Below are 576,716 nucleotides of genomic sequence, written 5' to 3'. Positions count from 1 at the left end.
GGATCAACATCTGTTCCTCGATTTCTTCTTCACTTAATGAAACTGTCATGGTCTTACCTTCTTGCTGTTCTCCTTCGTTTGACATGTGCTGGTGGCCATCTTGGTTTCTGGGTTTCTTGTAGCCTTCCACCCTGCGGCTCCTCCTTCCCACTGGGAGGAGCTGGATGCTTAGCTCATATATATAGGAGGTCTGTGGCTTCAGTTCCCTGCTTGGTCCTCCTGTGTTCACATGCTTCTAAGACTGCTGCTGCTTCTGGTTCCTGATCCTGGCTTCGTCTGACTACCCTGCTGGTTCCTGTTCCTGGCTTCGTCTGACTACCCTGCTGGTTCCTGATCCCGGCTTCGTCTGACTACCCTCCTGGCTCCTGACCTCTGGCTTTGCATAGACTCTGCTTCGATTTTGCCATCCGTTTGGACTTTTGCTTTACAGCTTGATTTTCAATAAAGCCTTCTTATTTTCACTTATCTGTTGTTGTACGTCTGGTTCATGGTTCCGTGACATTAGGACCAAGCCATGAATTCTGACGGTACAGGGCCATCCTCGCTACCCACGCTGGTTGCCAGACTTGATCAGCAGGATCACCTGTTGGGTCAGTTCGCCGTGGCGTTGCAAACCCTGCTTGAACGCACGGTACCACAGGCCATGAATTCTGACGGTACAGGGCCATCCTCACTACCCACGCTGGTTGCCAGACTTGATCAGCAGGATCACCTGTTGGGTCAGTTCGCCGTGGCGTTGCAAACCCTGCTTGAACGCACGGTTCATTTCGCTCCCGTTGCCGATGGGTCGGTTGTCGCTCCTGGTCCCGCTCCTACTGCCGCTCCGGTTGTTGCGCCAGAGTCTACCCCGACACCTGTTGTTGCGCCTGCGGTGTTTCGGGGTATGTCCGGTTCTGCCCCCCTTCCACAGCGCTTTGGGGGAGAGCCAACTCAGTGCCGAGGTTTCCTTAACCAGGTGGGCATTTATTTCGAGTTGCTGCCACATGCCTTTCCTACTGAGAGATCAAAGGTGGGCTTCTTAATCTCGCTGCTCTCGGACAAGGCCTTGGCCTGGGCCAGCCCTTTATGGGAGAACAACAATCCGGTGGTTGCCGAGTTTTCCGGTTTTGTTGCTTCTCTTCGGAAGGTATTCAATGTGCCGGCTCGTGCTGCCTCTGCTGCGAAGCTCCTTATGTCCATCAGACAGGGTTCACGATCCGTAGCTGAATACGCCATTGAGTTTCGTACCCTGGCAGCAGAGGTGGGCTGGAATAATGAGGCTCTGGTCGCTGCTTTCTCTCATGGTCTCTCGGATGCCTTGAAGGATGAGGTTGCAGCTAAGGACCTACCAGTGGAGCTCGAGTCTCTTATTTCTTTCTTGATTTTGATTGACACCAGACTCAGGGAGAGACCTTCCTTTGAGGAGAGTCTGCGGAGGCCTCCTAACAGATTGGCGCCTACCTTTGCTGTCCCACCCGTGCCTCCCTCTCCTCCCACGCCTCCTGGGGATGACTTGTCTGGGGGTGAACCCATGCAGCTGGGGTTTGCTCGCCTGTCCGAGGGGGAGAGGGTACTCCGGAGACGCGAGGGCCGATGCATGTACTGTGGTCTCGGTGGGCATTTTCGGTTGGCATGTCCGAACCGTCCGGGAAACGCTCGCACCTGAGATCCTGTCGGGGGCAGATCTTGGGTGGAGTCTCCTCGTCCCCGGTTTCCCGTGTTGACAAACCACTGATCACTGTTGTTCTCTCCTGGGTCGGGGGCTCGGTGACGACCCAGGCGTTGGTGGACTCTGGTGCTGGTGGTTTGTTCATTGATAGTGTGTTCGCTGCCGCCAATTCCATTCCTCTGCAGGCCAGAGGTTCTCCTCTGGCTCTTGAGGCGATAGACGGCAGACCCCTTCTGCCGCCACACGTGACTCATGAGACCCTTCCAGTGGGGTTAGCCATTGGTGCCGTCCACAGAGAGTCGGTCTGCTTCCAGGTTATTTCGTCTCCACACTACTCGGTGGTCTTGGGGTACCCCTGGCTCCAGAAGCATAATCCGATTTTCGATTGGAGATCGGCCGAGATCCTCTCGTGGTCACCGCAGTGTGGGGCTAGTTGCATCCATGGGCCTGTCAAGTTGCTGTGTACTTCCTCGGACTCTCTGTTGCCTCCTGAATACGAGGAGTACCGGGATGTATTCGATAAGGTGCGCGCGGTTGCCCTACCTCCGCACCGCCCATACGATTGTGCCATCGAGTTACAATCTGGTGCCGTTCCTCCTCGTGGCAAAGTCTATCCACTGTCAGTAGCGGAGAATGAGGCCATGGAGGAGTACGTGAGGGAGGCGCTTTCACGCGGACACATTCGCAAATCCTCGTCCCCGGCAGGGGCTGGATTTTTCTTTGTGAAAAAGAAGGGCGGTGAGTTGAGGCCTTGCATCGATTACAGGGGTCTCAATCGCATCACGATCAAGAACGCTTACCCGATACCCTTGATTTCCGAGCTGTTCGATCGTCTTAAAGGGGCCACGGTCTTTACCAAACTCGACCTGAGGGCGGCATATAACCTCGTAAGGATCAAGGCGGGCGATGAGTGGAAGACCGCGTTTAACACCAGGACCGGTCATTATGAATCCTTGGTTATGCCCTTTGGGCTGTGCAATGCGCCCGCAGTCTTTCAGGAATTCATCAACGATGTTTTCCGTGACCTGTTGCAGCAGTGTGTGGTGGTCTATTTGGATGACATCTTGGTATATTCTGTGTCCATGGAGACCCACATTCTGGATGTCAGACGAGTGTTGCAACGGTTACGAGAGAACAAGCTGTTCGGTAAGCTTGAGAAATGCGAATTTCACCGATCCCAGGTAACCTTCTTAGGTTACATCATTTCCGCTGAGGGGTTCTCCATGGATCCTGAGAAGGTTTCGGCTGTCTTACAGTGGCCCCAGCCCAGTGGTCTTCACTCCCTGCAGCGCTTTTTGGGCTTCGCCAATTATTATCGGAAGTTCATCAGGGACTTTTCCATGCTAGCCAAGCCTCTCACGGATCTGACCAGGAAGGGCAGTAATTCCCAGGTCTGGCCGCCCGAGGCCATCCGAGCTTTTGAGGCTCTAAAGTCTGCCTTTGTGTCGGCTCCGATTCTGTCGCATCCCAACCCTGGGTTGCCCTTTGTCCTCGAGGTGGACGCGTCTGAGACGGGAGTAGGCGCCCTTCTGTCTCAGCGTAGAACACCAGAGGGTCCTCTGCTTCCTTGTGGGTTTTACTCCCGGAAACTGTCTTCCGCGGAGTGCAACTACCAGATTGGTGACAGGGAGTTGTTGGCCATCGTGCAGGCTCTTAAAGAATGGAGGCACTTGCTCGAGGGTTCGGTGGTTCCGGTCCTCATCCTGACGGACCACAAGAATCTGACCTACCTTTCTGAGGCCAAGAGATTGACACCACGTCAGGCCAGATGGGCTCTGTTCTTGTCATGTTTTAATTACGTGGTCTCCTACCTACCCGGTTCCAAGAACATCAGGGCGGATGCCTTATCACGGCAGTACTCCAACCTGTCCAGGGAGGAGTCGATTCCGACTTCGGTCATACCTCCGAATCAGATCCTGGCCGCCATTCGCACCAGCCTGACCTCTCCCCTGGGTGAGCAGATTTTGGCGGCTCAATCTGGTGCTCCCTCTGGGAGACCCAACGGCAGATGTTTTGTGCCTGAGGAGTTGCGCACTCGGTTGTTGGAAACCTACCATAACTCCAAGACCGCGGGGCATCCTGGAAAGAATCAGCTGTCCTGGGCTGTTTCACGTCTGTTCTGGTGGCCTTCCCTACGTTCCGACATCGCCGCATATGTAGCGGCATGCTCCGTTTGTGCCCAGAGTAAGTCCTCTCAGCACCTTCCGTTGGGCCTTCTGCAACCCTTAGCCACCGGGGAGCGCCCATGGTCACACCTGGGGATGGATTTCATTGTGGACCTCCCTGCTTCCCGAGGCCATACGGTCATTCTCATGATTGTGGATCGGTTTTCCAAAATGTGCCACTGTGTTCCTCTCAAGAAGTTACCCTCTGCACAGGAGTTGGCCACGATTTTTGCCAGGGAGGTCTTCCGGTTGCACGGTTTGCCCAAGGAGATTGTGTCGGATCGGGGGAGTCAGTTTGTGTCCAGGTTCTGGCGCGCCTTTTGCTCCCAGTTGGGGATTCATCTCTCCTTCTCCTCGGCCTACCACCCTCAGTCCAATGGGGCCGCGGAACGATCCAATCAGGCCTTGGAGCAATTCCTTCGTTGCTATGTCTCCGATCACCAAGACAATTGGGTTGACCTCCTGCCTTGGGCTGAGTTTGCCAGGAACACGGCGGTGAACTCTTCCTCTGGGACGTCTCCCTTCATGGCCAACTATGGGTTCCAACCTGCCGTGTTACCGGAGGTATTCTCTCCCCAGGATATTCCGGCTGTGGAGGATCACCTTTCCGTCCTACGTGCTTCTTGGGTACAGATCCAGAAGTCCCTTGAGGCCTCTGCGCAGCGCCAGAGACTCCAGGCTGATCGCAGACGAGCGCCTGCTCCTTCCTACCAGGTCGGAGACCGTGTATGGTTGTCCACCCGCAACCTCAACCTTCGAGTGCCCACTCCCAAGCTGGCGCCTCGCTTTGTTGGTCCCTTCCGAGTGCTTCGCAGGGTAAACCCGGTAGCCTATGCCCTTGCGCTTCCTCCTGGCATGCGGATCTCCAACGTGTTTCATGTCTCCCTGTTGAAGCCACTGGTGTGTAATCGTTTCACTTCCTCGGTTCCTCGGCCTCGTCCGGTCCAAGTGGGCAATCGTGAGGAGTATGAGGTGAGCAATATCCTGGACTCACGCCTGGTCCGCGGTCAGGTGCAGTTTTTGGTTCATTGGCGTGGTTATGGTCCAGAGGAGCGTTCCTGGGTTCCCTCCGCAGATGTCCATGCTCCTGCCTTGCTCCGAGCCTTCCACGCACGCTTCCCTCAGAAACCGTTCTTTACTCCGCGGAGGAGGGGCCCTTGAGGGGGAGGTACTGTCATGGTCTTACCTTCTTGCTGTTCTCCTTCGTTTGACATGTGCTGGCGGCCATCTTGGTTTCTGGGTTTCTTGTAGCCTTCCACCCTGCGGCTCCTCCTTCCCACTGGGAGGAGCTGGATGCTTAGCTCATATATATAGGAGGTCTGTGGCTTCAGTTCCCTGCTTGGTCCTCCTGTGTTCACATGCTTCTAAGACTGCTGCTGCTGCTTCTGGTTCCTGATCCTGGCTTCGTCTGACTACCCTGCTGGTTCCTGTTCCTGGCTTCGTCTGACTACCCTGCTGGTTCCTGATCCCGGCTTCGTCTGACTACCCTCCTGGCTCCTGACCTCTGGCTTTGCATAGACTCTGCTTCGGTTTTGCCATCCGTTTGGACTTTTGCTTTACAGCTTGATTTTCAATAAAGCCTTCTTATTTTCACTTATCTGTTGTTGTACGTCTGGTTCATGGTTCCGTGACAGAAACCAGAAGCAACAAGTATTTCATCACTTTTCCTGGAGGGCAGGTAAGAAATTGGGGTCTATTAGACCCCTAATGTCTATATAAAGGGTACCTGTCACCTGCCCAATAATATCACATGGGGATTGTTAACACCTTGCGATAGCAATAAAGTCAAATTAAAAACAAATACTTATAAATAGTGGGAGCTCTCGCGCTCAAAAGCAATATTACTCCAAAAATAATATCGATATCAATATATAATGTGAAATCAATATATGAGCAAATATGAAAAAGATGATGAAAGTGAATAGATCACAGTGCTGCAACTTAAATATAACTCCACAGCTCCACAGTGCTTTGTGTGCCGCACACCAACGGACATATCCAGGAAATGAAGGGGATGGTAGTGGAATTCAAATTGAACGCCACAAGGGGGGGAGAGTGGAACTGAGGAGATGACATGTTTTGGGACAAGTCCTTCGTCAGAAACATGTCATCTCCTCAGTTCAACTCCCCCCCCCCCCCCTTGTGGCGTTCAATTTTAATCCCACTACCATACCCTTCATTTCCTGGATATGTCCGTTGGTCTGTGGCACACAAAGCACTGTGGAGCTGCCTTTACATCTCTTCCGGCAGCTGGGAATGGATTTCTGTGAGCCGATTGCCGCTTGTCGATGACGTCATCTGCCGACGCCGCTCGAGACCACTGAGGAGAGGAGATGCCGGCTCGCTGTGGTCCTGCGGCCGGCTCATTCCACAGGGAGATTGCCTTCTCCACCCCCCTCAGGCTATGGATCCCCCTCTCCTCCACTCCCTGTGTGTGGTCGCTCCCTGGGCTGTGAGATTTTGAGATTTTGTGAGACCTGTGAGATGTTTCCACCTGTCTCCCTGACTTCCATCACAGGTACTGCCTATCATTTGGACATATCCTGTTGACCAGCATTTTATGCCAAGTTTTACATTAAATGAGACTTTTTATCATTGAGACATTTTATTTGTGACTTCTGTGCCAACTTGCCCTTGTTGTGGGGAGCGCTTACATTCCCATCCAATTGTTGTGTTTCTGTACTTTTTTCAGCTGGATCTGAGCTGCACCCCTGGCATGGACTAACTGGCACCTTATATATGGTCGTCCATCCCATTCAGCTTGATACCACATGTGTTTGGGTTTTCTAATTATTCAGTTTACAGCGCCAGGAATTTTTTGTGTGTTTTTTGTAAAATGGGTCCACATCCATTCCACAATTTGGCGAAACCTTTACAGACCCATTGGTTTTCAATTCCAGTCTGAAAAATTAGGCATTCACAGGATAAAGAAGTAAGTGTCGGCCATTCCAGGCCCCAAAAATTAGCCCACATGTGTTTATCTGACAGCTAAGAATGTAGTATTTGGTGGCTGAAGGTACATTAGGCATTCACAGGATACAGAGGTAAGTTTCGGCCAGTATTGGCCCCAAAAATTAGCCCACATGGGTTTACCTGACAGCTAAGAACGTTGTATTCTGTGGCTGAAGGTACATTAGGCATTCACAGGATACAGAAGTAAGTGTCGGCCAGTATAGGCCCCAAAAATTAGCCGACATGGGTTTACCTGACAGCTAAGAACGTTGTATTCTGTGGCTGAAGGTACATTAGGCATTCACAGGATACAGAAGTAAGTGTCGGCCAGTATAGACCCCAAAAATTAGCCCACATGGGTTTACCTGACAGCTAAGAACGTTGTATTCTGTGGCTGAAGGTAAATTAGGCATTCACAGGATACAGAAGTAAGTGTCGGCCTGTATAGGCCCCAAAAATTAGCCCACATGGGTTTACTTGACAGCTAAGAACGTAGTATTTGGTGGCTGGAGGTACATTAGGCATTTACAGGTAACAGAAGTAAGTGTCGGCCATTCCAGGCCCCAAAAATTAGCCCACATGGGTTTACCTGACAGCTAAGAATGTTGTATTCTGTGGCTGAAGGTACATTAGGCATTTACAGGATACAGAAGTAAGTGTCGGCCAGTATAGGCCTCAAAAATAAGCCCATATGAGTTCAACTGACAGCTAAGAATGTAGTATTCTGTGGCTGAAGGTTCATTAGGCATTCACAGGATACAGAAGTAAGTGTCGGCCTGTATAGGCCCCAAAAATTAGCCCACATGGGTTTAACTGACAGCTAAGAAAGTTGTATTCTGTGGCTGAAGGTACATTAGGCATTCACAGAAAAAATAATTGTCGGCCCTGAAAGGCCCCAAAAATTTGCCATTCAATGGACATGCCTTTATGCCGCTGTATGTAGCGAAGCCAAGGACCAGGAATTGCTGTGGGTGGATGGCGGTCTGTCGGATATTTGTGGCCTGGCATGAGGAATTTCAATGAAACATGGTCTACTGGTCACATGAGTTGAATTCCTCAGAGATCCATGCCTCATTCATTTTTATAAATGTGAGGTAGTCTACACTGTCATGAGCTAGGCGAGTGCGCTTATCGGTCACGATCCCCCCTGCTGCGCTGAACGTCATTTCGGACAGGACACTGGACAGGGGGCAAGCCAAAATTTCCATTGCAAATTGTGCAAGCTCTGGCCAGAGGTCAAGCCTGCCCACCCAGTAGTCCAGGGGTTCATCACTCCTCAGAGCGTCCACATCGACCGTTAACCCGATGTAGTCGGACACCTGTCGGTCTAGGCGTTCCCTGATGCTGGATCCAGGGTACAGCTGTCGATGAGTCGGCTGAAAGAAGGATCTCATATCTGAAGTCACCAAGACATCTTCAAACCGCCCTCTTCTTGCAGGCGCTGTTGGATTGCTACCCGCAACTGTCTCTCTGTGAGTGGAAATTCCTCTGCCAGCGCACGCAGAAGCAGAATGCAGCATTTCCCGCAGCAAGGCCTGGAAGTGCTGCATTCTGACCGCCCTCTGTGATTGTGTTAATATTTCCGCCATTTTTTGTTTGTACCGGGGGTCTAAGTACGTTGCCACCTAGTACTGGTCCTTGGCCTTTATGCTTTTTATAGGTCCCCCTTAAAACACTGGAGCATGAAGGCCCCCATTCGCACTAAACTGGAAGCATTGTAGTGGCCTGCTTCCAGCTCATCATCCAGAATAATGTCGTCCTCATTCTCCCCCCCCCCCCCCCCCATCCACGGATAACACCAGGGATCCCAGAAAGGTTAAAGCATGCTCTTCTTGCTCCTCCTCATCCCCCCCAGCACCATGCTCCTCTGACTCCTCTTCAGACTGCTGCTGTTGACTTGTCTCAGATGGAGTAGCACCCACTGGGAATTCATCCAACATTGTGACCTCCTTATTTTCCTGCTCCTGCTCCTCGATGGCTTGATCAATGACACAACGCAATGCACGCTCCTGAAAGAAGACGTAAGGTACAATGTCACTTATGGCGCCCTGGCCGTGACTGACCAGTTTGGTGATCTCATCGAATGACCGCAGAAGTCCGCATGAGCAGCCACTGGTGAGGTGAAAAAAACCCAAGCTCCCCAGAACCTGTCCTGCCGCAGAGTTCGTACAGGTAGTCATTAACTGCACGTTTCTGCTGGAGCAGCCTATGAAATGTTGAGTTCCATCGCGTCGGGCAGTCACAAATAAGACGCCTGACGGGCAGGTTGTGTCGCTGCTGAATGTCAGCAAGGCGAGCCATGGGTGTGCAAGATGTTCTGAAATGGCCCGAGATTTTCCTGGCCTGTCGCAAGACGTCCTGGACCCCAGGGTAGATAAGACTTAACACAGCAAAAGAGGCAATATTGTTGCAGGACACAAATACACTTGTAAAAGTATACTCAGATAACACCCTACTTCAATATGTGGTATTGGGGGGCCACTGGTTTATCACACCAGTTGTTCAAAAAATTGGCCACTGAGTTTGGCACTGTGTGTATCAGAGTTAACACAGCAAAAGAGGCAGTATTGTTGCAGGACACAAATACACTTGTAAAAGTATACTCAGATAACACCCCACTTCAATATGTGGTATTGGGGGGCCACTGGTCTATCACACCAGTTGTTCAAAAAATTGGCCACTGAGTTTGGCACTGTGTGTATCAGAGTTAACACAGCAAAAGAGGCAATATTGTTGCAGGACACAAATACACTTATGAAAGTATACTCAGATAACACCCCACTTCAATCTGTGGTATTGGGGGGCCACAGGTTTATTACACCAGAATCGAGCAACTATAGACCAGTGAGTCTGACATCAATAGTAGGCAAATTAATGGAAACTCTATTAAAGGATAGGATTGTGGAACATCTTAAATCCCATGGATTGCAAGATGAAAAACAACATGGGTTTACTTCAGGGAGATCATGTCAAACAAATCTTATAGATTTTTTTGACTGGGTGACTAAAATAATAGACGGTGGAGGTGCAGTAGACATTGCATATCTAGATTTTAGTAAGGCTTTTGACACTGTCCCACATAGAAGACTTATCAATAAACTGCAGTCATTGAGCATGGACTCCCATATTGTTGAGTGGATTAGGCAGTGGCTGAGTGACAGACAACAGAAGGTTGTAGTCAATGGAGAACATTCAGAACAAGGTCATGTTACCAGTGGGGTACCTCAGGGATCTGTACTGGGACCAATTTTGTTTAATATCTTCATAAGTGATATTGCAAAAGGCCTCCATGGTAAGGTTTGTCTTTTTGCTGATGACACAAAGATATGTAACAGGGTTGATGTTCCTGGAGGGAAACGCCGAATGGAAAAGGATTTAGGAAAACTAGAAGAATGGTCAGAACTCTGGCAACTGAAATTTAATGTGGATAAGTGCAAGATAATGCACCTGGGGTGTAAAAACCCAAGGGCAGAATACAGAATATTTGACACAGTCCTGACCTCAGTATCTGAGGAAAGGGATTTAGGAGTAATTATTTCAGAAGACTTAAAGGTGGGAAGACAATGTAATAGAGCAGCACAAAATGCCAGCAGAATGCTTGGATGTATAGGGAGAGGTATAAGCAGTAGAAAGAGAGAAGTGCTTATGCCGCTGTACAGAACACTGGTGAGACCTCACTTGGAGTATTGTGTGCAGTACTGGAGGCCATATCTCCAGAAGGATATAGATACTCTAGAGAGAGTTCAGAGAAGAGCTACTAAACTAGTACATGGATTGCAGAAAAAAACTTACCAGGAAAGGTTAACCGCTTGCCGCCCGCCCGCCGTCATATGACGGCGGAGCGGAGCGACCATTATCCTGGGCCGCCGTCATATGACGGCGGCACTTTAAGCAGGGCAGGCGCGCGATCGCGTGCGCGCCGCCCTGCACTGCCGGTGTCGGGGTGTCCCCGGGACACCCCCCGTCACCGGCAGGGGGGAAACAGCCAATGGGCGTGGCTGTTTCCCACGTGATCGGCTGTGTTCCAATGACACAGCCGATCACAATGAAGGCGCCCACTAGATGACCGCGCATGCGCGATCGGGAGCGCGCAGCGCGGTCATGTCGGTGGCACTGTGTTCCGTAGGAACACAGCTGTCACCGGCGGTAGTAAACAGTCACTGACAGTGACTGTTTACTATGTGATCGGCTGTGAATCCATTCACAGCCGATCAGAAAATGTAAACAAAGAGCAGTAACTCAGTGTTACTAGCTCTTCTCCCCTCATACAGTTTCCAGTATGAGGGGAGAAGAGCTAGAAATAGTGAGTTACTGCTCTGTACACATGTAAAAAGTAAAATCACACTAATAAATGTCCCCACACAGTCCTCAGCCCCCCCCAATGTCACCTGTCACCCAACAGTCACCTCATCAGTGCCCAGAAATTGACACCCATAACGTTCACATGTGAGCGCAGCGATCGCAGGCAGAATCACAGCGATTCTGCCCGCGATCCGGAAATCATTGCAAATCGCAGGACGCCTGTGCGTTGCCCTTGATTTGCAATAGCACCCCAAACGCTGTGCGATGTTGCCGCCATTTCCGCCTGCCGAATCGCGGTAACATCGCGCAAACATCGCATGACGCCCAAAAAAGGTACAAGAGTTTCTTTGGAGCGTCATGCGTTGTTTGCGCAATGTTACCGCGATTCGGCAGGCGGAAATCGCAGCAACATCGCACAGCATTTGGGGTGCTATTGCAAATCACGGGCAACGCACAGGCGTCCCGCAATTTGCAATGATTTCTGGATCACGGGCAGAATCGCAGTGATTCTGACCGTGATCGCTACGCTCACATGTGAACATAGCCTAAAGTTCACCGGTCACCAGAGACTGCCATCAGCAATGCACCATCGCCCGTCACCTGTCACCCATCAGTGACCATCGCCCGTCACCTGTCACCCCATCAATCACCGTCACCTGTCACCCCATCAGTCATCGTCACCTGTCACCCCATCAGTCATCGTCACTTGACACCCCATCAGTGATCGTCACTTGTCACCCCATCAATCATCGTCACATGTCACCCCGTCAGTGACTGTCATCTGTCACCCCATCAATCATCGTCATCTGTCACCCCATCAATCATCGTCACCTGTCACCCCATCAATCATCGTCACCTGTCACCCCATCAATCATCGTCACCTGTCACCTCATCAATCATCATCACCTGTCACCTCATCAATCATCGTCACCTGTCACCCCATCAGTCATCGTCACCTGTCACCCCATCAGTCATCGTCACCTGTCACCCCGTCAGTCATCGTCACCTGTTTGCCATATACATGCAATCACTTACTGACCGTCTAACGACTATATACGTCGGCCATTAAAAGCTAAATACTGGAGTTATGGCAGCAGATAGCCCCCATAACCCCGGTATTTTTTGAAACGGCGGGCGGTCGGCTTTCAGATAAGGGTGGTCCCAGTGGCGGATTCGCCGCGGAATTACCCTTACGGTGCAGGGGAAGAGGTGCCCCCCCCCCCTCCTGCCGCGTCCCAGACGTTTTCCCAGCTTACCGGACCCGCCGGCAGCGGAGAAAACTATCCGGTCCCGGATCCTCAGAGACAGGAAGTCGAGTGAGGGCAAGATGGCCCTCACTCAACTCTATGGTCTTGGAGGACCGGAGCTACGTCAAAAGACGTTGCCTAGCAACCGGTTTAAAGGGCCGCTTTTTTTTTTTGCTTTTTTTTTTTCCCTCTTTCAACAATTTTTTTTTTTTTTTTTCTTTTTTAGTGTAGTTGTGAGGTGTGAGGTCTTTTTGACCCCAGATCTCACAATAAAGAGGACCTGTCATGCCTATTTCTATTACAAGGGATGTTTACATTCCTTGTAATAGGAATAAAAATGATCAAAACATTTTTTTTTTTTAAACTGTGTAAAAATAAAAAAATAATAAATAAAATAAATAGGAAAAAAAAAAATAAAAAAAAATTAAAGCGCCCTGTCCCCGTTAGCTCGCGCGCAGAAGCAAACGCATACGCAAGTCCCGCCCACATATGTAAACGGTGTTCAAACCATACATGTGAGGTATCGCCGCGATCGTTAGAGCAAGTGCAATAATTTAAGCCCTAGACCTCCTCTGTAACTCTAAGCTAGTAACCTGCAGACATTTTTAAAATGTTGCCTATGGGGATTTTTAAGTACCAATGTTTGGCGCCATTCTGTGAGCATGCGCAATTTTGAAGCATGACATGTTTGGTATCTAATTACTCGGCGTAACATTATCTTTCATATTATGGAAAAAAATTGGGCTAAATTTACTGTTTTCTTATTTTTTAGTTCAAAAAAGTGAATTTTTTTCAAAAAAATCGCATTTGGAAGACTGCTGCGCAAATATGGTGTGATAAAAAATATTGCAACGATCTCCATTTTATTCTCTAGGGTCTCTGCTAAAAAAAAATATATAATGTTTGGGGGTTCAAAGTAGTTTTCTAGCAAAAAAAATTATTTTAGCTTGTAAACACCAAGTGTCAAAAATAGGCCCAGTCTTAAAGTGGATAAATGGACAACTTTGTGTAAAGCGCTACTTGGATGTGAGGCCTATGTATGTGGCCAGGCTGTGAAAAAGTGTTACACATGTGGTATCGCCATACTCAGGAGGAATAGCAGAATGTATTTTGGGGTGCAAGTTTTGCTATGTACATGCGATGTGTTAGAAATATTGCATAAATGGACAGCTTTGTGTATAAAAAATGTGTTTTCATTTTCTTTCCACATTTTCCAAAAACTTGTGGAAAAAAATGACATATTCAAAAGACTCATTATGCCTCAAAAATTATACGTTGGGCTGTTTGCTTTCCAAAATGGGGTCATTTTATGGGGGTTTCCATTGTCCTGGTGCTCCAGGGCCTTCAAAAGTGCGATAGGTTGTCAGGAAATGATATGTGTAATTTGTGCTCCTAGAATGCCGGACGCTGCTTCTCGGATGTTAGGCCTCTGTATGTGGCCAGGCTGTGAAAAAGTCTCACACATGTGGTATCGCCATACTCAGGCAGAGTAGTAGAATGTGTTTTGGGGTGTAGTTGCAAGTATACATGTGCTGTGTGAGAGAAATAACCTGTTAATACGGCAATTTGTAAAAAAATAAAAAATAAAAAAAAAAAAATCTTCATTTTGCAAAGCATTGTGGGAAAAAATTACAACTTCAAAAAACTCATTATGCCCCTTATTAAATACCTTGGAATGTCTACTTTCCAAAAAGGGGTCATTTGGGGGGTATTTGTACTTTCCTGACCTTTTAGTGTCTCAAGAAATGAGATAGGCCTTCAGTACATCAGGTGTGATCAAGTGTGATCAATTTTCAATGAATAGCACCATAACTTGTGGACTCTATAACTTTCACAAAGACCAAATAATATACACTTACTTGGGTCATTTTTACCAAAGATAAGTAGCAGTATAAATTTTGGCCAAAATTTGTGAAGAAAAATGACTAATTTGCAAAATTTTATGACAGAAACAAAGAAAAATGCGTTTTTTCACGATATTTTCAGTCTTTTTTTATTTATAGCACAAAAAATAAAAAACCCAGTATTGATCAAATACCATCAAAAGAAAGCTCTATTTGTGTGAAAAAAAGGACACAATTTTTGTATGGGTACAGTGTTGCATGACTGAGTAATTCTCAGTCAAAGTGTGAGAGCGCTGAAAGCTGAAAATCAGTCTGGGCAGGAAGGGGGTGAAAGTGCACTGTAGGCAAGTGGTTAAAGGACCTTAACATGTATAGCTTGGAAGAAAGAAGAGACAGAGGGGATATGATAGAAACTTTTAAATACATAAAGGCAATCAACTCGGTAAAGGAGGAGAGCATATTTAAAAGAAGAAAAACTACCACAAGAGGACACAGTTTTAAATTAGAGGGGCAAAGGTTTAAAAGTAATATGAGGAAGTATTACTTTACTGAGAGAGTAGTGGATGCATGGAATAACCTTCCTGCAGAAGTGGTAGCTGCAAATACAGTGAAGGAGTTTAAGCATGCATGGGATAGGCATAAGGCTATCCTTCATATAAGATAGGGCCAGGGACTATTCATAGGATTCAGATATATTGGGCAGACTAGATGGGCCAAATGGTTCTTATCTGCCGACACATTCTATGTTTCTATGTTTCTATGTTTCTACAAATAATTGGCCTGTAACTGTTGTCACTGTGTGTAGCAGAGTTAACACAGCAACAGAGGCCAAATTTTTGCAGGACTAAAATACACTCTTAGAAAAGTATACTGTTAAATAACACCCCACTTCAATATGTGTTATTGGGGGGCCACTGGTCTATCACACCAGTTGTTCAAAAAATTGGCCAGTGAGTTTGGCACTGTGTATATCAGACTTAACACAGCAAAAGAGGCAATATTGTTGCAGGACACAAATACACTTGTAAAATACACAATGTAAACTAATATGGCCACCGCGAACAACGCCATGTGTTCGCAAATTTGGCGGGTAGCGAACAAGCAAAATTAGCCGCGAACCGACCGCCGGGCGAACTGCAAGGCCATCTCTAATTGGGAGCAGTATAATTTTATCTACCCCTGTAAAGGGACTATTAAAGTCATTGAGAAAGGAAGTGAGGGGAAATCCAAAGTTTTAGAGTTTTCCCCAGAACTTGAGGTAAGGAAAACCCTTTAATGGGGATACCTGTTCTGGGAAAAATTCTCTAAAAGAGAAATTTACCTCAATTTGGGAGATTTTACCAATTTCCTTTTGTGTGTCTGGGAGACCTAAAGCCCCACCTGCAATATTCACAAGCTCTGCCTTAGTTTGATGTCTTTTGAGAACAATGAGGCTTCATAGATCATATATACCAGCATGGAGTCACCTCTGTCCTCTGCCTGGCCTGACAATGAGCTCATCCTTCTTTCTCTCCATTATGTTTCTATAGGTCCTTCATAGGATTCCATACTTTTGCATGGCTGATTATTACTCCCTGGGAGTAATATTACATGAGATGGCATTCAGCCAACATCCATTTCTTACTGGCGATGAGTCAGATGAGGAATTACAGATGATAGTGACCACCATGGAACCGGATTATGTACCTTTAATGGGCGCTGATCTCCATGACATCATAGACAGAGTAAGCATACATAGAACTTTTATATCTTTTAAGGGACAAAGTCCTTTGAAGGTTACGTATATCTAAACAGGATTTTAGAAAACACGATTTCACCTTCTTACCTGCACACATTGATGGAAGTTATAGCAGTACTTTCAGTAGGCTGATTGCTTAATGGAAGGATCTGCCTTCACTTGTCTTAAGAAAGCAGCAGCTCTTGTGTCTCTTTAGCAGTGGAAAAGTCTTATAAAGTTCAATTCAAAAAACAGAAATCCTATTGCAGAGGATGTGTGAGGAAAGGAGCAGCCCTTGTGTCTCCTAAAATCTAATTGCAGACGATGTGTTTAACTTGAATTCACAAGTCTTGGTGGTTCCCTTGGATACTGATGGGGCCAAAAATCATGGCAGCTGCAGATTTCATAGAAAGATCTTTTTCAAAACATTGCTTATAACAATTAATTACAAAATATCTCATGTTTCTTTCCATTAAAAACTCCTCTGAACTAATAGGACACAAATAAAGCACCATGCTACCATCCAATCCAATCAGGACATAGTAACAGGTTAAAAGGCAAAATTAAGGAAGCTGAAATATGTAACTGTCATAACCAAATATTAAAAGAGGGTTCTATTGTTCAGATATTGTTCATGTTATTCCAGTGTTTCTTATTCAAATTTGTTCCTCTTTATAGTTCCTATGTAAAGGCCAGGAGAAGCGGAGGAGGCGAGTAAAAGATATCAGAGATCACCCATACTTCTTAAAGGTGGACTGGAAGGAGACAGAGGAAGGGAAGGTCATCCCCTCCATTTCCATCAGGACATGCAAGTATATGGATAAAGGAGGAGTCCAAGCACAATGGGGAGATTGCTAAAGATTTTTCTGTATAAATCAGAAACATCGACAAAATACTTTTTTCCTCTTTCCAGGTTTATGAGGAACATCTGAGTGAAGGAGTGCCAGGGGGTGAATTCATTCAATATTTAGACTATGGGAGGTCAATAGCTCCATGGAAGCAGAAGAAATTCTATGGCTTAATCTACCCGAGTGAGCATCTGAATTGCAACCAGTGGTCTGCTAACCACCATTGGAAAACCGGTAAAATCAACACAGAGCCTCGTCACCACCATCCGAGAGGCAATGCCAATAAAGAAGAGCCTCGTCCTCACCATCCGAGGGGCGGTGCCATCAACAGAGAGCCTCTTCGCCACCATCCGTGGGGCAGTGACATCAACAGAGAGCCTCGTCACCACCATCTGAGGTCAGAGCCTCGTTATCACCATCAGTGGGGCAATGACATCAACAGAGAGCCTCGTCACCACCAACCAAAGGCAGAGCCTTGTTACCACCATCCAAGGGGCAATGACATCAATAGAGAGCTTGGTTCTCACCACCAGTGGGGCAATGACATCAACAGAGAGCCTCGTCACCACCATTCGAGAGCAGAGCCTCGTTACCACCATCAGTGGGGCAATGACATCAACAGAGAGCCTCGTCACCAGCATCCGAGGGCAGAGCCTCGTTACCACCATCAGTGGGGCAATGACATCAACAGATTGCCTCTGGATTGATTCGCGATTCCCTGACTGGGACGACATGGCTTGCATACCGCAGAGTCTGGAAAGAGTGGTAGGAGTTTCTGCATCGGGCGGGTTTGGATATGGGCAGCTCTGAGGTTAGAACCTTTTTGATTTACTTCATCTGTTTGAATTTCTTGGGGGGGGGGTGGCAGGGTATCTGTTCCGGCCATCAATCGCAAGTTGTCTGGTTTGGCCTTCCTATTTAAGTTAAGGGGGGTTCTGGATTTCACCAAGGACTTCTTAGTTAAGCAGGCCTTACGTTGTTATAGAAAGGGTTCATGTAAGCCTGACAGGCGCCGGCCGATCACTTTTGAGATACTGGGGTCTTAATTCGCGCAAATGCGTGCCGTTTGCTCTTCTGCTTATGAGGGTCTCTTGTTCCGTGTGGCTTTCACTTTAGCTTTCTACAGAGGATTACCTTCCCCGCGGAGGAGGCCGGGCCAACCACTCACTCGCCATGTGCAAATCGATTTCCGCATCTCAAACTCACCGCTGTATGCTCAAACCTGGACTCTCCATGGATCTCCAACTACCTGCGATAACCGGACTGCTCGCATGCCCACAAAAAGGGCTCTGCAGGTCAGCCGTGGCATGCGTGCCATATGTTTGCCATCGCTGGTCTAAGGGCTCCAGAAAGTTTGTCAGGCGACCCCCAAACACTGAATTCAAGCCACAGTACATTGTGAAGCATGTCAAGCATCATGATATCACAAAAAGAAGAGATGTTTGGGACTTTATATAAGGTGGGTAACCAACTGTTGATATATTACATGGTGTACATTCATATACAAAAGGGTAGATATGTATTAAAAACAAGTATTTTATTAGATAATCTAATCAGCAGATGGTAACAGTATTACATCATGATTGAAACAATTCATAAGATACATTTATATATCAATGGTACAGTTGAGCCATAGCACACTTATAAGGATGTAAAATGTAAAAGCTGATTTATAAAAAATCCTAATGGTAATAATAATCCAGGATAGGCATTAATTAATACATAGACGAACATCTAGGTACCCACTCCCCCAAAAAAATGTAATGCCAAATGGCATGTCAGGAGGCCTTAAAGCGGAAGTTACGCTTTTGGGTGGAACTCCGCTTTAAACAGAATCTTAGTCACTATATTCACTGCACACTCATGCCACAGTCTTTGTACCACATAATACACATTATTATTGTGCCATAAGGGAGAAGATGGGAGGGAGATAGGGAGGGGAAAAGGGAAGGGAGGGGGGTAGGGGAGATGTAAACCCTAATAAAATGACATTTTAAATCCTGTGTATCAAATAATAATGTTATATAAAAACAAAGCAATATATCTGCGCTCAGAACAAAATGACATAAACCTGAAAAACAAAGGCAGCTAGCACAGGAATGGTAGTGAACAAGCACGTAGCAGTCGTGTGAAAGGCGTCTACTGTCCTACCCTGCTGTACCTTGTACCACTTTTGTAAATAAAGGAACTTTTCTTCATTGGATTCCGTGGTGGTGTGCGACCATTTTCTTCTTTCACAGCACAGGAATGGCAAGATTATACACCAATATAACATAGAGAAATAAAGAGGCAGCGCCAATGCAAGTGTATATATAAAAAAAATAAAACAAAGGACAGGAAAAGTTCATAATCCAATAAAGTCCATAGTAAAAGGGATAAAGTTCTTCCAAACACCCGTGGAAAGAATGTTTTCAAACTCACCAAATAAGGAAATACTGTAAGGTGGACTCTTACCAAACAAAATTGACCCTCACTGATGGAGAGGTCAATAACAGCAGATTCTGTACATAAATAGATTCCAGAAGTGGCTGTAATATATCCTGTGCCGGCTGGTGCATTGGGGGCACAGAGGCGCCGCCCCCCTATCCATGCGTCCGCCCCCCTAATCTACATGCAGGGCGCCGGACGCATGGATTCCAATGGGGTTTTTTTTTTTTTGGAGCACATGGTTAGGGCCAGAGCTCTAATTGGCTTCAAAATAGGGTGGGCTCGGGGCGCAAAACACTGCACCCTGAGCCCACCCAGTTGTGTGACAATAGATAATGAATATTCACTATTATCACACTGATTTTCCTCCCAGCCAATCAGGAAGCAGGTCCTGAGACCCAGTTCCTGAATGGCCTAATGGAGAGGCCATGCTATTGGCCAAGGAGGAGGGAGGAGACACAGGGGAAACCGCTGCCTCCGCTGCTGCCGGGGGAAGCCGTCGCCGCCGCCGCCTGCCCTCTATGTCAGTCCTGGGGGGGCCGCCACTGCTGTCCATGCTGTCCATGCTGCCACTGCTGTCCATGCCGCCACTGCTGTCCATGCTTCATACAATGCCACCATTGTTCTGTATCCAAGTAACATAGAGTCACAGCAGAGGTCAATACTCACATATATCTCCTTCGAGTGGCTAACATGGCTGTGGGGGGGGGGGGGGGGTGGGTCCAGTTCTATCCTTCTCCTATGGATGAAGGGGGGGGGGAATTCTGTCCTTTTCTCCTCCAGTGGCTGGAGGGGGGGGGTTCTGTCCTATTCTGCTCCTGTGGCTGGAGGGGGGGGGGGATTCTGTCCTATTCTCCTCCTGTGGCTGGAGGGGGGGCGGGTTCTGTCCTATTCTCCTCCTGTGGCTGGAGTGGGGGGATTCTGTCCTATTCTCCTCCTGTGGCTGGAGTGGGGGGATTCTGTCCTATTCTCCTCCTGTGGCTGGAGGGGGGGGGATTCTGTCCTATTCTCCTCCTGTGACTGGAAGGGGGGGATTCTTTCCTATTCTCCTATTCTCCTCCTGTGGCTGGAGGGGGGGATTCTGTCCTATTCTCCTCCTGTGGCTGGGGGGGGTATGGTGCGCAGGCTGGAAAAGGTGTGATTGGGGGGGTATGGTGTGGTCCATCTGCCGCGCCCCCCCCCCCACCGGCCCATGGAGCACCACCCGCCACTGGATACATCCGATTGATTCCAATGGAAAACGATGCCACAAACTCATTCAAATCCTGGTGCTCACATGAACAAATCACCGCAAGGAAAAAACAAGCTGGAATGTCCAACCAGTAGTGATTTATTAAAAGTATTGCACTTACAAGCAGATGGAAGATAAAAGCATATAAAACATCCAAATTCGAAAAACTGCGGTTGTCAGCGTGCTTACGTCATACATCCTAGTCCCGTTTTACACATTTTGTTACTCATTGACGTCATCAGAGGCATGGTGGATGGTTGCAAACACGCTATATATAAATCCAGGACCGGATGTGAGGTACCAGGAATTGAATCACATCATGCGTTCCAAGGGTTGGAACCAGCACTCGGAGCTGGAAGTGATGCATAATAAAGGGTCTACGGACTGTTTGCGGACTTTCTTGTGCATCATCTTTACAAGAGGCTTCCTTCTGGGATGACGGCCATGCAAACCGATTTGATGCAGTGTGCGGTGCATGGCCTGAGTACTGACAGGCTGACCCCCCCCACCCCTTCAACCTCTGCAGCAATGCTGACAGCACTCATATGTCTATTTCCCAAAGATAACCTCTGGGTATGACACTGAACATGCATTCAACTCCTTTGGTCGTCCATGGCGAGGCCTGTTCTGAGTGGAACCTCTACTGTTAAACCACTGTATGGTCTTGGCCACCGTGCTGCAGCTCAGTTTCAGGGTCTTGGCAATCTTCTTATAGCCCTAGGCCATCTTTATGTAGAGCAACAATTCTTTTTTTCAGATCCTCAGAGAGTTCTTTGCCACGAGGTGCCATGTTGAACTTCCAGTGACCAGTATGAGAGAGTGAGAGCGATAACACCAAATTTAACACACGTGCTCCCCATTCACGCCCGAGACTTTGTAACACTAACGAGTCACATGACCACGGGGGAGGGAAAATGGCTAATTGGGCCCAATTTGTACATTATTTTGAGGGGACAGCAAATTTACACTTTATACTTTATTCATTGTTATTTTTGGGAATTTTAATTTTAAATGGCCTGGCGTGTGAAGTGTACTATGTATGATTTGTGCATTCCGATTTGTGGTTTTTGAGGTTAAGGACAATGATGCTTTTACCATTGTCAATAATGTTTTTATATGTTTTGTTATTTAATAAAATGGATTTTAACAAAATGCGGGATGTACTGGGGACACCTTCCTTGGTTCCCTTCCCCGTTTTGCTATTATTTGGCTCTAGTTCCGGGTAGTGAACCGCATTCGTGTGATCCGGATGTGTAGACGATTCTTTGTGCATCACTTCCGGCTCTGCGTGCTGGTTCCTGCCCTTGGAATGCATGATGTGACGGACTTCCTGGTACGTCACACCCGGTCCTGGATTTATTTATAGCGCGCTTGTGTCCGTCCGCCACGCCTCTGATGACGTCAATGAGTGACGAAGCGCGTAAGTCGGGACTAGGACATATGACGTAAGCATGCTGACAACCACGGTTTTATGAATTTGGATGTTTTATATGCTTTTATCTTTCATCTGCTTGTAAGTGCAATACTTTTAATAAATCACTACTGGTTGGACATACTACACTATTCCAGCTTGTTTTTTCTTTGAGGTGATTTGTTCATGTGAGCACTGGGATTTGAATAAGTTTGTGGCATTGTTTTCCTGTGGAATCAATCAGATATATCACAGCCACTTCTCGAATTTTTTTACAAACTATATACAGAATCTGCTGTTATTGACCTCTCCATCAACGAGGGTCAATTTGGTTTGGTAAGAGTCCACCTTATTTCCACGTAGTGTGTTTGAATTCATTCTTTCCATGGGTGTTTGGAAGAACTTCATCCATTTTATTATTATGAACTTTCTTACATAGTTACATAGTTACATAGTAGGTGAGGTTGAATAAAGACAATAGTCCATCTAGTTCAACCTGTGTAGGTGTGTGTGGCTGTAATCATCTCACATACCCCTGAATGTTCTGATCCTTGAGATGTAAGTCTAAGAGTCTTTTGAAAGCCACCATACTACCCACAGAAACCACCTCTTGTGGTAGAGAATTCCACAATCTTGTTGCCCTAACTGTAAAGAACCCCCGCGTTGCCTGAGGTTAAAACGCTTCTCCTCTAATCGCATTGTATGCCCTCGAGTCCTCATGCAATCCCTTCGAATGAACAGCTTTTTTTCTAAGCTGGGATCCCCATTAAGATATTTATAAATTGCTATCATGTCCCCCCTCAGACGTCTCTTCTCCAGGGAGAATAAATCGAGCGATTGTAGACGCTCTTCATAGTCAAGGTCCTCCAATCCCCTAATTAGTTTAGTTGCCCTTCTCTGGACTCTCTCCAGCTCCAACACATCCCTCCTGAGGACTGGCGACCAGAACTGGACGGAATACTCCAGATGCGGTCGGACCAGAGTTTTATAAAGTGGAAGGATTATAGTCTTATCTCTGGAATGCATCCCTTTCTTTATGCATGCTAATATTCTGTTGGCTTTGGAAGCTGCCGCTTGACATTGTGTCACAAGTTAGCCTGTATATTCTTACCTCCTTGCAGCAATGCTTCTGTCTTGGCTCCCTTCACATGTGGTGTTTGGGCTTCTATGGGCGTCGCCTGCTCCACTGTGGGTTATATCCTGTTTCTGTCAATTACTTCCTGGGTCACCTCCCTGTTTGCTTCCATATATATACACAGGCTCAGTGCACTGTTCCTTGCTTGAGCAACAACCCTGTTCTCTGAGCTCCCATCCGTGTATCCCTTGGCTATTGTATCTGATCTCCTGTGTACCGACCCGGCTTTGTTTCTCCGTCTACGTTTGTCTGCTGCCTGTCCTGACCTCGGCTTGTCTCTTGGATCTCCTTATAGTCTCCTGTTTACCCTGCACACGCCAGCGGTCTCCACATTCTCAGCTGGGCCTACCTGGGGGCCGCGACCTGGTTCCAGTCTGCTGCAAGTCCATCCCCACCATCAGGGGCAAGGGTGAAGAAGCAGGCTGGGGCTTAGACTCCGCGCCCCGGGGAATCCTTAGCTGGGGATCTATAAGGGCTCACTACCACAGACCCTTGACAGTTTGCTCAAGCCATGAGCTCGTCGGAGACACCGCAGCCACTTCAGGATCAACTTCAGAGTTTGGAACAGAGAGTTAACGTTCAGCAGGCTTATCAAGAACAGATTATGCAGTGTCTGCAGGCTCTTTCTTCCCGTTTGGATCAGCTGCAGATTGTTCCTACTCCCGCTTCCTCCGTTCCAGCTCCTGTGTCCGCCCCTGTTGCTTCCGCTTCCGCAGTCCCTCCAGCAGAGGTCAGTCCTGCAAAACTCCAGCTGCCTCCGCCATCTCGCTTCTCTGGGGACCCCAAAGCTTGTCGGGGATTCATTAATCAGTGCTCAATCCACTTCGAGCTAGCAGGCCATTACTTTCCTACTGATCGTTCCAAGGTGGCGTACATGATTTCACTCCTGTCGGGACCAGCGTTGGCTTGGGCCTCGCCGCTGTGGGAACGTCAAGATCCTACCATTTCCAGTCTCTCTGCCTTCCTACAAGCTTTCCGTAATACCTTTGATGTGCCTGGCAGGGCCTCATCTGCTTCCGGAGCCCTTCTTCGTCTTCGTCAAGGAAACATGACTGTTGGTCAATATGCAGTTCAGTTTCGCACCCTGGCTTCGGAACTGGCATGGAACAACGAGGCTCTTACTGCAACATTTTGGCAAGGTCTTGCAGATCGTATTAAGGACGAACTAGCTGGCAGAACTGTACCCACCACCTTGGATGGCTTGATTTCCCTTAGCATCCAAATTGATGTCCGCTTCCAGGAGCGAGATCTGGAAAGGACTGTGTCACGTCACCCCCCACTGGGTCACCTTGCTCCTGTTGTCCAGAACATTCTGGAACAACCCATCTCTCCCGCAGTATTGGCTTCTGAAGAACCCATGCAATTAGGCCGGACACGCCTCGCTCCAGAAGAAAGGTCCGTCGCCTGAGACTCGGCCTGTGTCTTTACTGCGGAGCTGGTGGTCATATGATAAAATCCTGCCCCGTCCGTCCGGGAAACTCTCGGGTCTAGGTCGCTCAGAGGGAAGCGATCTAGACCAGAATCTGAACTCAGCCACCTACCCTCGATTTGTTATTCCCGTCTCTATTCATTGGGCCCTAAATTCTTATCAAGTTTCTGCATATGTAGACTCTGGAGCAGCCGGGAATTTCATTGAGCAGTCTTTGGCCACTGAACTTGGCTTTCCTCTAGTTCCCCTGGCTATGCCTCTAGCTGTTTCGGCAGTGGATGGCTCTACCTTGGCCTTTGGACCTCTACGCTTCAGAACAGCCTCCATAACCATGCATGTCGGTGTTCTTCATCGGGAGGAAGTCTCCTTCCTGATACTTCCCAAGTCTTCTAGTCCCATCATTCTTGGACTTCCATGGTTGAAGAAACACTCACCTTATTTGGATTGGAACTCTGGCCAAGTATTATCTTGGGGGTCGCAATGCCATCAGACCTGTCTCCCTAAGGTGTCTCCACCTCTCCGTGTACCTGTGGCTGAGGTCTCTACCTCTCCTATCCTTCCTCAGCAGTATCTGGCCTTCCGAGATGTCTTTTGCAAGAAAGCTGCTGACAGTTTGCCTCCTCATCGTCCCTACGACTGTGCGATTGACCTCTAACCCGAGGTTTCACCACCCCGAGGTAGAGTCTACCCTCTCTCCATCCCGGAGACCCAAGCCATGTCCAAGTACATCCAGGAAAATCTGCAGAAAGGATTTATACGTAAATCCAATTCTCCTGCTGGGGCTGGGTTCTTCTTTGTGGAGAAAAAGGATGGTACACTCCGGCCCTGCATTGATTATAGAGGTCTCAACGCCATCACCATTAAAAATCGGTACCCGTTACCCTTGATTTCCGAACTTTTTGACAGGCTACGAGATGCTCATATTTTCACCAAGTTGGACCTCCGTGGAGCATACAATTTGATTAGGATTCGAGACTGGGATGAATGGAAAACCGCTTTCAACACCAGAGATGGGCACTATGAATATCTCGTAATGCCTTTTGGCTTGTGTAACGCCCCAGCTGTCTTCCAGAACTTTGTTAATGAAATTTTTTCTGATTTCCTATATGTTTGTGTCATCGTGTATCTGGATGACATACTCATCTTTTCTCCAGATTTGAATACTCATCGCCAGCATGTTTGTACGGTTCTTCAACGTCTTCGGGACCACCGCTTATATGTGAAGTTGGAGAAGTGTCTCTTCGAGCAAACCCAAGTTCCTTTCCTAGGCTACATAGTCACAGATAAAGGACTGCTTATAGATCCTGCCAAACTTCAGGCCATCTCCAACTGGCCTCAGCCTTCTGGTCTAAAAGCTACGCAACGGTTCTTGGGATTCACCAATTTCTATCGCCAGTTCATCCCTGATTACTCCTCTCTGGTGGCACCCATTACCTCCTTGACCCGGAAGGGTGCCAATGCCAGAACCTGGCCTCCTGAAGCTGTCAAGGCTTTCCACAAGCTCAAATCGGCCTTCCTATCGGCATCTATTCTCAAACGTCCTGACATTCTTCAGCCTTTCTTCTTGGAAGTAGATGCCTCGTCCTTGGGAGTGGGGGCCGTCCTTCTCCAAAGACATGACAGTAATCTCCGCCCCTGTGCCTTTTTCTCGAAGAAGTTTTCTGATGCAGAGAAAAACTACACCATCGGGGATCGGGAGCTTCTGGCTATCAAGCTGGCACTGCAAGAATGGCGACATCTACTGGAGGGGTCTCCTCATCGTATTCTGATCTATACCGATCATAAGAACCTCCAGTATCTGCAGTCCGCCCGACGTTTAAATCCCAGGCAAGCACGATGGGCTCTCTTTTTTGCCAGGTTTAATTTTGACATCACCTTCCGGCCTGGCTCCAAGAATGCTCGTGCGGATGCCTTGTCCAGATCATTTGACGTTGCTGACTCAGAGTGTCATATTGAACCTGAACATATTATTCCTGCCAATTGTTTCCTGGCCTCCACTCACCTTCAGTCTCCACGTATACCTCCCGGAAAGACTTTTGTGAGGCCCTCCCTTCGCCCCAAGCTTCTCAAATGGGCACATGATTCCAAACTCTCTGGACATCCTGGTGTGCAACGCACCTGTGCCTTCCTGCTGCGTTACTACTGGTGGCCCTCACTCCGGAAGGATGTTGTGGAATATGTCCAGGCTTGCTCCATTTGCGTGCAGTCTAAGTCTTCTACTTCAGCTCCAGCAGGTCTCCTGTTACCTCTACCTGTTACAGATGTACCGTGGCGATGCATTTCTATGGACTTTATATCTGAACTACCCCCATCAGCGGGCTCCACCGTTATCTGGGTGGTGGTGGACAGGTTTTCTAAAATGTGTCACTTAACTCCACTTCCAGGCCTACCCTCTGCTGTCACTTTGGCTTCCATCTTCATTAGGGAAATCTTTTGTCTCCATGGTATGCCCTCACACATTGTCTCAGATAGAGGAGTTCAGTTTACGGCCCGCTTCTGGAGAGCCCTGGCCACGTCATTTGGAATCAAGTTGGATTTCTCCTCAGCTTTTCATCCGCAGTCAAATGGTCAAACGGAAAGGGTTAACCAGAATGTGGAACGGTATCTTCGTGCCTTCATTTCTGCCCATCAGGATGATTGGGTAGACCTTTTACCCTGGGCAGAATTTGCCCTCAATAACCATGCTAATGCCAGCACTGGTGAGTCTCCCTTCTTCACGGTATTTGGCCGCCATCCTTCAGTACCATTTCCTGTTCCGATCTCTGCTGAAGTGCCGGCAGCCGCAGAGGTGCAACGGTCTCTCAATTCTATCTGGGCAGATGTTTCCAAGAATTTACATCTGGCGGCTTCCAGGTAAAAGGTAGCTGCAGATCGTCATCGCCGTGCGAGCCCCAAAATTCTCCCTGGTGATAAGGTTTGGCTCTCTACCAAGAATATCCGTCTCAGGGTACCCTCTATGAAGTTTGCTCCCCGTTTCATTGGTCCCTTTACAGTCCTCTGCCAGGTTAACCCTGTCGCTTTTAAGCTCCGTCTCCCGTCACATCTAAAAATCCCCAATGTTTTCCATGTTTCTCTCCTGAGACCATACATCATCAATAGGTTTTGTCGTCCTATTCGTCGTCCTTCTCCAATAGCCAGTACTTCGGATCAGTACGAAATCAAGCAAATCTTGGATTCCAAATTCTCCAGGGGGAGGCTCTTGTATCTAGTGGACTGGAAAGGATATGGTCCTGAGGAGAGATGTTGGATTCCTTCCACTGATGTTTCTGCACCTCGTTTGGTGAAACTTTTTCATCAGAAGTTTCCTCTCAAGGCTGGGCCCAAACGAGTGGGGAGGCCCCGTAAGAGGGGGGGTACTGTCACAAGTTAGCCTGTATATTCTTACCTCCTTGCAGCAATGCTTCTGTCTTGGCTCCCTTCACATGTGGTGTTTGGGCTTCTATGGGCGTCGCCTGCTCCACTGTGGGTTATATCCTGTTTCTGTCAATTACTTCCTGGGTCACCTCCCTGTTTGCTTCCCTATATATACACAGGCTCAGTGCACTGTTCCTTGCTTGAGCAACAACCCTGTTCTCTGAGCTCCCATCCGTGTATCCCTTGGCTATTGTATCTGATCTCCTGTGTACCGACCCGGCTTTGTTTCTCCGTCTACGTTTGTCTGCTGCCTGTCCTGACCTCGGCTTGTCTCTTGGATCTCCTTATAGTCTCCTGTTTACCCTGCACACGCCAGCGGTCTCCACATTCTCAGCTGGGCCTACCTGGGGGCCGCGACCTGGTTCCAGTCTGCTGCAAGTCCATCCCCACCATCAGGGGCAAGGGTGAAGAAGCAGGCTGGGGCTTAGACTCCGCGCCCCGGGGAATCCTTAGCTGGGGATCTATAAGGGCTCACTACCACAGACCCTTGACACATTGCATGCTGTTTCCTAATCTATCATCAACCAAGACTCCCAGATCCTTCTCCATTTTTGATTCCCCCAAGGGCTCCCCTCCTAACGTGTATTGTGTTTTTATGTTTTTAGTCCCCAAGTGCAAAACCTTACACTTCTCCACGTTAAACCTCATTTGCCATGTCGTTGCCCACTCTGTAATTTTGTCCAGGTCATTCTGTAGGATATCTGCTTCATGTTGTGAAGTTATTGCCCTGCCCAATTTTGTGTCATCTGCAAAAACTGATATCGAACTACTGATCCCGACCTCAATGTTGTTTATGAATAAATTGACAAGGTTGGTCCCAAGACTGAGCCTTGGGGGACCCCGCTTACCACCTCAGACCAGTCTGAGTATGCGCTGTTTATTACTACTTGTCCTTTGTTTTATTGTTTTTATATATACACTTGCATTGGCGCTGCCTCTTTATTTCTCTAAATAATGTAATAGAGTGGGGTACCAAAAAGAAAACATTACTCCATCCAAAACTTAAGTTCTGTATATCTCTGATATCGTGTGCAATACTATTCCTACTAATATTAAAGGCCACCATTCTCTGGGTTTAAAGTGTAACTAAAGACAAAGCTTTTCTTTTTCTTTTTTTTTTTGTATAGGGTAAGGGAGGGTTAGTCTGGGTTCACACTACTGCGATGGGGGAGCCACCACGATTCCTGTGCGGGTTCCCGAATCGCATATCCCGCAGGCAGTTCACACTGCCCTCTGCGAACCGCTGCCAGGTGTCAAAAAACAAAGTTAATGACACCCCAAGATCGGTTTGCAGATCGCAGGGCAAACTGTGAATTCGGAAAGGAATTGAATCATAGGGTGTGAACACCCATGCAATTCGATTCTAATACAGGGGAAAAAAAAGGTTCCTGCAGCATTTTCTTGAGAATGCAATGGGAGCTCAACCATACAAAATGTATGGCTGAATTTGCATTGCACAGATATCGAATGTGATCTGCACAGTGGGGGTAGACCGATTATCTGCAAGGCCGATATGCACTTTCCCCGATATTTCGTAATCGGCCCCGGAAGTTACCGGTATTGCCGATATTGTGTGCGGCGCACACATGACATCATTGCTTCACGCTGGGCCTATAATTTGACACGTTCTGCCTTCTAAGACCGCCTCGGACAGCCTCGGACAGTGTGTGCAGCTGCAGTCAGGTCATGGTGCCAGCCAGCCAGCCACAGGCCCTGGCCTCAGCCACCCACCACAGGGTGCCAGCCAGCCACCCACCACAGGTTGCCAGCCAGCCACAGGAGGGTGCCAGTCGCCAGCCATCGACCCACAACTGGGTGCTAGTCCAGCATCCAGCCACCCACCCCATAACAGGGTGCCAGCAGCCAGCCAGCCACCCACCCCACAAAAGGGTTCCAGCAAGCCAGCCACCCACAGGGTGACACCAAGCCAGCCACCCACCACAGTGTTCCAGCAAGCCAGCCACCCACCACAGTGTTCCAGCAAGCCAGCCACCCACAACAGGGTGACACCAAGCCAGCCACCCACAACAGGGTTACACCAAGCCAGCCACCAACCACAGTGTTCCAGCAAGCCAGCCACCCACAACAGGGTGACACCAAGCCAGCCACCCACCACAGTGTTCCAGCAAGCCAGCCACCCACAACAGGGTGACACCAAGCCAGCCACCCACAACAGGGTTACACCAAGCCGGCCACCCACCACAGTGTTCCAGCAAGCCAGCCACCCACAACAGGGTGACACCAAGCCAGCCACCCACCACAGTGTTCCAGCAAGCCAGCCACCCACAACAGGGTGACACCAAGCCAGCCACCCACAACAGGGTGCCAGCAAGCCACCCACACTGCCAGGCGTCAGTCACTGACCCACAACAGGGTGTCAGCAAGCCACCCACATTGCCAGGCAACAGCCACTGACCCACAACAGGGTGCCAGCCAGCCACCCACACTGCCAGGTGTCAGCCACCGACCCACAACAGGGTGACAGCAGCCAGCCACTCCACAACAGGGTGCCAACAAGCCACCCACACTGCCAAGCGTCAGCCAATGACCCACAACAGGGTGCCAGAAAGCCACCCACACTGCCAGGCGTCAGCCACCGACCCACAACAGGGTGACAGCAGCCAGCCACCCCACAACAGGGTGCCAGCAAGCCAGCCACACTGCCAGGCGTCAGCCAACGACCCACAACAGGGTGCCAGCCAGCCACCCACACTGCCAGGCATCATCCACTGACCCACAACAGGGTGACAGCAGCCATCCACCCCACAACAGGGTGCCAGCAAGCCACGCACACTGCCAGGCGTCAGTCAACGACCCACAACAGGGTGCCAGCAAGCCACCCACCCTGCCAGGTGTCAGCCACCGACCCACAACAGGGTGCCAGCCACCCACACTGCCAGGCGTCAGCCACCGACCCACAACAGGGTGCCAGAAAGCTACCCACACTGCCAGGCGCCAGCCACTGACCCACAACAGGGTCTGATCCCAGGCTCATACCCCAATCTATGTCCCATTGAGGAGATTTTCCTTCACTTCCTGTCCTATAGCCAAACAGGAAGTGAGAGGAAATCCCTCCAAAGTAAGGGAATCCCTGGTTGTCATCAGAACTAGTGTCCCCATTGGATGATTTCCCCTCTATTCCTGCTCTGGGGACACCCAAAATGTAGGGTTTTCATTTACTTCCACATTTGATGATAACACTAAACAGGGAGATGCACCCTTTTTGTTTGTCTCTTTTTGTCCTAACAGGGACACAGGCAGCGATGGAAATTTGCCTTTAGTTATACTTTAACAAAATCTTCTGTGAAGTGCTCCGCTTAAGTGTAGAAATTTACTTTACACTCCACCTTACTTCAATTGCTTTTTTTAGGTATTGCATGTGTAGAAAAAAAGGTGAGAGCACATTGAATACCTAAAGAGAGCGAAAGAAATAAGGTGGAGTTCAAAGTGAACCATACTATTACCTGCAGGAATTGGCATTAGGTGGGGTTAAAACATGCAGTGAAGAGGTATGATATTACCTCCGCACTTACCAGCCAAAGCCTGATAGACCCCTGTGCAGTATTGCCCCGGGGTCCACACTGTCTGGTAAGAGAATTGACTTTGCACAAAGTCACTTGGATATTTTGGATTAAGGAGCACCTTCCAGGAATTTTCACTGGACACTTGCTTGTTATGCAATGTATTATGCAATGTATTTTTCATAAGTTTTTTTAAAAAAATTTTTTGATCAAAATTTGTGATTACTCTTCACAAACTTTCACTGGACTTTTGCTTGTATATGGATCTTTCATAATATTACATTTTTTGGATTCTATGTTTGGATTTTATGGAAACAAGGATTTTACTTGTTAGTTTATTTAACCACTTCAGGGCACTTTTCCCCCTTCCCGCCCAGGCCAATTTATAGCTTTTAGGGCTGTTACATTTTGAATGACAATTGCGCGGTCATGCAACACTGTACCTAAACCAAATTTATGTCATTTTTCCCACAAATAGAGCTTTCTTTTGGTGGTATTTGATCACCGCAAGTTTATTTCTTTTTGCTAAACAAATAAAAAAAGACAGAGAGTTTGAAAAAAAAATGTTATAAAAGTTTTTTTCCTGCACTGATGAGCACTGATGAGGCCGCACTGACAGGCACCGATGAGGAGGCACTGATGGGGTGGCACTGATGGGGTGGCACTATTATGCAGCACTGATAGGCAGCACTGATATGCAGCACCGATGGGCACTGATATGTAGCACTGATAGGTAGCACTGATATGCAGCATTGGTGGGCACTGATAGGCGGCACTGCTGGGCACTGATAGGTGGCATTTATGGGCACTGATAGGCGGCACTGATGGGTACTGATAGGTGGCACTGATGGGCACTGATAGGCACTGATTGGTGGCACTGATGGGCACTGATAGGCGGCACTGATGGGCACTAATGGGCACTGATAGGCAGCACTGGTGGGCAATAATGGGCACTTGTGGGTGGCACTGATAGATGGCAATGATGGGCACTGGTGGGCAGCACTGATGGGGAGGGCACTGGCGGGCAGCACTGATGGGGAGGGCACTGATGGGCTCCCTGAGCCCTGATTGCCATCCCTGGTGGCCATGGTGGGCATCCCTGGGGTCATGGGTGGGCATCCCTGGGGTCATGGGTGGGCATCCCTGGTGGTTCTAGTGGCACCCCCCCAAGGGTCTGCACTGGTAATCAATGCTCTGATTACCAGTACAGACCCCCCTGTCATGAGAGCCGCAGATCGGCTCTCCTCTACTCGTGCCTGTCAGGCACAAACTGAGGAAAGCCGATCAATGGCACTTCCTATTTACTATGTGACCAGCTGTGATTGGACACAGCTGGTCACATGGTAAAGATCTTATGTCAGTAGGCTCTTTACTGAGAACGGAGATGCGGTGTGTCAGAGTGACACGCCGCATCACCGATCGCTGCTCTGCGCGCTCCCCGGGGGGCGCGCAGAGCGCATTATCCTGCCGCCGTCATATGATGTCCAGTCAGGATAATGCAACCACATTCCTGCCGTCAATTGCCTATAGGGCGGACGGGCAGTGGTTAATCACTTAAGCCTTTAGCCTGCTCAAAGACAAGGCCCTATTTTACGATTTGGTACTGTGTGACTTTAACGGACAATTGCGTGGTCGTGTGATGCTGTGCCCAAATGAAATTGACGTCCTTTTTTTCTCACAAACAGAGCTTTCTTTTGGTAGTATTTCATCACCTGTGCAATTTTTTGCGCTATAAACATAAGAAGAGTGACAATTTTGAAAAAATAACAATATTTTTCACATTTTTTTATGTGAAATGCTCAAAAAAATTAAAAAATCAAAATTTTTTAACATTTTAGGCCAATTTGTTTTCTGCTACATATTTTTGGTAAAAAAATGGCAATAAGCGTATTTTGATTGGTTTGCACAAAAGTTATTGCGTTTACTAGCTATGGGAAAGATTTACAGTATGTCCTTTTTATTGTTTTTTTTTTTTAACTAGTAATAGCGGCGATCTGCGATTTTTTTTGCGGGACTGCGGCACTGCAGCAGACAGATCGGACCCCTGACTGACATTTTTTACACTTTTGGGGGGAACAGTGACATTACTACAGTAATCAGTGCCATAAATATGCACTGTTACTGTAAAAATGACACTGGCAGGGAAGAGGTAGACTTTACTGGTGATCAAGGGGTTAAGTATTTCCCTAGGGGCGTGATTCTAACTGTGGGGGCGTGGCTTGTGATGTAATCACAGAGACATACGATCCTACGTAGCAGGATCGCATAGCCTTTGTGATTACTTTAGTGAGAATGACAGACAGCTGTGTTTACATCAGCCGTCTGTCTTTCTCCCTCTCCTGCAGGAGATCGCGAGTGTCCGGCAACCATCGGAGCAGCCAGTCACACGTGCTGGCTCCCCAGGGAACGAGCGGGGGTGGGAGCGCGGCCCTGCCGGCGGCGCACGCTCGCCCCTACAGGCTTGCGGGCGAGAGATGTACCCCTACGTCACTTTGCCTGTGAGCAGCTGACTGCCACAGTAAATAGTCGTGCGGCGGTCTGCAAGTGGTTAACAATTCCTTTTTTTTGTTCACACATTGAATTTATAATAGTCATATGTGGTAGCACTCGTCACACATTGGGGGCGTTGAACTGTTTCTTGAGCTGTGGTATTGCTATATATCTCCTGTACCATGCCCACAAAGCCTATGACATTTTCTCTACCATGCCCACAGCCCCTGCATCTCCTGTACCATGTCCAGAGCCCCTGCATCTCCTGTACCATGTCCAGAGCCCCTGCATCTCCTGTACCATGTTTAGAGCCCCTGCATCTCCTGTACCATTTCCAGAGTCCCTGCATCGCCTGTACCATGCCCGCAGCCCCTGCATCTCCTGTACCATGCCCACAGCCCCTGCATCTCCTGTACCATGTCCGCAGCCCCTGCATCTTCTGTACCATGCCCACAGCCCCTGCATCTCCTGTACCATGCCTACAGCCCCTGCATCTCCTGTACCATATCTGGAGCCTCTGACATGTCCTCCTGTACCATGTCTTCAGCCTCTGACATCTCCTGTACCATGCCCACACAGCCTATGATCACCTTCTGTACCACGCCCGCACTTTTATCACTTTTAACTGGAATTTGCCCTTATATATATATAAAGCCCTATGTGCTTTCATATCTGTCTTATCTATATATAATACACTCTTCCAATGTGCTTTAAAAATACATGGTTTTCCCTTTTATGAACAAGAAAATAATGACGTTATGCTGTTGGGCTGGTATAATAATGCTATGGCGCTGTTATGAAATTATTTCCAGGGCTGATTTTTATTCACAGTCTGGTCCTGTTTATTAGGGATGCCAGCATTCATGAGATCCAGTCTTCTTTCTGAGATCATAAATAATTAAATGTGACCCAGAATTGTGATCAAAGCACATGACATGCAAAACTTTCTATTTTTTGTTTATTTTGTTACATAAGAAGTTATTGCTTTTTCACAGATAGAATTTATGAAAGAGAAATAAAGCTGAGCCTTCTATCACTTTTTGTCACTAGAAATTACAAAATCATTATTTTTATATATTTTTTTTTTTAGAACTTTGTAAAACAAAAGTTAAAAAAATTCTACTAAAAACCACAACAATTTGACCTTATTTACTCCCCTTCTCCATGCCAAAATGCTGCGCTCAAATAAAATGAAAAAAAAAAAGTAATACAAGAACAGTGTAGCGCACTGTATAAGTACAAAAAAGAAATGTTTTTTAAGAAAAAAAGTGGTTAAGTGTCTGCCTCATTTGTCATTTTTCAGTCACCCTTTTTGTTGGAAACATGTAACCTGTAAAAAATTTTAAAGCGTCGCCTATTGAGATTTTTAAGTAATGAAGTGTGTGCAATTTTAAAGCGTGACATGTTAGGTATCTATTTACTTGGCATAACATCATCTTTCACATTATATTAAAAATCGGGCTAACTTTAGTGTTTTTTTAATTTTTTTTATTCATGAAACCGTTGCTTGAAAAAATGCTGCACAAATACCATGTGGCATAAAAAGTTGCAACTACCACCATTTTATTCCTTAGGGTCTTTTCTAAAAACATATATATATATATATATATATATATATATATATATATATATATATATAATGTTTGGGGGTTCTGAGTAATTTTTAGCAAAAAATATGATGATTTTTACATGTAGGAGAGAAGTGTCAGAACTGGCCTGGGTGGCAAGTGGTTAATTACCATAAGTAAGTAATATACAAATAATTATTATATATTGTTTTTAGGCAATTTACTATATTTTCAAAAATTGTACTCGAGCAGGTGCTTTAACGGGCAAATTATTGAAGTTTGAAGTTATAACTTCAAACCAGTCATTTCACAGTAAATAGATAAATTATAAATGATTGTGTTATAACATATAGCATAAAAATATATTATTTTGCTTGATTAAAAAAAGTACCTTTTCAGCAGCAGCTGATTCTCCCTCTTAACAGTGTGTGAAAAAAATGGCATTATGGGTAAACCCTATACCCACAAACCCATGTTTTTTCCTTATAGTTAAGAGGGCTGGGCTTTCTTTTAGACACATGCCCCCTTCTATGACACTGCAGTTAGAGGAGAGCCTCCACTGAGGCATTTTTATTGGACAGCTTGGGCCAATGGTGCTTTACCATTGACCAAAGGCTCCAAGCTGTCCAATGAGCTCAGTACCTCTGACAAGAGGTCAGAGGCACTGTGAGCTCATCCTCTCATTCTGCTGCAAACAACATTTGCCGTGCTGTATGTTAGGGCTGCGCATCTTCACTTACCTCACGTTACGATTCGATTACGATTATTAGGGCAACAATTCGATACGATACGATTCGATTCCGCAATGCATCACGATGCATCACGATTACTGCCCAATGCCCATGCCCAGCCCACTGCCCAATGGTTTTCAAAACTTTATAAAAAAAAAAACAAACAAACAATCAAGCAGTCACAAATTAAAGAATCATTTTTATTTTCATTTGCTTTTAAAGGACACTTCCCTGGACCCTGACATGGCCTGCAAGCCCTGCATAGTGCACTGCAAACATATAGGAGGTCTCCTCAGGGATGTGATAAATACATGGCGGTGTATGGAGGTCTCCTCAGGGATATCCGGGATGTGATACATACATGGCGGTGTATGGGGGTCTCCTCAGGGATGTGATATATACACACCACCATGTATATATCACATCCTTGAGGAGACCCCCATTCACCGCCATGTATATATCACATCCCTGAGGAGACCCCCATACACCGCCATGTATTTATCACATCCCGGATATCCCTGAGGAGACCCCCATACACCGCTATGTATATATCACATCCCTGAGGAGACCCCCATACACCGCCATGTATATATCACATCCTGGATATCCCTGAGGAGACCCCCATACACCGCCATGTATATCACATCCCTGAGGAGACCCCCATACACCGCCATGTATATATCACATCCCTGAGGAGACCCCCATACACCTCCATGTATGTATCACATCCTGGATATCCCAGAGGAGATCTCCATACACCACTGGTGTATAGAGGTCTCCTCAGGGATATCAGGGATGTGATATATATTATATACATGGCATTGGATGGGGGTCTCCTCAGGGATATCCGGGTTGGAGAATCTCCGGTGTTGTGACCATGCTCCCCCTGTCCGCCCCCTTACCTGGCTCTGCCGTTCTCCCGCTTCTCCTCCGGCTCGGACGAGGCCTCCTCATCCTCCACCATCACATCTCCGGCTGGGAAGGCTGCGGCCGCCCCGAACCCTCCCGGGGCCATAGCACTGATAGCTCCTCTCTCCTCCTCTCCTCTCCCGCGAGGAGCTCCGTGTTCCACAAGCCAGACCGCCGCCGCCACTCTCATCAAGCGCCAGCGCCGCCATGACACTTCTGTACTGACAGACAACTCCCCCCACCCCCGGAGTACTGACGTCATTAGCTAATCGATTTTGCAGTCACCCCGAATCGTTGCAGAATCGCGAAGGGTCGCATTGTGATGCATCGATTCGCGATTATATTCCGCAGGCCTACTGTATGTAGATTCTGACAGGCTAAGCAAAGAGCCCCATATCTCTGGAACCATAGGTGCTTGGAGCCCCAAATTTTGACCAGTGGTGGGGTAGGACTTCTGCTATCCACCCCAGGTTGCAGAGCTATGACCCTTGAAGCTTGAGCTTCTTTCTTTTTTTATGTTCATGGCAGATGAGGCTCTGTCTCACCTGTCTCCCCTGACTGCACGTCCCTGTTTCCTACAAAAAACATTTACACTTGAGACAAAGCAGTTCTATATTTCTCTTTTTTTCAAACCAGAGAAAATTCTTGTTCCTGACAGTCTAAGAGCCCTTCAGGTGCTTTTTTGAAAAATCAAAGAAGACTTTTATGTGTTTTGCATTGAGAAGTGGCTTCCATCGTCATCTAGCCACTCTGCCACAATAAAGGCCACATCAGTGGAGGCCTGCAGTGATGGTTGTCTTTGTCATTCTCCTTCTTCTCATTGTCCCATTGTCCCATCTACACAAGGGATCTCTGGAGCTCAGTCAGAATGACTGAACATCTGCTTGTTATTTCTACACATTGATCCTTGTTTGTATTAATAAGCTTATTCATGTGAAGTATTTTAATTAACAAAAGTAATATCTTACTTTCAACATTTTACTATGTACAATACTGTGCAGATGTTTTGGCCAGCTGAGAAAAAATAATGTCAAGTACAAATGCTTTCAAATAGATATATATTTGACTAATTTCTTTTTATCGATTTTACACTTGCCGAAGTGAACAAACAAAAGGAAAATCTTCATCAAACGATTACAATAACTTTAAATACTTCCCGCAAAATCACGTACCTGTATGTGATTTTGCTGAAGTGGTTGTACTGGGGTAATGCCTACAGCACCGATTTTTAGAGTCGACAGTTGGCTTTCTTGTGATAACAACCACTGCGGCTAATCAGCCACTCGGTTGTTATCACAAACCGAGGGAGGGGACGTCACAAACAGAGGGAGGGGGCACGGACGGGACGCCCCACCGTCTTCTGCCGCTCCGTCCGGGTCTCCCGTCTTACTGGGAGACCCGAGCGAACCGGCTGGCTGGAGACCCGCACAAAGCCGGAATCAGCTTTGATTGGGTCTCCAAAGTAGAAACCCAGAAGCGGTGTTACAACGTCACTTCCGGTTTACTCGGCAGCCAACGGCGCCAAAAGTATTAAAAAAACGCAGATTTTGGCGTTCTGAATACTTTGAAGTGCAGTGGAGGGGTCTGAGGTCTTTTAGACCCCAGATCCCTCCATAAAGAGTACCTGCCACTGCCTATTACTGTCACAAGGGATGTTTACATTCCTTGTGACAGCAATAAAAGTGATCAGGGGAACATTTTTTAAAGGGACAGTGTAAAAAAAAAGAAAATAAATAAAATAAATAAGAAAAAAAACCTAAACATTTTTAAAGTGCCCCATTCCTCTGTGCTCACGCGCCAAAGAAAATGTATACATAAGTCTTGCCCGCAAATGTGCACAGTGTTCAAGTAACACATGTGAGGTATTGCAGCAATCGTTAGAACGAGAGCAAAAATTCTGCATAAGACCTCCTCTGTAACTCTAAACAGGTAACCTTTAAATATTTTAAAGCGTCGCCTATGGATATTTTTAAGTACTGTAGTTTATCGCCATTCCACAAGTGTGCGCAATTTTAAAACATGACATGTTAGGCATCTATTTACTAGGTGTAACATCCTCTTTCACATTATACAAAAATTTAGTTTATTTTTATTTTTTTAATTCAGTGAAGTGTATTTTTTCTAAAAAAAAATCGCTTTTTAAAGACCACTGCGCAAATACAGTGTGACATAAAATATTAGAGCACCCTCCATTTTATTCTCTATCTGCTAAAAAATATATATTTATAACTTTTGGGAGTTCTAAGTAATTTTCTAGCAAAAAATACTGATTTTAACTACTTGTAAGCAAAAAATGTGAGAAATAGGCCTGGTCTTAAAGGGGCTAAATCACCTTTGGTCTAGCAAAAACAGCATTATTTCGAAATGGTACACTAATAACACACACAGCCTTTAATTTCGGGATTATGTGTACACTTCAAATTCAAATAGAATTCGATGTAAAATTTGATTTGAATTTAATTTAGAATATTGGAAATTCAGACGAATTTCGGAAATTAAGACGAATTTCGGAAATTCAAATGAATTTCGGAAATTCGCACTAATTTTGTTTCGTTATTCGGAGAAACTTCGAATAACAAAAAATGTGTCCAAATATTTATTCGGGACGAAACGAACCGCACATGTCTAGTTCCAAGGGGAAAATCACAGGTATGTAGTTGTTGAATTCTGTCATAAATTGACCAGCTGATGACAAATAAGGGGTCAATATCTGTTGGTGAGTGAGCACTCCTTAGGGGGCATGTGGAGAAGCACTAGAGGCTGCTAGATCATAGTTGGTGAAGAAGGGCCATGTGGAGCACAAGACACTTTATGGACTGATTTAGCACTTTATATTTATTTGGTTGCACTGTTTAGCACTTAAACCACTTACCCACTGGGCTCTTAACTGCTTGCCGACCGCCAACAGTAATATTACTGCGGCAGGTCAGCTCCCCTGGGTGCAGCAACGTAGACCTACGTCACTGGACCCCTAGTGATTCCGGCGGCGCTTTAGACACAGCGGGAGTCCGGCCTCGGGAGGAGCGGCTCCGATTGCTGCCTTCCTCCCACGATTGTCGGGGAAACGGTGAGAAGACCCCCCTGCTTATGTAAACAAAGCAGGCGGATCTTCTCAGTGACAGACAGGAAGAGATCAGCAGATTCAGCATAGCTGAAACTGCGATCTCTGTGTCTGTCACGGAACCCCTCCCTCCCCCACACACACGTCAGTAAGCATGAGGCATACATTTAACCCCTTGATCGCCCACAGTATTAACCCCTTCCCTGCCAGTGTCATTATTACAGTAACAGTGCATGTTTTTAGCACTGATTACTGTAGTAATGTCACTGGTACCCCCAAAAGTGTAAAAAATGTCAGTTAGGGGTCCGATCTGTCCGCCGCAATGTCGCAGTCCCACAAATAATCGCAGATCGCTGCTATTACTAGTAAAAAAAAACAATAAAAATGACATAAATCTCTCCCATACTTAGTAAACGCAATAACTTTAGCGCAAACCCATCAAAATACGCTTATTGCGATTTTTTTTACCAAAAATATGTAGCAGAAAACAAATTGGCCTAAAATGTTAAAAAATGTTGATTTTTAAATTTTTTTTGGGAATGTCATATAGAAGAATGTGAAAAATATTGTTTTTTTTTCACCCATGCGATCTGATTCCTGTCTGACTTCACAGTTCACACTGTGTTCTGCAAATCGATCTGGGGGTGTCCTTAACTTTATATTGACACTCGCAGCAGTTCACAGAGGGCAGTGTAAACTGCCTGCAGGGGAGATGCGATGTGGGAACCCGCACTAGAATCGTCCTGGTTCAGACATCACATGTGTGAACCTAGGCTTAGTCACTATAGTGCAGTGGCGTAGCGTGGGTTGTCAGCACCCGGGGCAAGGCAAGCAATTTGCGCCCCCTAACCCGTGGGATTTTAGCACTCGAGTTTCTTCCACTAGATTAGTTAAAGAAACCCTTACCCCCTAAGCACATGTATTGTTTGTTATGAAAATACTGATGTAATTAAAGTAAAATGCATCTAAATACAAGTTTGAATGACCAGCGTGCCCCCTTTCAATGCAGAGAGACCAGCGTGTCCCCTTTCAATGCAGAATGACCAGTGTGCCCCCTTTCAATGCAGAGTGACCAGCATGCCCCCTTTCAATGCAGAGAGACCAGCGTGCCCCTTTTCAATGCAGAGAGACCAGCATGCCCCATTTCAATGCAGAGAGACCAGCATGCCCCCTTTCAATGCAGAATGACCAGTGTGCCCCCATTCAATGCAGAGAGACCAGCGTGCCCCCATTCAATGCAGAGAGACCAGCGTGCCCCCTTTCAACGCAGAGAGACCAGCGTGCCCCCTTTCAATGCAGAGTGACCAGCGTGCCCCCTTCAATGCAAAGAGACTTACCTGCAGCGGCGGCTTCTCCTCAGTTCCCCGCATTTCCTCGAGTCCTCCCGCCTCCTCCTTTCGGCCAATCACAAACGGGTCTCGGACCCGCTTCCTGATTGGCCAGGAGGAGGATCCATGTGACAATAGTGAATTTTCATTCGCTATTGTCACACAATGGGTGGGCTCGGGGCGCACTGCTCTGTGCCCCGGGTCCACCCTTTTTTGTAGCCTATTAGAGCCTCTGGCTCTAAGCCGGTGATTAAGAAAAAAAAAAAACCCAATCTGTGACAGCGCCAGGCTGCTGACTCACTCGGCATAGGCATGGCTTGGTTTGCAACGCCACCCCACCCTACACCAATGGACAGGTGAGGCACAGTCCAGCCCCTCCCCGCCCCGACCCGCCATTTTCAGCCATAGGGCGGCCGCGCTGGACATCTCCCAGCCTAAAGATGGAGGCAGCCACAGACAGTGTGTGAACTGTGTATGTCATAGTCAGACAGACAGAGTGACACTGCGTATGCGCCCCCCCAGATGTTGCGCCCGGTGCGGCCCGCCCCCCCTGCACCCCCCACGCTACGCCACTGCTATAGTGTACTAGGGTTACACGTTTTGAGTATCAGCTGATTGCACATAGGCAATTCACGGAGTATGCATATTAGATTATCATCACAGATTGGGTGTTATAATTGTGTCAAATTTACCCTGGCATGCTACGATATGACCATGATAATGGGACCATGCTGCAACTGTGAGCCAACTGACTGGCTCAAGGTTGTAGCACGGCATTTTATTACCAATTTCCCCTTTAGGTGAGAAAAAAAAACAGCCAAAAAAAGTCATTCAGGAGGTGGCAAGATCACCATCTGAAACGCCTGAATTCTGCTAATCTAGGACACTCTGAAAAGCAATCCACCGCTGACCACTGAGGTGGTAGAGACTGCCGCAGGTGTACATGAGCCCTTAAAGTGATTTAAAAAAAAATAACACACATGTTTTACTTACCTCCTCTATGTAGTTGGTTTTGCACAGAGCAGCCCGGATCCTTCTCTTCTCAGGTCTCTCTTCGCTGCTCATAGCCCCTCCCTCCTGTCTAGTGCCCCTGTTCTGCCGAAAACTCCAACTTGCCGAGATCTCCAACAACGTTACTTCCGGTGACTGTACACCAGGAATAATTGGAGATTTCGAGCACTTGATGTTTTCAACACCGGCAGACTATATACTCCGGTAGATGCTATAATTAGTGCAGATTTTTAGTCTGCCCGCTAGTAACCAAAAACATGGCCGCCTAGGTGACGGCAACTAAAGGGCGGACTAACAATCTCCACTAATTATAGCATTTACTGGAGTATATAGGCTGTCAGTGTTGTGTGAAAACCCCAAGTAGTCGAAATCTTCAGTTATTCCTGGTGTACAATCACCGGAAGTAACGTCGTTGGAGATCTCTGCAAGAACACCCCTACAGCAAGCAGCTAGCTATGGGGGCACCCGAGCCGAGTACATTCAAAAACAGAGCTGCCGTTCCGCCCCACACCTCTCTCTCCCGATTGGCTAACTGACTTTGATTGACAGCCACTATAGCCAATAGCCCGTCTGTGCTCCAGCCAATCATGATTGAGAGTCCCCAATGGCTGAGGGACTCTTGGACATCGCTGGACAGAGATGGGTTTCAGGTAAGTATTAGGGGGTGCTGCTACACACAGAAGGTTCTTTTATCTTAATGCATAGAATGCATTAAGATAAAAAAAAAAAAACCTTCTGCCTTTACAACTCCTTTAAAGCTGAAGCTTAGTGACGTTTTTTTTAAATCAGCACCAAGGACAGTACTTACATCAATAATGAATATTTAGTGTCCTGGTGGCTTCTCTGTTCCTTGAAATCTTCTGTTCTCTACCCCAGGGATACCCCTTAGCACGGGCGGTCCGGATGCAGACCCTTCATTCATCCATCTATCCTCCACTTAGTGCATTTTTTTTGCAGGAATTGATAGTACAGCATCTATGTATGGAGGGGGATGGGTGGGCATAGTTGGCACTCTTGACTAGTGCCTGTTACAGGTTGAACCTCTCATATTAAAGTGGAGCTTAACTGTATCTGGGCACCACAAACCTAAAACTCTATTTCATTATTTTTTTTTATATTCAGAGCAAACTTACCCATCCATCTATGTCTCCTTGCTTTATTTTGCAGAGAAAGCACAAGGATCCCCCCGCCCCCCCCCCCCCCCCAGCATTTCTAGCCACAGCCATCTTAAGTAAGGGCGAATGACTCATGTAGTAATAACTTCCTGGAATCCATCTGTCCTTAGCTCAGGCATGCATGCAGGAAGAGGTGCCTAGCTGAGAAAGCCCCTCCTCCAATGAAGATTCCTGGAATATATAGCATAATTTTTGCCTAAACCAGATACCGGGAAGCAACTAAAGAAATTTAAAAAAAGGTCACAACAAGTACATTTAATCACTTTACCTCCAGAAGATTTACCCCCCTTTATGACCAGGCCATTTTTTGCGATACTGCACTGCATTACTTTACCTGACAATTGCACGGTCATGCAACCCTGTACATAAATTCAATTTATGTCTTTCCCCACAAATAGAGCTTTCTTTTGGTGGTATTTGATCCCCACTGCATTTTTCATTTTTTTGCGCTTTGAACAAAAAATACCGGCATTTAAAAATAAAAAATTTAATAATCAAATTTCTTCATAAATGTAGGCCAATATGTATTCTGCTATATATTTTTGGTTAAAATAAAATCCCAACAAGCGTATAATGATTGTGTAGCCGCCTCTAGTGTGTGCTAGATGTACCATAGGTTTTGTAAAGTAGGTTCTGTTAGTATAGGCAAATTTAGTTAGCTCAGGGCTCTGAATCTGGGTAAGGGTTCAGTGAGTCAGGACTGGATGACTCATCCTGACAGCTTCTCTGGTGCTTTCCCCTGGTCTAGAATGTTGCAGAATTACTAGAGCTAGTGAGTGGAGTTAGTAGGAGCTGCCTGGAATATTTATGAGGGCCTCAGCCAATCCCCAGTGAAGAGCTGACAGGGGGCAAGGCTTAGCTCATAAATAGGCATGAGCCATGCCAGCAGGAGCAGTTGGGTGGAAGATGGAGATATAGTGCTGAGAAGGCTGTCGTGGTCCTCTGTGGGATGATCTTGGACCGAGTCGCTGGAAGGATCCTGCCACAACACATGAAGGAAGCTCTTCCTGGAGGCACAGGAGCAAGAGAGAGAACAGTGTGAGTAGAGCAGCACTACTGGGGACTAACAAGGGGGGAGACTGCCACATGTAGTCTGTTCTCCCTGAAGACAGCGGTGGGCCAAGTCTTCATCCCTTCCCTGGGAGATCTCCTGAGAGTCAGCCTGGTGGTCTGGTTAGAGTCAGTCTAGAGGACTGTAGAGAAAAGTTTGCCTAACGGGCTAGTGAAAGGGGCAGCTGCAGCCAGGTGAGTTGGCAGTACCTGAAGAGGTGGTGCTGGGATCAGTGGCCACAGAAGGAAAAGTACGAGCTGATCACTGTATTCTGCTACACAACAAGGGGCTTTGAGTACTTGCCTGCAAAGAGCCATTGCTAAATATGACTGTGCCTGACAAATCCACTAACAGTGGATACTAAATACTAGCTGGAGACTGCAGGCAAATGAAGTGCAGGAGGAGTGTCAAGTATATAGACTGTATATAGGAAGATGTCCCTGAAGTTGTCATTGGATTTTTGTTGTTGAAGTCAAGTGGGCATCCCATAACCTCCCATCCCTATCAAAGTTATTAAGTCATAATAAATACCCAAAACAATCTCACGGACTGTTCTCTGTCTCTGGAGTGCCTGTGAAAATTTGATGTGCCTGGTTGTGCAGGGTGGGGGATTCCAGTTCATCTGCGGCCCCTTACGAAGTGCGTTACAACTGGTTTGTGCAAAAGTTTTAGCATCTACAAACTATGGTATATATACTGGAATTTTTTTTTTATACTAGTAATGGTGGCAATTAGTGACTTAGAGGAGGACTGCGATATTGTGTTGGATATTCTGACACTAACTGACACTTTGTGGGAATCCTTGACACTAATACAGTAATCAATGCTAAAAATATGCATTGTCACTGTACACTGGCTGGGAAGGGGTTAAAAATCTACGGTGATCAAGGAGTTAAATGTGTGCCTAGCCAGTGTTTACGTGTACAGCGTGTGGTGTTTTTACTAAATGAAGTTATGGATTTTATTCCCGGCTTTGTGGGGGGGGGGGGGGGGAATCTATTGCTTCCCTGCTGACAGGACAGAGCTCTGCCTTGTTTACATAGGCAGAGCCCTGTCCTGTCTGCTTTCCAGGTGATCAGTGGGTGTCGGTGGTGATCTATTGGTTGGCACTCGCCGATCAGCATCTGATGTGTTTAATCACAGCAGGGCAGGGTCGCAGTTTGAGAGCACGTGTGCCCCCTACCGGGAAATGCCGAGGAGTCACGTACCAGTAGGTGATCTGGTGCAGCAGGGCCGCCATATATCTAAGTTATATGGTCAGAAAGCAGATAATATACCTTCCCTTCTATTTAGTAATGGGAACAGCATAAGGATTAAAAATAATGAATATTGATTGATAGAGATTAGTTCCATTTAAACCCCGCAGCACTAGAGGATCACAGCCTGCGTGGGTATCCGAGGTGAAGAGGAATGAAGATGTCAGGGAATATAGCAGCCACCAGTGCCAGGGACACCAGTCATTCAGGTAAATACCTTCTCTTGTGCTGATATAGAGAGATCCTTTAGTGCAGCCATAGCCTATCGCCACCTACTATGGCATAATCCATTATGTGTGAAGATAATGCATCTTCAAAAGGTGTCATTCTTGTTGATTTGGGAGTTAGTGATAATAATACAAAACTGCAATAAAAAGTTGTTCTAAGCAGTCGCTAAGAGCATTAAAGATTTAAAAGCATGCCACAAAATGACTGCGCAGAACTAAATTTGACTCAGTCTCTGGACATGAGTAATCATGGAAAGTAGATCAATGCAATTAAATCGCCTAATAATGTATGAAGGATTGATTTACTTGGCTTGCAAGCTTCTTTAGATTGATGTACATTTCAACAAGAATGGCGGAATGGTGTTTAGGCTAAGGTAGGGCTAAGTCACTCAGCTAGGTCATGTATGGCTGGCAGTATTATACTAAGCATTACTATATTAGACATGTGCAGAACGAAAAAAAATGTTTTCACTCTGTTTCATTTCAAATCGTAATTTACATAAATTTGTTTAGCTAAATTCAATAAATTAATTTATTTCATTTAATTTGTTTTCCTTTATTCGAATTCAAATCAAATTCCATTCAAATTTGAATTTATTCTTTTCGAAATTTGAATTTTGGAAGATGGTTATATTCTTTCTAGTCCATTCTAGTCTATTGTTTTTTCTATTCTATTATTTTATTTTATTTTATTTTCTATTCTATTCATTTATATTATATTATATTATATTCAAATTCAAATTTATTCTGTTCGAAATTTGAATTTTGGAAGATGGTTATATTCTTTCTAGTCCATTCTAGTCTATTGTTTTTTCTATTCTATTATTTTATTTTATTTTCTATTCTATTCATTTATATTATATTATATTATATTCAAATTCAAATTTATTCTGTTCGAAATTTGAATTTTGGAAGATGGTTATATTCTTTCTATTCCATTCTAGTCTATTGTTTTTTTTTCTATTCTATTCTTTTATTTTCTATTCTATTAATTTCTAATATATTATATCATATTATATTATATTATATTCAAATTTATTCTATTTGAAATGTAAATTTTCGAAAGATGAATATATTTTTTCTGTTCTATTCTATTGGTTTTTCTATCTATTCTATTATTTTCTTTTCTAGTCTATTATTTTCTATTCTTTTCTGCTCTATTTGAATTCAAATTTATTCTATTTGAAATGTGAATTTGGGAATATGGTTATATTCTTTCTATTTTTTTCTATTCTATTCTATTGTTTTATTCTTTTCTATTCTTTTCTTTTCTATTCAAATTTATTCTATTCGAAATTAAAATTTTGGAAAATGGTTATATTTTTTTCTATTTTAGTCTATTCTATTATTTTCTATTCTTTTATGTTCAATTTTATTCAGTTCGGAAATTCAAATTTGAATCGAATTAGAAAACAATTTGAATGTAAAACATTTTGAATTTGATTGGAATTTCACCCAAAATTTTGTTTAGGTTTTTGGGATTCATTTCAATTCATTACTTTTGTCATTTGGAAATTTGTATATATCTGAATTACTGAATAATAAAAAATTTGTCTGAATTTTGATTTGGAACTGCACATGTCTATGCTATATAGTAATGCAGAATTAAAGATGATCTCTTGCATCCCTGCCTACCCAGCTCCTTCAAACTTGCAAAATGGTACAGAGGTCGCAGAAACCACTGTTATTGGATACCATGGCAGACAGTTAGCTGACTGGTCATGTGATAGGGAACATCAGTTTGAGAGCACCCATGCGCTCCCCTTCTTCACCAAAGATCATGTGCTGGCCTAGGAAATCAGTCATGTGACTATACTCCATGGGATTCTGGAGCAGCAATTTCTCCAGGCACAGTAAGCATTTTGTGCCTTCTGCTACCATTTAATAATTTATAGCAGAACTCCAGCCAAAAATAAAAAAAGCGAGTGCTGCTGTCAGAATACATTATTCTGGCAGGGGATTCCTCCAACCACCTCGTTTGTCCAGCCCTCTGGCTGAATGAATAAAAAATAACAGTGTATGGTCAGCTTTAGTTTGTTATTGCACTGTGTTTCATAAAAAATTGCCTTGGGTGTTCAGTACAGTAAATCATTTTTTAATCCTTTGTTGCATGCTGATCTCCTGCAGCCTCTTTGTGGCCACTTCAAGTTTACACATGCTCCAGCAATGGCTGCATGGTATTTCTCACTGTGGGTCTCTTGATGGTGGCAACAGCGGATCTTACATGTGCAATGTGTGTCAGCATGGCTGCAGATTCTATTGCAAGTGCACGTGGCAGGGTGACAACACAGGAGATCAAATTGGGAAACTGGCATAAAGCATTGTCACCCTAAGGCCCACATCACACTTATGCCACCTAAATGTCATGCGGTTTTACCGCAATTTTTTAGCCACGATTTTGCCGCGATTTTGACTGGACTTGAAGCAATGCCTATGTCTATGGACCTCAAAACGCATTAAAATCTGACCAGAGTAGTGCAGGGACTACTTTGAAGTCGTTGCGACTTGAAGTCGTACAGATATGAACGGTATTCTTTGGAAATCATGGTCTTGTCATGCGACTTTGTAGTCCCAAGTCTCAGGACAAGTCGTACAGATGTGAAAGGGGCCTAAAGCTGGAAGGTCTTGAACAAGGACCTTTATGACAGCAACACCAGCTTCCACATTAGGGCCCTTTCACACTTGTGCGACCTAAAGGTTACGAGATTTTACAGCAATTTTGCCACTATTTTTGTGCCGCGATTTTGCAGCGATTTTGACTGGACTTGAAGCAATGCCTATGTCTATGGACCTCAAAACGCATTAAAATCGACTCAAAGTAGTGCAGGGACTACTTTGACGTCGTTGTGACTTGAAGTCGTACAGATATGAACGGTACTCATTGGAAGTCATGAAGTACGACTTGTCATGCGACTTTGCAGTCCCAAACAAGTTGCACAAGCGTGAAAGGGGCCTAAATCTGAATTCTGGTTTGGATACTTTTGCATAGTTACACTAATCCAGCTTGGACCAATGTAGCTATACAAAGATATTCATACCTGGAATTCAGCTTTAAAGAAAAGTGCAGGTTTAAAAAGACGAAATTGACTTTTTAAACAGCATTAGCATGTTAAAGATTATATGAAATTTTAGTGAAATATACTATAACTCCAGCATCTGCTTAAACATAAAATATACATTTTGGGTGGACTGCCTCTTAGAGATCTCAGATCACAGAAGTGTGATGACCAGACTCCAATGACCTTGTGTAAACTACAGACCACTATGCACTTTAAATTGATCTGGGGACATTAAATAGTAAAGAGCCTCAGAGTACATTAGTCTGACTCCTCCAGCTGATGCTGTCAGACATCATCAGGCAGAGACAGTACTGCCCCTAGGTGGCATCAGAGGCCTGTCAGTGGTCACTCTTTGCAGTTATGTTGTTCTCCTAGGATTAGTAGCTCAGAGTTACATTCCGAGATGCTGCAGTGTGATGTAAACACATCAGATTCCTCTAAGCCAGGGGTCTTCAAACTATGGCCCTCCAGTTGATCAGGAACTACAATTCCCATCATGCCTAGTTATGTCTGTGAATGTCAAAATCTTACAATGCCTCATGGGACGTGTAGTTCCACAACAGCTGGAGGGATGTAGTTTGAAGATTCCTGCTCTAAGCCATCTTTGTTATGGGTAGTGGGATTGCCCAACAATGGGCCATTTAAACCATAATGCAAAAATATTTTCCTTGTTAGTATGTCAGAGACAGATTCTACACTGACAAGTATTGCACACCTTGCTTATGTAATAAAGACCAAGAGTGTCCGTTCTGGGAGTACGTTAGTCTGTGATTTAAAGGGACAGAACAGTTATGCTTTGCTTTGTCTAAAGAGTACTTTAACCACTTTACCACCGGAGGATTTTTCTGTCTTACGTCTGGGCCACTTTTTGCGATTCGGCACTGTGCGAATTTAACTGACAATTGCGCGGTCATGCAACGCTGTACCCAAACGAAATTTATGTCCCCTGTTTTTCCCACAAACAGAGCTTTCTTTTGGTGGTATTTGATCACCTGTGCGATTTTTACTTTTTGCGCTATAAACAAAAAAATAGCGACAATTTTGAAAAAATAACAATATTTTTCACATTTTTTTATATGAAATTCCCCCCCCAAAAAATGTAAAAATCAAAATTTTTTATAATTTTAGGCCAATTTGTTTTCTGCTACATATTTTTGGTAAAAAAAAATCGCAAAAGGCGTATTTTGATTGGTTTGCGCAAAAGTTATTGCGTTTACTAACTAAGGGAAAGATTTCTGTCGTTTTTGGTGTTTTTTTTTTTAACGAGTAATGGCTGCGATCTGCGATTTTTTTTGCGGGACTGCGACATTGTCGGACAGATCGGACCCTTGACTGACATTTTTGACACTTTTGGGGTTACCAGTGACATTACTACAGTAATCAGTGCTATAAATATGCACTGTTACTGTAAAAACGACACTGGCAGGGAAGGGGTTAATTTTATTGGAGAGGGAGGGGTTAATGTATGCCTGGTGCTTACTGACATGTGTGGGGGGAGGTGACTGAGTGACACAAGGACAGATCGCAGGTTCAGCTATGCTGAACCCTGCAATCTGACCCTGCCTGTCACTTAGGAGATCCACCCGCTTTGTTTACACAAGCGGGCGGATCTCCAGACTCGATTCCCCGAAGATCGGGGAAGAGCGGCGGTGATCACCGCTGCTCCTCCCCTGTCCCGACTCCCGCTGTGACTGAATACAGCGGGAGCGAGCCTCCGGCGGCGCGCGCGCGCCACCGAGAAAGGGGAGTGTCTGGCGACGTAGACCTACGTCGTCAGACCTACAAGAGCCACTTTGTCGCAGTAGAGCTCTAGTGAGCAGCGGTAAAGTGGTTTAAACATTAAGGCTCCTTTCACACGGGCTTTCCGATCCGCTCAGCCTGTCAGTTTTTTAGGCGGACCGGATCGGATGTTCCATGCAGCCCTATGGAGTGGGGGATGCCAGTGGAGACATCTCCGTTGACACCCGCTGCTCTCCGATTCGATCCTGTACATGAAATCCGGATGGATGGAAACCCTATTTTCCATCCGTCTGGAGGATCGGATCGGAAAGAATCAGATGAAAACGGAGAGGTGGTCCATTCTCATCCGATCTCCCATAGAGGAGAGCGGGGATCTGACAGCTCCGTCTCTGCACACAGAGCGGAGACGGAGCTGTCATCTGCCTGCTCAGTGGGGATCGGTGGATCAATCCCTGCTCAGCTAAACAGACTCCATCGGGCGCACCGCCCGTGTGAAAGGAGCCATAATGCTGGCCATACACTAGCCGAAAATCGCTCCAAAATCTGTCGTTAGGTCTGTTCGTTCGTTTTTCAACCAGTTAATGGGCACAAATAGAAAATCGTTTTTTACTTTTCAGAGCCGAAAAATCAAAGGAACAGTTTGGAAAATTCTGCCTAACTAACGATGAATTGAAAGGTTAATGTGTTTCTCAGCCGAACTGTTTGTACTAGGCATATGTGACAAAACAAACGAAAAGGGTCCATCGAACGATTTATCGTTCGGAATTAGGTCATTACATGATGGCACGACCATCTGCTCTCACGGCCGATTTTTCGTTTTTCTAAAATGAGCTTGAACGATTTTTCGGCTAGGGTATGGCCAGCTTTAGGCTTCATGCACAAAGGTCATACAATGTGAGCTCCCGGGACCTACAGCTGCTGCATACAGCCGCCCATTGAGATGCAGTCAAAGATTCGGCTGTATACAGCTCTGCAGCTAAAGCACCCACAAGCACGTCTGCTCCAAACACACATTATCTGCATTTGTTGGATATCAGCTTGCACATATGGGTGATTTACACAACCCTTGGTGCATTAACTGCATTATCTCAATGAGCTGCTGTATGCAGCAGTTGCAGGTCCTGAGAGAGTAATTCTGCAGACGCTACACGCTGTCTGGTCCCTATGACCATGTGCATGAAGCCTTACAGATGTATCTATAGCTTCATTGCAGTAAAACGACACTGAATCACAGAGGTAAAAAAAAAAAAAACAGGCCCCATGATCCTGGAGGAGTCTAGACCCATGTTTGAAGACCCATGACCAACACAGAGGACTGCATATTTAATGCCCTGGTTCCCAACCTGAGGCCCGAGGGCCACATGTGGCCCTTTAGTATATGTTGTGCGGCCCTTAGACCTCAGCAGTCTGTAGTGGGGAAACCGTAGGGTAATAGCTTTGATCTTTATTAGCCTCATGTGACATGCCAGGGGAGGACTGGAAAGGGGGCTGGGTGCCAATTGCCCCCCAGGCCACTCTGATGACAGGGCCCTGGCCAGACACTGTATACAGCTGCTGGTCGCCACTACACAATGTTATATTTGCAGAGCTGCAGTGGTGCGGTATGAGTGTGCAGAAAACGCTCCTGCACCCGCCCGGCACAATACTAACACAGTCACTTCCCTGTCAGGCAGAGTGATCTCCGCCCGACAGGAGCTTCCTAGGCCCCGCCTGGCATGATATCATGTATTTTTGTTAAACCTTTGTTGGCATTAACATTCAATTATGTTACCACAATGTGTTGATTCCATGGTTCAGTGGGCCACTTAACTGGACTTGCCCCCCCCCCCCCCCAGGCCTAAGGCTGCCAGCCCTCCCCAGCATGTTTCCAAATTTGTATGGTCTTCTGCAGCATATCCCCAGCCAATGTATCCTGACCCTCATTTCCTCTATTATGTCTGCAGTTTGTGACAGTCCTCTCAAGCATTACATATATTGAACATTACGTGCTGTCCTTTGGAGATGACAGGGCCGCATTTGATGCTCCCCTCTAGCTCATAGGTTCCCATCCACTAATCTAGTGTCATTTAATTTTCAGGGATGAGAAAAACAGATTTTTTTTTTAATATTTTTTGCAATATGCATTAATAACCATTTGCTGTCCACCCTATAGCACTTTTACTGCTACAGGGTGGCAGCTGTGCCCCGGATCACGCATATATAGGTGACTGGTATTTCTATGTAGGGGGCACACATGTTCGCCACCAGTGGCCTACTTACGCTGTGGTTACACACAGAGGAAGCTAATCAGTGGGTGCCAAGCACTGGATGTCTGCCACCGCCTGCAGATCATCAGTTCAAAGACACAGAACTGAGATCTGCCTATGTAAACAAGGTAGATCTCAGTTCTGACAGATGGGGTAGGATGGCACCTCACACAATACACATACACACTGCTAATAGTAGGGATGGGCGGTCCTTCAACATCCAGCAATTTATTTGTTGTAGTACCCAATTTGTAGTATATGCACTCAGGTGTCCCTGTGGTTTGCTCTATGTAGGTAGGACAGCCCGGGCCACGCGCACTAGGCTTGGCGAGCATCGTCGCTACATAGAGCAAAAAAAGGACAAACATAGTGTCCCTCAGCATTTTTATCAGATGCATGGAGGCAGTGCGGAAGGACTTGAGCTCTTTGGCATTGAGACTATTTTCATGAACCTGTCTGAAAGGGAAAGGTTTTCGCAGCTATGTATAAAGGAAACCTTTTTGATTTTTAAGCTCAACTCTATGTCCCCCTGAGGGATTAAATGAGGAATTAGAGGTTAGTACCCTTATCTAGGGTCCGGCCAGTGTCTCGTCATATTCCACTGTTAGTGTCAGATTAGGTCCCATGCCTTAGGGAGATGCCCCCCCCCCCCTTTTTGGGGTGGTGTTTTGTTTTTTGTTTTTGGTTTTTTTGTGACAATAGCGATACCCATCAGCCAGGATTATCACATTTTGTTAAATAAAGAAAATAATTTTATAAGAAAGTTTTTTTTTTTTTTTTTTTTAGAATATAATTGATTGTGCTTTGTATTAATATAACTGTTATTTAAAGTTTGTGTTTTAGGATGCATTTATGGTGGTTTAAAGCTTCAAGTGCTGGTTTTCCTATAAGTATCTCCCTCCTGGTATGGCCCCTTTAAGAAGAAGGGTATGGGAGGGGCTAGTGTAGTTAAATTGTTCATGGGTGCCAGTATGGGTGTGAACTGAAGGAGGCCATGCCTCCGAAACGCGTTGTCATAGTAACCACACGGTTGGGCATCGATTGTTCTGCTTCTCTCTCTCCCCCTCTGCCCGTGTTCTGCGAAGTTTCCCTTACTTCATTGAGTGCAGCTCCGGCTGGTCCGGGCGCAGGCGCATTTAAGCCCACATGTTCTGAGACTTACGTAGGAGAACACAGAAGTTACTGTCTGGTGTTGGAGGTGAAGGCTGTGAGGGGTACATGGGAGCGATCCAGGAGAGGGATATCGATGGTATACCACAATTTTAACATGCATGCATTGTACCCCCAAATGTGAGTTGCCTTTTATTACGTTTCCTGTATCTTTCCAATAAAACTGTATTATGCTAGGGCGGTCGTGCGCTCGCATTTTTATTCTTTGTACAGGAAATAGAATAGCAATTGTTTTTACCCCATTCACACAGAACAAATGTACATGAACTTTCACTGGCGAACTGGTATGCAATTTGTTTTAAAATAAATACATATGTAAATTAAATAATATATCACAAATTAAACCAAAAACACCCCCTAAACAAACAAAAAAAAAAAAATTCTACACAGTTTTATTTTTAAAACAAATTAATCACAAGCAATCTAATGAGCAAAACTTAGAGTTTTCACATGGTGACCATTGGATGTCTGTTCTGCTGTGTCTTCTCTGTAAGATACGGGAGCAGATTGTGCAACTATAGAAGAAATTCAAGCCAATGAAGGCAGATAAAGGCTAAATAGTTATCTCCTGCAGAGGGGATCTTTTAGTTATAGGTGGAGGCTGGTGATTTCAGTCAGTTGCAGGGTATTTATGTGTATTTTATTCTCTAACAGTAAGAGCTCCTTGTGAGATACACAACACAAATTTAAAGCAGCGCTAGCCCTTGAAATTGTATAAAAATAAATAACACTAGATCTCTCCTAGGTAAAACATGTGACACTCTCAAGTAAAAAATTGGATATTAAATTTTGTTAAACAATTTTTAAAAAATTATGTATAAGATATTGTGAAATGATAATATTTTTTGGTGCTAAAATACATAGATAATTATAAAAAACTGTGAAATCGTGCTAAAGTCCATAAAAAATAAATTGGTATCCCTTAGGTGATCAAAGTAAGGTGCTCCGGTGCCGGTTATACAATAAAGTGCTCCAAGGTGAAAAGGTGCCCCTCTTGGTTCGCTACTCACCACAGCGCCAATAATTAAGAGCCTCAACAGTATTGCAAATAAGCCTTGACACCAGGATATTTTCCTCTGTACGCCTTTCACTGTAAATAAGGGTCCGCTTGCGCATCCACCATTAAAAGAAATAAAAGGCGTATATAGTGAAGTATGTACGTATGGGTTTATTTCTGCTTAGCAGCCAAGTGCATACTTACAGCAAGTACAAGATAGTTAGGCATATACAACGTAGTGCCTCGTGGTTACGCCGCTCGGCGTGCGTTCCACGGACAGGAAGCGATAAACCGGAAGTGACGTGCTGCTCCGTGCGTGACAGGAAGTGCGTCAACGCGTTTCGCCGTAGGTTCCGGCGTTTTCAAAGAGCTCCTTGCCATAATTTCTGACTTAATCTCACTGCAATAGGGACCCAGAGAATATTTTCAGGTGGTTTGAAGTGATAATAAAGGATACATTTTTTTTTTTGTTAAAATAAAAAAAGATGTTATACCTACCTGCTCTGTACAATAATATTGCACAGAAAGGTCCCTTACCTCCTTGTTTGACAGTCCCCTGTTGGCACTGTCTGCCCATCTAACCTCTGGGTGCCTCCTTAGCAAACTAGGTGCTAAGGAGGCCACTGTGTGCATGCACTCCCTAGCTGGGTTGTGCGTGTCCATATACAAACACACAGTGCCAGTAAACTATGCACCCGCTCACTCTTCACAGGAATTTGACTGACAGCAACAGTAGCCTATGGCTCCTGCTGCCCTCAGTGTCTCCTGTGAGACCAGGAAGTTAGGAGAGCAGTGCTGCAGCCAAGACAGTGCCGGAGTGGTGACAGTAGCCTGGTAAGTGTTTAGGGATGAGATGGGTAGAACAGGTAGTCGGGCTTTTTTTTTTTTTACCCTGATGAAGGATATGCATTAAGATAAAAATGTTTTTACTTTAGAGTCCAGCATCTATCAAATACCACATTCTAGCCACTAGAAAGTGCTAAATATAATAGGAAATTCATATGATACCTAGCACCAGCTAGTGGCCATATGCAATCATTTCCATTTTAAATGAAAGAAAATCAGTTGACCAATGCAGGAAATAGCACTACACTGTTATTAGCCCCATTTGCATAGAACACATGTACATGCACGTTTTTACTGGGCAAATTGCAAGGCACATTTTTTTTAAATGTAGCACCCTACAAGGTAGGTGCAAGGCAAAAGTATAGTGGGCCTTGGCTGCCTAACAGCAGGGTCATGATTTTAAGCTGGGCTGTCATGTCTCCCAGGTGTGGCTGCTGAGAGGGGAGTCTCCCCACTGGCTCCATGAGAGGATTATCATTGGGCAGTGGAAGAAATCCAATCAGTGGCTCAGTCAGGCCTGTATCTACCCCAGAAGGCAGATTTCGCCACAGAGGATTCTGGGAGTGGGTATAGGTTTGAGGGGAACGCATGACGCAGCGTCTTTGGCGGGAAGCAGAGTCCCAGGAGGGAGAGTACAGCTGTCTCTCCTCCTGTTAGAAGGATGTCTCGGGTGGCTGCCTGAGAGTACAGAGAGAGCTGTGCTGAGTTGCAGAGAGGATCCAGTGTGCTGAGGACCAGTGGAGATAGAGGAGTTCAGTTCCAGGAAAGCATTCCAAGTTCGTGAGTACTGTGAATTGCCCCTGAGGGTCTGCCTAGTGTAGAGGGGACCACTCCGGTGAAGGTCCCGGGGATCCAGGAGCCAGCTAGTGTAAAGGGGGTGCCTAGTTAGAGGACCCTGAAGTGTTAAAGGGGGTACCTAGTCAGAGGAGACTGAAGTGTTAAAGGGGGTACCTAGTCAGAGGAGCCTGAAGTGTTAGAGGGGGTACCTAGTCAGAGGACCCTGAAGCGTTAGAGGGGGTACCTAGTCAGAGGACCCTGAAGTGTAAAGGGGGCGCCAGCAGTTGGACCCTGAAGAGTTAAGTGTACAGCGTGCAGTGTACAGTGTTGAGAGTTGCAGCAGCACAAGCAGTTACAAGGAGCTACCTCAGTCAGTGAAGGGCTGGAGGGAGCTATTCGCAGGACTTTTGAGCTCGACAGAGTGCCAACAGTCAAGTGTTACTACAGTCCTGGATCTTCTGAGTTAACCAAGGAGTTAAAGTCGAAGTTTCAGCACAGTTCAGCAAAACAATATTTTCAAGCGCCAGGAAGCGTTGGTCGGCATTCAGCTGGCGTTAGGACAGCGCTAACAGGCATTTTTCTACACAGTGTCCCAGTGAAACCTAGTTGAGCCAGAGGAGTATCCCACTCATTCCCTTCTCCCATCCCCATTACAAAATAAACAAAACAAACCAAAGATGCCGGAATGGTCATTGTTTCCAATCTCACACTTGGGTTTTCAACTTAAATGTGTTGGAAGTGTTACTGGTAACAATGGCAGACCCATATCAGATCCAATGCCTGGAAATCCTGCTACATAAAATACATCGGTAAATTTAAAAAATACCCTAAATACACCCAACAAACGCCCCCTAGGGATGATGGGAGCCCTTCATATTGTGTACAATATGTATGCAGATTCAAACTCACCTCAGAGGTCTCACCAATAGAGACCCCAAGAAACAAAAGAGACTCTCAGGTGCTATAGCTCTCCAATATCTATCAAGATTTGGTGCAATGACCCTTTAATCCACCCATATGTTTTTGGGAGACATCTGAAAGATCCACAGGAAACCATGCAAGTACAGTAAGGATATATAAACTGTATGCAGACAGTGTCCCTAGTGGGAAAATAACTGAGGATCTCAGTGCTATAATAGAAAAATACTAGTCACGTAGTCACCATGCTTCCCTAAGTGAAAGCCCTGCATTCAATGCTGTTACGCACGATGACATATATGCCTGTGGTTCTGAATTGGAAATTCCTGTTTTCCAGTTGAATTGCCTTGTTTCCAGCCTGTTACTGGCACAGTGGTATGACACTACTGCTAGCTGTGCTAATGTTATTTTTCATACTGTGTTAGCAGAACAGCCAGCCCAGTGTAACAGTGGTGACGCATTACCCAGTGGACCTCAAACCATTATGTCATGTGACCTGTCACTTCTAATGCTTCTGTAGAATCCGTTTATGCATATACAGAACAACTCTCTTCTCTCCTGGGGACCAAAAATTGGGATGGGTGAAGACAGATGAATAGTAAACCACATGCTCATATCCTAGAAGTCCCATCTCCTATGCCTGTGTATGTATGCTGGGTAACGAAAAGATTTGGTAGTGGTTGGATTTTCTTATATATTACTATAATGATCTTTTATTCATACAGCCTCAGTGTCAGGAAAGGGCTCACCTGCTGGTGGCACTGTAGCTCCCAGATCCATAGGCTGCAGTTCCAGTGTCCACCAGCGGGTGTCTCTCAGCAGCCAGAAGCTGACATCTCATGCATTCAGCCATCACCTGATGTCTGCCCTCGCATTGTAAAGTGCTGTACGGCAGCCTGCTGTGAGCACTGGTCACGGGCTTGTTCTTCCTTCAACATCAAGGGCTTCCTTTTCCTTTGGGCTCCAGTTGTCCACAACGCCCATACTGGGGAGCGCAAACCCTTGACGGACATCCACAGGAACATCATTTTTATGTGGTATCTGTTTAAATGTGACCGACCAGGCAGGCTCCTTTTGAAACCATTTGTTTTGAACTGGCAAACAGTGGAAACTATATAGTGTGCAATGGGTAAGTCTAGCCACAGATGTAAGAACTACCCCTGAGGAAGAAGTTCTCTGACTTCGAAATGCATTGGGTATCTTTCGCTGTACAAGCTAACACTTGCACTATGTATACTATGTAATATACTGTTTGCATATTTAATACCTTCTTTTTTTTTGTCAAATCGTTGTTTAAATAAAAATTTATTTTTGCTATATACTATGTTTATGACTTTTATGAGTGCCTACAAAGTCCCACCACAAGGGGAAAAATCTTTCTTTCTGTTATACAAGCTGTACACTTACTACTTTACATTGTAGCAAAGTGTCATTTCTTCAGTGTTGTCACATGAAAATATATAATAAAATATTTACAAAAATGTGAGGGGTGTACTCACTTTTGTGAGATACTGTAAATTCCATATAATAATATACTGTACTTATTCCAAACCTAGACTGCACCTATACCAACCTTATACGACATTATACCGAACCTTTACCACATCTGAGCCACATATACCGTGCACCTTTGCTGAAACTATACTATACTTATACTGCATGCAGGTTAACTGGGACATTAATTGCACCAACACTCTTAAAGGACCCCAGTAATAGCCAGCAAAAGACCATTTCAAAGGACTTCCCTTCCCCTAATAATTATTCTGCAAGTCCCCTTTTGTTCCCCAGCCCCCCTCCTCTACCACCTTTCTTTTCTTTTGGACAGTGCATAACTAGTCAGTCTAGGACTAGCATCGCCGCCACCATGCACCATACATGATTTCTAGTAGTTCCAGTGCCCAGTAGAGTAAACCTTACTACTACTCACTGCTGCACTTGCGATAGCCTTGCTATTGTCTATGCTGATTTGGATGCCAAATGTAATCTCATGCCTATCCCTTACTGCTAATCAATTTGTATTCTAAATTGTGTTATTAACATTATCAATCCATTTTTTTGCTTGCCTGGTTAGCAGCCCTATTGGCTGACAATTTATTAAGCTTGCCTTTACTACCTAGTTTGGTGCCTGTTCCCTTTGATATAGCATTACCACTGGGTACCAAGTATTACTTTTACAGATTTCCTGGAATATTTTAGGTTTGTACACTCAACCGGGTGTGTCAGAGGGGCTGAGGTTTTTTAGAAAAGGTCAAGGCAAAGAACAGAGGACTCATCCTAATCAGTGGCTCCTACGGGGTAGAGCTACATCAGCATACTTCCTAAAGCTGAACTCCAACCTTACATTTAGTCTTGCACAGTTATACTGGCTCCTTCCCTGTACTAAAAATGTTTATTTTGATATCACTGCACACTGTGGGCTTTCCATAGTGAATTCCAGAGGGATTTTTAAGCTTTCTGGAACTGGGTTTTAACCTCATGCCAACGTATATGTACTGTGGGGCAGCAGCTCCTCTCCACGAAAATATGTACAGGTATGTGATTTTTGACTTCTGGGTCTGCTGGCGGCCCGCTCCTGCTGCAATTGGACACAGCGGGAGCCAATCAGCAGATCCGGTAGATTGTTCCCGACAGAGGTAGGACAGCGGTCTGCTCATGTAAACAGACAGATCGCCGTTCTGTTAGTAGGGAAGACAGAGATCCTGTGTTTCTACTAAGCAGGAAACCGGATCCCTGTAATTCCATAGTATAAGCAGCCCCCACACAGTTAGAAAGCGCTCCCTAGGAACACATTTAACCCTTTGATCGCCTCTGATGTTAATCCCTTCCCTGCTAGTGTCAGTAGTACAGTAAAAGAAAGGTGGTGCAGCGCTATGCTTCAGATAATAAAAAAATCATAAAAGTCCACATCCATAGAGATCCATAAAACAAGTCCAAAAAAAATCATATGTTTAGGTGCAGCTGAATGTATATGAAGAATCCACCACCGACACCGAATCTCACTGCCTCTTACCCTTCACTCCAGACTCTCATAACAAAGGTCAAGATGCGCAGTGGTCAGCAATCCAGTGGACTCTCCAATAACAGTGATCTCCTCTCCAACTCACTCAATCATTCTCCACCAGGACTTATATATCTCACATGGAAACAAAGGAAACACTCCTTATAATGTAGAGGTCTCACACCAAGTTTATTAAATAATAGGAATTACAATCACATGATAGCAGTAAACAATTCCCATCTCTGTATAAAACAAACAACCAATGTTTCTAGGCAGCAAGATGGCCGCCATGTCCCAGCCTGCAATAACATTGTACGTCTCCAACTCTTCCCTACGTGTTTCGTCATCAAATAACGCCTTCAGGTGAGTGGTCAGACAGACGCCTTAGCTCTATATATATATTTGGGACAATAATGCTAGGCGGGGACTACCAATTGCGTTCCATGAACCAGAATGTGAGGTCCACTCCATAACAGGGAAGCCTCCATTTTTCTTACAAATGCATTCCACCTAACAAAGGCTGGAGATACACTCCCATGACTGGAAGTAATATATAATATAATCGATACTAGGAAAAAAACTTTTAAAATTTGCACATGTTAGATAATTATCCTGACTAAGATTAAAAGTATAATAATATTTTTATCTTAACTTGAGATGACCATAACGGGAACTAGCACCATCTTGCTGCATCACAACATATTGCATCACTATAATATCTCAAAAATATTAAAAATTATAAATGAAAAAAATCAAATATTGCACTGGTATAATTCATATATATCACATGGAAAATGCTAAAAACGTAAAAAAAATTTTATTATAAAAAATCAGGATCATCAAATGACAATGATTAGGCATTATTATTAAATGCATTCACATCCCACTCAATATTCATACCAGATGGGGTGTAGGTCTTAGTCATATAAATCCACCTAGTTTCTAGCTTAGAGACGTCTCTAATCGCATTACTACCTCTCCAATTGTTGGTAAATTTATCTATACCCAAAAACACAGTTCCCTCCCGATTCCGGTTGTTATGTATAGCATAATGCTTAGAGAGATTGTGTTTAGGGTAGCCCATTTTAATGTTCGCCACATGCTCATATAATCTGGTTTGGAGCATGCAAATGGTGCGACCAATTTACTCTAGGCCGCAAGGACATTGAATAAGATGAACCACATTCTTAGATGTGCAAGTAATAAAGGGCTTAATAGCGAAATGCTTGTGGGTAGAGTTAGACTCAAAAGAGTCAACCGTCCTACCTCTTTAGGCATTGATCTTACAAATAGAGCACTTCCTACATGGAACATGTAGTACAGTGACAGTGCATATTTTTTAGCACTGATCACTGTATTGGTGTCTCTGGTCCCCAAAAAAGTATCAAAAGAGTCACTTGGTGTCCGATGTGTCCACCGCAATGTCGCAGTCCCGCTATAAGTCACTGATCGCCGCCATTACTATTAAAAAAATAAATAAATAAATACAAATTCCATAAAATGATCCCATAGTTTATAGACGCTATAACTTTTGCGCAAACCAATCAATCTACGTTTATTGGGATTTTTTAACAAAAACATGTAGCAGAATACATATTAGCTTATATTGATGAAGGCATTTGTTTTTTGTTTTTTGTTTTTTATTTGATGTTTTTTTAAAGCAGAAAATAAAAAATATTGTTTTTTTTTGTTTGTTTTTTATTGTTGGTCTTTTTTTGTTTATAGCGCAAAAAATAAAAACCGCAGAGGTGATCAAATACCAACAAAAGAAAGCTCTATTAGTGGATAAAAATGGGCATCGATTTTATTTCTGTACAGCATCGCACGCCCTCGAAATTGTCAGTTAAAATAACGCTGTATCGCAGAAAATAGGGGAACACTTCGCCCCAGGTTCAGCACAAAGGTTAATTTTGGGCTCTGAATGTAGTGTAGCTTAAAGTATTATTAAACCCTCAGCGCTTTTTTTAGTTTGACGTATTGAGCGCAATAAAATAAGCATATTAAAACAACACCTACAGTATAAAAATCAGTTCTAAACGCCTACTAAAATGTAGTAATCTTGTATCTGTTGATGCTCAACATGTTTTTTTATCGATGCCCCTATGCTAAAAGCAACTCTGCTAACTTTCAGGAGCTGGCTGTGGTGCTTGGCCATACTATAAAGGCAAAATCTCTCAGTGCCCATGATTTTTAGATATCTGCCCATCTAGGGGCAGCCTGCAGAATGTACATGTCATGAGATCATACTATCTGCAGCCCATATTCTAATCTGCCTGTCACATTGTTAGCAGAGGATTTCCTCTCTTGAGCCTGGAATACACATAAGAGTTTAATCAGGGCTTCAGAAGCAGAGCTCAGTGATCACATCCCTGACCTTCACCTAACTCAACCCAATTCCACTGCTTGTGGCAGATCTGAGTTAGCGTGAGCTGCCAGGAGATATATATATATATATATATATATATATATATATATATATATATATATATACTGCTCAAAAAAATTAAAGGAACACTTTGAAAACACATCAGATCTCATTGGGGAAAAATATCATGCTGGATATCTATACTGATATGGACTGGCCAATGTGTTAGGAATGAAAGGATGCCACGTCGTTTGATGGAAAGGAAAATTATCAACCTACAGAGGGTTGAATTCAAAGACACCCCAAAAATCAAAGTGAAAAAATGTTGCAGCAGGCTAGTCCATTTTGCAGAAATTTCATTGCAGCAACTCAAAATGGTACTCAGTAGTTTGTATGGCCCCTGGTGCTTGCATGCATGCATGACAACGTCAGGGTATGCTTCGAATGAGACGACGGATGTTGTCCTGGGGTATTTCCTCCCAGATCTGGACCAGGGCATCATTGAGCTTCTGAACAGACTGAGGTGCAACCTAGTGATGTCGGATGGACTGAAACATAATGTCCCAGAGGTGTTCTATTGGATTTAGTTCAGATGAGCGTGGGGGCCATTTGATGGTATCAAATCCTTCATTCTCCAGGAACTGGCTGCATACTCTCGCCACATGAGGCCGGGCATTGTCACACACCAGGAGAAACCCAGGACCCACTGCACCAGCGTAGAGTCTGACAATGGGTCCAAGGATTTCATCCCGATACCTAATGGCAGTCAGGGTGCCATTGTCTAGCCTGTAGAGGTCTGTGTGTCCCTCCATGGATATGCCTCCCCAGACAATCAGTGACCCACCACCAAACCAGTCATGCTAAACGATGTTACAGGCAGCATAACATTCTCCATGGCCTCTCCAGACCTTTCATGTCTGTCACATGTGCTCAGGGTGAACCTGCTCTCATTTGTGAAAAGCACAGGGCGCCAGTGGCAGAGCTGCCAATTCTGGTGTTTAATGGCAAATGTCAATTGAACGAGACAGTGAGCACAGGGCCCACTAAAGGACATCGGGCCCTCAGGCCACCCTCATGAAGTCTGTTTCTGATTGTTTGGTCAGAGACGTTCACATCATTGGCCTGCTGGAGGTAATTTTGTAGGGCTCTGGCAGTGCTCATCCTGTTCCTCCTTGCACAAAGGAACAGATACCGGTCCTGCTGATGGCTTAAGGACCTTCTACGGCCCTGTATAGCTCTCCTAGAGTAACTGCCTGTCTCCTGGAATCTCCTCCGTGGCAATGGCGCGTATTGATGTGCGTATTGATGTGCCATCCTGGAGAAGTTGGACTGCCTGTGCTACCTCTAAAGGGTCCAGGTATCGCCTCCTGCTACCAGTAGTGACACTGACCCTAGCCAAGTGCAAAACTAGTGAAAAACAGTCAGAAAAGATGAGTAGGGAAAAAATGTCAGTGGTCTCAACCTGTAAAACCATTCCTGTTTTGGAGGTTGTCTCATTGTTGCCCATCTAGTGCACCTGCTTAATTTCATTAACACCAAAGCAGCTGAAACTTATTAACAACCCCCTCTGCTACTTAACTGACCAGATCAATATACCAGGAGTTTAATTGACTTAAAGCTATACTCTGATTAAAACGTGGTCCTTGAATTTTTTTAGCAGTGTATATTTCTAAAGGTGCTATTGACAATAAAATTTTCACCACATGTCGGTAACAATCCATGCAATCCATACATACAAAGAAATCAAAACAAATAAGTTCAGAAATTAAGTATTATGTGTAATAAAACGGAATGACACAGGGAAAAAGTATTGAACACGTGAACTGAAATGTATTAAATACTTCGTACAAACTTATTTGTTGGTAATGACAGCTTCAAAATGCCTCCTGTATGGAGAAACTAGTCGCATGTATTGCTCAGGTGTGGTTTTGGCCCATTCTTCCACACAAACAGTCTTCAAATCTTGAATGTTCCGTGGGCCTCTTCTATGAAATATGATCTTTAGTTCTTTCTATAGATTTTTTCTATTGGATTCAAGTCTTGGTACGTTTTTCCATTCATCCTTCCTTCAATAATATGAAGTTTGCCAGTACTGTATAGGCGTATACTGAAAAACAACCCCACACCATGATGTTCCCACCTCCAAACTTCACTGTTGGTATGGTGTTTTTGGGGTGATGTGCAGTCTCATTTGACCTCCAAATATAGTGTGTATTATGGCAACCAAATAGTTCAATTTTGGTGTCATCTGATCAGACTATAATCTCCCAGTATTTCACAGGCTTGTCTAAATGTTGTTCAGCAAACTTTAAACGCGCTTCAACATGCTATGGAGTCTTGCATGGTGAAGGTGCATACAGGCCATGGCGGTTGAGTGCATTACTTATTGTTTTCTTTGAAACAATTGTACCTGCTAATTAAAAGGTCTTTCTGAAGCTCTCCACAAGTGGTCTTTGGCTCTTGGACAACTCTTCTGATAATTCTTTTCACTTCTTAAAAATCTTGCGAGGAGTACCTGGTCATGGCCGGTTTATGGTGAGACGATGTTTTTTCCACTTCTGGATTATGGCTCCAACAGTGCTCACTGGAGCATTCAGAAGTTTAGAAATCCTTCCGTAACCAATGCCAACAGTATGTTTTGCAACAATAAGATTGCAAAGGTCTTAAGAGAGCTCTTTGCGGAGGGGAGTGGTACATGTGCGAAGCCGACCAAGCAGGACATGCCTGACTAGAGCTCCGCTCCTCATGGGCATCCATGGCTGGCTGATAGCCGCCAGAACCAGCCGCAATGGTGTACAGTGGCTCTAAACAAAAGCAAAGGGCAAAAACCTCCCACCATGTATTAGCGCTGGCATCATCCAAAATGGCAGTGGCTTCCTCCACACAGACAAGCACGCACCACCCGTACAGGCAGACACAGCAGATGGCAGCAGCAGAGGGTGAGTCGGACACAGACTTTGGTATCACTCCCCTAGCTTTCCACTCAGAAAACCACATCCTAAACTACTCCACCAATTTGAGCGGATGCTTACCAAAGCCCTTAAACAAACATCTGACCACATCAGATTATTGTGGGAAATCCGTGACCTAGGTCACTGCACAGCAGCCCTAGAACAGCAGCCAGATGACCTGGAGGTCATGATGGTCAATCACTCTGAAGGGCTTGAAGCCCTCCATAATGAAAACATCACCCTTCAAACACACCTTGATGACTATGAGAATAGGGCCTACTGTTCAAATCTTCGCATTTGTGGCCTCCCCGAAACTATCATTGACCGTCAGGCAACAGTCACTGCATTGTTCCAGGAGGTGGCCTCCTCCATACCCTTTCAGTGTCTGCTGATGAACAGAGTGCATAGAGCCCTAGCCACGCGAAAGTCAGAGGGCCACTGCAGGTGAGGCTAGGGACTGGACACACTCTTCCAGATGCACATAACCCTCTTGCAGAGATTTGACTGCTTGAGTGAGAGAAGCGAGGTGCTGACAGATTTCATGCAATGGAGAGGGTCCTCTTGCAGGCTCTGACAATGGCTGTTTGGTACTGTCACGTACCTGGTCAGTGAGCCTGATGTCTAGAGTAGGGCCTCTCGCACAGCACCGGCTCAAGGGATACTGAAGTGGAGACAGCAGCCACCAGAGCACAGAGACGTAGGAGCACCTGCAATCAGTCCAGTAATCCGTGTAGCAGCAATCAGCAGGAGGATGTGCAGCAGACAGATTGATGGAGGGTATGCTGGCATGGAGCTTGGCAGACCGAACAAAAACAGCTGAAGCAGACTGGAGGTGCAGGTGCAGAGTCAGACGAGCCAGGTAGGTAACGTTCAGGCAGATAAGCAAAAACACCAGGCAGAAGAAGAATGCAAAAAGGAGCCAAGTTCGGGGTATTAAGCAAAACAACGTTAATCAGGAGAAATCCGGATCAGAATCAGAGGTCAGCACAGGAAACAGGAGTAACACCAGAAGCTGCAGACCAAACAGCAACAAGTCCATACTGCAGCCTGTTTAAATAGCCCGCCTGGCACCAACAGGCGTACGCACATGTGTGTACTCGCGTTCGTGATTGCGCGCATGTTCACGAGTGCGCGCATGTTCACGAGTGCGCATGTGCATTCGCCTTTGCCCATTCCCTGATCCACAACCATGTAATTTAGCCTGGGCAGTTTCTGGTTTGCGCATGCGCGTAAATATGCGCCGTGAACCTCCCTGACAGCCCCCCTCGGAACTTTATTGCAAAACTTTATTTTTTTTGTTTCAAGGAGCAGCTCATGACAGCAGTCTGCAACAAAGACGTCCTAAATGCTCTTTCCAGGTATTCCAGGATCTCTCCCCTCTGACCATATCCGAGAGGTGTGCCATAAAATCCCACCTGCAAGTCCTGCAGCAGCATCATATAACAGATGGGGTTTCCCCTTTTCAGTCAGCTTTTCCTTCCAGGGAACTCACTACACATGCAGATCCACAGAAGACCTCCAAACCAACCTGCATGAGCTACACATCTGCTCCAAGCTGACCCCACGGCGAAAAGTCCCCGTCGCCGCTCTGCGTCCCGCTCTCCACAGAAGCTCCACTCCTCCCCTGGCTCCAAGCACCCTCTGAGTACCCACACACAGGGACGCTTTAATTCTCCTGCATCTGCTCAGGTAGACTCCATGGACTGAAGAACTCCCTCCTCAACTGTGAGCAGTCTTCCTTTTCACCTTTACACTCACTCCAGTGAACACTCCCTATTGGATGAGAGATTTCACTCTCATTTCCTGTGCTTTGGTCACTCTGCCTCCATGGTCGATGGCCTGTTGGACCCTATGGCTCCTGGTCTCCATATAGTATAATATTTGTATAGAATGCTCTCTCTCCGGCTTTTCAGCCCAGATTGAACTATGTTACCTTTTACTAAATGCATGTCCAATTCCAGGACACCTGTTCTTTAAAATTATCTTTGATTTAGTGGACCTCTAGGCACTCTCTGCTCCCCTCCCCAAACTGAGATGCTTTTTGCTTGTTATGTTTGTAGTTCCATGGTTAATCTGTAATTGTTCTTTCTAGCACCGGGTGCTCACTTTTGTTGAACAATAGATACACTATACCCCTATTAAGCTCCATGATAGGGGTTCCTCTCTATTTTTACGGTGTTGTCATATCTACTTTACATATTTTCAACTTTCTACCGGTACTGCTACTGTCTCTCTCCATCTATGACTTAGAGCTGACCTCCACAATAGCCCACCTGTTGCTGGGTCTCTCATATCAAACTCCCCACACTCTCAGCCCCTAACATAGAGAACCTTGGTAAACCCATCACTACCTTGGAAGTCCTTACGGCTATCAAAGCTTTCAAGCCAAACAAGCCACATACTAAAAAAAATTTGCCGACCTCCTCGCACCTGTTCTAGAGTCAGCGATCAACTCAATTTTAGACGAACATTAGTTCCAGGCCGAGACCCTGACGGCAAGTATCTCTTTGATCCCCAAACCACACTCCAACAACACCGTATGGTCTAATTATAGGCCCATCTCTGTCCTTAATTTGGACATCAAAATTTTAGCCAAAATTCTTTCTAACTGCCTCAACTTAACCAATGGCTCTCTGATCCATAGGGATCAGGTGGGCTTTATTCCCTCCCTCCAAGCTAGCGATAATATTCGCTGTGCAAAACTCCTAGCCCACGCAGTACAAACTCATCTAATTCCCTCTCGATTTCTATCCCTTGACATCTGCAAAGCCTTTCATGTGGTCTTATGGCCTCATTTTCAGTTTGTCTTACACAGATGGGGCTTTGGAGCATATTTTCTTTCATTGGTCTCCTCTCTCTATGCCAACCCCAAAGTTCAATACGCCGGTTATAGATAAGACCTCACCAGGGTTGTCCTCTCTCACCCTTACTCTTTGCCCTAGCCATAGAGCCCTTAGCTCTCCTGATGTAGTCTGACCCCGACATTAACATCTTTGAGCTGGTAGGCACCCATCACAAGCTCTGCCTCTTTGCAGATTATGTCTTGTTATTCATGACATCCCCACTCCTAATCTTCTTTGTGTCCTGGGCTATTTTGGCAGTATTTTAGGCCTGCAGAACAATCCTCATGATTTGATGGTGGAGGTTTTTCCATTTTCTTTGTCCTCACATCACATTCCCTTCTTAGGAATTAAACTCAACGCTGACCCCACTGAATTATAATCAGCAAACTACCCCCCTATGCTTTCTCATCTTACTACACTCATGTCCACATGGTCCTCCATATCTCTTGTATGGTTAGGACAAATAATGGTTATTAAAAATACCCTTCTACCCAAAATACTCTACTTGTTCTGCACTCTCCCTATCCAAGTTCCTGCCCATTTCCTCCACATTCTACAACGCTGATTCTCCACCTTCGTCTGGGGCAAATTGAAGCCCTGCTTTCCCAAGGTGACACTTTATACACCTAAATTGCATGGCGGACTAGGGCTACCCAACCTACGGACATACTATTATGCCGCAGAGCTGGCCCGAAATTAAGAAATAAACAGAGGGCGCACTGGCCTAGTGCATTATCCCCAATTTAAGAAGCTTTATTGAATAAAAGAATGATACTCACAAACATACGCTTAAAAACAGCATATCAAATCAAGGTAGCTAAAACATCCAAGGTATCACGTTTTAGATGTAACGTCCCACTTTATGATTGTCTGATGCGTTTTCGAGGCCTCACCTCTTCCTCAGAGCCAACCCTCTGAGGAAGAGGCGAAACCTTGAAATGCGTCAGCCAGTTTGTGAGTATCCTTCTTTTATTCAATAAAGCTTCGTAAATTGAGTCTAATGGACTAGGACAGTGCGCCCTCTGTTTATTTCTTAATTTCATAACCCCATGCTCTCCTTCCTCCGAAACCTGGCTTGAACGTCACCGTCCTCCTTGGCATGGTCCACCACAGGCTTGATCCACGCAAACAAATTTTTACGAGTGGGGAAAAAAATTCTGTTCCCATCTCTCTGCGAGATCCATGTCATCGCTACATCAGAACTTTTCCGCTATATCCAACTCAAACACTTTCTAACCCCTCAGATCCCTTCTGAATTCACTGCCCTGCAATTTTCTCTATTTGAACACACCTGCAAATCTGACCCCCATAGGAGAGGGGTTATCTCAGACTTATATAGACAACTGCTTGAACCAAGAAATAATAGCCCCCATCCTACATTGCCAAATTAGAGAGAAACCTAGGTCTCACCCTAGACCCCGTTGACTGGACCCACATATGGGAAGCCACTAACTCAGCTTCACAAAACATTGTCGCCTTAGAAACCAATTATAAAGTCCTCACCAGGTGGTAATTGGTCCTTGCCAGGATATCTAAATTTCTGCCACAATACCCTTCCCAATGCTTTCGGGGCTGCGACTCCCCAGGCACACACTTACAAATATGGTGGGAATGCCCAGTGGTACAAGTTTTCTTGGCCGATATTTTCTGCATCCCTAAGACCCCACAGTGACGCTTCTAAACGTGAAACCACTGACCATTACCCACCGACAGTTCAAATATGCCTCCAGGTTACAACAGCAGCCAAGCAAACAGTGGCGAGAGCTTGGAAAACCCCCACCCTCAGTGTTCTAGTGGCCCAAAACAGGATCACGCAAGCTATGATTCATGCCAAAATAGAAGCTGTACTGTTGGAGAGGATCCCTAAATATAAAAAAACTCTGGGGCCCTTGGGTTGAACACTATTTACCCTCCAACTTTGACAATACACTTTTACTTCCATAGAGGCTCCAGTGTACAAGCAAGAAGCAATGTATACACCACCCCTTAGATGATTCAGTCTCCCTCTGGGATTGCTACCCCCTCCCCTATTCTCTCTTCTACCCTTTTACATTTCACCACCTCTACTCCTCTCCTCTGCACTTACTACCCCTCCACATATCTCTCTCTTCATTCTCATGGCTTCTAATAAATGTTCTATATTCCATACCCAATCATCCCCCAGATTGCCATCCGCTATACAACACAAGCCCACCCTAAAACTCAGGGCTGAACATGACCAATGTATGCCCTCTTTCAACCTCTCTCCCTGGCCTACATATACTACTTTTCCAAATGATTACGCTACTCAGTTATACTGGGTACACCCCCATGGCCATTGGAATTATCGGCCCAACAAACCTTGACCATTCTATTTTAAAGCAATTGTTCTCCACGTTGCGCTATAGTTAATATTGTTTCTACCCTATTTCTAAAGAAGTATGATTATATCAATCCTTTTATGCCACGAGTTCTACCGTGACATGTTAACTATATTTTGATTGTGCCAATCCTCTTATACTGCAAATTTGACCGTGACATGTTCATTGTATTCTGTTCATCTCCTCGTCAATTAAATATTTGAATAAGAGAGCTTTGCTTTTACCCATCATGAGATGTTTCTTGTGTGACACCTTGGTAATGAGACACCTTTTCATAGGCCATCAGTTGAGTTATGTGTGTGTGTTTGTATGTATATACAGTGCACAGTATATTTATATTTAATTATTCTTCTTTTACACATGCAACAAGTATGTTAGGCTTATTTAATACCTTGGCGCCGGCTCTGACAGCACCAGAGATGTATTTCAGCAAAAGCTGCCGTTCTTATTTTAACTTTTCCTGGGGAACTATTTTTTTTACTTTTTTATTGAGCTGGACTTAGGCTCTAAAGGCTCACCTTAGAAATTACCGTAAATACAAAGGAGGGGGTAGGCTAATTTTTATGGGATTGACTTAGGTGAAAGTTATGTATTTTTTGGTTTAGGGCATAGATGTCCAAACTTTCTAAACAAAGGGCCAGTTTACTGCCCTTTACACTTCAGGGGGACCAGACTGTGGCTAGTGGGAGTAAAAAATGCATCAGTGGGTGTAAACAATGCCCAACGCTTGGTGGTCAGATGGAATAAAAAAGATACACCTGTAGTCAGGAGGAGGAGAAATAGTGCCCCGTCATTGGTATTAGTAGAACAGATTGGGGCACTATCTGTTCTACTAATACCAATGACGTCAGTGGGAGGAAAAGTGCCTCATCATTGTATTAGTAGGAGGAATAGTGCTCCATTGTTTACTGTAGGAATTATTCTTCATTGTGAATTTCAGTTGAAGAAATAGTGCCCCATTGTTGGTGTCAGGGGAAGGAATTATGCCATGCTGTTGGTGTCAGTTGAAAGGAATAGTGTCTTGTATCATAATAGTGCCCCAAGGGCTGGATAAAGGAAAGGAAAGGGCCACATGTAGCCTGCGGGCCGCAGTTTAGAAACCACTGTTTTAGGTTACGGAAAAAATATCAGCTACTATAGATGCTGATTCTCTGTGCTGAAAATCTTTATCTGAAAACTAGTAGCGCCAGTTCCCAACACTGGAAACAGGACTAACTAAATCTGTAAGTAAAAATGAAACCTTTTTAAATGAATATATAATAAATGAGATTAATCTTAATTCTACACAAGCAGTGAAAAAACAGATTTTTTTTTTTAGATTTGTGCATATAGTTTATTTATAGTTTTGTCCATAAATTTTTTATAATTTCGTTAAGCACCCCGCATACTTCATTTCCATCTATCATGTAATATTAAAGGAAAACATGGTAGATCTAATTTTCAGTTCCTTGTAGTTATGGTACAATACCATTGCAGTGGGCTTCCAAAGCAGTGGGCTCCAAGCAGTGGTCACAAACAATAACCCAATATTTCCTAAAAATGTAAAAAGTAAGTATACTCATTTACCTTTTATTGAAACATTTTTGCTGTTCTAAGTCAAATATCGCGTCACGTAAAAAATCAGCACAAGTGACATTGCTTACATTTTATCCGAAGTTTCCTGGTTCTGGTGGTAATAGTGGAAATCTAAAGTCCTCTGCCCCTCTCCCATATCCCACAGCTGTAATGTTCTGGTGCTGTATGGCTTAATACCAGTGCTAGATCTGTGATAGTCAGTTGTGCCGACTATAGTATGTCCACCCTTTCTGCCCCCCTCTTCCATTCATAGAAGCTGCACAATAGCTTCCATTAATGAAAAGCGATCTATGAATGGAGGAGGGCTGGATGATAGAAAGGTCAACCTCCTCCATTGATAGATTGTTTTTCATTTATGGAAGCTATAGTACAGCTTCTGTGAATGGTGGAAGTGGGTAAAAATGGTGTAATTGTAAGTAATGTCCCCTATGCTAATTTTGTTTAAAAACAGTTTTTTTTTTCCAAACTTAAGCTTGATGGAGAAAGTGTCTGTCCTCTGCATTGGGTCTGGGCAATCAATTCTTGAAAGCACAAAAAATAGAATTATAGCAAACCTCAATATAAAAAAAAAGTGGGCACCTTTTGGTGTCTAACACAGGACCATTTTGGATGTTTTTAAAGGAATATGTTTGCACAGGCAGGGGAGGCAGCAGACATGTCACATATGGAAGCACAAGTCTTATAGGCTGATGGTAGTAAAGATAATAATAGGTGTGTAACATGCCTCCTGCCTCCCTCACAATACAGAAACTGGGGCTAAAGTAAGCAACTAGGCTGTTACTGTAACAGGGGGAGCATGCCATAGAGGCCTGGTGCCCAACCTTCAGCCCGGGGACCACAATTAGCCCTCTGGCACTTTTTGTATGACCCTCAGGCCCCTACAGACACTAACCTGTGCTTTCCTATTGCCCTGTTATACCTGTGATCTCTAGCAGTCTTGTGTAATATGTCTTCAGTCTATTACTGTCTCTTGAAGCATGTTATCATTCTCCAACAACTAATATATCATGTTAACAGTCTCCAACAGTTTCCTGCAGCATTCTCTGACTATTTCTTTTATCATGCCCACAGTCTCTGAAAATCTCTTTTATCGTGTCTGTAGTCTCTATCCATCTCTTGTATCATCTCCTCAGTCTCTGACAATCTCTTGTATCATGTCTGCAGTCTCTGACCATCTCTTGTATCATAGCTGCAGTCTCTGACCATTTCTTGTATTATGTCTGCAGTCTCTGACCATCTCTTGTGTCATTCTCACGGTCTTTGACTATATCCCGTTGTGTCTGCTGTCTCTGAGACTGAATATTCACAGAATTTTATGTGCGACCCTTTGGTGATGTCAAGTGTTGTATTTGAGACCCCCCACATCAAGAAAGCTGACCACTACTACCATAGAGTGTAGGGATAGACCGATATGTTTTTTCAGGGCAGATACCGATACTGATATTTTGGTCACAACGAATCGGTATCGGCTGATATGGGCCGATATTTTGTACATTTAAAGGTTTGAAAAATAAAGACAATTTTTGAAACAAATCTGGTACTGAACATGTTAATTTTTGTTTAATGCTTAAAGCGGTAGTATACTCGGAAAAAAAAAAAAAAAACCCTGCAAGACAAAGGCATAATGAGCTAGTTTGCATCGCATACTAGCTCATTATGCAATACTTACCTTAGAACGAAGCCCCGACACGGACCCCCGGACACCGCTGTGGGAGCAGACATGATCCCTCGGTTCTCTTCCGGGTTCGGCGGCTCCGGCGCTGTGAGTGGCCGGAGCCACATGCGCGGGAGTTTCACTTTCCGGCAACTTCCCTCCAAGGAACTCTGAAGGTCCGCCGGACATTCAGTGTGCATGCGCCACTAGCGTCAGCAGCTGCATGCAGTGCAAATATCTCCTAAACCGTGTAGGTTTAGGAGATATTAATTATACCTACAGGTAAGCCTTATTATAGGCTTACCTGTAGGTAAAAGTCACAAAAATCAATATACTACCGCTTTAATGGCTGGCTTGCTGGCACCCTGTGGTGGGTGGCTGGCTGGCACCCTGTGGTGGGTAGCTGGCTTGCTGGCACCCTGTGGTGGGTGGCTGGCTGGCACCCTGTGGTGGGTGGCTGGCTGGCTGACACCCTGGTACAGTGCCTGTGGCTGGCTGGTACAGGGCCTGTGGATGTGGGTGGCTGGCTGGCACCGGGCTTCTGTGGGTGGGTGTATGGCTGTGATACACTCCCGCAAGACTAGTCCTGACTCCAGACGAGGCTGTCCAAGGCAAGGGAGGTGGCCTAAGAAGGCAGAATGACATCACAAAAATATTGGCAATATCGGCCAGTTCCAGGGCCGATACCGATATATCGGGGAAAGTGCATATCGGCCCCTGATATATCAGCCTTGCCGATAATCGGTCTATCCCTAATAGAGTGTGCTATTGTTGACCTTGCTAAGTATTTTGCAGAATGGTGTTAGCAGAGATCTGAGAAATGGCAAAGCAAATTAAAGGTAAGAACCCAGCACAGGGTGGGTTGGGTGTGCATTTTACTGAATTATACATGAACCCTAAATCTACTGTTATGTATTAATTTTCCAAAATTGCATTTAGCCACTCTGAATTGTGTGTGGAGATTTCCTCATGAGAGGAAGGATGACAGATTTTTATGGTCCCAGTTTTCCATTTCAGGAAATTGTGGATGGGTAATGATGTCTATCTGGCCTTCCCAGAAAAATACAACATTACTTGTGATTTATTGATTTTATAATGTAACGCTGACATATCCATTGCTGATGATGAGTGATTAGTTGGTTGACCAGAATCCACTGACTGTCGGTGATGTCAGCAATGGTTGCTAAGCAAGAAGAGCATGCCTTCCAGTGCCATTATTACTATGGTGCAATGGTTGAGATCACTTTTCTCAAAACAAGGTGCTAAATATATTTTAAAAAGAACTCCAAATACAACAGAGCCAAAATATATGAAAAGTGGGCTATTGGAAACATTTCTTTTTGCCTACAGCAACCAGTCAGCCTCCTACTGTCCTTCACAGTCCAGGTTTATGGCCCTTTGTACACGATTGTCATAATTTATTGACTTTGTTGAAAGAAAGTACCTGAGTAAAAAAAACAAAACTGCATGTAAAGACTTGAGTAATGTTGAGTATAGGCATGTAAAGGTGCGTAAGCGTATAGACAAGTAAAATTCTTCTTTTTTGCCACTGTTAAAACATACTCATTTATACTTGGGTAAACATGCTTATATATGCGTGAATCACGTTCACTGCACCCAAACATTTTCTATTTTTTTTTTAACAGCTCTATACTCATTGCTGTATAACTGTTCTTTACTCAGCTGTGTGCATTGTTCTATAGACAATAACGCATCTCATTTAAATCAGTAAAAAAGTGGCATTTTTAACTCCTGTATTCAAGAGGTCTAAGTGCTAGTTCACACTATAGCGATGTCAGACATTGCATGTGATTTATACCGCACTGCTATGCAAATATCTTGCGATGCAAATTCAGCCATACAGATTGTATAGCTGAATTTGGATCGCATTCGGACCAAAGTCGTGCGGGACCCTTTTTTTGGTCCGCACCAGAATCAGATTGCATGGATGTTCACCCCTATGCGATCCGATTCCTGTCCGAATTGACAGTTCGCACTGAGGTATGCAAACTAATTTGGGGGTGACATTAACTTTGTATTGACACTCCCGGCATATAACCATGTGAACTGCCTGTGAGTCGGGGGCGATGCGGGAACCCACAGGGGATTTGCAGGATTTCCGTATCGCACCAAATTGAACCAGCACTAAAACCCAAACAATTATCTTAAATGGTTACTAAAATCCAAACAATTATCCTAAATGGTTACTAAAATCCAAACAATTATCCTAAATGGTTACTAAAGGCAGTAAGGAACTTTCCTGTTGGTGCACCTCTTAATCCTCAGACGCTTAGGCCTCATGCACAATGGGCGTTTTTACAGTGGCTGTTTTTTGCATCAGACATTTTTTTCTGCAGCCAGTAAACTCCCCAGCATGTTATCCTATGTGTCCATGCACACATAGGCTGTTATCAGCAGTTTTTGGAAGGGGCGTTTTCTGGCTGGAAAAAAACCCCACAAAAGTAGAGGGTTTTGAAAGGAGTTTTTCAGCTGTAAAAGCGCTCTAATTCTGATCAAAGCTTAAAAACAATGAAAAACGCCAGAAAATGCAGCTAATTAGCGTTTATCAACGTTTTTGAGCCATATGCTTTTGTGGGAATAAAGTCTTGCTAAAAAATGCTAAAAAAAAAACGCTACAGATGAAAAAAGCTAAAAACATTTGTTGTTCCTCTTACAACTCTTACTTGCTTACTTACTTACTCTAAGGCTGCATTCATACTTGAGCGTAGCGTTTTACCATGTTTTTTACCGCGATTTTTATCGTGATTTTACCCCGATTTTCAGGCATTTTTTTCAGACGTTTTTGGAGGCAGGCATTGACATCTATCAAAAACGCTGGTAATCAGCCCAAAAAGAAGCTCATGTACTTTTTTCAGCTACAGGCGTTTTGCAAAACGCTCAGATGTGAACAGGGGCCATTTAAATGAATGGGTTTTTACTTGCTGGGCGATTTGGAATGTTTTTTTTGAGCGTTTTCGGGGCTGAAAAACACTCAAAAACGCCCAGGTGTGAATGGAGCCTAGAGGCTCGTAAACACTTGATGAAAATCGGACAAAATATCCTCCGATTTTTCTCTCTCATGCTCAGCGGCCATAACCGTTTTTAGTTACCAGTGCATAATATTCACAAAATTTCTCGTCCGATTTATTTATGTTTTTTGGGACGTTTGTTCCTAGACTTCCGGGTCGTCAGCAACTTCAGATCATGCGCGGTCTTTCGTATCCAATGCATACACATTAAAAGAAAATTGGTCGTCTGGGGACGAACGATAAAAATTTTGGTGTTTCGGTATCGGCTGCTGAAAGTTGTGTACACATTAGCCGAAAATCGTACGATTTTACCTCGGACGGGAATTTTCGGCAGCTTTTCTGCTAGTGTGTACATCACTTTACTCTTGTGCAACTCTTTCTTGTAGATGAGATATGAATATGGATAAAGAGAATACAGTGTAAAGTTAAAATCCATTATTAATAGATAGCAAGATTTGGACCCTGTGAATCTGGAAATATAGGGGTCCTTTGGGATGGATTGTATGCAGAATATGAGGGGATTTAATGCATTCTATTGTTTAGAACAGTAAAATCTGGTCCCAGGGAGTAGAGTCGGTCCAATGTTTAAAATACGAATCTATAGTTTATATGGTCCCTAGACCTGAAGGGGATGTAATGGGTGTAACAAAGATGGAGAAATATAGATAGATGGAGATGTATCTTTAATATATTATTATTTTTTTTTATAACATATTATATTACCCAACTCTACAAATGTTTAATGTATTTTTGTATATTTCGTCTGTAGTGGTGTGCCCCTTTATTCAGATGCATGTGCAAGTCCCTTTAACTCAATTCCCCACAATCCTCTGGGCTCCCAGCATCCCCTGAGTTCCTGGACACTCCCAGGGAGTATAAATGCCAGCTCCGCCCAGCTTCCTGTGCTCAGAGAGATCCTGCCTGATGGGACAGCAGTGACTGAGGAAGTGAGCTGTCCCCAGGTGCTGGGTCCTCATCTGATCAGTCTGGTGTGTGGGCCACGTGGGCCACCAGCAGTGAGCAAAAGAGCATGCAGCATCTATCCAAGCCCCAGTCACTGGAGAGGACTCTGTTACAGTCCATGTGGAGAAGCTGTCCAAGCAGTGGGGTGGTCCTATCTACGGCCCCCAGAGCCTCCTGACCGAAAGCAGCATCAGCAGTGCCAGTGTGAAGTCTGTACCAGCAGGAAATCCCCTCAGCTCACAGTCTGCTGAATGAATGATTATCATCTTGGAACACGTGAGACATCTTCAGCTCTCTATCCTATCAGTAAACTGAACTCAGAGCACTCTGCTGCCATCTAGTGGCCATAAGTAGAATTGCAATATACTTGTTTTCATATGTTTTATGACTGTTTCCCCCTTCCTCATATTGCTGTTTTGTACTGCAAACCCCTGTCCACATGATCTCCTGTGTAATCTACAATGGTTTTCATTGTTAAGTAAAGTAGAAATTGCACATTACCACTGGTCTGATCATTTGGCTGATACCGTTACATAACACGTCTAAAATCGAAAATGAATATAAATGAAATTGAAAACAACCATATTTAGGGTGAAACTTGTTCACATTCCCTAACCCCACCCTCAAACTGCCCTATCCCCCCAAAGCTCACTGAGACTGCAGGGTTCTTCTCCCAGCCTTGTACAGTATTTTATTCAGTGTGGCTGTGCGTGGCTCCACCTGCCCCGCCAATTTATCCATTCAAAGGTATCTGTGAATGGGATGATCACAATTTTCATCTGCCAATGTGTCAAAGGGACTTGTAGATCTGAATGGAGCACAAATGTGTTGACGTCATCACCGCATTTTCAGACCATTGGAAAACTTCCTCTATTGGAAGCAAGGGATATCCAGACTTCCTCCAGACTTTAACGAATCTGTGCTACTCTCCTGGTAGTGCCTTCATCCAACTTGATGCGTTGATCTTGTGTGTGTGTGCCTTGTTCTCGAGGATTGTACTTACTCTCCTCTCTTCTTTTTCCTTTTCCTGTTTTCTTCTTGACCTGATTTTTTCCTCCTGTCTCCCTCTCTATCTTTCCTTTTCATCTTTTTCCCCTCATTTAATCGTTTATTTACCATGATATATTGCTACAACAATGCAGTTTCTGATATATTCGGGTCCATTTTCATTATCTATTTAGATGACAGTTTATAGTCATATCACATTGTAACGTTTTCTTTCTACATGTCTAGTGGGATTCATTTGCTCTTTAGGATATGCAATCCCTTTAATAGATTTTTCTGATTGTGGAACTGTCTTTATGCCTGTTCTCCTTCTGGGTCACAGTTTGAACCCATTAGGGGTGACCTAGAGGCAGTGCCATCTTAAGACCAATAAAGGGCCCCGGGCAATGCAGTGCACTGGGGCCCTGCCTACATAATCACCCACAAGAATAAAAATGCAAATTATCGATAAGGCGATATTTATTGGTACAGCAGTGCCAGGCTAACACCAGCTTCCAAGTTCGGCGGTTGGGTCCGGTGAAGACACACAGGGACGGGAGTCAGTCTCGACTGTTCTGTGTGTGCCTGTTCCTGTATAGGCGGACAGGCATTCCTGCAGTTGTGGGCTCCCCTTCCAAGGCCCAGGTGTGGCCTGACATCAGCGCAGGGCCGATAGGCACTTGTCACCTGCTAAGTTCAGTGGTGGGATGCACACGGGAGTCGGGACTAATGCTTGGCTGGGGCTGGGCCGCTGGGAAGGTGGGGCCCCCCGGGCAAGCGTGCCCATTCGGTAAGATGGCCCTGCCTTGAGGGTGAACATGGCCTTGCTTCTCATACTCTTATATCCCCCCCAACATCCATTTCCTCATTATTTATCTTATGTTTGATGCCTTGTAATCTTTTTTGGGGTTACTTATTACGCCCCTTGTTTTATGCATTTCTATACCTGAACTCTGTTTTACGCATTCATATTGTATCTATTGTATGTTCATAATAAAAATAAAATATTTTGAACGAGAAAAATCTCCTCCAGCCCCCTAACTGAAGGTCTGTACTTCCATATGGACCTGGGGCTGGGGGACGAGTTGGAGGCAAATGAACTGATCACGGTTACAGTGCTCTGTGGGCTCTGCAAACAATTATTACATACACAATAGTTTTTATATAATGTGGATGCATTTTTTCATATTTTGCAAAAGGTGGAATACCCCTTTAAAGCTAGTGAGCAATTTGCCTCTTTTTTTTGTTGCTTAAAGTGGAACTTTAGAGTTAGAAAATTAAGTCCTGCTAGATCATTAGATGTGGGCTGCTTTTGCAGGTATAGTTATGCAAAACATTAAAAATAAGTGCCTATACTATTTAAAATTCAATATTTCACTGTCTCACCCTGCTCTGCACATGCTCAGTTGCTCTTTATTTTTTTTTTCACTGCCAAAAATGTAGACACCAATCTGCTGACAGCCTAAAGATTTACTGCTGCTCAGGGGCTCTGGGCTTCAGCAAAATGGCACCCTCCAGCAAGAAGAAAGAGGAGCAATGCTGAAGGCAAGTTGCCGCACACACTAATGTTGGTTGCATAGTAATTAATGTGGAATGTAATTTCCTTTCTTAATTTTATCAAGTTGTTATGGGTACAATTCTGCTTTTTTGTTGTTTTTATAAAAACTGAAAATTCCCCTAAAATATTTAATTTTACCTACAGAAGAACATGAAGCCTCTTTAACCTGTGTTGTTACAACATACAAGAGGCTATGTAGACTGCAGTTTAATCCTAAATGATCAGAGTTCCTATATTACCCTTTTATGCTGACTATACACTTGGCAATTTTGTAAGCTACAATTTTTGATCCCCTTGCGGTTTGGAGCGACAGAATGATGAAAACGAATTGAAATTGGGAAATCATCTTTCAACTGGCATTGCAATAGTTTTGATTCATTTCCATCAGAGTTTCGATTGTTAGGTTCCTTGACACCAGATAACAACTGCAACAGTAGGTAGCAGACTGCTATAATCGAGAGCTGATGCCATGTATGTATCCTAAGGGAGTGAAAAATACGTGCTCAAGAAAATATAGTACAGTTTTCCTTTAAAAGGATGGATTTCAAAACGCACATCGCCTAGCAGAAGGCAGATTTAGTGGCGATCTTTATATCCTTCACATAATGCTTCTGCTGTCTCAAGCAATGATTCTGCAGCATTATCTGGGAAAGGATTGGATGCTGCATTCAATATCCTCACCTCCAGCCCTGAGTACACTGCAGTCCCTGGACAATAGTACAGAGAGAGACTTTTAGTGTTATTGATTCTGTCCATCTGTCCCCCCACTGTAACCGATCCTAATTCCACCCCAAAGTCTTTTGAACAAGTCACGTATTCCTTAACCCTCACTGTGCTGTAGATTCTACACCCTGAGGAAATATGGCCAAGAAAGTCTAAAGTAGATCTAAATCCAATCACTATAATCACATTTACGTCATAACATGGTAATGTCATTTCAGAATGTTTTCAGTATTTTAAATCTGCCATACAACATGCTGTATCTCTTCTTCAGTAAAATTCCTGTCTGCTTGAAAACTTTTTTTCCAAGTACTATTTTAACCACTTCAGCTTCGGAAAGGTTTTACCCCCTTAATGACCAGGCCATTTTTTGTGATTCGGCACTGTGTTACTATAACTAACAATTGCACACTGTACCCAGATACAGTTAATACCTTTTTTTCCCAACAAATAGAGATTTCTTTTGGTGGTATTTGATCACCTCTGAAGTTTTCAGTTTTTGCACTATAAAGAAAAAAGTGATAGTTTTGAAAAAAATAAAATATTTTTACTTTCTGCTATAAAACATTCCCAATAAAAAAAATTTAAAAAAATCGTCATTTTTTTATCAGTTTAGGCCAATTTGTATTCTGCTACATATTTTTGGAAAAAAAAAAAATCCCAAAAAGCGTATTTTAATTTGTTTACGCAAAAGTTATAGCATTTACAAACTATGGGATAGATTTTTGGACTTTTTTTGTTTTTTTTTGTTTTTATTAATAATGTCTCAGTGCCACTGTTCCTGTGTGACAGGAGAGCCACCTGCTTTGTTTCAATAGGCAGTCTGCTCTTCTGTCAGTTTCCCTGAAGATTGCGGGAGGCCAGCAGCGATCAAGCCCACACCTCTTGCGGTCTGGCTCCCGCTGTGTCTAATCACAGCTGGAGCGCGGCCCCGGTGGCATCCATGCGCCACTGAGACCACTTGCACATAATCACGTAGATCTACGTGATTATGCACAGCTGAGCCTCCCTGCCGCAGTAAATTTGCTTGGGGCAGTCGGCAAGTGGTTAAAGCAGTATTAGTGGTAGTTCATACTAGTGCGATGCCAAACGTGGCATGTGATTCGCACCGCATTGCTGTGCAGATCACATGTGATGTCTGTGCGATGCGATTTCAGCCATACATGTATGGCTGAAATCGCATTGCATTCACACAAAAATGGTGCAGGACCCTTTTTTTTAGTTTGCACTGGAATCGGATCACATGGATGTTTCACACATATACAATCCGATTCCTGCCCCATTTTACAGTTCGCACTATGATCTGCAAATCTGGGGGTGTCATTAACTTTACATTTACTGTACACCGCCAGCTATTCACAGATCTCAGTGTGAAAAACTGTGTGATTCTGCTGCGAAGCGGGAACCGGCACTGAATCACAGGGTTTCCCGCATCGCACCATTTTGAACCAGGACTGAGGCTCCATTCACACCAATGCATTTTTGTCATCCTTTTGGCTTTTTGCAGAAATGCAGGACATTTTTTAACATGGGTTCCTATGGAACACGTTCACATCAATGTATTTTTGTGCCTGAGTTTTTGGAAAGGGTCTGAGACATTTTTAAATGCAAAACGGTGCTCTTTTTGCTTTTTTTTTTTGCCTTTTTGGTTCAATAGACTTCAATGGAGAAGCATGCTTGTTATACTCACTGTGGAACCCAAGGGGTTAATCATGTGCATTGTGCATAAAGGCTGTTTGATCCTACCTTATCTGATCCTCCCCTTCTTCCACTGTCTCCAATCCATCTTCTGATAGAACAGAGCCTAGGGGGCACTCTGCACATGCTCAGTTTGGTGTGTATTGCTAGAGAGTTTTTTTTTTGTGAGGGTGCCTGTGATCAGCACAGGGCCAATACGTAGTGTCCATGAACAATATAGGCTATTTGGGACTTTAAGTGAGACACCAGCAGGTAATGCCCAGCGTCTCCATCCCTGTATCAGAAAAAAATGAAAATTGAAAGGATTAAAAGAGGTGCATGGAAGCCAGCCAGCCCCCAGTCTGATGTACTCACCTTCCAGTCTGCCACCAACCAAGTAGACCTGTCTCACGATATAAATAAAGAACAGGGGTTTAGTTGACACGCATTTGAAAATGCATGTGTAAGCTACATGGCCTCTACATGGCACCCTGTGTTACCTGCAGTCCTAACACTTTCTATTTTAAGTGTCTCCACAATGGAAGCACATGGCTGCTAATGGATAGATGGGAGACAGGTGAGGGGGAGACAGCCCAAACTTCCCCCAACCCACTCCCATCTATGACTGGTCTAATATCTCACAGCTCTAATAGCTATGTTGTAGCGATGGTACAAAACTAAATGGACTGGCTGAGAAACATACACCTCCATCCCCTTGGTGGATACAGTATAAAACACAGATTGGGACTTTATATGAGGCATTGGCCTGTAAAGCACAGCGCCTCCATCCCTAATTTCATAAAATATTTGGGACTTTAAATGAGACACAAGCAGGTCATGCTATTGGTCTCCATCCCTGTATATGAAAAAAAAAAACTGAGGTCAAATCAGACTGCATCCACCAAAACGTATGAAAATCGCACGGTGGGACTTTAAATGAGGCACCAGCCTGTAGGCACAGTGTCTCCATCCCTGGTTACATGAACAATATAGGCTATTTGGGACTTTAAGTGAGACACCAGCAGGTAATGCCCAGCGTCTCCATACCTGTATCAGAAAAAACTGAAAAATTGAAAGGATTAAAAGAGGTGCATGGAAGCCAGCCAGCCCCCAGTCTGATGTACTCACCCTCCAGTCTGCCACCAACCAAGTAGACCTGTCTCATGATATAAATAAAGAAAAGAGGTTTAGTTGATAAGCATTTGCAAACGCTTGTGTAAGCTGCAAGGCCTCTACACAGCACCCTGTGTTACTTGCAGTCCTAACACTGTCTATTTTGAGTGTCTCCACAATGGAAGCACATGGCTGCTAATGGATAGATGGGAGACAGGTGAGGGGAAGACAGCCCAAACCTCCCCCAACCCACTCCCATCTATGACTGGTCTAATATCTCACAGCTCTAATAGCTATGTTGTAGCAATGGTACAAAACTGAAAAGGACTAGCTGAGAAGCATACACCTCCATCCCCTTGGTGGATACAGTATAAAACACAGTTTTTCAATCAGTATTTTCCAGACAGAGAGTCAAGGGTCATGCAGCCTCATAGGACAGCCAGAGGAGAATAAAAACTCTAAAACTATAAGCATTAACCAGAGCTTGGCTGGACACTGATCGTAGTCACGAGACTGCTATATACTGCTGATGAGAAAAGGTATTTAGCAGTCTGTATTTACTAAAATAATTGCATTACCATGTTCTGTGTACTGTGGGAGACCAGATATGGTGAATGCAGTTTCTGGGTTTAATAATACTTTACCTGCTAGTCCATCTAACACTCCCTAACACTCTGTTCAGTGAGAGTCACATAGGGAGGGATTTACTAAAACTAGAGAGTGCAAAATCTAGAGCAGCTCTGCATAGAAACCAATCAGTTTCTAGGTTTTATTGCCAACGTTTAAAGTGATCTAAGGCTCCATTCACACCAACGCGTTTTTTCATGCTTATTGCTTTTTGCAGAAATGCAGGGTATTTTTTAACATGGGTTCCTGTGGAACACGTTCAAATCAATGCATTTTTGTGCCTCTGTGTTTTTGGAAAGGGTCAGGGACTTTTTTAAATGCAAACTGGTGCTTTTTTTGCTTTTTGGCTCAATAGACTTCAATGGAGAAGCTTCAGAAAATCATGTCGTGTGAAAAAAAAAACAAAAAAGCAAAATGCAAATCGTGGTAAAATCGTGGCAAAATCACGGTAAAAAACATGGAACACACAGCAAAAAGCACTACAGAAACGCTCAAAAGCAACATGCTTAGGTGTGAATCGAGCCTAAAGGCTCAAGGTTTTTTACCTATGCATAAAGGTAAAAAACCCTTTGTGTGCAGCAGCTCCCCCAGACCCCCTAAAACTTACCCGAGCCTGTGTCTGAATGGATACGCAGAGGCTCGGTAGCTAGCCTGCTTGGGTGCTACCACAGCAAGCTGTTTGCACTGGGGGCACTTTGCAGAAGGGAGGGGCCAGGAACAGTAGTAGGGGACCTGAGGTGAGGAGGATCTGGCTGCTCTGTGCAAAACCGCTGCACAGAGCAGGTAAGTATGACATGTTTGTTATTATATATGTATTTTTATAACTTCCCTTTAATATCACTTTAATTTACCATACTGAAGTTAGAAGCTCATTGGCTACCATCCATGGCTGCACCAGATTCTGACTGCTCCAGTTTTAGTAAATCAACCCCATTGGGTCCAAGGGGCCCATTGCTGTGAAAGGACATAAATTAAACATTTGGACTTCCTTGACACTGTATTACTAAAATGCTTTGCATATTCTGAATTACTGTGCCCATCTTATTGTAAAAATGTCCTGTATTTTTAAATAAAGTTTTCTCCACCTGGTTAATGAAATAATGTTTATAGCAGTAAGTGAAAATATGATCCAGACCTACTGCTGAAACATGACAGGCCAGCTGAGTGTTGATATATATATATCAACACTCAGCTGGCCTGTCATGTTTCAGCAGTAAATATTTTATTATATCTTTGCCTATGCCTTAACCCTCTTGGGCATGGAGTTCACCAGAGCTTCACAGGTTGCCACTGGAGTCCTCTTTCGCTCCTCCATCAGGGAGCTGGTGGATGTTAGAGACCTTGTGCTCCTCTGCCTTCTGTTTGAGGATGCCCCACATATGCCCAATAGGGTTTAGGTCTGGAGACATGCTTACCCAGTCCATCACCTTTACCCTCAGCTTCTTTAGCAAGGCAGTGGTCGTCTTGGAGGTGTGTTTGGGATCGTTATCATGTTGGAATACTGCCCTGCGGCCCAGTCCCTGAAGGGAGGGGATCAATCTCTACTTTAGTATGTCACAGTACATGTTGGCATTCATGGTTCCCTCAATGAACTGTAGCTCCCCAGTGCTGGCAGCACTCATGCAGCCCAAGACCATGACACTCCCACCACCATGCTTGACTGTAGGCAAGACACACTTGTCTATGTACTCCTCACCAGGTTGCTGCCACACACGCTTGACACTATCTGAACCAAATAAGTTTATCTTTGTCTCATCAAACCACAGGACATGGTTCCAGTAATCCATGTCCTTATTCTGCTTGTCTTCAGCAAACTGTGTGCTTTCTTGTTCATAATATTTAGAAGAGGCTTCCTTCTGGGACGACAGCCATGCCGACCAATTTGATGCAGTGTGCAGCGTATGGTCTGAGCACTGACAGGCTGACCTCCCACCCCTTCAACCTCTGCAGCAATGCTGGCAGCACTCATACATCTATTTCCCAAAGACAACCTCTGGATATGACGCTGAGCACATGCACTCATCTTCTTTGGTCGACCATGGCGAGGCTTGGTATGAGTGAAGCCTGTCCTGTTAAAATGCTGTATGGTCTTGGCCACTGTGCTGCAGCTCAGTTTCGGAGTCTTGGCAATCTTCTTATAGCCTAGGCCATCTTTATGTAGAGAAACAATTCTTTTTTTCAGATCCTCAGAGAGTTCTTTGCCATGAGGTGCCATGTTGAACTTCCAGTGACCAGTATGAGAGAGTGAGAGCGATAACACCAAATTCAACACACCTGATCCCCATTCACACCTGAGACCTTGTAACACTAACGAGTCACGTGACACCGGGAGGGAAAATGGCTAATTGGGCCCAATTTGGACATTGTCACTTAGGGGTGTACTCACTTTGTACACACTTTTGTTGCCAGCAGGTTAGACATTAATGGCTGTGTGTTGAGACATTTTGAGGGGACAGCAAATTTACACTGTTATACAAGCTGTACACATTGTAGCAAAGTGTAATTTCTTCAGTGTGGCCACATGAAAAGATATAACAAAATATTTACAAAAATGTGAGGGGTGTACTCACTTTTGTGAGATACTGTATATTACATAAAAAATAAATGTATGTCAGATGGCATGGAAGCCAAGCATGTCTCCCAGCCTAATAGGCCAAGCACATTTTTCAGCACATTTTGGGGTCTTTAAAGTGGAACTTCCATTTTAAGGCCTCCTGACCCCCTGACATGCCACATTGGGCATGTCTTTTTTTGGGGGTGAGCGAGTACTTAGATTTGACAGGTATCCGCTCAGGCCGCCTAGGTGGTTCGAGCTGAAGTTCTCCTCTCCCCTCCCTCCCTGCAATCTTCTGGGACACGTCATAGGACCCAGAAGATTGCCCGTCCGCTCGGGACGCAAAATGCGACTGGTCACAAGCTGTCACAGCTGGTTGTCCACACTAGAGATGCCTACACCGTGGGGAGAAGAGGGCAAGAACCAAGGCTCCCGCCGGCCGCATCGCTGGATCCTGGGACAGGTGAGTGTGTGTTTACTAAAAGTCAGCAGCTACACTTTATATACAAAAAAAAAGTACAGACAAAAATGTCAAAGTTTATGTTTTGCCCCTATTTCTGAAAATAGCTATAATTATAGCTTGTTGAATGGAGCCTGTATGTGTGTGGGGTTTTTTTTTTGTGTATGTGGTTTGTGGAGTATGGCAGTGGTTTTATGATAATGACATGTCATTCATGTTTAACTTGATGTGGTTTGTTTTTTTTATTTCACAGCTAGAGATGAAAGCAAGGAGCAAAAGTAAATGATCTATTTTTTGGTAATCTGCCAATCCAAATTCATTTTTAGTTAAAGCCCATCACTGGGCATTTTTTTTGTTAATAATAAAAGAAAAAGCAGCCCATGCTGCAGTACTTACCTTAATCCAGCCCCCTAACCTCGCAGTACTTCTCTTTCTCCATAAGGTGTCCTCAGTGCCCTTATTTGAATGATTACCAGCCTGGAATACCAAGAAAGGTACTGGCAGGGTGTCATGGGCCTACCTGCTGAGGGGTCACTATGGCACCCCTCATTAACAGTATAGTGGGTGCAAAGCACAGTGCTGACTTCTCTTTGCAACCATTTTCTGTCCACGTGTACTCCAATGATGGCTGCATGACATTTCTTAGGCAGGGTTTCCTAATGGTGACAACAGTTGACTATGCTTATGTAATGTGTGTTGAAGAAGCCACTTGTAGTCTTCATTGGAAGCTGTGGCAGGGTGACAACATAGGAGCACAGTTAAAAGACAGGGACAGGGTGTTGTCACCCTGTAACAGAAAGTGTTGGAACAAAGACCTACATGGCAAGATCAACATGGATCATTTTAATTTAAAGTTACTGATTTAAAGATGATTAAAAATGACTTTTGAAATTACATTAATATACTAAATCTTATCCGAGGTGTGCACAGCCTATAGTATAAAGCCCCGTACACACGTACCGATTGTCGGCTGTAAATATTCGGCCGACGACTGATCGGCCGATTGTCGGCTTGTTAGTATGATGCTTCCGACAGCGCATTTTCGGCCGAACAGAATCTGTCGTGCAGGCATTAAAATTTTTGCTGGCCAACACCAGAACGGCCGATTGTTCGCCAGTCAGTACAGAATTCGGCCGACAGACAGCAGATTAGCAAGACTGGGCATGCTCAGAAAAGAAAAAAGACAAGGAAAGTTAACCATCACATGACATCACTTCTGCAGTCGGCTGTTGTTGGCCGACAAAATTCGTGTGCATTCTTTTGCAGTTTTCAACAGACACGACAGCCCTGGACAAAAGACGGCCGATCGTTCGGCCGACGATCAGTACGTGTGTACGGGGCTTTAGGGTGTGCACCTCAAAGCTCAAACACACATGTGTGTGTGCATGTGTATTTATATGGACAGTGTCAGTAGAGCAGTGGACGGTGTCAATAGGGCAGGGATTGGTGTCAGTAGCTTTTATTATTATTTTTTACATTTTTATTTTTTTTATTTGTTTTTTACAATTTTTTTTTAGGAGAAATATAAGGGGTTTAAACGGGAACCACAGTGGGTGCAGATTCACTGCACTGGCACACACTGGCACACCTGGCACACCCTGTACGCACACCTATGAAGTAGGGAACAACAGATATTTTTTTTTCATTGCCGATACCGATATTTTGGTCATCGCGTATCTGTAAAGGCCGATATATGCCAATATTTTCGTACATTTAAAAACATTTTTTTTTTTTTTTTGTTTACTTGACAGGTACTCTTGTGAAGGGATCTGGGGGTCTAAAAGACCCCAAACCCCTCCTCTGTACTTAAAAGCATTCAAAACGCCAAGTTTGGCTGTTTTGAATGCTGCCATTTTTTTAATCTGGCGCCAGTACCTGGAAGTGATGTCATGACATCACTTCTGGGTTTTTGCATGGAGACCCGAATGCGGCTTTGATCAGGCCTTCGGCGGCCGTGCAGGCTGGTTGCCCAGGTCTCCCGGTGGGACAGGAGACCCGAACGAGCTGCGGAAGGCGGCGGGAGGGGGGACATCTCCTCCAGCTCCTTGTAATGACAGCCGAGCGGCTTCTCAGCCGCATCGGTTGTCATTGCAAGACAGCCAACCATCGGCTATGGACGCCGGTACCGGGGTGATGCCTCTAGCTGCAGCAATCACTTCGGCACAGCACTTTCCCGAAATATCCGCAATATCGGTCACCTTGGTGGCCGATTCCAATATATCAGGGAAAGTGCATATCGGCCCTCGATATACCGGCTTTGCCGATAATCGGTCGATCCCTACTATGAAACCTATACATGATTTTAGTGATTGGGTTAACTTTGCAGTAACCCTTGGCTGGGGTTGAACGTCTTTGGTGTTCTGCCTGGTATTTGGATGGTGGGTTAACATGTACTTTAATGTGCCCATTTTTACTATTTAAATATTTTTAGTTACTATTTTTTTATTTGTTTATATTTCCAAAAAAAATCTGAAATTGTATCTTGCTGGTGACTATTTAAAGTCATACAAATATCATCTTACAGGAGTTACACCTGTTACTTCATCTGTTTAGGCATTGGGACAATTGTTTTACCCTGACATCACCTGCTGTCCACACATAACATATCATATGCAGCCTTGTCATATTAAACTTTACGACGTCTGGTCCGGATTGGGAAACAGTTACGTCTGAAAGTGAGGAAATTGTTATGCTGAACTGTTTGCTTTTCCAGTTCTGCGAGTCAGAAAAACTAACAAAGAGGTCATAAAGCACTCATTGTGTCAAAACTGCTCATATAATATCTCATTTATACTGTTAAGAAAAGTACAGTTTCTTTCCTCTGCCCAGTGCTTGTTACATTCATTACATTTTATCTTCCAGTGTGTGGCCAGTCCTCCTCTCAATCATATCGTGACAAACTAGAAGAATACTTCCATGACATTGAACACAGTATTGTAAGGGGGGTGAGTATACAAGTGCATCTCAAAAAATTAGAATATCATCAAAAGGTAATTTATTTCAGTAATTCAATTCAAAAAGTTAAACTCATTTATTTTATATAGATGTGTTACACACAGAGTGATATATTTCAAGCATTTCCTTTTAATTTTGATGATTATTGCTTACAGCTAGTAAAAACCCAAATTTCAGTATCTCAGAAAATTAGAATATTACATAAGACCAATAAAAAAAAGAATTTTTAATACAGAAATGTTGGCTTACTGAAAAGTATGTCCATGTACAGTATAGTATGCACTCAATACTTGGTTGGGGCTCCTTTTGCATGAATTACTGCATCAATGCAGCGTGGCATGGAGGCGATCAGCCTGTGGCACTGCTGAGGTGTAATGGGAGGTCAGGTTGCTATGATAGCGGCCTTCAGCTCATCCGCATTGCTGGGTCTGGTGTCTCTCATCTTCCTCTTGACAATACCCCACAGATTCTCTATGGGGGTTTAGGTCAGGCAAGTTTGCTGGCCAATCAAGCACAGTGATACCATGATCAATAAACCAGGTATTGGTACTTTTGGCAGTGTGAGCAGTTGCCAAGTCCTGCTGGAAAAGGAAATCTGCATTTCCTTTGGAAATGAAGGTCCCAGAGTCCGGAGGAAGAGTGGAGAGGCACAGAATCCAAGTTGGATGAGGTCCAGTGTGAATTTTTCCACAGTCTGTCTTATGTAATATTGGCCTTATGTAATATATTTAATTTTCTGAGATACTAAATGTTGGGTTGTCACTAGCTGTAAGCCATAATCAAATTCAGATGGTGTCATACACGTGTGGTGGCAACCAAGTGAGGAGTACAAAGACAAGTATGTTCTGCCTACAGTCAAGCATGATGGTGGAAGTATCATGGTCTGGGATTGCATGAGTGCTGCCGGCACTGGGGAGCTACAATTCATTGGGGGAACCATGAATGCCAACATGTACTGTGACATACTGAAGCAGAGCATGACCCCCTCCTTTCGAAGACTGGGCCACAGGGAAGTATTCCAACATGATAATGACCCCAAACACGCCTCTAAGACAACCACTGCCTTTCTCAATACCTGTGATTGCCTGCCTTACCTTTGCTTATACACTGTACTTGTCTTCTAATTATGTATAATTTTTTTTTGTGAGCACAGCAAGTGCACACAAAATGTATAGCTTGACAGCTACATCCTTGCAAAGATTTTTTAGTAACAAACAAAATTTGATAACCATGTCATAGTCATAGCTGCCATGGTGATCACGTCATCAGGAACCAACACTGATTGGTTCCGATCATCAATGCAGACCTGAGCTGTCCATAACAGCTGCTGCTAGCTTTCAACCTGTACATCTACAGGTTGTGGATGGCTGGTGAGTAAAAGCCCGAGGCAGTCATCCTGAATGTAGCTTTATTAGTGAGCCACTAGCTTGGAACAAGCCCTCAAATTGGGAGTTCAGACTTTGAACCGAGATGCTGCTTGGAGCATCTGTAAACAATAATGAGCCCATATGTCATTTGGACTGCATATTGCCAGATATTCAGATGCTGGAAGGAGGGGCGTAATCTTCCTGATAAAGAACTGTTAGTGGCACATCTGTTTTGATGCATCCTACACAGTGAAGTGAATGCTTTGCAAATTGTTAATTTTTTAGTGGCCCGGTACTCTCTTCTAGACCCAGCATTTGCTTTGATCATCATGCATCAGGACCACCTGTAGAGAGTTTATTTTCCACCTGAGTGCGAACTTTTCATTGAAATGGATGGAGAATGCAAAGAACATGCCCTGGAGGAGCAGGATCCAACAATAATGATATTCTTTTTTATTTTTATTTTTTTATTGTTTTCCATTACAGGCGGTCTCCTACTTACAAATGGAGGGAGACAACAGGAAGTGAGGGGAAAATCTCCCCCTAGGAAGGGAAATTCACTCCTGTAAGGGCTCTTTCACACGGGCGCTCCGTATGTCCGTATTTCATCCCATTTTTTTGCGGATGAAAAACAGACATAATGCATGTCAATGGGATTGCGGACGGATGTCAGCAGATGACCATCCGCTGACATCCGATTTTCGTCCTTTCAGTTCTGTTCCGTTTTTTGGAACGGAACAGAACCCTATTTTTCTTCCGTTTAAAAAACGGAAAGGATGGAAAATCGGATGTCAGCCTTGTCATCCGCTGACATCCGCAATGCCCATAGACATACAGTGGGTACGGAAAGTATTCAGACCCCCTTAAATTTTTCACTCTTTGTTATATTGCAGCCATTTGCTAAAATCATTTAAGTTCATTCTTCTTCCTCATGAATGTACACATAGCACCCCATACTGACAGAAAAACACAGAATTGTTGACATTGTTGCAGATTTATTAAAAAAGAAAAACTGAAATATCACATGGTCCTAAGTATTCAGACCCTTTGCTCAGTATTTAATAGAAGCCCCCTTTTGATCTAATACAGCCAGGAGTCTTTTTGGGAAAGATGCAACAAGTCTTTCACACCTGGATTTGGGGATCCTCTGCCATTCCTCCTTGCAGATCCTCTCCAATTCTGTCAGGTTGGATGGTAAACGTTGGTGGACAGCCATTTTTAGGTCTCTCCAGAGATGCTCAATTGGGTTTAAGTCAGGGCTCTGGCTGGGCCATTCAAGAACAGTCAAGGAGTTGTTGTGAAGCCACTCCTTCGTTATTTTAGCTGTGTGCTTAGGGTCATTGTCTTGTTGGAAGGTAAACCTTCGGCCCAGTCTGAGGTCCAGAGCACTCTGGAGAAGGTTTTTGTCCAGGATATCCCTGTACTTGGCCGCATTCATCTTTCCCTCGATTGCAACCAGTCGTCCTGTCCCTGCAGCTGAAAAACACCCCCACAGCATGATGCTGCCACCACCATGCTTCACTGTTGGGACTGTATTGGACAGGTGATGAGCAGTGCCTGGTTTTCTCCACACATACCGCTTAGAATTAAGGCCAAAAAGTTATATTTTGGTCTTATCAGACCAGAGAATCTTATTTCTCACCATCTTGGAGTCCTTCGGGTGTTTTTTAGCAAACTCCATGCGGGCTTTCATGTGTCTTACACTGAGGAGAGGCTTCCGTCGGGCCACTCTGCCATAAAGCCCCGACTGGTGGAGGGCTGCAGTGATGGTTGACTTTCTACAACTTTCTCCCATCTCCTGACTGCATCTCTGGAGCTCAGCCACAGTGATCTTTGGGTTCTTCTTTACCTCTCTCACCAAGGCTCTTCTCCCCCGATAGCTCAGTTTGGCCGGACGGCCAGCTCTAGGAAGGGTTCTGGTCGTCCCAAACGTCTTCCATTTGAGGATTATGGAGGCCACTGTGCTCTTAAGAAACCTTAAGTGCAGCAGAAATCTTTTTGTAACCTTGGCCAGATCTGTGCCTTGCCACAATTCTGTCTCTGAGCTCTTCAGGCAGTTCCTTTGACCTCATGATTCTCATTTGCTCTGACATGCATTGTGATCTGGAAGGTCTTATATAGACAGGTGTGTGGCTTTCCTAAACAAGTCCAATCAGTATAATCAAACACAGCTGGACTCAAATGAAGGTGTAGAACCATCTCAAGGATGATCAGAAGAAATGGAAAGCACCTGAGTTAAATATATGAGTGTCACAGCAAAGGGTCTGAATACTTAGGACCATGTGATATTTCAGTTTTTCTTTTTTAATAAATCTGCAACAATGTCAACAATTCTGTGTTTTTCTGTCAGTATGGGGTGCTATGTGTACATTCATGAGGAAGAAGAATGAACTTAAATGATTTTAGCAAATGGCTGCAATATAACAAAGAGTGAAAAATTTAAGGGGGTCTGAATACTTTCCGTACCCACTGTACATTATGTCCGTATATCATCTGCAAACTGATGGGATGATATGCGGACATACGGAGCGGATGACACAAGTGTCATCCGTGTCCATGAAAAAAAAAAGTGCCGCAGCGGAATAAAAAATCAGAGTGGCCATGTGAAAGAGGCCTAAGTGTTATCATGGGAAAAAGGTGTCTCCACTGAAGCTTTATCACCAATCCTTGTTTCCACAACAACCCAAAATTTTCAAAATCCAGCTGTCACAGGGACAGAAAGTGAGGTGATAACTTCTGAACAGGGGTACAGACAGCCAAACAAATGGTACAGGGGTGTTAACCCTTCCCTAGGCTATCCAAAAAAACTTAAAAATGATTCTTTTGGCTTGAGCTACACTTAAAAACATTTTCCGACTTACAAACAAATTCGACTTAAGAACAAACCTACAGCCCCTATCTTGTTTGTAACCCCAGGACCGCCTGTACATGAGAAGTGCAATACATATGGGTTTATCAGTTTGCATATCGCAGTGCGAACTGTCAGTTCGGACATGAATCGGATCGCATAGGTGTGAACACCCATACGATCTGATTCTTGTGTGGACCCAAAAAAGGGTCTTGTGCGCGTTGTGTCCGAATGTGATGTGAATTCAGCCATACAATCTGTTTGGCTGAATTAGCATCGCACAGACATCGCATGTGATTTTTAGAGCAGTGCGCTTCGAATCACATGCAATGTCTGTCATCGCACATATGTGAACCGGGACTAAAGGAGATAAATACATGGTAAGTGCTCAGTAGTGGCCAACTAACAGGCAATGATTATATTTTAGAAAAAGGCTGCGCATTGCTGAGTGGATTTACAATTTATGTTCTTCTCAAGTCTCCAGGGGACTAAGCACCAGCACAACCACTTCAACAACTGAAACAGGAAGGTCACAGTACCACCAGATGAGCCAACATTTCATGGAATTTCTTATTAAACGAAACTCGTCGAGGATTTGTAGGAAACAAATATTATCTACCCACACCCAGACCCAACTAAGGCTGGCCATACATTATAAAATGTTCTTATTCAATTAGGTTTACCTTCAACTAGGTAGTGTGAGGGTCTGCCTGATTGCATACAAATTGAAAGTGTTTAAGTTTGACTTCATAATATATAGTTTTGGTAAAGGAAAATTGTACAAGGAAATTGTATAATGTATGGCCAACCTAAATCAAGGGAGCAGATGATTGATATACTTTATGGAAAGCCTGTTGGCCAACCTTATCCTAAACTTGCAGCACCTCAAAACCAATCTGACCACCAGCTATCAATAGAGCTGACCATACACACATAGATTTCTTTTGTTCAGAATGCGGGCTGAAGAAAGAAAGAAATCTAACCGATTCCTCCATCCATGCTGGACAAATCTCTATTGTATTTTGACAACGGGCACCCATGAACTGGAGCAGTCACAATTGATTGGATACAGTCACTGTTTGGCCAAAAAATTTCCTTTGATACTAGCCAAATGAACAGTTGACTCTTGTCAAGCTAAGTAGTGCCGACCAGTGGTGGCTGGTGCTCCATGGCCGGGGGGGGGGGGGGGGGGGGGGCGGCAGACGGACACCAGGCTGCACCAGGCAGACGGACACCAGGCTGCACACCATACCCCCCCTACCCCCCGGACCACAGCAGGACAGGGGACATGACACAGGGGACAAGACAGGGGACAGGACAGAGGACAGGACCCCCCCCCCCCCCCGCTCACTCACCCTGCCTGGATATCTGCAGCAGCAGGCGGCGGCTTCGGCTTCTTCCTCCTGTCTTCTGCGTCTCCTCCCTTCTCCTCCATTCCCAATGGCATGGCTTCTTCTTTCGGCCAATCGGGAAACGGGTCTCAAGACCCGCTTCATGATTGGCCAGGAGGAGGATCCATGTAACAATAGCGAATTTTCATTCACTATTGTCACACAACTGGGTGGGCTCACTGCACCCCCAGCTCACCCTTTCTTTTAGCCTATTAGAGCCTCTGGTTCTAATCACATGGCTAAAAAAAAAAAAAAAAAAAAAAAAAAAGCACTATTGAAGTCCATGCGTCCGGCGCCCCGCATGAAGATTAGGGGGCCGGATGCATGGATGGGGGGGGGGCGGCGCCTCTGCGCCCCCAATGCACCAGCCGCCACTGGTGCTGAAAGGGGCACCCACGACTCATATTTTGACCGATTTAGCAGGCATTGGCCAAAATTTCAGCCATGTATGACAGCCTTAATTTAAAGCCTCTCCCACCTGCTCTTCACCCTACTACACAGTAGCCTCAATGTTAATTTCATATCCTAGTCATATAGCCTCCTTCATGCATTTTATTTATTTATTTTTTTCTATAAGCATGAACTTTTTTTTAATCAAAAATCAAGGATATGCTAGCTCTTAGAGTACAAAGGTGGCTATAAAAGTGTGTAAATTAAAGAGTAGGGTCAAAGCTTGTTTTTTCCTTTTTTTCCTATGGGTCATAGGAGTACACTTAGTTCTGCACTCCTGTGACCCAGATTTAGCAGACATCGGGCTAAGGTCTGCTGTCAGGTGACGCCACTCAGCCAATTCAGGCTCTAGAGGGATCCTGACTTTATTGTCGGGATTCACCCAGATGTCTGACTGGCAACTGGCTCAGCATTTCAGCAGGCTGCCGAGAGCCTGAGTCAGCTGCTCCCGCCCCTCCACAGTCAGAGGGGCAGAGTACAGAGTGGTGAGTGACTGATACTCACAGCTCTGTGCTCAGAGGGGACCTGAGAACTGAGCGATCAGCAGTCTTTAATCACTCAGTTCTTGGTCTTAGAGGCGGTGGGAGCCAGATGCAGCATCAAACCAATGCTGTATCCACCTAGGTGAGTATAAATGTTTGGGTCTTTTTTTTAATCTCACACTTCTCTTTTAATAAAACAACTCAAATCGTTCAAATGAAATCTTGCTGGAAAATTCACCAAGAAATATAAGACTTTGGAATTTTGGTATATTTAATGATATTCTTATTCGTAGCCCCATATATAAATAGAACATATTACAATACCTGACAATCCATTGATAGGTCTATAGAATAATTACATATCTACAATCTTTAACCTGTCACATTTATAGTTGCGCTGACTTGATTGTAAGCAATTTTTCTACCTGGTCATTGTCTTTAATGATATGCGGAATGTATTTTGAATTGTGGCACAAGTAGCAATAGTGTCCCTTTAATTAGCTAATTAGCATTTTCTACCTCTTGTAGCCACCACCAGGGGTCCCTGTTGTTACTTTTGTCATGTAAGTATTTAGTCTGAAAACAAAAAATGAAAGCAAATACATGTTCAATTTAAAAAAAAAAAAAAAAAAGCAAACCACAAAGAGACGGGATGATTGTTTGATAAACCACATTTGATACACAGATTTGTTATACTGTATATGTGTGCCACTCCCATCCTCTTGAACTCCCCTACCCCAAATTGTATGGCTATCCCCTACTCTGTCTGCCATTGGGAGCTCCCTGAAAACACATCTCTTCAGGAAAGTCTATCCGCCTCTACCTAACATCTGACATTTTACTTTCTCACTCAACTTATTCCCACATAGTTTCTATCTTTTGCATCAATTGCACACAGGGCGGCTGATAGGGGGAGACCACCAGTCCCTCCTGTAGGGGGCCCGGGCACAGAGGGGGGGCCCCAACTGCACGGGGAATCCGTGTGGTTGGGCAGAGGGGCAATTACAGAAGGAAGCCCTGCGCGGCTCTCTGTAGCAGGTAAAAGACAGTTTCTCCCCCTCCTGCCAGCTTTCAGCTGCTGCAGGAGGAGACACAGACACAGGGCATTCTTCCTAAATTGCCCTGTTCTGCTTGCTCCTGATTCCCCCCCCCCCCCTTGTACCCCCTTTTCACTGCCCCCCCCCCCTCCCTCCCGCAGCGCTACAGGCTTCCCTATCCTGTAAAAAATAACAAATTGTAAAAAAAATAATAATCATTAAGAATTGTAATAACAAAATTGTAAAATAAAATAATTGCAAATATTTTTAACTTATAGAAAATGTAAGCAATTAAAAAGGGCTAATTCACACAGATTGTCTGTTATGTTTGTTTCCGCTAATAATGATTTTAGTGTATTTTTTGTGAAAATATTGTCTTGAAATATTCGGGGGGGGGGGGGGGGGAGTCCTGCCGGGTAGGCTGTACGGGGGCCCCGTGATTTCTAATGGCAGCGCTGCTTGCATATATCATTATACATATACTATATCTGTGGGACCTCCCTGGAGGGCAGCTGGAAATCACTGTTGTAGGTAACGCTACTGGAGTGATCTCCATTAGCTTCCGAGTCGCTGCTTCATTGTGAACATAGGAGGTCACTCACTTGTCTAGTCGCCATTCAGGCACCATTGCATTTTCTCTGGTTGGATGCACGGCCATTTTACCAAATGGGCACGCTGAGCAGTTGCCCGGGGGCCCCATTTGCCCGGGGGCCCCACCTGCCCAGTGACCCAGCCCCACCCAAACATTAGTCCCGATTCCCGTGTGCATCCCGCCGCTGAACTTAGCAGGTGGCAAGCGCCTGTCTGCCCTGCGCTGCTTTCAGGCCACTTGGGCTGTGGAGGGGGAGCCCACAACTGCAGGAATACCTGTCCACCTCCACGGGAACAGGCACACACAGGACAGTCGAGTCTGACTCCCATCCGTATGTGTGGTCACCGGACCCAGCCGCCGAACTTGGAAGGTGTCATTAGCCTGGCACTGCTGTACCAATAAATATTGCCTTATCGATGATTAGCATTTTTATTCTTGTGGGTGATTGTGTAGGCGGGGCCCCAGTGCACTGCATTGCCTGGGGCCCTTTAATGCTCTTAAGATGGCACTGGTTGGATGAGGTGGAGAGGCAGGGCGGTGATGCCATGATCTCTACCCTGTCCAATCAAAGAACACTTTGCATTAATTGAGAAAATGGAAAGTGCTCTTTGAATGGTGCTCAGGCAAAGCGGGCGACCTCCTGTGTTCACAGCAGCAGGGCAGTCACTCAGTATGTGACTTGAAAACTAGTGGAGATCGCTGGAGTATCAGTGCCCACCACAGAGATTTTCAGCTTCCACAGGGATCTCACAGGTCTTGTTTATACATAGTTACATTGGGCCAAGCTGGTACATTGGTACCAGAATGTCTAGGTGTGTACCTTCTCATTTCTTCCACCACCTTCCCTTCTACCTTTCCTTCATTCATTCATACCCCTGACTTCCCAACCTATCAATTCTTCATTGGAAATCTGTCTTTCCCACACCTTAGCACTTTTGACTCTTATTAATTACTTAAAGCGGAGTTCCGGGCACAGAAATGATTTTTTACTGAACATCCCCCCGGGACAGTCAGGGCTAGCACATTCCACAATGGCTAGCCTCTGATCTGTCCCGGTTCGCACTTACCTTTTAGAAGAAATACTTACTTTGAAAATTTCTTCCACAGCGTTTCCATCTCTCTTGTGGGCAGCTGAAGCCGGCGCGGTCCTCTTCGGTGTCTTCTTCCGCGTCTTCTTCTCCCAGAATGCGCCGCACCGGCCCCTCTCGTCACTTCCGGTGTGGCGCCGCATTCCTAAACAGCTTCTGGGCATGCCCAGAAGCTGTTTAGCAGGGGAATGCGGCGTCGCCCGGAAGTGACGTGCGGGGCCGGTGCCGTCGCATTGATTCCTGGGAGCGATGACGTTCAGCTCCCAGGAATCATTGCGAAGCAGGAAGTGACGGGGTTAGCCTCGGCGCTGGAGGAGGAAGTACCCTGAGGTGAGTATTTACGATCTTCAATTACAAGGTGAGTATACAAAAAAAAAAAAATAACTATCCATTTCCTTTTCAGGTTATGTGTAGCTAGCGGAGGGGCACAAAAAAAAAAATATTGATTTTGTGCCCGGAACTCCGCTTTAATACAGGTATTTTTTTTTATTATTTTAATTTTATTAAAGGCACTTCTAGTGTATAAACACACTACATGACACAGTAAAGAACATTGGTGCTCAATAGTTCTTTAGGTGCTTATCAGTTACTGTAGAGGGAACCAACTTCTGATGGTCCATAAGATAGAGTAATACGGGAAATTTTACTTTTATTACTCACTTACCATAGATCTCCCAATATCTATGAGCACCAAGCTACTTGCTATAGGCTCTCTGACTATGCCACAATGCAAGCTACAATCTTGACTATTATTAAAGCTCATTTATGTACATGTAAATTTGTGCTTTGTTCGTACTTCCCGCTCGACTGTTACCCCCTTTTGCTGCAGTGGCGGCTGGTGCTCAAAATTTTTTGGGGGGGGGGGGCGCAAACAGAAAAATGTAATAGGCATTGCTTTGCGGCAAAAAACACTGTAAAAAAATTGCGTGACTTTGAGGTCGCAAAAGTGTGAAAGTGGCCTTCAGTAATTAAGGTATAGTGTGCCCCCTTCAATGCAGAGAGACCAGCGTGCCCCCTTTCAATGCAGAGAGACCAGCGTGCCCCCTTTCAATGCAGAGAGACCAGCATGCCCCCTTTCAATGCACAGTGACCAGCGTGCCCCCTATTAATGCACAGTGACCAGCGTGCCCCCTTTCAATGCACAGTGACCAGCGTACATGCCCCCTTCAATGCAGTGACCAGCGTACATGCCCTCTTCAATGCAGAGATCAGCATACATGCCCCCAATGCAGAGACCAGCATATATGCCCCCTTGAATGCAGAGATCAGCGTACATGCCCCCAATGCAGTGACCAGCGTACATGCCCCTAATGCAGTAACCAGCGTACATGCCCCCAATGCAGTGACCAGCATGCATGCCCCCTTCAATGCAGTGACCAGCATACATGCCCCCAATGTAGTGACCAGCATACATGCCCCCAATGCAGTGACCAGCATACATGCCCCCAATGCAGTGACCAGCGTGCGTGCCCCCAATGCAGTGACCAGCGTACATGCCCCCAATGCAGTGACCAGCGTGCGTGCCCCCTTCAATGCAGTGACCAGCATACATGCCCCCAATGTAGTGACCAGCATACATGCCCCCAATGCAGTGACCAGCATACATGCCCCCAATGCAGTGACCAGCGTGCGTGCCCCCAATGCAGTGACCAGTATACATGCCCCCAATGCAGTGACCAGTATACATGTCCCCAATGCAGAGATCAGCGTGTGTGCCTCCAATGCAGTGACCAGTATACATGCCCCCAATGCAGTGACCAGTGTACATGTCCCCAATGCAGAGATCAGCGTGCGTGCCTCCAATGCAGTGACCAGTATACATGCCCCCAATGCATTGACCAGTATACATGTCCCCAATGCAGAGATCAGCGTGCGTGCCGCCAATGCAGTGACCAGCATACATGTCCCCAATGCAGAGATCAGCGTGCGTGCCTCCAATACAGTGACCAGTATACATGTCCCCAATGCAGAGATCAGCGTGCGTGCCTCCAATGCAGTGACCAGTATACATGTCCCCAACGCAGAGATCAGCGTGCGTGCCTCCAATGCAGTGACCAGTATACATGCCCCCAATGCAGTGACCAGTATACAGTGGGTACAGAAAGTATTCAGACCCCCTTAAATTTTTCACTCTTTGTTATATTGCAGCCATTTGCTAAAATCATTTAAGTTCATTCTTCTTCCTCATGAATGTACACATAGCACCCCATACTGACAGAAAAACACAGAATTGTTGACATTGTTGCAGATTTATTAAAAAAGAAAAACTGAAATATCACATGGTCCTAAGTATTCAGACCCTTTGCTCAGTATTTAGTAGAAGCCTCCTTTTGATCTAATACAGCCAGGAGTCTTTTTGGGAAAGATGCAACAAGTCTTTCACACCTGGATTTGGGGATCCTCTGCCATTCCTCCTTGCAGATCCTCTCCAGTTCTGTCAGGTTGGATGGTAAACGTTGGTGGACAGCCATTTTTAGGTCTCTCCAGAGATGCTCAATTGGGTTTAAGTCAGGGCTCTGGCTGGGCCATTCAAGAACAGTCACGGAGTTGTTGTGAAGCCACTCCTTCGTTATTTTAGCTGTGTGCTTAGGGTCATTGTCTTGTTGGAAGGTAAACCTTCGGCCCAGTCCGAGGTCCAGAGCTTTCTTGAGAAGGGTTTTGTCCAGGATATCCCTGTACTTGGCCGCATTCATCTTTCCCTCGATTGCAACCAGTCGTCCTGTCCCTGCAGCTGAAAAACACCCCCACAGCATGATGCTGCCACCACCATGCTTCACTGTTGGGACTGTATTGGACAGGTGATGAGCAGTGCCTTGTTTTCTCCACACATACCGCTTAGAATTAAGGCCAAAAAGTTCTATTTTGGTCTCATCAGACCAGAGAATCTTATTTCTCACCATCTTGGAGTCCTTCAGGTGTTTTTTTAGCAAACTCCATGCGGGCTTTCATGTGTCTTACACTGAGGAGAGGCTTCCGTCGGGCCACTCTGCCATAAAGCCCCGACTGGTGGAGGGCTGCAGTGATGGTTGACTTTCTACAACTTTCTCCCATCTCCTGACTGCATCTCTGGAGCTCAGCCACAGTGATCTTTGGGTTCTTCTTTACCTCTCTCACCAAGGCTCTTCTCCCCCGATAGCTCAGTTTGGCCGGATGGCCATCTCTAGGAAGGGTTCTGGTCGTCCCAAACGTCTTCCATTTGAGGATTATGGAGGCCACTGTGCTCTTAGGAACCTTAAGTGCAGCAGAAATCTTTTTGTAACCTTGGCCAGATCTGTGCCTTACCACAATTCTGTCTCTGAGCTCTTCAGGCAGTTCCTTTGACCTCATGATTCTCATTTGCTCTGACATGCATTGTGATCTGGAAGGTCTTATATAGACAGGTGTGTGGCTTTCCTAATCAAGTCCAATCAGTATAATCAAACACAGCTGGACTCAAATGAAGGTGTAGAACCATCTCAAGGATGATCAGAAGAAATGGAAAGCACCTGAGTTAAATATATGAGTGTCACAGCAAAGGGTCTGAATACTTAGGACCATGTGATATTTCAGTTTTTCTTTTTTAATAAATCTGCAACAATGTCAACAATTCTGTGTTTTTCTGTCAGTATGGGGTGCTATGTGTACATTCATGAGGAAGAAGAATGAACTTAAATGATTTTAGCAAATGGCTGCAATATAACAAAGAGTGAAAAATTTAAGGGGGTCTGAATACTTTCCGTACCCACTGTACATGCCCCCAATGCAGTGACCGACCAGTATACATGTCCCCAATGCAGAGATCAGAGTGCGTACCTCCAATGCAGTGACCAGTATACATGTCCCCAATGCAGAGATCAGCGTGCGTGCCTCCAATGCAGTGACCAGTATACATGCCCCCAATGCAGTGACCAGTATACATGTCCCCAATGCAGAGATCAGCGTGCATGCCCCCTTTCTTATCTGGAGCAGCAGTGATCGGCTCCTCCTCATTCCCCCGAATGACTTCTTCTGCTCGGTCCTGGCGCATCTCCTCCAGTCCTTCCGGTCCCGCCTACTCCTCGGCCAATGGCATGGGGTTTGTCTTGCGGCCAATCAGGAAACGCGTATGGGACGCGCTTCCTGATTGGCCAGGAGGAGGAATCGGTGTGACAATAGCGAATTTTCATTCGCTATTGTCACACAATGGGTGGGCTCGGGACGCACTGCTCTGCCCCCCGGGTCCACCCTTTGCATCGCCCTATTAGAGCCTCTGGCTCTAATCAGGTGATGAAAAAAAAAATCCCCATTGAACTCCATGCGTCCGGCGCCCCTGCATGCAGATTAACAAGCCGGCCACCACTGAAAGGCAGCAGTATTATATTGCACCCTACCAATCACTAGATGTGGTGTCTGCGTCAGTTTTCTTTTCTTTGGCTTTTTCTCTGTGTAGCACCCTCCTAGGTAGGTGCTGGAGAGTGAGTATAGTTTTGGCTCTGTCTGCCTATCAGAGAAGCAGCAGGTAAATTCTATATTCTCTCTGCTTAACAGGGAGCAGGATCTATGAGTTAGGTCTGCTCTTGGTTCTCAGCGTGTGATTCGTCTGGTCTTAGGGAGTGTCCCCACTGGTCCAATAGGGAGTCATGTTGGACAGTGGAGGAAACCTGACCAATGGGTACACAGGCTTTAATACAGCCCCAGTGATTTGCACAGACTGGTTGTCTCTGTGCATTTTGGGGTGGGGTATAAAAGCCAGGAGCACATTAGCTCTGGGTCTTTGGCTGGTGAGCAGAGTCCAAGAAGGAGGGTGGCGGCTGCCTCCTCTTCTGCAGCAGTTGGTGCCAGAAGTGTGGAGCTGAATCCAGAGGTCCAGGAGAGCTGACTAAAGGAGTTGAGACACTGGAGAACCTGGAAGACAGTATCGGGAGTACAGGGGATCGTGTCTAAGGGCCTGACCAGGAAGGGGGCAACTCCGGAGTAGAGTAGTCAGAGGACGGGTGTTAGCTGGTGGAGTGAAAGGGGGTGCTAGACGAGTACCCTGAAGAAAAGTGCTAAGCAAGTGTCTATTCAGGAACTTTACCTCAGAATCGTCTAGTGGCAAGGTGAAACTGCGACTTAGCCGCATCCTCAGATAGAAGTCCTCAACATTGTGAATAGTTCAAGTTTTGGAGTATCCCACTCTTCCCTTCTCCCATCTCCATATAAAATAAAAACAACAAAGACAACAACCCCTAGACTGATCATTGACTGAGCCGGAAAGTAAAGTGTTAAGATTCTGCATGCAGTTGCTATCGGTAACCCAGAGGGACCCGAAAAGTTGGGAAATCCAGCAGCCCTCAAGGGGGCAGGGCTACATCTGTATTAGTGAGACACACCTCTAAAGGAATGTGAAGAGGAGGCACAGCAGACAGCAGCCTTGTCAGTCTGGGGGGAGGGAAATGTTAAATATATTAGCAGATAAAATAACTAACACATTGAAGCCAGACCCCAGCTCACACTTTATAATCAATTACAGCAAACAGTTTTTTCCTTTTGAGATAAAGGTTTGATCACCCCTGCCAGTGCTGCCAGTATTAAGTGGTTTGTCTCATTCCTGTAAACGGATTAGTTCTGCTGGAGAGCTTGTGCTTTTAAAAAAACAACAGACTTGCTGGCAGGATCACCAGATGAAAATAGATGAAGGAAAGCCTAAAAAAGGAAATGAATGCAGCCATCACATATAAGAATTGGTAAGCTGTAATATACTAAATGCCTGCTTATGGGTTTTATATGGATTTAAAGCAGGCGGTGAGGAGGCATTACAATGCCACCTCACCACCTTTCAAATGCTCTCTGAAGAGCGATCAGAACATTTATCGCTCTTCAGAGAGCACTGCACATGTGAAAGAGCCCTTAATTTGCGGGAAGCACTCATTGTTTAATGTGACTTCTCTTAACCCTCTGATCTATGACCCAGGGGCGTAACCACAGGGGTTGCAGAGGTTGCGAATGCAACCGGACCCCATGGTCCAGAGGGTCTGTGCGGCTCCCCTTTACACCTGGATAGGAGGGGCAGCGGGGGCAGCATGTAGAGAAATCACTGCTCTCCTTTTTCCTTCTGTAGCTGCAGGAGGAAAATGGAGGAGATTGGTTCCTCTGTATGCTGCCCCCGCCACTCCTCCTATCCAGTTCACTTGTGTTCTGGTGTCTCTGGGCCCCTGTGTGCTCCTCTGGTTCCCCCCCCCCCTCCCCACTGTGCTGCCCCCACCCACTGTGCTTCCTTCCCTCTCCTGCTGGCTGCTGCAGGGGATGTGTCACAATATTGAACCATGAAGGGGTCGGTAAATATGTAATTTACCACCTCCTTCCTTACTGAATGCACAGAGTCATAGTCAATGACACCGTAAAAAAAAAAAATAATAAAATGATAAAAAATAATACAATTAAAATACTAAAAAATAAAAACTACTGACACCAGTGGGTGAACTTCCAGGATCACAAAGGTCACACTTGCAACAGGGCCATGGCATTCCACCATCGTGGGGAGTCCCCAAGATGGCAGGAAGGGGGCCCACTGCAGAACTTGTGAAAGGGTCGCGCTGCGGGACGGTAATATAGGGCCCCACAATGAGAGTAAAGGGCCCCCGGGATCAGTGGGAAGAGCCCCAGGCTTAAAGGGAAGGGCCCCGGCCAGGGGTCTGGGGGGGCCCTTCATAGTTTCTTGCACCGAGGCCCTGAAGGTTCTTGTTACGCCTCTGCTGCGACCACTAAGCTAAAGCTTCTATATGACTTGATTACTATGTATGTTATGAGTACTGTATAGGGTTTTGTGGTATTTTTGCTTTGCATGCATTTGCCAATGTGTTGAGGTGCAATTAGGAATTAATGGCATCCCTGCCCTTCTGCTAAAAAGCAGCGTGTTTCTTTGCATGTTGAGAACAAGGGCGACTTTTATTTTATCAACAAAAATTATTTTAAACAAAAAAAAAAAAAAAATGAAAAGTGCACTAAATGAAATAAACCAAACTACTCTAAATACACCCCCCCCTAAACGCACATTATCTATATAAAAAAAAAAAAAAAGAACAAAATGGCTTTTTAAAAAAATCTAATTTTACCTAAGCAGCTCAATAAACAAAATGCAGATTCCACTTAGCGAAAATCTTTCTGCTCATTTGCTTTGCGAAAAAATCAGTAAATAAAAAGATGATAACTGAATTATATCCCTTCTGCACCAAACGGCTCATTAATAACATCTCCCATATGATAAAGAAGTACCCCGGAGCTGCTCTAATCCTGAGTAACTGTCAGGCAAGGCGCACACATTAAAATGTAGATTAGTCGTGTTCTACTCCAGGATGACACATTACACTAACAAGCCACTGCAGGCAGCTTGCAGCGAGGCAGCTGGTGGCGGGAGTGTTGGGGTTAATGCACATGGCTCCGCAGTGCGCGGTCATCATTTTTTCATGAGACATGCATTTGTGTGATCCTGAATAACGCAAGGATCATGTTGCGCTCTCAAGAATGACATTCCAGGTCAATAGCTTCTAGTTCCTTTTTGAGCAGGCAAACGTCCTTCCCAAGTTGTGTAATCAGTTGTGCCGTCACCACTGTTCAAGCTAAGTTGCATTCTGATTTAAAGTAGACCTGACCTTAATGTGAAGATCTTACATATATAGTTACATAGTGTTACATAGTAGTTGAGGTTGAATAAAGACAATAGTCCATCCAGTTCAACCTGTGTAGGTGTGTGTGACCCTAATCATCTCTCATACCCCTTAATGTTCTGATCATTGAGATATACGTCCAAGAGTCTTTTGAAAGTAACCATACTTCCCACAGAAACCACCTCTTGTGGTAGAGAATTCCACAATCTTGTAGCCCTAACAGTAAAGAACCCCCCACGTTGCCTGAGGTTAAAACGCTTCTCCTCTAATTGCATTGTATGCCCTCGAGTCCTCATGCAATCCCTTCAACTGAATAGCTTTTTTTCTATGCTGAGATCAACATTGAGGTCTTTGTAAATTGCCATCATTTCCCCTCTCAGGCGTCTCTTCTCCAGGGAGAATAAATTAAGCGATTGTAGACGCTCTTCATAATTAAGGTCCTCCAATCCCCTAATTAGTTTAGTTGCCCTTCTCTGGACTCTCTCCAGCTCCAACACATCCCTCCTGAGGACTTGCGACCAGAACTGGACAGAATACTCCAGATGCGGTCGGACCAGAGTTTTATAAAGTGGTAGAATTATAGTCTTATCTCTGGAATACATACCTTTCTTTATGCATGCTAATATTCTGCTGGCTTTGGCAGCTGCTGCTTGTCATTGCATGCTATTGCCCAGTCTATCCTCTACTAAAACTCCCAGATCTTTCTCCATTTTTGATTCCCCCAAAGGTTCCCCCCCTAAAGTGTATTGTGCTTTTATGTTTTTAGTCCCCAAGTGCAACACCTTACACTTCTCTACATTAAACCTCATTTGCTATGTCGTTGCCCACTCTGTTATTTTGTTCAGGTCATTCTGTAAGATATCTGCCTCATGCTGTGTAGTTATTGCCCGGCCCTATTTTGTGTCATCTGCAAAAACTTATATAGAACTAATGACCCCTCCTCAATGCTGTTTATGAATACATTGAAGAAGGTTGGTCCCAGGACTGAGCCTTGGGGGACCCCACTTACCACCTCAGACCAGTCTGAGTATGCGCTATTTATTACCACCCTTTGGACACGCCCTTTTAGCCAGTTCCATATCCAAGAGCAAACCTTGTGGTTGATGCCTGCAGACCTTATTTTATAAATTAAGCGCTTGTGGGGAACTGTATCAAACGCCTTAGCGAAATCCAGGTACACCACATTCACTGGTCTCCCCCTATCTAGCTCACAGCTCACCTCCTCATAGAATGTTAACAGATTGGTTTGACAAGAACGCCCATTCGTAAACCCATGCTGATTACTGCTGATGATGTTGTTGTCTTTAGCAAACTCTACGATATAGTCCCTTATCATCCCCTCCAGAAGTTTACATACTATCGATGTCAGACTGACCGGCCTATAATTTCCCGGGACATGCCTCTGCCCTTTTTTTAATATCTGTATCACGTTAGCTTTCCTCCAATCACCTGGTACATTTCCTGTCATAATACTGTCAGCAAATATCAGGAACAGTGGTCTAGCTATAGTTTTACTAAGTTCTTTGCTGAACTTATCTGCTATGATATAGGGAACATCTAGAAAATTTACCTGTACCTAAGCAATACCCTGAATAAAATGTTCCTTGAATTTCCTCTAAAAAATGGAAGAGCACTTCCTGATATGAGAGGGTGCCTAGGCTCTCCGGTGCCTACAGTCTTATAGCTGTGTATCTGCAGTGTGAGATCTAAGGCCCCATACACACAGGCGTATGAAAAAACTAAAGGACAAGAAGGTGCATGCACCTAGTGCATTAACGAAAAAACATTAATTCAATGTAAAAGCAAAAAAAAAATGAATACTCACAAATATGCAACAGAAATAGCCATCAGAATACACAATGCCATGCAGTGTGGACAACAAATGTCATAAACATCAAAGGGGTGTAGATCTGATGCATTTCGGGGGTGCACCCCCTTCTTCAGAGCTCGGCTATGAGCTTTTCTTTAGAATGTCCAAACTCCTTATATACAGTATCTCACAAAGGTGAGTATACCCCTCACATTTTTGTAAATATTTTATTATATCTTTTCATGTGACAACACTGCTGGCAACAAAAGTGAGTACACCCCTAAGTGACAATGTCCAAATTGGGCCCAAAGTGTCAATATTTTGTGTGGCCACCATTATTTTCCAGCACTGCCTTAACCCACTTGGGCATGGAATTCACCAGAGCTTCACAGGTTGCCTCTGGAGTCCTCTTCCACCCCTCCATGACAACATCACGTAGCTGGTGGTTGTTAGAGACCTTGCACCTTCTGTTTGAGGATGCCCCACAGATGCTCAATAGGGTTTAGGTATGGAGACATGCTTAGCCAGTCCATCACCTTTACCCTCAGCTACTTTAGCAAGGCAGTGGTCTTCTTGGAGGTGCATTAGGGGTCGTTATCATGTTGGAATACTGCTTATGGCCCTGTCTCCTAAGGGAGGGGATCATGCTCTGCTTCAATATGTCCCAGTACATGTTGGCGTTCATGGTTCCCTCAATGAACTGTAGCTCCCCAGTGGCGACAACACTCATGCAGCCCGACCATGACACTCCCACCACCATGCTTGACTGTAGGCAAGACACACTTGTCTTTGTACTCCTCACCTGGTTGCTGCCACACACACGCTTGACACCATCTGAACCAAATAAGTTTATCTTGGTCTCATCAGACCACAGGATATGGTTCCAGTAATCCATGTCCTTAGTCTTCTTGTCTTCAGAAAACTATTTGCGGGCTTTCTTGTGCATCATCTTTAGAAGAGGCTTCCTTCTGGGACGACAGCCATGCAGACCAATTTGATTTAGTGTGTGGCGTATGGCACTGACAGGCTGACCCCCCCAGCCCTTTAACCTCTGCAGCAATGCTGGCAGCACTCATACATCTATTTCCCAAATAAATATAGAAGAAAAAAGTGCAGCGCTTAAATAATTTATACAATCCAGTGATGGTGTATCAAAAATAATAAGTGAAAAAGTCTGTGTATAATAGTGAGTCCCAGGTTCTAAAGATTAGAACGTGAAAATGGAGCCATCAAAACTTCCACGGTGATCAATAGGAGAGAACCCCCACACCAGCGTGATAGATAATGAATGCGCTCACCAGAGGTTATGGACCCAAGTAGTACCATATAGCAAATGGGTCAATGAAGCTTGATGTTATCCATAGGTCCCACAAGAGATGGCTGTTTCAGAGGATGTTTCAAAGGGTGACGATATACCCTTGAACAGAGATGGCTTTGTCTCCCAGTGTTGTATCCATATGTGGAAGTATGCCAAACAACACATAGTGTAATACCTCTTATAATAAAATGTAATAAAAAAGATCAAAAAGACTTACAAACATCCATGTTGACCAGAATATAGAGATAGGAATGATGGCGGATGACATGTAATGTGACCCTGATGCGTTTCGTCACATCTGACTTCCTCATAGGTTAAGATGGATGTTTGTCGTGCTGTCAGCGTGAGGAGAAAAAAAAAGCCAATCGCCGGCTGCTGTTAGAGGGACATCGGAGAGAATAATCTGTGCCCCAGTGCCACCTATCAGTGTCCAATAGTGCCCACCAGCGCCACCTACCAGTGCAAGTCAGTGCCACCTCTCAGTGCCCACCAGTGCCACATATCAATGCCCACCAGTGCCACCTATCAATGCCCCATCATCAGTGCTGAATTAGTGTCACCTACCAGTGCCTATTATTGCCCATCAGTGCTACCTATCAGTGCCACCTTTTAGTGCCCATCAGTCCCCATGAGTGCTACCTATCAGTGCCACCTATTAGTGCCCTTCAGTGCCACCTACCAGTGTCCTTCAGTGCTGCCCATCAGTGCCCATTGGTGCCACCCATCAGTGGCACCTATCAGTGCCCACTGGTGCCACCTTATCAGTGCCCATCCGTGTCGCCTATCAGTGTCCATCAGTGCAGCCTATCAGTGCCCATCAGTGCCACCTCATCAGCGCACTTAAGAAAAAAATACCTGTTTGCAAAATTTTATAACAAACTATTCAAAATTTTCGGCCTTTTTTTGCTCAGCAAAAAAAAAAACAAAAAAAAAAAAAAAACAGTACTGATTAAATACCACCAAAAGAAAGCTCTATTTGTTTGAAAAAAAACTGATAAAAATGTAATTTGGGTACAGTGTTGCATGATCGCGCAATTGTCATTCAAAATGCGACAGCGCTGAAAGCTGAGAATTGGCCTGGGCAGGAAGGGGGTTTAGGTGCCCAGTAGGCAAGTGGTTAAAGCAACCGTAGTGGTGCGGTTGGGCCTTTAACCACTTCCGGACCGCCCGCTGCAGTTTTACATCAGTACATTGACATTAAATACCGGGGTAATGGCAGCAGATAGCTGCCATAATCCTGGTATTTTCTTACAGGGCCGGTGGTCCTCTTTCACATAAAAGTGGTCCCAGCAGTGGATTCGTCCACGAGATTACTTTTATTGGCGGCGGGAGAGGCCCCCCCGCCGCTACCCGGGCATTTTCCTAGCGTTGGTAGCGGAGAAAACAATCCAGTTCCTTGCTGTCCAAGGCAGGAAGTCGAGTGAGGGTAAGATGGCCCCCACTTAACTCTTTGGCCTTGGAGGACCGGAGCAATGTCATAAGTCGCTTCCGCCCAACGCCCTAAAGGGCCCATTTTTTTTCTTGCTGAAAAAAAAATTTGATTTTTTCTTTTTTTTTGCTTTTAAGGGTAGATGTGCGATCTGTGAGGTCTTTTTGACCCCAGATTTCACATTAAAGAGGACCTGTCCTGCTTATTTCTAATTCTAAATCTATTGTTTATTATGTAAACATTCCTTGTAATAGGAATAAAAGCGATCAAAACATTTTTTTTTAAAGGGACAGTGTAAAAATAAAAAATATAAAGTTAAATAAATAAGAAAAAAAAAATTTAAAGCGCCCCGTCCCTCCGAGCTCACGCGCAGAAGTTATTGCATACGCAAGTTGCGCCCACATATGTAAACAGTGTTCAAATCACACATGAGAGGTATCACCATGATCATTAGAGCAAGAGCAAAAATTCTAGCCCTAGACCCCCTCTGTAACTCTAAACTGGTGACCTGTAGAAATTCTTAAGCGTCGCCTATGGAGATTTGTAAGTACCAATGTTTGTCGCAATTTTGAAGCATGACATGTTGGGTATCTATTTACTCAGCGTAACATTATTTTTCACATTATGGAAAAATTAGGCTAACTTTACTGTTTTCTTATTTTTTTAATCAAAAAAAGTGTATTTTTTCCAAAAAAATTGCCTTTGTATGACCGCTGCACAAATACGGTGTGACATAAAGCACAGCTCCAAACTGTCCCTGATTTTGAGGGACTGTTCCTGATTTGGAACAAAGTCCCTCTGTCCCTCTTTCCTCCTCATTTGTCCCTCTATTTGGTCGGATCTAGATATTTGTATATAAAATTTACATTTTTATCTTTCAAAACTTGTTTCCCATTGCTGAACCTTTCATCCAATTTCTAAATTGCTGCATTGTAAATTTCAAAAGCCAATATAAAGGAATAGTAGTGGTAAAAAAAAAAAAAAATAATTGTGGGTTTAACTAATTATTTTTTTTTTTTAAATTCTCCTTTTAAGAGGGAGTGGTAGCGGATGTGCTCTATACCCACATAATTTTGCTAATAGGTTTCCCTCGTTCCCATCTCAAAAAGTTGGGAGGTATGATAAAGTATTGCAATGATCTCCATTTTATTCTCTAGGGTCTCAATTCTGGACTTAGAATAGATGTAGGGAAGAGAAGACTGTAGATAAACAGGTACAACTCATGTAGTAGGATTTGTTTCATCTCTGTTCATTGGTTATATGTAAGGGTTTAGAACCACTTAAATGCATTGTACGCATCAACAACTTAACCACTTCAATGCTGGGCACTTTCACCCCCTTCCTCTCTAGGCCAATTTTCAGCTTTCACACTTTGAATGACAATTGCTCGGTCGTGCAAGCTGTACCCAAATGACATTTTTATCATTTTTTTCACACAAATAGAGCTTTCTTTTGGTGGTATTTAATCACCGCTGGGTTTTTTATTTTTTACTAATATATATATATATACAATGTTTGGGGGTTCTAAGTAATTTTTTTAGCAAAAAATACTGAATTTAATTTGTAAACAACAAGTGTCAGAAATATGCCTGGGCCTTACGTGGTTAATATTGAAAGTGATCATCTAATAAAACTTTCAGTGTTTTTAGGATCTCCCTCCCACGTGTGGTCTGTGACATCCACTTGGAGGAAGAACACTTCATTCCTTTGTGTTGATGTCATTCCGGCCGCTGAACATTGGCCGGCATGCAGGCTTTCCCTCTCAATAAAATGAAGATGATTCAACTGTTCTTGGCAGTTTGGGGCAGTAAAGTTAAACCTGAACTTTAGTGACAGGACACAGGAAAAGGCCAATTTAAAAATACAAATGCAGAAATATTTAAAGAATCCTCAAAATACTTCCCACTGCTAATAGTCATGTGACCAAATACCAAAAACTAGTCCTTCTGCCTTCAGAGAGCTTTAAAGCGGAACTACAGGAGACACCCAAAGCCTCACTGCAAGGGTAAAACCAATTTTTGTTCAGGGGGACCATTAGGGTCTTGCTCACCATGTAACACATATGTGCGGGGGCAAGAAAGGTGAGCTGTAATGCCAAGCTGCCACACATATGAATCCAGAGTGGCCTGAGATTGGGTTCTCCCAGCACACTTATTGAGCTTATTGAGCTGTTATCAACAGATTCAGTCCAGGATTCTGATCTTAAAAAAGCCGAAAATGTTGAAAAAAAAAAGGTTTCTTAGTTTCAGTCAGTAGATTTTGTAAAGAAGTAATTTTTCTCCTTCACTGATGTGTGCTGATGAGGCGGCACTGATGGGCACTGATAGGCTGCACTGATAAGGCGGCACTGATGAGGATGCACTAATATGCCGCACTGATGGGCACTTCTAGGTGGCACTGATGAGCACTGCTAGGTGGCACTGATGGGCACTGATAGGTGGCACTGACTGACATCACTAATGGGCACTGATTAGGGTCACTGATGGGTACCTATTGGGGTCACTGTTGGGTGTCACTGATAGGCATTGATTGATGTCACTGATGTGCACTGTTTGGTGTCATTGATGGGCATTGCTCTGGCTTTACTGTAATCAGGGCACTGATGATCAGTGCCCTGATTACTTGTCCTGGACTCCCCTTCGAGGAGGAGTCGCTAATCATCTCTCCTCGCCACACACTCTGACAGTGTGAGACGAGGAGCGCCGATAAACGGCACTTCCGCATTTACATGTGAACGGGTGTGATTGGACACAGCCGATCCCATTTGTAAAGAGCCGCGTCATTGGCTCTTTACCAAGATTGCGGTCGCGCCATGTCGTAGGAACATGATGCAGCCTCGATCTCTGTGCTGCGCGCCCCCATGGCAGTATGAGAGCGGCCATTCTGGGCCACCCACATATGACGTTGTCCCAGAACGAGAGCCTCACTGCTCCACTGTCATTTGACAGTGGGTGGATGGCAAGTGGTTAAAGTACATAAACTATAGACACTGGGTTCACTTTACCGCTAGAGCGCGTGTATGAGAAACCTCCAGAAATCTGGGAGGGGGGCCCAAAGGATTTGACTGCCCAGGGGGTCTCCACAATCCGGAACTGATTACCAACTTTGGCCTGGATTTCTGACCAAGATTCTGCTTATTGACTTTTTACCTCGCTGACCGACATTTTGCCGAATTGTGCTTGTTTCCAACATTACAACTTGATGCCTTGCTGCTTGTCTGTTATCGACCTCATCCTTTGACCTGACTCTGCCTAGATTTAAATGGGGTGCATCGTCTGTGTATTACCCACTGTACTCCTGAACATCTGACACCAGCCCTCTATTCCCCTTGCAGGCCTGTAGGCAGGTAAAGGTTAACGCTGCCTCCAGTTAGAGTTATTTGTGTTTCCCCATTCTTTTCTAGGTAGGTTTTCCTGAATCAGATCCACTGGTTCAGTGCATTATAAAAGGGACCGTGGTCTGGTAGCTGAGAGCTAGAAACTTTAAGGTTGCTGCTGTTACTGCACATCTGCCCTCAGGACCCTGCTACAGTCTGCATTAGCTGCTGGGACTTGCAGTCCACCCTGAAGATGCCAATCCTGGATACTTCCATTATGGACTCTACCAGGTATGGACTTTCTTCTGTACAGGTATGCTGGGGCAGCCACAAGCCTGAGTAGGGACTAGGGATGTTAGGAAAAGACTGCACTTTATGTTGAAATGTTGTGCCAACTATTTCTCGAGTAAAGTTTTTGAAACTTTGCCTTTGCAGCTGCATTCACACCTGAACGTCATGTTTTTGAACGTTTGTATGTGCATTTGTGTACAGCGTTTTTAAAGCATTTTTGAGCTTTGGTGTTCTTTATTAGACATTAGAGATAAGGTATCATCTATTTCATTATTTTTTGTTATGTTTTTTCAGCTTTTTCATCCGCTTTTATTCAATATTTATTTCTTTATTTATTTTTTTACTTTTTTTGCAAGAGGTTAAGGGTCAGAGTTTAAAGGTTAGGGCTAGGGGTTAATTAATATATTATTTACTTATTATTTATTTATCCTGTTAGGTTAGGGGTTATTATTAGGGTTAGGGTTTAGCATTAGGGGTTCATATTAGGGTTAGGGTTAAAGGTTAAAGTATTTTATTTATTTATTTTTATTATAAATTTATTTTATTTAAGGGTTAGGCCCCTTTCACACATATGGTCCGATCCGATCCGCCTGTCAGTTTTTCAGGCAGACCTGATCAGATGCCCCATGCATCCCTATAGGGCAGCAGATGTCAGCAGAGACATGTCCGCTGACAAGCTCAAGCTTGTTATCTCAAACGCCTAAGGTCCCAGCCATCACTTTTCATTTTAGTGGTGGCTTTATATGTGAGTTCTTTTTTACCGTTGTTTAATTTTATATTCTATATACACTGTTTTGTATCAGTGTTACTGAATATTTTATTGTATATTTTTATTAAATTGATTTTTCCTTCATACTGCACCATGAGCCTCTCCCATTTTTTTATATAATTTAACCCTTCCATGATGTGCTGAGTCAATCTACGCATTGGAGGTTTTCTATGAGGCTGGAAGTTGCTGACTAGATTGATGTCCCAAAAGATCTGGAGACTGGTCGCATAACACTCGTTTGCTGTCCTATAATCTAGACAGCATTTGGCTCTAGTGAGTTTGCATTTCACTTATTCTCGTTGATGGAAAGATCGTTATCCGTTTCATCGTGACATCCATATGTTCACTGGATTGCACCTATTGAATGTCGTCACATTTAATCTTATGAACTTTATCACAAGAGACATTTCATCAATTTGTTCATCTTTTTGAATTTGTTTCTTTTTATATTTCTTTAGCACTGCATTTTTCTTTTTACTACTGGCAGGGAAGGGGTTTAGCCCTGTGGGTGATCAAGGGGTTAAATGTAAGCCTAGGGGAGTGATTGTAACTGTGGGGGGGGGAGGCGTGGCTTGTGAAATGACCATAGAGACCTGTGATCCTATATAGAAGGATCACATGGGCTCTATGGTCATTGCAGGGAGAAGGACGGTTGGCTGTATTTACAACAACCGATCGTCCTTCTCTCTCAGCGGGGAGCGTTCGCGGGTGTCAGGCGGCAATCGGAAGCCACTTCACTGCATCGGCTTCCCCGCGCGCTCGCCCCCTAGCTTCCCGCGCGTGACCGACGTAGACCTACGTCAGTTCGTGCAGGAGAGCCACCCTGCCGCAGTAAATCTATGGCGGGTGGTCGGGAAGTGGTTAAAGAAAAAAAAACAAGACTTTAATAACCCTTTAAACTACAAACGAGTACAATATGTAGTTAAAAATGTGATTTAAGGGAGATATTAAGGAGGCTGTGGCTGCTCCGCTCGGGTCTCTTGCACCATGACATCACATGACACGCTCAGGCATTGCCTTCTCTAGACCCACCCCCCACCGGCGCTGCCCAAACACACTGTTGCAGGCACTCGGATGTTCTCGGGTGACTCTGGACTGCAACTGCCAGTGCCGGGACAAGGTCATCCAGCGCCCAGGGCAAGGATGCCAAACTGCGCCCCCCCCCGCTTTAGGGTCAAGGCGCCCCCCATCCCTGCAACAAACCATTGCGCCCAGGGCAACTGTCTCTCCTGCCCACCTCTTGTTCTGGACCTGGCAACTGTACATGCACAGTTCCGAGCTGAGCGTCACAGCCATATTTTTAACTGGCAACCTTTTCCTGTCACTGGCATTTACTGGCAGAAGAAAAGTGCCCAGTTTTTACTGGCTGCCAGTAAAAATACTGACACACTGCTGGTCATAATGGTCACCAGGACAAAAAGAGAGAGGGTGAAGCTCCCTAATGGGGACACTGAACGTAATAAAAACCTGAAAGGGCATCTAACCCTTCCCCACTTCATCCAAAACTAAAAGAAAAAAATTGGCCTTAGATAAACTTCAAGAAACTTCATAGCAAAAAAATAATGGCGAGGTATTTCACAGGGTGATGGAGGTTTCAAAACAAATATTGGCAATCCATGCAAGATAAGAGATAAGGTGTTTAAATAAAGTTATCAGAAGGTAAATGTTACCTTTTTCCTGCTATAGCAATCCTTTCACTTATACAAAAAATGATAGGGTCAGTCCATTCAGTTATGAGGGGAACCCAGAGGTGGAAATCAGCCACGGCTTTCTTATGTCCTAAGGAGGCCTGGGCCTTATGCCTGGGTTCACACTACTGTGATGCGCAAATCAGTGTGATTCTAGTGCGACTTCCCGCATCGCATCTCCCCCACAGGCAGTTCACACTGCACTCTGCGAACCGCCGAGGGTGTCAATACAAAGTTAATGACATCCCCAGATCAGTTTGCAGATCGCAGTGCAAACTTTGAATTCAGGCAGGAATCAGATTGCATGGGTGTGATTACCCATGCGATCCGATTCCAGTGCGGGAAAAAAAAGGTTCCTGCACCATTGTCGTGAGAATGGGATACGAGTTTAGCCATACAAACTGTATGTCTGAATTTGCATCGAACAGACATCGTATGTGATCTGCACAGCAATGCGGTGCGAATCACATGCGATGTCTGTGTTCGCAATAGTGTGAACCCAGGCTTAATGTGCGATCCGACCCCAAAACAGTCTTCATAAAGTCATTTATATCATAAGAACTTGCCAGTTTTTACCTATGGAAAGGGGGGCAGTGCAGGCTGTGGTGGTCTCAGGGAGGGGGGATAAAGGTTCTTTCAGACAGGCTGCAGTGTTTACAGCCCTCTGAAAAGCAATCTGCACATAATGCACAACAGCGTGTTGGGACCCGTGTTGTAACGTATCTTTGTGTATTGTGTGGCCTAAATATGCAACCTGCCTACATGATTCCTCAACACACACAAATGTAAGAGTTTGGTTGAAGGAGGTACATAGATGCCGATTGTTTTTGATGAGTCCATGCATTAAACCTGCAATGATCAACTCAGATCAATGCAACTCAGTGCAACTGGTGTGAATGAGCCCTCAGGGTCCGGCAGCAGTTTTCAGCAATGGCCGTGTGACTCCCTGTGGCCCATTGAGAGGTTATTCTTGGTGTGCAAACAGAAAATGATCAGGTTGAATCATACACTGGAAAAAAAAAACAAAACACATATATGGCCAACTTACATATACCCAGTTAAGTGACTGGCCTCTGGTGATACACAGAGATGAGACAAATCCTCCTGCATAGGTTGTACCTGTTTATCTGCAGTCTTCTCCACATCCATTCAAAGTGCTGAATTTTTTGTTTGTCTGAGCTGTCAGACAAAAAATGGGCGGAGAGTTGAAGTTACATACCACAGAACTCAGGGACACTCCCCCCCCCCTTCCGCTCTTTCACACAGCACACATAGACAGAGCTGAGACTGTCAATCAGCTGGAGGTCCCTCCTCTGTCACCATTGTTTGCTTGGTGTCAGGAAAACCTGTCAGTGCTCCATGCTGATAGCAGAGGAACCAAGCAGCAGACAGAAATTACACTTAGTGCTCTGGATTGAGAAAAGTACACACTACAGAGTGATATGCTTTCTTCATATTTCATGTCTGAGCATTACAACCACTTTAAGGCTAGGTTCACACCTTTACAGAAACGCACTACAGTCCATTTACCATAAATTCCTCTGGGTCACGTTCACATCAATGCAGTTTCCACCAGAGCACTTTTTTGGAAAGATGCAATGACTTTTTTACACAAATCACAGTGTGTTTTTGGCTCAATAATCTTCAATGGAATCGCATCAAAAACTCATGTTGGTGCGTTTTCCTGCATGACAACAGACTCCTCCTACTAGTAACATTAACATATTCCAAAAACACGAAACGCATTAAAAAATGCATCAAAAATGCACATGAAAAAACACAAAACGCACCAAAAACACATCAATCGCACATGCATAGATGTGAACCTTGCCTTAAGCTGAACTAAGGTTCACACTATTGAGATTTCCCTGCAGCTGCGTTTGTGCAGGCCCAGCAGCCTATTCATTTCAATGTGCTGCTGTACCCAAGGAAAACACAGGGAAAGGGGCACCTTCTGCAAAATCACAGCCCCAGAGAAACTGCATAGTGCTATTTGGTTCCCAGCATGGAAAAAACCCAATGTGCTTCCCAGTACGTGGGCGTGCCATTAAAAATGAATGGCACCTCTGCGAGTGCGTTTTTCATGCGGGAGCTGGAAAGTGTGCGATTACATGCAGTCCCACACCTGCATATAGTGTGAACCTCGCCTAAGTTGTAGAAAACTGTGAGCAGGCAGCTCGTTATTGCAGAAGAGACATGCTGGCTGCTCCGTGGCTCAGGTTAGGCTGCTCACAACAGACATGGCTTCCCCTCCCAGTGGGTACCCAGCAGGTTACATGAAAAAAAAAACATGCATAAATGGAAGCAGCTCCAGACTGAAGGATAAAAGGCTAAAATTAGTTTGATAGATTGTACAAAAAAAACATCAACGCGTTTTGGGGGGGTCAAAGAAACACCCCATCATCAGGGTTTCAGGAAAAATAAGAACCTTGAATGGACTCAAAGTAGAGCTTTCCTGTGTGAATCTGTGCAGAGAAGCTGATTGCTGGATCAGAAGAGTTACTGGCCAGCAGTATCCAGCAATCACGATAAAAAAACGAAGAAGCACGTTGGCTGTTTTTTAGTACAAACTAAAGAATGACAATTTTTATCTTTGGATTTGGCGCTCCTTCCATTGATGCATTCATAATGAATGGGCTGCCTTCACGCAATACATGTTAAAATGTGCCATAACATGCGTTATTGCACTGCAGCGAATCGCTTAAGTCTGAATGGGCCCCTAGTGAGAGGGGAGGGCACAGTCACAGCACGACTCCCATTGACACCTAGGCGGGACCAGACTCCAAATTCTCCTGGGTCACATTTGGATCTCCAAATGTACCTGTCAGCAGCCCTTTAACCACCTCCGTACCGCAAAGTCCAAACAGGGTAGACTGCTCCAGGTGAGGCTAGGATCAGGTGCAGGTCGTATCCGCAATCCAGGATAGCTTCTTTTTTGTCTGAAGCACCTCCGTACCGCGTCATTGCCGAAAGACGGCTTTAGCGAAGCTCTCTTGTTTTGGAAGGGCATCCATGGACATCCTACCAGAACATGCCCCCCACGCCCCTGTTTCACAGCTGATCACAGATTTAGGTAAAGGGCCAACAACAGAGGCCCTTTACCATGTAATTAGCCATGTCAAATCACAGCTGATCACTTGGCAGTTATCAGCATTCCTTTCTTTATGCACTGTCACTGTGCGAGGAAAGGAAAGCCGATAGCTGGCAAGGCTAACAGGGCACATTTACACAGATAAACATGCAACTGGTCCTCAGAGCCCTAATTATCAGTGCAGCACCATCAGTGCTGCCTCATCAGTGCCGCCTCATAATTTCCCATCTGTGCCGCCTTATCAATGCAGCCTCATCAGTGCCGCCTCATCATTTTCCATCTGTGCCACCTTATCAGTGCAGCCTCATTAGTGCAGCTTCATCAGTGCCCATCAGTGCAGCTTCATCAGTAGACATGTGTGGTTCGTTTCATTCTGAATAAATATTCGGATGAATTTTTCATTATTTGGTGATTTGGATATATCCGAATACCCAAATTGCAGGATAAACGAAGTTTACAGAATGCTCCAATTACCGAAACGAAATTCGTCCGAATTTTGGAAAATCAAATTGAAATTCAAATCGAATTTTACATCGAATTCCAGTCGAATTTGAACTGTAAACATATTTCTGAAATCAAAGACTGTGTGTGTTATTACAGTACCATTTCCAAATAATGCTGTTTTTGTTAAGCCAAAGATGATTTAAAGAGTCATTGTAATAATTTGATAAAGATTTTTCTTTTGTTTGTTCCTTTTCCACATTCAAATAAAAAAAAAAAATCTAAAGTTTTTGAATCGACCAATTCAAAATTTATCGATTCGAACATTTTGAATAAAGAAAAAATTGTAAATTTAAAAATGACATAAAACGAATTCCGAATACGAATTGAGCAAATCAACTGAATTTAATTAACTAAATAACTAGATTAACGAATCTAAATGAAATTAAATGAAACTAATTATTTCATCATGCACATGTCTATTCATCAGTGCCCATCAGTGCAGCCTCAATAGTGCCCATCAGTGCAGTCTCATCAGTGCCCATCAGTGCAGCCTCCTCAGTACACATCAGTGATGAAGACAAATTACTTATTTGCAAAATTTTATAACAGAAACTAAGAAAAACATTTTTTATTTCAAAATTTTCGGTTTGTTTGGCAAAAAATAGAAAAACCATATTAAAACCAAACCAAACCAGCATAATGAACACCAAAATAAAGTTCTATCTGTCTCAGAAAAATATAGTTTGGGTACAGCTCTGCATGACCGCACACTTGTCATTCAAAGTGCAACAGCGCTAAGAGCTGAAAATTGGCCTCGGCAGGAAGAGAGTGCAAGTGCTGGGTAATAATGTGTTTAAGTTACAGAAAATGAGAAAAGCGTATTCACAGATAATCTGTAAGAAAAGAAACCGCTGCAGATTTTTTTTTCTTTTTTCGATGACGTCACTACCGCGCATGCGTGCGGGAGCCGCCAGGCACGACACACTGCTCTGAAGAAACGGCATGGGCGGCCGTTCCTTCAAAGCGCGTGCACCCGTGATGTAACTGGCTGCTAGCTCAGTAAATACAGTAAACCCCCCTCCATCGCGGGGGTTACGTCCTGGAAAAGTGAAAATCTGCGAAATAGAAAAACCCTATTAAAATACACTGTAGGCATGTTTTTTTTTAACTGTCACAGTACTTTTAAAAGCATTTTAAGGTCATAAAACACACTTTTAAAATAATAGAAACTCATTTAAACACATAAAAGATACTTAGAGACAGAGCAAGAGCTATGGAAAACACGAAAATAATTAATTTTCAATGATTTAATTTAATTTTCAATGATTTAATTAGTAAAATAACATTACAGAAAAAAACGCAATATACCGGGACCGCAAAAACTGAACTGCGATAGAGCGGGGTTTACTGTATCTCCTAATTGGTGCATGTTTAGGAGATATTTACACTACCTATAGGTAATCCTTAAAGGGTAACTCCACTTTCGTGGGGAAAAAAAATCAGCAAATTAAGAAAAAATAATATAGCGTATATAATTGTGACACAAATCATATTTTAATTGAATGTTATTAAACATTACCTTTCCTTTTCAACCTGCAGCTGTTGCAATGTTCTGGAAATGCAATGCAATTGCAATGGCTACCTGGAGCTGTTCTGTATACAGAATGTACACTGACCATCCCCCTGAAACATAATTTCCTGCTTGTGTGATTGGCTCACCAATGTTCCCAGAAGTCTGCACTAAGATAAATCAGATTTCTGGCGTCCCCTGCAACAAAAATGTAATTTTTGATTAGATACTCCCAATAGGAACACGTCTAAAGGGATGCAGGCCCAGCAGCTTTCCTCATTAGAGCCCTGCAGATGCCACAGCTGATAGATAATTATTAAACCACTCCCATTAGACCCACTCAGCACAGAGGCACAGAGGAACAAACAATGATCTTTTCAGAATAACAAAAGGTAGGAATCTGCAACAAAGTTTGTTATAATCCTTGTAATGTACAGAGATCACCCAGGGGGGAATGTTTTTTCTCAACAAAAGTGGAGTTACGCTTTAATATAGGCAGGGCTTTTTTTCAGCGGGAACGCGGGGGAACGCAGTTCCTGCACCTCTAGAACTGAATGTATGTGATGGCAAGAGGTGTTGGTCTATTGATGCTAGCTGCTGTGGAATCTATTGTTGCTGGAGAAGATCTATTTTTGTGAGGGAAGGGTGTCTATTGTTGCTGGGGAGTTCTTCTGTTGCTTTTTGGAGATCTATTGTTGCTGGGAGGGGGCAGGTCAGTCATTGTTGGGAGGGATGTACTTTTGAGGGAGGGTTTTTTGTTACTGGCTGCTGGAGGGTCTATGTTTGCTGCTGAGGAATCTATTGTTGTTGGAGCTGATCTATTTTTACAGGGGGGTCTATTGTTGCTTGGGAGGTCTATTGTTGCTGGTGTGGGATCTACTGTTGCTAGGGGTGGGTTTTATATTGCAGGGGATCAATCGTTGCTGAGAGGGATCTACTGGTTAGGATAGAGTCTAATGTTCCTGGCTGCTGGAGGGTCTATTGATGCTGGCTGTTGGGAGTCCATTGTTGACGAGGTGGATCTATTGTCGCTGGGGTGTCCATTGTTGCTAGATCTATTTTAGTGCCTTTCTTGTTATCATTACCACATTCCATACACATTCACCACAAATGATACTTGGTTCTGTATTCTCTAAATGAGGCGGTACTGGGAGGTGGATAAGGGGTGGAACCAAGGAACAGTGCGTGGAGGTGGGTAAAGGATGGAGTCAAGGGCTGACTGAGAAGGGAGGAGTTCCTGCACCTATTCTCTAAGAAAAAAAAGCCCTGAATATAGGCTTACCTATAGGCAGGACTGCCATCAGGGGGGGACAGCCCATACACATGTATGGGGCCCAGGCATCCTGAGGGGCCCGAGCCACAACCAACCAGTTGTTGCTGGATCCAAACCCCACCCCCCAGACCATCCTGCCAAATACCCAGTCAGTGTCCTTGTTTCCACAGCTGAGCTGCTCTACAACAGCACAGGCTGTCCAGCAATCAGAGCTTGCCCCTCACCCAAGCCCTGGCATTCAGAGGAGGAGGAAGTTGCTCCTCCAAACTTATCCGGTCCCATCGCCCAGTCTTCCAGCTTCTACCTGTCCTGTAGCCGACTGCTGCAATAGGAAGGAATAGATCCTGATGTAAGCGGAGGTCTTCACAATGCTCCATCCTCCCCTTCCACTACCCCAACTATTTTCCTAAACCTCTTCTAACTTAGGGGACCCTATTGAAAGGGAATAGGCTCTAGGAACAATGATGTAAGGGGGGTCTTTGGGATCCTAATGTAAGGAGAGACTTTGGGGAGCCTAATGAAAGTGGGGTCCCTGATGTAAGTGCAAACTCTGGGGACCCGAATTTAAGGAGGGGGAACTCTGGGGACCCTGATGTAAGGAGGGGAAACTCTGTAGACCCTGATATAAGAAGGGACTCTTGGGACCCTGATGTAAGGGGGGGTGACTCTGGGAACTCTGATGAAAGGGGGGGGACTCTGGGGACCTGGATTTAAGGAGGGGGGGGCTCTGTAGACCCTGATATAAGAAGAAGGGACTCTTGGGACCCTGATGTAAGGAGGGAACACTGATGATAGGAGGGAAACTCCATAGAGGTGATTGCATGAAAAGCATGACAACCATAGGTTGTTGCTATGGATATATAGAAAATGGGGAAACATTAGAATCATATACATGGAATATACTGTGCAGCGGTAACGCTAAACTCCAGGCAGCTATAAGTTAATGCAGCTTTGTAATCATTAATACATCATTAAATGTATTTCCTGAATTAGAACTATAGGCAAAACCTTTTATTTTTATTTTGGATAAAGCAAAAAAGTGTTATAACTCCTGTCAGATTTTATTTTCACCATTTGTATCCCATTACAGAGATTTTCCTTCACTTCCTGTCCTATAGCCAAAACAGGAAGTGAGAGGAAATCCCTACAAAATAACCTGCAAAGTAAAGCAGTGCCGTATGCATCGCATACTAGCTCATTATGTAATACCTTAGAGCAAAGCCCCCACAGAGGTGCCCGCACACCGCTGATACAGCCAACATGTTCACCCGTCTTTCTTACGGGTTCACGTCCTCTGGCCATCTGATTGGCTGGAGCCATCACTCCCACGCATGCGTTCGGGAGCCGCCGTTCACGGCACAGGGCTCTGAGGGAATGGCACGGGGGCGGCATGCAAAGTAAATATCTCCTAAACTGTGCATCTTTAGGATATTGTTTACCTCCCTTTTACCTTCTAATAGGCTTACCTATAGGTACAAGTTACAGAGGAAGCTTTACTTCCTCTTTAGAATAAAATAAACCTTCTGACTTTACAATCACTATAAATGTAAGCTGTGTAAGAATCTAAAATTTATCTGGTTGCCTCTTGTAGTTCCTGTACTGCAGGTCTGGAATGTGAGAGTAGCTGATCAGTTAATGTGCTGACAAGAAGCATTCTGATAGGAGGATAAAGCAGAGTGACAGATGAGCTCATCACTGTGCTGCTTCTCATTACACTGTCCAGTCACAAGCTGGACAAAGCCAAGCCAAAGTCTACCTGGTCCCAGAGGAAGGGGTTGAATAATGCTGGCATTAGACTGAGGATATCTAGTAGCAGAAATTAAGTACCGCGGGGGGATATCTGGATTAAAAATAAATATTGGAAAAAAAATCTCTGCTTTATTTTTTATAGGTTTTAAATGTGTGATCTTTGACTGCTTTAAATGGAATGTGACATTCTTTCAACTTTTTTTTTTTGTTAGATAAGCATGTGCAAAAGGTTAGCTTATGGAGGTCGTAAACCTCAGACATGAAATATGAGCAAAGCATTTCCCTCTCTATAATGTGTACTTGTCTCAGTTAGGAGCACTTAAGCCCCGTACACACGTACCGATCATCGGCCGAACGATCGCCCGTCTTTTGTCCGAGGGCTGTCTTGTCTGTTGAAAAGTGCAAAAGACTGCACACAAATTTTGTCGGCCAACAACAGCCGACTGCAGAAGTGATGTCATGTGATGGTTAACTTTCCTTGTCTTTTTTCTTTTCTGAGCATGCCCAGTCTTGCAAATCTGCTGTCTGTCGGCCGAATTCTGTACTGACTGGCAAACAATTGGCCGCTCTGATGTTGGCCAACAAAAATTTTAATGCTTGCACGACAGATTCTGTTCGACTGAAAATGCGCTGTCGGCTGTCGGAAGCATCATACTAATAAGCCTACAATCGGCCGATCGGTCGTGTGTACGGGGCTTAAGTGTCACTTTTGTCTGCTGCTTCATTCCTCTGCTATCAGCATGAATCACTTCTGACAAAATATCCCGACACCAAGAGAAAAACGGTGATAGGGGAGGGACCGCCAGCTGATTGACAGCTCTGTTCCTGTGTGCTGTGTGAAAGGGCGGGGGGGGGGTGTCCCTTCCCTCCAATCAGCTCTCAGAGCTCTCCTCGCTCAGCTCTGCAGAGTGTAATTTCAGATCCCCGCTCCCTTTTTTCTGAAGACAAGCTGCATAAATTCTGCACTTTGAACAGACGGAGAGAAGAGAAGACTGCAGATAAACAGGTACAACTTGTGTAGAAGGATTTGTTTCATCTCTGTATATCACCTGAGGCCAGTCACTTCACTGGGTATATGTGAGGGTTTACAATCACTTTAATGCACTGTGAATATTAATATTATCAATATCTTAGAAACATTGTACAATGTGTAATTATAGATACACATCGGGGAAAAGTTACATACTCAGGATCTGATTCCTATTTTGCACCACTATATAGTGGTTGTGTGTCACTTCTCTCTCGCACAGTACAAGTTGGCTGACAGATTGGAAACAATGTGCTCTCTGTAAGGTTGGTATGTTATTTCTGCAGTCGTTAAAGTGTATCTACACCAAAGAAGAAAAAGGTAATATGTTGCAGCTTACCACTTCTTAGATGTAGCAACTGTATTAGTTCCATTCATTTTCAATGGCCTGAAATTGCACTGCACAGCACCAAAGGTAGTAGCACTACTTTTGGAAACTAACTGCAACCGGATAACAATGTACTTCTTTCTGTACCATGCAACCCAGTGAAAACGCACTGTGTTTGCAATCTGCGTTAACAGTGTCATTAGCTTAAAGCATGTGTAAACCACTAGTGGTAAAAAGAAAATCCTGCAAGGCAACGTCATATTGTGCTAGTATGCATCTCTTACTAGCACATTATGAGAGACTTACCTTAGAATGACGCATTCCAGCACCACAATGTCAGTGCTGAGACGGGTGACATCTTCACCCGGTCTTCCTTCTGGGTTCGCGTCCTCCCGCTACATGAGTGGTCGGGGGAGCGATGACGTCACTCCAGCATATGCGTGAGGGCAGGGCTGCTGTTAGAAATCAAGGGCCCCGTGCAGCCTACCTGGCAGGACCCCCCCCCCCCGAATATATTAAGACAATATTTTTACTAAAAATACACTAAAATCATAAGTTGGCACAAACATAACAGAGAACCTGTGTGAATTAGCCCTTATTCATTGTTTTTTTTTACATTCTTATTCTGTCAAATATACATTTTTTTTGAAATGTTAAAACATTTTACAATTATTTTATTTTACAATTTTTTAAAATGATCCATAACAATTTTTGATTATTATTATTTTTTTTACAATTTATTTTTCTTACAGGACAGGGAAGCCTGCGGGGGGCACAGTGAAAGGGGGGCACACAGGGAGGACGGGGGGAATCAGAAGCAGGCAGAAAAGGGAGGGGGATCAGTGTCAAAGAAGTCATTACAGAAACAATGCCCTGTGTCTGTGTCTCTCCCTGCAGCAGGAGAAAGCTGGCAGGAGGGGGAGAAACTGGCTTTCAGCTGGAGCAGAGAGCCGCACAGAGCTTCCTTCTGTAATTGCCCCTCCGCCTGATCGCACCGGTTGCCCGTCCTGTGTGCCCGGGCCCCCTACAGGAGGACTGAAGGTCCGCGCGGGAGTCACCCTTTAGGGCACGAGCTCTGAAGGTCCAGCACTGTAAGCCGGACCTTCAGAGCGCATGCGCCAATGATGTCATCGGCTGCATGCACTCTGAATATCTCCTAAACTGTGCAAGTTTGGGAAATATTACCAGTAACTTCAGGTAAACCCTATTATAGGCTTGCCTGTAGGTACAAGTGGTGTTAGAGCCGGTTCACACTGGGGCGACTTATCAGGCCACTTGGTCGCCTGACAAGTCGCCGTGGGTCGCCTGCCATAGATTAGCACAGGACCCGTTCTAATAGGAGCGACACAAGTCGCTCCGACTTAGAAAAAGGGTCCTGTAATACTTTGGGGCAACCTGGAGCGACCTGCATTGACTTCAATGATATGAAGTCTGTGCATGTCGCTCCGAGGTTGCGGTGCACGCTGTGCACCGCGACTTCACAGGTCGCCCCGGCAAGTCGGGTTGCCTGTATGTGAACCGGCTCTAACAGAGTTTACAACCACGTTAATATTGACACCCGCTGCATACTGCAACTTCAGTGTCTTTTGAGCGTGGCGCGGGAAATATGCATGGAACGTGGGTTTCCCAAGCTGCATTCTGGTGTGAACTGGCTCTAAGGCAAGAAGCATATTTTTGTTTCTACTTTTGTCACCTTCTACTATTTTCTTCAACCACAAAAAAAATGGATGTAAAAAAGCAGATATAAACATGACAGAAATGATAATGCCAGGGTGAAAACACGCTAAGGCCCCATGCAGACTGGGCGTGTAGCTCCAATGCATGAAGCTCTGGCGTTTAGGTGCTGCTGGTGGGCACAGGTGCACCGTCCAGCCCCGCTGCCAATCTCTAGTTCCTGCAGCTGGACATTGCACTCAGCTCTATGAATGGTCAGGGCAGTATGTACCCAGGGATGAATGCCTGGAGCACAGACTGTTGGCTCTCTCTGGGCACATACTGCCATAAAAGATACCACTAGATGCACCATCCAGCTGCAGAAACGGTCACCCTCTCATAGATTTTGACAGGCTGCAGACAGCAGGGGTGGATGATGCACCTGTGCCCGCCACCCTCACCTAGACGCCGGGGTCTCTTGCACCGAGGCCACATGCCCAGTATGCAGAGGGCCTGAAAGACATTGCTAACAAATTGCTGCTTAAATACAAGTGGACGTTCCAATACAAATCAGACAGGCATGGTCCACTGTGGTCACCATCAGGAAACCCTCCCTGAGGAATTCCAAGTAACCATGAGTGGAGTGCATGTAGACAGGAAGCGGCTGCAAAATGTCTGCAGGAGATCAGCAGCACTGAAATGCAACAAAGGATTGAAAAACATGCAAAGGTTAATATTTTGCTAAAGAAATAAAAAGAATAAAGAGAATAAAATTGTTTATTATAGGCATGCTTGGAATGATGCAACCCAATGTGTGTGCACTGCAGCTGTGCCCATCTGTCACCCCAGATCAGGGTAGCTCCCCCCTACTCCTCCATACTGCCACCACAGATCAGGGCAGCTTCCCCCTCCTCCTCCATACTGCCACCCCAGATCAGGGCAGCTCCCCCCCTCCTCCTTTATACTGTCACCCCAGATCAGGGCAGCTCCCCCCTTCCCCTCCATACTGCCACCCCAGATCAGGCCAGCTTCCCCCTCCCCCTCCATACTGCCACCCCAGATCAGGCCAGCTTCCCCCTCCACCTCCCTACTGTCACCCCAGATCAGGGAAGCTCCCTCCTCCTCCTCCATGCTGCCACCCCAGATCAGGGCAGCTCCCTCCTCCTCCATGCTGCCACCCCAGATCAGGGCAGCTCCCTCCTCCTCCATGCTGCCACCCCAGATCAGGGCAGCTTCCCCCTCCATACTGTTACCCCAGATCAGGACAGCTCCCCCCTCCATACTGTCACCCCAGATCAGGGCAGCTTCCCCCTCCTCCTCCTCCATGCTGCCACCCCAGACCAGGGCTGCTCCCCCTTCCACCACCCCAGATCAGGGCAGCTCCCCCCTCTTCCTCCTCCATACTGCCACCCCAGATCAGGGAAGCTCCCCCCTCCTCCTTTATACTGTCACCCCAGATCAGGGCAGCTCCCCCCTCCCCCTCCATACTGCCACCCCAAATCAGGGCAGCATCCCCCTCTATACTGCCACCCCAGATCAAGGCAGCTTCCCCCTCCTCCTCCATGCTGCCACCCCAGACCAGGGCTGCTCCCCCTCCTACCACCCCAGATCAGGGCAGCTCCCCCCTCCTCCTCCTCCTCCATGCTGCCACCCCAGATCAGGGAAGCTCCCCCATCCTCCTCAATGCTGTCACCCCAGATCAAGGCAGCTCCCCTCTTAATGGTGTCACCCCAAATCAGGGCAGCTCCCCCTCCCTCCTGTCACTCCAGATAAGGGCAGCTCCCCCCTCCATACTGCCACCCCAGATCAGGGCAGCTCCCCCCTCAATACTGTCACCCCAAATCAGGGCAGCTCCCCCCTCTATACTGCCACCTCAGATCAGGGCAGCTCCCCCTCCCTCCTGTCACCCCAGATCAGGGCAGCTCCCCCTCCCTCCTGTCACCCCAGATCAGGGCAGCTCCTCCATGCTGCCATCCCAGATCAGGGCAGCTCCCCCTCCCTCCTGTCACCTCAGATCAGGGCAGCTCCCCCTTCCACCCCAGATCAGGGCATCTCCCCCCTCCCTCCTGTCACCCTAGATCAGGGCAGCTCCCCCCTGGAAGTAGTTGTTCTCTTCCTGGCCAGGAGAGGGAGGGCAGTGGGAGGAGGAGGAGGGAGCCGTGCAGTCTTCATTCTGCTGTGGATGTATAGTGGGGACAGTGTGGTGATCAGCAGAGGGACGGCCGCGCATTGTCATCCCCCGGCTTCTCCCTGCACTGGCCGGCGGGCTGCGGACGAGGATGATGATGCAGCAGAGGCGGCCCGCAGGGGGTGAGGTCAGGCCGCTCTCCCGGCCGGGGATGCAGTGAGCGGGCACCATGGACCGCCTGTGATCGGAGCGCATTGTTCTGGGATTGTGATCGCTGACAGCTCGGCTCCCCCCGCACTGGTATCATGTCGGCCAGGACGCCATTGCCGACAGTCAACGAGCGGGACACGGAGAACGTGAGTACCGGGAGGGGGGATCATCACACCGGGGCCTGGAGGGAGGAGGGGACCTACCGTGCATGGAGGACCTGCGATTATCCCTTAGAAGGACAGGATGGGGGGCCTGGGATTAACCCTTAGAAGGACAGGATGGGGGGCCTGGGATTAACCCTTAGAAGGACAATATGGGGGCCCTTGAATGGGGCAATATGGAGCCCTGAGATTAACCCTTAGTAGGACAGGATGGGGGGGCCCTTGGAAGGACAGTATGGGGGTCCTGAGATGAACACATTGAGGGCCAGAATGGAGGTTAGCCCTTAGAAGGACGATGTGGGGACCATGGGTGGAGGAACAGCATGGAGAGTCTTGGAGGGTGGGGGAGATCTTGTGATTAACCCTTCGGTGGGACAGCATTGAGGTATGGTGGTGGACCCTATGGGCAGAATTGAAGGCCTGGCTGTTGACCCTTGGAGGGACAGTATGGATGCCATGTGGTTACCCTTGGAGGGATAGTCCTGGAGATTGACACCTCATAGTCACCCCTCCCACCTTGGACAGTATAAAGGTTTTGTGGTTAACCCATTGATGGGGCAGATTGGCGCCCTGTATTTTAACTTTTTCAGGACAGGTTGGAGCCCCTCATAGTTGACCCATTTGTGGTACAGCACGAGGGTATTGTGGTCAAAGCCTTGGTGGCACAATAGGAAGACTTGGCGATTGACCCCTTGGTAGGACAGATTGGAGGGCTGGTGGTAAAACCTGTGTGACCAAATGGTGGTCTAGCAGTTAATCCTTTGTTGTGACAGTAGGGTGGCCTGGCGGGTTATCCTTTGGTGTGACGGTAGTGTAGTGTGACAGTAGGGTGGCCTGGCGGGTTATCCTTTGGTGTGACGGTAGTGTAGTGTGACAGTAAGGTGGCCTGGCGGTTAATCCTTTGTTATGACAGTGGGGTGGCCTGGCAGTTAATCCTTTGGTGTGACAGTAGGGTGGCCTGGCGGTTAATCCTTTGGTGTGACAGTAGGGTGGCCTGGCGGTTAATCCTTTGGTGTGACAGTAGGGTGGCCTGGCGGTTAATCCTTTGGTGTGACAGTAGGGTGGCCTGGCGGTTAATCCTTTGGTGTGACAGTAGGGTGGCCTGGCGGTTAATCCTTTGGTGTGACAGTAGGGTGGCCTGGCGGTTAATCCTTTGGTGTGACAGTAGGGTGGCCTGGCGGTTAATCCTTTGGTGTGACAGTAGGGTGGCCTGGCGGTTAATCCTTTGGTGTGACAGTAGGGTGGCCTGGCGGTTAATCCTTTGGTGTGACAGTAGGGTGGCCTGGCGGTTAATCCTTTGGTGTGACAGTAGGGTGGCCTGGCGGTTAATCCTTTGGTGTGACAGTAGGGTGGCCTGGCGGTTAATCCTTTGGTGTGACAGTAGGGTGCCTGGCGGTTAATCCTTTGGTGTGACAGTAGGGTGGCCTGGCGGTTAATCCTTTGGTGTGACAGTAGGGTGGCCTGGCGGTTAATCCTTTGGTGTGACAGTAGGGTGGGTGGCCTGGCGGTTAATCCTTTGGTGTGACAGTAGGGTGGCCTGGCGGTTAATCCTTTGGTGTGACAGTAGGGTGCCTGGCGGTTAATCCTTTGGTGTGACAGTAGGGTGGCCTGGCGGTTAATCCTTTGGTGTGACAGTAGGGTGGCCTGGCGGTTAATCCTTTGGTGTGACAGTAGGGTGGCCTGGCGGTTAATCCTTTGGTGTGACAGTAGGGTGGGTGGCCTGGCGGTTAATCCTTTGGTGTGACAGTAGGGTGGCCTGGCGGTTAATCCTTTGGTGCTACAGTAGGGTGGCCTGGCGGTTAATCCTTTGGTGCGACAGTAGGGTGGCCTGGCGGTTAATCCTTTGGTGTGACAGTAGGGTGGCCTGGCGGTTAATCCTTTGGTGCAACAGTAGGGTGGCCTGGCGGTTAATCCTTTGGTGCGACAGTAGGGTGGCCTGGCGGTTAATCCTTTGGTGCGACAGTAGGGTGGCCTGGCGGTTAATCCTTTGGTGCGACAGTAGGGTGGCCTGGCGGTTAATCCTTTGGTGTGACAGTAGGGTGGCCTGGCGGTTAATCCTTTGGTGTGACAGTAGGGTGGCCTGGCGGTTAATCCTTTGGTGCGACAGTAGGGTGGCCTGGCGGTTAATCCTTTGGTTTGACAGTAGGGTGGCCTGGCGGTTAATCCTTTGGTTTGACAGTAAGAAGGTCTTTGTTGGGCTATGAACCATTGGTGGACCGGCCTGTGCCCCTTTTGGTTAACTCTTGGTGTAGTGAGCAGACACTGACCCTAATGGTAATGTGCAGTGAATAGTAATTCCCCTTACAGATTGGACAGTCAGATATAGTCTCTAGAGTTCTGCCGGATTTCTGAAAGTGATGAGACAAACTCCGGACTCATGCCATAGGAACGATATCAAGCTCAATGACTTGGTGTAGATGGTCACACAGCAATGTGTTTGCTTCACTTCACCCCATATAAAAAATGAACATAGCTTTTGGGCTGTGGCCCTCATTCTTAAGAATGGCTGCCCTATGGCTAGGTGGGTGTCAGAGCTTAGCCCAGAGATTGGTAACGTAGACGTGATTAATATCAGATTAACAGTGATTGGAAGGAGAATGACGGTGTAGAAGATAGGGTTGTACAATCCATGCATCTGTCAAATTGGCAACTCTGGTGTAATCTCCATACTTCCCTTTGGCCTGTGCTGACCTGAAACTTCAACTCGCTGGCTTGTCTCTGCCTTCAATACATTGAGACTCTGACCAGGAACCAGCATGCAGCAAGTAAAGTCAGAATACCTGATCTGCATACTTTGTCCAGGTTAATGACTCCGTTATTGAAGCAAGAGAATCAGCATGGCGATCAGCCATGGAACCCTCCATATTTGTTTTCCACTACAGATGCATATGATATGAGGTTTACCATCAGACTTGCTGGTGGTTGCCAATCTTACCTTTTATGCTGGACAAGCTGATTTTCCGCTGAAAATGGAATACTTCCTTTGTAAAACATTTTCTAGACCAGTATGGAGCAACTGGTGGCCATCCCGCCGAGTTTGTCAGAGTGGGCTATTGAGGGCAGCGGGAATGTGGGTTTTTGTAGATCTCGGCTACTGGAGGGTGCAGGTTGCAGCTCTCTTGTCAATGATTGAGAAAAAGCATTTTGTAAAGACAATGTAAAATTTGAAGGCAGGAGTTTTATGCTGACATTGCAAATTTATGAAGGTACAACATGGAAATTAGGTTGGGATTTAAACTGTTACACACCTGGGGGGGATCACACTGGGCACATGGTGAGAAAATTCATAAGAAGAGGATACAATCGGTGAAAACTGCATTGCAAAAGCATTAGCAGATCCAGAAGTTGTATGTGAAGTTTACAATTTTATATGAATGTCAAACCTGACCTGAAAATGTATATGAACCAACCTTTCCAACCCAGAGGAACCCTTGAAATAAGTTTTCATTCTCAGGGAACCCCTGCAAAAAAATGGCAATATCTACAACTTGTGATACATTGTGTGATGGTCCTAAGGAAGAATGCTCCTTACACTTGTGATCATTGGGAAGAATTCCCCCCTCTACAGATGGCTAAAAAGAATAATGGTGTCAATAGGAACTTATCTGAGAGGCTGAATTGCTCATTGCTCGAGGAACCCTAGTTGAGAAACCCTGATATAAAGCCAAGATCAAACATGTGATACAGGGGTCTCCAAACTTTCTAAACAAAGGGCCAGTTTACTGTCCATGAGACTTTAGGAGGGTCAGACTGTGCACGGTGGAAGTATATAATGCCTCAGGTTTAGGGGTCCATGGGAGTACAAAATTGCATAGCACCGCTGTGGTTAGGTGGAGAAGGTTCTCAGTCATTGGTGTTAGTGGCAGGGTTAGTCCATCATCATTGGTATCGGTGGAAGGGTTAGTGCCCTATCGTTGGTGCCAGTGGGAGGGTTAGTGCCAGTGATCGACCAATGTCATTTTTTTAATACCAATATTTTGGTCAACGGATATCGGTATCGGCCGATATTGGCCAATATTTTCTGACATTTAAAAAATATATATATACCGTGTGTATGTGTATGTGTATATATATATATATATATATATTTTTTTTTTTTTTTCACAGCTACTTTAGTGGAGGGGTCTAAAAGACCCCAAACCCCTCATCTGCACTTTAAAGCATTCAAAACGCCAAGTTTGGCTGTTTTGAATGCTGTCATTTTTTTGAATTTGGAGCTGAGTACCTGGAAGTGATGTCATGACAACATGGAGACCTGGAGACATTTTTACATGGAGACCTGATAGAGCTGAATGCGGCTTTGATCGGGTCTTCGGCGGCCGTGAAGGTAGGATGCCCGGGTCTCCCAGTGGGACGGGAGACCCGGATGAGCCACAGCGGGAGGGGGGGTTGTCCCCTCCCGGGTTATCCCCTCCCGCACCTTGTAATGACAGCCGAGCGCTTCTCAGCCGCATCGGTTGTCACTACAAGACAGCCGACCGTCGGCTATGGACGCCGGTACCGGGGTGATGCCTCTAGCTGCAGGGATCACTCCGGTACAGCACTTTCCCAAAATATTGGCAATATCGGTAACCTCAGGGGCCGATTCCGATATATCGGGGAAAGTGCATATCGGCCCTCGATATATCGGTGTTGCCGATAATCGGTTGATCCCTAGTTAGTGCCCCATCGTTGGTGCCAGTGGGAGGGTTAGTGCCCCATAGTTGGTGCCAGTGGGAGGGTTAGTGCCCCATCGTTGGCTTTAGAAGGAGGAATAGTGACCCAAGGGCTGAATAAAGGTAGCAAATCTGGCCCAGAATAGTCTAAGCTGTTAAAAATGCAAAGGGAGGGCCAACTCAATATTGAACCCTACTAACTAAGATTGGGATGCCATTAAAGGTTAAGAGTGTAAAGGCATGCATCCCAATGCGTTTGACAATATAGTGTATATGTATTAGGGCTCATCCCCCTGCAATGTGGCCCCTGATGCCTTGTGTTTACATCTCTCTCCTATCACTGAGCTGTGAGCAGGAAGCCCATAGTAGTGTTTGGGCACTCATCAGACTCGTCTGCACAGCTGAGTTTTATAGTACGCAGGGACAGGAGCAGGGCCCTGGATGCCCAAGCTCTGCATGGGGTCCATGCGCCAGTCCCTGTCAAACTCCGCTGTGAGGGAGACTGTATAGCCAATGTATCCTCATTCACAAATATGGACTGCCTGCACACAGCTCAGCACTAGGACAGAAAAGTAAACAAAGAGCTCTGTTGTACGGTGCCTGTGTGAATGAGCCCTTAGCGTACTTTAAAATGGAACTGTACTCGCCTTCTATGCATCACTGCGGTTCCCCAGACCTCCCCACCAGGCTGCTGTCATCTTTGGCCAGATCGGCTCCTGGGTACCAATATTTCACCATTTTCATGATCATCAAGTTCATTCATCATAGAATTGCCAAAATGTGTCCACTGAGCTGCATGTACAGGGCATACAAGCAGGTAATGGAATTATAATGCAGAAGAGACGTTGCATAATCTTCTGCCTTACGTTCCTGCCTGTTTGCCAATAAAGTTTTTCTTCTTCCATAAACATGCAACAGTGCAAATGGGCCCTCATAGTCAGTGGTAATTTAGTAGAGGAAAAAAGTACACTTTTATTTGACTAAAATCTGACTAAAACATGTCATATGACTAAGGGTCCATGTACACGGGACGCTGGAAATGGCCGTTTAGGAGCAGTTGGGCGTTTTTTTCAGAAGCCCCTGAACCCATCTCCATTTTATCTTATCTGTCCATGTACACAGGGTCATTTGCAGGCAGTTGCGTTCAGGGACTTTTTTTAGAACGCAATTATTTGCGTTCGACTGTGTGTTTCCTGGCGCTTCAAACGCACAAACGCGTCCGAACACGATGACCCGCGTTTAGCGTTCGCGTTTTTCCATTTTAAAGGGGAATAATTTTTTTGACCTCTAGGAACGGTTCTAAACGCAAACGCCGCTAAACGCGGGTACAAACGCGACCGAACGGACGTTTCAAACGTTCCTAAAAATTCCAGCATTCAAAGGGACTTTTAACAACGTCCCGTGTACATGGAGCCTTAAACACAACTAAACGGCAATTTAGTCAAGCCCTATGACTTAGGCCTCATTCACACTGGACAGCTGCTGTTTTTGGCTTTAGGTGTTTATAGGAAAACATTTTGTGCGGCGCTGGCCTCTAGTCCCTTTACTAGTAAGTCTCGGTGGTACCAGTGATATATGAAAAATATGTGCAAAATACCAAATATCTAGTCAATCTGTGCAATCCTGCACAAAACAGACTATTTCATCGTTCATGTTTAGCCTGTCGCCTTCAGCCGTATCATAAGACCACGATTGCGATGCAGGCATGAGTGATGTCAAAATCCTTGCCCCGCCCTACGCGTTTCACCCTTCAACTTCCTCACGGTACAGGAGGGGGATGAATGATGAAACGCGGAGGGTGGGGCAAGGACTCTGATGTCAGAGCGCCTGCATCGCATATAGTCGGAGGCGACAGGCTAAACATTTACCAGCGTTATCTCGAGATTCACTAGATTTTTTTTGTTTTTTTGCACATATTTTTCATATATCACTGGTACCACCAAGACTTATTCGTAAAGGGATTAGAGACCAGCGCTGCACAAAATTTCTTTCCAAGCACTTGTTTTGGTATATACCACAATTTGAGTGGCAGCGACCTGCAATACTTTCCCACCATCGTCTTTCCTTGCATCAACATCCTAGGTGCTTTGTTTCTTTTTTAGGTGTTTATGAGGTACTCTGCGTTTTATGAGAGTTTTTGAGCCATAATCTTTTTTGGGAGTATAATTTTGCCAAAAAAAAAACAAAAAAAAACGCTGCAAAACTCATTCTACAGCGAACGCTACTGGCGTTTTTTTTTTTTTTTTTTCAGTGTGTATGAGGCCTAAAACTAAATCGAAATTTGATGTCACAGTTAAGGCCCCTTTTACACGGGCGGTTAGATTTCAACTTTTAGCTGCGGATAGAGGAACTTATTTACCACAGCTAATTGCAGACAATGCATCCCTATGGCCCCGTTCACACACCGAGTTTGGCAACGTTTTCATAACATATGGTTTTTTGCATTTAGGAAAAATAAAGTTGACAGCATCCAGGAGCGATGTACTGCAGCCTTCTGTAGATAAACGCAGTTAATCGCAGTACAAAGAGTTGCAGTTGCTTTACAAAAGGCAAGCATTTACTTCCGCAGCTAAATGCAGTCGCATGTAAACGCACGTAATCGCATATAAAAGCAATGTACAAAGGGAGTGATCTCTGTGCCAGGAGTGTTGGAATTTCAAGATAACAAAACATGCTTTTACCAAGGCAGGACAATCGCCCGTGTGAAAGGGGCCCCAACACTGCTTATAGGAATTCCCTCAGAAGCCTGAAAAGAGGCCTTCAGATTGAACGGTAATGGAGCTTTGTTGTCACTAAGGTCAAGAGTGAACAGTAGTGAATCCGAATATCTGACGTCATTACCATGGTGTCTGGTTGTCATGGGTAACAGCACCTTGCGCATTAATATTATTCTTTTCACCTTCTTGTTGAATAAGCCTGACACTTGTTGATGACGAGGCGGCCAGTACTGTAGGTCCTTTGTTGTACTGGACTCGGTGTAGGCCTCCCTCCATCCATTGCAGGCAGAGCTTGTCGCTGCCACTTGCTGCAGGATTTCTTCTCCTTCCACCTGTCTTTCAGCTAAATTTAGCCCAGTGTGTACACGTTAACCCCTTCTAAGTGCCGCCTGGCTGACGAGGACAAGAACAGGCCGTGTAATTCCTCTGCAGTCACAGGGAGGTGATGTGTTTGCTGTAGGCGATGCATGAACACATATTTGGGTTGAGACGTTGTGCAGCCGGCAGGCACTGCGCTCTCATTGTTGCAGTGTTCAAAGGGACAGGGACTTTTTTTTAATTTATTTTTTGTTAAAGGCTTGTATACACCAGCACTGCCCTCTGAAGAGCGATCTGCAACAGAACACTTTTCATGGCATTTTGTTACCACCTCACTGCCCATTTTAACCCATAAAAGCTGCAACCGCACGCAATGTGTTGTGGTCTCTGTTCATCTGAATGGGTCGCGTTTAATGGAAAGCGACATGGAGTATAAGCATCGTATCTGTGGCATGCTTACAACCAATTGCCTTTGCAGCTTACCACCTAATCCCCTCCCCCAACATTAGATGTAGGTCTAACTAGGCCTAAGGATTCTCTGTGTATGTTTGGATTTTCAGTGTTGGCATTAACCACTTTAGCTCCAGAAGATTTTACCCCCTTCATGACCAGGCCATTGTTTGCTATTCTGCACTGTGCTACTTTAATTGGCGATTGCGTGGTCATACAATGCTGTATGCAAACTAAATTTATATAATTTTTTCCCCCCAACAAATAGAGCTTTATTTTAGTGATATTTGATCACCACTGGACGAATTTATTTTTTGTGTTTAAAAACAAAAAAAGAGCATACATTTAGCCCCCGTTCACATGCAAGCGATCCGACTTCGGGTGGCGACTTCCGAGGTCGCGGTGCGAGCAGCGCGCCGCGACCTCGGAGCGGCCGCCACGGACTTCATAACATTGAAGTCTATGGCGGTCGCCTCCTGGTCGCCCCAAAGAAGCTCCGGACCCTTTTTCTAAGTCGGAGCGACTTGTCGCTCCTATTAGAACGGGTCCGCAGCTTCCCTATGGGAGGCGACCTACGGCGACCTGTGAGGCGACCAGGTCGCCTCACAGGTCGCCTCAGTGTGAACCGGGGCTTAAAAAAAAAAAAACAATATTTATTTTTTACTTTCTGGTATAAAACTTGTCCAAAAAAAGTTTTAAATTAAAAAATACTGGAATTTTTTTTTTTTATATATATTTGTAATGGCAGTGATTAGCGAGACCGCGGGCAATCTGACACTGACACTTTGTGGGAACTAGTATTCAGTAAATAATACGTGTTGCGCTAAATCAAACAAAGTGCATATGAAAAATATTAAAGATATATTCAATCTCAAAATATTGCAACAAAAGTCCATGTAATTAAATACGTGACATGAATATTGAATAAGTCCTTTCGGAAATAACATATATAAATATGCACATGTATATAAAGTGCTGTGATCTTTAGATAAAAAACTTCTCCAACACAAAGGTGACCAAAACTTCTCAGTGACTGTGAGAAAATCCACCACCAGAAGTGCAAGCCTCTTACCTTAAGGCTACGTTCACATCTTGGCGTTGCTATTACAGGCGTTTTTATGGGCGTTTTTACAGGCGTTTTTTGTGCAGGCGTTTTTAGATTGAATAGAGATCAATGCAAAACGCCTGTAATCTGCCCAAAAAGAAGCTCATGTACTTTTTTGGGCGTTTTGCTCACGGCATCAAAATGCTCAGATGTGAACAGGGGCCATTGAAATGAATAGGATTTGTCTTGTTGGGCGTTTTGAGAGCTGATCCTAGAGCAGAAAAACGCCCCCAAAACGCCTACATGTGAACGGAGCCTAATGTCTGACCCAGGTGCCACCCAGGGTCAGATAAAGCAGTCCCCTAACAGGGGTAATCAGTTATGGGTCAGACATTTAGGGGACTGCTTTGTCTGACCCTGGGTGGCACCTGGGTCAGACATTAAGGTGAGAGGCCTTTGTGTTGGAGAAGTTTTTTATCTAGAGATCACAGCACTTTATATACACGTGGATTTTTATATCTGTTATTTCCGAAAGGACTTATTCAATATTCATGTCACGTATTTAATCACATGGACTTTTGTTGCAATATTTTGAGATTGAATATCTTTAATATTTTTCATATGCACTTTGTTTGATTTAGCGCAACACGTATTATTTACTGAATCATTTAGGGCTCTTTCACACACTCCGTCCTTTGGACGGAGTCCGTTTTTCTCAGCGGGGGATCGAGCCGCCGATCCCCCGCTGAGCAGCAGGAGGACAGCTGTGTCTCCGTGCTGTGTGCGGAGACACAGCTGACAGTTCCCCATGCATCTCTATGGGGGAAATCGGATGTCAACGGACCATCAGTCCGTTCTCACCCGATCCCATCCGATCCGATCCGCTGGACGGATGGAAAATAGGGTTTCCATCCGTCCAGATTTGACGGATCGGGTCGGATGTCAGCGGACATGTCTCCGCTGACATCCGATGCCCCATAGGAATGCATGGGGGGACCGTTCAGATCCGCCAAAAAAACGGACAGGCGGATCTGAACGGTCCGCCTCTGTGACAGGGGCCTTATTTGTGTAGTGGGATCACATTTTAGTGTTTGCAGCTGATCACATTTATTTTTTTAGGTTTCATACTGCGCTGATAGTGTTTTCACATTTTTACTTTGTGGGAACTGGCTAACTGCCACTGACCTCACCAATGACACTAATACATCGATCAGTGCTAATAATATAAATTGACACTACTAATGACACTGGCTGGCAAAGAGTTACCATCTGGCGCAATCAAAGGGTTAAATGTGTGCCTGTTTACTGTGTGTAATGTGTGATGCTTTGTAAGGAAACATAAACTGGCACATCGCCGCTGTCAGGAGAGAGCTTTTTGTTTACATACACGGAGCTCTCTCCTGTCATTCGCTCTGATGATCGGTGGATCCCGGCCATAAATCATTGGCCGGGAACTGGTGATCGGCATGTTCTGGAGCCAGTGACAGCACAGCTGGGCAGGCAGGCGTGTGCGTCCCCTACCCAATGCAAATGCAGCAGGATTGTGTGTATGTATGTGTGTGTGTGTGTGTGTGTTTATTTATACATACATACATACATACATACATATACTGTGTGTGTGTGTGTATATATATATATATATATATATATATATATATATATATATATATATATTGTGTGTGTATGTAATTCTACGACAGTAGACAAGTGGTTAAAATCCTTTATTTTCTACCTGTTGTTTTTAAAGGCTATCTAAACTCCAAGAACAAAAATGTAATATATTGCAGCTTATTATTCCTTCATACGGTGGCTGCATTAGGTGGTGTTTTTTTTTTCTCCATGCTGAGAATATTTTCTACAAGTACAGAAATGGAACGTCCCTGTAACTTCTTGTGGACACCCCTCAATGTAATGGTGATAAGGAGCGGGGGAGGTGTTCGTAATCCAGATCAGGAGAGCAGCTGAGGGTGACAATGCTCCATACATACCGTGCACGTGGTCCAGCTAGGACGGGATGTTTTTTTGGTTTGTAGAACCATCAGGTGAAAAAAACAAAACAAAAGCAGTCACCACATGTTAGGCTCCATGTACACGGGACGCTGGAAATGGCCGTTTGGAGCAGTTGGGCGTTTTTTTTTAGAAGCCCCTGAACCCATCTACATTTTATCTTATCTGTCCATGTACACCAGGTCGTTTGCGGGCAGTTGCGTTCAGGGACTTTTTTTAGAACGCAATTATTTGCGTTCGAACGTGTGTTTCCCGGCGTTTCAAATGCAAAAACGCGACCGAACGCGTCTGAATGCGATGACCCGCGTTTGGCGTTCACGTTTTTCCATTTTAAAGGGGAATATTTTTTTTGACCTCTAGGAACGCTTCTAAACGCAAACGCCCGCTAAACGCGGGTACAAACGCGACAGAACGGAAGTTTCAAACGTCCTAAAAATTCCAGCATTCAAAGGGACTTTTAACAACGTCCCGTGTACATGGAGCCTAAGGAAGGTTTTGGTAAACCCATTCAAATGTTGCTGGCACAAGGGAGCTCTAGTGTAGAACTGCCGGCATTTTCCCACATGGGAGTTGCAGGTGGTTTGTACAGCCATCCATCCATAGAGGTGAATAGCTGAAGTGCTTGTCCTCATGTAAATGCCATTGCTGGGTTTGTTTCGGGTTTTTACACGTGTGTGTATGAGGGTTTTCCCAAACATGGAAGTTTCACACTCAGGGAAGACACTGGGAGTTTTACGCCAGAGCTCCCAAACGCCTGCAGACATCCGTGTTCATGTAGTTTCAGTATATTACATTTTTTTGGTTTTGACACGCTTTACGGGCAAGACAGAGCCAATGATCCAGGCAGCCAAATGTTTGGAGACATTAAATCGTATCTAAATCCAAAAACAAAAATTTGATGTATTGTATCTTCCAATTCCTTAACCATTTCCTGCCCAAGGACGTCATGACATCCTGGACTGAGTGGGGATATCTGAATGATGGGTGCAGCTGCAGGTATCATCAGATATTATCTTTTGCAGCCGACGATTCCCTGCATCATTAGAAAAATCACAGCGGCAGTTCAGCCACTTGATCGTTCTCACAGGCGGCGGGAGGGATCATCCCCCCCCCCCCCCCGCCCTCCGGTGCTTCGGAGTTGGAGAAGGAGTCCGCTGGCGGAAGTTCACCATAGAGAATACCGAGGACCAGATGGTCCCCTGGCAGTCTCTGACTCTCGGAGGCCCTGGCGCGAGGTTATGGCGTCAGGTCCAGCCTGGCAGTTGTAAATATTGCCGTGATCTGGGCTGGAAAGGTTGAGATCATTTTTTTTTTTTTCTTCCAGCCTAGAGGAGAAATGTGGGGACTTAGACCCCACATCTCTCCATAAAGAGGACCTGTCATGCCCTATTCTTATTACAAGGGATGTTTACATTCCTTGTACTAAAAATAAAAGTGATCAAAAAAAAAATTTAAAATGTAAAAATAAAATAAACAATAAAAAAATGAAATACATTTTAAAGCGCCCCCGTGTGCTCGCACATAGAAGCGAACACACATTTGTTGCACCCACAAATGTAAACAACGTTCAAACCACACGTAAGGTATCGTTAGAGCATTAGAGCCAGAGCAACAATTCTAGCCCAAGACCTCTTCTGTGAGAGATTTTAAATACCGAAGGTTGGCGCCATTTCACGAGTGTGTGCAATTTTAAAGCGTGACATGTTAGGTATCTATTTACTCGGTGTAACATCATCCTTCACATTATACATTATTAAAATTAGGCTAACTTTAGTGTTTTTTTATTTTTTTTTTATTCATGAAACTTTTTTTTTCTCCCAAAATTACTGCGCAAATACCGTGTGACATAAAAAGTTGCAACAACCGCCATTTTATTCCCTAGGGTCTCTGTTAAAAAAACATATAATGTTCGGCCGTTCTGAGTAATTTTCTAGCATGTTTTTTTTTTTTCATGTAGGAGAGGAGTGCCAAAATAGGCCCGGTATGGAAAAGGTTAAAGGAGATGTAGAGCCAAAGCTCATTTGGCTGTACGTCTCCTATGGATCACAGGAGTGCAGTTTGTTCTGCACTCCTGTGACCCGTTTTCAGCAGAGAGCAGTCTGAAGTTCGCTCTCTGCTGATGTCACAGATGTCGGTACAGGCTACACGTCATCACGACCACGGATCCGCCAGGTGCCTGGACAGACACCCAGGTCAGCCTGTCAGTGAGCCGCTGAGAGCCTGAGCTGGCCGCTCCGCCCCTCCACAGCTCAGGGCTCCAATGAGCGAGGAGGAGGCAGAGCAGTGAGCTGGTGACTGACAGTCAGCAGCTCTTTGCTTGGGAAACTGTTGGAAACTAACGATCGGCGGTGTTGGATCGCTCAGGTTCTTAGTGTAGAGGCACCGGGGGACAGATGCTGCATCTGTTTTTAAAAATGCATACACTGTGTTTTGCATGTATTCCAATGACCTTAGCTCACACCAGTGCAGTCAGTTCCAGGTGAAGGAAAAAAAAAAAGTAGAACATGCTGCATTTTTTCTGCACAGAACTGTACTGAAACATAGCAAAACGCACTGGAATGGAGTGTGGTGTGAACTGGTAAGAAAAAATGTGTCTGGAATGCATCAGGAGTGCTGGCCCTAAGCACAGTAAAATCAAATACATTATCGGCGCCATTTTCTTTATCAGCAAAATAGTGAAAACATAATTTTCGGCCAATATGTTTCAGTGCATCTCTACTCCATTCGCATGGGTTTTAGCCATGCTGAGAATCCCAGTGGGAAGAATCTACATTGCACTATACAGAATCTGCAGCCATAGCTATCCACACACCGCTATCAATCGCAGCCACAGGAATCAGTCGTTTTTTTTGGTATTGGGAATCGCAGTGTGGCTAAACGTTTGTGCAGATGGAGCCTAACCATTACCATGCAGCAGAGGTAGACAGCACAGGAAGATAAAAGCTGACAGGATGTCTGGCAGGATCAACAGGTATTTTTGCACTTCTGAAAGAGATCACAAAATTATTTTAATGGGATATTTACCAGACCAAATAGGAGATAATAAGAGATGCTGGGAGAATGAAAGTATGAGAGTTGCTGACATGTTTCATAGTGAATGTATCCTCCAACCAATGAATGGTATCGGTTAGCAGTGCTTTTAGTCTTCTCTGTGGACTACAAAACACCTCCCCCTATGTGATAGGGAAGAGGTAGTGCTGTAGTCCCATCTTAGGGTGACAAAGCTGCTTTTTAATAGAGTTCAGGGATTGTGTTGTCACCCTTGGACAGGAAGTGTCACTGGCAGGATCACCAGGTGAGAATAAGGGCTCTGTGTCCTGCACGGCTGTCAGATTTTGACATACAGCTGTTTCCATGCAGCCGCAGTCTGTATCCACTTTTCTAGGCTGCTTGTATGCATCTGGTAATGGATGCAGATGTCAAAACAAACACCTCCTGCATGCAGTATGGGTGCCAATGCCTGTCTGAATGAGACCTTATTGGGGGAAAAATAAAGCCTGAACAAAAGCAACTGCAATGTATTACATTTTTGTTCTTGGGTTTAGAAACAATTTAAAGAAGCTCATCATAGGACATACATTGGGGGGGGTTACTAAAGGCAAATAGACTGTACACTTTGCAAGCGCAGTTGCATTCCTTTTTATCAGAGCTTCCATCCAACATCCAATCATGTTCAAGCAAAAATACATTTTTTTTTTTTAAATTTTCCTTGTGCAATTTTGGATATTCTTTACAAAGTGAAGCTTTACCACATTTATGAAGCTCTGGGGTAAATGAGTACAACTGCCCTTGCAAAGTGCACATCCTGGCCTTTAGTAAACCCACCCCATGGAGTCTGCCACTGCTGCCTTGCACTACTGAAAATGCTAGTTGCATAGCTTTGATGCCGATTTTCTGACTTCTGTACTTAAAAATGTTACTAAACCCAGGAGCCTGCATTCACTATATCTGGTCTCCCACAGTACACAGAACATGGAAATGCAATTATTTTGTAACTTTAAAATACCTTTTCTCATCAGCAGTATATAGCAGTCTTGTGACTTCCGTCAGCACTGGTTAAAGCTTGTAGGAGGAGTTTTCAATCTCTTCTGACTGTCCTATGAGGCTGCATGACTCCCCTGACCCTCTGCCTGGACAGTGCTGATTGGCCCTGTGCTGATCACATGCACCCTTCCAAGAAAAAAATAAAACATTTTTGCAATACACCTCAAGATGAGCATGTGCAAAGTGTCCCTGAGGCTCTGTACTATCAGGAGATGGATTGGGGACAGTTAAAGAAGGGGAGGATCGGAGAAGAGGTTTTTAACACCCTTTTTACACAATGTGCAGGATTAACCCCTTAGGCTCCACCAAGAGTAAATCAGATTTTTTTTTTTTTTTATCAAATTTATTTTAATAAAATGCTTTTGGAATAAAAATCTATCTAAATATTGTTTTCTATTTAAGATCCATTAATAATTTGAGTTCAGGAATATTCCTTTATCGGATTGTTTTGCAAATCTATGTACACTACAAACTGTATGATTGAATCGGTTCTGATATCACTGTTTTACTAACCTGATAGCTTATTATTCTAAATAAAAAAAAACCTTCATTTTGTTCGCAAAAAATAAAGACTTGAACTACCAGCAAAGAATAAGTCCTTCCATTTAAAGCATGGGTGTCCAACCTTTTGGCTTCTCTGGGCCACATTGAGTGTAGAGAAACTTTCTCCAGCCGCATATAAAATATATATACTATAGTTAAAGAGGTTGTAAACCCAATTTTTTTTTTCACCCTGAAAGAGAAATACCTTAGAACGAGCCCCCACCGTGCCGCCCGCTTACCTCTATGACGGGCGACATGTTCAGTCGCCCGTCTTCCGGGATCGCGGCATCCGGCCATCTGATTGGCCGGAGCCGCGGTGACGTCACTCCCGCGGGAGCCGACGGTCACGGCACAGGGCTCTGAAGGAACGGCACCAGCGGCCGTTCCTTCAGAGCACATGCACCAGTGACGTCACCGGCTGCATGTAAGGTAAATATCTCCTAAACGGTGCATGTTTAGGAGATATTTACAGTACCTATAGGTAAGCCTTATCATAGACTTACCTATAGGTACAAGTTACAGAAGAGGGTTTACTTCCTCTTTAAGGTATATAAGTAATAAAATGCCGCTGCGCCCCCCGCACTAATTTAACACAACTAGAGGATGATGAAATGGAATCAGTATACAGAGGTTTACTTCTTCTGAGCGATAATAAAGGAACACTCTGACCACCATGACCACTTCAGTGATTTGAAGTGGTCATGGTGGTAGGAGTCAGAAACACTGCACATGCTCGCCCCTCCCCACCTCCGAAGCAGCCTCTGCCTACCGTTAGTTGGAAGCTGCTGTGGCCGTGCCCCCGACCCAACTTCCTTCCTCCCCAGCAAAAACAAAATTGTCAGGGGGCAGTGGGCCGCTTTGCCTGCGATTCCGGACCGCAGGTTGGGCATGCCTGATTTAAAGGGCACCTGTCATTTCAGATCCATCATGGCAGCACCTGTTAGCGGGCATCCACTCACCTGCTGCCGCCACGTCCCTCACCTTGTTGTGTCACTGAATTGAAGTGAATGGGACTGTCAGTGAGTCAACAGAGGGTCAGAGGAGGAGCCTTTGCGGGAAAGAGATGACAGTTGCTCTTTAAAAATTTAAAGTTGCTCTTGATAAATTATAATTTAAATCGAGTTGGTTTAAATCAAACCTTTTTACTAGTGATTTAAATCAACGTGATTTCAATCAAATCCACCCTGATACAGACTGATGTTAGTGTTGTGGGTTTAGTAACACTTGAAGTAACTGATCCTTAAGGCCCCTTTCACACACTCCGTCCGTCGGACGGAGTCCGTTTTTCTCAGCGGGGGGGTCGATCCGCAGATCCTCCGCTGAGCAGGAGGATGACAGCTGTGTCTCCGCGCTGTGTACGGAGACACAGCTGTTAGTTCCCCATACATCTCTATGGGGGAAATCGGATGGTAACAGACCGTCGGTCTGTTCTCATCCGATCCGATCCGCTGGACGGATGGAAAATAGGGTTTCCATCCTCCAGATTTATCGGATCGGATGTCAGCGGACATGTCTCACGATGCCCCATAGGAATGCATGGGGGGACCGTTCAGATCCGCCAAAAAAAACGCACAGGCGGATCTGAACGGTCCGCCTGTGTGAAAGGGGCCTAAGGCTTCATGCACACAGAGCATTGAATCTCTCCTCTCAGTGCCTTTTACTCCTGGCAGGAAAAATCTGCTTAAAAAACATACCTAAAGCCACGTATTGCACATGCCTTTAGACGCGTCAAGTGTTTGAGCGTTTGTAGATTCCATTGGCCTGAATATGAATTTATTCTGGATGTTGGAATGAATGAATGCTCAAGCACTGAACACGTTTAGGTGTGTCAAACTTCTTTTCTGCCCAAAAGCTCTCGTGGATGTGCTGGTGATGGCTTTTTTTTTTTTTTTCAGCCTGTAAATGCTCTTCTTCTAATACTCCTGTAAACGCCTATTTTACAGGCTAAAGAAAAAAAAAAAATACCAAACGCCTGTAAAAGAGGAGTTTTTTTTAAGTCCTTTGTGCGTGTGCCCCAATAAGTATGCATAAAAAAATGTATGACTTTCCTAATTTGCACACTTGTTTCCTAATCTAAGACAAAACACCAACTCATTGGCTGTGGTGCTGACCCATGGGACAGCAGACAGGAAATGCTCCTATCAACCATAACCGCTAAATGAACTGCATTAGATAATAATAAACACAACCACGACATTGGATTTGAATAAATTAAGCCGCGGCCGTTTTTATTATTGGTTTAATAACAAAAACATAAATAAAAGATTTTATTTCAAACATACATACAAGAAGTGGTTGCTAGACAATACCAGACAAACACTCATCCAGCGCTTTAAAGCGGTAGTATACCACTTTTTTTGACTTTTACCTACAGGTAAGCCTATAATAAGGCTTACCTGTAGGTACAATTAATAGGAGATATTTGCAGTGCATGCAGCCGCTCACGAGAACGGCGCATGCGCTCTGAAGGTCCGGTGGACCTTCAGCTTCCCTTGCCGGGAGCTTGCCGGAAAATCACGCGCGGGAGTGACGTCATCGCGGCTCCGGCCAATCACATCGCCGGAGTGCCCGAACCCGGAAGAGACGGTGAGGGATCATGGCAGCGCCCGCAGCGATGTCCGGGGGTCCGTGTCGGGGCTTCGTTCTAAGGCAAGTAATACATAATGAGCTAGTATGCGATGCATACTAGCTCATTATGCCTTTGTCTTGCAGGGTTTTTTTTTTTTTTCTGTGTTTTTGGGTTTACAACCGCTTTAAATTTCTCATAATAGTTTCAAAAGATAGCAAACCCTTGAAACTAAAGCATAGTAACAACCAACTTAATGTGGAGTTCCGGCCTATTTTGCAACTTTAGTGATTCCTGGAGCGCTCGCTATGCTGATCAACAATTGGGCATTTTCAATTTTTTTCAGGGGTCCCTTACCTTATTTTCAGGGCATTTTTGATTGTACTTCCTCCTTCTCCCCCCTCTGTGGCCGCAGCCACCGACATCACTTCCGCCTTTGCATTGCATCCTGGGAGCTGTTTGTCATCACTCCCAGGGGGCTGGAATCAGGAAGAACTCCCAGAACACTCCCTGAAATCAGGAATAAGGACACAGCAGATTACACTGCGGCTTCAGATGCCCACATCCAAGATGGCCACGCTCAGACAGCATTTTTAAAAGTAAGATTTTGACTAAAATCCAATACTGTACAACTTGTAAGTATGAGAATAGCGGTTCTGTAAAGGGCAATGGATTAGTATTATAGGGGTATTTTTAGTTAAAAAAAGGTATTTGGGGCCTGAACTCCGCTTTTAACACTTCTATTAACCACTTTACCACTAGAGCATTTTGCTGTCTTACGTCTGGGCCACTTTTTGCGACTCGACGCTGTGCGACTTTAACTGACAATTGCGCGGTCGTGCGACGCCGTACCCAAACTAAATTTACGTCCTTTTTTTGCCACAAACAGAGCTTTCTTTTGGTGGTATTTGATCACCCGTGCGATTTTTACTTTTTGCGCTATAAACAAAAAAAGAGCGTTTATTTTGAAAAATTAACAATATTTTTCACATTTTTTTATATGAAATTCCCCCCAAAAAAGATGTAAAAAACAATTTTTTTTTAAATTTTTGGCCAATTTGTTTTCTGCTACCCATGTTTGGTAAAAAAAATCGCAATAAGCATATTTTGATTGGTTTGCACAAAAGTTATTGCGTTTACTAACAAAGGGAAAGATTTATGTCATTTTTGGTGTTTTTTTCTTTTAACGAGTAATGGTGGCGATCTGCTTTTTTTTTTTTTTTTTTTTTTTTTTTTTTTTTTTTGCGGGACTGCGACATTGCGGCAGACAGATCGGACCCTTGACTGACATTTTTGACACTTTTGGGGGTACCAGTGACATTACTGCAGTAATCAGTGCTATGCACTGTTACTGTAAAAATGACACTGGCAGGGAAGGGGTTAACTTTATTGGAGAGGGAGGGGTTAATGTATGCCTGGTGCTTACTGACGTGTGGGGGGGGAGGTGACTGAGTGAGCCAGGGACAGATCGGATGACCAGCTATGCTGAACAGTCCGATCTGTCACTCCCTGTCACTGAGGAGATCCGCCCGCTTGTGTTTACACAGGCGGGCGGATCTCCACACTAGATCCCCGACGATCGGGGCAGAGCAGCGGCGATCGCCGCTGCTCCTCCCCTGGCCCGACTCCCGCTGTGAATGAAAACAGCGGGAGCGCGCCTCCGGCGGCGCGCGAGCGCCGCCTACAGGGGAGGAGTCTGGCGACGTAGGTCTACGTCGTCAGACGGGAACGAGCCACTTTGCCGCAGTACTATTCCAGTACTCAGCGGTAAAGTGGTTAAGGATGGAGCAGCCGCTGTATATATAAAAAATTAAAAAATAAAATGTTGAGCCTAAAAAGTGTTGATAGCATATTACACATAGTCAAACAGCCTAGCCACTAAGACTCAGTGCCGGTTCACACTTATGCGATGCGGGAAGGCTGCGAATTCGCAGCCTGTTCCCGCATCGCACACGCACCCCCGGCAGTTCACACTGCCATATGTGATACGCTGGGGGTGTCAATGTAATCTTAACGACACCCCCAGTTTGATCGCATATCGCAGTGCGATCGTGCAGTTCGCACAGGATCGGATCGCACAAGTGTGAACCGCTGTGCGATCCGATCCTGATGCGGCTGCAAAAATGCCTCCTGTGCGTGTTTGCTGCGGGTGCGATGCGAATTTAGCCATACAAACTGTATGGCTAAACTCGCACCGCACAGCCGATCGCATGTAATGTCGGAGCAGTGCGCTCCGACATTACATGCGAACCCCGCACACGCAGAAGTGTGAACCGGGGCTCAGGTTGAAATTACACAACATGAAATTCAAATAATTTAATCCAAACTAATTTCAAATTCCAACTTAATACTTTTAGTCCACCCAAGCATTACACAAAGGCGACACTTGCCAACAAATAACTGGCCACAACAACAAACTGGGAGGGGGAGGGGAACACCACAGCTCAATTTCTGAGGCGGCTGAATCCAAGCCACTGGGGGTCCCTCTTAAATGGCCCTGATTTGAGAATCTGGATGAGACTGGCTGACTACCAGGCGGGAGATATGAGCGGGAACAGGGGTACAGACCCAAATCTCCCCAGAAACAAGCCTAATTTGAGCGGGAAGACGGGGTGCTGACTAAATCTTCCCAGATACAGGGAACAATTTGGGCGGGAAGAGGAGGCTAGCTGACCCCTAAGGAAAAGGTCATAAGACCCTTTCCTCAGAGACAGAGTTATCACAATTCCCACAAGTTAAAAAGGTCAATAAAGGGTCACTTAATAATGTTGCCCCTGCCGCCATCCAACAAAGAAAGGGGGGCTAATTACAGCCCCCCTTTTCTCCATATTCTCTTCATTCCCTTTGAGTCTCTGACCTGAAACAAGTAGGCAGATGAAGGTGTCTGACACTTCTGATCTGCATATTTCTTTCTCTGGAAGTGGCTCCGAAAATATTAACCACTTGCCCACCGCTCACGTTGAGGGTACTGCGGCAAAGTAGCTCGTTATCGTCCAGTGACATAGACCTACGTCGCTGGACAACGACCCCTCTTGGCGGCGCCTGCGCCGCCGGAGGCTCGCTCCTGCTGTATTCAGACACAGTGGGAGTCGGGCCAGGGGAGGAGAGTCGGTGATCACCACTGCTCTTCCTCGATCGTCTGGGATCGAGTGTGGAAATCCACCCCCTTGTGTAAACAAAGTGGGCAGATCTCCTATGTGACAGACAGTCACAGATTACAGGATTCAGCATAGCTGAACCTGCGATCTGTGTCTGTGTCACACAATCCCCTCCCCCCACACACGTCAGTAAGCATGAGGCATACATTTTACCCCTTGATCACTAATAAAGTTAACCCCTTCCCTGCCAGTGTCATTATTACAGTAACAGTGCATATTTATAGCAATGTCGCAGTCCCGCAAAAAAAATCGCAGATCGCCGCCATTACTAGTAAAAAAAAAAAAACAATAAAAATGACAAATCTTTCCCGTAGATAGATAGTAAACGCGATAACCTTTGCGCAAACCAATCAAAATACGCTTATTGTGATTTATAAAAATGACAAATCTTTCCCGTAGATAGTAAACGTGATAACCTTTGCGCAAACCAATGAAAATACGCTTATTGTGTTTTTGTTTTTTTTTTTTACCAAAAATATGTAGCAGAAAACAAATTGGCCTAAAATGTTAAAAAAATTTAGATTTTTACATTTTTTTGGGAATGTTGTATATCAGAATGTAAAAAATATAGTTTTTTTTTTTTTCAAAAATTAAAAATCGCACAGGTGATCAAATACCACCAAAAGAAAGCTCTGTTTGTGGGGAAAAAAAGGACATAAATTTAATTTGGGTACAGCGTCGCATGACCGCGCAATTGTCCGTTAAAGTAACACAGTGCCGAATCGCAAAATATGGCCTGGTCAGGAAGGGGGTAAAATCTTCCGGTCTTAAAGCGGTTAAAAATACGTTCATTGAGGATTTTTTTTGTTAAAGACATGTAGCTAAATACATACATACAAATACATACAAAAATTGAATATATTGGATATTTTTTAACTGTCAAAGTTGAAAATGTAAATTTTTTCGCAAAATTTTCTCTTTTTTTTTTTTATTAATATCGCAAAGCGCAGAGGTGATCAAATACCACCAAAAGAAAGCTCTGTTTGTGGGAAAAAAGGACGTAAATTTAGTTTGGGTACAGTGTTGCATGACCGCGCAATTGTCAGTTAAAGCCGCACAGTGCCAAGTTGCAAAAAGTGGCCTGGACGTACAGCAGGAAAATCCTCCGGTGGTAAAGTGGTTAATGCCAGGGGGCTAGATTAACAGCCAGGAAACTAGCATTTCCATAGGGAAACCCCTAATAGGCGCATTATGTAAATGTCCATTTGCACACATTTGTGCGCATTCGTTTGTATTTGTGCGCATTCTGCGTAAATTACTGACCAAAAAGATTTTTCAATTTTATTTTTTTTTTACTGATGAATGTACGCCACTTGTTTGGCATCTGTGTACCATAGGCGCATTACAATTAATGGGCTATATTTTGGATCAAGCTGCAGTGTGCAAGAGGCCTAAAACGTGTCCTTTTGGATTTAATATTGCTTTAAAGTATCTTAAGACTCTGGACCCCACTTGTAAAAAGCTGGAGTAAAGAAAACCGTCTTTGCTGCTCTGCTCGGAAATGAACGTATCTCGTGTAAAAACGCAGGAAACACGCATTGCTTAAATCAACCAAAACTACCCGTACTCTGATTACTATACATATGCCTTTGGGGCTTCGGAGGAGAATGTCTGGGCTCAGAGCAACCATTCTGTCTCCGATTTTCATTTTTTTCCGCTGCAGTTTAGAAAATGAAAGCAAGTAGAAAGGAACAAAGGAAAATCGTGTCGTTGCCCCTAGCTTCTTTTTTTTTGGCCCCAGTAAGATATTGTGTGTCTGAAAGTATTAAGAAGGGTTAAATCTTTGCCGTCGGTAAAGGCTCTTTGATTTAACTAACATCCGTCCCTCAGGAATGCCATTGAAACATAATTAGCCATTGCCCTCCGTGTGGATGCTTAATTATCCCGTATAGAAGCAGGATTTTTTTTAGACTAGGTATGGATGACTTGTGTCACATAGTTTAGCTCCTCTTAGACTGGACCTGAACTCAAAAAGTGATGATTTACTTTGTTATAAGGAATATGTAGCAATTATATTTGTGTTTAGGCAGTACCCTGAAAACACACTGGAATTCCTCCCGAAAAATAGTGTTTTTCCTGGTATGTCAGAGGGCCTAGGCCAGTGATGGTGAACCTTGGCACCCCAGATGTTTTGGAACTACATTTCCCATGATGCTCATGCACTCTGCAATGTAGTGGAGCATCATGGGAAATGCAGTTTCAAAACATCTAGGCTCTCCAGAATATCTGCAGTGTGAGATCTAAGGCATTGTCTCCTAGGACTGCTAGTCTCAGAAGAATGAGATTTGGTGATATCACTTAGGTCTATGCTGCTCACTGTCCTTGCTGGGGGCTCTGACATTTATTCTGACACTTCTATTGTTGGGAGTGCACTCCTTGGACCTCCATATTGGATTTTTACTAAAGTTACTGAGTGGCTCCAGGTCTAGTGCTTGGCAACCACCTTCCACTTTCCTCGGGTGCCTGACCCAACTATGGTTTTCCATGAGGGCTGTGCTTTTCACTCACAGTCCAGTCTCACAAGCTTGTTAAAGTGTATTTAAACCCTAAGGGTGCTTTAACAGGCAGACCCGATTAGACCCTCCAGTTTCCTCTATGGAGCGGCGGTTGCCAGCGTGTCTGCTGACATCTGCTGACATCCGATCCTGTCCACAAAAAAACATATGGATGGGGCTCTGTTCCCCATCCATCTGGTGGATCAGATCGGATGGCAGGCAGGTGTAAACGGAGAGGTGGTCCGTTTACATCCGACTGCCCATAGAGGAGAGTGTACTTTGTCTGTCCAGCCATCCGCCTGCTCAGTGGGGATCAGCGGACATATTCCCAACGGAGCCCACCCTGTGTGTAAGGGGCCTAACTAGGGATGCACCAATCCGATATTCGGATCGGATATCGGCGCTGATATGGCCATTTTAGATGGATCGGGAGATCGGTAACCTTGACCGATCCACTGGCTGATCCGGTTTTTGCTGAGTAACGGCTCAGCCATCCCTTACTTGGTGCAGTAGTAGTATGGGATGGGAGCCGCTACTTCCTGTATAGTCCCAGCTCACAGGCGGAGTGATATCAGATGCACTCTGCCTGTGAATGGAGGAGCCGTACACATGAAGCAGCGGCTTTGCTCTGTACTGCAGCCGCTTGCTTTGTGTTTAGCTCCGGATCGGTTCCGGTATCGGCGATTTCACAATGCCGGGTCCAAAAAAGTCGGATCGGCATCCCTAGGCCTAACTATGAACTTCTCTTACTTTACTAATACCACTACCATGAGGGCTTGTGGTCTTTGGTAATCTTCAGACTGAGAACCTTACCTCCATCATCCCCTTCCATCAGGTCCTGTCTTATACCAGGTTAATGTTCAGCTTCATGTCATGGCTGTCTGTCACTTTTAGGTTGTCGCTCATCCACTATGTTCTCCTCCCTGTCTCTTTTTCTCTTGTTCTCTTCTTTCATACTGTAGCTTCTTTCCAGCAAGAGTATCTGGCGATATAGCCAAAAATGTAGTAATTACAAATGTTCCTCCAACAGATGTGATTTTTCTTTATTTACTCCTAAGGCCCCTTTCAGATGGGTTGGACTCCTTCAAATGGATCTACCTGCTCAGCGGGGGGAATCTCTCTGCTGATCACTGCTGAACAGGTGGATGACAGATCGCTGTTCTCGCACGACTGTCAGCCGACTGTCATCCAATTGCACGCAAATATACGACCTCTCGGTAGCTAGGCCTTGGCGCTAAGTGGCAGCATATTTGTGTGCAATAGTGCCCACAGAGCTGTGCTGAGAGCACTCACGTAAAGCTCAGCCATCGGGAGTTTTCGGATCATGTGACCGACATGACAGCCAATCATGGCGGTCACATGGCCACAAGTCCCGCCCCACCTCCTGGCAATCCAAACCCCTAAAGGGCGGGCGGGAGCTGTCACCAATCGGTTAAGTAATATGAAAATATAGCCAATATGGAGGAGTCTCACTTTCTACCTTTTTTGGATCCGTTTCTCAACCGTAATTCATAGAAACCTAAATATGGAAAAATACAGAATCATTGGGGCTGATAAAGTATAAGTGAAGGCAGAACTTTTTTTTAGTTTTGGATTGAGTGGAGATGGATTAGATCCCCTGTCAGTTTTTCTGTCCCTGTTAGGGAGATTCAGAGCCCATTCACATTGAGGCGACACGACTTCGGGGGGCGACCTGTGAAGTCGCGTGCACCGCGATTTCGGTGCGACTTGCAGAGACTTCACATAATGGAAGTCTATGCAAGTCGCTCCGAGGTCGCCCCGAAAGTAGTACAGGACCCTTTTTCTAAGTCGGAGTGACTTGTGTCGCTCCTATTAGAACGGGTCCTGTACTACTCAATGGACCGCGACATACCGCGACTTGTCAGGCTGACAAGTCTCCTGACAAGTCGCGCTAATGTGAATGGGCTCTCATCCTCTCTATTTGTCCTTTTTACTGTTATTGTTGAAAGTAAAAGAAAATACCACATTTTGGGTTGTCCCTAGAAAAATAATAGAGGGGAAATATTCCAATGCGAACACTGGCTCTGGTGACCCGGGGGTGCCCAAGGGAATCCCTGAATTGTTAGGGATTTCCTCTCGCTTCCTGTTTTGTCTATGTGACAGAAATGGAGGGAAATCCCCCCAATGACAGCATTCTCTTTTTTTATTGAATGACGAAGGTAATTTATATGTGTGTGTGATGATTTTTTTTTTTTTTTTTTTTTTTTTTTTTTTAACTGTCATTAATATGTGACATTTATAAAGATATTTTGTATTTATTTAATTTAACTTAATTGTTTTTGATGCACCAAATGTGTCCCGTGAAAGCTGCTTTCCTTTGACTGATATTTTAGTGACCTTTTTTCTTTTGTATTACATATGCTGCAGGGACCGCATTGACTTTAGTGAGTTGGCAGATTTCTATGGTATAAACCTGACAGGGTCTCCACTGTATCTATCCCACTGCACATTGCATGAGAAAAAATACCACATGGTTTCATGAGCAAAATTTTGATGAAATAACATGCTTTATTTTAGTAGTGTTTTTTTGGGGAATTGCAAGAAATGTTTGAGAAAAGCTAGGAGCTATTTTTCCGTCATGAATACAAGGCTTTCTCTGATTGGCAGAGCTGAAGGTTGTGAACTCATCTGCCTGCTTTCCACCAATCGGAGCAGGGTTCGACAAAACCCAGGCACTAGGTCGCAATGGCGACTGGAAATTGCATCCTGGCGCCTGGGCTACACTGCAGCAGCAGTCTGGATTACTCCTGCAGGTGTGCGACATAAGGTGGTCGGGCTGGCCGATAATTGAGGCCGTGGCTTTGCGGCCTGTTAGAGCAGGATACATGCTCCTTTGTGCGAACCGGCGCTATCCTGTAGTGGGCGGTGCTGTGATGAGCGCGGCTTGCTCTCCCTGCCCGCCCACATCTGCCATCTCCTACCCAGTTTGACAGCTGGGGTTGAGGTTGTGGGCTTAATCAGTCACTCTTTCCTTATTGCTGCTCAGTGCCGCCTATCAGTGCCACCTCACCAGTGCCCATCAGTCCCACTGATCAGTGCAGCCTATCAATGCTTATCAGCACAGCCTCATCAGTGCCACCTATTAGTATCACCTCATTAATGCCCATCAGTGACCATCACTGCAGCCTCATCAACGCACATCAACAAAGGGGGAAAAATTATTTAAATGATCTTCTAGCAAACAAAAAAATAAAATGTTGAATGATCTTATAACACACAAACAAAAAAAATGTGTTATGGTTTTTAATTTTTGGTCTTTTTTCGTTTTGCAGCAGGCAGGAGCAATTCCTATTGCCTGACGCCCCGGAGATGCAGTTCTGGGCGCTGATTTAAAAAACTGTCTCCTAACTTTTTAGCTGGCTCCTAGATTCCTGGAGTTGGGCTTTAAGTGAGCTATGGAGGTCTTTTTCTGATTCTGCAAGCAAAGTCGTATCGTCTTCATTGTTTATGCCCTGTAGGATTTTAGTTCATATGGTGAAATTCCAACACCTTCACAATTTCCTTGAAATGTTTGTATAGGTCATGAACAGCAGTGGAGACAGAACACAGTCTTGGTGCACGCTACTTTCTACTCTTATCACATCTTCGTGTTTGGCTTCCATCTTAAAAAACCTTGCTGTCTGTTATAGATAGTGGCTGCGAGATTGACATCTTTTTCACATACTGTACACCCCCCATTCTTATCCCTCATGTTTTTTTTTTTTTTTTTTTGCTATATACAAAGCATATGTCATGTAGTCCCCAAGTACACTTTTTGCTTGGCTTCCACCGAGGTCTCCTTTCTCAAAGCGCTTCACATATCAGCCTTCTTTGGAAGACCATGGAGAGGACATTTGTTGACTAAAGCCTCGTACACGCGCAAAGATTGTTGGCCGTGAATTTTCGGCCAATGTCCGATCGGCCGATTGTCGGCTTGTTAGTATGATGCTTCCGACAACCGACTGCGACTTTTCGGCCAAAAAAAATCGGGTGTGCAGGCTATAAAACTTTTGTTGGCCATCAACAGAACGGCCGATTGTTCGTCAGTCAGTACAGATTTCGGCAGACAAAAATCAAATGAGCAAGACTGGGCATGCTCAGAGAAGAAAAAACACACGGAAAGTAAACCAGCACATGACATCACTTGTGAAGTTGGTTGTTGTTGGCCGAAAAAATTTGTGTGCAGTCTAGAGCACATTTCAACCAACACAACAACACTGGACAAATGACGGCCAATCGGTCGGCCAACAATCGTTGCGTGTGTACGAGGCTTTACCTGCAGTCCATCCAATCCACCAGCTACATAGAAGACTCTGGGTATCCCTCACATCCCCAACATATCCCCATGCAGGAGGGGAGAGAGTAAGCCCTGTGGGATAATTTGGTAGAGGATGCAATTGGTGTGCGTGTGGGTCTCGAGCCCTAGCTATTATTTTACTAAAGTTAACTCATCCCTAGGCTTCTTCTGAGACACTGTTACATTTTCTGTTTTGACTCATCATATTTATCCTAGTACTTGTAGTATTCCACTTTGCTCAATTATTTATTGATAATTAGATGGCTATTAAAGCTAAAATCCAGACACAACATTTTTTCATTCCTATCTATAGTATGTCTCAATAGCAACAAAGGATATAAGTTCACTTTGTGTGTTCCACGTCTTTTCAAAGCCAGTTTTTACCCGTCCCTCTGCTGTATTATCACTATTATCATTACCACTGTGCTGTAGAGCAGAGCTGTGGGAGGGACCCAGCAGTCCCCACCCACTACAGGCTGCTTGTTATAAGGGGTGGATACAAGACCAGTCACTTTGCACAAGGAGAGAGCAGCAGCAGTGACTGGTCTTCATTACAGGAAACTCCTACACAGAGGCTGCTAGATTACTGCAGATCTGTTGAATAACACACACAAGGGACACCAAGAGTCAAGTATGAATACACACGCCTGTTGTACGGTATTTAGACAATGTAGCATAGGGAGGAGGAACATTCTTCACTCATACAGTTTACTTCCTTCCCATTATCCCTTGGGGTCATGTAATACTGGTGATTCTATTGCTAACAACTCACCAGTAATAAAATTGCTATGGGTTAGCTTTCTTTATGGTATCGCTCATTTTGCTCTTTCCAACAGTCCTTAGGATCAATTGAGATTTTGCAGCGTTCCAGCCAGCGAGATGATGCTCCATGTGCCCCTTGTTTATGAGTAAGGTTTTTGCAACATTCTGGCCAGCAGCTGCTGCTACTCTTCTCACTTGCCATTGATATTTTTGCAGTGTAGCAGCCAGCAACATGTCATTCTGGTGCTGCTATAAAGCTAGCAATGGAGATTTGTGCCGTGGTACAGCCATAAATTTAGGTTTTGTCAGTCCTTTACTTGCCGCCTTGCAGCATTCCGGCCAGCGCAATGGACGCGCCATTGCTGTTCTTTCCCTTGCGATCGAGGTTCTGCAACAGTTCCAGCCAGTGAGGGAGGCAAGGTCTATTAGTTTGTTTTTTGATGATTCTGCAGCTTTGTAGCCAGCGAGATGATGTTCTATCACCCCCCTTGCTTGTGATGGAATCTTTGGAGCATTTCTGCCAGCGAGATGGGCTTTGTTGCTGCTTTCTCACTTGCGATGGAGATTGTGGCCAGAGGGCTGATAATGGTTTTCTTGGTTTCTTGTGTACAATCAAGATTCTGCCCCATTCTGGCCAGCAAGATGATGATTTGCTGCTCTCTTCTTAGCTATTGAGATTTTGCTGCATATTAGTCAGCTAGATATTTATATAATACAGGATTTATATTGTGCCAACAGTTTGCGCATCGCTTTACATTAGTTAGTTGACCTGTTGCTGCTTTCTTCCTTGTGTTCAAGATTCAGCAGCATTTCAGCCTGCAATCTGATGTTCCCTTGGTCCCTCTCTTGCCGTCAAGTTTTTGCAGCATTTCACCCCAGCAAGATATTGTTCCATTCCATCACTACGGTCTTGCTCTTGCATTTGAAATTCCGCATCTTTCCAACCAGCGAGATGACGCTTGATTGGTCACTTACTTGTATTCGAGTCTTTGCAGCATTCGGCTCATTGAGATGACGCTGTTGCTGTTCTCTCACTTGTGATTTGAGATATTGAAAAGTTCCAGACAGAAAAATGATGAACTGTTGGTCCTTGACTTGTAGTCGAGATTCTGCAGAAGTTCCAGCCAAAGAGGGATCAATGTCCATTAGTCCACGTGAGGTTGTGCTTTGGTGATTTTGCAGCTTTCCAGCCAGTGAGATGATGCTCTGTTGTTGCTTTCTCGATTTGTAATTGAGATTTTACAGCACTCCAGCCAGCAAGGTGATGATCTGTTGGTCGTCATTTGCGGTTTTGCAGTGTTTCGGTCAGCCATAGGACACTCCATTACTGCTCTTGCTTGCAATCAAGATTTTGCAGGAGTTCTGGCCAGTGATATATGGCCTATGGCTTTTAGTCCAAATGTGGTTGTACTTTGGTGATGCTGCAGCTTTCCAGCCAGAAAGATGATTCGTCTCTGATCCCTTACTTGCGACTGAGATTTTGCAGCATTCTGGTCTGTGAGATGATGGTCCATCATTGCTCTCTAGCCTGCAGTCGACATTCAGCAGAAGTTCCACTCAGTGAAGGAGCAATGTCCAGTAGTCCAAGTGAGGTTGTGTTTGGGTGATTCTGCAGCATTCCAGCCAGTGTGATGATGCTCCTCTGGTCCCTCATAGTGATCGAGTCTGCCTTTGGTACAATGCTCCATTGCTGCTTTCTCACTTGTCCTCTACATTTTAAAGCATTACAGCCTGTCAGATATTGTTCCAATGGTCTCACTTGAAATCAAGATTTTGCAGCATTCCGTCAGGGAGATTACTCTCTTCCCTGCTATCTTGTTTGTGATTGAATTCTGCAGCCAGCGAGGTAGCAATGTCTGTTAGGTGCTGTTAAAGAGGAGTTCCGCCTGGAGAAAAAAAAATGTAAAGTCAGCAGCTACCAATACTGTAGCTGCTGACTTTTAATATATAGACACTTACCTGTCCAGGGAGCCCACGATGTCAGCACCCCAGTCGATTTTCAAATCAGCTGCCAAGTGCTCCTGCTGCCATTCTTTCTAAGGGAAACCGGCAATGAAGCCGTTCGGCTTCAGAGCCGGTTCCCTACTGCCCATGCGCGAAGCACACTGGGCATTCTCATAGGCTCGGCTGCGGCGGAAGGAGGAGGAGGATGGAACTTCCAGGGAACAGCACTGTCTCCCGTGAGTGGGTAAGGGTACCTGTCAAAAACGGGTACCCGTTCCCCCCCCCCCCCTTCCTGAAAGGTGGCAAATGTAACACCTGCGGGGAAGAGGAAACAAATGAGCGGAAGTTCCGCATTTGGGTCGAACTCCGCTTTAAGTCAGCAGCAGAATTACTTAGTGGTTGTAAACTCTTACATATACCCAGTGAAGTGACTGGCCTCAGGTAATACACAGAGATTAAATAAATCCTCCTACATAAGTTGTACCTGTTTATTTTCTGTCTTCTTTTCTCTTCATTCATTTAAAGGCCAGGATTTATAAAGTTGTCTGAGCTGTCAGAAAAATAGGAGGCAGAGAGATTAAATTACAATCTGCAGAGCTCAGTGAGGAGAGCTCTGAGAAATGATTGGAGGGAAGAGACCCACCCCCTTCTTATAGCATACAGGAACAGGGCTGAGGCTGTCAACCATCTGGAGATCCCTTCCCTGTCACCTTTTTTCTCTGGGTGTCGGGGAAAACTTGTCAGAAGTGATTCATGCCGATAGCAGAGGAAGGAATCAGCAGACAGGACGCTTGGTGCTCTTGAGACAAGCACACACTATAAGAGTCCATTCAGACTAGCGCGACTTGTCAGGCGACTTGGTCGCCTGAAGTCGTGGTCGGTCGCTCGCCATTGAGTAGTACAGGACCCATTCTAATAGGAGTGACACAAGTCGCTCCGACTTAGAAAAAGGGTCCTGTACTACTTTGGGGCGACCTGGAGGCGATTTGCATTGACTTCAATTATATGAAGTCCGTGCAAGTCGCGCCGCTGTGCACCGCGACTTCACAGGTCGCCCCCACAAAGTCGTGTCGCGCCAGTCTGAATGGGCTATTAAGGAATATGCTTTATTCATATTTTATTTAATTCCTGTAGTTTACAATCACTTCAAAGGATGAGTTAACCTTTTGTAACCTGTTGCATGTCAGACCCATATTCGGGGTTTAACATGTTACAAATCCACTGTCCCCTGCACCCCCCGACTCCCCGTTGTGACAGGAAGCAAGCGATCATCTCCTCTTGCTCTCTGTCACAATCCACAAAGAACGCGGCCATGCGAGGCTCCACCCGCCCAGCCGCGTCATTCATTCAGAGTTCTGTGAATGGAAAACTACAAGGTCCCGCAGCCTTTGCGGCTGTCGGCTTGTAGTTCTCAATGAACTACCATGTCGCTATCCAGTGCTGTGGTATTTAATTGATGCTTCTTGTTAAGGTGTAACTGCTTGGCCAGAGGATGTAGGGACAGACAGCTTGCACACAGTCTGCAAGAGCCCTGCATTGTACCCACAATCTGCTGATCATGGGTGCAATGCTTTCCAGACTCCAAATAAGAATAAATAAATAATAAATGCACAATTCTCTTCTTTTTTTTTTTTTCTTTTACCTGCAAAAATGGGCATTTTTTTTTCCAAAGGTGAACGTATCCTTTACGTAGAACCTCCTTTTTCCATTAAATTGTACTGCTTAAGTTGCTGTATAAAGCTCAGTACGGCCTGCTGGTATGTCAGTAATACGGCCCTCTGAATTACCTAAAAATGATAGCTGTTAGAAATTGACCCCAATATGAGAACCCCCCCCCCCCCCCGTGGTGAGAGCTGAGCCTTGTAACTAAGTCCTGCAAGGCCACAGTATGAACTATGAAGACCCCATTCTTGTGCTGTCCTCTGTCCCTTCTGGCTTTCCCTTTTGTGTTTGATGGGAAAAAAAAAAAGTGGCGGGCTCAGCCTGAGAAAAGGACAAACGTGTGAACTGAGCCTAACAATGCTCCTTCTTTTATTTTTTAATTTCCTTGTTGTATCCAACAAAAATAAAAGCATCTTCCCCCCCCCATGTAGAAGGGCCTGTTGCTGCTCTTCACGTTCTGGAGCCTTCCCTTTGTTGGAAGGTGCTGAGGAAATTACATCATTCCGTCCTCTTATCTCTCCTTCGAATTCCTGACTTCATTTCAGCCATCAAGTACCTGCAAGGCGGTTTAGCCTCATTCTCTCACCGTGACAGGGAGGGGTGATGGAGAGCCTACTTTGCGGCTCTACGTGGAAATTATGGGATTTGGCCTCGATGGGGATTTATGACAGGAATCCTCAAATTACACACTTAGCTGTTGCGTGGTAGCAGATGTGTTTGTTTTCAAGGTTGTGTGTGCGATAATGCTAGAACGATCCGGTGGCTTTTATAAGCAATATTATGAGGCCTCCAGCTGACCGACCGAATGGACGTGCGATGGTTGCGGCGTTTTGGTCTGTGTATTTATTTTGACTAAGCAGGGATTTCAAATTTTTAGAGTTGATGTAAGCAAATATTTCTCTTCCCCCTTTTTTTTTTTTTTTTTTTTTTTAAATATTAAAAAAAAAAATGATATAATGGGGCTCTGTATTTACATATAATACATAGCTACATACTTCAGGCTCAATACATTTCCTTTAATATAGATCTAAACCCAATCACTAAAGTCTCACATGAACTTTAACCTGGTAATGACATTTCAAAAGTTGTTTTTAGTATTTCTAAAATGATCTAAGGTGATCCTGCCATGCAGGACTACTTCTGCAACCACTGTCTCCCAGTTGTGCTCTTGCAATGTCACGTTGTCAATTGCACTTCTCTTAAAAAAGGACCTAGCGTGAACATAAAAGGCCGTCTTTGCTAATAACTTCCTCCCCTGACTTAAACAGCTAATCATTGAATGTTAATGATGGGGTGCACTTGCGTTTTTAGAGCCCATTCACATTAGCGCGACTTGTCAGCCTGACAAGTCGCGGTCCATTGAGTAGTACAGGACCCGTTCTAATAGGAGCGACACAAGTCGCTCCGACTTAGAAAAAGGGTCCTGTACTACTTTGAGGCGACCTCGGAGCGACTTACATAGACTTCCATTATGTGAAGTCTCTGCAAGTCGCGCCAAAGTCGCAGTGCACGCGACTTCACAGGTCGCCCCCCGAAGTCGTGTCGCCTCAGTGTGAATGGGCTCTTAGATGTGTGTGTTTTTGTTTTTTTTGTTACCTTTCATCCTAATTGATGCTTTTTCTGGAACCCACGCCAAAGATGTAGCCAGATAGAGATATATTTATATATTTTTATTTCTATTCTATACTATATTACCAAAAGTATTGGGATGCCCGCCTTTACACACACATGAAATTTAATGGCACCCCAGTCAGTCTGTAGGTTCAATATTGAGTTGGCGCAGCCTGTGCAGCTATAAGAGCTTCAACTCTTCTGGGAAGGCTGTCCACAAGGTTTAGGAGTGTGTCTATGGCAGTGATGGCGAACCTTGGCACCCCAGATGTTTTGGAACTACCTTTCCCATGATGCTCATGCGCTCTGCAGTGTAGTAGCATCATGGGAAATGTAGTTCCAAAACATCTGGAGTGCAAAGGTTTGCCATCACTGGTCTATGGGAATGTTTGACCATTCTTCCAGAAGCATTTTTGGGAGGTCAGGGACTGTTGCTGGACAAGAAGGCCTGGCTCGCAGCCTCCGCTCTAATTTAACCCAAAGGTGTTCTATCGCGTTGAGGTCAGGCCAGTCAAATTCCTCCACCCCAAATTCGCTCATCTATGTCTTTATGGACCTTGCTTTGTGCACTGGTGCGCAGTCATGTTGGAACAGGAAGGGGCCATCCCCAAACTGTTTCCACAAAGTTGGGAGCATGAAATTGTCCAAAATGTCTTGATATGTTGAAGCCTTAGTGCTGGTTCACACTACCGCGGCACGACTTTGGGGGCGACCTGTGAAGTCGTGTGCACCGCGACTTCCACGGACTTCATATAATGAATGTCAATGCAAGTCGCTCCGATGTCCCCCGAAGTAGTACAGGAACTATTTTCCAAGTTGGAGCGACTTGAGTCGCTCCTATTAGAACGGTTCCCGTAGCACTTCATGGACCGCGACTTGTCAGGCTGACCAGTCGCCTGACAAGTCGCGGTAGTGTGATTGGGCACTTTAGAGTTCCCTTCACTGGAACTAAGGGGCCAAGCCCAACCTCTGAAAAACAACCCCACACCATAACCCCCCCTCCACCAAATGATTTGGACCAGTGCACAAAGCAAGGTCCATAAAGACATGGATGAGCGAGTTTGGGGTGGAAAAACTTGACTGGCCTGCACAGAGTCCTGACCTCAACCTGATAGAACACCTTTGGGATGAATTAGAGCGGAGACTGTTAGCCAGACCTTCTCGTCCAACATCAGTGCCTGGCCTCACAAATGCGCTACCAGAAGAATGGTCAAACATTCCCACAGATAGACTCCTAAACCTTATGGACAGCCTTCCTAGAAGAGTTGAAGCTGTTATAGCTGCAAAGGGTGGGCCAACTCAATACTGAACTCTATGGACTAAGACTGGGATTCCATTAAAGTTGATGAGCATGTAAAGGCAGACATCCCAATACTTTTGGCAATATAGTGTCTATATATATATATATATATATATATATATATATATATATATATGTATGTATATATATATAATATATATATATATATATATATATATATATATATATATATATATATATATATATATATATATATATGTGTGTGTGTGTGTGTATTTTCTTACATTTCTGCACTAGAAATAGTTGTAAATACGAACTCCTGTCACCTTATATAGCAATCTGCCAATAATCGTACAATAGCAATATTTTGCTTTACAGAGTCTTCCCTTTTAACATAGTTTATTACCTATGGATTGTGCCAGTAGATCCACTTCCTTTAATTGGGTGACCATACTGGTTGTTCTGCAGTGAACCAACTGCAGTGTTGTCACCCTGTGCTGCTGCTGTAGATGCTTGGAATGTAGACATGGAATTGAGTTATCAGCATTGTCACTTCTGAAAGCCTTTCTCTTTCTGTCAGGGGCAACCTGAAAGCCTTTCTCTTCCCTTCCTGTCAGGGGCGACATGCACCCCCCATAGCTTTTTGACTGACCGCGCACAACTGTAAGCATCTCTTAGCAGTTAGCTGACACAAATATATACCGTAAGTACGTTTCCCCGAGACTGATAACAGAATAGTTAAATTACCTTAGTGTGTTGCAATGACATGGACACTTTTTTTACACATTACTGCAGTGCACAGCAAAAACACGTCTCGCAGTGTGGTGGGTTGCAGTGCTATTCATGAATGCCACCCAAATGATAAGTGGGCACGTTTCAGGGCCCACGGCATGGGAGTGTAACTGCCCTAGAATTAGTTAATATCTTACATTTTCTTTAGGAAAGGTAGCTGTTGAATAAAAAAAAAACCCTATTTTCCATCCGTCCTGGGGATCGGATCGGATGAGAGCAGACAGGCGGTCCGCTCTCATCCGATTCCCCATAGAGGGCAGCGGGGGCTGTGACACCTCCCTCTCCGCACTGCAAGCGGAGACGGAGCTGTCATCCGCCGGCTCAGCGGGGATCACGGATCGATCCCCGCTGAGCAGCACGGATCCGCCTACGGCGGTGGATCGTGTGAAAGAGCCCTTAGTTGAATTAATTATTTGTTTATCACTCGAGTTCTATGACTGAGTGATTTTTTTTTTTTTTTTTTTTTTTTTATGCTTGAATTTTTTAAGTTTATTATTTATTCTTATTTATGTTTTTAATGAAGTTTTAATGGATGAATTTATACCAATAAAGGTGCCGTGGCCATTTTAACATCATCTTGCCATTTGTCTGTTTATTTCAAATATTGTTAAGGATAGAAAGTTTGATCAGAAAGGTGCAGCCTACAATCCCATGCACTAAGGCTACATTCACACCTGAGCGTAGCGTTTTCGCGTGTTTTTACCGCGATTTACAGGCGTTTTTACAGGCCCAAAAAGAAGCTCATGTACTTTTTTGAGCGTTGGGCGTTTTTCTCACAGCGTCAAAACGCTCAGATGTGAACAGGGGCCATTGAAATGAATAGGATTTGTCTTGTTGGGCGTTTTGAGAGCTGATCCTAGAGCAGAAAAACTCCCCAAAACGCCTACATGTGAACGGAGCCTAAGGTAGTGCGCCGCTGTGTACAGAGAACTATGTGCTGTGGTGTACTGTGTAAAAAAAAAAAAAAATAAATAAAAAGTATGCCTGACTTCTGTTGCGACGCCCTTGCACCCCATTCAAAATAAATGGGTCACCATTAGGCATTGCACAGTATTTGTGAATAGCATGTTGCTGCAGCATACAAGTTGTGAATGGGCATTTTAGTCTTATCTGGATATAGCAGCCTAATTGCACATATGAATCGGCCCTAACTTTGCATCTCTCCATTCTGAGTCTCATCCACCCACAGTTCTAATGCGAAATATAATTTTAGGAAGTGCTACTTACTTTGCAACCACTCCTTCTTTTTTATTTTTCCTCTTGTGGTCAGCCTCAAATCCGTTCTTTAAAAGAATTTGAAAAAAAAAAATTGGAGAATTCCTTTTTTATTTAAAAAAATGAACAGAGCGGTTTACCTAATTATTACCAGACTGCATGAAACAGCTGGAGCTTATGGGTTGGCTGCTATCATTCTGATTGACTAGCCAAAGCTGAGCAATGACCCCCATCAAAGAAAGGAGCTGCAAGGAGACAGGACTTTCAGATGCTAAAGCCCCGTACACACACGCACAGATTGTTGGCCGACCGATCGGCCGTCTTTTGTCCAGTGTTGTTTGTTGGTTGAAATGTGCTCTAGACTTGCACTGGACTTTTGTTGGCCAACAAAAACCAACTTCAGAAGTGATGTCATGTGATGGTTGACTTTCCGTGTGTTTTTTCTTCTCTGAGCATGCCCAGTCTTGCTCATCTGATTTTTGTCTGCCGAAATCTGTACTGACTGAGGAACAATCGGCCGTTCTGTTGTTGGCCAACAAAACTTTTATAGCATGCACACCAGATTTTTTTCGGCCGAAAAGTCGCAGTTGGTTGTCGTAAGCATCATACTAACAAGCCGACAATCGGTCGATTGGACGTTGGCCGACAATTTACGGCCAACAATCTGTGAGTGTGTACAGGGCTTAAAGCTGGCCAAAGATGGATTTTTTTTTTTTTTTCAACAAGCCAATTGGCTGATTGGGGGGAAAAAAACAAGTGGGTTCTCCTGTCCACACAAGCAAAATGGATGGAGGAATCCTTCCTGTAGAGCTATTTTATTCTGACAGCGGGGACTCCTCCACTGTCAGAATACACTGATCAGCAGCAACTGATCGAGATGAAAATTTTCAAATATCCCGTTTGACTGAAGTCGATCATAGAACCGCTTCTGTTGAGCAGGAATGGCCAGATGGATTGAAATTTGGCCTAAAGAAGGTTTTTACTCCCAGTTGTAAAAAAAAAAAAAAAAAAAAAAAAAGGTGTGGGGGGGGGGGGGTTTGCTGTACAAGCTGTGACAATATTGAATAATAACTGAATTGGGCATACACAGAGGTGTAGTGTTTTATTTTTTTTTGTTCAATCACTGGGTTGGATGCAGACTTCTTTCCTGCTCCCCCCTGTCACCACTGAAGCTGCTAATTGAATGCTGGTTTTCTAACAGGACGGAACCGTTCAGCAGAAGCAGGTGGTATGGCTGGCTTCTTTTGAACTGCGAGGGACGCACGCATTGAAACTTGGCCAGTTCCGCATTTTGATATGGGTATACCCAGCTTAAATCTAACGTTTTCCTAAAATCACTAAATTAGTGAAGGGTTCAAGATTCCACCAAAACTGTCTCTAAGGTGCACGTGCCACATTGTTTGTTTGAGATATTAGCCTGCTGTGACAGCGACTACCATGAATGGTGCCGTATTCCCTGTAAATATATTGCAGTTCTATCTTATGGCATTTTTGTAGTGACGAGAGTGGATGGTTTGACGCAGGCTCTGCTCAGTTGCATAATAAGGTTTGTGTGTGATACTTATATAGTATGAGAAATCCATGCTGAGCTTCTGGAGGCAATCCCAATCCATAAATCATTCACTGACTGTCTAATGGAGCGCTTCACAAACTTTTCCTAGCTAGAAAAACCCCAGACACAGTGATGGAAGAGAGGAAGCACGCAATTGACTCGAAACCGCCTGAAGGCAGGTGCTCATTTCTGTGTCTGTAGTAGTGGGACTATCGGGACTATCTCATCCGCCTCCGGTATCCATCTGTCTGGGTGTCAGACAACCACGATTGGTCAGTGCTGGGATAGCCCTATGCAGGCTGGCTGTGGATCATGTGATTGGAATTTGAGTAATATGTGAAAGTTTTTTTTTTTTTGGCTCAAGTATCCAAATTTAAAGTTTTAGATTTTAAAGTCAGACTCTGGGATCTGTCACAAAGGATCTGATGGAAGTAAATATTACTTTGCTCATAGACCCACATCTAAAGGCGCTTTTCCACTGCATGGAACCGTACCGGTTCAGCACGCTTTTGTGCTTTTCCACTGCGGTACCGCATGGTATAGGGTCGGAACGGTTCGGTACGGTACGGTATAGGTTTGCTTTTCCACTGCATGGAACCGAGCGGTACGGTACGGCTCTGAAAAAACAGTACCTACTCGATTGTGGTTCCAACAGGTACCAAACTAGTACCATATCCCACAATGCTTTGCATGCAGTCACTACTAGCCACTGATTGGTCAGAGAATCACACCCACCCCGTTGTTATCCCACCCACTTAACTTTAGTACTACTTTAGTGGAAAAGCAAACCGTACAGTACCGAACCGTTCCGACACTATACCATGCGGTACCGCAGTGGAAAAGCAAACCTATACCGTACCGTACCGAACCGTTCCGACACTATACCATGCGGTACCGCAGTGGAAAAGCAAACCGGGCCAAGCAGGGCCGAGTAGAGCCGAGCCGGTACTAGCCGGTACTTGCAGTGGGAAAGTGCCATAAGTTCTGCAGCATTAAAGAAGGTCACATGCCTGAAGAAGGGTCCAGCGTGGCTCTGAAACGTCGCTATCCTCTGCTGTGATCGGTCAAAGCGGTGGACCCTTCTGTGGAGTTCCTTGGTATGCTGGTGACATATTTCTTGCCTTGAAGTCCTTTTGGTCTCCAGCCAGTGGTTGCTACAGCACCCACTCACTCGTCAGCCATTTTCAGGAACCTGTGCGTTGGGGCTATCGGGCTCCATTCACAAAGCAGTATCTTACCGCATCTGAGTACCGCACAGCGTTTTTCAAAAAGTTTTTAGACATTGACTAAAAAACGTTACTAAAATACCACATGAGTTATTTTATAAAGTCATGCAGTATTTTATTAGTGAAAACATGCAGTAATTGAACGCCTGGCGGTAGCTGCCATATTTATTAACCTTAATCTATAGGCATTGTTAAGGAGGCGGCAGCTGCCCGCTCCTTAAAGCGGAGTTCCGGCCTCGGGGGTGAAATTTAGATAAAAATACCCCCGGGACAGTCAGGGCTAGTACATTCCACAATGGATAGCCTCTGTACTGTCCCGGGTCGCACTTACCTTTTAGAAAAAATACTTACCTTAAAAATTTCTTCTCCAGCGCGGCCATCTCAGGTGTGGGCAGCTGAAGCCAGCGCGTCCTCTTCCATGTCCTCTTCTCCCAGAATGCGCCTGCACCGGCCCCGTTCGTCACTTCCGGTGACATAGTTACATAGTTAGTGAGGTTGAAAAGAGACACCAGTCCATCCAGTTCAACCTATTATGTGTGTGTGTTTGCTGCTAACCATACATTGTATACCCCTGTATGTTGTGGTCTTTAAGGTGCCCATCTAATAGTTTTTTGAAACTATCAATGCTCCCTGCTGATACCACTGCTTGTGGAAGAGAATTCCACATCCTTACTGCTCTTACAGTGAAGAACCCCCTGCGTATTTTAAGGTTAAACCGCCTTTCCTCTAGTCTTAGTGAGTGGCCACATGTCTTATTGTATTTCCTTTCTCTTGCTAAACAGAAGCGGTTTAGCAGGGAATGACGCGCCTGCACCGGAACTGACGTCGGGGCCGGTGCAGGCGCATTGATTCCTGGGAGCGATGATGTTCAGCTCCTAGGAATCAATGCAAGGAGGAAGTGACGGCGCGGGCCGCCGCCGCAGAGGGGGAGGAAGTGGAAGAAAGGTGAGTAAATTTTCTTCAATAACAAGGTAAGTAAACAAAAAAAAAAATCGTAATTATCCATTTCTTTTTCAGGTGACCTAGAGCAAGCGGATGGCCCAAAATCAATTTTGTCGATTTTGAGGCCGGAAGTCCCCTTTAACAACCCATGAGTCATCAGCTGTCAGTGGGGTTTAATTCCTGGCAATTAAAACGTGAAAAAAAAAAACAGCGTGGGGTCCCTTTCCCAAATCTATTCCAGGCTCTTTGGGTCTAGTATGGATTTTAAAGGGAACCCCCACGCCATAAAAAAATAGTGGCGTGGGCGCTGCCCCCCCCCCCCCCCCCCTTTAAAATCCATACCAGCCCCTTATTGGAGCAGAGGGGATATGATAGAAACTTTTAAATACATAAAGGGAATCAACTCGGTAAAGGAGGAGAGCATATTTAAAAGAAGAAAAACTACCACAAGAGGACACAGTTTTAAATTAGAGGGGGCAAAGGTTTAAAAGTAATATGAGGAAGTATTACTTTACTGAGAGAGTAGTGGATGCATGGAATAACCTTCCTGCAGAAGTGGTAGCTGCAAATACAGTGAAGGAGTTTAAGCATGCATGGGATAGGCATAAGGCTATCCTTCATATAAGATAGGGCCAGGGACTATTCATAGGATTCAGATATATTGGGCAGACTAGATGGGCCAAATGGTTCTTATCTGCCGACACATTCTATGTTTCTATGTTTCATGCAGCTCGGCATGTCAGGAAAGGGCTTTCATGCCTGCATTAAAATCTGGTATGGATTGGGGGGGGGGGGGGGGGGGGGCGTGCCATTTTTAAAAAAAATGTAGGCGTGGGAGTTTCCTTCAAAATCCATACCAGACCCAAAGAGCCTGGTATAAATTTGGGGGGGGGGGGGGGATTCCGTGGCTTATTTATTTATGTTTTTTTAAATTGCTGATGACTCATCAGTCGTTAAGGACGCGGTGGCTGCCCGCTCGTTAACAACCAGGTGTTTACTGTTATTTAAGGAACCGTCGGCATCCCTAACAATCGCATGCTGTGCTGGGGTCCCTACTTATTTACCGCATGCAATTTATTTTTTTGTGATTTGACTTTCACTCCTGTTTTTTTTTTTTTTATGCATTACCAAGCGTTTTTGCTTTATACGGTAGTGAATTGACATTTTCAGGATCGCATGGGGTATTTGGGAAAACGCCTAAATACAGCATGAAATCTGTTTCTGTGAATGGAGCCCATTGTCATGTTAAGTCGCAGATAATCACATGAGCATGGAAATCACACTATTCTCTATGGTGCCCGTTCACATCAATTTTGGAAAAGGGTCCGGTGCTGCTTTGTTGCGTTTGTGATTTTAGCCCTATAGACTTCAATGGGAACACGCCAAAAAAATGCATGTACATGACCCTTATTTGCAGGTGATTAATGCTCCTTAATAACCAGCATGCAGTGTCCTTCCCATACCAAAAAAAACTCATTAGTATCAAAAATGGCAGGCAAGTCACACTACATAATCAAACTGAAAATCAGATCAAAGGTGTGAACCTAGCCTTAGATTTCTATGGCTGTCCAGCTTTACTGGCCCTCCAAAATTAGATTGTAAGCTCTTTTGGGTCTGATGGAAGTGGTCTGTTTGCTGTGTCAATCGTTGCAGAACTAGCTGCATAAATAAATAAAAGTGCTGCTGCGCCTACCTTGCTTTCAATGTGTTGATCAGGACTCTGTGCCAAGGCTTTCAGTGGAAATAAACGAGCGGCGGCGATGAGATATTAATGACTCTGTCAGATTTTACGTGTCGAATGAGGGCTTTGTGGTTTCTTACACTCTCTGAAGTTAAGTGACAGATCTGCTTGGTTTTTTTCTCTCCAGTGTTCCATGATGAGGTGAGCTGAAATATGACTAAGCCATCGCTGCGAATTTCCCCACCTTATGCGCTTTTCTCAGTGGTTTAGCACATATTAGTATACAGAGATGGTGCACGGACCAAAGGAGATTTTACGCTGTACCAGCAGACTTATTGATACATAGAATATGTTGTGTGCTTTTCTATAGAACTATAAAACATGCATTCCGTAGATCTATACAGATCTGCTGATGTGGGTATATAAGTGTCCATTCACACTGGAACGACTTGGTCAACCTGACAAGTCGTGCACTGTCACTCCCATAGTGTAGTACAGGAGCCGTTCTAATAGGAGCGACACAAGTCCGACTTAGAAAAAGGGTCCTGTACTACTTCGGGTCGACCTGGAGGCGACTTGCATTGACTTCCATTATGTGAAGTCCGTGCAATTCGCGCTGCACGCGACTTCACAGGTCGCCCCCTAAGTCGGAGCTACCTAATGTGAACGGAGCCTTATTCCAACGTTTCTGAATGTTTTTAGTGCTTCATATAAAGCTGGAATTTAAATTTCTTCTATTTTGCCTTCCCCAAATCTTTCATCCACCCCCCCCCCCCCTCCATATCAACCTGTATAAAATGTTTCGCTAAAATCTTTGTTTTTCATTATATAGTATGAGACTTGGTGACCTAATCACTAGGCCTCTGTGCTTCTCTATGTAATGGAGGTGGTGGGAGGGGCCAGCAGAGTGCTGTACATAGCTTCTTAAAAGAAAAATCACAGCACGCTGCCTCAGCACTGCACGCTAGAACCCTCAGCCATGATGCAATTAGGGCTGCTTTTAGAATTCTTGGGGCCCTGTAAAGCCTACCTTTTTGGGCCCCTTTGACCCACCCTTGACCCCTCCCTTGTCCCGGCTTTGACCATGTAAAAGAATGAGACATAACAGGTCCTCAATATGGAGAAATTTGGGGTCTGCTAGACCCCAGATCTCTCCTCTAGCCTTCAAAGCATCTGATCATATTGAGATTTCTGCTCCTACAGGTTTTAGAATACCCTCTTTGTTATTTTGTAAAAAAAAAGTGAAGAGGTGCCCAGGCCCCCTGTTAAGCTGATGGGGTCGGGCCTGGTACAACAGGACTCGCTGTACTGCCTTATCAGCGGCCCTGGATGGGTGGCTCATGGGAGACATTATGCAAATATCAAAATGCCTTGATAGGTAGGTGTCAGTCTGGAGGAGTGGGTGTTCCTAGGCAGGCTGTATTTGCCGGTAGACCTCTCTAGGTAATGCCCACATGTGATGCTGAGCCTCCGTGATTGAGAGAACTGACATCTAATGAAAGAAAGCAGTGGGCTAGGGGCACTCAATGTCATCGGGGGCTTAAACAGTGTGGTTGCCCTCAAAGTATAGGTTTTATCTGGGGCGTGCTACGTACAGGGTGCAAGGTTCAGGGGCGTGCTACGTACAGGGTGCGGAGCTCAGGGGAGTGCTACGTACAGGGTGCGGAGCTCAGGGGCGTGCTACGTACAGGGTGTGCGGAGCTCAGGGGCGTGCTACGTACAGGGTGCGGAGCTCAGGGGCGTGCTATGTGCAGGGTTTAGGGGTGCACAATGTGCTAACCCCCCCCCCCCCCCCCCGGGTCAAAGCTTCCTTGCATCTCTCCCCTACATGGCCTGGCTCTAGTACTTCCCTGTGTAGACAGCTCTACTACCTGTATATTTGGTTCTAGTACTTACCTGTGTAGGTGGCTCTACTACCCGTGCATTCGGCTCTAGTACCTCCCATGTAGGCAGCTCCTCTACCTGTATATTCCACTCTAGTACCTCCCGTGTAGGCAGCTCTGCCTCGCCTTGCAGGGAGATTGTTCGCTCTCAGATTATGGAGATATATCCCCACCATGAAGTCAAGAAGGGATCTGATAGTTCGAAAGTCACTGAGAGCATAGCCGAAGGCTTCTGTGTTTACAAGTGACAACGGGGAGCGGAGGGTGAGAGCCAAGGGTGGGGGAATGGAGTTCCGCCATGTTTCAGCTGCAAAACTGGGTGCGAGGGCCACATGACCAGGCCTGGTGGGCCAGATTAAGCCTGTGGGCCTTGTATTTGACATATGTGCCTTAGAGCGAGCACACTACTTGCAATGGGGCCCAGGGCTGTTGAGAGGAGTACTGAGGCAGGGAGCTGGGATGTTTTCAGGAAGCCATGTGCAGCCTCCCACTAGCCCCTCCCACAGCCATGATCTGCCTATATTGCATAGAGAAGTACAGAGACCTAGTAATGACATCACTGGCTCTAAGATAAGAGTATGTAATGAAAATTGAAAGGTTATATTTAAATATGCTGATGAGGGGAGGAGGAGGGAACCAGGGAAGGCAAAACATAAGCAGATTAAAGTTCAGCTTTAATCACATAGGAGCAATGCACAGACCATATGCAGCCATAATGCACAGCCTGGCTCCCTGCCTGCTCCCTTTACATTCCCTGGGCCCATCTATAAATACTCCGCAGCTGTTTCTCTTTATGGAAACTGAAGCTGAATAGGGGTCTTCGGAACTCTGACTTTTGAGCCCGTCAAGTCCTTGACACAGCACAGTGTTTGATAATCCTTGTTCCCTGTAAGGATAAAATCATTGACATACCAGTCCTCCCAGGCCACATGGGGTTGGCTCCTCTGTCTCTCATATGTCATTAGATCCAGAAATCCGCAAATCAATTGGCATGTTTGATTTGATCCAAAATTATTTCAATAGACCTGGTAACTGACACTTGCCTGCAACAATGAATTTAAGTTGATCTTTAGCAAACAGCTCTACACACAGTTAAAATGAATGTACAATTTAATAATCAAAAGAATTGTAATTCTGTTTGGCCAGTCCTGTAATCCAGACAACAGAGCTAGGTCCTAGACTTTCTGCACACTACATTGCAGTAAAAGTGAACCCATGCTTTGTCAATGCAGGAAAAACAACAGGTTCACTTTACTGTAGACCTCCACAGCATGTAGGTGCCTTCCTATTGCTCTCCTGTTCCTTTGTTGGGTGTGAAAGCCCCATGTGAGCTGCAAGTCATAGCGAACGCAGGTCTAAGGCCAGCCAGACTCTGTTCGAATCTCAGTCTGGTGGGGTGGGAGCAGGGTGCTGTGCTGACGATGGGGGTGGGGGGGTGTGCCGCCGGTGACCAGGGTATCGGCATCCTGCCTGTTTCATTGTCTGAGGCCTAGGGATCCCTCTTGGGTCCCTGGGAGACTCGTAGTGCCGCATGGGGCCACCATTTTGCTGTTGCCTGTGTGCTCCATGCACGGCAGTTATGTTTCTGTAGTCCGGCAGCCATTTTGCGGTGGTTTGCCATTGAAAATAGCGGCAAACATGACAGTGGAGCCCTATGGGCGGCGACTTTTGGCGGTGGGAGCCCCATCCCCTGCTGCTGACTCTTGGATCTTTTCACTTCCTGATCGCAGCACATGGAGTGCGGCATCCTGGTGGCTGCAGGTGCCTGTTTCTACTGGGTGGTGAGTCTGGTGGGGTCCTCTTCCTCTGTGCTGAGGATCGATTAGGTGCCCTGTTACTGGGCACAGAGTGGTGCTGCGGGGTGTCCCTTAGCAGTGTTTACACCTTTTTTTTGTGGGGTCTCCCTATTGACTCATGGAGTCTTTGGAGCACATTTCCCCACCTGATCCCCTCTCAGAGGCTGCGGGGCCCTCCAGATCCCAACCATCCACTGATGCACTGACCGCGGTCCTGGAGTCCTTTGTGTCCTGGGTGGAGGTGGTTTTTGGGTGACGGGCTAGCAAAAAGCGCCCCCACCTTCCCCTGCCTCGTCTGTCTTCTAAGATCCTGAATCAGATTCGGCCGCCGCGGACGTGGGTCAATTCTGCTGGGTCTGCGACCACGCGTCCTGAGTTCTCAGATAGTGAGGATGATTCCTCTGCTCCTGTAGGCGCTGGTGGATGCACTGATTGTATCTGTGTGTGAGATCTTAAAAATGGAGGATACACCTGAAGCTGCGACGGAGGCGTCAGGTTCCCTCTGGCACTCACAAGCCATCCAGAGTGGCAAAGGGGTTTCCTTTCCCCGCCAATTTTGACAGAAAAGCTTCGCTAAAGCGTGGGAACAACCAAAACGTCCCCTTGTGGTCCCTAAGCAATTTGCTCTGCAGTACCACTATGAGGAGTCCCTTCTTAAAAAGTGAACTGTTCCACCGGTGGTGGACCCTCCGGGCTACAGATTAAACAAGGTAATCATGATTCCGGTTGATGAGTCCCAAGCTTTTAAGGAGCTGGCTGATGGGGAAGGTGGAGGCTGTGGCCCACAATATGTACTCTGTGGCTGGTTTGGCACTGAGGCCGGTATTTGCACTGGTGTCACAAACTCTGACTGAGAGGGCTAAGGTTTTATGGCGTAACCTGGAGGGGGAAGCATCCTCCCCCCTGCCTTTGCTGAGCTGGCGGACCAGTTGGCTGCAGTTTATCTGTGATGCCTCTTTGGATGCAGCTTCCCTAGTCACTAGGCTCTCTGTTTTAGCACTGGTCCTTCGTCGTATTTTTTGGCTCAAATGCTGGTCTGCGGACCAGACTTCTAAATAGGCCCTAACTGATCTACCTTTTCAAGGAGATCGCCTGTTTGGAGCGACCCTGGATGACATAATTAAAGGTCTCATAGGGGGGAAGAGTACCTTTCTTCCGTGGGGTAGTAAGGGCAAGGACCCACGTCGTAGACATGGGCCATCCTTCTCTGCTCATAAAATCTTTTAGTCTCTCTCAGGAGCGACTGACAAGTGATCAAAGCCTTTCAGGGCCTCCTCTGGTGGATCCAAGCGAACTTGGTCTGGCAAGTCGAGAGCGGGCTTCTCCAGACCTTCAGCATGAGGGTGCACCTTCACCCATATCAGGGGTGGGGGGGCGACTTCGCTTGTTTCCGGACTCGTGTACCTCCCTGGTACAAGACAAGTGACTCCACAAAATCATACGGTCTGGCTACAAGATCGAGTTTTAGGCTTATAGGGTCTGTTTGGGGCAGTGAAAGATCTGTTACTTCAAGGGGTGATTGTCCCTCAAACCTGTTTACAGTTCCCAGGAAGGAAGGCAAGGTGTGCCCAATCCTGGACCTCAAGGCACCAAACTGCTTTGTGTGGGTGCAGAAGTTCCGAATAGAGTCCATTCCCACGGTGGGGACATCCCTGCATCAGGGGGACTTTGTTGCCTCTTTCGACATCAAAGATGCTTACCTTCACATTCCAATATGTGCCAGTCACCAGCGCTTCCTCCACTTAATCGTGGAAGAGGAGCATTATCAGTTTGTGGCGTGACCCTTTTGGTCTCGCCTCTGCTCCTTGGGTCTTCACAAAAGTTTTAGCCCCGGTGCTAGCATTGTTACGCCAACGGGGGATTGCGGTACTGGGCTACTTGGACGACCTCCTTCTTCTGCGAGCGAAGTCTCCTACTGCTTTAGTGGAAAACCTGCAGATCACCATACAAACTCTGAGGGAGTTCGGATGAATTCTGAATTTTCAGAAGTCTGTTCTCGTTCCGTCCCCAAAGCTTAACTATTTGGGTCTGACTCTGGACTCCGCCTTAGCCAGAGTGCGCCTTCCTCTGGACACACTCCAGATACTGGAGGCTGAAATTTATCTCCTGCTGTCAAGCAGATGGTCATCCCTCCGGACTTGCATGTGGGTGCTGGGCCTGATGGTGTCTACCTTTTTTTTAGGTCAGTTCCATCTGCACAGTTCCATATGAGGTCCCAGCAAGGGAGATTCTGGGCAGATGGGACAAGAATCCGCAGTTTCTGGACAATCAGATCCGGCCGAGCTGGGGAACAGAAGAGTTCCTGATATGGTGGTTTTGTTCGCTGGTGTTTTCGGCTGGGCAAATCCTTCTTGTATTGGACAGTGGTCAGCACGGATGCCAGCCTGTCCGGCTGGGGAGGCGTCCTCGGCAAAAATTTTGCTCAGGAGACCTGGACACTGGAAGAGTCCAGACTGCCGATCAATGTCTTGGAACTCTGAGAGTCTCGGCTCAACAGAAAGGTGCAGAGGTTGTGGCTCGGTCACGGGATCCTCTGGTGGATGCCACAGATGTGCTGGTGGCCCCGTGGGGTCAGTATCGTCTGATTTTTGCCTTCCCTCCTCTCAAGCTTCTGCCAAGACCTCCAAGCAGGATTGAGGCAGAAGGGATTCTGGTCATCTTAGTGGCCCCGGACTGGCCTCGCCAGGCTTGGTACGCCGATCTGGTGCGGTTGATCACCGACGTTCCTTGGAAGCTTCCTCTCAGGTAGGATCTGCTGTCCCAAGAACCAATCTTCCATCCTACTTTACAGTTGCTGGCTTTGACGGCTTGGCTTTTGAACGCCAGGTGCTGATGGATAGAGGTTGAGTCGGTGATTCCAACGCTGTTGAAAGCTAGGAAATCTACTTCTAGGAAGATCTACCATCGTACGTGGAAGACGTACACTGCGTGGTGTGAGTCTCTTGGGGTTCATCCTTTCTCTTTTTCGGTGGCTCAAATATTGACCTTTTTTTTTTTTTTTGTACTCCTATCACTGCCAGCAGCAATAGCAGTCAGCAGTGATCATTGTGTTCTGCTGCCAGGGAAGGCTCCCCCACCAGCAGAAGACAATAGCTTAGTGGGAGGGATTCCCCCCATCAACGCCAACTGTGTTGATAGTGGAATTTAGTGTTTTTCTTTCCTTCCGCTTGTGGTAGAAGGAAGAAAAACTGTATAATCTATGGCCTGCTTGTATCCGTTCTAATGTCCCAGGACTGGAAGGCTTTTGTGATGTTCTTTAAAGTTATATTAACCACTTCTGCTCCGGAAGATTTACCCCATTTCATGACCAGGCCATTTTTTTATGATACAGTACTGCGTTACTTTAACTGACAATTGCGCGGTCGTGTGCCGCTGTACCCAAATAAAATGATGTCCTTATTTTCCCACAAAAAGAGCTTTCTTTGGTGGTATTTTATCACCTCTGCATTTTTTGTTTTTTGCGCTATAAACAAAAAAAACTATTTTGAAAAAAAAAAAAAAAAAAACAATATTTTTACTTTCTACTATAAGGCCCCGTACACATGGGGGCGACGCTACTTCGCACCGCGACCTCCGAGGTCGCGGTGTGAGCAGCGCGCCGCGACCTCGGAGCGGCCGCCACGGACTTCATAACATTGAAGTCTATGGCGGTCGCCTCCTGGTCGCCCCAAAGAAGCTCCGGACCCTTTTTCTAAGTCGGAGCGACTTGTGTCGCTCCTATTAGAACGGGTCCGCAGCTTCCCTATGGTAGGCGACCTACGGTGACCTGTGAGGCGACCAGGTCGCCTCACAGGTCGCCCTAGTGTGAACGGGGACTAAAACCTATCCAATAAAAAAAAATGGAAAAAATCTAATTTCTTCATCAATTTAGGCCAATATGTATTCTGCTACATATTTTTGGTAAAAAAAATCCCAATAAAGCGTATATTGATTGATTTGTGCAAAAGTAATAGCGTCTACAAACTATGGGATAGATTTATAGAATTTTTATTTATTTTTGACTAGTAATGGTGATGATCAGTGACTTAGAGCGGGACTGTGATATTGCAGTGGCCAAATCGGACACTGACACTTTGGACACTTTTTTTGGGGACCAGTGACACTAATACAGGGATCAGTGCTAAAAATATGCACTGTCACTGTACTAATGACACTGGCTGTGAAGGGGTCAACTTCATGGGCGGTCAAAGGGTTAACTATGTTAGCAAGTGTTTTTCTACAGTGTGGGAGGTGCTTTATCTAGGGAAAGGCATGGATCCATGTCTCTGCTTTGCAGGAACACAGGATCCATGCCTCCTGTACTGACAGAATGGCGATCTGCCTTGTTTACATAGGCAGGCTGCCATTCTGTGTAAGGAACGATCGAACACGGTACCCGCTGATTGGCTCCCACTGTGCATAATCACAGCGGGAGCGAGTTGTCGGCGGCGCTCATTTACGCCCGCTACCTGTAATTGCAGGATCACGTGTGTGTGTGTATGTATGTGTATGTATGTATGTATATGTGTGTATATATATATATATATAAAAACTCCTCTATGTCATACCTAGTAACCCTGATCTGATGGTTCCTCCATGTTATGCTGTCATACCCAGTGACCCCCATATTCCTCCATGTCACACCCGGGGACCCTGATGTCCCTCCATGTCACACCCCGGGACTTTGATGTTTTTCCATGTCACACCCTGGGACCCCCAATATTCCTCCATGTCATGCTGTGATACGCACTGACCCTGATGTTCCTCCATGTCACACTCAGGGACCCCCGTGTTCCTCAATGTCATGCTGTCATACCCAGTGACCACAATGTTTCTCTATGTCAGACCCTGATGTTCCTCCATGTCACACCTGGGGACCCTGATGTTCCTCCATGTCACACCTGGGGACCCTGATGTTCCTCCGTGTCACACTTGGGGCCCCAATCCCCCATGGCACACCCAGGGACCCCAATTCCTCATGGCACACCTGATGACCCCGAACCCCTGTTACACCCGGTGACCCCTATCCCCCATGTCACACCTGGTGACTCCGATTCCCCATGGCACACCTGGTGACCCCGATTGCCTTTCATACTAGGGATGCTCCATGTAACACCCAGGGGCCCTGATCCCCTGTTCTGGGGACACTCACTGGACGGTATGAAGAGTGGCCCGCACTCTGCCTTCCCTGACTGTGATCCTGCTGATTTCTTCTCCCAGGACGATCCTCTCCTGGACCAAAGTGCTCACCACAGCTCCATCCGGCTCCTGGTGGAGGGAAAAGCTGCAGTCAGAGAGCTCCGCATGTCCTTCATCACCAACCTCCTCAGACCATTCCAGTGCCTCGTCGCTTCTGCCCCAGTAAAGGTTCCGCCCTACAGTGCCGAGCTCCGGCCCAGGTTTCCTCTGCTCCCTGCTCAATACCAACCCAGGGAAATGAACGGCTGCCTACCAGCTCAGTGCAGAGAGTCTCTTCCTGCCTGGGGTTAAGGCCGCTCAGCTCCAGCCAAAGAGGATCATCATGCAGGCAGCACTCTGGTGGACTCCCTTCCTGCCTCTTGGGGACTCTCCAACAGTGGTGGAAAGCCAGGACCTGGTAGTTCCGCCACTGCCCAAGACACCTGGCATATTCCTCTGTCCCTTCTTCCTCCCCCACCACCACCCCTTCCCTCAGCTCACAATTATCATTCATGATGGAGAGAGAGTGCCGACTCGTGGCTGCGCCCCTAAGTGGCAATGCGCCCTAGGCGGCTGCCTAGTTTGCCTAGTGGAAGCACCGGCCCTGTATATACGTGTGTGTGATCCTGCGTACAGCCACCACCCTGTAGCAGTAAAACTGCTATAGGGCGGTCGGGAAAGTGGTTAAACCTACTTTAAAAAAAAAAAATTGCTGACAGGGTTTTTATGAATGAAGAGACCCTATTGGTAATTTCTGTCATAGTTGCTTCTCCTGCCGGTCAGCTGTAGCGTACACTGAGCCACGCATGCGTAGATAAGCTTGCATGAATTGAACCCAATCTGTGCCGCCATGATGTGACTTTGTGCGCATGAATAACGTCATTATGGCTTTGCCATTTAAGCGACCAAAAAGGTAGAACCCAGGACTCGTGGGATTGGTGACACTGCAGTGCTGGAGGGCACATTATGACCAGTAAGTTTGTCATAATTTTTTTGTATTATTATTATTATTATTATTGTATAGGATTTATATAGTGCCAATAGTTTACGCAGCGCTTTACAACTTGAGAATACAAATACAATACACTTTAATACAGTAGGAATCAGAGGTCCCTATGCTCGTTAGAGCTTACAATCTAAGACTATGCGGTGCATGTAAATATATTGTGACTTAAACCTGCAGCCAGGGGGCTTTTTTTTTTTTTTTTTTAATGATTTTACTACCACTTTAAAATGAAGCGTACACCACCCACTCAGTTTTTTTTTTATCCCTCCCCTGCAGCTAGTACAGATTCATATATAGGGCAGGTCATATAGCGCTGTCTGCTAGACCCAAGCTGCAGATGATTGGAATGTCCCCCCTCCCCAGCTATCTAGACATACGGCCTGTTGTGACAGCTCCAGTATGTTGTAGCTTTACTGTCTGTCCCTGGTAAGAAGCTGACATTGTACCTATTCCAGCAAGCAGTGATCTCATGACGCTGGTATGCAATGAGTTCAGGCCTGGAGAGCTCTGCTACTGGAAGAGGATCTAATGGCTGGAGGATACAGGAATGGGGGCAGCTGTTTATCCCTCTCCTTAGGGCAGCTGGAAACACATTGAGGAATGTCTGCTGCCTTCACGTCTGGTCCCTGAAATTCATCATTTCTTTATGACCTTTTTATTTTTACATTGCAGATTTCCGAGTAGATTTTGTGGACAGATTGGGTTTCTTAGGCTGTTGAGGGCCATGTATTGAAGCTCAGCCAAGCTGTGCTTTGAGGACCTTTTTCCCAATGAACAGGGCAGGTTGTTGGCCAGCTGTTCAGCCTGCGGGTTTTTTAAGGCATTTTATCACACAATTGTATTCTCGTTTTTGAGCATTTCTGTACAGTGTTTTTAAAGCGTTTTGAGCTTTCGCGCTTTTTTTGTTAGCCAATAGAGAAGGATTAGGGCTGGAGTTAGGGGTTAACATTAGGTTTAGGGGTTGGCATTAGGGTTTTGCAGCGGGGGGGGTTAATGGTCAATTTATTTTTAATTATTATTATTTATTTTATTTATGATGATGATTTTTACTTTAAAATTACTTTAAAATTACTTTAAAATTATTATTTTTTTAAAGCGGTTGTAAACCCTTTGAAAAAAAAAATAAAAAAAAAAAACCTGCAAGACAAAGGCATAATGAGCTAGTATGCATCGCATACTAGCCCATTATGTTTAACTTACCTTAAAACGAAGCCCCGACACGGACCCCCGGACATCGATGCAGGCGCTGCCATGATCCCTCGTCATCTCTTCCGGGTTCGGCGGCTCCGGCGCGCTGATTGGCCGGAAGAGACGGCTCCAGCGCGCTGATTGGCCGGAGCCGCGATGACGTCACTCCCGCGCATGCGCGCGGGAGTGATTTTTCCGGCAAGCTCCCGGCAAGTTAATTGAAGGTCCCCCCGGACCTTCAGAGCGCACGTGCCGGTTTAGGAGATATTATTTGTACCTACAGGTAAGCCTTATTATAGGCTTACCTGTAGGTAAAAGTGAAAAAAAGCGGGATACAACCGCTTTAACCACTTGAGCTCTGGAAGATTTTACCTCTTTCATGACCAGGTCATTTTTTGCTTTTCAGAACTGTGCTACTTTAACTGGTAATTGCGTGGTAATGCAACTCTACCAAAGCGAACTTTATATCCTTTTTTTCACTCAAATAGAGCTTTCTTTTGGTGGTATTTGATCACAACAGGGTTATTTTTTCTATTATATAAGCAAAAAAACCCCAAAAATAGAAAAAAAATTTTGTATTCTAATATAAAACCTATAATAATAAAAAAGTGTAGCACTAAGCCCCCGTTCACACTGGGGCGACCTGGTCACCTCACAGGTCGCCGTAGGTCGCTTCCCATATAGAAGCTGTGGACCCGTTCTAATAGGAGCGACACAAGTCGCTCCGACTTAGAAAAAGGGTCCGGAGCTTCTTTGGGGCGACCCGGAGCGGCCTGCATAGACTTCAATGTTATGAAGTCCGTACCGGCCGCTCCGAGGTCGCGGGGCGAGCAGCGCGCCGCGACCTGTGAGGTCGCCCGGCAAAGTCGGGTCGCTGCAATGTGAACGGGGCCTGAAAATAACATGGATAAATGTTTACACTGATAATAAATCATCATCTAAGGGATGAAAGAAATGTCCAAGGGAATTATGGTGAATAAAGTCCCAAAAAAGATTATAGTAATGGTCCAAAAAAACAACAAGTGAAAATACTGTGAAAGCAATCCTTCCTGTGACACCCAAGGAATTCGTAGGATGGGGACACCTCGGTGCACAAGTAATAGGAGCAGCTTACCAAAACGCCATGGCTACTCAAATGAGAGAGCCTCGCCAAGCAAAGGGATGTTTTCACTTAAATTCAATAGATCCAAGGAAAAGTGGATAGTACCATGGAACGATCAATCCCTCTTAAAGAGGTTGTACACCGAGAAAATTTTTTTTTCTCTTCTTTACATCCTGAAAGAGAAACACATAATGAGCTAGTATGCATCGCATACTAGCTCATTATGAAATACTTACCTTAGAACGAGCCCCCGCCGTGCCGTCCGCTTACCTGTATGACGGGCGACATGTATAGTCGCCCGTCTTCCGGGATCGCGGCATCCGGCCATCTGATTGGCCGGAGCCGCGGTGACGTCACTCCCGCGCACGCGCGCGGGAGCCGACGGTCACGGCACGGGGCTCTGAAGGAACGGCACGATCTGCCGTTCCTTCAGAGCGCATGCGCCAGTGACGTCACTGGCTGCATTAAAGGTAAATATCTCCTAAACGGTGCATGTTTAGGAGATATTTACAGTACCTATAGGTAAGCCTTAATATAGGCTTACCTATAGGTACAACTTCCTGAGGAGGGTTTACTTCCTCTTTAATCACTCCGTGATGGTCAAATGAATGTATGGAGGAAAGTAAAACAAAGGACCATAGCGTAATCCCGTAAACACATATGCATAATTTTATTAAAAAACTACTCACAATAGTACTGACCTAAGCAGGCACATAGATATGCCAGCTGAAGATCCGACCGCGGCGTCCCGCGTGTATCCAATCAGCGTAGAAAACAGTACAAAAGCAGTAGGCCGGCTCAGTACAGAAAAATGTGTTGGACCAAGATGTCCATGAGAACGGGTATGAACTCCAATTTTTGCTAAAGGGGGAGATCTGGGGAATCCCTGGAGCTGTCTGAAGAGTCTATAAAAGGGTGAGAGCACTACTATGTAAATTGTAAATAATACCCTTGTAAAACAACCCATTAAGTTTAAAATAGAAATGAAAGGCAAACCATTACATGTATATATTTATTAAATGCCCTTTTTTCTTTTTCTTCTGTTCTCAGCCGCATAAGAGCTGGGGGGAGGAGAAGCAGCAGCACACTGAGCTTCCCAGTGAATGGCTGTGCAGTGTGTGTGTGGGGGGGGGGGGGTGTGACAGGAAAAGTCTGATTACTCGAGGTGAGCACACTGAGTTCCCAGCAAAGCTGGAGCATTGAACACGATGTGCTCTCCTGCTTAGTGTGGTCAGTTTTTAATAGGAAAGCAGAGGGACTGGCAGGAACGTCAGGGATTTCACATAAAGGAAGCAATACAGAGAGAACAGGATACTTTCTCATACAAGTACATGGCACATATCAGGAATAATGACATGTTGGGGTAACAAACGCTTAAAAGTAATTGTAAAGTCTCATTTAAAAAAACAAAACCCCAAACATGTAATGCTTACCTCCTCTATCCAGTTGGTTTTGCACAGAGCAGCACGGATCCTCCTCTTCTTGGGTCCCCCGTTGTTCCACCTGACCCCTCCCTCCTATCGAGTGCCCCCAGAACAAGCAGCTTGCTCTGGGGGCACCCGAGCCGAGCTTCAGCTCTGTGTCCATTCAGACACACAGCTGCCATTCAGCCCCGCATTCCTCTCCTGATTGGCTAACTGACTTTGACAGCCGTGGGAGCCAATGGCACTGTGACTGTGTCTCAGTCAATCAGGAGGGAGAGTCCTGGACAGCCGAGGGACTCGTGGACAGAGATGGGCTCAGGTAAGTATTAGGGGGTGCTGGGGGGGGGGGGGTGCCACACACACACAGAAGGCTTTTTATCTTAATACATAGAATGCATTAAGATAAAAAAACCTTCCTGTCTTTGTATGCTGCATTTATAAATAAAGAATTAAAAGGGAAAAAAAAAACCCTCCTGACTTTACAACTCCTTTTAAGGATAAATGCAGTAAAAGTTTAGTATTTACAACGAGAGGTCAGAAGGTTTACATCCATCGCGTTTCTGGTGTCACAAATCCTCCTTCGTCAGGGCTTGTATGCTGGTAATAATTGATGATAATACGGGGCAGGTAATTATGGGAAATCACATCACAGGCTTTCTGTCTGACAGTCGCCCCCTGCTGTGATCAATCTTCACTTCCCATAATTACCTGTCCGGTATTCTCATCAATCATTACCAGCATACATGCCCTGACGAAGGCGGATTTGTGAGCACCCAGAATGCATTGGCTCTACCTTCTGACCTCTCGTTGTGAATAATAAACACAGTCTGCGACCAGGGCCAATCATACAAAGGTAATCTCTGCATGAGCGATTACTTGTGATTGGCCATGAACAGATGCGGAATCTGTCAGCCTCACATTGCTTTCAGTAAATCTTCCTGCCTGAAGCTAATCGCAGAGAATCCTCGCTGAGTCTCCTGCAGCCAATTGCAAACTGTCACTTGCAGTATAGTTTATACTCCCTGGTTTCTCCTCCCTACCCTCATCAACATGCTAATGAGTTTTTAAAATAAACCTTTCCTTTTTTTTATTACGTACTATATATTTTTTTGATCCAGTAATGTAATCACTAGGTCTCTGTGCTTCTCTATGTATTACATGCAGAGAATGGCTGGTGAGAAGGGTTGGCAGGATGATGGACAGAACTTCCGGAAAACATTACAGTTCTCCAGCACTCTGCCTCCGTACTCCTCCTCCTCAGCCCTGTTACATGCAGTAGGGGGGCTCTTGGGAGGCATTTGTTTTTTTTTTTGCGAATATCAGATTGTGCTTTGATGGATGGATGTAAACCTGGAGGGGTGGGCTTTCTTAGGCAGGCTGTGTTTGCTTGCAGACCACCCTAGGTGAAAATAGTGTATCTGAGCGTAGGGCTGGGCGATAAAACGATAACGATATGTATTGCGATAGACACGTGATCGATATCAATAAAAAAATTGTTCGATAAAACGTTCAATATTTTTCCTTAAGCAGTCTCACTCATAGCGCTGCAAGTCGGCTTCTATTCCTCCTGCTTTTTCTCTTTTTTACAGTTGGAAGTTGCCGCCTACTTGCTCGGAGGCTATGATTGGATAGCGGTTAGGTACTGATTGATTTTCATTGGGACTTTGGAGGCGTTTTTCGATTGGTCCTGGATTCATTTCCGGTTCATCCGAGGTACGCTTCCTCTGTCCTTAGCAATGTGCGGTTGGCGCTAGCGGTGGGGGAGGTGATTGGCTGGATCAGAAGCCGCTCCTCCCTTTTCGACTCTTGCAGCCATTTAATGGGGTGATCGGCGGTCCTGAACCACGCCCCCTGATGACGTCACGCTTTGACGAAACCGGTAGGGGACCGGTGATCGTCCGCCCTGTGTATACCCTGTAGTGTCCTCCTGTTTTACATCGCAGGAGACCGGGCTGCAGCTACCGCACCATCCATTCAGAGATCCCCGCAGGATTTTACCTGGATGTGGAGGTCACATCTTTTCAACTTATAACCTGAGCTTCTTATTGGACTTTTTCCTCTCCACGGACTCTCCTTCTACTGTTTTTTCAGTACACTCTGATACATTGTGGAAATTCATCTATATATATATCAGTGTTTGCCTGTTTTTGTGTTTTCCATCAAGCGCTGCATACTTCTGTTTTCATTTTTTCTTCTTCGTCGGAAGCAAACCGAGGACGCGAAGCAAGTATGGTTGTGTTGACATTTTATTGTCTTAAGAACTGAGGGGATTATGATCAGAGGAAGGTTAAGTTTAAAATAAAAATGTTTAAATGTAACATTTCTCTCCTGGTCCTTATTTTAAATGGGTAATAAAAAATATCAATTATTATCGATATCGACCGATATGAAACACTGATATCGTGATACAGTTTTCAGCCATATCGCCCAGCCCTATCTGAGCGTCAAGAATAAAAAGAATGAAAATACTTTGATATACAATGATGCGGAGTGTCCTTATCCAGTTTGGATCTAAAGGCAGGCTCTTGAACCTGCTGCATCTTCTAATGAACATTGTGAGAAGCTCACAGTGTGCGATGAAATCAGAGTAAGTGATTTCAGTACAGGAGAGGAGCCGTACAACTGTGGAAGGCTAAAGGTGAGGCAGGAGTTCAGCTTTAAGCTCTTGTGGATTATTATGTAGAATTTACATATTACAGTGAAGATTAAAGGTCATGTGAAGAGTTCAGGGTACTCCTAATCTCCACCATTATCTGTTTTACATGAATCAGCTACTTAACAAGCAGCAAAGCATAAGTTCAGTGAATTCTGATGTCTTCATGCTATACAGTGCCTTGAAAAATTATTCATACCCCTTGAAATGTTCCACATTTTGTCATGTTACAACCAAAATGTAAATGTGTTTTATTGGAATTATGTGATAGACCAACACAAAGTAGCACATAATTGTGAAGTGGAAGGAAAATGATAAATGGTTTTCAAAAAGTTTTACACATAAATATGTGAAAAGTGTGGTGTACATTTGTATTCAGCCTCCCTGAGTCAATACTTTGTAGAACCACCTTTCACTGCAATTAAAGCTGCAAATCTTTTTGGGGATGTCTCCACTAGCTTTACACATCTATTGAGTAACATTTTTGCCCATTCTTCTTTGCAAAATAGCTCAAGCTATGTCAGATTAAGTGGAGAGCGTCTGTGAACAGCAATTTTTAAGTCTTGCCACAGATTCTTAATTGGATTTAGGTCTGGACTTTGACTGGGCCATTCTAACTAGGGCTGCTCGATATTGGGAAAAAAAGTACATTGCGATATTTTGTTTTCAACGATGTATATCGCGATATTTCTCTGGGTGGAATGCAGAAGACACTGACAGTGGATTAGGCAGAGTCGGGACTCACATTGGTGGTAGGAGGTAGAAGAACACAGCCCGACATGACATCTGTTGTGTCGATATCGGTTTCCCCAAAGAAACGAGTTTCCCCTTGCTTTCGGCTGTGATCGGAACTCCGCCCCTCCAGCCCGATGCAATCCAGCCCTCCCAGCTCTGCCTCTAGTCTCCAGCCGACCATTACTCCGCCCTGCTCCGCCCATTGTCTCTCCATTGAATCTATTTGCAAAACATTACAGCCTGATCCTTTCCCCGTGCACGCCCCTGATGCAGCCAGGAGAGACAATGGGCGGAGTAATGGTCGGCTGGAGACTAGAGGCAGAGCTTGGAGGGCTGGATTGCATCGGGCTGGAGGGGGCGGAGTTCCGATCACAGCCGAAAGCAAAATGGATGTGTCGGCTGCCAGCACTGTGAGTCCTCCTCCTCCCCCCGCGTCCCGATTTCTCCCTGCCTAATGCTAAATATCGTGTCTTCGGCGATATGAATATCGCCCACGCCCGCAGAACGATAGTTGATATCACATCGACTATCATTCAGCCCTAATTCTAACACATGAATATGCTTTGATCTAAACCATTCCTTTGTAGCTCTGGCTGTAGGTTTAGGGTTGTTGTCCTGCTGGAAGGTGAACCTCCGCCCCAGTCTCAAGTCTTTTGCAGACTCTTAACAGGTTTTCTTCTAAGATTTCTCTATATTTGACTCCATCCATCTTCCCATCAACTCCGACCAGCTTCCCTGTCCCTGCTGAAGAAAAGCATCTCCACAACATGATGCTGCCCCCACCATGTTTCTCAGTGGGGATTGTGTGTTCGGAGTGATGTGCTGTGTTTCTCTTTCATTCATTGATGGACACAGTGCTCCATAAATCATAACTAGTAGGTTATATCGCCTCCTCCAAGAGTAGGACTAGGCAGAATAAAAAAAACACCTGGCTACGCCCATGGGCCGTCCTCAGCTGGTATAAAACCCCCCCTCTCTGCTCTAGGTAATCAGTTTTATTTTGTCTAGTCAGGAGTAAGGACCTAGACTCCTGGCTGGGATCTCTGGTCCTAGCAATTTTCTCCTTCCTTACATCTTTTTTGTTTTCCTCTGGGGAGATCTACAATCAACTGCCGGGCTGGGCGACGGGCTGGATAATCTAGATCCAGCGGTCCCCAAGCCCAGACATGTCGGCCTGCGACATAGCCTCACGGACTTCAATATCGCAAGTTTGCAAGGCGGCCACTTGGTCGCCCATGCATACCTTTACAAAATTTTATGAGGTAGATACTTTGGCATCTGTGGATGCTTCTTTTGGCCGCAAAGGTTTGCAGGCTGCTGTTTAAGAGGGGCTGTTCCCTCTTGATGGGTGTTTTTCTTTAATCTTCTTTTTTTTTTTTTTTTCCAGATGGGCCTCCTGTGTCCTGGTTAAGGGCTCTTATGTTTAGCCTTGGGTTATTTTCCCCATCCCTCATTTTCCTTTTGGCACTGCTTTTGGACGTCCCACTAGTTATGATTTGCGGAGCGATGTGTCCGTCAATGAACGGAAGAGAAAATGGGATTTTTGTACTTACCGTAAAATCCATTTCTCTGAGTTCATCGAAGGCATCCACCCCTCTATGGAGTTTTTACTTCTAATACTGCTTGCTACTAAACTGATTGCCTAGAGCATAAGGGGGGGGGGGGTTTTTACCAGCTGAGGACGGCCCATGGGCATAGCCAGGTGTTTTTTTTTCTGTTCTGCCTAGTCCTACTCCTGGAGGAGGCAATATAACCCACTGGTTATGATTTATGGAGCGCTGTACTCAGAGAAATGAATTTTACAGTAAGTACAAAAATCCAATTTTTCTGCCACACATTTTCCTTTTAGGCCAAAATGTTTGATTTTGGTCTCATCTGACCGGAGCATCTTCTTCCACATGTTTGCTGTGTCCTCCCCATGTGGCTCTTTGCAAACTACAAACGGGACTTCTTTTGGCTTTCTTTCATTAATGGCTTTCTTCTTGCCACTCTTCCATAAAGGCCAGATTTGTGGAGTGCACGACTAAGGGCTCTTTCACACGGGCATTCAGTTTTTTATGCCCGATCAGTTCCTTTTTTTTTTTTTTTGAAACGGACACGGATGACACTTGTGTCATCCGGTCCGTATGTCCGTTTTTCATCCCATCCGAAAACGGACATAATGTATTTCTATGTAAAAACGGATGTCAGCGGATGACACCACTGACATCCGTTTTTGCGTCCGTTCCGTTTTTTGAACGGAAGAAAAAATAGGTTTCTCTTCCGTTCAAAAAAACTGAACTGAACTGAACAGACGAAAAACGGATGTCAGCGGATGATCATCCGCTGACATCCGTATTTACATAGAAATACATTATGTCCGTTTTTCATCCGCAAACGGATGGGATGAAAAACGGACATACGGAACGCCCGTGTGAAAGAGCCCTAATAGTTGTCCTGTGGACAGATTCTCCCACCTGAACTGTGGATCTCTGCAGCCCCCCAGAGTTACCATGGGGCTTCCACTTCACAATTTTATGTGCCATTTTGTGTTGGTCTATCACATAAAATCCCAATAAAATACATTTACGTTTTTGGTTGTAACATGACAAAATGTGGAAAATTTCAAGCCACTGTATTATGGCAATACTTATTAACCACTTCCGGACTGCCCGCCACAGTTTGACATCGGCACTTTGATGTTAAATACCGGGGTTATGGCAGCAGATAGCTGCCATAACCCTGGTATTTCTCTTTCGTTTATTGATGGAAACCTCTCCTGGTATTCATAATCATTGGGTTATACTGCCCCCTACAGGAGTAGGCCAGTAGGCAGAAAATAATTCTGGCTACACCCAAGGGCAGTTCCAGGGGGTAAACTCCCTCTCTCTGCTATATCCACTGCCTAGTCAGGAGTAAGGACCTAGTTCCTTGCTGGGATCTTTGGTCCTGGCAAAATATTTTAGATAAAAAATGTTTTCCTTCTGGATTTTTTCCTGTGAGATCTATAATCAACTGCCGGACTGGGCGACAGGCTGGACAATCTAGATCCATTGGTCACCCCAGTTTGGCCAGCGAGCACGTGCAGACCTCGGCTCTGCGCTAGGTCGGCCTTGGCATAGCCCCACTAGGCTGGCCTGCGAGTTGAACGCCTCGTGAAGTTGCATACGACTGGGTCTTGGCCCAAGTCGCAGCATTCCTCCTGGCTGACAGCCCCCCCATTTCGATGTAGAGGGGCTCTGGAGCGGTGCCTGCCTGGTTCCTGGTATGGCGAGTAGCTGTCCCCCCTTACCCCTGGAGGGTTTTGGGGTGGACGTGGGCCCCTCCATAGAATGGTTGGACCTCCAGGTTCCCTTACTTCCGGCAGGCACCCCCCTTGCCAGGTCCTTCATCCTGACGCTCTTATTTCTGCTCACAGATGGACCTCGAAAAGGGTTGTTCGCTTCCTCTACTACCATTTCCAGATGTCAAGGCGCACTCTACTAGGGTGCTTGGTGCCTCTTGGGCTTTCCATCATCAGGCATCAATGACGCAGGTTTGCAAGGCGGCGTGTAGTCTGCTAATGTTTTTTGAGGTGTGGTAATTTTTCTACATTTTTTGCAACAATAAAGCTTTTTTTAATTTACCGCTATTTGTCGTGTCCCCTTCTTCCTAACAGAACTCCTTTTTGTTGGGGTCTATCCCTGTATCTTCATTTTGCAAGGCAGGCCACCTGGTCGTAGGTGCACACAAAGTTTTATAAAGTAGATGTGTTGGCATCTGCGGATGCTTTTTTTGCCCGCAAGGTTTTGCTGGCTGCTGTTAAAAGGACCTGATCCTCTTTTTTTTTTTTTTTTTTTTGAACCAAACAAACGTTTATTGAGTTAAGCACAACATAGAAATACACAAAAAAAATATATCGTCAGACATATGCACAAGTATAGGATTACATAGTCAAAAATACGTAAGCAGCACACTGGGCAGGCAATACAAGATATAAGATGCAAACAATAAGATAACAATGCACAGGACTTGTAGTGAGCAGAACCGGACTACCCATCTCAGTCCAACTCATAGTAGAGGCCATGGGCGCAGGCCCAGAAACCAGACTCCGTGCCAGGGCATAAACATACAGTAACCACTGTTTCCTAATTTTCACATGTATCAGGGGCCTCCAGCCACCTATCCCAGATTTTGTTATACCTTTTGGGGCAGCCCCTATTAGCATACATGACTTTCTTGAAAGGGAGAGTAGCGCTCACCGCTGCCTTCCATGCCGAAAGGGTAGGGGACACAGGTTGCATCCATTTCAAGGCTATAACTTTCCTGGCAGTAAACAGGGTCTCCCGGAGAAATTGAACCATATGTTTGTCCGCGTCAGACTCAGGAAATATCCCAAGTAGGCACAACTTGGGGTTCAGGGTAGTCGGGCATCCCATGCGGTCATGCAGGAACCGGACAACTTGCGTCCAAAATCCCTGCACGCCCGAGCAGGACCAAATCATGTGACCTGATCCTCTTTTGAAGGTGTGTCTTCTTTTTTTTTTTTTTTCAGGTGGGCTCCAGTTGTTTGGATGAGCTCCTCTTGTCTGGTTGGCTAATGTTTAGCATTGGGGAATTTTTTTTGCTGTTCCCACACTCATGTGTAACACTGTTTTGGGACATCCCAATGGTTATGAATATCAGGAGCTGTGTCCATCAATGAACGAAAGAGAAAATGGGATTTTTGACTTACCGTCGCTCCTTTATGATGTGATCTTTTTGCAGTAAAAGTTTTGATAATCCACGATGTGCTGGTGAATATGTGCGTCATTTCATGACGAGCCCAGTTAACAGCTGGTAGTTGCTACAGCACCCGCTACTGATGAGCCCATGTCCAGGAAAGTGTGTGATGGGAATATGGGCAATGCCTTGAACAGAAATGTGGTGCGATTCCTGTCTGAATCACACTGTTACCTGCACCGCTCCTGTGTGAACCCAGGCTAAAGTCACTATGACAAGCCTGGGTTCACACCGGAGCAGTGTAGGAAACCGCTTTTGGTTCAGACAGAAATCTCATTCCATTTCTGTTCAAATCACATGCGATTCTTTGCTGTGTGATTTGAGCCCATTCATTTTGTATGTACTCAAATCGCACCACACCGCACAAAAAAGGTATCGTTTTTCGGTATCGGAGCATTTACAGTACTCGTGGTAATGCTTAGTATCGGCAACGATACCAGTATATCGGCGCAACACTAGTTATAAACCTCCCTTTTTTTCTATCCAATATGAAAAAAATAAAAAGTTTTGCCTGTACTTCTATTCTAATGTTTTTTTCCCCTCTACTTTTAATATCCTTGTGTGTTTGAATTCCTTTCTAAATGACTTGCGCAAAGCATTTTACACTGTGCTGCGGTCACACACATTTTACCATGCTACACCAGAGTGTATAGGTGTGAAGCCAGCCTTATGGCACTTTTCCACTGCAAGTTCCGGCTCAGCTCTACTCGGCCCTGCTTGGCCCGGTTTGCTTTTCCACTGCTGGTACCGCATGGTACGGTGTTGGAACGGTTTGGTACGGTACGGTATGGTTTGCTTTTCCACTAAAGTAGTACTAAAGTTAAGTGGGTGGGATAACAACGATTCTCTGACCAATCAGTGGCTAGTAGTGACTGCATGCAAAGGATTCTGGGATATGGTACCGGGTATGGTACCTCTTGGAACCACAATCGAAGTGGTACTGTTTTTGAGAGCATTCAGTGGAAAAGCGCCGCCGTACCGTACCGAACCGTTCCTACACCGTACCATCCAGGTCCAGCAGTGGAAAAGCACGAAAGCGTGCCGAACCGTTCGGTTCCATGCAGTGGAAAAGCGCCATAAAAGGCATAGTCGACCTTTTTGGAAAGATAAAATAAATGCACCATGACAAAATAAAAAAATGACTTTCTGCTTCTGGCATTGCACCTGTGATCAGTGCGTTGCAGGTTCAATGCACAATGCATTGCTTACTTCATATTGACCTTCTGTCAAAGGGAAGAAACAAATGAACTACTAGCGTAGTGACGTCACACCCCTGCTGCCAGCCGTTTCTCTCTCTCTCTCTCCCGTGGTGGCAGATGAGAGCTGTAGTATGTTTATTATGTTCATTCATGAGTGCTGTAAATGGATGACACGATTGTGTGGGTGAAGCCACCCGTCAATAAAAAAAGAAGCTGCCTGCAGGGAGATGCACTCCATGATTTAGATGAGTGGGGGTGTGATTTGAGGGTGGGGTGTTGGGGAATGTAACCATGCTTTTATGCTATACCCTTAATATGGGTAATATGGGTATACCATGAAAAGGTGGGGCGGAGCCTTTAATCTAGCACATGAAGAGCTATGTGATAAATCAGGGCCATCTTACCGAATGGGCAGGGTGGGCAGTTGCCCAGGGGCCCCACATGCCCAGGGGGCCCCACCTGGCCAGCAACCCAGCCCCAGCCAAGCATTAATCCCGCCGCCAAACTTAGCAGGTGGCAAGCACCTGTCGGGCCTGCGCCACTTGGGCCATGAAGGGGGAGCCCACAACTGCAGGAATGCCTGTCCGCGTCCACGGGAACAGGCGCACACAGTCGAGTCTGTGTGTGTTCACCGGACCCAGCTGCCGAACTTGGAAGCGGTCATTAGCCTGGCACTGCTGTACACATAAATATCGCCTCATCTATAAGTTGCATTTTTTTTCTCATGGGTGATAGGTGTAGGCGGGGCCCTAGTGCACTGCATTGCCTGGGGCCCTTTAATGCTCTTAAGATGGCACTGTGATAAATGTCACACTATGCGTCTTGTCTGTGTTCTCCATTTATTTCTCATGCACCTCTGGAGTCTAGACTGTGTCCTTGCTTTGTTTCTGTTTGAGACACAATCCTGTTAATATTTGTAGAATCTCCATCCTCCGGCTGTGCATGGTAAGGGGTGTGATCAGCCTCCGTGTGGAATAAAATGAAATCTGATGGCCGCAGACTGCATGCGTCATTTTCATCGGTCTTCACAGACGAATAGATTAGTATTGACGCAAAGGAGCGGAAAAACCTATTAGCTGATCATATCCACTCGGTGCCACGTTATTGGCTACACTTGTCTGGGACCCGATAGGATGCCTTCCCTTCTATGAACACCATGATTTTTTAACAGCAAGGCTTCACCAGGGTGCTAGTAACTGACCTAATTGGGTTTGGTCTCTGCTGATTTATGGTTTGTACACTAGGTTTGGACCATGTCAATGCAAGATTGGTCAGACCTGGCATCATTTTACCAATCTTTAGTCATCCAGGTGTATTAATCCCATGTCCACTGTACCCATTTTATTTTTTTAAAATGTGTGTTTATGTGAGGCATAGAATACGGTCAGATGATGCCACAATCTTCACCTCGTCCAATCAAAGAATGCTTTGTTTTCATTAAAAAGGTTGTAAACTGGGATCCCCATCTGTCCCGCCATGACACTTTTAGAGGTAGATGTGGGGCATGCACATGTTTAGTAACACACCAATGGTCCCCCATCAGTAAAAGTTTTTTGAGGGTTTTTTATAAATCGTATTTAATACCAGTTCTATTTTCATTGTTACTTTGCGTATTATGCTATTATACATGGATGCTAACAATAGTAGCTGCACTTTGTAGATGTGATTTTATTTAATTTTGCATATAGGTGTTTTATTTTGTTTTGATGATGAAATGATGGTACATTTATTACATGGGTTCCATGAATCAACCCTGCTTGGGTTACAAGAGGAAGGGGTGTAGTATCATTGCCACACCCCTAGAGGGAGGGGCTCCTAAGACCTTAGGGAGGAGGTTTGCGCAATGTACTGCGATTTAAACTTGTGAGTAGGTCATGACACAGTGGCTCTGAGGAAGAGGCTTGGCCTCGAAACGCGTCAGCTGTCATTTTAACAGGACTATGGACTAATACATGGACTATTCCTAACACTGGAGCGATTGAGCCTGATATGATTATTTCCTACTTCTGTTTTGTGAGTAGCCATTTTTATGTTGTACAAATAAAGCCATATTATTGAGGATAATGCGCTAGGTCGGTGCGCCCTTTTTTGTTTTTTTGCATGTAGTACTGTTGGATTACCCCAGTCCTTTTAGGGCAGCAAGACTCTAGCCATCCGAGACGCCATATGTGAGTCCCGTGGGAAGTGTGGTCGGGGAGCTTGGATTCTAAGCGCAGGAGAGAGGTGGGATCACCATATCGTTTTGTAAACCTCTGCAACCTGTATATGAAGAATTAGATTTAAAGCGTAACTAAAGTCCTGCTGTAAAAACCTGCGGGCAGGCATTTATTGCAGAAGGGACATTCACAGATTGTTTTGCATTAAAATGTCCCTAACTGTCAGCTTACAGTGCCAAGCTGGTCTCTTGAGTGCCAGGGTGTTCGCCTCCTGAAGAGGCCCAAGATGCTGACGCATGACACTTGGACAGGCAAGTATGGAGAACTTAGTACTGCTTTTAACAACGCTGGACCAATGTAGGGTTTTTTGGACTTCAGCTTTAATGCGAAACTAACGATAATGCAAAAAGTGGTCACCCCCCTCCACCTATAACTGGTCTTAATGGTAAGGAGCACTGGAAGGGTAGACGCAGATCAAGAAAAAGAGATTTCCAGTCCCAACTTACCAACCAGCCAGCGACCAACCGAATTGCACTGTCTAACAGTATGCGTTAAAAACAGGGGTTTGGTTGCACACATTTGCAAATACATGCGTAAGCTGCAGGCCCCGACAAGGCACCCTGTAAATGCAAATGTGTGCAACCAAACCCCTGTTTTTAACGCATACTGTTAGACAGGTCAATTCGGTTGGTCGCTGGCTGGTTGGTAAGTTGTGACTAGAAATCTCTTAGTTTTTCTTGATTAATGCGAAACTAAACCCACCGATTTAACCACTTAAGCCCCGGAAGATTTTACCCCCTTCCTGACCAGGGGGTATTTTGCGATTCGGCACTGCGTGACTTTAACGGACAATTGCGCGGTCGTGCGACGCTGTACCTAAACAAATTTGACGTCCTTTTTTTCCCACAAACAGAGCTTTCTTTTGGTGGTATTTGATCACCTGTGCGATTTTTTGATCACGCGCTATAAACAAAAAAAGAGCGTCAATTTTGCAAAAATAACAATATTTTTCACATTTTTTTATATGAAATTCCCCCCAAAAAAAAAGTAAAAATCAAAATTTTTTAAAATTTTCGGCCAATTTGTTTTATGCTACATATGTTTGGTAAAAAAAAATCGCAAAAAGCGTATTTTGATTGGTTTGCGCAAAAGTTATCGCGTTTACTAACAAAGGGAAAGATTTTTGTCATTTTTGTTGTTTTTTTTTTTTTTAACGCGTAATGGCGGCGATCTGCGATTTCTTTTTTTGCGGTACTGCGACATTGGGGCGGACAGATCGGACCCTTGACTGACATTTGTGACACTTTTGGGGTTACCAGTGACATTTCTACAGTAATCAGTGCTATACATATGCACTGTTACTGTAAAAATACACTGGTTGTGAAGGGGTTAACTTTATTTGGGAGGGATGGGCTGTGTGTATCCCTAGGGGCGTGCTTTCTACTGTGATTGGCTGTGGCTTGAGCTGTAAGGACACTGATCAACGGATCTACATAGTAGATCCATGTGATCAGTGTCTTTACAGCGAGGAGAATGACAGGTGGCTTGTTTACACAAGCTGCCTGACATTCTCCTTCTCCCCCGCCGATCGCCGAGTGACCGGCGGACATCGGGTCCGCTGGTCACACGCGCGGGGGGGTCCGTGACCACGCGGGAGTGCGCCTCCGGGGGCGCGCGCTCGCTCCCTAGACCCTCACAAGTTAGTGACGTAGCCCTACGTCACTTTGCCTGTGAGGGGCTGACTGCCGACGTAGATCGGCGTTAGGCAGTCGGCAAGTGGTTAACAGTGTCCCAAAACTGTTACATTCAAGGCATGCCATGAATGAAATCTGCCACAGCTGCTTGTGCTTTCAAACGAACTGTCAAAACATCAAATGGCCGGTGTCATAACTGAACACATGTTACGCCCCCATGGCAACCGTAGATCAAACCGAGGCTAAGATGGCACCTTCCTTGGCTGTAAAGGATAGGATGGTTTAGTTCCACCTTAAAGCAGAACTAAACCCTCCTATTCTTTTCAGCCATGGAAGCCAACATCTTCGTCTCGGTTTGATCTACGGTTGTCATAGTGCTGCACATGTGATTGTTTATGACCCTAGCCATTAGGTAGTTTGACAGTTTGGTTGAGGACAGAAGAAAATATGACAGACTGCATTCCCAGCATGCCGGGAATGTAACTGTTTTTGAAACTGCAACACCAACGTAGTACATTGCACCATGCAAAAAATGCATACGCAACGCACACCACTGCACATGTATGGTGTGAACAGGGCACATCCAGAACTATGGTTTTCTATGTACCTGCACTGATCAGTGCACATTGTATGATGAACAAGGCAAGGTTTAACATATATTGTTTCACATCACTGCTGTAATGAGCAGTTCCTAACAATCATTCCACAATTAAAGTTGCATCTCATGGTTTGTTGAACAATGATGCATGCTTTTAAGTGTTACTAAGCCCTGGACCCTGCACTTACTATATCTGGTTTCCCACCCTACACAGAACATGGAAATGCAATCATTTTGGTAAATATAAACTGCTAAATACTTTTTCCTATCAGCAGTATATAGTAGTCTTTTATTACCTCTATCAGTATCTGGTTAACCACTTAAGCCCCGGAAGATTTTACCCCCTTCCTGACCAGGGGGTATTTTGCGATTCCGCACTGCGTGACTTTAACGGACAATTGCGCGGTCGTGCGACGCTGTATCTAAACGAATTTGGCGTCCTTTTTTTCCCTCAAACAGAGCTTTCTTTTGGTGGTATTTGATCACCTGTGCGATTTTTTTGATCATGCGCTATAAACAAAAAAAAGAGCGTAAATTTTGCAAAAATAGCAATATTTTTCACATTTTTTTATATGAAATTCCCCCCCCAAAAAATGTAAAAATCTAAATTTTTTAACATTTTCGGCCAATTTGTTTTATGCTACATATGTTTGGTAAAAAAAATCGCAAAAAGCGTATTTTGATTGGTTTGCACAAAAGTTATTGTGTTTACTAACAAAGGGAAAGATTTTTGTCATTTTTGTTGTTTTTTTTTTAACGCGTAATGGCGGCGATCTGCGATTTTTTTTTTTTTTTTTTTTTTTTTTTTTTTTGCGGTACTGTGACATTGCGGCGGACAGATCGGACCCTTGACTGACATTTTTGCCACTTTTGGGGTTACCAGTGACATTTCTACAGTAATCAGTGCTATGCATATGCACTGTTACTGTAAAAATACACTGGCAGTGAAGGGGTTAACTTTTTTTTGAAAGGGAGGGGCTATGTGTGTCCCTAGGGGCGTGCTTTCTACTGTGATTGGCTGTGGCTTCAGATGTATGAAGAGTGATCAACGGTTCTACATAGTAGAACCGTATGATCATCCTTCATACCCAGGGGAGAATGACAGGCAGCTTGTTTACACAAGCCGCCTGACTTTCTCCCTCTCCCCCGCCGATCGCAGAGTGACCGGCGGACATCGGGTCCGCCGGTCACACGCGCGGTGGGGTCCGTGACCACGCCTCCGGCGGCGCGCGCTCGCTCCCTAGACCCTCACAAGCTAGTGACGTAGCCCTACGTCACTTTGCCTGTGAGGGGCTGACCGCCGACGTAGATAGTCGTGCGGCGGTCGGCAAGTGGTTAACGCTTTGGGAGGAGTTTTCATTCTCCCCTGATTGTCCAATGAGGCTACATGACCTCTGACCCCCTGTCTGGACAGTGCTGGTCCCCCCCTTGTGCTGATTACATGCACTCTCCCAAGAAAAAATCTCTAGCAATATACACCAATCTGAGCATCTGGAGCTTGTCCCCTAGCCTCTGTACTATCAGGAGATCTATATTGGGGACTCTGGAAGAAGGGGAGGATCAGAGAAGACTGAATCAAACAGACTTTTTTTACGTAATGCACAGGATTAACCCCTTAGGTTCCACAGTGACTAGAACAAGTATACTTTACTGCATATACAGACTGATTTTACTGTTTACTTTAGGTATTGAGTTGCAGTCATGTGATTTTGCTTTTTGGCTATTTTGTACCTAATAAAGTGGCCACTTTATTGTATAACTAAAAACTTTAAAAACACAGATTGCATTTAAACAAGGGTCATTTTTGCCCAGTCATTAAATGCACTGCACACTGTACAGGAGATGGATGGACGCTCCAATCAGGATCCATCAGCCTCCACCGTATGTCTGCTTGAACAGCTGCCAGGTCTTGTGTCCCGACTGCATTATCGGGTCTTGTTACACAGCCCAATCCTGACCTTGAAACCCTCTCCACATTTAGCTGTTTCTGCTTATCTGATTTTTACTGGTCCTTCAAAGGTTATTACTCTTCCCAGCAGTGAAATCGATGCACAGCAGAATATTAAAACAACAGAAATCCATATTGGAGATGTTTATGAGCTCTGCGTCTTTTTGTAGATGCCGGACAGGTTGCAAAAAAATAAATAAAAAATGGGGAATGTCATGTTGTAATGGAAAAAAAATGCCCACTGTGCAGAATATGTAACAAATGATTAGCTAACATTTTGTCAGGAAACTTGGGGCTTGTTCACACCATGTCCGTTGAGCTGCGTTGTTGAGTTCAATCGATCAACTCAAGGGCGTACGCGCCCTTTTCACACCATACATGTGCTGTGGTGTTTGTTGTATAAACATGCATGGAGTTGAATGAAAGCTCAATTTAAGTAATTTTGCTAAAATAAAATAAAAATTGTCAGCCCTGTCTGCTGAATCTCAGATCTTGGCTTACACCCCTCCAGAGTGGAGACACCCCCAAGACAGATAGTGTGTTCCTGACCAGATCACCAGGTGAAAATAAAGAAAAATTCCTTAAAAAACAAAAACAAAAAACGAATGCAGCCACCACATTTTTAACCACTTAAGCCCCGGAAGATTTTACCCCCTTCCTGACCGGGCCCTATTTTGCGATTTGGCACTGCGTGAATTTAACAGACAATTGCGCAGTCCTGCGATGCTGTACCCAAATGAAATTGACGTCCTTTTTTTCCCCACAAACAGAGCTTTCTTTTGGTGGTATTTGATCACCTGTGCGACTTTTACTTTTTGCGCTATAAACAAAAAAAATAGTGACAATTTTGAAAAAAATAACTATTTTTCACATTTTTTTTATCAGAAATTCCTCCCCCCCCCCCCCAAAAAAAAATGTAAAAATCTAAATTTTTTAACATTTTTGGCCAATTTGTTTTCTGCTACATATGTTTGGTAAAAAAAAATCGCAATAAGCGTATTTTGATTGGTTTGCGCAAAAGTTATTGCGTTTACTAAGGGAAAGATTTCTGTCATTTTTGGTGGTTTTTTTAATGGTGGCGATCTGCGATTTATTTTATTTTTTTGCCGGACTGCGACATTATGGTGGACAGATCGGACCCTTGACTGACATTTTTGACACTTTTGGGGTTACCAGTGACATTACTACAGTAATCAGTGCTATACATATACACTGTTACTGTAAAATATGACACTGGCAGGGAAGGGGTTAACTTTATTGGAGATGCAGGGGTTAAATGTGTCCCTAGGGGCGTGTTTCTAACTGTAAAGGGGCGTGGCTTTTCGTGTAACCACAGAGATATACGATCCTACATAGCAGGCAGGACCATATGATCTCTGCAGTTACACAATGGAGAATGACAGGCGGCTTTGTTTACATTAGCCGCCTGCCTTTCTCCCTCTGCACCGGACGATCGCGAGTGACCGGCGGACATCGGGTCCGCCGGTCACACGCGCTGACTTGTTAGGGAACGAGAGGGGGCGGGAGCGCCCCCTAGAGGCTCACAGGCTAGCCACGTAGTCCTACGTCACTTTGCCTGTACGGGGCTGACCGCCGCAGTAAATAGTCGTGCGGCGGTCGGCAAGCGGTTAATGATCATTAAACTGCTATATATTAAATTTTTATGTTTTTGGGTTTAATACTGCTTTAACTGTAACTTTTTCATCAAAGACATTTTATGCCTTTTTATTATCAAAATTATTCTGGCCAAAAAGCTTTTTTACTTTTTTTTTTTTTTTTCCATGAAAACTTTTATTAGAAGTTAAATTTAGCTTATAAGGTACATACCATATGGGCAAATAAAGTAAATAACTGAGAACATAGCAATGACCGCCAAAAGGCAATATAAATACATAAAATCAACATAACCATGTAAGGCCTCATGTACACTGCTACTTGTAAACGGACATTTAGGAGCAGTTGGGCGTTTTTTTTAGAAGCCCTTGAACCCTCCTCTGTTATCTTATCTGTCCATGTACACAGGGTCCTTTACAGTCATTTACAGGCAGTTGAGTTCAGTGTCGTTTTTTGGAAAGCAACTATTTGCGTTCAGGATGTTCAGAACGTGTTTTTACCGGCGTTTCAAACGCAAAACGCGACCAAACACGGTCACCCGCGTTTAGCGCTTGCGTTTTTACTGTTTAAAGGGGAATGATTTTTTGACCTCTAAAGACGGATCTGAGCGCAAATGCCCGCTATACTCCGCTAAACGTGGCATGCAAACGTGACACAACTGACTTTTTAAACATCCTTTAAATTCCAGCGTTCAAAGGACTTTTGAAAATGTCCTGTGTACATTAAGCCTAAACGTGCATTTCGGTCAGAAAAACAATTGTTTTGCCCATAAGCCATACTAAATTTGGAATCTCAATTTTTACCCTTTTTTTTATCGGAAAGTATAGACGGGGAAGATGTAAAGTAGAGGGCGAAGGAGCAGAAAAAGGTAGGGAATGGGAATTGGGAAAGAAGAGAGGAGGAAAAGGGGAAGAAAAAGGGAAAGCAAAAAAAAAAAAAAAACGGGGTTATAGGGATATATTGTATATGAGATACCCTATGTCCTTCTACCACCTCTCGTGATCCGGTGGTTGTGGGGCGCTGGGTATTTACTTACTTTTTTTTTTTTTTTTTTATGATTTAAAATTTGATTTTGCAAAGTGTAGTTGTCCTTCCTGTACTAATGGGAGAGAAGGACAGGTTTTTGACATGTAAAACTGGAATTTCAGGAGATTGCTGTCAAAAAACAATGATCCGCAACTGGAAGTCATTGTGTTGACAGCTTGGTCAAAGCACGTATACAGTGCATGACACCGCAGTCAGGGGCATGTGGTCATGTTCACAAACATATGGGTGGAGGTTATGTGGGTGCAATAACGAACACTAGTCAATCAACATATAGTGTACATTTAAAGTCAACTTTTCCCTAGAAAAACTAGAGAGCGGACGCTGGTGTCCCCTATCGGATAATGTTGCTTTGCTGTTATGTTGATGTTCAGGCTACAACACTTTGAGTTACTGACCAAGAGCCAGTATGCAAGTCGGGTAGAGTCTGGTTGCCTCATTTGCTTGTTTGGGTTGGTGACTTCTTGCCAACCACACAAGGCATAGTCTAGGGCAGTGATGGCAAACCTTGGCACCCCATGATGCTCAACTACACGGCAGAGTGCATGAGCATCATGGGAAATGAAGTTCCAAAACATCTGGGGTGCCAAGGTTCACCATCACTGGTCTAGGGGGAGGATATGTGGCCCTTTTAATTTCCTTATTCCTCTTCTTTGGGGGGTCTGTCTTTTGGGGAGAGCCCCTCATCTAGCACACATCGGTCAGCTTTGGCTGACCTTGAGGAGATAGGTCTGCTAGGCCTTTTAGCTAGGTGGACTTGCATGTGCCTTATCCCAAGTCTTGCATCCCAGAGGGTCAGGCAAGGGTTCTTCCTATTTGGGAGGGGATCACTTGACACATCCTTGTGCACTTCTTGGTATGTACTTTTTTTGGTACTGTTTTATTATTGTGCAATGCACCACAAGCTTGTAAGGCTCAGTCTACACCTAGGCATTCCGGATCGCTGGCGGAATTGCCGTGATTCTGCCCAAGATTCCAAATCGCTGCGAAATGTGGGGCGCGCTTGCGATCCTTGTTACTTTCAATAGCACCCCAATCATGGCGCAAAGCTTGTCGCCCAAAAGAAGATTCCGAACTTTGGGTGACAGGTGTCCTGCAATCTTGTTTGCGTGATTTTACTGCGATTCGTCAGGCAACAATTGTGGCGACATGATTAGGGTGCTATTGTAAGTAACGGATCAGAGGTCTGTCCAGTGTTTTGTGGTGATGCAAAATCGTAGTGATTCCGCCCGGGATCCAGGACGCCTAGGTGTGAACGTAGCCTAAATGAGAAAAAAAAAAAAAAAAAACTTTACCCAAGTGAACACAGAAAAGACAGACTACTGTCTGCTGGGGCCCCGAGGGCTGCAGAGATGTATGGAGCACAAACGTGTGCATACTATAAAATCCCAAAGGTCTTCCATGTCCTGGGAGCTACAGGTGGCGCATAGAGCCAGTTTTTAGATGTAAATGGCTGTTAATACTTTGATTTACACTTATGCTTTAGTGCAGCAGTTCCCAAACTGTGGGTCGGGACCCACTGGTGGGTCGCGAGCTGTGTTTGAGTGGGTCGCACTGAGCCGGAAATCACTGAGAGCGGGCCCACTTAAATTGTGCTGTGTGAGCCTGCGCAAATTACAGAGAGCCAGAGCAGTCAAATTGCGATGGATTCAGGACCCCGCCCGCGCAGTTTACGGAGGCTGGTCTGCATTTCCTGCAAAGTGGATACTTGCATCAGTGAGTAACCATTTCTATGGCATTGTAATGTTGTATTTTTACGTATGTGGGCTGTTATGTAGGATAGGTTCATGGGGTGCAGTGCCAACTCCTCTGTCCTGCTAGCGGCAGGGGTGGTGGCTAGACTGGAGGTGGGATTCTCTCAGCTAGAGCGGGCAGAGACGGCAGCCTTTGTCATAGAAGGACCAGGTAGCCCGGTGGTGTCAGGAGTTCATGGCAGCTTCTGTGACCCCAGTAGAGGATCTGAAGGAGAAAAGCCAGGACACCAAGACCAGCATAGAGCTCCTCATCATGGAGACTCTGGGTGAGGATTTGCTGAGTCCTGGAGAGGGCAAACCGGGGCTTCACCTTCACTGTGGACCGCTGGGAGAGGAAGGAGGGTGAGTGCCATATAGCCTGCTGATGACTGTCCTGGGGTGGTTGATTTCTGTCCTCTGCCTGCCTTATACTGTCTATGAGGGTGCTGATTACTTACAACTATTATTTTAATTTATATAGCACCAACAAGTTCTGTAGCGCTTTACAATATTCAATTACAAATAAGTGGGTCCCGAAAAATAACTGTATTCGGAAGTGGGTCTCAGCCCAAAAAAGTTTGGGAAGCCCTGCTTTAGTGCATTGACAAACACATTTGACATTTTTCCCAAATGGTGTATATCTGAGTACATGGGCGTACAGCGTGCAAAACTACATCACTTTATGCCTCAGTTTGTCCATGTGCATATGTAGCTTTAGTGTCAATTGGCAGCCTGTGGCGCTCAGGCTGCAGGTTGGGCACCAGGGCTCATAGGGGAGTAAATGGGGAAAACTTCACAGTTGAGTGGATCTGTATTGTATTTAATGGCTACTGTGTTGTTCTGAATAGACAGATTTCCTATGCTTATTCATGACCTTTTGTGTTTTTCCTGGACTTCCTCTTCAAGTAGACATTCGTCTTGGTTTTCTCTTCTCCTAGTTTTCCCGTATTTAGACCTAAAAACTGATTTATAGCCAAGTTGGGTGAACCAATGACTCTATATACATTGCCGTATGTGCTTGTGACAGATTTTAAGGGCCTGGTGATAACTGTTTAATGGGCACATAAATCAGGCAGGTTCTCTTTGATCACTAGCTTCGTACTTTAGTAGACAGATATACAGCCACATTGGCCCGCCGGGCTTTCAGCTATGGCTGTAATTAAAATCCAGGCTGGTGAAGCAAACAGAGCAGAGCCAGAAAGATGTGTTGTCCTCGGTCAGCTCTTTTCCCTGGATATTGATATCCTTGTCCGCTCTTTCTTTTTGGACGCAGTAGGCCTGTTCGCTTTTTCTGATAGGAAAAATGCATTGCCTGTATAAACCACATACCTCACATCCTTGCTTGGCCTAGAAAAATGGCAGCAGGAATCCAAATGCTATCAGAAGCAGAAACCCTTTGCTGGTAAACACTTTTTTCATAAGCGTGTCTATTTGATAAGAAAAAAGTACAGAACTTCCACACCTCCGTTATAGGCATGTATAAGGGCCTGTTTCCACAGGAAGGTTTGTGTCAGAAGTTGGTCAAGATTGCAGGGTGATCCTCTCAGTGGAGCTGAATGAATGCAAGTATTTAACACTCTAACGTTTTGGCTTTGTCTCTATTGGGTAGATTTAACCTCTCTATTTGTTCTGTAAAATCCAAAATTTTGTAATTGTTACCTTTTTTTTTTTTAGGTGATTTTAGTGCACTTGCAACTAAAACTATGTGTTAGATTTTTTAATTGCTCTTAGGCTTCTTTCACACGGCCACTCCGGATTTCTCCTCCGCTGCGGGACTTTTTTTTTTTCACGGAGCGGATGACATTTGTGTCATCCGCTCCGTATGTCCGCATATCATCCCATCCGTTTGCGGATGATATGCGGACATAATGTAAGTCTATGGCATTGCGGATGACACCACTGACATCCGATTTTCCTTCCTTTCCGTTTTTTGAACGGATGAAAAAATAGGGTTCTGTTCCATTCCAAAAAACGGAACAGAACTGAAAGGAAGAAAATCGGATGTCAGCGGATGGTATTCCGCTGACATCCGCAATGCCATTGACTTACATTATTTCCGCAAATCATCCGCAAAAAAATAGGATGATTTGCGGACACACGGAGCGGCCGTGTGAAAGAGCCCTTACATTCACATTTTGAGGGCAAGCTTTCAGGTTGTAACCTCTATCTTTGCTGGAGTAGAAGCTGTACCTGAGGAGCTCAGTCTTTACACAGGAAAAGGAGGGGTATACTGACCATGACTGTACGGTTAGCAGTACCAGGGCTGCTGTTAGAAATCACGGGGCCCCGTACAGACTACCTGGCAGGGCCCCCCCAAGAAAATATTAAAGATATATTTAGCTAAAATTACAACAAAATCACTATTATCGGACACAAATATAACACAACTTGCATAATTCCTGCTAAATCTAAAAAAAAAAAAACTATGTTAAATAAAAAAGAAGATAAGATGAGAAAAATATACAGGCTGGACAGTTGGAGCTCAGTGATCAGAGAGACAGAGAGAGAGAAACAAAGTTACAATTTACAAATAAACTCCTGAGCAGAGATAAGTGCTGGGAGTGGGGCCCACACAAGGGAGGGGGATTAGTGAGGGACAACTGTCTCTTTCTCAACAGATAAAAGCTGATAGCAGGGAGAGGGACAGAGATCAGATTCAGGTGCTGGAGGAAGATTTCTGTATTTGTTGTCCATCACTAACCCTCTTCTCTGTGTGGGCCCCCCTGTGTGCTCGGGCCCCCTACAAGAGGGCTGGTGGTCCCCCCCCTATCAGCGGCCCTGAGCAGTACTTCACAGGACATGCAGCTATGGCTAACAGAGGGTGAAATCATGAAAAGACTTGATAACATTAACACAAATAAATCACCAGGACCGGATGGTATCCATCTGAGAGTACTCAAAGAACTCAGTAAGGTTATATCTAGACCACTGTTCCTGATCTTTGCAGATAGTATTTTGACAGAAACGGTACCAGGTGACTGGAGGAAAGCTAACGTGATACCAATCTTCAAAAAAGGGCAGAGGCATATCCCGGGAAATTATAGGCCGTCAGCCTAACGTCAATAGTATGTAAATTACTGGAGGGGATGATAAGGGATTATATCCAAGAATTTGCTAAAGTCAACGGTATCATCGGCAATAACTTTTCAAAAGGACGTTCTTGTCAAACCAATCTGTTAACATTCTACGAGGAGGGGAGCTGTGAGCTAGATAGGAGGAGACCTGTAGATGTGGTGTATCTGGATTTTGCTAAGGCGTTCTATACAGTCCCCCACAAACGATTAATTTACAAAATAAGGTCTGCAGGCATAGATCACAAGGTTTGCTCTTAGATAGATTACTGGTTAAAGGGGCGTGTCCAAAGGGTAGTAATAACGCGTACTCAGACTGGTCAGGAGTGGCAAGTGGGGTGAAAGGAGCAATAAAGCACAGACACTGTGCAGTACAGCTGGACAAAAAGCAAAGCTCAGTAATGAGCAAGTATGGCTGCTCCTATGTGTACATACTGTAGATTATGAATTATACTAAAGAACCTATTATATAAAAACATTTCTGCACAGTCAGACAAAACTAAACTTGCAACAGTGCCAGCAGCTTCTGCTGCTTGTTTACTCCCCAGCCAGCCAATCCTCAGTATGCTGACAGCCCTACACAGTTGCTTCCAATGGGATTCTCCTAGGGGCATCTCCCAGGGTAGAAGGTGCTCGGAACAGGGCCCCATAGAACACTTTTTTGGTATCGGTTGTGCAGGACTGGTCAATGCACAGCTGATTAGCCTGTAGAGATGTAAACAGATAGCGAAGGTATGCATCGGCTAGGTTAACTAAGCAGTAGCTTTCTGTTAAACGCTCACATTGTAAATTTTACAATCTTACAGTACATTTGTTAAACAGTCTCCTTTGGACCTACCATATAATGTATATTTCTGGGATATTTCCATGCCTGCAGTGTGTACAGCTGTCCTTAGTAATGAATGGCTGTATGTGGGAACGCACCATGCTTGTGTACCGTGTGTGTCCATGTGCATGTTTATGCAAGCATGGCATATACTTGCAATTAATACTATGGGCAATTGTTTGCTGCAAATTTCTGGGCATGGAATTAACAGTATGTCTGCAATATATGTTGATCCTACGTGACCCCCCCCCATAGGCATGAGGCCTTGTGTACTGAACTTCAGGCTGGGCTGCATCAGAATAATTCCAGACTTTTTCATCCAAAAAAAAAAACAAAAATGTAGTAAATTCCTTTTCCTTGGTCATGCGATCATGCAATGGATTGCACAATACACCCAAACTTTGGATGTAGTGGAGGCTATAGCAGCTCTTTACTTTTTTTTAAACAGGAAACGTATGAGCCTCTGATCAAAAATCAGGGAAAGCCAGACAGCTAGGCACAGTAACGCTAATGACTGTACTCCTCCTTTGTAAGATTTTATTTTATATTTTTTATAAACCTATACACATAAGACATAAAGATCATATCTATCCTTTTTTTTTTTGTTTGGTATTGCGTCACCAGCTCAATATTAGAAAATGTAATGCATCTTGGTGCACATACGTCCGCTCTTTCCCCGAAATGTTATTGCATGTACGCAATGCACAGCACTCCAGAAAATATGCAAGTGCATACAAACCAGCCACAGAGCTTTTGGAATTATTGAGTTGCCTGTCTGTTCCTTGTTCATGCATGCTGCTAAAGGCATGCTGTGATTGGTAGTTCTTCAGCAGCTGCCAAACCATAGGTTACGCCAGATCCCACTGTGATCTATAGCTGACTTCTATTATCTGTGACTTTTAGAGCATTGTTAAGCAGCCCAGCCAATAAGATCTGTACAGAGACCGCCGCCCCCGGGCCCCAGAGCTAGCTTCTGTTCAATGATGACATTAGCAGGATTCCTGTGGATCGCACTGTGGAGACGGAAGCCTTGTACGAGTTAGCAGGCCTCTCTGGGAACAACTTTATAGCAGTGTAATAAACGGTTTATAACATCCTACTGAATCCGACTTCACTTATAGAATTGTATACGGAGGACTTCTGGGCTAGTGATTGGCATTTAAATAGCTGGTAAACCTAAATTATACCTTAGTTTATATAATGTGGATGCCTGGTCAGATAATGGTGGGATCAACCTAAAAAGCCTTGCTTCAAAAGCACTTGACGCTGACATCATGACATGCGAATGGCTTCTGTTTTTAAGAATCTGTGTGTTGGATTTGTATTGTAAGTATGGTTATTAGCTCCTTGGCCTAAAGGTGGCCTTCAGGAGGTAGGGGGCCTTGGATAAAGACTTGAAGTACAAAAATTAACAGAGCACCGAAGAATTGGACAAATAGGAAGATCAAGTATATTAATGCATAGAATGTTATAGATGTCGGGCTTGTTTGCTCACTAACAGCCTGTGTCAACTGACTTTGGGCTTGTGTTGGTGGCGTCCGTTTTGAGATGTTTCTGAAGTAATTTAGAATTCATTGATGGGTGCATTTGACGGTTATAGTTGATCATCTTCTGACCTGCTTCAATCAGGATTTTAATTTTGGAGTTGGTCTCAACAATCTCTCATTTACCCCTGCAGTATCCTTGAACAGGGCACATCAGCTTTAAGTCCTGAAGAAGGGGTATATGTGTAACCTCTGAAACATGATGGATATCAAGTCCAATAGAAAAAGGGCAAAGATTGGTGTACTGGGCTGCTATGCGTGGCCCTGCTACCATGTGACTGCTGTAACCAATCGCAGCAATCACATGTCTGTTGTAAACAAACAATGGCTTGTCATTCAGTCATTGTGTACTACTGTGATCTATGTGATTGGTCACAATGATCACATTGTACAGGGGCAATCACAGCAGACCTGTTGTACAACGTGCTAGCTGTGACCAATCACAGCTATCACAATAGTATACACTGGCACATGAATGGGTGCCATTCAACTACAGTAAAAAAAAATAGTTACAAGTTGAAAAACGAGATCCTGTTACCAGTCAGGGTGCCTGATCATCACCACTACCCCAGTCACAACTCACCATGCCTCTTAGTTTTTAGACTCCATTAACTTCCACAGACCAAATAATATACACTGATTTGGGTTATTTTACAAAAAAAAGTAGCAGAATATATTTTGGCCTTTTTTCCCCCCCACAATTATCTGTCAAAAAAAAAAAATGATAAAAATGTAATTTGGGTACAGTGTTGTGTGGTATGACATAATTGCCAATTAAAGTGTGAGCATGCTGCAAACCGAAAATTGGACCGGGCTGGAAGGGGGTGAAAGTGTCTGGTATTGAAATGGTTAATGAAGAATTCTAGGTATGAATTTTTTTTACATAGTTACGTTGGTCTAGCTTGGACCAATGTAACTATGCATGTACCATACCTGTGGGATCTCTCTTGAATCTGGAAACCACTGTATTAGACACAGCTGCTACAGAGATCTCCACAAGCTTCTGGGTGTGGAGGAGAGCAGCTGCCCTACTGCATTGTGAACACAAGAGGTCGTCTGCTTTGCGTTTTGCGAAGTATTCTCTGAATGAGGTGGGGCAGTGACGTGACACTCTCCACCTCATCCAATCAGAGAAGGCTATACATTTATTGAGAAGATGAAAGCCTTCTCCAAATTGTACCTCTGCTGAATGTTCAACCTCCTTTGTTCGCAATGCAGCCACTTGGCATGGGAATTGCTGTAGTATGCGGCGTATGATCTGAGCACTGACAGGCTGACCCCCCCACCCCTTCAATCTCTGCAGCAATGCTGGCAGCACTCATACGTCTATTTCCCAAAGACAGCCTCTGGATATGACGCTGAGCACGTGCACTCAGCTTCTTTGGTTGACCATGGTGAGGCCTGTTCTGAGTGGAACCTGTCCTGTTAAACTGCTGTATGGTCTTGGCCACCGTGCTGCAGCTCAGTTCTCAGTTTCAGAGTCTTGGCAATCTTCTTATAGCCTAGACTATCTTTATGTAGAGCATCAATTCTTCTTTTTTTTTTTTTTTGTTAGATCCTCAGAGAGTTCTTTGCCATGAAGTGCCATGTTGAAGTTCCAGTGACCAGTATGAGAGAGTGAGAGCAATGATATGAAATTTAACACACCTGCTTCCCATTCACACCTGAGACCTTGTAACACTAACGAGTCACATGACATTGGGGAGGGAAAATTGATAATTGGGCCCAATTTGAACATTTTCACTTAGGGGTGTACTCACTTTTATTGCCAGTGGTTTAGACATTAAAGGCTTTGTGTTGAGTTATTTTGAGGGGACAGCAAATTTACACTGTTATACAAGCTGTACACTCACTACTTTACATTGTAGCACAGTGTCATTTCTTCAGTGTTGTCACATGAAAAGATATAGTAAAATATTTCCAAAAATGTGAGGGGTGTACTCACTTTTGTGAGGTACTGTAAGTGGATCCCATTGACTCTTTCCATGTGTTGGCACTCTCTTGGCGATCTCCCAGCAGGCCCTGTAGGGCACAGAGTCAGAATCGGCAGGTTGGCACGCAGTGTAATATACTGAAGACATTGCTGAAGCCATGCCAAGCTCTCCCTGGAAAGCTGTACAGTCCATTAGCTGGGAGCACTGGGACCTGTACCAGCCAAACAGAATGCTGATGTCTCCATGACAGCTAATGCTGCTGCCAGGTCACGTCAAGGAAAAATCAGTGACACCGGATCCAGGGGACATGCTGGTGTCTCAGTAAATCATGCCATTAGCATGTACAAGGGATTAGTCTGCATCTTAAATTGCACGGCTGCACATACTTCCGGTAAATCTTCAGAGAAATGGCAATACCTCTTTATATTTTGCTGCTAAAAACCCCCAAAAAAATGCTTTTTACACTCAATTTTTCCCCACATCCACTTTGTTTTTTGTGATAGCCTGATCATTTGCCAGTACTTTCTGCCTTTTCTGAAAAGGTGAATCACAGGCATGCTGCTTCTCCATTTTTCCTGACAGTGAATCTCACAATGCTTTGCTTTTCCCCACTCACTTCTGTTTATTTGGAATGTACAGTGCACGTTCGTTGTGGTCATGAGCACTACTCTATGCATACTACAAATCTCATCGTTCCTGGTCCATCTGGAGTGAGCAAGAGTGGGCAGACTACAATCATACCGGGGGACCATGGAGAACAAACGTAGACACCCTCCAACAGGAAGTCAGATCACCGCAGAAAAAAAAAAGAATCTGGGGGACACTGAAAGCCATAAATAGAAAGTACTTTTTTTTTAATCAAGAATACATACTTCAATAGAAATATATTTTTTAACCAGTTCCAGCCTGGAAGGATTTGCCCCCTTAATGACCAGGCCATTGTTTGCAAATTGGCACTGCGAAACTTGAAAATTGCGTGGTCGTACTGCGCTGTACCAAAAGAATATTGATGTCCTTTTTTTCCCCCACAAATAGAGCTTTCTTTTGGTGGTATTTGATCACCTGTGCAATTTTTTGCGTTCTAAACAAAAAGAGCAACAATTCTAAGAGGGGGAAAATTATATATATATACACAGTGGGTACGGAAAGTATTCAGACCCCCTTAAATTTTTCACTCTTTGTTATATTGCAGCCATTTGCTAAAATCATTTAGGTTCATTCTTCTTCCTCATGAATGTACACATAGCACCCCATACTGACAGAAAAACACAGAATTGTTGACATTGTTGCAGATTTATTAAAAAAGAAAAACTGAAATATCACATGGTCCTAAGTATTCAGACCCTTTGCTCAGTATTTAGTAGAAGCCCCCTTTTGATCTAATACAGCCAGGAGTCTTTTTGGAAAAGATGCAACAAGTCTTTCACACCTGGATTTGGGGATCCTCTGCCATTCCTCCTTGCAGATCCTCTCCAGTTCTGTCAGGTTGGATGGTAAACATTGGTGGACAGCTATTGTTAGGTCTCTCCAGAGATGCTCAATTGGGTTTAAGTCAGGGCTCTGGCTGGGCCATTCAAGAACAGTCACGGAGTTGTTGTGAAGCCACTCCTTCGTTATTTTAGCTGTGTGCTTAGGGTCATTGTCTTGTTGTAAGGTAAACCTTCGGCCCAGTCTGAGGTCCAGAGCACTCTGGAGAAGGTTTTTGTCCAGGATATCCCTGTACTTGGCCGCATTCATCTTTCCCTCGATTGCAACCAGTCGTCCTGTCCCTGCAGCTGAAAAACACCCCCACAGCATGATGCTGCCACCACCATGCTTCACTGTTGGGACTGTATTGGACAGGTGATGAGCAGTGCCTGGTTTTTTCCACACATACCGCTTAGAATTAAGGCCAAAAAGTTCTATTTTGGTCTCATCAGACCAGAGAATCTTATTTCTCACCATCTTGGAGTCCTTCAGGTGTTTTTTAGCAAACTCCATGCGGGCTTTCATGTGTCTTACACTGAGGAGAGGCTTCCGTCGGGCCACTCTGCCATAAAGCCCCGACTGGTGGAGGGCTGCAGTGAGGGTTGACTTTCTACAACTTTCTCCCATCTCCTGACTGCATCTCTGGAGCTCAGCCACAGTGATCTTTGGGTTCTTCTTTACCTCTCTCACCAAGGCTCTTCTCCCCCGATAGCTCAGTTTGGCCGGACGGCCAGCTCTAGGAAGGGTTCTGGTCATCCCAAACGTCTTCCATTTGAGGATTATGGAGGCCACTGTGCTCTTAGGAACCTTAAGTGCAGCAGAAATATTTTTGTAACCTTGGCCAGATCTGTGCCTTGCCACAATTCTGTCTCTGAGCTCTTCAGGCAGTTCCTTTGACCTCCTGATTCTCATTTGCTCTGACATGCATTGTGATCTGGAAGGTCTTATATAGACAGGTGTGTGGCTTTCCTAATCAAGTCCAATCAGTATAATCAAACACAGCTGGACTCAAATGAAGGTGTAGAACCATCTCAAGGATGATCAGAAGAAATGGAAAGCACCTGAGTTAAATATATGAGTGTCACAGCAAAGGGTCTGAATACTTAGGACCATGTGATATTTCAGTTTTTCTTTTTTAATAAATCTGCAACAATGTCAACAATTCTGTGTTTTTCTGTCAGTATGGGGTGCTATGTGTACATTCATGAGGAAGAAGAATGAACTTAAATGATTTTTAGCAAATGGCTGCAATATAACAAAGAGTGAAAAATTTAAGGGGGTCTGAATACTTTCCGTACCCACTGTAGGCCTGGTCTGTAAAAGCGAAGTTCCACTGGTTTTTGTATGTTAAAAGTCAGCAGCTACAAAAAGTGTAGCTGCTGACTTTTAGGCTTTGTTCACACCTGAGTGTTTTTCAGCTCGAAAAATGCTCGTCTCTGAAGTCTCAAAACACCCAACAAGCAAAATCCCAGTAATTTCAATGGCCCCTGTTCACATCTGAGCGTTTTGTCGCCTGAAGCTTGAAAAGGTACATGAACTTCATTTTTGGCACATTATAAGCGTTTTTGTTAGATATCAATGCCTGCCTCCAAACACCTGCAAAGAACGCCTGAAAACAATACTCTCAGATGTAAATGAAGCCTTAATAAACACACTCACCTGTCCCGCGGTCCAGCGATGCGGCCGACCGAAGCCTCGGTTCTCTCCCTCTTCTCCCCGTGGCACCGTCATCTCTACTGTGGGCACCCGGCTGTGACAGCTTGCGGCTTAACAGCTGGGTGCGCACTGCGCATGCGCGAGTCGAGCTGCACGTCCTGAGCGGACCCGCAATCTTCTGGGTCCTGTGACGTGTCCTAGAAGATTGCAGGGAGGGAGGAGGAGAGGAGAACTTCCGCTCGGGTTGCCTAGGCGTCACATATAGGTACCCGCTCCCCCCCCCCCCCCAAAAAATGACATGCCGATTTGGCAGGAATGAGGTTAGGAGGCCTTAAAGCGGAAGTTCCACTTTTGAGTGGAACTCCGCTTTAAGTGGTTAATGTCTTTGGTCAGCCTCATTGGCTGGCAGATTGCACGGGCGCTCTATTTTTCAGTGTTAGTCTGAAGTCTCGGAAGGTCGGATGTATAATCCATACAACATTATCCCAGACATAAGGAATATTGGTCTCTCCTGGGGTCATTCAATGATCTTGTACGCTGCGCTGTTAATTACGTATTTGTTTAAGGCCTACTCAATGCAGGATGTATTGATGCCTGGTTGCCATGGTGATGACTATACACAATATTTAGCTGTAAGGCACGGTTTACAAGAGACGTGTGAACAGGTTGCCAGGTTTAATTAAACTTCATTACTAGATGTAGGTTGTGTAAGCTGCAATGCGTTTTTATAGCAGGTTACAATAAAGGCCTTCACACAGCGCAGATTAAAGTGGAATTACACTTCATCCGAGCACCACAAACCAAAAACACTATTGGCAAACTCACCCATCCATCCATGTCTCCAGGGTTTGTTTTGTTGGGAAATCACTTTGAAAAACACCCCCCTAGCATTTCCAGTCATGGCCATCTAATGTGAGGACAGATAATTCATGTAGCATTTACTTCCTGGAATCCATCTGCCCTTAGCTCCATCATGCAGACAGGAGGTCTTAGCTGAGAAGACTCCTCCTACCCTCCTGAAGACTCCTGGGATGTGTGACCTCATTTGCCTAGGCATGGAAACCAGGAATTAACTGAACAAATGTCAAAACAAAAAGTATAAAACAAGTAAATCTAATATACTTTCCTATCTATTTAATAATAATAATAGCAGCATAAGGATTAAAAATAGTCAATGTTGATTGAGAGAGTGACGTTCTTTTTTTAACCACTTGCCGACCGCTTACTGAGCTGGTACTGCGGCAAAGTGGCTCGTTATCGTCCAGCGACATAAACCTATGTCGCTGGATCCCGCCCCCTTGCGGCGCGCGCACGCGCCGCTGGAGACTCCCTCCCGCTCTATTCAGACAAAAAGTATAAAACAAGTAAATCTAATATACTTTCCTATCTATTTAATAATAATAATAATAGCAGCATAAGGATTAAAAATAGTCAATGTTGATTGAGAGAGTGAAGTTCCTTTTTTAACCACTTGCCGACCGCTCACTGAGCTGGTACTGCGGCAAAGTGACTCGTTATCGTACAGCGACGTAGATCTTCGTCGCTGGATCCCGCCCCCTCTCGGGGGGGGGGGGGGGGGATGCGCGCGCCACCGGAGGCTCGCTCCCGCTCTATTCAGACAGAGGGAGTCGGGCCAGGGGTGGAGAGGCGGTGATCACCACCGCTCTTCCCCGATCATCGGGGATCGAGTGAGGAAATCCGCCCGCTTGTGTAAATTGTGTAAAGTATTTTTATCTAAAATTCACCCCCGAGGCCGGAACTCCGCTTTAATCACCCCCTGTAAGTTTTGGGTAGTTTGCCTCATTCGTGTAAACTGATACATTCTGTTGGAGAGTTTGTGCTTTTGATAAGCAACGTCTGTTGCCAGCTGGAACACCAAATAAAAAAAAAGAAGAAAGAAAGCCTAAAGTGTTACTAAACCCAGGAGCCTGCATTCACTATATCTGGTCTCCCACAGTACACAGAACATGGAAATGCAAGTAAATATAAACTGCTAAATACCTTTTCTCACCAGCAGTATATAGCAGTCTTGTGATATTTATCAGTGTCTGGTTATATCTTGTAGGAGGAGTTTTCTTTCTCCTCTGATTGTCCTGTGAGGCTGCAGGACCCCTGATCACATGCACTTTGCCAAAAAAGAGAACAACTCTAGCAATACACACCAAACTGAGCATGTGCAGCTTGTCCCCAAGGCTCTGTACTATCAGGAGATTGATTGGGGACAGTAAAAGAACGGGAGAAACAAAGAAGACAGGATCAAACAGTCTTTTTACACAATGCAAAGTTTTAACCCCTTAGGTTTAGTGAGTATACCTAGCATGCTTTAATTCATATACAGACCGATTTTACTGTTGTGGGTTTAGTATTATGTAAGGCTGCTTCGTGTACACTAGCGGCTCCTAAATGGGATTTCTCTAGCGCTCATCGACAGACGTAGTCCTCGGTGATACAGCACCTTCGGGTTATGTTACCTCCGCAGGAGCAGGACTAGACAGGAAATTAAAAAGCTCTGGCCACACCCTAGGGGCAGTCCCAGAGGGTATATCCTCTCTCTCTCTGCCTCAGCAAATCAGTTATTTTCTGTCTAGTTAGGAGTAAGGACCTAGATACCTTGCTGGGATCTTAGGTCCTGGCAAGAATTTTTTTCTAAAAGGATTTTTAGACAGCTTTTTTTCTCCAGTGTTCCTGTGAGATCTTCAAGCAAGAAAGCTGAACTGGGCGACAGGCTGGATGTTGAGATCCGGTGGTCACCCCAGTTCAGCCTACGAGCGCGTGCAGGCCATAGCTCCGCGCTGGGTCGGCCGCGACAAAAGTCCCATTAAAAGGACTGAACCCGCGAGTTAAACGTCTCGCTGAAACGCCAAAGACCATGAGTCACGGCGTCCGTATCGGTCGACAGCCCTCCCGCCCCGGTGGAGAGGGGTACTGTCAGGAGTTGGTGCCCGCCTGGTTCCGGTATGGTGAGTAGTATGTTCCCCCTTTTTCCCTGACGGGTTTTGTGGTGAACGCGGGCCCCTCTCTGTATGGTAAGAAAGAGTTCTTTCTATCCTATAACATGTCACAAATCCTCCTACTTTGAGTGTGATTTTATGTGTGCAAAAAGCCAGGAGGCTTGGTTTGGGAGCTAACAATCTATTGTATACATGTTTTAAAGATGTAATCTGTGGCATTCTGGGAATCTTATGGGTTAAGTATAAGCTACCTACCAGTCAGAAGCCACGGACATGTTGACTGCCTTCCAAATCAGATCTCCAGCTATTAGCAGGCCTCCCGAACGGCCATGCGGTCCGCCAGGGCCGGTACCGCCAACCACGCCATATCCCCATGCAGAGAGAGTGTTGTGTGCCCTGCAGCACACCGCTAGTCAGCACAGGCCGCCGCCATTTTTTTTGCTGGATCGCACGAGCCGCCATTTTGGCGTAGCCTCGTGTCTCCAGCATGGGGGCGGCCATGTTTGAGGTGATCCTACACCTCGTGGAGCTTGGGGGAGGCGCCGGAAGGCGTGCAGAGGGGCGGAGCCGCCTCCCTTCTTCCTGGGCAGCCAGCCAAAAGACTTCCTGTTTGTCAAGACAGCGCTGTAAGCTGTTGCAGTTTAACTCTGAGCATCAAGTGGTGAGCCTGGGGGTCTATCTCTCTCTCTCTCGATCGATAGGGATCCCTAGCAGGTAACACTAAGGGGCTTTTTGTGGCGCTGGGGGTCAGAAAAAAAAAAAAAAAAAAAAGTTTTTTTCTTTTGAATTATATTATCCAGGAAGTAACTGGAGTTATCATGGACCCTGCCACACATATTCCCCCACCTGTTTCCCTCGAGGGGGCCTCGGGACCCGCCGGTGCACAGAGTATAGAGTCATTTACAGCAATTTTGGAGTCTATGGTGGCTCGGGTGGAGGCGGCCTGTCAGGGACGGGGGTCAAGGAAGCGACCCCCGCCTACCCCTATACCATCTGACACCTCTGACTCAGATTCAGAGATGGTCACGGCAGTTGCAGGTTCCTCTGCAAGGGCTGTTATCCCAGGTAAAGCCCCCTCAGACAGTGAGGAGGACGTTTCTTCTCCTGCTATAATTCAGGAAGAAGCATTGGTGGACGCACTAGTTGTGGCAGTGCAAGAAACCTTAAAACTTGAGGCTTTACCGGCAGAGGCAACTGAAACAGAGAGGCCTTTCGGTACTAATAAGCCCATCAAGATGGCGAAGGCTTTTCCGGTACCTAAATGTTTTGATAATCAGATTAAAGGAGAATGGGAGCATTCTAAACGTACCTTTACTATTTCCAAGCGTATTGCTAGACGCTATCCGTTTGAGGAATCCATCATCAAGAAATGGACGGTACCACCAGTCGTGGATCCGCCTATTTCCAGGCTGAATAAAGCCACGGTTATTCCAGTGGAGGACACTTCGTCCTTTAAGGATCCGGTGGATCGAAAGATAGAAGCAGAGTCCCGCACTATCTTTTCTCTGATAGGGTCAGCATTTAGACCAGTAATTGTTATTGGTCTAGTTTCCCAGACACTTACGGAATGGGCGAAAATGGTACGCCAAGATCTTAGGGGAAAAGATATTCCCCAGGAGACATCTGATTTGATGGAACAGATCATACAAGGGCTACGGTTTATCTGTGACGCAGCCTTGGACACAACTCCCTTATTAGGGCATGCATCTAAGTTAGCAGTGATCCTCAGACGTGTGCTGTGGTTAAAATGCTGGTCAGCTGACCTAGGTTCCAAAAAGACCTTGACCAATCTCCCCTTTCAGGGGAATCGTCTATTTGGGGCCAACCTAGATGAAATCATTAAGGATGCCACTGGGGGCAAGAGCACTTTCTTGCCACAGGCTGCAAAAGCTAAGGGACCTCGCAACAAGCGAGGACCTTTCTTTACCGCCCATAAAGGGCGCCCGGCTGGTACTAGCGGGAAAGGCAAGACTCCTCCAGGAGGATTCAAGAAGGGCTGGTCGAACAAGCAGAGGACCAACCCAGCCAAACCCGAAGCAAAGGAGTACACAGCCTGAAGGTGCGCCCCCACCCGGTTTCAGGGTGGGGGGACGTTTTCACCGGTATTCAGGACATCAGATCAAGCATCTACCACTACTACCGGTGCGATTCTTCCCTTCCAACATTTAAGTACCACAGGAAGCGGTAGTTACCGTTCCCTGAATAGATCTTTTCCTTTACCCTTTCCTAAGATTAGTCCCGATACCTCACAGGAATCGGATCTGGTTGACCAGATAGGCCAAGTAGCCTCTAGTCGGGTGACTTCGGTCCCTGAGGTTCAACCAGAAAAGATCACCCTTCCTGATAACTATCAGGTATCTGATAAATGTGTGGAAACAGAAAACGACCAGACTTTCTCGGATGGTCGGGGCCAGATAGCTCTAGGGACGCCTGGTTCAGATCCAATCAGCGCCAGTGGTCCTAGAAATTCTAGGCTGGCCTCCTCAAGCCGGCCTGGCCGACTTGGACATGCTAGTCGCAGACGTTCCGTGGGAACTTCGTCTCAGGGAGTGTCTGTGGTCTCTAGGACCAAGTTACCTTCGTGCTTTACAGTCGCTGGTTTTAATGGCCTGGCCATTGAGACCCAAGTACTGAAGGACAGAGGGTTGTCTACTTCAGTCATTTCTACCCTTATTAAAGCAAGGAAAGCGACTTCCAGCAAAGTCTATTATCACACATGGAAGACTTATATTGCGTGGTGCGAATCTTTAGGATTTCCTCCACGTACCTATTCGGTGTCTCGAATATTGGCCTTTTTGCAACAAGGGGTTGAGCAGAAGCTAGCCTTGAGCACCATCAAGGGTCAAGTTTCAGCATTAGCAATCTTCTTTCAGAAGCCGTTAGCTACCAAATCCTTGGTGCGGAATTTCATCCAGGGGGTGCGGCACCTGGCTCCTCCAGTCCGCGCGCCCTTACCGCCCTGGGATCTTAATTTGGTTTTGTCGGTTCTACAGAAACCTCCCTTTGAAAACATCAGGGAGATTCCCTTGCTTACTTTATCCCAGAAGGTGGCCTTCTTGGTGGCTATTACTTCTGCTCGCAGGGTGTCAGAACTGGCTGCATTATCATGCCAGTCCCCATACCTAGTGATTCATAGGGATAAGGTAGTACTTCATCCTAAGCCATCTTTTCTTCCTAAGGTGGTTTCAGATTTTCATCTGAATGAGGATATTGTACTACCTTCCTTGTGTCCTCAGCCCAAGCATCATCGGGAACATGCGTTGCATTCCTTAGATGTGGTTTGGGCAATCAGGGTATACCTGAAAGCTACGGAATCATTCCGTAAGACGGATTCACTTTTTGTGATCACGGATGGCCCCAGAAAGGGTTTGCCTGCATCTGCCGCGACCATTGCCAAATGGATTAGACAAACGGTGGTACAGGCTTATTCTATTAAGGGTCAGAGTCCTCCGTTCCCTGTTAGGGCGCACTCCACTCGAGCGCTCAGTACTTCCTGGGCCTTTCGCCATCAGGCGTCAGTGGTCCAAGTATGTAAGGCGGCCACCTGGTCGTCGGTACATACCTTTACTAAATTCTATAAAATTGATGTGACGGCATCGGCGGATGCCTCATTTGGCCGCAAGGTTTTGCAGGCCGCAATTTGAGGAGACCGGTGGTCTACCTCGAGGGTTTTTTTCTGTTTGAAAATTTTTTTTTGAGTCTCATCATTAAGGATGAGCATTGTAAATTTCTAGTTGGCACCGGTTGGGCCTTCTAGATTGGGATTTGATTTCCATTTTCCCACCCCTCAGTTGTGATACTGCTCTGGGACGTCCCGAAGGTGGTGTATCACCGAGGACTACGTCTGTCGATGAGCGCTAGAGAAAAATGGATTTTTGTAAAATCTTACCGTAAAATCCTTTTCTCTTAGCTCATCGACAGACGTAGTCCCCGCCCCTCTGTTTTGGAGTTGGGTTGGGTTAAATTCTCTAAGCACTGCTTTTTCACATAACTGATTTGCTGAGGCAGAGAGAGAGAGGATATACCCTCTGGGACTGCCCCTAGGGTGTGGCCAGAGCCTTTTAATTTCCTGTCTAGTCCTGCTCCTGCGGAGGTAACATAACCCGAAGGTGGTGTATCACCGAGGACTACGTCTGTCGATGAGCTAAGAGAAAAGGATTTTACGGTAAGATTTTACAAAAATCCATTTTTTAGGAGCTTTTGCCATTTTTATTTGCCAAAGCTTCTAAAATCCACTTCATAAAAGCCTATGTATCAATATACACGTAGGGTTTTTACAGCGTTTAGGAGCTGCTGCGGTCAGGGGAGTTTCAACCTCCTTCTGAACACGGAAGAAATCGCGTTCAGGATAGTAACGTTTTGACCGCCGCTTGTGTTTTTCCCGCTGCTGCAGGAAATGTAGGCAGATTTTACATGAAGCCTAAAAAAGGAAACTAATGCAGCCATTACATCTAAGAATTGGTAAGATAAAGTATAATAAATGTTTGCTTTTGGATTTAATACAGTTTTAAAAACCCACTTTAATTCCACCCTTTTTTTGGGTGTAATGCCTTTTAAAAAGAATAAAATCTCATTGTCTCTTGGGATTACCGTATATACTTGAGTATAAGCCGACCCGAATATAAGCTGAGGCGCCTAATTTTACCACAAAAAGTGGGAAAACTTATTGACTCGAGTATACAGTGCCTTGCGAAAGTATTCGGCCCCCTTGAACTTTGCGACCTTTTGCCACATTTCAGGCTTCAAACATAAAGATATAAAACTGTAATTTTTTTGTGAAGAATCAACAAGTGGGACACAATCACGAAGTGGAACGAAATTTATTGGATATTTCAAACTTTGTTAACAAATAAAAAACTGAAAAATTGGGCGTGCAAAATTATTCAGCCCCTTTACTTTCAGTGCAGCAAACTCTCTCCAGAAGTTCAGTGAGGATCTCTGAATGATCCAATGTTGACCTAAATGACTAATGATGATAAATAGAATCCACCTGTGTGTAATCAAGTCTCCGTATAAATGCACCTGCACTGTGATAGTCTCAGAGGTCCGTTTAAAGCGCAGAGCGCATCATGAAGAACAAGGAACACACCAGGCAGGTCCGAAATACTGTTGTGGAGAAGTTTAAAGCCGGATTTGGATACAAAAAGATTTCCCAAGCTTCAAACATCCCAAGGAGCATTGTGCAAGCGATAATATTGAAATGGAAGGAGTATCAGACCACTGCAAATCTACGAAGACCTGGCCGTCCCTCTAAACTTTCAGCTCATACAAAGAGAAGACTGATCAGAGATGCAGCCAAGAGGCCCATGATCACTCTGGATGAACTGCAGAGATCTACAGCTGAGGTGGGAGACTCTGTCCATAGGACAACAATCAGTCGCATACTGCACAAATCTGGCCTTTATGGAAGAGTGGCAAGAAGAAAGCCATTTCTTAAAGATATCCATAAAAAGTGTTGTTTAAAGTTTGCCACAAGCCACCTGGGAGACACACCAAACATGTGGAAGAAGGTGCTCTGGTCAGATGAAACCAAAATCGAACTTTTTGGCAACAATTCAAAACGTTATGTTTGGCGTAAAAGCAACACAGCTCATCACCCTGAACACACCATCCCCACTGTCAAACATGGTGGTGGCAGCATCATGGTTTGGGCCTGCTTTTCTTCAGCAGGGACAGGGAAGATAAAATTGATGGGAAGATGGATGGAGCCAAATACAGGACCATTCTGGAAGAAAACCTGATGGAGTCTGCAAAAGACCCGAGACTGGGATGGAGATTTGTCTTCCAACAAGACAATGATCCAAAACATAAAGCAAAATCTACAATGGAATGGTTCACAAATAAACATATCCAGGTGTTAGAATGGCCAAGTCAAAGTCCAGACCTGAATCCAATCGAGAATCTGTGGAAAGAGCTGAAAACTGTTGTTCACAAACGCTCTCCATCCAACCTCACTGAGCTCGAGCTGTTTTGCAAGGAGGAATGGGAAAAAGTTTCAGTCTCTTGATGTGCAAAACTGATAGAGACATACCCCAAGCGACTTACAGCTGTAATCGCAGCAAAAGGTGGCGCTACAAAGTATTAACTTAAGGGGGGCTGAATAATTTTGCACGCCCAATTTTTCAGTTTTTTATTTGTTAAAGTTTGAAATTTCCAATAAATTTTGTTCCACTTCATGATTGTGTCCCACTTGTTGTTGATTCTTCACAAAAATTGAGTTTTATATCCTATTTGTTTGAAGCCTGAAATGTGGCAAAAGGTCGCAAAGTTCAAGGGGGCCGAATACTTTCGCAAGGCACTGTAAGCCTAGGGTGGGAAATGCATCAGCTACTGGACCCAACTGAACCACCACGAGACCCAAAACAGGGGCTGCGGGCATGGTGCAGGGGCTGCGGACATGGTACAGGAGATGCAGGGCTGTGGGCATGGCACAGGAGATGGTACAGGCATGGTACAGGAGATGGTACAGGCATGGTATAGGAGATGCAGGGCTGTGGGCATGGTACAGGAGATGGTACAGGCATGGCACAGATGGTACAGGAGATGCAGTGCTGCGGGCATGGTACAGGAGATGGTACAGGCATGACACAGATGGTACAGGCATGGTATAGGAGATGCAGGGCTGTGGGCATGGTACAGGAAATGGTTCAGGCATGGCACAGATGGTACAGGAGATGCAGTGCTGCGGGCATGGTACAGGAAAATCTCCCGTACTATGCCCGCAGCACTGCATCTCCTGAGGAGATGCAGGGGCTGCGGAGGATTCTCGCTTACCTTTCCACCTTACATTTAAAAATGGCGCCGCCTGCAGCAACACGTCACCACGCATGCGCCATCTGCCCGGGAATAGCCGAGCGTGTACGGACTTTTACCGAGCGGTGGTGGCGCCTGCGCACTGACCGGGGAAAAGGTAAGTGAGACCGTGACTCGAGTATAAGCTGATGGGGGCTTTTTCAGCATAAAAAAACCTGCTGAAAAAGTTGGCTTATACTCGAGTATATACGGTATGTCTTCAGTTTTTGAGTTGGTCACAAACAAGTTTTCCAGCTGTAACTTTTATCTATGGATCATTGAAGGCTTCCTTCTATCTCATCTCAGAAGGGTGAATTCTTCACATAATCATTGCATCAAAGCCATCCATTCTGGCGAATGTTCTGCTCACTAAATACAGCGAATGTTACTGCGAGATTAGATTTCCTATTGATGAATGGAGATGTCGGTAAAACATAATAATATTGATCAGCAGAAAGCAAGTGTGCTTTTTAAATGCTTCTGCGTTCTTTGTGGCTGAATTGTGGCACACGATGGAGGAAATTCATCAACCCGCCACTTTGCTTATTAATATTCAGTAGAGCAATGCCATCTGGAATGTGATTGGTTGCCGTACACACTCGTCCAATCCAGAAAATCGCCTTTGTTTCCAGTTAGTGTAGATGATGATTTTATGTAGCGAAATCCCCAAATTTTTCTTTTCCCCACAGAAACAGCTGTAACATGGGAAAGTTGTGTTTTTTTGGCTCTCGCTGAGATCCAGCCAACTGGGAATGAGTGTCACTGAGCTGTTTATGGGAGTGTGACCCTCTAATGTCACATGGTGGGGCTGCGTTCTCTCATCACCGGATGGACCTTCCAGTGTTTTTCTTTGATGAAATCTCTTTTTGTTTATTTTGAGGACGGCTGAAAATGTAAATTGGTTCCTACAGAAAGTGGTCAACTTTTAAAACGGACCCTGTTTTTTGCTAATTAACCACTTCAGCCTTGAAAGGTTTACCCCCCCCCCCCCTCATGACCAGGCTGTTTTTTGGGATAAGGCACTGACAATTGCACGATCGTGCAACGATGTACCCAAATAAAATGGATGTCCTTTTTCCCCACAAATAGAGCTTTCTTTTGGTGGGATTTGATCACCTTTGCGGTTTTTATTTTTTGCGCTAGAAACAAAAAAAGACCAACAATTTTGAAAAAAAAAAAAAGATACTTCTTGCTACAAAACCTATATCCAATAAAAAAAATGTAAAAAATCAAATTCCTTCATCAATTTAGGCCAAAATGTATTTTGCTACATATTTTTGGTAAAAAAAAAATCCCAATAAGTGTATATTAATTGGCGATCTTTAGCGGACTGCCGCGGACAAATCTGGCACTAAGTGACACTTTTTGGGGACCAGTTACACCAATACAGTGATCAGTGCTAAAAAAAAATGCACTGTCACTCTACTAATGACACTGGCAGGGAAGGGGTTAACATTAGGGGCGATAAAATGAATAAATGTGCTCCTAGGGAGTGCTTGCCAACTGTGTGGGGGAAGGGGTGCTTTGGGGGAAGACAGATCTGTGTTTCTGCTTAGCTGGGACACAAGATCTCCATCTTCCCTTCTGACAGAACGGCTATTTGTTTTGTTTACATATGCAGGACCTTTGTTCTGCCTCTCCTGAGAACCATAGGCATGTTGTACGCCGGACCTCATTGGCTCCCGCTGTGTCCAGTCACAGCAGTCGCAGGTCGCCGCTGGCATGCGTTCACGCTCCAGACCCAGTTCATAAAGTAACGTACAGGTACGCAATTTTGTGCAGGATGGTATATCTCGTTTGTCCGTAACACATTAAAGTAGAACTATAGGCTTTTTTTTTCTCATTTTAGATGGATGTTTTCTCAGTCAGTGTTCGTCATTAAAAGACTCCAAACATGGAGTTCAGCTTTAACAGGAGGGGAGGACAGAGGGATCTACTAAACACGTAAATTAAAGTTGTAGTGTCCCAAAACTTCCACTAGATGTCACCATACTACAGAACAATAACAATCTCATTCAGTTCAATAAAACACAGAATAATTACAATAAAAGTGAGGCAGAACAACCTGGCAGTCATAGATGTGTGCAGGGGGTGTGCCTGGGCACACCATAATCAACCTGTGCAGCACAGATTCCCCCTGCTATTTTCCCAAAGCCCCCCAACGGGGCTAATGAAAAAGAAAAAAGTAAAAATAAATACATAAAGTTGTAAAAAAAGAAATTAACTAAAATCATAAAATAAATATGTACCTTCACTTTACATACACTCGAGAGTATGGAGACTTTGCCATCTATGGGAAATTTCGGTCAGCTTGACCTGGCACTGCTGCCAGGTTTTAACATTGGCTTCTATGGAAAATTTTGGTCAGCTTGACATGGCACTGCTCCTGAACTGTAAGTGACAGGGAACCCGGAGTACCGAGTGGGGACCCAGGACTATACCATATCAGGTTTTGGGGTCAAACAGCTTGCCTAGGTAATCTACCATGTCGTAGTCCTGTGTCCCCTCAACATGCTCCCCAAGTTTGGTGTCCCTGTCACTTATGGTTTGGGAGCACTGCCATGTCAAGCTGACCAAGATTTACCATAGAGCTAGTGAATTTAGATGCATTGAGAGGTGAAAAAAGGTTTTGCTTCTCTTTAAGTACATTTTTGTTTTACATGCATGCTCTGGTCCCATTGTGTACTTAAAGTGGGGCATTCCTGTTCTGACACTGTCCTCTGCCCTACTGCCACCAACTTCTGCCCTCCTGACATGTCCTCTGCCCTACAGCCACCAACTTCTGCCCTACTGCCACCAACCTCTGCCCTCCTGACATGTCCACTGCCCTACTGCCACCAACCTCTGCCCTCCTGACATGTCAACTGCCCTACTGCCACCAACCTCTGCCCTCCTGACATGTCCACTGCCCTACTGCCACCAACCTCTGCCCTCCTGACATGTCCACTGCCCTACTGCCACCAACCTCTGCCCTCCTGACATGTCCACTGCCCTACTGCCACCAACCTCTGCCCTCCTGACAGGTCCACTGCCCTACTGCCACCAACCTCTGCCCTCCTGAAATGTCAACTGCCCTACTGCCACCAACCTCTGCCCTCCTGACAGGTCCACTGCCCTACTGCCACCAACCTCTGCCCTCCTGACATGTCCACTGCCCTACTGCCACCAACCTCTGCCCTCCTGACATGTCCACTGCCCTACTGCCACCAACCTCTGCCCTCCTGACATGTCCACTGCCCTACTGCCACCAACCTCTGCCCTCCTGACATGTCCACTGCCCTACTGCCACCAACCTCTGCCCTCCTGACATGTCCACTGCCCTACTGCCACCAACCTCTGCCCTCCTGACATGTCCACTGCCCTACTGCCACCAACCTCTGCCCTCCTGACATGTCCACTGCCCTACTGCCACCAACCTCTGCCCTTCTGACATGTCCACTGCTCTGCTGACACCATCCACTGCCCTATTGTTTTTTACATTTATTTATAAGAGTGTGTGTAAGTATATATACTGTATTTGTGTGTATGTTTTATTATATATATATATATAATTATTATTTTTTTTTACACACACGTGTCTGAGATTTGGGGTGCACACCCTAATGCCATAGCCTGCTCACACTTATGCTGGCAGTGAATCTTCTGGTTTGGTGCAATGGGAATATAATGCAAATTCCCCCATTCCAGCCTGCTGGTTGCTCAGTGAAGGGGGCAATAAATCAGTGCAGTGTTACACTGACAGCACTGTGTTTAGCAGCAAAGCCACGACTGGTAGTACAGACTTTTTTCTGCCTTTGCTGATTTGTATCCTTGTTCCAGGTCAGTGATCCAGAAGGCATTAAATCTAGAAGACCAGCATCACAGCCAGGCAAGGAAAATGTCATTGTTGGCTCCTTCAATGCATTATGGGATTTGTAGTGTGCATAGAGCAGGGCACTCCCTTTTCCAGAAAAATGAAAATGAGGGAGAAAAGGAGAGGTTTGGTAGTTTGTGGAGGAGGCAGAAAAACACAGAATATTGCATTAAAATAGATTACAGGGCCATTTTTGGAGAATCAGGTTATCCTTTAGTGTCACTTTATATCTGAAGTTTCGGGGAGCTGTGTAGTTTAGTACGGAGCGAGCTTTTAGCAATTTTTACTTTGAAGGCGACGTGTATTATTTTTTCCTTGGGGTAAGGTGAGTAGGTGTGAGGTTTACGTGTTGCAGTCACCCCGTCCCCAGTCACATGGAGGTCCGTTACATGAGCGTACGTGTATTTGTAGACTGGCGGCTCCATCCTGTGACAGCGGCAGGTGTCTCCGCTCACTGTACAGCCTGCAATGTTTCCTCGTGTCACTCTACTCCTTCACAGGCTCTGTGGCGCGGCTGTAAAAACATTTTGACTTCATTTACATGGCTCCAGGCACGGTGGCTTTAAAGTGACATTCTGTTCTCCCTGGACTGAGAAAGTAAAAGGTGATGTGTAGTCAGAACTTTTTGGAATAGTCAGGAAAAGTTGGAAGTGCTGTCAGGTTTTTATTGCTGTCTGCGTCCCCTCTGGGTAACTTTACCCTCCCTGTTTATCTTGGTGACCCTTAGCAACACTTTCTGTCTTGGGGACAAGTCTAAAATGTCACATCTGTCACCAAACAAGAGGTGAGGAAAAATCCTAGTGGGGACGCCCGTTGCCTTTAAGGATAGGTTCACTTTTTTAGAAAAAATAATAATAAATGCACATTTTTTTTTTCGGCAGGTAAAAAATATGTATTTTTTCTAATAAAAAAAATTTGTAGTATTTTTTTGTAGTAGGGGCGTGTAAAGTATTGCACTGGGGATCAGCAGATCGCTGATGCCATGCAGGTCTCCTGCCCACTGTCAGCAAATCTGTGTGCTTGTACCTCCCGTACGGGTAAGCCAATATACCCTTGCAGGATGACTCCATGAACTACCACAACACTCCACTGCACTCCATCATTCATTGAGAATTTCAAGCAGACAACCACTAAGGACGTTGGGGCTTGTAGTTCATTCAGACACACAGAGCTGTTTGTATGAATGACATTGCCGTATGGGCGGAGCCCTGCACAGCCGCGCTTTTTTAAAAAAAGAGAGCGCTAGTACGGGGGACTTCTCCCCATACTGCTGCACAGGGAGGGGGGCAGCGGCTGCAGCACTGAAAACATGTTACATGTGCCATCCTAAAATCGGATGTAACATATTCCCAAAGGTGAACTTATCTCTTAACCAGTTCTGGACCGGAAGGATTTGCCCCCTTAATGTCCAGGCCATTTTTTTGTGATTCGGCACTGCGTTATTTTAAAGGAAAATTGCGCGGTCATGCAACACTGTACCAAAATAAAATTGATGTTATTTTTTCCCCATAAATAGAGCTTTCTTTTGGTGGTATTTGATCACCGCTGCGATTTTTTATTTTTTGCGCTATTAACAAAAAAAGAGCGACAAATCTGGAAAAAAAAACCCTTACTATTTTCACATTCTGCTATATAACATTCCCCCCCCAAAAAAAATGTAAAAATTAAAAATGTTTTCATTCTTTTAGGCCACCTTGTATTCGGCTACATATTTTTGGTAAAAAAATCGCAATAAGCGTATTTTGATTGGTTTGCACAAAAGTTATCTATAAACTAGAGGAAAGATTTGTCAGTTTTATTTATGTTTTACTAGTAATAGTGATGATGTGCAATATTTAGCGGGACTGCAAAATTGCGGCGGACAGATCGGACCCCTAACTGACATTTTTGACACTTTTGGGGGGACCAGTGACATTACTACAGTAATCAGTGCTAAAAATATGCACTGTTACTGTAATGACACTGGAAGGTAAGGGGTTAACCTAGTTGTGATCAAAGGGTTAATTGTGAGCCTAGGGGAGTGTTTTCTAATTGTGGGGGAAGAACTTGTGAAATGATCATAGAGACCTGTGATCCTATATAGAAGGATCACAGGCACTCTGTGATCATTTCAGAGAGAACAACGGTCTGCTGTGTTTACAACAGCTGCAAGTTCTTCTGTCTTAGTGGGGAGCGATAACAAGTGTCCAGCATTCCCGCTGCCTAGTGGGTTCGGAAGTGCGCCGCTGGCGGCATGCTTGCACCACTCCCACAAACTGATATACCCCTATGTAAATTCGCACAGCCGAGCCAGCCTGCCGCAGTAAAACTCAGTTGGCAAGCAGTTAAAGTAGTTGTAAATCCTCACATATACCCAGTGAAGTGATTGGCCTCAGGTGATGCACAGAGATGAAACTGATCCTCCTACATAAGTTGCACCTGTTTATCTACATCGGTCTAACCCATACATCTATTCAAAGTGCAGAATTTACACTGGCTCTCTCAGTTCTGAAAAGCAGGGGTCAGAGAGCTGACATTACAACAATGAGGAGAGCGCTGAGAGCTGATTGGAAGGAAGAGACACACCCTTTTCATACAGAAACAGAGTTGAGGTTGTCGATCACAGGCTGTGCCCTCCCCTGTCACCTTTTTCTCTCTTGGTGTCAGGAAAACTTGTCAGAAGTGTTGGTAGCAGAGGAAGGAAGCAGCAGACAGAAATGACACTAAAGGCCCGTACACACGTACCGATCGTCGGCATACAAACGTCGGTGGACGAAGGATCTGCCGATTGTATGCGTGTTAGTATGGTGCCTCCGACAGATGTCTGCGCACAATCCGCGGACAAAAGTCTTTCTTGCAAACATGAAAATTTTTGTATGCCGACACCAGAACGGACGATTGTTCGCCTGTCAGTACACAATTCGGCCGACAGACCGCAGATTTGCAAGACTGGGCATGCTCAGAAAATAGAAAACACAGGGAAAGTTAACCATTACATGACATCACTTCTGCAGTCGGCGGACAAAATTCTTGTGCTGTCCTTGTGCTGTCTTTGCACTTTTCAGCAGACACCGACATCCCGGGGAGAAAAGAGGAACATTTGTAAGCCGACCATCGGTACGTGTGTACGGGGCTTTAGTGCTCTGGATTGAGACAAGTACACACTATAGAGAGATATGCTTCTTTTATATTTCATGTCTTCATGTCTGAGGCTTAAAATCACTTTAAGGCTCATTCAGAGGGGTACTGAGTCCCATCCTTCTCGCTGAGCTGCTTTTTGCTGTGTGCGTCTACATCAGAACTGCGTGCAGACATCCTATAATAGTGTATACAGAAGCAGCAGCTGCACGGACACAGTCACATGTCAGAATTTGACAAATGCAGGCTGGAGCGGGTGCAGCCTTTGGATCCTTGACTGCCTGCATGCAGTAAAAACTGACAGGGTTTAACCACTTGCCAACCACAAAATGTGATATATATATATATATATATATATATATATATATATATATATATATATATATATATATATATATATATATATATATATATATAATGTGTATATGTATATATAATATAATATATTTATGTTTATGTTGTGGTTTACCGGGGTTATGGCTAAAGCTATCAACCATTACCCCAGTATTTTTTTTTTTATGAGTGGCTCATTAGCTGCTGGATTGCTTTTAGAAGCAGAGGGAGGGGACGCCCACCCCTCCCACCCAGTGTTAATTTTGGCAGCAAATTTCAATTTAGTTTTAGTCTTAGTCTTAGGACTAAAATGGCATTTTAGTTTTAGTCCCATTTTAGACTTCTGCAAGTGTTTTAGTTTTAGTCGTATTTAGTCGACTAAAACTCCAGTACATTTTAGTCGACTAAAACATCTTACCTTTTAGTCGACTAAAACTCATTTTAGTCATCTATAATCGAATGGGTGTAGTTCAATTGTAATTTGTAATGCATTATTTAAGCATTTCTCTACAATTTCCAAACTCATTATATACTACTGCTGGTCCTGGAGTGAAAAATCGAATATGTTATTATTTATGGTATTAGGCTTTGAGCATGCACAAGCACAGCACTACACCAGTGTTAATTTTGGCAGCAAATTTCAATTTAGTTTTAGTTATAGTCTTATGACTAAAATGCAATTTTAGTCATATTTTAGTCTTAAGGCTAAAATGCCATTTTAGTTTTAGTCGTATTTTAGTCATCTGAATTGTTTTAGTTTTAGTCTTATTTTAGTCGACTAAAATTTTGTTCATTTAGTCGACGAAAACGTTTTAGTCGGTTTTAGTCGACGAAATTAACACTGCTCCCACCTTTTTGCCGGTGTTTCTTGAGCTTACCGTTTTCAGAAATGAGCCGACGGTGCAGCCGGCTGGTGACAGGCAAACCGAGATCAGATCATTTCTGATCGCCTCTATGGCCTTGGAGGATGAAAAAAACTAAAGGGACAGTGTAAAAAAAAAAAATGTAAAGCACCCCTATCCCTCTGTGCTCACAGGAAAAGGGGTGCTGGAGCGCAAGGAGGGTTTGGTAGTGGTGCTGATCTCCCGAAGCCTCTTTCAGCCACTTCCTGTCTACATGCACTTGGCCTAGACTGGCTTCCCAATGGTGACAACAGTTAACAATGGCTGAGAAATGTGCGGCTTGTAATCTCTACTCAGGACCTAGGTGACAGGGTGACAACACAGGAGCCCCTTGAGAGGCAGTTGTCACCCTATAACAGCTGGCCTGATGGGTCTGCAGTACTGGAATAGTGGAAGTAAATGGAAGTGGGCTGAGTAAAGGCTGGAGGTGATCAGCATCACTAGGATGGAAGAAAAGGTGAAAACGGCATTTTATTTGAACTCTGTATGCAATAAAAATTTTACTTGCTGTATTAAATATAATATAATAAAATATAATTTAATAGTAAATTCCACTCTGCGTCTATGGGAATCCTCCTTCACAGTGCGCTGTGGTTTCATTTCCTGTGCTTTGCGTGACTTTCCTATTACCTGCAATGCAATGAAGGTGTAAGTAGGATGACTGCATGTTTCGATGGGTTTGGGTTTCATCTGCAGTGGACTTCTCTGGATATCGATGGCTCTTCAGATATCACGGGAAATCTGCTGATGCGCAAAGGTCTCCTCATTCTCAATGTCACCCATACAGCTTTTTATTTAAAAGGATTCCATCCCTGATATTGATCCCCGGTGTGTGTGTCTGCTTTCTTTCAATCCTGTATAGTTACATCGCCGGGGCTGATTTATGAAAACGGGACCTAAAATTAGAGCGCATTCCCATATTAACCAACTAGCTCTATTTTGAATTTAGGCGGTATAGCTAAAATGAATCCAGCGCTGTCAGGCGTGTACTGGTCTAAATAAACTGCAGTGTTAGGAGTGGTGTGTACAGCATGGCATTTGAAGAGTTTTAAAGTGGTTGTAAACCCTTAAATATACCCACTGATATACAGAGATTAACAAAATCCTCCTACATAAGCTGTACCTTTTTATCTGCAGCTCTCTCTTATACAGCTGTTCAGAATTTACACAGCATTTCTAAACTCCAGAAGGCAGGGGTGGGGATCTTATGTCATAGGAAAGCTGAGTGTAATCTGAGACCTGAATGAAAGGAATGGACACACCCCGTCTATGCTGTCTTGTAGGAAAACGTGCACAGCTGAGGCTGTCAGTCACATGCTGTGTGCTGGGGTTTTGATGTTGGCATAGACCAGGGATGCTCAAACTATGGCCCTCCAGCTGTTGTGGAACTACACATCCCATGAGGCATTGTAAAACTCACAGACAGGACTAGGCATGATGGGAATTGTAGTTCCTGAACAACTGGAGGGCCATAGTTTGAAGACCCCTGGCATAGACTGTCAAAAGTGAGTCATGCAGAGGAATGAGACAGAAATCACACAAAGTACTTTGGATTGAGGGAAGTGCAGACTATGGAAAGAAATGCTTTGTTCATTTTTCATTTGAGAGGTTTACAACCACTTGAAGCAAGCTTCACGCAGCTTTCTTTAGGTCTGTAATCAGTTTGCCAACAAAGCATCTTTTTCATTTTTTGCACATGCTAAAATCTGAATTTGGAACTAGAAAGTGACTTAAAACCCCAAAATACAAAATATCTGAAAGCAGAGGCCCTGTAGAATAAAACAATGGCAGTTGGTCAGATCTTTTTTTACCTCAAAGGCATCAGCCTGCTTAATAAAAAAGAAAATGCAAACCCATGGCTACTAATGCCATCTTTGGTCTCTTTGGCACATATAGGAATACACTCCTGGACATATAGGAATACACTCAACGTCTGCACCTGGTTCCAGTAGACATGAACTGTAATGGTGAAGATTTATTATGTTAGAGGGAACATCTAAAAATATTGATTGTGCTAAAACAGGGCCCTGAATAATGTACTTTTGCCTGGAATGCCTCCTGAAATATATCCGTGTGTCTCCAGCGGATGTGAGTGTGCCTAGGCACTCCTGTGCCAAAGGCCTGATTGCTGTATTATTGCAGTGCGAAACCTTAGGCACTGCTACCTGTACCTGATAGTCTATGGAGATTTATAGTGAGATTTGGTGATGTCACTACTGGGCTACTTATTGTTTGCCTTGGTACCTTTTAATTGCTATCACTATGTACTTTGTGATAGCATTTTCCTATGACCGGTTCTTTTTACTCAAACATGAGGGGTTGTTTCATCTGAAAGTCGACAGCTGCGAAGTGAACACCCTTGGTCATGCCAACACCACAATCTCCAGAGGCATCCCCCCTCCAGGTACACAGCAGGTGATTGACAGCCTGGACAGCCTAGAAGGGGGGAGGTGTCCCTGCCCTCCACTTAGGTCTCAGATTACACTCAGCTCTCCTCTCTGTGCAGTGCTTAAAGCGGAGTTCCACCCGAAATTTATACTTACCTCCATCTTCTCGCTCCCGGTCACCTGAAAAACAAATGGATAATCGCAATTTTTTTTTTTTTTTTTCACTTACCTTTTTAGAGAAAATATACTCACCTTACTTCCTTCTTCCTCCCCTCGGCCACGGCGATTCGTCACTTCCTGGCTTTTGCAATGATTCCTGGGAGCTGAACGTCATCGCTCCCAGGAATCATTGCGCCTGCACCGGCCCCGACGTCAGTTCCGGGGCGCGCGCGTCATTCCCTTCTAAACAGCTTCTGGGCATGCCCAGAAGCTGTGGAGGGATGACGCGCGCGACCCGGAAGTGACGTCGGGGCCGGTGCAGTGCATCATGGGACCGAAGAAGGAGGAAGAGGACGCGGAAGAGGATCGTGCTGGCTTCAAGCTGCCCACACCTGAGATGGCAGCGCTGGAGAAGACAATTTCAAGGTAAGTATTTCTCCTGAAAGGTAAGTGCAACCCGGGACAGATCAGAGGCTAGCCATTGTGGAATGTGCTAGCCCTGACTGTCCCGGGGGTATTTTTGTAAAAAAATGTATAACCAGGGTGGAACTCCGCTTTAAGATGTCAGATCCCTGCCTCCTGACTGCTGGAGCTGAGACAATGCATTTGATCTGTGTGTTTTGGAAGGCTGTAGAGAAGAGAGGGCTGCAGATAAACAAGTTTAACATATGTAGGAGGATTTGTTTCACCTGAGGCCAATCACGTCACTGGGTATGTGTAAGGATTTATTATCATGTTAAAGAGGAAGTAAACCCTCCTCTGCAACTTTTACCTATATGTAAGCCTATGATAAGGCTTACCTATAGGTACTGTAAATATCTCCTAAACATGTACCTTTTAGGAGATATTTACCTTACATGCAGCCAGTGACGTCACTGGCGCATGCGCTCTGAAGGAACGGCCGCTGATGCCGTTCCTTCAAAGCCCCGTGCCGTGACCATCGGCTCCCGCGTGCGGGAGTGACGTCACCGCGGCTCCGGCCAATCAGATGGCCGCATGCCGTGATCCCGGAAGACGGGCGACTGGACAAGTAAGTGGACGGCATGGCGGGGACTCGTTCTAAGGTAAGTATTTCATAATGAGCTAGTATACGATGCATACTAGCTCATTATGTGTTTCTCTTTCAGGTCGAAAAAAAATAAATACAAAATTTCGTATGGGTTTACAACCTCTTTAAAGGATTCAAGGCAGCTACTTGAAATGTGGCATTTGTAAACCGCTCGCTCTGCATACTGCTCCTCTATATATACGGATGCCCATTTGTAGCAGGGCCCTCTAATTCCTCCTGTATTGTAACTGTGCTGTCTGCCCTCATGTTGTAAAGCGCTTCGCAAACTGTTGGCGCTATATAAATCCTTAATAATAATAATAATAATAATGTGTACAAGGAGTTTTTTTTTTTTTTTTTTTTTTGGCAGACCAGTATTCAGTAAGTGAGAAATTTTTCTTCTTTATTATGCTGTAACCCACCACCTCGAGGAAGCTGGCAACATCTAACCAAATCCTCACTGAGACTTGTCATTAAATGACATTTTGGCTACCAGTTCTAAGATATAAAGTTACAAATGTTTAACTGTCAGGATAAAGTGATTTGTGTAGAACAATTGGCAAGCACCGTGGTGTGATATTTTTCTCTATCGGAATCCTAACGGTGATTCTTCTTGGAAGAACATCATAAGAACTGCAGAGGAAAGTTCAACTTTGAGATGCATGCAGAAAACTGAAGATTAAACTTCAATTTTTTTTTCAATAATAAAGTGCCGGTTAACATTTATGCGATGCGGGAACACCGCGAATATACAGCGTTATCCTGCATCGCATCCACACAACAGACAGTTCACACTGCCGTATGCGATACGCTGGGGGTGTCAATTCAAAGTTAACGACACCCCCAGATCAGATCACATATCACCACTGAGCCCCGGTTCACATTTGTGCGAGTGCCGGGTTCGCATGTAATATCGGAGCGCACTGCTCCAACATTACATGCGATCAGCTGTGCGGTGCGAGTTTAGCCATACAGTTTGTATGGCTAAATTCGCATCGCACCCGGAGCAAACACGCACAGGAGGCATTTTTGCAGCCGCATCAGGATCGGATCGCACAGCGGTTCACACTTGTGCGATCCGCTCCTGTGCGAACTGTCAGATCGCACTGCGATATGCGATCAAACTGGGGGTGTCGTTAAGATTACATTGACACCCCCAGCGTATCGCATATGGCAGTGTGAACTGCCGGGGGTGCGTGTGCGATGCGGGAACAGGCTGCGAATTCGCAGCCTTCCCGCATCGCATAAATGTGAACCGAGCCTCATTCTGGTGCGGACCAAAAAAAGGGTCCTGTGCGAGTTTCAGTGCGATTGCAGTGCAAATTCAGCCATACAAACTGTATGGCTGAATTTGGACCGCACAGACATCGCATGTAATTTTAGGAGCAGTGCGCTCCGAATCACATGCGATGTCTGTCATCGCACAAATGTGAACCGGCACTAAAAGTAAAAAAAAAGAATAAAAAGGTTTGCACGAGTACCAATTTTAAATCAGAGTGTTCCTATCGATTGGCAATCAAAATAAAGATGAATAAAGTCAAAGTGGCTTTAAAGATTTATTTTTTTTAAAACCAACATATTTAGCTGCTTTTTGCAGTGGTTTTGCACAGAGCAGCTCCAATCCTCTTTGGGGCCCCCGCCGGCGCTCCTGGCTCCTCCCCTCTCGAGCAGTGCCTCCCAGCTCTTCAAGAGGTTTAAGATGCCAGGAGGCAGGGTGGGGGCGTGGCTTAAGATCATGTGATCTTAAGCCATGCCACAGCGCTATTGATTGCAAGTCATGCAAATATGCTGCCTGTCGGCGCCAAGAGGCTGCATATTTGTATGCAGCCGGTGCCAAGGGGTTAAACACAATCTGTACTTATACTATTCGATTTCTGATTGACAATAATTCAAACGAAAATTCTTATTACATTCCATGACATGACAGATATTGTTCTAAAATTTAACGTGCTTTTAGCATTCAATTTTGGAACAAATGGGTTTTCCCAAATGAAAATCACATTCACTGTTAGTAATTTGTTCATTTATGAAAAATTTCCAACCTACTTCTGCAATCTTTCTGGTCACTGTAGTCAAAAATAAACTGAAATTTCAGCCCATTAACTATTAGAAAATGGATTAAACGTTGCCTAGCTTTGCATTAAAGTTTGTAGCTATAAAATAATCTAGTCCAGGGCTTGACAAAATTGCTTTAAATCTAGGAGCCAGTTTGTGTACGTATGCAGCGATATGTGATGTGTATCGCAATCAATGTTTTAATGCGTAGGCGCCACAACGCATGCATTTATGTTTGAACGTGCATATTTGTTGGGGAGTGGGATTTTGTGAGCGGCTAGCTCGGCGGTCACGTGACTCCCGGCTGAGGTTAGAGGGAGAGCTCGGCTCCTCCTGCTGTAGCCTTGGATCGTACTAGAAGAGCAGCCGGGAGTCACGTGACCGCCCTGAAGCTACAGCACAAAAAGGTATTTCGAGCCTTTGTTTCTATAAAAACACTTACAGGGTGGGAGCCTAAAAGAGAGGGGGTTGGCATAAAACCATTATTTAGGGTACAAACCCTTTAAGCAGGGATAAATAATGACTGCAGTTTCTAATCTTCCCTGCCTCTAGTGACCACAAATCTTTGCAATTAATAAAGTAACAAATATGTAAACCCTTTTGTGCCCACCCAACACAGGTGCGGCGGCAAACGGGTGGGCTTTAACACCCAGACACTGCACATATGCATCACAGGTCGGTCAATATTTGTGTTAAAGCGGAGTTCCACCCTGGATTTTTTTTTTTTTTTTTTAATACCCCCGGGACAGTCAGGGCTAGTGCATTCCACAATGGCTAGCCTCTGATCTGTCCCGGGTTGCACTTACCTGTTAGGACAAATACTTACCTTGCAAACGTCTTGTCCAGCGCTGCCATCTCAGATGTGGGCAGCTTGAAGCCAGCGCGTCCTCTTCGGCGTCTTCTTCCGCCTTCTTTGGTCCCACGATGCTCTGCGCCGGCCCCGGCGTCACTTCCGGGTCGCGCGCGTCATCCCTCCACAGCTTCTGGGCATGCCCAGAAGCTGTTTAGAAGGGGATGACGCGCGCGACCCGGAACTGACGTCGGGGCCGGTGCAGGCGCAATGATTCCTGGGAGCTATGACGTCCAGCTCCCAGGAATCATTGCAGAGCCAGGAAGTGACGACGGGCCGCGGCCGAGGAAGGAGGAAGAAGGAAGTAAGGTAAGTATATTTTCTTCGCTACGAGGTAAGTAAAAAAAAAAAAAAATATGCGATTATCCATTTCTTTTTCAGGTGACCCGGAGCGAGAAGATGGAGGTAAGTATAAAAATAGGGTGGAACTCCACTTTATTAAGTGCGCTCTAACTGCGCATCCCCAGCACAGAGACTGAGCCGTCAAAGGCAGTTTTTGGTCTAGGCTAAAGATCAGTAGCTGGTGGACCTGGCTTCTGATCATGTGATCACTGTGATAGTGGTCAGATGGTTGCCGATCATTCTCGCTCCTGAGCATTCAGAATTGTTTAGGGATGTGGGGGCTGGTGGAAAGGAGTTAAAGAGAATGTAAATGTGAAAGTCCTATAAGAACATTCTATATGGTGAACTGTACAAAGATAACCCAAAATAAGTCTTGGCAGAGCTTTTACTTGCATGCCTGTGCTCAGATGTTAGCCTGCCTTTAGCAGAGATCACATGACCTGTGCCCGGGCATTGCTCATGTAACTGTGTATGATGAAGTTGTTCATCATTGGAACCACTGGACTAAGTTTGGTATTTCACTTTTTTTTTTTTTTTTCTCCATTTCATCATTCCTGAAGTTTCTGATTGTAACGTTTCCTGAGGTTGTGGATCCAATGTAATTATACTGGTTTTACGAGTGCACTAAAGTAGGTTTCATAGTTGTACACAAGAAACAGCAGTAATACTGATTGTGATTGCATTGGTTTCATTTTAGAGTTTGATGTTTATTATACTAAACTGTTTGTCCTTGCCTTGCAGCACACGTCCCTGGATGGGTACCCGGAGCCCCTCGTTCCTCCAACAAAGTCGAGCAGCAGACAAAGCCTCCCACGATGCCGTAACTCCATCGCCTCCACCACTGACGAGCAACCGCACATCGGAAACTACCGCCTGCTGAAAACCATCGGCAAAGGCAATTTTGCCAAGGTGAAATTGGCCAGACACGTTCTCACGGGGAGAGAGGTGAGGACAAAGAGCTTGGAACTCTGGAACTGTAAAAAAAATAAATTAAACTTCTCTTATCGATTTTCTGTAACAGTAACAGTTCTTGAAGAGACAAAATACTTCATCACATCTTCCTAGATGCCCTTTTATACTAGCTGTGATGTTGATCCCCCCCCCCCAATATTTCATGGCTGCCGAGGGGGCACACCGATGACTGACAAGCATCACCTCCCACTGCATTCAGTGCTTGGCATCTGGCAAGTACTGGGAGCTGAAGACTGGTGTTCATGTGTTATATTGGGCGGCTGTGCACCAGGGAGGTTGGGGTGTGTGTGTGTGTGGGGGGGGGGGGGGGGTTGTTTGCTGCTTACACTGCACCTAACGTTACAGGTCACCTAGGAAGATGGGGCAAAATACTACATGTACTTTATCCCATTGGGAGCTAAATACTGTGCATCCCATAAACCTTCTTTTTTTTTTTTTTTTAACTGCTAATTTTGTTTGGGTGGCAGAGCATTGATAGGGAAGCTGACTTTGTTTTCCATTGAAGGTGCACTTTAAAGTATCTATAGCCAGAACTTTTATTTACTTGGATTGTGATGTACAGTAGAAAGCAAAGTTTGAAATCCCTGTCGCACTTTGAATGACAATTGCGCAGTCATGCAACACTGTACCCAAACAAAATTTGTATCTTTTTTTCTAGACAGAGCTTTCTTTTGGTCGTATTTAATCACCGCAAACTAAAAGAGACCGAATATTTTGAGTAAAAAATGTTTTTCTTAGTTTCGGTTATAAAATGTTCTAAAAAATTAATTTTTCTTCTTTACTGATGAAGCTGCACTGATGAAGCTGCACTGATTGGCACTGATGAGGCTGCAGTGATGAGTATGGATGAGGCGGTACTGATTAGGGATTAACCGATATGTTTTTTTCCGGCCACACTTCAGCTGATATTAGGTTCCGATATTCTGCACATTTTAAAGTTTTTTTTATTTTTACACTGTCCTTCTAAAAAAAAAATTTGTGATCACTTTTATTGCTGTCACAAGGAATGTAAACATTCCTTTTGACAGTAATAGACAGTGACAGGTACTCTTTATGGAGGGATCTGGGGTCTATAAGACCCCAGATCCCTCCTCTGCACTTAAAAGCATTCAAAACACCAAGTTTGGCTGTTTTGAATGTGTTAATAATGTGTTTTTTTTTGCCTTGAGAAAATACTAGTGCGCTATCTTAAAATTATCAGATAAAAATCTGCAATATGTGTATCTTCCTTGTGAAGAAAACTTTTGCATTTGCCACTGCTTTATAAACAATAACACAAAGTGATAATGTATGACCATATAATAAGCAAAATCGTGAAACAATTTCATATAACCATAATAAAATCCTTGGAGAAAAGTCCCATGTGTGAAATGTTAAAGAAATAATTAGTCCCAAACATGTAAAGAACTGCAAATTGTGGTGTTCAAAGAATCCTCGAAGTGCTCAGTGAACCACCTCCGTGCTTATTAGTAAGTAATGGCTGCTTACCAGACGCCAGTGGTCTAACAACATGTAGAAATGCTCCGCTGAGTCAACATCAATCCACGGGCAACTCCCCGCACATACCAGCAATCCAACCACATATGGCTATTCTTCATTAAAGTAAGCTCAATCGATGGATAGCTCTCAGCTTGTGGATAGGGAGAAAAGGAGGACTAATAGTGCATTTATCTTCCACACAAATATTTATTAGAAAAAATTGCACTTGCAACCATATGTTCAATCTAAGCATCAAACTCCTGAGCGCACAGCGGGCTGCAGTGCAGACCATGCACAGTGACAACACGGCTGACTCCGTTAGACACGTTTCTCCTTCTACAGGCGTCAACTGGGATTGGAGTACGTACAGGGTGGCACTGACAGGCAGCACTGAAGGGTGGCACTGATTGTCAGTGCAGATGTCCCCGCTGAGAAATGCCGCTTACCAGCTCTCCTCTCCTCACATGCTGTCAGCATGAGGTGAGAAATGCTGATAACCAGCATTTCCTGTTTACTCTGTGATCAGCTGTGATTGGACACATCTGATCACATGGTAAAGAGCCTAGGTCGTAGGCTCTTTACCGTGATCGGTGGTGTGCTGTGTCTGAGGGACATTAAATGCCACCAATCGCTGGCCCTCATATGACGTCCTCCCAGAACGAGAGTGCTCCCGCCCATCCGTCATTTCCTATACAGTGGGCGGGAAGCAGTTAAAGATGCATGACATGGGGGAATGTGCGTGTATTGCATAGATGTACTGCATACATTTTTTTTTTTTGCCCGAACAAAAAAAAAAAAAAAAAAAGAGATTCTGTCATCAAAAAAATCCAACAATCTTCCTATAACATTTTATGTGAATTTGATGTATTTTATGCATGTTATTTACCTGTAAATGCTTCCCCAGTGTAGACATCCAAAATCTCTGAGACTGCTGCTTTGTGCCGCCATTTTTGATATGTTGTCAGCAACCCTCTAAGACTCAGAGCGGTCACTCAAGTGACCCTATAGTATTCCCCATGACTCTTCTACTGGCAGATATGTAGTAGGTTATGTAGGTAGGTGAGGAGGCAGATGAGCTGGGCCAGCACAGAGAGTGGTTGGAGGCAACAAAGGGCTTTGATATGCAAGGCGGGAGAGGGCTGTCCTAGGTTACGGACTCTCCTGGAGTAATCTAATTTTCTAGCAAGTTCAAAGGCACATTGCAAAGTTATAAAATATAATTTATGGAAAGCAAAACCACTGCAAGTAAGCATTTAAATACCTGATTTTTTCTGTGCTTCTACCCTATTCATTTGGTAACAGGGCCTTTTAAGATTAAATTCTGGGGAGGTTTGCAGTCTGTGAATGAGATAGGACATGGCTTTGAGTCAGGACAGGGCACAAAGCCAGCGTCCTATTCCCGGGCAATTGTTGTCTGGGTTATACTGTATATTAAGGAGGGCGATTGCACTGTATCGTCTCATTCTGTGTTTGAATTACAGCCTTTTAACAATTTCCCAGTACATAGCAAAGGGAGCTCAGATGATGCTAATGGACTAAACAGCTGTTCACAAATGGACTTCAGTTTAGTTTGATTTGGCCGTATGCAGTAGTGAATTTATTGTACATTGGACTCTGGGCTGCTTTCAATTTATGGGCTCCTCTGCAATGTTCATAGGACACTGTATAAGGCTGAGTGTACCCAGGCTTCTGACATGATGGCAGATAAATATGCAATATGCAAATACATACACATACACAATATGCAATACATACACATACATATCCGTGTGTGTGTGTATGTATATATGTATATATATATATATATATATGTGTGGGTGTGTGTGTATATATATATATATATATATATATATATATATATATATATATATATATATATATATATATATGTGTATATATATATATATATATATATATATATGTGTATGTATATGTATATACAGTGTGTGTGTGTGTGTGTGTATGTATGTATGTATCTATATATATATATATATATATATACACACACACACACACACACACACACACACACACACACACACACACACACACACACACACACACACACACGCAGTCCCCTGGTTACAAACATCCTACTTACAAACTGAGGGAGACAACAGGAAGTGAGTAGAAATCTCCCCCTAGGAAGGGAAATTCACTCCTGTAAGAGTTCTCATGAGAAAAAGGTGTCTCCACTGAAGCTTTATCTTTTGAATCCAGCTGTCATAGGGACAGAAAGTGAGGTGAAATCTTCTGAACAGGGGTACAGACAGCAAAACAAATGGTACAGGGGTGTTAACCCTTCCCTATGCTATCCAAAAAACTTAAAAATTCTTTTGGCTGGAGCTACACTTAAAAAATGTACCTGTTCCGACTTAAGAACAAACCTACAGACCCTATCTTGTTTGTAACCCGGGGACTGCCTGTGTATATATATCTTTTTATCTTTAAGGTGTATTTACACTTTTGCAAAAAAAATGTAATAACATCTACTTTTGTATTTGTCACATTTCACATAGTATAACTTTAAAAAAAAAAAAAAAAAAACCTTTTTGAGATGTATTCTGGACCCTTCAGTAAGGGAAAATCCTAGGTAGTCTTCTTTGTTTATGAGGGGACTGGGCCGCAGTGTTTGTCATAATAAACCCTGTCTACTGTGCAGGCAGATCTTCATGAACAATTGTAGCTAGATTTGTGCACGGTCTGTCCTAACAAAGGGTTGATGTCGTAGAGGCTGGGCTTCTTGCTTTATATATTAATGAGGACATTCTAGGGACAGGCTCACTCTGACATTGTTTAGGAAACCTTGCAGTCAGTCTAAACTTCTGAGGCCTAAACTTCTGGAAACTGAGGAGAGCAGAGCAGTTGATGGAGGTTTAGGAGAGGAATGTTGTCCCATTCATGCCTGTGCATAGGCTGCTCAAAAACCTGGATATAGCTTTTAGCATTGATGGTGCCTTTCCAGATGTGCAATCTGCCCATTCCATACACCTTTAATACATCTCCATACCATCAGAGATGAGGAACTGAGCACTGATAACAAGACCGAATGTCTCCTCTCTAGTCCGGAGGACGCGGCACCCATGGTTGCCAAGAATGTAAAATTTTTGTTTCTTTGACCACAGAGGAGTTTTCCATTTTGCAACAGACCATTTTAAATGCGCTTTAGCCCTGAGAATCAGATCGTTTTTTAATGCAGTGCCTTCTGAGGGGCAAAAGATCACAGGCATCCAATATTGTGTTTCGGTCTTGTCCCTTGCACACAGAGATTTCTCCAGATTCTCAGAATCCTTTGATATTATGTACTGTAGATGATGACTAAGTCTTTGCAATTTTTTACTGAGAAAATATTATTCTGAAATCGACAATTTTTAGATGCAGCTTTTCGAGGTTGGTGAACCTCTGCCTATCTTGTGAGACGCTCTGACTCTCTAAGATACTCTTTTGATACCCAATCATGTTACGGACCTGTTGCAAAATGTTCTTTCAGCTCTTCCCTGTTAGCACCAATTATTTTGGCAGCTTTTTGTTGCCCTGTTTCAACTTTTTTGAGATTTGTTGCTGCCATCAACGTCAAAATATTTTTTTCTTAAAATTGTGCATTTTCTCAGTTTAAACATTTTAATATGTTCTTCATTTTCTATTGTGAATAAAATATGGGTTAATGAGATTTGCAAATTGTTGCATTTTGTTTTTATGTAGATTTTGCATGGCGTCCTAACTTTTTTGGAATTGTGTGTGTGTTAACCTAATTTTTTTTTCTCTCTCAACAGGTAGCAGTGAAAATAATTGACAAGACGCAATTAAATCCTACCAGTCTACAAAAGGTAAGATGGAGGCACATCTTCAATTTCTTCGAGTTCAATGTCACCCTGGTGTTGCGCTAGAAGAGCTTTTCTACATAGGAATACATCTTTTAAATGTGTGTTGCGATTACTTGTAATCTACAAACAGATTTTTATTGTTGGCATACCTTATTTTTATCCCCCCCTTCTCACAGTGCCATTTTCACTAAGGGCGGATGAATCCATCTCCCTTTACTTCCTTCCTCTGCCTGGAAACTCTGGGTGTTCCTCCCAAAACATGTGATAGTGCACGTCATCTGAAGGCACTGTTAATGTAGTTCTCCCAGGATGCATTTTTTAGGCCAGGGATCCTCAAACTACGGCCCTCCAGCTGTTGTTGAACTACACATCCCATGAGGCATTGTAAAACCCTGACATTCACAGACATTACTAAGCATGATGGGAATTGTAGTTCCCGAACAACTGGAGGGCCATAGTTTGAAGACCCCTGTTTTAGGCCCTGGATACATCACCAGTGCCTCACTAAACCAGGAAGTAGAAAGACTAATTGTAAGTAAAAGCAAAAAATGTTTAATAAATTTGAGCTGATGTAATACTGGCGTGCTGAGTTGCATGCTGATGTTTTATTTTTTAGTAAAAAGGAGAACAATTCCACTATAAGTAGCTTTTGAAAGGCTACATTTTGATTGGCACGAGTGACAAAATGTCACGCAACCAATATCTTGCCACCTGGCTCTATTATTGGGATTTTACAGATGCTGGGAATGAGCTGGACCTGCACATTGCATGGCACAGAGAGAGAAAAAAAAAATTAGGAGCCAAGGGAACTTTTTTTTTTTTTGGCAAAGACTTTTAGAACTTTTAGCAATTTTTTTTTTATTTTTTTTTTACAGTGTGAATGTGTAAATAACCAGAAAAATAAGATTATAGGTCTCAAAAATGGACTAAATGTTGGTGGGGTGTCTTTTGAAGGTGGGTTGCAGTTTATCATTCGCTGCTCATCAATGGAGCGGTTTACCAGTGGCAGTTCAGTCATAGGCTTTCAATTCAATCATTCCGTTAATTCAATCCATGCTACTAAAATGATTTCATTAAATGCTAATTGCAAACAAACAATTATAGGTTTTGTTAACTCTTCATCGATTTTGACTCTGCCAAGTTGATCATTCAGATTGTTTCTGATCATTAAAACAAATATCTACATGTGTATCGCAGTTAATTTTTTTTTTTTTTCATGGCCAATTTGTTTTATGTAAAAAGATGATCCACAAACCTGTAGTTGCTCTTAAAAAATCTTTATCTTTATTCAGGAACCACAGAACACAATTGCTGATCAGATCAGTTGACACGTTTTCAGCCTATGAGGCCTTAGTCATAACTACATTTAGACACAAATCTTTGAAAAATTAGTGACTCAACTACTAATTTGTTTTATGTCTGATGGATTTGGGTGTTACCCCCTTTTGCACTGGCTCCGGCTAGCCCCTTAAGGGGTTTGGCATTTCCAGGAAGGGGCTTTTGACCATGTGACCATCACGATTGGCTGTCATGGTGGTCACATGATCTGAAAACTCACGATCCTAAGAAGCGATCGGGAGCTTTTCGTGAGCAGCTGGTCTCTGTGTTGGGAGGGTGCAGGGTGCCCACTCCCTGCACAGCTTTATCAGCACTAATGCATGCAAATATGTGGCCCCTCAGTGCCAAGGCCTGGCCGCTGAGAGGCTGCATATTTGCGTGCAGTCGGCGCCTAGGGGTTAATCTGTAGTTAAGGCCCCTTTTGACATCTCTCTGCTGATCCTAGCTGAGCAGGTGGATGGTCCATGTCTGCTTCCATTTCAAGCTAGAAAATGCCCCTGCCAAAAAAATGCTGATAAAAGCCTATAGGATAACATACTGGGGAGTTTTCTAGCTGCAGAAAAAAACGCCTGAAGCCAAAAACAGCAGCTGTAAAAACGTCCATTGAACATGAGGCCCAAAGTCCAACAAACATTTTAAGCACCATGATGCTCTTATATTATTGAACCTTTGGTCAGAGGGATTGAGCGTCTAGCACCCGACACCCCCCACCCTCCCTCCTATCTGCATAGCCTCACTATTGGCCCATTTATTGTGTTGGACAGCCTCATTGTCCAGTACTGAGGCTTTGCCAGCAGTCTTGTTTCTCCAGTCCTCTCCCACCTTCATAGACTTGTATATGAATATTTATGTCTAGAAGTCCTCGGAGCGCTGTGTTACCAGTAAACTGTGCTGTGTAATGACACATCCTTTACTGATCTGCGGTCCTCAGACGCAGAGCACTCCTGGCCACAGTGTTATGGCCGGTCAGTCCTCCATGTCTGAGATATGGCTCTTCAGGGTGAAGTGCGTTGGGCAGTGGACTCATCAAGCTGTCCAATACATCTCGTTGCTTGATGCATCAGCCCATTAAACAGATCAGATTGAAATGATATTTTCTTCTTCACTATAAATAACTCTGAGCCGCCCATTGAACATTCAGCCGTGTGCAGTATTGATTAGCGGATTGGCAGAGCAGTTAGTAATGCTGAACTTTATAACCCAAGACTGAGAACCTTCTGCCTTACAGATGTTGGAAAACCAAAAGTCTCAGCATGCTCTCCCCGTAGCTACATGGTATTTATTTAGCACCAATAATAGACCAATGATATGTCTAATAATACTGCTAATTTTATCTATCTGGATGCTGTTAAAGAGAAAACAGCTGTGACCTTGTTCTTCTTTTGCAGTTCACCCACCCCTGCCACACTACATAGCCAGAGGATGATCCCACTCTTTAGAACCTGCAGCTTCCTGTTCACTTTCCCTCCTTTATCCTTATAGTTTGAGTTTGACGGCATTTCACTGTTGTCAAATATCCCCAGGTTTTCACTATTATTTGGGGTTACTGCAACACCTTCCTTTTTTCATTTTCCTCCAATGGGTTAAACAAGTTTGGCCAATATTGTTGTACAGTGCTGAGTCTGATTGGCTCGCTATGCTGGCATTCCCGCTCTTAATCTGAGTTTTACAGGAGATTATGGTAAGTCTTTAAAGAGAGATTTTCATGCAATTATTCTACCAGTATTTAGAAATACATTTAAAGCTAAATTCCAGCTTTATTTTAAATTTCCCGTTTAATGTTCCACCTTGCTGTAATTTTTTTTTGCCACTAGATGTCCTCGGTCTCAAAGGTTGAATGTCGCCCAGCATCATTCATACTGGAAGATGGAGGACATGCTGTGAGTGCAGGGTATCATGAACCTGACCCCAGGGGGCATTTCCATAACACCATGCCCACAGAGTGTATTGACATGTTGGTATCACCGTTCATTGAGGGCAGCTCAATGCAGGAGAAAAGGCAAAAAGGAAGGGGACGTTGCGTGTCATGTGACCAACCTGAAGACATCTGGTAGAGGGGGGAGCGCAGAGTGGAGTTAGGCTTTAATGAATCAGATATGGACAAACTGCTAAAGGCACAGCTAATTTCAAGCAGGCTATGATTGGTCAGGGAAGCTGCCAGAGGAAATCTGTGATTGGGGAGGGGGTCATGGTGCCTTTACAAAGTCCCAAAGACAGGCATGTTGTTTGTCTGTACCGTGTCCTGTACCTCTGAATGGCCAGCCAAAGGATGAAAACTGACTTAGCTAACACAGATCATCTTCTGTACTTTGTGTGGTCACTTTAAACAAGGAAGAAATATGACTGGCAGGATCAACCAAGTATTTCAGATGGAAGAAGTACATGAAAATAAGACTGTGATTTACAAAATACACACACACTATATTACCAAAAGTATTGGGACACCTGCCTTTACTCGCACATGAGCTTTAATGGCATCCCAGCCTTAGTCTATAGGGTTCAATATTGAGTTGGCCCACTTTCTGAAGCTATAACAGCTTCAACTCTTCTTGGAAGGCTGTTCACAAGGTTTAGGAGTTTGACCATTCTTCCAGAAGCCCGTTTTTGAGCTCAGGCACTGATGTTTGATGAGAAGGCCTGGCTTGCAGTCTCCGCTCTTAATTCATCCTAAAGGTCTTCTATTGGCTTGCGACCAGGACTCTGTGCAGGCCAGTCAAGTTCTTCCACCCCAAACTCGCTCATCCATGTCTTTATGAACCTTGCTTTGTGCACTGGTGCGCAGTCATGTTGGAACAGGAAAGGCCAACCCCAAACTGTTCCCACAAAGTTGGGAGCATGAATTTGTCCAAAATGTCTTGGTATGCTGACACCTTAAGAGTTCCCTTTACTGGAACTAGGGGGCCAAGCCAAACCCTTGAAAAACAACCCCACACCATAATCCCCCCCCCCCCCCCCTCCACCAAATGATTTGGACCAGTGAACAAAGCAAGGTCCAGAAAGACATGGATGAGCGAGTTTGGGGTAGAGGAACTTGACTGGCCTGCACAGAGTCCTGACCTCAGCCCGATAGAACACCTTTGCGATTAATTATAGTGGAAACTGCGAGCCAGGCCTTGTCCACATCAGTGCCTGACCTCACAAATGCACTTCTGGAAGAATAGTCAAACATTCCCCATAGACACACTCCTAAACCTTGTGAGCAGCCTTCGCAGAAGAGTTGAAGCTGTTATAGCTCCAAAGGGTTGGCCAACTCAATATTGAACCCTACGGACCAAGACTGGGATGCCATCAAAGTTCATGTGTATGTAAAGGCAGGTGTCCTAATACTTTTGGTAATATAGTGTATGTGAAGACACAGAGAGAAAAAAAAAAATTAGGGTAACCTATATTTTATTCTATCTTGTGATTCACATCATTGCATAGTCACCAGCATGATACCACTATTTACTTTTTGGCAGCTTTCTCTGTCACATGGCTGCTCACTGGACTGTGAAATCAGCAACCTCATAGTGCTGAGTGTCCTGCTTCCTGCTATATAAACCCCTCCCCCTGGAGCTCCCAGTGCCTGAAAACATAGAACTAGCACTCTGCAATGCAGAATGGCTTCTAGTGCCCCTTTTTTTTTCTTTCTGTGGGGTCGGGAGGGAAGATAATGTAAAGGTAGATGGGTCGGTTCCTTCAGGATACAGGAGAAGATAATTGCAGTAAATTGTGTTTTTCTACAATAACAGAACTCAGTTGTGGAACTTGTTTAATATGAGGCTGCTGAATAATCTGTGGCTTGCTGGCTCTCTTCTCATTAAGTGATATTCAGCATTGGTCTGCAGGAATTCCTCCTAAAGCAGAAAGGCCGGATGGATGTCGGCGGATTCATAGCGGAGCCGCAAATAAAATTTTAAAAATAAAAGTGCGGCCTTTCACCTTGAGACTTTCTAGAAATTAGAAGGAGAATAGAATCTCTCCATTGTTCATGCAATGTGTGTGTCATTCTCCTGATCTCCCCCGGCCTTTTCTTTCATCCTCCGGAGTCCGCTGATTCATCATAGTGTCCTGATTAGTAAAGCCAATGCAGATTTGTTAAAGCTGAACTTGGGGCAGATATAAAAGACACACATTGATGCAGCTCTATATTCTTTAACACATCATTAAAGTGTTACTAAACCCACAAAAGTAAAATCAGTCTGGATATGCAGTAAAGCATTCTTGTTATACTCATTCTGGAACCTAAGGGGTTAATCCTCTGCATTGTGTAAAAAGGCTGTTTGATCCTGTCTTCTCTGATCCTTCTTCCGCTGTCTCCAAAAAATAACCTGATATTTACAGAGCCAGAGGACGGCCTGCACACGCTCAGTTTGGTGTGAATTGCTAGAGCATTTTTTTTTTCTCATGGGAGAGTGTATGTGATCAGCACAGGGCTAATCAGCACTGTTCAGACATGTCCAGACAGAGAATGCAAACTCCTCCTACAATCTTTATTAGGAACTGATACAAGTCATAAGACTGCTATATACTGCTGATGAGAAAAGGTATTTAGCAGATTATATATTTACTGAAATAATTGCATTTCCATGTTCTGTGTATTGTGGGAGAGCAGATATAGTGTATGCAGGGTTCTGGGTTTATCTGTAGGCAGTGCAAATATCTGGCCTGGTATCAGCCTCTTACATCCCCTGTTTAGCAGAGCTGGAGTGTGAGAGGAAGAAGCAGCACAAGGAACCAGGAAGCATGATAAGAGTATAAAGCAGAGTGACATAGATGTGTTTATCACTGTGCTGCTTCTATTTTCACTGGCCAATCACAGGCTGGGGCAGGTCCAGTAAGAACTGGGCTCAGAGGATGTGGCCTAATGATGCTAGCTACCAGACTGAGGATACCCAGCAGCAGAAAAAAGTACTTTAGGGGAAATTTCTTGATTGAAAGTTATTCAACTTTTTAATGGGCTCCTCATTTCTTTTCTCCTTATTTTGGCTGTGGTTCTTTCACATTTAAGGCCCAACTATAGCTTTAAAAAAAATAAAAATAAATGCACACCTCTGGGAAATTAAGTTTAAAAAGGAGTTCTGGCTGCAGCATAAATAAAAATGCTTAAAGTATAATTTGGAGGAACTGCAGTCTTAGCTTCCTCCAACCACTTTGCATATTATTTTATATATATACTGGGATTCTGTACTCCAAATATACTGCAAAAATCTCCATCCACTAAGCCTGGCTGCAGCCATTTTAACTGTGGGCAGCTGAAGCTGCTGCCTGTTCACTTCCTGGATTTACACACACACACACACACACACACACACACACACACACACACACACACACACACACACACACACACACACACACACACACACACACACACACACACACACACACACACACACACACACACACACACACACACACACACACACACACACACACACACACACACACACACACACACACACACACACACACACACACACACACACACACACACACACACACACACACACACACACACACACACACACACACACACACACACACACACACCTGCTTGCCTGCACATTTCTCTTCTCTTGGGTTTTTCATGCTGGCAAGATCACCAGACAGGAAATAGGGAAAATTTACTCCAGTGACCCAGACTGCAATAAAAGGTAGCCTTCTGCTGTGTCGCAATTATTTTTTCCATGTTGGATAGAGTAAAGGGAGGCTTAGAACCCTGATCGCGTTTTTTTTATTTTGTTTTATTTCTTGCCATCTGTGTCCCATTGGGGAAGATTTCCCCTCACTTCCGGTTCCATAGCCAAGACAAGAAGAAAATTCCCCCAAAAAGAGGGAATCTCTGGTTTTCATCAGAACTAGTGTCCCCATTAAAAGATTTCACCCCTATTCTTGTTCTGGTGACAACCCAAAATGTGGGATTTACTTTCACTCTTGCTTTCGTTGATAACGATAAACATTTGTGTTGCTAGCTGTGATTAGTCCATTTGATCACATTGTAGAGACAGGGCCAATCACAGCCCATCCACACCATGTGATTAGCTTTGACTAATTAAAGCTAATCACAACAAAACAGACTAAGGCCCCTTTCACACAGACGGCCCGTTCAGATCCACCTGTCCATTCTTTTGTCGGACTCGGATCTGAACGGTCCCCCCATGCATCTCTATGGGGCATCGGATTTCAGCGGAGACATGTCCTCTGACATCCGATCCATCAAATCTGGACGGAAATCTGGATGGAAACCCTGTTTTTCATCCGTCCAGCGGATGGGATCGGATGAGAACGGACCGACGGTCCATTCCCATCCGATTCCCCCATAGAGATGTATAGGGAACTGACAGCTGTGTCTTGCACACAGCGCGGAGAACAGCGGTCATCCTCCTGCTCAGCGGGGGATTGGCGGATCGAACCCCCGCTGAGATAAACTGAGTCCGTCCGACGAACACATAGTGTGAAAGAGCCCTAAATGATTCAGTTTCATTCAGCAAACCTAATGTTTAAAAAAAAAAATCCTGATCACTTCCCTAGAGTAGAATTATGTTACTCTGGTAACGTTATATTGCTCTGGTCACAGTGTGTTTAAAAAAAAAAAAACTGTAAAGAAAACAAATTTAATAGCCCCCATTCACACTAGTGCGACTTGTCAGGCGACTTGGTCGCCTGACAAGTTGCGGTGGGCCGCTCGCCATTGATTAGCACAGGACCCATTCTAATGACTTAGAAAAAGGGTCCTGTACTACTTCGGGGCGACCCGGGGTGACCTGGAGGCGACTTGCATTGACTTCAATGATATGAAGTCTGTGCACCGCGACTTCACAGGTCGCCCCAACAAGTCGTGTCGCCCCTGTCTGAATGAGGTCATAAAGAAAGAAAAAAAATAAACAAAATGAAGAGAAAATTTAGTTTTTTCGCACTGTCACGAGTCAGTGTCCCTGATCACCGCCACCCCGGTTATATGATGACACTGCACATCACAGGTGACAGTATTTAAAATAAATATTGTAAACCTTTTTATTTAAAAAAAAAAAAAAAAAAGAGAAATTATGACAAAAATGACAACTTCAAATAACCAATATTCCTCTTAATATCTTGGACTGTCTTTCCTACAGCCTAATAATATACACTGATTTGGTTTATTTTTACCAAAACCAATTTTTTTTTTCACATTTTTCAGTCTTTTTTTTTTTTTTAGCAAAAAATAAAACCCAGTGGTGATTAACCACTTAAGCACCGGAGGATTTGGCTGCTTAAAGACCAGGCCTATTTTGCGATTCGGCACTGCGTGACTTTAACGGACAATTGCGCGGTCGTGCGACGCTGTACCCAAATGAAATTTAAGGCCTTTTTTTCCCACAAACAGAGCTTTCTTTTGGTGGTATTTGATCACCTGTGCGATTTTTACTTTTTGCGCTATAAACAAAAAAAAGCGACAATTTTTTATATGAAATCCCCCCCCCCCCCCCAAAAAAAAATTCAAAAATCTAAATTTTTTAACATTTTAGGCCAATTTGTTTTCTGCTACATATTTTTGGTGAAAAAAAAAATCACAATAAGCGATTTTGATTGGTTTGCGTAAAAGTTATTGCGTTTACTACCTACGGGAAAGATTTGTCATTTTTTTTTTACCTAGTAATGGCGGCGATCTGCGTTTTTTTTTTTTTTTTTTTTTGGAGGGACTGCGACTTTGCGGCGGACAGGGCCTTGACTGACATTTTTGACACTTTTGGGGGTACCAGTGACATTACTACAGTTATCAGTGCTGTAAATATGCACTGTTACTGTAAAAATGACTGGCAGGGAAGGGGTTAACTTTATTAGAGATCCAGGGGTAAGTGTGTCCCTAGGGGCGTGCTTATAACTGTAAAGGGGCGTGGCTTTTGATGTAACCACAGAGACATACGATCCTACATAGCAGGATCGTATGATCTCTGCTGTTACACCAGGGAGAATGACAGGCGGCTTTGTTTACATTAACCATCTGTCTTTCTCCCTCTCCAGCGGGAGATCGCGAGGGGCCGGCGGACATCGAGGCCGCCGGTCACTCGTGCGGGGATGGCAGTGAACGAGCGGGGCGGGAGCCTATTGGCTCGCGGGCGAGTATATGTACTTGTGGCGGTCGGCAAGTGGTTAAATACCAGCAAAAGAACAAAATGATAACAATGTTGTCTGAATAACTGTGTTGTCATGCAACATTGTACCCAAAGTGCGACAGCACTGAAAGCTGATAATTGGCCTGGAAAGAAAGGGGATAAAAGGGCCGGTATTGAAGTTGTTAAATGAATTGAATAGTGTTTTTGGTTTGTGGTGCCTTAGATGCAGTGTAGTTCCACTTTAACCATTTGCACCCTGCTGTACATCTTGCATCTAGCAAACTTCTTGTTCTTTTGCATTGCCGACATTGCAATATGTGTTCAGGCTGACCACCTGCGTTCAGGTGATCACTGTATGGCTAGTTCCTACTTTACCCTGCAAAAGGTCAAACTCTTGCTCATAGCATACGATGATGGACATTAAGTTTAAATATGGGGCAGATAGTTCTGTTTGGAGGAGACCACAGGCTCAGGCTTGTGGTCACTGATCTTCATTATGCAGTAGAGCTAAAAGAATGTCTGTGGTCAGATCCAAGTAGCTTGCATACATATTCCTTGTTTGCACAGAAACAAGGCTTCTTGGCTCACATCTACATCTACAAACACATAGTCCTCATATTGTGAGAATTGCGCTCTTTTCAATTTTGTGGCATCAGTTTGGGGAAGGGCCGTATGTGTTCCAGCATGTACGCCTGTGTACAAAGCAAGCTCCATAAAGACACAGTTTGCTATAGAAGAACTTTGTGTTTTTACACAGAGCCCTGAACCCAACACCTGAATGATGAAGCAGAATATCCATTCCTGAGCCAGGTCTTCTCATCCAACATCAGTACCTGACCTCACAAATGCTCTTATGGCTGAATGGGTGCAAACTCCTACAGACGCACTCCAACATTTTGGAGAGGAAGACCAAGGGCTGTTATAGCCACAGAGTGGGGGGCAACTCTATATTAAAGTGTTACTTCACCGAGGGCCCTGCATTCACTATATCTGGTCTCCCACAGTACACAGAACATGGAAATGCAATTATTTTAGTAAATATGAACTGCTAAATACCTTTTCTCAGCAGTATATAGAAGTCTTATGACTTCTGTTAGTGTCTGGTTAAAGCTTGTAGGAGTTTTTATTCTCCTCTGACTGTCCTATGAGGCTGCAGGCCCCTAACGCTCTGTGTGGGCAGTTCTGATTGGCTCTGTGCTAATCACATGCATTCTCCCCAAACAAAAACCCCAAAAACTATTTAGCAATACACACTAAACTGATCATGTGTAGAGTGTTCCCAAGGCTCTGTTTTATCATGAGACAGAAGAAGGGGAGGATCAGAGAAGACAGGATCAAACAGCCTTTTTACACAATGCAGAGGTTTAACCCCTTATGTTTCACATTGAGTATAACAAGCATGCTTTACTGCATTAACAGACTGAATTTTACTGTTGTGAGTTTAGTAACACTTTAATGCCTATAGTTCTGTGATGGGTTGTCCAACTCTCATGTAGGTGTGATGGTCACGTGTTCATATAGTTGAATTCTGAAGAGCAGCTAGTATTTTAGAAAAGGAGGTGACCACTGGAACACATTTCTCTGGTACAGTTTTTATAACATGAGCCTGGATGTGCTGGGCCTGTCCTCCTGCTATTGTTTCTGCATGGACAGCTTTGGCTATCAGCAGCGTCATGACCACCGTCCCCGAGAGCGCGATTAGAGGCAATCTACAGTCCGCTCAATATCGCTAATGGAACAGAAGCCAGCATTGAATAATTCAGCAGGATAAAAAGCACATCCCTAATTTTATTACCCTTTTTTTTTTTTTTACCTAAGTGCTGCAAATTCTGCTACAGAGACATTGAGAAATCAAAAGAAACAAGATGAACGCAATGTAGTAAATGACAATGCAAAGAAACAATAGAGCGGCCTATTCATTTCTGATGGACACCCAAATTTATCAAATGTGATGTTTCACCATAAACCTCGGCATATAAAAAGGCCATAGAGCCCTGTTGTGTCTAAATTGGTGACATAGACTGTGACGTATCTGCTATGTTTTTACATTTTTGCTGCCTTCTTGCTCCCCCCTGTCTTTTTTTCTACTTTGGCTGTCTGCCATGGGTGATCTGTAGAGACATGAAGGCCCCCAGTGAAAAAAAAACAATATGGCTGCTACCATGGCTCACGTCAGTTGTGTTGTCTACTACTGTTTAGGTCACATTTATTTCAGGAGAAAGGCAATGCATGCATAGAAACTTTATAAGTTCACCCACAGTGGATGGCACGGCTAAGGCACAAAGTCAGGAAAGTTGAAGCTTCGCCAAGAAACTAAACACCATTCACCTGGGGAGCTAAGGAGGTTTTATAGAGTTGGTTTCTCTTTAAAGTTATGTAAAGCCAAGAGGTAAGGGTAGATCTTCTAATGGGGACACCTGGCACTGTGTCGTCAGGGGCCTGGCCCCCCATGATGTAAGAAGGAAGATGGCGTGGGACTGGGCGTGCAGCAGTGGAATGATGGAATGCTGTATGGCCGGTTTCATACATTCTTCAGCTTGTAGACGAGCAATGTGACATCAAGCTTTGACAGAGCATTTGCAGAGCTTTCAGCAAACTTTGTTGAAGCTTTTAATTAGTGATCGACCGATATTGTTTTTTTATTGCCGATACCGATATTTTGGTCATCGCATATCGGTATCGGCCGATATCTGCCGATATTTTCAGACATTTGAAATTTTTTATTTATTTATTTTTTTTTTACAGGTACTCTTGTGGAGGGATCTGGGGGTCTAAAAGACCCCAAACCCCTCCTCTGCACTTAAAAGCATTCAATACACCAAGTTTGGCTGTTTTGAATGCTGTCATTTTTTTAAATTTGGCGCCGAGTACCCGGAAGTGATGTCATGACATCACGTCCGGGTTTTTACACAGAGACCCGATCAGAGCCGAATGCGGCTTTTATCGGGTCTTCGGCTGCCGTGCAGTTAGGATGCCCGGGTGTGGTGGGACGGGAGACCCGGGTGAGCTGCGGGAGGGGGGGGGGCATCCCCTCCCGCTCCTTGTAATGCCAGCCGAGCGGCTTCTCAGCCACATCAGTTGTCATTACAAGACAGCTGACCGTTGGCTATGGACCCCGGTACCTGGGTGATGCCTCTAGCTCTAGATATATATTGGCTTTGCCGAAAATTGGTCGATCCCTACTTTTAATGTATCATTTAACTTGAACACTAGAGATGGGCTCTGGCGTATTCAGGACCGTAGTCCCAACCCACCTCCCGATCCCGCCAGGAAGCCGACACTGCACACCGCTAATTACAGGCAGTGAGACCTTTTCTGCAGCTGCGGACCTGGAAATGTCTCACTGCCTGATTGGTGGTGTGCAGTATCTGCTTCCTGGCGGGGATCGGGAGGTGGGTTGGGACTACGATCTCGAATATGCCAGAGCCCATCTCTGTTGAACACATCCTAATAGGAGTGCTGACTTGCACTTTAGAAACACTTGAAGACTGCTAGCAGCTTGTTTAAAAGAAAGAGTTAAAAAAATAACAAACCTGTTATACTTACCTGTTCTGTGCAATTGTTTTTCACGTAGCAGCCCCAATTCTTTTCTTTTTGGGTCGTCAGCAGTCCTGGCTCCTCCCCCCTGCCAAGTGCCCCCAATAGCAAGCCTATTGCTATGAGGAGAGTCGAGCAGGCTTGCTCCAAAGCTGCGCTCTGTGTCTACATTAACACACGAAGCGCAGGTTGCCCCCCCCCCCTCCTTTGGCTCACTGGCTGTAATTTGACAACTGTGAGAGCCAATGAACAGAGAGAGAGACACCCCAGAGAGCTGCTGCTCTCATGTACATCACTGGATCTTGATGGGGCTCAGGTAAGTATAAGGGGGGGCTGCTAGGGTTGCCACTTCATCCCTTTAAAACCAAACGCATATGAATTACACAGGTTCTGTGGCTGATTAAGGTGGTAATTAAACTCACTTGGTGCCTTACCTTCAATAAATCAGCCTCAGAACCTGTATAGTTCATATGTGTTCGGGTTTAAAGGGATGAGGTGGTAAATCAAGGGGCTGCACCTAGGTTTTTTTTTTTTCATGCATAGAATTAAAGTGGAACTTCACTCTCCCAATCAACGTTGATTACTTTTAATCCTTATGCTGCTAGCATTAGTAAATAGATAAGAAAGTATATCATATTTACTTGTTTTACATTTTTTTTTTTAAACATTTCTTCAGTTACTTCCTGGTTTCTTGCCCAGGCAAATCATGCCATACGTCCCAGGAGTCTCCAGGAGAGGTTTTCTCAGCTAAGCGCACTCTTCTACATGCTTGACCTAAGGGCAGATATATTCCAGGAAGTGTTACATGAATCATTGGCCCTTACTCAAGATGGCCAGAGCCAGAAATGCTTGGGGGTGTTTTTCAAAGTGATTTCTCAACAAAATAAAGCCTGGAGACATGGATGGATGGTGGGGTTTGCTTTGAATTTTAAAAATTAATAAATGTAAACTGTTTTTAGCTTGTGGTGCTCAGATACAGTGACGATCCGTTTTAAGGTAAAAAAAAAAATTTTGGGCCTTTGAAACAACTTTCAGCACTTCTTGAAGCTTGTTAGAAGCCTGCTAGCAGCTTTTTTTTTTTAAAGAGGCAATCAGCACTTGCTGGGGCATTGTATTTTGGCTGTGGTCCTTTCTATCAGAATACATTGATTAGTGGCTGCAGTCACTGATCAAGAAAATCTTCCACCATGTCTCTTAGACAAGTTGATTAGGCCCACTTTCACATGGCTTTCTGATCCGGTCTGCCTGTTTTTCAGGCGGACCTGATTGGATGCTCCATGCAGTCCTATGGAGCAGCGGATGTCAGCGGTGACGTTTCCACTGACACCTGCTGCTATCCGATCCTGTCCATGAAATCTGGACGGATGAAAACCCTACTTTCCATCCATTTGGAGGATCAGATGGGATCGGATGAAAACGGACATGCGGTCTGTTTTCATCCGATCTCCCATAGAGAAGAGCGGGGATCTGACAGCTCTGTCTCTGCAAAGTAAGCAGACACGGAGTTGTCACCCGCCTGCTCAGCGCGGATCGGCGGTTTGATCCCCGCTGGGAAAAACGGAGTCTGCTGGGCGCGCCGCCTGTGTGAAAAGGACCTAAATGATCAACTTCTGTTAAGTGGGGACGGTCACACATTGATCAAAGTCTGACCAGTCCCTGCTGAACCGGTCACATTTCGATCAGTTTCTGGCCAGCTTAAAGGTAAATTGAAAACATTTTCAACAAAGACAGTGGAAGGTCCGCTTGAAAGTAAATTGGAGCGCAGACCAGAAAAAATAACCTGACGGCGCCCCATATCCGTGTGTGAAAGTTAATCCAGTTACATTATTTCTGCTGTGATGATTTTTGCCGCTAGTTGTTGTTGTAAATAGCAGCGGAATTTGATGACTCTTTGCAGTACCGCTGAGTTAAATATCACTACGGCGGGCCTAATGTCAGTAATGAACACGCATACAGCTAGTCAGTCATTTCCCATGGTGCCGGGGGGTTTTGTGCTGTTGGCTTAGTGCCGTTTGGTGACACAGAGCACCCGTTAATCACTGCAGGATGGCGTGTGTGTCGTTTTCTAAACTTGTATGCTAGCTAGGTGTGATGGCTTTTTATAGAACATACTCTGGCAGAAGTAGAAACAGCAGTTCATAGATGTGGGAAGAATGCTGCAAATGAATTTTTTCTTTTTTTTTTTTAAAGCCTGTGGCGTGTGAAACACACTCAAAAGACTTACACCCGGTGCATAAAATAGTGCACACACGCAAACATGGAAACACAAAAAGTGCACAGGGTGTGCGAAATGGTCTTCCCTCCGAAGAGGTAGGACCCTAACCTCAATCCCCCGGGGTGCAAGACTCCTGACAGGGATTTAAGGTACTTCCTATAGTCTGTCTGGCCAAAACCAGACAGACCCCATTCTCCAGGGGGACTGCCGAAACAGCCCACCCCAAGTACTAGGTGGGGCTCCCCCGAAGGGAGACCCCATGAGAGAGGGCGAACTAAGCCAGAAGGCCATGTCCACCCCCTCCCAAGACTCAACGCTGGGGCCGAGGACCCACACCCTCCAAGTCGTGCAGGAAAAAGAGTGATAGTGCAGTGACAAAACGACAAAGAAATAAAAAAACACTAACAAAAAAGTGGGGGAAGGGGAAGTGGGGAAAGTGCTATGGTGCCATGTGAGGTACCAAGGCAGGCCTTCCGGCCGGAATAAAAAATTCCTCTGGTCCGAGCCAAAGGCCTGTCCCAAGAGGCAGGTGCGAAAAAGGTGTGCAGTGACCAAGGTGCCGAAAAACTCAAGGCGAGCTGCCCCTCACCATTGAGAATTAAGGCACCCCTGTGCTGCCACCCCAGGGGCACTTACACCACGGGCTTTTTCTGTCTCAGCCCCCGGCCAAGCCGAGTGTAGCCTATCCCCACCAGCAGACATCGGAACCTGGACAGCTTAGGGAGAGCCTACCTACAACTGGGTACAGGCTTTTTGCAAGGCCAGATCAAAACCCAGGAGAGAAAGCCCTCCCATCGCCATCCTGTTCCTCAGCCCATTACATCCAGGAGCAATTCCACCGGCCACCCAGTCAGACCGGCTTTCTTGCTCCCTTCAAACTAGTTGGAACAGTTCAACCCATTCAAATCAGAAGGCGGCGGTCCCCACATGCTTTCCCGGATGACCTACTCCCCATACCCCGGTACCTCCAGGCGCTCCGGGTTTTGGTCATACCGGTACTAGCTGAGGTCCATACCGACTGATAAGAACAGATACTACACTTGATCTTAGCCAAAAGGCAGAGAAGCGATATGAATGCTGCAAATGAATGACTTGGGTAAACCTTTAAAATATTTTAAATCAATTTATTCATTGCAAAGGAATAAGACCCAGGTCCTGTTCACACCAGCGTGTGTTTTTGATAAGGGTGACAACCCAAAGCATCCAAGCAACGCGCGGCAAAGGACTGGTGTTGTAGTGCAGTACATTGCACATGTGCATTTATAGTGAAACAATGCTTTGTAAACCCTTTATAAATGAAAGCTGAAGTTTAATCTGCTTATATTTTGGTTCATCTGTCCCTACTTCTTCAACATGCTAATGAGATTTTTAAATGAAACCTGTTTTCATAGCATACTTTATTTTAGACACAGTGATGTCCTCACTAGGTCTTTGTGTTTGTCAATGCAATGCAAGCAGATCACAGAGGGATAAACAAATTAAATTATAATGTCGCCTACTAGAAAAAAATTGATAATCTCTAAAGTGACAGCAGCCGTCAATTTTGTTATATGCCAAACCTTGATATATGTTGATTTTGAGGAGCTGTTGTGATGAAATGTGAAAAATACGTGATCTCCTATAGAGCTTTATAAAAAAAATCACAATTCAGTTCAATTTTAAAATAGATGTCAGTGCCGGGCAAGAAAGTGAAGTATAGTTCCACTTTAAGGTTTATATACACTTGAGTCCCAGGTCATGCCGGCGAGATGCGGAAAACCCTGCAATTCAGTGCCAGTTCCCGCATTGCGCCAGAATCACACAGTGGTTCACACTGAGATCTACTAACTGCTGAGGGTGTCAATGTAAAATTCATGACACCACCAGATCAGTTCGCAGTGCAAAATGTGAAATGGTGCAGGACCAAAAAAGAGAGTCCTGTACCATTTTTGTGCGAATGTGATGCCATTTCAGGCATACAGTTTTTATGGCTGACATCACATCGCATAGACATCGCATGTGATCTGCACAGCAATGCGGTACAAATCACATGCGATGTCTGGCATCACACTAGTGTGAACCAGCCCTGAAACAGAATAGAGTTTGAATTTTATATAATCACCAACATGTTTTTTCTTCTCTACTCTCCTGCAACAAGCCAAAAATACGTGATCTCCTATAGAGCTTTATGGAAAAAAATCACAATTCAGTTCAATTTTAAAATAAGAAGCAAAAAGCTGCGCTAGCCCCAAGGTGAACAAATGAGCAAAAACACTATATATTTCTAAGCATATGTGTGCTCAGCAAAACAGGAAAAACGGCAGCCAGCACAACAGAAAACCATATCCGTGAATGCAAATGAAAAAATAAGTGCAGAGCCTAATATGAAAAATAAACCTAGATGTAGGTGATTTAGGTATATTCCATATAAGCATGCATGAACATGACTAATGCATCTGAAAGCAGGGCAGTCCTGGCATTAAACCGTCTCTATGGTAAATGGAAAATAAGTGATGATAGGAAGCCGTTCCCACTGTAGGATGATAATCCACCACCGTGATGTGAATGACCAGGGTACTCTTACCAACTGAGGTGGACCTTCAAATTAATGAAAGGCATATATAGCAGAGGTCAGGTCAACAGATCATCAGCATCCATCAACTCCTTATACCGGACTGGATATAAATTTATCATATATGAAACTTCCCCAACTCCTCCAATTTTAAAATGCATAAATACAAAATATCACACCACAATTTAAATGTCCATAACAACATAAATGTCTTTGAATTACCACATGTGATAGTGCTCTGTATTCTTCTTCAAAATAGGTGCTTAACCACTTACGCCCCGGAAGATTTTACCCCCTTCCTGACCAGGGCCTATTTTGCGATTCAGCACTGCGTGACTTTAACGGACAATTGCGCGGTCGTGCGACGCTGTACCCAAATGAAATTGATGTCCTTTTTTTCCCCACAAACAGAGCTTTCTTTTGGTGGTATTAGATCACCTGTGCGATTTTTTTTTGATCATGCGCTATAAACAAAAAAAGAGCGACAATTTTTTCAAAAATAACAATATTTTTCAAATTTTTTTTATATGAAATTCCTCAAAAAAAATGTAAAAATCCAAATTTTTTAACATTTTAGGCCAATTTGTTTTCTGCTACATATGTTTGGTAAAAAAAATAACAATAAGCGTATTTTGATTGGTTTGCGCAAAAGTTATTGCGTTTACTAACTAAGGGAAAGATTTTTGTCATTTTTTTTCAAAGAGTAATGGCGGCGATCTGCTTTTTTTAATTTTTTTTGCGGGACTGCGACATTGCGGCGGACAGATCGGACCCTTGACTGACATTTTTGACACTTTTGGGGGTACCAAGTGACATTACTACAGTAATCAGTGCTATACATATGCACTGTTACTGTAAAATGACACTGGCAGGGAAGGGGTTAACTTTATTGGAGAAGGAGGGGTTAAGTGTGTCCCTAGGGGTGTGCTTCTTACTGTTATTGGATGTGGCTGTGTGTGTAACTACAGAGAAATACGATCCTGCATAGCAGGACCGTATGATCTCTGCACTTACACAGGGGAGAATGACAGGCGGCTTTGTTTACATTAGCCGCCTGCCTTTCTCCCGCTGTACCGGACAAACGCGAGTGAGCGGTGGACATTGGGTCCGCCTCTCACACGCGCGGGGGGTCCGTGAATGAGCGGGGGAGGGAGCGCGCCTCCGGCGCCGCACGCTCGCCCCCTAGAGCCTCACAGGCTAACGACGTAGTACTACGTCGCTTTGCCTGTGAGGGGCTGACTGCCGACGTAAATAGTCGTGCGGCGGTCAGCAAGAGGTTAAAAATAGTGCTCCTCCACCCGTGTAAGAAAGGGACACTCACCAAATGTCTGAGGGCCCCCAGGACCCAGCTCACTTATAATAGACTTTCTTGGCTCTGGGGTCAGTTTGGTAATCCTCCAATATAGATTAGCCAAAAACACTAGGATGCCCCCTGGGCTAGTAGTGGGAAGGTTGCAAGCTCATTCCACAGCAGAGGATTAATTGTCACGAGTTCCCCAAAAATATAAAATAAAACCTAAAGATTGAACAATAATGTTTTTTTATTATTAAAATCGGTAAAAAACAAATGGTGTGCACTAACAGTTGGGCAAAAAAGTATTTAGTCAACCACCAATTGTGCAAGTTCTCCCACTTAAAAGGATGAGAGGCCTGTCATTTTCATCATAGGTATTCTTCAACTATGAGAGACAAAATGAGAAAAAAAAAATCCAGAGAATCGCATTGTCTGATTCTTAAAGAATTTATTTGCAAACTATGGTGTAAAAATAGGTATTTACTCAATAACAAAAGTTCATATCATTTCTTTGTTATATACTTTTTGTTGGCATTGACAGAGGTCAAATATTTTCTGTAAGTCTTCACAAGGTTTTCAAACACTGTTGCTGGTATCTTGGCCCATTCCTCCATGCAGATCTCCTCTAGAGCAGTGATGTTTTGGGGCTGCCGCTGGGCAAGGACTTTCAACTCCCTCCAAAGGTTTTCTATGGGGTTGAGATCTAGAGACTGGCTAGGCCACTCCAGGACCTTGAAATGCTTCTTACGAAGCCACTCCTTCGTTGTGTTTGGGATCATTGTCATGCTGAAAGACCCAGCCACTTTTCATCTTCAATGCCCTTGCTGATGGAAGAAGTTTTCACTCAAAATCTCACAATACATGGCCCCATTAATTCTTTCCTTTGCATGGATCAGTCATCATGGTCCCTTTGCAGAAAAACTGCCCCAAAGCATGATGTTTTCACCCCCATGCTTCACAGTAGATATGGTGTTCTTTGGATGCAACTCCGCATTCTTTCTCCCCCAAACACGACGAGTTGAGTTTTTACCAAAAAGTTCTACTTTGGTTTCATCTGACCATATGACATTCTCCCATCCCAATCCTCTTCTGGATCATCCAAATGCTCTCTAGCAAACTTCAGACGGGCCGGACGTGTACTGGCTTAAGCAGGGGGACACGTCTGGCACTGCAGGATTTGAGTCCCTGGCAGCGTAGTGCGTTACTGATGGTAGCCTTTATTACTTTGGTCCCAGTTCTCTGCAGGTCATTCACTAGGTCCCCCCCATGTGGTTCTGGAATTTTTGCTCACCGTTCTTGTGATCATTTTGACCCCATGGGGTGAGATCTTGCGTGGAGCCACAGATCGAAGGAGATTATCAGTGGTCTTGTATGTCTTCCATTTTCTAATAATCGCTCCCACAGTTGATTCTTCACACCAAGCTGCTTGCCTATTGCAGATTCAGTCTTCCCAGCCTGGTGGAGGTCTACAATTTTGTATCTGGTGTCCTTTGGTCTTTGGTCTTGGCCATAGTGGAGTTTGGAGTGTGACTGTTTGAGGTTGTGGACAGGTGTCTTTTATACTGATAACAAATTCAAACAGGTGCCATTAATACAGGTAACAAGTGGAGGACAGAGGAGCCTCTTAAATAAGTTACAGGTCTGTGAGAGAAAGAAATCTTGCTTGTTTGTAGGTGACCACATACTTATTTTACCAAGGAATTTACCAATTGATTCATTAGAAATCCTCCAATGTGATTTCCTGGATCTTTTCCCCCCATTCAGTCTCTCATAGTTGAAGTTTACCTATGATGAAAATTACAGGCCTCTCTCTCATCTTTTTAAGTGGGAGAACTTGCACAATTGGTGGCTGACTAAATACAAATTTGCCCAACTGTATTCTTGCGCCTGCAAGCTGCACCCACTTAAACAGCCTGGTTTGTTTGGAACGCCGCTCAATCTCAGCGTGTGTTCCACCTGCGTTCCACAGGGGCAGATGTGAGGAAACTGGAAGTGATACCGCTGTAAACGACCTCAATGCATTTTGCAAATAGCGTCATCAGGAAGTGAAACATTTATTCCTCTGATGTGGAATGAGCTTGCAACCTTCCCCCTACTAGCCCAGGGGGCATCCTATTGTTTTTGGCTAATCTATATTGGATGATTACCAAGCTGACCCCAGAGACAAGAAAGTCTATTAGGCCCCTTTCACACGGACGGTTGTTGTGCCGTTGATAAAAGCATATTTTGTTATTTTGAAATTCCAACACTTCTGGCACAACGATTTCTCACATTTGTACATTGCGATTATGTGCGATTACTTGCGTTTACATGCGGCTGCGTTATTAAATTCTTGCCTTTTGTATAGCAATTGTTTACTTAATTTTTCTTTGTACTGCAATAAACTGCGTTTATGTACAGATGGCTGCAGTACATCGCTCCTGGACGCTGTCAACTTTTTATTTTTCCTAAATGCACAAAACCGTATGTTATCAAAACGTTGCTAAACGCAGTGTGTGAATGGGGCCATAGGGATGCATTGTCTGCATTTAGCTGCGGTAAATAAGTTCCTCTTTCCGCAGCTAAAAACTGAATTGTAATCGTTTGTGTGAAAGAGGCCTTATAAGTGATCTGGGTCCTGGGGGCCCTCAGTAATTTGGTGATTGGCCCTTTCTTATACGGGTGGAGGAGCACTATCTTTAGGCACACATTTTCAAGGAGAATACAGAGCACTATCACATGTGGTGATTCGAAGATTTTTGTTATGGACATTTAAATTGCGGTGTGAGATTTTGTATTTGTGTTTTAAAATTGAACTGAATTGTGATTTTTAGACAATCATAAAGCTCTATAGAAGATCACGTATTCACGTTCCATCACAACAGCGCCTCAAAATCAACATATATCAAGATCAAAGAGGGTGGTAGGTGCTGCACAAAGTTTCCTAAAAACAGTAACATAAATCTATTGAATGAAAGGTGGAAGTCAACCGGAAAATGAGGCGAGCTGTATCTTGATTTGCACTGAATCTTGTAATGCACAGTGTGAGACGCTCACAGTGTGCAGTGAAATCAGAGTAAATAATTTCTGTACGGCAGTGGAGCCTGTGCAACTCTGCAAGACTGGCATTCAGATTTAAAGCCCAACCCCTGACCCCATCACTCTGCCCCCAGGTCGAGGTGAGACTGCACAAGAACATAGACCTGCTCTGGACATGAGGACGTAAGGAAAAGTCCACTGCTGGATCATGGGGGTACTTTGTTTTCTGCTGTGGTGGAGGATCAGGTGAGTATAACCTTTCTCCTCACCTTTGGACAAAACAAGCCATTAATGCATGCAGTGCGGACACAGCCCCCCACTGTATGGAAAATTTTATTTTTTTTTTTTTTTGGCCAGAAGTTGGGCTTTATGTGCTAAATAAAGAAAAAACAGATGACAACAGCCTTCCCCTTTTAAAAAAAGCAAGAAGGCATTGGCATCTTCCATATTTCTTTCCCATGTAAGGCGTCAGTGCTGTCTCAGAAGGCAGGATACATTATCGGGTCTATATATTTGTGTGTTGTGAACAGCTGTGCCTTGTGTATTGCGGCTCCCTCCCAGAACATGACAAAGCGCACATTTTTTACTGGGTCAGAGCTGAAGATGTAGTAATTAGACAGCAGGGATCCTGCCAGATAACATACAATGAGATGTCAGCCTCCCTTTTACCCTTTATCAGTACAACTTAAAATAGTAGCTGTGTCTCCCTGTCTGTATAGTGCATTGTGGCCAAGGGTGTCAAAGGGCAACGTACAGCCTAATATACTCATTTTTTTCCTATGAGTGTTTGAGAGAGTGCTTCTTGGCCAGTAAAGTAACTATTATTCTTGAAAGATGAATTCTGCTGATATTGTAAAAAGAGGGAAAAAACGGGATTGCAGCAACAGCTGAGTACACAATAAAAATGCATATCCTAATTGTACAATACTGGACACAGACTGATTATTCATAGACCCTGGGATATGGGCTTGTACACTCTGGTGATTGAACCCTGGCAAACTTTTGAGCTAGCTTTAGATGGTAAACCTGTTAAAAGTCCTAATATATATACATACTGGAACACTTCTTAATCAGAGTATAGCAACAAGTCAATTATTGATCTGGTCAGTTAAGTGGTAGAGGGGGTTGTTAATCGATTTCAGCTTTTTTGGTGTTAATGAAATTAACAAAAGGGGCACTAGATGGGCAACAATGAGACAACCTCCAAAACAGGAATGGTTTTGCAGGTTGAGGCCACTGACCTTTTTTTCCCTACTCATTGTTTCTGACTGTTTTTCACTAGTTTTACATTTGGCTAGGGTCAGTGTCACTACTGGTAGCATGAGGCTATACCTGGACCCTATAGAGATTGCACAGGCAGTCCAACTCCTACAGGATTGCACATCAATAAGTGCCATTGCCAGAAGGTTTGCTGTGTCTCCCAGCACAGTCTCAAGAGCATGGAGGCGATTCCAAGAGACAGGCAGTTACTCTAGGAGAGCTAGACAGGGTTGTAGAAGATCCTTAACCCATCAGCAGGACCGGTATCTGTACCTTTGTGCAAGGAGTAACAGGATAAGCAGTGCCAGAGCCCTACAAAATGAGCTCCAGCAAGCCACTGGTGTGAATGTCTCTGACCAATCAGAAACAGGCTTCATGAGGATGGCCTGGGGGCTCGACATCCTCTAATGGGCCCTGTGCTCATTGCCCGGCACCGTGGGAGCTCGATTGGCATTTTCCATTGAACACCAGAATTGGCAGGTCCACCACTGGTGCTGTGTGCTTTTCACACATGAGAGCAGGTTCACCCTGAGCAGATGTGACAGACCTGAAAGGGACTGAGGACTGCCCAGTCTATATCCAGATATAGACTGGGCAGAAGGAACTGCGCATTCAGCCAAGGCTCGGCAGTTCCTAAATGTTTTGCAGGACAATTTCATGGGTCAGATGGTGAATGCACCTACAAACAATGCGGTACTTGACCTACTGATTACCAACAATACAGACCTGCTCATGGATATAGAAATACGGGGCAACTTAGGAAACAGTGACCATAATTCAATTAGTTTCAGTATTAATTACAGTAATAGGAAACACAAGGGTAATATAAGGACACTGAATTTCAAAAGAGCCAATTTCCCAAAACTGCGCTCGCTGCTAGAAAATATCAAATGGGATAGAACCCAGGGTACAAAGAACACGGAGGAAAAATGGGAGTGCTTCAAGAGCATACTTAACAAAGGGATTGACCAGTGCATTCCAAAGGGAAATAAATTTAAAAGAGCAAAACTAAACCCTGGGTGGCTAAACTCCAACATCAAAATGCAAATTAATGCTAAAGAAAAGGCCTTCAAAAAATACAAGACTGAGGGGTCATTGGCAGCATTCAAGCATTACAAAGAGGGTAAAAGGAAATGTAAAGACGAAATCAAGGCGCCTAAAATAGAACATGAGAGACATATAGTGGAGGAGAGTAAAAAGAACCTCAAAAAATTCTTTAAGTATATAAACAAACAAGAAAGCGAGGCCAGAACACATTGGCCCCATAAAAGACGACAAGGGAGTTTTGGCCACAGAGGACAGGGAAAAGGCGGTAGTGTTAAATAATTTCTTCTCTTCAGTCTTCACAAAAGAATTGGGGGGCTACACTAACCCAGCTTGTAAGGCCAAACTAAACAACACACCTCAGGAAGTACCGCCATGGCTAACAGAAGATAGACTTCGAACTAAACTAGAGAAACTTAACATAAATAAATCCCCGGGACCGGATGGCTTGCACCCAAGGGTTCTTAAAGAGCTCAGCCAGGTGATTGCCAGATCATTATTCTTGATCTTCAAGGATAGTTTACAGATGGGTATGGTGCCAGCTGATTGGAAAAAAGCCAACGTGGTACCAATATTTAAAAAAGGGCCGAGATATATCCCGGGTAGCTATAAGGCCGGTCAGCCTAACATCAGTAGTCTGCAAGATTTTGGAGGGGATGTTAAGGGACCACATACAAGACTTTAGTAATGAAAATGGTGTTATTAGTAGTAATCAGCATGGATTCATGAAAAATCGTTCTTGCCAAACCAATCTATTAACCTTCTACGATGAGGTGAGCTGCCACCTAGATAAAGGTAAGCCTGTGGATGTGGTGTATCTGGACTTTGCAAAGGCCTTTGACACCGTTCCCCACAAACGCTTAATGTTCAAACTAAGGAGAGTAGGTATGGGCCATAAGGTGAGTACCTGGATAGAGAACTGGCTCCAGGGGAGGAGGCAAAGGGTGGTGATTAATGGGGGAGTACTCAGATTGGGCGGGTGTGGAAAGCGGGGTTCCCCAGGGTTCTGTCCTGGGGCCAATCCTGTTTTAATTTCTTCATAAATGATCTAGAGGAGGGGATATCGAGTAAAATCTCAGTATTTGCAGGATGTGGAAACCTTACAAGCGTACCTGAACAAAATAATGGGGTGGGCAACTACATGGCAGATGAGGTTTAATGTTGAAAAATGTAATGTAATGCACTTGGGTGCCAGAAACCAGAAAGCAAGCTACTCATTAGGGGGGAACCTCTGGGTGAGTCTAGGATGGAAAAGGACCTGGGGGTACTGGTAGACAACAGGCTTGGCAGTGGCATGCAATGCCAAGCCGCTGCAAGCAAAGCCAACAGAATACTGGGATGTATAAAAAAGGGGATTCACTCCAGAAATAAAGAGATTATTCTCCCACTCTACCAGACTCTGGTCTGGCCACATCTGCAGTATGCTGTCCAGTTCTGGGCACCGGTCCTCAGGAAGGATGTGCTGGAACTGGAGAAAGTCCCGAGAAGGGCAACAAAAATAATTAGGGGAATGGAGGACATCAGCTATGAGGAAAGACTACAAGCACTTGAACCTATTCTCTCCGGAGAAGAGACGGATTGAGGGGGGATATGATATCAATGTACAAATACTGTACTGGCAACCCTAGCATATGGAAAAACCTATTCAGAGAAAGGAAATACAATAAGACACGTGGCCACTCACTAAAACTAGAGGAAAGGCGGTTTAACCTTAAAATACACAGGGGGTTCTTCACTATAAGAGCAGTAAGGAATTGGAATTCTCTTCCGTAAACAGTCGTATCAGCAGGGAGCATTGATAATTTCAAAAAACTATTAGATGGGCACCTTAAAGACCACAGCATACAGGGGTATACAATGTACGGTTAACAGCAAACACACACACATCATAGGTTGAACTGGATGGACTGATGTCTTTTTTCAACCTCACTAACTATGTAACTATGTAATCAATGTCTAAACCTCTGCCATCAAAAGTGAGTACACCCCTAAATGAAAATGTAGAAATTGGGCCCAAAGTGTCAACATTTTGTGTGGCCACCTTTTTTCTTTTTCAGCACTGCCACTTGGGCATGGAGTTCATCAGAGCTTCACAGGTTGCCACTGGAGTCCTCTTCCACCCCTTCATGATGACATCACAGAGCTGGTGGATGTTGGAGACCTTTGGCTTCTCCAACTTCAGTTTGAGGATGCCCCACAGATGCTCAATAGGGTTTAGGTCTGGAGACGTGCTTGGCCAGTGTACAGCTTGTAAAACAGTGTAAATTTGCTGTCCCCTCAAAATAACTCAACACACAGCCATTAATGTCTAAACCGCTGGCAACAAAAGTGAGTACACCCCATGGTGGCCAAGACAACACAGCGGTTTAACAGGACAGGTTCCACTCCGAACAGGCCTCGCCATGGTCATCCAAAGGAGTTGAGTGCACGTGCTCAGCATCCTATCCAGAAGTTGTCCTTTTCTGTAGAACCCCCATTATATATTTTTTGCCTAAAATCCATAAAGATAGCACTAACCCTTGGTAGGCCTATCGTTAATGGGATAGATTTGGTTACTGCCAGATTTGGATAGTATATTGACTCTTTTTCTCAGCCTCTGGTTATGAAAGCTGATGCATTTATTAGGGTTACCAAGCACATAATCCAAATATTGGAAACTCTGAAAAATTCCCTTTCTAGCATTTTGATTACAGCTTAGCTCATTATATACCATTATTGGGCATGAGGATGCTTTGGCATTAGTACAGTATGCTCTCTCTTCATCTGAACTTCCCAGGAAGCATAAGAAGTTACTTCTGAGTAGCTTGAGTTTTTGTCTGTCAAGAAACTATTTTAGTTACAACAGACAATTCTTTTTGCAGACCAGAGGTGTGGCGTCCGGGCCCAGTTTGCTCTCAGTGTGGCCAATCTTTTCATGGCCCATTGGGTGGAAGAGGTTGTTTTTAAAGACCGTCCCCTTGAGTTCACCCTTTACAGGAAATCTATCGATGATCTTAAAATGACCTTGGAGGTTGATATGCCGAGTCTTGAATGTTTTATACAGAGGCTTAATGAGAACACCAAAAATATCTTACATTGCATATTTATCTAGAACACATGATCTTTTTGGATCTGGAGATTTTGAAGGATGGAGATGGCTTCAGGATGTGCAATCATTTTAAGCCCACTGACCATAATGCTTATATACCCCTGGAAAATTGTCATCTTAGGGTATGGCTATGTGACATCCCGAGGGGGAAATTTATCAGGTTGAGGCGTAATTACACACGTGAAGATGATTTCATCTCCCAATCACAAGTCTTGTCATCTAGATTCTAATGAAAGGGGTATGATAAGTCTAATTTAGATCAGAGAGCTCAAAAAAGTAGGTATAGATAGAAGTACGCTAGTCTCCAATTCTAATGGGGTTGAGAAAACGAATAATAATTTTAGGCTGATCTTGGACTATAATCTCCAATACAAAAAACTAGAAAAAATAGACCAAAAAAATTGGTCGATATTTAAACCGGATTGGGTCTTTATTACCAGCACGCCCACTATTTATAAAAAAGCTCCTTCTTTGCATGACAGACTGGTCCCTGGGGTGATTGATCCTCCTACACATTCAGAGAATAGGCTATTTTCCTTTCTGACTGGCTTCTATGCCTGCGGGCGTTTGTACTGCCTGTAGACCTACTAGAGGCAATGTAAAAAAACAGAAAGATTTTATAGCCCTGGCGACCAATAAACAATATAAAATACATGATTTGATCACGTGTTTTACATCAGGAGTTGTATATATGTTAGAATGCGAATGTGGTTATATTGGTAGGACTTCCAGACCCCTCCCTGTGAGATTGGGGGAACATGTAAATAACAATAAATATTGCCTCAAGACTCACAATGTTTTAAACATTTTAGGTTATTCCATAATCATGACCATAAGAGTCTTAAATTTTGGGGAATCAAAAGAGTTAAAACACACTGGAGAGGGGGAAATTGCATTAGGCAGCTTGGCCGTAGGGAATCGGTCTGGATTTACGAAACCAAGGCTTCAGTCCCCACAGGCTTAAATGTGGGTTTTGACTTAAATTGTTTCATTTCTGACCACTAATATATTTTTATGTAAAGGGTGGTCGCGGATGGATGTATTATATCTAATTTAGCAACTTTTATGTTGTTATGAGTGTTTTTACCGTTCGTTAATAAGCATTTAGTAAGTAGTATTTATGCTTCTATGCTTGCAGCTTTGTTAGTAATCTTTATTTTTACCTAGATTGCACAATTGAGGTTATAAAATATATATATATATATATATATATATATATATATATATATATATATATATATATATATATATATATATTGTATTTAGATTGCTGTAGCTGGGTCCTGACTGCATCAGGAATGCATAATGTAATTCTCGTATGAGGAGACGCTCTGTTCCCACACTGTACTAATGTTACAGTTACTTCCTGGTTCTTCCAGGAGAGTTTGTATTGTCTGGGCAACACATCATGTGATAAGTCGTTCCACTCCCTCAACTGATCTATGACTTGTATAAGAGGCGGGTGTTGTACGAGACTCCGTACCCATTGACGAAGTCCCGCCTTCTGGGACGTAACGCGTACGGGAAGGAGTCACGTCATCTGCAACCACCTTTGGATGTGTTTGTTTTACTGAACGTTTGTACACCTGGCACTTGGTTATAGTGCCATGTTTTATGTTCTTTGGAGTTTCGGCTTGTGGTTATATCCAAGTATATGTTTGTACAGGAGCATATCCATTTCAGTCTGCTCTGCTAATCATCACTAATAGGAAGAGCGTTTCAGGCACCCTCGCTCTATGGGATTACCCTCTAGGGGAATGTGTGTTTGACCTGTCTTGATCGATTCAGGGGTCCACTCAGTAAGGTGAGCAGCCATTGTCAAGAGGAATTTAGATGCACATTCCGACACCCTTTGGGATCTTTTATGTCTTGATCTCCATTAACTTTTATTTCATACAATTATTCTGTATAGTTTTTTAATGTTTAGCGCTGCACTATTGTTTAATATTTTTAAATGATGTAAAAGCCCTGCTCAGGCCTCCCCACCCCTCACGCACTGTCCAGCAGGAGACCTCGAGTTTCCCTACTACATTTATCATTAGAAAAGTGCTAAATTTACACACGGCATGCCAGCTTGCATAGAAATGCCCCCATTCAACACAGTGGAAACATACTAGAGACTTTAGAAGGACTTTAGAGTGACCCTCTCAGCACATGTCTATGGCCTGTAATAAGGTACAAACCGGCAGGAGAATCCACAACGTGCTGTGGGGGAGCAAATGTTCCACATACCAAGAAGTGTACAATCCCTGCAGCAATTTTACAGTAGACTGGAACTCAAAATGGGAATTTTTGTTATGTTCTAGTGAACATAAAGAAGTGTTTTATATATACATAGAGACTCTGCTGGGAGTTGGGTAAGAGGAGCAGGTGGAATTCATCTGTATCATATTTTGGATTTTCAGAAGTTGAGCTGCTTCACTTTTGTTTTGAGTGCTAAATTTGCCAATGGATAGCAGATTGTCTGGACTCGTTGGTGGAGCTGTGGAGGGAAGCTTAGATCGGAGTCGTTGGAATTTTTTGCTGTATTGAGAAGTGTTAATTCTGCCTAATGCTTAAGTACACACAGGAATTCTTTTTTTCTCTGTCGCTCATTGACAGACGCAGTCCTCTTGATTAATATCAAATTGGGTTATACTGCCCTCTACAGGAGTAGGACAATAGGCAGAAGGAAAATGTTCTGGCCACACCTTAGGGGCAGTCCCAGAGGGTATATCCTATCTCTGCTACAGGATGTTAGTTTTTTTCTGTCTAGTCAGGAGTAAGGACCTTAGTTCCTTGCTGGGATCTTTGGTCCTGGCAAGATTTTTTTAGAAAAATTTTTTTTAGGCAGCTTTTTTCTCCAGTTGTTCCTGTGAGATCTTCAAGCAATTATGCTGGAGCTGGGCGTCGGGCCGGATGTTGAGATCCAGTGGTCACCCCAGTCAGCCTACGAGTGCGTGCAGGCCCTAGCTCCGCGCTGGGTCGGCCGCGACATAGTCCCACTGGACGGGGACTGACCCTGCGAGTTAAACGTCTTGCCGGGACGCCGACGACCAGTTGGAAACTGAGTCACGGCGTCCGTATTGGTCGACAGCCCCCCCACCTCAGTGGAGAGGGGTTCTGTCAGGAGTTGGCGCCCGCCTGTTCCGATATGGTGAGTAATATGTTCCCCCTCTCCCCCTGACGGGTTTGTGGGTGGACGCGGGCCCCTCCCTGGGATGATTGGACCCTCATGATCCTGGGTCCCCCCTCTATCCTATAACAGGTGTCACAGATCCCCCTCTGGAGGGTGATTGGGTGAATAAGAACCAGGAGGCTTGGTTTGGGAGCTGACTATCGGAAGTCACCGTATGAGTGGGCACTGTAAAGGGACCATGACTGAAGTCAGTGGCTGGCATTACTGTTAGGAAGACCATGTAAGAGGGTGATATGATCCTACCTTGTACATAAGGTTGCAATTGCCTGGACTACCGCCATCCGCCGCCGCCATCCTCCCGCAGGCCGCACAGGCCGATGCCTGCCTTCCGCAGGCCGCACGATGTAGCAGGCGCTGCCATCTTTCCACAGGCGCCGCCATCCTCCCGCAGGTCGCGCGGGGCCGCCATCTTGGCGTAGCCTCGTGTCTCCGGCATGGGGGCGGCCATTTTGGAGATGACCAGCTACCTCGAGGAGTAGCATGGGAAGCGCCGGAAGGCGTGGAAAGGGGCAGAGCCGCCTCCTTTACCCGGGAAAATGATGCAAAAGACTTCCTGTCTGTAAGAGACAGCGCTGAGAGCAGGTTGATAGAAACTTCTGTGCATCAGGTGGTGAGCCTTGGGGTCTCTCTCTCTCTCTGTGGAGTCCAAAGCAGGTAACACTGAGGGGCGCTGTTGCGCTGGGGGATTACAAAAAAAAAAAAAAAAGTTTTTCTTTGCAATTATTTTTTTGTTTGCTGGCAAGTGTCTTGGATTAATCATGGACCCTGCCACACATGTATCCCCACCTGATCCCCCTCGAGGTGGCCGCAGGACCCTCCAGTGCCCCACTTATGATTGATGCATTATCAGCAGTTTTGGAGTCTTTGGTATCTCGGGTGGAGGTGGCCTGTCAGGGACGGGGGGCAAGAAAGCGACCCCCGCCTACCCCTATTTCATCTGACACTTCAGATACGGATCTGAGCTTGTCACTGCAGCTGCAGGTCCCTCTGCTGGGGCTGCTGTCTCGGGTACGGTTTCCTCAGACAGTGAGGAGGACATTTCTGCCTCCGCCATAGCGCAAGAAGAAGCGTTGGTGGACGCACTAGTCATGTCTGTCCGGGAAACCTTAAGTCTTGAGGTTACCCCGGCAGAGGTAGCTGACACTGAAATTCCCTTTGGTACCAGCAAGCCTACCAAATTGGCGAAGGTTTTTTCCTTGCCCAAATGTTTTGGTAATCTAATTAAAGAAGAATGGGATCATCCGAAACAAACCCCTGCTATTTCCAAACGCATTGCTAGGCGCTATCCGTTTGAGGAATCCCTCCTTAAAAAATGGACGGTACCACCAGTGGTGGACTCACCGATTTCCAGACTAAATAAAGCCACTGTTATCCCGTTGGAGGACGCTCCGTCCTTTAGGGATCCGGTGGATCGAAAAGTGGAAGCGGAATCCCGCTCCATTTTTTCCCTGATAGGGTCAACATTTAGGCCAGTGGTTGCCATTGGTTTAGTTTCACAAACATTGAAAGAATGGACAAAATTGTTACGCCGTGACATAAAGGGGAGAAGTATCCCCCCGGCAGTATCAGATTTGCTGGAACAGATTATACAAGGGCTACAGTTCATCTGTGACGCCGCCCTGGACGCCACTCCCTTGCTAGGGCGTGCATCGGTTTCAGCAGTGGTCCTCAGACGCGTGTTGTGGTTAAAGTGCTGGTCGGCGGATCAAGGTTCCAAAAAAGCTTTGGCTAATCTCCCTTTTCAAGGGGATCGCCTGTTTGGGGCCACCTTGGATGAGATTATAAAGTTTGTTCGTTCCGCTGGGGCGGGCGATAAGGGGAAGCCCTCCAAAGCCCCTTCAGGGGGTTTCAAAGGGCGCTGGTCTGGTAAACAAAAGTCCGGCTCAGCCAAACCTGAAGATAAGACCAATACAGCCTGAAGGTGCGCCCCCACCCATCTCTGGGGTGGGGGGACGTCTTCACCGGTTTCCGGATCCATGGCTTTCCAGAATCCCAGACAAAGGGGTTCGCGAGGTCATACGGTCGGGATACAAGATCGAGTTTCGATCACTTCTACCGGTGCGATTCTTCCCTTCCAACATTAGACTATCCCCGGATCGCTTAAAAGCTTTGCGGGGGGCAGTAATGGACTTGATGCAACAGGGAGCAGTAGTTCCCGTTCCTTGAGCAGAACGTTTTCAGGGGTTCTATTCGAACCTATTCACAATACCCAGAGAGGAGGGCAAGGTGCGTCCAATTCTGGACTTAAGAGCACTCAATCATTTTGTCCGGGTACAAGAATTCAAGATGGAGTCCATCTGAACATATCTGGGCCTAACTTTGGAGACATCCTTGGCAAGGGTGTGTCTCCTTACGGAGAAGCTCCGGAAGATTCAGTGAACGTTTCGGATGTTACTGTCCGTCAACTGGCCTTCCCTTCGGACTTGCATGAGGATCCTGGGACTGATGGTGGCCTTCTTAGAGGCAGTACCGTATGCCCAGTCTCATACCCGAATTCTCCAAAAGGAGATTCTTTTCAAATGGAATTGGAATCCCTATTCTCTGGACAATCGGATCCGGTTGAGCGAGCGGACCAGGGAGTTTCTGGTTTGGTGGCTTCGGTCTCCGATGCTCAACCAGGGGAAGTCACTTCCTCCGATAGAATCCAGGTTACCGATAAATGTATTGGAACTGAGAGCGATCAGACTTTGTCTGATTTACTGGACCGAGCAGCTTCAGGGCAGCCCGGTTTGGGTCCAGTCGGACAAGGCCATGGCCGTGGCTTATGTCAATCACCAAGGGGGCACCAAGAGTGCCCTGGCAGCCATAGAAGTGGCCAGCATTCTTCATTGGGCGGAACGGTTTGTTCCGGCTCTCTCTGCGGTATTCACTCCGGGGTGGAAGATCGGCAGGCAGATTAGCTCAGCCGTTAGATTCTGGATCAAGGGGTATGGCCTCTTCATATTTTCCCGTGGGGACAGTATCAGCTACTGTATGTCTTCCCTCCTCTCAAGTTGCTGCCGAAATTTCTGCGCAGGATAGAGGTGGAGGGAATTCCAGTTATCCTGGTAGCTCCGGACTGGCCTCGTCGACCTGGGTACGCCGACTTGGTCAGGCTGGTCGCGGACGCTCCTTGGAGACTTCCTCTCAGGGAGGATCTGCGGTCTCAGGGACCGATCTTCCATCCTGCTTTACAATCGCTGGCTTTAACGGCCTGGCTATTGAGACTCAGGTGCTGAAGGACAAGGGATTGTTAACTTCAGTTATTCCTACTTTAATTAAAGCAAGGAAAGCGACTTCCAGAAAAGTCTATCATCGCACATGGAGGTCTTATATTGCGAATCCCTTGGATTTCCTCCACGTGCCTATTCGGTGACAGGGTGTCAGAACTGGCCGCATTATCTTGTCGTTCCCCGTATCTGGTGGTTCATAGGGATAAGGTGGTTCTTCGTCCAAATCCATCCTTTCTTCCTAAAGTGGTTTCAGAGTTTCATCTGAATGAAGATATTGTGTTACCTTCCCTGTGTCCTAAGCCCAGTCATCCTCGGGAGTTTGTGTTACATTCCTTGGATGTGGTTCGGGCAATCAGGGTATGCTTGAAAACTACGGACTCGTTTCGTAAGACGGATTCACTTTTTGTGATCACGGATGGCCCCAAAAAGGGGTTGCCTGCATCTGCCGCGACTATCTCCAGATGGATCAGACAGACGGTGGTACAGGCTTATTCTATTAAGGGTCGGAAACCTCCGTTCCCTGTTAAGGCGCACTCCACTCGGGCGCTTAATGCTTCCTGGGCCTTCCGCCATCAAGCGTCAGTGGTCCAGGTTTGCAAGGCGGCTACCTGGTCGTCGGTTCATACCTTTACAAAATTTTATAAAGTATATGTGATGGCATCGGCGGATGCCTCTTTTGGCCGCAAGGTTTTGCAGGCCGCAATTTGAGGAGACCGTTGGTCTACCTCGAGGGTTTTTTTCTGTTGGGTTTTCAGTTGAGTCTCATCCTTTTGTCTGATGAGCCTTTAAAACTTCTAGTTGGCACCGGTTGGGCCTTCTAGATTGGATTTTGATTTCTGTTATCCCACCCCTCATTTGTGGCACTGCTTTGGGACGTCCCAATTTGATATTAATCAAGAGGACTGTGTCTGTCAATGAGCGACAGAGAAAAATTGATTTTTGTAAAATCTTACCGTAAAATCCTTTTCTCTTAAGCTCATTGACAGACGCAGTACCCGCCCCTCTGCTTTTGAGTTGGGTTGGGTTAAATTCTCGGACACTGCTTTGTGACATAACTAACATCCTGTAGCAGAGAGAGAGAGAGGATATACCCTCTGGAACTGCCCCTAAGGTGTGGCCAGAACGTTTTCCTTCTGCCTAGTGTCCTACTCCTGTAGAGGGCAGTATAACCCAATTTGATATTAATCAAGAGGACTGCATCTGTCAATGAGCTTAAGAGAAAAGGATTTTACGGTAAGATTTTACAAAAATCCATTTTCTCTATCGCTCATTGACAGACGTAGTCTTCTTGATTCTCAAGAGCTGGGTTATGTTGTCTCCGCAGGAGTAGGACTAGGCAGAATGACAAAACGTTCTGGCTCCACCCTAGGGGGCAGTCCCTGAGGGTATATCCTCCCTCTCTCTGCTACAGGGAATCAGTTTTTTTCTGTCTAGTCAGGAGTAAGGACCTAAGTTCCTTGCTGGGATCTTTTGGTCCTGGCAAGACTTTTTTTCTTTAAGAAAAAGCCATTTTTTAGGTAGTTTTCTCCAGTGTTTTTTTCCTGTGAGATCTTCAAGCAAAAATGCCGGACTGGGCGACACTTGTGGTCACCCCAGCCGGCCTACGAGCGCGTGCAGACCAGGCATTGCGCTTGGTCGGCCGCGACATATTCAAGTAAGTATGCGGGGCCGGGCGACGGGCTGGATGTGAGATCCAGTGGTCACCCCGGTTTCTGCCTAAAAGCGCGTGCAGACCAGTGCGCTGAGTCGGCCGCGACGGAGTCCCAGTAAAGGGACTGACTTTGCGAGTCAAAAGCTCGCTTGGACGCCAGGACCAGAGAGTCGAGGCGTCCACAAACCCCCACCTCGGTGGAGAGGGTATTATGAAGAGAGGGTGCCTGTCGGTTCGGTATGGTGAGTAAAACGTTCCCTTTTTTCCTCATTTATGAGGCAGTATATATTATGGGCCCCTCCAGATATGGTCAGTATATATCTGACACTTACAAGTCCCCCTTGTAATACAGCATGTGTTTGTGGGAAGTGGACTTGGTTCAAGAGCTAACACTCTACCCAGCAGACTGTAACATTACAGCAAACATAGGAGGTATAATCCTACCTTATGTGCAGTGTATCTCTGTAGATCCATATGTCACCTCTCAGCAGAGTGCAGGTGGATGTGCTGGGAAGACGATATCGGCGGTCCGCCGCCATTTTGCCGTAGACCGAATGCATGTATGTCCTCAGGTCACGCCGGCCGCCATGTTTTTGGAGTCTTATGTCTCTTCTATGGGGGCGGCCATGTTTTGTGAGCCCAGCTTCCTCGTGGAGGGCTGGGAACGCCGGAAGGCGTACACAGGGGGCGGAGCCACGCCTTCTGCCCGGGAAAAAGCAAACAGCTCCTTCCAGTCTGTGTAAGACAGACGCTGGCTGCAGTTTGTTGGAAACTGCACTGCATCGGTTGGTGAGCCTTGGGGGTATCTCTCTCTCTCTCTGGGATCGAGAAGCAGGTACTCTGAGGGGCGCTATTGCGCTAGGGGGAGACACACAAAAAAAAAAAAAAAAGGTTTTTTTGTTTATTGCTGGCAAAAGTGGCCTGTATTAACATGGACCCTGCCACTCATGTATCTCCTCCGGATCCCCTCGAGGGGTCTGCGGGATCCTCCAGCACCCCATTGACAATTGAATCTTTGTCAGCCATTATGGAAACTTTTGTGTCCCGGGTGGAAGTGGCTTGTCAGGGACAGGGCGCAAGAAAGCGACCCCCGCCTAACCCCTTATTATCTGAAACCTCGGATTCAGACTCTGAGCCTATTTCTGCAGTTGCAGGTACTTCATCTGGTATTGGTGTCTCGGGTCCTGTCTCTTCAGACAGTGAGGAGGATGTTTCGGCATCTGCCATAGCCCGAGAGGAAGCGTTGGTAAACGCACTCATTGTATCTGTTCAAGAGACTTTAAGGTTACAGGGTATGCCATCAGAAATAGCTGAAACTGAGATCCCTTTTGGGACTAAAAAGCGCATCAAAGTGGCAAAGGTTTTTCCATTGCCCAAATGTTTTGGCAATCCAATCGATGAAGAATGGCGTCTGCCAAAACGCACTTTTAATATTTCCAAACGCATTGACAGGCGTTATCCGTTTGAGGAAACCCTTATTAAGAAATGGACAGAACCACCTGTGGTGGATTCACCAATTGCTAGATTGAATAAAGCCACGGTTATTCCTTTAGAAGACGCTCCGTCTTTTAAAGATCCAGTGGATCGCAAGATAGAAGCTATGTCTCGCACCATGTTTTCCTTGATTGGATCAGCTTTCAGGCCAATAATTGCTATTGGTCTGGTTTCGCAGGCTGTAACTGAATGGACCAAGTGGTTACGCCGGGACTTAGAAGAGGTCCCTCAGGCGGTATCAGATTTGTTGGAGCAAATGATACAGGGGTTACAGTTTGTATGTGATGCGGCGTTAGACGCCACTCCATTAATGGCGCGAGCATCAGTCTCAGCAGTGGTTCTCAGGCGTACACTGTGGCTAAAAGGTTGGATAGCCGACCAAGGTTCCAAAAAAGCATTGGCTAATATCCCCTTTTCAGGAGAACGTCTATTTGGAGCCAACTTAGATGAGATCATTAAGGATCTCACCGGTGGAAAAAGCACCTTTTTACCGCAAAATTTTAAAGGTAGAGGAACTCGTCAAAGACGAGGGCCTTCTTTTTCTGCTCACAAGAGGTTTTTTCGTCCAGCGGGTGAAAAAACTAAGTCCTCCAAGGTTCCTACAGGAGGCATCAGGGGTCGTTGGTCGGGCAAGCAAAAGCCCGCCCCCTCCAGACCTGAAGATAAACCATCCAAAGCCTGAAGGTGCGCCCCCACCCATAACTGGGGTGGGGGGACGTCTTCGCCGGTTCCCGGATCCATGGCTTTCCAGAATCCCGGACAAATGGGTTTGCGAAGTCATAAAGTCAGGGTACAAGATCGAGTTTCGATCTCTCCCACCGGCGCGATTCTTCCCTTCCAATATCCGACTATCTCCGGATCGTCTAGAAGATCTGCGGAGAGCAGTCACAGATCTACTACAACAAGGAGTGGTAGTCCACGTTCCTTGGACAGAACGGTTTCAAGGGTTTTATTCAAACCTGTTTACAATACCCAGGAAAGAGGGCAAAGTGCGTCCAATTCTGGACTTAAGAGCACTCAATTCTTTCGTCAACATAAGAAGATTCAGAATGGAGTCCATTCGCACGGTAGCAGCCTTCCTGCATCCAGGGGATGTCCTAGCGTCCATAGACATCAAGGACGCCTATCTTCACATTCCCATTTTCGCAGGACATCAGCGTTTTCTACGCTTTTCCGTAGAGGAGAACCACTATCAGTTTGTGGCGTTACCTTTCGGTCTCGCCACGGCTCCGCGGGTCTTCACAAAAGTGTTGGCCCCAATGTTGGCACTTCTGCGCCAAAGAGGTATATCGATTCTAGGTTACCTAGACGATCTTCTGCTTCATGCAGAGTCTCCTCAGACCTTGCTACAAAACATAGAAATTACTATGATTTCTTTACAGGAATTCGGGTGGCTGGTGAACCAGCAAAAGTCTTTTCTGGTTCCCACCCAGAGGCTCGAATATCTGGGTCTAATTCTAGACACAGTCAGGACAAGAGTGTTTCTTCCGGTAGGGAAACTTCGAAAGATTCAATCAGCAGTCCAGTTGTTACTGTCCAACAGCTGGTCTTCCCTTCGGACTTGCATGAGGGTTCTGGGGTTGATGGTGGCTTCATTCGAAGCAGTCCCATTTGCCCAGTCCCATACCCGAATTCTTCAGCAAGAGATTCTCCTCAGATGGAATCGGAATCCGGAATCCCTGGACAATCAGATACGATTGAGCAAACAGACCAGAGAGTCTCTGGTTTGGTGGCTTCGGTCTCCAATGCTCAGCCAGGGAAAGTCATTTCTGCCAATATATTGGACGATAGTGACCACGGATGCCAGTCTATCCGGATGGGGAGGAATTCTCGGTCAATTATCTGCCCAGGGACTTTGGTCCCCGGAAGAATCCAGATTACCGATAAATGTATTGGAACTGAGAGCGATCAGACTTTGTCTGATTCACTGGACCGAGCAGCTCCAGGGCAGCCCGGTTCGGATCCAGTCGGACAATGCCACGGCCGTGGCTTATGTCAATCACCAGGGGGGCACCAAGAGTGTCCGAGCGGCCAAAGAAGTGGCTTGCATTCTTCGCTGGGCGGAACGATTTGTTCCAGCAATCTCTGCGGTGTTCATTCCGGGGGTGGAGAATTGGCAGGCAGATTATCTCAGCCGTCAGACCCTGGATCAGGGGGAATGGTCCCTCCATCCAGACGTTTTCCACCAGTTGTGCCTACGGTGGGGCACCCCGGATGTGGATCTGTTGGCATCACGATTCAACAGGAAAGCTCAGAGATTCGTGGCTCGCTCCCGCGATCCTCTAGCAGAGACCGCAGACGCACTGATCGCCCCGTGGGGGCAATACCAGCTAATATATGCCTTCCCTCCTCTCGCGTTACTGCCAAGACTTCTTCGTAGGGTAGAGGAGGAAGGAATCCCAGTAATCCTGGTAGCTCCGGACTGGCCTCGTCGAGCTTGGTACGCCGACATGGTCAGACTGGTGGCGGACGTCCCGTGGAGACTTCCTCTCAGAGAGGATCTACTGTCTCAGGGACCGATCCTCCATCCTGCTTTACGATCGCTGGCTTTAACGGCCTGGCTATTGAGACCCAGGTGCTGAAGGACAAAGGTTTGTCAGCTTCAGTTATTCCTACTCTAGTTGAAGCAAGGAAAGCGACTTCCAGAAAGATTTATCATCGCACATGGAAGTCCTACATTGCATGGTGTGAACCTTTGGGGTTCCGTCCTCGGTCTTATTCGATTAGTCGAATATTGGCTTTTCTGCAACAAGGGGTTGAGCAGAAACTGGCCTTGAGTACTATCAAGGGTCAGGTCTCAGCATTAGCCATCTTCTTTCAGAAGCCTTTGGCTACTCATTCCTTGGTGCGGAATTTCATCCAGGGGGTGCGACATCTGGCTCCGCCAGTGCACGCGCCGTTACCCCCCTGGGATCTTAATTTAGTGTTGTCGGTTCTTCAGAAACCTCCCTTTGAAGATATTAGGGAGATTCCTCTACCCACGTTGTCCTAGAAGGTGGCCTTCTTGGTGGCTATTACTTCTGCACGCAGGGTGTCAGAACTGGCCGCATTATCTTGTCGTTCACCATATCTGGTGGTTCATAGAGATAAGGTGGTTCTTCGTCCGAATCCATCCTTCCTACCAAAAGTAGTTTCAGAATTTCATCTGAATGAAGAAATTGTATTACCTTCCCTGTGTCCTAAGCCTAGTCATCCTCGGGAATTTGCTTTGCACTCCTTGGATGTGGTCCGGGCGATCAGGGTATACTTGAAAACGACAGACTCGTTTCGCAAGACGGATTCACTTTTTGTGATCCCAGATGGACCCAAAAAGGGGTTGCCTGCATCTGCCGCGACCATTTCCAGATGGATCAGACAGACGATAGTGCAGGCTTATTCTATTAAGGGTCGGGAGCCCCCGTTCCCTGTTAAGGCGCACTCCACTCGGGCACTTAGTGCGTCATGGGCCTTTCGCCATCAGGCGTCAGTGGTCCAGGTGTGCAAGGCGGCTACCTGGTCGTCGGTGCATACCTTCTCTAAACATTATAAAGTTGATGTAATGGCATCGTCTGATGCCTCATTTGGCCGCAAGGTTTTGCAGGCCGCAATTTGAGGAGACCAGTGGTCTACCTCGAGGGTTTTTTTCCGTTGGAAAATTTTTTCTTTAGTCTCATTCTTTGTTTATAATGAGCCTTTAAAACTTCTAGTTTGGCACCGGTTGGGCCTACTAGATTGGATTTGATTTTGTCAATCCCACCCCTCATTTGTGGCACTGCTTCTGGATGTCCCAGCTCTTGAGAATCAAGAAGACTACGTCTGTCAATGAGCGATAGAGAAAAATGGATTTTTGTAAGAACTTACCGTAAAATCCTTTTCTCTTAAGCTCATTGACAGACGTAGTACCCGCCCCTCTATCATTGAGTTGGGTTGGGTTAATTTCTCTGTACTGCTTTAAACAGAACTGATTCCCTGTAGCAGAGAGAGGGAGGATATACCCTCAGGGACTGCCCCCTAGGGTGGAGCCAGAACGTTTTGTCATTCTGCCTAGTCCTACTCCTGCGGAGACAACATAACCCAGCTCTTGAGAATCAAGAAGACTACGTCTGTCAATGAGCTTAAGAGAAAAGGATTTTACGGTAAGTTCTTACAAAAATCCATTTTTTTTCTTTCATCCCAGTTTGCTGAATCAAAAAAACGTACAGATCGCCGTACTAACGCATCCGATGTTAGTGTGGCGAGCTTTCCCACTGAATTATTGTGTTCTGACAGGGGGACTGCGCCCTCACCAGGACACAGTGATCAGCGCTCGCTGCAAGTGCTGATCTGATGCTGGTTTTCCAGCATGCTAGTTCAACAGAAGCCAGTCATGAGACCAGCTTTTGTTATACACACGGACCGAAAGTTAGCCGGTTCCTGCTGGACCGGCCGATTTTCATCCTGTGTGTACCCAGCTTAATCACTTCAGCTCTGGATACGGCACTGCATTACTTTAACTGACAATTGCGACACTGTACCCAAATAAAATGTTTTTCCCTTTTTTTACACTAGTAATGGTGGCTATCAGGGACTTCTAGTGCTAGGTATGTAATCGTACGGGACTTCTACTAAGTACATGATCTGGCATAGAGCGGCCACAGTAAATATACGTGCGGCGGCCTCTAAGCGGTAAGGCAGGCCAAAGATAATGCGGTTTTCTTTCCTGCAACCGTGGGCTGAACCAGGTGAGATTAAAACTATCTATGGCCCATTTAAGCTGTACCTTGAGAAATTGACCTTTTTGTATGTCTCTTCCTGGTATCGAAGGGTGACTAGGCTCTCCCGTGCCTACAGCCTTATAGCTGGATATCTGCAGTGTGAGATCCAAGGCACTGCTGCCTCTGACTGCTAGTCTCAGGATATCTGGAGGGAGATTTGGAGATGTCACTCCTGTGCTGCTTACTGTTCTCCTTGCTGGAAGCTGTGACACGAGTAAGCAAAACCCTGCCTCTACCAACATGGATGCTGAGGCACGGAGCAGAACAAGGCTTTGTAAGTCAGTAATGTTGAAAAGATCAGCTAGAGAAAAATATAGATATAAGGGTCCTTTCACACGGTGCGGACCGTTTTTTGATCCACTCCGCCACTTTTTTTTTTTTCTATTTACGGACACGGATGACACTTTGTCATCAGGTCCGTATGTCCGTTTGTCATCCCATCCGTTTGCGGATGATAAACGGAGATAATGTATGTCAATGGGATTGCGGATGTCAGCGGATGACACCGCTGACATCCGTTTTTGCGTCCGTTCCGTTTTTTTAAACAGAAGAAAAATAGGGTTCTCTTCCGTTCCAAAAAACGGAACTGATAGGAAAGGACGCATGATCATCCGCTGACATCCGCAATCCCATTGACATGCATTATGTCTGGTTTTTCATCCCCAAAAAAATGGGATGAAAAACGGACATACGGCGACCGCCCGTGTGAAAGCACCCTTACTGATGACTAGTCCTGTAAAAGCTGTACCAAAAAAAAGGCAGCACAGCTCTGCCACACAGTTGGGAGACCTGACTTTTTTATATGCTGCATTTAATTACCACTTGCAGGTCTTGTCCCTCCCCCAGCCTGAGATTGGACAATGTAGGAGAAGGTGCAGAATGATGAGCTCCTCTCTCTGTCACTCTGCTCTTTCCTTCTACCAACATGTCGCTTATTTGTACTTGAACACTGCAGAACTATGGATTTGGTTCTTTAAAAAAAAGAAGGAAAAAAGTAAGTTTTGTTAATTCTGTAATGTCTGCTTTGCTGTAAAGTCTTGGCAGCTTTGTGACTGGGTTAGTATTGAGCCGTAGAGAGTCGGCTCCGGTCTGTAGTGGACTTTAATGTGTGTGTTCTTTCTCCCACTCTCATTAGTGGTCGGGTTATTACCTGGGATGGGAGAGTAATAACTTGCGGTTCTGTATGAACAGTCTCCTCCAGTTTGCGGTGACAGGTCTTTTCTGCGGAGTTCTTCCCAGGCTGATAAATGAGCCTCAAAGCAATCAGTTTACTGGCTGTCGCCAATCCTGGACTGTGCGAGCCGCTGGAGCAGTCATACAGCACATCACACTGCACTCCCCTAATACATTGCTGGAGTTCAGAGAAGAAGATGGATGGGATAGTCTGCAAATACTAGAAAGTGGCCTGTGATGTTCCAGCTTTCTATTTTTCCTTTCTTGTGCTTACAGAAACTATACCAAAGGAATCAGCCGGTTTTGGGGGAAATGTACCTAAACTCTGAACAGATATTATTAATTCCCTTTTTTTTGTATAGAATTGCTGCCGATCTCCTGCAGCCTTTTTCAGCCATTTCCTCTCTACCTGCACTTCAGTGTTGGCTTTAGATCATTGTTCTGAAGATTCTTCCTGATAGTGACAACAGTGGACATGCCTGCACTGCCTGAAGTTTCCATTATTTGTCCATGGGACAATTGATAATGCAGGAGTACAGTTGGGAGACCATTAGAATTCTATAACTGGAAGTGCCTGAACAGTCGTCTTCATGGCAGGATCACTGTGTACTTTATTAAAGCGGATCTTCACTGTATCCGAGCACCACAAACAAAAACACTATTTGATTAATTTTTAATATTTAAAGCAAACTCCCCCATCCATCCATGTCTCCATGCTTTAAAAAACCCTCGCAGCATTTCTGATGGTGGCCATCTTGGATAAGGGCGAATGATTTATATAGCATTTACTACCTGGAATTTATCTGCCCTTAGCTCAAGCATGCATGCAGGAGAGTGTGCTTAGCTGAGAAAAAAACCCTCCTCCTCTCCTCCCCTCCTAAAGACTCCTGGGATGTATGCCTAGGCAAGAAACCAGGAAGAAAAAAATCGCTGATCTCTGCCGTTACTAGTAAAAACAATTAAAAAAAATAGTCAATAAATCTATCCCATGGTTTGTAGACGCGATAACTTTTGCGCAAACAATCAATATACTGTACACTTATTGGGATTTACCAATACCAAAAATATGTAGCAGAATACATATTGGCCTAAATTGATGAAGAACATTGATTTATTTATTTTTTTTGGGAATGTTTTATAGCAGAAAGTAAAGAAATATATATATATATATATATAATGTGTATATGTATGTATGTATGTATGTGTATATATATATATTTTTAATTGTGGCTCTTTTTCTATTTATAGTGCAAAAATTAAAAACTGCAGAGGTGATCGAATACCACCAAAAGAAATCTCTATTTGTGGGGGGGGGACATCAGTTTTATTTGGATACAGCGTTGCATGACCGTGAAATTGGCAGTTAAAGCAACACAGTGCCGTATTCAAAAAAATGGCCTGGTCAGGAAGGGGGTAAAACCTTCCGTGGCTGACGTGGTTAGTTGTATGGTTTTAACATCCCATTCACACCAGGTGCAATAGGACTGCAACGGGCCACTTTTCCAGTGCAGTCCCACAGCAAGACAAGGCAAAATGTCCGATCTTCTACCAGGCCAGTAAACAGTCCGATGTCATCCTACAGCTCGCCATCTGCTGTGTTCTAGCGCAGCCGCTGCTGGGAATGGGCCCTAAATCCTCTTTAAAGGTTGTTGTAAACCCCAGACGTGAAATATGCATCCCCCTATAGTGTTTATTTGTCTCAATTAAAGGGTAAGTCCAGCCTAACACTAAAATCCCTGCATCTATAGACATCCATGATCTAACACTAACCTATCTATTATTATTATTTCAGGTACTTATGTAGCGCTGTCAATTTAGGCAGCGCTTTACATATACATTGCACATTCACATCAGTCCGTGCCCTCAAGGAGCTTACAATCTAAGGTCCCCTAACTCACATACATACACATCTATCCCTCTAAATAAGAAATCGGTATACTTACCATTTTTTTTTTTTTTTTTTAAGCCGATCCGATCCGATCCCACGCTGAGCTGTCACCTCTGGCTTAGCTGTGTTGGCGGGGGCAGAGGACAACGGAAGCCCCATAGGAAGTTTATGGGTGACGTCACCTCCCATTAATTTCACAGCCGTTATCGGCTGTGTCCTCCTGCAAAGCTTCCATTGGAGTCAGGACCGTATCGGCTTCAAAAAAAGGTATGTATACTCAGGGAAGGACTGGGCCATAGGGGTAGGGGGGGCAATTGCCCCCTGGGCTGCTCTGATGCCCCGTGATAAGGCTGCACCGCTTCTGCCACAGACATGCCTAAAGGATTACAGGTGAATAGAAGTTAAAAGTCCCCACCGCTGACCTACTGAGTGCGGGATGAAGACAGAGTGCAGGCCTCCCCCTATCATGGATGGTGTAAACTGTGTCTGAGCAGAGACCGGTGCTATGCCCCACTGGAGGCTCTCCTCCCTAGCCCCGACGGAGCTGTCCCAGGCCCCTCAAACCGCCCCCTGCAGGCCAGGTCGGGAACCTGGATTTGGTCAGTGAGTAGGGAGTACCTGGAGCCCGCCCCCTGCAGGCCAGGTCAGGAGCCTGGATTTGGTCAGTGAGTAGGGAGTACCTGGAGCGGGGGTTAGGAGGAGGCCGGGAAGAGGAAGGGGGAGGAGGGCCGAGTCACTGCACCATGGGCCTCTGGTTTGTACTTGCCTCCTGGGCCGAAAGTCGCCAGTCAGCACCTGTGTATACTGATTTCTTCTTTAAAGGGTTAGATAGGTTAGTGATAGATCGTGGATGTCTGTAGATGCAGGGATTTTAGCTTTCTTTAGTCATCGGGGTTTGGATTGAGAGAGGTAGAAGCAGTGGTGTGATCCAGCTTGGTTATACTACATTGCTGTTGGACTAAAGCTGGCTGTAGGCCATGGGTGTCCAACCTTTTGGCTTCTCTGGGCCACATTGAGTATAGAGAAACTGTCTCGGGCCGCTTATAAAATATATACTATAGTTAAGGTATATAAGTAATAAAACGCCGCCGCGCCCTTCCCGTGCTGCCGCGCCCCCCCCCCCCCAAACTAATTTAACACAACTAGTGGATGATCCCCTCCAAGGCTGCCGCTGTGGCCGTGCCCCTGACTTGACTTCTTCCTCCCCAGCAAAAAAAAATAAAAAATTGTCAGGGGGCAGTGGGCCGCATTGCCTGAGGTTCTGGGCCGCGCAGGTTGGACATTCCTGCTGTAGATGGATCGCAATTTGGCCAGTTTAGTAGACAGGGGGCAAATTTCTTCCATAAAAAGATGTTCCCGGTCAACAGAAGTCAATCTAACAATTGACTTTTCTCGAAGAGGATGTTGGAAAATGTTCAATCGGTCAGTGGCTGCTGCGCTGTCCTGTTTATTCTGAGGGCTCCCCGCTGTCAGAATACAATGAGGCTCGGTTCACAGTAGTGCCGGCCGTGCTTTCCAGTTGTAGGTGCAGGAATCTCGTCAATACCCGCAGCCAAATCGCACTGCTCTTCCGAGACATTCTGAATGGCACCCCCCATGCATCTCAGGCTGCAGCGCAATTGCGGGAACAGCATGATCAAAAAGTTCAGGCGGTTTCCCCGCGACTGCGTTATTAAAAAGGTGCATGTACCTTTTTTGTGCTTTTCTAATGAATGGGCTGCCCTGCCGAGCAAGCGCGGCCCGCACTATTATGAACTGCGCCTGACAGTGGGGAGGATTTCTCCATCTACCTCATTGTGTGGATGGGTAAACCTGGGTTTTTTCGATCCATCATGGGCTGATGATCCATCCATGGCCAGGCTAATGGCCCGTACACATGATCCGAAAATCAGGCGAAAAATAACACTTGTGAAAAGATCGGACGATAATCTGATTGTTCGTACACAGCTTACGAGAGGCGATCACGACAGTTCAGCCGATATTATCCGGTCGTGCAAGCATAAAAATTTTGATCGTATTATAACACATCGTACGATAATCGTATTATCAGTATGTTGTTCGTCCGAAAAAAATGGTGAGCAGTAGACAGCGCATTAGCGGAAACGAAAGAACGACCCATCATTTTCCCTCACGCTACAGCGTGGTTACACATCCCGGAAGCTTTTGAATCATCGTCCGAGAAAATTCGTATCGTTAAGTAACCTCTCCCGTTTGCGAATATAATTGAGAGTTCCTAGCAACCAAATAAAAACGTTGTCCGATTTTCGGATCGTGTGTACTGGGCATAACACTGGGAGCCTGCTTAGAGGAGGAGGGCAGGGTGATAACCTCATTATAGTAAAGCTTTTTTATAGTCCAATTAGCAGGCGTTAACAAGCAATATAACTTCATACTTTGTGTGCTACAGATTTTCTTTTCTCCCCCATTTTTTTTTTTTTTTTAAAGCTGGCTTTTTGGTATTTTTAGCTGCTGACGCTGAAATCTTTCCGACATGTTTGTAAATTCTTCGTCATCTATAATTATGGCATTCCATTTCATTCTCTTATTTTCAGTAAACCGATGAAATGATGAAAAAATAGCTGTATTGTTATATGCATATAAATGATGTAACGTCTTTATGTTTGCGATGGGCACCCAGGATAATTGAATAAATAAATAAAATAAAAATGCAAATGACAATTCTTCCTGTAAAAATGTTAATGGTGAACTCCTGTAAAAAAGAAATGTGGGCCATTTGGTGTGCAAAAATAAATTGCCTCTATTGATGCCTGTCCCCACATTTGGCTGCAGCTCAGTTCAGTAACTGGTTCTGTGCTGAGACTTGTAGTACATTATCATAGCAGGTCACACCTACATACCGGTAGCAGGTACACACATTCCATTCAGTATTCTTTTCAGTGAATGCAAAGCTTTCTGTGATTGGAGGAGGGGAGATAGTGGCATCCCATCTGCCCCTCCAATCACAGAAAGCCTTGCATTCAGTGGAAAGAATAGAAGACCTTTTTTGAATGGAGGACGTGTACAATGAGTGACCTGCTATATGGGCAATGTACTACTTGCTATATGGGCAATGTACTGCTGCTGAAAATATGTCTTGTTGCTGGATGTTCAACGCTTACAATATTGTGGGGGCTGAACGAAAGGAACAGTTCTTACAAACAGAATAGCAGCCAAACACAGTACGAGCAAATTGCCCAAAATTGTATTTAGTGAACAACAATACGTGGGACCCAACATGTTTTTGGGGTTCCCACAATCCCCCTTATCGGGGCTTAAAGCGTAATTAAAGTTCCACTGTAAGAAAATGCGAGCAGGCGGGCTTTTATTGCAGAAGAGACATGGAATATCTTTTCTGCAATAAATTGCCCCAACCTGCCGGCGAAGTGCCTTGGATAGGGAAGTGCTCACCTTTTATTTCATCTTTAAAGTGGAATTAAAGTCTGTAAGATACTCTCCTCCACCTTCCAGCAATGTGACAGTTAAATCCCTCGTCCTCCACCGCCATTTTCTCACTGAGCTACGTCTGAGGTTCCCTGTTTTTGGACTCTTGATTGGCTGATGGAAGATGACGTGATCCTGTGCATGGATGTCCATCATTCCGTCACAGCTGCAGTGCGTGGGGAATGCACACTGAGCTGTGCACATGCAGCTCAGTGAACATGCAATAGAAGACTGTGAGTGGGCAGCTACGCGTTTCTTATTGCGAAGACGTAACATGTTTCTTCTGCAATAAACAGCTGCCTGCTTGCAATTTTTTCATTGTAGGTTTAGTTCTGCTTTAAGTGTAATGTGACTTCAGCAACACCTGGACTTGGAAAATGTTTATAGATCTCATATGAAAAGTTAAGCCAACCATAGATGGGTCGCAAATTTGATTGGCTTAGCAGGAGCTGGCTGAAGTTTGATTCATCTATGGGCAGGCTGGTTGTACTGAAGTTGAACTGTTGATCAACTTCAGTACAACCAACCTTTTTTTTTTTTTTCATACAATCACTGACGCTGGCAATAGCTGTCAGCAGTGATCACTGCAGGCTGCTAGTGAACCAGACATAGAGGGCTTATACAGCCCAGGACTATATTGTCCATATAACTGAAATTTATGCATGTCTCCCTTTCCTGCCTGGAGTCTACCTTAGACTGAGGAAAGGTCAGTTGTGTCGCCACCAAGGACCCTTAAACTGGGGAAATATACACCATATTTTTGAACTACAGAAAGAAAGGTGCTGCCTGTCCTATTCAAGCCATGTAACACAATACTAGATCTATTATATCTAGGAGCGAATATATATATAAGGGCGGACATATCAGGGAGAGGACCTTCACCTTGCGAGTTGGGACCCACTCCAAAAAGGTCACAGGGGGGATAGCCATAAAAGCCCTGCCCCTGGCAACACAATCTGGGACGCAATACATTGGATCCTATGCAAGAAATATATTCTTGATGTCTGTTATGATAAATACGGAAGCAATATAGCTCCAAGCAGCATTAGTATCGCTACAGCTTTGTCGCCTAGCACAAGTCACTATCAAGAAGGAAAACATCGGTCTGTTATGGTCTCTCAGGCCCTGAGGAAGCCTTGAGCGAAACGCGTCGGCTTGCTGGGGACCTACCGTGACCGAATCCAGCTTGAGACCCAATTTCCACCCTACACAGATTTTGGTTACAACCCCTTCTGGGGATATGTTTCTCTATTAGTAGTGACGTTAATTGTTTGATTTTATTATTGTATGTCATGTCAGTCCTCTGTTATCACATATGCATGGTAGTCCATGCTTAGTTTTATTGTTCTTTATACAAATAAAATATAATTTTGGTTTTATAAACGGTTCCTTGTCTGATCCTTCTACTCCCACTGGCCCGTAAAGCCCCATCTTTTTCTGTCCTTTTGTTTTGTTAATCTCTCACAGGGGTAAGGGCCTATATTACACGGTAATTTTATATAGTGATCACTGTATTCCACCATTGGCTGAGAGCTCTGATTTGGAGTTTGTCGGCAGTTTTCCAGCATGCTCGCCTGACAGAAGCCGGCCAAACGAGCCGAATGTTGGCTGGTTTTTAATGAACCAGCCAATGTCTCCCAACATTCATCCCGTGTGTACGGGGCTTGAAGTGATTGTGAATTCTTGTTTAAATAAATAAAAAAATAACATGTTATGCATACTTCCTCTGTGCAGTTGGTTTTGCACACAGCAGCCCAGATCCTCCTCTTCTCGGGTCCCTCTTTGTCACTCCTGGCCCCTCCTTCCTATCAAGTGCCCCCACAGCAAGCCGCTTAATATGGGGGCACCCGAGCCAAGTTGCAGCTTGCTCCTTGTGTCCATTCAGACATGGAGCTGCCATTCAGCCCGCCCCCTCTCTCCTGATTGGCTCACTGACTTTGATGGACAGGCGTGGGAGGCAATGGTGCCGCACCTACATCTCAGCCAGGAGGAAGAGTCCCGGACTGCCGAGGAACTTGCGGACATCGCTGGACAGAGAGGGACCTCAGGAAAGTATTAGGGGGTGCTGGGGAGGCTGTTACACACAGAACGGGGGGAACATGTAACATGTTACCAAAGGTCAACTTCTCTTTTAAATGGGAGCAGCCACACCAAAGCAGTCCGCTTCATAGAAAATTCATAGAAAAGTCGGTCACTTAACAACTCGGATATGGAGGAGTACTGTTGAGTCTTCTGCCTTGAAAGATTTACTTTTTTGTTGTTATATAAGAGTGTGACAAGTTTACCTTGATCGGAAAGTTTGTACATTGCAGAAAACCTAAAGGAGAGTCAACAATTTAACTTTATGCCTTAGAAAGTTCAAAGATTTGCCCTTGGGACTTTGAGTGGGGTGCGACACGCCCAATGATACAATGTGAAAAGCAAGTTTATTGGAACATACAATGTCAGCAAGTAAACACAGGTACCATATTATGAACCAGATTTGGGATGTTATACATAGTATATTAATCGTCAAGTTTAATATTCCATAGAGCAATCCATGGTAGGTATAAAAATGCATCCTGGTAACCCAACGCGTTTCGTGAACAACCGTTCACTTCCTCAGGGGTTGATGCGATACATGGTTTCTAGGAAATAGACAGTTTGTAGCATGTAATAAAGATAGTAGATAATGTTATGCTGATGCAAGACACCAAAGGGCCACCAAGGGGCCCATACTTACAAATCTGTTAAAAGAAATCGCATGCTCATGATCCATTGGCTGCCGCTAGGAATGTCTATCCCAGGAGCTGTAAGCCTGGGAACCATGAGGGCCCAGCAGGACAAACAGGGTCAAACACAAGCACAGACCAACATAGTGTGGCATCCACGGTGATGGCTAGAGGAGACATATCTATGTATCAGACTCATATGTCTTTTCAGACACGGAGCTGTCCCAGGGACTTGCGGACATCGTTGGACAGAGAGGGACCTCAGGTAAGTATTAGGGGTCACCTAACAACTCAGACATGGAGGAGTACTGCCGTCTCTTCTGCCTTGAAAGATTTACTTTTTTTTTTGTTATATAAGAGTTTGACAAGTTTACCCTAATCAGAAAGTTTGTACATTGCAAAGAGGAGAGTAACTTTATACCTTTTCTGTCTTTTTTTTAGTTGTTTCGAGAGGTTCGAATAATGAAGATTTTAAATCATCCGAATATAGGTAAGAGAGTTGAGGAATTTGAATAGTGAATGTCTTCGTATCTTATACTTTTTTATTTTAAAGCTGAACTCCAGGCAAGCAGCTAAATACACAATGGAATACATGCAAGTGAGTTGTTTTACCTGCCAAAGGATTTACATTTCTGTCCATCCAGTTCTGAGGTTTACACAGTCCTGCCATTGAGCACAAATGTTTAATAGGACAAGAGACCTGACATGTCTTTTCTGCGGTTAAAGCGGAGTTCCGGCCACAAAATCCACCTGGTCGATTTTGGGCCATCCACTTGCTCTAGCTCACCTGAAAAAGAAATGGGTAGTTAGTATTTTTTTTTATATTACTTACCTTGTAATTGCAGAAAGAAAATACTCACCTCTCTTCCACTTCCTCCCTCGGCCGCGCGGCCCGCGCCGTCACTTCCGCTTTGCAATGATTCCTGGGAGCTGAACGTCATCACTCCCAGGAATCAATGTGCCTGCACCGCCCCCGACGTCCGTTCCGGCGCAGGCGCGTCATACCTTGCTAAACAGCTTTTGAGCATGCCCAGAAGCTGTGCAGGGATGACGCTGCGGCACTGGAAGTGACGGCGGGGCCGGCGCAGTGCATCGTGGGACCGAGGAGGACGGAAGAGGACGCGGAAGAGGATCGCGCTGGCTTCATCTGCCCACACCTGAGATGGCAGCGCTGGAGAAGAAATTTTAAAAGTACAGTGGGTACGGAAAGTATTCAGACCCCCTTAAATTTTTCACTCTTTGTTATATTGCAGCCATTTGCTAAAATAATTTAGGTTCATTCTTCTTCCTCATGAATGTACACATAGCACCCCATACTGACAGAAAAACACAGAATTGTTGACATTGTTGCAGATTTATTAAAAAAGAAAAACTGAAATATCACATGGTCCTAAGTATTCAGACCCTTTGCTCAGTATTTAGTAGAAGCCCCCTTTTGATCTAATACAGCCAGGAGTCTTTTTGGGAAAGATGCAACAAGTCTTTCACACCTGGATTTGGGGATCCTCTGCCATTCCTCCTTGCAGATCCTCTCCAGTTCTGTCAGGTTGGATGGTAAACGTTGGTGGACAGCCATTTTTAGGTCTCTCCAGAGATGCTCAATTGGGTTTAAGTCAGGGCTCTGGCTGGGCCATTCAAGAACAGTCACGGAGTTGTTGTGAAGCCACTCCTTCGTTATTTTAGCTGTGTGCTTAGGGTCATTGTCTTGTTGGAAGGTAAACCTTCGGCCCAGTCTGAGGTCCAGAGCACTCTGGAGAAGGTTTTTGTCCAGGATATCCCTGTACTTGGCCGCATTCATCTTTCCCTCGATTGCAACCAGTCGTCCTGTCCCTGCAGCTGAAAAACACCCCCACAGCATGATGCTGCCACCATCATGCTTCACTGTTGGGACTGTATTGGACAGGTGATGAGCAGTGCCTGGTTTTCTCCACACATACCGCTTAGAATTAAGGCCAAAAAGTTCTATTTTGGTCTCATCAGACCAGAGAATCTTATTTCTCACCATCTTGGAGTCCTTCAGGTGTTTTTTAGCAAACTCCATGCGGGCTTTCATGTGTCTTACACTGAGGAGAGGCTTCCGTCGGGCCACTCTGCCATAAAGCCCCGACTGGTGGAGGGCTGCAGTGATGGTTGACTTTCTACAACTTTCTCCCATCTCCTGACTGCATCTCTGGAGCTCAGCCACAGTGATCTTTGGGTTCTTCTTTAGCTCTCTCACCAAGGCTCTTCTCCCCCGATAGCTCAGTTTGGCCGGACGGCCAGCTCTAGGAAGGGTTCTGGTCATCCCAAACGTCTTCCATTTGAGGATTATGGAGGCCACTGTGCTCTTAGGAACCTTAAGTGCAGCAGAAATCTTTTTGTAACCTTGGCCAGATCTGTGCCTTGCCACAATTCTGTCTCTGAGCTCTTCAGGCAGTTCCTTTGACCTCATGATTCTCATTTGCTCTGACATGCATTGTGATCTGGAAGGTCTTATATAGACAGGTGTGTGGCTTTCCTAATCAAGTCCAATCAGTATAATCAAACACAGCTGGACTCAAGTGAAGGTGTAGAACCATCTCAAGGATGATCAGAAGAAATGGAAAGCACCTGAGTTAAATATATGAGTGTCACAGCAAAGGGTCTGAATACTTAGGACCATGTGATATTTCAGTTTTTCTTTTTAATAAATCTGCAACAATGTCAACAATTCTGTGTTTTTCGGTCAGTATGGGGTGCTATGTGTACATTCATGAGGAAGAAGAATGAACTTAAATGATTTTAGCAAATGGCTGCAATATAACAAAGAGTGAAAAATTTAAGGGGGTCTGAATACTTTCCGTACCCACTGTAAGTATTTCTTCTAAAAGGTAAGTGCGAACCGGAACAGATCAGAGGCTAGCCATTGTGGAATGCACTAGCCCTGACTGTCCTGGGGGTATGTTCATTGAAAAAAAATGTTTGTGGCCGGAACTCCGCTTTAAGTAACAACTACAAGTCTTGTCACTGGACAGCGGAAAAAGGAGCAGCCAATCAACAAGCTCTTTTCTCAGTGACTGTGCTCTCTTCTCCACTCAGCATTCTCCTTGTTGGCACATACACAATTCAGTGCAAGGGACTGGCTCCTTGGGCTAATTCTCCCTCTTGCAGTCTGAGCCCTGCTGTACAGGGACTTCAGTGGCCTAATACCAGGTCAAATTCCTATATTTACACTGCTTGCCTTTAAAAAAAAAAAATACATTTAATAATTCATTAATGAATACAGAGCTGTATTCATTTGTGTCTTTTATATCTGCCTGGCGTTCAGCTTTTTAGCATCACGCTGCACAGTAGAACAGTCCTGGTGTGTAAAGTGTTTTCATTAGAATACTAAAGCAAGAAAAGGAAAAGCTTTTTTTTTTTTCTCTTTTGGTTTTTAAATCTTTTATGTTGGTGTCAATGGTGATGATTCACATATTTACTTGTTGCCTCAGCCTTACAATGCATCCACTTAAACGTGTTTTAATTAGTTTTGTGCATTTAAATGCTTCACTATGTGTTTGTAAAACCATCAAATCATGGCATTGTGCCCATGTACAGAGTAGGTAAATGTGTTGCAAGCAGAGAAATTAAATAAAGTGCCTTGTACCATCTATTACCAGGCTGTATTTATCAAATAAATGGGCACCTGCAGACACCACAAGATCTGCGTCAGGGTGACTACTTGGATTATAGAAGTGTAAACTCCTAAGATGCTAATGTATGAAAAGTGGAGCAGTCCTACATCTAATTGCCTTCCAGTGTGTCTCGCCATCTCAAAGGATAACTCCACCTTAGAGTGATATACACTATATTATCAAAAGTATTGGGACACCTACCTTTACACGCACATGAACTTTAATGGCATCCCAGTCTTAGTCTGTAGGGTTCAATACTGAGTTGGCCGACCCTTTGCAGCTATAACAGCTTCACCTCTTCTTTGAAGGCTGTCCACAAGGTTTATGAGTGTGTCTATGGAATGTTTGACCATTCTTCCAGAAGCGCATTCGTGAGGTCAGGCACTGATTTTGAATGAGAAGGCCTGACTTGCAGTTTGCGCTCTAATTCATCCCAAAGGTGTTCTGTTGGGTTGAAGTCAGACCAGTCCTCCACCCCAAACTCACTTATCAATGTCTTTATGGACCTTGCTTTGTGCACTGTTGCGCAGTTATGTTGGAACAAGAAGGGGCCGTCTCCAAACTGTTCCCACAAAGTTGGGAGCATGAAATTGTCCAAAGTATCTTGGTATTCTGACACCTTATGCGTTCCCTTTACTAGAACTAAGAGGCCAAACCCAACTCCTGAAAAGCAACCCCACACTATAATCCTCCCTCCACCAAATGATTTGGACCAGTGCACAAAGTAAGGTCCATAAAGACATGGAGGAGCGAGTTTGGGGTGGAGGAACTTTACTGGCCTGCACAGTCCTGACCTCAACCCGATAGAACACCTTTGGGATGAATTAGAGCGGAGACTGCGGCCTAGACCTTCTCTCCAACATTAGTTCCTGACCTTACAAATGCACTTCTGGAAGAATGGTCAAACATTCCCATAGACCCACTCCTAAACCTTGTGGACAGCCTTCCCAGAAGAGTTGAAGCTGTTATAGCTGCAAAGGGTGGGCCAACTCAATATTGAACCCTACGGACTAAGACTGGGATGCCTTTAAAGTTCGTGTGCGTGTAAAGGCAGGTGTCCCAATACTTTTGACAAAATAGTGGTATAAAATAGTATTTTCGGGTTTGGATACAACTCGGTGGACTAAGGGTCCATTCACACTAGCGCGACTTGTCAGGCGACTTGGTCGCCTGACAAGTCGCGGTCGGTCGCTTGCCATTGAATAGTACAGGAGCCGTTCTAATAGGAGCGAAACAAGTCGCTCCGACTTAGAAAAAGGGTCCTGTACTACTTCGGGGCGACAAATAGATTTTTCCATCCTCGCAAGCAAAGTGAATGGAGGAATCTCTTCCCCCCTGGGACATTGTATACGGACAGTAGAACTCTCCACTATTAGAGTACACTGATCAGCAGCTGCTGATTAAGAAATGATTTCCAACATTCCTGTTCAACAGAGTTCGATCTAACGATTGACTTCTGTTGAACGGTGGTAGCCACAATTGGATTTAAATTTGGGCAGTTCAGCAGGTTCCAGCCAAATTTCAATCCATCTATGGCTAGCTTTTTTTTTTTTTTCCAATGTTTATATTCAAAGAGAAAATGAGATACATTGAGGCCACATGCACACAGGACATTTTTACAGCTGCTCCTAGGGGTCTTTGGGTTTTTGCTGCCTCTAAACTCCCCTGCATGTTAGCCTATGTGTTCATGCACACACAGGCTTTTAGCAGCATTTAGAGGCAGGAAAGAAAAAAAAAAAACACCGCTAGTGCCTCCAGGTGTCAGTGGGAGGAATAGTGCCCCATTGTTGGTGTCAGTGGGATGAATAGTGCCCCATTGTTGGTGTCAGTGGGAGGAATAGTGCTCCTTCGTTGGTGTCAGTGGGAGGAATAGTGCCCCATCGTTGGTGTCAGTGGGATGAATAGTGCCCCATCATTGTTGTCACTGGGAGGAATAGTGCCCCATCGTTGGTGTCAGTGGGATGAATAGTTCCCCATCATTGGTGTCAGTGGGATGAATAGTTCCCCATTGTTAGTGTCAGTGGGATGAATAGTGCCCCATCATTGGTGTCAGTGGGATGAATAGTGCCCCATCGTTGGTGTCAGTGGGAGGAATAGTGCCCCATCGTTGGTGTCAGTGGGAGGAATAGTGCCCCATCGTTGGTGTCAGTGGGATGAATAGTGCCCCATTGTTGGTGTCAGTGGGAGGAATAGTGCCCCATTGTTGGTGTCAGTGGGAGGAATAGTGCCCCATTGTTGGTGTCAGTGGGAGGAATAGTGCCCCATCGTTATTGTCAGTGGGAGGAATAGTGCCCCATCGTTGGTGTCAGTGGGAGGAATAGTGCCCCATCGTTGGTGTCAGTGGGAGGAATAGTGCCCCATCGTTGGTGTCAGTGGGAGGAATAGTGCCCCATCGTTGGTGTCAGTGGGAGGAATAGTGCCCCATCGTTGGTGTCAGTGGGATAAATAGTGCCCCATCTTTGGTGTCAGTGGGATGAATAGTGCCCTATCGTTGGTGTCAGTGGGAGGAATAGTGCCCCATTGTTGGTGTCGGAGGAATAGTGCCCCATCGTTGGTGTCAGTGGGAGGAATAGTGCCCCATCGTTGGTGTCAGTGGGAGGAATAGTGCCCCATCGTTGGTGTCAGTGGGAGGAATAGTGCCCCATCGTTGGTGTCAGTGGGAGGAATAGTGCCCCATCGTTGGTGTCAGTGGGAGGAATAGTGCCCCATCGTTGGTGTCAGTGGGAGGAATAGTGCTCCATCGTTGGTGTCAGTGGGAGGAATAGTGCCCCATTGTTGGTATCGGAGGAATAGTGCCCCATCGTTGGTGTCAGTGGGATGAATAGTGCCCCATCGTTGGTGTCAGTGGGATGAATAGTGCCCCATCGTTTGTGTCAGTGGGATGAATAGTGCCCCATCCTTGGTGTCAGTGGGAAGAATAGTGCCCCATCGTTGGTGTCAGTGGGAAGAATAGTGCCCCATCGTTGGTGTCAGTGGGAGGAATAGTGCCCCCATCGTTGGTGTCAGTGGGAGGAATAGTGCCCCATCGTTGGTGTCAGTGGGAGAAATAGTGCCCCATCGTTGGTGTCAGTGGGAGGAATAGTGCCCCATCGTTGGTGTCAGTGGGAGGAATAGTGCCCCATCGTTGGTGTCAGTGGGAGGAATAGTGCCCCATCGTTGGTGTCTGTGGGAGGAATAGTGCCCCATCGTTGGTGTCAGTGGGAGGAATAGTGCCCCATCGTTGGTGTCAGTGGGAGGAATAGTGCTCCATCGTTGGTGTCAGTGGGAGGAATAGTGCCCCATTGTTGGTATCGGAGGAATAGTGCCCCATCGTTGGTGTCAGTGGGATGAATAGTGCCCCATCGTTGGTGTCAGTGGGATGAATAGTGCCCCATCGTTTGTGTCAGTGGGATGAATAGTGCCCCATCCTTGGTGTCAGTGGGAAGAATAGTGCCCCATCGTTGGTGTCAGTGGGAAGAATAGTGCCCCATCGTTGGTGTCAGTGGGAGGAATAGTGCCCCCATCGTTGGTGTCAGTGGGAGGAATAGTGCCCCATCATTGGTGTCAGTGGGAGAAATAGTGCCCCATCGTTGGTGTCAGTGGGAGAAATAGTGCCCCATCGTTGGTGTCAGTGGGAGGAATAGTGCCCCATCGTTGGTGTCTGTGGGAGGAATAGTGCCCCATCGTTGGTGTCTGTGGGAGGAATAGTGCCCCATCGTTGGTGTCTGTGGGAGGAATAGTGCCCCATCGTTGGTGTCTGTGGGAGGAATAGTGCCCCATCGTTGGTGTCTGTGGGAGGAATAGTGCCCCATCGTTGGTGTCTGTGGGAGGAATAGTGCCCCATCATTGGTGTCTGTGGGAGGAATAGTGCCCCATCGTTGGTGTCAGTGGGATGAATAGTGCCCCATCATTGGTGTCAGTATAGGAATTATTACTCCATTGTTGGTATCAGTGGGAAGAATAGTGCCCCAAGAGCCAGATAAAAAGTCCAAAAGCAATCTTCCCCATGCACATATTCACGGAAATGGCTGTAATAATGCTGGGTGCTGTAATGACCACTGGGTGGAAACCACAGACAATCCGAATGAAGAAATGTCATCAGCACACAAAGGATTCCTCAGAAGGGTCCAAAGCTTTATCCACTTGGTCACACAGCACACATGTGGCAGCGTTTCGGAGCCACGCAGGCCTCCTTCGTCAGGCAAGTGACTTACCTTGCCTGACAAAGGGGCCCTGCATGGCTCTGAAACGTTGCAGTATGTGTACCGTGTGACCAAATGGATAAAGCTTTGGACCCTTCTGAGGAATCCTTGGTGTGCTGATGACATTTCTTCATTCAAAGGACCAGATAAAGGTGTGCAAAGGACCACATTCGGGTCACAGTTTAGAGAGCACTGACACTGATTTAAATTTACATAAAACTCCAGCAGTGAGAGTGGGACCTCCTTTTCCTGGCTGCAGCAGGTCGATAAAGCCAGGGACTCAATCTCTGAAATCTCAGTACCAGGGTCTGTGAAGAAATAAGAAACTGCTGAGGGATTTCACAACCAAACAAATATCTATTTTGGATGGCCTGCCCCATAAAGAGGACCTTTCTCTTCAGTTGTCAAATTTCATTGTACATTTTTAGTTTCCTTCTTTACATTTTTCATGTATATTGCAAAATGATGCCAAAGTGGATTGTTTGGCCTAAGGTGTCCAGTTTAGGACATGCCACCTACGTGATATAACCTTCAGCAAGTGCGTCAATAAGTAAAATAAACCTAGTCACCTGCCCATTTAGGACATCTCCTGATACCCCCATCCCAGGAACCTAGTCCACCCTAAATAAACCCTGCTATCGGATCTTATGAAATCAGTACCACACACCCCCCCTACATATGTCACATAGTGGAAGTCATGCCATTAGAACAACAAGAGCAAAGGCTCAGATGAAGCAGCGAAGGAGTGTGGATGGGTAAGTATGCCTTGCAGGGTGAGGTCCGTTATCAGGAGACCCCGTCACTGTCACCTGAGTGACATTATCTATTCAAGCATTGCCAGTTGGCGAGCAGTGAAAAAGACTGAGCAGCAGGGAGGACGAGGTTCCTTTTCCAAAATAGATGAGGACAATAGAAGGACATCAGCAGTAGGGGGGAATAGCTTTTGTAGGTGGCTTGTACTAAAATGGACCCCATAAGCCTACTCTCAGCGGAGAGGCAGGCCGGTTATCTATTTGTATTGAAAGGGACAACAGAAAATAAGCAAATAAAGTACTTTGGAATTTTACTTCCGAACTGATGGATAAGGGCGGCACAGTGGTGTAGTGGTTAGCACTTTCACCTAGCAGCAAGAGGGTCGCTGGTTCGAATCCCAACCACGACACTACCTGCCTGGAGTTTGCATGTTCTCCCCTGTGCCGACGTGGGTTTCCTCTGGGAATTTTGGTTTCCTCCCATACTCCAAAGACATGCTGGTAGGTTAATTGGATCCTGTATAAAATTGACCTTACTGTGTATGTATGTGAGTTAGGGACCTTAGATTGTAAGCTCCTTGAGGGCAGGGACTGATGTGAATGTGCAATCTATATGTAAATTGGCAGCTCTATATAAGTACTTGAAATAAAAAAAATAAAATAAGGTGCTTCAAAAGCAACAGGTCTTTTTAGGGGTTTTGTACAATTGGAACTTTGTTTAGGAATACTATGTAACAAGTTGGGCCCTATGGAAATAAGATTTTTTTCTTTCTATTCTAGTAAAACTTTTTGAAGTCATTGAAACTGAGAAGACCTTATATTTAATAATGGAATATGCTAGTGGGGGTAAGTGTCTTCTTTATTTCTATTTATTCTTTGTGTTGTTTTATTGATGAATAAATGAAACCTTGTGAATGGCACCCCAACACATAATAATGCCCTAGAGAACATGCATATGTAGTGCACTCACTGGTGCCAGCATCTTCTTCCCAATTTCTTCCAGGTGCCAATCTTCTCATGCATGCTTAGAAATTAAAGAACTAAAGTCAAGGAAGGGTTCTAACCGCTGCCCATTTTTCTCTCTCCTCCTGTCCCATACCCAAAAGGAAGTTAGAGGAAATTCCATCAAATACCTGGTTGTCACCACAACTATTGTCTCCATTGAAAGGTTTCTACTTCCCCTTCACAAGGGCACCATGGCAGGAATATACTGAGCTACCCATGTGCAACACAATGTACATTTTTGGACTGCAAGTATGCTTATTTTATTAGAGAGCTAGCCTGCTGGCAATTTTTTACATTTAGACTTTAGTTTCACTTAAGGACATCAGGTTCAAGATTATTATTTTCAAAAAGTGACCGGTAGTTTCAGTTAATTTTAGTGAAATTAGAAAGCTTAGTCTTATGATTACCCACTTCAGTGCCGGGCACTTTCACTCCCTTCCTGCCCAGGCCAATTTTCATCTTTCAGCACTGTTGCACTTTGAATGACAATTGCGTGGTCATGCAGCAGTGTACCCATATGAAATGTTTATCATTTTTTTCACATAAAAAGAGCTTTCTTTTGGTGGTATTTAATCACCACTGGTTTTTTTTATTTTTTGCTAGACCAAAGAGCCCATTCAGACTAGCGCAACACGACATTGGGGGGCGACCTGTGAAGTAGCGTGCACCGCTGTGCACCGCGACTTGCAGAGACTTCACATAATGGAAGTCTATGCAAGTCGCCTCCAGGTCTCCCCAAAGTAGTACAGGACCCTTTTTCTAAGTCGGAGTGACTTGTGTCGCTCCTATTAGAACGGGTCCTGTGCTAATCAATGGACCGCGACCGAGCGCGACTTGTTAGGCTGACAAGTTGCCTGACAAGTCGCGCTAATATGAATGGGCTCTAAAAGTATGAAAAAAATAAATGTTTTTCTTGATTCTGTTATAACATTTTGCAAATAAATAATCTTCATACATTTAGGCCAAGCTGTATTCTGCTACATTTCTTTGGTGAAAATAACCCAAACCAGTGTTTATTTTTTAGTCTTTAGAAAAGTTATGGAGACCACAAACTATGATCTCAGTGTGCATCTCAAAGATCACAACATTCAGGGTTATGGGACTGTTGTCTTTATTCAACCTCAACTACTATGTAACTATGATATATATCTGAAAATCGATCAGCCTTGATGTACTATTCTGATCGCCTATCTCATTTCTTGAGGCCCAAATACGCCAGGACAGTACAAACCGTATCCCCCAAATTACCCCTTTTTGCAAAGTAGACAGTCCAAGGTATTTAGTAAGAGGCATGGCAAGTTTTTTTTGAAGTTGTCATTTTTAGTCACAACTTTTTTGGAAAAGTAAGAATTGAAAAAAAGAAATGTATTGTGAGTGGCTACAGCTAGTCACATGGTACAGATAGGCTGTGATGACCCTGTCTGTGCCATGTGATCACTGTGACCAATCACAGCTAGCAACACAATTGTACACAATGAAGGGTATGAAAGGAAACCATCCATATAAATGAGCCAAAGAAATATTCATGTATCTGTGCAAATAGAAGTTCAAAGGTTAACCCCAAGAACAGTCCATAAGTCCACAACAAATAAATCTTCATGTGTTGAAAACGAGTCGGTTTACAATGTCATGTGATCTGCTGTGATTGGTACATAGTACCAGCAGCGGGCTGGTACACCGATTTCATTGACACAGCCAGTGATGGATCACGCCCCAGTGCAGCCTGTTCTGGGAGGACGTCATATGACATCCACCCAGGACGATGAATGTCCTGCCCAGCTGTCATTTGACAATAGGCTGGGGGGGGAAGTGGTTAAAGTGAAGATCCTTATCCTTGTGCTACAGCTTTGTGAATTAGGCCTAAAACCCCTAAAATCAGGTTAATGTTGGTTTATAAAAGATTGGAATGGCCTGCTGTGAATTTACATTAAAGAGCCGGCAGTCTGCCAAGATTCTGCTGAAATAGAAAATAATAGGGAAAAAATGAGTTTTCATGCCTGTTTTGTGAACTTTGAAGGTGGGTTCTCCACTGTGCCCATAACTACAGAAGTGATTTAGAATTGCTTCAATGTGCTTTTTACTGCTTGTTCAGAAAATGAAATACTTTACTATGCATAGTCTGGGCACAGGTTCACAAGTCGAATGGTTATGCGCATCCCTCAAGTGCTGCAGGTCAGCTGTAGATAGTGGGATGCAATTTTATAAATTTTCCGTAACACAAGATAAATAAAATTGCCCCCATTTTATGCTTGCAGACCATGTAGCCCTTCTTAGTAATAAAATAATGGTGGTTTGGCGTCTTGAACAGAATGGAAACGTTGTCATCGGAGGAATGGAAATGAGCCAGTAGACTTCCAGGCAGGTGAAAGTCATTATTGATGCAGACAGACTCTGGAGTCAGGAAGGAGATTTTCTCGCTGCGTGATAGAATTTGCCAGCCTTGCCCTGTGCATTGAAATTCATTTTATCTAGATCAATACAAATGCAGTAGGTAAGCTCAATCAGACTGAAATCATCAAAAGTCAGCCGGGGCAATGAGCCGCACGTGGATTTGTTTTCATAATATGAAGGGCAGGCAGGTTGTCTGACATTGCAGCTCTAAGTGAAACTTCACTTTTGATCGGGAAGAAGAAAAGGAATCCTTTCTAGTTACAAACATTGTAAAGATTTTTATCAAAATCTATGGTAGACTTTAACCTGGTTATGCTCTGTGAAGGCAAACATGCCTGCCAGTCACTTGCTAAATGGGGAGGATCTGCCATAGTCACATGATCAGTGCCAGAGTTGTAATAGGAAAATGAGCCAATCAAATAAGCAGGAAAATTCTAAAGGTGTCCTTAATTTGATAGAGATTGCCTGTGAGCCAGATGTTCAGAAGATCATTTGTGCAGAGTGGGATGAGGATTGTTTATTAACGCTACAAATACAGAAAAGTACCTATTGACCCTGCCAGAAATCCTGTGAGCTGACTACACTGCCTCTGCTGCATTGAAACCTCAAGTATTGTCTATCTGAGTTATCCCTTGCTGGACTACAGAACACCTCATGTTTTGGAGACAAGTGAAATGAGAGGTGTACTCTAGTCCAGCAAAGGAGGACTGAGCAGGGATGACAACACTGCTTGGGATTTTGCAGCAGAGGCATTGTTAGCTCACAACATCTTTTTGACAGACCAGCAGGTATTTTTCTGTATTTGCAATGTGTTTTTTTTTTTTTTCAAGGATATGTTCCCCTTTAAAAGAAAAATAATAAATGCACATATGCATTTTTTTTTTTTACTTCTAGGAGCCTGCAAAGCATTGCACCTGCCATCAGTGGATTGTCATGCTCCTGCAGACACGTCTTCCTTCTGCTCATACCTTCCTATGGGCTTTTAGGTTGAAAGAGGAATTGCCAACGAACTACGAGTGTGCTGATCAGCGCATTCATAGTCCATTGAGAACTACAACCTGTCTACTAGAGTGGCAGATGGGATTTGTAGTTTATTCATTCACAGATCTCTGTGAATGTCATGGCTGTGCAGGCGAAGTTGATTTTAAATGTGACAGCGGCTCAGGGGGTGAGGGTGGATTTTCTGGAACGTGTTACATGTTACACCCTAAATAAGGGGTGTAGCATGTTCTAAAAGAGAACTTAGCCTTTAAAAAGACAAAACCCCAGGAAATATGCACATCTACTTTGAAGTCTCTGGCAGCATTCATAAATACACCTGCAGTAGACTCTTTCCTCCCACCCCCCTGCAGTGCAAGAGTTAAATGCTCTCTAAGTCTAGAGTTAGAGGAATAAGCTGTAATACTTTATTCCTTGCTCCAAATTGCTTCCACCATGCTGTGTGACCCCAGTCCCCAGAATCCTCTACTCTAAGGCATTGTGGCCGGTGGTCACACTATGTACAATCCAGGACCCATAGACCTGCATTGTACATTTTAACTGCAAGGGTCCACCCTAAGTGTATGAGAGGAAGGGCTCTGTAAGAATTAAGAGAAGTATTACAGCGTATTATTTCACCCCTAGAGACTAACATTTAACCCTTGCTAGGGTGTTATACATATATATATATATATATATATATATATATATATATATATATATATATATATATATATATATATATATATATATATATATATATATATATATATATATATATATATAAAATACATACAGTGCCTTGCGAAAGTATTCGGCCCCCTTGAACTTTTTGACCTTTTGCCACATTTCGGGCTTCAAACATAAAGATATAAAACTGTATTTTTTTGTGAAGAATCAACAACAAGTAGGACACAATCATAAAGTGGAACGAAATTTATTGGATATTTCAAACTTTGTTAACAAATAAAAAACTGAAAGATTGGGCGTGCAAAATTATTCAGCCCCCTTAAGTTAATACTTTGTAGCGCCCCCTTTTGCTGCGATTACAGCTGTAAGTCGCTTGGGGTATGTCTCTATCAGTTTTGCACATCGAGAGACTGACATTTTTGCCCATTCCTCCTTGCAAAACAGCTCGAGCTCAGTGAGGTTGGATGGAGAGCGTTTGTGAACAGCAGTTTTCAGTTCTTTCCACAGATTCTCGATTGGATTCAGGTCTGGACTTTGACTTGGCCATTCTAACACCTGGATATGTTTATTTGTGAACCATTCCATTGTAGATTTTGCTTTATGTTTTGGGTCATTGTCTTGTTGGAAGACAAATCTCCGTCCCAGTCTCAGGTCTTTTGCAGACTCCATCAGGTTTTCTTCCAGAATGGTCCTGTATTTGGCTCCATCCATCTTCCCATCAATTTTAACCATCTTCCCTGACCCTGCTGAAGAAAAGCAGGCCCAAACCATGATGCTGCCACCGCCATGTTTGACAGCTGTGTTGATTTTACGCCAAACATAACGTTTTGCATTGTTGCCAAAAAGTTCGATTTTGGTTTCATCTGACCACAGCACCTTCTTCCACATGTTTGGTGTGTCTCCCAGGTGGCTTGTGGCAAACTTTAAACAACACTTTTTAAGAAATGGCTTTCTTCTTGCCACTCTTCCATAAAGGCCAGATTTGTGCAGTATACGACTGATTGTTGTCCTATGGATAGAGTCTCCCACCTCAGCTGTAGATCTCTGCAGTTCATCCAGAGTGATCCTGGGCCTCTTGGCTGCATCTCTGATCAGTCTTCTCCTTGTATGAGCTGAAAGTTTAGATGGACGGCCAGGTCTTCGTAGATTTGCAGTGGTCTGATACTCCTTCCATTTCAATATTATCGCTTGCACAGTGCTCCTTGGGATGTTTTAAAGCTTCGGAAATCTTTTTGTATCCAAATCCAGCTTTAAACTTCTCCACAACAGTATCTCGGACCTGCCTGGTGTGTTCCTTGTTCTTCATGATGCTCTCTGCGCTTTAAACGGACCTCTGAGACTATCGCAGTGCAGGTGCATTTATACGGAGATTTGAGTACACACAGGTGGATTCTATTTATCATCATTAGTCATTTAGGTCAACATTGGATCATTCAGAGATCCTCACTGAACTTCTGGAGAGAATTTGCTGCACTGAAAGTAAAGGGGCTGAATAATTTTGCACGCCCAATTTTTCAGTTTTTTATTTGTTAACAAAGTTTGAAATATCCAATAAATTTCGTTCCACTTCATGATTGTGTCCCACTTGTTGATTCTTCACAAAAAATTACAGTTTTATATCTTTATGTTTGAAGCCTGAAATGTGGCAAAAGGTCGAAAAGTTCAAGGGGGCCGAATACTTTTGCAAGGCACTGTATATAGATATGTATATATAGATGTGTGTGTGTATAAATAAGGTCATGGGAGACCGCAATCAGATGTGAGTTATCCGCTTTAAAAACTCTATTCAAAATTCAGACATGGACAGGCAGCTGTTTTTTTAATGCTCATTTGGGTGCTGAAATTCCCCTTTAATGGGGGCGAGATGAGGCAAAGTCATAAAAAGAAAAGTCATTGGTGTAAATGTGAGCTGTAACATACCTCGGGAAGTGAAGGCTTCTCCATGTTAACTCAATTGTACTTATATAAACTTAATGAGGGTTTTGGCACAGGGTTCATCCAGCTGCGTAAAGAGGCCGGTAGTTGAATACTAAGTCAATCTGTTCAGCTCTTATTATATTACAGCTGCATCAGCATTTGCTGGTACATTAGGTTACACGCGGCTGCTGCTTATCAAGCACCACTGGGAGGGAGACAGGTGAGCTTTAGCGTGGGAAATCTCTTCCAGTTAGCAGTTTAATGACTCCTTTCTAGATAATATCTCAAAGACACACCTTCTGTGCCCCAGGCAAATGCACAATGTTGCTGTATATAAAGTCTATATTCACCCCCCCCCCCCCCTTTTTATTTTTTTTTATTGTAACACCGGGATATGGGCAATAGTGTCAGTCCACCCAAAAGTGATATTTCAGGTGTAGGTGGTGTATAGTGAGCTGGGTTTGATGTTGTCTTATTTTTTTTTTGGGGGGGGGGGGGGACTTCAGCATTGTTGTCTTCAGCCTAGTTTCTGGCCCTTTTCCTGCTCATTTTGTGGATTTGAATGCTCCCACCTCTGCTGTTACATCATCCACCCTATAAGGCCTGGTACATACAAACTTCAGTATGTGAAAAGGTGACAAGTACAGTGTGGTTTTACAAAGTATTTGCAAAGCTTTTAGCAAATTTCAAACTTATTTAATAAAAGGCAGGTAACTACCTGAATTTCAACCGGCATCAGCCTCTTGTAGTCTTGGTACAGCAGAGCTCAACGTGGGAGAGGAAGAAAAAGCACAAGCAGCCAATCATTGTGCTGAAAAGGAGCATGCTGATGGGAGGAAAAATTCTGCTTTTCTTGAATAAGGAACATTGTTCGCTTCTGTTGGGGTGGAAGCAAGTCTGGGGCTGGGGTTCCACTTTAACTCTGCAACATCTATCAGCATACATATGTATCAGTTTTGAGAGAACCAATCATGTTAATGGGGATATATGATCATTGTTTTTAAATATATAAACCGTAAATGAGCTTAGAAGCCATCATTGCTCTCTGTAGGCACTGTGGAGCAATTCATTGTTAAAGTAATACTAAAGTCTAAATGTTTTTAAAAGAGAAGTACAGCCAAAACTTTTTGGCTGTACTTCCTTTGTGGATCACAGGAGTGCAGTTAAATCTTCATTTCTGTGACCCGTTTGTCTGCTGACATCACAGAGCCAGTCCAGGCTCAAGCAAGATCGCAACATTGATGTCGGGATTTGCCCACATGCCTGGACCCGCACCCGAATCAGCCCCCCCCCCAAAGCCCAGCGCTCCAGTGAGCGTGGGGGTGTCAGGGCAGAGAGCTGGTCACCAGCTCTCTGTTTAGGGAGCTCTGAGAACCCAGTGATCAGCGGTTTTAGATAGCTCAGTTCTCAGTGTTAGAGTCAGCGGGGGACAGATGGTGCATCCCCCTAGGGTAAGTATCATTCTTAAGAAAAGTAAAGAAAAACAAATCAAAATGCCATACTTCTCCTTTTAACCTTTAATGCATTCTCAGCATTAAAGTAAAATAATTCCCCACTACCTGCCCTTTATAGGACATTATAGTTGGACAGAGCAGGTAAGTGATGCTTTTTTTTATTTTTATGATTTTAATGTAATTTTAAAGTTCACAGCCCAAGCAAAAACATTGTCCTAACACAAGCACAACATTTGTTCCCAGTCCTAAGTCCTAGGGTAAGGATTTGAGTTACCCTACTCCCCCCTTCCTCTGAGCGACTCAGCATTTTGACTACCCTTACTGCCCATTCCATCAGTGAATCGGCTGTTAAGCTCACCCATATTTTCTGCCCCAGCAGTGACTCGGCAGCTCTGCTCCCCGCAGCCAGCAGTGGCTCGGCAGCTCTGCTCCCCGCAGCCAGCAGTGGCTCGGCAGCTCTGCTCCCCGCAGCCAGCAGTGGCTCGGCAGCTCTGCTCCCCGCAGCCAGCAGTGGCTCGGCAGCTCTGCTCCCCGCAGCCAGCAGTGGCTCAGCAGCTCACCTTACTTTCCCTCTGCACTAGAGCTTGGTAGCTCAGCTCCCCCTTCTCCCTCCTCCCTGCAGGGACTTATCAGCTCAACCCCCCTTACCAGCAGCTGCCTTTCATTCTAATGTCTGTTGTAAATCTAGAGAAGACCCTTGGAGTTACTGCTGATAGGGGGAGCTAAGCTGCTGCAAGAATGACTTGGACAAGTTCAGTGCTTGTGCTGTGAATTCTGAAAATGAATTGTTTCGCAGTGCCAGTATCTCCAGAGATCAGGAATGGTTTGTTTTATTTATAGTTTACTGAATGTTATTGTACAGAATAGTAAATACATAAATGTTCATGGGCTTCATTTGAAACTCATCTTACTAATGCAGGACTAAACAAAAAAAAAAATAATTTCTACTAGTAAATTGGGTGCTTCATTTGCTCCCGTCTGTCTCATCTCTTGTGGATCGGCCAGACACAGCAGTGCAGTCTGTTAGAGTAACTTTTTTCTGTAAGGTAAAGAGTTAAGGTTTTAGCTGCAGTAAGTTATATCGAAAGCCCCTACTCTAAATCCAGTAGTGGAGTTCTTCTTTAGGATATGTTATTAATTTACATTGCACCAGGCAAATGGTAAGCAGGCTTTCTGTTTTCTTTTCTGCAGATCGCAGCAAAGTGATGAATGTTGAGCTGAACATGTCCGGTCAGGACCCGCGTGTAATAAATGTGTTTATTTCTTGCAGGAGAAGTGTTTGATTACTTAGTGGCCCATGGGAGGATGAAGGAGAAGGAGGCCCGGGCGAAATTTAGGCAGGTAAAGGAGGAAATAAACTGCTATTTTTAGAGTGACTGACGTCTGGTGTGATGAAGGCCCTTCCAGAACGTCATTAACCTCTGTGCAGCACACACTCGGAGGAGTACCTATGCAGGGACTGGAATAGGACTAGCTGTGTGTGGTTGGGGGGAGCTGTTCATAGTGGTATTTTAAGGGTGCGCCTATTTATAGGTGTCCGTTAATAGCTGCTGGTCAGCTGCCTGATTCCTTTGCTGGCTAGCTTCCTGTGTAGAGCATTTCAGCAACGGGACCCCCCACTAATTTATTCATTATGTAAACTTAAGTAGCAAAGTGTAATAAACCTATAACATCCAATCACACATCATTGTTTAAAGCAACCTTGTCACATTGTATGGCAACTTATGTTTTCCCCCATTACAGGGTTTCTTTGAAATAGAACTCCAACCTAATGCCTCGTACACACGCAACGATTATCGGCCGACCGATTGTCCGACTTTTGTCCAGAGTGGTGTTTTGTTGGTTGGAATGTGCCTAGACTGCACACGAATTTTCTCGGCCAACAAAAATCAACTTCAGAAGTGATGTCATGTGCTGGTTTACTTTCCGTACTTTTTTTCTTCTCTGAGCATGCCCAGTCTTGCTCATCAGATTTTTGTCTGCCGAAATCTGTACTGACTGACGGAAAATCCGCCGTTGTGCTAACGGCCAACAAAAATTTTATAGCATGCACACCAGATTTTTTTCGGTCGAAAAGTCGGAGTCGGTTGTCGAAAGCATCATACTAACAAGCTGAAAATCGGCCGATCGGACGTTGGCCGAAAATTCCCGGCCAATAATCGATGCGTGTGTACGAGGCATTAGACTCGGTTCACATAAAAGCTTTTTGAACCGCATCCAATTTGCATGACATGTGAACTGGCAACCTTCCCTATGGAGTCAGTTCACATATCTGCAAGTCGGCTGCGATCCGTTTTTTAAATAAAAACCTGTGCATTTTTCATTCCGGTTCAGGTGCGATTTCAAGTAAAAATTCACACCTGAATCGGTGAAGAAAACTACGCTGAACTAATTTTAAAAAACACAGATGAACCGAGACTAAACATCGGGTTCATAGAGTGTATGTGACCAGGTATATCTGCTGAAATATTTCTAACTCTATTAAGCCATTTTTACTGATTAACACACCTCTTTCGTACTGCGCCGCCAACATTTGACACCCCTTTTTTTAAGTCACCTAATTGTTCATTATTAGCTGTTTTATACTTTTAAACCTGGCCATATGCTAACATATTTTTTTTTAGTTCAGCCTACGAGCTGAACAAAAGAAGTCCATCAGATTCCTTCAACGCTAACCAAGGGCATGGAGGAGTTCTCCTTTTGGGCTTTTATAATCTGGCAGTGGCTGTCAGAATACCTGAAGTGCCGGTTCACACTGTTCCGACTTTGTCGCCCGACAAGTCGTGCTCCATTCTGTGCAATTGGAACCGTTCTAATAGGAGCGACTCAAGTCGCTCCGACTTAGAGAAAGGTTCCTGCACTACTTTTGGGCGAAGTAGGAGCAACTTGCATTGACTTCCATTATGTGAAGTCGGTGCAAAACTGCGCCGAAGTCTCGGTGCACGGCGACTTCATTAAGTCGCCCGGAAGTCGTGACGCCATAGTGTGAACCGACACGAAGAGTGGCTGCATCTGTTTTTTAAGCAAATTTTAGCTGATTCGGCAGGAACCAGCTGAGCTTTGAACTCAGTTATGGCAAGCTTAAAGCGGAGCTCCACTCAAGAGTAAGTTCCTCTTAGAGTCTCCTCCCTCCCTTCTCTTTACCAAATGACACTTTTTTTTTTTTTTTTTGGGTGGGGGAAGCAGGCACCTGGTTTTGCCCGGGCGATCCGAGTGGAATTTCTCCTGCCCCCCCTCCCTCTCGGAAATCTTCTGGGACACATCGCAGGTCCCAGAAGACTGCGGGAGCATTCAATATGCAGCGTGCGGGCACCTGGCTGTGAAGCCACAAGCTGTCACAGCCAGGTTCCCACAGTTGAGATGCTGGGGACAGAAGACCGAGGGAAGGCACGGCTCGGGTGAGTACATCGCTAGATCCTGGGACAGGTGATTGTCTGTTTATTAAAAGTCAGCAGCTACAGTTTTTTTAGCTGCTGACTCTTACTAAATAGAAAAATGACTGGAGCTCCTCTTTAAGTTACTCTATTCGCTTTACACTACCGTTGTTGCTAATAGCATCCAATCATATTTGATTACATTTTGTTAGGAAATAACCAGTGCAATTCTGCTATGTGAATGGGAACATCTGACAAATACAAAGTAGGTGCAAAAGATGAAATACACTTAAAGTTCTCATCCACATGGGTGTACTACAGCGTACACACGTGCAATGGCCATATTTGCCTTCAAAGGGATGCACAGGCCCCCATGCAGTCAGTCTCATTCTTGTTAATTGGGACGCAGCGGCTGCATGGGCACAGCAGCTGCTCCCTATTTGACAACTGTGTGGGTGCACGGCCCCAAATGCAACCCAATGTGGGCAATCATGGCCCTTTCACACTGTAGTACGCCTATGTGAACGAGGCTTAAAGCAATCCTTTCTCTAAACTACAAGGTCCATATAATCAGAGCACTACTCCACTACCGCACTACCTGCGGTTAGGGACAGATGAGCAGACCAGGACACAAAAGGTCTGCATACGGAGCGACTGCAAACAGCTGTGGACATGGCCATCCACTCCTTGATTTGTAGAAGCTTCCTGTCCTCATCTGAACACGCCTGGTTGTACACACTGATAAATATCCTGTTTTGGGCAGTGTAGAACCATGAACATTCATATTAATTAGCTCTAAGGCTATGTTCACACCTGTGTGGGTGGTGCCGCTGCGGGTCCCGCACAAATTCCCGCAGCTGCAACCACCCGCATGGTGAAATTCAGAAACCTGCAGGTGGGTGCTAATAATCCTAATCTATAACTGTAAGACCTCGCGCTTGTGGTAATAAATACTGAATGTGTATGCAAGCTGCCTGCTGCAAGAAAAAGTGCTAGTGCTCTTTGAAAGTGTGAATCAGTGGTTGCAGCGCTGCTTTAAATAACTTAATAAATAATTCTAAATAATCATCAAATATTCATAAAAAAGTATGCAAATATAGAAAATATTCATAAAAGTGCATATCAAAATATAAAGTGCATAGTGAATAAAAGAATGTCCATAATATAGTCCTTCAGAGTGACAAAAGTGCTTTGGTGCTTGATCCGTGCTTGATCTGGGGTCGCCCCCCTGTGATTAACTACTTACCACAACGTGGTTATTATCAGGCAAGGAATACTGGTTTTCATCTGCATGAAGTTCCTCTGGGACTGCTGGAAAGTGTGTTAACGGTAAGATCCTCTGCAATAGTTAGTAATCCCGGGTTTCCTGGTTGTATATAGTTGTATAAATCATAGTATATAAATCCCACGATGCATGTCCACCATTATTCACATCATCCAGTGATGTAGAGCCATGTCAGTCAAAATGCCTTATGCCCACCAACTTTCTCACTCTCTTTATGGCTGTTTAAACATACTGCTCAGTTACTTCTTCCTTACTTTCTTGTCAGACTTTAGGTCATGACACAGGAAGGAGTTTATCAGCAGGAACTTCTTTTCTGCGTTTTGATGGGGCATGGCAACCCATTTAAATTAATTGGCTGTCGTGCCCGAGCAAATGTGGGCTGCACTCCCCGCACAAGTGTGAACCTAGCCTAAAGTAAACCAAAAAAAAAAAAGACTTCATTTTTTTTTTTTTACCTTTTCCTGGGTACCATACTGCAGTAGGTGACGTCAAGCTTCCTCTGGCGACGACATTGGGAATTCAGAGTACCTGGAATCTCACAAGGACATGCTGTATCACAGTGCAGGATCATGTCCTCACTAGATTTGTTTTCCCCGGGTCCCCCAGGATCTCATTGGGAAACGTCTGATAAACTGGGTATAAAGTTAGTATTTATACTTTATACTGGGTACTATACTTTATACTGGGTATAAAGTTAGTATATACAGTAGGGCAAAAAAGTATGCAATCTGACACCAATTGTGCAAGTTTTCTCCCTCATCAAAAGATGAGAGAGGCCTGTAATTTTCATCATAGGTATACTTCAACTATGAGAGACAAAATGAGAAAAAAAAAATACAGAAAATCACATTGTCTGATTTTTAAAGAATTTATTTGCAAATTATGGTGGAAAATAAGTATTTGGTGAATAACAAAAGTTCATCTCAATACTTTGTTATATACCCTTTGTTGGCATTGACAGAGGTCAAACATTTTCTGTAAGTCTTCACAATGTTTTCACACACTGTTGCTGGTATTTTATCCCATTCCTCCATGCAGATCTCCTCTAGAGCAGTGATGTTTTGGGGCTGTCACTGGGCAACACGGACTTTCAAAGGTTTTCTGTGGGGTTGACATCTAGAGACTGGCTAGGCCACTCCAGGACCTTGAAATGCTTCTTACGAAGCCACTCCTTCGTTGTGTTTGGGATCATTGTCATGCTGAAAGACCCAGCCACGTTTCATCTTCAATGCCCTTGCTGATGGAAGGAGGTTTTCACTCAAAATCTCACAATACATGGCTCCATTCATTTTTTCCTTTTTCACGGATCAGTCCTGGTCCCTTTGCAGAAAAACAATCCCAAAGCATGATGTTTCCACCCCCATGCTTCACAGTAGGTATGTTGTTCTTTGGATGCAACTCCGCATTCTTTCTCCCCCAAACACGACGAGTTGAGTTTTTACCAAAAAAGTTCTACTTTGTTTTCATCTGATCAAATGACTTTCTCCCAATCCTCTTTTGGATCATCCAAATGCTCTCTAGCAAATTTCAGACGGGCCCGGACATGTACTGGCTTAAGCAGGGGGACACATCTGGCACTGCAGGATTTGAGTCCCTGGCGGCGTAGTGTGTTACTGATGGTAGCCTTTGTCACTTTTGTCCCCTGTCTCTGCAGGTCATTCACTAGGTCCCCCCCCCATGTGGTTCTGGGATTTTTGCTAACCGTTCTTGTGATAATTTTGACCCCACGGGGTGAGATGTTGCGTGGAGCCCCAGATTGAGGGAGATTATCAGTGGTCTTGTATGTCTTCCATTTTCTAATAATTGCTCCCACAGTTGATTTCTTCACACCAAGCTGCTTGCCTATTGCAGATTTAGTCTTCCCAGCCTGGTGCAGGTCTGCAATTGTATCTGGTGTCCTTCGACTTGGTCTTGGCCGTAGTAGAGTTTGGAATGTGACTGTTTGAGGTTGTGGACAGGTGTCCTTTATACTGATAAATTCAAACAGGTGCCATTAATACAGGTAACGAGTGGTGGACAGAGGAGCCTCTTAAGGGCTCTTTCACACACTCCGCTCCGTCAGCGGACTCAGTTTATCTCAGCGGGGGATCGATCCGCTGATCCCCCGCTGAGCAGGAGAATGACAGCTGTTCTCTGCACTGTGTGGAGACACAGCTGTCAGAGCCCCATACATCTCTATGGGGGGAAAATCGGATGGGAACGGACTGCTGGACGGATGGAAAATAGGGTTTCCATCAGTCCAGATTTGACGGATTGGATCGGATGTCAGCGGACATGTCTCCGCTGACATCCGATGCCCCATAGGGATGCATGGGGGGACCGTTCAGATCCACCAAAAAAACAGACAGGCGGATCTGAACGGTCCGCCTGTGTGAAAGGGGCCTAAGTTCATCAGTTCAGTCACGTCAAAATGCATCAGTTTTTCATCCGTTTTTGTCCTTTCATCCATTTTTTACATACACTTCCAATGCAAAAACGGATGAAAAACGGACCGTCCGATCCGTTTTTTTGACGGATGAAAAATAGGGCATTCATCCGTTCAAAAAAAAAAAAACGGACATTGATGGAAGCGGCTGAAAACGGATGTTAACAGATGATCATCCGTTGTCATCCGTTTTTCCATAGAGATGCATTGATGTCCATTTTTCATCCGTCAACGGATGGATGAAAAACGGACGAACGGACAGCATGTGTGAAAGGGGCCTAAAGAAGAAGTTACAGGTCTGTGAGAGACAGAAATCTTGCTTGTTTCTAGGTGACCAAATACTTATTTTACCGAGGAATTTACCAATGAATTTATTAGAAATCCTACAATTTGATTTCCTGGATTCTTTCCCCCCATTCAGTCTCTCATAGTTGAAGTTTACCTATGATGAAAATTACAGGCCTCTCTCTCATCTTTTTAAGTGGGAGAACTTGCACAATTGGTGGCTGACTAAATACATTTTTGCCCAACTGTATATATATTTTTTTCCTACAGATTTTTCTTTTGATAGAAGTAACCTTTTTTGTGATAGTTTTGTGACACAAATGTATTACAGTCCATTCACACTGATCCGACTTGGACCGCAACTTGTCAGCCTGTCCTTCGCGTCCCATAGTGTAGTACAGGAACGGTTCTAATAGGAGTGACACAAGTCGCTCCGACTTAGAAAAAGGGTCCTGTACTACTTCGGGGCGACCTGGAGCGACTTGCATAGACATTCATTTTATGAAGTCCGTGCAAGTAGGCCCGAAGTCGGATCCGACATAGTGTGAACGGGGTCTTAAGGGGACCTTGTTTTTTCCTTTAAAAAAAAAAAACATTTTTACTATAAGGTGCTCTTTAACCAACCCTCACAGCCCCAGCAAACACGCTGCTGGCAGGCGAGGAGTTAATGATCTGTAGCAGTGGGAAAAAGCAGCAGCACATGAATGGAAAAAAAAAAAATAATTTTCCAGCAGGTCCGCGGTCCCTGCACTATATCCCAGCACTGCTCTGCTCGCTCCTACAGCTGTCAGCAGTCAGTAGGGATGAACGCTATAAATACCCAGAACCGGGAGCTGTCAGGAAACGCACAATCATTATGCCATTCTGTTGCCCAAACAATCTCTCCCATTTACTATGGTCTGGATGAACGCCAAATCTTCACAAGATCAGTCACAGCGTCTTGGAAGGGAAAAACTGTCTGGGAGAGCTGGAATTCCTCTTCCATTGTCTATGAGCCGGAGCCATTGTCCTGTACTGCCTGGAGGCTTTTTCTTACCCAAATGTCCCTAGTATGGACAAGGAGTCAAAGTGGGCGTGTCATCCACATATGTCACATGTTCCAGCACAGTCCTAATCCTTTTGCTGCCAGAGTCATTTTAGTTTTTTTTTTTAATTTGCACATTTAGGCCTGAAGATTATTTAAAACCTCCAGATATTATATATTTTTTGCAAGCAATGACTGTATATATATATATCAAAAAAGGAAAAAATATTAATGGAAAAGTTATTTATTTAATAAATTCCTTATGTCAGGAATGCTGGGTAGCACATTCCATTGGGCTGCCCTACGCATGAGAAACACTCAGAATAAGTTGATGACCCTTTTGAGAAGACTAGCTTGACCATAATGCATGGTGCTTTTGCACCATACCTTTTGATACATGCAAAAACGCGTTAGCAAATGTGTAGGGGTGCTATTGGGATTTAATGGCACCGCCGCACATCTTCAAAAGGGCAGCGCTTTTCTGTATATGGCGAATGTAGCCTAACTCTGCACCATCATAGTTTATCAGACCTCTGTTACTTCACTTCAGAAGTTAACTTTTTGAATCTGCAGCATGGATTCAGATAATACCCAATGACCGTGCCATGAAAGCAGGAGGAATTTGATTTAAATCCCGACTGAAAGCATGATTTAAATCATTAGTAAAAAAGCTGGATTTAGATCAATGCGATTTTAAATAATTTTTAAAGAGCAACTGTCATCTCTGTCCCGCAGCGACTCCTCCCCTGACCCGTTGTTGACTCACTGACAGTCCCATTCACTTTAATGGGATGGTTTGGGGTGCAGCAGTGACGCAACAAGGGGAGGGACGTGGTGGCAGTAGGTGAGTGGATGCCCGCTAACTGGTGCTGCCATGATGGATCTGAAATGACAGGTGCTCTTTAAATGTAAGGACTCATTCTTGCTGGTAGTTAGTTTGAAACTGTGTGAATGCATCAATGCAGTGCATGTTATCTCAGCTTGCAGAGCTTGGATTCATTGAATGAGTTTACCAAAAATGTAAATATTGCAGAATATACAGCCTCATGCTTCACAACTAAGCTCCATTTCCTGCTGAATAAACTAAATTATTAATGTATCTTAAATAGAAAACTATTTTACATAGATTTTTACTGCAAAATAATTTTTATTAAAATTAATTCGATTTTTATCCACCCTGCTTGAAAGTCCTTTTCCAGGGACTTCTTATGTGGTGACAACTGACTCCCATCTGTACTTCTGCATTGTCACCCTGTCACATGTGTGCTCGGTGAAGACTACAAGCTGCCTTGCTGATCTAAAGCAATGATGTTCAGTCATCTGGAGTGGATGCATGTTGAAGTGGCTGACGGAGGCTGGAGGAGATCAGCACTGAGATGCATAAAGGAAAACTGTATTCTGTTTAATAGAAAAGAAAGTGAATTATTTCATACACAGAGCTTATGCAAAATAAAGGTCGTTCAGTTAGGGTTTAGATCTTTAGTATTTGGGTACACATGGATGAATTGAATAACCTTCCCGTTTATAAAATCACTTCTTTGAGAATTTTCTCTCTGGTGTCCCTGTTGCATTCTTTCCATCTATAAAAAAAAAAAAAAATAAAAAAAAATATATATATATATATATATATATATATATACATACACAAGGGTAAGACTTGCTTTGCAATTGTAGCGGCACCTGGACTGAGCTGGGACCTCGTGGGTAAGGGGTCTTACTGCTGGAGTCCCTGAGATATGTGAGACCCGAGGACCCTTGAAATGTGTCCTTCCTGTAGATTTGGGGTATATTGTTAGTGCTGTAATGTTGGATTTAGAGGAGTTTTCACCTTGTCCTTTTGTTCTATGTAGATTGTGTCTGCGGTGCAGTATTGTCATCAGAAGTGTATTGTACATCGAGATTTAAAGGTAAGTTATGTCGGTGTCCTCTACAGAACATTCTTTTATAATTTACAGCAGTATGACCTTTTCAGACATCTGCCCCTTCTAATGTAATTGTGGTATCCTGAGTGTCTCTGCAAACCTTGGCTGCTTTGTGTAAGAACTTAGGTCCTGCGGTGCCCCCTGCAGGCAATTTACTAAATTGCTTTTGTGAAGCCTGGTCAATGAAGACCATTCTATCTATCTTTTTTTTTTTTTTTTTTTTAGAGAATGCTAGTTGCCTGGCTGTCATCACAAACCAGTGTCGGCAAGGATTTGAATTTTTGTATGCAGTCGGGAGCTCTGTACCCTTGTACAGGGGTCATTGAGACAGCCAGACACACTGGAGAATTATTTATTACATGCAGAAGCAATCAAGTGATAGAAATTCCATACAAACCAGAAGTTTGGATTAAACCAGGAAGAATACACAGAAAATATTTCTCAAAATATGATTGGACATTCCAATCAAATCTGGGATCAATTGTAAATAATTCTGTAATCAGCCTAAGACATTTTTTATGACGTTCTTTTAGCGGTTGTTTATACCAACTGCTATGTGTCTTGCTGCAGTAACAGACATTACATATGTTGGGTTCGATGTTGTGCTATTCATTCTGAGTGTCCGTTCACAACAATAGCTGCATAATAGATGTGCACCATTTTTAGACGGCTCGCATTAATATGTTGCTGCACGCTTCAATGGGCATACACCAGCAAGGTGCAATGATGTGCCACTCAAATAAATGGCACCGCATTGCACCAAACCACGTTTTGGGCTCTGCTGTACAGTGCTGTAAAGGAAATGGTAACACACTCCTAACCGCAATGCCATAGTGTGAATGGGCCCTTATGTAGAGGTCTGTTGCTCAGGTCTGAGTAAAAACCTTAAAGAGGAACTCCACTTCTCTTGTTAAAAAGAAAAAACAAAAACCCTCTGGGTGAACAATGGGCATTGCAAGGGTTTTAACAAATGTTATTGCAGGTTCTTACCACTACCAAACTGAATCTGAATGGGAGTGACTTTATAATTATCAGCCGCTGCACTTGCAGGGTTCTAAAGAGGAAGCGGCAGGGTCTGCACCCCTTTAGAAGTGATTTACCTTTTGGAGTATCAACAAAAATGACATTTTTTTGTTGCAGAGGATGGCAGAATCTTATTTGTATCTTAGTGCAGACTGAAAGCATGAAATTACATTTCTGGGGGGCTTTCTGTATACCATCTGTGTACAGAATACCTCCAGGTTGTCATATTACATTACATTTTACAAAAAATTACAGGGCTGTAGATTGAAAACGAAAGGTGATTTTTTAATAACATTTATTACATTATGACTTGAGTGGCAGATGTATATGCTCTATTAAAGTGATTGTAAAGCTTTTTTTAAAAAATTTTTTATGACATACTGGTTTTTACTTACCTGCGCTGTGAAATGGAATTGCACAGAGCAGCTCTGAACCTCCTATTCTCGGGTCCCCCACTGGTGCTACCAGCTCCTCCCATGAAGGGAGTGCCCCTATAGAAAGACACTTTCCCGAGCCTTGCTATCGGAGTCTATTTACATAGACAGTGGGACTCGTTCCTGCCTTCTGCGCCCTCATCACTGTCTTTGATTGACAGCAATGGGAGCCAGTGGCTCCCACTGCTTCAGCAAAGCCTGTGATACCAGGAAGTGAGGGAAGAGAAGAGCTGTAGATGTGCACAGCGCTGGATCGAATAAGGGCTCAGGTAAGTAAAAGGAGGGATGAGGGGGGATACTGATGCCTAAAGATTTTTTACCTTACTACAAAGAATGCATTAAGGTGAAAAATATTTAGGCTTTAGAACCACTTTCATTTATTTATTTTTTCAAAGAAATTGGAGCTTCCCTTTAAATATTTTAACTTCAGTAATTTTTATTCGTATTTTTTGTAACAGGCAGAAAACCTCCTTCTTGATGCCGACATGAATATCAAAATAGCAGATTTTGGATTCAGTAACGAGTTCACCATCGGTAACAAGCTGGATACGTTTTGCGGCAGTCCGCCATACGCTGCTCCGGAACTCTTTCAGGGAAAGAAGTACGATGGTCCTGAGGTGGATGTATGGAGCCTCGGGGTCATTTTATACACTTTAGTCAGCGGCTCCTTACCTTTTGATGGACAGAATTTAAAGGTAGGGAGAGTATTGTACCTTTAGATTCTGAATACAGCCAGTCTCCTTGGGGTAATGTTGAGGTAATGTTGTATATGAACATGTTTCATTATAAGCTTGGTACACACTGTTAGTATTTTTCATTCAACCCAGCGAGCTGAACAAAAATAAAAACTTGCTGTAGTAACTCTGCAATGCTATTGTGTTGTGTCGGGGGAACTGCCGCCATCCATAGCACACCGGTCAGTGCTTGCAGCCACTGGCTGCCAGCTCTGATTGGATGCCGATCGGTTGCAGTTTTTTCACCATGCCTGTTCAGCAGAAGCCGGACAGACCGTTGTACACACGAGACGAATGTCAGACGGTTTCTGTTCAACCGGCTGATAACAGACAATGTTCGGCCTGTGTGTACCAGGCTTTATACCCTTAATATGGTTTAAAAGGTGGGCTAAGCCTTTAAAGCGGAGTTCCACACTAAAATTAAACTTACCTCCATCTTCTCCATCTTCTCGCTCCGGGTCACCTGAAAAACAAATGGATAATCGCAATTTATTTATTTTTTTTACTTACCTGGTTTAGAAGAAAATATACTTACCTTACTTCCTCTTCCTCCCCTCGGCGGCCACGGCGATTCGTCACTTCCTTGCTTTGCAATGATTCCTGGGAGCTGAACGTCCTCTCTCCCAGGAATCAAGGCGCCTGCACCGGCCCCGACGTCAGTTCCGGTGCAGGCGCCGTCATACCTTGCTAAACAGCTTCTGGGCATGCCCAGAAGCTGTGCAGGGATGACGCTGCCGCACCGGAAGTGATGGCGGGGCCGGTGCAGTGCATCGTGGGACGGAAGAGGACACAGAAGAGGATCGCGCTGGCTTCAAGCTGCCCACACCTGAGATGGCAGCGCTGGAGAATACATTTTCAAGGTAAGTATTTCTTCTTACAGGTAAGTGCAACCCGGGACAGATCAGAGGCTATCCATTGTGGAATGCACTAGCCCTGACTGTCCCGGGTTTTTTTATAAAAAAAAAAAATGTCCCAGGGTGGAACTCTTCTTTAAGCTTAACAACTTCAGCTCCGGAAGATTTACCCCCTTTCATGACCAAGCCAATTTTTGCTGTGCGGCACTGCGTTACTTTAACTGACAGTTGGGCGACGCTATACCCTAATAAAATCCTAGCCTGTGCTTTACTAAACTGTGGGAGGTGCTTCTACTAAGGGAAGGCAGAGATCCTTGTTCTTGCTTATCAGGAACACAGGATCAGTGTCTTCCCTGCTGACAGGACAGCAATCTGCCTTGTTTACCTAGGCAGACTGCTATTCTGCCTGTGTAACGAAAAATCAATGGGTGCCAGCGGACATAGTCTGCCGTATCTGCTGATCGGCTTTTGCTGTGAATAATCACTGCGGGAGCGGACCGCCAGCTGCGCGTCCTCAACTCAAAAGTGCTGGATCATGTACTACTTAGAGCCACCATATGTATACAAAACATGGTCAGCAAGCGGTTAATCAGTGGCTCACATCCATCTTCCTCCCTCTTTATCCATTGCTGGAACTATTCCATTTGGCACACAGCTTCAGGTGCACACTTTTTGCCAAAGATAAATAATCCATTCACTTCAATATCAAGCCTGTTTGTCAGCCTATAGAGGGGCTTTCTGTTGAAGTGAATAGAGGCCATAGTACATGTGTTTATGTACTGGTGTGTGGATTGCAGGCAGGGGCTGAGCAGCGTTGGGCAGGCCACAGCGTGCAGATCAGAGAGTTATACGCAGGTATGACTTCTTATGACTGTGCTAAGGAGGGAAGGTGATAAGTGCACTAAAAGTTTACTTTTCTTTATAAATATTACAGGGAGGTTTAATATTTGTACAGCTGTACTGTTACTCACAGAGGAACTGAACCATGGAGCTGTGTTTAAAAAAAAAAAAAAAAAAGGGAAGGCAAAAGGCTAATCAGCAGTATTGCCTGTGGTCTCCCCACAGCTTCTCTTTTCCCCATTACAGATTTACCATGTCTTTTTCTGTACTCTCTTTATATGAAGGTGGCCATATTAGTTGAGGCAGGGCTTTCCACAGTAGTGACATCTCAAAAAATCTCCTGAGACCAGCAGTGCCTTAGATCTCACACTGCCGATATACAGCTAAAAGGTCATCAGAATATTAAGCCACCAATGCTGCATGCTAAAAGTGAAATCTAAACACTCTAAGCCCCTTTTACATGGGGTGGACTCTGTTTTCGGTGATCAGAGCAGAGCGGGTGGATGACATGCAGAGCGGACACGGACAGACCCCACTCTGCTCTATGGGCAGCTGGGTGTAAACAGACTCCACTGTCCATTTACACCTGATTACCTCCAGTCCACCTACACAGAGGAAGACTGGTCCCTTCCCGTTTATTTTTAGCGAACCGGATAGGATTGGAGGTAGGCGGATGTAAACAGGCACAAGTCCGTTTACACCCACCAATCCATAGGAGTGGATAGGCCCATCTGATCAGGTCTGCCTGAAAAACTGACAGTTGCATAAGCAGCTGAATAAATATCAATATGATTTTTTTTTTTTTTTATTAGGGATATTTTTATAGAGCCGTCAATTTTTGCAACACTTTGTATGCTGTGTACATTCACCTCAGTCTCTGCACTTTAGTAGCTTACAATATAAAGTCTCTAGTCACATTATGCAAGTTAGGGCCAATTTAGACAAAAGCCAATTAACTTACCAGCATGTCTTTGGTGTAGGGGAAGAAATCGTTTCAAGCACAAGTAGAACATGTAAACACCATGAAGGTAGTGTCCTGGTTGTGATTTGAACCATGGACCACAGTGCTGCAAGGCAGGGGTGCTATTTTTTTGAATAGACCCTTAAACCCTATCTTCCCTAAGGTTCCAAAAAACTTCACTAATCACAATAAACAAATAAAATATTTCAATCCATTAAAAACAATTTTTAATGCAAATAACATAAAAACATATCCTTGATGGTCCACATTCATTTTTAATAAAAAGTTCAGTGTTCATGAATAATTAATAAGTCTTTTGGTCCCCATAAATGTGCTGGTAAAACAAAACACACGTAGAAAGGAACCATCCACTTCTCAATGGAGTAGCGTAGTGGATTTGGTATGTTTTATATTTTCAGGAGGGAATTGTAATGATTTATGGACTTAAAAAAGGCGACCTTGGATGACGGTCTACTGTCAATAAAGGAAAACTGTGCTAAGAGGACTATAAAGTCTGCCATTGCTGACCACTCTAGCTTTAGTTCTTTCCAAATAGACAGGCCAGAAATTTAGAGGAAGTAGTATTTGTAGAAGGAAAGATGATCAATGCATTCTGGATACTTCTCTGATATATATTTATTTTACCTTATTTAACAATTTGCTCAGACCGTGCTGATATCATGGTAACCAAGTGCGTTATCTTGTCTTCTAAAGGAATTACGGGAGCGAGTATTACGGGGGAAATATCGAATTCCTTTCTATATGTCTACAGACTGTGAAAACCTGCTGAAGAAACTGCTTGTACTAAACCCCATCAAAAGAGGAAGCTTAGAAGTAAGTGACCTGATATCTTACTGACTGCTTATTTAGGGTCCTGACTACAGATAAAACTGTTTTAGGTTGAACTTCAGTCAAAAGTAAAACCTGATTATGATGCACTTAATAAGAAAAACAAAAAATTGCTGCAATACCTTCAATCCAGAACTTTCCCATGAAGTACATCATTTCTGTCCTAGTCCTCTAGGTTGAATGACAGCCAGCACAAGCTCCACCCCTTGTGTCGTGTGATTACTTTTATTAAAAAAAATACTAAAGGAGAGATGGTGCTAAACCATAAAGAGTCTAACCCCCCCCCCCCCAATTGCCCTTTACTTTTCTCGAATTGGTGAAGTCAGCCTGTCAGGAGAGAAGTATTTTGGCATCATTCTGAAAATGCATTTGCTTGGCTGTCTCTGGATTAAGTACAGACATGGAATAAGCATGCGTCACACACGTGTCAGAAAGGTGCGGTCATTTCTCATCTCTACTCCTTGTGGGTCAGCAGCTTAGTATACATTGAAGCCAAGCATCAACTTTATAAACTAGAAAATAAATGCTAGTTGCCAACCTATCATAAATAGCAACTTAGTATTTATCTTATGGCATGATAGGTGTACCTTATCCTCCCTGGCATTAACCGCTAATGTTACTCGTAGTTCAATGTAAAAGCTGTTAACCCCTGAGCGTTTCTCTGGTTCAGAGTAATGATCAGGGTTAACGACAAGCATTCAGGATGGCAGAGCAGCAGAGGATCCGTGAATGTGTGTTCGCTGATCTTCCTCTGTGTTGTGAACTCAGAAGAACTCTGGTCTAAACACTTCCGTGTTCAAAGCTGTCATCTGATAGTCGGCTATAAACTGTGCTGGCCTCATGCATTGCCTGACTACATGGTGCTGCTTTCTTCATAATGCTCCTCAGAAGTCCATTGTCAGGTTGTCTTTCATTGATGGAGACAATAATGTAAGTATTCTGTGGGAATTATACATAGCACAGGAATATCTCATTCTTGTTCCTTCCAGCAAATCATGAAGGATCGGTGGATGAATGTTGGCTATGAAGATGATGACCTGAAGCCATATACTGAGCCTGAGCCAGATAACAATGACACAAAGAGGATAGGTAAGTAAAAAGTGAACCTGCCTTGAATCTAAGCAGCATAAACGAATATGAGTACAGTGTAGAATCTATGATTAAACAATCAGTGTATGCCAACCCCAAGAAAGTAATATATTCCCCTAAAGCTGAACTCCAGCAATCCGTAAACATTTGAAATGCAGTGGGGCTCCTTACACTGGAAGAGTTAATTGTTCATTTTGTCTGGGGGGGGGGGGGGGGGGGAAGGTAATAAGTGGAATACTTGCTTCATTCTATGTTTTTCCGGTGGCCAATCCTCTTCTCTACTCTTTGACACACCGGTTTTTAGTGGACCTCCGTCCTCTCTCATACAATGCAGGATTTCTGGTCCTTCATTGTACATGATATTATTGGAGAGTCTGCGACCAGATGAGCGACAAAAAGAAGCCGCTTTGTGAGCTGGTTGTACATCAGAAGCCTGTGTTAGTGAAGAATAAGGTACTTATTTTTGCTTATTCCAATCCCCCTAGGTAAAATGTGCCATTGTGGTGTGGCGTAGGGGATTTTTTTATTCACAGATGCCCAGATGTTAGCTTTAAATGTATTGCATTTCATTTCAACTACTAAAAACTGATTCGGACGGTGCAATTGCCAGCAATTGGCTCCGATTTGACATGCGCTTTGACATGCCAAATCGGACCAATGTGAACTTGGGCTTAAAGTAGAAGTCCACATTAACACTAAAATCTCTACATCTACAGACATTAACGATCTAACACTAAACCTATCTAGCCCTGTAAAGAAGTAATAAGTATACTTGCCTTTTTTGAAGCCGATCCTGTCTGATCCCATGCTGAGCTGTCAGTCGCGGTTTCGCTGTGTGCAGAGGAAACATGTTTAGAAAGATTAGTGACTGGATCTCCCTGGTGACAGTGGAGGATCATTTGTCAGTCATTTTTGAATCTGTTGCTTTGGCCTACATGGGCAAACCACAGGTTTGTTTTATTGTGCAACTGCATTATGGATAGCAAAGGTAGCTCTTGCCATAATGTTCTAGCACACTGCTAAATTTGGCCTGAGCATCTAGGCATTGATAAACCCCAGTCAAGGGTTAAAGACTTATATACTTAAAAGAAAATGAAAATAAAATGATCCCAAAAATCATCTTGTTTCCTTTTAAAGCGGAACTAAACCCTTCTAAATTTTTCAGCCAAGGAAGCTGCCATCTTGGCCTCTGTTTGATCTGCAACTGCCAAGATGCTGCACATGTGATCTGTTATGCCAGTGACACCAGCCATTTGATGGTTTAAAAGTTTGGCTGAGAGGACAACCAATGTGACTGTTTCCTGGCAAATGCTGTGAATGTAACTGTTTTTTTAACTGTTAATTGATGGGTTTAGTTCCCCCTTTAAAGCGGAGTTCCAGCCTTTTCTGTGTTTATTAAAAGTCAGCAGCTACAAAAAGTGTATCTGCTGACTTGTAATAAACACACACTTACCTGTCCTATGGTCCAGCGATGCGGCCGCCCGATGCCTCGATCCTCTCCCTCTGGTCTCGGCGGTGCCGGCATCACTGGTGTGGGCACCCGGCTTGCGGCCGATTGATTGGCCGGCAATCTTCTGGGACCTCTGACCTGTCCCAGAAGATTGCAGGGAGGGAGGGGGAGAGGAGAACTTCCGCTCAGGGTGCCGAAGCTCCGAGCTGAAGTGGGAGCGGGTACCTGTCAAAACTAGGTACCCGCTCCCCCCCAAAATAAATGACATGCCAAAAGTGGCATGTCAGGGGGCTGGGACTACCTAAAGCGGAAGTTCCACTTTTGGTGGAACTCCGGTTTAACATGTGTTTTGCATGATTTGTGAATAATTGCTTCCCGTTGCAATTGTCCATCTTTGTAAGATGGGAGAAGTGTGATCTTTTTAGAAATTCCTGATAATTGACTGTGTTTTTCTTAGATATTATGGTCACGATGGGATTTTCAAGAGAGGAAATCACAGATTCTGTAGTTAACCAGAAGTACGATGAAGTCATGGCCACTTACTTGCTTCTGGGTAGAAAGCCGCCAGAGGTAGGTGCTCAATGTCCTTTTTCAGCATATCCTTGCAGCATTTGTTTAGCTGTTTTAGTCTGCATAGATTTTGTGTGCTTCAGATATGGCACAGCCAGTCATTTTGGGGAGTATTTACAAAGATTTATACATGCAGAACAAAAGCTGTGTAATACTTTTTTTATTTTAAATAGAGCTTAAGAACCTTTAAAGTGTATCTAAAGGCATTGTTTTATTTTGGATAGACTGGGGAGAGCTAGAACCGTAGTCTGTTTTTTTTTTTTTTTTGCTGTATGCATCCCAGTTGGGGAGATTCACCCCTTTATTTGTCCTCAGATACATTCAGATATATCCTTAAAAGTAATTCAGAAATGTAATTTTACGAGAAAAAATGAAGAAACTATTCTGAAATGTAAGCAACAGTGACACCTACAGGGAAAATGTTTTGCATGCAATTGCATGGAACTCAAGGCAACATTTAGGGTCATTTAAAAAAGAAAAAAAAAAGAAAAAAGGTTATGTGAGCTGTCAAAGTCACATGACCAGGCTTCCTCCAGCCACCAAGTTCTTTCTGCTGTATTTACCAGGGAATTGTGGGACCCTGCTGGCTGAGCAGCACAGCCAGCAATTTATAAACGGGCTATTAAATATGCACTGCATTGTGCGTAGCCCTGCTGTTTATAACCTAGAGCGGATATCAGTATCTGTTCTCCGTTATAAAATAGACCCTTAGTATATAGTGGAATACAACCTTATTCATCTCTAACTCTGCACATTAGTGCCTATAGTAATGCCTGCCCCTCAGGTGACACTGTAGAAGAGGCTGGGTCCGCTGTTGTATGCAAACAGTAAGGCTGCCTATGGTTCTAAAAACTATAGCAGGTGTCATTTGCAGATCCCAAGCTTTTGTGTGAGCAATGCCAGGGTTGTTGATCATAAACTGCCTTGGCAGTGCCCCTGAGCTCTTCCCATCCACCATTTGAAGTCTCAAATGTCAGCACGTAACTGTGACATAACAGCATTATCATTTTCTTTTAAAGTGGTTATAAACCTGTGTGTGTTTGTGTATATATTTGTGTGTGTATATATATAATATATATATATATATATTTATATATATAAACAAACATACTACCTACACTGTGTAATGGTTTTGCAAAGAGCAGCCCTTGATCCTTCTCTTCTTTGGTCCCCTGGCTCCTGGCTTCACCCCCACCGAGTGCCCACCATTGCTTGCTATAGGGGCACCGGTGCGGGCTCATTTCTGAGCTACACTCTGTGTCCACTGACACACGGAGCATTTACTGAGTGTGAGTCTCAGTGGATTGCTGAGAGGCTGAGCCAGGTGCCGGTCCAGGCATCTTGGTGAATATGGTCGGGATCTTTCCCGAGCCTAGACCAGTTGAGTGTCGGCTGAAAAGGGGTCACAGGAGTGCAGAACGGACTGCACTCCTGTGATTCATAGAAGAACTACAGCCAAACGAGCTTTTGGTATATTTCTCCTTTTAAAATCTCTTACCAAAAACTACCAGTGCAGTAGCCGAGGGTCTCCCTCTTCCAATGCAAGGGTTAAATGCTTGCCTATTTTAGGGTTTGCGCAATAGGGTGTAATACTTACCCTACTACTCGGCCCAGTGCTCGCTTTAGCTCTGGCTTTTACGTAGTCCCTCACGTACAATGCAGGGCCATTGGCCTGGCATTGTATTTGATGGCGTTGTCATGCCTGCCTGCTGCCCCACCCAGAGCCTTCCAGGGACCAGTTGCGCAGATGGTAGGAGCCTGCCTGGGACTAGGAATAAGGTAATAAAGTAGGGATTACACCCATCCTCTTAAGTTTAGAAGTATTTTAGTTTTTTGTTGTCCCTGGTGTTGGGCTTTAAAAAAAACAAAAAACATGGAGTTGCTTCAGTGTGAGCCATTTTATTCTGTGCAGTTTATTCGGCAAAAAACGACTGTTCTCTGTAGTTTTAGTTTCTGAATTTTGGAGTTTACAGTGAGATGACAAATCCTGTTTTATTCCTTTCACAGTTTGAAGGCAGCGAGTCCCTGTCAAGCAGTAACCTGTGTCAAAGGTCTCGGCCCAGCAGTGATCTGAACAACAGTTCGGTGCCATCTCCAGCCCACATGAAGGTCCAGAGGAGTATATCAGCCAATCAGAAACAGCGGCGGTTCAGTGACCACGGTGTGTTCCAATTGTTGCCTGAAGGAAACCTGTCTGTGTTGCGTGTAGAAACCAGTGACTCCAGTGGCCCTTTTCTAGTGCAGGTTATCCAATTGGCAGACAACTTGTCACAAGCAATGAAGACATTTTGCTTTTATACTGTAGCTGCTGACTTTTAATATTAGGACACTTACCTGTCCTGGAGTCCAGCGATGTCGGCACCGCAGCCAATGTTTCCATCGGCTGTCGGGTGCTGCCATTGCCGGTGAGGGAACCCGGCAGTGAAGCCTTGCTGCTTCACGGGCGGGTCCCTAATGGGCATGCGCGTAGCGCGCTGCGCATTCGGATTGGCACAGTGGCGGGGGAAGGAGGAGGGGGCCAAACTTCCGAGGGACAGCACTGCGGCGCCGTCACCTGGAAGTGGGGAAGGGTACGTGTCAAAAACGGGTACCCCTTCCCCCCTGAAAGGTGCCAAATGTGGCACCGGAGGAGGGGAGGAAGCAAATGAGCAAAAGTTCCACTGGATCTCCGCTTTAATGTATTATTTATTCACTTGCAATGTGCCCCTGAGTCTCCTTGAAGAGTCAATTTCCTTGCACAACCCTCTTCCCTCTTTGCATGTCATAGCCCTCTCCTCTTTTGGGAGTATCGAAGTACTGTCTGGGTTTGGCCCAATTCCTTCACCACTTACCTCCCTTCCCTAGATAAGTTTTTATTTGGCAGCCAGGAAAAGAACAAAGGGGAATACTATAGATTAGTGGTCTCTAAACTGGGCCTGGGGACCGAATGCTGCCTCTTGCTTGCTTTTACCTTGCCCTTGAGGCACCTTCCTCCCAATGATACAAGGCACTGTCCCTCCTACTGACCAATGATGAGGCAACATTCCTTCCACTGACACCAACAGTAAGGCAACATTCCATCCACTAACTCCCAACGGTGGGGCATAATTATTCCCACTGACACCAATGATAGGGCACTATTCCTCACATTGACACCAATGATAGGGCACTATACCTCCTACTTATGACAAAGTTGGGGTGCTGTTCTTCCTCCTACAGACCACAGGCAATGTTCCCCCTAAAGTGCGCGCATGCGCGGACGCGCAGTGAAATTTATGGTCCCGCGCAAGCAGCTATGTAGACCGCGCACCTAGTTAAACAGCGCAGACGAGGCGGCCGGGGAGCAGAGCGTGCGCCCTGAGAGCACGCCCATTGTATGACAATAGCGAATTATTAATTCGCTATTGTCACATGGATCCTCCTCCTGGCCAATCAGGGAGCGGGTCCTCCTGCTTCCTGATTGGCCGAAAGGCCAACTTCATGCCATTGGCCGAGGAGGAGGCGCCGGGACTCGGGAGCACGGAGACGCGGGAAGCCGGGGACTGAAGTGAGCGGGTCCGTGACCGTCCTTAAGGTAAGTGCACGGGGGGGGGGGGGTCTCGAGGGGGCCAAGTCACTTACGGATGGTGGTCAAACACCAGAAGATCCACTCAGCCAGGAGGCATCGCTGGAAGTGCTGGGGAGAGCGGAGGATCGCTGCCATGATCGTACCCAGGGATATCAATTCACTCCATGCAGGTCAGAGTGAGATGTCCTCACTCCATGCAGGTCAGGCAATGCCACGCCCCCTCATCTTTTTACAGTACTGACTCCTGAAGTCTACATCTGCATTTTGACAGTCTAGGTCCCTCTTTGCTCTGCCGGAGGATCCTAGTAACCAACTGTGTGTCTTCTTTGGGGGCATTGCTGTGCACTCTGCAATTTATTGGGGGCATTGCTGTGCACTCTGCAATTTATTGGGGGCAATGCTGTGCACTCTGCAATTTATTGGGGGCAATGCTGTGCACTCTGCGATTTATTGGGGGCAATGCTGTGCACTCTGCAATTTATTGGGGGCAATGCTGTGCACTCTGCAATTTATTGGGGGCATTGCTGTTGGCACTCTGCAATTTATTGGGGGCACTGCTGTGCACTCTGCAATTTATTGGGGGCAATGCTGTGCACTCTGCAATTTATTGGGGGCATTGCTGTGCACTCTGCAATTTATTGGGGGCAATGCTGTGCACTCTGCAATTTATTGGGGGCAATGCTGTGCACTCTGCGATTTATTGGGGGCAATGCTGTGCACTCTGCGATTTATTGGGGGCAATGCTGTGCACTCTGCAATTTATTGGGGGCAATGCTGTGCACTCTGCAATTTATTGGGGGCATTGCTGTTGGCACTCTGCAATTTATTGGGGGCACTGCTGTGCACTCTGCAATTTATTGGGGGCAATGCTGTGCACTCTGCAATTTATTGGGGGCATTGCTGTGCACCCTGCAATTTATTGGGGGCATTGCTGTGGCACTCTGTAATTTATTGGGGGCAATGCTGTGCACTCTGCAATTTATTGGGGGCATTGCTGTGGCACTCTGCAATTTATTGGGGGCATTGCTGTGGCACTCTGCAATTTATTGGGGGCATTGCTGTGGCACTCTGCAGTATATTGGGGGCATTGCTGTGGCACTCTGCATTTATTGGGGGCATTGCTGTGGCACTCTGCAATTTATTGGGGGCAATGCTGTGCACTCTGCAATGTATTGGGGGCAATGCTGTGCACTCTGCAATTTATTGGGGGCAATGCTGTGCACTCTGCAATTTATTGGGGGCATTGCTGTTGGCACTCTGCAATTTATTGGGGGCATTGCTGTTGGCACTCTGCAATTTATTGGGGGCATTGCTGTGGCACTCTGCAATTTATTGGGGGCAATGCTGTGCACTCTGCAATTTATTGGGGGCATTGCTGTGGCACTCTGCAATTTATTGGGGGCATTGCTGTGGCACTCTGCAATTTATTGGGGGCATTGCTGTGGCACTCTGCAGTATATTGGGGGCATTGCTGTGGCACTCTGCATTTATTGGGGGCATTGCTGTGGCACTCTGCATTTATTGGGGGCATTGCTGTGGCACTCTGCAATTTATTGGGGGCATTGCTGTGGCACTCTGCAATTGATTGGGGGCATTGCTGTGGCACTTTGCAATTGATTGGGGGCATTGCTGTGGCACTCTGCAATTGATTGGGGGCATTGCTGTGGCACTCTGCAATTGATTGGGGGCACGCTGGTCACTCTGCATTGACGTTCCCCCCCCCCCCCCATTGTTAAGTCTAAAGGTTTGCGCTCAGAATTTTTTTTATTTGCTCAGCACAGTAAAAAATTAGAGGGAACATTGACCACAGGTACTTTGTAGTTTGGGTTTTTTTTTTTTTTTACCACTGACTACCAAGATTGGGCAATTGTTTATTCCTACTGACACTGGGGCATTGTCTCCTCCCAATGGCCACAGTCTGCCCTGCCTAAAGTCTGAAGTACAGTGAGGGACAGTCAAATGTCCCTTTGCTTAGAAAGTTTGGAGACCCTGCTATAGAGTATCACTTGAGTGACAGCTCAGTCTGCTGATGCTGCTGACATCACATCCAAGATGGCGGCACTCTGCAGCAGTTTTGGGGCTTTTAGATATCTATTCAAGGGAAGCTTTTACATGTACACAATATGTTAATGCAAAAATACATTAAATGTTCATCTAAGAAGATTGTTGAAATGAATGCTCTGGTGACAACAGGGTCTTGTTAATGTTTTGGGCTCAGGTTCAGTGCTGGTAAAGCCTCTTAAAGGCAGATGCAGTAAGCTTCCCTGTTTCTTTCAACAAAAAAAAAAAAGGAAACGCATTAGGCCCTGGCTCACACTGTTGCGGTTAAGAAATCGCACTACTTCAGTGCAGTTTCAAAGCCGCTGATCAGTGTGGTTTGCACCTCTGATTTCATTGCGCTTGTGACTTAGTTTAACAGAAGTCAATGCAAGTCCCAATGAAATTGGCAAAAAGTACTGCAGGAACCTTTTTTAAAGTCGCTGTGACATAAGTTGTGGCCATTTGAACGGTTCAATTACCGACAATGGGGTGCGACTTGTCATGCCATTTGGAACTCTCAAATTGCCTGACAAATTGCACTGGTGTGAATGGGAGCTAAACTATTATTTTAGGTATTATTTTTAGGTATTACACATCTTATGTTTTCCTTGCAGCAGTCAACTAGTTGGGGCCCAGCTTCAGCTAAAAACTGGTATTCTTTTTTCATTTTGGCTAGAGGATGTGAAGGTTGGAACCTTTGTCAACAAATAGCACTATATTTTGAATAGGGTGCAAAAGCGTCAGAGCCACTTAGGTTCATTTTAATGATAAGAGCTGGGCTTAGCATGATTTGGGCGGGGTTTATTATAGACTTAATAGAAGTCAGGCCCAAGCCATGTCTTAGTCCAGAAAATGTGCAAAAGTAATATAAAAAATCAGCGCAACTAAAAATAAATATATATAACAGCAGCTATACCAAAACTTTTTTACCTAAAAAAGTAATCAAATGTATATAATGAGGGGGTACAGCGCTAAGTGAATTGGTTCAAATAAGGTGCTAAATGAATATAAAGTGACAATGTGCTTCTTGCGATACACGTAATAATAGGTAAAATTGCTAAACTCCAATAATAATCAATACCCGTAATAATAGGTAAAATTGCTAAACTCCAATAATAATCAATACCCGTAATAATAGGTGATATTGCTAAACTCCAATAATAATCAATACCCGTAATACATCTATCAAGCACTTTATATGCTGAAGTTGCACAAGTGGACATTTATTATGGACTTTTTTCTAGCACCTTCTATGCACTATATGCATTTTTTGCACTTTTGTTATTTTTACAATCAGTGATATTGTGATTTATATTTATTTTTTATTTATTTCATGTTCTTTATATAGCGCTGTCAATTTACGCAGCATTTTTACATATACATTACACATTCACATCAGTCCCTGCCCTCAAGGAGCTTACAATCTAAGGTCCCTAACTCACATTAATACATACAGTACATAGTAGGGCCGATTATTTTTTTTTATACAGGATCCAATTAACCTACCAGCATGTCTTTGGAGTGTGGGAGGAAACCGGAGTACCCGGAGGAAACCCACGCAGGCACAGGGAGAACATGCAAACTCCAGGCAGGTAGTGTCGTGGTTGGGATTCGAACCAGTGACCCTCTTGCGGCTAGGTGAAAGTGCTAACCACTGTGCCGCCCTATATATATATATATATATATATATATATATATATATATATATATATATATATATATATATATATATATATATATATATATATACTGTGTGTATATATATATATATATATATATATATATATATATATACTGTGTATATATATATATATATATATATATTTATATATATATTTTGATCTTTTTATTGATTATTATTGGAGTTTAGCAATATCACCTATTATTACGGGTATTGATTTTTATTGGAGTTTAGCAATATCACCTATTATTACAGGTATTGCAAGAAGCACATTGTCACTTTATATTCATTTAGCACCTTATTTGCACCAATTCACTTAGCGCTGTACCCCCTCATTATATACATGTTTTAGTCCAGGCCAAGTTTGCTACCGTATGAGGAAATAAATGCTAATAAATACTTACTATGCTCTTCTAACATTAAACACTTCAGTTGATTATGTTGAGTTATTGTTTTAGCCTAGAACTAGCAATTCACTTTAATATTTACTTATTCCTTAGGAGGGATTATATAGGATGAAAGTGTGTGTTTGGCTTTGCTTTTGTTGATGACAGAGGTGGCAGATTTTTTTTTGCAGAATTTAACTGCGCAATTCAACAAATCGGTGTAAAATTATCTATCTATCTATCTGTGTTATGTTGGTTCTGCTGTATGAGGTTTATTTATAAGTGTCAGTATTTTTTAAACTGCTGTCTACTTTATTTGGAAAAGCCATAATCCATTTTTAACCAGTTCAGCTCCAGATGATTTTACCCGCTTCATGAGCAGGCCTTTTTTTTGCTATTTAGCACTGCACTATTTTTACTGGTAATTGCACGGTCATGCAACACTGTACCCAAACCAAATTTGTAACTTTTTTCCACACAAATACTGCTTTCTTTTGGTGGTATTTGATCATCACTGGGTTTTTTTTTTTTTGCGATCTAATGAAAAAAGACTGAAAGTTTTGAAGACTAAACAATATTTTTTACTTTCTGCTGTAAATCATATCCAATAAAAAAAAAAATCTAATTTCTTCAAAAATTTTGGCCAAAATGTATTCTACTACATGTCTGTTAAAAACGAAAAAAAATAAAATCCCAATAAGTGTATATTGATTGGTTTGCCTGAAAGTTATAGCGTCTAAACTAGGGTGTATACATAGTGGATTTTTTATAATTTTTTTTTTTTTAATACTAGTAATGGCGGTGATCAGCGACTTTTATAGTGGTACTGTGAGTGCGGTGGGAAATCTGACGCTGGGGGACTGATTACCTGACACTGACATCACCAGTGACACTAATACAGTGATCAGTGCTAATTATATACACTGTCACTGTACTAATGACACTGGCTGGGAAGGGGTTAACAATTAGGGGGATTAAAGGGTTAACTGTGTGCCTAACAATGTTTATGGTGTGTACTGTGTGCTGTTTTTATAAAGCAATGTGCTGGTTTTAACTCCCTTCTTTGCAGAGAGAAAAAAAAACTGCACATCACTGATGTCTCTCATGTCATTTGCTCAGCCAATCAGCGGGTTTCGGTGTTAAATCGGGATCTGCTGATTGGCTTCTACAGCAGCAAATGACAGCTCAGGTTTCCGGGTGCGCTCGTGAATGCGCGAGCAGACCCGGAAGAAAATCCTGACTTACAGGTACGTTACGGTTAGGGTTGCCACCTCATCCCTTTAAAACAGAACACATATTAATCACACAGGTTCTGTGGCTGATTAAGGTGGTATTTAAACTCACTTGGAGCCTTCTCTGCATTAAATTAGCCTCAGAACCTGTGTAATTAATTTGTGTTCTGTTTTAAAGGGATGAGGTGGCAACTCTAGTTACGGTGCCTGTACGAGCCGCATCGCCGCAGGTTAGCAAGAGGTTAAATATATTCCTTAATTATTAATGTTAGACCACAGTGACCAGCAAAAGTGGTGCAGATGGTGCTGCCAGAGAACCTTGAAAAAGTTGCAACAGCAGCCTTGTTATAAATAAACTGGATGGGGGCTGTCTTGCAAGTTAATTGACTCGTAAGGCTGCATACGACCAGGTCTTGGCCTCCGTTGCAGTGTTCCTCCTGGCCGACAGCCCCCCCCCCCCCATTTTGATGGGGGAGGTGGTTCTGTCTGAAGCAGTGCCCGCCTGGTTCCTGGTATGGTGAGTAGCTATCTCCCTGGGAGGGTTTTGGGGGTGGACGCAGGCCCCTCCCTGGGGCGGTCAGACCCCCAGGTTCCCCTCCTTCCTGTTGGGCCCCCCCCCTTGAGTCTGATGACCCTGTGGGCCATCTATCCCCCTATTCCCCCCTCCACCTATACTGGGGTTGTATGGTGGTCTTGCAACCTCCTGGGGCTAAGGCAGGGTGCTGTACTGACGATGGGGGGGGGGGGGGGGGTAGGCCGCTGGCCACTGGGCGATCGAGTTGGGGGGGGGTTTGTACCTGGTGGGGGCTGCTGCCACCCTTCTTGCTCTGTTTCTTGCTCCCTGGGAGCCTTGTGGGGCCGCCATTTTGTTGTAGCCTATTTTCTGTATAGGCTGGCGGCCATGTTTGTGTAGCCGCAACGGCATTTTGCGTTAGTCTGTCATTGAATTGAATAGGGGCCATTACTGTGGAAGCAATATTTACAAACCAGGCGCTCCTGGGATGCCTGTAGGGTGGAGGGATAGAAGTAAGCCTGTGAGGCTCCCCAGCGGTTGTTCTGCTGTTAGCCAACTAATGGCTCAGTAAAGAGATTCGCACCCAGGGCAGCCATAGGAAAAATTCCAGTCCAGAAGTCAAAGCAATAATCACAAATCTGGCGCTCCTGGGGTGCCTTTAGAGTGGAGGGATAGAAATAAGCCTGTGAGGCTCCCCAGCGTTTTTTCTGCTGCTAGCCAACGAGCATAGGAAGGGTGCTGGTTCATGCGCTGCCTTCCTCATGTACTTTTAGCCATTACTGTGGAGCCTTCTGGGCATCCATCTTAGCTGTGGGAGCCTTATCCCCTGGTGCTCACTCCTGGGCTTCTTTCCTTCCTGGATGCCGCACGTGGAGTGCTTTGATCCTGGTGCTGCCGGTGACTGCCTGGTGGGGTGGTGAGTCTGGTGGGGTCTTCTCCCTCTCTCTGCTGCAGGATCGGGGTGTGCTCTGTGGCTGCTCTTTTTGGCTGCAAGGTTTTGCAGGCTGCTGTTTAGGGGGCTTGTTCCCTTTTTGGGGGTATGTTTTTCGGGTGGGCTCCAGGTGCTTTGGTTGAGCTCCTGTTACTTAAATGGCTACGGTTTAGCCTTGGGAATTTTTTCTTGCTGTTCCCACCTCTCATGTTTGACGCTGCTTTGGGACGTCCCAATGGTTAAGAAGATCAGAAGCTGTGTCCGCCAATGAACAAAAGAGAAAATGCGGTTTCTGACTTAATGTAAAATCCTTTTCTCTGATGTTCATTGGCCGACACAGCACCCACCCCTCTATGGAGTTGTATTACTTCTGACACTTCTTGTAACAAAACTAAGTACCTATAGCGGAGAGGAGGAGTATACCTCCTGGGACTGCCCATAGGCGTAGCCAAGTTATTTTTCTGCCTAGTGTCCTACTCCTGTAGGGGGCAGTATAACCCAATGGTTAAGAAGATCAGAAGCTGTTTCTGTCAATTAACATCGGAGAAATAAATTTTATGGTAAGTCAAAAATCCAATTTTTGCTGAATACCGTACAGTTATGATACAATGTTGTTTTGGATAGCCACGTTTTTTTTTCCTACACACAATTAAAGGGTAATCCTACTTTATTATTTTTTTACCTGTTACTGGAATTCTCACCTTTTTTTTTTTTTTTTTTTTTTTTTTTTTTTTTTTTTTTAGTGGTGAAATCCACTAAAAAGCATCTGAATTCAGACTGGCATTTAAACAGGCTTGGGGAGTAGAGAGGGAAAGGTTGCAATTGGGTTAACAAAAGGGGACAATAGTGACTGGCTGATCGGCGCCACCTGCAGGAACCCACAGATATTAGTCATCAGATTGGGCAACTCATCTCATGTCTGTGTTGGTACATTGAAACCCTTCAAATTAAAAATTTTACTTGCCTACTTTTTTTTTTCTTTTTTACTCCTATCTATTAGAATACTTTAGGCAATCAGATTGAGCACACATTTGAGATCTGCTATTTTTGTGTTTTATGTACAGCTGGACCGTCAATCCCACCCTCTGTGTCGTACACGAAACGTGGACAGGCGAACAGTGTTGAAAGTGAACAGAAGGAGGACTGGGATAAAAATGGCTCCCGCAAACTCAGCAATGCCACCGTGGGCTCTAAAGGAGAGGTGACAGCGAGCCCCTTAGCAGGGCCAGAGAGGAAGAAATCTGCCACTGGTGCAAGTGTAAGTATAAGGTCTGGTTCACATTGTCGGCAGGTCTATAGTCTTTCCTAATAGTGATCCACTGTGGGTCACTTTTCAGAGGCATTTGAGTGGCAGTTTGCTGGAGTACAGCCAATCCCCCGCCACCCCCCTTCCATCATTCCAATGGGGATTTTGCATCGCAACACCACCCCACAGCCACAGAACGCAGTTACACTGCAGACCCATTGACCTCAATTGGCATGTTAGGCAACTTATGTGACATGCTGAGCATCACCACCGTCATAGAAATATTTACGGCCTGGAGCAGCCACCGTGTCATTTTGTAGATGGGCGGTATGTGGGGGGGGGTAATAAAAAGGCATGTCAACCAACTGTTTTTCTGCCCTTTGCCACCTGAGTGAACTCGGCCTTAAGAAAGACTCAATATTCCTTTCATTTTTTTTTGGTTTTTTTCGAGTCCACTCATTTGTTAAGATCATCCATATCTTTTTTTATATTTTGTCACTTCTGCCTTTGCATCTACGGTTTATTTTTTTGTCTCCCCTGATGTAATAAATGACTTGTTAAAAAAAAAAAAAATACCCTAGTGTATCAGACTGACCATCAGGGTAAACAAATCTGAATGATTGCTCTGAGATACTCCAGTTTTGCTGCAGATTTAATTTGACCAGTGAATCAGCCCCATACGATTCAATGACTGGATGTGTCTGAGTGAAACGTGCAATGATGTCAGTACATTTGATCGTTTTGTTGTTTGTCCCTCTGCAGAATAGCCTGTTTCCCGGCAGTGGGATGACGAGAAGAAACACTTATGTATGTGAACGCACTACTGATAGACTCAATGCTGTACAGAATGGGAAGGACAGCAGGTACAGTAATATGTGAAAAAACGGCAATATGTATAGTTGGAATAACAGAGTAGTACATCATCTCATGTTATGGCCAAAGTCTAAAACTGCCTTTCTCAAACTTTTTAACATGGAAGAACGCATAAAGTGATATTTAAGGTTTAAATATTGTTTTAATAAAATAACAAATCTCTTATACTTACCTCCTCTGTGCAGTGGTTTTGCACAGAACAGCCCGATCCTCTTCTGGGGTCCCCCACTGACTCTCCTGGCTCCTCCTTCTTCCCCGATTGCCCTCCTAGCAAGCCGCTTGCCATGGGAGCACTCGTGCGTGCTCACTCCTGAGCCCCGCTCTGTATGTCCATAAGGCTCAGCCCCACCCCATCCTCACTGGCTGTGATTGACAGCAGCAGGAGCCAATGACTCTCGCTGCTGTTTCTTAGCCAATGAGGAGACAGAGACCCAGGAAAGCAGCTGATTTTGCGCACATCGCTGGATTGCAATTGGGCTCAGGTAAGTGTGAGGGGGAGTTGCACACATGCATACAATGCATTAAGGTAGAAAACCTTCAGCCTTTAGAATCACTTTAAAAAAATGTTCAGGTCTCAGTTGGCCCCTGCTAACAATAATTATTAATAATGTCTACACTTCATGGTGGTCAGTGGGAGAAGGGCTCCCTTTAACTGGTAGTGAGTGGAAGATGGGCCCCATTACATTGGTGGCCAGTGGGAGAAGGGCTCCCTTTAACTGGTCGTAAGTGGAAGATGGGCCCCATTACATTGGTGGCCAGTGGGAGAAGGGCTCCCTTTAACTGGTAGTGAGTGGAAGATGGGCCCCATTACATTGGTGGCCAGTGGGAAGAATGTTCCTGGAGTGGAGAAAAATGCCTCTTACTGTGTTGGTCGGGGGTAAGAATGTCCCCATTACAGATACAATAAAAGATGAGTGAGGGGAAGATACTACAATGGGGCTAGAGAGAGAAGTAAAACCTGTCAGAGGTTCCAACCCTTCCCCTACTCCAAATGGAGAAAAGTTTTGACGGGAGAAATGGATTTTAAGTCAAAACTGTGATGTCACAATCCCTTTTTAACCAATAGAAAGGCTCACAGTGCAGGGTTGGTTTGTGTCAGAGTTTTTACTCCAGAGCTGGTTAACCACTTCTGGACTGGTAGATTTTCACCCTTAATGACCAGGCCATTTTTTTGAGATTCCGCAATGCGTTATTTTACCTGACAATTGCATGGTCATACAAAGCTGTTCCCAAATAAAATTGATGTCCTTTTTTCCCTTACAAATAGAGCTTTATTTTGGTGGTATTTGATCACCTCTTTTATATTTTGTGCTATAAACCAAAAAATGCAACAATTCTGAAAAAAAAAAAAAAAAACAATATTTTTAACTTTCTGCTATACAACATTCCCAATAAAAAATTTTTTTAAATCAAACTTTTTTCATCATTTTAGGCCAATTTGTATTCTGCTACATATTTTTGGCAACAAAAATCCTAATTGGCGTATTTTGATTGGTTTGCGCAAAAGTTATCACATCTACAAACCAGGGGAAAGATTTCTGTCATATTTATTTATTTTTTTAGTAATGGCAGAGATGTGCGATTTTTAGCGGGACTGCGACATTGCGGCGGGCAGATTGGACAACTAACTCACATTTTTGACACTTTTGGGGGGCGGGGGGGGGGGGGGGGCAGTGACATTAGTACAGTAATGAGTGCTAAAATATGCACAGTTACTGCACTAATGGCACTGGCAGGGAAGGGGTTAACCCAGGGCCGATCATAGGGTTAAATGTAAGCCTAGGGGGTGTTTTCTAACTGTGGGGGGCTTATGGAATCATCACAGAGACCTATATTCCTAAATAGGAGAAACACAGGAGCTCTGTGTTGATTGCTGTGTTTACAACAGCAGACCACTGTTCTCTCTCCACGAGGAGCGATTGCAGCAGCCGGCCCCGTGGATCAGCTTCCCCGCTGGCAAATGGGTGTGCGCTGCCGGTATCGCTCCCCCGAATCGACATACAGGTATGATGATTCGCCGAAACATGCTGCTGTATATCTGCGGTGGCTGGTTGGCAAGTGGTTAATCGAATATGAGCCTACTAAGCACCCTATTTCTATTTATATAGAGTTCCTGGGGGGCTAAGAAAGAAGTTATCAGTTCTCTTCAGCTCCTTTAATCAGCTTGTGATGGAAAAAGAGTAAGTGGTGTGTTGCCTGATCAATCACTTTAAGGCTTCATGCACACTGGATGTTATCGAAACGTCAGTAGAAAGCTGTAGCTATAGAAGACGATTTTCAGCTTTTTTGCAGTTTTTTAGATTTTTTTTTTTTTTTTTTAGCAAAACAGCACTCCCATAAAACCTTATGGCTCAAAAATGCTGATAAACGCTGAATAGCCAAGTTTTTTGGCGTTTTTCAGCGTTTTAGGCTTTTTTCAGAGTTACAGCATTTTTACAACTGAAAAACTCCCCTTAAAACCCACTATTTCTGGGTTTCCTTTTTCTAGCCAGAAAACGCTCCTACCAAAAACTGCTGATAACAGTCTATATGTGTGCATGGACACATAGAATAACATGCTGGGGAGTTTATGGCTGCAGAAAAAAAAGGTCTGAAGCCAAAAACAGCCGCTGTAAAAACGTCCAGTGTGCAAACATTCGCTTAAAAAGACCATTGGGGAATAAGGGACCAATTTGATTGGCTGCTGTGGAACAGTACGAGCTGTCAGAAGGCCAGGTACATGCTCAGAGTTTTTTATAGCTAAGATGCCGTGTGTGCAGACTAGGAATTGTCTGTGGCTGGCCAATGCTACCAGTTCAATTTCAGGCTTGTGTACATGGAATGTCTTTAGAGGCTTGTTTACATTACCCTTGCTCTCTAAAGAGGGATCAGTGTTTGGATTGCTGTTCAGAGAGCATTTGACAGGCAAGTGTTGTATTGCCTCCTCACTGCCTTTTTTAACTCCTTAAACCCTGCACTGGCTCACTGCAGCTGCGTGCATTGCATGCGGTTAATCAGTGAAAGCTTGATTGGGTCACGTTTGGTGGGCAGTAGTGCCCGCCGAAGGGGACTCTAGGGTTCTTGCTGCGGTCCTGAAGCAATGCATCATGATCACAGCATATGCACACCCCTGGCTGCTCCTTCACAGCTAATGGGGGATAGAGGTTTGGGGAGGTAAAAGCTTGGCTCAACTGCAGGCTTTTTCTTCCTCCAACTGGTGGAGGTGCTGCAATATACGAAGTTTCATTTCACAGCAAAAGGCTTAATTTTGTTAGCTTTGTTGTAAACACATCTCCATAGGACCTGCTGCATCCAGAGAAACACAGCGCAAAGCAGGTCAAACATGGCCTCACAACTGTCATCCACACCACAACATTGCAGTATTTGGGAATCTGCTGAGCTGCTTTTGTTGTGCATATAATATGCAGGAAAGAAACGCCCATATGCACATAGACTTAAAATCACAACTGTCAAAACAGTAGAATCTCATAAGGCACTGTGGGCAACACAGACAGTTCTCATTTAACACACAGAAGTAAATAAGGCAGGATTAGTTGTTGCCATGGAAGGTGTTAACCTGTTCAGGCTGTGATTGGACTGTGAGAATTCCTGTGTTTTTAACATAAACCATGAAATTCTTGCGACAGCTAACATCACACACCCCGAACTGAGCCAAGCTGTCATTTAACATTCTGAAAGGAGTCTGAAAATAGCGGCAATTATGCGCTTACTCATAGATAATGACTGGTCCTCTATTAGAGGTAATCACATGCTTCTTTAATTAAGACAGATGTCAGTTTTATTCATTGGGACAAAAGGAATCATTAGTGCTTTGCTGCAAGATGTTGACAGGAAAACCGATCACCGTTATTACTAATATCCATTTTCAATGTCTTTAGATTCCTGCACGTGAAGCCTTGGCTTATCTATTTGCAGTTTGCTTTGCAATTGAAGGAAAACTGAACTTTTAACTCTGCAACCTAAACGCTTTTTTTAGCATTTCATTGAAGATTTAAGAGTTTTTTGTAAAAAAAATCTTCCTTTTATTATATGTATAAAAAGATCCCGCGCTATGGAAATCGTGGGAAGGGGGAGAAAGGCTGCAGCCTCCCTGGAATATAGCAGAAGGGATATATCAAAGGTAAAAATAAATAGGGGTGGGGAATATGGCGCTGCCAAATAAATATTGATTAATAAAACAAATGGATACAAATGTAGTCAGCGAATGGTGTATACGGTAAAATAGTCTCCTGTAAGCCCTCAGATAAATTAGTAAAGAAAGTATGCATTCAGCCAGTAATAAATAACAAGTGAAGAAATATGCCAATTAAAAAAGTATATAAATCCAATGACAAGTTATCATAAATAGATAACAGTGATATAATCATAAAGTGCTATAACTTAATGAATAGATCTCTCAATATGGTGATCAAGTGGCATAGAGTGCAGACATATATAATGGTGACTATAGTGGCTAAAAGCAGGTAAATATGCAAAAATATATATATAAAATAAATTAATGATCAAAAATTGGAGACACGGCTGTAATAATATACAATATATGCAGTAGTGAATAAAGTGATAAGTGCGGTGATGTAGTGGAGATAATTAAGTAAAAATTATTTAAGTAAAGTGCAAAGTGGACTATATAAATTAGGGATTAAAGTGAAAATGCTCATATGCACAGTGAAAATTATGCACAGTGAAAGTGATCCAATGCTCAGTGCATAAATCCTAAATCAATGTCCATAGGTGGTGGTGCTCAATCTTCATATGGCAATCCCAAAAATCTTCTTATTATAAGAGGGTGCCCGGGGTGGTTATAAGTTAGATTGCACTCACCAGAGTGCCTAACCCCACACAGGGGTATTAGGCAGGGGTATATATACGCTGTATACCACAGCGTAGAGGTGGCTGGTCCTGGGGGTCCTAGACACTGTTTCCACGTCTGTACGTCTCGGTACCAAAGGGGGTAGGGGAGTGAGCACTGTTCCACAGCATTCAGTGTATTTCCTGGTTGTTACTCCAGCAGTATTGTGTATGTAAATGAACAAGGGGGGGGACACATAGTGTGATACTGTAATATAAATTTATTTTAAATGTCACAGAAAGGTACTCACAATACGGTAGTAGGTATTGAGCATAAAAACATCCAAATAGGGGGGACCGTGTAAGCACACGCCTAAGGGTTCGTAGCTCTGGAACGCAGTGCGTTCCACGAAGGTCCCGGATCAGGAAGTGACGCAACAATTTATTATATGATATCTCTGCGCTTCATATAAAATATTCCAAAATTGTCATTATCGCGGAACTGAAAGCCTTAAAAAAAAACACTAAGTAATTGAGTAGACAGGCTGTTCTTTTGCTGAAGAGACATGCATTGTTTCCCTTGCAATAAAATAAACCTGCCTGCTCACAGTCATCCTTTAAAATTTGCTTTAAGATGTGCACGTACAGCTAAGTATACATTCCAGCACTGAGCCTGTGTGCCGGGATGACTGAACTTCCATGCATGTGCGGGAGTTACCCAACCTATGCCAGCCAATCAACTTGGACGACGATTGGCAACCAGAAAATGCCGGTGAGGCCCTCGCTGGATTTGGACTGTTGGAGCGAAGGTGAGTATTTTGGAGTTTGTCACTTTATTTCCTTTGCTAATTTTTTTTTCTCCAACTATCCGTTGCGCCCAGGCTAAGTAACAGTTGATGGAGCCAACCATGCACTGTCCCAAAATTTCATACCCAATGTTGTCCAATAAAATGAATTCATGATGCTTCTAAGTCTATAAATTGGCCTGCGCTATCACATGTAAAGAGCCACATGCTCCTCTATACCCGGAAGTCCCAGTTATTTGCTTCAGCTACCAGTGCTGAACGGAGCTGTGGGGGAGCAAAGTGACAAAGGTAAGCTTGTGGTACAAATTCATGGGTAGCACTGGAACCCTGGGGTTATACCATTGGTTTTTCAGAGGTGTTCCTATGTGGTGTCTGTTTTCTGGGCTGTCAACTTATACACACCAAAGGATTCTCACAGCGTCTTTGGTTTGTAGTTCAAATCAGTGGATCTAAGATTGAAGTGCCACACCACAAAGGAATAGTCCAGATACAAATCTGATCTAATGTAAGATCTAATAGAAGACTAATAAGGATGTCAGTGCATTTTGGGGGGCCAAACTCACCCACTTCATCGGGGCTTAAAGATAGGAAACATTAAATAAGGATTGAGTTGAGGGTACAGCATAGGTATTTTCACCAGTACAGTATTCAACACAGGATTTGTCAGCAGCTGCTTTATTTGGCTAATAAATCTCATCAGTCTTGGAAATCATGGATTGTTATTGCTGTCATTGACTCCTAGCGGTTTAATAGATGGTCCAACCTGCGCCTGTTCTATCCAAAACTTTGTACTTTAACCTGTTGCCCGCAAAAGGGCGGGTTTTAACACCCACGTGCCACACATTTGAATCGCTGGGTGACTGATGTTTGTGCTGAGAGCACTTTTACTACACACTCCCAGCACAGAGTCTGAGCTTGGTCTGGATTGAAGTGGTTATAAACCTCAGACATGAAATATGAACAAAGCATGTCTCTCTCTAATGTGTACTTGTCTCAATCTAGAGCATGAAGTTTAATTTTTGTCTGCTGCCTCATTCCCCTTCTATCAGCATGAATCATTTCTGATGAGTTTTCCTGACATCAAGAGAAAAATGGTGACAGGGTAGGGCACAGCCTTTGATTGACAGCCTCAGTGCTGTTCTTGTGTTCTATGTGAAGGGGAGTGTGTCCCTTTCCCTCCAATCAGCTCTCAGAGCTCTTCTTACGGAGTGTAACTTCAGCTGTCCGCCCCCTGCTTTTCAGAGCTGGGAGATCCTAGGTAAATTCTGCACTGCACTGAATAGATGTAGGGGAAAGATGGCTTTAGATAAACGGGTATGACTTATGTAGTAGGATTTGTTTTATCACTGTGTATAACCTGCGGCCAGTCCCTTCACTGGGTATATGTAAAGGTTTACAACCTCTTTCACTGTCAGTGGGCGGTAGGTCCAGCTCCCAGTCATGGGACCACTATGACAGCCAATCACAGTGTTTGCTGATCCTTCCTGCCCACCTAGGTATTCAGAACGCTGAGACGCCAATATTTAATTCTCCCGCAGCTTAACCATGTAAGATTGGGATGGCAACATGCACACACAAATCTGGCCAACCTCTCCACCTTCCACTTTTTGGGAATTTGGTGTTGTGTGATTTGACAGCTGAAAGTGTTGAACAAATAATATTTATAGTACATTCTGTTGAATAATTGGATTTGCCATGTTTTACAGCTTAACGGAAATGTCTGCGGGCAGCACGACTTCTGCCGGCTCTGCAGTACCCTCCACACGACCACGCCATCAGAAGTCAATGTCAGCCTCAGGACATCCAATTAAAGTCACTTTGCCTACTATCAAAGATGGTACTGAAGGGTTTCGGCCAAGGTATGGACATAGACTGTACAGCTCTGAAACCTTTTTACAGTGTCTGATATTAAAATGGATCTGTGACCCAAACGAATCCCCATGACTAGGCTCTGTGGGCGGAGTGAGGCACATTGGGGGCGTGGCCTGCTTGGAGCCTGGCCTAAAGCTGTCATACACCTTCTTATGGGATTTTGCAGAGATGTGCGATTTCCAGGACTTTTCCCCATTTTCCATTAGATGAAAATGGATCTGTTGCAGATAACTTGCTGCTTGTCCTTTTGTACAACGGGTATGAATGCAGAAAATAACAGGAATTCTTTTTTTTTTTTTTCTCACCCAGCATGTAGTGAGGTTTGCTGGCCTGACTGATCTAAATCTAGACATCTGCAGCTTTCCTTTCCTGTCCCTCTAATTGTTTTACAATGTGTCAGTGCTAATGAGGATAACTAGATGGGAGCCTGGTGATTCACAGCACTGAGCAAAACACACATCTCTGTCTAGCAATTTTAACCCTTAAGAATCTACTGAGAGATTTGTTAGATTTTTCCTATTTGACCCCTTGATGTCTAAAAGAAAAGATGTCTAAAACAATATGTAGAGTGAGATGTCTTCATTCAACTTATACTTGCTGTATGTATTGGGTTACCCTACATTTCCCATATACACAAGAGGAATTAAAGGCGAGATCACCCAGAAGTGGGAGCGGGTATCTGTCAAAAGTAGGTAATTGCTCCCCTTACCCAAAAGTTGTCAAATGTGGCACTGGGGGGGGGGGGGGGGGGGTCATGTAAGTGGAGCTTCCTCTTTTGGGTGGAGCTCCGCTTTAAGCACAAAGAAAAAAATGACACCATGCAACTACATGATGCACATTTTGAGCAGAAAAAAAAAACAAAAAAACGCAAGGTTCAGGTTGGAAGGTTTATAAAGTCTTTAAAAAAGAGCTCTACTTGTGATCAGCTAAGCCACTGGAAAACAGGGTCCCTTTGTAATAGGGATATTGTAAGGGTTAATTGAAGTCCTCTATGGGTTTTCGGTTGCACTGAGCCTACAGACAGTTCTGCTTCCTTAGTTCAGGTCCTATTTAACATACGTTAGCCCTAATACTATAGTGATTGGAAATTATTTCCTTTTTATTCATTAGGTTTCAAAACACTGGGAAGAGTTAGTACCACTTTTTGTTTGAATTCTTTATAAGCATCTTGCAGTGCTGGGCACATTGCAGTCCAGTGCAGAGAGTTAGTAAATGCGTTGTATTTCCACATTTTCAACATGTGTTGAAGCTGGAAAATCATGCTACAGAGAGCCAGGAAACGTTTCAATTTTAATCAGACATATACAGTCTTGCAAGAAGATATACATTTTCACATAAAATACAACATAGAGGTCAATGTGTATGTGGGTGCTTGAGCATGCGTGTCGTGGGATGTGCCCAAAAGACCATATGAACAGTTGCCAGGTAAAAAAACAAACATAACCGCAGCCACTACCAGGCAGAAGTAGTACTCTGTCATGAGTACTACTTCTGCCTGGTAGTACTCTGATATGAGTAATAGTAAGGGGTAACTGGGATAGTGGGAAGAGGAGAAAAAAAGGTGGGGGGGGGTGTTGGTGGAAAGGGCAAATGGAAAGGAAGGAGAGGGGGGGGGGGTCATTCTCTGGCGGTGTCTCCAATTTGGCCCCCGAAGGCACACACGCCCTCAGCCTAATGCTTAGGACCACTCAGGGACAGAGTAAGACATCACCTGAAGATAATTATCGGTGCAGGTAAAGTATCTCAATGGTCTCCACTTTTCTCTAAATGCTTCCTCAGTGTTGTGGAGAGTAGCAGTTAGTGTTACTAAACCCACAACAGTAAAAATCAGGCTGTATATGCAGTAAAACATGCTTGGTATACTCACTCTGCTTTAAGAACGTTTCCTCCCCCCTCCTCCTAACAATCTTACATACCCTGTTTTTACCGCTGTACCCTTTTTTTTTTTTTTAATTCCAGTCACTTGATCCTGGAGCTTCGGCTTTCCTGTGTAAGGGAGCGCTCGACAACGTCTGAGTTGGGCCATAGGCTCTTATGGCCCAGCCGTTGTCAGTGCTCCCTCCTCCCCCCCCTAACCCCCACAGCAGCCGCTCACTGGCAAAGGGAAGCCAGTGCTGCAGGATCACATGACCGGACCGGCACAGATTAAAAGTAGGTAAGTACACAGATCTTTTTTATGTAGGACAGGTAGGAAGAGGGGAAAGGAATGTTTTTTGGATTAGTTATGTTTAGGCTTTTCCACTCTTAAGTAAGAGCCATACATAGTATGTCTTTCGCAGAATCAAAGGAATGAAAAATTATTTCTTTACACAGCACCGCGAACCAGAGAGTTCCGGCCACCTCCCCCTCCGCTCACAGTATTAGTACTGCTACCCCGGACCGGACACGCTTTCCTCGCGGAAGCAGCAGCCGGAGCACCTTCCATGGAGAGCAGCTCAGGGATCGTCGCACTGCTACTTATAACGGACCGCCGGCGTCCCCAGCCCACGAGACCACCCAATTCTCTCATAGCAGGAGAGGCACATCAACTGGTATTATCAGCAAGATTACCTCCAAGTTTGTACGAAGGTAAGTTGCTTATATGTCCTTATGTGTATGAAGGGGTATAAGATGATCAGTTTCTTAGGGAAATGCATACAAAGGCTTGATTAACGTAACTGTTGTCAACAGCATGATGAACACTGGTTACTTGTTTATTTAAAGACATTAATACTTTGCCTATTCAGGCCAAAGTGACAGGTTGTGCGGACAGCTTACCCCCGACCCACTTATACCCGCTGCCTTCAAGCACCACTGCCATTTTTGAGCTGGGAGACAAACCCTGTGTTAGCTTTGTGTTTGATGTTGGAACTTACACAAGGTTGATCACGTAGTCCCCATTATATGATTATGTTTGCGCCTGCTGATTGGCCATTTAGCCTGAGCACCGCATCCTGGCAAAAAGTCACTCCCATACTCTCAAAATATGCAAGGACTCTGATTTAGCAGCAAAGAAAAGCTGTGTAGGGGGTGTCACTTTGCCGCGAATAGTAGTGACAAAGTCTCTTTAAGTCAGCTAAATGAACTTGCCTAATATTCAACACAATATTTAGATTACTGATGATCTCCTCCTACATTTTATTCTTAATCTTAATTTTAATCTGTATACCACTTGAAAAAAAAACAAAAAACACTGACCATTAATATTGTGTTAAAGCCTTTTACTATATACGAAGCAGGTTTCCTCCGCAGTCTGTGGACACATCAAAGCCATCACAGATGCCTAGGGACAGGTTCCCTTTAATAAAGATGTTTATCATGTCTTATTGAGGCTGATTTATGAGAAACGCACATAAATGTTACTTTTAACCAACTGAATGGGTATGGGTAACCCCTGCTGTTTTCATAAATTAGCTACAGCGCTTTGTCATGCATAATTAACTGAGGTACTCCATTTCTTGATACTATTCAAAACTGAGCGCGGGTGCAGCTCCATTTATCATTTTGTATATTTCTAATACTTCAGGTATAGCCATAGGTTTGCAGCCAGTTTTTCCTTGTAACTGTGCACACTGATGACTGAAAATGGGAATGTGGTTTCAAATTAAGGGCACTGCTTTTACAATGTCACTTGATAGTGAAGCTGGTCTAAAAAATGAGCTCTGCACAATGATTGTAGACAACCCGAGCTCAACAACCTACTAACTCTCTGAAGTGAGAGTGTTTGCTTCCATTGGGGTTGGATGCATGCACACTGTATTGTCAATAGTATTGGGACGCCTGCCTTTACACGCACATGAACTTTAATGGCATCCCAGTCTTAGTCCATAGGGATCAATATTGAATTGGCCCACCCTTAGCAGCTAAGTTAAGTGGGGTACACGCTATAAGAAAATCGGGTGAACGATCGTTCAATTTTCCTTGTTGTTTCACAGCACTTCGGAACCGATGAACGAACATTCGTACGAAAATTCTCGTACGACAAAGGCTTTTTTTTTTGTTGTTTATTTCTGATCATGCGCAGTCTTTCTTTTCTGATTTTTCTTGTACAAAAAGCGTACGAAAACGGTACACATTAAATGAGAATCATTCGTTTTTTCCCATACGAGAAAAATTTTGGAGATTGTCCCTTCGAGAATTTTCGAACGAAAATTCTGAATCGGCTGTAGAAACTTGTTTACACACTATACAGAAATCGTACGAAAATTCTTTAGACGAAAAGGTTCGCCCAATTTTCTTATAGTGTCTACGAGCCTTAAGACTGGGCTGCCATTAAAGTTCATGTGCGTGTAAAGGCAGGCATCCCAATACTTTTGACAAAATAGCGTGCATAAAAATGGACCAAGTGTAAGCCAAGTGTATACAGAGGTCTCTTAGTTTGTAAATGCCATAATAACATCACCTTTGACAAACTGTAGCACTAAAAAGCATCCGTTGGCTTTTCTAAAGCACCCTTAAAGCTGTGCTCCAAGCAGGTCGAAAAAGACAAAAATTGATAGAGCTAGATATTCATAAATCCTGCGAGTTCCTGCGAGGAATCAAGAGTGAAGATCTTTCAATCATCCTGGGGGCCATAAACGTCCCTTGGGGGCTTCCTCTCAGAGAAGACCAGTTGTCCCAAGGGCTGATCTACCATCCTGCTTTAGTCGCTGGTTTTAATGGCTTAGCAATTGAAAGCCAGGTACGGAGGGCAAGAGGTTTGTCTGGATCAGTGATCCCTACTATGGTGAAGGCGAGGAAGTCGTCTTCCAGCAATATATAGCATTGTACGTGGAAAGCGTACATTTCTTGGTATGAGTCGATTGGCGCTCTTTCTTGATCTTTTTCTGTGGCTCGGATCTTAACCTTTCTTCAAAGGGGCATTGATCAGAAGTTGGCTTTGATTGAGTACCATCAAGGGCCAGGTGTCTGCCCTTGCAATCTTTTTTCAGTGACCCCCTAGCCACACACTCTTTAGCTTGTACCTTAATTCAGGGGTTTGACATGTTGTGGCTTCACCTGTATGGTCTCTTTTGCCGCCATTGGATTTAATCTTAGTGCTTTCGGTTCTCCAGAAACCTCCATTTGAGAATATTCAGGGATTGCCTTGTCTACGTTATCCCAGAAGGTGACATTCTTGGTGGCTATTACCTCGGCCTGCAGGGTATCCGAATTGGCGGCATTATCCCTGTCGCAGTCCCTATTTGGTGGTCCATAGGGATAAAGTGGTTCTACGTCCCTGTCCATCATTCCTGCCCAAAGTTGTCTCTGACTTCCTTTTGAATGAATACATTGTGTTGCCTTCCTTGTGTCCCAAGCTGGCTCATCCCAAGGAATTTGCTATGCATACCTTGGATGTATATGTAGGAATTCCCAAACTAGATGAGAAAAATATAGCGCTAGCTGATGTATGCAGGAAACTAAGGGAGTTGGTATACAATATATCTAAAATTTCTAAAACCATAAAATGGGCTGCGCCCCTAAGACATATATATATATATATATATATATATATATATATATATATATATATATATATATATATATATATATATATTTTTTTTTTTTTTTTTTAAATAATATAATTAATGTGCCAAAATCAAGTCCAACAATTCACTGTGATAATAAAGTGCGAAGTGATATTTAAAATAGTTCACAGGTGACTCATTAGTGAATACTCCAAAAAAGCCAAGTAAAGTGCTGGTGCTTGGTGCTGGTTCCTCCAATGGGACAAGATGCCCGATCATGCAGATATTGGGGATAAGGTGTAAACTCACCAGATAAGGTGGGTCTCTACTACCTTACGGCAAAGAGACCAGTGGAGCTTTGGTGACCCTCCAGGTCTGAATAGTGGCAACTGCTGGGCTCCTCTCCCTCTCAGCCGTAGTGCCCCAAATGGGGTGTGCGGGTTCCGTACGGTTCCTCCGGATATGTTTATAGGGAAAAGAAGGAAGGCTCCGGATGGTGCAGTACCATTAAATCAAGTTTATTGTATAAAATTTGCTGACAAAAGCTGGTATAGATTAAAAAAACGCTGTGCAATACACTCTAATAAAAAAGAAAAAAAAAAAGAAAAAAATAACCGCGCTAAAGTGAATATTGTAAAGAGCAGCGACTTCAAGTGCGACCACACCCTCAAATAATGTATAGAAAAATAAGCCGCGCTGCGTGAAGTGGGTAAACAAAAATTAATGTCCAAACAAAAATCAATGTCCCATATAACAACTTGATTGACGCTGAAGGCATAGATCACACTCCAAAGTCTCTGTAGGAAATGTGCTTACCGGATAGCCACTAAAAGTCTGCAAAATTCATATGCCGAGATATAGTCACAGATGCGGGAGATGGAGGTTGTCAGAGTCCTCAGCGAATATTGTGAATGATATGCAAAAGAAAAAAACTTACATAGTGTGATACCGTAATGTAAATATCCACCACCAATAGGGAATCCCTATCAATCGTGCAGCAGCTCACCAAATGAATAATGAGTATAGCGTGAATAGCCCAGTGTAAAGAGAGAAACGTGGAACAAACCACCACCAATTGTGAAGCCTCTTACCAAAAATAGAGTCAAATGAGCAAATAAGTAAATCCAGATCGCCAAGAAACCAGAAACGTCACTCAAAAGCCCTGTTGGCCTCTTACCAGATGACAAATATTCCAAGCAGTAGATCTAATAACGCTTTCCCATCATACGTGAAGCTCCGGGACCAACATCATCAATGGTGTTAACTATGAACTCAGTACCAAGATATAGCCCGAGTGAAAGAAAAACGCCAATATGTCCGGCTCACAGCTTTAGGGCGGAATTGTTCAATTGAACAATTCCGCCCTAAAGCTGTGAGCCGGACATATTGGCGTTTTTCTTTCACTCGGGCTATATCTTGGTACTGAGTTCATAGTTAACACCATTGATGATGTTGGTCCCGGAGCTTCACGTATGATGGGAAAGCGTTATTAGATCTACTGCTTGGAATATTTGTCATCTGGTAAGAGGCCAACAGGGCTTTTGAGTGACGTTTCTGGTTTCTTGGCGATCTGGATTTACTTATTTGCTCATTTGACTCTATTTTTGGTAAGAGGCTTCACAATTGGTGGTGGTTTGTTCCACGTTTCTCTCTTTACACTGGGCTATTCACGCTATACTCATTATTCATTTGGTGAGCTGCTGCACGATTGATAGGGATTCCCTATTGGTGGTGGATATTTACATTACGGTATCACACTATGTAAGTTTTTTTCTTTTGCATATCATTCACAATATTCGCTGAGGACTCTGACAACCTCCATCTCCCGGATCTGTGACTATATCTCGGCATATGAATTTTGCAGACTTTTAGTGGCTATCTGGTAAGCACATTTCCTACAGAGACTTTGGAGTGTGATCTATGCCTTCAGCGTCAATCAAGTTGTTATATGGGACATTGATTTTTGTTTGGACAATACACTCTAATGGATGTCTGTAGCGTGGAGAGCGGTTTGCGTTCCAGGCTAGCTTCCGGGTTTGATGGCGTGCGTTCCACCTGACGCGCGTTTCGTCAGAGCGTAGTGACGTCTTCAGAGTTCATCAACCACCCAGTTGGACAAAGCACCCACCTCTCTATGGAGTTCTGATACTTCTAATAATGCTTGCTACTAAACTGATTACCTAGAGCAGAGAGGGGGGGGGGGGGGTTTATATACCAAGCTGAGGACAGCCCATGGGCGTAGTCAAGTGTTTTTTGTTCTCCCTAGTCCTACTCCTGGAGGAGGCAATATAACCCAGTAGTTATGATTTATGGAGCGCTGTGTCCATCCATGAACTCAGAGAAATGGATTTTATGGTAAGTACAAAAATCCCATTTTGTCCTGATCAAGTGTGAACAATTATAAGGAATCACTGGCTGCAAACTGGGAGTCTCTCTCTAGCTGGCTCCTTCATCATATAATGTGTATTGATTCATGTCTGTGGCTTGTCATTGAATCTGAACCTTGACTTTGTTTTGAGGGATCCAAGTGAAGGTGAAGCGAGTGGCAGGACAGACCCCTCAAGGTGAGGAGCCGATACATTACCCTCCAGGCTGCTCTTCTGCAGTGTCTTGTCTTGTTTTCCTCTCTTTTCAGTGTGCGCATCTATCGCTATCACAACATGGCCCGGCTTCTGTTTAACTTCTTCTGATTTATTTTCAGCTGTAAAGGTGCAATTCCTGCCAGGTCATAGATCAGGGTTTAGATGCTTTGTGGCTCTTTAGGCATGGTATAACTAAAGTATTTATTTATTTATTTTATCACATGGAAAGCTGAGAATGATTTCTTAAAGCTGAATTCCAGGAATGAAGAAAAAAAATGAAGGCACACTATAACTTAAAGTAGAAGTACAGCCAAAGCTTATTTGGGGTTGGGGACAGAGAGAGCTGAGCGATCAGCGGTGTTTGATCGCTCAGTTCTCAGCCTTAGAGCCGTGGAGGAACAGTGCAGCATCGGATAAATGCTGCATCCACCTAGGTAAGTATGATTTAAAAAAAAAAAAAAAAAAAAAACAATACTTCTCTTTTAAGTCCAGTGAGGTGGGATTAGTTTTGTTATTTATATCTGACAGCTTTATAGTAGTTCCGGAAGACCGATATTGCTGTAGTTCTGGGTGCTGGACACTGATCCTTCTGCGCTATGCATTTTTAAACAGGAGAGTCGCTGCAGCAGCTATGCCAACCCATCCCCTCCTCCTCCCAGTCACACATAAGCCTTGGTATTGTGTACACATTTACAAAATGCAAAGGCTTCTGTGAATGGGCAGCAGAGCTGAGCAGCAGGCATAGCTGCTCTGTGGGCTTCTTTCTGATCCTGTGGTGTCTCTCCGCAAGAACAATAAACCTGTTAAATGTAAAAAAACAGAAATAAGCCCAGGAGATGTCACGCAGCTCCTTGGACTTAACTCATCGTGTGCCTGCACTTTTTTTCAAAGCGGCTGAATCCAACTTTAAGCAAGATGGAAAAATATGAAAGTCGTCTTCCCTTTGCCTCATGGCATCCTAAACCGTTATGTCAAAGCAAAAAAAAAAAGAGTGCAGTACGACTCTACAGTACATGTTCATTTCCCCATGTTTTAGTCCCTGGCAGTACAGAAAAATATCTGCTGATTTGCCAGAAAGGCTCTTTCATCCTGTTGTGTGCTGACAACACACAGCCCTTTTTTCAGATGTGCCCATTGTCTTTTGCTAAACTACTCAACCACCCTTGCTTTCAAATCTCCACAATAAAAAGGCTACTCATGCTGAAGTTCAAGATAAGAACTAGAATACAGAACACAGGAAGTGTGCCCTGGTTTCAGGACAGCTTTGAATTTATGACAAGATCATAAGTGTCTCCCGTCTATGGGACCTACTTCACTTCTGGTCGGGAGACACAGAGATGAGTCCCATTGACTTCTAAATAGTCAAAGGGCATGTAGTGCGAGATGTAAGAAATCCCTGGTGGCCATGGTTGCTGGATCGATGCAAGTGTGCTTCTACAGAAAGAGGGGGGGTTGTTAGGTCACCTTGAAGGGACAAATGGGATAAGTGCATTTATTTTATAAATCTTTTCCCTACCCCCTTCATTGAAAGTCACATACCTAAATTACTCCCTTTACCCCTTCTCCTGAGATCTTTACCCTTTTACGGGAAGTGGATAAAATAATGGGTCTTCTGTCAGATACAACAAAGTAATAAACTTTGCTATGGGGGGCTCAGAAAAGCAAAACATGTTAGTTACTTACAGGCTGCATCAAAGGTTGTTTTTGATTTGGCTCTGTTACTTTTTAAAGCTGAACTGCAGGGAAAAATAAAACCCATGTTGGACCATTTGCTGTGTTATAATAAATTGCCTCTATGGATGTTTGTTGCATGTTTGACTGCTACTCTTCTCGGTAAAAAGCGCAGTGTGTCCAGCACTGATACGTGCAGTACTTGGATCGTAGCAGGTCACTCGTACTCCGCTTTTATTCAGAAAATGCCTTATATTTTCACTGAATGCAAGGTTTTCTGTGATTGGAGGAAGGGTGGGTGGTCATCATGATCCCCCCCTTCTTGGCAGCAACCAAACGGGGAAAAGGCACCAATAGAGGTCGTTTAATTTTACACTGCAAATGGCTCAAAATTTGTGTACAGCTTTAAGCCCCTTTCACACAGGTTGGATTCTGTGCGGAATCTATTCTGATCAGCAGGAGATCAGCTCACCGATCCCTTGCTGATTGGAGCAGAGCTGGTGGATGACCGCTCCGTTTCTGAGCCCGCTCTGGTCTACAGGCTGCCAGGAGTGAACAGCCTCTACCTCCCCACCTGTCCATTTACACCCCACTGCCCTCCGATCCCATTCAGCTAAACAGAACCAGATTCAGTTTTTTTTTTCAGCAGACCAGACCCGGAGGTAGTCAGATGTAAACGAACACAAGTCCGTCTACACCCACCTGTCTATAGGGATGCATGGACCATCCAATTAGGTCTGCCTGGAAAACTGACCGACAGACTGGATTGGATCACCCACGTGAAAGTAGCCCAAGTAAAGCCCTTTCAATATACAATATACGTTTGAGAGAACTTTCTACTGTGTGGCCAAATACTTTTTGTTTTTTTATGTTTCACTGAGGGAGCCACAGGTCAAAATAAAGGCATCAGCTGTGTTTTTGTAGGGTACGGGATTGCACCTTTAGGAACAGAATTTGTGTTCTATGCATAATAAATTTTTCCATAACACAAATTCCTTCTCAGTCTATTTTGCTATCTATGGCTGTTACGGGACCCGCGATACCTAAACACAACCCCATGTGCAGGAATTGTATTCCGAAATTTCAAGTCTGAATATCAGACTCTGCTAATGAATTAACAAAACAAACATCATATGTATACAGTATACTTAATATTACATCCTAAAATTTGATCTGGAGATGTTTTTAGGTGTCACGTCCCATGTAATTATAAATGTATTAATTCTTACTGCAAGTGCCTACAAGTGACTTAATTTTGCTGCCTGTGTTGTAAAACTGAATCTGTCGCTGTGTATTTTGTATGATCAGGACCAGAAAATGTTAGTGTGATGTTTTCATTTATTATTTTTATCTTACCTGCTTTATGGCATGAATGAAAAATGGCATATTCTGGTCCTGGAAGTGGTTTATTATTGTTGATATTCTGTCCTGCAGTTAACTAATCATACTTTGCTTAAACAGTTGCTTTTGTTGTTTTTTTTGTCATGGGAAGTATATAATTATCAGTTTTTTAAAATTTATTTAGTATTTTTTTTGTCCATTTTGTTTATGTGAAAAATGATATCATGGAAGCTGTAACTTTGCACTGACATATTCAGTGCATGAAAGTCTTTTAGCTTGTTTTTGTATGATGCAAAGTGGATAATATTCTAACCAATGTATCACTATAGCATGCCTAAAGTTACTATGCCCTCTGCTTTATATAAAACGGAATGTTCTGACTAATAGCAGTAAGGAAAAGGTGCCTGTTATTACCCTGCTTCTCCAGGAAAAACCTGTTTTCCCTCTCTGGGTCTGAGATTACTTTTTTTTTGCCGTGGCTTTGGAGTTGATTTACGGAAAAAAATTGGTGCGAAATCTGGTGCAGCTGTGCATAGAAACCAGCTTCCAGGTTTTATTGTCAAAGCTTAATTGAACAAGGTGAAGATAGAAGCGGATTGGTTACCATTTACAGCTACACCAGATTTTGCGCTCTCCAGAATTGGTAAATCGACCCCTTTGTGCCTTGGAGTATGCCTGTCCAAAGGTCCCTTGTTAAGTGTGAGCACATTACTGGCTGGCAAGTCACTCTCATCAGGCAAGACGCTGGTGAGTGGGCATGCTTATACTCCAGCATGAGAAATTGATGCCTACAATCATGTGAAAAAGTAAGTACACTCTATGAAAATTGTTACTTTTTCAATAGATTTGAAAAGGCAAACAAGAATTTTTTATTCACATGGTGCCTACAGATAGTCGATATACCTAAATGGCATGTAAAATTGACATGGTGTATTCATTCCTTTAATCTAAATGAACAAAATTGCTGATGTATCCTATGGAAAATAAGTACAGCACTTACAATTAATGAAATTGGAATTTAATGTTCCAGGTTAGGTGTCAGTGATTTGAACCTCCTAGTGAGTATGTCTTATTAAAAGAGAAGTATGGGGTTTAATAAATAAAAAATAAATTATATTCAACTAGGTGGATTTAGCATTGATCCGATACTGCATCTGTCCCCTGCCGCCTCTGCCCTAAGAACTGAGCAATCAAACACTGCTGGTCGCTCAGTTATCCCCTACACGCTCTGAGCAGAGAGCATCTACGGTCATTCACCGGCTATCTGCTCCTAAGCTTTGGTCATACTTCTTCTTTAAAACCTCAGACAACTAGGATCTGGTGTTCTCTTTGTTATTAACATGTGTGCTGTCCGTGCCCAGATCAATAGAGCTCTCTACGGACTTTAGAAAGAAAGTTGTGGATAAGTATGAATCTGGCAAGGGACATAAAAAGATCACCAAATTACCTAAAATCAATCATAAGATAAATCTACAAGTGGTATAGATTTGAAACGCCTGCTAACTTGTTCAGGACTGGAATACCCTGCAAATTCATCCCAATAGCTAATATTTGATGCTCAAAGAAGTCTCCAAGAACCCCAAAATGTAATTGTGTTAAGTCCAGGTAACTCTTACAACAACTGGGGCTCAAGGTGCATGCATCTACAATCAGAAATAAAATGCAACAATGCAGCCTGCATGAGATGCGTGTAAAGAGAAAGCCTTTGCTGTTCAAAAAGAACATTACAGCAAGATTACAGTTGAGTAGTGCTTAAAACTGATAAATCAAATATAGAGTTGTGTAAACACAGTAACAGTTTACATCTTTGCCACAAACTGAAGACTGTGTTTCAGGAGAAGAACCTCATAACAACTGTAAAGCATGGTGGCAGAGATGGTATGGTTTGGGGTTGCTTTGCTGCTTTAGGGCCAGGCCCTGGGCAGTTTGCAGTCATCGAGTCAACTATACATTCTGATAGTAATAGCCTTATTAATGAGACTAGCTACAGCGCTTGCTGAATGTGCCCCTACTGGTATAAAATATATAGTGCAATGTGGAATACTTGCTCAAAAGTAATCAAACTCTTAAGCTTACCAAAGTGTATGAGTGCAATAATATCCTGATTGGACTGATAAATGATCATAAATATAAATAACAGTACAATTGCTCAATAAACAATGACGGAGAATAAAAAGTGCACGTGGTATGTACACAATATAAAATATAAATATAAATCAAGTCCAAATGGGTGAATGTAGTGACCAAACAGTTCAGATTATAAAAAGTCCTTGTGCAAGTGTGCTTATCCAGTAGATTCAAAGTGCAGGTGCTCAAAAGTGCTTATGCAATATTCCTTGTGACATCGGTCTTTCCACCGTGGTGTGGGTAAATGAAATAACTTACAGATCCAGTGGGTCCTATATGCCTTATGGCATTAAGAACACTCGCGCTTTATTGGCCCCCCGGGCCTGGATGGGTTCCCCCTTGATTCTCCAGTGGGATTGTGGGATGGTATAGGATTCCTCCTTTCCTAACACCTCACACCGGGATATGGACCGAAAATATGTGGGAAAAGGAAATGCTCCAGATGGTGTAGTAAAATTATAAATGTTTATTCCTCAATACTGGGTTAAAAGCAAATGGTAGCATAAAACAGGTTAAAGGCGACTGTCAGGCGGTCAGGCATCGGGCTGCACGTACTCTCTGCAGAGTGGCGAGCCGAGGTTCCAGTTTGTGTTCCACCTGACATGACATCGTTACGCTATGCAATCCAATCTAACGCGTTTTGTCACTTCCTGTGACATCTTCAGAGAACTATACATTCTGCATCTTATCAAAGTGTGCTCCATGAGCATGTGAGGCCATCTGCCCAAAAGTAGACATTTAGTCCAACATGAGTTTTTCAACACAATAATTGAATATTTGAAGCACACTGTCTAATTCACAAAATAATGGCTTAAAAGGAAGAAATAATAATGGACTGCCCTAATCAAAGTCCTGATTTGATTGCTATTTGCATTTTATAGGGGGATTTTGAAATAGGCAGTTCAGCGCAAGGAAGCAGGCAAACATCTTGCAACTGAACAAAACTGGTGGGCAGGTAAAGCGGATCTTTGCCCTGAAAACAAAGTCTGATCCTCCTCTCCACTACGCAAATTTTGCTTTTTTTTTTTTTTTTTCAAATTCATCTTTTTTCCTAATGAAATTGTTTCTGCCCCCCCCCCCCCCCCCCCTCCATGCATAGCACTAGGTAAATGACGTGCATTGTGCTCCCTATGCTTGGCATATGCACATCACGTATTCCAGGAGGCATAGTCTTGCATTCGCAAATGGAGGAGTAGGGTGAGCCTAGCGGTGCATCATCAGAAGGCGAGCCGGCAGCCTCACAGAAGAACATGGTGGTGTGGGACCTCAGTGATGGTAGACGTGAAGAGGATCTCAGCAGAACAATGCTGGATCCCCTTGGTCAGTATCTCAGTAGTGCAGATGCCAAAAAGCAGAGGTTAGAAAAAAAAAAGGGGGGGGGGGCTGAAGATCCGCTTTAAAAAAAAAAAAAGTAATATGTGTTACTGGTGGGCATGGCCAGCTTTTGATGCCAAGGTTGTACTTATGTTTTCCACAGTAAACCATTACATCTGTTTGTTGAATAAATCATTGAATAGGTACGTTTTTTTCTTGTGTACTTATTCAAGTATATTACCTTTTATCTGTAGTCACTGTTTTAATAAGGATCTAATGGTAGCCTGTTCAAATATGTTGAAAATGCAGCAATTTCCATGGAGTTTACCTAATTTTTCACATGACTGTATATAGCAAACTAATTATAGATGAGGTACAGAGGAGGCTTTTCTGGAAGAACAATAACCATTAATACCGTGTTCTACCTAAAATAAATTTGTACTGATAAACATGGTATAAAAATAACATTTGTGTGGTGAGTCCCGTTCTCTGTGCTGAGCTGCTTTTTGCCGTGTCTGCATCCACCTCCAAGCTGCGTGCAGACCACAAAATTGGAGGCTTTTCACTTCATTTGCATGGGGCAGATTGCTGAGACATGGATTTAATTGGCAACCCTCTCCATTAATATAATTCATTTAAACTAATGTACTTACTTATTTCTTTTTGTTGGAAAAATCTGGTATCCGTTGATTTTGTGTTCCTGGCATGATGCGATGTGCCAGTTGTTCTGTAACAAAGTGTGGAAAGAATCGCAGGTTCTGCTCTCCAACAAACTCATTGACTGGACTGCATTTATGAACCTGTGTGTTTTCCTTAACTGGCTGCATACTTGTTGCAGGTCAGGGCCTCCCTAGGTCAGTAATGGCAAACCTCAGATGTTTTGGAACTACATTTCCCATGATGCTGGTTTATACTGCAGAGTGCATGAGCATCATGGGAAAAGTAGTTCCAAAACATCTGGGGTGCCAAGGTTTGCCATCACTGCCCTAGGTTGTCAAGCCCACATTAGGATAACAATGCCAGAGATTGTGAAGTCACCAGTGACAGCCCCCATTTTCCTGTCCTGTCATGTCTACTCCTAATGTGTATGTCTGGGAAAAATAACCTAAAGCAAAACATGCTTAGGACATCTTTGTAATATGTGCACATTGTTTTTATGTTTTTTTCTCATTAATGGCAATGGAAGTACAGGAAAATGCCTGTAGATCTGCCAGAAATCCAGTGAGCTCATCATTCCTGTACAACACTGTCAACACTGTCTTTGCTGCAATGAGTTCTCTGCAGGACTACAGAACACCTCCCTACTTATGCCACTGAGATATAAAAAGGGGGTTGGTGTTCTGCAATCTTGGCAGACCTTGTGACAATTTCAGTGCCATAGTGGCAGGATCAATAGGTATTCTGTATTTGCAGCATTATTTAAAGAGACAAAATTGAGCAAATATGCATGCATTGGAGGGATGTGCTGCATGTGTGTTTGCTGTGTTATCCAGGCATGCACTTTTAAATTTTATCTAATGCCCAAACTGTTTTGGGAGTGGTGAGACGTTAGAACCCCTGTAGGGATTTATGTCAGTCGGTGTCCCTAATGTGAAAATGTAAAATCTCGATAGGGAGCTGTTTAAGCTTGTACAACTTCTATTACTAGTGGTGATACTAAAGTCTTGTCTTATTTTTTTTTTTTTTTTTAATTAAAAATAACTTACATGTTCTACTTACCTGCTCTGTGCAGTGGTTTTGCAGAGAGCAGCCCAGATCCTCCTCTTCTCGAGTCCCTCTTAAGTGCTCCTGGCCCCTCCCTGTTGAGTGCCCCCGTAACAAGCAACTTGCTATGGGCAGTGCTGTATCTTGGCCTAGGCCGCCAAAGGCCCAGGCCTAGGGAGGCAGCAAAAAAGCTGCACACCACATGAAAAAAAACAGCCTCCTCCTGGCTCCCACAGGAAAAGGGTCCACGCCGGCTTGCACTACACTTTTAGTTTAATGCCAGTATTATGGGGCGAATTGGGCCAGAGGGCAGGGTCTAGGAGGCGAATCAGTCTGGCACCCCCATAAAGCAGTCACACTGCTACCTGCCGGTATGATAGGCTGCACTGATAGGCTATACTGGTGGCCACTGATGGGGCTGTCCTGATATGCTGCACTGATGGGCAGTAATGAGGCGGCACTGATGAGGCTGAACTTATGGGAACTGATAAGGCTATGCTGATGGGCACAGATAGACTGTGGTTGTGGTCTGTGGTGTACAGATGGCAGGGCGGGTCATAAACAGGAAGGGGTGTGGCCTTTACAGGAAGGGGTGGGTAATATTTAAATTAGGGGGTGCACAAACTTAGTCAGGCCTAGGGCAGCACAAAACCTAAATACACAACTGGCTATGGGGGCACCCGAGCCAAGCTACAGCACCCTGTGTCCATTTAGACACAGAGCCATGGCCTCGCCTCCTTTCTCTCCTCATTGGCTGACTGATTTTGATTGACAGCAGTGGGAGCCAATGACACTGTGCTGCTGTCTCAGCCAATGAGGAGGGGTGTCCCAGGCAGCCGAGACACTCCTGAACTATCGCTGGATCTAGAAGGACCTCAGGTAAGTATTAGACGGGCTGCTGCACACAAAAGGCTTTTTATCTTAATGCATAGAATGCATTAAGATGAAAAAGCTTCTGACTTTACAACCACTTTAAATGTGGTGGTCGCTTTGAATAAGAACATTTTCTGCAAATACTGGAAAATTCTAAACCTGCCAGAAACCTGTTACCTTGTAACTTCCTGAGCAGTGAACTGAAATTTCAAACAATGTTATCAGCTATCTTCTGTGAACTACAGAACACCTCCCTCTTCATGTTATAGAAACAGGGAGATGCTATACATACAGGGAGATGTTCTGTTGTCCTAACACACATCCTGTCCTAAGATAAGAACGCTGCTGCCCTTCGGTGAACCTTGTCACCCTAGGACAGGAAGTATGGTGCCTGGCAGGATCACCTAGGGCAGCTATGTCCAAACTATGACCCTCCAATTGTTCAGGAACTACAATTCCCATCATGCCTAGTTATGTCTGTGAATATCAGATTTACAATACCTCATGGGAATTGTAGTTCCTGAACAGCTGGAGGGCCGTAGTTTGAACACCCCTGATCTAGGGGAAAAGGAATGCAGCCACCACATCAAGGACTGATCAGCTGAAATATATTACATTTTTGTTCTTAACTTTAGATACGCTGTAGGCCTCATTTATGATGGGGGGGAGGGGGGGTAGAAGGCTGTGTTTACCCCAGCTGGGTGCCACAGGTAGATTGTTCAGCAACCCTGGTAAAATCTGTGATGGGTGTCTAAAGATGGCTGCACAGATCTTCTTTGCATGCAGACCACGTTCTGAGCCGTGCATCAGTCCCGTGCAGGGGATTCGTATGAAGGTTTATGCAGTCATTCATCATTCATCTTTCATTGACTTTACCAGATTGACTGCACTGATCAACTGTGCTTCCAGGGCAGGTGAACAGTATAAGGCCTGAAAGTAAATCTAAATTTAAAAACAATGTTTTGGATTTTTCCAAATATTATGATCAAATAGATTTTCATTTTTCAGTTTGCTAAAGCTTTAAGGCCCCTTTCACACTTGTGCGATATGTCATGCGATTTGGGACTGCAAAATCGCATGACAAGTCGTTCTCCATTATTTCCAATGAGTACCATTTATATCTGTGCAACTTGAAGTCGCACCGACTTCAAAGTAGTCCCTGCACTACTTTGGCACGATTTTGAGGTCCAAAGACATTCAATCCCAGTCAAAATCGCGTTAAAGTCGCTGCAACATCACGGTAAAATCGTATGACTTTGAAGTCGCACACGTGTGAAAGGGGCCTTAACCAAAGGATTAAAGGATTCAGCTGAATTTACTTAATGCCCATTGCATTTTTCTTTTTCCTTTTAGTTTGCATGTAAAGTTGGCACCATTATCTCATGAGATTTCACTTTTTTAAAAAGTGCAGTTACCTTGGGGGGGGGGCGGGGCAGGGGAGAGCCGTTACCTGGGGGCAGCGGAATGCCATTACCTGGGGGGCAGAGTGCTGTTTCCAAGGTAAAAAGTACAGTTTCTCTGGGAAAAATTCAGAGTCCTGGAAAAGAAAGGCTTTTACAGGATAAGCAACTACATCACCTATAAACAATTCCACATCTCTGCAGTATTTTTTTTTTCTTCTAATGAATTGGATGTTATGCCATAAAAATTATAATTCAGTAAAATAAATAAAGAAGATAAAATTATATCAATGGGTAAATAAAAAAAATACACAGAAAAAAAAAATGTATACTTTAAAAACTGGCTTCTGTCTGGTGAGAGATGTTATGGGCCTTGTGTAAAAGTTCTAGGAAAGCTGGCGATCTGGGATGTTGCGAGAACGCACCTCCCTCAAGCATTGTGCATAGTCCTTTTTTTCTTATTTACAGTACAATAGGCCTTTGGCATACCACCTAGAAAACGGATTCCTTCTTAGGAATATTAATTCAGATCTCCAAATGGCCAAAGAAACAAAATCAAAGTATGGAATTATACAAAACAAACTAGTTATATGAAGTTCCTTTAGATAGATGTAATTCTGTTTTTTATTTTTTCATTTCAAAAGGTCCTTAAACCTCCTTTTTTGTTTTTTCCTTCAGGAGCACATCTGGGGAGCCAAAAGTGAGCGAAAGAGAAGACACCAAGGATTCAAAGCCCCGCTCTCTCCGCTTTACATGGAGCATGAAGACCACCAGCTCCATGGACCCCAACGACATGATGAAGGAGATCCGCAAAGTCCTGGATGCCAACAACTGCGACTACGAGCAGAAGGAGCGTTTCCTGCTTTTCTGCGTCCATGGTGACGCCAGACAGGATAGCCTTGTCCAGTGGGAAATGGAAGTGTGCAAACTGCCTCGTCTCTCCCTCAATGGCGTACGCTTCAAGAGAATATCCGGGACCTCCATCGCCTTCAAAAACATTGCGTCCAAGATCGCAAACGAGCTCAAACTGTGAAAACGTGCAAAAAGCTGGCGAATGTTCACGTCTGAATGTACTGCTTGAGCCCACGCTGCCGGGACGCAGATCACGGGCTTTTTCCAACGCCAGTAACGGGCATTAAACCCTTTTGGCACGCACGCCTTTCTCCTTTACGTCAAGATAATGCCCTTACTGCAATAAGGTTATACATAGCGATAATCCGTTGTACAATTTGAGATTCAGCACCACTTTTACCGTCAACGGTGAGCAGCCTGTCGTGTCACATGTACAGGAAGACAATTCAGAAGTTTTCAGTACTCAGTCTATGTGGATAGAATTGTAAAATAGACAATTGAGTGCTTTCACACACAAAAAAAAAAAAGCAAATATTGTATAGCTGGGTTTAGTTTTTCTGTACAGAGATCTATGTTCAGTGTTTTCCGTTGAGCTCTTCCTCTTAATTTTACTTATATATATTTTTTTTTTTATGTTTCAAGTTTGACATGCTGAAGACGTTTAATCCCTAGACAGGATTATGAGCGTGGCCAGCTAGGGGTTCATGTTAAGCAGCATGCAATGAGTGGAGGGGGTTGGCTGCTTACATGGCAGCAAGACAAGCTCCATGTTTACAGAAAGAGAGGATTATGGGAAGAATGCAGAGGTTGATGGCCATGTGTTGGTGCCCTTTACTTTGGCAGCTGCTGCCATGTTCATGCTAGCATGAAGCAGACCCTTGGACCTCCTGATAACTACCCTATGTAGGCAAGGTGGCATGAGAAGAAGGATAATCCAGAGACTAATTTCTCTCCTGGTGATAAAGTCTTTTATAAAAAAAGTTATTGAAATAGCCATAAAAGTACAGCGCAGTACTGGAAGGGGCACTTTAACTCTCTCAGTGCCACAACTTAGTTGTAAAAATCAAGCATGGCCAATGGGAAATTTTCCTCCTCTCTCTCCACTGGATCCAATGCTAATCCACTTTATAAAGCTCTTGTATTTGTCAACTGATTGTGCTAGGGTTTGTTTGCAATTCATTCGTGTTTGAGGTGAGAGGGGAAGTGTTCCATTTCAGAAACATCATGATGATGTCATCACTGCACCCTATATTGTCACCTTATCTTCGCACTGTTTGGAGGCCTTTTATGACCCCCTGCTCCTCAATAAGCCTTTCCCAAATCACAGGAGTACATGGCTCCTGACCACCAGTACTACTCGCCAAGAGTACCAGCTGCACCCCAGTATGTGAAATATGGCATGAAGAATTTACATATACTACGATCTTCAAAAAAAAAAAAGTCAGCCTTCAGTTTTGTTGCTTAACAAATCAACTTCCAAAGCTATAGTTTTAATTTGCATACATTTCCCAGTATGTATGTGGAAGAGACACAACCCTGTAACATAAAGAATCAGAAACGGACTTGCTCAGAACGTCTATAGATCATTTGAGCGTTACCAAACACTGCAAAGAAAACAATATGGCCAGTACCTATGCAAGCCAGTTTAAGACCCCGTTCACACTGGGTCGACCTGTCAGACGACCTGGTCGCCTGACAGGTCGCCGTAGGTCGCCTGCCATAGAGAAGCTGTGGACCCATTCTAATAGGAGCGACACAAGTCGCTCCGACTTAGAAAAAGGGTCCGGAGCTTCTTTGGGGCGACCCGGAGCGACCTGTATTGACTTCAATGATATGAAGTCTGTGCCGGCCGCTCCGAGGTCGCGGTTCGAGCTGCGCACCGCGACCTGTGAGGTCACCCCGGCAAGTAGCGTCGCCCCAGTGTGAACGGGGTCTAAAGGCGCGTCTAATGACACACAATGCAGGCGGCCCCAATATACCCCCTACGCCCAGTTTTGCAAAAAGTTAATTAAGCCAAACTCTTAAATGTTCATTATTAAGCACCTAGTATAAATATCCCTATTATTTAAAAAAGTCTGTTTGAAACGTTTATTGGTTTAGGAGCATCAGATAGGGCCTTGTGGGGGAAAAGGCTTGAGTGTCAAATAATAATAGAATATTAATTAAATGCATTAAAGGACCTATTTTAAAGTGTCACTAAACCTATAAAAAAAAAACGGTGTATTGCATGCTGTTCATACTCAGTCACTATAAGATTTGTTTTCTGTATTCTGCAAAAAAAACTAGTTGATCTTCCTAGAATCCCAGCTAGGGATTTTGCAGCTGTGGTGGCATCTCTGCACATGCTCAGTTTTCAGTGCGTTTCTATGCTGAGCATTTTCCCTCTATCACATCTAAGCAGGCCATGTAACTAGAGAATCACACGTGTGGGCGTACACATAGTGGTAAATGACAGCCCACTCCCTCCCTCCTCCTCCATGCCCACTAACCAGCTAAACACAATACATGTGGAATATTACATGTAGATTAATGGTGGCTTCACCTCCCTCTTCTAAGACACAGGCTAGAGGGGCGTGACACATCCTGTGACTGGCAGAGACCTGCCCACACCATGTTATTTCCACAAAATAATAAAGATTTTATATAAAATGTATATTTGTATGTCAATTTAAAACAGTTTATTGATGTTATTTATTTTTACTCTGTATTCCAAAGGCTGTGTTTTTTTTTCATGCAACCAGTAGTAGAGGACTAGAAGCTCCTCCTGCTTATGTTTCCCTGGGAAAGATCTGGGTCATGTTACAAAACAATAGAAAGATCCTCAAAGAATAGGATTTTTAAGGAAATCAAAACAATTAATTAAGTCCCGGTTCACACTACCGCGACTTGTCAGGCGACTTGGCCGCCTGACAAGTCGCGGGCCATTCAGTGCTATGGGAACCGTTGTAATAGGAGCGACTCAAGTCGCTCCGACTTAGAAAATAGTTCCTGCACTACTTTTGACCGAAGTCGGAGCGACTTGCATTGACTTCCATTATGTGAAGTCCGTGCAAGTCGTACCGAAGTCGCGGTGCACGGCGACTTCACTAGTCGCCCCCAAAGTCGGATCGCCATAGTGTGAACCGACACTGAAAAATATTCATTTTTATTGAAAAAGATGAAAAAGAATTAAAAAAAAATTACAATCATAATTACAGTAAAAAATTTGAATAATAAAATAATTGACAGATGTTTGGTACTTTAAATAGCAAAAAGTGGCATTCCCGGGCACGGCTGATAACCAGGTATAGATGGAATAAATTGCACGGGAACAAATCCAATGCCTTTCAATATATCAATTAATATTGAAATCTTCTTCAGGGATTATGTTGCCATTGTCTGCAAAACTATAATACAGTAAACCCCCCTCCATTGGTTACGTTCCGGACCCAGCCGCGAAAAGTGAAAATCCGCTAAATAGAAAAACCCTATTAAAATGCATTGTAGGCATGTATTTTTTTTACTGTCACTGTACGTGTAAAAACATTTTAAGTTCTTCAAACACACTTTTAAAACAATAGAAGCTCATTTAAACACATAAAAGATACTGAGAGACATAGCAAGAGCTATGGAAAACACAAAAATATTTCATTTTTAATGATTTATATAGTAAAATAACATTACAAAAAAAAAACACAATATACCGGGACCGCAAAAACTGAACCGCGATGGAGCGGGGGTTTACTGTATATTGAAAAAAGTGCTACATAAATGTAAATCTCTTTACCATTCAAGGTAAGATATGGAAAGCTGACTTACATTCTTGGTAACCACCATTTAGTATGGATGAATCGATGAAATAGAGGTCCCCCTAGTGTAAGCGGACGTTGTAAACAGGATCGCTGGATATAAAAATCCCATTCCAAAGCCCAAAGAAGAAAATTAACTTTAGTATCTTCAACAAAATGCAAAGGCATCTATGCACCAAAAACATGTGACCAGTAACAGAGGACTTAAAAGCTCCTCCTGCTTATGTTTCCTTGGGAAAGATCTGGGTCATGTGACGGCTGTATATTTTTTAGGAAAAATATGGGTTTCTTAATTTAAAATAATTACAGTGCCATCATACATATCAAGAACTCGAAGAGACAATGTAAATCAAACAGTGTGTGTTTAGTATCACTTTAAGGCCCCTTTCACACATATAGTCCATCAAACGGACTCCGCTTTTCTCAGCGGGGGATCTATCCGCCTGAGCAGGAGAATGACAGCTGTGTCTCCGCACTGTGTGCGGAGACACAGCTGTCACAGCCCCATACATCTCTATGGGGGAATCGGATAGGAACGGGACCGTTGGTCCGTTCTCATCCGATCCCATCCGATCCGCTGGACGGATGGAAAATAGGGTTTCCATCCGTCCAGATTTATCGGATCGGGTGGCAGCGGACATGTCTCCGCTGACATCCGATGCCCCATAGGGATGCATGGGGGGACCGTTCAGATCCGACAAAAAAAGAACATGCGGATCTGAACGGTCCGCCTGTGTGAAAGGGGCCTAAGGCTTGATGGAGACCATCTCCTAATGGCGCTAAGAATGTCTGGGGTCAAGTTTGATGCCTGATATGTTAGGGGCCAGATTCACCCCCTGAAAAGAGTTGGATGCTTTCAACCAATAAACATTTGAGAAATACTTTTTTTTAAATAGTATGAACTATGGTACTATGTGCTTCTCATGACTCATCCAAGAGATGATTATTGAGTGATCGGTTTATAATGATCAAAGGGGTAGCAGTCTAGGACCAGAACAAGGTCCACATACACTATACCAGGGGTCTTCAAACTGTGGCCCTCCAGTTGTTCAGAAACTACAATTCCCATCACGCCTAGTCATGTCTGTGAATATCAGAGTTTTACAATGCCTCATGGGACATGTAGTTCCTCAACAGCTGGAGGGCCATAGTTTGAGGATCCCTGCACTATACTTTCACCACCGATCTGCTGATCTTGATATCCATTAGAACCAATTCCCACTTTTATCTTTCCAGCTCTATTACACACATATAGGACCTAAAGCCAAACTCTGGGCAGTTATAGTAGGCCACATCTGTAATCCACTTATTTATTCATAAAATAAAATGTATTTCTAAAACTTCTCATAGAAGTATCCTAAATCTGTCTTCATATTGACTTCCTAGATTTCTTGCACAACAGGGCTCAGGGAGGACGCCCTTTAATCTTACCAATAAGAGCTGGATTGCACCATGGAGGAGAAAGCATAGGGAGTATTTCACTAAAGCTGGCCATACACTAGAAGAATTTTGTTCAAAATTTTTTGTTTTAAGAATTTTCATTGATCTTCTGATTGTTAGTGAGGGCAAATCACTGTTCCTTTCCAACTGTATTGACAAAAAAAAAAACTAAAGGAGCAGAATTGAACATTTCTAATGGCGTGTGTGGTTTTTCGTTTGAGAAATGACATTCATTCCAGAAGCAAAGGAGATTTTGACGTACTTTCCTACATTTGTCAATTCATCGAATGTACTGAGATTTTACATACAAATGTTTGCAGAATTTTTTGTTGGAAAATCTCCTAGTATATGACCAGCTTTAGTGTGCTGCCTGCTGACAGGATGGGGGACAGGTCAGTGACCAAGCAAATAGGGTCCAAGTTATTGTGCAGCAGCCAAGACAGAGAGGATGTTCAGAAGTAAAATATTCTGTCTTTTGGCTGCCGCACCTTTGCTTTTCTTGGCTGCTGCACACGTTTCCTTTAGCGACAGTATAGAAAATCACATTGATGGCTGCTAAAGCCGTTGACCATTGTACTTTTATTGTATTTTTTAGCCACGAGTTCTACTTTTTAAAAATGTATATCAAATTTTAATAAAAGCAGGATTGCTGTTATTTGTAGTTGAAAATATGCGAATAACATAAAAAAAAGGTTTAAAAAGTAGTGCCCCCCCCCAAATAAAAAAATTATGGTTAAAAAATGAATAAATTATTCCCAGCTAAATACCTAAATATATAGTGATCACTATACTGACCCCCATACATAGCACACAATCAGAGTTCCTATGTAAAGCAATGCATGGGTTTATAATTGAGAGCTCAGGATTACTGTGCTACACTGTAAGAGTTGATGAGTCCAGGCCATCAGTTTAATAACATAAAACTGATGTTTGATCTGCTTTTATTTTCCATCCTTGATTTCTCCTTTCCTCCTCAATCAACATGTGAATTAAACTAAAAAACAAAAAAAGCTTTCCGTTATTATTACATACCTTATTTAATCCCAATAAAGTCATCAAAGGGTCTTTGTGCTTCTCTATGCAATGCAAGCAAGATAATGGCTGGTGGGAGGGGCCGACAGGGTGCTGAAATTCTCAAGAGCCCTCAGCCCGGATGGAAGCAGTGGGCTGGTACTTGGGAGGAGTTATGCAAATCAAAATGCCGTGATGGGATAGATGTCAGTCTGGAGGAGTGGGTGTTCCTAGATGGACTATATTTGCATGCAGACTATCCTAGGTAAATCATACATGTAATTGCTGATACTTTATGATTGAAATCCAATGAATTAAAGGGGCAGGCCAGGGGCACGTATGTTGGAGAGGAAAGGGTTAGATGATGCTAGATGTCCTCCAGCTAGGAAATAAGGCAGGCTCTATCTTACTTGCTGCAGCTTCTAATGCACACTGCGAGAAGATGACAGTGTGCATTATAGTCCAAGTAAGCAAGTTCCATACAGGAGAGGTGCTTGTTCAACTGCAGAAGGCTGGGGTTTAGCTTTAATGTGAAAGTCTATACAATCAGTTCAAAATATATTCTAACCAATAGACCCACTGCACAGGTTGTTGTTGTTTTGTTTTTTTTGTTGATCTGACACAAATCTGAATAAGTGGATCTAAGCCTCAGACTTGAAATATAAAAAAAAGAATATCCCTCTATAGTGTGTATTTGTCTTAATCCAGAGCACTGTCATTTTTGTCTGCTGCCTCTTCCTCTGCTATCTGCATGAGTCACTTCTGACAAGTTTTCCTGACACCAAGAGAAAAATGGTGACAGGGGAGGGATCAGCTCTGTTCTTGTGTGCTGTTTGAAGGAGGAGGGGGTTGTCCTTTCCTCCAATCAGCTCTGAGTTCTACTCACTCATGTAACTTCAGCTCTCCACCCCCTGCTTATCAGAGCTGAGAGATCCCTTGTAAATTCTGCACTTTGAATAAATGTAGGGGAAAGGCAGCTGTAGATAAACAGGTACAACCTATCTCTATGTACCACCTGAGGCCAGTCACTTCGCTGGGTATATGTGAGGGTTAACAACCTTTTAAGGTCTAACTTGGTGACCATCATAGCAAACCCCCAGAGAATGTCATGCAAAGCTCTGCAGTTCTATGCACTACAATCTATAGTTTAATTTCAATGTGCTTATCGATTTTCCATAAGAATGCAACAAATGGTACAATCCTAACAAACAATCCAAGCTGTTTAATTTCCATGTGATCTAATGTGTTGTATTGCTACTTATGGGTACTTTAGAATCATGGAAGCTGTCATTGTACCCAAAGGGTCTAAGGTCACTTGAGGTCTGATAATCTATTGAAAAAAAAAAAAGGCACACAAAAATGAAATCTGACCCTAATGCTGGCCATACACTAGCCGAAAGATCGTTCGAAAATCTGTCATTTGGTCCGATCGTTCCTTTTTCCTCCGGTTAATGGGCACAAATAGAAAATCGTTTTTAACTTTTCAGAGCCCAAAAATCGAAGGAACAGTTTTGAAAATCTGCCGGCCAAACGATAAACGAACAATAAATTGAAAGGTAAATGTGTTTCTCAGCCAACCTGTTTGCACTCGGCATTTGTGACAAACTGAACGAAAAACGGATTCATTTATGTCCATTGAACGATTTATCGTTCGAAATTCGGTCATTAAATGATGGCACGATCGTCTGCTCTCACGGCCGATTTTTCGTATTTTTCGAAAATGAGTCAGCCTGATATTTCGGCTAGTGCATGGCCAGCTTAAGGCTCTGTTCACATTTAGGCGATTTGAATTGCGGGCTGAATCGCTGCGGGGCGCGTTGGCAATGCCATTATTTCTTAATGGCACCCCAAATACGGTGCGAATTTGCCATGATTGCCGAACCACAAAACGAGCTACAATCACAGAAATAATGGCAAACGCCAAACACTTCTGGCTCTGTGCCAAGATTTGTTACGTGAGCTTCATTGGTGTTTTTGGAGCAGAGGGAGGCCCATTCAGATGAATAGTGCCGCTCCAAAAACGCTCGACTAGAAAACACAAAAAAGCTTAAAAAAAATCCACACTGCAGCAGGTGTGAATGGAGCCTAAATTGTTATCAAAAGAAGCAACAGATTAACAACTGTAAATGCAGAAACTTTTTATAAATGTCCTGCACAGTCTGCCTTTGTCTAAATTACTGTGTCTATGGCAGTGATGGCAAACCTCGGCACCCCAGATGTTTGGGAACTACATTTCCCATAATGCTCATGCACTCTGCAGTGTAGTCGAGCACCATGGGAAATATAGTTCCAAAACATCTGGGGTTGCCAAGGTTTGCCATCACTGCTCTAGGGTCATAGGAATAAGCGATCAGCCTTCAGGTGACCTCTGACCTCCCCCAAGACCCTCCTACTAAAGTGTCAGACTTAGACAGTGTGAGTCAAGCAAAATCCATGGATATACATCTTTCATAAGGAAGCCTGCAGGGTTTAATAAAGACTGGCTGTATAGATTCCTGCATGACTGGTTCTCTTTAAAGAGACTTTGTCGCCAAGGCCCTTCATTTCAACAACTCTCTCCCCATTAGATTATATGTGCATGGTATTTACCTGTAAATCCTCCATTGTGTAGACACCTAAAAGTCCCAGTGTGCCACCATGTTTGATGTGATGTAAGCACACCGTATAGTGTTCCTCTTGACTCCTCCCCCAGCAATTACATAACAGATCATGTATGGAGAGGAGGGGTGGAGGAGCTGGGCCAGCACAGCGAGTAGTTAGACACTCCCAGAAAAGGAGAGGGCAGTGCTAGGGAATTGACTGATCAGATTTTTAGAGTATCTCAAGACAATAGAAAAAAAGAACGGAAAACACTGCATTTCAAATGCTTGTTTAATTCTGCAATATTTGAGGTTGGTGACAGGGTCTCTTTAAGAGTGGGAACCAAACGCCAGTGAGGTGTTGGATTATTCCATCACTTTTTTTGTTATTTCAGATATTTCCTCAAAGAAATGAGTTGCTCCAGACAGTGTTCAGACAAAAAATAAAAGCTGAATCGTGTTTACAGTGTTGTAAATGGTAAATAGCATAATATATCAATTTATGATAAAGTTTTAGTTTAAATGTACATTATTGGCGTTTATTGCTGGATTTATAAAGCTGTAGAATGAATGGTGGGGGAGGGGTGTTGCTCCTCCACATATACATTACAGGGTCCCAGGGCTGTGTTTGCAGAGCCCTCTAGTGGTGGGAAGAGTTACTTTTTTATATTAAGGCTGTTTCCGTTATATCTTCCTGTGTTTTCGAAGCTGAAATGTTAGGGCTCAGTTAGAATTTTGCGAATGTTAGCACATGTGCGTTAACGCGCATTATGTTAAGGTAGCTCATTAAAGTAAATAAATTGTCAATGCACGCGGATGTCCCCAAAATTGGATGTGACCCTTATTGTGAAATGCAATGCAAGGCCCTGCAACACAAGAGCATTGCCTTAGAGCGGTGATGGTGAACTTTGGCACCCCAGATGTTTTGGAACTACATTTCCCATGATGCTCATGCACTCTGCTTGAGCATCATGGGAAATGTAATTCCAAAACATCTGGGATGCCAAGGTTCACTATCACTGCCCTAGAGGTTCTTCACCCTAGAGAAATAAAAAAACAAAAGCAGCTACAAATCCTGAATCTGCTGCCTTTAAATAAAAGGACTCTTACCTGTATAAGGATCCAGCACCCTTCGCACCCTGGCTGGTTCTTCGCCGGCCTGCGGTTCCCCAAGGCTGCCATGCTAGCTGTGGGAAGCCGCTGCAGCTAAGTGAATGGTCCTGCAGCCTTCTGAGATCTGTGATGTGTCCCAAAAGGCTGCAGGCGAATGTGGGGGTGAAGTTTGAGTGGGCACCTTTCAATACTAGGTACCTGCCCCACCCCCCCAAAAAAAAAGAATTCTATGTCAAATGTGGTAGAAAGGGGGGGGGGGGGGAGGCGAACTTAAAGCAGAACTTCCCCTTTTGGCGAACGTTTAAGCTGGTCATAGGTGGATTTTTTTTTTTTATTCCGACTGTCCCCAGTGCACCATATGATGTAATACAGTGATTTAATAGGATATTGAGAGGTAATCCATGTTGCATTGTGGGTTGAACTAACAGAACCTTTCATTCCTTGAAGGGTCCCAGGCTTTCGGTGCAGGCTCACCGTGACAGATTGTAAAGGGGTTGCTGATGTCCAGTCCTGCTTTTTTTGTGGGGTACAAATGAAGCAACAACCTATTTAACCACTTGCCGACTACCTGCCGCAGATCTACCGCGGAAGGGTGGCTTGGCTGTGCGAACCAATGTACGGGTATGTCGGTTTGCGGGAGCGCTCCTGGGGTTGCACCCCCCATCCCCAGGCAGCGGGGATGCTGATCCACAGGGCCGGCGGCCGCAATCGCTCCCTGCTGAGAGAGAATGGCGGTCTGCTGTTGTAAACACAGCTGACCGTTGTTTTCTCTGAAATGATCACAGAGCGCCTGTGATCCTTCTATATAGAATCACAGGTCTCTATGATCATTTCACAAGTCCCTCCCCCCATACATTTGGAAAATACTCCCCTAGGCTCACACTTAACCCTTTGATCATCCCTGGGTTAACCCCTTCCCTGCCAGCATCATTATTACTGTAGTAATGTCACTGGCCCCCCAAAAGTGTCAAAAATGTCAGTCACGGGTCCAGTCTGTTGCAGTCCCACTAAAAATCGCAGATCGCCGCCATTACTTGTAAAAAAAATAAAAATGACATAAATCTTTCCCCTAGTTATTAGTCGCGATAACTTTTGCGCAAACCAATCAAAATACGCTTATTGAGATTTTTTTATTTTTTATTTACCAAAAATATGTAGCAGAAAACAAATTGGCCTAAAATGATGAAAAAATTTGATTTTTAATTTTTTTTGGGAATGTTACATAGCAGAAAGTGAAAAAATATATTGTTTTTTGGGGAAGTTTTTTTCAGAATTGTTGCTATTTTTTTGTTTATAGAGCAAAAAATAAAAATCGCACAGGTGATCAAATACCACGAAAAGAAAACTCTATTTTTGGAAAAAAAGGACATCAATTTTATTTGGGTACAGCATCGCACGACCGCGCAATTGTCAAAGTAACGCAGTGCCGATTCGCAAAAAATGGCCTGGTCATTAAGGGCGAAAATCCTTCGGTCCAGAAGTGGGTAAAGTCAAGAAACCAGTGTACACCCACAGTTTATTGTGGGGGGGGGGGGGGTGACAAGCTTTGTGAAGGGTATGTACTTTATGGTGCTGCTTCTGTGAGTTTAATGCACATAACTATCTGTTACACTCAAGGCAGTTCCAGTGAGATTCCCCTCCCCAGGATTTGGAAACCCTTCCTCCTGATTTGTAAATCATCATCTACACATGTCGCAAACTTTTATTTAAAGCTGAACTCCAGGCACACAAACTTTTATTGAAATATGTTCCTTAATAGCAAAAAGGATGTAAATCACTGCGAGTGCTCCTAATGACTATCCAAACCCAGATATTACCTTGTAAAGTAGCAGTGACGTCATTACTATGCTGCACCCAGTCTGTACAGAGCCGTGGGAGGGACCCAGCTGCTCCACCCACTAAAGGCTGCCTGCAGAAGACTACAGGAGGGGGCGGAGACAAGACCAGTCACCCCACATAAGGAGCGTGATCAGAAGTGACCCATGTTTATTACAGGAAACCTCTGCACGGAGGAAAAGTATGGGAGTTGTTTAAAGCTGGATAACCGCACATATTTGGAGATGATACACAAAGACTGAGATTCACCCAACGATATACATGGCTCTTTTTTAGATATTATTTCCTTTGCCTGATTTTAAAAAAAGAAAGTCCTTTGATTAATAAGAAATGCCTTATACTGGCGGGAGACCCTGATCTCCTCTGCACTTTGATAAAACATTCCCATTTGATTTGTATTTAAAACTGAACTCTAGGATGATATAAAAGACAAAGTATTGCAGCTCTCTATTTAATGATACATCATAAAATTTATTTTTTTTACATGCAAACAGTATAAGAATTAGACTTAGTGTCAGCTTATTGCAACCCCCCAACAGCAGAGCTCATTCTGGGAGAAGGAGCCAATCAATTGTGCTGCAGTGTTAATATGCCAAGTTACATGCTAAAGGGAGGAGAGAGCAGAGTGACAGATGGGCTCATTAGTCTACTGCAGGGGTGTCAAATTGTTTTTTTTTTTATCTTGGACCGCATCAGCAGTATGGTTGCCCTCAAAGGGACGTTGTATCTGGGTTGTGCTATGTAGAGTTCAAGGTTGCGCTATGTACAGAGAGCTGGGTTTAGGGGTGTGTTCTGTACAGAATGCAGGGTTTTGGGGTGCACTCTGTACAGAGTGTAGTGTTTAGGGGTGTGCTACATACAGAGTGCAAGGTTTAGGGGTGCGCTATGTACAGCATGCAAGGATCAGGAGTGTACGGTATACAGAGTGCCATGTATAGGGATGTGCTATGCACAGAGTGCAGGGTTTAGGGGTGAGCTACGTACAGACTGCAAGGTTTAGGGGTGCACTACGTACAGATTGTAAGGGTCAGGAGTGTACTGTGTACAGAGTGCAATGTATAGGGATGTGCTATGCACAGAGTGCAGGGTTTAGGGGGGCGCTTATGCCGAGTGCAAGGTTTAAGGATGTGCTACGCAAAGAGTGCAGGGTTTAGGGGTGCGCTACGTACAGAGTGCAGGGTTTGGGGGTGCGCTACGTACAGATTGCAAGGGTTAGGGGTGTGCTACATACAGGGTGCAGGGTTTAAGGGCACGTTATGTACAGAGTGCAAGCTTTAGGGGTACGCTACATGCAGGGTGCATGGGTCAGGAGTGTCCTCTGCCAGACAGGCATACTGTGTACCCGGACAGAATGTGAGGTGAAATCTCTACAGGGGCACAGACAGCAAAACAAATGTAACAGGGGTGTTATGCTATCCAAAAAATTGAATTCTTTTTTTGGCTGGAGTTACACTTGGAAAAAATGTACCTGCTCCAACTTAATACAAATTCAACCTAGAGTAGAAGTAAACCCATCGATTTAACAGTTTCAAAAAAACAGTTCCATTCCCAGCATGTGCCGGGATTGGTTGTGCTCTAAACCAACCTGTCAAATCATCCAATGTCTGGTGTCATAACTGATCACATGTGCGGCATCATGGCAGTTGAAGAATAAAAAGAGGCCAAGATGGCAACTTCCTTGGCTGAAAACAATAGAAGGGTTTAGTTCCACTTTCCTACAGAACCTATCTTGTTTGTAACTCAGGGACTGTCTGTAATCCTACAGTTATCAGTTCCCATATTGGTATTCCATCTGTTTATTTAGCTGTTAGCCTGGAATTCAGCTTTAAAGCAGACCCTTATCCATATTATGGAACTCTTCTTTTAGGCTAGGCTCACACTGCGGTTAGATTTTGATGTGACGTTCAGTGTGATTATGTAGTGCTACTTGGATGCAACTTTGATAAGGTTTGTATATTCTTTGGGGCCAAAATGGCACTGGAATCGCACCAAAGTAGTACAGGACCCTTTTCCAAAATCTTTGTGCTGAGTTGCATTGATGTAAATGGGTTCGACATGGGCAATACAATGTGATTCCCTTGTAATGCGATTCTGTGTGAACCAAGTCGCATCTGAAAGACAAAATCTTTGTTGCCACTGCCCACCCTGGGCTCAACAGTGCCTGTAACCTCTACGCTACCCATGGGTCCGGTCATAGAGAATAATGGCTGTGTCCAGCTCCTGCTTGGAGAGGGACGGTATATTATTCCTGCTGGTCAGGGCATTGAGAACTCACATCTAAGGTCTACATCTGAGCTCACTACTGCTATTGGATCAGTATGGCCAGACGTGACAAATACCCTCCAAAACACTCAGAAAATCGTTTTATAAGCTGTTGATGCTAAATGGGTTGTATTCTATACTACTGAATGAAGAAACCCGTAGACCAAAAATTGATTCATCATTACCAAGAATCTGATCAGTTAAAGGAACTCAAATGAGCATTTACTGTATATACAGACTGCAACAAATGAACTCTTAACATTTGTGAATATAATGGTGAATCTTTTCATTTCCTGACTCTTAAAAGTTGATAAAATGCAGATCTTGGGTGACAGACTTGGTGTTGGAGCTGCATGGTCCATGGGATCAGGAGGACTGGATGCAGAATAGAGAGCAGGGAAGCCCAGTACTGATGAAATCCAGAAACCCCTAGGATCCCTGTTACACAGACCACAGCTGATAATGTCGGATTGAGTTTGGGCTGGCAGAGATGAACAGCTGTAATTGCAGTGTAAAAAATGTGGAAATATCAGGCAGTGTATGGAAAAGTTTAAAGGTGTTCTTGGGATTCTGCATTTCGCAAATGATGAGTATGGAGCAGCTTTAGTGCACAGTGCTTGCGTTAAAGCAGAGTTCCACCCAAAAGTGGAAGCTCCACTATATTGCCCCCCCCCCCCTCCTCTCTGGTGCCACATTTGGCACCTTTTGGGGTAGAGGGGGGAGCAGATAACTATCAAAAACCAGGAATCCGCTCCCACTTCCATGTAAAGGTGCCGCAGCGACCTACGTCACTTTGGGCCCCTCCCCCTTCCTCCTGCTGCCTTCTGGGTGACACACAGGTCCCATAAAACAGCGGAACCATTCAGAAAGTGCAGCGCATCTCGTGCAGTAGGAAACGGGCTGTGAAGCTGCAAGGCTTCACTTCCTGACTCCCTTAATAAGGATGCCGGTGCCTGCACCCCAAGCTGATAGACGGGCCGGCTTCGGGTGCTGACATCGCGGGCTCTTTGGACAGGTAATTGTCCTTCTATTAAAAGTCAGCAGCTACAGTATTTGTAGCTGCTGACTTTTAATCCCCCCCCCCCCCAGGCTGGAACTACGCTTTAATTTTGGAGTTAAAATGGACCCTCCATTGCAAGCAGAAATTCCACTTTTTTTTTTTTTTTTTTACCCTCCCGCTTTAAAAATCCTCTTGGTAAACAAACCATCCACCTGCTTAAAAACAAAAAAAGTTTATTTTTGGCAAATAGTGTATTTAAAAATGGCCCTTTTTAAAGTGATTTTGTATTGTGGGTGCAGGAGGGCTGGGAGCTGTCGAAAAAAAAACAATTACCCTGTCCAACAGTTCACGTTAAAACAAGGGGTTTAGTTAGCACACGTTTGCAAATATACACAAAAGCTGCAGAGGCCACGTCATGGCACCCCAGTATATAAATTTTGAGAGCCTCCAAAGTTGGAGCACATATAAAATAGACAGATTGGGGGCAGGTATGCCTGGAGGGAGCCCACCCCTCCTTAATGGTATAGGAATGCACTGGACCCCTAGCAAGAGCACAATGGCAGCAAAGGTCTCCAGTGCGTGCCCGCACCAATTCACCAACATGGCAACCACCCCAATCTGTAACTGGCCTATGCAGCAAGGAGCACATGGAACGGTGACGCATGTCAAAAAACAACAAACAAATATTCCCAGCTCACTTGCCAGCCAGTCGTCAACAAACCAAATTACCATCCAACAGTTCACGTAAAACAAGGGGTTTAGTTTGCACACAATTGCAAATACATGGGTAAGCTGCAGAGGCCACTTCAGGGCACCCCAGTATATCTGCAGTCTTAACTCTATAAATTTTGAAAGCCTCCAAAGTTGGAGCACATATATAATAATGGACGGATTGAGGGCAAGTATGCCTGGTGTACCAAACGCACAGAATGGAAAAGACTTTCTGAAGACTCCATTTTAGTAACCTATCCATTCATTTCTGGCAGATTGAAGCAGACTGACCTTGTCCAATTTTTTTTTTTTTTTATATTTTTTCTTTAACCGGTTGCCGACCGCCGCACGACTATATACTGCGGCGGTCAGCCCCGGCCAGGCAGAGTGACGTATCGGTACGTCACTCGCCTGTCACTGACTTGCGAGCCTATCGCGGGCGGGCGCGCGCCCGCCGCGGCTCGTTCACAGGCAAGTCAGTGCGTGTGACCGGCGGACTCGATGTCCGCCAGTCACACTGCGATCGCTCCTGTGAAGGGAGAAAGACAGAGCAGCTTGTGTAAACAAGCTGCCTGTCAGTTCTCCCTGTGTAAAAGTGAAGATCTGTCCGTTCTACTATGTAGAACGGTTGATCTTTGCTTTTACACCAATAGGAATGTCCCTACACAGTTAGAATCACGCCCCTAGGACACACTTAACCCCTCCCTGTCCAATAAAGTTAACCCCTTCCCTGCCAGTGTCATTTTTGCAGTAACAGTGCATATATATAGCACTGATTACTGCAGTAATGTCACTGGTAACCCCAAAAGTGTCAAAAATGTCAGTCAAGGGTCCGATCTGTCCGCCGCAATGTCGCAGTACCGAAAAAAAAAATCGCAGATCGCCGCCATTACGCGTTAAAAAAAAAAAAACCAAAAATGACAAAAATCTTTCCCTTTGTTAGTAAACGCGATAACTTTTGCGCAAACCAATCAAAATACGCTTTTTGCGATTTTTTTTTACCAAACATAGGTAGCATAAAACAAATTGGCCGAAAAATGTTAAAAAATTTTGATTTTTACTTTTTTTTTTGGGGAATTTCATATAAAAAAATGTGAAAAATATTGTTATTTTTGCAAAATTTACGCTCTTTTTTTGTTTATAGCGCGTGATCAAAAAATCGCACAGGTGATTAAATACCACCAAAAGAAAGCTCTGTTTGTGGGAAAAAAAGGACGTCAAATTCGTTTAGGTACAGCGTCGCACGACCGCGCAATTGTCCGTTAAAGTCACGCAGTAAAAAAGCGCAAAAAAACCCCTGGTCCTTTAGCAGCCAAATCCTCCGGGGCTTAAGTGGTTAATCTTTTTTTATTAGGTTACCCTGCCATGTTCAGCTATGCTTATTGGGCTTTGTGGTTAATTTCCTACTTTGACTTTAGTTTTCATTTTTGATTTCCCTTATACAAATAAAGCTTGGAAAGATACTATAGGCTTAAGCTGGCCATAGATAGATGGAAATTCGGCCGGTTCAGCAAGGACCTGCCATATTCAGCTATGCTTATTGGGCTTTGTGGTTATTTTCCTACTTTGACTTTAGTTTTCATTTTTGATTTCCCTTATACAAATAAAGCTTGGAAAGATACTATAGGCTTACGCCGGCCATAGAAAGATGGAAATTCGGCCGGGACCGGCCAAATTTCGATCCATCTATGGGCAGGCTGGTTGTACAGAGGTCGATCTTTCTTGCCTAATACACTATCTGCAATTTCCACAACGCCCAATCAGATGATCATGTTTAACCTTTGTTACCCACCAGTAGCTGACATTAAATGGCTTCCAAGTGGAGCCACAAATGCTTACTTTTTTGGCATTGTAATTCTTTTCTCAGTGTAATCAAATATCAATATCCGAATCTGAGAATTGTTCTTTTGATGATGGCACGTGCATGTTTGCTGGGATTTTTTTTTTTTTTTTTTTTCCTGTCTAGTTAGAAGCCTGCACAAAATCTTTTGCTTTCCAGCACATTGACCTAAGCTTTAAATTATGGATATTCCAGACTCTAAAAGAAATAAAAATCATGTTACCTCACAAACACTACAAGCAAAAAAAAAATCCAGTCTGCTTCCTTTTTGACCTAAACTAAAAAAAATTAAAACAAAATTCTAACTAATGCTTTGATATTTTATTCAATCAGACAAGAAACGCTGTATGTCTGGCCAATACTTTCCTAGTTTTGGATAGAATGAGGAAGGATTTGAAACCCCTGTAATTTTTTCCCTGTTATCTAGGGCTTTGTTGTAGATATTTCGCCTCATTTTTGCCACGGGGAAAACTGTTTTACCAGACAGGAAGTGGGGGGAAAACTCCCAAAGGGGACACAGACAGGAATAAAAAATTCTAGGCTTTTACCTTCTCTACCAAAATAAAGCATTTTTATTTCTCTTTGTTGGAAATTTGGATTGACATTTCACTTCAACAATCTGCCAAACACTTGTGTGGGCACCATGTGATCCTCCAGAAGATTTAAAATGTGATTTTTGTTATTGATTACCTTTCTATGTACACCGGCACACAATGCAGGCTTTTTAGGTGAGCAGATGCCAGTGAAGCTGGACACTTCATCAGATTCTAAAGGGTCTACTGGGAATAAATTGTTAAAGGAAGGTTCCGATGTTAAAGACAAAAATCGAATCGTGTTCCACATAAAACACTTGCCGAGATTTTACCGAAAGCATGCAACGCTGAGTATGAGCCAAATGTGTATGCCCGCACATTTATAGCCTATTCACTATAGGCAATATGACCTATAACACCCATTTCAATGTATTAAAGTCAAATCTGTAAAATAAAACTTTTATTTTGAGATTAAGGCCATAAGTACTTGGTGGTGCCACTCCAGGCTGAGGTATAGAACCCCATTGGCACTCAGGCTAGTAGGGATGCCAGCGTAAGAAAAACTCATCCAGTGAACAATGAACATTTTAGCTTGAAACCGCTCGCCATAACTGATTTTAGTATGGATGTATTCATGTGAAAGCCTCAGTTAATGCCACTCCTAGGCCCATGCCCCCTAAATGTTTTGCCCCATCCACCAGGGCTTAATCATAGAGGTGACCCCAATGATGAAGCCCAGTTGGGTGATTCTAAAATGTTCTATTTGGATGTCATAAGTTTGTACAGCAAGCGCCTTGCTCCTTGGCTTTATGAACAATGCTGGTAGTATGTATAATCATGTATTTCATTTTTTTTTTTTTTTTTTATTTGTTTAAGGGCACTTCATTTCTGCTTCCATAAGGGCCGTCTTGTTGCACGCTATTCCTACAGTTACAGATTTAATTTATTGCCCCACAGGCAGGGCCTGCAAAGGGGCCTTTTCTTTGTATATGTCCCGATCAGTTAATCGCAGATTAACAGAATCTGATCGTCTCCCCCATGCGTGGCCGCAATCCCTTCACTTCATCACCACTAGCTTACCAGACCCCTCTCTGCACAGCCCTTGTATTTATTCCCGGTCTCCATGCTTTTATTGTGCCGCTTTCAACCAAGGCGACAGCCTAAAATATAAATATATATATAAATATATAAAGTTTTTTTTTTTTAATTAGTAAAAAAAAAGTAAAGGAAAAAAATATGAAAAACCACTAGTGCTGGTGCATTTTAATACATTTTATTTTATTTTCATTTTCTTTTTTTTTTTTGTACTGAACTAACCCTTTTGGAGGTTGATTGTGCAATGTAATTTAATGTTGTACTGATTGTAATCATTGTTTTTGGGCTCAGCCCCCATCTGCACACAGGTTATTGAGACGGTCGTCAGAAAGCTGTTGATTTTATTTTTAAAAAAAAAAAAACGCAACACGAAGCTGTGAGCAAATGTTCAGATCTAACCCTTTATTTTTTTGTTATAATTATTTTATTTTTTTTTGTAGTTGCCATCATGTTTTGCAATGGCTTCCTGATTGAAATGGACTTTAAACAAGTACTGTAACTGTGTGATGTAGCTTTATTTCATTTTGTAATGTTTCAATTCTAAAATGGATGTGTATTGTTGCCTTAGACAAAAAAAAAAGGGTGATTTAAAGAAAATAAAATGAGTCTAGCCCCCTTTTATCTAGTGACATTTAAATGCAAGATATTCACTTTCTGGTGCACTCTGATTAAAACTTACTTGAACAGTTCTCTGAAGAAGCGTCTTGTCGATTTCTCTTCCAGGGTGAAAGATTGGCAGATGTGTAGTATATTATCAAGCAGTACTATGGCTCCATTCACACCTGAGCGTATCCATTGCAGGAGCTTTTTTAGGCTTTTTTCAGGCGTTTTTTCTGGCTATTTTTTAGGCGTTTTTATGCAGGTGTTTGGAGGCAAGCATTGACAACTAACAAAAACGCTTGTAATCTGCCAAAAAAGAAGCTCATGTACCTTTTTGAGCTTCAGGCGATAAAACGCTCAGATGTGAACAGGGGCCATTGAAATGAATGGAGTTTTGCTTGTTGGGCGTTTTGAGGCTTCAGAGATTAGCATTTTACGAGCTGAAATACGCTCAGGTGTGAACAGGCCCTTACAGTTTTCAGTCCCAACTTTTAGTAGTGTTTCAGTCCAAAAGATGTATGTGAATGCACTTTCCTTACCCGCTTGCTGCCTGCCTTATAGTGATTATATGGCCTGCTTCCAGGAGGGCATCTCTAGACATCCTCCCGTGTGCGTGCATCGGGAACTCTGTGTCTGCTGTGAGCCTTGGACACAGTGCATCACAGATCAGGGTAAAGGGCCGATCACAGGAGCCCTTTAGCATGTGATCACTGTGTCCAATCATAAGCAAATATAGATGTCAACACAATGGGTCTTTGCCAGCTACCAGCACTCCACAGAGAACACATGTGAGGAAAGGAGAGCCAGATCTGTGCTGGTGCAGTGAGTTTTGACAGTTCACAGTGCTTTTACAAAATTTTGCAGTGCCACACATCAGTACCCTGATTATCAGTGCAGCCTTGTCCGCACACATCTGTGAAGAAGAAAAATTACTTATTTGCAAAATGCTATAACAGGGTTTTTTCTTTTCAAAATTTTCTGTCTTTTTTTTCCTTTTTTTTTTTAGCAAAAAATTTAAAACCCAACGTAATTAAATACCAGTGCAGGGACAAGGTCATCCAGCGCCAAGGGGAAAAATGCCAAACTGCGCCCCCCCTTTTCCTTAGGGTCAGGGTGCCCCCATCCCTGCAATAAACCATTGCACACAGGGCAGCTGTCCCTCCTGCCCACCCCTTGTCCCGGCCCTGCTAAATACCATCAAACGAAAGCTCTATTTGTGTGAAAACATTATATAATTAGATTTGGGTACAGCGTTGCATGCCTTATGTAACAGATCAACCGGCTCCCCGACCTGGTACCGCTGTTGACAGATGCTCCAAGTGCTTCCCGAGGGCTCCAAGCACTCCACCAGACACCATAATCACCTCAGACCCCATGAACCACCGAAGCTTGGTTGGGGTCTTGCAGTCTCCTACCCACCCTGGACCTACGACAAGGCTCCAGGTTCCCGTGGGTGAACCTCTCAATCCCCAGAGAGTGAAGCAGGAACAGGTACAAGCTCTTACAAGAGCTTAGTGATAATTCAAGGGAGTATGAAGAGCATAGCAATCCCTTATAGCCGATTCCCCCAATAAGAGACAGGACTCTAGATTGAGGGTGAAGTATAACTCAAAACTTTAATGGTAATGGATGCCCTTTTATACAGTTTTCCCCCACACGGTTACTGCCCAGGTGAACCTTGTTGGGGACAGGACATGACATTCACAATCCAATGAAAACCGAGTTTTACACTCCCATACAGTGTACACAATCCCTCCCCTCTGGCTTATTACAGTATCATATGCAGATGAAAGTGTATACAGGAACTAAACTAATTATCTAGCCATCTGGACAGAACAATGTGAGGTCATTAACATTTAACAATGGGACAGACACAATCCACATTCCATTTCAACACACAAACAATAGGGAAGCCTGTCAATGACAGTCTGTGTGTCTCTCTCACAGACAAGCACACAGAATACACATTATCTAGGAGGCAGACTTCATGGCAATGGTCTATAACAGTCTAAGTCTACCAGTGTAAAGTGGGGATAAATCTTCATATTTCTATATGAAGATATTGCTAACAAATATTACTGTCCCACCTGAAGCAATTCAAACCATTAAGTATCTGTTTTTTCACTTCCAGTGATGGTGAATACTGTCACACCTGAGTAATTGTCATTCAAAGTGTGACAGCGCTGAAATCCTAAAATTGGCCTGGGCAGGAAGGGGGTGATTGTGTCTGCTGGTAAAGGGGTATTAAATAAAAAAACAAAAATGTAATATATTGTAATTTACCAATCATTAGATGTGGTGGCTGCATCAGTTTTCTTTCCTAGGCTTTTCCTCTCTGTTTTCACCTGATGATGGCCAGTAACACCCCTTCTGTATTAGGCCCCTTTCACATGGGGTAAACTCCGGCTGGGAACCTCTTGCTCAGCAGGAGATCTATCCACTGATCTTCACTGAGCATGCCGATGACAGATCCATGTCTGCTCCACTTTTGCAGAGCAGACACAGCCCACTTTCCTGTATGGCCAGTCAGATCTAAACAGACCACCTGTCCAATTACACCTAAATGCCATCCAATCCGCTGAACGGAAGGGGAACACTGTAAAATGTTACGTGTCCAATTACACCCGTCCCTCTATAAAGGAGAATGGAGATTCTGATTGGGTCCACCTGAAAAACGGACAAGCGGCCCAATCTGAACGTTCATGTGAAAGGGGCCTTAGAATGCCCTTTCTGTGGATGAAGGAGAACAGGGGGCACCTCTTGGATTGCAACATTGACAGTCTGGAGAAGGGGGGAGTGTTAGGTGCACTAGCAGATTTTAAAATGATATTAAAGCTTTGTTGTTGTTTTTTTAATAAAATAATGTTGTTATTAATAATAATAATAATACATGTTATACTTACCTGCTCTGTGTAATGGCTTTGCACAGAGCAGCCCCGATCCTTCTTTTTTGGGGTCTCCTGGCTCCTTCTCTTTGGCACGTGCACAATAGAAACACACAGCCCTTTAGCCTAGGATGGGCCTTGATCCTCCTGCCTTTTCAAGGCTAACAGACTAGACTGGCTTTGGACTGCAGTGTCTGCCAAAGGGATTGTAAAGGCAGAAGGTTTTTTTTTTTTGTATCTTAAAGCAGGGTTCCACCCTAAATACTCCTGACCCCCTGACATGCCACATTTGGCATGTCATTGTTTTTTGGAGGGGGGGGGGGGGGAGCAGGTACCTAGATTTGACAGGTACCCACTCCCACTTCCGCTCGGGCCGCTTATGAAGTCCCCCCCCCCCTGCAATCTTCTGGGACACGTCACAGGTCCCAGAAGATTGCCCGGCCATTCACAACACGCATGCGCAGTGTGCACCCGGCTGTGAAGCCACAAGCTGTCACAGTCAGGTGTCCACACTAGAGATGCCGGCACCGCCAAGAGGAGCAGCAGCCCCCCTAAAACTTACCTGAGCCCCCTCTCTATCCAGCGATGTCTCAGCTGTCTGGGACTCCCCTCCTCATTGGCTGAGACAGCAGCGTGGCACGATTGACTTTAATTGACAGCAGCAGGAGACAGTCAGTCAGTCAATCAGGAGAGAGAGGGGCCAGGTCGTGGCTCCATGTCTGAATGGACACAGGTACTGTGACTCAGCTCGGGTGCCCCCATAGCAAGCTGCTTGCTGTGGGGGCACTCAATAGGAGGGAGGGGTCAGGAGAGCCAGAGAGGGACCCGAGAAGAGAAGGATCTGGGCCAGTCTGTGCAAAACCAACTGCACAGAGGAGGGAAGCATAACATGTTTATTTAATTTTTTTAAAAAGAGACTTTCAATCACTTTCCTGTAGCAACTGGAGGTTCAGGGAAGCAGCACTGAGAGTAGGAGAAGTGCAAGTGCTGGGGTATGAATTTTACCAAATAGTTTCATGGGGGATGTTTAAGTTATTGTGAGCAATTTGTTAAACTAAAACATAATCCTGCTAGGTATTATTTGATTGAATCCAGATTTAAAAAAAAATATTGAGAGGTCTTTGGAAATAATAACTTGATTTTAGTAATTTTTTTTTTTACATTTTAGCTGGGAAAGGGCTCTGAATTGATTTTAGATTTCCTGCTCCTCTAATGAACTTTGCTCCCCCGCAGTGATTCTGCAGTTAATGAGGATTTGTCTTGTATCAGGAGCTTGTCACAAGGCTTCAGGTTCCTAAACAAGGAATTCCTTCAGGACTTTGATGGTATTATGGGATGGGGGTCACATGACATACTGTGATGGTATTATGGGATGGGGGGGTCACATGACACACTGTGATGGTATTATGGGATGGGGGTCACATGACACCCTGTGTATATAGTTATTCGCTCCCCAGGATTTGAGCACATTTACTTAGCAATCATTTTATATACAGAAATAGATTTAAAGTGATTGTAAACTATCACCTTATAAAACAACCCATTTAGTTTAAAATTGAAATGAAAGAAAAAACATTTTTGTATAGATATAAAATACATTATAAATACCTTTTTTTTCCTTTTTTTTTATTTTTTAGAAGTGATCACATTCCCTCTGTTCTTAGCTGCATAAGAGCTGGGGGGAGGGGGAGATGCAGCAGCACACTGAGCTTCCTAGTAAAAGGCTGTTCAGTGGGGGCACAGGACAAATCTGATCATTGGCAGTGAGCAGGCTGAGTTCCCAGCATAGCTAGAGAAGGGAAAAATGGGCATACAGGGACGGTGGGGTCAGAAGCAGGCAGAACAGAGGAACAGAGGGGGTCGGTGTCAGAGAAGCAATTACAGGAACAATGCCCCGTGTCTCATTCTGCAGCAACTGAAAGCTGGCAGAAGGGGCAGAAACTGGCTTTCAGCTGCTGCAGAGAGCCGCACAGGGCTTCCTTTTGTAATTGCCCCTCTGTCCGACCGCACCGATTACCCGTGCTGTTGGGCCCCCTACAGGAGGAACAAGGGTGGGCGTAAAGGGGTCGCCGTGGCGACCGGGCCCCATGCTGCAGGGGGCCTGAGAGGGCCCCCTGTATGCAGGGACGGACTGAGCGGTCGGGCACATCGGAAGTGGTCCGAGGGCCCAGCCGGAAAATCCAGGAAGGGGGAGCCCGGCCAGCAAGGGGGCCTGCCGTCCAGTATAACATTTTAAGTCACCCAGCAGCACGATAAGTAGTGGGAGGAGAGGAGGGGCCCGGCGGCCGGCGCTGACTCAGTGTGAGGAGGGGAGCTGGGGAGGGGCCCGGCGGCTGTTGCTGCTTCAGTGAGAGGAGGAGGGCGGGCCCAGGCTAGCGCTGGATTCAATGGTGATGGTGTCCTGTGTGCGGGAGCGTGTAGGAGTTCAGTAGATGCCATTGCCTGCGATTGTGTCGGACTCGTGAGCGTGCATGACTGTCGTCTCTCCTCTCATCTTCTTCTACCTTCATCCCTTGATCCCTGGCGGTAGTTTCTGTTGGATTGTGAGTAGTTCTTGTGGCCTCTCCTCTGTGAAATCCAGCTCCACTCAATGGTCTCTCCTGTGGCTGTGAGGAATGATCATGTGTACATACATTTGCATTATCCCACACAATTTTAATAAACCTATATGATTCATATATTTTTATAAAAATTGTGTGGGATAATGCAAATGTATGTACACATTATTCCTCAGAGGAGAGACCATTGAGTGGAGCTGGATTAGTTGCTGATTCCTTGGCCTTGCAATTTTCAAAGGTGTTCCCTCTTCCTCAGATCCCCTGTTTCTGTTTGATGTGAGTAGTTCTTGTAACATGGCCTCTATGTGAAATCCAGCTCCACTCAATGGCCTCTCCTGTGAGGAATGATGTGTGTATATATATATATATATACACACACACACACACACACACACACACACACACACACACTTGCATTATCCCACACAATTTTAATAAAAAGATATGAAAAAATATTATTTATATATTTTTATTAAAATTGTGTGGGATAATGCAAATGCACACATTATTCCTCAGAGGAGAGACCATTGAGTGGAGCTCCGAGCTGGATTTCACATAGAGGCCATGTTACAAGAACTACTCACAATTAAACAGAAACAGGGGATCTGAGGAAGAGGGAACGCCTTTGAAAATTGCAAGGCCAAGGCATCAGCAACTAATCCAGCTCCACTCAATGGTCTCTCCTCTGAGGAATAATCTGTACATTTGCATTATCCCACACAATATTTTATAAAAATATATGATTTTTATTAAATATATATATATTATAATATATATTTTTATTAAAATTGTGTGGGATAATACAAATGTATATACAAACAAAATCAAAGTGCTATTGTGCAAAAGTGCTGAAGTGTATATAATAAATATGTAAGTATAAAGTCACACATAACTAGTCACCATCAGCTATAAACGGTGAATAGTCCAAAATGTTAGTCCCATGTGCAAATATGTGGCAGCCAAATGTGGTGATTATATGGAATACAAGCAGTAGTGGGTTAGATGGCTTGTGTCCCAGTGGATGGAATTCCTGTTGGTGGTCTCAGAGGACAAGAAAAGGAAGAGGACTCCTCATAGTGTTAGCCCGGTTCACATTTGTGCAATCATGGAGATCGCACGTAATTCGGAGCGCACTGCTCCTAAATTACATGCGATCTCATGTGCGGTGCAAATTTCAGCCATACACTTTGTACTACTGACATTGCGTTTGCGACCGGCCCTGGCGTTCCGCCACCAGGCTGGGAGGGAAGGGCCCCGTCCGGGGGGCCCTTTATGGTTTCTTGCATCGGGGCACTGAAGGTTCTAGTTACGCCACTGAGGAGGACTGTTGCTCCCCCCCCCTATCAGCGGCCCTGTGCTAACCCAACCTACTACCGCTGTATTGTAAAAAAAAAAAAACATTGGTTAGGTGGACTTTAGAGTGCAGTTTAAAAAAACGAAGCTGCAGCTGTGGCGAGGTCCCTCAAAATTGGGGACAGGTACCTGTCAAAAACTGGTATTTGCTTCCCAATGAAAGGTGCTAAATGTGGCAGCAGAGGGAGGGAGGAAGCAAACAATAGAGATTCCCCTTTTGGATGAAGCTCCACTTTAACCACTTTACCGCTGAGTACTTGAATAGTACTGCGGCAAAGTGGCTCGTTCCCGTCTGACGACGTAGACCTACGTCGCCAGACTCCTCCCCCTGTAGGAGGCACGCTCCCGCTGTTTTCATTCACAGCGGGAGTCGGGCCAGGGGAGGAGCAGCGGCGATCGCCGCTGCTCTGCCCCGATCGCCGGGGATCTGCCCCGATCGCCGGGGATCTGCCCCGATCGTTGGGTGTAAACACAAGCGGGCGGATCTCCTCAGTGACAGGGAGTGACAGATCGGACTGTTCAGCATAGCTGGACATCCGATCTGTCCCTGTCTCACACAGTCACCTCCCCCCCCCCCCACACGTCAGTAAGCACCAGGCATACATTAACCCCTCCCTCTCCAATAAAATTAACCCCTTCCCTGCCAGTGTCATTTTTACAGTAACAGTGCATATATATAGCACTGATTACTGCAGTAATGTCACTGGTACCCCCAAAAGTGTCAAAAATGTCAGTCAAGGGTCCGATCTGTCCGCTGCAATGTCGCAGTCCCGCGAAAAAAAAATCGCAGATCGCCGCCATTACTCTTTAAAAAAAAAAACACCAAAAATGACAGAAATCTTTCCCTTTGTTAGTAAACGCAATAACTTTTGCGCAAACCAATCAAAATCCGCTTATTGCGATTTTTTTTACTAAACATGGGTAGCAGAAAACAAAGTGGCCAAAAATTTAAAAAAAAATTGGTTTTTACATCTTTTTTGGGGGGAATTTCATATAAAAAAATTTTAAAAATATTGTTATTTTTTCAAAATAAACGCTCTTTTTTTGTTTATAGCGTAAAAAGTAAAAATCGCACAGGTGATCAAATACCACCAAAAGAAAGCTCTGTTTGTGGGAAAAAAAGTATGTCAATTTCGTTTGGGTACGGCGTTGCACGACCGCGCAATTATCAGTTAAAGTCGCACAGCGCCGAATCGCAAAAAGTGGCCCAGACGTAAGACAGCAAAATGCTCTAGTGGTAAAGTGGTTAAGGAAGCTAAGCTTTTTTTCTTTGACAATGTAATTTTTACTGCATAAAATCCTACAGCAAGAATACAAAAGATATGCACACTGCCCCCCCCCCCCCCAAAAAAAGTATATATATATATATATATATATATATAAATATACACTAAGCCCTTTGAGTTTGGTATGGATTTAAAAGTGATTGTAAACCCTCACCCCCAGGGATTTCACACAAAGGAAATTCATACAAGTACACGGTACAGCAGGCCTATATCAGGAATATGGAGTTTTGTGTTTACTTATTCTCTAACCACTTCCGGACAAACCCCCCCGCATATATACTGCGGCATGGCGGCCCAGCTGGACAAATCACGTATCAGTCAGTGATTTTATGCAGGGGTTCTCGGGGGCGCGCTGCTCCCACTGTGATTAGACACAGCGGGAGCCAATCAGTGGGTCCAGCAGCCTCGATGGGCCCCCGACCACCTGCAATCATGCAGGAGAATGACCGAACGACCGTCTACCGATGTAAACAAGGCAGACGGCTGTTCTGTCACAGAGGAAGAGTGAAATCTTGTGTTTTAGCTAAGCTGAAACACAGATCTCTCTTTTCCTCTAGCACAGGCATGTCCAACATGCGGCCCGGGGGCCACATGCGGCCCAGAACCCCAGGCAATGTGGCCCACTGCCCACTGCCAATTTTTTTTTGATGGGGAGGAAGGAAGTCAGGTTGGGGGCATGGGCACAGCGGCTTCCAACTAACTGTAGGCAGAGGCTGCCTTGGAGGGGAGGGGAGCATGTGCAGTGTTTCTGACTCCTACCACCATGACCACTTCAAATCACTGAAGTGGTTAGAGTGTTTCTTTAATATCTCTCAGAAGAAGTAAACCTCTGTATACTGATTCCATTTCATTTGATCATCCTCTAGTTGTGTTAAATTAGTGCGGGGGGCATTGCGGCATTTTATTACTTATATACCTTAACTATAGTATATATTTTATATTGGGCCCGAGAAAATTTCTTTACACTCATTGTGGCCCAGAGAAGCCAAAAGGTTGGACACCCATGCTCTAGCACATCCATCCCCCACACAGTTAGAAAGCATTCACTAGGAGCACACTTAACCCCTTAATCTCCCCGAGTATTAACTCTTTCCCTGTGTCATTTATACAATAATAGTGCATTTTTTTTTTAGCACTGATCACTGTATTGGTATCATTGGTCCCCAAAAAGTGTCACTTAGTGTCAGATTTATCCGCTGCAATGTCGCAGTCCTGATAAAAATCCCTGATCGTTGCCATTACTAGTAAAACAATAAAAAAAATAAAAATGCCATAAATCTATCCCATAGTTTGTAGACGCTAAAACTTTTGCACAAACCAATCAAAATACACTTAAGATTTTTTTTTACCAGAAATATGTAGCAGAATACATATATTGGCCTAAATTGATGAAAAAATTTGATTTTTAAAGTTTTATAGCAGAAAGTAAAAAAAAAAATTGTTTTATTTTTTTTTCAAAATTGTTGGTCTTTTTTTGTTTATAGCGCCAAAAATAAAAACGGCAGAGGTGATCAAACCCCACCAAAAGAAAGCTCTATTTGTAAGAAAAAAAAAACATCAATTTTATTTGGGTACAGTGTCGCACAACCGCGCAATTGTCAGTTAAAGCAACGCAGTGCCGAATCACAAAAAAATGGCCTGTGCATTAAGGGGGTAAAACTTTCCAGAGCTGAAGTGGTTAAAAAAGAAGCTTGTGCAGGAAAAGAAAAAACGTTCGGTCCCTCCATAAAAATCCATGCCAGCCCCATTGTAACCCCTGTGTATTGATGTATGACTAATTGAAAATAATGCACTCCTTAAGAAGCTGAGGTTTGATTTCGACAGCTGTTTATCAGGTGGGCTGTAATGAAAGAGAACTGCCACTAGAGGGAGGATTTACAAATATGTATGCACAGTGCAATCATGGAAATATGGCTCAGCAGGCTGTAAGAATAAAGTTATATTAAAAAAGTAAATAAAGCTATATAAATAAAAACACTCTTTTAAGGTATGTATAGTTTACATTTAATGAGGTTCTGGGAAAGATATGTAGATTTTTGCGGTCTCATGTGTGGTAATGAGAAGTTTTGAACTTTGGAATCCCATCCTAGAACGTGATCATCTGCTGACAGCAGAACAGAACTAGCGGCATCCGGCTGTAAATTGATCTGGGAGAAGCAACAAAAGATAAACTATCAAGTTTGCAAGAAAAAAAAATTAGGACCAAATTAACCCGGCCATAGTTTTTTGTTCCAGCTTCTTCTTGAGCATGGGTCATTGGCAACCATAGCCTGGGGTCCTACATGAAAATTATAGACTGCTTTATGTAAAAGGTTTTCATAACATTCGTGACTAATTAGTGTGTAACTGTTTCAGAAGATTGTTAACAAAGAAGCGATAAATAAGGCTGTATAATGTGTTTATAGGGGGTGGAGGGGATTTTGACAAATACAGTTTACGTTCTACCCAGTAATCCCATAGGAGAAATCTACTCATTTTAAAGCCCATTAATGCCTAAACTGGAAGCTAATGTACCGTAAAAGACTGCACGCCTGATATATATGTATAAATATATATTTTATTTTAAAATAAAGTGAAATTCCAGGTAAAAAGAAAGAGCCCAGCTAAAGTAAATATAAATGCTTTTGCTGGAATACTCACCTTCAATCTGGAGCTGTCCCCCACGTAATCTAAGCCATTAGATGAAGCCAGACTGTTGGGATGAATGGATTGCTGTGGGATTTGAGATCTTGGCTATGGTGAGGCTAAGTGACAGGCACTAATTATTTCTGATCCGCAGCTACAGAAACCAAAGAGTCTGCCCCCGCCGCTTACCTAAACCAATGTTAAAGCTGAGCTCTGAGATGAGCAAACATTGTCTAATTACAAGAGGGACTTTCTGAACATTATCAGGCTTACATTGGAGTGTAATAATATCAAAATACCGTACTAATACGCTGCTATGTCAAATATCAAAATGAAACCATCTGTGCAGATAATGCATAAAAACCAAGGAACTACCGCAACCGCTAATATGGTATAATCTCACCACTGGAACAATATATATATATATATATATACACATATATATATATATATATATATATATATATATATATATACACAGTATCTCACAAAAGTGAGTACACCCCCTCACATTTTTGTAAATATTTGATTATATCTTTTCATGTGACCACACTGAAGAAATGACACTTTGCTACAATGTAAAGTAGTGAGTGTACAGCTTGTATAACAGTGTACATTTGCTGACATACTGATGCAGAGCATTAACCCCTCCCTTCGGAGACTGGGTTGCAGGGCAGTATTCCAACATAACGACCCCAAACACACCTCCAAGGCGACCACTGCCTTGCTAAAGAAGCTGGGGGTAAAGGTGGTGGACTGGCCAAGCATGTCTCCAGACCTAAACCCTATTAAGCATCTGTGGAGCATCCTCAAACAGAAGGTGGAGGAACGCAAGGTCTCTAACATCCACCGGCTCGGTGATGTCATCATGGAGGTGTGAAAGAGGATTCCAGTGGCAACCTATGAAGTTCTGGTGAACTCCATGCCCAAGAGGGTAAAGGCAGTGCTGGAAAATAATGGTGGTCACACAAAATATTTACACTTTGGGCCCAATTCAGTCATTTGAGGGGTGTACTCACTTTTATTGCCAGCGGTTTAGACATTAATGGCTGTGTGTTGAGTTATTTTGAGGGGACAGCAAATTTATACTGTTATACAAGCTGTACACTCACTACTTTACATTGTAACAAAGTGTCATTTCTTCAGTGTTGTCACATGAAAAGATATAATAAAGTATTTACAAAAATGTGAGGGGTGTACTCACTTTTGTGAGATACTGTATATATATATATATACCAAAAAATGGTGTGCTGTTCCAAAGACTAAACACAGGCCTAAGCTCTGAAAAATAAATTCACCATATAGTGGCATACATAAATGTATCCATTAAATAACATTTTGTGCTTAACAGAACAAGAAACAAACCTAATAAATGTCCCAAACACGAGCTCCTTTGCTGCAAGGAAAAGGAAAAAACTTTTAGGCTCGGTTCACACTTGTGTGATGCGGGAACGCTGCGAATATGCAGCTTGCTCCCGCATCGCATCCGCACCTCTGGCAGTTCACACTGCCCTATGCGATACGCAGGGGGTGTCAATTAAAAGTTAATGACACCTCCAGTTTGATTGCATATCGCAGTACAATCTGCAAGTACGCACAGAATCGGATTGTACAAGTGTGAACCGCTGTGCGATCCGATTTTGATGCGGCTCAAAAAATGCCTCCTGTGCGTCTTTGGTGCGGATGCAGTGGGAATTCAGCCATACAAAGTGTATGGCTGAAATTCGCACCGCACATCAGATCGAAAGTAATGAAGGAGCAGTGCGCTCCGAATTACATGCGATCTCTGCAGCCGCACAAGTGTGAACCGGCACTTAAGGTGCAAATTGAAAGGTATGTACAGTGCCTTGAAAAAGTATTCATACCCAGTGGCGTACCAATGGGGGGGGCGGTCCGCCCCGGGTGCCACACATTAGGGGGGTGTCAGGGAGCACCAGGGTGACACCCGGGGCCGGCCGCCGGACTGCCTCCGCCGCTCGCTGACACAGGAGTGAAGAGGAGGAGAAACTGTATAGCAGAGAATGGGAGAGAGACTCACTTCGCTCACGAGTCCTGCATACACAGCGGGAAATGCCAGAGTTAACTTTGCTAGTTAATTAGAAGGCGATTGGTTAACTTCGGCATTTCCCGCCGACCGCTGTGTATGCAGGGCTCGTGAGCGAAGTGAGTCTCTCTCCCATTCTCTGCTTTGAACAGTTCCTCCCTCTCTGCTCTCCTCCTAATAAGGTAGGAGGGGGAGGGGCAATTGAATTGTAAAGTTGTTCGATTGGGGGGGAGGGGGTCTGCATTGTAAAGGGGTTTCATTGGGGGGGGGGTCTGCATTGTAAAGGGGTTTCATTGGAGGGGGGGTCTGCATTGTAAAGGGGTTTTATCGGAGGGGGGGTTGTCTGCATTGTAAAGGGGTTCTATGGGGGGGGGGTGTCTGCATTGTAGAGGGGTTTTATTGGAGGGGGGAGTTGTCTGCATTGTAAATGGGTTCTATTGAGGGGCTTGTATTGTAAAGTGGTTCTATTGGGGGGGGGGGGGGGTCTGCATTTTAGAGAGGTTCTATGGGGGGGGGGGGTTGTATTGTAAAGGGTTCTACTGGGGGGTTTGTATTGTAAAGGGGTTCTATTGGGGGGGGGGTCTGCATTGTAGAGGGGTTCTATTGGGGGGTCTGCATTGTAGAGGGGTTCTATTGGGGGGGTCTGCATTGTAGAGGGGGTTCTATTGGGGGGTTTGCATTGTAGAGGGGTTCTATTGGGGGGGTTTGTATTGTAAAGGGGTTCTATTGACGGGGGCTTTGTATTGTAAAGGGGTTCTATTGGGGGGCTGTATAATGTAAAGGGTTCTATTGAGGGGGGGGCGAGGGCTATGTCATGTAAAGGGTTCTATTGGGGGGGTTGCGGAAACTGTGTAATGTGAAGGGTTCCATGGGGGGTGGGGGCTGTGTAATGTAAGGGGTTCTATTGGGGGACGGGGGCTGTATAATGTAAAAGTTTCTATGGGGGGCGGGGCTGTGTAACAAAGGTTTCCATGAGGGGTGTGTGGGCTGTGTAATGTAAAGGGTTCCTTGAGTGGGGTGGGGCTGTGTAATGTAAAGGGGTCCAGGGGTACGGGGGCTGTGTAATGTAAAGGGGGTCTTCCTACATTTTACTTGCAGTTATTACTGCAGTCCTATAGATTTTTTTTTCTGCATTTTCTGAAAGCGCACCAAAAGTCTTGCATGCTGCATCTTTGGCACGCTTTCAGAAAACAGGAAAATAATTTTTTTGGGGGGAGTGACACCAACCTTAGTGACACCACTGGCAGTAGCACACAGTAAGTATGCCACTGCCAGTTACATGTATTTCTGTCTGGCGCCTCAGGTCAATCGGCGCCATTTTTGCAGAGGAGGAGGGGCCTGGTCCCCTGGGTCAATGTGCGGTTCGTCGCCTGCACACCGGGGGGCGGGGGGGGCAGATATAGGATCCGCCCCGGGTGCCAAATGCTCTAGGTACGCCCCTGTTCATACCCCTTTAAATTTTCCACATTTTGTCATGTTACAACCAAAAACGTAAATCTATTTTAGAGCCCATTCAGACAGGGGCGACCGTCTTGCTGGGGCGACCTGTGAAGTGCACTGCGACCTCGGCGCGACTTGCACGGACTTCATATAATTGAAGTCAATGCAAGTCGCCTCCAGGTCGCCCCAAAGTAGTACAGGATCCTTTTTCTAAGTCGGAGCGACTTGTGTCGCTCCTATTAGAAGGGGTCCTGTGCTAATCAATGGCAGGCGACCGACCACGACTTGTCAGGCGACTTGGTCGCCTGACAAGTCACGCTAGTGTGAATGGACCCTTATTGGGATTTTATGTAAAAGACCAACACAAAGTGAAACATAATTGTGAAGTGTAAGGAAAATATTTAAATGGTTTTCAACGTTTTTTAAAAAAACAAATAGGTGAAAAGCGTGGTGTGCATTTGTATTCACCCCCCTGAGTCAATACTTTGTAGAACCACCTTTCCCTGCAATTACAGCTACAAGTCTTTTTGGGGATGTCTCTACCAGCTTTGCACATCTAGAGAGTGAAATGTTTGCCCATTTTTCTTTGCAAAATACTGTAGCTCAAGCTCTGTCAGATTGGATGGAGAGCGTCTGTGAACAGCAATTTTCAAATCTTGCCACAGATTCTCAATTGGATTTAGGTCTGGACTTTGACTTGGCCATTCTAACACATGAATATGATTTGATCTAAACCATTCCATTGTAGCTCTGGCTGTAGGTTTAGGGTTGTTGTCCTGCTGGAAGGTGAACATCCACCCCAGCCTCAAGACTTTTGCAGACTCTAACAGGTTTTCTTCTAAGATTGCCCTGTATTTGGCTCCATCCATCTTCCCATCAACTCTGACCAGCTTCCCTGTCCCTGCTGAAGAAAAGCATCCCCACAACATGATGCCGCCCCCACCATGTTTCTCAGTGGTGATGGTGTGTTCAGGGTGATATGCAGTGTTAGTTTTCTGCCACACAGTCATACCTCCCAACTTTTTGAGATGGGGACGAGTGACACCTATTAGTAAAAGTATGTAGGCATAGGACACACCCCCTGCCATGCCCAATTAAAGGAAATTATCCAAAATAATGATTACTTACACCCACATGTGCTTTTTATTTATTTATTTATTTTTTAACCACTACTGTTGCTTTATACTGGCTCTTGAAGTTTACAAATGCTGCAATTTAGAAATTAGATGAAAGGTTAAGCAGTGGGAAACACTTTTTGAAAAATAAAAAGTACATTTTATATACAACTATATAGATCAGACCAAAATGAGGAACAAATGAGGAGGATAGAGGGACTTTGATCCAAATCAGGGAGAGTCCCTCAAAATCAGGGACAGTTGGGAGGAGGAGAGGACTGGGCCAGGGGGCTGGGGGGGGGGCCATTGCCTCCCATCCAATCTGATGCCCCGTAAAAAGGCTGAACTGCTTCTGCCACGGACATGCCTAAAGGATTCCTGCTGAAGAGAAGTAAAAATGTCCCCACCGCTGACCTAATGAGTGTGACAAGGACAGAGTGAAAGCCTCCCCCCACAGCATGGATGGTGTAAACTGTGTCTAAGCAGAAGCCGGTTCCATGCCCCACTGGAGACTCTCCTCCCCTGGCCCAGCCTCGACCGAGCAGTCCCAGCTCCCCCCAACCCCCAACGGTAGTCAGGTTGGGAACCCAGATTCAGCCTGGAATGAGGGTTTAGGAGGAGGTCAGGAAGAGGCAGAGTGGGAAGAGGGCCGAGTTGCTGCACCATGGGCCTCTGGTTTGTACTTGCCCCCTGGGCCGAAAGTTGCCAGTCAGCCCCTGGTTGGGAGCTATGTATAGTGTTTTGCTTTTAGGCCAAAAAATTAAATGTTGGCCTCACCCGACCAGGGCGCATTCTTCCACATGTTTGCTGTGTCCCCCATGTGGCTTCTCGCAAACTGCAAACAGGACTTCTTATGGCTTTCTTTCAACAAAAGCTTTCTTCTTGCCACTCTTCCATAAAGGCCAGATTTGTGGAATGTACGACTAATAGTTGTCCTGTGGACAGATTCTCCCACCTGAGCTGTGCATCTCTGCACCTCCTACAGAGTTACCATGGGCCTCTTGGCTGCTTCTCTAAATAATGCTCTCCTTGCCCAGTCTGTCAGTTTAGGTGGACGGCCATGTCTTGGTAGGTTTGCAGTTGTGCCATAACCTTTGCATTTTCGGATTGAACAGTGCTCCGTGAGATGTTCAAAGCTTGGGATAATTTTTATAACCAAACCCTGCTTTAAACGTCTCCAAAACTTTATCACTGACCTGTCCGGTGTGTTCCTTGGCCTTCATGATGTTGTTTGCCCACTAAGGTTCCCTAGGAAACATCTGAGGGCTTCATAGAACAGCTGTATTTATACTGAGATTAAATTACACACAGGTGAACTCTATTTACTATTTTGGTGACTTCTGAAGGCAATTGGTTCCACTAGATTTTAGTTAGGGGTATCAGAGTAAAGGGGGCTGAATGCAAATGCACGCCACACTTTTCAGATATTTATTTGTAAAAGAATTTGAAAACAATAATTTTCCTTCCACTTCATAGTTATGTGTTACTTTGTGTTGGTCTATCACATAAGATTCCAATATAATACATTTACGTTTTTGGTTGTAACATGACAAAATGTGGAAAATTTCAAGGGGTACGAATACTTTTTCAAGGCACTGTATAAAGGGTCCAATATATGGGTTCATATCAAACAACACAATATGGGAAAAAAATGTGCGATCCACCAGTGAAGAGACAACTGTGTGTCAGAACCATCACCCAACACCTCTGTGTGCAATGTCTGTTCACCTTAGGTTTAAACCCATTTCCCCCCTTTATATATATTAAAGATCTGGTGCAGCTCCAATCAAGGCTATGCCCCTCTTATGGTGGAGTTTTAAAATAGATGAGCTTCGCTCTGACACGCAGTTGTTTCTTCACGGATGGATCACAGGTTTTTTCTATATTGTATTGATTGATATGAACCTGTATATTGCATATACAGTGGGTACGGAAAGTATTCAGACCCCCTTAAATTTTTCACTTTTTGTTATATTGCAGCCATTTGCTAAAATCATTTAAGTTCATTCTTCTTCCTTATGAATGTACACATAGCACCCCATACTGACAGAAAAACACAGAATTGTTGACATTGTTGCAGATTTATTAAAAAAGAAAAACTGAAATATCACATGGTCCTAAGTATTCAGACCCTTTGCTGTGACACTCATATATTTAACTCAGGTGCTTTCCATTTCTTCTGATCATCCTTGAGATGGTTCTACACCTTCATTTGAGTCCAGCTGTGTTTGATTATACTGATTGGACTTGATTAGGAAAGCCACACACCTGTCTATATAAGACCTTCCAGATCACAATGCATGTCAGAGCAAATGAGAATCATGAGGTCAAAGGAACTGCCTGAAGAGCTCAGAGACAGAATTGTGGCAAGGCACAGATCTGGCCAAGGTTACAAAAAGATTTCTGCTGCACTTAAGGTTCCTAAGAGCACAGTGGCCTCCATAATCCTCAAATGGAAGACGTTTGGGACGACCAGAACCCTTCCTAGAGCTGGCCGTCCGGCCAAACTGAGCTATCGGGGGAGAAGAGCCTTGGTGAGAGAGGTAAAGAAGAACCCAAAGATCACTGTGGCTGAGCTCCAGAGATGCAGTCAGGAGATGGGAGAAAGTTGTAGAAAGTCAACCATCACTGCAGCCCTCCACCAGTCGGGGCTTTATGGCAGAGTGGCCCGACAGATGCCTCTCCTCAGTGTAAGACACATGAAAGCCCGCATGGAGTTTGCTAAAAAACACCTGAAGGACTCCAAGATGGTGAGAAATAAGATTCTCTGGTCTGATGAGACCAAAATAGAACTTTTTGGCCTTAATTCTAAGCGGTATGTGTGGAGAAAACCAGGCACTGCTCATCACCTGTCCAATACAGTCCCAACAGTGAAGCATGGTGGTGGCAGCATCATGCTGTGGGGGTGTTTTTCAGCTGTAGGGACAGGACGACTGGTTGCAATCGAGGGAAAGATGAATGCGGCCAAGTACAGGGATATCCTGGACAAAAACCTTCTCCAGAGTGCTCTGGACCTCAGACTGGGCCGAAGGTTTACCTTCCAACAAGACAATGACCCTAAGCACACAGCTAAAATAACAAAGGAGTGGCTTCACAACAACTCCGTGACTGTTCTTGAATGGCCCAGCCAGAGCCCTGACTTAAACCCAATTGAGCATCTCTGGAGAGACCTAAAAATGGCTGTCCACCAACGTTTACCATCCAACCTGACAGAACTGGAGAGGATCTGCAAGGAGGAATGGCAGAGGATCCCCAAATCCAGGTGTGAAAGACTTGTTGCATCTTTCCCAAATAGACTCCTGGCTGTATTAGATCAAAAGGGGGCTTCTACTAAATACTGAGCAAAGGGTCTGAATACTTAGGACCATGTGATATTTCAGTTTTTCTTTTTTAATAAATCTGCAACAATGTCAACAATTCTGTGTTTTTCTGTCAGTATGGGGTGCTATGTGTACATTCATGAGGAAGAAGAATGAACTTAAATGATTTTAGCAAATGGCTGCAATATAACAAAGAGTGAAAAATTTAAGGGGGTCTGAATACTTTCCGTACCCACTGTATATATATATAAACTTTTCAATTTACACCTTAGAAGTTTTTTCCATTTCTTTTCAACAAAGGAGCTCGTGTTTGGACATTTATTAGAAATTGTATTTGTTCTGTTAAGCAGAAATTATTATTTCAGGGATAATCTTTATGTATGACACTTTATGGTGAATTTATATATCATTTTAGAGCTTATGTGATGGGTTAGGCCCTGTGTTTAGTCTTTGGAACTGCGCATCATTTTTTTGTCTATATATTTCCATTGAAGTGTGGCTCTATCTTTTCGATTTCTAGATTTCCACTTTAATCAATAAACCATTCGTCAACAAGTGAACATCAGATGGCTTCATTTCCGGTTCTAACACCATCTAGGACAACATGGTTCAGAAACAAATCCATGACAAGGAAAAATACTAAACCTGGCGTATGACATTAAACCTTCTATGAACTGCAAATAAAAACTTCAATGATGATAAAGATTTCACAACGCACAATGATGAAATTAGAGCACGCATTGTTAAAGCATATGTCAGGGCAAAATAATACATAACAAGCACATATACAGTACAACGCTGAAATACATGCACATATCCCTATGTTTTATCCATTTAAAGGCTCACAAGTGCAGAAAGATACGGTACCAGTTGCTCTGCCTGAAATGCACTCAGCCCCTAGGTCCTGTTGTAGGGTGACGACACACAGAATTTCTGTAGACTGAGTGGTGTCAGCCCTGCCCCGTGACTTTTACTAAACTGTTTTACCACTTTTTTACCTCTAACATCATAGAGACTAATTTTTCTATGGTCCTAGAAAATAACTAGGAGGGCTAATTAGACTAATTTGGGGGAATTAAAGTGGAGTTCCGGCCTATTTTGCAACTTTAGTTATTCCTGGAGTGCTCGCTATGCTGATTAACAATTGGGCATCTTCAATTTCTTTTCGGGTGTCCCTTACCTTATTTTTAGGGCATTTTCTATTGTACTTCCTCCTTCTCCCCCCTCTGTGGCCGTGGCCACTGACATCACTTCCACCTTTGCATTGCATCCTGGGAGCTGTTTGTCATCACCCCCAGGAGGCTGGAATCAGGAAGGACTCCCAGAACACTCCCTGGAATCAGGAAGAAGGACACAGCAGATTACACTGCGGCTTCAGATGCCCACATCCAAGATGGCTGCACCCAGACAGCGTTTTTAAAAGTAAGATTTTGACTAAAATCCAAAACTGTACACCTTGTAAGTATAAGAATAGCTGTTCTGTAAAGGAGCAATGGATTAGTATTATAGGGATATTTTTAGTTAAAAAAGGTATTTGAGGCCGGAACTCCACTTTAAGCCTAGTACACACCACTAGTTGAAACCGCTGGGTTGAACAAAAAAAAACTGACAGCTCCGGTTGGAGCCCCTGTACTAAAAATCCAATGTTAGTACAGCAATCTCTCTTGCTGTTCTTTTGTGTCCTGACAGGGGGATGTCCCCCCTGCCAGAACACTCCAGTCGGCAAGTGGTTTGCCAGCATGTATGCACCAACGACTTCTGCCAGACTGGCTGCTAATACACACGGGTTGAATGTTGGTCGGTTTCTATCTAACCGGCTGATGTCATCCACCATTTAGCCTCTGTGTACAGTACTAGGCTTTATCAAAGAGTGGTGCAAGCCTATGCAACTCTACTAAACCGCTGTTCTAACCATGTGACGTTGTGTTCTGATGGGGGGACAGACCCCCTCCCCCTACACCAGAACATTGGCTGAGATCGCTGATCAGGAGTCGGTCGGCTGCTGGTCCGACACAAGCCGGGCAAACCGACATACACACAGGTGGCAGAAACACGTGCTTTTGGTCCCCTAAACTTTAATAGGAGCACCCGAAAAACTGTTAAAAATCTGTGTTTGCGTCTCTTTTTCAGGAACTTCTATTTGAAAGTCTACGGGACAAAAAGGCATGATTCTGCCCCTGTACTTTACGTCATGCGTAGAAATGCCCCCAAAAAGCCATGAAATAGCCTGACTATACTCCCAGTAAGTATGAATAGGGGATGAGAGGGGTTATTCCTTACACTGGAAAAATATCCTATCACTTGCTATCCAGCCTACAAGACAGGACATTAAGGAAATCTCTATAATAAAATATATTTAGCAGAAAAAAAAGCAGCAATTTAAATATATAAAATAACAAAAAAAGTTTGGGCTTTAGCTATACTTTAAATCTGAACTCCAGCTGCAAAAAAAAAAAAAAAAAATGTATTTCTCAATATCCATATACTGTAACATATAAATCCACTTTGTGTGCACCACAACCTATTGATTACCTTATAAAAGATTGGTGGCATTGTCACTGTACTATACATGACCTGTGCAGTTTGCAAAGTTGTGGGAGGGACTCAATAGGCCCAGCTCACTACAGATTGCCTGCAGAGAACTACAGGAGGGGCGGAGACCTGACCAGTCACCCTGCACAAGGAGAGAGCAGCAGTGACCGGTCTTTATTACAGGAAGTCCCTGCATAGAGGCAAAAATTCACACTGGAATACTGCACAAATAGAGAGAAATACATAATCATGGAATTACACAGATGGAAGAAATACATTATATTATCAAAAATATTGAGACACCTGCCTTTACACACACATGAACTTTAATGGCATCCCAGTCTTGGTCCATAGGGTTCAATATTGAGTTGGCCCACCCTTTGGAGCTATAACAACTTCAACTCTTCTGGGAAGGCTGTCCACAAGGTTTAGGTGTGCCTATTGGAATGTTTGACCATTCTTCCTGAAGCGCATTTATGAGGTCAGGAACTGATGTTGAAGAGAAGGTCTGGCTCGCAGTCTCCGCTCTAATTCATCCCAAAGGTGTTCTGTGGGGTTGTTGTGCAGGCCAGTCAAGTTCCTCCACCCCAAACTCGCTCATCCATGCCTTTATGGACCTTGCTTTGTGTACTGGTCCACATCATTTGGTGGAGGGGGGATTATGGTGTGGGATTGTTTTTCAGGGGTTGGGCTTGTCCCCTTAGTTCCAGTGAAGGGAACTCCTAAGTCGCCAGCATACCAAGACATTTTGGACAATTTTAATGCTCCTAAATTTATGGGAACAGTTTGGGGATGGCCCCTTCCTGTTCCAACATGACTGCACACCAGTGCACAAAGCAAGGTCCATAAAGACATGGATGAGCAAGTTTGGGGTGGAGGAATTTGACTGGCCTGCACAGAGTCCTGACCTCAGCCCGATAGAACACCTTTGGTATGAATTACAGCAGGGACTGCGAGCCAGGCATTCTTGTTCAATATCAGAGCCTGACTTCAAAAATGCGATTCTGGAATAGTAGTCAAACATTCCCATAGACACACTCCTAAACCTTGTGGACAGCCTTCCCAGAAGAGTTGAAGCTGGTATAGCTACAAAGGGTGGGCCAACTCAATATTGAACTCTATAGACTTAGACTGGGATTCCATTAAAGTTTATGTGTGTGTAAAGGCAGGCGTCCCGATACTTTTGACAATAAAATGTACACCAAGGACCATAAAGCAGCCCATAGAAGATTCCACTTTTTTTTGTTCAACCGGTGCACTGAAAAAAACAAAAAAAAAAATCCAATTCCTCATCCGCACATTTGAGCTGGATGGGGGAATCACTCCTGCTGACCTATTGTGTTCTGATGATAGGGGGAATTAAGCTGGCCATACATTATACAATTTTCCTATTGAATTTCCTTTAGATTTACCTTCAACTATGTAGTGCAAGCTCCTGCCGGATTGGATACAAATTGAAAGAGTTTAGGTCTGACCTCATATTATATGGTTTTGGTAAATCTAAAGGAAAATGTGTACAAGAAAATTGTATAATCCATTGTCCCCATACATGAATTGAAATTCGGTTGGTCCCTGCACATCCAGGTATGGCCAGCTTTAGATTCAAGGAAAAATACACCTGACCCATATATTTAGACAATATAAGTTTATCCCAAAGATCAGCTTTAATTGAATTGATGTTTCAGCATGTTGTAATGCGTCACATGAAAACAAAGTTGCTCTAAAAAAACGTTAATTTTATTTTTAGATAGTATTGTCTCCCCTGTTTGCTGTGTGCATTTACACTGATGAAATTAACAATAAAAGAATGGTATAGCCGCCCGCAAAACATACAGGATCTTTAGGAACAATCCTCTGGCAGGGAGGGGATATCCTGCAGCAAGTCAAACAAATAAACCTTTCTTAATGGAACAATGAACAAGAGGACCCCCAACTGGGAGGCAAAACAAAACTTCTACCCTGGGAGAACAGCCAAGTCAGCCACAAGGGAACAGCCATAGGAAATAACAGGGGCTGCAATAGTACAAAACGTCCACTAGATGGCGTAGGAGAGCACAGACATTCCTGTGCAGTAGGAAGCAAAGTCCAAGCTGCGCTGTAATTGTCGGGTATTTTGTTCACCAGTTCAGTGCAGTCAGCTGGCAGCATACAGACAGTAAACATGGCCGGGCGGTTCAGGCTCAGAGGCAAGAAAAAGAAGAAGTATAGAAAGCTACAGCAAGATAAGGAGCAGATCCAACTGCAGGAGGAGCAGGAGGTGACCCAGAAAGAGGTTGGCAGCAGCCAGCAGGAGCCTCCAGGGCAGGCAAAACAGAGCAAAGACAAGAAAAGCAAGAAAAAGAAGAAGGAAAGGAGCAGCAAGAAAGTACACCTGTCCCCCCTCCCAGACAGGTATGACCCTCTGGAGGAGACAGTGGAGGAGACAGAGAGTAAGGAGGACAAGAAGTACAAGAGGAAGCAGAAAGTCAAAAAATATGCCAAGGTGAGCAGGGAGTGGGGGGGGGGGGGGGGGGAGGTCAGGGGTGCCAGGGTATTCCTGGAACAGGGTCTCAAGGATTGCCCCAGAAATGTGTCCTTGTTTTTTTTTTTTTTTTTAAAATAGCCAACTGGTCCATAAATCTCCCAATGACGTATCACACATTAAGCAATTTATTAAGTGAGCCATAACTGGTAATATCAACCTTTCCCAAATGTTTTTCTCCATAGGACCTCTTAAAATAATTTGCAGTTGTTGGAGAACACCTGCTAAAACCAAGTCATTAGAGATCAGTGGGAAAATTGCCCCCTTTACAGTGGTGGTCAGATTTCCCCTTCCCCCTCCCCTCACAGAAAGCCAAAAAGATAATTGGTGCCATGCCGCTGGCTCTGCCAAGTGGCCTTGGCCCAGGAACAATGCAGGTATCATAAAATGAGAGGTCAATTAGCCACAGCTCAAGGAACCCCAGAAATCTGTAGAGGTACCCTATGTTTCCATTGAACCCTGGTTGAGAACGGCTGGGTAATAAGCCATTTCTGATGTTCCTAGATAGATTTTATGTTGCAAGCTTCAAACTTCTGGCATAATAGCAGCAGAGTAAATCTTTTTTCTATATTATATATGATATTTCACTTTTTACTTTCTGTTATCCCAGCATCAGATTGATTGATTTTAGTGTTCTGCAAAATGAGATGACTGCCAAGAAGTGTATCTTGTTTCCTCCACCTCCGCAAACCGTAGAAATGTAAAACTAAACTTAGAAAGTGTCTCCAAAGAACAAAGTGGCTGTGCTCTGATAATGTCACTTCCAAGTAAACATTTATTGATCTAATACAGCAGGCATTGACATTCCTGCCTAGACACCATCTCCTCTGATATGTTTCACCCACAGTGCAACATTGTGGGTGAAATGCGTCAGTAGGATAGTCTTTACATGGGGCTGTCAATATTTCGGGGATTGGTGCAATGGAAATGTTGGAAGTGACCTTATCAGAGCATGGCCAGTTTGTTCTTTGGAGGGCACTTTTTGAGGTTGGTTTTGAATTTCTAAAGTTTGGAGGAACTTGGAGACAGTTGCATGGAGCGTTGCATGGGCTCCCAGGCCAGCAGCAGGAGTCTGATGGCTCAGAACAGTGGCAACTGTGATTTTTTTCAACTAACCTTAGAAAGCATTATTTTAGGCTCCATTCACACGACCGTTCCAATCAGATCTACCTGTCAGTTTTTCAGGTGGAAATGAAATGAAGCTCCATGTTATTCTATGGACAGGGACATATAAATAGATGTGCATCCGTTTACATTCCATTCATCCATCTAGGTCCTAAAAAAAAAAAAAATTAAAGATAGAAAAAGCTTTTTTTTTTTTTTTTTTTAGAGCTTAATGTGATGAATCGGAGGTAAAAGGACGTAAATGGATACACATCAATACACATGTAATGGATTACATCTGCCTCCACATACACCTAACATAGGTTCGTTAAGCTCTGGTTTTCCTCCATCACAAGATGGAGGGAAAAACTTCACAGACATGAACATCACAAAAGTGATATGAATTCCATTCTGCTCCAAATCAGCAGAGAATCTGTTCCTGGATCTCCTATTGATCAGAAAGAATGCCACCTGTGTGAAAGGACCCTTAATGAGAGAGTAGTTGGTGTTTGGAGTAGACGTCCAGCAGAGTTAGTAAGACAGTCATAAATAAGTGAATTAAGCCCTCATTCATAATAAATGCGGCTTTGAAATTGTGAAACTTCATCTGAAATCTCATAATTTCAAAGCTGCATGTTAGTGCGATTTTAAGTGCGACTTGGAAAACATCTGTGCAGCTTCATGCACAGATTTCTATCTAAGTCGCACCCGAAATTGCCAAAAGCAGTGCAGGAACTACTTTTTCAAACTGATGCAGCACCGCAAAGTCAATGTCATGCTACTTGACCTGTTGAATCGCATGACAAGTTGTTGAAATTTGAACAAGGGCTTAAACACACTTGGGACAAACATAGATCTATACCATAGGTCTCCAAAGTTTCTACGCAAAGGGCCAGTTTACTGTCCCTCAGAGCTTTGGGGCCCGGCCTGTGACCATCTGGAGTAGAAAATGTCCAAACATCAGTCAGAGGAAACAATGTCCCATCTTTGCTGTCAGTGAGAAGAATTGTGTCCCATTGTTGGTGTCATTGAGAGGAACTGTGCCCAATCGTTGGTGTCATTGAGAGAAATTGTGACCTATCCTTGGAGTCATTGGGAGGAATTGTGTCCCATCGTTGATGTCATTTGGAGGAATTGCACCCGATCGTTGGTGTCATTGGGAGGAATTGTGCCCAATCGTTGGTGTCATTGGGAGGAATTGCACCTCATCATTGGTGTCATTGGGCAGAATTGTGCCCCAGTGTTGGTGTAATTGGGAGGAATTGAGCCCCATCGTTGGTGTCATTATGAGGAATTGTGCCCCATTGTTGTTGTCATTAGTAGGAATTGTGCCCCATCTTTGGTGTCATTGGGAGGATTTGTGCCTCATTGTTGGTGTCATTGGGAGGAATTTTGCCCCATCGTTGGTGTAATTTGGAGGAATCGTGCCCCATTGTTGCTGTCATTGGTAGGAATTGTGTCCCATCCTTGGTGTCATTGGGAGTAGGTGTGTCCCATCTTTGGTGTCATTAAGAGGAATTGTGCCCCGTCATTGGTGTCAATGGTTAAAAGAGTGCCCTAAGGGCCGGATAAAAGCAAACAAGGGGCTGCAGTTTGGAGACCACTGATCTATGCTAAAACAAAAAGGCCAAAAGAAAAAACAAAAAAAACAATAAAAAAGGGCAGTCTCAATGAACCAGTTAGTCTTTTTCTGCCATTCCTGTTCTGTGGTTCTATATATCCTGGGGCGTAGATTGGAGGTCAGTCTGCTTCTTCTCCCACTGTTTGTGACCTATTTTTTTTCCTCCGGGTTTCCAAGGCTGAACCGCCCTTCCCCCTAGGAAAAAAAATATCCACAGGCCTGTATGTATCTAAAGGCATTTCCTGTGCTGAATACCCAAGTGAGGGAAAATTTCCCATTGGAAGATTTCCCCTTAGTTTTTGTGAAAACTTTAATATTTTAAGTTTCCCATCACATTCTGCTTCAAGAACAGTGGTCACAAGGACAATAGAGTGGGTAAAGGCCCGTACACACAATACGAAAATCTGAAGGGAAATTTCGTCCATCGAACGATCTACCATTTTTCGGATTATTAGTATGGTGCTTTCGACAGCCAATTACGAATTTTCAGACGACAAAAACTGGATGTGCAGGCTATAAAATTTTTATCGTACGTCAACACAGCGTCCGATTTTCATTTAATTAGTACAGTTTTCGTCCGAAAAAAATCGTAAGAGCAAAACTAGGCATGCTCAGAAACGAAAGAACACATACAAAACAATTCAACACATGACATCACTTCTGTGTGCATCATCTTTAGAAGAGGCTTTCTTCTGGGACGACAGCCATACAGACCAATTTGATGCAGTGTGTGGCATATGGTCTGAGCACTGACAGGATAATGCCCTCCCCTTCAACCTCTGCAGCAATGCTGGAAGCACTCATATGTCTATTTCCCAAAGACAACCTCTGGATATGACACTGAGCATGTGCATTGAACTTCTTTAGTCAACCTTGGTGAGTAGAACCTGTCCTGGTAAATCACTGTATGGTCTTGGCCACCGTACTGCAGCTCAGATTCAGGTTCTTGGCAATCCTCTTATAACCTAGGCCATCTTTATTTAGAGCAACAATTCTTTTTTTCAGATCACCAGAGTGTTCTTTGCCATGAGGTGCCATGTTGAACATCCAGTGACCAGTATGAAAGAGTGAGAGCGATAACACCAAATTGAACACACCTGATCCCCATTCACACCTGAGACCTTGTAACACTAATGAGTCACATGACACCGGGGAGGGAAACGGCTGATTGGGCCCAATTAGGACATTTTCACTTAGGGGTGTACTCACTTTTGTTGTCAGCAGTTTAGACATTAATGGCTGTGTGTTGAGTTATTTTGAGGGAACAGCAAACTTACACTGTTATACAAGCTGTACACTCACTACATTGTAGCAAAGTGTAATTTCTTTAGTGTTGTCACATGAAAAGATATAATAAAATATTTACAAAAAATGTGAGGGGTGTACTCACTTTTGTGAGATACTGTATGTTGGATATTGCTCGGAGCCGAGACAAGCTGCCATATATAAATCAGCTGTCTCCTCTCTAGCTGTTGTTAGATCTGTCAGGGCAGGAGGGGAAGGAGGGAGGGGGTCAGATTGGACTTTATATTTGTTGGATTATACTTGGATCATATCTGAAAATCTTCTATGTGAAGTCCTCAGCTAGTTCTAGATCTGTTATTAATAACGGGATAAGTTGGCAGCTCCGAGCACCATATCACGTTATACCAGTTTATTACACTCATTAGGCCACATTGGTTCAGAGTCTAAAGTCAAATATGTGTCATTAGGATTACACAATGTTTGCTTTGCTGAGATCACGGTGATCTGTTGTTATATTTTATCATGTTATGCACTTTCTACCATGCACTACTTATAGATTGCTATAAGGCTGATTAGGTTAATGGATGTTTTTTTCTATACGAGGTATAATTAAAGTGTATCTTAACTTGACAACAAGAATGTAATATATTGCGGCTTACCTGTCCTTAGAGGTGGTAGATGTGGTGGCTGCATTAGTTTTTATTTTTTCAGTCTTTTTTATTCTTTTATTTTCAGCTGGTGATCCTGCCAGTAACACACTTCCTGTAGGGGAAAAGGCTCACTCGCTGCACTCTGTGGGGAAGCCTTGTTGTCAATCTAGGCTGCTCTCCTGATTTGAACTACAAACATCTCTCCTTCTTCTTCTTACATCCTTTACTTCAGCCATCCATAGATGGATCATATCTCGGCCAGGTCTGAGATTTTATCCATCTATGGGCAGGCTGATTGTGCCCATCAAATGACTTGGGTACAACCAGCATGTTTGTTTTTTTAGCATGCAATTTTTGCCAGTGGCTATAGCTGTGTTCTCCCAACTGGGATGGCTCCCAGAGCCCCCCACACACAGGCTCCGTGGAAGGGATTCCCCCATCAACACTGAGTGTGTTGATAGGGGAATCAATCGATTTTCTTGCAGTTGCAGAAAAGAAAATTGTATAATCTATGGCTTGCTTCAGATTGGAGGTGTTCTGTATTTAGAGAACTGGTAAGAGCTGATAACATTATTTTTAGAATTTAGTCCAGTGCATAGGAAGTGCCAAGCAAGCTGGAGTTTCTAGCAGGATCAACAGGTATTTTCTGTAATTATGTAAAACTCCACGCTAAGTGCAAATAAATACATGTGTTGACATATGTTCCCCTTTAAATGTAAAATATATACCACATCATATCTGTAGCGTTGTCCCCGTAGGGCCTGCTGTGAGATGACTTCTCAGGCCTCCTCTGATTACCAGCACACAGTCACTTAAGGAATAGTTCATATATCCCTCCTTACTCCCAATGGCTCGTCACACAATAAACAGTCCAGGGGTGTTGGTTTTTAGTGTTTATTTTGGAACTTGGATGGGAGAAGGGAATAGTGGGGTATTCCAACTGGAGCTATTCACAATGGATAAGGACAACTCTCACTTGCCTTAACGGGTTGCTTGTGGAAACAGCAGCGCTGTTTAGTCCATAATGCCACATGTATGGAAAGGGTTAAGTCTCCTTGCTCTTTTCTCTCCGGCAATAGACTTGGGGATCCTACATTATCTTCGGGACACTCACTAGCATCCCCTTTACTGACACCCATCCACTGACTCTTCAAGCTGCAGGGGTGGCCCCCCTCAGGTCAGGCCCCTTGACACAGATCTGTACTCACTGTACTGCAGAATCAGATCCTCCAGTGTCTCCCCTTTTAATCATCTTCCCTGGACCTCCGGGTTCAGCTCCTCACTGGCACTCTCCAGGCAGGGGCCCTCAGGTCGACTACCTGAGGCCTCAGGACCCCTCTACAGAGGAGGAGGCAGCCCCCCTCCCTCTGGGACTCTGCTATCCAGCCAAAGGACCCTGAGCACAGGTGCTCTTGGCTTTTATACAGCATCCCAGTATTCACCAATGCACTTTTCCTCTGCCAAATCACCAGGACTGTATCAAAAGCCTGTGCACTCATTTGTCAGTTTTCCTCCCACTGTCCAACATGCCTCCATATTGGACCAGTGTGAAACACTCTGCAGACAGAACAAAATGCACCCAAGCACAATGAGCAGACCTCACTAACATATCCTGCTCTCTGGTGGGCAGAGATCAATATAGATTTACCTGGAGTTCCTATGCTAAGCAGACAGGACCCAAAACTATACTTTCGCTCTATTACCTACCTAGGAGGGTGCTACACATCAAACAATGCTCCATGAGATAATATATCTTCAAATCATGTGTCACTGTGCCTTTAAATTCATATACAATCAACTATGTAAATGATAGAATAAATAAATAAATTATGTAAAATCATAATGCTCTCACTAAAATGAAATAGTGGATATACAACAGGCGACAAACCCCAATTTAGCAAACCCTAGACTAATAAAGTGAATCAAAATAAATGTGTGTTAGGTGCTGCACTGTTGATGTGATACTGTGCATGGAACAATAAATATATCAATACATGTGAAAAGCTGGATGATACAAGATCAATATAAATCAAATCAATAAATGATCTAAAGAACTTCTAATAGGGTAATGGTTGAAAGGCCAAATATCATAAATGTGACTCAAAAGATGAATGAAGTCAAATTGCATATATATATATATAAAAATATAAATCTATATGACATGCATATACCTGTACTTATAAACACAGAATAGTCTATGATATGACATCAATGAAAACGTGTCCTTCACCATGTGATAAACACTAATAAATTATAAAGTGATTCCAAACAAATGTATGCCTGAAACTTCAGTGCAATCATAAGGTGACTCCAAGCAATTAAATGTGTGAGTCTTCAGTGCAGTGACACCTCCGTGTTTACAAGCCGCTCACCGTACTGCTGTAAGGTAACAGCATTAAATTACACTCTTTCTGTGCTGCTCCTTCACTCCCAACACTTCTAAAGTTAAAGATGTATCCTCTATGATCCTCTACATTTAGTCTCTAGCCCGCTCCATAGTATATGCAGACAAGAAAAGAAGCTCCATAGCGCATTATCGTTTTACCAATTTTATTCGTGAAAAAAAGCAACAGGGTACTCACTTTTTAAAACCATCAAATGTAAACTACATCCACGAGCACCAAGCTCGTCCACACATCTCTTCCGGTAAGCAGATGCTCTATGCGTTACGTCACACCACGTGACTTCATCAGGGAATACCAGGGGATGTGTGTGCTATGATTATATAGGGTACTAATTGATATGGTGGCCATTTTTTTTAAGTCTATAGCTTGTATGGTATACTGCCACTATATGTATATAGGTGCATAAAGATCCACACAGCCCGAGGGCTAAAAGACTCCTTCACACACTAGCAGCGCTGTGGTCCATGAATGAACACGAATGAATAAATAAACCAATAAAGGGAAGTCCCATGCATACAGTCCCAAAATGAAAGGAGGTAGTTGGAGTAGGTGTATCCTTGCAGAGACCCAAAAGACCTTCACCACACCGCTGTGTGCACCCTTATGTGGGAACACTTACCAGAACAAATCTGTATATATGCAAAATATATCAGCCAGCGGGATCGCCTTAATCTCCTTGCACCTCTATGTTGGTGCATAGAGGTGCAAGGAGATTAAGGCGATCCCGCTGGCTGATATATTTTGCATATATACAGATTTGTTCTGGTAAGTGTTCCCACATAAGGGTGCACACAGCGGTGTGGTGAAGGTCTTTTGGGTCTCTGCAAGGATACACCTACTCCAACTACCTCCTTTCATTTTGGGACTGTATGCATGGACTTCCCTTTATTGGTTTATTTATTCATTCATGTTCATTCATGGACCACAGCGCTGCTAGTGTGTGAAGGAGACTTTTAGCCCTCAGGCTGTGTGGATCTTTATGCACCTATATACATATTCATTATCATTATAGCAGCTGCTTCATTCATTGTGTTTTAGGATTATTTTAGCGCCGGGTGAGCAAAGTTAGATTGCTGGTTCCGTGAGTGTACACTTTGCTCCCTTCTTGTATACTGCCACTATATGCTTATGGTTCTACTCACTGTGGCCATTATGTTGAAGACCAGATTAAAACGGTATACTTTATTCGTGATTTTTTTATGTGAATCTCTCCCAGTATCCTTGAGCACTGACATACTAAGTCCATTAACCTACATATTACTTCCATTATACATATATATATATATATATATATATATATATATAGCTACATTGTAGAGAAGTACTTTTGAATTATTATGTAGTGTCGGCCCGTCTTAATGACTCTGCCCACTGACATTAGGTATGTGCCTTATTCAAGGTTAGCATATTGTAATTAAAGAATATCCTTTCAATCTTGTCTTCAACATAATGGTCACATTGTGTAGAACCGTAAGCATATAGCGGCAGTATAACATACAAGCTATAGACTTAAAAAAAATGCCAACCATATCAGAAACAATTAGTACCCTATATAATCATAGCACACACATCCCCTGGTATTCCCTGATGAAGTGACGTGGTGTGACGTAACGTGTAGGGCATCGGCTTACCGAAAGAGATGTGTGGACGAGCTTGGCGCTCGTGGATGTAGTGTACATTTGATAGTTTTAAAAAGTGAGTACCCTGTTGCTGTTTTTCACTAATAAAATTGTTAAAACAATAATGGAGCTTCATTTCTTGCCTGCATATACTATGGAGCGGGCTAGAGACTAAATGTAGAGGATCATAGAGGATACATCTTTAACTCAGGAAGTGTTGGGAGTGAGGGAGCAGCACAGAAAGAGTGTAATTTAATGCTGTTACCTTACAGCAGTACGGTGAGCGGCTTGTAAACACGGAGGTGTCACTGCACTGAAGACTCACACATTTATTTGCTTGGAGTCACCTTATGATTGCACTGAAGTTTCATGCATACATTTGTTTATCACATGGTGAAAGACACGTTTTGATTGATGTTATATCATAGACTATTCTGTGTTTATAAGTACAGGTATATGCATGTCCTATAGATTTATATTTTTATATATGCAATTTGAGTTCATTCATCTTTTGAGTCACATTTATGGTATTTGGCCTTTCAACCATCACACTATTAGAAGTTCTTTAGACAATTTATTGATTTGATTTATATTGGTCTTGTATCATCCAGCTTTTCACATGTATTGATATATTTATTGTTCCACTTCAACAGCGCAGCACCTAACACACATTTAAATAAATTATGTGACACCAATGACTGAAGTCCGAATCCAGTGAGCAGTCCATAAATAACATTCTGTGCACTGCCAATATGTCACCTTCAGTGTTCTACCACCAAAATAATTAAAACTTTCTTACCAACGATCCATGATCTTCAGTGCCTGAGGTCATGAGCAATTATGGACATACAACAGAAGGAAACCACCTCTGAATCATTCAGCTAGAGTCTGCAGATACATTCTTTATAAGATGTACATATTAATACTCATGGTATGAAAGAACAAATAATACATATAACATAATCCAATATGAGACCAATCAGTTTAATAAGTGCTAGAGGATGCTTTCATTACCAGAGATGAAATACAGTATGTAAAAATGCTCTGCCCTGTTCTGCGGGCGTAATGACGCCAACTAATGGATGCTAAGCTCCGCCCAACATGTTTAGTCAGAGATGGTTTTGTCAGGGGCAGTATATTACATTTTTATTCTTGTATTTAGATACACCAGAAACCAGCTTTTTTTTTTTTTCTTTAATTGACCTGCCCTGCTGTTGCTCACTACAATAAAGAAGTTCTCACTAAAAAAAACTCCCTACCTCTTCTCCAGCGCTGCCTGTCACCCACCGATTTACTGCTCTGAGATCTAGTGGTGGTCCGCAGGTTGAATGACCGTGTTCAGCAGACTTCCTGTGAACCTAGGGTGTCAAGGATCCACCCCGAAGGGTGCCTTCTCCCTGGACTACTAGGGAACAATGCAGAGAACAGTATCCATATCACTACTTAAAGGGGTTGTAAAGTCAGGAGGTTTTTGAAAACCTAATGCATTCTATGCATTAAGATAAAAAGCCTTCTGTGTGCTGCAGCCCCCCTAATACTTACGTGAATCCCATCTCGATCCAGTGATGTCCACGAATGCCTCAGCTGTCTGGGACTCTCCCTCCTGATTGGCTGAGACAAAGCAGCAGTGCCATTGGCACCCGCTGCTGTCAATCAAACTAATTTTGCCAATGAAAGAGAGGGGGTCAGGGCTGAACCATGTCTGAATAGTCACACGGCTATCGGCTACTGGACCTCTCACCACATTGGCTATTGCGGCTTGGCTCGGGTGCCCCAAAAGCATGCTACTTACTGCGGGGGCACTCAACAGGAGGGATGGGCCAGGAACTCCAACCAGGGACCCGAGAAGATGAGGACCTAGGCTGCCCTGTGCAAAACCACTACACAGAGGAGGTAAGTATAACATGTTTGTTATTTTAATAGAAGAAAAACTAGACTTTACAATCACTTTACGGCTATGCTCTGAAGTATTCTGGACCTCTCACCACTAGAATAAAAAAAGGACCCATAATGTCACACCAAAGACTGTTGGAGTTTAATTTTAGCAATAATATTACAATCTGCAAACTTTACAAAAAAAAAAAAAAAAAAATATATATATATATATATATATATATATATATATATATATATGTATACAGTGGGTACGGAAAGTATTCAGACCCCCTTAAATTTTTCACTCTTTGTTATATTGCAGCCATTTGCTAAAATTATTTAAGTTCATTCTTCTTCCTCATGAATGTACACATAGCACCCCATACTGACAGAAAAACACAGAATTGTTCACATTGTTGCAGATTTATTAAAAAAGAAAAACTGAAATATCACATGGTCCTAAGTATTCAGACCCTTTGCTCAGTATTTAGTAGAAGCCCCCTTTTGATCTAATACAGCCAGGAGTCTTTTTGGGAAAGATGCAACAAGTCTTTCACACCTGGATTTGGGGATCCTCTGCCATTCCTCCTTGCAGATCCTCTCCAGTTCTGTCAGGTTGGATGGTAAACGTTGGTGGACAGCCATTTTTAGGTCTCTCCAGAGATGCTCAATTGGGTTTAAGTCAGGGCTCTGGCTGGGCCATTCAAGAACAGTCACGGAGTTGTTGTGAAGCCACTCCTTCGTTATTTTAGCTGTGTGCTTAGGGTCATTATCTTGTTGGAAGGTAAACCTTCAGCCCAGTCTGAGGTCCAGAGCCCTCTGGAGAAGGTTTTTGTCCAGGATATCCCTGTACTTGGCCGCATTCATCTTTCCCTCGATTGCAACCAGTAGTCCTGTCCCTGCAGCTGAAAAACACCCCCACAGCATGATGCTGCCACCACCATGCTTCACTGTTGGGACTGTATTGGACAGGTGATGAGCAGTGCCTGGTTTTCTCCACACATACCGCTTAGAATTAAGGCCAAAAAGTTCTATTTTGGTCTCATCAGACCAGAGAATCTTATTTCTCACCATCTTGGAGTCCTTCAGGTGTTTTTTAGCAAACTCCATGCGGGCTTTCATGTGTCTTACACTGAGGAGAGGCTTCCGTCGGGCCACTCTGCCATAAAGCCCCGACTGGTGGAGGGCTGCAGTGATGGTTGACTTTCTACAACTTTCTCCCATCTCCTGACTGCATCTCTGGAGCTCAGCCACAGTGATCTTTGGGTTCTTCTTTACCTCTCTCACCAAGGCTCTTCTCCCCCGATAGCTCAGTTTGGCCGGACGGCCAGCTCTAGGAAGGGTTCTGGTCGTCCCAAACGTCTTCCATTTGAGGATTATGGAGGCCACTGTGCTCTTAGGAACCTTAAGTACAGCAGAAATCTTTTTGTAACCTTGGCCAGATCTGTGCCTTGCCACAATTCTGTCTCTGAGCTCTTCAGGCAGTTCCTTTGACCTCATGATTCTCATTTGCTCTGACATGCATTGTGATCTGGAAGGTCTTATATAGACAGGTGTGTGGCTTTCCTAATCAAGTCCAATCAGTATAATCAAACACAGCTGGACTCAAATGAAGGTGTAGAACCATCTCAAGGATGATCAGAAGAAATGGAAAGCACCTGAGTTAAATATATGAGTGTCACAGCAAAGGGTCTGAATACTTAGGACCATGTGATATTTCAGTTTTTCTTTTTTAATAAATCTGCAACAATGTCAACAATTCTGTGTTTTTCTGTCAGTATGGGGAGCTATGTGTACATTCATGAGGAAGAAGAATGAACTTAAATGATTTTAGCAAATGGCTGCAATATAACAAAGAGTGAAAAATTTAAGGGGGTCTGAATACTTTCCATACCCACTGTATATATATATATATATATATATATATATATATATATATATACACACTGTTAAAAATAATTTATGGAACACTTTGAAAACACATCAGATCTCAATGGGGAAAATCTCATGCTGAAAATGATCAACCTACAGAGGGCTGAATTCAAATACACTCCGAAAATCAAAGTGAAAAAATGATGCAGCAGGCTGGTCTATTTTGCTGAGATTTCATTGCAGCAACTCAAAATGGTACTCGGTAGTTTGTATGGCCCCCACGTGCTTGTATGCATGCCTGACAACATCAGGGCATGCTCCTAATGAGACGACGGATATTGTACTTGGGTATTTCCTCCCAGATCTGGACCAGGGCATTATTGAGCTCCTGAACAGACTGAGGTGCAAACTGGTGGCGTTGGACTGGTGGACCAAAACATAATGTCCCAGAGATGTTCTATTGGCTTTAGGTCAAGCGAGCAAGGGGGCCATTCAATGGTATTAATTCCTTCATCCTCCAGAAACTGGCTGCATACTCTCGCCACATGAGGCCGGGCATTGTCGTGCACCAGAGGAACCCAGGAACCACTGCACTAGCGTAGGATCTGACAGTGGGTCCAAGGATTTCATCCTGATACCTAATGGCAGTCAGGGTGTCATTGTCTAGCCTGTGGAGGTCTGTGTGTCCCTCCATGGATATGCCTTCTCCGATCATTACTGACTCCCCACCAAACCAGTCATGCTGAACAATGTTACAGGCAGCAAAACGTTCTCCATGGCTTCTCCAGACCCTTTCACGTCTGTCACGTGCTCAGGGTGAACCTGCTCTCATCTGTGAAAAGCACAGGGCACCAGTGGCTGGCCTGCCAATTCTAGTGTTCAATGGTGAATTCCAATCGAGCTCCACGGTGCTGGGCAGTGAGCACAGGGCCCACTAGAGGACGTCAGGCCCTCAGGCCACACTCATAAAGTCTGTTTGTGATTGCTTGGTCAGACATTCACACCAGTGGCCTGCTGGAGGTCATTTTGTAGGGCTCTGGCAGTGCTCATCCTGTTCCTCCTTGCACAAAGTAGCAGATACCGGTCCTGCTGATGGGTTAAGGACCTTCTACGGCCCTGTCCAGCTCTCCTAGAGTGACTGCCTGTCTCCTGGAATCTCCTCCATGTTCTAGAGACTGTGCTGGGAGACACAGAAAACCTTCTGGCAATGGCACGTATTGATGTGCCATCCTGGAGGAGTTGGACTGCCTTTGCACCTCTACAGGGACCAGGTATCACATCATGCTACCAGTAGTGAAACTGACCCTAGCCAAATGCAAAACCAGTGAAAAACAGTCAGAAAAGATGAGTAGGGAAAAAAAATGACTGAGCCTCCACCTGTAAAACCATTTCTGTTTTTGAAGTCATCTCATTGTTGCCCATCTAGTACACCTGTAATGTCATTAACAGCAAAACAGCTGAAACTGATTAACAACCCCCTCTGCTACTTAACTGACCAGATCAATATACCAGGAGTTTAATTGACTTGATGCTATACTCTGATTAAAAAGTGTTCCTTTAATTTTGTTGAGCAGACACGCTAGTTACTAGTTTACTTGTTCCAGGTCAGTGACAAAGAAACCATTGAAGCCAGAGATAATCATTACAGCCGAGCTAGTAGTACACCCAGACATTCAGATTGAGGGATTAGCTTTGGCAGCCCCATATATCTCTGCAGTTTTTCTTTTACACTGTGCAATGCAGAATGTCACAGAACAAGCCTAACCACTCCATGTGCTGTGTTGACCTGAGAAGATACTCATGATCTAGAGCCATGCTGGGGGTTAAATCAACACTAACAAGCCTGTATAGGAGAGTAGGAGCTCCTAATTCACATGAAAATTGCAGCGTAGGCATGCCATCGTACTGTGCCCTGGAATGACTGTGTATGCTTCAGCAGTCCTGAAGTGCAGGTACTTGTACAGGTAACGCTGCTGACAGTCATGTGATAAACACTTACTGCGTCTGCGACATCAACATATCAATATGTTCAGATGGCAGCCATTCTGCCTATAGGAATGCACAGAAATGGGCTCATTTTCAAAAACTGGTTTGTGTGAAGATGTTTAAATTTAATATATATATATATATATCTATATTTATTTATCTTTTTATTGTATTTTTTTTACTGTGGTTCTATATATATTTTTATTTTTTTTTGCTAAAGATAGAATTTCTGTTTTACATATAAAAAAGTCAAGTATATGTAAAACCAGATTTATTTATTTATTTTTTTCATTTTAGATAAAGTGGGGAATGATACGAACCCATTTCAGATCTTTTTATTTTTATTTAGGGCTCCATTAGTGACATTTTTCCTCATTAAGGGCTCATTCACTCCATGTCTGCATTGATTTGCACAGATTAATACAGACTCAATACCAGGGGCCGAAACAACGAATCAATTAATCGATAACTAATTGATTATGAAAATGGTTGTCAACTATTTTCATAATCAATTAGTTGGTCAGCCGATTAGTTGGCCTGAATACAGAATGCATTATTTGTTTACATATCGGGAAATACAGTGCAGCACACATACAGCTCAGTACACCCTCCATCCATACACGTCAGTATACACAATGCAGCACACATACAGCTCAGTACACCCTCCATACATATCAGTATACACAATGCAGCACACATACAGCTCAGTACACCCTCCATACATATCAGTATACACAATTCAGCACACATACAGCTCAGTACACCCTCCATACATATCAGTATACACAGTGAAGCACACATACAGCTCAGTACACCCTCCATACATATCAGTATACACAGTGCAGCACACATACAGCTCAGTACACCCTCCATACATATCAGTATACACAGTGAAGCACACATACAGCTCAGTACACCCTCCATACATATCAGTATACACAGTGCAGCACACATACAGCTCAGTACACCCTCCATACATATCAGTATACACAGTGAAGCACACATACAGCTCAGTACACCCTCCATACATATCAGTATACACAGTGCAGCACACATACAGCTCAGTACACCCTCCATCCATACACGTCAGTATACACAGTGCAGAACACATACAGCTCAGTACACCCTCCATCCATACACGTCAGTATACACAGTGCAGCACACATACAGCTCAGTACACCCTCCATACATATCAGTAAGTGCCTTAGAACTTGTGAATGTGTGAGTAGCAATGCCTCATGGGACATGTAGTCCTGGGCAGGAAGCGAGTGGTTCTAAAGGCAGAAGATTTTTTTTACCTCACTATAGGGGCACTCTGTACTATACTTTGCAGCTTGCTATTGGGGCACTCTGAAGGGGAAGATCAGCATCTGAACCCAGAGAAGGTGGAGGTTGATAGACTGGAGGTAATAGAAGGCATTACAATTACATTTAAAATAAACTTTTACCAGTGTTGTGCACTGTATCTAAAACTATTATATCCATGAAAAAAAATAAAAAAAAGTCTTGGCTTTTAGTACTACTTTAATATAAAAGATTTAGATCTCCCATCTACCCTTCATATTGCTTCATGTCGGACACATAGTTAAAATGCCCATATATCCTACTTCTGGGTGTATTTAATTATTATATATATATGATCTAAGTAATATATATTATTACTTCCACTGTTTTACAGTATAAATTAACCCCTTATAGTAGCCATTATCTGATTTTTTTGTAAAATAAAGGGCTAATTTTTGTTTTTTTTAACCCCATTATGACCGGTGATACAAAAAAAAAGCATGCGGCTGCTACTGAACGTCTTAGGCCTGGTTCGCACCTGTGCGTTGTTTGGTGCTTTTTGCAGAAACGTACTACAGTTTGTTTAACATGGTTTCCTATGGGACACGTTCACATCTATGCTTTTTTTAGCCGCGTATTTGGAAAGGGTCAAGGACTTTTTTCCAACTCAAAACTGTGTTTTTTTTTGCTTTTTTGGTTTCAATAGACTTCAGTGGAGAAGCTGCAGAAAAGCACATAGTGCCCCTGCATAGAGATATTTAAGAATAAATTGCCTTTTTTTAACCACTTAAGCCCTGGAGGATTTGGCTGCTCAAAGACCAGGCCCTATTTTGCGATTCGGCACTGCGAGATTTTAATGGACAATTGCACGGTCATGCAACGCAGTACCCAAATAAAATTGATGACCTTTTTTTCCCCACAAACAGAGCTTTCTTTTGCTGGTATTTGATCACCTGTGCGATTTTTACTTTTTGCGCTATAAACAAAAATAACAACAATTTTGAAATAATAACAATAGTTTTCACATTTTTTTTGAAGTTCTCAAAAAAACATCAGATTTTTTTATCATTTAAGGCCAATTTGTTTTCTGCTACATATTTTTGGTAAAAAAAAATTGCAATAAGCGTATTTTGATTGGTTTGCGCAAAAGTTATTGCGTTTACTAACTACGGGAAAGCTTTATGTCATTTTTATTGTTTTTTTTTAACTAATAATGGCGGCGATCTGCAATTTTTTTTGCGGGACTGCGACATTGCGGCGGACAGATCGGACTCCTGACTAACATTTTTGACACTTTTGGGGGTACCAGTGACATTACTACAGTAATCAGTGCTATAAATATGCACTGCTACTGTAAAAATGACACTGGCAGGTAAGGGGTTAACTTTACTGGTCATCAAGGGGTTAAGTATGTCCCTAGGGGCGTGATTCTAACTGCGGGGGGCGTGGCTTGTGATGTAATCACAGAGACATACGATCCTATATAGCAGGATCACATAGCCTCTGTGCTTACTTTAGGGAGAATGACAGACGGCTGTGTTTACATCAGCCGTCTGTCTATCTCCCTCTCCTGTGGAAGATCGCGATTGGACGGTGGCCATCGGAGCCGCCAGTCAAACGCGCTGGCTCCCCAGGGAACGAGCGGGGGGTGGGATCGCGCTGGCGGTGGCACGCACTCGCCCCCTACAGGCTCGTGGGAGAGCGATGTACCCCTACGTCACTTTGCCTGTAAGCGGCTGAGTGCCGCAGTAAATAGTCGTTAGGCGGTCGGCAAGTGGTTAAACTTTACATATTACCTAAATTATACACACTTTTTTTAAGGTTAATATCTGACTAATTGATTAATGGAAACAATAATTGGCCAACTAATCGATTATGAAAATATTCATTAGTTGCAGCCCTACTCAATACAAAGGAACAAAGAAAACCTGTTTTCTATGTACCCAGTTCCTGCTATAATGCTGCGTTAAGTGGGATTGCATTGCTTTGTGTAAAAGTACGCCATGTCTTCATTTTTTTGCAATGCAACCCCCCCCCCCCCCCCCCCATCACATGCTGCTGCCCAGCAGCTTGTTTCTATGCACTACAACCTAAAGTGAGTGAAGTGTAATATTGTGACATTTAATAAAGTTGTAACAACGCTATGCACCACCCCTTACTACACAATACACAACGTACCCAAATTACACTATTTTCCAAAAATAGTGTACATAAATGAGGTTTTAAAACATTAGGAGATTATTGTGTGCCAGTTCCAGGAGAGTACCAGCAGAAGATATTTAAGAAAAAACCATAAGGCTGAGTTCACACATATGCGAATTGGATGCGGGGTTCCCCACATCCAAATCAGGGAGTGTGACCGGCTCTCAATGGAGCCAGTTCACACAGGTCCGGGGCACCCATGGTCAGCATTTAATATGGTCCTGTGCGTCTTTGGTTCTAATTCAGGTGTTGATTTGCACCTGAACCAGTAAACGGACGCACCGGACCCCATGCTGTGAACCGCGGGCCGCAGCATATGTGAACCCAGGCTAAGGGCTCAGGTACACTTGCTTCAAAACATGACGTTTGACATACTTTGAACGCCAGTCAAAGCACCTGTCACTAAATAAAATGGTTACCTTATAGTCCTGTTCACACTGTAATTTTCTGAAAATGCAATGCAATATGGCTACCTGGATCTGTTCTGTACACAGAATGTATACTGACCACACCCCAGAAACATCATTTCCTGCTTGTGTGATTGGCTCACCAATTTTCCCAGAAGTCTGTCTAAGATACAAGTTAGATTTCTGACATCCACTGCAATAAAAATGTAATTTTTAGTGAGATATTCCCAATAGGAACACGTCTAAAGGGATGCAGGCCCAACAGCTTTTCTCATTAGAGCCCTGCAGCTGCCACAGCTGATAGATAATTATGAAACCACTCCCATTTGACCCACTGAGCACAGAGGCACAGAGGAACAAACAATGATTTCTTCTGAATAACAAAAGGTAGGAATCTGCAACAAAGTTTGTTATAATCCTTGCAATGTACAGAGATCACCCAGAGGGGCAATTTTCTTCTCAACAAAAGTGGAGTTACGCTTTAAAATTGCAATGTTCCACCCCTTTGGTCATTGATTGGAGTCCTCTCAGCTTATGTATACACCTAACTAGCCAGTGAAAAGTCATCAGTGACAGAGTTGCTAAAGCTCAACTCACCTTCTTGTATGGCAGTGGCCCCCCCGACTGCCTCAGCAAATGAAGTGTCACTCCATAGCTGCCCCCCTGCAATGTTTGAGCCACAAAGTGACTATTATTATTGAAAACAGAAGTTTCTTCTGATGATTGTGCCCCTACCGAGATCCAAAAATGAAAGCGTAACTCCACTTTTGTTGAGAAAAAAACATTCCCCTCTGGGTGATCTCTGTACATTACAAGAATTTTAACAAACTTTGTTGCAGATTCCTATCTTTTGTTATTTAGACAAAATCATTGTTTGTTCCTCTGTGCTGAGTGGGTCTAATGGGAGCGGTTTCATAATTATCTATCAGCTGTGGCACCTGCAGGGCTCTAATGAGGAATGCTGCTTGGCCTGCACCCCTTTAGATGTGTTCCTATTGGGAGTATCTCACCAAAAATGACATTTTTGTTGCAGGGGATGCCAGAAATCTGACTTGTATCTTAGGCAGACTTCTGGGAAAATTGGTGAGCCAATCACACAAGCAGGAAATTATGTTTCTGGGGTGTGGTCAGTATACATTCTGTGTACAGAACAGCTCCAGGTAGCCATATTGTATTGCATTTTCAGCTGCAGATTGAAAAGGAAAGGTGATTTTTAATTATCTCAATTACAATATGATTTGTGTCACAATTATATATGCTGAATAGGTTTTTCGTTATTTGCTATTTTTTTCCCCATGAAAGTGAAGTTACCCTTTAACATGATCCACGTACGTTTACGTTTCATTAAAGCTATGTCTAAGGCTGGACTTTTCCAATTAGTTGCAATAGTGATTTTGGCTGCTAAATATATAACATAGTATATTAGGGTCTGTGTGTGTCTTGGTACATTTTCAACTGGCTTATTTAGTAGGGCAATTCTAGCGTTTTTAGTAATATTTCCATCGTAACTAAAAATATAAAGAAATATCCACGAAAGTGGAGTTACCCTTTATGTTCTCTGTGTTTGTGACAATTATTTTTTTCTCTGGATAGCGTTCATAATTCTATTGTATTTTTTTCATGTCCAGATTATTACCTTGAATTTACTAGTAATTTCATTTGTATGTGTTTTTTTTGTCATTTTTTCCCTCTAGAATGTTGGCAAAGCTGTACGGACTGGCTGCCGTTATATGTTGATTGGTCTTCAAGGACTGGCAAATGCCTACATGGCTCCATTTGGTGTCTCTTCGGTGGTGATCTCCTCCATGAACCGCTAACGTGATCCAAATATCCGAGTCCAAACATTTCAAAAACACCAAACCTGCCTTCACATAAAGACAATTACCTCGAAGGATGGACAGCGCAGAATGGGAACCTTGGTGAAGAGGTTGGATTATTCAGATTCACAACCATCCAACCAATCCAATAAGCACATGTGATGTTCTGTGTGAGAAGATCCATCATCTCCTGGTTAACCCTGTGGAGCTTCAACTGGAATTTGAAACTCTAATTTTCTTGCACCAGAATTAGAACTTCAAGAAAACAGCAATTCCCCCTTGTTGGGACTATAAAGGCACTTTGATTATAGAACATACAGAAGTGGTAATATATTATTACAAAACACAGTGTATACATGGTATGAATAGCTATAAAAAGACCGACTGTGAGAGATGACGATGATAGAACTGTAACTTCCTCCACCCGACGCGTTTCAGAGAGTGAATCTCTCCTTCATCAGGGGGGTGCCAGGTGTCACTCAGGATCAATCATGTGGTATTACAAGTGAACATTCCATGTATTCCTTAAAAAACAAAGCTTGAGAATTCTGCTCAACCACCCAGACATTCACATGATATGTATAGGATTATTTGTTGGAAGGCAAATTAAGAAATTTAAACTGCTTAGGGTGCAGAACCCTGAGGCCAAGTAGCAGGTATCACTGAGACCTAGAGGACTCCATCCCTAGAGTTCCAGAGGCATAATGAGCATGCCTAAATGAATACAGTGTCTAATGAGATTACTGAGATCTTGTTGCCATCAGGTTGTGCAAAGAGTAATATTTCCTGTCATGAGATGGAAGTACACAGCGCTTCATTCGTCTTGCAGCAAATAACGCTATATATATCATGTGAATGTTTGGGCGGTCGAGCAGAATTCTCAAGCTTTGTTTTAACGGAATATATGGAATGTTCACTTGTAATACCACGTAACACCTCCCATACCCCTGATGAAGGAGAGATTAACTCTCTGAAACGCGTCGGGTGGAGGAAGTTACAGTTCTATCATCGTCATCTCTCACAGTCTGTATTTTTATAGCTATTCATACCATGTATACACTGTGTTTTGTAATAATATTTTTTATCTTTATTATATGTGAATAAAATATATTTTTTACAATTACCACTTCTTAATGTTCTATAATCAAAGTGCCTTTAAAGTCCCTACAATAAGGGGGAATTGCTGTTTTCTTGTAGTCATTTTAGGGATGTGGCCCAGAGTGGAGCCTAACTACTAATATTTTGGCAGAATTAGAACTCGTACTTCAAGTTGTGTTTCTAACATACTTGACTGCATTCCAACCAAAGCTGTCTGACATTCTGCTTTACTCAACTGGCAGGCTGCAGCAGCTGGAATATGTAGTAAAGCAAGGCATTCCAGGCACCTAGCATTTCCAGAATGAGATCATCTTTTTCGAGAATGATTCACCAAGCTATGATTGCAATTAAGATGTGCTAAAATGACATACAGCAAAATTAAATAAGAGGCCACTTTAGCATGCCTTAAGCACACTTTGAAATGCCTTAACTTGCCCACGTGCCTGCGTGCCTGCGTGACTCAGGGCTTGTGTGTCTCTTATGACAGTTTTCCATTAAACGTAAAAAGTGACTTTCAGGTGATGATATAACAGTGTTACCCAAAGATGCAATTGTTTACTAGTAATGAAGCCTACCTATGGAGACTATAAGGTAGACATACAGCTTCCAGGACTATAGAGCCAGGACTGGAAGGAGCCCCACAATGTGATTAGCGGTCCACTTTTCATAGCCTGCTTGACTTCCTATTAGCCACAAGCAGCCTTATTAATTGAAGATTTCTTTTTATGAAATCCTAATTCTTAAAGCTGAAATCCTAGATTAAAAACTTTTATTAAACACTATTCCTCAATATCTACAAAAGATATAAATGCTATTTGTGTGCACCAAATGCCTTTGCAGACCCAGATATTACCTTGAAAATGTATCAGTGACTTCATCATTGGGCTGTACATAGCCTGTGCAAAGAGCAGAGATGTGGGAGGGACCCAGACAGCTCCTCCCACTGCATGATGCCTGCAGAAAACTACAGGAGGGGGTGGAGACAAGACCAGTCACCCTGCACAAGGAGAGAGAGCAGCAGTGACCGGTCTTTATTACAGGAAGCTCCTGCTCAGAAGGCAAAATTCACACTGGATTACTGCACAGATCTGGAAGAAATACACAAAGCACACTGAGATTCAAGAATACAAGCAACTCTTCTATTTAGACAATATTTGCTTATCCCACAGGTTGGCTTTAGGGTTGGTTCATACCCCAAAAATGCGCTCCAGATCTGTTCCAGGTGTTTTTTATCGCATTTTTTGGCACATTCCGGTGCATTTTTTGATGCGTTCCCATATGCATTACAAATGCTTTTTTCTTCTTTTTTCCTTTTTCTCTCCCTTTACTGGGGTCCGGTGCATTTTACTGCGGTCCAGTGCAGGAAAAATGTAGCATGTTCCACTTTTTTTTTCTGGAACTGGAATGCAATGGAACTGACCAAGCTGGTGTGAACTATGTCATTTGAAACCATATAACTACGCCATTGGAAACCATATAACCTACTTTCCATGCGTTTTTGATGCAGAAAAATACGCAATGGACTGCATGTGGTATAAATTAAAGTGTATAGCTAAATACTATTATCTTTAGTTTTTGGATAGCACAGGGAGGGGTTAAAACATATATCATGTTATTTTTTGCTGTGAGCTTACCGCAAAGGAGATTTACCTTCACCTTCTCTCCTAAAGAACAGGATATGAGAAGAAATCTCCCCAAAATGAGGGGAATTCCAATTTTAGGTAGCTGTCACCAGAACAGGTGTCCATATCGGATGGTTTCCCCTCATCTCCTATTCCGGTGACAACTGAAGGATTTCTCCTTGCTCTCAGTACCTTTGGACAAAAGGACAAATTGCGGGGGTTTATCTCCCTAACAGGGAGCCAGGCAGCAATAAAAAGTTGAAAGAGGGTCTAACCTTTCCCTTACTCTTTCCAAAATAGAAAAAAAAAGGTTTTGTCTTTAGTTTTAATTTAAATCTCCCCCCTACCCCTCAGGATCACAATAGCGATCCCTGAATATTTGAGCTTCACTGGTTGTGTAAGGACGGCAGACATTAGGGAATTAGAATGGAGAAGTTGATGGTCTTATGAATGGTGACACATTTCTGGTTTATATACAAGGTACATCGTTCCAATTTTGCTGGTAAAATGAAGACTTATAAGGAATCATTTCCATTTCTGCTATTTAGGTGTATTTAGGCCATTTTGCAAAAAAAAACACTGTGAGTCAAACATGGGGGGTCTTCATTTCTGCCCCCCCCTAAAATACTTATTGACTGGCTATAAGGCTTCATTCACGCTGCCTTAAAAAATAATGCATATAAGTGTTTTTTTAATTACTAATTTGAACACAGCTTCATTCTTTTCAATGGAGCCATTGACACTGGTGCGTAAACATGCACTGCATTTAAATCTGTAAGGGCTCTTTCACACGGGCGTTCCTTTTTTTTTGCCCGATCAGGTCCTTTTTTTTTTTTTGTAACGGACACGGATGACACTTGTGTCATCCGGTCCGTATATCCGTTTTTCATCCCATCCGTTTGCGGATGAAAAACTGACATAATGTATGTCTATGTAAATACGGATGTCTGCGGATGACACCACTGACATCCGTTTTTGCTTCAGTTCCGTTTTTTGAAAGGAAGAAAAAATAGGGTTCTCCTCCGTTCAAAAAAACTGAACTGAACTGAACTGCCAAAAACGGATGTCAGAGGATGATCATCCGATGACATCCGTATTTACATAGAGATACATTATGTCCGTTTTTCATCCGCAAACGGATGGGATGAAAAACGGACATACGGAACGCCCGTGTGAAAGAGCCCTAACACAGAATCCAAAATCTGCATCTTAGAACATTAAATTAAGTCTAAACAAAGGGGAAAATACATTTTCATTATGTACGCATACGCGTCTTTACGCATTTAAATGCATCTATATGCAGGGATTTTAGTAACCATAACACAGCAATTTTTTCTCCTAGAAAACACATGTAATAACACCAGTAAACTTTTCATGGCCGTGTGAAAGACGCCTTAAGCCGCCCATAGAGGGAGCGATTTTCGTTACTGCAACCATAGGTTGCAGGAAATAAAATTGCTGCATTTCCCCATTCACACAGTCAGTGTGTATGGGGGATCCCTCCTGTGGAGCCATTTTATTCTCCTGGCAGCGAACATAGTGATTACTGCTAGCGGCTATAATAGTTGCTAGCAATAATCGCATGTAAAATCCATCAGGCAGGTTGTACCCAAGTTGATCAAGCAACTTAGGTACATTTAGCCTGTCCATTCATGGTTCAAATCTCGGCTGGTCCCTGCTGAACTGTCTATGGCAGGCTTTAGACTGACCTCATTACCTTGCATACTGCTCATTAACCTGGAACAAGTATAGAAAAAAACATTCTTATGTGCATGCTAGTTCTGTGTCAGTGATTCATAGTAGCTAGAGTCAGAATGAGGGCCATGCAACCAGCATTTTCAAGTAAAGAGTCTCAAAAAACACTTTCGATGTTGGCAATATTGTAGAACCCCGTGCTAAAAAGCATATTAACAAGTTTGTGATTTTTAGGTTCCGAAGTGTCAATAGACTCAATAAAGAAAGGTAGGAGATCCCCCCACAATCCGGATAGTAATAGGATGGCTTAAGCATGTTGAAGAGGGTTAGACGTATGTGTGTATGAAGGAGGCCAGCGGTGGCATTTTACTGTCCTTCTGCCAAATTGTTTTCAGTTCCATTAATAACAAGATAAGTTGGGACGTCCCGGTGCTATAAATTCATTTAAAGGGACGTGCTGAGCCGCCGTCCTCCTGTGTTCACAATGCATCAGGGCAGCCACTCACCACGGGACACGGAAACAAGTAGAGATCACTGGAGTAGCAATATCTGCTAGAGTGATTTCCAGTTTATGAGGATATCAGCCAGGTCTGGTATATACATAATTACACTGGTCCAAGCGTGTAACTATGTAACCCCTTAGAATGAATATTTGGGCCATCTGAATAACATTTAGGCTGGGTTCACACTTCCAATTTGCATGGCTCTCAATGGAGACGGTTCACACAGCTCCATGGCGGCCGCGGTCCGCACTGGAAAAGGGTCCTGTGTGTCTTTGGCTCTGTTTCAGGTCTAAATTCAGGCAAAAATGTGGACCTGATTTGCACCTAAATTAGAGAACAGGGACGCACCGGACCCCTGCTGTGAGCCGCAGCTATTATCAACCCAGCCTTAATACTGGTTGTTCTGGCCTATAGGATTTTGTACTTCAGCTTTGCTCATTGAGCTGCCCCTTTGAGCAAGTCTGATGGCGTTCTGTGCATGATAATGATACTTGATGATTTCCAAAATGTTTTTATTTGTGGCAGAGTATTCAGACAGCCATATTTTGTAGCACCAAGTCTTCCCAATTCACTGACTCTGTGGGGGAATTTATCAAACCAATCAGCTTCTATATTTAGCTTGTTCAGTTAAAGTGGCTCTAAAGGCTCAAGTTTTTTTTTTTTGCCTTCATATACTGTATTCTTAGCATGAAGGTAAAAAAACCTTCTGTATGCAGCAGCCCCCCCAAACACCAATACGTACCTGAGCGCCATTGCAATCCAGTGATGTGCACGAGAGCCTCTGCTCTCTGGGATCTCTCTCTTTTCATTGGCTGAGACAGTAGCAGGAGCCATTGGTTCCCACTGCTGTCAATCACAGCCAGTGAGCCAATGAGAAGAGAGGGGTCGGGGCTGAGCTGCGGCCCTGTGTGTGAATGAACACACAGAGCAGCGGCTCGGTAGAAGAGGAGGATTGGGACTGCAAAGAGCAGGTAAGTATGACATGTTTGTTATTGGGAAAAAAATTTAATATTAAAAAATTAATATCACTTTAAGCTTTGAAAATGATAGATAGAAGCTGATTGTTGCATAGCTTCTCCAGTTTTGATAAATTCCCCTCTATATGTTGTATGGAGCTGATAGCAAAGTGACATGAGCTCAATAAATAATTACATGGCCACACCTAGCCTTAGAGGAGAAGATTGGCTGGTAGAGGGGAAAGGGTTCTTGGTTGCTGGTTAAAGGAAAGAGGATTATGACGGTGGCCATTGCTGAAAATGCTTTTTACCTGACTGTGTCTGGCTTTGTTGCTTTCATTGATCCAAAACAAAGAGGTCTATTGAAGTCATGGGATTAACATTACAGCCAGGGAAGTATTATTTTAAAATGAAGAGGTCAGCAATGGCAGCATTCAGTTAGGGACAGGAATTTAGTTTTAGTTTCTGAAAGCCGGAACACTGGAGTTGTTAGTGATAGGTGCAAGCCAGGCTCTTCCAACCTTTTTCATAATTCAAAGACACCCCCAAGTCATCTGGACTACAGTTGGGTGAGATGAGTACTTTGCCTTGCCTACCATTAGTGTGTGTGAGTGAAGCCAAGGACATCAGTCAGTGCGGTAGGCTGCCCCTTGCTAGGATCATACAAATTTCCACTGTCCCCCCCCCCCCCCACCATTTAAATGCAATGCCTCTTGGGACATGTAGTCCCAGAGTGGTGGCACACATTACTGTCGTGTGAAGCTTGGGCATACTTTCATTCCTGATGCTACGTAGGTTGAAGCTGGAGATACCTGAGTCATGTGATTACCACAATGCATCGTTTTTAAAGATATTTATAGACAAAGTAAATTGGAACTATGGGAGGTGTAGAACACTTGATTGGCAAATTGCCCTAGAAATCTGCTTTATTAAACCTATTTTTGTATCATAAAAAGGACTCATGAAGCTGGATACCTAAGAAACCTGTAAAGTAGAACTAAAGTCAAAACTTTTTTTTATTATTATTTTGGATAGAGTACGGGGGGATTATATCCCTTGTCAGGTTTTTTTGCCAACTGTGTTCCATTGGGGAGATTTCTCTTGCTTTCCTGTCCCATAGTCAATACAGGAAGTGAGGGGAAATCCCCCATAGGAAGGGAATCCTTGGTTCTCAACAGGATCACTAGATCTAGTGTCCCCAATGGAAGATTTCCCCTCTATTCCTGTTCTAGTGACAACCCAAAATTTGATACTTTCTATTACTTTCACTCTCTGCGATAACGGTAAACATAACAAATAAAATCTCCCTTACAGGAGGCACCTTACAGGGTCATAGACTGCAATAAAAACCTGGCAGATGTTCTAATCCCTCTCTATTCTATCCAACACTAAAAAAAAAAGTTTTGCTTTTTGTTATACTTTAAATAGAACCTTCTGTTGTCTGACTTTCCATTTATATATTAGTTCCAGAGAAAGAAATACCTGTTCCAGATTACTGCGAGGTCTCTGCACTGGAACCAGTATGCAGTCACTGGGCGAGTGGCAGCTTCCATCAGTGGCTTCCCAGATACATAAAAGATGACTTAGAAGTGTACTGAGACTTCATACATCCATGGCTTCAGTGCAATAAAAAAACAATGATGTAAAAATGTTTATGATGATTTATGACATTTTTGGAAAGTTCTAAAATAGAATGCACAGAAAATGCACGATGTTCACTGCCTGTGACTGAGAATAATGAAGAATATACAGATCCAGTGTTAACATTACAATTTCTAACTCTATTTTTTTTATTTTTCATGTAATTTAGTTGTTTTATAGAATATTTGCTTCAGCGAGAAAATTTGTAAAGCGCAAATCCCAATACTGTACAGGAGGCTGGACCAAAGTCAATTCTTTATTGTCCCCCCCCCCCATTGGTGATGGCTGTCACCGAGACACAAAGTGATGGCATTCCCAAAATTTTACAATTGTCACCAGAACAAAAGGTGAACGGAAATACTGAATGGGGACAACTGTTCTGGTGACAAAAGTCTAAGAGGGGAAATTTTAAATCTTTAACATTCATACGAAGATCTTTAAGCAAAAAATAAAAAATAAAATAAAAAATCTAAATATCCTTATGAATATCTCTCCGTTGCCGAAAACTGAAAGATTAATTTATGATAATGAGGGCTAAACATTGACCTTTTGTCTGTAACATTCCCTTCCCCGCCACAATTTGATTGCACATTGTGGGCAAATGTTCCATTGTTGCTGCATTTGAAGGCCTATTCCCACTAACATGGAACATTTGCATATGTTTTGTTAAGGCAGTCTGTTCATTACAAATGGGATGCCAATATACCACAACTGAGGAAAAAAGTACATGCTCCTTTTTTTCACAATACAGCGCTCCATGTGCATGTGCGTTTTAGTGCATCATGCGTTTCACTCTACCGTAGGGTACCATTGGCATTGAATGGCACCGCAATGCACATCGAGCAGATTGCCATGTTTTATGGCAATGTGCACTTTAGTTTTAATGGGCCTTTACTTTGTATGCAGTGCTTTAATAGGACAGCCAATTGTACTGAAAATCAGTAATTTCATATTTGTTTTGTATTGCAACTTTTGTCAGAAGGACTGAAAAATGGCAAGAGCTTTTATTGTACATTGTGTGATATAGAGGTGTACAGTACATTGCTTGTAAATAAAGTTCTTTTCTTTCCCAGATTTGTCTTGCAAATATAATTGTGTCATGGCGCTGCCAATGATGATCTAAAGGTCCATTGTCACCTTGCACATTCTGGGCACAATGACTGTCTGTGAACAGGCCACACACCGGCCCACTGATACCCACCTCTCCAATGCCCCCCCCCCCCAACCCTCCTTCCTCTGCTGCAGGTGCCACTAAAATACCCAGTCCCTGAGTGTAAATGAAGTGCTGACGTCACCCCCTCTGTCCTGGCAAAACCAGGTCTGAGCACTGCATCATGGGAAAAGTTTACATGCTCCCCCATGCTTGGGAATCACATGGTAAGCCAAATAGGAAGGTGCTCTTTGGAGATGAGTATGAAATGGCCGGGTGGCTTTAGATATAAAGAGGTTGGTTTACTAAAAATAAATCGATTGTGCACTTTTCAAAGTGCAGTTGCTCCAGAGCTTAGGCTCCATTCACACCTGTATGAGAAGAAAATGGTCGCACACCACTACGGGATCCAATGAAGAAAATTTCTTTATTCACATGAATGGTACAAAGTACAGCCGGGTAGGACAGTAGACGCGTTTCACCTGAATTTTACATGCTTGTTCACTTGGTATTCAAGTGAATAAAGGAATTTTCTTCATTGGATCAGTGGTGGTGTGCGACCATTTTCTTCTCATACATTTCTCCCGATGGCGAGCCGAGGTTCAGCACCCACTTTGGATTGTGGACATTGACTGGCCTGAGCGGTCTTATCCCTTTTCAACCATTCACACCTGAGCGTACCACTTTTCAGGCATTTTTTAGGGCGTTTTTCGGGCCTTTTTTGCAGGTGTTTGGAGACAGGCATTGACATCTAACAAAAACGCTTGCAATCTTCCAAAAAAAAAGCTCATGTACTTTTTTGAGCTTCAGGCGTTTTGCTTTAGGTGATAAAATGCTCAGATTTGAACAGGGGCCATTGAAATGAATGGGACTTTGCTTGTTGGGAGTTTTGAGACTTTACGAGCTGAAAAATGCTCAAGTGTGAACAGGGCCTTAGTAAATGAGGTGATGCTTCATTTTACAAAGAATACTCAATCACATGCAAGAAAAAAAAAAAAAAAAGCATTTTTGCTTGCACGTGATTGGATGATGGAAGTCAAAAGAGATCCCTTCATTTACTAAGCTCTGGAGCAGCTGCACTTGCGAAGTGGACAGTCTATTTGCCTTTAGTCAATCAACCCCAAACTGTCCACCCTTATTGGGTAAGGTGACAGTATCCCTTTTATTTAAGGTGCAAGCTCCAGTGACCTGGAACAAATATACGAGATGGGAATCTAAACTTTAAAGACTTCACTGTATGCGTGTTTGTTCAAGGTCAGTGACTCACTAGGGAGTGAAGTCAGCTATGAGAGCTCTTATATTTTCATTCTCACAGGTTCTCTTGAACACAAACCTTTCACTTAGATAACAACAGGAGAACCAAATGGCAGTCACTGTGCTATTAAATCTTCTAACAGCACCTTATAAGCCACAAAACCTAGGCTGCCAGGGGCCTAACTACAGGGGTTGCAATTGCAACCGGGCCCCTTGCTCAAGAGGGCCTGTGCGGCTCCCCTGTACACCTGGATAGGAGGGGCGGCCAGGGGTCCGGGGGCCCTTCATGGTTTCTTGCACCGGGGCCCTGAAGGTTCTTGTTATGCCTCTGTAGGGTGCTGCTGTGTATGCCTTGACACCTTCCAGTTCTGATTTGAGGGCCTCATGCACACGGGATGTTTTTCCTCCTGCTTCTAGGGGCATCTGGTATTTTCTCTGCCTCTTAACACCCCTGCATGTTAGCCTATGTGCCCATGCACACATGCTGAAGATCAGCCTTTCTCAACCTCTTCAACACAGAGGAACCTTTGAAATAAATTTCTGGTCTCTGGGAGTCCGTGCTAAAAATTTAAAATCTACAACTCATGACACATTAGTGTGACAGTCAGTGGGAAGAATGCTCCTTACTCTTGTCATCATTGGGAAGAATTACCCCCTTACAGATAGCTAAAAGGAACAATGGTGTCATCAGTGGCGGCCTGTCCATTAGGGGCGCAGGGGCGCCGCCCCCCCATCCATGTGTCCGGCCCCCTTATCTACATGCAGGGCGCCGGACGCATTGATTTCAATGGGTTTTTTTGTTTTTTTGAAGCATGTGATTAGAGCCAGAGGCTCTAATAGGCTTTAAAAAAGGGTGGGCTCGGGGCGCAGAGCACTACGCCCTGAGTCCACCCAGTTGTGTGACAATAGCGAAGGAATATTCGCTATTGCCACACTGATTCTCCTCCTGGCCAATCAGGAAGCGTTTCCTGAGACCCGTTTCCTGATTGGCTGAAAGGAGAAGCCATGCTATTGGCCGAGGAGGAGGGAGGAGATGCAGGGGAAGCCGCTGCCGATGCCTGCCCTGGGTGAATAAGCCGGAAACCGGGGGGGGGGGGGTTAGGTGTGTAGGCTGGAGCTGGTGTGGTCGGGGGGGTATGGTGTGGCAGGCAGATGCCCCACCCCCTGGTCCATGGAGCACCAGCAGCCACTGGGTGTCATTGGAAACTTATCTGAGAGGCAGAAATTGCCCATTGCTCTAGGAACCTGCTGTAGGTGTTTAGAGGAGTTTAGAGTCAAGGGCGATTGCAGGCAGAAAAACCCCACAGCCAGTGCATCCAGAAGAAGGGACGTTTTGGCAGAAAAACGGTTGACGCGTATAAATGCGTCTAAACATGCGTTAACGCTAGATGCATTTAGCGCTTGAGGGTCAATTCATTTTAATGGGCAGAAAAAAATATTATTCTGATGAATAAAATGAATTAACCCCCAAGCGTTTGAGGTGCCTAAATGTGTTACACCTATTTATTTGCATCAAGATTTTTTTCTGCCAAAACGTTGCTGCCGGGAGGAAAAGATTCTAGAAGAGTTAGCAAAACGTCCTGTGTACATGAGGCCTAAATCTCTGCCAATACCTTCATTCCCCCCAATAGAGTCACACTTTGGCAAGTGGACCACCACATTATAATTATATTATTTACATGTATATACACTCACCGGCCACTTTATTCGGTACACGTTGCTAGTAAGGGGTTGGACCCCATTTTGCCTTCAGAACTGCCTTAATTCTCCATGGCATAGATTCAACAAGGTGTTGGAGACATTCCTCAGAGATTTTGGTCCACATTGACATGATAACATCACGCAGTTGCTGCAGATTTGTCGGCTGCACATCCATTATACGAATTTCCCCTTTCACCACATCCCAAAGGTGCTCTATTGGATGAGATCTGGTGACTGTGGAGGCCATTGGAGTACAGTGACCTCATTGTCATGTTCAAGAAACCAGTGAAGAGATGATTTAAACTTTGTGACATGGTGCATTATCCTGCTGGAAGGAGCCATCAGAAGATGGGTACACTGTACTCATAAAGGGATGGACATGGTCAGCAATAATACTCAGGTAGGTCGTGGCATTTAAACGATTATCAATTGGTACTAAGGGGCCCAAAGTGTGCCAATAAAATATCCCCCACACCATTACACCACTACCAGCCTGAACCGTTGATACAAGGCAGGATGGATCCATGCTTTCATGTTGTTTATGCCAAATTCTGAACCTACCATCTGAATGTCACAGCTAAAATCGAGACTCATCAGACCAGGCAACGTTTTTCCAATGTTCTATTGTCCAATTTTGGAAAGCCTGTGCGAATTGTAGCCTTAGTTTCCTGTTCTTAGCTGACAGAAGTGGCAGCCCATCTGCTTCAAGGTTAGATGTGTTGCATGTTCAGGGGTGGTATTCTGCATACCTTGGTTGTAACAACTGGTTATTTGAGCTACTGTTGGCCTTCTATCATCTCAAACCAGTCTGCCCATTCTCCTCTAACCTCAACAAGGCATTTTCATCCACACAACTGCCATTCACTTGATATTTTCTCTTTTTTAGGTCATTCTCTGTAAACCCTAGAGATGGTTGTGCATGAAAACCCCAGTAGCTCAGCAGTTTCTGAAATACTCAGACCAGCCAGTCTGGTACCAACAACCATGCCACGTTCAAAGTCACTTAGCTCTCCTTTCTTCCCCATTCTGATGCTCGGTTTGAACTATAGCAAGTCGTCTTCCCCACGTCTAGATACCTAGTTGCAGCCATTGGATTGGCTGATTAGCAGTTTGTGTTATCTAGCAATTGAACAGTTGTACCTAATAAAGTGTATTACATTTAATACATAGCAAAGGATTCCCAGAGCACTATGGTTTAGGTACACAGTCAGTACAAAAGCATTATTTTTTCATTCATACCGTCTGATTAAAACCTTGGACTAAGCAATCAGGTAAGAGTCACTCATCTTGGAGCCATTGTAAAAAAAAATCAACTTTATACAACACTGTGATTAGGAGACACCCCAAGGACTCTTTTAGTGCCGGTTCTCATTGGTGCGATGCGGGAACCCTGCGAATCGTCTGCGGGTTCCCGCATCGCACCCGACTCGCAGGCAGTTCACACTGCCATATGCGAACTGCTGGGAGTGTCAATACAAAGTTAACAATACCCCCAGATTAGTTTGCTTATCGTATTGTGAACTGTCAGTTTGGACAGGAATCAGATCACGTGAACACCCAATGCGATCCGATACTGGTGCAGATAAAAAAAGGGTCCTCTGCGATTTTGGTCCAAATGCAATGCGACTTCAGCCATGCAATTTGTATGGCTGAATTTGCATCGCCCAGACATTGCATGTGATTTGCATAGCAGTGCGATGTGAATCACATGCAATGTCTGACATCGCATATGTGTGAACCGGCACTTATGGGTTAGAAAAAAAACACTGTAAACATGCTTACCATTCATTTTAAATGGCACTCCAATGCAATATTACAGTAGCGAGCAAAGCAAAAAAAAAAAAAAATAGGTCAGGTCCGATCTTCAGCCCAATGCCATGCATTGGCAGCCCATTCACAATACATAGGATGTCTTATAGCAACTCATGTTAAAGAGAAAGAGAAATACAAATGTGCAATCACATATACGAAAAGGGGCTTAGAGATCCCTCTGCTGGTTTCATCAAAGACTACATAGTATTCATATGCGATAGTTTTTATTTACCAAACTAAACAGAAAACCATTTTGGAAATGTTATTTTATTTAGTCATGGTTATAATATATAAAAGTAGTTATACATATGTAGCTATATATATATATATATATATATATATATATATATATATATATATATATATATATATATATGATGTAGTTATACAGTGCCTTGCAAAAGTATTTGGCCCCCTTGAACTTTGCGACCTTTTGCCACATTTCAGGCTTCAAACATAAAGATAAAAACATAAAAACTGTAATTTTTTGTGAAGAATCAACAAGTGGGACACAATCATGAAGTGGAACGAAATTTATTGGATATTTTAAACTTTGTTAACAAATAAAAAACTGAAAAATTGGGCGTGCAAAATTATTCAGCCCCTTTACTTTCAGTGCAGCAAACTCTCTCCAGAAGTTCAGTGAGGATCTCTGAATGATCCAATGTTGACCTAAATGACTAATGATAATAAATAGAATCCACCTGTGTGTAATCAAGTCTCCGTATAAATGCACCTGCACTGTGATAGTCTCAGAGGTCAGTTTAAAGCGCAGAGAGCATCATGAAGAACAAGGAACACACCAGGCAGGTCCGAGATACTGTTGTGGAGAAGTTTAAAGCCGGATTTGGATACAAAAAGATTTCCCAAGCTTTAAACATCCCAAGGAGCACTGTGCAAGCGATAATATTGAAATGGAAGGAGTATCAGACCACTGCAAATCTACGAAGACCTGGCCGTCCCTCTAAACTTTCAGCTCATACAAGGAGAAGACTGATCAGAGATGCAGCCAAGATGACCATGATCACTCTGGATGAACTGCAGAGATCTACAGCTGAGGTGGGAGACTCTGTCCATAGGACAACAATCAGTCATATACTGCACAAATCTGGCCTTTATGGAAGAGTGGCAAGAAGAAAGCCATTTCTTAAAGATATCCATAAAAAGCGTAATTTAAAGTTTGCCACAAGCCACCTGGGAGACTCACCAAACATGTGGAAGAAGGTGCTCTGGTCAGATGAAACCAAAATCAAACTTTTTGGCAACAATGCAAAACTTTATGTTTGGCGTAAAAGCAACACAGCTCATCACCCTGAACACACCATCCCCACTGTCAAACATGGTGATGGCAGCATCATGGTTTGGGCCTGCTTTTCTTCAGCAGGGACAGGGAAGATGGTTAAAATTGATGGGAAGATGGATGGAGCCAAATACAGGACCATTCTGGAAAAAAACCTGATGGAGTCTGCAAAAGACCTGAGACTGGGACGGAGATTTGTCTTCCAACAAGACAATGATCCAAAACATAAAGAAAAATCTACAATGGAATGGTTCACAAATAAACATATCCAGGTGTTAGAATGGCCAAGTCAAAGTCCAGACCTGAATCCAATCGAGAATCTGTGGAAAGAACTGAAAGCTGCTGTTCACAAACGCTCTCCATCCAACCTCACTGAGCTTGATCTGTTTTGCAAGGAGGAATGGGAAAAAATTTCAGTCTCTCGATGTGCAAAACTGATAGAGACATATCCCAAGCGACTTACAGCTGTAATCGCAGCAAAAGGTGGCGCTACAAAGTATTAACTTAAGGGGGCTGAATAATTTTGCATGCCCAATTTTTCAGTTTTTTATTTGTTAAAAAAGTTTGAAATATCCAATAAATTTCGTTCCACTTCATGATTGTGTCCCACTTGTTGTTGATTCTTCACAAAAAATTACAGTTTGGTATACAGTGCCTTGCGAAAGTATTCGGCCCCCTTGAACTTTGCGACCTTTTGCCACATTTCAGGCTTCAAACATAAAGATATAAAACTGTAATTTTTTGTGAAGAATCAACAACAAGTGGGACACAATCATGAAGTGGAACGAAATTTATTGGATATTTCAAACTTTTTTCAAAACGTCCCAGTCTCAGGTCTTTTGCAGACTCCATCAGGTTTTCTTCCAGAATGGCCCTGTATTTGGCTCCATCCATCTTCCCATCAATTTTAACCATCTTCCCTGTCCCTGCTGAAGAAAAGCAGGCCCAAACCATGATGCTGCCACCACCATGTTTGACAGTGGGGATGGTGTGTTCAGGGTGATTGAGCTGTGTTGCTTTTACGCCAAACATAAAGTTTTGCATTGTTGCCAAAAAGTTTGATTTTGGTTTCATCTGACCAGAGCACCTTCTTCCACATGTTTGGTGTTTCTCCCAGGTGGCTTGTGGCAAACTTTAAATTACGCTTTTTATGGATATCTTTAAGAAATGGCTTTCTTCTTGCCACTCTTCCATAAAGGCCAGATTTGTGCAGTATACGACTTATTGTTGTCCTATGGACAGAGTCTCCCACCTCAGCTGTAGATCTCTGCAGTTCATCCAGAGTGATCACGGGCCTCTTGGCTTCATCTCTGATCAGTCTTCACCTTGTATGAGCTGAAAGTTTAGAGGGACGGCCAGGTCTTCGTAGATTTGCAGTGGTCTGATACTCCTTCCATTTCAATATTATCGCTTGCACAGTGCTCCTTGGGATGTTTAAAGCTTGGGAAATCTTTTTGTATCCAAATCCAGCTTTAAACTTCTCTACAACAGTATCTCGGACCTGCCTGGTGTGTTCCTTGTTCTTCATGATGCTCTCTGCGCTTTAAACGGACCTCTGAGACTATCACAGTGCAGGTGCATTTATACGGAGACTTGATTACACACAGGTGGATTCTATTTATCATCATTAGTCATTTAGGTCAACATTGGATCATTCAGAGATCCTCACTGAACTTCTGGAGAGAGTTTGCTGCACTGAAAGTAAAGGGGCTGAATAATTTTGCACGCCCAATTTTTCAGTTTTTTATTTGTTAACAAAGTTTGAAATATCCAATAAATTTCGTTCCACTTCATGATTGTGTCCCACTTGTTGATTCTTCACAAAAAATTACAGTTTTATATCTTTATGTTTGAAGCCTGAAATGTGGCAAAAGGTCGCAAAGTTCAAGGGGGCCGAATACTTTCGCAAGGCACTGTATACCAAACTGCTATACAGTACATTCCTCTTTCAGCCCCCATTCACATCGGTGCGATTTGACATGGCAAATGGCACTATCCCAATCAGTACGACACCGACTTTGAGGCCCTGCACCTTTTTCCAAAAGTAGTTCCTGCACTACTTTTGGCGACTTGGGGGGCGATTTCAATAGATATCTGTGCATGAACCCGGTCAGATGTTTTTCAAATTGCCCCCAAACTTCCACTGAAATGCGGGTTTGAAATCGTGCCAATGTGAATGAGGGCTAAGACTCCTTTCATACTTGTGTGACCTAAAAGTTGCGCTGTTTTGCCGCAATATTTTTGCCGCAATTTTGACTGGATTTGAAGCAATGCCTATGTCTTTGGAACTCAAAACACATTAAAATCGCTCCAAAATAGTGCAGGGACTACTTTGAAGTCGTTGCAACTTGAAGTCGTACAGATATGAACGGTACTCATTGGAAATCATAGCGTATGACTTGTCATGTGACTTTGCAGTCCCAAATCGCAGGACAAGTCGCACAAGTGTGAAAGGGGCCTAAGGGATTATTCTAAATAAATTTCCCTGTGCCTGTGAGTTCATGGTTTTTGGAGCAGGAGAACAGGTCACTATAAACTTCGGGTTTTGCAAATCTTTAATTAAATTACAAATGTGTAAAGTGTTTATTATTGGTGCACAAGTAACAAAAAAGTTTCACTGTTAATATTTAGTTTTAGGAGGGCCACAGTAGAGATGATCCATTTTCCAGAGGAATATCTTCATTCTTAGTAAAATCAGAGTATGGGAAATAGTTAACCTAATAGTAGGTGGTTCCAGTGGCTGGGCAAGGATCCAGTTCAGTTGTTTATCATGTGGATTTAGGCGTAGTGGTGTTCTGCTGGATCAGGCTGTGATTAAGAAGGAAGTCCTGTCTTGCACACACAGCTATGGAGGTCCTCTCGAAGCACCGCTCCCTCCTGATTGGCCTGGCTGGGCTGGGGGCCGCAGTGGCCGTCACCTGGCTGTTTATGTCTAGGAGGAAGAAGAAACATGTGCGGAAGGTTGGGCAGATCTCCCAGTTGTTCCTCTACCCTGTGAAGTCATGCAAAGGGATCCCCCTTCAAGAAGCGGAGTGCAGGGAATACGGGCTAAAGAATGGAGTGCTCAGTGACAGGTATAAAGATGTATTTTGTTCTATGACTCACTGAGTTCAATAAGACATTACAAAGTTCAGTAATAGTGTGCAAACTGCAGTCACCCATAGCAATCAATCACATGTAGGACCCGTTCACATCTATGCCCATTACTTTTTGTTTTTTGTAAAGATTACAAGTTTGGCCTCATTTACCCTCATGGGGATTCAAAGGTGTTCTGTCATAGGTGTGCGCAGCCTATTGCATTAGGGTGTGCACCCCAAAGTTTAAATACACATGCATGTGTTTGCCTACATGTACATGGCCCCGATACATTACTCTCCCTGCTGGCAAAGTGAAATAGAAGTGTGTGGCACTTCTCTTATGGCAGAGCAGGTCCGAGGGAGATCTTTCCCATCTCCTCACTGGCAAACAGAGCGATAATGCTAATGTGCCCTAGGTGATTAGGGTGTGCCCAGGCACACCCGGCACACCCTGTGCGCACGCCTATGTGTTCTGTGCATCCCCATGCAGGCAGTCCCATTCATGTCAATTGGGATGTAGCGGCTGCATGGGCACATGGGCACAGCCACTGCTCCCACTTTGACATCCATGAAGGTGCAAGTGCATGGCCCCAAATGCACACTGTCTGCATCCCGGCCGTGCATCCACCTGCACAGATGTAAAACTGGGAGCAGTGGCTGTGTCTGTGTCTGTGGAGCAGCTGCATCCCTACTGAAATGAATGGGACTGCCTGCACAAGGACACACAGAGCCACTGTGCATCCCTGTTCAGGTAAACACGGCCCTTGCACAGGTGTACACTGACTGTAGTATTCCCATGTGAACAAGGTCTTATGACATTTGACGAAAACAACCCTATACATTAGAGCTTCCTCATTAGTATGCAGTTCTTTATTTTGTAAAAGGATGCTTACTTTTCAAGGTGCTTATTCCAATGCCCTCCCCTCTCTGTCCCGCAGATCGTAAGACGTGTGAAGTGTTGAATGCATGACCACAGAAACTCACCAATGAGCACTCGGCATTCGTTCCTTACCCATACATGCACAGTTCACTCTCTTTCACTTTCACAGAATGCTGAGCTGCAAGAGAATGCAGGTTGTGCATGCATGGGTAGAGAATGAAGTGCTCATTTCTGAGCTGCCAGAAGCTGTCACATGATAGCAGGCTGCCAGCCCATTCAACTACGACCAAAAATGTCCTTACCCTCATAGCTGCACCTAACAAAGGTACATAAATGCTGGTGACATTGTTGACCTCATATGGCCACCTGACCACATGTGGTCAATAACAATGTCCAAATTGTCCTGCTATTGTGTTTCCTGTGGGTTTGGACCACACTAAGCTTGGTCCATACCTTATCTCTTCTCTAAACTGCCCTAGTACCTGTAAAATGCTGGGGAAACCAAAGTAACTAATGGTCTCTTCCCCTTCTCTCCCCACACTCTCTCTCCTTCCTGAACCCTCTCTCGCTCCTCCCCACTCTCTCTCTCCCACTCCCCACTCTCTCTCTCCCCCTCCCCACTCTCTCTTTCCTCCCGCTCTTTCCTCCTGCTCTCTCTCCTTCCCTGCTCTCTCCTCTCCCCACACTCTCTCTCTCCTCCCTGCGCATGCTCTCTCTCTCTCTCCTCCCTCTCCTCACACATGCTCGCTCTCTCTCTCTCTTTCTCCCTCTCTCCTCCTGCTCTCTCTCCTCCTGCTCTCTCTCCTTCTGCTCTCTCTCTCCTCCTGCTCTCTCTCTCTCCTCCCGCTCTCTCGCTCTCTCCCCTCTCCCCCCGCTCTCTCCCCTCTCTCTCTTCTGCCCTCTGCTCTTTCTCTTCCCCACTGCATCTCCCCACCCTCTCTCTCCTCTCCCAACCCTCTCTCTCTCCTCTCCCCTCCCCACGCTCTCTCTCTCTTCTCCCCACGCTCTCTCTCTTCTTCCCACGCTCTCTCTTTCTTCTCCCCACGCTCTCTCTCTCTTCTCCCCACGCTCTCTCTCTCTCTTCTCCCCACGCTCTCTCTCTCCTCTCCCCACCCTCTCTCTCTCCTCTCCCCACCCTCTCTCTCTTCTCCCCACCCTCTCTATCTCCTCTCCCCACCCTCTCTCTCTCCTCTCCCCTCCCCACCCTCTCTCTTCCCACGCTCTCTCTCTCCTCTCCCCGCCTTCTCTCTTCCCACGCTCTCTCTCTCCTCTCCCCTCCCCACGCTCTCTCTCTCTTCTCCCCACGCTCTCTCTCTCTCTTCTCCCCACGCTCTCTCTCTCTTCTCCCCACCCTCTCTCTCTCCTCTCCCCACCCTCTCTCTCTCCTCTCCCCACCCTCTCTCTCTTCTCCCCACCCTCTCTATCTCCTCTCCCCACCCTCTCTCTCTCCTCTCCCCTCCCCGCCCTCTCTCTTCCCACGCTCTCTCTCTCCTCTCCCCACTCTGTTTCTCTTCTCACTCTCTCTCTATCCCACCTCTCTTCTCTTTCACTTCTTATTTCCCACTCTCTCCCTCCCCTCTTCTCCATCCCTCTTCCTTATACCCCTCTTTACTTCCACTCCTCTCATCCCCACCCCCTCCTTCCATTCTACCCCCTCTTGCTCTCTCCTCTTCTCTATCCTCTTCTTTGCCCTCTTGCACTCTTCTAACCACCCCTTGTGCCCTCTTTTAATTTGTGTTTATACCCTTTTCTGTCCCTCTCATATCATTGCAGACATTGGCTTGTTGTAAAGGAGGACAAAGTTCATGTTACAGCGAGACAGGAGCCTCGCATGGTGCTGGTAACTGTGACCTGTAATAAAGGATATTTAACTCTCAGTGCACCAGGAATGGATAAGCTGGACATTCCCTTGAAGCTGCCAACTAGAAATGCAATTTTTACCTGCAAGTATGTATCTGGATCCCAGAAAATAGCAATAGCATATAGCACCCGTATATTTCATAGCACTACACAGAACAAAAATGTATATTCTGTTTTAAATTATGCTTTATGAATTGACATACCTCCTTAAAACCAGTCTTTCTGGAGTATGGTCACCTGCTAATTTGGCATAATCCACAGGCAGCTTAACTCTTCAATAAGATACAGAACTTGAATCCAACACACGTTTACTTGAGATAATTGCAGTACAGAGGATGTTTTTCCAGGCTTTTCAAGTGTAAGAAGACAATAGCTTTCTTCACAGAATATAAAAGAAAAAGAGAGGGTCTAGCTAGTGCTGAACAAATTAGGAGAGAGGAGGATATCAAAATCACATAGTAAACAAGTTATAGTGGCTCAAAACTACAAAAAATGATAACCTCATGCAGTTCAATACAAGACAGAAAAGTACATAAAAGGGGGACAGAGCAATATACATCTGCCGCAGTACTATGCACTAGTGATGTCGCGAACCTAAAATTCGCGGTTCGCGAACGGCGAACGCGAACATCGGCGAATGTTCGCGAACCGGCGAACCGGGCGAACCGCCATAGACTTCAATAGGCAGGCGAATTTTAAAACACACAGGGACTCTTTCTGGCCACAATAGTGATGGAAAAGTTGTTTCAAGGGGACTAACACCTGGACTGTGGCATGCCGGAGAGGGATCACGCAAAAAAAAGTTCTTAAAAATTATAATTTTTTGATAGAGAGCCAATTATTGGAAAAATTAAAAAAAAATAAAAATAAAAAATTTCTTTGGATTTAGCATCTGGGGGGTCTAAAAAGTGTACCTGTGAAGTTTCAGCTCTGTAGCATGTCCAGAACCCCTAAAAAACAGCATTTTTCTTATATTTTCAGGAATATGGCTTCTCTGCGGCTGGCTTTTTCTCTTGCAGGCATTTATCGGGCATTTTTTTAGGCAGGCATGTCATTTTTTGTATTTAGTGTCTGGGGGGTCACAAAAGTGTACCTGTCAAGTTTCAGCTCTGTAGCATGTCCAGAACCCCTAAAAAACAGCATTTTTCTTATATTTTCAGGAATACGGCTTCTCTGCGGCTGGCTTTTTCTCTTGCAGGCATTTATCGGGCATTTTTTTAGGCAGGCATGTCATTTTTTGTATTTAGTGTCTGGGGGGTCACAAAAGTGTACCTGTCAAGTTTCAGCTCTGTAGCATGTCCAGAACCCCTAAAAAACAGCATTTTTCTTATATTTTTAGGAATACGGCTTCTCTGCGGCTGGCTTTTTCTCTTGCAGGCATTTATCGGGCATTTTTATAGGCAGGCATGTCATTTTTTGTATTTAGTGTCTGGGGGGTGACAAAAGTGTACCTGTCAAGTTTCAGCTCTGTAGCATGTCCAGAACCCCTAAAAAACAGCATTTTTCTTATATTTTCAGGAATACGGCTTCTCTGCGGCTGGCTTTTTCTCTTGCAGGCATTTATCGGGCATTTTTTTAGGCAGGCATGTCATTTTTTGTATTTAGTGTCTGGGGGGTCTAAAAAGTGTACCTGTCAAGTTTCAGCTCTGTAGCATGTCCAGAACCCCTAAAAAACAGCATTTTTCTTATATTTTCAGGAATACGGCTTCTCTGCGGCTGGCTTTTTCTCTTGCAGGCATTTATCGGGCATTTTTTTAGGCAGGCATGTCATTTTTTGTATTTAGTGTCTGGGGGGTCACAAAAGTGTACCTGTCAAGTTTCAGCTCTGTAGCATGTCCAGAACCCCTAAAAAACAGCATTTTTCTTATATTTTCAGGAATACGGCTTCTCTGCGGCTGGCTTTTTCTCTTGCAGGCATTTATCGGGCATTTTTTTAGGCAGGCATGTCATTTTTTGTATTTAGTGTCTGGGGGGTCACAAAAGTGTACCTGTCAAGTTTCAGCTCTGTAGCATGTCCAGAACCCCTAAAAAACAGCATTTTTCTTATATTTTCAGGAATACGGCTTCTCTGCGGCTGGCTTTTTCTCTTGCAGGCATTTATCGGGCATTTTTTTAGGCAGGCATGTCATTTTTTGTATTTAGTGTCTGGGGGGTCACAAAAGTGTACCTGTCAAGTTTCAGCTCTGTAGCATGTCCAGAATCCCTAAAAAACAGCATTTTTCTTATATTTTCAGGAATACGGCTTCTCTGCGGCTGTCTTTTTCTCTTGCAGGCATTTATCGGGCATTTTTTTAGGCAGGCATGTCATTTTTTGTATTTAGTGTCTGGGGGGTCACAAAAGTGTACCTGTCAAGTTTCAGATCTGTAGCATGTCCAGAACCCCTAAAAAACAGCATTTTTCTTATATTTTCAGGAATACGGCTTCTCTGCGGCTGTCTTTTTCTCTTGCAGGCATTTATCGGGCATTTTTTTAGGCAGGCATGTCATTTTTTGTATTTAGTGTCTGGGGGGTCACAAAAGTGTACCTGTCAAGTTTCAGATCTGTAGCATGTCCAGAACCCCTAAAAAACAGCATTTTTCTTATATTTTCAGGAATACGGCTTCTCTGCGGCTGTCTTTTTCTCTTGCAGGCATTTATCGGGCATTTTTTTAGGCAGGCATGTCATTTTTTGTATTTAGTGTCTGGGGGGTCTAAAAAGTGTACCTGTCAAGTTTCAGCTCTGTAGTATGTCCACAACCCAAAAAAAACAGCATTTTTCTTATGATTTTTAGTAGAAAACTAATGCAGTGTCTTTCCAGCTGTCTTTTTTTCTTTCTGGCAAGCTGAAATATGATATGCCAAGGCAAACATGCCTATCAGTTGAGCTATGACACAGACAACACTGCACACATGGGGAAATATGTAAAACAAAAAACAGGAAAAGGAAATTAGGTGACGGTAACAAAACATGATATTGTGATTGGCCAAATAAAAAGTCACCTCGCGATGAGGTCGCGCCAAAGTCGCGCTAAGTCGCGCCAAAGTCGCACTGGAAGCGACGCTACTTTAGTGGTAGCGGCAGTGTAAACCAGCACTAAAACATCCAGTGTGTGAATACGATCAGGTATGATGTTTTATCGGTCAAGTAGTGTAAGGGTTACGCCCGTTGCCCGCTTCACAGTGACAGACCAAACTCTGACAGACCAAACTCCCCGTTTAACAGTCAGTCAGTCCATTTGCACAACCGCAAACTCCCAATTTGCACAAGGTTGGATACCAAGCTAGCCATGTCCCGTTCCTTGTCCTCACTGACATCATTGAAGGTCTCTTCCTCCACCCAGCCACATACAACACCAAGGGTCCCCGAAAGGTGAGAACAAGCCCCCTGGGACGCCTGCTGTGGCTGGTATTCCACCTCCTCAAAGCCACCTTCCTCCTCTGACTTCTCTTCTTCAGACTCCTCTCTCTGCGTTGCCACAGGTCCAGCAATTGACAACGACAAGGCTGCTTCTGGTGGTGATGAGGACCACAACTCTTCCTCTTCATGCTCATCTACAGCCTGATCCAGTACTCTTCGCAGGGCACGCTCCAGAAAAAACGCATATGGGATGAGGTCGATGATGTTGCCTTGGGTTCGACTGACCACCAGGGTTGTCATCTCCGCAAAAGGACGCATGAGCCTACAGCCATTGTTCATGAGCATTCAGTAACGCGGCCAAAAAATACCCAGCTCCGCAGAAAGAATGAAAGAAAATGAATGTTTTTTTTTATGAAAAATTATCCTGCGGATCGCTTTTGGTCTGTACACAATGAAGCAACGACCTTATCATCTGGGGTGTGCCAACACAATCCTAGAGGTGATCGCTTCATTGTGATACGCAAGCCCCTTCACCACGACAAGGTAACGATCACGAAGGGGAATTGACACATGTATGTGCCTTTTTTTTTGTTTTTTGTTTTTTTGCAGCCACAGTGTAGCACCAGAGGCCAGAAAAATTAGGCATGTACACATGCATGAAAAAGTAGGTATTGTTGCAGCCGCTGCTGTAGCAGCGGCCTGAAAAATTGAGGTTTTAAGGCAGAAAGTGCACTAAAACATTGCTGCTTGAACCGTAGTTGGTGGCGGAGACGTCACGTAAGTCATCCGGCATGCAGAGAATGATTATATACAGCAGCGTGTGGACCATTTTTAGGCCAAGGCATCTCAGTCATCACCAGGCCTTTTTTAGTCAAATGCATCCCCCACTGTCAGTCCCTTCGGGATCCATGCCTCATTCATCTTAATAAACGTGAGGTAATCAAGACTTTTTTGACCTAGGCGACTTCTCTTCTCAGTGACAATACCTCCTGCTGCGCTGAAGGTCCTTTCTGACAGCACACTTGAAGCGGGGCAGGCCAGAAGTTCAATGGCAAACTGGGATAGCTCAGGCCACAGGTCAAGCCTGCACACCCAGTAGTCAAGGGGTTCATCGCTCCTCAGAGTGTCGATATCTGCAGTTAAGGCAAGGTAGTCTGCTACCTGTCGGTCGAGTCGTTCTCTGAGGGTGGACCCCGAAGGGCTGTGGCGATGCATAGGACTAAAAAAGCTCCGCATGTCCTCCATCAACAAGACGTCTGTAAAGCGTCCTGTCCTTGCCGGCGTGGTTGTGGTGGTAGGAGGAGGATTACTTTCACCTCTTCCCCTGTTGGATTCCCGTTGTGCTGTGACATCACCCTTATACGCTGTGTAGAGCATAGTTTTTAACTTATTTTGTAGCTGCTGCATCCTTTGCGACTGCCGGTAATTGGGTAACATGTCACAGACTTTCTGCTTATACCGGGGGTCTAGTAGCGTGGCCACCCAGTACAGGTCGTTCTCCTTCAGCCTTTTTATACGAGGGTCTCTCAACAGGCATGACAGCATGAAAGACCCCATTTGGACAAGGTTGGATGCCGAGCTACTCATGTCCAATTCCTCGTCCTCACTGATGTCATTGAAGGTGTGTTCTTCCCCCCAGCCACGTACAACACCACGGGTACCAGATAGGTGACAACGAGCACCCTGGGATGCCTGCTGTGGTTGGTGTTCCTCCTCCTCAAAGCCACATTCCTCCTCTGACTCCTCTTCCTCACACTCCTCTTCCAGTGTTGCCGCAGGTCCAGCAATCGATGGTAAGGCTGTTTCTGGTGGTGGTGATGGTGACCACAACTCTTCCTCTTCCTCTTCACGCTCATCTACGGCCTGATCCAGCACTCTTCGCAGGGCACGCTCCAGGAAAAAAACATATGGGATGATGTCGCTGATGGTGCCTTCAGTGCGACTCACTAGGTTTGTCACCTCCTCAAAAGGACGCATGAGCCTACAGGCATTGCGCATGAGCGTCCAGTAGCGTGGCAAAAAAATACCCAGCTCCGCAGAGGCTGTCCTAGCACCCCGGTCATACAAATACTCGTTGACCGCTTTTTCTTGTTGGAGCAGGCGGTCGAACATTAGCAGTGTTGAATTCCAACGTGTCGGGCTGTCGCAAATCAAGCGCCTCACTGGCATGTTGTTTCGCCGCTGAATATCTGCAAAGTGCGCCATGGCCATGTAGGAACGCCTGAAATGGCCACACACCTTCCTGGCCTGCTTGAGGACGTCCTGTAAGCCTGGGTACTTCTGCACAAAACGTTGCACAATCAGATTCAACACATGTGCCATGCACGGCACATGTGTCAACTTGCCCAAATTCAATGCCGCCAACAAATTGCTCCCGTTGTCACACACCACTTTGCCGATCTCCAGTTGGTGCGGGGTCAGCCACTGATCCACCTGTGCATTCAGGGCGGACAGTAGTGCTGGTCCGGTGTGACTCTCTGCTTTCAGGCAAGTCAACCCCAAGACAGCGTGACACTGTCGTATCCGGCATGTGGAATAGCCCCTGGGGAGCTGGGGGGGGTGCAGTTGGTGTGGAGCAAGACGCAACAGCAGAAGAGGACTCAGCCGAGGAGGTTAGCATAGAGGATGGAGTAGGAGGAGTAGAGGAGGTGGCAGCAGGCCTGCCTGCAAGTCGTGGCGGTGTCACCAACTCCTCTGCAGCAGAGCCACGCATTCCATGCTTGGCAGCCGCCAGCAGGTTTACCCAATGCGCAGTGTACGTTATATACCTGCCCTGACCGTGCTTTGCAGACCAGCTATCAGTGGTCAGATGGACCCTTGCCCCAACACTGTGTGCCAGACGTGACATGATTTCTTTTTCCACAATAGAGTACAGGTTGGGGATTGCCTTTTGTGAAAAATAATTTCGGCCGGGTACCTTCCACTGCGGTGTCCCAATAGCGACAAATTTTTTGAAGGCCTCAGACTCCACCAGCTTGTATGGTAAAAGCTGGCGGGCTAAGAGTTCCGACAAGCCAGCTGTCAGACGCCGGGCAAGGGGGTGACTCTGCGAGATTGGCTTTTTGCGCTCAAACATTTCCTTCACAGACACCTGACTGTGGGCAGGTGACGAGCAGGAACTGCTGAAGGTGAGAGGCGGAGGGGTGGGTTGTTGATAGGGGGCATGGAGGACAGCAGTGGTTGACGTGGCTGAAGATGCTGGACCAGGAGGAGGATGGTGGCTTTCAGTTTGTGTGCTGCTTTTACTCATGTGTTGATCCCATAGGCGTTTGTGATGTGAGATCATGTGCCTTCGCAAAGCAGTTGTACCTAGGTGGGTGTTGGACTTCCCACGACTCAGTTTCTTTTGGCACAGGTTACAAATGGCATCGCTGATATCAGAGGCAGACACACAAAAAAAATGCCACACTGCTGAGCTTTGCAAGGACGGCATTCTGGTGGTGGCAACAGCTTGCGTTGATTGGCGTGCTGTCTGGCTGACCCCGGGTGCCGAATCTACATGCTGTCTGACTGCGCCACTAGCTCCTTGCGATGACCTCCTCCCCCTGCTTCCAACTCGTCTCCTCCTCCTCTCTGTCTCCCCATCTGAACTTTCCCCCTCTTCTTCTGCTCTTCGAGCAGGCACCCAGGTGACATCCACAGACACATCGTCATCATCAGCCGCTTCACTTGACAACTCAGCAAAGGCAGCAGCAGCAGGTACAACATCATCATCATCACAATGTACGTCCATGTGTATAATGCTGCCTGACTGAGACATATCCCCGTTATCTACATCCTCTGGCACTAATAGTTGCGCATCACTTATTTCTTCAAACTGATGTGAAAATAACTCCTCTGACGGATCAAGTGAAGCGGCTGTGGTGCTAGTGTTGGTGGTGGTGCCGGCGGGCTGGCGAGTGGTAAATTGAGAGGTGCCCGAAGCTGAGCTGGAGGAGGATGGTGCATTAAGGTTCCGAGCGGAAGCTGTAGACGATTGGGTGTCCTGTGTAAGCCAGTCAACTATGGCCTCAGAATTTTTTGAGTTCAGGGGCTGTGGTGGCCTCTGAACACTGGGCATTATTCTAGAGCCTAAGGAAATCACAGCACCACGACCACGACGGCCCTTGCGGGGTGGCCTGCCTCTGCCTGTCATTTTTTTTTTAATGTGTTGTTACTGTTGTACTATGAGTGCAAGCTGCTGTGCCACCTTATATATCAGTGGTGGGTGGGCAGTGGCACAGTACACTCTCTGTGGACCTGACAGCAGTCACTGGCACCCAGGCAACTGCAATTTAAAAAATATATATATTTTTTTTTTACTTTGCAAGCTGCTGTGCCACCTTATATATCAGTGGTGGGTGGGCAGTGGCACAGTACACTCTCTGTGGACCTGACAGCAGTCACTGGCACCCAGACAACTGCAATTTAAAAAATATATATATATTTTTTTACTTTGCAAGCTGCTGTGCCACCTTATATATCAGTGGTGGGTGGGCAGTGGCACAGTACACTCTCTGTGGACCTGACAGCAGTCACTGACACCCAGGCAACTGCAATTTAAAAAAATATATATATATTTTTTACTTTGCAAGCTGCTGTGCCACCTTATATATCAGTGGTGGGTGGGTGGGCAGTGGCACAGTACACTCTCTGTGGACCTGACAGCAGTCACTGGCACCCAGGCAACTGCAATTTAAAAAAATATATATATTTTTTTTACTTTGCAAGCTGCTGTGCCACCTTATATATCAGTGGTGGGTGGGCAGTGGCACAGTACACTCTCTGTGGACCTGACAGCAGTCACTGGCACCCAGGCAACTGCAATTTAAAAAAATATATATTTTTTTTTTACTTTGCAAGCTGCTGTGCCACCTTATATATCAGTGGTGGGTGGGCACACAGTGGCACTGCAGTGGGCACAGTACACTCTGTGGACCTGACAGTCACTGGCAGCCCAGGCAACTGCAATAATAAAAAATATTTTTTTTTTCAATTTATTGCAACAAGATGCTGTGCCAACGTATATATATCAGTGGTGGGCAGTGCACTGCAGTGGGTACAGTGCACTCTGTGGACCTGACACAGCACTCACTGCAATTATGACAGAGAAAAAAAAAATATTTTTTAAAATGCCAGGTACTGTGCCTGTGCCACCCGAAATGAGTGTGGTGTGCACACAGTACAGTCTGTGGTAGGTCTGTGGCCTCTCACACACAGCGGGCAGGCAACTGCAGTGTACAATAGATATATATATATATATATATATATATAAAGAAAAAAATCTATTACCTTACCAGCCCTTGAAAGGGCTTTTGGGGACACTATATATATATATATATGTATATATATAAAAATAAAAAAATCCTCAATTACCAGCCCTTAAAAGGGCTTTTGGGGACACTAGATAGATATAGATATATATATATATATGAAGAAACAACTCAATTACCAGCCCTTAAAAGGGCTTTTGGGGACGCTAGGTATATATATATATATATATATATAAAAAAAAAAAAAAAACCACAAATACCAGCCCTTAGAAGGGCTTTTTGGGGTGCTGATATTACAGCAGTAGTGGACCAAGAACACTGCAAGACCAGGAACACTGACTAACTGTCCCTAGCTTAACAGCAGCAGCAGCAGCAGCAGCTCTCTCCCTATTCTCACTACACACACTGCTTCAGAATGATCTAAGATGGATGCTGCCCTTGCTTATTTATAGGAGGTGGGAGGGTGTGGGAGGGAGGTACGCTGATTGGCTGGAAATGTGTCTGCTGACTGTAAAGTTCAGGGTCAAAGTTTGCCTCAATGATGTCTTATGGGGGGCGGACCGAACATCGCATATGTTCGCCGGCAGCGGCGAACGCGAACATGCTAAGTTCGCCGGGAACTGTTCGCCGGCGAACAGTTCTATACATCTCTACTATGCACATAAAATACAACCTAATTCCAAAAAAGTTGGGTCACCGTACAAATTGTGAGTAAAAAAGGAATGGACTAATTTAAAAATCTCATAAACGTATATTTTATTCACAATATAATATAGATAACATATCAAATGTTGAAAGTGAGACATTTTGAAATGTCATGCCAAATATTGGCTCATTTTGGATTTCATGAGCGCTACACATTCCAAAAAAGTTGGGACAGGTAGCAATAAGAGGCCGGAAAAGTTAAATGTACATGTAAGAAACAGCTGGAGGACCAATTTGCAACTTATTAGGTCAATTGGCAACATGATTGGGTATAAAAAGAGCCTCTCAGAGTGGCGGTGTCTCTCAGAAATCAAGATGGGCAGAGGATCACCAATTCTGCGGTGAAAAATAGTGGAGCAATATCAGAAAGGAGCTTCTCAGAAAAATTGCAAAGAGTTTGAAGTTATCATCATCTACAGTGCATAATATCATCCAAAGATTCAGAGAATCTGGAACAATATCTGTGTGTAAGGGTCAAGGCCGGAAAACCATACTGGATGGCGGTGATCTTCAGGCCCTTAGAGGGCACTGCATCACATACAGGAATGCTACTTTAATGAAAATCACAACATGGGCTTAGGAATACTTCCAGAAAACATTGTCGGTGAACACAATCCACCATGCCATTCGCCGTTGCCGGCTTAAACTCTATAGGCCAAAAAAGAAGCCATATCTAAACATGATCCAGAAGCGCAGGCGTTTTCTCTGGGCCAAGGGTCATTTAAAATGGACTGTGGCAAATTGGAAAACTGTTCTGTGGTCAGACAAATCAAAATTTCTTTTTGGAAAACTGGGACGCCATGTCATCCGGACTAAAGAGGACAAGGACAACCCAAGTTGTTATCAGCGCTCAGTTCAGAAGCCTGCATCTCTGATGGTATGGGGCTGCATGAGTGCATGTGACATGGGCAGCTTACACATCTGGAAAGGCACCATCAATGCTGAAAGGTATATCCAAGTTCTAGAACAACATATGCTCCCATCCAGACATCGTCTATTGCAGGGAAGACCTTGCATTTTCCAACATGACAATGCCAGACCACATACTGCATCAATTACAACATCATGGCTGCGTAGAAGAAGGATCCGGGTACTGAAATGGCCAGCCTGCAGTCCAGATCTTTCACCCACAGAAAACATTTGGCACATCATAAAGAGGAAGATGCGACAAAGAAGACCTAAGACAGCTGAACAACTAGAAGACTGTGTTAGACAAGAATGGGACAACATTCCTATTCCTAAATTTGAGCAACTTGTCTCCTCAGTCCCCAGACGTTTGCAGACTGTTATAAAAAGAAGAGGGGATGCCACACAGTGGTAAACATGGGCTTGTCCCAACTTTTTTGAGATGTGTTGATGCCATGAAATTTAAAATCAACTTTTTTTTCTCTTTAAAATTATACATTTTCTCATTTTAAACATTTGATATGTCATCCATGTTGAATTCTGAATAAAATATTGAAATTTGAAACTTCCACATCATTGCATTCTGTTTTTATTCACAATTTGTACAGTGTCCCAACTTTTTTTGGAATCTGGCTTGTAGAATATTAGCAAATAAAAATAGAGATGAACAAAAAGATTTGTGCCTCAGTTTGTATGGGTTACCCATTATACTCAGTTTGAGCTACTGAATCCTCTGAACACCATAACATACATTTCTAAACTTGCTGGCTCAAAAATATCAGTATTATTCGCTATGGGTATTTATATAACATTGACCATTTACGCAGTGCTCTATATATATATATTTATATATATTGTATTTTAACATTGGCCCCTGCCCTGAAGGAGCTTATAATGTAAGGTCGCAAAATCACATTCACACATACCATGTTTCCCCGAGAATAAGACCTACCCTGAAAATAAGACCCATCTCCATTTTCTATGATTGCTGCAATATAAGCCCAACCCCGAAAATAAGCCCTAGTTGAAATCCTTGTTAACGCATGTAGTCTGTGCTGTAAAAGTATTATATAATGTCCAGTCCTCCTCCTCCCGGCTGTATGTAACATAATAATACCTTATTTACAGCGCCGCTGGGCGCTCGTGTGACCCGCCGAAGCTCTCCTCCCGGCTGATGTCAATGGCCCCTCCCCCTGCAGTGCTCGGAGCAGGGCTGACATCAGCGGGGATCTTCCTCGGCAGTGCTAGGAGCAGGGATTAAGAGCTCCGGCGGGTCATGCGAGCGCCCAGCAACGTTGCAAATAAGGTATTTTCTATAAAATTACATAAATACATACACTGGACATTATATAAACCATTTAAAGAGCGGATTAAATGATTTTACAAAGACTTTACCTAGAGTTTATTTTGGAGATTACAGGGATATTGACTCCTGAGCTGACCGGGAGGGAGAGAGGGAGAGAAGACAGGACAAATAAGACATCCCCCGAAGCCCTAATGCATTTTTGTATCTACAATTAATATAGGACCCAGGCTTATTTTTGGGGAAACACGGTACATATACTAGGGCCAAATTAACCTACCAACATGTCCTTGGAGTGTGGGAGGAGACTCGAAAATTCACCTGTCTGAAAAAATACATTTTTTTTTTAGCGTCTAAACTAAAAAGAGGAAATCTAGTGCAAAACCACTTTACATTGCCTATAAAGTGACCTATAAACTGGCCATAAAATATAATTTCCCTGAGAAAAAAGGTTTATAATGATTATGTTACGAACATTCATACCCGGTTTCTATAGTAAAATGGGGAAGAGTTTAACCACTATCAGGCCATTATCACTGTCTAAGTCTTCCTGTCCCAGTGACAACTTCTTCTTTAAAGTTCTTGTCCTGGTGTCACAGGGACAAGGAGTAATGTGAAATCTCTCCAACAGAGTCACAGCCAGCAATAACAAACTTGATAAAAGTATTTACTCTTCCCAAGTCTATCCAACACAAATAATGAAAACTTTGGCTGGAGTTCCACTTTCATGTCGAAATCCAACAATTTCTTTCTCAGTTTTTCAAATCCCCCTTCAATTAAAAAAATAAAAAATATTGACAAGTTCTACTTTCCCTCTCTATGCTCGAGCCGTGTTCCCAACTTCCAGTCCTGTAACTGGGTCCATTTCAAGGTAAAACAGCACACACGTCATTCTACCCTATTCATCTCAGCCCAGACTGTCATTCTACCCATCCCCAAGGGGGCACGTCATCATGCAGGCTAGACTCATAGTACTCTGGATGTAATGATGTGTAAGCACTGCTCAGTCCTGGAATAATGCATGGCCCCCCTGCCGCTGCTGCCGGAGGAAGAAGAGCAAGCTGCTGTGACGTCACTAGGCTGGGTAAAAGACTGCTGGAAAATGGAATGTGTAGGGTTTTTTAAGTGGTTAGCAACACTGGGGTTGTTCGTTTGAATCCCAACTATGAGACTAGCTGCCTGGACTTTGCATGTTCTCCCTGTGCCTGGGTTTCCTCCGGGTACTCGGGTTTTCTCCCACACTCCAAAGACATGCTGGTAGGTTAGTTGGTTCCTGTCTAAATGGGCCTTAGTATGTGTATGTATGATTGTAAGTTAGGGACTTTACGATTGAAAGCTCCTTGAGGGCAGGGACTGATGCGAATGTACAATGAAGGCCCCTTTCACACGATCGGGCCGGTCGAGTCCGCCTGTCCGTTTTTCAGACGGACGCGATCAAGCCAGCCATTGACCTGTATGGGGAGGTGGATGTCAGTGGAGATGTGTCGGCTGACACCTGCCTGGCATCAGATCTGACAAGATCTGCTGAAAACAGACGTATGGCGATACATTTGCTATCTGTTCAGTGGGTTGGATCGGATGAAACCGCTATGGAGGAGAGCGGAACTCTGACAGATCTGTCTGTGCACAGGGACTAGAGACGGACCTGTCATCCGCCTGCCCAGCGGAGATCAATGGAGCGATCCCCTCTGAGCAAGCGGAGTCCGTCCAAACGGATCCGCCCTGTATGAAAGGGGCCATATGTGTAAAGTGCTGCATAAATTGACAGTGCTATAGAAGTACCTGTAATAAATAAAAAACACCTAGTGGAGGCAGGTGGCGGAAGGGTCAAAATGCCCAGAGATCTGATTTAATATATACACATGAGTTTAAAGTGACACAGTTTCCTGCCCCCCCCCCCCCCCCATACTTTTAAAACATGTTTTTATGCACTTGTAGAAATTAAGGACATGTAACTGATCTCCAAAACCAGTAGAAGAGTGCAGATAAAAAATGAAAAATAATCTGTCTATTAAATATTTTATTTTTTTCTTGAGGGTCCATGGGAATGAGGTTTCGGGCAGAGACTGTGGAGACGAAGCCTCTCGCTGGATCACAAACTTCTTGAAGAGTGTTCAGACGTACCGAGTAGTACAGTTTGAGGACAGGATGAAGCACCGGAATCCAAAGAAGGAATATCCCACCTACACTGAAAATGACCAGGTGAGCCGTTATAATCGCTCCATCCTTCTATGGACCAGCAAATTCTAACTCCCAATACTTGGAAAAAAGAAATGACTGTTGCTGGGTCAGTGATAAATACCAATATGATCCAATCCCACTTCGCGTCATGTGCCTTGAGACCGCACAGGTCGTTGATGCCTAGATACAGGGCCAGTGCTCGACTATTTTGTGCCCTAGGCAAGACCAGCTACTTGCACCCTCCCAAAAAAAAATTAAACAAATAAAGGCTCCAAATGCAGCCCGTACAGGAATGCTTTCTCCCCTCCTTCCCATCATTAGCTCCGTGTGCAAACTGACTGGGGATCTGGGAAGAAGTGATGTTGCGTGCGGCACCTCCTTGGCTGAATACCCCTTCTTCAAGGATTGGCTGAAGTTTGCAGGAGAAGGCTTCCCCCTGCAACCCTGCAGCAGTATGTGGAACGTGTGGGGAACAGAGCAGCCATCAGAAATTTTGGGGTCTCTCACACAACTTTAGGCCTGGGCACCCCAGGCCTGACCCCCTTTCATGACTTACATTAAGGTCCCCAAAGCGCCCCCCCCCCCCCAAAATCAGAGTCCCCAGAGTTCACCCCTACAACAGAGACCCCATTTTTATTAGAATCCCCAAAGTCTTCCCTTACATTAGTATTCCAAAGTCCTCCCCTTACATCAGGGTCCCCATAGCCCCCACTTACATCAGGGCCTCCAAAGTCCCGCTGGTAGTGTCTTCACCCAGGGCAGTAGTGCGCCCTAGGCGGCTGCCTAGTTTGCCTAGTGGCAGCATCGGCCCTGCCTAGATACCCAGGTCAAATGTAGCACAGTTTTCATACATTTGTAAAGACATTTAAAGCAGGACCAATGTTTTCAGCCTCATAGTTGTTTTTTCAAAATATGCAAGTATGCATTGCATATTTACACATTATTGCCCACTTACCTTGTAAAGCACCAGCGATCCATCTCTAGTGCATCCATCTTCTCCCCGTCGTCTTCTGGGTTCAGTACTCTTGATTGGCTGGTTTGGGATGACGCAACTCATGCATGCACTTGGGAGGTAATCCACCCTGACACCCAGCACTTCAGGCATCTATAATACTCGACTGTCTGTGGACTAATTGTACAAGACTGTTAGCAAGGAGGGGGAAAGATTTTCTGGAATGAGAGACTTACTACAAAAATCTCTTCTACCAAAAATATTTGTTTTTTGCAAGCAGTTTTTTTACATTGCAAGTAGAGTTCCACTTAAGGACTTTTATTTGGTGCACTGTTTTAGTAAAAAAAAAAAAAAAAATCTTCTGTTTTATTGTAAACTGAAGAATGTGCAAAAATATAAAACAAAATATACTTTTTATTCATAAAAAATTTTTTTTTTTTACTTTTAATTTTCCAGGATGCAGCTGTGTCTAACAATTATACCAATAAAGTTGTTAAGTGGAACTAAAGCAAAAAAAAAAAAAAAAACCAAAAAAAAAAATTGCTGAACAGTGGATTTAATTTTTTATTTTTTAAGGCACAAGGGACAAAAATCTCTTCACTGGGAAAGGCTACCCAGCATAGTCCCAAAGCATCTGGTGCAAACAAGTCCTAATGCCTTGTACACACAATCAGATAATCGTACAAAAAAAAAAATCCCTTTTGAATTGATCGCACGATAATCTGATCGTTAGTACACAGCTTTTTCAACAGCCGATCACCACATTTCGTCCAACAAAATCCGAAGGGACAAACACAAAAACTTTTATAGTATGATAGCCTAGCAAACGACAATCGTTAAATCAGTACAGTGCGTTCGCTAAAAATGGATAGACAAAGACCATGCATCATCAGAAACACGAAAATAGCCTAGAAAAAGCCTGGCTGCCACTGTTTTTGTTTTTTCTCTATCCGATACTTTTCCAGAATCGCACAGAAAAAAAATCATACGTTTAGTATGCATTGTTGAATTCGATACTAGTATCATGCAATGAACGAGAAGTCGTCCGATTACCTGATTGTGTGTATGAGGCATTACAGTTGATTTTCTTTAGAAAGCAACCACAGCCTAAGTAGGAAAGGCCTGTCCTGTGCTGTAAAAAAGAACCCTTGTTTTCAATGGGGAAGCAGTAATCTCTCTGCAGAGGCCTGACACCCCCGTGTTGACTCAGAGCTTGAACTATACAATCAGCAGGAAGCATGATATTTGCCAGTTACAGATCTATAGGTCTGACCCAGCAAGGGGTGCATCAGACCTCTGTAGAGAGAGCACTGCTCCTCCACAGAGAACAAAGGCCTTTCCTACAGCATGCTGGCAGGGGACAGGAGTTTGTACTAAGGTTGTGGTTGCATTCTATAGAAAATAAACTTTAGGTCCTCATGCTCACTGGGTGTTTAGCCCCTGGTGCATGGGGGTCTGGTGCCCTGTCTAGCACCTCTTCTGGCAGCCTTTCAAACTGCATGAGCGTCTGACTGAGCTGCTGTGGCTGGACAGGGCTGGATGGTGCACCTAAAAACAAAAAACACAAAAAAGGGCGCACCGACCTAGCGCATTATCCTCAATATTGGCTTTATTGTTAAAACATAAAGATGGCTACTTACAAACACAGGTGAAAATCAATCATATCGGACTCAAGAACTTGAGTATCAGGAGTAGTCCATACGAATGTCCATTGTCCTACTAGGATGATGGCTGTCGCATTTGGAGGCATACCATCCTCAGAGCCACTGTGTCATGAGCTGGATGGTGCACCTAGGGGTACAAATGTGCCCAAGGACGAAAGGGAGGAATGCAGACGTCTTGTATGTTCTGGGTGTTTTTCCCTGGGTGTATACTGCCCTAAATATTTGTACAGTTAGGTGCTACATCCAGCTTTGTACTCTCCACCCGGAGCTAAATGCCAAAGCCCCATGCACTGGGGTTAAACACCCAGTGTGCATGTGGCCCAGGAATTTATACACCTTTTTGTTTTGAATCAAATGCTATAAAGTTTCTATCCAATCATGAATATCCTTACTGAAGACTGTCACAACACTAAGGAGATTCAGGCACAAAATGTTGGTAAATAAGTTTTCTTTCCATCTGAAGTTTTCATCCTACCCACCCATAGAAAGTATGTGTTACAAATGATAAAACAAAAAAAGGCCAGAACTGGGCGGTAGATCCTAAAAGCAATCATTATACCGGTCTTGAACAATAAAATGGGATTAGTGATTTACAATTCAAAAGGGTACACAACTGCAGCTTCAGGAAGTACACTACAACTGACCCTTTATGGGGCTGTGTGTACTTTTCCAAGGCATTACACAGAATTTAGCTTAAGGTGAACTGGGTGAATGGCTAAGAGTTAACCAGGTCAAGCTAATAATACAAAAAACAAAAACAGAGTTTTCTACCCTCCCTGAATGTTACAAGTCTTCCAGTTATATGGCCTGGTATCCTCAAGGGCCTCAGACATGAGCAAAGAAGACCAGTGGTTTACTTGGAGGAATGCAATTTAACCTTCCCAAATCTTTACCCTGGGTCTCTAAGCCCCACTATGACTGAATGTAATAAAGATCTCTCTCTCTCTCTATGTATATATATATATATATATATATATATATATATATATATATATATATATATATATATAAAATAAGTCGCGCTAAATGATATAGAACAAATCAATGTCCAAAGAACATAAAGTCCCAATGTGTAAACGTGAATGTATTGAAGAGTGATGAAAATCTTGATCAGCGCTCTAGCAATCCAGAGTCTCTTAGGTAATGTGCTTACCGAATAGGCAATCAATAATTGCAGAGATTCACATGCAGGGCTGACTTGATTGTGAAAAATCTTATGTTGGACACTCAAAATTTGGTGTCATAAATCATAGAAAAAAAAGAAAAAAACTCCATAGCATAATACCGTAACAATAAGTGTTAAATGAAAAACACCTTAAAAAATTACACCACATGAAGGTGTGAGTATCCGTCACCAGTTGTGAAACTGCTTACCAGAAAAATATAGTATAAGGACATAAATGACAATCCCAGTGTTGGAAAATCAAAGAAGGAAGGAGAACCACCACTGATTTAATAGCCTCTTACCAGATTTAAGAATAAAAACGGCAGAAATAGGAAGGATCCTAAACACACCAGGAACGCCAACAATGAAACTCTGAGCCCCTTACCAGACCAAGGTAGTATATCGCTCAAGATAAGATCTGGCCAAATCCGCTCCTCCAGCAAACAGCACCAATAGCAGGCAGTCTCAGGTACCAGAGTCAGGTTAGAGGATATTCCCAGCAGGTCAGACAGGCCAATCCCAAATAAAAGGAAAATGCCAATAGTGTAAAATCGTAACAACTAGTTTAATGGTTTAAAAGAAATACACTTACATTCCAAAAGAAAAAACGAAGCATGTAAAGCCGCCGGCCGGACGGCAAGGCACATCCGCTCACTCAGAACGCTTCCAGGGATGACGTCAGCATGCCGTGACCAAACGACGTTTCGTCCTAGAAGACATTTTCAAGTGTGCGGACGGCGTGCTGACGCCATCTCTTATGCATCGCTCAACCGGATATCCGGTACTGAGCGAAGCTGATTCCGCCATATTGCAAGAGGGAATAATAGAATCCAATGGACTCGATAACAATAACACAATGGGGGATAGTACTAGTGTGGTTAACAAAGCCTAAACCATACATTAAATACGGAATGTATATATAGTAATTCGGGCCATAGCATTCTGGGTCTAGTTTCCAAGCAGTCATTGTAAATTTGTTAATTCAGTAGTAACCGCATATGTTTCTACTAAATAAAGTAAACCAATCAGCCTACTAGAATTCCCAATTCTGGTCGCTGTCTCTAAAATTCTTTACCAGCCAAATGGATCATGTTGCCGGTGTGGCCTGTCAGAAAAGATTTTTGATTTTTTTTTTTACATTATTGCAGGGACATATTAAGCCCAGCCTGATCTATTTAAGTTTGGCACATTTTGACCGAATTTCAAGTTCTGGACCTTTCTAGCATCTTCAGGAATGCATAAGTTGAAGTGTGGTCTCAAACTGGGACTTTTGGGTAGAGCAGTGTTTCCTGAACTCATATCAGTCCTGACAAATGTTTGTGTTTTGTAGATAACCAAATGGGAAAATAATTTGCATTGCTTAGACACTGATTACTCTTATCTGAGCTTACCTGCAAAACATACAGTGTTAGTGGGAAAGAAAGGCCTGGAAACCTTGGGGTAGAAGGAGCGCATGCCTGCTAGGTTCCAGCAGTAGGATTTGTCACCTGGAACTCAGCCCTTACTGTTCTGTAGCTCTTAAGATGTATAAGCAGTCAGAATTTGCTGCAATAACCCAGCTAAATGGTCAACATTATTGTCAGTATTTTAATGCTGGTAATGTCCTACTGTCCACCAGGTGGCATACCCTGACCTCAGCCCCCTCCTGCTTCTCTCTGATGCCTCAGTAGAAGACCTAAACTCGAAACTGGAACAAAAAGTGTCCACCCGAAACTTTCGCCCAAACATCGTGGTCTCTGGATGTGAAGCCTTTGCGGAGGTAAAGTACATAACTAAGTCAAATCTTGATGGAGGAAGCATTGCCATCCTTGGTGACTGATGGAGGAAGCACAATCCATCCTAAATGATAAATGGGTATCATTTCTCATCCTTAGTAACTGATGAAGGAAGCACTAAACCTCCTTAATGGCTAATGGTGGGATCGCCAACCATTATTTTAGGACCAATGGGGAAGCACTACTCATCCTTTCGTGACTTATGAGCTAGGTGCAACCCATCTATAGTGACAGATGGATGGAGTACGACCCATCCTTAGTTGTTGGTGAGCTGAATACTACCCATCCTTCGTAACTAATTGGGGAAGCCCTACTCACCCTTAGGGACAGATGGGGGAATTACTAATCATCCTTTGTTACTGATGGGGGAAGCACCACCCTTCCTTAGTAACTGATGGAGGAAGTAGTACTTAATGACTGATGGGGGAAGCACTACCCATTTTTAGTGAATGATGGGGGAGCACTACCTATCTTTAGTTAATGAGGTAGGTGCTACCCATCCTTAGTGACTGATGAGGCAGGCACTACCCATCCTTATTGACTACTGAGGGAAGCAGCACCCATATTTAGTGACTGATGAGGTAGGTGCTACCCATGCTAAGTAATGGATGAAGTATGCGCTACCCATACTTAGTGACTGCTGGGGGAAGCGCTACTCATTCTTAATGATTCATGGAGAAGTGCTACTCATCCTTAATGACTGATGGGAAAGCACTATCTATTCTAAGTGACTGATGGAGGATGTATTCTCCATCTTTAGTGAATGATCAGGTATATGCTATCCATGCACAATGACTGATATGTTAGGTGCCATGTTGGAACAGTGTTGCTGTGAGGACTTTCTCTGTGCCAAGTACAAGATCAACCCTCTCCAACATTAGTAATAGATATAAGGTTTTAGCCCAGTTCACACTGATGCGACAATCGCTCTGACTTTGGAGCACTTGTCGCATCAGAAGTTGGACCCATTTTGTGCAATCAAACCATTCTAATGGGTGCGATCGGAGTTGGTCCGACTTAGTAAAAGGTTCCTTCTCTACTTTTGGCCTGACTTTGGTTTGACTTGCATTGACTTCTGTTAAAGAAGTCACATGCAAGTCGTGCCGAAGTCGGGGTGGGCTCCAACTTTAAAGTCACACAACTTTGAAGTCGTGGGCAGTGTGAACCCGGGCTAAAGGGAAAAACGCCTCCTACCATTTCTGGCCGTGGCCATTTTGGGTAAAGGCAGTTAATTCATGTATTTATTTCCTGGAATCCAACTGCCCTTAGCTCAGGCATGCAGCCAGGAGGGTTTGCTTTGCTGAGAAAACCCCTCCTCCTCCCTTCTTGAAGACTCTTAGGATGTATGACATCATTTGGCTAGGCGTGGAAACCAGGAAGTAACTGAAGAAATGTAAGAAAAAAGTTGAAAACAAGTAAATATGATCTACTTTCCTATCTATTTACTAATGCTAGCGGCATAATGATTAAATATAGTCAATGTTGATTGAGAGTATGAAGTTCCACCTTAAAGTGATCCATCATAAAGATCTGTATTTAAAATGCGTAACAAAATTGAAAAATTCTTCACTTTGCTGTCTTGGGGTGGATTTGCTGTATTCTATTGCCACCTAATGGTAAAATAGAAGAATTGTGTTTGCAAAAAAAAAAAAAAAGAAACTCCTAGAGAAATAGTAAAGAGCCAATGAGTTTACATTTTTTTTTAAAACAGACATGTAGGTATTGAAAATGTGTTTTTATGTATCCTGTAAATGTAATATATTTTCATTTTAATTGTTTGGACAATAAATACTCTTCTATTTATGTCTATATAAAGGTATTATCGTTATTATACAGGATTTATATAGCGCCAACAGTTTGTGCAGCGCTGTACAACATCTTTTTATTTTCTAACTATAGGACTCCTGGAAGGAGATTCAGATTGGTGAACACGTGACATTGAAACAAGTCATGCCTTGTCCACGGTCAGTATATGTACAGACTGTGTGTATGTATTCTCTTCTAATATAAAGATGAACTAAAGTCTAATCTAAAACTGTTCTATACTTTCTAATGCCTGTTTGAATTTTGAACTATACTCTGTTAATTGTTGTCTCAGTTTGAAAACACCACGGAAAAGTGAAAGGAAATGTCTTCAAAGGGAGGGGAACTCCCTACTAAGACATTTGTCACCAAATCCGGTATCCCCAATGGAAGACAAGCCCCCCCACCTTTGGTTCTGGAGGCAACTGAAAATGTTGTCATGATGTCCCATCATTTTCTGCCTGGTGACAACAGCCACCGGGACAAATAGAGTGTGAATAACCTCAGAGAAAAATCAGACCGCAAGAAAACCAAAAACCGGACAAGGGCTTTAATACTTCCACATTCTTTACAAAAGTGTAAAAAAAAAAATAAAGAAAAAGTCTTGGCTATAGATATGCCTAAACCATACATCTCTTCATTACTTATATTCAGCTCAGGGAAGTCATTAGTCAGGTTGAAAAAAAAACAAAAAAAAAACACACAAGTCCACCTAGTTCAACCAGCCAAGAAATAAATCAATAAACCTCCATTCACAGATTTCCAAACCAAAAGTTGATCCAGAGGAAGGCATTAAACCCTTTTATAGTATTGTTCTATTTGCTCTAAAAGGGGGGAAAAAAAGTCCTTCCTGATTCCCTAAGGTAAATGAATATTCTCTGGATCAACAGTTTTAAGGTTATTACTTATAAAAGTTAATATCAGGTTCTATTCTGTGCATTTAGAAACTTGTAGGCAGGTACCTACATTATAGGCAGGTACCTACATTATGTTATTTTTGGTACTCTTTAGTTTCTGGCTTGAACATGCAGGGATTAAATTGTTTGGTGACATGTCTTCCCCTGTATTTATGGTCGCTTCCCTTTTTGAAGGCTATATATACAAAGGAAGCTGACCTCGTGGTGCAGTCCGGTGTGGGGGCAGTACGGTGGTGAGGACTTGTGTATTATGGAAACCATTTTTCTGGCAGTGTCCCCCTTTAATGTGACCCAATTGCAGGCAACTATGTGGATGGACTTTTTTTTTTTTTTTTTAATATTTTTTATTGGTTTTAGCAAGGATAACAAACAAGGAAATAAACCATTACCATCACGGTATAGTACATGGCATTAGCGGTATTCAGGCAACAGGTATAGCAACAGCATAAACAGAGATATCAAATATAACAAAATAACAAGGATAACAAAGATAGCACTGTATTACTTAGTTGACCAGAAATCCCAGAAGTTATTAAATTTCTTTAGCCTCATTGTGTTAATTGCCAAAGACTTCTCGAACTGATCGTTCATGCGTAATAATGCTACTACTTCTGACATATTCGGTGTGGCCGTAGTTCTCCACTTCCGTAAAATGAGTGTTCTTGTGGCTAGTAAAACATGTGTGGTCCACGGCCTATATGGATGGACTTTCTGTGTAGGGACTTTCCTACCTAAAAGGTATGGGCAGCACCACTAGAGGGAACAGCACAGCCAAATCATTGCACAGCCAATTGTAATGTAGTGTACAACTTTCTTTTTTTTTAATTTTTTTTTATCATTTTTAGTCCCAGACAATAGAGGCAACATATACAGGCGCATCTCGTAAAATTAGAATATCATCAAAAAGTTAATTTCAGTAATTAAATTAAAAAAGTGAAACTCCAAATTTAATTTAGATGTGAGTGATATATTTCAAGCATTTTTCTCTTTTTTAAGTTTGATGATTATGGCTTACAGCTGGTGAAAACCCAAAATTCAGTAGTTTAGAAAATTTGAATACTCCATAAGACCAATAAAAAAAGGCTTTTTAATATAGAAATGTTGGCTTACTAAGAAAGTATGTCTATGCACAGTATAGTATGCACTCAATACTTGGACAGGACTGTTTTTGCATGAACTACTGAATGAATGCGATATGGCATGGAGGTGATCAGCCTGTTGCACTGCTGAGGTGTTATTGAAGGTTTCTATGATAGTGGCTTTAAGCTTGTCTGCATTGTTGGGTCTGGTGTCTATCATCTTCCTCTTAACAATACCTCACAGATTCTCAATGGAGTTTAGGTCAGACGAGTTTGCTGCAGTGCAGTGATACCATGATCATTAAACCAGGTATTGGTAATTTTGGCAGTGTGGACAGGTGCCAAGTCCTGCTGGAAAATAAAATCAGCATTTCCATAAAGCTGGTCAGCAGAGGGAAGCATGAAATGCTCTAGAATTTCCTGGTAGAGGGTTGGGCTGACTTTGGACTTGATAAAACACAGTGGACCAACACCAGCAGGTGACCTGGCTCCCCAAATCGATACACTGGACCATTGAGGTCCAGTGTAGCGGTAATACTTCCAGTTTCGCAACGTTGGGCCCAGTGGAATGCAGGTGGAACGCACGCCAAAACAGTGAGTGTGGACGGCACTGATTACATTTTCAACCATTGTATTGGGTCCTGTTTGGAGGCACACACAAATGTGAGTTTTTTACTTTTTTTTTTTGTGACAAGGTAGTTTTAATAAAATGTATTGCATGAACACTGTGTGTGTGTGTGTGTGTGTATATATATATATATATATATATATATATATATATATATATACAGCTGCAAGAAAAAGTATGTGAACCCTTTGGAATGATATGGATTTCTGCACAAATTGGTCATAAAATGTGATCTGATCATCATCTAAGTCACAACAATAGACAATCACAGTCTGCTTAAACTAATAACACACAAAGAATGAAATGTTGCCATGTTTTTATTGAACACACCATGTAAACATTCACAGTGCAGGTGGAAAAAGTATGTGAACCCTTGGATTTAATAACTGGTTGAACCTCCTTTGGCAGCAATAACTTCAACCAAACGTTTCCTGTAGTTGCAGATCAGACGTGCACAATGGTCAGGAGTAATTCTTGACTGTTTCAGTTCAGGCAAAATTCTTGGGATGTCTGGTGTGAATCGAGTTCTTGAGGTCATGCCACAGCATCCCAATCGGGTTGAGGTCAGGACTCTGACTGAGCCACTTCAGAAGGCGTATTTTCTTCTGTTTAAGCCATTCTGTTGTTGATTTATTTCTATGCTTTGGGTCATTGTCCTGTTGCAACACCCATCTTCTGTTGAGCTTCAGCTGGTAGACAGATGGCCTTAAGTTCTCCTGCAAAATGTCTTGATAAACTTGGGAATTCATTTTTCCTTCGACGATAGCAATCTGTCCAGGCCCTGACGCAGCAAAGCAGCCCCAAACCATGATGCCCCCACCACCATACTTCACAGTTGGGATGAGGTTTTGATGTTGGTGTACTGTGCCTCTTTTTCGCCACACATAGTGTTGTGTGTTTCTTCCAAACAACTCAACTTTGGTTTCATCTGTCCACAGAATATTTTGCCAGTACTGCTGTGGAACACCCAGGTGCTCTTGTGCAAACTGTAAACGTGCAGCAATGTTTTGTTTGGACAGCAGTGGCTTCCTCTGTGGTATCCTCCCATGAAATCCATTCTTGTTTAGTGTTTTATGTATTGTAGATTCGCTAACAGGGATGTTAGCATTTGCCAGTGACTTGTGTAAGTCTTTAGCTGACACTCTAGGATTCTTCTTCACCTCATTGAGCAGTCTGCGCTGTGCTCTTGCAGTCATCTTTACAGGATGGCCACTCCTAGGGACAGTAGCAGCAGTGCTGAACTTTCTCCATTTATAGACAATTTGTCTGATGAACAGCAAGGCTTTGGGAAATACTTTTATAACCCTTTCCAGCTTTATGCAAGTCAACAATTCTTAATTGTAGGTCTTCTGAGAGCTCTTTTGTGCGAGGCATCATTCACATCAGGCAAACCCAGAACTGGTGTGTGTTTTTTATAGGGCAGGGCAGCTGTAATCAAAACCTCCAATATCATCTCATTGATTGGACTCCAGTTGGCTGACATCTCACTCCAATTAGCTCTTGGAGATGTCATTAGTCCAGGGGTTCACATACTTTTTCCACCTGCACTGTGAATGTTTACATGGTGTGTTAAATAAAAACATGGCAACATTATATATATATATATATATATATATATATATATATATATATATATATATATATATATATACCTTGGTGAGGCCTGTTCTAAATGGAACCTCTCCTGTTAAACCGCTGTATGGTCTTGGCCACCATGCTGCAGCTCGGTTTCAGGGTCTTGGCAATCTTCTTATAGCCTAGGCAAACTTTATATAGAGCAACAATTATTTTTGTTCAGATCCTCGGAGAGTTCTTTGCCATGAGGTGCAATGTTGAACTTCCAGTAACCAGTATGAGAGAGTGAGAGCGATAACACCAAATTTAACACAACTTCTCCCCATTCACACCTGAGACATTGTCACACTAACGAGCCACATGACACCAGGGAGGGAAAATGGCTAATTGGGCACAATGTAGACATCTTCTTTTAGGGGTGTACTCACTTTTGTTGCCAGCGGTTTAGACATTAATGGCTGTGTGTTGAGTTATTTTGAGGGGACAGAAAATTTACACCGTTATACATGCTGTACACTCACTACTTTACATTGTAGCACAGTGTCATTTCTTCAGTGTTGTCACATGAAAAGATATAATAAAATATTTACAAAAATGTGAGGGGTGTACTCACTTTTATGAGATACTGTGTGTATATGTGTGTATGTATATGTGTATATATACTGTGTGTGTGTGTATATATATATATATATATATATGTGTATATATATATATATATATATATATATATATATATATATATATATATATATATATATATATACTGAGTTAGCAAGAACTACCTCCCAGGGAAGTCTATTCCACATTTTCACGGTTCTTACTGTGCAGGAGGCATTCTATACATTAAAATGATGTTAAACCCAATACCAAAAATGTAATATACTGTAGCTTACCAATCATTAGATGCATCCATTTTTTTTTTCTGGCCTTTTTCCCCTTTGTTTTCACCTGATGATTTGGCCAGTGCCATAACTCCAGTATTAGAGTGCCCCGCACTCTGGATGAAGAAACAGAGGGGCACCTTTGGACAGTACCATTCAATCTGGGGGGAGGGGAGTGTTAGATGGACTAGCATATTAAATACACTAACAAATTAAAGCTCCAGATAATACTTTATAATTAATTACAGTAACTGTTTTTTGTTCCCTTTTGGGATAAAGGTTTTACAAAAAGAAATAAAAGCTAACCATTGTAAGCACCCCTGTCAGTGGTTAATTGTTTGTGTCATCCGTGTAACTGATACATCTGGAAAAGAGCTTGTTCTTTTGAAAAACAACAGGTTTACTGGCTGGATCATCAGATGAAAATGAAGGAAAGATATAATAAATGTTTGTTTTTGGGTTTGATCCTGCTTTAGGGTTAAACCTTTTCCTCCAGACAAAACCGTGCCTCCTCATTATTTGTAATGGCCTTAAAGTGAACAACATGGCACCAAGTTTACTATGTGGACACAGTCACACCTTCTATCATATTTCCCCTAATTTTCTCCTTTGAAGGGAGAAAACATTCAATTCAGTTACATTTTTCCTCATTGCAGAGTTCCTCTATGCCCTGTACTTGCCCTTCTCTTAAAAGTTTCCTATGTAAACACACCCCCAATGTCATTTGTGCCCTAGAATGTTTTTTGGCTTTCCTGAAGTTTCACTGAGGTTATACTATGTAGCCGGGTTAGATGTAAATCATGCTTAGTGCATTTCATGTTGACATTATTCAAATAATTTTTTTCCTGACGTCCATGTGTTATGCCTGTTTTTATAGATGTATTCTGACCACGGTGGATCCTGACACCGGAATAATTAATATGAAGGAGCCCCTGGAGACACTGCGCAGGTCTGTCAAGGGATATTATTGAACTTTTTGACATGCACTGAAAGAAAAAAGGCTGAGCTTGCTCTGTTGGGGTGTATTAGTGCGCTCATGTTAATGTGCTATACTCCAAAATGCACCGTAAAAAGAGAATGCACTATTTTTGGAACACAGTGCACCAAAAGGCATGGTAATGCATGAAAGTGCTTGTAAAGGGAAAAATATTTTTTCTTAAAAATAACAAACTGAGTATACTTCTTTGCAGTAGGTTCAGCCCCAATCCTGTTTCGCGTTCATCCTGCTGGTGCTCCTGGCTCCCCCCCTTTGCTGAATGCCCCTATAGTAAGCTGCTTGTTGCCTTGACACACACGGTGTCCAGTTCCCTCCCTACTGGCTGTGACTTATAGCAGCAGGAGCCAATGCTGCTTTTGCTGCTTCCTCTGAGCCAGTGAAACTTAAAAGAGGGAAGTGATGCTGCTCCTGGGCACAGCGCTGGATCGTCATTGGGCTCAGGTAAGTATAAGGGGGGGGGGGGGTGCATCTTGCACACAGAAGTTTGTTTACTCAAATGCATATAATTACCCTTTAATGTGCATTGTGTTGCTCTGTAAAGCAGGTATGTTGGGCTAGTTTTAGGAATGAATGGCACCATAAGCTGTATAAGAAAGAGAGAGATATTTGATATAGAGCTGTGCAGTCGAACTGTCAATCTTTAGAAATCATTACATAGTAAAGCGTAATATTTTATAATATTGCTATGAATCTATCATTGAGCATGACTTTATTGTACTTAAGCAATATTATTAATTATTATCCAATTTACACATTGTTTAGTGCTCCTTTTATTTGTTCTATTTTTGGGCTCCAGCATCATGCCTCGCATTGTTGCCTACTGTTAGTAAAGGGTGCATGTGCAACAGTAGCGTTGCATAGATTCGAATGAAAGATATCTCCAGCACTCCCTAAATTTGCTATAGTGCATCGACTTCACTTCCTTTTGTTAGTAATCTGGTGATCCAGGAACCCCTCCTTGTGATTCAATACAGCAATTCTAAAATACTCCCATTGCAATTTCCTTGCTGCCAACTAAGATGTTCCTTACAGTCCCCAAGCAGATTCAAGCCCACTTTTTAATCTGACTGGTGATACATGAACCACATACTTGCCAACTGTCCCTTTTTTCCAGGGACAGTCCCTGCAAATAGGAGCCTGTCCCAGGTAATTTATATTGTCCCTGGAAGCGCCTGTTAATCGGGCTGCTCATAAATGTTACGCAGAAGTAGCGCAGCTGAATGGGAGAATTATTCCAACTCTTCTACTGTGGCCTTAAATTTGAAATTCCCTTTTTTAATCTCCTGCAATTCTCTCTATATTGAGTAGACTCTATAATCTGATAAGTAGGCGAGATAAATTATGCAGAGTGGGCGGAGCTTCAGGGAAGTGGGTGTGGTAATTGATAGCTGTGCTGCAAAGTGTCCCTGGAAATTTTTTTTAAATGTTGGCAACTATGGAACCAGAGAGAGCACAATGTAAAGCATGCTCACCCACAACCTGCAGATTCCATTACAATGACTTTTGTTTCTCTACAGTTACCGGCTGTGTGATACCGAGGATAAGAAGCTCTACAAGTCCTCTCCACTCTTTGGACAGTTTGTGAGAATTCAGAAGAAGGGGGTGATTAAAGTTGGAGATCCTGTATATGAGATATCCTACTAAATGCTGTTGCTGGTAAAAACCAACCACCAAATCATAACTGGACCTGCGTAGGACTGGCCGTACTTGGAGAGATCTATCACAGAGTGTGGGTGGCAATGAGAGATCTGTACCATGCTCTCTCCCATGTCTACATTATCAGGATTTGCAATGGATTTAATCCCCAGCTTTGTGAACACCCAGTTGTGTTGAGTATCAAAAGACTGAGGGACCCCACGCTGCTGATGTCATTGAAGTAAAAGAAAATGTATTGCAGGTCCAAAAAACTGTCAAAACATCCCACATTGAAGCTGTTCTGTTCTAACACATTTCACCCATATGGCTTACTCATATATACTCTGATTAAGCAAGTATGGGTGAAACATGTTAATCGGTGTGTGGCCCATCATTCTTTTGATACTTGGGGGATTGAGCGAGGATGTGCTCATGGGCAAGTACCTAAACCAGTGTTTCTCAACTCCTCAGGACCCACTAACAGGCCAGGTTTGCTAGATAACTAAATACATCACAGGTGATATCATTTGCTGCTCAGTAATTGCAGTACTCTTGTCTGCATCTCCACAAGGTAATACTTAATATCTGGCCAGTTAGTGAGTGCTGAGGACCACTGACCTAGATCTTTTTTGGGACTGCGTAGAAGAATGTGGACACTTTGGGGTTGATTTTCTAAAACTGGAAAGTGCAAAATCTGCTGCAGCTGTGCATGGTAGCCAATCAGCTTCTAACTTCAGCTTGTTCAATTAAGATTTGACAATAAAACCTGGAAGCTGATTGGTTGCACCAGATTTTGCGCTCTCCAGTTTTAATAAATCCACCCCTTTGAGCGGTGTTCTCTTCTACATTCTACTCAGTTGTGCTGTATGTGTTAAAAGGGACAATTTCTTCTTACATGCCCCTTTCAACACCCATATAGGTTTCCTGGCATTTATCCCATTTAAACTCCAGTGCACACAATGGAATGAAGCTGTTTTTTCTCAGCACTGGTGCTGTGCTTACATGGGCGCCTTCATATAGTGGATTCTGCTTGCTCAGTGGACAATCGCTCCGCTGATCCCCACTGAGCAGGCGGATGACAGGTCCATGTCCACTCTCCTCTATGGGGAAATCGGATGGAAACAGACCGCCTGTCCATTTCCATCCGATTTAATGGACGGATGGAAAATAAGACCACCAGACGTCTGTTTTTTTGTGGACAGGAACAGATCAGATGACAGCGGTTGTCAGTGGACATGTGTCCGCTGACATTCGCCACTCCATAGGGGGGACTGTAGTGTCTGATCAGGTCCGCCTGATTGTACAGCCCGTGTAAAAGGGCGCATACTGTTTCTTTGAGCTGTTTGGGCGCACTTTACATAGGGTGCGGCGATCTACATACTACAGACTGCACCTTATTACTGCACTGGAAATGCACAGTGAAAAATTCAGTTTTCAGGGAAAACTACAAATGTTCCGTAAAAGGAATTATCACTAAGCCTCCCTTCTAAATATTGCTATGCAGTAATGCACAGCAGTATTTTTAGTTTTGCTGTGCCATTCATTCAGAGTATAAAAAATTAGTACTGGAGTTTCACTTAAATCAGACAGGTGAAATTCTGATCTGATGCAATTGGAAATTGGCTCTGATAAAATAATGAACAGATGAGGTGGATAATTTAGTGGCATGCATCTACGATGTTTCAAAACTTGAAATCGTAATACGTATGCTTAATTAGCTTTTGGAGATAAAGTGTTTTCATTCATTTTAAAAAGGAAATAAAAAAGACCAGGAATATGTGTGATCAGCACTTGCAATGCAAAATCGTGTCCCATTAAATTGGTTTGCATCCTAAACTTTCGGTTTTGGTTTTCCCCCCCGGAATTTAAATTTCAGTGCACCACTAGTAATAGTAAAAGGGAGTTTTCAGTTATTTGCTTACAAACAGAAGTAAAGCAGCTAATATTTGCTGGCAATTTAAACAGCATTATTTTCTCCTAGTACAATAAATGTCAGTTTTGCTGTAGTAGGTTGGATAAAACACACCTACCAGTGTTCTCTGTCTCCCTTCCCTGCTCCTCTGTGCTTACCCCTCCAAGGATCTAGACTTGCATGCTTGGTAGCTACCAGTTTACAGGGTGCTCTGCCTTCCTCTATATTACCTGAGATTGACAACTGATACCATTTCTGCCATAAGCGAGAACTTCAGAATGGTTTCCAACATGTGATTCAATAAACTTCCATGTACTAAAGATATTTTTGTGCTTTGATATTTAATTGCCATAGTAAATATTAAGATTTATGTAAAAGGTCTATGTATAATTCAAATACTTTACTTTTGTTATTTTTTATTTTTTTCCTTAGGGAAAGTAGAATTTAATTTTATTCAGCATACATACATTTTTCCAAGCTTTCTTTTATTTTTGATACTGTATTAAATATAGAGATTTGTTGAAAGCAGGCGAGAGATGGGAGAGAGATCTTGGCCCCTTTGTGGAAGACCAGTGGGAGGAGGTGCTACAGACAATACCTCAATGTTCCCATAATGTGGCACAAAGGCTCATGCTATGTTATTTACTGTTGAGGGCACACTATACCCTGGTTAGGCTGCATACAATGGGCATCCTAGATACGCCCTCCTGTAGTAAATGCTCCAGGGACCATGGTGACATCTGATCTGGTGGTCACACACCTATTGGGCAGGAGTAATGCAAATGATAAACATGGTATTTCAGATCTCTACCCACATGGAAGAAAAATATATTTAAAATATATTTTTTTTAAAAATTAATTTTTCCCCCAAATATATTGGAAATATATTTGAAATGCTACAATTTTGGCCATATTCAATATATTTCTAAAAATTGTTACCTAAATATATTGGAAATATATTTTTCTTCTATATGGGTATACCATTTGACCCGAAGCCCTGTCTTTTGGGTATTTTAGACGATTTCCATCTCTCTGTCCATATTGGAGAAGCTGTGGCCAGGAGGGCTCTTTTCCAAAGCTAGAAAGGTCCTACTTAGATACTGGAAGTCTACTGACTTGCAATCTCACAAAGAATGGGTGCAATATATGGGTGAAACTCTTAGACTTGAAAAATATATATCTCAGCACAGGGGATGCCCAAATTTGAAAATCTTTGGGGCCCCTGGTTGGATATCCCAGGCTTGAGTCCATTAAAATTGGTAATGGATAGGTTACTCATTGGTTGAGCTGTGCCCCCTTGATAGGATAACTTACTTACTATGTATTGGTAATAATAGCGTAATGTGGTTATCCATTCTGCTGTTGTTTACTCAACTGTACTGTCTTTTGCAAAAATAGTGAGCTAAGATTTTACCACTGCTTATACTATACACTGTATTTTCTGCTGTATTGGGAAGTGCGTGAAACTTGGGGGGCTGTCTTGGAAGTGCTGTGCAAGTTTGTTACCTTGTATGTATACTTTTCTTTTCAATAAAACCATATCTGTTTAAAAAAAAAAAAAAACTGAGAGATGTGTAGAATTGCAACTAGAGGAGGCTTTTCATCAGCTCGGTGCAAATACGCAGTCCCCGTGCTTTTCAACTCTTTAGATAAATATGCTAATTTAATAAGAGTTGAGAATCTTCACTTGATACATTGTGAGAACAATCACTTCAATTATCAGGTCATATCATAAGCAAATTTCTGTTTATCTATTTTTTCTGCACATGGTTGGGAAATAAAAGTATACAGGAATTTGCTTTGATTATTATATGATTGAATATCTGAAGTGGATATTTACACTTTTTTTTTTTTAATGAAAATCCTCAACTCCTTTAGGTAAATCAGTCTCTGCATATTTGTTGCACGGGGGGGGGAGACTATTTTTTTTTTTTTTTTTTTTTTCCCCCACCCAAGCTGGACTTGCACTTTAGGTTGATCTCTTTTACATCTATATGTTAAATAGATTTGAACCATTGTCAGTGACAATGTTACATACCAAGCTGGAGCCATTATAGGCCAAAGGTGACTTATCAATGGTTACCTAAATTGTCAATCACTGAATTACAGAACATGACCTCCAGAAATTCACTTCAATTATCTTCACTTCTAGTAAACTTCTAAAACGTTTGCATATACAAATCTGTATAGGTTATTAATGACTCTTTCATATAAATTGTATTTAAGGTTTACAGGTCCTTAATAGCAGCTTCAGTGTTTACAAAATTATGTGTTTTAAGCCTCCAAGTGTGTACGCAGCCCAGGAATAATTTTATTACCCAGCTTAGCTCTGGAATGTGTTATGTTAGGCTAATCCACTAATATTTTTCCTACTAGAATTTTCCACAATAATTTAAATGACAATAAAACATATGCAGGGTGAAAAAAAGTTGTGAAAATAACAAGCTGACAGCAATTAGTGCATGTTCCGGGCTCGGGTAAACAGCGACAGACATAATTCCTCAATTGGTTTAACTTTTATTGTCCTGACGAGTAATCAGAGCGGGTTTTCTGTTGGGTCTAGCGTTTTGTTTTATACAACTGTGTACAATAAGGTGAAGGGAAACATCTATCACCAACCAGCTAACGCTTTTTACTCCTGGAGCAATAGCTGCAATTTAATAACAAAGCAGCCTATGTTTAATGTAATGGGCAGTTTTCTATCTCGTATACAGTAAATAATTAAAGGGGGAAAAATACACACACACACATATATATATATATATATATATATATATATATATATATATATATATTTATATATATATATATATAATTTTTTGTATATCTTAAAATATATATATATTTTTTCAGTTAGTGTTTACATACCAGAGCAATAATAATTACATTGCAATACAATAGAGGATTCAAACTGGGGAAGGGTGGGTAGGGAAGAGGGAAGAAAACAGTAGAGTAAAAGAGAGAAAAGGATATGCAACAGATTACAAAAGGCCAACGGTAAAACTTTTGTATCCCAGTTGAACCATGACAGTGGCACAATGGGATCTTCAGGGGGTTCTCCAGCGAAGTCTACTTTATATGGGTGGAATAGGTACTCCTTAATTAATGGCCTACCAGGACCTTAAAAAAGTCTGAATCACTGCATGCCACCTAGTAGGTCCAAGTTTGGCAGGTTTCTGCATGGTCATTTCATTTCTGTTAGTGAAAACAAGGGTCTCCAAGGTCATAATGTCATTTAACCACTTAAGCCCCGGAAGATTTTACCCCCATTCCGACCAGGGGGTATTTTGCGATTCGGCACTGCGTGATTTTAACGGACAATTGCGCGGTCGTGCGACGCTGTACCTAAACGAATTTGGCGTCCTTTTTTTCCCACAAACAGAGCTTTCTTTTGGTGGTATTTGATCACCTGTGCGATTTTTTGATCACGCGCTATAAACAAAAAAAGAGCGTCAATTTTGCAAAAATAACAATATTTTTCACATTTTTTTATATGAAATTCCCCCCAAAAAAAATGTAAAAATCAAAATTTTTTAACATTTTCAGCCAATTTGTTTTATGCTACCTATGTTTGGTAAAAAAAATCGCAAAAAGCGTATTTTGATTGGTTTGCGCAAAAGTTATCGCGTTTACTAACAAAGGGAAAGATTTTTGTCATTTTTGTTGTTTTTTTTTTTAACGCGTAATGGCGGCGATCTGCGATTTTTTTTGCGGTACTGCGACATTGCGGCGGACAGATCGGACCCTTGACTGACATTTTTGACACTTTTGGGGTTACCAGTGACATTTCTACAGTAATCAGTGCTATATATATGCACTGTTACTGTAAAAATACACTGGTAGTGAAGGGGTTAACTTTATTTGGGAGGGAGGGGCTGTGTGTGTCCCTAGGGGCGTGCTTTCTACTGTGATTGGCTGTGGCTTCAGCTGTAAGGACACTGATCAACGGATCTACATAGTAGATCCATGTGATCAGTGTCTTTGCAGCGAGGAGAATGACAGGCAGCTTGTTTACACAAGCTGCCTGACATTCTCCCTCTCCCCCGCCGATCGCCGAGTGGCCGGCGGACATCGGGTCCGCTGGTCACACGCGCGGGGGGGTCCGTGACCACGCGGGAGCGGGAGCGCGCCTCCGGGGGCGCGCGCTCGCTCCCTAGACCCTCACAAGCAAGCAACGTAGCCCTACGTTAGTTTGCCTGTGAGGGGCTGACCGCCGACGTAGATAGTCGTGCGGCGGTCGGCAAGTGGTTAAGATTTGTGCCCATTTCACAATGTAAGGGATATATATTTATATATACACACTATATTACCAAAAGTATTGGGACACCTGCCTTTACACGCACATGAACTTTAATGCCATCCCAGTCTTAGTCCTTAGGGTTCAATATTGAGTTGGCCCACCCTTTGCAGCTATAACAGCTTCAAGCCTTCTGGGAAGGCTGTCCACAAGAGGAAGTAGAAATGAAAAACATTCACAATGGGTTTAAAAGTATATTTCTCCTTTTGTAGCCAAAATAGAATAACGCCTACTGTCATGCCTCCAAGCATAAGGAAATAATTAATGCTATTGGAACTTGTAATATCAATATGGTCCACAGGATGCCACTGTGACATAGACTGTTGTACAGTACTTTATGGTACTTCCTGTACTCTATTGCTGGATATTAGTTCCACCCCTCTCTGAGAGAATCTCCATTTTAAGATTTACCTCAGGAAGGAGCAGACAGCATCTGAGGTTGCTGTGGGAAGATTCCTGAACCCCCCTTTGAAGCATCACTGGTATGCTCAGAACTGTCAGTTATATACTCAATGCATATACTGTTTATGTTTGTATACTGATTATATGCCTTTATATGTTTATTCACAGTTTCACCTCTATTTACAATCCTATTTGCATATCCATTCTGACTTGTAACCTGTTCATGTGACCACTATTCTTTCACTGGAATAAAGCCTTGTTACAAAAGGACTGGTTATTGCAGGATTAAAGGTTTAGCTGTATGTTGAGCTGCACACGCCTGGGGCATACGTGTAGTGAGAACAGAACACCTACTTTAGATATGTTACATGTCCCAATTCACTTACTGTAACTTAAAAAAAAAAAAAAAAAATTCAACTTACCTTTTAAAGTTGGTCTATTCTGAACCCTCCAAAAAGGAAAATCCTATATAGTTCTCTTTGGCTATAATGGGGTTGGACGACTGTGTTTAGTGTGATTAACCCTGTCTGTACTGTGCAGGTGGATCTTCATTATCAATTATAGTCTGATTTTAATGCTATTTATCCTAACAGAGTGCTAAAGGTGTAGAGGCTGGGTTTATTGCATTGTATGTTCATAAGGACAAACTTAGGACAGATTCACTCTAGCATTGTTCAAAACATTTTGCATTAAGCCATGACACCTTTCCTGAGAAACCTCCAATAGGTAAGAAATATTTAAATTATTTAAACATGCTGTGTGAATCGGAACAGATAACCAACATATAGTGGGGGTTTCTCAAATTTGACTGCAAAAGTGGAAATGAGATGTAAGTGATCATCCTTGAGCCTAAATTTGTCATAGTCCTAATGATCAGAGGAGACTGAGGAAATAAGTCCTCCAGCCTGCAGCAGATTGATGACATACTCTCAGACTAGGCAAAGGCACTAGACTGGAGCTTAAGGATGACTTTTTAATGATAAAAGGTAGAACTTTTTTGTAAAAATTATACTGTTGTATCTTTTGATGTTTAATGAAAGTATTCACGCATATATTTAACCACTTGCCGACCGCCGCACGACTATTTACTGCGGCGGTCAGCCCCTCACAGGCAGAGCGACGTAGTAGTACGTCGCTAGCCTGTGAGGGTCTAGGGAGCGAGCGCGCACCCACAGAGGCGCGCTCCCGCTCCCGAGTGGTCACGGACCCCCCCCGCGTGTGTGACCGGTGGACCCGATGTCCGCCGGTCACTCGGCGATCGTCGGTGCAGAGGGAGAAAGGCAGGCGGCTCATGTAAACAAGCCGCCTGTCATTCTCCCCTGTGTATGAATGGTGATCATATGGTTCTACTATGTAGGACCGTTGATCACTGTTCATACATCTCAAGCCACAGCCAATCACAGCTAGAATCACGCCCCTAGGGACACACATAACCCCTCCCTCTCAAAAAAAGTTAACCCCTTCACTGCCAGTGTAATTTTACAGTAACAGTGCATATGTATAGCACTGATTACTGTAGAAATGTCACTGGTAACCCCAAAAGTGTCAAAAATGTCAGTCAAGGGTCCGATCTGTCCGCCGCAATGTCGCAGTACCGCAAAAAAAAACGCAGATCGCCGCCATTGCGCGTTAAAAAAAAACAACAAAAATGACAAAAATCTTTCCCTTTGTTAGTAAACGCGATAACTTTTTTTTTTTACCAAACATATGTAGCATAAAATAAATTGGCTGGAAATGTTAAAAAATTTTGATTTTTACATTTTTTTGGGGGGGAATTTCATATTAAAAAATGTGCAAAATTTACGCTCTTTTTTTGTTTATAGCGCATGATCAAAAAATCGCACAGGTGATCAAATACCACCAAAAGAAAGCTCTGTTTGTGGGAAAAAAAGAATGTCAAATTTGTTTGGGTACAGCGTCGCACGACCGCGCAATTGTCCATTAAAGTAACGCAGTGCCGAATCCCAAAATAAGCCCTGGTCAGGAAGGGGGTAAAATCTTCCGGGGCTTAAGTGGTTAAAGTTACTGAGGCGTCCTCATTAAGAACATGATCAGTTTATGATCTATGATCTTTATAAAAGAGTAAATCTTACATTCACTAAATATTTCCCTAGACAATTACTGGACACATTTTAAAATAATATCCCCCAGCTGATACAGTGAATTAGTGCTTTTTATAATTAAAAATGTGATAATTGACTATGAACATTGATACACCTGATTTGTAAAATGCTAAAAAAATAAACAGTCCCCTAGGGATAGCCAGTATGCCGGGCGATCCCTAGCCCTCAAATGCCCTTCAGCATTGGGGTCCAGTGGATGCAATTGAATTCAGAGATGTATATGCGATTATCCCTAGACTCTTCTTTTTTTTTTTTTTTACGTTGATATGGGTAATTCAGAATGGGATTTTTCAACAATATCAGTTTCTACCACTAGATGGTGCTGTTCATTTGCAAGGTCAATGCCCCAGTCTAAGTTTTATTTAATGTGCAAATGTGTTAAACCTGTTTTCGGAAAAGTTTTATTTTTCCAGTGGTACATTGCTGCTCTCTTGCCAAAAACTGTTTATTTTACTTTCAGGCATTAACAGATTAGTGTTCACAAGTAAGATAACGCACACAATTTATGGCAGTATGTTTTCAAATACACAGTACATTAGTGACTTGCTCAGTCCCTTGAAAAATATTTAGATTATGGCCTGATGTGGGATTTTATATTTATTGCCCACAGGAATTAATTTAGGTGTTAAAGACAAATAAAGACTGGAACCATGCAGAAATCACTCTTACTTTTTTTTTAGTTTGCACTGCTATTGCTAAACAAGAGAATATTAGCCTACGATTTTCTTTCTACTCTTCCACTCTGTAGCGGAAAACATGGAGAACCCTGAGACTGCCTATAATCTGCATAGAATTATTCAATTTATTGCACCCTGCATGTATTTAAAACTGAACACTGGGCACAAAAATGTTCATGTAAATATCATGTATGTTGCAATAGCCGCAAAGTATATAAATTCACTTTATATGCACTGAATACCAATGCAAACCCAAATGTTACCTTGAAAAAGTTGTAATGGCATTATCGCCATAAGTTTGCGCAGCAATAGTGCTGTGTGCACCCCAAAGCTCAAACATGCGTGTGTGTGCATATATACACTAGATTACCAAAAGTATTGGGACAACTATAATGGGCCTTTTGGCTAAGATCAAGTGTAGTATCTGTTCTTATCAGTTGGTATGGACCCTGATGGTTAGTATCGGCATGGGGCTGAAAGGTATGGGGGCGCTCTGGGCGTAACTGGAGGACCGGGAAGTAAGCCATGTCAGAGAAAGCCGGATGGGTCCATTGCCTTCTGATTTGAATGGGTCCGCCCCTACCATTTTGAAGGGAGCGAGAAAACTGGATTGGTTCCGTGGCCAGTTAGTACTGCTTTTGGATGTGATTGGTAAGGAACGGCGGATGGCGGTGGGAGAGCCTTTCCTCCTGGGTTGAATCTGGCCTTGCAAAAGGCTTGTCCCCAGTTGAAGGTAGGTTCACCCTAAGCTGTCTAAAGTTCTGATGCCTCCTGGTAGGATAGGGCTACACTGGGTCTGGCCTTTGGGCCGGGATAGAAAAAGCCCGTGGTGTACGTGCCCCTGGGGTGGCAGCCCAGGGGTGCCTTAATTCTCACTGGTGAGGGGCAGCCCACCTGAGTTTTTCGGCACCTTGGTCACTGCACCTACACACTTTTTCAGCACCTGCCTCTTGGGCTAGGCCTTTTGGCTTCGACCAGAGGAATTTTTATTCTGGCCGGAAGGCCTGCCTTTGTATTTTACACATTGGCACTAATTCACCTCTTCACTTCCCCTTCCCCACCTTTTTGTTTGTGTGTGTTTTTCTTTGTGGTTTGTCACTTCACTTTCACCTTTTCTTCCTGCACGATGAGTACGGTGTGGGTCTCCGGGCCTACCTTGAAAGTCTTGGGAGGGGGTGGACATGGCCTTCTGGCTTAGTTCGCCCTCTCTCATGGGGTCTCCCTTCGGGGGAGCCCCACCCAGTACTTGGGGTGGGCTGTTTCGGCAGTCCCTCTAGAGAACGGGGTTTGCCAGGTCTCGGCCAGGTAAACCATAGGAAGTACCTCAGTCCCTGTCAGGAGTCTTGCGCCCCAGGGGATCAAGGTATAGGTCCAACCTCTTCGGAGGTCAGACCATTCGCACACCCTGTGCAGTTTTTGTGTTTCCTCACGTTTGCGTGTGTGCATTTTTTATGCACCGGGTGTTAAGTCTTTTTGAGTGTGATTCACACGCTACGGGCTTTAAAAAAAAAAAAAATGGCATCCCAGTCTTAGTCTGTAGGGTTCAATATTGAGTTGGCCCACCCTTTGCAGCTATAACAGCTTCAACTCTTCTGGGAAAGATGTTCACATGGTTTAGGAGTGTGTCTATGGGAACGTTTGACCATTCTTCCAGAAGCGCATTTGTGAGGTCAGGCACTGAGGTGGACGAGAAGGCCTGGCTCACAGTCTGAGCTCAAATTCATCCCAAAGGTGTTCTGTTGGGTTGAGGTCAGGACTCTGTGCAGGCCAGTGAAGTTCCTCCATACCAAATTCGCTCATCCATGTCTTTATGGACCTTGCTTTGTGCACTGGTGTGCAGTCATGTTGGAACAGGAAGGGGTCATCCCCAAACTGTTCCCACAAAGTTGGGAGCATGAAATTGTCCAAAATGTCTTGATATGCTAATGCCTTAAAAGTTCCCTTCACTGAAACTAAGGGGCCAAGCCAAACCCCTGAAAAACAACCCCACACCATAATCCCCCCTCCACCAAATGATTTGGATCAGTGTACAAAGCAAGGTCCATAAAGACATGGAGGAGCGAGTTTGGGGTGGAGGAACTTTACTGGCCTGCACAGAGTCTTGACCTCAACCTGATAGAACACCTTTGGGATAAATTGGAGCAGAGACTGCGAGCTAGGCCTTCTCGTCCAACAGCAGTACCTGACCTCACAAATGCGCTACTGGAAGAATGGTCAAACATTCCCATAGACACACTCCTAAACCTTGTGGACAGCCTTCCCAGAAGAGTTGAAGCTGTTATAGCTGCAAAGGGTGGGCCGACTCAATATTGAAACCTACAGACTAAAACTGGTATGCCATTATAGTTCATGTGCGTGTAAAGCAGCCCTCAAAAATTCCACTCGCCTACTAGCATTTTGCGAGTGGAATTTTGAGGATGGCGAGCTGTGCATGCCGCCGCCGCCGCCATTAACAGCAGCCGGCGATTACTTTTACTTTCTTTTTTAGAAAAGGATGGGCTCTTGGAGCAGAGCACTGCGTCCTGAGCCCACCCATTGTGTGACAATAGCGAATGAGTATTCGCTATTGTCACAGGGATCCTCCTCCTGATCCTCCTACTGGCCAATCAGGAGGCAGGTGTTTCCTGATTGGCCAAAAGGCGAACGATTGTAACTGGCCGAGGAGGAGGAGGAGGACTCGGGAGACACGGAGGACGCACAGGATTGATGAGAAGCCGCCTGCTGCAGGTAAGTGCACGCTGTGATCGCTCTGCAATTAAGGAGACATGCTGTGGGCGCTCTGCAATTAAGGAGACATGCTGTGGGCACTGTGCAATGAAAGGGGTCATGCTGTGGGCACTGTGCAATGAAAGGGGACATGCTGTGGGCGCTCTGCAATGAAAGGGGACATGCTGTGGGCACTGTGCCATGAAAGGGGTCATGCTGTGGGCACTGTGCAATGAAAGGGGACATGCTGTGGGCGCTCTGCAATGAAAGGGGACATGCTGTGGGCACTGTGCAATGAAAGGGGACATGCTGTGGGCGCTCTGCAATGAAAGGGGTCATGCTGTGGGCACTCTGCAATGTAAGGGGACATGCTGTGGGCGCTCTGCAATTTAAGGGGTCATGCTGTGAGCGCTCTGCAATTTAAGGGGTCATGCTGTGAGCGCTCTGCAATTTAAGGGGACATGCTGTGAGCGCTCTGCAATTTAAGGGGACATGCTGCGATCGCTCTGCAATGAAAGGGGACATGCTGTGATCACTCTGTAATTTAAGGGGACATGCTGTGATCGCTCTGCAATTTAAGGGGACATGCTGTGGGCGCTCTGCAATTTAAGGGGACATGCTGTGATCGCTCTGAAATGAAAGGGGACATGCTGTGGGCGCTCTGCAATTTAAGGGGACATGCTGCGATCGCTCTGCAATGAAAGGGGACATGCTGCGATCGCTCTGCAATGAAAGGGGACATGCTGTAATCGCTCTGCAATTTAAGGGGACATGCTGCGATCGCTCTGCAATGAAAGGGGACATGCTGTGATCGCTCTGCAATTTAAGGGGACATGCTGTGATCGCTCTGCAATTTAAGGGGACATGCTGTGGGCGCTCTGCAATTTAAGGGGACATGCTGTGATCGCTCTGCAATGAAAGGGGACATGCTGTGGGCGCTCTGCAATGAAAGGGGACATGCTGTGGGCGCTCTGCAATGAAAGGGGACATGCTGTGGGCGCTCTGCAATGAAAGGGGACATGCTGTGGGCGCTCTGCAATGAAAGGGGACATGCTGTGATGATCGCTCTGCAATGAAAGGGGACATGCTGTGGGTGCTCTGCAATGTAAGGGGACATGCTGTGGGCGCTCTGCAATGTAAGGGGACATGCTGTGAGCACTCTGCAATTTAAGGGGACATGCTGCGAGCGCTCTGCAATTTAAGGGGACATGCTGTGGGCGCTCTGCAATTTAAGGGGACATGCTGTGATCGCTCTGCAATGAAAGGGGACATGCTGTGGGCGCTCTGCAATGAAAGGGGACATGCTGTGGGCGCTCTGCAATGAAAGGGGACATGCTGTGGGCGCTCTGCAATTTAAGGGGACATGCTGTGGGCGCTCTGCAATGAAAGGGGACATGCTGTGGGCGCTCTGCAATGAAAGGGGACATGCTGTGGGCGCTCTGCAATGAAAGGGGACATGCTGTGATGATCGCTCTGCAATGAAAGGGGACATGCTGTGGGCGCTCTGCAATGTAAGGGGACATGCTGTGGGCGCTCTGCAATGTAAGGGGACATGCTGTGAGCACTCTGCAATTTAAGGGGACATGCTGCGTGCGCTCTGCAATTTAAGGGGACATGCTGTGATCGCTCTGCAATTTAAGGGGACATGCTGTGGGCGCTCTGCAATTTAAGGGGACATGCTGTGATCGCTCTGCAATGAAAGGGGACATGCTGTGGGCGCTCTGCAATGAAAGGGGACATGCTGTGGGCGCTCTGCAATTTAAGGGGACATGCTGTGGGCGTTCTGCAATGAAAGGGGACATGCTGTGGGCGCTCTGCAATGAAAGGGGACATGCTGTGATGATCGCTATGCAATGAAAGGGGACATGCTGTGGGCGCTCTGCAATGTAAGGGGACATGCTGTGGGCGCTCTGCAATGTAAGGGGACATGCTGTGAGCACTCTGCAATTTAAGGGGACATGCTGCGAGCGCTCTGCAATTTAAGGGGACATGCTGTGGGCGCTCTGCAATTTAAGGGGACATGCTGTGATCGCTCTGCAATGAAAGGGGACATGCTGTGGGCGCTCTGCAATTTAAGGGGACATGCTGTGATCGCTCTGCAATGAAAGGGGACATGCTGTGGGCGCTCTGCAATGAAAGGGGACATGCTGTGGGCGCTCTGCAATGAAAGGGGACATGCTGTGGGCGCTCTGCAAGTTAAGGGGACATGCTGTGGGCGCTCTGCAATGAAAGGGGACATGCTGTGGGCGCTCTGCAATGAAAGGGGACATGCTGTGATGATCGCTCTGCAATGTAAGGGGGACATGCTGTGGGCGCTCTGCAATGTAAGGGGACATGCTGTGAGCACTCTGCAATTTAAGGGGACATGCTGCGAGCGCTCTGCAATTTAAGGGGACATGCTGTGGGCGCTCTGCAATTTAAGGGGACATGCTGTGATCGCTCTGCAATGAAAGGGGACATGCTGTGGGCGCTCTGCAATTTAAGGGGACATGCTGTGATCGCTCTGCAATGAAAGGGGACATGCTGTGGGCGCTCTGCAATGAAAGGGGACATGCTGTGGGCGCTCTGCAATGAAAGGGGACATGCTGTGGGCGCTCTGCAAGTTAAGGGGACATGCTGTGGGCGCTCTGCAATGAAAGGGGACATGCTGTGGGCGCTCTGCAATGAAAGGGGACATGCTGTGGGCGCTCTGCAATGAAAGGGGACATGCTGTGATGATCGCTCTGCAATGAAAGGGGACATGCTGTGGGCGCTCTGCAATGTAAGGGGACATGCTGTGGGCGCTCTGCAATGTAAGGGGACATGCTGTGAGCACTCTGCAATTTAAGGGGACATGCTGCGTGCGCTCTGCAATTTAAGGGGACATGCTGTGGGCGCTCTGCAATTTAAGGGGACATGCTGTGGGCGCTCTGCAATGTAAGGGGACATGCTGTGGGCGCTCTGCAATGTAAGGGGACATGCTGTGGGCGCTCTGCAATTTAAGGGGACATGCTGTGGGCGCTCTGCAATGTAGAGGGCGTGTTTAGGGGCGGAGCAGGGTGGGGTTTGGGTGGGGCAACAAGTGGCGAGTAACTCTTAAGGCCTGGCTAGTAGCTCATGGCTTGAAATTTTGAGCCCTGGTGTAAAGGCAGACGTCCCAATACTTTTGGTAATATACAGTAGTGTATGTACACACACAGAGAACCCCTGTGAATAAATAATTTTTTACTTTTCTTTATTATTTGTTACAATTATTATTTTTTTTTTTTTACATTTGTTCACAATGCTTTTTGTGGAAAAGGGGGGAGGGTGTTTTTGTGAAATATCAGGGATCTAAATAGACCCGCAAAGTCTCACTTTTGAGACAGACAAGGGGACTGATTAAACACATTCTTCGGTTCCTTTCTACAGCCTCAGCTGCACAGAATGAATGAACAGGAAGATCTCTGCACAGCCTTTCTTTTCATTCATAAACTTAAGCATAGTAAACACAGAGGCAAGGAGGGAAGCTGGGGCGGGGGAGTCACATGGGGGTAGCTCTGGACACTAATGTTAATGTACAGAGGGTGCTTGTTATACTCACTGTGGAACCTAAGGGGTTAATCCTCTGCATTGTGTAAAAAGACTGTCTGATCCTGTTTTCTCTGATCCTCCCCTTCTTCCACTGTCCCCAGTCTATCTGCTGATAGTAGAGAGCCTTGGGAGCACTCTGCATATTCTCATTTTGGTGTGTATTGGTAGAGATTTTTTTTTTCTTGGAAGGGTGCATGTGATCGGCACAGGGGCCAATCAGCACTGTCCAGACAGAGGTTCAGGGGTCCTGCAGCCCCATAGAACAATCAGAAGAGAATAAAAACTCCTCCTACAAGCTTTAACCAGACACTCATAGAAGTCATAAGACTGCTATATACTGCTGATAGGAAAAGGTATTTAGCAGTTTATATTTACTAAAATAATTGTATTTCTATATTCTATGTTCTGTGTACTGTGGGAGACCAGATATAGTGAAAGCAGGCTCCTGGGTTTAGTAACACTTTAGGTCTGTTGGACTGTAGTCACCCTAAGCCTAATTAATAGTTCAGTTTTCTATGAGTTCCTCCTCTAGATATGTTTTGCTACTGCCTGCTGCTGGTAAATGTTCCCAGCAAAAGTGTGGGAGGCTGCAAAACCCATGAGTAAATATTTTTGGGGTTTGCACTTAGTTCTCAGGGTATGCTGTGTCTTACCCCCTCTCCCTGTGTTTATTGGCTTTAATAAACTCTGTTAAATTGTCCTAAAGTAACTGGTGCCCATCTGTTTAAAACTTCACTACAAGCCAAAGTCTCAACCGTAAACTGAAATGTCAACCCATCTGACCTCTGGGGGTCCCTAACCCTAAAAGGGGATGCTACAAGTGCCAAAGGTTGAGAGCCAAGGACTAAGACACTCCTAGAAGAAGAGAGGGCTATTATGTACAAAGGGGAGGAGGGGTGGGCTGGAAAAATTTCTCCTTCTGAAGAAGTCAAACTTTCTAGCAAGTCCAATAGGAAAACTGAATAAAAATAATTTATGGAAAGGAAAGATACTACAAGTAAGCATTTTTAGGGCTAGTTTACACTGGTGTCAGACTCTGAAAGGCGTCCTACAGGAGATCGGTTTTTGTAGGCTATTTGACAGGTAGTCAAGAGGGGTGATATCACTCCCTTCCTGTACACGGTTGGGGGGCAGTTGCAGTGTAGCCTCATTCACTTGAATGTGACAAGGGGTATTATTTTTGCTGTGGCTGTGAAGCGAAAAATTGTGTACACCATGTCTGCTCTAGTAAAGTATCAAAAAAACCTAAGATAATTGACTTTTCTGTTCATTTACTTGCAATTTTTTAAAATTTGTGACAGGGACCCCTTTAAGAGCTAACACCTTGGTAAAAAGGTGTCATAAATCCATCATAATTAGTTTAGCGATACCACTGAAGGAGTCTCTTGGTAATTTGGGTTCTCTTTTCTGTGCCTCCACTCTATGAACAACCTCAGCCCCTCGGACAAACCTGGTTGAATGAAAGAGACTGCAAGCACTTTAAAGAACACGTGTATAGATACCTTTAATTCAGTTGTGAATTAGTACCAGGAAAAAGACACAAGACTGTTTATTAAAAAAAAAAATCAATGTATTGGAATGGGTTAAAATAAATGGTGCAAGGAACACCTGTTTCTTTCACAGTACTGTTACATCCTATACATTGAAATAAATGGTGGTTTGAGCATAAATGAGCACACAGAGTGTAGGTTCAGACACAGTCCACTGGACAGTATAATCACTATGCCAAGGTAACTTAGTATAGAGTTCTGTACCAATCAACACATAAATCGGCAAAGTTAGCAAATAAACAATGCCTATAAGCATTAACTGCAATGTGAATCATAATACTATAACTAGCCTAAAGTGCACTCTGGGAGAATGGATAGGATATGCTGCAATGTCCTCTAAGAGGTAGCTCTTAGCATAACCAATAGGGGAAGTTCTTTGTGTGGCAGCTGTAAAGGGACAGTCTTTAGGCCTAACTCTGCAGCCGGCTAGCATTGGGGCCCAGTTGTACCGTTGGGGCACTTGAGAATAGTCCCAGTTGAGCCTGCAGGCAGCAATAAGGCTGCTAGATGGCTGTACGGTCAATTGCTAAAGGGCTTAGTCTCTCTCTCCAGAAGCAGCTAATAAATCCCCACAGCATAACAACAAAAAAAGGCAAGGCGCTGAGGAGCTGTGTGGGAGAGAGTGTTGGGCTGCTGACAGGTCGCTGCTGTCCCAAACTCAAAACCAGTGAGATCGGTAAAATGCAACAACAATGAGGGATGAAGCGCTGTACCTGAGCAGAATTAAAACGCCAGTTCTTCAAAGGTGAGACAATCACAGTTTCAGTTTATTAAACATGCCACACAAAGTATGAACCAACTGTGCAAACAAAACACTTGGCCAGCATAGAAAGTACCTGAGAGAATTTGACAGGAAATTTCAAGGACTTGTGAGGTGGACCAATTGGCTGAATTGGAAAGAGCAGATGCTGAAGCCGCATGTGTGCGGGGAGAGGTCTCACATCTCACATACTTGTGGAAGATCCTGTGCTGGAATAAAGCCCTGCTGATGCCAGATGCAGCCGCCCGGGGCACCCAGGTGGGAGGACCGCCAGTGTGCAAGGAGACTGCCGAATAGCCCATGATGGAGGCCGCACATGTCACCCAGAAATGACATTACGGGTCTGGCGGAACTGAAAGCAAGTGTTAGCAGTGTATAGGCAGCGAGGGGGGTGTCCTCGGCATGGCTGGGAAAATTAAAGAAAGCCAGCTGTAGGACAAACGACATGTTTCGCGGCCAGGCCCTTTCTTCAGGTCAGAAGCTGGCAAATGTGAAAGGGATAGAGGTTTAAATAGAGGGGGATGATGGAAATAGGAGGATGGGAGAGGGGGACGGACATCAATGTCACTCATGCTGGCCCCTCCCCCATGAAAGCTATCAAAATGAATAGTAACTAAATAAAGTGACTATTGCTAACAATATAATATATTGGTTGATAGGGAAACTCAAAAATTAGAAAAATAAAGGAATAATAAAAAAAATAATAACAAATAAATAAGTAAACAATAAAATAAGACAAAAAACAAATAATAAAAATAAAAACAAATAAGGAAATAAAAAAAATAAATACAAAATAATTATATGGAAAATGATATGAAAACAAGTATGAAAAATGATATAGATATGAAAAATATATTTTTAAAGATAGATAATAAAAAGGGGGGAGGTACTTTTCCTAAACAGGAACAATAACCAAAATGATAACTGAATGGATCAGTATTTCATGGCACTATGGGTCGCCAACTCCACAATTCAGACCTTGGGGAGACAAGTATTAAGCTTATATAGCCAAAAAGTCTATCTTTTACACAGCAAAGAAAACCTTTCACCAACCATCAGAGACCCTTTGGGTATGTATTCAATGGTTAGAACAGTTAAATCCCTGATGTTCTTGCAATGATGGGTGGAAAAATGGGTGGAACACTGTAAATCTTTCCCTTTCTATATGCGCCTACGGTGTTCTCCCACCCAAGTACGGAGATGCCGGATGGTGTGACCCACGTATAAGAGATTACAGGGACATTGCAGGACATAGATGACAAACTGAAAGGAGCAAGTGATACATTTGTTAATGGAATAATTATTCCCAGAACTGTCACTGAAGTAAGCCTGGCAATGAGAAATAAATTGACAAGTGAGGCAGCCCCTCTTCTTGCACTGAAAGATGCCCACTCGATTATCAAAATAGGTTCTAATGTCCATGCTTCTTTGCTGTTTGGGCCTTGTCAATTTTCTGGGAGCAGTCTGGTTCTTGAGGGTACGGGCTCTCCTAAAAACAACCTGGGGAGCTGATGGTAAAAAAAGGCCCAGCTTGGGGTCGGAGCGTAAAATCGGCCAATGTTTCTTTGATGGCTTTGAAATTGCTATTAAACTCTATGATGAACGTGACTTTGAGTATAGTAGGAGCCTATTTCTCGAGGACCCTGTTGCCAAGTACCGGGCATGTCTCTAAACATGAGGCAAAGGCCTCCTGGAGGAGCCCCGCAGGATACCCTTTCTCTCTGAACTTGTCAAACAGGGTCTCACTTTGGGTGATATAATCTTCTGTCTGGGCACAGTTCCTCCAGAGCCTGAGGAACTGTCCCTTGGGGATGTTGTTCTTCCAAATCGGGCGGTGACAACTCCCAAGATTAAAATAAGAATTACCACCAACCGGCTTGGAATTATTGCGGGTAATGATAGAGCCATTGTCATGTGTAAGCTCCAAATCTAAAAAGATCATGTGTGAATGTCAGAACCAGCTCGTTGGAATTACAGTGGGTGATGAAGGCCTGGAACACATCAGTGTCGCAATCCCAAATGATGAGCATGTCATCAATGTACCTCCTGTAAAATACAATGTTTCTCAAAAAGAGGTTGGTGTGCCAAATAGTCTTCCTCCCAGAAACGCATTGTTAAATTGGCATAACAAGGTGTGAAACTTGCCCCCATGGCTGTGCCTCTTGTTTGTAAGTAAAATTTGTCAAGAAATGAAAAATAATTGTGTTCAAGGCAAAATCTCGTCCCCTCTGATGTTGTCATTTTGTGTCGATACGCGTAAGGCGGACCGGATACTGGGACGTTTAGCACGCTGACGCCATGGCTTTTTCAAACTCTGCATATATGCTTTTGATGCTTTTGATTCATGTAAGTGCATAACCTTAATAAACTTTCGCCTTGTAAGTACATGCTACACTATCAGCCTGTTTTGTTACTCTGAGGTGGCAGTCCGCTACGGGAGAGGAGCATCTAGGCTGGTTCATCCCTGTGAAAGGAGGGTCAGAACATCTGGTAAGCAGTTTGATATTACCACTGGGTGTGGGTTTTTTCCTTTCACCATTCTACACAGTGAGTGTTGGAAGATCTGGACCCTGTCTTCCTCTGTGATCCTATAAGGACTCTGGGACTGTATTATTCAATATCCTAAAGAGTTACTAATTCTACATGTAAAAGACTGTCATATGTTTTTTATGGTTATTTATTTTTGGGCGCTGCTTTTTATTATCTTATGTTTTAAAATCTCGTCCCCGCCAACAAAAATTGGACTGTTGAGAATTAAACTGTGAATCCTTATTAATTTCTTAAGTAAGAATTCACAGTTTAATTCTCAACAGGCCCAATTTTTTTTGGAGGGACGAGACATTGATTCACAGTGTTCCCTGCCATTTTACCACCCATCATTGCAAGAACATCAGGGATTTAGTTGTTCTAGCCACTAAATACATACCCAAGGGGTCTCTGACGGATGGTGAAAGGTTTTCTTTGCTGTGTAAAAGAGAGACTTCTTGGATACATAAGTTTAATACTTTGTCTCCCCAGGGTCAGAATGAGGAGTTGGACACCCATAATGTCATGTAATACTGAGCAGTTATCATTTTGGTTATTGTTCCTGTTTAGGGAAAGTTCCTCTCCCTTACAATTGTTTCCAGTTCCGCCAGACCCGTAATGTCATTTCCGGGCGACGTGTGCGGCCTCTATCATGGGCTATTTGACAGTCTCCTTGCACACTGGCGGTCTGCCCACCTGGGTTCCCTGGGTGGCCGCTTCTGGCATCAACAGGATTTTATTCCAGCACATGTGAGATATGAGACCTCTCCCTGTGCACATGCAGCTTTGGCATCTCCCCTTTCCCATTCAGCCGATTGGTCACCACAAGAGGCCTTGGAATTTCCTGTCCCACATGTAGCGACCTTCCTCAGGTATTTTCTTTGCTGGCCCAGTGTTTTGTGTGCACAGGTGGTTCGTACTTTGCATGGCATGTTCAATAAACTGAAACTGTCATTGTCTCACCTTTGAAGAACTGGCATTTTAATTCTGCTCAGGTACAGCGCTTCATCCCTCATTGTTTTTAAAACCCCACAGCAGCAACTCATCAGTTCCAGTGATATTGCAGCTCATCATCCGGTCGCACATAGAAATTAGTCCAGTCTATGTTCTGCACCCAGGTGACTATGGTTGTTGGCATATCTGGACTCAGCGCTCCTGATCTCGCTCAAGCTGCCGTTATGCAGCAGTGATGGTGCACACTGGACTGGGATGTACACTCTCCGGGATCTCTCAAGGCAAGAGGAAGCTGTGTCCTATACACCCTGAGAAAATGCATCTCTTTCCTCTCCTCCTGCAAATCACCTTCTGGGAAATACCATTCCAAAGCCCTTGATTACAGTAGAGTCAATGTTCTGGACTTCAGTTCCCACAATGCAATGCTGACTGACTCAGTCTACTAAACTCTTCCTGCTCTGCAGCTCCCACCTCTCACTGATACAGCTGGTAACCAGTTCAGCAGCTACAGAGAGCAGCTGCAGACAGTGTTTCTCTCACTCTCCATTCTTAGTAAAGAATCTGGCTACACATAGATAAAACCTGATAGTAATCTGGTGAATTTACTTTATTTTTGGGGAATATGTTTTAAATATGTTCACATACAGACATCTTACTACCATTGACAGGAAGAAGAAATCTTTTGCTCACGAAGGCTGTAAGGAATTTGTGTGAAATATTCTGTAAATTAACATATATGGTTTACGGGGTTCTGAATGAAATGTGATCCATACATCAGTAATTGTTTATTGAGCTAGAGGATTTCCTAAGGAGCAATCTGTTCCTATCATGTTATCAGCATGAGCCTCATAAACAGATATCACGAAAAAGTCATGTAAGCACTCCGATGTTATTTTTATTATTATTATACAGGATTTATATAGCGCCAACAGTTTTTGCAGTGCTTAACAAAATATGAATGAATGTTATAAAGTCTGATGAAATCTCTGCCTGTATTGTCATTACAGGGAACATAATTAGTCACATTCATGACTCAGGGTCAGAAACGCATGCTGCGCATTTCTGAAACTAAAGTGGAATTTTCAGCAAAACTCCGGGCACATACTTTTATTTAACCGCTTGCTGACCGTATAGAATACATAAGGCGGCTCTCCTGTGCAAAATCACGTACCTGTACGTGACTTTGCACTTCTGGGTCTGGAGCAGGCATCCGCACTGCCAGTGACCAGCTCCCGCTGTGATTGAACACAGATGTCCGGCGGACTCGATGTCCGCCGGGACCCGCCGATCGTTCCCGAGAGAACCTGAACGGCGGTTTGCCAATGTAAACAAGGGAGATTGCCATTCTGTCAGTAAGAAAGGTAGCGATCCTGTGTTTCAGCTAAGCAGGAACACGGATCTCTCTGTCTTTCTACAGTACAAGAACCCCACACAGTTAGCAAGCACTCCCCAGGAACACATTTAACCCTTTGATCGCCCCTGATGTTAACCCCTTCCCTGCCAGTATCATAAGTACAGTGACAGTGCATATTTTTAGCCCTGATCACTGTATTGGTGTCACTGGTCCTCAAAAAAGTGTCAAAAGTGTCACTTAGCGGTTTATTTACTACAGCTAGAGAGGGAAAAATTAGTCACAATTCTGCAGAGAAACCAATCAGCTTCCAGATTTCATTGCTAAAGGTTAATTAAACAAGCTGAAGTTGCAAGCTGATTGGTTTCTCTGCAGAATTGTTACTAATTTTGCCCTCTCTAGCTTTAGTAAACAGTCCCGCTATAAGTTGCTGATCGTCAGGATTACTAGTAAAAATAAATAAAGAAATAAAAATTCCATAAAAATATCCCATAGTTTTTAGACGCAATAACCTTTGCACAAACCAATCAGTATACGCTCTTTAGGATTTTTTTTTTACCCAAAAAAAAAAAGGAGCAGAATCCATTTTCGGCTAAATTGATGAAGAAATTCGATTTTTTTTTTTAAATTTTAGTGGATATGTTTTTTTTTTTTTCAAAATTGGCAGTCTTTTTTTTATTTATAGAGCAAAAAAATAAATAAATAAATAAATAAAAAGCAGATGTGATCAAATACCACCAAATGAAAGCTCTATTTGTAGGAAAAATAGAGGACATCAATTTTATTTGGGTACAGCGTCGCACGACCGCGCAGTTATTTGTCAGGTAAAGTAACGTAGTGCCATATCACAAAAAATGGCCTTGTCAAGGGGGGTAAATCTTCCAGAGCTCAAGTAGTTAAAGAGTAACTCCACTTACAAAGGAAATAAATTTCAAATAAAAAATATATATATTGTATACAATTGCGACACAAGTCATATTGCAATTGAATGTTATTAAAAATGACCTTTCCTTTCAATCTGCAGCTCTGTCATTTTCTGTGAGGCCGGGTTCACATTGTGTGCAGAGTGGCTCGCAGCAGGGTTTCAGTTTCATCCCTTCACGGTTTTAGGTCCGAATTCGTTCAGACCTGATAATCCCCATAGAAAATCACGTCTAAAGGGATGCAGACCCTGCAATTTTCCTCATTAGAGCCCTGCAAGTTCAGCAGCTGGTTGATAATTATCAAACCACTCCCATTAGATTCAATTAGCACATGGACACAGACAAGCACACAGGGATTTCTTCAGATTAACAAAAACTAGGACTCTGCAACAACGTTTTTTTAATATCCCTGTAATGTAAATAGATCACCAAGGGGGGGAATGTTTTTTTTTTTCTCAAAAAAAGTGGAGTTACTCTTTAAATATACAGTATATTCCTCAATAGCCACAAAGGATATCAAACTGCTTTGTGTGTACAAAATGCCTTTACAATCCCAGATATTACCTGGTGAATGTAGTCTGTACATAGCCTGTGCAGAGAGCAGAGCTGTGGAAGGGGCACAGCAGGATCCACCCACTAGAGGCTGCATAACACTACAGGAAGAACTACAGGAGGGGGCAGATATAAGACCAGTCACCCTGCACAAGGAGAGAGATCAGCAATGACCGGTCTTTATTACAGGAAGATACTGCACAGAGGAAAAAATTCACACTGGATTACTGCACAGATCAGGAAGAAATACACAGAGCACATCAAGATTCAATGACGAATACACATGGCGAACGCATTCAGACAATATTTGCTGACTCCAGAGTTCAGCTTTGAAACTGAACTTCAGCCCTACCTTCAGTCTTGCACAGTTGTACATGCTCCTCTCCAGTAATGAAATTAGTTACCCGGATTGCACTGCACACTGTGAGCTTCTCTGCAGCAAGTCCTGGTTGGAGGATTTCCAGCATCATCTAGTCCAGCAGTCACTAAATGGCGGACCACGGTCTGGAACTGGACCGAGTAACAGTCCTTTCCGGACCATAGGTATGGCACTCCCACGGTTGGGTGTTCCCTCCTGGACCTCGGGGCAGCAGATTGGGACAGGGAGCGAGAGTCTTTTCATAATATCAAACCAGGTAATCACCGTCTTGTTAACATAATAATTTTTTGCAGCTCTCACCCCTCAGTCCTGATCTGCAGCTCCTCCTGCCCCCGTTAGCTGTGAGGATGATATTGGTTGCCAGTCTGGAGGCCCAGGAGAGGACACCCCAGGATGATTAGTGCCTCTGCCCTGCCGAAGGTACAGTAGGACTGTGCAGAGGAGGCTTTTTTTAAAAGGGGTGTTGTACTGTTATAGGGGCACTGTGATGTGTTAAGGGGCGCTGTGTTGTGTTAAGGGGCACTGTGTTGTGTTAAAGGGCACTTTGTTGTGTTAAGGGGCACTGTGTTGTGTTAAGGGGCACTGTGTTGTGTTAAGAGGTGCTGTGTTGTGTTAAGGGGTGCTGTGTTGTGGTAAAGTGTGCTGTATTGTGTTAAGGGGCATTGTGTTGTGTTAAGGAGTGCTGTGTTGTGTTAAGGAGTGCTGTGTTATGTTAAGGGGGGCTGTGTTATGTTAAGGGGCACTGTGTTGTGTTAAGGAGCGCTGTGTTGTGTTAAGGGGCGCTGTGTTGTGTTAAGGGGTGCTGTGTTGTGTTAAGGGGCATTGTGTTGTGTTAAGGGGTGCTATGTTGTGTTAAAGTGCTCTTTGTTGTGTTAAGGGGCGCTGTGTTGTGTTAAGAGGTGCTGTTGTTATGTTAAGGGGAAGTGTTGTATTTAGGGGGCCTGTGCTGTGTTAAGGGGCATTGTGTTGTGTTAAGGAGTGCTGTGTTGTGTTAAGGGGCACTGTGTTCTGGTAAAATGTGCTGTGTTGTGTTAAAGGGTGCTGTGTTGTGTTGTGTTAAGGGGTGCTGTGTTGTGTTAAGGAGTGCTGTGTTGTTTTTAGGGGCACTGTGATGTGTTAAGGGGTGCTCTGTTGTGTTATGGGCGCTGTGTTGTGTTAAGGAGTGCTGTGTTGTGTTAAGGTGCACTGTGTTGTGTTAAGGGGTGCTGTGTTGTGTAAAGGAGTGCTGTGTTAGGTTAAGGGGTGCTGTGTTGTGTTAAGGAGTGCTGTGTTGTTTTTAGGGGCACTGTGATGTGTTAAGGGGTGCTGTGTTGTGTTAATGGGCACTGTGTTGCGTTAAGGGGAGCTGTGTTGTGTTAAGGGGTGCTGTGTTGTGTTAAAAGGGGCTGTTTTATTTTAAGGGGTACTGTGTTATGTTAAGGAGTGCTGTGTTGTGTTAAGGGGCACTGTGTTGTGTAAAGGGGCGCTGTAATGTAAAGGGGGGCAGTGATGTAAAGTGGAACTGAGGATACTATGGGAGTGCTTTAAAGGGGGGACTGTGATGTAAAGGGGACTACAGTGTCAAAGGTGCGCTAAAGATGGTGACGCATAGGTGGTATAGTTCTAATGAGATTTGGACCTCTGCTGGAAGTAAATTTTTCTGACCGCACCTCCTTAGATTTTAATTCAAAACCCCTAAACTAGTCCTTTCCAGTCTGATCGGTCTTGTCCACCCGGTTCGTTCGTTATATTTCAATTCTTTCAATCACTGGGGCTCAGCATCATATGTATGTGTTACCTAGGGGGATCTGCATGCAAATGCAGCCTTTCTATGAACATCCTCTCCTCCAGACTGACACCCACCCAAGAACCAGTCTATTGCTTGTGTAGCACTGCCCCCGTAGGGATTGCTGAATATGCACTCTGCTGGTCCCCCTGGTAGGCAGAGAACAATATAGATTTACCTGCAGCCCCTCTGGTACGCAGACAGAGCTCAAAACTATACTCTCTCACTAGCACCTACCTAGAAGGGTGCTACACTTGTATCAGGGCTGAGGGTTTTTGAAGCTATGTATAGCACCCTTCTGGCCCCTCCCATTTGTCATGATCTACCTGCATTGTATATAGAAGCACAGAAACCCAGCGATGACATTACAAGGTATACTATAAGGTATGAAATAAAACAGAACGTTTTTTTTTTTTATATCATTAGTTAGTTGATGAAGGAGTAAGGGAGGTACCAGGGAAATCAAAATATAAGCAGAAATAAATCTCAATTTTAAGACATTCTTTTGATTCATGCACCTCTGCCAGGAAGCAGAACGACACCACTATTTTCACAGAAACTTTGCAGCTTCCTGTGTCACCTGTTCCTTTACTAGAGTAATAATCAGCATTATCATATTGCTGAGGTCCTTAATGTCTGAAAAAAGCTCCTATCCAGCCCCCAGTGCCTGAAACCAGCACAGTTTAATGCAAACAGAGATACAGTCCCATTCCTTTGTGGCTGCTGTGGTTTAATATAACTAATCAAAAAATTAGAATTTAATTATTACCCCTTAATGGTTCAGTTCAGTTATTAAAGTTGCAGGCTTTTCCCTGTGACCAAAGGCCTCTGGGAAATGTTTCCACACTGATCGAAGGCTAACAAAGTACAACATTCTCCTACTGACAAAAACATGTAAATGTTTCTTCATTGCAGCCAGGCATTCTGTATGCAACTTGTGAACAGAATACACACAGCAGTCTCATTTGCTGCTCTTGTGATTGATTCAGTGCCTGAGACTGGTCTTGTGATTGTAGCAATATTTCCAGGCATTGGGCCTGATGTGGGTCTGCCATGGTTACTGTTAATACCAACAGCGCATTTAAGCTTGTTGCCCAAGTGTGAGATCTGAGACAATGAACAGTCCGGCATCTTTGGTTTTTAGTTTTATTGTAGGAACTTGGATGGGAGAAGGGAATGAGTGGGATACTCCTCTGGCTCAGCCAGTGCTGTATTTTGGCCTAGGCCAACAAGGCCCAGGCCTAGGGTGGCACTTTGCAGGGGGGCAGCAAAGAAACTGCCCCCCCCTCCACCTGAGTCTCTATTGGCCACTGGTTGCTAGAGCCACCTCTCTCATTCCCCCCTCTCTCTCAACCCCCTCTCTCTCACTCTCATCCCCCTTCTCTCTCACCCCCCTCTCTCTCTCTCTCACCCCTTGTCTCTCACCCCTCTTCTCTCTCTCTCTCTCACCCCTCTTCTCTCTCTCTCTTACCCCTCTTCTCTCTCTCTCTCACCCTCTCTCTCTCATCCCCCCTCTCGCTCTCTCTCATCCCCCCTCTCGCTGTCTCTCTCTCTCTCATCCCCCCTCTCGCTGTCTCTCTCTCTCTCATCCCCCCTCTCGCTCTCTCTCTCTCACCCCTCCTCTCTCACCCATCTTCTGTCTCTCTCACCCCTCTTCTCTCTCACCCCTCTTCTCTCTCTCTCTCACCCTCCCTCTCTCTCTCACCCCTCTCTCTCTCTCTCTCATCCCCCCTCTCGCTCTCTCTCTCTCTCTCATCCCCCCTCTCGCTCTCTCTCTCTCTCTCATCCCCCCTCTCGCTCTCTCTCTCTCTCATTCCCCTCTCTCTGTCTCTCTCTCTCATCCCCCCTTTCTTGCTCTCTCACCCCCCCCCCTCACCCATCCCGCTCTCTCTCTCCCTCACCCACCCCCTCTCTCGTAAGATCTCAGGGGTTCGTGCTGGGACTTGTAGACGTTCAATTTTGGAGGGAGCGACATCCATTAAAAAAGAAGGAGTGGGGCAAAGTTACATAGGTGGGGGAGGGGGGGAGGACGCCCAATTTTAGTCTTGCCTAGGGCAGCACAAAACCAAAATACACCACTGGGCTCAGCTAGGTACAAATCTGGGACACTTGAGAAAAATGCTGCCTAGCGCTGTCTTGGCGCCGGCTGAATGTCTACCAATGCTTACTGGCGCTTGTAAACCTGACTTACGGTCTGTGAACTGAAACTTGACTTCTGATGCTTCCTCACAGCTCAAAAGTCCTGTGCACTACTCCCTGTAGTCTTCTTTGACTGAGGTAGCCACTAGCAATGACGCTGCACCACTTAACACTTTACACTTCAGGGCCTAACCGCTGGCACCCCCTTTACTCTTCAGGGTAATCTCTGGCACCCACTTTCCATATTCCTGTACCGGCTAGCTAGCTCCTGGATCCCTCTGACCTTCTCCGGAGTGGTCTCCTCTGCTAGGCAGATGTAAGGTTCTGACACTCTCAGTGCCTCCTATCACATTATTTCCGGGTGCTTTCCATCTACCTAGATAGATGAAGCACATATAGGTGTGTTTCCCTTTAAGACTGATGCTGTCATCACTGAGCGCCGGACTGGATGGCTATTTAGATCGCCGGGTCTCACTCACATGTGGTCGTTCAAACACCCTTGCACCTTGATGCTAACTTGGCTTGAAGCTCTCATGCTTGCAAGCATACCTCGCTGACGGAACCACGCTGCGCTGATCCCTGTATCCCGCTAATGGATCATCCGCTCTTCCTGAACCTCCCCTCGGCTACATTGCTATTAGTGATAAGTACCCCATAGGGGAGACCTCTATAAACTTTATACTAAAGCTTACACTATCTAGCTCTGCATAGTAAAGACTGTTACCACATCTGCATATCTAGATTGCTAGCTCTTGAGCCTACTGCCACCTATTCCTGCACTGGGTTGATCTCTCTTGTATGTCCACCTGCTACTCTGTCATCTGCTACCATACATGATTGATAAACCTATCTGCATCCATCTGCTACTATCTTACCTTCAAGTGTCTGTCATCTACCATCTCCACCCAACCTGTCTCTTCAGTCTATCATCACTGTGTTACTATATACATAAGTCACTCTAGGAAACATCTTATTGAGTGTGTGTATTTATTTGCTGAATTGAGACCTTCCACACATGATGAGTCATTGAGGGTTGGGAATGGTATCTCAGCGTTTCTCTTACATGACTACTGAAGTGGAATATTTCTGCAGCTGAAAATCCACATCATACATAAAACGCAGGAGCGTTACAGCAGATCCCCCCCGGGGCAGTTTGCAGTACTCACGACTCAGAATGCTTTCCTGAAACACGACCCCAACGCTCCACTTGTCCTCAGCACACCTGGATCCTCACTGCAGCTCAGCTCCGCCCTGTGTGCACTCAGGCCAGTCGCCTGGGACACCTGATTCTTCCTGACAGGAGGAGAGACAGCCGTCACCTCCCTCCTGGCAAAGACAATCTGTCATGTGCTCCCCACAGACTTATACCCCCTCCCAGAATGCTGTGCAGAAGAATATGCCCTTCCAGGATGGATACAAGCCCTGCTGTGTTATTGGTTAGGTTTCCTCCACTGCCCAATGAGAGCCCTCATTGGAAAACAGTGGGGAGACTCCCCAACACAACAGGCACACCTGGGAACACACTGCCAGCCTAGCTGAAAGCATGGCCCTGCAGGAATAATTATTCCTGTCGGTGGGCTCTGCCCCCCTTTATATTCCCCAGCCTGGCAGAAATGTTTTGCATTTGTTTGAAAAAAGGAAAAATTTTTTGGAACTTATGCACTATATGACTGAACTCTGAATGGATCTATTCTACAGAGACCTTCATTGTACGGTTAGTAACCATCTCACTATGGACATGTGTTCTTTGGGAAGATCCACAGCTGAGGCCATGTTTGATGTAAATAAATGTTACGTTTTTTCCACAGAAATGGGACAACAATACTTCCCTGAAGAAGAATTGAACTACAAGTTCATTTAAAATATTCGAAATGCGTTGGATACTTCCTCCGTATGGATACCCTCTGTTTCAAACAATTGTCTGATTTTATGGTTGTATTGTTAAAATTGGTGGTTCTCTAGCTCCATTCGCACATTCTCAATTTTTTTTTATATGTTTGTTTGATTTGTATGAATTTTTAACAATGATTCTAATAAATGTTTAAAATATTTTATATTTTGTTGTTTATTGATTGCCTTCAAAATCCCAATTAAGAGGAGAAAGAAACTCTGCTTATTTCTAATTGTTATATGGGATGATGGCAACTCTTTACCACCCTTGATCTGAGATACTATTTGCACTATACTTTACCTAGCACCTACATTGGAGGGTGCTACATGATTATAGCAGACAAACCCCTCCCCTGAGGAACTGACTGCAGTGGTTTTCTCAGTATTGACAGAATAAAAGTAGGTATGGATCAACAATTCAGTTTATTTGTTCCTTAAAAGTAACAAAAGGCAAATTTTCCTGTAATACTCACCTGAACCCTGGAGCAGTTTCCTGCAGTACATTTTTTCCACCACTAGATGTTCTCAGTCTTCCAGGATGCATGACAGCCAGAGTCATTCTGCCATTTCTTCTGATCCTGAGCTGCCATGGACACACCCCTTGGGGGGACAAAATCCTGCAGGCCTGGATTGGAGTACTATTGCACAGAATGTTGCTCCCCTGTTATTACACGGCTGTCATTCAGTGCCCAAAGAGGAGGGACCCTTGACCTGGAAAAAGAAATATTTGAAATAAATAAAGGCAATATTTAGGTACTGGGGGGTTAGAAGAACCATACTTCTGTTTTAAACCTTTAAATACATGCCAGTAGTGACATTGTTATGTAATGGTATCAGCCAATGATCAGACCAGTGGTGATGTGCAATTTCTACTTTACTTAACAATGTGGAACGTAGATTACACAGGAGATCGTGTGAACAGGGGTTTGCAGTACAAAACAGCAATATGAGGAAAGGAGAAATATTCATAAAACATGTGAACACAATTATATTGCAGTCCTAGTAATGGCCACTAGATGGCAGCAGAGTGTTCTGAGTTCAGTTTACAGATAGGAAAAGATCTGAATATTCTCACGTGTTCCCAGAGATTGATCGTTCATTCAGCAGACTGGGAGTTGAGGGTATTTCCTGCTGGCATAGACTTCACACAGGCACTGCTGATGCTGACTTTGGTCAGGAGGCTCTGGGGGCCGTTGATAGGACCAACCCGACTGCTTGGACAACTTCTCCACATGGACTGTAACAGAGTCCTCTCCAGTGACTGGGGCTTGGATAAATACTCTGTGCTCTTGTGCTCACTGCTGGAGGCCCACACACCAGACTGATCAGATGAGGACCCAGCACCTGGGGACAGCTCACTTGCCCAGTCACTGCTGTCCCATCAGGCAGGATCTCTCTGAGCACAGGAAGCTGGGCGGAGCTGGCATTTATACTCCCTGGGCATGTCCTGGAACTCAGGGGATGCTGGGAGCCCAGAGGATTATGGGGAATTGAGTTAAAGGGACTTGCACCTGCATCTGGATAAAGGGGCACACCACTACAACATCTCCCATTTTCCCTATGATAATGCATTAGTGACCCATGTCAGTGCTGGACCATCTTCTTAATCTGTCTGCAACATACTTTATAAAGTAGAAAAGATTCAGCTCCTAAATAATTGACTAGTTATTTGAATAAAAAAACTGATAGCTACTAGCAGTATTTCAGTGCTGACTAGTTTTTGAAATGCACAGCCCTAAACTGTCATCCTCATCTTTCCTTTATTACTTGGTGAGGCGCTGGTCTCAAACACATATAAATGAGGCCCTCAGAGGCCTGACCTGGGTAAGAGGTCCACTAAGTAAGTGAAGAAAGGGTAAGAATGAGAGGATCATAAGCCTTTGAAAACAAGTTTGCAATTGCTGTTCCTTTATTTCCATCCAATTTCTGTGATGAATCTCTGACTGGTCCCAGAAAAGGTGAAAAGCCAATGCATGCACTCAGGGCCGCTGATGGGGGGGGGGGGGGTCAACCTGTAGGGTACCGGGCACACAGGGGGGCCCGAACAGCACAGGGAATCGTTGCGGTTGGGCAGAGGGACAATTACAGAAGGAAGCCATGGGTGGCTCTCCGCAGTAGCTGAAAGCCAGTTTCTCCCCTTCCTGCCAGCTTTCAGCTACTGCAGGGAGAGACACAGACACAGGGCATCGTTCCTGTAATTGCTTCTCCGACACCAATTCCCCTCTCTGTTCTGCCTGCTTCTGATCCCCCCCCCATGTGCCCCCCTTTAACTGTGCCACCCCCACCCAGGCTTCTCTGTCCTGTAAAAAAAATAACAAATTGTAAAAAAAAAAAAAAAAAAATTAAACATTGTAATAAATTAATTTTAAATAATTGTAAAATAAAATAATTGTAAACACTTTTAACATTTCTAAAATAAATTAGAATTTTGTTTTTTTTTAATGTAAAAAACTATTAAAAAGGGCTAATTCGCACAAGTTCACTGTTACGATTGTGTCCGCTAATAATGATATTAGTTTATTTTTAGTGAAAATATTGTCTTGATATATTTGGGGGGGGGGAGGGGCCTGCCAGGTAGGCTGTACAGGGCCCTGTGCTTTCTAACAGTAGCCCTGCATGCACTACATTGTAACAATGACTGAGTTGGCCCATTCTTAGTGAATGATATGGGAGGTCTAGAGGTTGGAGCCCATGCCAGTGCTATACCAGTGTATGAGACCCACACCAGAGAGAGATAGAGAGAATGCAACTGGTGGAAAGCAGGTAAAAGTCGTACCAGGCAGAACTAACCTTAATCTAAGCATACATGAGGGATAATGGATGCTGCCAGTAACAGAACACTTCTTCTAAAAATGCTAGTTGCCTGTCTCTGCTGCAACAGTTTCAACATTCTGAGTCACTGACCCAAATCACATGTTGGATCTGTATGCCTGTTCTGGGTCAGTATCTTAATGTTATGATGTCAAAGAGAACCAGACAATTGGCATTTTCAGCAATGGAAGCTCCTGTAATTCTCACAGTACAGGGTTCCTTTTATGGTTACATGGATAGTTATTTAAGCCTAGACCAATGCTACTTTTGACATCAAATTTCCATTTCATTTTAGTCTCCGTTTTTTGACAAAAAATGCCATTTAAGTTTTATTCGTATTTTAGTCATCTGAATTGTTTTAGTTTTAGTGGTATTTTAGAGTAAAATCTCCAGTACATTTAAGTCAACAAAAATCTACAGTACATTTTAATTGCATAAAATCATTTTAGTTGACTAAAATCAAATGGGTTTAGTTAAACACTTAAGGACTGGAAGGTTTTCCCCCATAATGACCAGGCCATTTTTTGCGATATGGCATTGCGTTATTTTTACCGACAGTTGCGCGGTCGTGCAACTCTATATCCAAATAAAATTGATGTCCTTTTTTTCCCACAAATTGAGCTTTCTTTTGGTGGTATTTGATCGCCTCTGCGATTTTTATTTTTTGCGCTATAAACAAAAAAAGAGCGACAATTCTGAAAAAAACAAACAAAAAAAAAAAAAAACAATACTTTCTGCTATAAAACACATCCAATAAAAAAAAATTCAAAATTTAATTTTTTTTTATCAATTTAGACAAATATGTATTCTTGCACATATTTATGGTAAAAAAAATCCCAATAAGTGTATATTGATTGGTTTGCACTAAAGTTATCACGTCTACAATCTAGGGGATAGATTTATGTAATTGTATTTATTTTATTTTTTTTACTGGTACTGGCGGCGATCAGTGATTTTTAGCGGGACTGCGACATTGCAGCAGACAGATCGGATACCTAACTGACATTTTTGACACTTTTGAGGGGACCAGTGACATTACTACAGTGATCAGGGCTAAAAATATGTGCACTGTTACTGTACTAATGACACTGACTGAAAGGGTTTAACACCAGGGGCGATCAAAGGGTTTAAGAGGTTGTAAACCCACTCTGTTAACCCATGCTGTTCCTTCAGAGCCCTGTGCTGTAAATGGCAGCTCCTGTGCGCATGCGCGGGAGTAATATCATAGAAACATAGAAACATAGAATGTGTCGGCAGATAAGAACCATTTGGCCCATCTAGTCTGCCCAATATATCTGAATCCCAAGAATAGTCCCTGGCCCTATCTTATATGAAGGATAGCCTTATGCCTATCCCATGCATGCTTAAACTCCTTCACTGTATTTGCAGCTACCACTTCTGCAGGAAGGTTATTCCATGCATCCACTACTCTCTCAGTAAAGTAATACTTCCTCATATTACTTTTAAACCTTTGCCCCTCTAATTTAAAACTGTGTCCTCTTGTGGTAGTTTTTCTTCTTTTAAATATGCTCTCCTCCTTTACCGAGTTGATTCCCTTTATGTATTTAAAAGTTTCTATCATATCCCCTCTGTCTCTTCTTTCTTCCAAGCTATACATGTTAAGGTCCTTTAACCTTTCCTGGTAAGTTTTTTCCTGCAATCCATGTACTAGTTTAGTAGCTCTTCTCTGAACTCTCTCTAGAGTATCTATATCCTTCTGGAGATATGGCCTCCAGTACTGCGCACAATACTCCAAGTGAGGTCTCACCAGTGTTCTGTACAGCGGCATAAGCACTTCTCTCTTTCTACTGCTTATACCTCTCCCTATACATCCAAGCATTCTGCTGGCATTTCGTGCTGCTCTATTACATTGTCTTCCCACCTTTAAGTCTTCTGAAATAATTACTCCTAAATCCCTTTCCTCAGATACTGAGGTCAGGACTGTGTCAAATATTCTATATTCTGCCCTTGGGTTTTTACGCCCCAGGTGCATTATCTTGCACTTATCCACATTAAATTTCAGTTGCCAGAGTTCTGACCATTCTTCTAGTTTTCCTAAATCCTTTTCCATTTGGCGTTTCCCTCCAGGAACATCAACCCTGTTACATATCTTTGTGTCATCAGCAAAAAGACAAACCTTACCATTGAGGCCTTTTGCAATATCACTTATGAAGATATTAAACAAAATTGGTCCCAGTACAGATCCCTGAGGTACCCCACTGGTAACATGACCTTGTTCTGAATGTTCTCCATTGACTACAACCCTCTGTTGTCTGTCACTCAGCCACTGCCTAATCCACACAACAATATGGGAGTCCATGCTCAATGACTGCAGTTTATTGATAAGTCTTCTATGTGGGACAGTATCAAAAGCCTTACTAAAATCTAGATATGCAATGTCTACTGCTCCTCCACCGTCTATTATTTTAGTCACCCAGTCAAAAAAATCTATAAGATTTGTTTGACATGATCTCCCTGAAGTAAACCCATGTTGTTTTTCATCTTCTAGTTTTATCATCGCGCCACCGGCCAATCAGATGGCCGGAGGACGCGAACCAGGAAGCAGGACGACCGAACATGTCGGCTGTGTCACCGGTGAGCGGGTGGCACTGTGGGGGGCTTCGTTCTAAGGTAAGTATTTCATAATGAGCTAGTATGCAATGCATACTAGCCCATTATGCCATTGTCTTTCAGGTTTTTTTTTTTTTTCGTGAGGTTTTCAACCTTTTTAAGTGTGTTCCTATGGAGTGTTTTCTAACTGTGTGTGGGGTGTACTCAATAGATGAACACAGAGACCTGTAAATAGTAGGAACACAGGATTCCTGTGTTCATCTGTGACAGAACGGCGGTCTGCCTTGTTCTGTCTCCACAGGGAGCAATCGCGGGTTTCTGGCGGATATCGCGTCCCCACTGTCTATTACACGAAGCGACGTACAGGTATGTAGTTTTGCGTAATATAGCCGACCTGCCACAGTAAAACTACGGCGGCTGGTCTGCAAGTGGGTAAATTGTATTGCATTATTTAAGCATTTCTATAGAATTTCCAAACTCATTTTATACTCCTGGAGTAAAAAAATCTAATACCATGTTAATTTTTTTTTTTTTTCCTTAAACAAATTTTTATTTTATTTGGTTGAAAGCAAGACATAACATGAAATGAATACAGTCAAGTACATTGAAAGTCAATGAACCCACATAATAACAGGGCATAACAAGTGTGAAAGCTTATGAAATTGCATATTTACAGACACATGGAGGCATCTCGTTAAGCATATGATTAGAGCACTCTGCTAGGCAAGAGAGTTACAATAAGCAAGAAAAAAGACCAGAAATGTGCTTCTTTAGGCCGATACCATGTTCATTTTTATGGTATGAAGGTTTGAACATGCACTACAGACACAGATTTAGCTGTTGTGATATATAACCAGTGTTCATTTTGACATCAAATTTCAATTTAGTTTTATTCGTGGTCTTCTGACTAAAATACAATTACAGTTTTAACCGTATTTTAGTTATCTGAATTGTTTTAGTCGTATTTTAGTAGACTAAAAGAGTGTTCATTTTGTCGACGAAACTATTTTAGTCAACTAAATTAACACTGGCCTAGACTAGCCAATGCATTTGATGAGACTATTTTCAAGACCAAAGATATAATTTCAGTTGTAGGTGTGGGACTGGTCAGATATATCAGTTTTACATTCACATACCTCTTGGGGACTTCAACAGTAAGATCTTTTTGCTGAAGTTCCTGGCTCTATTCCTCCCTACTTTTATATTTTAGGCCTTCCTTTGGATGCACCAACTCCTATTGCGTTCCCTAAAATAAATTAAAAGTCTAGAAGGGAAAGTTGGGTTCCTTCCTTATGACTGTAGCACAGTTCATGTGCTGACCCAGGAACTCAAGCATGTCATCACCACCAGTGTTAATTTTGGCAGCAATTTTTCGATTTAGTTTTAGTCATAGTCTTTTGACTAAATGTTATTTTAGTTTTAGTCATATTTTAGTCTTTTGACTAAAATGCTATTTTAGTTTTAGCCGTATTTTAGTCATCTGAATTGTTTTAGTCGTATTTTAGTCAACTAAAACCTCCAGTACATTTTAGTCGACTAAAATCTTATACTGTACATTTTTGTCAACTACAAATTGAATGAGCTTAGGTAAATTGTAATGCATTATTTAAACATTTCTCTAGAATTTCCAAACAAATTATATACTACTGGAGTAAAAATCGAATAATATGTTATTCTTTATGGTATTAAGGTTTGAACATGCACTACAGACACAGATTAAGAGCCCATTCAGACTAGCATGACTTGTCAGGCGACTTGTCAGCCTGACAAGTCGCGCTCGGTCGCGGTCCATTGAGTAGTACAGGACCCGTTCTAATAGGAGCGACACAAGTCGCTCCGACTTAGAAAAAGGGTCCTGTACTACTTTGGGGCGACCTCGGAGCGACCTGCATTGACTTCCATTATGGGAAGTCCCTGCAAGTCGCTCCGAAGTCGTGGTGCACGGGACTGACAAGTCGCCTCCCCAAGTCGTGCAAAGTCGTGTCGCCCCAGTGTGAGCCGACTCTTAAGAGCCGGTTCACATAGGAGCGACCCGACTTGCCGGGGCGACCTGTGAAGTCGCGGTGCACAGCGCACACCGCGACCTCGGAGCGGCATGCACAGACTTCATATCATTGAAGTCAATGCAGGTCGCTCCAGGTCGCCTCAAAGTAGTACAGGATCCTTTTTCTAAGTCGGAACGACTTGTGTCGCTCCTATTAGAACTGGTCCTGTGCTAATCTATGGCAGGCAACCCACGGCGACTTGTCAGGCGACAAGTGTGAACCAGTGTGAACCGGCTCTAAGCCATACAGTTTGTATGGCTAAATTCGCATCGCACCCGGAGCAAACTCGCACAGGAGGCATTTTTGCAGCCGCATCAGGATCGGATCGCACAGCGGTTCACACTTGTGCGATCTGATCCTGTGCGAACTGCACGATCGCACTGCGATATGCGATCAAACTGGGGGTGTCGTTAAGATTACATTGACACCCCCAGCGTATCGCATATGGCAGTGTGAACTGCCGGGGGTGCGTGTGCGATGCGGGAACAGGCTGCGAATTCGCAGCCTTCCCGCATCGCATAAATGTGAACCGAGCCTTAGCCATTGTGATAAGCAACGTCTTTATAAATAAAACCAAGTTTCATAAACAAACAAATATATTGCTTTTTGGCAAACAGAAGTGCAGCTTTAAAATACAAAAAAACCCCAAAACTGTAAACTCCATTGGCTGTAATGTCATTGCACATATTACCTGAATATATTACCAACATTAATTATTAAGAAAAAATAAAAGAAAAGCCTTTTTCCTAATATTTTTCTCTTTCAGCAGCTTAGTAGATGCAACTTACTTATCCTTATGCGGTGGTGCAATACTGTATATGTTTAAACTTGAATGTGCTATTATTAGAGGCTCTAGATGGCCAGCAGAGTAGTGTTAATTTTTATGTCAATTTTCGATTAATTTTCGTCATAGTCTTTTGACTAAAATGTCATTTTAGTTTTAGTCGTATTTTAGTCTTTAGACTAAAATGCTATTTTAGTTTTAGTTGTACTTTAGTGGTCTGAATTGTTTTAGTTTTAGTCATATTTTAGTCGACTAAAACCTCCAGTACATCTTAGTCGACTAAAATCTTATACATTTTAGTCAACTACAAATCGAATGAGCTTAGGTAAATTGTAATGCATTATTTAAACATTTCTCTAGTATTTCCAAACGAATTATATACTCCTGGAGTAAAAATCGAATAATATGTTATTCTTTATGGTATTAAGGTTTGAACATGCACTACAGACACAGATTTAGTTATAAATAACGTCTTTATAAATAATTCCAAGTTTCATAAACAAACAAAAATATTGCTTTTTGACAAACAGAAGTGCAACTTTAAAATACAAAAAACCCAAAAACTGTAAATTATATTGGCTGTAATGTCACTGCACATATTACCTGCATATACTACCAATATTAATTATTAGGAAAAAATATAAGAACAGCTGTTTTCTTATTTTTTTCTCTTTCAGCAGCTTAGTAGATGCCCCATTCTTATGCCAATGTGGTAGTGCAATAAATGTTTAAACTTTAATGTGCTATTATTACAGGCTCTGGATGGAATTGTGTTGCCGATTTAAAAATGGCCAGCAGAGGAGTGTTTATTTTTATGACAATTTTCGATTAATTTTAGTCATAGTCTTGACTAAAATGTAATTTTAGTTTTAGTCGTATTTTAGTCTTATGACTAAAATACCATTTTAGTTTAAGCCGTATTTTAGTCATCTGAGTTGTTTTAGTTTTAGTTGTATTTTAGTAGACTAAAATAGTGTTAATTTAGTTGACGAAATTACCACTAATCACCACTGATGTCCACAAGAGACACCATGCCAGAGTCCATGTTATCCCATTGCCCCATACCAAACCAAAACCAAACTAAACCCATTGCCCCATACCAAACCATACCCAAACCAAACCAAGTCAATAAACTCCTTAACCTCTCTTAATCTCTGAAGGTTCTCTGGATCATATTGATCGGAGATAATCATCAGATGTCTAATAATGTTTTTTTTTTTTTTTTTTTTTTAAGACAACCATGAATTTACATTTATAAATGAGCTTAGTCATCCGCACTGTTTTCCTAGAGCATAATTAAAGCAGCCGAACTTGTGTCAGTAACATCAGAATGACTTAATCGGCCATTGGCCCGACTTGTTAAGTGCTGTGCTTCTGATACACCAGCTGGAAAGCCATTCTTTTAAAAGAAGTCCTGGTTAGTATCAGTCGGAGAAGCTTCCAGTAAACAGTGGAGTAATTGATGGCTCAGTGCTCACAATGCTACTGCCTCTCTCCTTCCCCATGACTCACTGGTGAACTGGCGCTGTCCTGCAAATGCCAAAACACAGCACAAATAATGACCCGCTCTTCAGAATTCTTCTGTGGAGATAGTTGCCAAGACCAAGCCTGTAATGGTTTGTTATTATGACCTTTGTTATTACATTAAACTCAGCGGCTTGAAATATGTACATACTTCAAGACAGTGTTTTAGCCTTTTCTGTGACCTAACATCATAGTTTAGACAAAAAAAAAAGAAAAGAAAAAAGTAAACTCCAACTTTTAGTGTCACGACTTGAGGACCATTTTTTTTAAAGTCATTATCTCTCCTCCATGTTCATAAATACAAATTTATTTTTAAAAAGAGGTTTTGTTAATGCAGCCAAGAGTGACGCAAGGGTTTATATGAAATGACTGAGAATTAAGGCTGGAAGCCGTTCAAGAAGAAGAGGGGACAAAAAAAGGGAGAGGGAAAAAAAATTATATTTTCAGACATCACAATTGTTTTTCAGTGGAACTGCAAAAGGCAGTAATAAAGACATAAAGAAATGCAATAAGCAAAGCGACAGTATGAGTTGACAGAGGATGTTAAGCTTGGCTGGGACACGACAGGCTGAAAGAACTGGGAGCAGCAGGTAATAAAAATTTGTCTGCTTATTAATTTAAAACTATGATCCCTCCAACAGTCTGGGAACAGGGACTGTGGAAGTGATCTGTATATTTTTTACCAGAACAGTAGTATGATACATTCTGCTGGTGACATCAAAGCTAAGGAAGGAATATGAGGCCAACTGGCCTGATGTCAACCTCATGTAGGAGTTATAGGGCAGCATGTTAGGCTGCAGGGCTGCTGTTAGAAATCACGGGGCCCCGCACAGCCTACCTGAGAGCTCCCCCCCCCCAATTTATCAAGACAATATTTTCACTAAAAATACACTAAAATCATTATTAGCAGACACAAAAATAGCAGAGAACCTGTGTGAATTAGCCCTTTTTAATTGTTTTTTACATTAAAAAAATAAATAAAATGTTTTTAATGTTAAAAATGTAATTATTTAATTTTACATTTTTTTAAATTATTTATTACAATGTTTAATTTAATATTATTATTATTAATGTGTCTGTGTCTCTCCCTGCAGCAGGTGAAAGCTGGCAGGAGGGGGAGAAACTGACTTCCAGCTGCTGCAGAGAGCTGCACAAGGCTTCCTTTTGTAATTGCCCCTCCGCCTGACCACACCAATTCCCCATGCTGTTGGGGCCCCCCTGTGTGCCTGGGCCCCCTACAGGAGGACCGGTGGTCCCCCCTATCAGCGGCCCTGAGCACATATGCAAAAATGAAAATACATAAATAAATGTCCAACACTGAAAGAGTTAAAATGACCCTTAAAATGACTGACTGAGCGCTCACCCCTCCTCCCTGCTCTGAAAGTAGCAGATACTCATGTCTGCAGACACTACACCCCCGCTGAGCCCCATGTGTAATATGCTATACCCTCTTTTAGACTCCCCATCATCCCCCACATACAAGTTAAAAGTTAAAATAGAACTAAAGACGGCCGTAAAGTGTAAGTTAAACACGTTTTCATTCAATTTTTGTAAACATTCCTGCAAAGTTGCAAGGGGTCCGGACCATAAAACAAAGATGTCGTCAATATATCTTCGCCAGATATCCACATGGTGAAGATACTGGCTAAAAGAATCACAACAAAAAAGCCAACGCTCCCACCCCACCAGGTACAGGTTAGCGTGCGATGGGGCTCATGCAGTCCCCATCGCCACACCCTGTCCCTGGAGGTAGTGGGAGCCATCAAAAACAAAAATGTTGTGTGTTAGCAAAAACAGAAGGGATTCCAAAATGAAATCAGTATAGGCTCTTTCCTCTAGTCCTCTTTCGTCAAGAAAAGTTCTAACTATTTCCACACCAGAGACATGAGGAATATTAGAATACAGGGATTCCACGTCTATAGAAATCAAAATTGAATCAGGAGAAGTCTGAGTGCCATCAAGTGTGGTCAGGATATGCATTGTGCCTTTAAGTAGGAAGGTAAGGCTTCAACATGTGGTCTGAGATGTGAATCGATGACCGCACTCACATTGGAAGTGAAGCTACTTATTCCTGATTCAATAGGTCAACCAGGTGGATCGACTGTACTTTTATGCACCTTAGGTAGTGTGTAGAAGGAGGGTGTGACAGGTTCATCAATCCAGATGAAGTCTCGCATGTCCTTAGTGATCGTCCCTTTATAAAGGTGTCGGTTAATCAAACAGGAAAATTCCTTTTTGTATCTCTCCTGGTAGCTACAGTCCACCTTTCTATAGCAAGTTTCATTCCTCAAGATTTTTTTACACATCTCAATATATTGATCATTATTCATAACGGTAATGTTGCCGCCTTTGTCAGCTGGCTTCACTACTATGTCTGTCCGACACAATAGTGCTGCCTGTTCTTTCGGAGATAGATTTTTTTGAGTTTTATGAGGAGCCATTGCTCTAATGTCACAACAAGTGACCATTTTAACAAAAATGTCCACCTTTAGATTGGTGGGGTTAGGAAACCTAATGGACTTCTTTTTAAAGAGTTTGTCACCTTTAGGCAGCTGTGTGGGACCACAGATTTGGTCATCCTCAACATCATCATCAATCAGTATTCCCGATTCGTTTGATTCGTTTCCAAGTTCAGTTAAGATTTTCAGTGCTTTGTATTCTTTTTAACTTAGATCTCTCCAATCATTAATTAGACCACCCAAGGGAGCCATTTTCTTTTTAAGTCTAGGTCCTTCAATAAGGGAACGGAAATGACGTTTACGACCAAAAAGATTCATATCTTTAACAAAATCAAATTTGTCAATGTTAAGTGTGGGGCAAAAGTTGAGTCCATATTTTAGTACATTAGTTTCATCATCAGAGAGAGAAATACCTAAGAGATTGATAACCTCAAGGGTACTCTCTCCATCTGTTTTGCTTATGGATCTGGTGTTTCCCCTATTGAAGGATTGTTTACAAGATTTATCTTGCTTTGTGAAACTACCGTCTCTAAAAAATCAGTGATGCGTGAGCCTTTGGGTATGGTACCACAGGTGGGACTGGGATTTTATTTATCCAGGGGGTGATATGATTGATCATCCTGAGATGCCATTGACTGTCCTCCTGGAATTGAAGCAGAACATTAATAAATTGTGGTGTTGCAGGTTGCAGCAATTGTGGATGCATTGTGTTTGTTTGATTTGTGTGCTGCATGCTACCTTTGTACATGCTCACATCAGCACCCCTGTGTTCAATTCAATAATAGTTTTACGTTTGGATGTATTGTTGTATCCTCCCCCATTTTTGCTAAGGGGTGAATGCTGTGTGTCTCTCTTTTGCGGGGACACTGTAGAGATCGTTTCCTGCTTACTATGCTTAATACTGCTCCGGGAGGAACGTCACGCCCTTTGGCCGCCTATTGGCTATCTTGGGCGTGACGTGGGGAGCGTGAGGCATGGACTGACACTATCACCTGGTTTAATCAGTGATTCGGCTTGCATAAATATGCCGGGCACACTCTCAGCTGATCTCATTCGGCTAACGATGTACGGCGAGGATGGAGGTCTGTGAGCGCTCCTGCTCTAAATAGATGTACCGTCCCTTGTATGTCTAGTTTACATCTATCAGAGGTAATTACCTCACGGTTGTTATACTATTGGACACCCACATATATATTTTTTTATATGTTTGGCTAAGAAGATGTTTTGTATCTCTATTCATTTTAGGATCACTTCTCACTGCCCTATGCTAAAGTAGAGTTGGCTTGGGGCGTGGCCTGAAGCTGTATGTGAGTGGACGTGCGTGAGCAGAGCTCTACCGGCCTTCATCCATCCATACCATCCTGCTATCGCTATATCGAGCTACATCTTACCGCTACACACGACTGAAGCTCCGATGCCTCCAGTGGATATGTCGCCGCCCCGGAAAACAGCAGAAGCGGCAGCGAAATTGGACAAATTCCGGCGAAAGGAGGGGAGCGTGCAGGCCCAAGATGGCGGCCCCTCGCCTTCCCTTCCCACCTCAGCTGCGCCGCCGCTCGATCATGGCAGGATACTGGAGGCAATCACCGACTGTAAAACTTCCCTCACTTTTAAACTCGAGGAAGTACAGCTGAACATATCCCTACTTAGACAGGATTTCCAGAAGATCAGGGGTAGAGTATCGGAAGCTGAGGATCGCCTTGCCCACGTGGAAGTCGACATCCCCCCGATTAGAAACGCGGTTGCACGGGTCTCCCGCAATATTGAATACCTACTACACAAGCAGGACGATCTCGAGAATCGTGCCCGGCGCAACAACCTCCTCCTCATGGGTTTACCGGAGGATGCGAAGGGCGCTATCCCCGCTACATTCCTGGAGGAATTCCAAATTCTTGAACTTCAGGGACAGGGATGCGGTCCTCCGCCTGGCACGCGAACGTGTCAACATCCTCCTGGAGAATCACCATGTCCTGGCCTTTCCGGACTTCTCTGCAAAGGTCCAGAAACAGTGAAGCCGCTTTATGGAGGTCAAGAGGCGTCTCAGGACCTGCAACCTCAAGTACTCCATGTTGTACCCGGCTCGGCAAAGGGTTGTCGGTGAGGACAGAGTCCATTTTTTTGGGTTACCTGTGTCCTGCCTCCAGTGACGGCCGTCAAACTGCTCTTCTTCCAATTACCTGAACACTGGCCGGGAAGTCTGTTGGCTCACACTAGACTTTGTTTTTCTTCCATCATGTACTCGTTCACTACCATGTACCGTAATTGGGACTCTCCTTGTTCGCCCCCATGTTCCTACGTTTTTGTTTTTGCCACTGCCTTCGAAGGCCTTGACCTGTCACCTGGCTTTCTGTTGGCGGGTGGCTCCACACCTTCTCTTTATTGTTTTTGCTACTTGGTTCGGGACTTATGCCCACACGAGTTGGAGTCTGTGCTGGGCTGGGTGGGGGGGTGGGGCTGTTTTTTATGAGTCTTGTGCTGTGCATATATAATTTTTCACTGTAACTGATGCTTTAGACTTTACTGAGGTTTTAACCATGTCTTTATGACTGTATTGTTGTGCTGCGGGTGGGGGCATGCATTACCTGCCCTGGGTTGTCTCAATCCTCCCCTCCTTCCTGTTGCCACTCATCGCCTGACATGGCACGGTTGAAATTACTCACCTGGAATTTGCGTGGCCTGCATGACAAAGTTAAGAGGACCGTTGTCTTTTCCTATTTGAAGGAGCAGCGGGCTGATATTATTGCCTTGGTGGAGATGCATGCAGAGGGCAGCCTGCTGGGCGCCTCGTGTCGCCCCTGGGTAGGCTGGTCCTTTCATGCCTCGCATTCCACATACTCCAGGGGAGTCATGCTACTCATATCCAAATCCGTGGCTTTTGATACTCAGGAGGTGGTGACGGACCCCCAGGGTAGGTTCATATTTGTATGTGGCCGGACCACTGGGCACGCAATCTTATTGCTGGTGTGGTATGTGCCTCCTCCGTTCAGTGCTACGCTCCTGGGTGAGGGGTTGACGTTCATGGCCAGGTTCCCCTCTTTCCCAGCTGTTTGGATGGGGGACTTCAATATGGTCTCCAATCCCGGCTTGGACAGGACGGATCCGTCCACGGCACTTGCCTACCCTAATCGTGACACACGCTTTTTTAGACTCCTCAGGAGCTTCCAATTGTTGGATTCCTGGAAACATCTACACCCAGTGACCCGGGCATACTCTTGCTATTCGGCCACCCATTCTACTATGTCTAGGATAGACTCTTTTTGGATCTCCCAGGTTCTCTCTCCCAGATTGTGTTGCGCCCACTTCAGTCCGTGTTTACTGTCTGACCACGCCCCATACTTGATTGAACTGAAATGAAGTGCTATTTTCTGGGGAAATTCCAAAAGGAGCATTTTTCAGGGTATTGCTTAAGGCACAACTTGTCACAGGATGTAACAATCTCCCCTTCTTCAGACGCGCGAGGTGAGAGCTCCGCCGACCCTGGACTCTATCTGCAGCCATCCTCCAGCAGGGCGCTTTCTACGGGCCTTTCTTCACCCCATCGGGTTCCATCTGACCCCCAGCAACATTTTGAGACCAAGATTTGTGAGTTTGGGGACATTCTGAAATCGCGGCCTAGTGCCCGACGCGAAGCCGCGGACTTTCCTGCTGCATAGCGCGATCGCGCGCTCGGGACCAGAGGCTGGTGCTGCGGCCGACAGGTGGTGCTGTGCTGCGGACTTGAGCAGCGCGGGAGCAGAGGCTGACAAGGCGCGGGAGCAGAGGCTGACAAGGAGGACGTGTGTGAGGAGCGCGTGTGTGTGTCACTGAAGGAGCGAGTGAGTGTGTGTGAACACCCCCCCCTAAGAAGAGCGGTGCGAGAACCCCCCCCCCTAACAAGAGCGGCGGCGAGCGGTGTGGTAACCCCCCCCCCCTGCAAGGGCGGGCGGCAGACAGAGAGAGGGCAGGGGGGCAGAGGAGACGCACAATACCTGACCTGACCATTGGCAGGGAGAGGAGCTGAGGGGAGACTGATCGGCAAGTGACAGAGGAGGGAGGCAGGAGCCTAAGCAAGTGTCAGGCTTAAAGGGACACACACACACACAGGACTGGTGACTGAGGTTGAACACTGAGGCTCTGTGAGTACCTGGTGAGTATCCTTGCGACTGGGAGTGTCCTTGCGACTGGGGAGTATCCTTGCGACTGGTGAGTATCTAGCGACTGGTGAGCATCTTGCGACTGGGAGTGTCCTTGCGACTGGGGAGTATCCTTGCGACTGGTGAGTATCTTCCGACTGGTGAGTATCCTTGCGACTGGTGAGTGTCCTTGCGACTGGTGAGTGTCCGGGCGACTGGTGAGTGTCCTGGCGACTGGTGAGTGTCCTTGCGACTGGTGAGTGTCCTTGCGACTGGTAAGGGTCCTTGCGACTGGCGAGTGTCCTTGCGACTGGTGAGTGTCCTTGCGACTGTGAGTGTGGTGCGACTGACTGGGCTGTGCAACTGAGTGTTGGGCAACTGAGAGTGTTGTGCGACTGACCGGCTGTGTGATTGTGAGTGTGGTGCAACTAAACCGGGCTGTGAGACTGTGAGTGTGTGCGACAGGAGTGTTGTGCGACTGACCGGGTGGTGAGACTGGGAGTGTCGTGAGACTGACCGGGCTGTGAGATTGTGAGTGTTGTGCAACTGAGTATCAAGCAAGTGTAGCGGAGTACCAGAGGGTGAGAAGGTAGCGTTAGGAAGCCAGGAAATAGCCACATAGGATAGACTTAAATTACTGAATGCCCATTAGATTAGATTAGTAGGTACAATGCCCGGCGGGTGTGGAGATGCGACTCGGTGTACATCTTGTGATATGTATGCGTTCCTCAGACATGTGATCGAGGGCGAATACAAATGCGCAAAATGTAAGCACGTTGCTTCCCTGGAAGCTCAGGTCCTGAATCTAGGGAAGCAGCTGGCAACACTGAGACAAATGTCCATACAGTCAGATGCAGACAGGGGTCTGCACAGAGGTGGGCGGAGTATTGGAGGTGCAGGCATCAGAGCAGAGTAGAGGGGTGACAGTTAGGAGGGGTAGAAGGGGACAAGGCAAGGAGGCTGATCCTGGGCTGGAGCACCCCAATAGATACGCCCCGTTGTGTGATGTTGGGGGAACCAGCCAGGGACCAGCATTGCTGGAGCAGAGCGACGCCCCTAGCTGCCAGGGGAAGAACTCCTCCAGTGAGGCCGGGAGAAAGGGAAAGGAAAGACAGGTGCTGGTGGTAGGGGACTCAATTATTAGAAGGACAGACAGTGTAATCTGTGACAAAGACCGTGTGCGCCGAACAGTCTGTTGTTTGCCGGGTGCTCGGGTTCGGCACATCGCGGATCGGGTGAACAGATTATTGGGTGGGGCTGGGGAAGACCCAGCTGTCATGGTACACGTGGGTACCAATGACATAGGCAGAGGAAGATGGAGAGTCCTAAACGATTTCAGGGACTTAGGCGCTAAGTTGAGGAGTAGGACCTCCAAGGTAGTATTTTCCGAAATACTACCTGTACCTCGAGCCACACCAGAGAGGCAGCGGGAGATTAGGGAAGTTAACGAGTGGCTGAGGAGCTGGTGTAGTAAGGAGGGTTTCGGGTTCCTGGAGAACTGGGCCGACTTCTCAGTCGGTCACCGGCTCTTTGGTAGGGACGGATTGCACCTAAATGGGGTGGGTGCAGCCGTACTGGGTGAGAGGATGGCCACAAAGTTAGAGGGGCTTTTAAACTAGGCGACGGGGGGGAGGGTACAGATGTAGAATTAGCCAGTGGAAAGCAAGATTCAGAGGGCAGAAATGGGGGCATTAGCGGTAGGGTGTTCGGAGCTCCTAAAACCAGGGTGGGTATGGGGAAAAATCAAGAGAGCAGCCTAATAACAACAAATGAGGATATATGTAACCGATCAAAATTAAGAGGTTTGTATACCAATGCCAGAAGCTTGGCCAACAAGATGGGAGAGCTGGAGCTGCTGATGTTTGAGGAGGACTTAGATTTTGTGGGGATAACTGAGACTTGGTTTGACAGCTCTCATGACTGGATGGCGACCATTCAGGGGTATTCCCTTTATCACAGGGATAGAGAAGGTAAAAAAGGGGGAGGGGTATGTCTGTATATTAAGAACAGTATACAGGTAAATATGAGGGATGATATTAATAATGGAGCTATGGATGAGGCAGAATCCCTGTGGGTAGAGCTTCAAAGGGAAGGCACGGTGGGGAAGGTAATATTGGGCGTATGCTATAGGCCCCCCAACCAGAGGGAGGAGGGTGAGGCGGACCTCATGTTACAGATAGGATTGGCAGCAAGGATGGGAAATGTCATTATAATGGGGGACTTTAATTATCCAGATATAGACTGGGCAGAAGGAACCGCGCACTCAGCCAAGGCTAGGCAGTTCCTAAATGTTTTGCAGGACAATTTCATGGGTCAGATTGTGAATGCACCGACAAGAAACAATGCGGTACTTGACCTACTGATTACCAACGATACAGACCTGCTCACGGATATAGAAATACGGGACAACTTAGGGAACAGTGACCATAGGTCAATTGGTTTCAGGATTAATTACAGTAATAGGAAACACAAGGGTAATATAAGGACACTGAATTTCAAAAGAGCCAATTTCCCTAAACTGCGCTCGCTGCTAGAAAATATCAAATGGGATAGAACCCTGGGAACAAAGAACACGGAGGAAAAATGGGAGTGCTTCAAGAGTATACTTAACAAGGGGATTGGCCAGTGCATTCCAAAGGGAAATAAATTTAAAAGAGCAAAACTAAACCCTGGGTGGCTAAACTCCAACATAAAAATGTATATTAGTGCTAAAGAAAAGGCCTTGAAAGGCCAAGAAGTTCTGTAAGTATATAAATAGTAGGAAAGCGAGGCCAGAACACATTGGCCCCATAAAAGATGATAAAGGAAATATGGCCACTGAGGACAGAGAAAAGGCAGAAGTGTTAAATAATTTCTTCTCTTCAGTTTTCACAAAAGAATCGGGGGGCTACATGAACCCAGCTTGTAAGGCCGAACTAAATAATACACCTCAGGAAGTGCCGCCATGGCTAACAGAAGATAGACTTAGAGCTAAACTAGAGAAACTTAACATAAATAAATCCCCGGGACTGGATGGCTTGCACCCGAGGGTTCTTAATGAGCTCAGCCAGGTGATTGCCAGACCATTATTCTTGATCTTTAAGGATAGTTTACAGACGGGTATGGTGCCAGCTGATTGGAAAAAAGCCAACGTGGTACCAATATTTAAAAAAGGGCCGAGATATATCCCGGGTAACTATAGGCCGGTCAGCCTAACATCAGTAGTCTGCAAAATTTTGGAGGGGATGTTAAGGGACCACATACAAGACTTTAGTAATGAAAACGGTATTATAAGTAGTAATCAGCATGGATTCATGAAAAATCGTTCGTGCCAAACCAATCTATTAACCTTCTACGATGAAGTGAGCTGCCACCTAGATAAAGGTAAGCCTGTGGATGTGGTGTATCTGGACTTTGCAAAGGCCTTTGACACCATTCCCCACAAACGATTACTGTACAAACTAAGGAAGGTAGGTATGGACCATAAGGTGAGTACCTGGATAGAGAACTGGCTCTAGGGGAGAGTACAGAGGGTGGTGATTAATGGGGAGTACTCGGATTGGGCGGGTGTGGAAAGTGGGGTCCCCCAGGGTTCTGTCCTGGGACCAATCCTGTTTAATTTATTCATAAATGATCTAGAGGAGGGGATATCTAGTACAATCTCAGTATTTGCAGATGATACTAAACTAGGCATGCCAATATCTTCTATGCAGGATGTGGAAACCTTGCAAGCAGACCTGAACAAAATAACGGGGTGGGCAACTACATGGCAGATGAGGTTTAATGTTGAAAAATGTAAAGTAATGCACTTGGGGGCCAGAAACCAGAAAGCAAGCTACTCACTAGGGGGGGAACCTCTGGGTGAGTCTAGGATGGAAAAGGACTTGGGGGTACTGGTAGACAACAGGCTTGGCAGTGGCATGCAATGCCAAGCCGCCGCAAGCAAAGCCAACAGAATACTGGGATGTATAAAAAAGGGGATTCACTCCAGAAATAAAAAGATTATTCTCCCACTCTACAAGACTCTGGTCCGGCCACATCTGGAGTATGCTGTCCAGTTCTGGGCACCGGTCCTCAGGAAGGATGTGCTGGAACTGGAGAAAGTCCAGAGAAGGGCAACAAAAATAATTAGGGGAATGGAGGACATCAGCTATGAGGAAAGACTACAAGCACTGAACCTTTTCTCTCTGGAGAAAAGACGATTGAGGGGGGATATGATATCAATGTACAAATACTGTACTGGTGACCCGAGCATAAGGAACAAACTATTCAGGGAAAGGAGATACAATAAGACACGTGGCCACTCACTAAAACTAGAGGAAAGGCGGTTTAACCTTAAAGTGCGTAAGGGGTTCTTCACTGTAAGAGCGGTAAGGATGTGGAATTCTCTTCCACAAGCAGTCGTATCAGCAGGGAGCATTGATAGTTTCAAAAAACTATTAGATGGTCACCTTAAAGACCACAACATACAGGGGTATACAATGTACGGTTAAAAGCAAACACACACACACGCATCATAGGTTGAACTGGATGGACTGATGTCTTTTTTCAACCTCACTAACTATGTAACTATGTAACTATGAACTGTCACCATTTACAGACTCTCCGAGGTGACATTGGCGCCTGAACCCGTTTTGGCTCAAGACTGTACCGGGCATTGACTCGCTAACTACAGAATGGGAATTCTTTTTTTAGCTTCAATACTGACTGCTCCCTCGGCTGTTTGGGAGACCTTTAAGGGACATGTCCGTTTGATCCTCTCCACATGTATATCTAGATTCAAACGGGCATCGAAGACTGACATGCGGTGTGCTGAACAACAACTGATTGACTCAGAAAATAGGTATGCACAATCCCTGTCCCAGGACCTGCTAGCTCAACTTAAGCTCCAAGTGAGGGCCCTTGATCACCTTTATTGCGAGCCAACTGCAAGCTGTTCTTTAGCCGACAACGGGCATTCGGGCATGTTGCTGGCTTATTTGGCCCACATGGATGCTAGACCTCCTGTGGTCATATCACTCCACCCCTCGCTGCTGGGGGATTCGACCCAACCCTTCGGCCCGTGGCTGAGACGATTGCCTTCTACTTCAGTGAAGTGTACACCTCTAAGGTGGATTATGATCCTCCTGACCTTGCCAGGCTACTGGACTCGCTCGAATTCCCTACGCTGATTCCGTCACAGGTTGAGATGCTTGAGGCCCCTATATCGGTTGAGGAGGTTACCACGGCCATCTCCCGGTTTGCAAAGGCCAAGGCTCCTGGGACTGATGGCCTTCCGGTGGCGTTTTACTCCCACTTCTCTGAGGCACTGACTCTCCGCCTGTTCGCCGTGTACGAGGCTGCCTTTGATGACGGTGTCCTGCAGGACTCCATGCGTGAGGCATTAATAGTTTTGATCCCTATACCCAGGAAGGACCCCCGATACCCGGAATCCTATAGACCTATCTCATTGCTCCAAAGCGACATAAAAATTTTGGCAAAGATATTGGCCTTGCGCCTTAATAAGGTGATCCTTTCCCTTATCCATCCCGATCAGACTGGTTTCATGCCTGCCAAGAACACGGCTTTTAACACCAGACGCCTCTTCATGAATCTCCAGGCTCCATGACTGTGTAGGCTCCAGGGTGGTAGTGATGCTTGACGCCGCTAAGGCCTTTGACTCTGTGGAGTGGTATTATCTTTGGCAATGTCTTCATATCTTTGGCTTCGGCCCCAATTTCATTAAATGGCTTACCATTCTATATAATCAGCCCCGTGCTCAGGTGGTGGCTAATGGCTGGATGTCTCGGCCGTTCCCTCACTCTCGGGGAACACGGCAGGGATGCCCCATATCCCCCCTCCTATATTCTCTGGCAGTCGAGCCCCTTGCAATAGCCATACGCTTAGACTCTGTCATATGTGGTCTGCGACATGGGGACTTTGAGGAATGGATAGGCCTTTACGCTGAAGATATGATACTGTAACTGGCTGACCCTGGCCCCTCCCTGCAAAGAGCCCTTTTGGTGATACAAAAATTCAGTACCTTCCCAGGCCTGGCGGTCAACTGGGACAAGTCCCAGATCCTCCCCATTGACGCATTTCCCCCGTCCGCGGACCAGGCTGCTCTCCCATTGTCGCGAGTTGCATCATTCAAACATCTGGGGGTACACGTGACTCGATCCCTGTCTGATTATATTTTTCTGAATGTTGAACCACTGTACGATCTGGCTAAGAACAGGACGCAGACCTTGGCACGATTGCCATTGGGTGTTATGGGCAGAATAGGCCTGATTAAAATGATCCTCCTCCCCAAAATATTATACGTTTTGTGGCACTCCCCCACATACATTCCCTACAAATATTTCATGGTATTGGATAGATTGTTGAAAACGTTTATATGGGGTACATGTAGGCACAAACTGTCCTGGAAACATACCCAAAAATCTACCAAACTGGGAGGCATGGCAGTCCCGGATTTTGCATCCTACTATCTCGCAGCCCAACTCTCCCATTTATTTCACGTGGATAAACAGGATATCAGTAGGTATCTGGCACTGTTCTGCTGCAGGGAGGGTGCACGGTTCCCACACCCGTTCTGTGATCTCCTTTGCGGAGTGAGCGGCTCTCCAGTGTCTGCTGATCGCAGCGGCCTTCTATTCCATCACAGGCGGGTCTTGGATCTGGCGCTCTCAAAAACTGGGGATGTTGGGTTCCACTCCATGACTCCTCTTTGGTTTAACCGACACTTACCTGAACTTCTTCATATCCCTGATCCGGGTATCTGGTTGTCCAGGGGCTTATACTGTACCTGCTCTCTCATATGGTCTTGGGCGGCACTATTAAATCATTTGCCCTAGTTCAGGAGGAGTTCCAGCTCCCGTCCACTATGCACTTCTACTATTTGCAGGTTAAACATGCCCTTCGGGCGCAATTTGTCAACAACCCTCCTGTGCTGCCCTTGGTTGATCTCCTGGAGGTGCTTAGAGGTCAGGACCATCAAAAACTTATATCTCAACTGTACGATATGCTGTGTTCCAAACAGATGACCGAATTGGCATACAGTGTTCGTGCATCATGGGTGGCGGACGTTGGGGAGTTGGACGAGGAAGACTGGTGCGATACTCTGGAGGCTTGTACTCTTGTGTCTCCGAAATTGTCTGATTGGCTTACGCAAATTTACATAACTGATAGATCTTACCTCACCCCGGTGAGAATGGCTAAGTTTGATTCTTCTCACTCCTCCAGCTGCCCCAAGTGTTTGCTGTCTCCGGGTACGTTTGGACACCTGCTATGGCAATGTTCGATCATACAGGGGTTTTGGATACAGGTAAATCAGTTCCTCCACGACCGTATGGGCTGCCCGGTCTCACTAGTCCCCAAAATATGCCTCCTGGGGATTTTTCCTAAAGAGGACATGGACAATTATACGCTTTATTTCCTCTGGGAAACCCTGTTCACTGCTAGGAAGTTGATAGCTCGTACGTGGCTACAGACCTCCCCACCTACTCTAGCATCTTGGTTGTCCGACATTAACACTACTCTCCCGTATAAGAAGGTGATATACGTAAACAGGGGTTGCCCAAAAAGATACAATAAGATTTGGGATAGATGGCTCGAAGCCTCTTCCACATGCACTCCCTAATTTTTGCCTGCCTATTGGAGTGGTTCACCCCGCCTTTGTTATATGGTTCTGCCCCACACTCGCAGCGCATGATTGGATATTCTTCTACCTGGTAATGTTTGACTTTCTATTAGCCAGCTGTACGCCTATGCTCCTTTGTTTTCCCTTTTCATTTTTCCCTTTTTTTTTTCTCGGACTCTCCATTTTTCATGGTACGCACTGGAGAATTAGCGTCGCTTCTTATTTTTACTTTACCTCTTTTTACTGCTGGTTTCTGTGATGCTTGTATTGACAGTGTTTGTATATTTGTTTTGTTATGCACATGACTCAATAAACGTTTGTTTGGTTAAAAAAAAAAAAAGTAGAGGTGGCTTTGTCTGTGACCCTCTGCGGGATTGGTTTGCTTGTTCAGTGGCATACCTTTATAATATCTGCACAGACATATTGAATGCTATTCAGCACACTTCTCTTTAACTTTGGTTAGTAAGTATATAATTATTTGTTGTCACTAAGCTGTGATTTTTCACTATGCACTGTTCATTTTCTGTTATTTTTTTTTCCTCGTGGTTTCTTCACACGGGTATGTATGTTTTCTTTCTAGACCATACAGCGATTTGTCTGTGTCAGCGGATTGGTCTTTATCCTTTATACTGCTTTTATACACATCTATTTTCCTATTGGAGTATATCCTACATTCTCTCACTTGATGAGAGTATTGTTGGCCAGGGCAACAACTTACTCTCCCCACTAATCACTGAAGGTACGGTATTCTCATACATATTGGTTTATATTTAGGGATTTTATATAGGTGATGATTTGTTGGTCATTTATCTCGCTCCCTCAGTCTGTTATCTCTTTTGGGTTTTTGATTATCGCTCCTCTGATGGGTTGTGTCTTCCCCTCTCTCTCCCCCCCTCCCCTTTTTTTTGTATATATTGATTTTCCAGAATCTTGACCTTTGATTGCTCTTAAATGCTATTGTGTGTTTTTGATTGAGATGTATATGTCACTATCTTGTTATCTTTATGATGTTATTCAAACATAATTATACTAATGGATAATAAAATTTGTTTGATTGTATTTTATGCTTCTAGTGGAGTCTATTATATCTGTCATGGGATCCTGAAGAAGCCCCTACCCTTGGGCGAAACGTGTAGATCCAGCCTCGGATTGACCCACATCTGATGTTATATCTGTTTTGTGAGATATACCATATGACATGATGTACTCCATATCATAGTTATTTGTTGTGCTTTTTATATCTTTTGATACTAATAAAAAACATAATTTTTAATGTTAGTTTATAAATCTCTTTATGCCAGACACTACTGAAATCCCTCTTTATTCATCCCTGATTCTCCTAAGGAGTAAGAGGGTGAATGCTTTTCCCATATTTTGTTCTCATATATGAGGGATAGTGTTGGGGCATACTTTATACACCAGATTTGAATCTCACCCCACCTTCCTCTTACATTGATAATAGCCAGCAAGCAGACAAAGTAGTGGACAAGCCGGGAGGTCGATCAGGAAGTCAACAGGAAACAGCAGGTTCAGGATCAGGAAGTACAGGTAAAGCTGCAGACAAGACAGCAAAGGCTCAGTGTTCCTGAGGTGTTTAAATAGGCCAGACTTTTGCCAATTAGTGCAATTAGTCTGCACTAAGTTAACTCTTTAGTGGCAGATTCATGACAGCACTTCAGTGTGCACAGGGAGTGTTCCTAACACTCCCACCTCAGCTGTAGATCTCTGCAGTTCATCCAGAGTGATCATGGGCCTCTTGGCTGCATCTCTGATCAGTCTTCTCCTTGTATGAGCTGAAAGTTTAGAGGGACGGCCAGGTCTTCGTAGATTTGCAGTGGTCTGATACTCCTTCCATTTCAATATTATCCCTTGCACAGTGCTCCTTGGGATGTTTAAAGCTTGGGAAATCTTTTTATATCCAAATACGGCTTTAAACTTCTCCACAACAGTATCTCGGACCTGCCTGGTGTGTTCCTTGCTCTTCATGATGCTCTCTGCGCTTTAAACGGACGTCTGAGACTATCACAGCGCAGGTGCATTTATACGGAGACTTACACACAGGTGGATTCTATTTATCATCATTAGTCATTTAGGTCAACATTGGATCATTCAGAGATCCTCACTGAACTTCTGGAGAGAGTTTGCTGCACTGAAAGTAAAGGGACTGAATAATTTTGCACGCCCAATTTTTCAGTTTTTTATTTGCTAAAAAAGTTTGAAATATCCAATAAATTTCGTTCCACTTCATGATTGTGTCCCACTTGTTGTTGATTCTTCAAAAAAATTACAGTTATATATCTTTATGTTTGAAGCCTGAAATGTGGCAAAAGGTCGAAAAGTTCAAGGGGGATGAATACTTTCGCAATGCACTGTATCTCTACTAGCAACAGTCAGTGCACAAATGAGAATCTTTAAGTTTAGACTGGCAATCTGTTCTCTTCAGACTGTTGAACAGCTTCAGGCAGCACAAAAGTAAGTTTTCAGCCACCAGACTTCATGGAATGTTCACCACCAGCAGCTTCTACCAAGCTCTCCAGCACTCTTCCTCACCCCTGGCACTCCAACAGGGGTCCAGCTTTACTCCTTCTGGATCTAGCCTTCATCAAGGCAGTGCAAGCCCTTCAGGCCTACTCCTTGCTTCACCCCTGCAGACAGCAGCCTAGGAGGCAAGAAACACTTCTGGAAAGTCCCCCCAGGACTGAGTAGGGTGAGTAGGACTAGGGGCAGGGCTGGAAATGGGCTATAAGGGCTAATTCCCACATGAACGCATTGTTAGAATTGTGGGCTGCATTTTTAAATTCTATTTAAATTGGCAAACTACAACTCAGCGCACCCAAATTGCAGTGTACAAGACTGTTCCAAATGTAGCGCCTCACATTTGGAATGTCTATCTAAATTAAGCTCCCTACAGAGCCATATGAGATACAGGCAGGGTGGGGGAATGTCCCTCCTCTGATCACTGTTAACTGAGCAGTAGTAGATGTGCTGAATAGTGATGGGCCGAACACCCCCCTGTTCGGTTCGCACCTGAACATCTCAAAGGGGGGGAAAAGTTCTAGCGAACAATAAAACTCTATTAAAGTCTATGGGCAATGGACATGAAAAATCAAAAATCCTAATTTTAAAGGCTTATAAGCAAGTTATTGCCATAAAAAGTGTACGGGGACCTGGGTACTGCCCTGGGGGACATGTATCAAAAATTATTGTTTTTACAGGAGTAGTGATTTTAATGATGCTTAAAATGAAACAATAAATATTAAAAAATTCCTTTAAATATCATGCCTTGGGGGGGGGGGGGTCCCCTTAGTCTGCATGTAAAGTGGAGCATTTGTACGATGTATAGATCTTAATGCAGAAATACTGATATTTCGAAATAAAACAATTTCATTTAATCTTGCTTGCGGCTGTAATGTATTGCCCGCAATACAGATAAAAAAAATTTAAAAAATGGCAAAATGAAAAAAAAAAACGCGTAGGGTCCCCCTCAAAATCCATACCAGACCCTTATTCAAGCATGTAGCCTAGCAGGTCAGGAAAGGGACAAGCGAGCACCTCCCCTGAACCATACCAGGCCACATGTCCTCATTATGGGGGGGGGGTCGGGTGCTTTGGGGCGGGGGGGCCCTGCCCATTCCCTATATAAGAACTGTCAAAACACGAATAGGCAGTCCATGGAAAGCGTTCACCAAGAGCAGAGCTTTTTTTTTTCTCCTTTTTTTTCGGGTTGGTGGGTGCGGTGGGCGGCGTGATTGATGATGGATTTGCATCAGGGGACACAATTTTATTTTTTTTTTTTAAATAAAGGATTTGTCAAAAACTGTCTTGTGTGTTTATTTTTTTTGAACACTTTTTTGGTGAATGGGTAGGGGTACAATGTACCTGATACCAATTCACATGGGGGACTAGAATCTGGGGGCCCCCTTGTTAAAGGGGGCTTCCAGAATCCGATAAGCCCCCCACCCACAGACCCCCACAACCACAGCCCAGGGTTGTCGGGAAGAGGCCCTTGTCCCCATCAACATGGCACTCGCTCGTTCCCCCCCCCCCCTTTCCTGGCCTGCCAGGTTGCATGCTTTGATAAGGGTCTGGTATGAATTTTGGGGGGGACCCAAACGCCACTTTTTTTTAAATTTTGGTGTGGAGTTCCTCTTCAAATCCATACCAGAACTGAAGGGGCCTGGTATAGATTTTGGGGGGGACCCCACAACATTTTTTTTCTTAATTCTGTCATGGGGTTCCCCTTAAAAGCCATACAAGACCCAAAGGGTCCCCCAAGCTATTTATACCCCAATATTTTTTAATTTGCATTTTCTTTTTACAATAATTTTTTTTAATTCAGCTCTCAGCAGGGAAGCCTTAACAACCTATTGACTGTGCACCCGGCAGGCGAACATCCCGCTAAGTGCCGAGAAAGTTCAGGTTTTGGGGCAAGCACCTGAATGGGCGATGTATAAGCCAAAACCGTTCACCCATCCCTAGTGGTGCCTGAACACTGTAACCCCTCACAGTTACTCTTGCTGGGCATGGGAATGGGACCTGCTGTTAAAAATTTGAACCAAAAATTGAAATTTCATGTACTTGCCATACAGGTGCAGAAAAATTGGGTCTTGGGTATTGGTGGCGCCTGAACACTGTAAGACCTCACAGTTACTCTTGCTGGGTGCAGGAACAGACCCTGCTGTTAAAAATTAGAAACAAAAATTAAAATTACATGTACTTGTCATACAGGTGCAGAAAAATTGGGCCTTGGGTGTTGGTGGTGCCTGAACACTGTAACCCCTTACAGTTACTCTTGCTGGGTGCAGGAACAGACCCTGCTGTTAAAAATTTGAAACAAAAATTAAAATGACATGTACTTGTCATACAAGTGCAGAGAAATTGGGCCTTGGGTGTTGGTGGTGCCTGAACACTGTAACCCCTCACAGTTAATCTCGCTGGGCGCAGGAATGGACCCTGCTGTTAAAAATTTGAAACAAAAATTTAAATTACATGCACCTGTGATACAGGTGCAGAAAAATTGGGCCTTGGGTGTTGGTGGTGCGGTAAACCGAAAACATTGTTGGAAGCTAGTATAATCCAGATTAAGGAATAGGATAGGCAGCATAGGCAGTCTTCAAGGGATCCCAGATCCTTAGCAAATGTAAACAGTTCCATTAGCATCAGGGGCTTGATAGCTGCTGTTGATCCAGGACTGATTTGTTTTGATAAATGTCAGCCAGTCAACGGAATCTGTGGACTGACGCACTCTTTTATCCATCACAAAATCTCTGGCAGCAGTGAATGTCCGTTCAGAAAGCACGCTGGAAGCAGTACAGGCCAGTAGCTCCATTGCATATGGACCAAGTTCTGGCCAGTGGTCCATCCTCAAGACCCAGTAACCCAGTGGATGTTCAGTTGGAAAGGTCTCCAAGTCCCCTAGATAATCCTGCACCATATGCTGCAGACACTGCCGATGGTTGCTTAAACCTAACAGCCCTGGGTGCTGAGGACTAAATAATTATTTAAAGGCATTGGTCAGCCGGCTGCCTTCTCCACTGCTCCTGCTTTGGCCGAACGAACCCTCAGAAACACGTTGTCCAGGAAATGGTAACGTCCCAGTATCTGGAAAGGTGTTACACAAACTTTTCTTCAAGGCGTCTTCAAGATGTTTCATCCTCTGCTCCCTCTGCGAAGGCAGGATGAGCTCTGCAACTTGTAACGTGGATCAAAAAGGGTTGCCAACCAGTAATGATCCCTCTTCTTGATACCACAAATCCTCGGGGCCTTTCGCAGGCTTTGCAGCATCAGGGAGCCCATGCAGCTTAAATTTAAGGAGGCATGAGATTCTGAGTTCGGTTGATGGGCAGGTTGAATTCCCATTGAATGTCAGCCAGCCGAGCACAGGCATTGTATGACTGCCAAAAATGGCCACAGACTTTTCTGGCCTGCCTCAGAAGATCTTGTAAACCCGGGTACCTGTTCAAGAAATGCTGCACTACCAAATTCAGGACATGCCAAGCATGGAACATGTGTCAAGTGTCCCAGTCGGAGGGCCGAGAGAAGTTTGGCGCCATTGTTGCATACAACCATTCCTGGCTCAAGCTGCCGTGGCCTCAACCACCTCTGAGCCTGCCCCTGCAGAGCTGACAGAATCTCTGATCTCTGTGGCTCCTGTCCCCTAGACAGACCAACTGAAGCACTGCATGACACCTTTTAGCCTGACTGCTTGCGTAGCCCGTTGAACGCTTAGGGAGAACTGCTGGTTCAGAGGACATCTCAGCAGAAGAGGCCATAGAGGAAGAAGAAGTGGAGGGGGTGGAGCAGACAGATGTGGCAGAATCACCACCAATGTTTTGGAGGCGTGGTGGTGGAACAAGCTCCAGCACTGAACCCTGTCCTGCATCCTTCCCAGCTGCCAGCAGAGTTACCCAGTGCACCGTGAAGGAAATGTAACGTCCCTGACCATGCCTGCTGGACCATGAGTCAGCAGTAATGTGAACCTTCCTGCTGACCGCTGTGTCTAACCAGGCCACAACATTTCCTTCCCCATGGTGGTACAGAGCTGGAATGGCCTTATGTGAAAAGAAGTTTCTTTTTGGAACCTTCCACTGGGGTACAGCACATTTCGCAAATTCATGAAAGGGGGCAGAGTCTACCAGAGGAAAAGGCAGCAGTTGTAGTGCTAGCAATTTGGCCAAAATAGCATTTAGACGCTGAAAATGTGGATGACCGGGGCAATATTTTTTTTTTTGGTTCAGCAACTGTGGTAGCAAAATTTGCCTGCTGGTCAAATCAACAGGTGGTGTACTGATAGCAGATTGGGTGCAAGTACCTGTGGCACCCATGGCTATGCCATCCTCCCTATCAGTGCAGGTTTTTGAGAGACTTGAGGTATAGTAGGGGTAGAGATCACAGATGAGGAGCAAGGAGAAGTCTGCATTTTATTATGATGTGGGTCTTTTAGGTGCTGTTTCCAACGGACTGCATGGCAGGTCATCCCATGTCTTGTGAAGCATGTTATGCCCAAGCGGATGGTGTTCTGGCTACGCTTGATCCGCTTGAGACATGGGCAGCAGACTGCAGTCTTGTTGTTTGCAATCTTTGTGTTAGAAAAAGCCCACACCAATGAACTTTTGGAAGTCAGCGGGTAGTTAACAGCAAAAGGCTGTGAGGTTCTGAGGAAGAGGCAAGGCCTCGAAACGCGTTAGCCTTCCGTTCATATGGGATATTGGATTCTTCCATTTTGATGCCGTTCTGTTGGAATCTATATGCTGACCTACCACGCATGTTTGTGAGTAGCTGATTTTATACTATCATTATTAAAAGCTTGCTGAGGATAATGCGCTAGGCTGGTGTGCCCTTTTTTGTGTTTGTTTTTCAGTGTTTTTGACCACCCCGGTCGTTAAGGGCAGCAAGGCGTAGCCATACGGGATGCCAAGTGTAGGTTCCCAGATTGAAACAGCTTGAGGACCTGGTTTGGAGCGCAGGAGCAGGGTGCTTAGTATCACTCTTTTCTTTTTTTTGGTAGTTAACAGCACCCTGCAGCTGTGGAGCTCTGTGGTGTGATGCAATAGGGTGGCTGCCCTTAAGCCGGCCCCTGGAGGACATCCTGCCTTATTGGAGTTGTTCCTCCTCCTCCTTACTTCTCTTTTCCTCTATTCTCTCAGGCACCCAAGTACGGTCATTGACCTCATCATCCCCTCGCTCCTCGTCACTGGAGCAAACCTGCAGCTTTTGAACATGACTGCTAGTTTATTGTCCGTCATTGTCACCCCCTCTCTCTAGGCTCACGTTATTCCCTTCCTCAACCTGGGAACCAACATCGGAGCATTCAAATTGCTGCGCATCCTCCAGCATCATGTAACTGACACTATAACAAAAATATTCAGGGCACTCCTCTGTGCATGATGGTGGGGCTACAAAAGGAGTAGCTGTGGACAGAGGCCGCTTTGGCAGCTGCGGTGGAAGGCAAACTAGTATGAGCCTGGGTGACAGAGGATGAGGAGGATGAGGACGACTTATTTATCCACTCCACCAACTCTTCTGCATGTTGTGGCTCAATAACACGGCCAGTACTGGAAAAAAAGGACAAGCGTGCCCCGCCTACAGAGGATGCACCATGTCCACGACCACCACTTTTCATTGTGAACACAGAGGCTGCTTTCCCTCTTTTAGTGGCCTGTGAGCGTCTGCCTCTCCTTGTTGGCCTTTCAGATATGATTAGAGTTTTTGGGGGGGGGGGGGGTTTTATAACTTTTTAATATAAAATGTGGGATGGAAATATGATGCTTGGGTGCAATACTTTTGTGCTTGGTGCACTCTAAACCATTTTATTATTCTTTTTTAATTTTTTTGGGGGGGGGGGGGGTTTATAACTTTTTATTATAGAGTGTGAGAAGGGAATATGGTGCTTGGGTGCAATACTTTTGTACTTGGTGCACTATAACCCATTTTTTTTATAGTTTTTTCTAATAAAGAAAAACTTAATGAAGCCCAAAAAGTAAAGAGTAAAAGTAAAAGAAGTAAACCCCTGCTGATGCAGAAGGAATAGCACCTACAATGCAAAAGGGGGGACAGCAATTATGCCCTAAATAAAATGAGTGTTTCTGCGCCACAAAAAACCCCCTGCTGATGCAGAGGTAATAGCACCTGTGATGCAGAAGGGGGACAGCAATTATGCCCTAAATATTATTAGTCCTGCTGTGCCACTAAAAAAAATTCAAAATAAAAAAACCAACTGCTGGCGCAGAAGGAATAGCACCTATGACACAAAAGAGGGGACAGCAATTATGCCCTAAATAAAATAGTGCTGCTGCACCACAAAAAAAGAAGGAATAGCACCTGTGACACAGAAGGGGGAGTACTAATATTGCAGCAACAGAACCTGATGCTGCTGCAAAAGAAAAAAAAAAAAGTACCAATGAAAAAAAAATGGGATTAGTGGGGTGACACAGATGTGTTGTATATACCATATCCTTCAGTGGCCCCACTACACTGTGTTACACAAGAATCATAGCACAGCACTACACTGACTGCCCTACATTGTGTTACCCAAGAATCAGCACAATACTACACTAAACTGACTACAGTACACTGTTACACAAGATGAATCAGCACAGCACTATACTGACTGCACTACACTGTGTTACACAAGATGAATCAGCCCTACACTACACTGCACTGACTGCATTAAACATCAAAGCACAATCCACTAACTACCCTGCCTAATCTTCACTCAAAACACAATACACACGGCTGCCGTGTAACCAGCCCTATATAGTGTGGGGCAAGGACTTAGCCCCTGAGCCATGATTGGCTAAAGGCACCCTGCATTTGGCCAATCATAGCTCTGACAGGACATTGTACTGTGACTGGCCGAAGCATACAGGTTAGGTGCATGCTTTGGCCAATCACAAGCACTTAATGTACTGCAATCGCACAATGCATTATGGGGCGCTCATCGGTGGGCGAACTTCCCGCCGAGCGCCCCATTTGTTCGTTAGTTTCGGCGAACACACGAACACCCGATGTTTGAGTCGAACTTACGTTTTACTCGAATGTTAAGCCCATCACTAGTGCTGAACCTCTACATATGGTGGACTTTCCTGGTCAATGGAGTGGAGGGCTGTGACCTGCACTCTGATCTTACTAGTGTCCCAATAGAAGAATTCTCAGTTCTAGAGCAGATTTTATTTTGTCATAGTATCAGCTTTTGCTTAGGCAGAAGGATTTGTCTTTTCAGAAGTGTCCGCCTTGAACATCTCTTTGTATAATAAAGCATTTTTAATGTTTTATTTTTAGCCAGCCATGGTATATTTGTGCTAAAAAAATCCTCAGTCCAAACAAATACCCCATTCATGTCTTCCTATGGAAAATGTCATTCTCATTCCATAGCTTAATGCTGTATAAATTAAAGTAAAATATACAAGGCAGGGAATTAGATTTTGTGGGATGAACGACAACACAGGAAGAGCTAGGTGACAGATAACTCCTGTATTGCTATTTTGTTACACATTCTGTCATTAACATATGCAAGAAGATTTTAAAACAAGTTAAAAACAGCACTGAGAAAAAATAGGGAGGGAGATACTGCTGAATTCCTCTAAGAGCTTTATTACCGGTTCACACTGCAGCGGCACGACTTCGGGGGCGACCTGTGAAGTCGCATGCACCGTGACTTCGGCGCGACTTGCACGGACTTCATGAAATTAATGTCTATGCAAGTCGCTCCAGGTCGCCCCGAAGTAGTACAGGACCCTTTTTCTAAGTCGGAGCGACTTGTGTCGCTCCTATTAGAATGGTTCCTGTACCGAACAATGGGAGCGGTCCAAGTCGGAGCAGTGTGAACCGAGTCTTAGTGTTCTGGCTGTCTCTGACTCTAAAACGTTCTGGTACAGTTGAAGGCATGTGCAGTTTATCCTCCTTACTGTAGGTGGTGCTGGTTTCTGTACCACTGTGCAGGAGGAGTGGAGGCAGAGAGGAACTTTGTTCCTTTGCAGGCTCCATAGGTGTTATCGGGGGAACCATTGTTAGTGTGGGCAATGCTAATGAATGTAAACCAAAGAATAACCTCCTATGTTTGGGTCTGGTGTTTAAGGGCTTGATGGACTCTCCACTAGACTGCCTTATAGGTATGGTGCAAAACGTCCTGCTGCCCCCTCAGGACTGTGGGTATCCTTTCTTATACTAGAAAACAACAACAAAGGGAGGCACTTCAACCTAAAGCATTACTATAACACAATTAGGCTCTACAGAAGAGGGCATTGCCCATGAAATGCATAAGCCATTATGGACGTTATGTGGTCTTGCCATGCCATCAGTTGAGGACTGTGGATCTGGATTCGATAGGTTGGTGCACTCCCTCTTTGTTGTTGTTCAATGCTAATAACTAGAAGTGGAGCGCATTCTACAAGCGCCTAGTGTAGAGAGGAACCACTCTTGTCAGGAACAGTGAGTTAGCCTCAGAAAAAAGGTACCTGCTTGAGGAGGGAAAGGTTAGGGACACCGCTGTAAGCTTTATTTGGCGGGAACCAAGTTTCGGTGCTGTTTTTTTTTTTTTTTTTTACGATTGGGTCTGCTGCAGGCGTTGATCGTGATTGACGTTGGATCTACTTTTTTGGGGGGGGGGGGGCTCATTCATATGGGGGGGGGATTCTCATGATCCCTCTTGTTAAAGGAGGGGACTTACAGATTCAGAAAAGCCTCACTGCCTAAAGACCACCACAACCCTGGGAGACAACTTTGGCACCCCACCATGTTAGGGCATGTGACCTGGTATGGTTCAGAAGGGGAAGGGCTGCTCGTTTGTCAATACCTTTTCCTGGTGGGGCTGCATGCTCGGATAAGGGTCTGGTATGGATTTTGGGGGGTATCCCATGCAATTTTTTTTTACATTTTGGCCTGGGGTTCCCCTCAAAATCGATACCAGACCTGAAGGGTCTGTGAATTGGGGGGGACCCCACACTGTTTTTTTTTTTTTTTTTGCATTCTGCTGTCAGCGGGGGGAACCCCACTGACAGCAGATGAGCTATGGTAATGCAGTAGTTACCATGCGTCGTTTTTTTACTAGTTTACTAGTTGCTAATTTTGAATATCGGATGAGATAATTGGAAAAAAATTGTCACATGGTCCAATTATCTCATGCAATGTTCTTTAGTGAATTGAGCACACTGTGAGCCACCAACAATACTGTAACTGTACTTGTATCTTCAGAGTTACTGAGTTCTGGTTCAAGAGTATTTGGAACTGTTTCCACAAGTGTGTGGCGCAGTTACTAGCCATTGCACCAGCGCTAGTGATTGTAGACTACTGTTGCCTCATTGACTGTTTATTCACCACTCAACAATAAAAAAAATTGTTTAACTCATTCCTGACTCTGTGTGCTGTTCCTCTAATTTGGGTACCCAATTCCTGGCCCCGCCCACATACTGACCTAGAGCAAGTGAGTAGATTAGCAAGTCAAAACTAAGTCTGATACTTCCACCTGTATCTTTGTTCAAAGCTCAGCAATGGCTGCCTCTACATTCTCTTAGTTGGGGCTTTAAAAAAAAAACTTCACCCCCCCCAAATCTCCACCATCTAAAATAAATCATGTACCATCACCCTCGACAATTCACAAATCTGTGCCAGCTCTTTTTTTTTCTTTTTTCTTTTTTTTTTAGAGGCTCTTAAAAAAGATGATCACATGAAAGCAGACAGACTTGACAATGTTTAAAATGTTTAAATGCTCACCAAACATGCAAGCATTTTTTACCCATGCTGCTATAAAGAAGGCCTGCTCAAAGTAGACTTCTCAGCAACTTTACAAGTCACCATGAATACATTCCTGACATGTAACAATATACATCAACAGTAACATTTTTCAAAAAAGCTGTACCTTTCATTAATAAAGATCATCCTTGACTTTGCTTAGGTTGAAATGATCCACCCAACGTCAGCCAATGACGAAATGCGTTAGGTGTAACGCACGTCGTGAAGTCACATGAGCTGGGTGGAACGCAAACTGGTAGTTACCGCTCTCCACTCCACAGCTTTATATGTGACGGCAGTTTTACTTGTTTTTTTTACCTGTAATTGGATCGTGCAAACTGTTTTGGATTTATGTGCAATAAAGATACTTTTAAACGTTACTGCACTATTTGGAGTTTTCCCTTTTAAACATATCCGGCTGGATGAGAGCAGCGGAGGAGTGATACCACTGGATTAAAGAGGAAGCACTCACCCGGAGGGAACCCATCCCGGCCCTGGGGGTCATTTGAGCATATGTGGTCTTAGTGCCATAAGGCATATAAGACTCACTTGGACTCACTTGGTCTGGTGAGTGAGCAGTTTTACTATTAGCCACGGTGGAAATCAAAAAGTGACACCAATATCTGATTGCAGAGCTTGGCACTGAGCACCTGCACATTTGCACTGCACAGAGTTATCTAAATACGTTTGAACTTTTTTCACAAGAAGTCACATTTATATATGAACTGTGTGGAACATTTATGAGATCATTTACATATCTCATGCACTACGTATGAACTTGAATATTTTTCTTATATATACATTTTATATATTTATTTATAGTGTGCAATCTATTGAATGAGCATTTTGTTTTTGTATATCACATGAATTTGTTCACCTGGTTTTTTTTGCACAAACCTTATGCACTTTAAGATAAGCACTAATATATAAAAAAAAAAAAAAAACGCTATAGGTAATCCTTTATCAAGGTTACTTCATACCCATTCACTAGCACTTTACTATAGCAGCTGCTTCCCGCCCCTTTAGTTTTTTTAGTTTTTCTCGTTTTTTTAGTTTTTCTAGTTTTTAGGGTGATGCATTGGCGCGGGGGATATACTACCAGTATATCATACTTTCGCAAGGTTAAATAGTAACCACTTTTAATTAAAAACTTTTTTTACTTGTAAGATCAACTTAACTGATGCTAATGGTCCTCTTCTCAATTTACACATGAATGAAATGAGTAAATACCATATAACAGTGGGGGAGATTTACTAAAACTAGTGCACCGAGAATCTGGTGCATCTGTGCATTGTAACCAATTAGCTTCCAGGTTTTATAGTCAAAGCTTGTTTGAACAAGCTGACGTTAGAAGCTGATTGGTTACCGTGCACAGCTGCATCAGATTTTGTATAAACCAGTGTTAGTAAATCCCCCCCATTGTTTTTTTACATAATATTTCTCAATTATGCATCCAAACACTGGTCTGATGCTTCATCTTACACAACAATGACTTCAGCCACTCTTGTGATACAGAGTAAGTTCTGGCTGTAATTTTGACAGCCCAGCAAATGCAAGAGAGTAGGGGTGGGGAATAGGCACACAATGTGGGAACTTTGATGACATTTTTTAGAGTGTACCTCCTCTGTCCATATTCTGAAAGAGGTTATAAAAGAACTACAACTACTATGTATGAATTATAATCTCATAATAATAAATGAGATTTGTTTGGAGTGAATTTTCAGTAAAATAAATTTGATTTACTGCAGGGATATAGACAAAAGTCAGTGGACCCCTCTTTCCAAACTAGGGCATGCAGTGAAATTAGATGGAGTTGGGATCTCTTTAGAATATGGTCTTTTTAGCAGCATATCTGCTGCAGTAGTGCTTTTAAATAAATCATCCTAAAAAGAGAGATTCCCAGTTATCCGTCATGGTCAACATAATTTATTAACAGCCTTTTTTTACTGCTCTGCTGAATCTTATGATGACATTGATTTTGTCCAGCACTAATAGAACTTACAAGGCTTTGAGCGGGATTTTTTTTTATTACTTCCTAAATAATAGCCTATAATTTATATTGGAATTTTAGACCCAGGGCAGGAACATTTTGCATCCATATAAGTCTGTAAAATGTTGTCTTTAAATGGTCCATTATTGCCTAGTTAATTAGGATAGTGAAAATTGTTTGCCAATTATTTTTTTAATGTGTTTTAGGGCCGAGCCTAACAAACCCTCCTGTTTAGTAAAGCAGTCAAAAGGACAAAATGACCTCAGATCAGTGCTGTGTGTAGGAGCACAGGGGATTATGGGAAGGGCAATATTGCCACATTGTTGCCCTAGTAAGGAAGTTATATATTAGGCCTACACTAAGAAGGAAGTGTAGTGGTACATTGTAGCTGGTATTGCTGTCCCAAGGAGTGCCCCATAATCACCCTTCAACCTCTTTTGGTAAATCATAGTTCCCCATTGTATCTTGCTCAGTGGGGGAGCAGGTAGAGCTTTAAGGTGAAGCTTGGCCTTCCCACTACAAAAAGAAATACAAATAAGAGAGCTGTTTACCTGCCAAACCATTTGTATTTTTGTCCATGCAGTTCTGTGATATAGCCACATAGCATAGCCAGATAGGTAGCACTCCTTAGAGTTACGAAATGCAGTGGTGTCCTATCTCCATCCCTAGCCTGCCGACTGGACATTGAAAGAGCAGCAGCAGACTGATAAAAAGTCAGGGATTTTGCAGGATTAGAGCCAGGTATATGATTAACTGATTATACCAAAAAGGTGCTAATGATCATCAATTTCATATGTAGGTTGAAACAGCTATGTAGGAGGCTTAAAACTAGATGAGGAATAGCTAAACTGCTACTAAGATGAGGTTGTGGAGGACAGTTTCATGTCACAGGTCATACACCATGGCAAGATTCAGCACAGCAACAAGACACAAGTTAGTTATACTGCATTAGCAAGGTCTCTCCCAGGCAAAGATTTTAAAGCCGAGTGGGGTTTCAAGAAGTGCTGTTCAATCTCTTTCGAAGAAGCACAAAGAAACAGGAAATGCTGAGGACCACAGACACAGTGGTTGGCCAAGGAAACCCAATGCAGCAGATGAAAGACACATCATGCTTAATTCCCTTTGACATTGGAAGATGTCCAACAGTGCCATCAGCACAGAACTGGCAGAAACCAGTGGTATCTAGGTACACTCATCTACTGTATAGAGAAGTCTGGCCAAAAGTGGTCTTCATGGAAGAATTAGGGGCCAAAAAGCCATGCCTCTGACATGGAAACAGGGCTAAGCAACTTAACTATGCACAAAAACATAGGAACAGGGGTGCAGAAAAATGGGAGCAGGTGCTCTGGACTGATTAGTGAAAATTTTAAATATATGGTTGTTGCAGGAGGCAGTTTGTACAATATTGAGTGTCTGCAGGCAACAGTGAAGCATGGTGAAGGTTCCTTGCAAGTTTGGGGCTGCATTTTTGCAAATGGAGTCAGGATCAACAGTGTTCTAAATGCTAAGAAATACAGATAGATATTATCTATCATGCCATACCATCAGGAAAACGTTCGATTGGCCCTAAATTTATTTTTCAGGACAATGACCCCACACATGCAGCCAATGTCATTAAAACTATCTTCAGTGTAAAGAGAAACAAGTCCTGGAAGTGATAGTTTGGTCCTCACAGAGCCCTGATCTCAACATCATAAAGTCAGTCTGGGATTACATGAAGAAACCGAAGGATCTGAGGCAGCCTACATCCACAGAAGTGATTCAATGTATAAGTGAAGTGCGCTGCCTTAGAATAAAATTCACCTAGGGAAAATACATGTATTGTATATATATATATATATATATATATATATATATATATATATATATTTGTCAATTAGTACAGAGTGACATTTATTTGTGTCTTTTATATTTGTCTCAGGTTCAGTTCTAAAGTGGATCCTCAAAATTGAGGCTGGGTTCACACATGCTGCAACTGCAGCTCACAGCAGGGGGTCCAGTGCATCCCCGTTCACTGAATCAGGTTCAAATTTCTGCCTGAATTCGCACCTGATTTGGAGCCAAAGACGCACAGGACCCTTCTTCAATGCAGACTGCTGCCGTCCCGGAGCTGTGTGAACCGGCTCCATTGAGAGCCGTCACACTCTCCTGTCATGCCAAACCCGCATCCAATTTGCATAAGTGTGAACCCAGCCTTAAAATAAACGTACATCTTGTCCAACCCTTCCCTGTCCACTACAGGAAAATCTTTTTTTTGTTCAATTTTTGTTGTTTAATTACTTTTTTTATACTATTCTCCCCCTAAGCAATAATGATATGTTACGTTCCGGATGCCTCCTGGGATATGCTCATCACAGATCCCAGGAGGTATCAGCTTCTCTGTGTGGGGGCAGGGCTGGTGGCACATCATTGGGAGGCAGCTGTCTGAACCCAAAAGTGACAACCACCCTCTGATGACATGATGGAGAAAGATGGCGGACCTAATGGTGGCAGTGAAGAAGAGGATTGTAGCAGGGCAACATTGAATCCTGGGTGGGTATCTGAACTGAGGACAAAATAGCAACAGATAAGGGGGGATTTAAAAAGCCTAAATGTAGGGTAAGGAGAGGAGCTCCTCTGTAAAAGCATACCAGCTCAATGTGCTTCGAATCCCAGTTGGGAGACACCAATCTGCTCATGCCTTTTTTGAGATTGGTAAACTGTTATATGTCAAGGTCCAAGCAGCAAACTGCAAAATCCTTCATATTTTTACTCTGGAGTGTCCAAGCTATCCTAGGTCTAGCCGATTGATTTGGGAAACTGTGTTATCCAAAAGAGTGGGCTTCATCATTTGATGCTTCTTGGTATTTATCATAGCATTAAGTAATAGCATTATGCTGCCTTTTGTTAGTTTGTATGAGACTGGCCAAGCCAATGGTATTGAAAGATCCAAAGAACTAGCATGCCTGTAGGGTGAAGTCTACTGTGTGAGATGGTGATCATTAAACGGAGAAATCAAAGGTTAGAAAACCATTAGTTGGTCTAACAAATACTGATTTCTACTGTACAGATGGCAGAGTCTCATGGGAAAGGTCAAGGCAAGAGTTGGTAGTATGGTAAGTGGAAGGTTTTCTTGAAACACATCAGGCCTTCTAAATTATATCTAAAGCCCAAACTTTTTTATTTTTGAGTTGGGAATTTTTTATAGCATTTAACCACTTAAGCCCCGGAAGATTTTACCCCCTTCCTGACCAGGGGGTATTTTGCGATTCGGCACTGCGTGATTTTAACGGACAATTGCGCGGTCGTGCGACGCTGTATCTAAACGAATTTGGCGTCCTTTTTTTCCCACAAACAGAGCTTTCTTTTGGTGGTATTTGATCACCTGTGCGATTTTTTGATCATGCGCTATAAACAAAAAAAGAGCGTAAATTTTGCAAAAATAGCAATATTTTTCACATTTTTTTATATGAAATTCCCCCCAAAAAAAATGTAAAAATCAAAATTTTTTAACATTTTCGGCCAATTTGTTTTATGCTACCTATGTTTGGTAAAAAAAATCGCAAAAAGCGTATTTTGATTGGTTTGCGCAAAAGTTATCGCGTTTACTAACTAAGGGAAAGATTTTTGTCATTTTTGTTGTTTTTTTTAACGCGTAATGGCGGCGATCTGCGATTTTTTTTGCGGTACTGCGACATTGCGGCGGACAGATCGGACCCTTGACTGACATTTTTGACACTTTTGGGGTTACCAGTGACATTTCTACAGTAATCAGTGAAGGGGTTAACTTTTTTTTGAAAGGGAGGGGCTATGTGTGTCCCTAGGGGCGTGATTTCTACTGTGATTGGCTGTGGCTTCAGATGTATGAACAGTGATCAACGGTTCTACATAGTAGAACCGTATGATCATCCTTCATACACCGGGGAGAATGACAGGCAGCTTGTTTACACAAGCCGCCTGACTTTCTCCCTCTCCCCCGACGATCGCAGAGTGACCGGCGGACATCGGGTCCGCCGGTCACACGAGCGGGGGGGGGCAGCGTGACCGCGCGGGAGCGCGCCTCCAGCGGCGCGTGCTCGCTCCCTAGACCCTCACAAGCTAGCGACGTAGACCTACGTCGCTTTGCCTGTGAGGGGCTGACTGCCGACGTAGATCTGCGTTAGGCAGTCGGCAAGTGGTTAAACCTTTTTTGCCATCTGAATCCTATTGGGGAGATTTCACTTAACTCCCACTCTTGTAGATACAACAAGAATTAAAAGGAAATACTTTCCAAAATTAGAGCAATGCCCTCTCAGAAGGTTGTCACTGAAACAAGTGTGCCCATTGGGGGATTGCATCCTATTTTGAAAATGCTAGTTTTCTGGCAGTCATATTTACCCTCTTGCTTTAATACCGTGCATTCCTTACCTGAACAAATTTACAAATAAAGAAGTATAATTTTGCTCCAACTTTATTGATACATGCATAGTTTTTTCCGGGGCAGTGACTTAAACCTTAACCACTTTCCGACCGCCCCACATACTGTATATATATATATACGGCAAGGCAGTGGCTCTTCTGCGCAAAATCATGTACTGGTGATTGGACACAGCAGGAGCCAATCAGCAGGTCCGGCGGACCCGATGTCCACCGGGATCTGGCGATCGTTCATGAGAGAGGCAGAATGGAGGTCTGCCCGTGTAAACAAGGCAGATCGCCGTTCTGCAAGTAGGGGAGACAGAGATCCTGTGTTTCTCCTAAGCAGGAACACGGATCTCTGTCTTCTCACAGCCAAAACATCCCCCACACAGTTAGAAAGCACTCCCCAGGAGCACATTTAACCCTTTGATTGCCCCTGATATTAACCCCTTCCCTGTCAGTTTCATTAGTACAGTGACAGTGCATTTTCTTTTGCACTGATCACTGTTTTGGTATCAATGGTCCCCCAAAAAGTGTCGCTTAGTGTTAAATTTTCCGCCAAAATGTCGCAGTCCTGTTAGAAATCACTGCTCACCGCCATTACTAGTAAAAAAAATTTAAAAATGAAAGTTTCGTAAATATATCCCATAGTTATTAGACACTATCGTTTTTGCACAAACCAATCATTATACACATGTTGGGATTTTTTTTTTTACCAAAAACATGTAGCAGAATGCAAATTGGCCTAAACTGATGAAAAAATTTGATTTCTTACATTTTTTTATTGGATGTGTTCTATAGCAGAAAGTAAAAAATGTTGTTGTTTTTTCAAAATTGTCTTTTTTTTTTTATACCGCAAACAAAAGAAAAAAATGCAGAGGTGGTCAAATACCACCAAAAGAAAGCTCTATTTGTGGGAAAAAAAAGAAATCAAATTTATTTGGGTACAGCATTGCAGGACTGCACAATTGTCAGGTAATGTAACGCAGTGCTGTATCGCAAAAAATGGCCTGGTCATGAAGGGGGGTAAACCTTCCGGAGCTGAAGTGGTAAATAAACCCACTTTGTCCACATACTAATCATACTAGCCGGGCAGCATCATCAAAAGGGCCATGTGTCCCAAAGGAAATGTTTTTTACACGTTTTTGTGGTGAGACGTGTGATGTGTGTGGTGGCAACTGCCTGAGAGGTGACTTTCTTTCACTTAGTAAAGATTCTCACTTCCTGTTGTGTCTGTGGGACACCAAGTAAAGTAAACTTCCAAACGTGAGTCAGCAAAAAATATAACTGACAGGGGTTTTACCCCCCCCCCCTTCTTTACCCTAAACTAGAAAAAAAGTTTTGCCTATACATGCACTTTAATACCAACTGAGCAAAGTTTTAATGCACATCATACCAGCGTTCTTTTTGCTGACCCTTTCAGTGGTAGGAAATCAATGGTCACCAAGTGCAACTGAGAACCTTATTAATCCCTCTTTCCGGTTCATTAAACTCTACCATTTGGGTTTTGCTCCTCTAAATAAGCTCTTCTATTCCATCCTATTACTCTGGCAATATCACAGTGAGTAATAGTCTAGCTGCTTGCCACAACAAAGAAGTTTACACAAGCCTCTGACCACAGCATTATTTAATTTCTTATTTGTTGCTAAATGAATCCAGTCTCCCGGATTGGACTCCTTTTAAGCTCCCTTCCTTCGGCAACCACAGAATTACCCAGAATGCCTCAGTGGTATTTTAATCATTCCAACTGGTTGTTCAACTAGGGCTTTGATGTTCATAGTGAATGATGTAGGCCATGAAATCGTAGTTAAACAAAACTCAATGTAAAGCTCATTCTCAGGGCCAGAGACAAACTCCATAAATACCCATCATAGCTGCATATACGTTGATATTATGTTCTTAGCCGCCTGCAAAGTTTATGTCTACGGAAAGGTTGAGCGATGGCGATTTTAACAATGATTCCGCAGCCTTCTGCTTGAGTTCGGGAAATGTTTGATTCAGTGTTTGCTCTTCTTTACAGCTTTGTATAACATTACATCAGTGAGATAAACAGTGAGATAAATCTGTTTTGCAAAGGATGGGATTAAGCTCTGAGTTTTTACATGGGGTTGGTCTAAGCTGATAAACGTATCTGTGCTTTGAGACAAAAGTCTCTTCTAATACAATGCATAAATTTCATCGTGGCATGTCACGTCTGTGTTTAGTGTTGCTGTTGTGGGCTGCTAGCTTAGTATGTTTTCATTTCATGTTGGATTTTATGCTAGAGTGGGATTTACAGCAAGTATAAAATGTGTAAAACACTTAAAAAGGTGAGCAGAAATTTTTACATTTTTTAAAGATATGCTACAAGAATAGAGACGTAACAAAAATAAGGTAGGCGTTATCCCAATCTGGTTTCAAAAGTGGAAAAACACTTTAAAGTGGACCTTTCAGTAGCTTTTTAATTGTGCAAGAATAAATTGTTGGCATTTCACAGTATATTTTAGAAAACGTTTAAGGAATAAGTCCTGCGAGCGACCCTGAGGCTCTAAATCGATCAGTTATTTGCAGCAGACACTCCACTTCTCATAATAGTGTGCTTAATTGAAATAAATATATAGTGTTGCGCAAATAAAAAATTAAATAAATTTGTGCTTAAATTATTAAAAACCCCAAATATTTATATGTGCAGGCGCGGGCTGGGCCGGGGGGCAAGGTGGCAATTTCCCCCTGGGCCGATCTGATCCCCCTCAGAAAAGGCCGCTCAGTATCTTGTGTGTCAGTCGGTAGTCGGTACTCGATTGAAAATGGGAGGCGCTTACGTCGCTCAGGCACTTACAGTCACATGCAGCGCTGACAGCTGACACTGTCTGTGACTTCCTGGAAGTTCCGGCGACTGCCCTGCCCTGGTTGCTAGATCACCGCTTAGCGTCTAGCAACCAGTGACGTCACGGTCTCCAGAGCAGAGAGGAGGACCCATGCAAAGCGCTGCGGTCAGCCGTCCTCCGCGCCGATTACTGGTCCCAGCCGCTCGGCCCCACCCACCTCCGGCTCCTCCCTCCATCCATCAACATGGGGCCGATGCAGAAGAGAGGGCTGGCCTGGCCTGGTAAACTTACGGCGGCAAATCGGCAATCCAGATTTAAAGTGAAGTTACCTGCTGGCTGCTGCGGTGGACACAGTGTCTGTGAGGACGTGGTCGGGACTCGGAGAAGAATTTCCAGTGAGTGGCAAAAAAAAAAAAAGTGTCATGTGATGTGTGGACAACATGTGGAGCATTTTTTCCCTGTACTTACCCCCTGGCACTGTATACAGCCTGTATATTGATGTCTAGCTGCTCCTGGCACTATATACCTGTCTCATACCTGTATTATACAGGTGTGAGACAAGTATTTAGAGCCAGGAGCAGCTAGACATCAATATACAGGCTGTATACAGGCCAGTTGGCCAGTTAGAGAGGTAGTAAACCCTTTTTTTTTCTTTTTGACCCTGCAAGACAAACACATAATGAGCTAGTATGCATCGCATACTAGCTCATTATGCAATACTTACCTTAGAACGAGCCCCCGCCATGCCGCCCGCTTAGCTGGATGACGGGCGACATGTCCAGTCACCCGTCTTCCGGGATTGCGGCATCTGGCCATCTGATTGGCCATAGCGTATGCCCCAGTGATGTCACTGGCTGCATGTCAGGTAAATATCTCCTAAACGGTTCATGTTTAGGAGATATTTACAGTACCTATAGGTAAGCCTTAATATAGGCTTACCTATAGGTAAAAGTGTCCGAGGAGGGTTTACTTCCTCTTTAAAGAGGAAGTAAAGTCCCCCAAAAAACCGAGAAAAAAAAGCCCTGTAAAGAGAAAGGCATAATGAGCTAGTATGCATCGCATACTAGCTCATTGTGAAGTACTTACCTTAAAACGAAGCCCCCGCCGTGCCGCCACCTTAGCGACAGGACGGCGACATGTCCGGTCGTCCTGCTTCCGGGTTCGCGTCCTCCGGCCATCGTGCCGGAGCCGCCGTTCATGGCACTGAGCTCAGAAGGAACGGCAGGGGTGGCCGCTCCTTCAGAGCGCCTGCGCCGATGACGTCATCGGCAGTATGCACTCTAAATATCTCCTAAACGGTGCAAGTTTGGGAGATATTTATAGCACCTATAGGTAAGCCTTAATATAGGCTTACCTATAGGTAAAAGTTTGTGAGGTGGGTTTACAACCTCTTTAAAGATGAAGTAAACCCTCCTCTGACACTTGTACCTATAGGTGATCCTATAATAAGACTTACCTATAGGTACTGTAAATATCTCCTAAACATGTACCGTTTAGGAGATATTTTCCTGACATGCAGCCAGTGACGTCACTGGCGCATGCATTCTGAAGGAATGGCCACTGGTGCCGTTCCTTCAGAGTCCGGTGCCGTGACCGTCGGCTCCCGCGGCTCCGGCCAATCAGATGGCCGGATGCCACGATCCCGGAAGACGGGCGACTGGACATGTCGCCCATCATACAGGTAAGCGGCAGCACGGCGGGGGCTTGTTCGAAGGTAAGTATTTCATAATGAGCTAGTATGCAATGCATACTAGCTCATTATGGGTTTCTCTTTCAGGTTGCAGCAAAAAAAAAAAATAGTTTCATGGGTTTACAACCTCTTTAAAGGTATTGGGTCCCTGAGGTCCCCTAGGGCTCCCCCTTGTGTCATGGGAGCGTAAGCTGGCCGCAAAGGAGGAGGTCACATGTGTAGATCTCAGCCAGGGTTCATGCTGGGACTTGCAGTCCTTTGCTTTTGGGGATGTAATCCCCCCAAAAGTGAAGGACTACAGGTCCCAGCATAAGCCCCTCAGAGCTCAGCATGTGTCACCCACCCCCGATCCCCCAACTAGTGAAGGACTACAGGACCCACTCATCCAGCTTAACCACTTCCAGACCGCCCACCGCATATATAGTGTGGCAGGGCGGCCTGGCTGTGCAAAATCACATACCAATGCGTGATTTTGTGCACGGGTTCTAGGGGATGCGACACAGCGGGAGCCAATCAGCAGGTCACCTGCAATCATGCAGGAGAATGACAGAACGGCGGTCTGCCTTTGTAAGCAAGGTAGACGGCTGTTCTGTCAAAGGAAGATGGAGATCTGTGTTTCAGCTGAGCTGAAACACAGATCTTTATATTTTCTAGTACATCCATCCTCCACACAGTAAGAAAGCATTCCCCAGGAGCAAACTTAACCCCTTGATCACCCCTAGTGTTAACCCCTTTCCTGCCATTGTCATTTATACAGTAGCAGTGCATTTTTTAGCACTGATCACTGTATTAGTGTCACTGGTCCCCAAAAAGTGTCACTTTGTGTCAGATTTGTCCGTCGCAATGTCGCAGTCCCACTAAAAAGCTGGGCATGGATGGTGAGTTGATTCGGTAGTTCAATGGGCCACTTGACCGGACTTGCCCCCCAGGCTTAAGGCTGCCAGCCCTCCCCTGTATATGTGACATAATATTAAAGTGCCAATAGTGATAATAAAGTGGTAAATATAATATAATATAATACTCATAGAAAAGAGAAAATATATAGATATAAAAGTCCAGTGTGCAAAGTGCAAAAAGCCAATAAACAAAGTCCAAAATGTAATCCTAAAGTCCCCTCGGACGGACAGAGCGATACACTATTGTCTAGGTGAGGCTGTCAGCTATCGGCGCACGCTGTGGAGACCGGCGGCGCTGTGCAGTCTCTCCCGCTATACCACCACGATTTCCACTATTTACTTGATGCTATTGTCCAAGTGCATGTGTTGCACCTACAAATGTGAGTGAGATTTATCCACCTTTATTTAATAAAAGCTGATTGTTTAAGGATTTCATACACTATTACAAGTCTTTTTGTTTGCATATATACTGCATTGATTGACGCTGCAACTCCTGTGAATGAGAGGAGCCCTGAAGGATATGGATGGATGATCTTTTTGGGATAACAATCTATGCGCTCTTTTTAAGGATTTGAGGTGAGCACCCATTCACAAGGGGGTGCACGGCTGGCTGTCCACTGTGACACTCTGGTCACTTCTCTCTGGGAGCACAGATCACTTTAGGATTACATTTTGGACTTTGTTTATTGGCTTTTTGCACTTTGCACACTGGACTTTTATATCTATATATTTTCTCTTTTCTATGAGTATTATATTTTATTATATTTACCACTTTATTAGCACTATTGGCACTTTAATATTATGTCACATATAAATATTTTGGGTTTTTAATAATTTAAGCACAAATTTATTTATTTTTTTATTTGCGCAATACTATATATTTATTTCATATTTTAGAAAAAGTTCTTGCTGCCACACCCAGACAGGAAAATTAACAGAGTTAACAATTCTGTAGTTCCTTACAGAGGCAAAATGTCCTTTAATGTCTGGTTAGACCATTCAGAGATTCAGTTTATCCATTTTTAAGTATAATTTTAACAAATGAAAATAAAATAAGGACAAGAAAATATTTATGGAAATAGATTACAAGCAACAATAATATAAACAAGATCAAAATTGAAAAGTATTTAGAAAATTTCACCTGGTCTTTGGTTCCTGGTTTGCTTGCAGAGTAAATTGAATCTGATGTATCAGAGTCACTGGCTCTCAGAACTTTTTTTAGTATCCTAGGTAGTTTTGATCCAAAGATCCAACTAAAAGCTGCAGCTATCATTTTCAGTACTAGTTTTTTTGTCCCTGTAGAGGGTTTTTACAGAACTAACACAACCAAACAAAGGATCTGAGGGTTTTGCTGAAGGGGTATTTTACTATGCTCTGTCAGAAACTCCCAGTTTTTCTAACTATCTATATTTTCATCTGGAAAGCTTTTACAATCACATAACCAACATAATATTAAACATAATAAAATTATGATGTGATAGACAGCAAAGATGATATTGATCCTATGTATGTCTCTCTTAGGGTGTGTCACCTTTCCTTCACATGATTTGCGGCTTGTAAAACCTCATTATAATCCAAAGGATTACCCTCTCAGATAGTTGTCACTGGAACAGATGTCCCTATCAGAATATTTTCCCTTACCTCTTTTCCTTGTGACAACTATGAAATTGTTGATTTCCTATTAATTTCTTTCTCTTTATAAATTGTTGCTAGGACAATTAGAGAGAGTCTTAAAGCGAATATTCACCCTCAAGTGACACACACATATACTTGCTTTGTAGTGTTGGGCAAACAGTTTGAGTCAAGCAAAAGTTTGGCCTGAAGATCGCCTGTTAGCTCGTTCGGCGGACACCAGAATTTGCAGTTCGCCCTACAATGCACTGCGCATTTCACAGTACATTCTATGACCCTAATTGGATGAAGCGGTCAGGTGCAAGGCTTCGCCAGTTAGCACTGTCAAAGACCTGATTGGACAAAGTAATGATTACATTCTCCAAGCACGGCTCAGTGCTCATAGTCCCACCGCACACTTAAAAAGCTTACTTCCCATAGAAAACTTTTGCAGTGTGTTGGAATGGAGATAGATATAGCAGGGCTCAGTTTGCTACTAGCAAGTTAGTGTGATCACTTATTGTGACTCTGAGTGTAGAGTGCTAGTTTCGTGTTAGTGTAGTGTGTGAGTATAGTGTGTCAGTGTAGTGTGTTAGTGTAGTGCTGTGTTTAACACAGCTTTATGTAACATTTTTTTTTGGGTTGGTGTGTGTTTTTTTTTTTTGTCCCCTGCCTGCCCCCTTTTTTTTAATTGTCAGCCGCAGTTTTTCTGACTGGGGCACTGGTGTTCCCCCTTTTTCATTTTTTTTTTCTGTCAGCATCAGTCCTCAATTTAAAGTGCGCCAAACACCACTTTTCATTCAAAAAAGTACATCCAAACGCACATTTTCCAGTTTCTATTAAATTTGGGTAGTAAGCCCTCCCCATCATGTCTGGGAGGCCAAAAGGGATTGGCAGACATTCCCATGGCACTATAAAGAGACCAGCAGCGTCCGTGTCCACAGGCAAAGGTGGACATGGTCCATCCTCAGGCAAGGCACCTTTCTCTCTGTTTAGTGACGTTGCCTGTGCTATCCAGCCACAGCATGTAGAGGAGGTGGTGGATTGGCTTACTAAATCATCCTCATCCTCTATGACCCAAGCTGACACTAGTGCGCAGTCCACCGCAGCTGCCAGAAAGGCTTATTCTGCCCCCTTGTCCACAGCTATTCCTGCCAAAAGTCCCAGCATCATGCATGGAGGAGTCAGCAGAATAATTTAAACACAGCATCAGCCACTTGTTTCTTGAGGATGCACAGACATTATTTGATTCTGATGTTGGCTCTGAGGTGGAGGAAGGGAGTAACATGGGCCTACAGAGAGGGGAGAACACTGAAAAAACAACAAATTGGCAGTCATGCTCCCCCAGCTGTAGCATATTGCCAAGTTGGCTGCAGTGATGATGAGGATGGAGGGGATGATGAGGAGGTCACTGACGTGGCAGTATCTCCTCCAGAGGCAGCCATCATGGAAGAGTAGAGAGCAGCCGCTCTATTCCATCAGATTGTTGAGCTGTTATTTCCCGGCCCACTTCCCACAGCTTAGCTGTGTGGACCTTTCTTTTAGCACATGTGCAGCTGATTGCACTGTTCCCATTTGCAATCTCTGCCACAAGCAGGGCCGGCGCTCCCGCTAGGCACACTAGACAGCCGCCTGGGGCGCACTGCTGCTTCAGGGGCGCAGCCACGGCTGCTGATTTCCCTACTAGCCTGGCTGCCACCCTAGGGTGACCAGACAACCACGGTGCACCGTGAACTGGAGCAGGGGGGCTCCATAGTTCCCGCTTGGGCTGCCTCCGAAGGGGAAGGGGAGGGAGATGGGGATTAGTGCGCCGCCTGATTACAAAAAGCCAAGTTCTTCTGCTTACCCGGCAGGAAGGCTGTCTGTAACAATCCTACAGGCTCACCTGAGTCAGAGGACTGCTGGCCGGAGGTAGGAGTGGAGCCCAGTGGCAAAGACCGCAGGCAGTTAGTAGGTGCTGGATACCGGATGGACACTGCGTAGTACTCTGATGAGGACACGGGTTCACCTGAGGTGCGGAAACTAAGTGCTAGCTGGTTTTCACTAGAGCCCCAGATGGTGGGGATAGACTGCGCTGCAAGCTAACACCAGGACGCGGTCCTCAGGATCACCCAGCCAGGCAGAGTGTAGGTTCGGTCAGAAGGCAGAGGAGCAGACAAGGGATAACCAGAGAGAAGTCAGACGAGCCAAAGGTCGGGGCGGGCAGCAGTAAGCGTGGTCAGACAATCCGGATCGGCAACAGAGGTAACAGTTCAGTAGGTAGGGACAAAGCAGAAGAGTAGTCGGTAGTCAATTCCTGGTCAGCGTTGGATTTGTGGTAGTAGATAAGAGCAGCAGGTGAGGAGTAGCTTGATCAAGGCTCAGGAGCTCAATAATCAGCAAACTGGAGTGCAAGGGGCTGGACTTATATAGAGAAGTACCAGGTGTGGGGAATCAAGGGTGATGAGCAAGGCTTGGCAAGACTAAGGTTGAAATAATAGGCTTCAGGGAAGAATGTTCAGGGAGGAATGTTCAGAGCGGACGGTAGCCTAGTAAGCAGGGCTACCGCCTGGGATGTGGCTGGTCACAGGTTCGAATCCCAACAGTACTCCCCCCCTTCCAAGGTGACCTCCGGGCACCGCAGGGGTAGGCTTATCGGGGTGCTGTTGGTGGAACTCTTTTACCAGTCTGGGGGCGTGGACATTTTCTTCTGGTTCCCACGAGTTATCCTCGGGAGGGTAGCCCTCCCACCCAATTAGGTATTGTAGTCTTCCCCGGTGGATCCTGGAGTCGAGGATCTTTGCGACAGCGTATTCTTCTTCACCCTGTACCCTCACGGGTGGTGGAGGGGGCGAGTGGCGGCCTGTGAAGGTGTTCTCCACGTATGGCTTGAGGAGGGAGCAATGGAAAACAGGGTGCACCCTAATGGAGTCCGGAAGATCGAGCCGGAACGTGACCTCGTTAATTTGCGCAGAGATCCGGAATGGACCCATGTATTTTTGGGCCAACTTTTTGGAGGGGACCTTCAATCTGAGGTTCCTGGTGGACAGCCACACCTTGTCTCCCACATGAAAGCCCGGGGTGGGTCTGCGGCGTCTGTCTGCTCCCTGTTTAAAGCGGCTCTGGGCGAGCTGGAGGTTGTTTATAATGTTCTTTTGTGCCTCCTGTAGGGTTGTTAGGCGTTCGGCCACTGCTGGGAGGGTGGAGGCAATGGGTAGGTGGGGAATGAATACCGGGTGCGAGCCTGTGTTAGCAAAGAAGGGGCTGTGCTTGGTTGAGCTGTGCTCCGCATTGTTGTAAGCGAACTCGGCCGTGGAGAGATGGTCAAGCCAGTCATCCTGCAGGTGGGAGCTAAAACAGCGTAGGTACTGCTCTAGGGTCTGATTAGTTCTCTCCGTCTGCCCGTTTGACTGAGGGTGGAAGGCGGAGGACAGGTTCACTTTAACCCCGAGTGCCAGGCAAAAGTTCTTCCAGAACTTAGAGGCAAATTGTACGCCTCGATCGGAGACCACGTCGTCCGGGATCCCATGCAGCCTGAAGACCTCACTGAGAATAAGATCGGCCGTCTGTTTGGCGGTGGGTAGCCCTTTGTAGGGGATGAAATGGGCCATCTTGGTGAGGCGGTCGACTACGACCAGGATGGTGTTCATCCCTTTTGAAGGAGGAAGGTCTACCACAAAGTCCATGGAGATCGAGCCCCAGGGGCGGGAGGGAATCGGGAGAGGTTGTAACAAACCCACGGGAGAGGAACGAGGAGTCTTATTGCGGGCACAGACCGTGCACGAGGAGATGTACCTCTTGATGTCCTCCTTGTATGTTGGCCACCAGAAGGAGCGGGAGAGAAGCTCCTGGGTCTTTCTTGTGCCTAGATGGCCGGCCAGCTTGGAGTCATGGTTGAGTCTGAGTACTTCAAGCCGTGCGATTTCTGGTACATATAACTGTAGGTCCTGATGAAACCAATGACCGTTCCTAAACGTAAGGCTGACATTCCTTGTGGGATGGGCAAGGAAGGGGTCATTTTCGTATCCTTCTTTGATTGTGCCCAGGAGTTCTTTAGAGTAGGTGACCCCTACGACCCTTCTCTCGGGTAGGATGTTGTTTTGGCCCTTGTTACTCTGCGAGGGCTCGGAAAACATTCTGGAGAGGGCGTCAGCCTTACCATTCTTTGATCCGGGGCGATAGGTGATGAGAAAGTTAAAGCGGGAAAAGAATAGGCTCCATCTGGCCTGTCTGGCTGAGAGTCTCTTAGCACTGCGGATGAACTCGAGGTTCTTGTGGTCAGTTAGTACGATTATGGGGTTGGTGGCTCCCTCCAGCAGGTGTCTCCACTCAGAGAAGGCATCCTTGATCGCCAGTAGTTCCTTGTTCCCGATGTCATAATTCTTCTCGGAGGGGGACATCTGGCGGGAGAAATATGCGCACGGGTGTAGTAGCATCTTCTCCCCTGTCCGTTGTGACAGAACAGCCCCCACCGCAGAGTCAGATGCATCCACTTCGACTGTAAATGGCAGCTCGGGGTTTGGGTGGATTAGGATTGGAGCAGAAGTGAAGAGGAGTTTCAACTTGGTGAAGGCCTCCTGTGCCTCTGGTGTCCAGGAGAAGGGGACTGATTTCTTGGTGAGTTGGGTAATTGGTGCTATGATCTTGGAGAAGTTCCGGATAAACTTCCGATAGAAGTTGGCGAAGCCAATAAATCTTTGTATCTCCTTCTCGTTTCTCGGAATGGGCCAGTTCATCACGGCTTGGACCTTCCCCGGGTCCATACTTAGGCCCTCTGGGGAGATGATGTATCCGAGGAACTGAGTGGTGGTTCGCTCAAACTCACATTTCTCTAGCTTGATATAGAGAGAGTTCTGTCGGAGTCTCTGCAGTACCCTGCGGACGTGTTCGCGGTGCTGCTCGAGGTCTTCGGAGAAGATCAAGATGTCGTCCAGGTAAACGACTACAAACAGATCGAGCATGTCCCTGAGGACGTCATTAATGAAGTGCTGGAAGGTGGCAGGAGCATTGCAGAGTCCGAAAGGCATGACTAGGTACTCGAAGTGACCATAACGTGTCCGAAAGGCGGTCTTCCATTCATCCCCAGGGCGGATTCGGACGAGGTTGTAGGCCCCTCGAAGGTCAAGTTTGGTGAAAATCTTTGCTGCCCGGAGTCTCTCGAGGAGTTCTGAAATCAGTGGAAGTGGATACCGGTTCTTTACGGTAATGTCGTTAAGCTTCCTGTAGTCAATGCAGGGACACAGGGAGGAGTCTTTTTTCTCTACAAAGAAAAAGGGGGCTCCCGCAGGGGAGGTAGAGGGCCGGATGAACCCCTTCCTTTGGTCCTCGTCCAGGTACTCTTTCAAGGCCTTGAGTTCAGGCTCCGAGAGGGGGTAGATACTGCCAAAGGGTATTTCAGCCCCGGGCAACAGTTCTATAGGGCAGTCGTAGGGTCTGTGTGGTGGCAGCTTGTCTGCGTTTTTCTTGTCGCAGACATCCTGGAACTCGCGGTATTGAGGGGGTAGCAGATCCTTGACGGAAAGTTCAGAGATGGTGGTGTTTTCGGGTGGAAGGACGGGTTTGTGGGAGCAATTTAGCGAGCAGAACTCGGACGGGAACCGTATGCAGTGGGTTTCCCAGTCCACCGAGGGGTTGTGGGTGGCCAACCATGGGATGCCCAAGATCACCGGGAACTTCGGGGAGGCGATCAGCGAGAAGTGGATCTTCTCGTGGTGATCGGGTTCTATAAGGAGTTGTAGTTCGATGGTCTCCTGAGTCGCCGGCCCCGAGGAGAGTGGGGATCCGTCTACGGTTTCCAGGTCAACAGGGGCTGCCTTGATTGTCAGTGGAATGTTCTTTTCGCGGGCGAAGGTTAGGTCCATAAAGTTGCCTCCCGCCCCGGAGTCTAACATCGCAGAACAGGGGAGTTGTCGCCCCTCGATGTCGATGAGGATGGGGATGATGAAGTGGGATCCATGAGCCGTCGTGTTGTTATTTTCAGGGGCTGCTGGCGGGGTTGGAGTCTGTGATTGCTCCTTTAGCTCCGTGACGGCAATAGTTCTTCGAATCTTATTGGGACATTTGATGGCAAAATGACCCGGCTCTCCACAGTAGAGGCAGAGGTTTTCGGCCAGCCGTCTCTCCTTCTCAGCTGTGGATAGAGACCTCCGTAGTGCGTCGACCTGCATAGGTTCAGGTGCTGACTGTGGGTCGTGCTGGGTGGTAGAGGAGAAGGAGTAAGTGGGTCTGTGGTCCAAGGACCAGAATCTTTCCCTCTTCCTCTCGGAGAGTCTTTGATCTATCCGGATGCATACTTGAATAAAGTCATCCAGATCATCCGGGGCTTCAACTCTGGCGAGTTCGTCTTTTATTGCTTCGGACAGGCCTCGCCGGAATTGGCTCCTCTGTGCTGCTGGGTTCCAGGTGGTGTCCGTGACCCAACGGCGAAATTCGGCGGTATATTCGGCGACGGAGCGTCTCCCTTGTCGCAGACTATGTAGTCGCGCCTCGGCCGTCGCACAGCGGTTGGGGTCATCGAAGACTAGGCTCATGGCAGTGATGAAGTTGGTTAGGTTGTCCAGGAGCAGATTGCTAGACTCCACGTATGGCGATGCCCATGCTAATGCTTCATCCGTCAAGAGATTGATCATGAATAGCACCTTCTTTTTATCGGTGGTGAACGGGGCCTGGTTCATCTGAAAATAGATGCGGCATTGGTTCAGAAATCCCCGATACTGGCGTCTGTCACCGCCGAATTTTGATGGGAGTGGCATGCGGGTGTCTGCGGCCACGCTGCGGACGTCTAGGAGTTGCCTCTGTAGTTCAATAATCTCCTTCTGTTGGCTTTTGACTACTTCTTGGAGCTGGGCAAATTTCTCCTGATACGTAGTACCAAATTCTTGAAGTTCAGTGACCTGTCTACACAGAGTGGTCATTGCGGACTCCATAGTTTGGCTGATTATTCTGTAACAATCCTACAGGCTCACCTGAGTCAGAGGACTGCTGGCCGGAGGTAGGAGTGGAGCCCAGTGGCAAAGACCGCAGGCAGTTAGTAGGTGCTGGATACCGGATGGACACTGCGTAGTACTCTGATGAGGACACAGGTTCACCTGAGGTGCGGAAACTAAGTGCTAGCTGGTTTTCACTAGAGCCCCAGATGGT

At 44.3% G+C, this 576,716-nt stretch overlaps 3 protein-coding genes across 3 annotated transcripts; all 3 read left to right on the top strand.

Annotated features, from left to right (window-relative positions):
• The first annotated feature begins 131,987 nt into the window (after positions 1-131,987).
• Positions 131,988-377,543, top strand: MARK1 (microtubule affinity regulating kinase 1). The gene is made up of 18 exons (XM_082249458.1): positions 131,988-132,336; positions 244,993-245,196; positions 250,476-250,529; positions 301,869-301,917; positions 310,776-310,841; positions 319,701-319,771; positions 328,674-328,730; positions 330,661-330,897; positions 334,306-334,425; positions 335,430-335,529; positions 337,437-337,549; positions 339,557-339,710; positions 348,945-349,138; positions 349,889-349,989; positions 357,300-357,452; positions 359,779-360,033; positions 365,411-365,455; positions 376,582-377,543. The coding sequence occupies exons 1-18, from the start codon at positions 132,286-132,288 to the stop codon at positions 376,934-376,936; spliced, it is 2,379 nt and encodes a 792-aa protein (XP_082105584.1). The 5' UTR covers positions 131,988-132,285; the 3' UTR covers positions 376,937-377,543.
• Positions 377,544-419,810: 42,267 nt separating this feature from the next.
• LOC309551786 (required for drug-induced death protein 1) lies at positions 419,811-440,581 on the top strand. Its single transcript, XM_082252475.1, has 2 exons — positions 419,811-420,203; positions 440,207-440,581. The coding sequence occupies exons 1-2, from the start codon at positions 419,883-419,885 to the stop codon at positions 440,327-440,329; spliced, it is 444 nt and encodes a 147-aa protein (XP_082108601.1). The 5' UTR covers positions 419,811-419,882; the 3' UTR covers positions 440,330-440,581.
• Positions 440,582-457,842: 17,261 nt separating this feature from the next.
• On the top strand, positions 457,843-489,895 carry LOC309549645 (mitochondrial amidoxime reducing component 2-like). The gene is made up of 7 exons (XM_082250026.1): positions 457,843-458,135; positions 460,792-460,965; positions 474,419-474,584; positions 479,963-480,103; positions 482,019-482,083; positions 487,880-487,951; positions 489,517-489,895. Exons 1-7 carry the CDS (start codon positions 457,909-457,911, stop codon positions 489,641-489,643), a joined length of 972 nt encoding a protein of 323 aa, XP_082106152.1. The 5' UTR covers positions 457,843-457,908; the 3' UTR covers positions 489,644-489,895.
• The last annotated feature ends 86,821 nt before the right edge of the window (positions 489,896-576,716 follow it).

This window comes from Pelophylax lessonae (assembly GCF_965119305.1).
Source record: "Pelophylax lessonae genome assembly, chromosome: 3".
Taxonomy (NCBI): Eukaryota; Metazoa; Chordata; class Amphibia; order Anura; family Ranidae; genus Pelophylax; species Pelophylax lessonae.
The sequence above is the reverse complement of the archived record's forward strand: the minus strand, read 5'-3'. Positions and strand labels throughout refer to the sequence as shown.

What these genes read in the sequence shown, in the direction of transcription:
- MARK1 (XM_082249458.1), top strand. Translation starts at nt 132,286, where the DNA reads ATGTCGGCCAGGACGCCATTGCCGACAGTCAACGAGCGGGACACGGAG. An exon ending in TTTAAATCATCCGAATATAG is followed by an intron (nt 301,918 to 310,775) that starts GTAAGAGAGTTG and finishes TTTCTATTCTAG; the next exon opens with TAAAACTTTTTGAAGTCATT. An exon ending in CAGAATGGGAAGGACAGCAG is followed by an intron (nt 349,990 to 357,299) that starts GTACAGTAATAT and finishes CATGTTTTACAG; the next exon opens with CTTAACGGAAATGTCTGCGG.
- LOC309551786 (XM_082252475.1), top strand. Translation starts at nt 419,883, where the DNA reads ATGGCCGGGCGGTTCAGGCTCAGAGGCAAGAAAAAGAAGAAGTATAGA. An exon ending in AAGTCAAAAAATATGCCAAG is followed by an intron (nt 420,204 to 440,206) that starts GTGAGCAGGGAG and finishes TTTTCCCTCTAG; the next exon opens with AATGTTGGCAAAGCTGTACG.
- LOC309549645 (XM_082250026.1), top strand. Translation starts at nt 457,909, where the DNA reads ATGGAGGTCCTCTCGAAGCACCGCTCCCTCCTGATTGGCCTGGCTGGG. An exon ending in AATGGAGTGCTCAGTGACAG is followed by an intron (nt 458,136 to 460,791) that starts GTATAAAGATGT and finishes ATATCATTGCAG; the next exon opens with ACATTGGCTTGTTGTAAAGG. An exon ending in AATGCAATTTTTACCTGCAA is followed by an intron (nt 460,966 to 474,418) that starts GTATGTATCTGG and finishes TTTTTTCTTGAG; the next exon opens with GGTCCATGGGAATGAGGTTT.